The 576,716-nt window shown below is 43.0% G+C and overlaps 1 protein-coding gene, 1 long non-coding RNA gene, 5 other non-coding genes and 1 pseudogene across 7 annotated transcripts; 5 read left to right on the top strand and 3 right to left on the bottom strand.

Moving 5' to 3' along the window:
• Positions 1-112,818: 112,818 nt before the first annotated feature.
• On the top strand, positions 112,819-467,918 carry LOC124716855 (ras-related protein Rab-32-like). The gene is made up of 7 exons (XM_047243407.1): positions 112,819-113,269; positions 370,262-370,294; positions 423,850-423,946; positions 442,341-442,397; positions 451,701-451,761; positions 459,417-459,603; positions 466,359-467,918. The coding sequence occupies exons 1-7, from the start codon at positions 112,819-112,821 to the stop codon at positions 466,484-466,486; spliced, it is 1,014 nt and encodes a 337-aa protein (XP_047099363.1). The 3' UTR covers positions 466,487-467,918.
• Positions 298,501-298,574, top strand: Trnai-aau. Its single transcript has one exon. It is a non-coding gene; the product is annotated as a tRNA-Ile (tRNA).
• On the top strand, positions 332,624-332,697 carry Trnat-ugu. The gene has a single exon. It is a non-coding gene; the product is annotated as a tRNA-Thr (tRNA).
• LOC124717664 lies at positions 344,979-345,096 on the bottom strand (annotated as a pseudogene).
• Positions 435,146-435,220, top strand: Trnas-cga. The gene has a single exon. It is a non-coding gene; the product is annotated as a tRNA-Ser (tRNA).
• Positions 467,919-486,017: 18,099 nt separating the features above from the next.
• Positions 486,018-499,896, bottom strand: LOC124717022. Its single transcript, XR_007005698.1, has 3 exons — positions 499,685-499,896; positions 496,521-496,699; positions 486,018-487,061 (listed from the first exon to the last, which is right to left on the bottom strand). It is a non-coding gene; the product is annotated as an uncharacterized LOC124717022 (long non-coding RNA).
• Positions 499,897-500,227: 331 nt separating this feature from the next.
• Positions 500,228-500,368, top strand: LOC124717495. The gene has a single exon (XR_007005761.1). It is a non-coding gene; the product is annotated as a U4 spliceosomal RNA (small nuclear RNA).
• An 8,404-nt stretch (positions 500,369-508,772) lies between these two features.
• On the bottom strand, positions 508,773-508,935 carry LOC124717483. Its single transcript, XR_007005754.1, has one exon. It is a non-coding gene; the product is annotated as a U1 spliceosomal RNA (small nuclear RNA).
• Positions 508,936-576,716: the final 67,781 nt, after the last annotated feature.

The following is a 576,716-nucleotide window of genomic DNA, read 5'->3' as shown; positions in this document are numbered from 1 at the left end:
GTGCAAGGAAAAAAGTAAACAAGGCTAATGCACAAAAACAAACAAACATTACAATGTTACATAACAAACCTCCAGCACATAACAAACCTGCAGAATTTAAAAAAATTGTCTATATTTAAGGAAGCAATATTGAAATTTTTAATGATGAGCTGTTATTACAGTGTAAATTAATATATTCAACAACCTAGTAGCAAGTAATTGTATTTGCATACTATGTTGATACCATATTATATCAATAGTGTTTTTCATTATATGTTTGCTATGATTCAGATTTGTATTTTGAACAGAAGTGCTACCATTATTACGTGTTTTTATTTGTATCTCAACTAAATATTCCATGAACACCTCAATTCAAGCATAAACATAAAAATAACATTAAAATACGATTTAATTAATTTTTGGTGCCACAATATGACTATCATTTACAAGAACTTGCCATCTGTGCACCCTACTTCTGGCATCATCCACCATACTGCAGCACTATTTCCCACTTATGAAAACACTGCACAGTTGAGAAAATGAAGACATTAGTATTATCTGCTATGTCACTATTCTTTCAGTCTGCCCTGCAGAAAGAAATGTAGGAGGGTGGTTTGAAAAGTTCTTGGAAAGGAATAGAAAAAAAGTACTTACACCACTGAATCTTTTTTTTTAATGTTTCGATGTAGTTTCCTTGTAGATTACGGCACTTAGTCCAATGATGTTCCAGTGCCTTGATCCCATCTCGAAAATGAGTTTGCTTCAGGCCTGCAAAATAGTTGTCAACTCTGGCTATCAATTCTTCTTTTGAAGTGAATCTTCATCTACCAAGAAAAATTTTCAGTTTTGGGAAGAAACGGAAGTCTGACGGAGCCATATCAGGTGAATAAGTTGTGTGTGGCAACAATTCGTACCTTAGTTTGTGTAATTTTTCCATGGTGATGGCACATAGGTACGGTGCACATTGTCTTGATGGAAGATGACATTCATCTTTGATAAGCCTTTTTTTGCATATATTTTGTTGCAATTTGTCCATGAGGTCAGCATAGTATTCTCCAGTAACTGTTTGCCCAGTGGGGGGATAATCTACGTACAGAATCCCCACCGGCCGGGGTGGCCAAGCAGTTAAAGGCGCTACAGTCTGGAACCGCGCGACTGCTACGGTCACAGGTTCGAATCCTGCCTCGGGCATGGATGTGTGTGATGTCCTTAGGTTAGTTAGGTTTAAGTAGTTCTAAGTTCTAGGGGACTGATGACCTTAGAAGTTAAGTCCCATAGTGCTCAGAGCCATTTGAACCATTTTTTTTGAACAGAATCCCCTTCGCATCCCAGAACACTGCTGCCATGACCTTTTCCACTGAAGGTATTGTCTTTGCTTTCTTTTCTGGCAGAGAATCAGCATGTTTCTACTGCTTTGACTGTTGTTTTGCCTCTGGGGTATGGTAGTGCACCCAAGTTTTATCTGTAGTCACAAATCGGTGCAGGGAATCTTGATAATTTCTCCTAAAAGGGGCCAAACATTGTTCTGATACATCCATTCTCAAGCATTTTTGATCCAGTGTGAAGAGTTGTGGCACCCATCTTCCAGATATTTTTTTCATTTCTAATTCTTTGGTTAAAATGTGATATACACTTTCAGATGACATCTGGTAAGCATGAGCAATTTCAAACATTTTCAATCGACGATCCCCCATGAGCATTTTGTGTAATTTTGCAATGATTTCTAGAGTAGTGACACATCATGGCCAACCACTGTGTGGATCATCACCTAAGCTCTTCTGACCAAATTTAAATTCATTTTCTCACTTGGCAACAGCTGAATATGAAGGATCAGAGTCCCTCAAAGTATTCTGCAAATTGGGATGAATGTCCTTTCCTTTTGTATCTTTCTTTACGAAGTCCTTAATTGCTGCTCGAATCTTGATTTTTTTTCCATCTTTGCAAATCACTACACAGGAAAAATAACAGAGCCACATCGCCACCATAGCTCTCTTCCAAGAGCACTGGTGTGGCACGCAGACATTAGCTATAAACAATAACCTTTATTCGGAACGTGACAGTACCTTTTCTTTTACAAAAAGTCATATAAACTCTATTTCTAACAACATATGTTATGTATGTAACTTCACTCTGAACATTATCCGTTTTTTCTGGTTCATCACCAGCAATTTGTAGTCCAATATAAAATGGGTTCGTTCCTTGAAACAAACGATTCTTTGCTTTACACTGAGTCTCCAAGTCAGTCCATGATTTTACCTTGTCTATATCAGAACTTGTTTCTGGTTTAGAATACGTTACAAACTTAAATCTATTCCTACGACTATATTTACGCCATGGAACACCAGCTGAGCACTCCGGATTAAGATCAAATGAACCAATTTTATTAGTACATGCTATATGAACTTTTACAAGAGCACCTTGATCCTCAAATATTTTTTTGTGAGCCCTTTCATCCAAAGTCAAACGTTCGATTCTGACATTAATTCTATAAACATACGTAACTACTTTATTAATTATTACTGAAGCATATTTGTTAGAAAAAAACTGGAATTCATCCGTTATATCATAATGCTGCAATTTGGCAAAGTTCAATGAATATCATGTGAACAACTCGTTGCACTAGCGTTGACCTCTCGTGGGGATTCTGAGAACCTTTCAAACCATCCTCGTAAACGTATCAAGAGGAAAATTTTCCTGGAAAAAGTATATTATATTATGAGACAGAATTTCTGTCTAGTTAATACCTTCAGAATCAATATTTCAGCGCTGCCAACAGACACACAGAAAAGTAAAAGTGACAAAACTATCCTAGCTTTTGGAACTAGTAGTTCGTTTCTCAGGAAAGAGAGAGTGATAGATTGGCAACAGCAATTCTCTCTCATAATTTCATAAGACACAGAGGAATGGAATTACACACACTGGCTGTGAGTGGGCATTGATTCAGATCGAGGGGCAAAGTTGAAAATTTCTGCCGGACCGGGAGTCGAGCCTGGGTCTGCTGCTTGCTAGGAGACGCGCTGATCACAGCACCACCACACACAGTGCTCACCACAACTTCACAGACTACTCGAGCACACCTCCTGCCAGACCCAAATTAAACAAAGATTCTGTAACTTACCAAATGAAAGCGTTGGTACGTTGATAGAAACAATAACAAACACAAACACACACACAAATTTCAAGATTTCGCAACCCACAGTTGCTTCATCAGGAAAGAGGGAAGGAGAGGGAAAGACGAAAGGATGTGGGTTTTAAGGGAGAGGGTAAGGAGTCATTCCAATCCCGGGAATGGAAAGACTTACCTTGGGGGGGAAAAGGGACAAGTATACACTCGCACACACACACACACACACACACACACACACACACACACACACACACACACATATATATCCATCCGTACATAACAGACACAAGCAGACATATTTCATGGTTTGTGGTTATACTCACCGTTCTTAAGGTATTCCCACAGAAAAAGTCACATACTGACAAGTTGGGAGACCTGGGAGGCCAAGGAGCATTGCCAAAAGTGAGATAATCTGGCCACGAAAAATGCGTCTAAGAACTGTCATTGAAGTGTTTGTGGTGCGCGATGTTGCCCACCCTGCTGGAACCAAACGTGTTTTAAAGGGTTTCATCGTCTTCTTAGTTCTGGCTTCAAGAATGTTTCAAGCATACAAATGTAACAAACCAAATTAACAGTAACTGTGGCCCCCTTCTCTCATTCGCTCCCAAAACCACTTGCATTCTGTAAGCGAAGTCTTCTTGTACAGCAAAATCAGTTTCCTTAAGTTGTTGGACAATGAACATTTTGTACGGATGGAATTTTAATTCTTCATGCAAAATTTGTCTAACCGATTCACGACTGATTCGTAACTCACTAGCATGACGTCTAGCTGACCGTCCTGGGCTTCTGACTGCTGCTTGCCTTACTCTTTCAACATTTGCTGGTGTTGTTACTCTGCGTCTTGGGCCAGGATGCTTCTTATCCACTATGTTTCAAGTTGATCTGAAGTTTTCCACCCATCTGAGGATTGTGCTATGGCTCGGAACAGCTCCATGTCGACCAACATTAAACCACACACGAAACAATCACTGCGTAGCAATAACAGACTCACCACTCTTCATGAAACTCTCATAGACAAACACTCGACGCTGCAAGTCCCACTGCTCCATAGTGACTGACTAAATGAAACGGCGTCTTGTGTGGATCAGAACTATCCCCACCGCGACCACCTCCCACCACTGCGCCCTCAGTACTACGCAGTTCAAAACCGTCCGTCTCCCGTGTGTCACACTGTGTGTGTGTGTCTGTGTGCGTGTGTGTGTTTTATCAAATTAATTTTCCTTTTGGTACAATGTATCATGATACAGAAAAAAACTAAAAAATCTATCAAGGCTATTTGCAAATTCAAGAAATGTGAACACATAGACTGCACTTCGTCCAGCTGAGGGTACTGAACCTACATGTTGTTGTTGTTGTTGTTGTTGTTGTTGCTGTTGTCTTCAGTCCTGAGACTGGTTTGATGCAGCTCTCCATGCTACTCTATCCTGTGCAAGCTTCTTCATCTCCAAGTACTTACTGCAACCTACATCCTTCTGAATCTGCTTAGTGTATTCATCTCTTGGTCTCCCTCTACGATTTTTACCCTCCACACTGCCCTCCAATGCTAAATTTGTCATTCCTTGATGCCTCAGAACATGTCCTACCAACCGGCCCCTTCTTCTTGTCAAATTGTGCCACAAACTCCTCTTCTCCCCAATTCTATTCAATACCTCCTCATTAGTTATGTGATCTACCCATCTAATCTTCACCATTCTTCTGTAGCACCATATTTCAAAAGCTTCTATTCTCTTCTTGTCCAAACTATTTATCGTCCATGTTTCACTTCCAGCCATGCCTACACTCCATACAAATACTTTCAGAAGCGACTTCCTGACACTTAAATCTATACTCAATGTTAACAAATTTCTCATCTTCACAAACGTTTTCCTTGCCATTGCCAGTCTACATTTTATATCCTCTCTACTTCGACCATCATCAGTTATTTTGCTCCCCAAATAGCAAAACTCCTTTACTACTTCAAGTGTCTCATTTCGTAATCTAATTCCCTCAGAATCACCCGACTTAATTCGACTACATTCCATTATCCTCGTTTTGCTTTTGTTGATGTTCATCTTATATCCACCTTTCAAGACACTGTCCATTGTACAACTGCTCTTCCAAGTCTTTTGCTGTCTCTGACAGAATTACAATGTCATCGTTAAACTTCAAAGCTTTTATTTTTTCTCCATGGATTTTAATACCTACTCCGAACTTTTATTTTGTTTCCTTTACTGCTTGCTCAATATACAGATTGAACAACATCGGGGAGAGGCTACAACCCCATCTCACTCCCTTCCCAACCACTGCTTCCCTTTCATGTCCCTCGACTCTTATAACTGCCATCTGGTTTCTGTACAAATTGTAAATAGCTTTTCGCTCCCTGTATTTTACCCCTGCCACCTTTAGAATTTGAAAGAGAGTATTCCAGTCAACATTGTCAAAAACCTTCTCTACAAATGCTAGAAACGTAGGTTTGCCTTTCCTTAATCTAGCTTCTAAGATAAATTGTAGGGTCAGTATTGCCTCACGTGTTCCAATATTTCTATGGAATCCAAACTGATCTTTCTCGAGGTCAGCTTCTACCAGTTTTTCCATTCGTCTGTAAAGAATTTGTGTTTGTATTTTGCAGCCATGACTTATTAAACTGATTTCCACATCTGTCAACACCTGCTTTCTTTGGGATGGAATTATTATATTCTTCTTGGAGTCTGAGGGTATTTCACCTGTCTCATACATCTTGCTCACCAGATGGTAGAGTTTTGTCAGGACTGGCTCTCCCAAGGCTGTCAGTAGTTCTAATGGAATGTTGTCTACTCCCGGAGCTTTGTTGCGACTCAGGTCTTTCAGTGCTCTGTCAAACTCTTCACGCAGTATCATATCTCCCATTTAATCTTCATCTACATCCTCTTCCATTTCCATAATATTGTCCTCAAGAACATCGCCCTTGTATAGACACTCTATATACTCCTTCCACCTTTCTGCTTTCCCTTCTTTGCCTAGAACTGGCTTTCCGTCTGAGCTCTTGATATTCATAGAAGTGGTTCTCTTTTCTCCAAAGGTCTCTTTAACTTTCCTGTAGGCAGTATCTATCTTACCCCTAGTGAGATAAGCCTCTACATCCTTACATTTGTCTTCTAGCCATCTCTGCTTAGCCATTTTGCACTTCCTGTCGATCTCATTTTTGAAACGTTTGTATTCCTTTTTGGCTGCTTCATTTACTGCATTTTTATATTTTCTCCTTTCATCAATTAAATTCAATATTTCTTCTGTTACCCAACGATTTCTACTAGCCCTCGTCTTTTTACCTACTTGATCCTCTGCTGCTTTCACCACTTCATCCCTCAAAGCTACCCATTCTTCTTCTACTGTATTTCTTTCCCCCATTCTTGTCAATTGTTCCCTTATGCTCTCCCTGAAACTCTGTACAACCTCTGGCTTAGTCAGTTTATCCAGGTCCCATCTCCTTAAATTCCCACCTTTTTGCAGTTTCTTCAGTTTTAATCTACAGTTCATAACCAATAGATTGTGGTCAGAGTCCACATCTGCCCCTGGAAATGTCTTACAATTTAAAACCTGGTTCCTAAATCTCTGTCTTACCATTATATAATCTATCTGAAACCCGTCAGTATCTCTAGGCTTCTTCCATGTATATAATCTTCTTTTATGATTCTTGAACCAAGTGTTAGCTATGATTAGGTCATGCTCTGTGCAAAATTCTACCAGGCGGCTTCCTCTTTCGTTTCTTACCCCCAATCCATATTCACCTACTATGTTTCCTTCTCTCTCTTTTCCTACACTTGAATTCCAGTCACCCATGACTATTAAATTTTCATCTCCCTTCACCATCTGAATAATTTCTTTTATTTCATCATACATTTCTTCAATTTCTTCGTCATCTGCAGAGCTAGTTGGCATATAAACGTGTACTACTGTGGTAGCCATGGGCTTAGTATCTATCTTGGCCACAATAATGCATTCACTATGCTGTTTGTAGTAGCTTACCCGCATTCCTATTTTCCAATTCATTATTAAACCCACTCCTGCATTACCCCTATTTGATTTTGTGTTTATAACCCTGTAGTCACCTGACCAGAAGTCTTGTTACTCCTGCCACTGAACTTCACTAATTCCCACTATATCTAATTTTAACCTATCCATTTCCCTTTTTAAATTTTCTAACCTACCTGCCCGATTAAGAGATCTGACATTCCACGCTCCGATCCGTAGAACGCCAATTTTCTTTCTCCTGATAACGACATCCTCTCGAGTAGTCCCCGCCCGGAGATCCGAATGGGGGACTATTTTACCTCCGGAATATTTTACCCAAGAGGACGCCATCATCATTTAACCATACAGTAAAGCTGCATGCCCTCGGGAAAAATTACAGCCGCAGTTTCCCCTTGCTTTCAACCGTTTACAGTACCAGCACAGCAAGGCTGTTTTGGTTAGTGTTACAAGGCCAGATCAGTCAATCATCCAGACTGTTGCCCCCGCAACTACTGAAAAGGCTGCTGCCCCTCTTGAGGAACCACACGTTTGTCTGGCCTCACAACAGATACCCTTCCTTTGTGGTTGCACCTACGGTATGGCTATCTGTTTTGCTGAGGCACGCAAGCCTCCCCACCAACGGCAAGGTCCATGGTTCATGGGGGGAGGAAGCTAAATTAGTAATTATGAATAAATTGTGTCATTTAAGTTGCATTACTTGTTATTTATTGTTATGATTTGTAAACTGAAATTTGCCTTTGTTGTCTCTTTCTCCCTTTTTCAAATTTGACTTGAGCTATATCCAATATATAGGATGTTTGAAATTGATCTTTACAAATATGTTCACATATATTCCAAAATTGGGAATGGGTAAAATGGTGTGGTTTGTGGCATAATGATAATGTACACTGGCATTTTTTAAAGTTGATTATTGACAAAAATGGCCACCCCAGCGGGTTGCACAGAGTGTGTAATGTTTACAGAGGCCAAACATAGCACCGAAGTCCAGAGGAACTTTTGGACACATTACAGAAGTACACCATTACACATCTAACCATCAGACAGTGGTACATGAGGATCGAGTAACATGGGAGTACTGTGGAGAGGATGAATTATGAGCATGCAAGCATGAGAAATCCGGATGTGGAATGGGTGCAAGAGGCATTTATCCAGAGCCCATCTAAATCAATCCGTCAGGTGTCTTGGCAGTTCTGGCTAGCACTAACTATGGTGAACAGGATACTACAGAAGAGCCTGAATCTCCACTCCTGCAAGATGCAGCTACTGCATGTGCTTCAACCTGATGACAGGAGAAAGCACAAAGCATTTGCAATTGAGATTCTGGGTCACATTGACGATGACCCAGACTATCTGAATAAGGTGATGCTCATGAGAAAAGCTTTCTTTCGGTGTCCTGGAAGGTAAACTGACACAAGGTGAGGATCTGCGGCTCTGAGAATATCCACTTTAGCATGAAATTTGTGTGTGGCAGTCTGAAGGTGAACATGAGGTGTGCTCTGTTTCATGACTTTGTGGTGTGACTGTTTCCATTTTCAAAGGTGTCAATAACCTCAACTGTTTATCTGAACATGTTGAAACAGTTTGCATTTCCACAGAGAACTGCAGCCTGACATCGTGCAATAGCAGGATGGTGGCACTCCTCACTGAGCCTTGATTATTAGAAAGGCTCTGGACAACATGCTCCCAAGTTGCTGGACTGAAAGGGGGACCCATTTCCAGCTCCTCAAGGTCTCCAGTTGTAACCACATTAGACTATTTTCTTTGGGGCTTTGTGAAGGATTCTGTCTATCAGAGTCTACTGCATGACCTGCAGGAACTGTGAACCAACCTGAGAAAAGCAACTGCACATGTTAATAGGAGCATACTAGACTGGACGTGGTTGGAACTGCAATATGGCTTAAATATACTGCATGCTACAGATGATGCACACATTTAACTCTGTTAAATTGTGTGTGAGTGTGTGTGTGTGTGTGTGTGTGTGTGTGTGTGTGTGTGAGAGAGAGAGAGAGAGAGAGAGAGAGAGAGAGAGAGAGAGACAGAGAGAGAGAGAGAGAGAGAAAGACTGTTTCTCTTTACCAAACTCATAAAGATCATTTTGGAACACTCTGTATTATTGAATAATCTAACGGACCAGAATGGAGCAGTAAATGATGTATTGATAATGATGATAATGATGATGATGATCCATGAAGGCTCTCCTTCATGATGTTATTTATAGAAAAGTAACTTAGTGCCTGCTGCTTTGCTCACATAGACTGTATGGTCTGCAAAGATTTAATGTTTTTCTTTAAACAAATTTTTATGTTGTTCACAAATTGCAACATCTTCTAAACTTAATGCTAATTAAAGCCATAGAAGTAGGGTCTTTTGCCAATGTACCTGCAACCAAAAAGTGAGTCTGGTTAGTGAGGTCAGTGATCTTTGTTAATCCTGCCTTTGAGTTCTTGTGGTGATATTCCAAAGAAACTTTCATCTCTTATCACATATAATGTTAGAAAAAAAAACATTTTTCATATAATTAGATTTTAAAATGTTTTAATATAACAAAATATTTTCAAAAGGTTTCCATTCCCTACTTTATAAGGGTCCAATTCCCAAAAGGACTGAAACATGTGGGTTTTTTTTTTTATTTCTGAGAAGTCAAATACCAGTTTCATATATGTAGTTTTTAAAATGCTTTAGTAGTATTTTAATAACAATTTATCTTCAAAAAAGAAGTTTCACCCACTATTTTACCCCCATAGGGGTTTAATTTCCAAAAATGCTGAAGCATGTTTTTATTTTATTTCTGCCCGAGAAACCAAATACCAATTTTTGTAGAACTAGCAAGAAAATTTTGTAATATTTTCAAAAAAGCTTCCACTCCCATTTTACCCCCTTAGGGGTTGAATTTCAAAAACCCCCTTCTTAAATGATGCCTACAGGATAAGATCGACACCCACTCCAAATTTCATGTTTCTGTACTTAGTTTGTTTGGGCTCGGTGATGATGAGTCAGCCAGCCAACCAGAACATTTTGTTTTATATATAGAGATGGTGTATGAAAAAGTGAATGAATGAATCAAATCACCTTAACAAAATAAAAGCAACTGGCAGAAATATTGGCACGCATTAAACACACTCAGCTTTGCCTGGTTGTTGTGATGGTGCATAATGGCATGAAGACATCAAAGGCATTGGATAGCCATCCTCATCCATGGCCACACTGTCTTGCAGATGGTAGTTTGCCTATGAGGTGCTCCAGCTGATGATAGCACTAATAAAACACCAGGCATATGAAACCCTCAAGGATGTTTACAATTGGCTAGTATGCAATAAATTACCAATAAACATAAATAAAAAAAAACATACACTTCAGCATAAAGACAGAAAACAAATCTATTACATAAAACTTAGATCATAAGCCTCTAGATTGTGTAATGAATGCCAAGTTTTTAAGGGTGAATAATGATTTTCAATTAACATGGAATGCACACGCAAACATACTGCCAAAACTAATGTCATCAGCATGTTATGTTCTTACGCCTCTTATCATCAATTTTTAGCAGCCAGTGTCTTGTAGTAACATATTATACCTCTGTACACTCAGTTCTTAGCTACAACAATCTTTCCTGCAGATCAAGGGCATAAAATATGAACATAATTTTTGATCTACATGAAAGGACCATAAAAGTAACTACAAATAGTAGTTGGGCTCATTGTAAAAAAGTATTTGAAAAAGGATGTCCTTACTGCACCAAGTGATTACATCTACCAATCTGTTGTATGTGCCAGAAAAACATTAGCAAATATTTCATTAATAGTTCCATACATAATCATGGAACGAGAGCCAGTTTGGACTTTCATTATCCAGAGAAAACAAACTAAAACTGAAGACAACATTTTCTATAAGCGAATACACTTTTGTAATAAGTTGCTGTGATAATTTGCTCTTGAAGATGACAAAGACAACTAAAACACGTGAATTTAAAAAAAAGCAGCTAAAACATACTTTATAAGCAATGCATACTAGGTATGTTGTTGGAAATTACTTTGAGAACTCAGAATAAGGGTTAAAGACAGCTGTATGTGGAAGTGACCAAAATTATGGAAAAAATTTAATTGGATCTTCATTTATTGCATGGTATTGAAATTTCAGTCCCTGAATATTACATTCCAATCCCGTTCCAAGTATGATAAAAATAATAACTAGCAAAAGCTCGCACAGGGCCATGCCCCTTTGTTGTTCTGTATTTCCTCATTTCCTCAGATTTATTATTCCTGCGGTATTCTCTTCCAGTTTGATACAGTCACAACATGGGGAATAGTTTAGTGTTTGGCAGATCCAGAACTTTTACTAAAGTATGTGCGTGGAAAAATTCAGAATCCTAATGAAAGTTACAACTCTCTGATAGAAAAACAATGTCCCAAGATAACATTTCTTTTCACAACTGCTGATTAAGCAGCAATGTATCATGCTAGTTTTGCTCTGAAGTGTGCTAATCTTAGCAGATTACAGACTACAGAAGCTACGATTTGATCCAGGAGCTTTCACAATGTCAATATTGAAGGAAATTAACAACAGCAAAATTGATGCAGCTGACACTGTTTGTACTCAGTTTGAAAATCAGGTTAACCTACAAGGACAAGCAAACAAAAGATTGCTTGAGGATGAAGAGGGGAATGCACTAGTTCAGCCAGATAAGGTAATTAAAACACTTTCAAATCTTTGATCCAAGTTTCCCGTAACTCACATTTTGGTAACTTTATGGACCTTTTCCTCGCAAGCCACTGCCATTACAGTACTTAAATTTCACATGCAATTAATCAATACTATAGTGAAATATTCTATGTAAGGAATTTTCATTTACTATAATAGTAAGGCATTTCTGTAAGAGAAGAGTCCTAAAGTTTGGTATGTTTGGAGATCTGAAAAATTCTAGCAAAAGAAGGTATCATTATTCTGTTCCACAAATATTTGTAATAATGGTATATCAAGCTTTGTAGAAAATACATTAGTTTTGTTCGAATAGATTTTTTCAAAACTGAACATTTGCACTCACCTTAATGAAAAAATTTCAGTCGTTTACAATTAAAAACATATAACTTCAATAAGCATGAAATGTATGTGTATATCCACATAACATTCCATAATTGCAATCTCTTCTCACAAATTATCATTATCAGATATACAGTTTGCAGTATGCACTGAGGTCTTAAGGGCACCTATGGTTTGTGAATGGTGATGGCAGCTTCTGGCATATAAATATAGGTTCATATGCATTTGTTTATGACATAAAGCATGTCCTAATGTGCCACTAACCTTACAATAAATGAAAAAGTCCAAGAAATAGCAAATTCAGTACTACAGTGGAGAAACACCACATTAATGTGATCTTCCAGTCTCCTACAAAGATTGCTGCCTTACTTGGCTCTGTGAAGGATGATTTATTGCTTTTTAAGGCTGATGTGTATCAGATTCTTTGCAGAAATTGTGATAAGTCATATACAGCCTAGACAACATACACCATTGATGAGAGGTGCGTGGAACCCCTAAGAACACATGCTTCCTACAGCCAGACAAGTCAGCTGTGGCAGAATATTGTATAGATATAGGTCATTTGAAAATCACATTGACATGAAGATTTTAATGTCCACCCCTTCCTTTGGAAGTCTATTTTCAAGGAAGCCATAGAAATTAGATTAACCAATGGTTTTAATTTGGTTAAGGCATTGAATCTGGCTCTTGGTGTAATTAAATTGCAGGGAAGTCATCAAAGTGTTACTGCTGCTGAATATACATCGATAAGCGAATTGGACATGTGAACGCTTTCACCACAGGTGGCATGTGTGTAAGGGTACCTCCTTGCCATCTATTAGCATCTGTGACTCACATGCGCAGTACCTCCACAATGGAGCATATACGGCCTTGTTGGCAGCTTGTCATCAGTCTTGCAACTCAATTTGGGGATGGCCAGATGATACATGGCCAAAACTTAACAGATTATTCATTATGCCATGCAGAGTTAAAAATGCAGCACAGAAATATTTTTTATATAATAAGTTACCTTTGCAAAATGAGTATAATCAAAATAACATTGTACAGTAGGAACCAACTGAATGAGTTGTTAAGATAGTGATTCATATATGAGAGGACAGAGTTTGCTCAGTATAGCCATCCTGGTTTATGTTTCTGTGGTTTTCCTAAATAATTTCAGACAAATGCTGGGATGGCTCTTTAAGCAAGGTCACAACTGACTACCTGTCCTATCCTTGTAAAAGCAACTGTATTCTGTGTGTTTACACATTTAAGCTTTTTCTTTTCATTGTATTATAATGGCAACTCATCATTTTGAGATGATGCCTGGTGAATCAATAAACAAATAAATGACACATACGATCCAACAGCAGATTCTTCTATTAAAAGAACTGTGCCTGATTAACAGGAGTCTCACTTCACACTGTATAAACATTTATAACACAATAATACCTCCTGCAATGATTTATGCACAAAGAAAAAGAACTTTGTTCGCAAATATGAATTGAAAATGGACATTATGGCATTTAAGATTGGTGTAGTGAACAACAGAAAATCCAGGATTGATAATTACAATATTATGAAAAGCATAAATTGCTACTCACCATATACAGCTATATATTTGTGCTTTCAGCCAAAAGTCTTTCTTTCAAAACGGTAAACATACACTCATTCAGTCAAGTGCGAATCACACACATGACTACTGTGTCTGGCAGCACTAAGGCATTCTGTGACCACTGTGATTTTCAATAAGTAATTGAAACTTCTAACAAGGCGACATTCCCATGTGTCAATAAAGAATCTTGATGAAAATTGGGGTGTGTAGAGGGGGCAAAACAATTTTTGTTTGAATTTCACATTTAAGAGGTAAAATTCACACCAAAAGGTAACTTGATATTTTAGATTTACAGGGAATATCTTTGAAATTATGACATAATTTTTTTTCATGAAAAATTTGATATTGGCTATAATTAATATGCTTGAAAACAGTATAATCAACTTTCGTAATAATCTGAAATTTTACAAAATATCCCACCATCATTAATTATTGTCAAAAACAGGAAACTTCTGTCACGACATAAATTAAAGAATCTTTCAAGCCATATACACTGCTGTGTAATAAAACTGGTTTCTGAAATACCATTTTTGGAATATAAGTACACAACATGCTGTTGGAGTATTTTCAACATACCTAATTAAAATATCTAAACATTTATTATTATTCTGAGTATTTATCTTACTTATATTTCTCTTATGTTTTAAATTGTTATTTTATGTTTTTATTCGTGGTTTTATTGTTTTTAGTTTACCGTTCCACATACATGTATTTTGCTAACTGAAAATTATAAGTAACTCAATATTACGATAGAAAATAATTACAACAATAACAATCTGTGAAAATATGCTTAAAACTATTTTTTACACCATGCACTTAAAGTGAATGACATATCTTCAAGTAACAATACAGAATAAAGTTCAGCAGGCTTTCAAATTGCCATTGGTGATCCTCTAAATATCCTGATTTGACCAGTCATATTTCAGTACTTTGGCACAGCTGGGCAAAGATAATTGGTTATGTACTCTTGGCTCCAGCTTGAGTATATTGTTTCTAAAGTGGAGACTGAAATCTTGCTCATTCAACAGAATTAGATCTGAGAGTCTTCTCACAAAGTTCTTCCAGTGTTGAAAGCTGCATATGTTCCACAGCTGTACCTGTGCCATCAACCCCTTTGGGTTCACAAGATGAACAAATTCCTTGTCCTCAGGCACTATGCTCTACACAGTTCTTTCAAACTGACCAGTACAAGAATCTATCAATAATAAAGATATTTCTCCCTCAAGTGACTAAAAAGATCTGTCAAATATCTTTTGAACTAGTTAGACATTTGTTTCTCAGATTTTGATGCTGTCACAAGGGCATTTGTGGTTTCAAAAAGAGATTCTCGAATCCTTTCCCAACAGAAATATGAAAAGGTGGGTGGTCTGTGTGAAAAAACATTTTGAGCATTGTGCACCAAGACAAGAAACATTTGGTGACTCCAAAGGTCTCATGGCACAGGTACAGTTGTGAAATGTATATGGCTTTCAATGTTGAAAGAACTTTGTGAGAAGATTTTCAAATCTAATTCTGTTGAATGATTATCATGTCAATCTCCACTTCAGAAAGAAAACAGTGAAGCTGCAGCCAGTAACATATAATAAATTCTCTTTGCCAAGGCTTACCAGCGTACTGAAATATGCCTGATACAATTAATGATATTTAGAGGGTCTCCCATAACAATTTTAAATCCTGCTGGATTTTGTTTCATTTTACTTCTCCACAGTATATATTATTTTAAAGAAATTTCACTCATTTTATGTGCATGATGCAAAAGAAACATTATGCTGTAAGCATTTCCTTACAAATCATAAATATTGTAATTATTTTCCATCATAAAAATAAGTTACTTATTATTTTCAGTTACCAAAATATATGTATGTGAACAAAAACATATAAAACATAAAATAATTTCAAATATAAAACAAATATAAGTAAAATAAATAATTAGAACAGTAATGAATGTTTAGATATTTTAATTAAATATACTGAAAACACACCAACAGTACATTGTGTAGGCTATAGCTTATTTTCCAAAAATTATATTTCAGAAACCAGTTTCATTACACAGGAATGTATGCGGCTTGAAAGCTTATTTTATTTATTCTGTAACAAAAGTTTTCAGTTTTCAAAATTAAATACTCGTGGTAGGGTATTTTGCAAAATTTCAGATTATTACAGAAGTTGATTATCCATTTTCAAGAACAGTAATTACTCATCGATTTGTATACAAAAAATTTATATATCATCATTTTGAAGATATTCCCTCTACACCTAAAATGCCAAACTACCTGCAGTCTGTGTTTTACCCATAAAAGTGAAACTGGGCAGAAATAAAAAAGTACATAATGTACTACTTTACACCATCTACACACCTGCCAAGGTTCATCAAGATCATTTATTGGCACTTGGAAATGCTCCCTTGTAAGTAATAGACATCTTCACAATGTTCCTTTTGCTACCCTCTACGCTTGATTGCGTGTTGAATATTAAATGTAACTGCTTGTCTTATTTAATTAACTCTAGGTTACCAGAATTCTTCTATGTGATGCAATGAAAAAGCAGAAGACTTACTAGCAGTGAGAGATGACACACAGATACAGTGAGAGATTTGCAGTTTTATACGTAACTTGTAACCTGTAATGTGATATCACAAAAATTTAACAAACTAAGCTCACCAGACTCCTAGAGAAATCATTACAAGTATCATTTAATGTCATGTAATTCCACTCCTGGACTTGACAACCATCTGCATTCAATTAGGAAGTGAGCCCACGAGTTTGTGCAGGTACACTGCATCCAGCTTAAGTCACTCACTGAGGATCTGATCACTCATTTCCACCATATTGTGGGGATTTCACTCACTGTTCTGAGATGTCTTATAGATTTTCTGTGGGTTTCAAGTCAGATGATGTTGTAGGTCAATCAAGAAGTAATAGGATGGAGGTGTGTTCAGAAAAGCAATCACGTATTCATCCAGCCTGACGAACTTTGCAGTTGTCTTCATTGTGTGCCTGTGTAAGCGATGGCCTCTCGAGATGTTCATTGCACGCATTTCCCATCACAATGTTCTCTTGCTAAAAGGTTGAGAAGCACCTCGATTCATTGTCTGAAGCAATTCCTGCCAGGTTTGGAAGCGATTTAGATTCCAGAGTCGTGAAACCTGTCTACAGTCCCTCTCAGTCAGAATACTTTTCTCACCACAAACACGACATTACATTTTGTGGTCAAATATGTTACATCATTGCTTGTAGACACACTGAACAGTCTATTGTGAAACAACATCTAATCCAGCAACTTCACACATCTTATGGTCAAGGCCAAACACAATTGCCACTCTGACATGTCCTTACTTTTGCCCATGTTTACGTACTATGTCCACTTGAAACATAAATTTCTCACTGTTTGCCTTTGCCTTATGCTCACGCAGAGGCAGTGGACATGCTGTGGAGCACGTGACTCAATCACTGTGCCATTTGCAGAAGCATAACAGTTCATTTGTGTGGGCATACTGAGGTGACCAATTTTTTGTATGGTGAGATTATTTCTGAGCTATGTACAAATTTTATATTTCATTTTCATGAATCTGTTCAGTACAAAATACGTAATATGTCTGGAACAGTCTTGTTTGACATCACCATGAGGAACTTCATGAACATGGTAAGTCATTAAGTATGCTTTAACAAATGAATTCACTTAAGCAACATATCCTGCCATAAATAATGACACAGTACCATGTATGTAGCATGAGAAAGCCTTCTGAAGAGTTTTTCCTTTGTTTGATATTCTGTTATGATCATAAAAGTAATTTTAATGTAACAATGGAAATTTGACATCTCTCTGATATGATTTACACATTTTAGACAGTTTTTTAATCTCTCCTGTAATATGTGCACAAATTAGCATTTTCAAGCATTTTTGAACAACTTGACAAATAGAAGATACAGTGAAATATAATCATATATGTGCATAGTGGTAGGAACTGCTTTGAAAGTGTTTTCAGCCCTAGTTGTCAGAAGGAGTAATATTGTTACCATTTCAAGCATTTTACTGCACACAAAGTCTATTAATTATTGTTGTAACACACATTGAACATGAGGTGCTGCTGTGTCCACTATCCTTTCAGCCTGAGGAAATTTGCTTCAAAATAAAAACACTGAAAAGACTCACATAATTTCATATATTTGATAAAAACAGACATCACATTACATAGGCTCAGTAAAGATATGCTGTTATGTTGGCCTTCTAGTTTGATGGACTCTGCATAGAGTAGAGTGATCAAGTGCCATTTCGTGAGATGTTTCTGCAAGATCTGCAACAGAAAGAGCCAGGGAACTGAACTAAGTCCTGGAGTGCTGCATAATCTGGATGCCATACTGTCCATAACTGAAAAATTATTTGAAATTTTTGTGAAGAACACATTACCTTACCATCAAAAAGAAAGTTGTATATAATTAATCAAGAAACAAACATTGTAGACAAACAGTGTAAGAGTATGCAAATTACTGAAAACATCACAGAAACTAATACCCCAATGTCCCAAGGATGCAAAATGGCACCGACTGAACAGTGTAACAATAATACATCACTCTCTTATAAAAAAGAAAAAAAAAACACTTAACTATACAAGCAGTGCAGAAAATGTGATACAAAAGCTGTCTTATGTGTAAAGTTCAACTGTTGGTTTCATGAAATGCGTGCAAAAAATTAATATAAAATTCATAAGTGATGATTCCCCATGGTCTTGCTCTGACATGTTTATTGTGTGAAACACTGAATTAGTAACCACAATAAAGATGAAACAAAAAATAATGAAATTGCTTCAGAGCTGCACTGGATCATTCAAAGAGGAGATAAAGCTCTGAAAGAATCAAATGTTAATCGGTAATGTTTGTTATGTGAACATCCTTTGGCAAATCTGATACAATACTGTGACAAGTTTCATAAACAAATTATGGGAAAAAGGATGCAAAGAACTTATCATGTCGAAAGTCTGCAAATAAATATGTAGTTCTAAAACACTGACACACAATAAAAAGAACAAACTTGAAAGTGACTCAACAAAGCAGGTTGGCAAAAATGAATTTCTCATTATTGGTGACACCATATTGAAAAATGTAGTAGTTGTGAACTGTGAAATCCTGGCATCTGAGCTCATAAAACATTTGAAAAATATCATGAACTTGAAACAATCTAAGCCCAAAAACAGAAGTGACCCTAAGACAAATTTCAAAGAAGTTATAATTCATGTGGGGACAAATTCTATACAAAGCAGCAACCAGAAAGAAATGTAATTTTCCCAGCCAGAAGTGTGCATACAGGCTCTAGACTGGTAATCAGTGGAATTTTACAAAGAAGACTGGTGAGTAATACTTATATAAACAAAACAAACAATGTCATAGGAGAACAGTGTGACAAGCTTGGTGCAATATTAATTGACAATAACAAATTTCTAAGTGACAAATGTCTGGGAAGGGATGGCATGCATTTAAACAGACTAGGCACAATGACTTTTAGTAAAATTTTAGTGGACATACATAAAATAATCAAAAACAAGGGAGACTGATGCAGTATGCATGGTGAAGGGGTGATAATTCAAATGTGGCACACACCACTTGAATATAACTGGAATGATTATGCATAAAATTCATTGACAACAGCAATAAAACAGAGAGAGGAGAAAATGCTAAATGAAGCAATTATAAATTAACAGTTCTCTCTCTTCTTTCTGCAACTTTTGTGCACCATGTGGTGTCTCTTGCACTGAAGTTTCCATCTCGTCCTATTTTGTTAGTCGCCTCAGTGCATGGGCAGCTGTGTCCTGCATTACACCCTCATTCCATCATTCCAATGTAGGAGCATCTTCTTCTTTTTCTATGCCATAGAGGTCTCTAGTGCCATGTTTTAGAAGGCTGTCTTTCCTCTGATGTTCTTCTAAGATGTTCATACCATGTTAGTTATTTGTTTTCAGTGGTGTCTGTAATATCCTTCATAACTCCCATCTGTTCTCATATCACTTTATTTCTTATTTTGTCTCTTATTTTTACTCCACAACTCCATCTCCAAAATTCTATTTCCATTGCCTTTAATTTCTTCTCACTTACCCTGGAGACTTCCCACATTTCAACACCATACAGAACAATGCTTTCAACTATACTTTCCTATATCCTCCTTTTCAATTTTTTGATGTAGTTTCATTCCAAATAATGGAGTGTAACTGCTTAATTGCCATCTTTCTCTTTCCCGTTCTGTGCTTTATTTCTTCATTGTCTCTAACTTTATCCAAAATGATTGTCCCTGAATATTTATGTGATTGAGTCCACTTTACTAAATGTCCACTGTGTGTAACACAATCCCTTTCTGTACAACCAACAACCAATATTTCAGTCTTTGCAAGGTTAATTTTCATGCCTTGCTGCCTGTATTCTTCTTTAAAGTAAAAGACATCTCCTCTTCTTCCTTAGTAAAGATGACCTGATTGCTGCTAAAATTCCCATGTTTTTGCACTTCCTATTCTGAGATTTCAGTGCTTCACTCAAAGACATTTTAAAGGGAGTAGGCACTAAGCAGAATATTTGTCTCAGTTCTTTACCATCCCTAAGTTTCTGCTGTATTAACTTCCTAACTTTTAACATGACAAATATTATCTAAATACAGCTTTCTAATGGCTTGCATGTAACATTTATAAATGTTTGGTTATTTATTGCTTCCTGCATCCTTGAGAGTGGTGTACTGTCATAGTTGTTCTGCAAGTCTATACGAACCAAGTGTGTCTCTAAGTTATGTGCCATTCTCTTGTCAGTCACCTGTCTAATGCAGCAGATATTATCGATACAAGAACCTTCCTGCCTGTTAGTTACTCTGTTCTTCTACTTCCTAAATTTCCCTCTCAGTTCTAGTTTTAAGGATGTTACCACATAATCTTGATATAGAAGTGAGAACTGTGATACCTCAAAACTTTGTGTAGTCATCCTTGCTTCCCTTTTTAAATATGTTTATGATGAACCCTTCATTAAACTTGACAGAGATTTCCTCTGCACTAGGACAGATATTAAAGAGTTTTGTGAGATGTTCAAATAACATGTTTGGCCTGGCCTTCAACAACTCCATGTATACAGCTCCAGGTCCTGGTGCTTTGCCATTTTTGAATTGCTTAACTGTGTCCTGTCCTTCTGCTGTTGTTACCTCTTGGTTTCCATTGTCACATTTCTTTCCTGTAAAAGGGCACATATTCTGAAAATTCAGGTTGATCTTCTTTAAAACGTTCTTCATAGTGTGTCTTCCATCTATCTGTGCTTATCAGCTGTAAGTTAATACTACTTCTGTCATTTGTTCTTAGCTGTTTTATCACCAACCATTCCTCTTTGGACTTTGAACTCCCTATGCAGTTATTAATTTCTTCACATTTAAAGTCCTGACAGCATTGTTTGCTCTAATTACTGCTTCCTTTCTTTCTCCCCTCAGTTTTACATACCTACTTCTATTATCAGTCTTATTGCTCATAAGCCATCTCTTATAGGCCCCCTTTCTCTCCTTCACTTTTGTGGCAATATCATCATATAACCTATCACTTAAATTTGCCAGATGTGTTCTCAACTGCTCTGAGACTTTAAAAGGCAGTTTCATGAGTAGCTTTCACAACTGTCTTATACAGTATGCTACTTTCGCTATCATATCATCAGTTACCCCACTCACTCTACACTCGTATGAGAAGGTAATTGAAGGATCCTGCAGTAAACTTAACTTATACTGTGGTTGGTCCAGTTTCTCTCCCTACTCAGTACAATTGTTTTGTTCACCAAATATTCAGTGTATAACAAATAAAGTATAATAGCCAGAGGTGGAGTTTATTGACAGCTCAGTTTGTATCACAGAGCATTTGGTGCACATAATCAGAAATTAATCATGTAGTCTTAAAGATTTACAATTTACCATGTGCATGCAGTAGAACATCTGTGGAGTTGAAGGTTAATGCACTTATGTGAAGCAAAGTTATCCACTTAATATAAGAAGTGATCTAAATGCAATAAGTGAAGAGCAACATTCTGAGTTGATAGCAGTATAATTAAGGGTGCAATATAAGTGTAATGTTTATACAGATCTCCCAGTTGAGATATGCTTATCTTTTCGTCTGAGCTAAATCAAATTCTTGATATGATATCCACTCCAAAGGACAACATCCCCATACGTGTAGACCTAAACATAAATACACTGAATCCTGATGCTATCTGATACTTATTCTTCAGCATCCTTCGAAGTTTCAATTTAGGTTCAATTGTTAACTTTGCCACTAAAATAACAAACCAATCAATGACAGCTACTAATCATGTGTTAACAGATTTAGGCAGAAAAAAACTGTAGGATGGAGGTGGAAGATCTGGGATTTCTGGCTACTTCAGTCAAATTGTAATTATAAAAATGACTATAGAAAGGCAAAGAAAATGCATGGCTACTAATGAATATTTTCTAAATCAAAAAGGACTGAGTTTGTCAAACAAATAGCAGATCAAAAAACAATATACACAGAGGCAGATGCAAATAAAAAATTTAAAAATTTCATGACACCATTCAAACTAAAATTTGAAGAAACTTTTCCTGAAGTAATGTTTCCATTAACAAAAGTGGAACAAAACAAATGGGTGAACATGGGTGACAAAAGGTATCATAAAATCATTCTAAACACTGAAGAACTTCAGCTCCATTAAAAACAGTCAATCTAATTCATCTTTCTCACACTTTTATAAAGCAGGAAATAGAGAATAGAAAGATGCAAAAATCACACATAAAAATCAAAGACAACTCCAATAAAAAATCTAAAAGATTTGGTGAACTGCTTTAGCAGTAAAGGAACAGAATTACAGGAAACATTTCAGTCAGCTCCTTATGTCAAAAAGCATAATAAATGTGTAGTGCATTCAATGTTATTACTGCCCATAACACAAGTCGGGATGTAGTATGGACTTGTATGATCAAGGACAGTATAGAGAGCCTGATATCACCACCAGTTAACATTAAAAATCAATCGCCTAAACAGGGGTGCTTCCTGCCTACTTAAAGTATGCTAAACTACTGTCTTTCTTCAAAGTGAAGGACAATGAAAATATAGAAAGTTATAAGACACTCTCATTACTTTTGTGCTTTGCAAAAATAATGCAAACTACAATGAAACATCCCCCCCCCCCTCCCCATGAACCATGGACCTTGCCATTGGTGGGGAGGCTTACGTGCCTCAGCAATACAGATAGCTGTACCATAGGTGCAACCACGATGGAGGGGTATCTTTTGAGAGGCCAGACAAATGTGTGGTTCCTAAAGAGGGGCAGCAGCCTTTTCAGTAGTTGCAGTGGCAACAGTCTAGATGATTGACTGATCTGGCCTTGTAACACTAACCAAAATGGCCTTGCTGTGCTGGTACTGCAAGCGGCTGAAAGCAAGGGGAAACTACAGCCGTAATTTTTCCCGAGCGCATGCAGCTTTACTGTATGGTTGAATGATGAGGGCGTCCTCTTGGGTTAAATATTCCGTAGGTAAAATAGTCCCCCATTCGGATCTCTGGGCGGGGACTACTCAAGAGGATGTTGTTATCAGGAGAAAGAAAACTGGTGTTCTACAGATTGGAATGTGGAATGTCAGATCCCTTAATCGGGCAGGTAGGTTAGAAAATTTAAAAAGGGAAATGGATAGGTTAAATTTAGATATAGTGGGGATTAGTGAAGTTCGGTGCCAGGAGGAACAAGACTTCTGGTCAGGTGAATACAGGGTTATAAATACAGAATCAAGTAGGGGTAATGCAGGAGTAGGTTTAATAATGAATAAAAAATAGGAGTATGGGTAAGCTACTACAAAAAGCATAGTGAACTCATTATTGTGGCCAAGATAGATACAAAGCCCATGCCTACCACAGTAGTACAAGTTTATATGCCAACTAGCTTCGCAGATGACGAAGCAATTGATGAAATGTATGATAAGATACAAGAAATTATTCAGACAGTGAAGGGAGATGAAAATTTAATAGTCATGAGTGACTGGAATTCTGTAGCAGGAAAAGGAAGAGAAGGAAATGTAGTAGGTGAATATGGAATGGGGGTAAGGAACGAAAGAGGAAGCCACATGGTAGAATTTTGCATAGAGTGTAACTTAATCATAGCTAGCACTTGGTTCAAGAATCATAAAAGAAGGTTGTATACATGGAAGAAGCCTGGGGATACTGAAAGGTTTCAGATAGATTATATAATGGTAAGACAGAGATTTAGGAACCAGGTTTTAAATTGTGCAAGATACGTAGATTCCCCACTTGCTGACATGATTAACTTATCATTTAGCACAGTAGTCTTCCCATAAAAAGTAAGGAAATCAATTATCAAGCCTTTTTACAAGAAGGGTGACCAGTTTGATGTTATCAATTACCAGCCTATATCATTGTTATCTGGATTTTCAAAAGTAATTGAAGGGTAATGCATGAAAGACTGTCTCTTTTTCTTAATAAAAATCAAATTCTAGTTAATGGGAAAAAGGTTTTACGAAAAATAGGTCAACTGACCCAGTAATTTATAGCTTTTTAAAACTGATCATAAATTCTGTAGGCAAAAATGAATTAAACTGTGGCCTGTTTTTGGAACTGTCTTAGGCATTCTATATCACTGACCATAATTTACTGCTAAGGAAATTATATTGCTACAGGGTTTTTGGAGTAGCACATGGTTGGTTCAAATCCTATCTTACTAATAGGTATCACTAGGCAGAGGTGCAGCATGTGGATAAAGTATACCAATGAGTGAGGTATGGCATGCAGCAGGGCTCTGTACTGGGGCCATTGCTGTTCTTAATATTTATAAATGATATGCCCAGCCATATATCAACAGCAAATTCAGTATTGTTTGCCGACGACACCAGTCTGTTTGTCAAAGCTACAAATGAGACTGACTTACTGGAGAGAGTCACAGTAGCCACAGAAGAAGCAAACATGTGATTTACAAACAAAAAATTATTTGTTAATAACAAAAACAGTTTTGATGAACTTCAGACACATAACAAACAAAGTAAAATCTGACCTAACTGTAGAACTTGGGCAGTGTATGATAGAGCTAAACCCCATAACTAATATTTTAGGGTTATGGCTAGATGAATATTTAATGTGGGAGAAACACACAGAAATGTTAAACAAAAAAAAGTAAGTCAGTATTGTTATGTTCCTGGAATACTAAAAGATTCCTGTAGTGTTGATGCAGTGTTATGTTCATATTTTGTACTCATACATAGCACACTAAGATATGGCATCATATTTTTGGGGAATACCAGTTTGGCCGAACACCCATTTGTGCTTCAAAAGAGGACAATAAGGATAATCAGAGGTATTACACACAGAGAATCGTGTAAAAAAGTTTTTAAGGAACTACAAATCTTGACTCTACCATGTATCTATATTTATGCAAGTATATGTTTTATGAAGGCACACCAGCAACATAATTTGTTAAACAGTCAAGTTTATAACTACAAAACAAGAAATAGAGATGACTTTCATAGAGAAAGTTGCACAAAAGCTATGTATCAAAAAAGTATTCTTTATCAGTGAAAAATCTTATTTAGTGCACTACCAAAGGAAATTAAAAGTATACCAAAATTCCACATATTCAAAAAATGTTAATTAGCAAGAGTTCTTATAGTGTCAAGGAATACTTAAATCACCAGTATTCAATATACAGTAGCTTATTTCCTTCATCATAATGACCCAAAAAGCTCATAGAAGACTAAATTGTATTCTAAAATAAATGATAATTAACTGAAACCCTCAGCTGCCGACATGTGTTGTTGACATACCTCAATGGGAACAGCTGAAAATGCGTGCCCCGACCGGGACTTGAACCCAGGATCTCCTGCTTACATGACAGACATTCTATCCATCTGAGCCACCGAGGACACAGATGAATAGTGCGACTGCAGGGACTTATCGCTTGCACGCTTCCCACGAGACCCACATTCCCAACTGTCCACAATTCTACACATGTAATGTATGTAATAGATACTTACCCATGCACTCATTACTCGCGCATACAGTTTCAGCTGTCCCCATCGAGGTATGTCAACAACAGCTGTTGGCAGCTGAGGGTTTCAATTAATTATCATTTATTCTAGGGAAAGCTGCACAGTCATCAATAGTATCTGTTCTTTCATGAACAGTTACTGTCTTCATATATAAATTGTATTAATCTATTATTCTAATTTAGCATATTATTATTGTTGTAATGCATATGGTTTCATGTTATATGTAATAATATTTTATTTATTGATCATATAATTGTAAGAAAAATCTCAACTTGTACAACACAAACAGCCTAATACATGACCATGAAACAAGAGCTTGTCACCACCTCCATCTAGATAGAAAGAACAAGGCAAAGACGTAAAAAAGGATATTTTACAATGGGATAAAACTGTATAACAAATTACCACAAGAAATTAAAGAAATAAATGAGCCCCTCACTTTCAGACAAAAGCTTAAAACATTTTAGTAAGTAAAAGTTGTTATACTGTAAAAGAATATTTAACATAGATGTAGATTATTAGCAACATATGACATTATCACCAAAGTATTATGTAATTATAAATATGTGTATGACCAGTTATAAAAACTACACAAAATATGAGAAACCTGTTTAATTGTAAATGTAAATGTGTGCTCATGTGTTGTAATCTGACGACATCCATACAATATTTATTGTTCCACGGATGAATAAATAAATAAATAAATAAAATCTTTTCATGTCCTATTTTCCATGTAAAGCAATGTATGACAAATCCTATATCTTTCATATAATGACGAGATACAAGGATGCTAAGTAAATAAATAAATAAATAAAAAATAAGCTGTTCTAATGTAACTGCAGTTAGTTTAGATGAAGTTGTTTTTAATTGTAAGTTACTGTTTGTAATAAATTAACTATGGTAGCAATTGTTAAAATTGTATTTAAAGTGATGCTGTGTGGGGTGTCAGTCAAGTTTTGTTTACTTCAGGAGACAGTGCAGTTCAGTTCGGTTTAGCTCAGCTTCATCAGTTGTTTTGCACTTGTGTCAGTTCTGTCGATTGGCTGATGTCAATAAACAATTTGTCAAGCTTGAAATTTTCATGATGTACTCATAATTCGCAGCATCCACAACATTGATGAACCACAGACCAGTGCAGGTTAAATAGTAACATTTAAAGATCGTTACAATTAGTTGTGTGGATTAATGGATCTGAGATACCTGGAACATAATAATAATGGAATGTGCTAAGAGTAAGGTGAAATGTAGTTTCTGTCCTTAAAAATGTGTAACCACTTTAAACACATGCTAAAATTCGTATTTACAAAATTTTTGTACAAAGCCTTGTTTATTATTAATGTTTAGTGGCATATAAAGATCCAGGATTCATGTTAGCATCAAAATGAAACCCATATTAAAACATTGTAATCGTTTTAAACTGAAACATCAATGTAAACAGGCATTTCCTTTCTTTTGGCAATGGTAACTGTACTATTTTAGCATGATAATTACTCTAAAGTTATTTTAATCATGTATAAATCCATTTCTGTATTTTATTTTGGAAAACCAATCAACTGTTAATTACAAATTTCAAAATAAATGTTTGAAATAATGAGTGTATTTGGTATTTCGGTTGTTACAACACATATAAGCAGTAGCGGCAGTAGTTGATGGAGGTCAGTGTTACATCATTAGCCAGAACAAAACCTGCATTAGTTTGTGATGTGAATAAACAACAATTCTAAAGCAATTAACCCTTTAAGCCACATTAGCTTAATTTGATTAACAAATACAGATTGCCTGACAAGGAGCGCCTGAGGCTTTCTTAAAGTTGCAAATGTTGGCAGAAAATTGATACAGACCCAAATCAAGATCGTGAAGAAACAGCAAGTTAAATATTCCTTTCAGGTAGCTACAAAGTGTGGTTCCATGTGCATTTTTTATTTATAGCTTGCATTTGGTGTTGTCATGTAGTTATGACTGAATAGCTAACATTTTTGGATTCCATTATAATGTTGTCACTTTTCTCTGTAATTAGATTTCCTAAATTGCAAAGTTAACAATGTACAGTAAACATATGCAAGTTGGCTATGTGGTGTTTCATTGTTTACATTATGTAATGTAAAGTTTGAGTTAGATATTCAGCTACATGTTAAATTAATACAGTTTTGTATACAAGTGTCAACATACAGTTTAGCAGAATAATTAGTGACATTCCAGAAAATGGAGACCAATGAGCTACACTTGATTTGTAAGCAATATTGCTGCAGTATTTAATGGAAAATATTACTTTTCAGGGACAAATGGCAAATCAAGCGATGTACAATTTAAAATGCTGGTGATATGGAAAAATTTATTATAAATGAACTATTCAACAATTTATAATGTAATGCTAATTGTTTTACCACAATAAATGTAGGAGAGGCAGTCTAGCTTGTTCTTGGTTTTGGACTGAGATGTTGAGGCCTAACTGGACTGTATAATTTTCGCCTAGCACAATAAACGAAATTTAAAACATGAAAATATTTAGCCTGCAGTTACTTAACATAACACCTTTGAATAACAAATCTTTCACTCAAATAAATATTGTAATTTAATTTTTAGTCTTACCACCTTCATCACTGGTATGCAGTGTTAAGATACGGTCCTGTATATCACAAAAATACATTTCTGTCCTAATTTTCCATATAACTACTAATTTTGAATATATTTTTATGCAGCAGTCGTTTTGAAGCACATGAACTTAAACAGCCTCATGGCTCAAATATACATTATCACCTAGCACCTATATGGTCCTTTATGTCAATTCTACCTGCTTCCTTAGTATCTAGATTATACCACAATTCAAATCTACTATAGCACCAAGATAGTCTTATAAATCAAATCCATATGATTACATAGCACTTAGATGGTTTCACTATTCAAATCACCTACCTTCCTACCACCTAGATTGTCCTATTACTCAAGTGTATATATTCTCATTTGATTTTGGTTGACCAACAACACAAATCCACCAGCTACATTGCCACTCATCTCAAGTCCACCTGCTATCCTGTCACCTAAGTTGACAGCTCCAATCCTCTCGCTGTGCTAGCACTTAGATTAGATTAGATTAGATTTAGTTTCATTCCAATTGATCCGTAGTGAGGAGGTCCTCCAGGATGTGGGACATATCAGAAAAACAACAATACATGACAGATACTTACAACTAAAACAAATAAGATAATGTTCCATTCCACTGGTCCCAAGTGGAATGAACAATATATGAACAATATATGAAAGAGTCATTTTACAAATACTAATGCACTGAATTTAAAATTAAAAAGTTTTTTTATTTATTTATAAGGTTATATATACATATATATATATATAGATGATGTGACTTACCAAACGAAAGCGCTGGCAGGTCGATAGACACACAAACATACACACAAAATTCAAGCTTTCGCAACAGACTCTTGCCTCATCAGGAAAGAGGGAAGGAGAGGGAAAGACGGAAGGATGTGGGTTTTGGGAGAGGGTAAGGAGTCATTCCAATCCCAGGAGCGGAAAGACTTACCTTAGGGGGAAAAAAGGACAGGTATACACTCGCACACACACACATATCCATCCGCACATACACAGACACTTAGACACTACTTTTAGATATATTTTTCCCACGTGGAATATTTCCCTCTATTATATATATATATATATATATATATATATATATATATATATATATATATATATATATATATATATATATATATATATATATATATCAGTTGGTTTTACTGAGAAATTCATCAATGGAGTAGAAGGAGTTGGGCACCAATAAATCCTTTAGGCTTCTCTTAAAGTGAATTTCATTGGTTGGTAATCTTTTTATGGCTGCTGTCAAGTTATTGAAAATGTATGTTCCTGAATAATGCACATCTTTTTGTACAAGACTAAGTGACTTTAAATCCTTGTGAAGATTATTCTTATTTCTAGTATTGATTCCATGAATTGAGCTGTTGGTTTGGAAAAGTGATATATTTTTAATGACAAATTTCATTAAGGAATAAATATATTGGGAAGCAGTTCCCTAAACAGGCTTCTGCAGGATGTTCTTGAGTTCACACTACATATAACTCTTACTGTGTCTGGAAAACTCTGCCTTGGCTTGATGAATTACCCCAAAAAATAATCCCATATGACATTATGGAATGAAAGTAAGCATAGTATGCCAGCTTTTTCGTTTTTATATCCCCTATGTCTGACAAAATTCGTATTGCAAACAGAGATTTGTTAAGATACTTCAGCAGTTCTGTCATGTGCTCCTCCCAGTTGAATTTATTATCAAGCTGTAATCCCAAGAATTTAACACTGTCCACTTCTTCTATCTGCTTGTCATCATATGTTAGGCATATACTTGTGGGACACCCCTTACAAGTTCTCAACTGCATGTAGTGTGTTTTTCCAAAGTTTAGTGACAAAATTGGCTAGGAACCAGTGATTAATGTCCACAAATATTTTATTAGCTGATCCTTCTAAGACTACACTTGATTTGCTATTTATTGCAATGTTTGTATCATCGGCAAACAAAATGAACTTGTCATGTGTTAATGTAACTGATGAAAGGTCATTGATATACACAAGAAAAAGTAAGGGCCCCAAAATGGAACCTTGTGGGACCCCACATGTAATTAGTTCCCAGTTGGATGATGCCTGATGGCTTGATACATGTCTCTTTCCTAATAACACCCTTTGTTTCCTGCCAGAGATATAAGATTTGAACCATTTTGCAGCATTTCCTGTTATACTATAATATTCTAATTTACTTAAAAGGATATTGTGATTTACACAGTCAAATGCCTTTGACAGATCACAAAATATATCAGTTGCCTGCAATTTTTTGTCTAATGAATTAAGCACATTTTCACTGTAAGTGTAGATAGCTTTACCATATCAGAACCTTTTAGAAATCCAAACTGTGACTTTGACAGTGTGTTATTTGAGATAAGATGGTTATAAAGCCAACTGTACATTAATTTTTCTAAAATTTTTGAGAATGCTGGCAACAGTGAAATTGGACGGAAATTTGATGCTATTTCTTTATTTCCTTTCTTAAACAGTGGCTTAACTTCAGCATATTTCAACCATTCAGGAAATATTCCACTGCTAAACGACTGGTTACACAGATAGCTTAATATGTTACTTAGCTCAGAATCACATTCTTTAATTAACTTTGTTGATATTTCATCATACCCACTACATGTTTTTGATTTTAAAGATTTTATGATGGACATTATTTCTGTTTGGGTAGTGAGGGTCAAATTCATATTATGGAAGTTACTTGAAATGTTCGGTCTGAGGTATTCCATAGCAGCATCTACCGAACCTCCTTTAATGGCACCACAGCTCAAATCGTTTGATCTACTAGCCTCTGGTTTATCACATAACTCAAGTTCACCAGGCTTTCTTACCAGAGTCAGTTGGAAGTGGTCAGCTTGTTGTTGCTGCTCATCATTCTCTGTTCCTCTGCCACCAGCCTCTGCTCCAGATGCCACCTCCAGGTGTCAGCACTCGGTGGAGACTTACTGACATCTCGTATCTTGGTCTGCCAAGACCAAGTCTCTTCTTCCTCATCGTGCTCCTCACCCTCACTGAATGGCCACTCCACTGGGCAGCCACTGCTCAGGCTGATGTCGCTCATGTGGCTAGTTGCGACACTTGGCGCTCGCCACCAACAAGGACATATCACCAGATTTCCCATGAGAGCACCTGAAACATCATTTCAGACCGCTAAAAACATGGAAAACATTTCTCAAATAATGCTATCAGTGACTTTGATCCTTTCTGATACGGTAGTCCCATCACAATGCCCACCATCAATAGTAACCATCATTCGCAGACCACACTACAGTTGTACAAGTTGGGACAGATTCAGACTGCTGCTGGCTGATGTCTGCGGATATCTGCAGCCACGCTGATTAATGTCCTGCTCACAGATGTTCAAGGGGCTACGCAGGGGGGTTCCCTCATAAACACAATTATCAAAGTGGTCACTCAATGTTGATTTAATTTATTCAAGAGCTTATACCCAAAAACAATTGTCACTACGTGGACCCTAGTGTGTTATGAAGAATTCATCATATTTTGTCAGTACATCAATAATCTCTGACGGACAACGTAACTGGGCCTTATGCAGCCCTTTTACCCAAAAGCAGCCCTGATTTTGAAACTTCCTGAAAGATTAAAACTGTGTGCTGCACGAAAACTCAAACCCCGAACTTTTCCTTTTTTGATCGAATAGATCAGAAGTGAGCATTGCATAGGGAACAATGGGAAATGGACATTTGAAATTAGTTACATTATAGAGGACCGTTGCTCACAACGGCACACAAGTTACAAGTCTTCAGTGGGGAAAACACACTCTAAAAAAAAAAAAAAAAAAAAAAAATACATGGAGGAATTATCTGAATCAGACGAAAGTCGGTGGAAATGACGTGTATGTGCAGACAGACAAATGATTACAATTCTACGACAATTGGATGATTTATTCAGGAGAAACAGCTTCACAAATTCAGCAAGTCAATTACGCATTGAATCACCTCTGGCCCTTACACAAGCAGTTATTCGCCTTGGCATTGATTGATAGAGTTGTTGGAGGTCCTGCTGAGGGATATCATTCAAAGCTTTGTCCAACTGACGCGTTAGATCGTCAATACGCCGACTTGACTGAAGGGCCCTGCCCATAATGCGCCAAATGTTCTCGATTTGGGAGTAATCTGACGAACTTTCTGGCCAAGGTAATGTTCGGAAAGTACAAAGACAAGCAGGAGAAACTCTCGTCGAGTGCGGAAGGGCATTATTTTCATGAAATGTAAGCACACGATGGCTTTTCATGAAGGGTAACAACGCAGGGCATGGAATATTGTCAACGTATTGCTGTGCTGAAAGGGTGGGACAGATGACAACGAAAGAAGTCCTGCTACTAAATGAAACGGTACCAAAGGCCATCTCTCTTGGTTGTCAGACTGTATGGTGGGCGACAATCAAGCTGGAATCCCTCCACTGACCAGGGCACCTACAGACACGTCTTTGCTGGTCATTGGGGCTCAGTTCGAAGTGGGGCTCGTTACTTTGCCAATTTTATTCTACTCAACGAGATTCCAGGCTGAAGACGCGTATGGAGTCAACCCAGACAGTGGTGAGTTACCAAACTGAGTCACTCCCCGCACAGCCAGACTACCAAGAGTGATGATGTGGGGTGCCATTTCATTTCATTTCGTAGGAGGACTCCTTAGGTTGTCATCTACAGTACTGTTACAGTGAACTGGTATGTCAACCATATTCTACACTTTGCTTTGTTGCCCTTTTGTGGCAAGCCGTTCTGGGTTTTCATTTCTGCAAAATAATGCCCACCCGTACACACCGAGACTTTCTACAGCTTGTCTTCTGCTTGCCTAATCCTGCCTTGGCCAGCATAGTCTCCAGATCTCGCCCCAACTCGCAATTTGTGACGCATTATGGACAGTGTCCTTCAACCATCGTGAGATTTTGACGATCTGATGCGCCAACTGGACAGAATTTGGCACAATATCCCTCAGGAGGACATCCAACAAGTCTGTCAATCAATGTCAAGCCAAAAAAACTGCTTGCAAAGGCCTAGAGGTGGACCAACACATTACCGACATGCTCAATTTGTGAAGATCTCTCTCTTGAATAAATGATCCAATTTTTTTGAAATTGTAATCATTTGTCTGTGTGCATGTGTACATCACTTCACCGGACTTTTGTCCCATTAGGATGATCCCTTCATGGTATGTCTTTTTTTTTCGTGTGTGTGTGTGTGTGTGTGTGTGTGTGTGTGTGTGTGTGTGTGTGTTTTACAGTGCAGTACAGCAACTGAAGAACAGCTGACAGGGAGCATGTAGCGTGATCCTCTAATACGCCAATTTTATCTCTTTCCAAATGGCGAAAGATGTCAAGTGTGTAGAGAGTCCAACAAAGTGGTTAGCCTGCAGATTGTGGAAGATGCAATCCAGGCCAGAGGTTGTTCTGTGATATTTTGGAAGTGTTTTCCACCATCTCTTTGACCCACTCATTAAGGCTACCTTGAACATCAACCATTATGTTTAATTGAACATTCTCTATGAACAAGTGTCTTCCTCTAGTCTATATCTTCAACATGAGAGTGCAGTGGTCACTCCTCTCTTCCTATACGGCAACAGACGTGATCACAGGCTTGCGTGCATGTATCCCTGGTTGGATGAACCCTTACGCAGCCTCAGTTAGCCTTTTAAATAAAGCGATCTTGATTGATTGATTTTTATTGTTCAAAAACAAAACATTTACAGGGATGTAAAGCTTGTATAAGCACCATCAATAAATGTACAAACAATGATGACGATAAATACATAAATAATTAGTCTATGTTAGAAATTATGGTCACAGAAATCTTCCATTGTATAAAAACAATTTTGAATTAATAAAGTTCTTACAAACATCTTAAATTTTTTTCAGCTCTAGACTCTTAACTGACACTGGTAGTTTATTAAATAGCTTTACAGATTTGTGTCTGAAGCTGTTTAGAGTTTTGGTATATGAGCAGTAGTCTTTTCTTACATCATTACAGTGTGTGTGTTATAACTATCTACATCAGAATTCGGATCAAAACTAGACAAGTTCTTTTTAATGTACAAGAGACATTGAAATGTGTATATACATGGCAAGGTCATAATACTAAGTATAATAAATAATTCTCTACAGTGAGTTCTAGGTGGTACTTTACATATCAGTCTGACAGCTTTTTTTCTGGGCTGTAAATAAGCATTTTGTGTAGCAATTATTTCCCCACAAGATTGTCCCATACGTCAAATGAGAGTGAATATAACTATAATAGACAGAAAGCAAAATTTTCTCATCTACTGTTGCTTGTAATTTTCTGAGCATAAATATTCCTTTAGAAATTTTTGGTGTTAAATAATTCACATGTGCCTGCCAGCCAAAATTATTTTGCAAAACAATGCCAAGAAACTTTACAGGAACTGTCTCTAACGTGATTCTATTGTTATAAGAAATGTTTAATTCTTGTGTTTTATTTATAGTCATAGACAGGCTATTGGCATTGCACCAGTCAGAAAGTATATCTACCTTGAGTGAAGTAGAGTTGTTCATAGGCACTGTAACACTTAAACTGATATCATCTGCATACAAGTAACAGTTTGTAGTATCATCTAGTCATTGGTAGGTAGGTCATTCATATATAATATGAACAACAGAGGGCCCAAAATTGACCCTTGAGGAACACCATGGTTAATGGGTAAGAAACTAGAATATTGGTTACTGAAGTAAAGAGTTTGAGGTCTATTAGATAAGTATGACTGAATAATTTTAACAGCAGAGACTGAGAAACCTTAAGTTTTTAATTTCAGCAGCAGAGTGTTGTGGCCCACAGTCTCAAACGCTTTTGATAAATCAAAAACCTTTGTACTTACAATAAATTTTTCATCTTTTGCTTCAAGACAGTTACATATGTAGCTCATAAAAGCATCACACGTTGATAGACTTTTTCTAAACCCAAACTGGCTATTTCAAAGTAATTGATGGGAATCTAGAAAACTGATTATTTGAATACTCATTAGTTTCTCAATGACCTTGGATAAAAGTGGTACAAGAGAAACTGGCCTATAATTGCTAGGCAAATTATTGTCAACTTTTTTGTGGACTGGGATTACTTTAGCTCTTAATCCCACAGCAAAGTCTGGGACTGTTTGGAAGAGCTGGTGGAATGCAATAGTCAACGTCGCCAAATTTGGTAGCTCTGTTTGCTGTGATTATCAACTGGTATGACATAAATGTAGAAGATACATATGCAGATTCAAGCGACAAATGAAATTTACGAAAATTTGTACCAAGGCCAGGACTCGAACCTGGATCTCCCTCTTACTGGGCAGAAGCACTAAGACTGCGCCACCCTGACACAATGGCTTTGCACAACTGCCTCCCCCCTTAATAGAAATTCCCATTCATGCCTCAGCCCACTTGCTATATATACCCCTAATCTCGAACAGCACTACAGACGCTCTCCAGCAGTATTGGAACAGCATCTCATCATCGAACAAAATGGGGTATCCAGCCTGAAACCCAGGCATATGTGCATTAATAAAATGAAACCATATTGTTCCAGACACCTTACCAAGTCTCAGACGTCTGTGATGTACATCTGTTTGAGTCCACGAGGAATACCAAGTGGTCTGAGGCTTGAAGACGGAGGCATGCTTGGGTAGTCAGAGCAGTTATGCAGAGCCACTGTGCCAGGATGGTGTAGTGGTTAGCGCATCTGCCTTGTGAGCAGAAGACCTGTTTTCGAATCCCAGCCTTGGTACAAATTTTTATTCATCGCTTCAGTCTGCATATATGGATCGTAGATGTTTGAGACTTGAAAAGGTCTCTGGAATCATGTAGTTTCGTTTAATTAAAACACCTATGCCTGAGTTTCAGGCAGGGTCCCCCATTTCATTCGATGCTGAGGTGCTATTCCAATACGGTTGGAGGGACTATGCAATGTTGTTCGAGTCTAGGGTGAATACCAAAGTGAGGGTTAGTGTATTTACCTACTGAGCAGAAGACCCAGGTTCGAATCCTTGCCTTGGTATAAATTTCATTCGTTGCTTCAGTCTGCCTATAAATGTCATGGAAGTTGCGGACTTGAAAAGAACTGTGGAATCATGTAGTTTCATTTGATAATTGAAGAAACTTGTGGACTCTCTTTGTCACTGGTTTGAGACATTTATCAAGGTAGCGTTACACGGTATTAGCATGTTAGCTTCTGGGGGTGCTTATCTGCACGTGTTATTCTTAGTCTACTAATGTTGTACTGTCTGTTTCCCTACGTTAGGGACTGCACTCGTTATAACTGTTTAGCTCCTCGAATTCGTTCCACGCTTTTCCTCAACAAATGCAGCTTGGGAACAACGAACTGCTTCCGCAAGGCTAACGATGGCCGACGAGCAGAGGTTCAAATGGCTCTGAGCAGTATGGGACGCAACTTCTGAGGTCATCAGACCCCTAGAACTTAGAACTACTTAAACCTAACTAACCTAAGGACATCACACACAGCCATGCCCGAGGCAGGATTCGAACCTGCCTCCGTAGCGGTCTCGCGGTTCCAGACTGTAGCGCCTAGAATCGCACGGCCACTCCGGCCGGCACGAACAGAGGGTGTACACTCACTGACAAAAAAAGGAAAACACCGATAAGGGCACAAGGATACGCAAAGAAACTTCAGGGGTTGACAGAGTATACGATGTTCTCTCAGTGATTACAAAATAGAGTCAAATTCACAAAGAACTTGGCAGTATGAGTCCATTATCATTATTACATCTCATCCCCTCTGCCTACGTAGTGATATGGTTGAGTAGACTGTCGTAAAGCCGTTGTATCTGCTCTTGAGGCAAGCTGGTCGACAATTGTCGTTAACTGCTCGTTGATATCCTGGATAACGGCAGAGGGATGGAATTTACGTCCGAGCTGGTCCTACACGCACACATTCTATTGGGGACAGATCTGAACATCTTGTTGGCACTGGAATACACCAGTATCGTGCAGACAGTTAACAGATACCCGTGTCATTTGTGCAAGGTCATTGTCCTGTTGGAAACCGGCACCCTGGTACTGCCGCTCTATCACTTATGGAAGCCTCAAAAATCTGCATATTGCACGATACGACCAGCTGACCAAACAGAGACTCACAATGAGGCCACTTCCGATCTCTGTCATATTCTGATAACCCTGTCCCACATGAATACATGGCGTCTCTGTGTTCTTCACAATCATCACTAAACATCGGATTCCATTCACACCCCTTACGTACCCTACCAGGCCTGTTAACAACAATAAACACGAACGACACTAATGTACTCTGGTGGATGCCCTACCTTTCTCAGAGAACTGCAACTCTTAATCGTTTGGAAACCCACCAATGAAGCCGGCTACGAGCGCTTTTCGCTTGCTGTGTTACAAGATAAGTAATTTACCTAGTAATTAATCGTTTTTGCTGCCTATTCTATAGTATTTACGTACGTTAGTGTCAGATACACGTGATAAATTAAAGGTTTCAGTTTTCATTTGCGTCTGAATAAGACAAGCGAAGTTTCTATTTAGGACAGTTCCGGGTGTATGCAAACGTTTGTTTACATTCTTAACTGACGTTAAATACGCGGGATTATAAATCAATTCAGTGCAAACTACTTAGTATTTACGATTATTCGTGTCATTTAGGCTCGATACATTGAAGGTAGCAGTTTTTATACGTTTTATTAGGTGAACGTAAACGTTTGTTTACACTACCAATACGAGGGTTAATCAGTTTAACTTAGTGTACAATACTCAGTATTCACGTTTATTAGTGCCATTTAGACTCGATACATTGAAGGTAGCAGTTTTTATACGTTTTATTAAGAATAGTGATACTGACAGTGATTTGTGACCTCACTTGTATACGTCTGACTAGCGCAACCTGCGACCGTTAACAGTTAAACAAACGTACAATACGTGGTAAATTAGTATTACACTACAATATCTGAGTAAATCAGTGTTAGAATACAACTTCTGAGCCCTTATTACATACGGTTCAGTTAGCAGATAGCTAAAACTGACCTCGACGTCTGCTTAAATTCCTTAGCTTGTTGTGGGCTTTAGTGATCGTGTACTGTAAGCCCATCGGTTCCTATAAAGTAGAATTTGTATTTGTGTTTTACATTCTGAGCTCTTATTGTTAGCTAAAGGTTTTGTTTTGTACCTGCATCTGTCAGTGTACAATACCGAGAGTTTACGTTTTATTAGTGCCATTTATACTCGGTACATTTAAGGTAGCAGTTTTTATAGTTTTGTTATGTCACTTCCGCGTGTACGTAAACGCTTGTTTAAATTACAAATACGAGGGATAATCAGTAGGTGCAGCTTACCGTAGGTCACTGTTTAATTCGTTTATAATATTCACTAGATAGCCCTAGCAGTTTACTGTAGATCGCTGTCTTATTCCTTAGTATTCACTAAATAGCCCCTAGCAAGAAAATAAGCACCAGATCTCGCTTCTACCATAAATTTTTATTTTTATTATTGAGTGTCCTTTCTGCCAACTAGAGTGTAGCTGTTAACCTTGTGTGACAGTAGGTTTCCTAAAGTTTTTTTATAGTAAACCAGTTGTTAGCTAGATGGCTAGGGACTGTGTCCGTTGTGTGCGGATGCAGGAGGAGTTGGCCAAAGTCCAAACGCAGCTGGAAGCTTCGTTGGCCATAGTCAACAAGCTCCAGAGTGCCACCTTGAGGTGCGGTGGGGATGGGGTGCTTGGGGAGCCCCTGCTGCACTAGATGTGCAGGGGGGTGGGGGAGGGGATGTCACAGCTCTCTGTCACTGAGCCGACCTCAGGTGAGACTGAGCCGGCTGGCCCACTCTCACCTCAGTGTGGGTGGCAGACTGTGTCGAGGCCTCGAGCCTCAAGGCGAAGGCTGCATGGGGGGAAGCAGGCTCCTGCCAAATCCCATGCACTTTTCTGGTAGAATCAGTGTGCGATCTGATGCTGGGGGAGGCTGAGCCAGATCAGACTGCACCTTCTGCCAGGATAGTGGCTGCTCCTTCAGCAAGATCCGGACAGGCACGTGGGGGTAGAGGTTTGTTAGTTATTGGGAGCTCCAATGTTAGCCGGGTCATGGAGCCCCTCAGGAACATAACGGCTAGGGAGGGGAAGAAGTCCAACGTTCACTCGGTGTGCTTGCTGGGGGGCCTTGTCCGGGATGTGGAAGAGGCTCTTCCGGCGGCTATCGAGCGTGCGGGGCGCAAACAGCTGCAGATTGTTGCGCATGTCGGCACCAATGATGCCTCTCGTCGGGGTTCCGAGGAAATCCTTGGGTCCTTCCGACGGCTGGCTAAATTGGTGAAGACGGCCTCCATCTCTCGAGAAGTGGAAGCCAAGCTGACGATCTGCAGCATCGTACCCAGGGTGGACCGGGGTCCTCTGGTTTGGAATCGAGTGGAGAATCTAAACCAGAGGCTACGTCGACTCTGTGACGAAAATGGTTGTAGATTCCTCGACCTACGTTATGGGGTGAAAGGTTATAGGACCCCCCTCGATAGATCAGGGATGCACTTCGCACAGGAAGCAGCTACATGGGTAGCACAGTACTTGGGGCGTGCACATGGGGTTTTTTTGGATTAGGTTCCTCACCATGGGAAACAAGCTGCTGGCCCGAAAAATTACCAGTTCATGACACTGATGTGGGTGTGCCAACTGTAAAAATTGTTAGTTCGCCTAAACAGGTCATTCCAAAGGATTTAAATTTGCTTAATCTCGTGTTAGTAAATTGTCGAAGTGTCTGTAGCAAGATCCCCGAGTTAATCTCCGAAATAAAAGGTAGCAATGCCAATATTGTATTAGGTAACGAAAGCTGGTTGAAACCAGACATAAAAAGCAGTGAAATTTTGAACTCTGATTGGACAATGTTTAGGAAGGATAGGACTGATGCTATGGGAGGTGGTGTGTTAATGGCAGTTCAAAAATGGTTCAAATGGCTCTGAGCACTATGCGACTTCTGAGGTCATCAGTCGCCTAGAACTTAGAACTAATTAAACCTAACTAACCTAAGGACATCACACACATCCATGCCCGAGGCAGGATTCGAACCTGCGACTGTAGCGGTCACGAGGTTCCAGACTGAAGCGCCTTTAATGGCAGTTAAAAGCTATTTAAACGCAGTTGAGATCGATACTGCGTCGGACTGTGACATAGTCCGGATAAAGCTGTCAATCAGACAAGGATTGACCATTGTATTAGAATGTTTTTATAGACCACCAGCATTAGCAACAAACGTCGCAGAAAGGTTCAGGGAAAGTCTTGAGTACATAGGAAGTAAATATCCAAATTATCCATTAGTTATAGGTGGAGACTTTAACCTAGCATCCACTGACTGGGAAAATTACACGTTTATTACAGGGGGCAGAAGCAAAGATTCATGTGAAGTTATTCTAGGAGCGCTCTCAACATACAACCTTGAGCAGTTGGTTAGAAAACCAACTGTAGATGGGAACATATTAGATATCTTGGCGACAAACAGACCTGATCTTTTTGAGCAAGTTAATCTAGAAGAAGGTATTAGCGACCATATAGTCGTTGTGGCTTCTATGTCAGTGGAAGTTGCAAAAAAAAAAAAAAAAAAAAAACAGCGTAGAGATTTCTTGTTTGGGAAAGCAAATGAAAGTGTCATTAATGAATATCTTCATAGTCAGCTCCAAGCATTCACAACGGGACACAAAGATATTGAGCATCTTTGGTCGGAATTTAAAGGTATTGTCCACCATGGGCTAGAGAAGTATGTGCCTAGCAAAAGTATAGGGGAGGGAAAGGATCCACCTTGGTACAACAAAAATATTAGGAAGATGCTGAGGAAACAGAGAATTTTTCACAGTCGTTTTAAACGTAGTCACTGCCCCGCTGACAAACAGAAATTATGCGAAATGAAAGCAGCTGTCAGAAGGACAATGAGAGACTCTTTTAACCAATTTGAAAGCAATATTTTATCTGCAGATTCTTAAAATAACCAGAGAAAAATTTTGGTCGTACGTAAAATCTATGAACGCTGCAAATAATTCAATACCTTCTCTTGCTGACAGTACGGGTAATGTAACTGATGATAAACAGAAGGCCGAAATTCTAAACCTAGCTTTCAAAAACTCGTTTACGATAGAGGACTGCAGTACCATTCCCCCTTTCAATTATCGAACAAACGAAAGGATGGCTGTCATAGTGTTTAGTGTATCTGGGATTGTAAAACAGTTAAGATCCTTAGACTCCAGAAAGGCATCTGGCCCAGACGGTATCCCTGTAAGATTTTATGTTGACTATGCTACAAATATAGCACCAATCTTATCCGTCATCTATCAGAGATCATTGGAATGGCGGTAAGTTCCACGGGACTGGAAGAAGGCCCAGGTCATAGCAATCTATAAAAAGGGTAGAAAATCGGATGCACATAATTACCGGCCAATTTCACTGACATCGATTTGTTGTAGAATCATGGAACATATTTTGTGTTCAGACATAATGACCTTTCTAGACTCTGAGAAGCTCATCTGCAGAAACCAGCACTGTTTTAGGAAACAGCGGTCATGCGAGACACAGCTGGCCCTCTTTGTGCATGATGTACAACAGGCTCTAGATACCGTCTTCCAGGTTGATGTCATATTTCTAGACTTTCGAAAGGCGTTCGACTCAGTTCCGCGCAGTCGCTTGCTACAGTCGAGCGCTCACGTTCTATCCGATGACATGCGGTTGGATAGAAAGTTTTCTAGCAGACAGGGAGCAGTATGTCGTCCTGAATGGGGTGGCTTCAACAGAAACAAGAGTAACTTCGGGTGTGCCACAGGGCAGCGTAATAGGTCCTCTGGTTTTTACGATTTATATAAACGATCTGGTTGATGGTATTGACAGCGGCCTTAGACTGTTTGCCGATGATGCTGTGGTCTACAGGAAAGTGTTATCACATGAAAGTTGTGAACAAATCAATGAGGATTTGCAGAAAATAAATGCGTGGCGTAATGACTGGCAGTTATCTTTCAATATTAGTAAGTGTAACCTACTGCGTATAACAAGGCGAAAATCCTCATTAATGTATGAATACAAAATAAATGATCAGTCTTTGGTAGCGGTAACATCAGTCAAGTATCTACGTGTGACTATTCGAAATGATCTCAAATGGAATGATCAGATTACACAAGTAACAGGTAAGGCGAACTCTAGATTGTGGTTTATTGGTAGAATCCTGAAGCGATGCAGTCCTTCAACAAAGGAAATAGCTTACAATACGTTAGTTCGTCCAGTCTGGGAGTATAGTTCGTCTGTATGGGACGCTTACCAGTTGGGTCTCATTCAAGATATTGAAAACGTCCAAAGAAGAGCGGCAAGATTCGTGACTGGTACATTTAGCCATTGCGAGAGCATTACAAATATCATAGAAAGTTTGAAGTGGGACACACTAGGGTCGCATGCATCGTCCGCTTGAAAGCAGTGGACCAGACACAGTCTCCGCGGAACCCATGTGGCTGTGTCAGTGCCTATGGAACAATAATAGCCAAGGTAGCAGTCACTTTAAAAAGACTTTTTACAGTTTGTGCCCTGTCAGAGTGAGAGAGAGGGGGGGGGGGGGGGTGGGCAGCAGAGGAACACAGTCAGGCCTATGTCAAAGAAACGTTCTGCAAGATAGGCATCTCTTAGCTGTCCTAAAATACACAGAAACAGATCCTAAAAAACAGTAGCGTTGCAGAAGTCTGGCAGGCTGTCACCAGAGAAGGTAGATACATTTTCTCTTAATTACACACATCAAAAATGTTTTTCATCACTCCAGTTCCCAGAACTCCTGAAGACAGATGTTGAATGTGGATATTGTATCAGAGACACAGTCCCTTTGACTGTTCAGAGATGTCACTAAAGCCGCCAAATGATGTAAACAACCATGCATGAACAGCGCCTATTACACTGAGGGAGTACGACAGCCGATCAGTTCCAGTCATTCCACCAGGAAGGAAGTACACGGTTCGTCTGTACTTCAACCATGCCTAGACAGTCAATACCGCAGTTCGATCCCGCCCACATTGTTACTTTGTGCCAGGAAGGGCTCTCAACAATGCAAGTATCCAGGTGTCTCAGAGTGAACGAAAGTGATGTTGTTTGGACATGGGGGAGATACAGAGAGACAGGAACTGTCGATGACATGCCTCGCTCAGCCCCCCCCCCCCCCCCCCCCAAGGGCTACTACTGCAGTGGATGACAGCTACCTACGGATTATGGCTCGGAGGAACCCTGACAGCAACGCCACCTTGTTGAATAATGCTTTTCATGCAGCAACAGGATGTCGTGTTACGACTCAAACTGTGCACAATACGCTGCATGATGCGCAACTTCACTGCTGGCGTTTATGGCGAGGTCCATCTTTGCAACCACGTCACCATGCAGCGCGGTACGGATGGGCCCAACCTCATGCTGAATGGACCACTCAGGAATGGCATCACGTTCTCTTCACCGATGAGTGTCGCATATGTCTTCAACCAGACAATCGTTGAAGATGCGTTTAGAGGCAACCCTGTCAGGCTGAACGCCTTAGACACACTGTCCAGCGAGTGCAGCAAGGTGGAGGTTCCCTGCTGTTTTGGGGTGGCATTATGTGGGGCCGTCTTACGCCGCTGGTGGTCATGGAAGGCGCCGTAACGGCTGTACGATGCGTGAATGCCATCCTCCGGCCGATAGTGCAACCGTATCGGCACCATATTGTCGAGGCATTCGTCTTCATGGACGACAATTCTCGTCCCCATCGTGCACATTTTGTGAATGACTTCCTTCAGGATAATGACATGGCTCGACTAGAGTGGCCATCATGTTCTCTGGACATGAAGCCTATCGACTGTGCCTGGGATAGATTGAAAAGGGCTGTTTATGGACGATGTGACCCACCAACCACTGTGAGGGATCTACGCCGAATCGCCGTTGAGGAGTGGGACAATCTGTACCATCTGGCTTGATGAACTTGTGGCTCATATGGCACGATGAATACAGGCATGCATCAGTGCAAGAGGACATGCTACTGGGTATTAGAGATACCGGTGTGTACAGCAGTCTGGACCACCACCTCTGAAGGTCTCGCTGTATGGTGGTACAACATGTAATGTGCTGTTTTCATGAGCAATAAAAAGGGCTGAAATGATGTTTATGTTGATCTCTATCCCAATTTTCTGTACAGATTCGAGATCTTTCGGAACCGAGGTGATGCAAAACTCTTTTTGATGTGTCTATTTTGTAAAGTCTAGAGGAAACTGTCTAAGCAACAAACAGACCATTGGTTGGTGGCTGTAATGTGATGTCAGTGTGTGGTCCGAGCACAGGGCTCACAACCCAAACCACGCGCCACTGTTAAGCATTAATGAAGGACTGGGTCCCTTACTTCGATTGCACATAATTCATTAAGGTCAATTCAACACATTTATTTCAAATAACATAAATGAAGTTACATTTGAATCTGTCTGACATTAAACAGGAATTAAAAAAAAATTCAGTATCAGCAGATTTAGTGCGTGAAGTGCGATTTAAGCCAATAACTAGATAAACTGAACAATTCTCCGTAATTCGAAAGAAAGAGAAAAACAAAATTGAATCAATACACCCCACTGACAAATATCCAAAAAACCTTACAATATTACTCAAAAGAATACACTGAAGCGGGGAGCAGTCATTCACCCGACAGAACACTTCAAAATGAGTTCAATAACACAGCTGCGTGCTCCATAAAAATGCAAGACATTAAATACACTTCATTTAACAAATAACAAATACTAATTGACATTACGTAACTCCTGTTTGAACTGCAGTGTCCCAAAGAAACAGGCGCTTATTCTGAAAGAACATTTTTTTTATACATGTTTAAATTACAGCATGAAGGATTTCCAAAAGATGTCCAATCGAACCCCCCCCCCCCCCCCTTTCAGTTGAGGCACAAATCTTTCCCCTTTCTAGGAGGCTGAGCCAGAAACACAGAATGCCACAAAAACACAGTTTTGCTGTGAAATCTTACAGGAGACCCGGAAGCAGTAACAGACAAGGGTTCGGCAGCCACAAATAACACAGGCTAAGAGTCAGGCTGGGGGCACATCCTCCGAGAACTTGTTCACACTATGCTCACCACAAACTGTAGGCATTCCGGCCGAACATCCGCTTGCGGTGGCTGCCAGAAGGACGAAGCAACCGACACGCCCACACCGTGCTTCTCACACAGCCACCTCAATTTGTACAAACATCTAGGCCAACGCCAACTCCGGACTCCCCTCTCACTGTCAGGCTTGGCACATTTTATATAAAATGCCTTCCAGGCAACCAGTAACCGCCGCAGGAGTTTCACGATTAGCAAACAGCCCCAGCGTAACAGACATCACACGTGTGCTTACGCCTGAGCCACAACTCCGCCAGTCTCACCGGCCGCCCCAATCCGACTGCCTCTCGCCGCCCCTGCGCCCCAGCCGAAAACGCAAAGATGCTCATGCCCGGGGACGCGCCAAAGATAACAAGCCGATCGCTGATGATCGACCAGCGATCTGGCTCAGTGTGACATTGTGCATGAGCTGATTTCCTCGAAAAAAGAGGAGCAGAAAGCGACGTCATTGAATTTGGCGTTTCGCAGATTTTTAACAACCAAACAATTACGCCGTTGGTGGAGGAAATGTAAATTATTTAGGTTTGGTAGACGAAATTTCCTAGGGGAAAACCTAGACATTCTCAACTGTAACTTCAAAAAGGAAAAAAAAAGGTCACCTTGCTTCTGAGGCGCTGTGGTGGAAACTTGGCTCCGCTCTCAAGCGGAACGGCAGATTTCTGCGGCAGCTCCTCTATACAGTGGAGAATGACGGAGTCCAGTGTTTGAGTTCACAGCAGGGCACTCCTAGGAGCAGCCAGCCGCAACATCAGCAGTCTGCTCACTCTACGTCAGCGACCACTGGAGAGCAGCACGTAGTGTCGGCACATCAGGACAGTTTAGCCTTCCCATGTTCGAGGGCACAGTTGCAGCTGCATGGATAACTTTTCCTTCAAACACTCCTCATGGCTGATTGCGGTAAATTCATTAGGAAATTGAGACGATTTTAGAAAATTCCATTTCTGCACCAATTAGCTTTTCCAACCCTTTTTTTGAATTATTTCAGTTTCATCGTAGTCTATGTTTAATTGTGCGTCAAGTAAAGTCATGTTACTTTTTTTCATTTTTCTTGTGCATTTAAACTTGAGCAATAAATTCAGAGCTTTACGTAGTCGGGAAACCCTCTATCATGATTCATGTTTATGAATGATAACTTGTCAATACCACAACTTAAGTTTCACTACTGGGGCCTAAGTCTTCCAAAGAGTTAATTTGGTCTGCTGTGCACATTTCATTGAGCACTGCTTTTTCAGGATGCAGCTGTCTCACAGTTAATCCTGAAGAGATTATTTTTCACAACGCTGGGGTTTCGCATAAATTCGTAAGCAGCAGACAGAAGAATACTTCAAGTCACACAGCGGCTATCATTACGAGTTTCACCTTACTGGCAGATCATCTTCAGACGATTTTGAATATGCTTTGTAGCAGTTTCTCAAGATAACTGTACCGGAGAGATATTCATAAGTAGATGATTTGAATAAAATACATAGGCCTTTTCAACTGACAAGCTACTACGAAAAGTTTTCTTATTCATGTCATGATGAACTGCAATGCGTGACAAGAAAAGTGAAGCATTCAGAAGACATGGGCAGTTGTCACACATACACCATCTCCCTGAAAGAGAGTGCATTTGCACTGTCGTGTTCAGTGTTGTTATCAAGGCTGGTAGATATACAGTGGGCGTGAAAACAGCTCAGATGTTGAGTGATCTCTGCGAAGGACACGGAGATGCTGCATTATAGTGTGTGACGGCGTTATCGGCACCTGACAGCTCTCCAATTGGCTGGCTTTTTGCTTTGACTTGGCTTTTGGCAGTATCCAGATTGGCATTTCATTCGGATGTGAAAGTGACCCGATGTTGGACTGCTTGTAAATGTGAAGGCAGGCATACTTGTGGAGGTTCCACATCCAACCCTCCCAGGGGAGGATCACCATACTGTACACCATGCACACAGTAGCCACTTCACACATGTGGCTGTCATCTGAGGACAAGCAATGCACACCCTGAGCCAGATCGCTGGTCGATCATCAGCGATCGGCTTGTTATCTTTGGCGCGCCCCGGGCATGAGCATCTTTGCGTTTTCGGCTGGGGCTTGCGGGGCGGCGAGAGGCAGTCGGTTTGGGGCGGCCGGTGAGACTGGCGAAGTGGTGGCTCGGGCGTAAGCACACGTGTGATGTCTGTTACGCTGGGGCTGTTTGCTAATTGTGAAACTCCTGCGGCGGTTACTGGTTGCCTGGAAGGCATTTAATATAATGGTGAGCATAGTGTGAAGAAGTTCTGGTAGGATGTGCTCGCAGCCTCACTCTTAGTTTGTGTTATTTATGGGTGCCAACCCCTTGTCTGTTACTGCTTCCGAGTGTCCTGTAAGATTTCACAGCAAAACTGTGTTCTTGTGGCAACCTGTGTTCCTGGCCCAGCCTCCGCCTAGAAAGGATAAAGAACAAGCGCCTGTTTCTATGGGACACTGCAGTTCAAACAGAAGTGGCGTAATGATAACTGTATGTAAAGTGTATTTAATGTCTTGAAGTTTTCTGGGGCACGCAGCTGTGTTGTTGAACTCATTTTGAAGTGTTCTGTCAGGCGAATGACTGCTCTCCACTTCAGTGTATCCATTAGAGTCGTATTGTAAGGTTTTTTGGATATTTGTCAGTGGGGGTGTATTGATTCAATTTTGTTTTTCTCTTACTTTGAACTACGGGGAATTGTGATTCCTGAGTTTCTCCCGGCGTATTTTTTTATGTGGTTATTGGCTTAACTCGCGCTTCACGCACTAAATCAGCTGATATTGAAATTGTTTCTGAAGAAGAAAAATTTGTTAACATCGAGTATAGATTTAAATATCAGGAAGTCTTTTCTGAAATTATTTGTATGGAGTGTAGCCATGTATGGAAGTGAAACGTGGACGATAAATAGTTTAGACAAGAAGAGAATAGAAGCTTTCGAAATGTGGTGCTACAGAAGAATGCTGAAGATCAGATGGGAAGATCAGATAACTAATGAGGAGGTATTGAATAGAATTGGGGAGAAGAGGAGCTTGTGGCACAACTTGACTAGAAGAAGGGATCGGTTGGTAGGACATGTTCTGAGACATTGAGGGATCGCCAATTTAGTATTGGAGGGCAGCGTGGAGGGTAAAAATCGAAGAGGGAGACCAAGAGATGAATACACTAAGCAGATTCAGAAGGATGTAGGCTGCAGTACGTACTGGGAGATGAAGAAGCTTGCACAGGACATAGTAACACGGAGAGATGCATCAAACCAGTCTCAGGACTGAAGACCACAACAACAACAACAACATTCCTGTTTAATGTCAGACAGATTCAAATTTAACTTCATTTATGTTATTTGAAGTAAATGCATTGGATGACCTTAATGAATTATGTGCAATCGAAGTAAGGGACCCAGTCCTTCATTAGTGCTTAACAGTGGCGTGTGGTTCGGGTTGTGAGCCCCCTTCTCGGACCACACCCTGCAACATCACGAGCCACCCCGCACCATCAGCCCGAGACTACCAGCAGCGAGACTAGGCTGGAGTTAAAAACGACTACGTTTGGAATGGTGTCATGATTGGGACGTATGCAGTGCTGATGAATGCTGTCTCACTTTGTTCCTCTACAGACAGCAGTCCTGCACTGTCTAGGGTGACCACCATCTATGAGTATGGTGGTGGCCTAGGGAGAGATCTCATAGTGCCAACGTCTTGGAGAGGAACTACAGTGTTATTACAGTCTCATAGAGTGTGGAGCCATCAGGTATGACTTTAGGTCTCAGCTGGTGGTGGCTCCAGTATGGTGTGGACTGTGTTTACATGGAGTGGACTAGGTCCTCTGCTCCAGTCGAACTGAACATTCACTGGAAATAGTTGTATTCGGCTACTTAGAGTCTATTCGCACCCATTTATGAACGTCATGTTCCCAAACGACAATGGAATTTTTAGGGATGACAATGCGCCATGTCACTGGGCCATAATTTTTCTTGATTGTTTTGCATAACATTCTGGACAATTAGAGCGAACTATTTGTTCACTCAGATCGCCCAATGTGAATCCCATCGAGACATAATCGAGAAAGGTGTGGCCGAGTGGCTCTAGGCGCTTCAGTCCGGAACCGCGCACCTACTGTGGTCGCAGGTTCGAATCCTGCCTCTGGCATGGATGTGTGTGATGTCCTTAGGTTGGTTAGGTTTAAGTAGTTCTAAGTTCTAGGGGACTGATGACCTCAGATGTTAAGTCCCACAGTGCTCAGAACCATTTGAACGATAATCGAGAAGTCAGTTCGTGTACAAAATCCTCCACTGGCAACACTTCCGCAAATATGGACGGCTATAGAGGCAGCATGGTTCAATATTTCTGCGAGGGACTTCCAACGATTTGTTGAGTCGGTGCCACGTTGAGTTGATGGTGTTAGGAGGTATCCCATGACTTTTGTCATGTCAATGTAAACTGATGTATCATACATTGCTAGCAGTCTTGGTGCAGACTGACCACATACACATCGGTATCGTGCCAGATTTGTGACTGGATTCTGGAGCTTCTCAGAGACAGAGCACAGTACGTCATGCTTACTGAGACGAAATCGATACATGTAAACGTAATTTCTAGAGTACTTCAAAGGAGCGTTGTGGGGCCATTGCTGTACACAATATACAGTAGGGTCCAAAACGATATCCCCAGCAAGATTTTTGAGTCTATTTTAACTTTCCTTAAATTTATTCACTGATTGCTCACGTCTCTTGCTTCGCCACTTGTACTTTCATGTCAACTGCTTTAGATTAGCATATTTATTAATTTTTGAGATGGTCTTTGTTCATGCCAGCTAAAGTAACAACTGAACAAATGCTGTACAGTACATATCCATAAAAACGACTTTTTTTATTTGGTATGACTAAGTCCACCCCGATAGCTGAGTGGTCAAAAAAATGGCTCTGAGCACTATGGGACTTAACTTCTAAGGTCATCAGTCCTCTAGAACTTAGAATTACTTAAACTAACCTAAGGTAATCACACACATCCATGCCCGAGGCAGGATTCGAACCTGCGACCGTAGCGGTTCCAGACTGTAGCGCCTAGAACCGCTCGGCCACCGCGGCCGGCAGCTGAGTGGTCAGCATGACGGATTACCATCCTATGGGCCCAGGTTCGATTCCTGGCTGGGTCAGAGATTTTCTCCACTCAAGAACTGAGTGTTGTCTCCATCATCATTTCATCCCCATCCGGCGCGCAGGTCGCCCAACGTGGCGTCGAATGTAATAAGACCTGCACCAAGGTGGCCAGACCTGCCCTGTAAGGGGCCTCCTGGCCAATGACGCCAAACGCTCATTTCCATTTCCAAGATTGAAATAAAATATACATCAGTTTCGTTACAATAATTGATATTAGATGTCACATACTAGGAGGTTTTATTACACTCTACCAGATATCTCTGGTTTGTCTTTATGGTATCCACTACAAAAAAAAAAGGTTCAAATGGCTCTGAGCACAATGGGACTTAACATCTGAGGTGATGAGTCCCCTAGAACTTAGAACTACTTAAACCTAACTAACCTAAGGACATCACACACATCCATGTCCGAGGCAGGATTTGAAACTGCAACGGTAGCGGTCACGCAGTTCCAGACTGAAGCGCCTAGAACCGATTGCCCAACCCTGCCGGCTATCCACTATCACTCAATATCCAGCTGACAGTGGCGGACATCAGCATGTGCAAAGCAGGGCCAGCTGTGCAGCTGCAAAGATAACACACACGCACCAGGCATATAGATTCACCGACTGGCCACGTAGTCCATTTCCAGATGGTCACTAGAGATCCAGTGTCGCGAGATGGAAGCGAATCTCCACTCGGCCCCTGGCGCCACCACATGCTATATTCCTGGACTACCAGGACGGTATATAGGACACTGCAACAGCATGCTACAGCCAGTCCTACACCTACCTTCGCTCATACTTGTGACTAGCGACCACACATACTAGGAAAATTGTGGAACTTATGATACTGTCTCAACAATCGTGGATGTGATCTGGAGTGCCCTGGACTTGTGTACTTGCTGTGGATTGTGTAGTACTGCCATGAACCAGGATCGTTATGAATAAACCATTTAAGTTGAGAGAGGACAAGTTACTCTCTCACCTATTTTTCATAAAGATTTTGTTACAACATTATGCAACTTGAGCGAGACTGTAGGAAATTAGCGGTCTGAGCAGGCATTGATGGAGCCTGGTAGGTCGCTAAAAGCATAAGGTATTTCTATGGTTCTTAGTTCATAGAAATGGCATGTTGGAAGTTGAAAGTAAGTGGCGGCTAGCCCATCCCTCAGTAAACCTTGCCGAAGGCTGGGCTGGGGGCGACGGACTGAAGGGACGCATCTACACAGTGGAGTCATAAACCGGGCATTGTGTGCAGCGCCACACCTAATAAAAATTCACAAGTTTTCATGTTCGCCGATACTGCAAATAGGCCTGTGAGCCACTTCCATTGGCCGCCTCGGTCGTATAAGAAACTCTGGCATCTGAGAAATGTTTAGAGATAGAATCTTTATTGCACTTCATAGCTAGGACTAACATGCTCTAAGGCACAGGCAATTTAGATAAAGATCTTGAAAGGTGGCTATACTGAGCCACAGCGCCAGAGATTGCGCCAAAGAGTTTTATTCCGTCGCCTCCACTGGCAGTGCTTGTCGAGAACTCGTAGTAGTCAGTGCTTGCTGAGATGTCGTAGTGAAAAGTTCTTGTCGAGAAGTTGTGGTGGAGAGTGCTTGTCGAGAACTCGTAGTAGTCAGTGCTTGCTGAGATGTCGTAGTGAAAAGTTCTTGTCGAGAAGTCGTGGTGGAGAGTGCTTATCGAGATGTAGCAGTAGTGAGTCGGTGTTGAGATGTTGTAGTAGGGAGTGCTTGTTCCATGTTTTATGCAGTTGTTTGATGGGCTAGACATCAGATGTTGTTCGAATGGAGATATTGTAATGAACAGAGTGCTTTTCGTCAATATACACTCCTGGAAATGGAAAAAAGAACACATTGACACCGGTGTGTCAGACCCACCATACTTGCTCCGGACACTGCGAGAGGGCTGTACAAGCAATGATCACACGCACGGTACAGCGGACACACCAGGAACCGCGGTGTTGGCCGTCGAATGGCGCTAGCTGCACAGCATTTGTGCACCGCCGCCGTCAGTGTCAGCCAGTTTGCCGTGGCATACGGAGCTCCATCGCAGTCTTTAACACTGGTAGCATGCCGCGACAGCGTGGACGTGAACCGTATGTGCAGTTGACGGACTTTGAGCGAGGGCGTATAGTGGGCATGCGGGAGGCCAGGTGGACGTACCGCCGAATCGCTCAACACGTGGGGCGTGAGGTCTCCACAGTACATCGATGTTGTCGCCAGTGGTCAGCGGAAGGTGCACGTGCCCGTCGACCTGGGACCGGACCGCAGCAACGCACGGATGCACGCCAAGACCATAGGATCCTACGCAGTGCCGTAGGGGACCGCACCGCCACTTCCCAGCAAATTAGGGACACTGTTGCTCCTGGGGTATCGGCGAGGACCATTCGCAACCGTCTCCATGAAGCTGGGCTACGGTCCCGCACACCGTTAGGCCGTCTTCCGCTCACGCCCCAACATCGTGCAGCCCGCCTCCAGTGGTGTCGCGACAGGCGTGAATGGAGGGACGAATGGAGATGTGTCGTCTTCAGCGATGAGAGTCGCTTCTGCCTTGGTGCCAATGATGGTCGTATGCGTGTTTGGCGCCGTGCAGGTGAGCGCCACAACCAGGACTGCATACGACCGAGGCACACAGGGCCAACACCCGGCATCATGGTGTGGGGAGCGATCTCCTACACTGGCCGTACACCACTGGTGATCGTCGAGGGGACACTGAATAGTGCACGGTACATCCAAACCGTCATCGAACCCATCGTTCTACCATTCCTAGACCGGCAAGGGAACTTGCTGTTCCAACAGGACAATGCACGTCCGCATGTATCCCGTGCCACCCAACGTGCTCTAGAAGGTGTAAGTCAACTACCCTGGCCAGCAAGATCTCCGGATCTGTCCCCCATTGAGCATGTTTGGGACTGGATGAAGCGTCGTCTCACGCGGTCTGCACGTCCAGCACGAACGCTGGTTGAACTGAGGCGCCAGGTGGAAATGGCATGGCAAGCCGTTCCACAGGACTACATCCAGCATCTCTACGATCGTCTCCATGGGAGAATAGCAGCCTGCATTGCTGCGAAAGGTGGATATACACTGTACTAGTGCCGACATTGTGCATGCTCTGTTGCCTGTGTCTATGTGCCTGTGGTTCTGTCAGTGTGATCATGTGATGTATCTGACCCCAGGAATGTGTCAATAAAGTTTCCCCTTCCTGGGGCAATGAATTCACGGTGTTCTTATTTCAATTTCCAGGAGTGTATATGAAGGTAAAAAAATTCCCTTTTCTTTTTAATATTTCAATGTCTTGAATAACGCGTCATTACAGGTTCAGTCAACAAAGCATCTGGCTTGTGTTCTTGTATTACAGTGTAATTCTGGTTTCCTTACGCAATTATAGTATTTCTATTCTTTTTTTAATTACTTCAGTATAAATGGTATTTAAAATTTCTTGTCTTATTGAAGAAGAACCGTGCCAGATGTGTACGTTGAATCACACTTCCACACACAGAACAGTTACACTTGTGCTTTGGTTTCGTACGTTTTATAGTTGCTGGGGACTTCATGAATTAATTGTGTTAACGGAAATTTTCATTTCATTCTTTGTTGTTGTTCTATGCAGTCAGATTGCGTACAAATACTAGTCAGGGCCAACCGTTTACGAGACTTCGTAATCGGACAGACAGTTATTAAAATTAAAAATATTTGCATTAAAAAAAAAAAATTAAGCCCCCATGCAATCTTTAAGATTGTCTATGTTTGCTTGTTGCCAAGGGAAGCGACGCGACTTTGGAGAACAATATCTTTTCCCACAGCGAGAATTTAAAAGAGCCAGGAATTGGCGGTTTTTTTTCAGAGATGCAGGTTTCTTAACTCTTGCGCTGGTTCGACATGAGTCTGTGTTGTCGTGTAGGAGGGGAGATTTAGTGCCTCTAAAGCCCTGTGATTGGCTCAAGACGCGGTGTCCTTCGTGCACTTTGTGGGAAAACGGACATTTTTTTCTGACGAGGTGCGAAGCACTCGGATGCTGGACTTCGGTCTGGTAGAAGGACTTCCGGTCGAAGCTCTGGCATGTGTGGTTGGTGCTTGGGACTTGTCCTGAGACCGACTTCCCTTGCGAGTAGTTTAGACTGGGGAGCCTGTGGTGAAGTTCTTACTGTACTGGCAGTGTGACTTCAGACGTCTCGGACTACTCGTTTGCCGAGGGCACACTTATTCGTTTTTGGTTTACCAGTCTTGACGTGTGATATCCTTTTGCGCTCTGTCATATAAGTGAGCCGAATTGGTCTTTGGTACGACCAACGAACGGGTGTGTCACACACTGAAATCTACCGCGATTTCAGGCCTCTGATAGAGAGTAAATTGCGATCCGTCTGCCTGGTCGCCAGACCGTGAGAGTTTGCATTTCTTTTGTGGCCGAGATCGATTCACAGGTGCCGCCATATGCCTCGCCTCCGCCGCACACATCTCGCCAGCTGCGAGTTACATCGCTGCACGAAGTAATCAGGGTAACATACTGCTGCTCCGGCATTACCAGGGCGTACAAATCCCAATAGCCACTTGCTCTCAGCTGCACCAATATAAACGTCTGTAGATTCGAACAGTCAAAGTCTGCTCGGCGTCAGAATAACTCAGATTGCGTCATCCACATTTTTAGGGCCAGTGTACTTAACTCACTTCCGTCACCCAGGATCCTTGTCCATTGCGGTCTTAAACCACCTGTTAGTTGTTTACGATATGCTATCATAACGTGTTTAGCATAGATCGTGTCTATCTTTGTTTTTGGAAAATAAAAGTTGTCAGTAAACTAGATTTGGCATACGTTTTCAATCAATCATTTTTATATAGCCCCCAAACAGGTTAACTTTCAATGTATTTTAGACGTTATTGTGTTATGCTGATATAACAGTCTTCCCCCTCGCTTGTGTGTCAGCTGTTGTTCCCTATTGACGACACCTGTGTGCATTTTATGAATAACTGTGTCAAAAAATAATTTAGTACGTGTCCAGACACTTTTTATATTTACATGTTGTGCTATAATAGCATAAGTAGTAACAACTTCGTGTCTCTAAAGTTAAATAAACAAAATATTTTGTTTTACAGGTTATGGGGAAGAAGGCATGTCTTTGGGTCTCAAAAATGAGGAACACTCGAATAGGGACCTTGCTAGGAAATTGACAATTAGCGACAAAACTATGGGAAACGTGTTGAAGAAATAAAGCTGAAACTAGAAAGTCAAGTTTGAGGTACAAATGTGGTCGGAAATGAATCTGCAGTTCCAGATTGTGTAGGCAATGAAAATACAGCAAAGCAAGACAGAAGCTGAGTTATAGGCAGATCGCATAAAACAACATCCGAAATTCTGCTGAACGCATTCTCTGAAAATTATTTCGAGCAGTTAGTTCACGAGTCCACGGAAATAGTAAATGGTTGTGAAAACACACTTGACCTCTTAGCGACAAATAATACTGATTTAATAACGAGCATCAAAACCGGTACAGGGATTAGTGAGCACAGGGTTGTCGTACCGAGGTTGAATATTGTAACCCGGAAATCGAAAATAAACGAAAAATATACCTATTCAAAAAAGCAGACAAACATTCACTTGACGCCTTCCTGAGAGACAATCTCCGCTCCTTCCAAGCTAGTAATATAAGTGCAGACCACATGTGGCTTGAATTCAAAGAAATAGTATCGGCAGCAATTGAGAGATTTATACCAAGTAACAAACGACGGAGCTGATCCTCCTTGGTACACAAAACGGGTTAGAACACTGTTGCAGAAACAACGAAACAAACATGCCAAATTTAAACTCACGCAAAATCCCCAAGATTCGCGATATTTTACAGAAGCTCGAAATTTAGCGCGGACTTCAAATGCGATATGCTTATAACACTTTCCACAACGAAACTTTGTCTTGAAACCCGGCAGAAAATCGAAAGAGATTCTGGTCGTATGTGAAGTATGTTAGCGGCAAGAAATCAATGCCTTCTCTGCGCTATATCAATGGAGATACTATCGAAGACATGGCTGCAAAAGCGGAGTTACTAAACACTATCTTCCGAAATGCCTTCACAAAAGAAGACGAAGTAAATATTCCAGAATTCGAATCAATAACAGCTGCCAACATGAGTAACGTAGAAGTAAATGTCCTCTGAGTAGTGAAGCAACTTAAACCACTTAATAAAATCAAGTCTTCTGGTCCAGACTATATAACAATTAGGTTCCTTTCCGAGAATGCTGATGCATTAGCTCCATACTTGACAATAATATGAGGTTTGGAACTTAAATAGTGGCAACCATGTATTCACAACCGATACAAAAGGTTTACATGTTTGCACCTGTTACTGTCCTTCAAAGTAGCCGCCAGCGTTGTGTAGAACCCGTTGCCAGCGATGTGGAAGGCGTAGTATACCGTTCGCAGAGCCTGTTCTGTTGATGGTGCGAATGGAGCGATCTACTGCTCGTCGAATCTCTGGAACAGTTCTGAAGCTAATGCCACGAAGTGGTTCCTTCATCTTCGGAATCAAATCAAAATCTCAAGGACTTAAGCAGTGTTACTATTCGTTTTTGGAGCATCAGCAACGACCAGCTTTGCGAAAGAAGCAGCGACACTTTTTGCGCAATGGTCCCATCATTTTGCACGACAATGCATAGGCGCATACAGCGCAAGCTGTGGCTGCTCTGTTCGGTCGATGGGACTGGGAAGTACTGTACCATCCACCACACTCCCCGGACTTAAGTCCTTGTGACTTTGATTTGATTCCGAAGATGAAGGACGTGGCATTCGCTTCACAACTGTTCCAGAGATTCGACGGGCAGTAGATCGCTCCATTCACACCATCAACATAAAAGACTCTGCTAACGGTGTACTACGCCTTCCACATTGCTGGCAACGGGTTCTACACAACGCTGGTGACTACTTTGAAGGACAGTAACAGGTGCAAACATGTAAACCTTTTGTATCGGTTGTGAATACATGGTTGCCACTATTTAAGTTCCAATCCTCGTATATGGCGGTAAAAGAACCTCGACAGATATGTCCAAACGGAGGATACCATTGTAATCATAAAGCAATTATCTTTCCAATAATTTTTTTTTTCCTTTATTGAGTTTCGATTCCCCCTGAAGGGGGCGGGCAGGCAGCAGCTCAGTACGCCGCTCTTGAGCCTACAGAATTTGTTTTAAAAAGATGAAGACAATAAATAATAAAAACAGGCGATAAAATCTGAGACTTAAAGGGTAACATGGCGGAAAGTCGTGGAACTTAAAACATAGAACAAACGGTTTATGATGCTAATAAAATACGTATGAAGCAGACAGGTAAAATAATAGACAGACAATTAAAAAACACGGCGACAGTCTCGTTTCTGTTCACAAGAGATATAAAATCACACCCAGCGACAGCATGAGTTCTGTTCACAACACTTTGGAAAGACGAACAACACTGAACATTCACTTGAACACTGAACACTGCACTAAAAAATTGGCACAATATGACATACTACAGCCGAGGGCAGATGGGGGGAACCTGGACAGATGATGGGAAAGAAATGGGGGGGGGGGAGGAGAGGAAAATCGGAGGGAGGAAAGAAAGGAGCCGATGGAGGACGAGGACCCATAAGAGGGGGGGGGGGGCAGACGCGACAGGGAGTGGGGAAAGGCAGAGGAGGGGAATGCAAAAGGTCTTGGGGGGGGGAGAAGGGAGGCAGGGAGAGATTAGGCAGGGAGAAAACAGGATGGAAGGGGTGGGAAGAGGGAGCCCAGGGAAAGGACGGAGGAAAGGAGAGGGGGTGAGGATCAGAGTTGATAGGGGGGATAAATGGAGGGAGAGAGGGCATCATCCAGGAGGGGGAGTTGACAGAAGCCACCTTGGGAAAGGAGATGAAGGGTGTAGAGATGGAGGGTAGGGGGGACACAACAGTGAAGACGTGGCAGGGGGTGGGGATGGGAGAGGAGCGGAGCAACCAGGGGGTGAGAGGGATCGAGGTGGCGGGAGGTGTAGAGTATGCGGTTATGTTCGAGGAATAGGAGCAGATGGCGGAAAGGAATGAGGTCATAGAGGATCTGCATGGGGGACGGGAGGCATATACGGAAGGCGAGGTGGAGTGCATGATGCTCAAGGATCTGGAGGGACTTATAGAATTTGGGGGGGGCAGATATCCAGGCAGGACTGGCATAACAGAGGATGGGACGGATTAAGGAGTTGTAGGTGTGGAGGATGGTAGAGGGGTGCAACCCCCATGTCCGGCCAGAGAGGAGTTTGAGGAGTCCGAGGCGGTTGTGGGCTTTGGATTGCATGGAGTGGAGATGAGGGATCCAGGTGAGGTGACGGTCAATGGTGAGGCCAAGGTAGGTGAGAGTGGGGGAGAGGCGAACAGGATGGGCGCAGACGGTAAGGGAGAAATCCAGGAGCCGGAAGGAGCGAGTGGTACGACCTACGATGATTGCCTGGGTCTTGGAAGGATTGATTTTCAGGAGCTACTGGTTACACCATGGAGCAAAAAGGTCAAGGTATTCTGGAGAAGACGTTGGGACCGTTGGAGGGTAGGAGCGAGGGCAAGGAATGCGGTGTCATCGGCATACTGCTAGAGGTGTACTGGAGGGGGTTCCAATAAACAAAACTCTAACAAAATGTCTAGAACTGTTACAGAAATACAGCATTTTAAAATTTTTTCCGAAATTCGCATCTTCAAAATGGCGTTAGCAGTGTCATCTTTGGAAGCCTGCATCTCGGGGTAGGATTTTTTTTTTTTTGAGAAAATAAAAAAATACATGTTTTTTAGTTACTCCTGAATTTTGGCATATGTTAAATTCAATAACATCCGAGACTATGAAGGTAACCCTCTGCTTGAAGTGATACGGATTTTTCCTACCGCGTCACTTGCCTGCAATGCTAGCAGGCGGCATCCAAGGTCGCGGAGGGCAGTGCTCTTGATACTTTGGCCTATCAGATCAAGCGCTGTCGCTGGTTTACTTGTTTAATTGCTCGCCGAAGGACCGGAGATTGTAGGGAAAGCCGTGGCGTTTCAGGTGAAATAAAGTATTTTAACTACTATTGAAAAAGTTAGAAAAATAGAGGTTGCATTCGAAACAATATGGGACATGGGATCTGATAAAAAAAATAGCCAAAATAAGGGATTTCCCCAGAAATACGGGATAACTGGCAAACCTAAGCCAGGAGAGGAATTTAAGAAAGATTGTGTTGTGGAAACAAAGAAGTTCAGCGAATGTTTAAAGCTGTGGTGAGTAATGTGTTCTAAAGGAGAGGGAAGAATTGAGATTTACATAGGTTCAATTACAGGACTAAATACCGTGACATCCTTAAATGCTGAAAGGGATCAGTTCACTGCTGGAAACCTTGGGCCATTCAATTTCCAATACGACAATGCTAGCAGTCAGCTTGCCAAGGTTGCTCAGGAGTGTTGCGCAGATCTGGGTATTGAGCAGTCATGACGGCCCCCAAATTTTCCGAAGATGAATCGTATTGAGAATTTGTCGGCGATTATGTCTAAAAAATAATACAATTGTTCACGTCTGGTACCTTGAAATTGAACCTGGTACATGTGAAAAACTTGTCCAGTCAATGACAGCGTTCAAATCCTTAAAAAGGCAAGAGACGGACACACAAAATAGTCATTTAGATGAAATATGTTCTATTCAGAAGGATGTAGGTTGCAGTAGGTACTGGGAGATGAAGAAACTTGCACAGGATAGGGTAGCATGGAGAGCTGCATCAAACCAGTCTCAGGACTGAAGACAACAACAACAACAACATGTTCTGTACAGCTTAATTTCACTTACAACAAAAAAACAATATCAATAAACCAAAGAAATATAGCTACTTCGTCGTTGTTTTAACATTCATTAAGTAACCTTTACGCAAACAATAACTAATGACAGTGACAATCGTAAAATATGTGACTATCAGGAGCGAGCTAAGGTGGAATAACCACATAAGTCAACGTCAGGAAAAGCAGGTCTCACACTGAGATTAATTGGGAGACTCTTGAGGAAATGCAATTCATCCACAAAAGTAGCGGCTTGCACAACTCTTGTTCGACCGCTTCTTGAGAGTACTGTTCGTCGGTGAGGGACCCTTACCAAGTAGGAATAACACAAGAGACGGAGGAGATGCAACGAAGAACGGCACGTTTCTTCACAGGATTAAACTTGGCGCGACAGCGTTCCAGGGGATGCTCAACACATTCTAGTGGCAGGTGCTGCAAGAAAAGCGTTGTGTATTACATACAGGGTTACTGTTGAAATTCCGGGAGTATGTTCGAAGAACAGTGGGCGGCATATTACTTCCGCCATATATATCTCCTGAGACGACCGCGCCGAGAAAACAAGACGAATGAGAGCTCGTACGGGAGGTGATAGACAGTCCCTCTTCCCATCGACTATTCACGACGAGAACACGGAAGTGGCAAAAGTTAGTTGTGCCACAGGTACCCTCCGCCATGCAACGTAAGGTGGTTTGCAGAGTATATAGGATGCTCCAGGGGACATGGTCAGTATTTAGGGATAAGAGAGGAACGCTTACTTCAAGCGTAAAACTCCATATGGCCATATACCCTAATCCATTGGTTTCCGAGATAGAACGCATGTGATGTTTTTAGGCTAGAGTCGCGCACGTATGTATCTTACTATTCAACCTGTTTAACGTTTTATTCTTGTCAAACTCTGATAGAATTGTCGATCACAATGTTTAATATTTAAAAAAAGACTTCTTATTCTGAACGAAACACACACAACGCTGGTGTAATATTCTACAATACTTATTTTTAATATTATTCATTAAAATAATACAAGAAATATATAAAGTTAACAAACACTGAAGAGCCAAAGAAACTGCTACTCCTGCCTAATATCGTGTGGGGGCCCCGCCGGCCCGCAGAAGTGCCGCAACACGACGTGGCATGGACTCGACTAATGTCTCAAGTAGTGCTGGAGGAAACCGGCGCCATGAATCCTGCAGGGCTGTCCATAAATCCTTAAGAGTACGAGGTGGTGGAGATCTCTTCTGGACAGCACGTTGCAAGGCATCCCAGATACACTCCTGGAAATGGAAAAAAGAACACATTGACATCGGTGTGTCAGACCCACCATACTTGCTCCGGACACTGCGAGAGGGCTGTACAAGCAATGATCACACGCACGGCACAGCGGACACACCAGGAACCGCGGTGTTGGCCGTCGAATGGCGCTAGCTGCGCAGCATTTGTGCACCGCCGCCGTCAGTGTCAGCCAGTTTGCCGTGGCATACGGAGCTCCATCGCAGTCTTTAACACTGGTAGCATGCCGCGACAGCGTGGACGTGAACCGTATGTGCAGTTGACGGACTTTGAGCGAGGGCGTATAGTGGGCATGCGGGAGGCCGGGTGGACGTACCGCCGAATTGCTCAACACGTGGGGCGTGAGGTCTCCACAGTACATCGATGTTGTCGCCAGTGGTCGGCGGAAGGTGCACGTGCCCGTCGACCTGGGACCGGACCGCAGCGACGCACGGATGCACGCCAAGACCGTAGGATCCTACGCAGTGCCGTAGGGGACCGCACCGCCACTTCCCAGCAAATTAGGGACACTGTTGCTCCTGGGGTATCGGCGAGGACCATTCGCAACCGTCTCCATGAAGCTGGGCTACGGTCTCGCACACCGTTAGGCCGTCTTCCGCTCACGCCCCAACATCGTGCAGCCCGCCTCCATTGGTGTCGCGACAGGCGTGAATGGAGGGACGAATGGAGACGTGTCGTCTTCAGCGATGAGAGTCGCTTCTGCCTTGGTACCAATGATGGTCGTAGGCGTGTTTGGCGCCGTGCAGGTGAGCGCCACAATCAGGACTGCATACGACCGAGGCACACAGGGCCAACACGCGGCATCGTGGTGTGGGGAGCGATCTCCTACACTGGCCGTACACCACTGGTGATCGTCGAGGGGACACTGAACAGTGCACGGTACATCCAAACCGTCATCGAACCCATCGTTCTACCATTCCTAGACCGGCAAGGGAACTTGCTGTTCCAACAGGACAATGCACGTCCGCATGTATCCCGTGCCACCCAACGTGCTCTAGAAGGTGTAAGTCAACTACCCTGGCCAGCAAGATCTCCGGATCTGTCCCCCATTGAGCATGTTTGGGACTGGATGAAGCGTCGTCTCACGCGGTCTGCACGTCCAGCACGAACGCTGGTTGAACTGAGGCGCCAGGTGGAAATGGCATGGCAAGCCGTTCCACAGGATTACATCCAGCATCTCTACGATCGTCTCCATGGGAGAATAGCAGCCTGCATTGCTGCGAAAGGTGGATATACACTGTACTAGTGCCGACATTGTGCATGCTCTGTTGCCTGTGTCTATGTGCCTGTGGTTCTGTCAGTGTGATCATGTGATGTATCTGACCCCAGGAATGTGTCAATAAAGTTTCCCCTTCCTGGGACCATGAATTCACGGTGTTCTTATTTCAATTTCGAGGAGTGTATATTCAATAATGTTCATGTCTGGGGAGTCTGGTGGCCCGCAGAAGTGTTTGAACTCAGAAGAGTGTTCCTGAAGCCACGCTGTTGCAATTCTGCACGTGTGGAGTTCGCATTGTCCTGTGGGAATTGCCCAAGCCATCGGAATACACAATGGACATGAATGGATGCAGGTGATGAAAATGGTTCAAATGGCTCTGAGCAGTATGGGACTTAACTGCTATGATCATCAGTCCCCTAGAACTTAGAACTACTTAAACCTAACTAACCTACGGACATCACACACTTCCATGCCCGAAGCAGGATTCGAACCTGCGACCGTAGCGGTCGCGCGGTTCCAGACTGTAGCGCCTAGAACCGCTCGGCCACTCTGGCTCGCACGCAGGTGATCAGACAGGATGCTTACTTACAAGTTAGTAGTCCGTGACTCCACTACATACGTGACTATGCTCTCTAGAATCGATTTATATATGATTTCTTTTACATCTCTGCTCCATAAGACTGAGCTGTGCATCCCAACGATCTTCCTTCCATTGCTAATTGTTTTACTAATTTCTACCTCTGATTTTCCCTCCGTCTCTAAAACGGTTCCAAAATATTAGAAATTATTGGCCTCCATAATTCTCTTTCCCTCTATGTACAAGTCAGTTGGATCATTAGTGTCGTATTCTGTTTTCAGATAATTAATCTTCGCTCCCCAGTTTCTGTATTCCATTCCTAATTGGTTACATATATAACGTGCATACTCCCTGTCTTGTGCTGTAACTACTTCATCATCAGAAAATGTTAAGTGATGTAAATAAACTCCGTCCCCTTGCGTTTACGGGACCACGCCTTATGACTAATGTGTCTATAGATTTTAAATAATGTTGGTGATATGGGGCAGTCTTGTAATAGACCATGGCCTGTTCTAAATTTCGGTGAAAGTGTATTATCAATTTTCACTTGATATATACTGAAGCACCAAAGAAACTGGTATAGAGATGCATGCGTATTCAAATGCAGAGGGACGTAAAGAGGCAGAATACGGCGCTGCGGTCGGCAAGCCCTACAGAAGACAGGTATCTGTCGCAGTTGTTACATCTGTTACCGCTGCTACAATGGCAGGTTATCAAGATTTAAGTGAGTTTGAACGTGGTGTTATAGTCCGTGCACGGGCGATGGAACACAGCATCTACGACGTAGCGATGAAGTGGGGAATTTCCCGTACGACCATTTCACGAGTGTACCGTGAATATCAGCGATCCGGTAAAACATCAAATCTCCGACATAGCTGCGGCCGGACAAAGATCCTGCAAGAACGGGACCAACGACGACTGAAGAGAATCGTTCAACGTGACAGAAGGGCAACCGTTCCGCAAATTGCTGCAGATTTCAGTGCTAGGCCATCAACAAGTCCCAGCTTGCGAACCATTCAACGAGACAGCATCGATATGGTCTTCCGGAACCGAAGGTCCACTCGTGTAGCGTTGATGACTGCACGACACAAAGCTTTACACCTCGCCTGGGCCCGTTAATACCGACAATGGACTGTTGATGCCTGGAAGCATGTTGCATGATCGGACGAGTCTCGTTTCAAATTGTACCGAGCGGATGGACGTGTACGGGTATGGAGGAAACCTCATGAATCCATGGACCCTGCATGTCATCGGCGGACTGTTCAAGCTGGTGGAGGCTCTGTAATGGTGTGGGGTGCGTGCAGTTGGAGTGGTATGGGACCCCAAATGAATCTAGATACGACTCTAAAAATGGTTCAAATAGCTCTAAGCACTATGGGACTTAACATCTGAGGTCATTAGTCCCCTAGACTTAAAACTACTTAAACCTAACTTACCTAAGGACATCACACACATCCATGCCCGAGGCAGGATTCGAACCTGCGACCGTAGCAGCAGTGCGGTTCCGGACTGAAGCGCCTAGAACCGCTCGGCCACAACGGCCGGCTACATGTAACTCTGACAGGTGACATGTACGCAAGCATCCTGCATCTATTCATGTCCATTGTGCGTTCCGATGGACTTGGGCGATTCCAGCAGGACGATGACAATGCGACAGCTCTCACGTCCAGAATGCCTACAAAGTGGCTTCAGGAACACTCTTCTGAGTTTAAACACTTCCGCTGGCCACCAAACTCCCCAGACGTGAACATTATTGAGCATGTCTGGGATGTCTTGCAACGTGCTATTCACAAGAGATCTCCACCCCCTCGTACCTTTACGGATTTATGGAGAGCCCTGTAGGATTGATGGTGTCAGTTCCCTCCAGGACTACCTCAGACAGCCCATGCCACGTCATCGTGCGGCACTTCTGCGTGCTCGAGGGGGCCGTACACAATATTAGGCAGGTGTACCAGTATCTTTGGCTCTTCAGTGTATTATTCTACAGTGAACGGAATCAACAACACACGTAGTAACTGATGGTCCCAGGAAAATCCACACGTTACAGAAGAAACCAATTTCAAGTTTCGTTTTTCGATCAATCATGAGACGTGTTAAGTCAGTTTTCGGTTTATTTAATCATGTGTTTTTTCTGGTTGTTCAGCCCTACATGTTCGGTATTTTGTGAGACGGTGTGGCATGATCGGTAACATGTTGGTAGGTCTGGTCATTTTAAAAGAGCGAGCAAAATTATTTGATTTTTTTTTAGAACAATTCGTTTGTTGAGCACTTTGAGGACGTTCCTTTGGCTTGCTATGTACTTCCAGCAGGACGGAGCTCATTCACATTTTGTCAGACGTGTGAGGGACTATCTAAGCAGCATTTACCCTAATATCTAGATTGATCGTGGTAACAAACTGAGATCGCCAGACCTTACGCCGTTAGATTTTTGTTTACGGGTTTGGATGAAGTCTGAGGCTTACAAACAAAAGATGAATAAACGAGATGAACTGCTTGGTCGCATCACGAACGATGCTGCCTTTATTATGGAGCTTGGAGAGGCACTCAGACATCCAACACAATATGGTCTCTCCCAAGAGTGCAAAAATGCGTCAGAGTTAATGGTGGGATATCCGAACATTTATTGCGAATTTTACAACGACAATGTGACGTGCACGAGAATGTTTAGAAGTGAAGATGTTACTTTTCAGTTGATACTTTGTAAAACGCATGTTTAAGGTTTGTTAACTGTTGTACATATATACATGTGTAAAACTGACAATTCACTGAATAATCCAGAAAATAAATAACAATGTACACTATGTGATCAAAAGTATCAGGACACCACCAAAAAGACACATTTTTCATATTAGGTGCATTGTGCTGCCACCTACTGCCAGGTACTCCATATCAGCGATCTCAGTAGTCATTAGACATCGTGGTAGAGCAGAATTGGGCGCTCCGCGGAACTCACGAACTTCGAACGTGGTCAGGTGACTGGGTGTCACTTGTGTCATACGTCTGTACGCGAGATTTCCACACCCCTAAACATCCATAGGTGCACTGTTTCCTATGTGATAGTAAAGTGGAAACCTGAAGGGACACATTCAGAACAAAAGCGCGCAGGCCGGCCTCGTCTGTTGACTGACAGAGACCGCCGACAGTTGAAGAGGGTCGTAGTGTGTAATAGGCACACATCTATCCACACCAACTCACAGGAATTCCAAACAACATCAGGATCCACAGCAAGTACTGTGACCGTTAAAGAGGGTCGTAGTGTGTAATAGGCACACATCTATCCACACCAACCCACAGGAATTCCAAACTGCATCAGGATCCACTGCAAGTACTGTGACCGTTGAAGAGGATCGTAGTGTGTAATAGGCACACATCTATCCACACTAACCGACAGGAATTCCAAACTGCATCAGGATCCACTGCAAGTGCTGTGACCGTTGAAGAGGGTCGTAGTGTGTAATAGGCACACATCTATCCACACCAACCCACAGGAATTCCAAACTGCATCAGGATCCACTGCAAGTACTGTGACCGTTGAAGAGGGTCGTAGTGTGTAATAGGCACACATCTATCCACACCAACCCACAGGAATTCCAAACTGCATCAGGATCCACTGCAAGTACTGTGACCGTTGAAGAGGGTCGAAGTGTGTAATAGGCACACATCTATCCACACCAACCGACAGGAATTCCAAACTGCATCAGGATCCACTGCAAGTACTGTGACCGTTGAAGAGGGTCGTAATGTGTAATAGGCACACATCTATCCACACCAACTCACAGGAATTCCAAACAACATCAGGATCCACTGCAAGTACTGTGACCGTTGAAGAGGGTCCTAGTGTGTAATAGGCACACATCTATCCACACCAACCGACAGGAATTCCAAACTGCATCAGGATCCACTGCAAGTACTGTGACCGTTGAAGAGGGTCGTAGTGTGTAATAGGCACACATCTATCCACACCAACCCACAGGAATTCCAAACTGCATCAGGATCCACTGCAAGTACTGTGACCGTTGAAGAGGGTCGTAGTGTGTAATAGGCACACATCTATCCACACCAACCCACAGGAATTCCAAACTGCATCAGGATCCACTGCAAGTACTGTGACCGTTGAAGAGGGTCGTGGTGTGTAATAGGCACACATCTATCCACACCAACCGACAGGAATTCCAAATTGCATCAGGATCCACTGCAAGTACTGTGACCGTTGAAGAGGGTCGTAGTGTGTAATAGGCACACATCTATCCACACCAACCCACAGGAATTCCAAACTGCATCAGGATCCACTGCAAGTACTGTGACCGTTGAAGAGGGTCGTAGTGTGTAATAGGCACACATCTATCCACACCAACCGACAGGAATTCCAAACTGCATCAGGATCCACTGCAAGTACTGTGACAGTTACGCGGGAGGTGAGAAAACTTGGATTTCATGGTTGAGCAGCTGCTCATAAGCCACACATCGCGCCGGTAAATGCCAAACGACGATTCGCTCCGTGTAAGGAGCGTAAACATTGGACGATCTAACAGTGGAAAAACGTTGTGTGGAGTGGCGAATCACGGTACACAATGTAGCAATCCGATGGCAGGGTGTGGGTATGGCGAATACCCGGTGAAAGTCATCTACCAGCGTGTGTACTGCCAACAGTAAAATTCGGAGGCGGTGGTGTTATGGTGTGGTCGTGTTTTTCACGGAGGGGGTTTGCACACCTTGTTGTTTTGTACAGGCCTCCATTGATGTTTTAAGCACCTTCTTACTTCCAACTGTTGAAGAGCAATTCGGGGATGGCTATTACATCTTTCAACACGATCGAGCACCTGTTCATAATGCACGGCCTGTCAACGGAGTGGTTACAGGTCAATAACATCCCTGTAACGGACTGGCCTGCACAGAGTCCTGACCTGAATCCTACAGAATACCTTTGGGATGTTTTGAAACGCCGACTTCGTGCCAGGCCTCACCGACCGACATTGATACCTCTCCTCAGTTCAGCACTCCGTGAAGAATGGGCTGCCATTCCGCAAGAAATCTTCCAGCACCTGGTTGAACGTATGTCTGCGAGAGTGGAAGCTGTCATCAAGGCTAAGCGTGGGCCAGCACCATACTGAATTCTAGCTTTACCGATGGAGGGCGCCACGAACTTGACAGTCATTTTCAGCCAGATGTCCGGATACTTTTGATCACATAGTGTATATTACATGTGTTCTGTCTCGAAAACTATTCGGAATAGGGAAATTTTTTTCCTCAAATTATCGTTCCCGATATAACCCTGAATATTGACCCGTCCTCCTGGGACACCCTATAGATGTAGATATAAACTTACCTGTTGCGCATGAGAAGATGCGTCGATCTTGATATTCCACGTTACTGTTTGCCACAAGCCTGAGTGCCAAACAGTGTTCGAAAAACACGAGGATGCTATCTGACACCTGCAGTCACGATATTCCCTCAGAAAACAGGTTTGATAGTGTGAAGGTTCGATTCCCGCAACTGTAGCTGTGTTGCCCTGAGGCTGACGCACGGAAGATGGCTGCTTCCAGCTCCGGTGCCGAGTAGCTACTGCGCCACATAATCTGTTGGCCAGACGGTCGCCTGCGAACACACAGATACCGCCTGGCCTATCTGTTGTCCTAGACAGGGCAGGTCACGCTCGCACCTAGCACTGAATAGTCCGCTTCCGTGATGGCGTTACTCAAGAAACTGACTCTTCAATCATATGTGAGAGATGCATTTCCCTCTGCGAATCGACCACATAAAATTGTTGCTCTTCTATATTTACACCTACACTCTATGTACCATTGTCAAGTGCATGGCAGATGATATTTCCAGTTGTGCCACGTATCAGTGTTTCTCACTGTTCCATACCACTACTACTATTATTATTACTATTTTAGAACAATGAAACTTCTTTATTTAAATTAGTGTGTCTGTACTTAAATTGCTGAATGACTGAGAAGATGAAACGCCTACGTTATTTGATTCTGAAACAGCTGAGTGAAACTGAACGTACTGAGCTTACTTTCTCTTTTCTTTTTCTTATCATGTCAACACTGACCCACAATATTCCAGCGCAACGAAATCTGACTGCCCCCCCCCCCCCCCCAAAAAAAAAAAAAATTGCAACCTGACTTCAAATAATTAATACAAAAGAATGGTCCTGAATAAGAAGCAGTCCTGACAATAACCTATACATTTCATTAAGCACCTACCTCACAAAAATCTTCATTTCGCGAACTACGAAATACAGCGAACGTCAATACTGCCAGCTAAATAAAAGATTCTAACTACTAAAGCCACTAACTACTAATAGGCATGTGGTTAGCAAAGGAAAGATTTTGTTGCAAACCAAATAATATATTTTTTACCTTAATAATGTGACATCCAGTTCAAACACGAATATAAATCGTCAGTGACATCCAGTACAAAGATATATCATCATGAATAATTTTCAGTCTCCAAGTCGGATATTTCCAGGTCGTTAGCCTACGCTAACATTTCAGACCTCTACCCTCCATCAATGCTAACTTCTCACATTTAACATCCATCATTGCTGGCTGTTCACCTCCAACTGCCCGACAGTACTGCTGGCGACGAACTTCCAACTTCCTAACAGTACTGGCGATTAACTTCCAACAACGTGTCCAACCAGCCACAGAGTCTCTTGCAAAAAAAAGCGCAGTCAAAGATCCAATGCAAAGTGCTACACAGCGCTGCCAACACAGAAGCAGCCCACTTGCAACATGCCTATGAGGAGTCCATCACCTGTCATGGCGAACCTGTACTAAGTGTGTTCAAAAAGTTACGGGAATTTTTCTTTCTCTTAAGGAATCTTTATTTATTCTTCAGGGTAGCAATTTCACTCTCTTGAATTTTGTGCTCCAATGACAGTGTATGAGATAGCTTGTCTGGAACCAGTTACACGTCGTGCTCCAGTATATCTGAGGCTGCATGTGCTCTCTTGATTTCAGATTTCTTGTTATTCTTGCTATTACGAGCTCCAGGACTGTGTATGTTGTTACAGTCGATACGGTACCTCTACAAGCTTCTGGTATATTTGCGACGTTTCGCTCCTATTTTGCGCTCGTTCGTATTGTCGAGACACTCTGTATGTATGTCACGTTCCACCGTTTAGAAACCCTATGGAAACGGTATTTGACGCGTACATTCTCCGATCTACGCGATAAACTGATTATTTTTGCAACACATATTCTCTGATTTCAACGCTAGATTTTACTGTCGGCACAATACTCGTTTCAAAAGCACTTGGAGAGGGGACTTTACACAAATTTTGTTGTTGTCATGCGTAATTTGCCTGACGGTTAGTCGCATTTGATCCTTTGACGTACATGTCCAACAGTGTAGGGGGGAGGGGGTAGAATTGGCATGGAAATTCTCCGATTTACTCGGAAAATTTACTGTTTTGTCGCCTTCAAAGTAATCCCCATCAGACATACAGGGTGTCCGAAAAGTCTTTCCCTGATTACATAAATTGATAAGATACAAATATGAAACTGGTGTGTAATTGGTTACAAACTGTCGAAGTTTTTTCACACATCAGTAAACTTCCACATGAGCACCCTTGGTAGCACGTAGCACATCTAGGCGATATTCAATTTCCGTTCACACATTAGCCAACATCACTGGAGGGATCGATTCAAAGACTGTAGTTATCCATTGCCGCAGGGTTTCAAGATCTGGTACACGTATTCGGTAGACCTCGTCCTTGACATAACCCCATAAAAAGAAGTCTAATGGGGTTATGTCAGGAGATCGTGGAGGCCAAACCGTTGGCCCATCACGACCAATCCATCACCCAGGGAAGGTCATATCGTCATAGGCACGGACGTCCAAACCCCAATGAGGCGGTGCACCGTCTTGCTGAAACAAAACATCGGGGTAATACTGAAGCAACTGAGGAATAGCATACAGATGCAACATGTTCAGATACACTGCAGATGTGATTGTAGCCTCAGCGAAGAAGAATGGCCCGATAATTCGATCGTGCAATAGCGCGCACCAAACATTCACCTTTGGACTGCCTCTGGTGCACTCCATGACCTCGCCATGGGGTTGTCAACCCCAAATGCGCACATTGTGGCGATTCACTACTCCACTGACGAAAAAGGTCGCTTCGTCGGAAAAGGCAATTCGTCTGAGATAACCATCATCGTCCTCAATACGTGATAGCATTTCGACCGCAAAGTCATATCGACGTGTACTGTCATTGGACAACAAGGCCTGAACGATTTGCACTTTGTATGCACGAAACAATAAATGTTTGTGTAAAATGTCATGCAGGGAGCTTTTTGGCATCTGTAATTCACGTGAGACCCAGCGCACCGATTTCTTCGGACTTGGCAGAAAAGACTGCCTTACAGCTTCCACCCTGTCTGCTGAGGTTCTTGGTCGACCAGACCTCGGGAGGTCAGCAGCCGATCCTGTGTTCTTGAACCTCTCGTACCAGGCTTTAATGCTCTTGACATCAGGTGGATTCCTTCCAAATGTTGTCTGGAAGTGTCTCTGCACTGTGGTTGGTGATCGTGTCTCATGGTACCACAGGACACACTGTTCCTGCTCCTGACTGGTCAACATGCCTTCTTGGGCACTGCACCTCATCCACTACTTACGTACTGCGAACCTAAAATGGAAAAAAAAACTTTGATAGTTGCAAACAATTCGACACAAGTTTCTTATTTGTATCTTACTTCTAGCCTGAGTTATCAATTATTGTAATCAGGGAAAGTCTTTTCGGACACCCTGTAATACACTTGTTCCAGCGCTGTTTCCAATCTTTGGAACTCACTTTTTGTTATAGTGTTCAGCTCCTTCAGCGATTCTGTTTTTATCTCGTCAGTGCCAAAACGACGTCCTTTCACGTTTCTCTTCAGCCTCGGGAATAGAAAGAAGTCGCAGGGGGACATGTTCCAGCGAATACAGTTGCTGAGGGAACGTAACGGTTTCGTTTTTTACCAAAAAAATCATGAAGAAGCATTGAGGTGCGAGCGAGAGCACCATCGTGATGCAATTTCCACTAATGGGTTTTCCACGATTCTGGTCGTTTTCTTCGGACTGCTTAAGCAAACGGCACGTAACTCCCTGGTAGTACGCCTTACTGACTGTAGGACAATAAGGCAGAACTCGTGATGCACTATTCCATTATAATCGAATAAACCAAAGAGAACCGTTGCCTGTGATCGAACTTGTCAATTTATTTTTATGTTTTGGCCCTTCAGACAGTTTCCACGGGAAGATGGGGCCTTGGTTCCGACGTCATTCACGTGTACCCATGTTTCGTCTCCTGTCATAACTTTCTTTAGAAGCTCTGGATCGTTGTACGAGACGTCACTTTTGGTAGAATTCAAGGATTTCGGACAAACTTTTCTGCTACGCGTTTCGCGTCCAAAACATCCGAAAAATAGCTTAGCAAGCGCCAAAGGATAAACCGACATTTTCAACTACTGTCTGATGGTGAATGGGCGATTTTCCAGAACTACGTTTTTTTTTTTTTTTTTTTTTTTTTTTTTTTACATATTGTCGTGAGTAATCGATAAACTAATGCGTGCAGGGCGGCCATCTTCTTCAACGTTTCCTCGGCCCTCTTTGAAACGTTTATACCACTCATAGACTCTTGTCTTACTCGCAGTAGATTTGACAAAACCCGCAGTTAACATTTCGAATGCGATACTGTTCTTAATTACATTTGTCAAGCAAAATTTAATACAAATTCATTGATTTACCTTTGTCGAAAGAAAGTAACCAGAGCAATCAAAAACACTTGTAATCTTTTCTGTATTTACATGGATACTCTGCAAAACACACTTCAAGAGTCTGGCAGAGGTTCATCGAACCACTGTAACCTCCCAACAGAAAAAATTAATTATATATATATCATTCACATTCAGCATAACCTACCAACAGATAAATTCCGTAACCTACCAATAATACAATGTGACTAGTCTCTCAATAAAATTGTTGCTCACTTATAACCTTTCAATAATTGACTCTGAATTTAAACTGGTAAATTTTGGACGTCAGCAGTGCTGCGTCATGGCCCTGAAAATTCATTCTGAATAAACTGAAAAATCTTACTTCAATGAAGTCGCCGGATAACGCGTATACAGGGTGAGTCACCTAACATTACCGCTGGATATATTTCGTAAACCACATCAAATACTGACGAATCGATTCGACAGACCGAACGTGAGGAGAGGGGCTAGTGTAATTGGTTAATACAAACCATACAAAAATGCACGGAAGTATGTTTTTTAACACAAACCTACGTTTTTTTTAAATGGAACCCCGTTAGTTTTGTTAGCACATCTGAACATATAAACAAATACGTAATTAGTGCCGTTTGTTGCATTGTAAAATGTTAATTACGTCCGGAGATATTGTAACCTAAAGTTGACGCTTGAGTACCACTCCTCCACTGTTCGATTGTGTGTATCGGAGAGCACCGAATTACGTAGGGATCCAAAGGGAACAGTGATGGACCTTAGGTACAGAAGAGACTGGAACAGCACATTACGTCCACATGCTAACACCTTTTTATTGGTCTTTTTCACTGACGCACATGTACATTACCATGAGGGGTGAGGTACACGTACACACGTGGTTCCCGTTTTCAACTACGGAGTGGAATAGAGTGTGTCAGGCCAATAGATGTTCAATGTGGTGGCCATCACTTGCTGCACACAATTGCAATCTCTGGCGTAATGAATGCCGTACACGCCGCAGTACATCTGGTGTAATGTCGCCGCAGGCTGCCACAATACGTTGTTTCATATCCTCTGGGGTTGTAAGCACATCACGGTACACATTCTCCTTTAACGTACCCCGCAGAAAGAAGTCCCTGCAGATGCTGCTCGCCGACCGTGGCCCGTGTTTGTTACAACACGCAACTGAATGTCGGAGGTTTCAAGCGTCAACTTTAGGTTACAATATCTCCGAATGTAATTAACATTTTACAATGTGCAACAAACGGCACTGATTTCGTATTTGTTTATATGTTCAGATGTGCTAACAAAACTAACGTGGTTCCATTTTAAAAAAACGTAGGTTTGTGTTAAAAAACATACTTCCGTGCATTTTTGTATGGTTTGTATTAAACAATTACACTAGCCCCTCTCCTCACGTTCGGTCTGTGGAATCGGTTCGTCAGTATTTGTTATGGTTTACGAAATATATCCAGCGGTAACGTTAGGTGACTCACCCAGTATATCCGCTCCTATAAGAAATTTTTCTGGCACAGCCCTGTGCAATGCTGGCCGAGAGATTTGTCATGTCTCAAATGAAACTACTGATTTTTCTTTACAATAAGCCGGATGACCATAGATTGGAGAAATTCTTTAAATTGAGATGAATGATTGTCAAAAGTTTAATTTTTATAAGAAAGATTATTATTGAGAGATTTTTCAAACACATTTACATGGGACTTGATATAACAATAGTACATATGCGCGAGGCTGCTTTTACCTTATACTACAACGCTCAGGCACCGCCGTCGCTCCCCACGACCGGCCCAGCCAACTCCATACACACGACTGCTAGCTACTACTTACTCCTACTGCCACACAGTTCCTACTGCATACAACACTGCTCTCTGGTCTGAGATTCTCTTGTAGCTTACATATCGCAGGCAGCGTGTTAGCATTCCATCGAAATTACATCTGCTCGAGTGCGCTAGCAACAAATTCCTTAATCATGGACCTCTTACACCACCTTCACAATAATTCTCTCCTCTTCCACTCTCGAACAGCACGCGGAAAAAACGAACACCTGCATCTTTCCGTGTGAGCTCTGATTTCCCTTATTTTATTATGACGATCGTTTCTCCCTATATAGGTGGGCGTCAACAGAATATTTTCTTATTCGGAGGAGAAAGCTGGTGATTGAAATTTCGTGAGAAGATTCCACATCAACTAAAAACGCCTTTGTTTTAGCGATGTCCACCCCAAACCTTGTGTTGTGTCCGTGACACTCTCTCCCCTATTTCTCGATCATACAAAACGTGCTGCCCTTCTATGACCCTTCTCGAAGTATTCCGTTAACCCTATCTGGTAAGAATCACACACCGTACAGCGGTACACGAAAAGAGGACGGAAAAGCGTAGTGTAGGCAATCTCTTTAGTACGTCTGTTGTAACTTCTAAGCGTTCTGCCAATAAAACGCAGTCTTTGGTCCGCCTTCCCCACGACATTTTCTATGTGTTCCTTCCAGTTTAAGTTCTTCGTAATAGTAATTCCCAAATATTTAGTTGAATACACGGCCTTTAGATTAGACTGTCCGCCGTGTAACCGGACTTCAACGGATTCCTTTAAGCACTCATGTGGATGACCTTACACTATTCATTATTTAGGGTCAACTGCCGATTTTCGCACCATACAGATACAATTTCTGCATCGTTTTGCTGTTTGTTTTGATCTTCTGATGGCTTTAGCAGACGATAAAAGACAGCGTCATCTGCAAACAACTGCTCAGATTGTCTCCTAAATCGTTTATATGGATAAGGAACAGCAGAGGGCCTATAACACTAGCTTTGCGAACACCAGAAATCACCTTTACTCGATGAATTTTCGTCAATTACTACGAATTGTGATGTCTTTAATAGGAAACCATGAATCCAGTCGCATAACTGAGACGATATTGCACAAGCACTCTATTCGATTACAAGCCGCTACTGAGGTACAGTGTCAAAAGGCTTCTGGAAATTTCGAAATATAGTTGTGTTCACAAGAAATGTGTTTTCTCAATCTGTGTTGTCTATGTGTCAATAGACCATACTCTTTGAGGTAATTCATAATGTTCGAACACAATATATGTTCCAGAATCCGGCTGGATATCGACGCTAATAAAATGGGCCTGTAATTTGTGGATTACTCCTATTGCCTTTCTTGAATATTGATATGACTTGTGCAACTTTCCAGCTTTTGGCGACGGATCTTTCGCCGAGTGAGCGGCTGTACATGATCGTTAAGTATGGGATATTGCATCAGCATACTCTGAAAGGAATCTGATTGGTATACGGTCTGGACCGGAAGACTTGCTTTTATTGATTTAAGTTGCTTTACTTCTCTGCAGTGGCGGCTCGTGAGTCTACATTTTGTGTGTTCACAAATTTTTAGTCTCAGATCAACCTAAATGTGTGAAATAGCATCTGCTGTGTAAATATTATGATTATGAACAAATTTATGCAACTGCCAGCCACCACGGAAGCTGGAATACCGATTTGCAGGCGGTAGGGATCCACATTGACTACCGCTAGTCCACTGGTTCGGAATGGCAAGCCGGGATGATAAATTATGTAGGTTTCTCAAAATAAGGCATTAGAGCTTCCAAATAGATCCCAAGTAGAAAGTTACTGGAGAATACATAAGCTTACAACAATAAATAAATTGTATATTTTCCGTTGGTGCCATTATACAGGGTGTTACAAAAAGGTATGGCCAAACTTTCAGGAAACATTCCTCACACACAAATAAAGAAAAGATGTTATGTGGACATGTGTCCGGAAACGCTTAATTTCCATGTTATAGCTCATTTTAGTTTCGTCAGGGTGTACTGTACTTCCTCGGTTCACCGCCAGTTGGCCCAATTGAAGGAAGGTAATGTTGACTTCGGTGCTTGTGTTGACATGCGACTCATTTCTCTACAGTACTAGCATCAAGCACATCAGTACGTAGCATCAACAGGTTAGTGTTCATCACGAACCAGGTTTTGCAGTCAGTGCAATGTTTACAAATGCGGAGTTGGCAGATGCCCATTTGATGTATGGATTAGCACGGGGCAATAGCCGTGGCGCGGTACGTTTGTATCGAGACAGATTTCCAGAACGAAAGTGTCCCGACACGAAGACTTTCGAAGCAATTGATCGGCGTCTTAGGGAGCACGCAACATTCCAGCCTATGACTCGCGACTGGGGAAGACATAGAACGACGAGAACACCTGCAATGGACGAGGCAATTCTTCGTGCAGTTGACGATAACCCTAATGTCAGCGTCAGAGAAGATGCTCCTGTACAAGGTAACGTTGACCACGTCACTGTATGGAGAGTACTACGGGAGAACCAGTTGTTTCCGTACCATGTGCTGCGTGTGCAGGCACTATTAGCAGCTGATTGACCTCCGCGGGTACACTTCTGCGAATGGTTCATTGAACAATGTGTCAATCCACATTTCAGTGCAAATGTTCTCTTTACGGTTGAGGCTTCACTCCAACGTGATCAAATTGTTAATTTTCACAATCAACATGTGTGGGCTGACGAGAATCCGCACGCAATTGTGCAATCACGTCAGTAACACAGATTTTATGTGAACGTTTGGGCAGGCATTGTTGGTGATGTCTTGATTGGGTCCCATGTTCTTCCACCTACGCTCAATGGAGCACGTTATCATGATTTCATACGGGATACAAGTGCTTTCAAATGCCCCCATAAATGAAAATCAAGAGGGTTGAGGTCAGGAGAGCGTGGAGGCCACAGAATTGGTCCGCCTCTACCAATCCATCGGTCACCGAATCTGTCGTTGAGAATCGTACGAACACTTCGATTGAAATGTGCAGGAGCTCCATCGTGCATGAACCACATGTTGTGTCGTACTTGTAAAGGCACATGTTCTAGCAGCAACCCTCTTGATTTTCATTTATGGGGGCATTTGAAAGCACTTGTCTACGCAACCCCGGTACCAAATGTATAGACTCTTCGTGCTCGTATTGTGGACGGCTGTGATACAATACGCCATTCTCCAGGGCTGCATCAGCGCATCAGGGATTCCATGCGACGGAGGGTGGATGCATGTATCCTCGCTAACAAAGGACAATTTGAACATTTCCTATAACAAAGTGTTTGAAGTCACGCTGGTACGTTCTGTTGCTGTGTGTTTCCATTCCATGATTAATGTGATTTGAAGAGAAGTAATAAAGTAATAAAAAAAAGAAGTAATAAAATGAGCTCTAACATGGAAATTAAGCGTTTCCGGACACATGTCCACATAACATATTTTCTTTCTTTGTGTGTGAGTAATGTTTCCTGTATACCTGTATACCTGAAATCCCGACACTATCTTTTTTTATTACACGGCCTATAGCTATTGGCGTAAGATTTCCACATGTTGTTTTTGTGTTCGGCCTGAAGACTGCTTTGATATAACTCTCTTCCCTAGTCTGTCATTCATGCGCAAGCCTCTTCACTTTCGAGTAACTACAGCAACCTACATCCTTCTGACTTTGCTTACCAGATTCACTCCCTCCCCCCCCCCCCCCCATTTTCATCGTACAGTCAGTCTACATTTTATATCCTCTCTACTTCGGCCCTCGTCTGTTATCTTGCTTGCCAAACAGAAAAAACTCACTTATTACTTAAAATGTCTCGTTCTCCAATTTAATTCCCTCAGCATTACCTGACTGAATTAGACTACGTTCCATTGTCCTTGTTTGCTGTTGCCGATGTTCGTCTTATATCCTCCTTTCAAGACACTGTGGGCCAACGGATTTGCCGCAGTGGTAGCACGGGTTGTCAGATCACCGAAGTTAAGCGCTGTCGGGCGGGGCTATCAGATGGATGGGTAACCATTCGGTCTGCCGAGCGCTGTTGGCAAGCGGGATGCATTCGGCCCTTGTGAAACAAACTGAAGAGCTGCTCTATTGAGAAGTAGCGGCTCCGGTCTCTTGACGCTTGTGGTCTGAGGATGACACGGCGGCCGGTCGGTAACCAGCCGGCCGCTGTGGCCGAGAGGTTCTAGGCGCTTCAGTGCGGAACCGCGCTGCTGCTACGGTCGCAGGTTCGAATCCTGCCTCGGACATGGATGTGTGTGATGTCCTTTGGTTAGTTAGGTTTAAGTAATTCTAGTTGTAGGGGACTGATGACCTCAGATGTTAAGTCCCATAGTGCTAAGATCCATTTGAACCATTTGAACTGGTCGGTACAGTTGATCCTTTGTTGCCTGTTTGGGCGGAATTTAGTTTTTTCAAGACACCGTCCATTCCATTCAACTGTTCTTCCGAGTCCTTTGCTGTCTCTGACAGAATTGCAGTGTCATCGGCAAATCTCGAAGTTTTATTTATTTCTTCCCACTGGACTTTAATCCTTACTCTAAATTTTTCTTTGGTTTCCTTTATTGCTTTCCCTGTGTACAGACTGAATAACATCGGAGATAGACAGCAACCCTGTCTCACTCCCTTCTCAACCACTGCCTCCCTTTCATGCTCGGTGTCTGTAAAAGTTGCAAATAGCCTTCCGCTCCCTGTATTTTATCCCTACTGCCTTCAGAATTAGCGCATTCCTGTCAATAGTGTTAAAAGCTTTCTTTAAGTCTACAAAAGTCACGAGGGTGAGTCAAAGGAAAAACTTAAATATTTTTTTACATATTATTTATTGTGCAGAAGTGGTACAAAGCTTTACCACTTTTCAACATTATCTCCCCCACCCACAATGCAAGTCCAACGCTTACAAAGTGCATAAATTCCTTTAGAATAAAATTCTTTTGGTAGTCCGCGCAACCACTTATGCACCGCGTGCCGTACCTCTTCATCAGAACGGAACTTCTTTCCTCCCATTGCGTCTTTGAGTGGTCGCATCATATGGAAATCACTTGGGGCAAGGTCTGGTGAGTGTGGTGGATGAGGAAGACACTCAAAATGCAGGTCTCTGATTGTTGCAGCTGTTGTATGGGCAGTGTGGGGACTTGCATTGTCATGTTGCAAAAGGAGACCTGCTGACAGCAGTCCACGTCGCTTTGATTTGATTGCAGGCCGCAGATGATTTTTTTAGGAGATCTGTGTATGATGCACTGGTGAAAGTGGTCCCTCTAGGCACGTAATGCTCCAAACTGACGCCTTTTTCGTCCCAAAAGAGAGTCAGCATAACCTTCCCTGCTGATGGTTCTGTTCGAAACTTCTTTGGTTTTGGTGATGAGGAATGGCGCCATTCCTTGCTCGCTCTCTTCGTTTCCGGTTGGTGGAAGTGAACCCAGGTTTCGTCCCTAGTAACGATTCTTGCAAGGAAGCCATCACCTTCTCGTTCAAAGTGCCGAAGAAGTTCTTCACAAGCATCAACACGTCGTTCTCTCATTTCAAGAGTCAGCTGCCCTGGTACACATCTTGCAGACACTTTGTTAAATTGGAGCACCTCATGTGCACAGTGTGCTGCAATGTTGTGTGGAGTCACAACTCGTTGTGCCTGACCTGGACGAGGGGCATCTTCCACTGAAGTCACACCATTTGCGAACTTCCTACTCCATTCGTAGAGTTGCTGCTGTAACAAACATGCATCACCGCACTGAACCTTCATTCATCGATGAATTTCAATAGGTTTCACACCTTCAATACGTAAAAACCGAATAACAGAACGCTGTTCTTCCCTGGTGCAAGTCGCAAGTGGGGCGGCCATCTTTATACTGATACTGCGATGGTATACGTGTACCTGCACTATGCTGCCACCTACGAGCCATTCTGCACGCTGTTTGTAGTACACTTACCAAATTACAGGATAACGGTGCGAAATTTCGATGTGTTATAACGAATTTAAGGTTTTCATTTGACTCACCCTCGTAGAAACGTGGGTTTGCATTTATTTTACCCATTTTGTAAGATAAGCTGTAGAGTCAGTGTGGCCTTATTGTTCCTAGATTTCTCCGGATCCCAAACTGATCTTCCATGAGTTTGGCTTCTGCCAGTATTTCCATTCTTCTGCATGGAATTAGTATTTTGTAACCTTGACTTAATAAACTGATAGTTCGGTAATATTCATACCTGTCAGGATCTGCTTCATTTAGAATTCAATTATTACATTTGTCTTGAAGTCAGAGTATCTGGGCTGTCCCAAATGGAAGAGTTATGCCATGGCTGGTTCTCCTCAGGCTCTCGCAAGGGAAAGTTCCCACCGCACCCTCCTCAGATTTAGTGGGCAGCCAGTCAAAAACTGAACACAGATCAAGCATGACAATAGGAACAAGGTGTACTGAAATGGGGGAAAAAGCAAAATAGAAACAGTGGACAGTCCAAGCACAAGAAGTGCCATAAAGAGCAGTCTGAAACAGTAATGGTGTCGTGGGTTAAGTAGTCTTGGACTGCCAAGCGGACGAGGCGTATTGAACGCTCAACCGTACATTTTTTTTTTTTTTTTCTCAACAACTTGAACTCTCCGACTGGTCATTGAAATCTTTGTTCTGTTTCTATAGTCTTGGCAGTTGTCATTCTATATATTGCTTATAGAATATGAGTCATGTGGTAAGAATACGTTACCGTCGCAAGGAAATGTGACGAATAGTGAGAGCATGCGAGATACTACATAGGCGTCTCACAGAAACGAATGCAACAAACGAACGGGTGTGAACAATGTTACAACAAAGGAATTCAAGAGTCGAGGCCTCCAAAACGCAAAACGCAACTTCAAAAACGTTAAAAACTTATGTTTCGCCAGAGCACAGAGGAACTGTGTGATTATGAAACTGTTACGTTCATTGTTGCAGCTGATTTCACAAACTATTATGTTTTAATAATTTTCTAGGGAGTGATCACATTCACATTCATACGAACACCTATATCGGGGAAGGAAGCAAATCTCACTCATTTACCAGTCGTACAAATTAGGTGCGTCGGTAAGAGGTGCCTATCATATGACACACGTATAGCCGCTATCGACGTGTACGACGCACCAGAGGCCGCACGGGGTAGCCGAGCGGTTTAGGCGCCTTGTCACGGTCCGCGCGGCTCCCCCGTCGGAGGTTCGAATCCTCCCTCGGGCATGGGTGTGTGTGTGTCATCCTTAGCGTAAGTTAGTTTAAGTTAGATTAAGTTGTGTGTAAGCTCAGGGACCGATGACCTCAGCAGTTTCCTCCCATAAGACCTTACCACAAATTTCCAGTTGACGCACCAGACGTCTTTTCCAGCGGAGGTTTCGGCTGACTTCGGCCGGTGTGGCCGAGCGGTTCTAGGCGCTTCAGTCTGGAACCGCGCGACCGCTACGGTCGCAGATTGGAATCCTGCCTCGGGCATGGATGTGTGTGATGTCCTTAGGTTTGAGTAGTTCTAAGTCTAGGGGACTGATGACCTCAGATGCTAAGTCCCATAGTGCTCAGAGCCATTTGAACCGTTTTTGTTTCGGTTGACTTGTCGTCTTGTCATCAAACGTTTGCGGTTCCCATTCGAAAGCCACTTCCTTTCGGCTGCTAATAGAGTAGTAGTGCAGAATCAGCTGTCATTATAGGTGCCTACCTCACACCCCGCGGTTGCAGAGGAACGTTATACCATGACGCATATACAAATTTGAATAAAGTGAACAGCGAGAAAAAAGGAATTGGCAGAAAGGAGGTTTGAACATGGCTCGCAGTCCAACACCGTAACCACTTTTTTTAATGTCATTTTGTTCGTTATTGGTCGTTGTATTTGTTGTATATCTACATCTACATGGTTACTCTTCAATTCACACTTAAGTGCCTGGTTCATCGAACCATTTTCATACTACTTCTCTACCATTCCACTCTCGAATGGCGCTTGGGAAAAAGGAACACCTAAATCTTTCCGTTCGAGCTCTGATTTCTCTTATTTTACTCTGATGATCATTTCTACCTACGTAGGTGGGTGTCAACAAAATATTTTCGCATTCGGAAGAGAAAGTTGGTGACTGAAATTTCGTAAATGGATCTCGCCGCAAAGAAGACCGCCTTTGTTTCAGTGACTGTCACCCCAATTCGCGTATCGTATCAGTGACACTCTCACCCCTATTGCCCGATAACACGAAACGAGCTGCCCTTCTTTGCCCTTTTCCGATGTCCTCCGCCAATCCTATCTGGTAAGGATCCCACACCGCGCAGCAATATTCCAGCAGAGGACGGACAAATGTAATGTTGGCTGTCTCTTTAGTGCGTTTGTCGCATCTTCTATGTGTTCTGACAACAAAGCGCAGTCTCTGTTTCGCCTTCCCCACAATATTATCTATGTGGTCTTCCCAGTTTAAGTTGCTCGTTATTGTAATTCCTAGGTATTTAGTCGAATTGACAGCCCAAGGATTTGTGCGATTTTTCGTATACCCAAAATTTATCGGATTTCTTGTAGTACCCATGTGGGTGACCTCGCACATTTCTTTGTTCAGTGCTGATTGCCACTTTTCGCACTATACAGAAATTCTCTGTAGACCATTTTGTAGTTGGAATTGATCGTCTGATGATTTTACTAGACGGTAAATTACAGCGTCATCTGCAAACAGTCTAAGGGGGCTGCTCAGAGTATCACCTAGATCATTTATGTAAATCAGGAACAGCTGAGGGCCTATGACACTACCTTGCGGAACGCCAGATATCACTTCTGTTCTACTCGATGATTTACCATCTATGACTACCAACTGTGACCTCTCTGAGAGGAAATCACGAATCCAGTCACACAACTGAGACGATACTCCATATGCACGCAATTTGATTAATAGTCGCTTGTGAGGAACGGTACCAAAAGTCTTCTGGAAATCTAGGAATATGGAATAGATCTGAGATCACTTGTCGACAGCACTCATTACTTCATGGGAATAAAGAGCTAGCTGTGTTGCACAAGAACGATATTTTCTGAATCGGTGTTGGTTATGTATCAATAAGACATTTTTTTCAAGGTGCGTACGTCCCATGACGCTTGTTCAAGTTCACCGTTCATCCATTCACTCAGATTTCTTGTTACAGAGGGCAGCTACCCCTATGACGGAACACGCTGAGCTACCGTGCCGGAGTCTTCACCACGACGCCATATCTCTTCACGGCTGCTCTACATTGCATTTCTTTTTCTTGGACCGTTCACTGTTTCTATTTTGCTTCTTTTCTCACAGTCCAGTGCACCTTCATCTTGTTTCCATGCTTGATCTGGTTGTTCACTGGGCTCTCTTATCACTAAATCTGAGGGTGGTGCCATGGGGAGCTTCTTCTACATCTACATCTGCAAATCACATTTAAATGCCTGGCCGAGGGTTCATCGAACCACCTTCAAATTCTCTATTATTCCAAGCGCGTATAGCGCGCGGAAAGAATGAACACCTATATCTTTCCGTACGAGCTCTGATTTCCCTTATTTTATCGTGATGATCGTTCCTCCCTATGTAGGTCGGAGTCAACAAAATATTTTCGCATTCGGAGGAGAAAGTTTGTGATTGGAATTTCGTGAGAAGATTCCGTCGCAACAAAAAACGCCTTTCTTCTAATGACTTCCAGCCCAAATCCTGTATCATTTCTGTCACACTCTCTCCCATATTTCGCAATAATACAAATCGTAATGCCTTTCTTTGAACTTTTTCGATGTACTCCGTCAGTCCTATCTGCTAAGGATCCCACACCGCGCAGCAGTATTCTAAAAGAGGACGGAAAAGCGTAGTGTAGGCAGTCTCCTTAGTAGGTCTGTTACATTTTCTAAGTGTCCTGCCAATTAAACACAGTCTTTGGTTCGCCTTCCCCACAACATTTTCTATGTGTTCCTTCCAATTTAAGTTGTTCGTAATTGTAATACCTAGGTATTTAGTTCAATTTACGGCATTTATATTAGACTGATTTATCGTGTAACCGAAGTTTAACGAGTTCCTTTTAGCACTCATGTCGATGACCTCACACTTTTCGTTATTCGGGTCAACTGCCAGTTTTCGCACCATCCAGGTATTTTTTCTCAATTGTTTTGCTGTTTGGTTTGACTTTCTGATGACTTTATTAGTCAATAAACGACAGCGTCATCTGCAAACAACCGAAGACGGCTGCTCAGATTGTCTCCCAAATCGTTTATATAGATAAGGAACAGCAATGGGCCTATAACACTACTTTGGGGAACGCCAGAAACCACTTCTGTTTTACTCGATGACTTTCCATCAATTACTACTGTGACCTCTGTGGCAGGAAATCACAAATACATTCACATAACTGAGACGATATTCCATAAGCACGCAGTTTCAATACGAGCAGCTTGTGTGGTACAGTGTCAAAAGCCTTCCGCAAATCCACAAATACGGAATCGATCTGAAATCCTTTGTCAATAGCACTCAACACTTCATGTGAATAAAGAGCTAGTTGTGTTTCACAGGAACGATGTTATCTAAACCCATGTTGACTGTGTGTCAATAGACAGTTTTCTTCGAGGTAATTCATAATGTTCGAACACAACATATGTTCTAAAATCCTGCTACATATCGACGTTAACGATATGGGCCTGTAATTTAGTGGATAACTCATACCACCTTTCCTGAATATTGGTGTGACCTGTGCAACTTTCCAGTCTTTGGGTACGGATCTTTCGTCGAGGAACGGTTGTATTTGACTGTTAAGTATGGAGCTAATGCATCAGCATACTCCGAAAGGAACCTAATTGGTATACAGTCTAGACCAGAAGACTTGCTTTTATTAAGTGGTTTAAGTTGATTCACTACTCCGAGGATATTTACTTCTACGTTACACATGTTGGCAGCTGTTCTTGATTCGAATTCTGGAATATATACTTCGTCTTCTTTTGTGAAGGTATTTCGGAAGGCTGTGTTTAGTAACTCTGCTTTGGCAGGACTATCTTCGATAATATATCCACTGCTATCGCGCCGAGCATTGATTGTTTCTTGCCGCTAACATACTCCACATACGACCGGAATCTCTTTGGGTTTTCTGCCAGGTTTCTAGACAACGTTTCGTTGTGGAAAATGTTATTGGCATCTCGCATTGAAGTCCGCGCAAAATTTCGAGCTACTGTGAAATATCGACAATCCTGGGGATTTTGCGTCTCTTTAAATTTGGCATGTTTGTTTCGTTGCTTCTGCAACAGTGTTCTAACCCGTTTTGTGTACCAAGGAGGATCAGCTCCGTCGTATGTTAATTCATTTGGTATAAATCTCTCAATCGCTGCCGATACTATTTCTTTGAATTCAAGCCACATCTGGTCTGCGCTTACATTATTAATTTGGAATGAGTGGAGATTGTCTCTCAGGAAGGCGTCAAGTGAATTTTTATCTGCTTTTTTGAATAGGTATATTTTTCGCTTTTTTCGGGGATTTGTGGATTGCAATATTCAATCTCGCTACGAGAACCCTGTGTTCACTAAGCCCTGAATCGGTTTTGATGCTCGTTATTGACTCAGGATTATGTGTTGCTAAGACATCAAGTGTGTTTTTTTTTTTTTTTTTCAACCGTTTATTATTCGCGTGGGTTCATGAACTAACTGCTCGAAATAATTTTCAGAGAATGCGTTTAGCACAATTTCTTGTTAGTAATTCCGAGGGGAATGACGTCTGCTCTGTTTCCAAGCAAATCATTGCCCTGGGAGGTGGAGGGAGGGACGTCGCAGCCCGCAGCGACCGTTGACCGCCTCCTGTGTACAGAGCAGAGGCCGTGTTGTCTCGGAGAGCAGCCGGTAGGCTAGCGGCAGGTCAGTCCGTCTCAGGGACAGCGCACAAGATGGACCAGCAGCACACACAGAGACCACGAGCTCTGGCTCATCTTGATCCACTTCCCCTCAGGTAGGTGCAGCACTCAGAAAGGCGTCACGTGTCCCGACTTGGGATAGGCAACTTTGGCAAAACATCGTTGCTGATTTCGATTTCACCATAAAATATCGCTGGTCTGTAATAATCACCCCAAAACAACGAAGTAAAAAGAAACAAAAATATCAACATTTACATGTGAACAGCAAAAATTGAAGTACCGATTTTTAATATTAATGGTTGGTTGTGTCAGTCAGCAGCAACCTTAGACCATAGATACTAGTGGACTGGCCTTGCTGTGCAGAAGCTACAGGGCTGGTGTGGCTCTAACATAAACCACGTGACTGTTGGCAAGACGTGGCAGGATTTCAAATCAGCGGTCTGCCATACAACGTTTGTATCGTATTTTACCCACATTTCTCAATTGACTGCCAAACGCTTCCAACAAAAATTACTTTTTTATTTTCGAAAAATTATGTCAGAACTACATTTGACCTGGATCTGTTCACAGTACCATTTATAAAATCTAACAAATACATCGAACGCCCCTCTGGTGGGCAGTGGGACGAAATTACTATAAACTATCAATTAAAGTAAAATTTCGTTAAAATTCTTTTAAACAGTAAGAGTGGGCTCGTGTCAAAACTTTAAATATTGGATTCGCCGCGTTTTGAGCTCTAGTCACTTATAAAAGAAAATGTGATATGGGAATTATGTCAACTATAGGTGTCAAAATTGTCGACTTTAGAAGCAGGTCCATTTAGAGCATCAATTTTAGGTGCACTTCAAAGGTTCAGTTCCTACTATTTTTACAAAAGTTTAAACTATCAGTTTAAAAAAATGATATTTTAGATGACAGGTGAGACTTTGAAGTTTCAGAAAATAATTTTGGAGCCTACATTTATTTAATAGTATTAGAAGGTAGAAAAAAATTCTCTTCATGTGTCGACTATAGGTGCTCTTACCTTATTATAATCTCACTTGTATATACAAAAAGGCGCGTATGTGCAGATGGCTTAAAGTTTTTCCGTTTCAGGACCTGAATCCAAAGCTGCCTTCGGTTTTCATCCTTAGGGAACCTATGAGTAGGAACGAGAAACCGAATTATCACAGATACTTTCCAAAATGTAATATGAGTCTGACTTTACAGGTATCACTTTCAACACTTTAATTTACGTGATACTCTATTTCAAGTGTAAAAAACATATAAAAGTCACTTCAGCAGATTTCAATAAACGCATCTGCACTATCATAGAAACACTTACCGTGAAATGTAATGCCATTTCCCCCGACAAAATGCTGAGTACAGCCATAACCGCACCACGAAACAACCATGTTTTGCCAACATTCACGTGACTTCAGTCCAGAGATGTTGGAGCCACGAAAATGACGTCAGGGGCAGTCTATTACGTTTATCGTCGAAGGCAGCAACAGTTGCATAGGTTAAGGCCGGTATTAATCAAATTTTTTTGACAAAGAAATATTCGTCAAATTTCTTTGACAAAGATCTTTATGTGGCGCTAAGAAACAGTATTATACTATCGTCATATTTTTCGTCAAATTTCAAGATGGCGGAAAACAGCTTGTTATTATGCGCTGCAGTCGTTAGTACCACAATTGCATCATGTGTGTATCTGGGAGAAAAGCGCCGAAAAAAGGAAACATACTTGGATGATGCCATAGGTATTACGTCGAGACAGTAAAAGTATTCAGCAAAATTTGTTACGAGAGCTCCAAGTGGAGGAAGTCAAGTTTTAATATGTAAATTATTTACAAATGTAGGGTGTTTCAAAAATGACCGGTATATTTGAAACGGCAATAAAAACTAAACGAGCAGCGATAGAAATACACCGTTTGTTGCAATATGCTTGGGACAACAGTACATTTTCAGGCAGACAAACTTTCGAAATTACAGTAGTTACAATTTTCAACAACAGATGGCGCTGCGGTCTGGGAAACGCTATAGTACATATTTTCCACATATCCACCATGCGTAGCAATAATATGGCGTAGTCTCTGAATGAAATTACCCGAAACCTTTGACAACGTGTCTGGCGGAATGGCTTCACATGCAGATGAGATGTACTGCTTCAGCTGTTCAATTGTTTCTGGATTCTAGCGGTACACCTGGTCTTTCAAGTGTCCCCACAGAAAGAAGTCACAGGGGTTCATGTCTGGTGAATAGGGAGGCCAATCCACGCCGCCTCCTGTATGTTTCGGATAGCCCAAAGCAATCACACGATCATCGAAATATTCATTCAGGAAATTAAAGACGTCGGCCGTGCGATGTGGCCGGGCACCATCTTGCATAAACCACGAGGTGTTCGCAGTGTCGTCTAAGGCAGTTTGTATCGCCATAAATTCACGAAGAATGTCCAGATAGCGTGATGCAGTAATCGTTTCGGATCTGAAAAATGGGCCAATGATTCCTTTGGAAGAAATGGCGGCCCAGACCAGTACTTTTTGAGGATGCAGGGACGATGGGACTGCAACATGGGGCTTTTCAGTTCCCCATACGCGCCAGTTCTGTTTATTGACGAAGCCGTCCAGGTAAAAATAAGCTTCGTCAGTAAACCAAATGCTGCCCACATGCATATCGCCGTCATCAATCCTGTGCACTATATCGTTAGCGAATGTCTCTCGTGCAGCAATGGTAGCGGCGCTGAGGGGTTGCCGCTTTTGAATTTTGTATGGATAGAGGTGTAAATTCTGGCGCATGAGACAATACGTGGACGTTGGCGTCATTTGGACCGCAGCTGCAACACGGCGAATGGAAACCCGAGGCCGCTGTTGGATCACCTGCTGCACTAGCTGCGCGTTGCCCTCTGTGGTTGCCGTACGCGGTCGCCCTACCTTTCCAGCACGTTCATCCGTCACGTTCCCAGTCCGTTGAAATTTTTCAAACAGATCCTTTATTGTATCGCTGTTTGGTCCTTTGGTTACATTAAACCTCCGTTGAAAACTTCATCTTGTTGCAACAACACTGTGTTCTAGGCGGTGGAATTCCAACACCAGAAAAATCCTCTGTTCTAAGAAATAAACCATGTTGTCTACAGCACACTTGCACCTTGTGAACAGCACATGCTTACAGCAGAAAGACGACGTACAGAATGGCGCACCCACAGACTGCATTGTCTTCTATATCTTTCACATCACTTGCAGCGCCATCTGTTGTCGAAAATTGTAACTACTGTAATTTCGAAAGTTTGTCCGCCTGAAAATGTACTGTTGTCCCAAGCATATTGCAACAAACGGTGTATTTCTATCGCTGCTCGTTTAGGTTTTATTGCCGTTTCAAATATACCGGTCATTTTTGAAACACCCTGTATGAAAAAATGTTTCAGTATAGTGGCTTCTCACATTACAAAACAGAATATTCTATTGAGAAATGCTTTTTTTTCAGAAGACAAACAAACTGTCACACAGCGATTTCTTGATACAGGAGAGAGCTGCTCTACTTTACAGCACAGCACTCGCATATCACATTGCATATTAACCAAAACAAGCTGGATTCCGAAGCAATTTTAGCACTATTGACCACATTCTGACCGTTAGTGAAGTGATAAGCAGAGCGAATGAATACCAACTGCCTCTCTGCATTGCCTTTGTTGACTTTGAAAAGGCATTTGACTCCGTTAGCCATGTAGCTGTCCTCCAAGCTTTGAGTGAGCAAGGAGTGGGAGCAGCATACATTGAAGTGCTCAGGAAAATCTACGAGAATTCTTCAGCTTATGTTAACATCGGCGAATCAACTCAAGAATTCCGCACCATGAGGGGTGTCAAGCAAGGCGATCCCATCTCCCCAAAACTGTTCTCTGCTGTATTTGAAATGGCTATGTCAAAGCTGAGCTGGGAAGGTAAGGGAATTAGAATTAATGGAAGAAGGCTTACCAACTTGAGATTTGCTGATGATATTGCCTTACTGGCCAAAGACTTCGCAGAGCTCCAAAACTTAGTTACAGATCTTGCATCGGAATGTCAGCTGGTTGGCTTAAACATGAACCTTTCCAAAACAAAAGTAATATCCAATAAATGGGTCCCAGCTGGAGATGTGAAAGTGAAGGACAGTCTACTAGAAGAGGTCAGTGAATATGTCTACCTTGGCCAGATTACAAATATGAAGGGAGACATAAGACCAGAAATCTATCGACGCATCAAGCTTGGCTGTCAAGCATTTGGGAAGAATTCAAAAGTATTCAGATCAAAAATGCCAGTAAATCTGAAGAAAGCAGTATTTGATCAATGCATTCTTCCTGTGATGACGTACGGATGCGAGACATGGACACTGAACTCATTCACAAAAGGGAAACTTAGGACAGCACAGAGAGCCATGGAGAGATCAATGCTGGGCTATACAAGAAAGGACAGGAAAAGGGCAGATGACATCCGGTCTGTGACGAAGGTTAATGACATCTTAGAGAGAGTAGGTTCCTTGAAATGGCAGTGGGCTGGCCACGTCGCAAGAAGAAAAGACGACAGATGGACGAAGCTAGTACTGGAGTGGAGTCCGAGAGAGCACCGGAGGCCTAGAGGAAGACCACCAGACAGATGGGACAAAGACATCAAGAAGATCGCTGGTAACACCTGGCAGAGAACTGCCCAAGACCGTCCCACTTGGAGAAGACTTCTGAAAGCCTACCTGAATCCACGACTCGAAGAGGCCACATCATCTAATGATTGAATTGGCTGATGATGATGATGATGATTAACCAAAATAATTCCAAAAACGTGTTAAGCGATTTATAAAGCACTAAAGGGGGAAAATGTGAAGGTAAATAAATGTTTAAGTACACTATAACGTCAATATGAACTATTTTTATTTTTTAATGATTTAATTAATGGAATTAGTGTTCAAACAGCTACAAAATTAATAAAAACTGCGAAACCGATGAAACGCTTTTTAACATGTGACATCCGGAGTTCAAAAATGGACAAAGTAGAATGGAAAGCTAAAAAAATTTTTTTTATTTTAGAGTGTGACCACATCCTCTACTACCGCTTGCTGAAAAGCTGCCTGGACGTTTCCAGATGTAGAGGTGGATGCCTATAGCTGTGATGGTGGACACGAAGTCGCCTGCAGCATATTCCACCTGCCCATCAACACACAATTAATAGCATGCACAGTACCCCTTACTCACCTCCGCTCTAGTCGAAGCAAATTTAGTAAAAACAAAAGAGTCGAAGGAACACAACAGCTTTGAAGCTATGTTTACAAACACACTACAGAGACGTCAAATAGCTGTAGCGACGCCAGCGCTCCAAGCGGTTACATTTCACACTGCAGTGAACAGAAGACGAACGACTTTTATGATTCAAATCTACGGCGAGGCCATAGATTTGATCATAAATTAGCTTTTCAGAGCATTCACACAAGGTTGGCGCCGGTGACGAGACCTACAACGTGCTGACACGAGGAAATTTTCCAACCGATTTCTCATACACAAACAGCAATTGACCGGCGTTGCCTGCTGAAATGTTGTTGTGATGCCCCGTGTAAGGAGGAGAAATGCGTACCATCACGTTTCCGACTTTGATGAAGGTCGGATTGTAGCCTATCGCGATTGCAGTTTATCGTATCGCGACATTGCTGCTCGCGTTAGTCGAGATCCAATGACTGTTAGCAAAACATGGAATCGGTGGATTCAGGAGGGTAATACGGAACGCCGTGCTGGATCCCAACGGTCTCGTATCACTAGCAGTCGAGATGACAGGCATCTTATCCGCATGGCTGTAACGGATCGTGCAGCCACGTCTCGATCCCTGAGTCAACAGATGGGGACGTTTGCAAGACAACAACCATCTGCACGAACAGTTCGACGACGTTTGCAGCAGCATGGACTATCAGCTCGAAGACCATGGCTGCGGTTACCCTTGACGCCGCATCACAGACAGGAGCGCCCGCGATGGTGTAGTCGACGACGAACCTGGGTGCACGAATGGCAAAACGTCATTTTTTCGGATGAATCCAGGTTCTGTTTACTGCATCATGATGGTCGCATCCGTGTTTGGCGACATCGCGGTGAACGCACATTGGAAGCGTGTATTCGTCATCTCCATACTGGCGTATCACACGGCGTGATGGTATGGGTTGCCACTGGTTACACGTCTCGGTCACCTCTTGTTCGCATTGACGGCACTTTGAACAGTGGACGTTACATTTCAGATGTGTTACGACCCGTGGCTCTACCCTTCATTCGATCCCTGCGAAACCCTACATTTCAGCAGAATAATGCACGACCGCATGTTGCAGGTCCTGTACAGGCCAGCACATTCTCTAGATCTCTCACCAACTGAAAACGTCTGGTCAATGGTGGCCGAGCAACTGGCTCGTCACAATATGCCAGTCACTACTCTTGATGAAGGGCACCACGGACTTGTAAGTCATTTTCAGCCATGTGTCCGGGTTCTTTTGATCACATAGTCTATATCTCTACGGGAGATGTTCTGACACTGCCCGAGTTAAGCAGTGGAAGGAGAAGAACCCCATGAAGGTAGCGATACAAACCTGACGACAGGTTATTTTAAGCCCTTCACCTAAGATTTAAATTCCAACGGCCTAGACCAAAGATGTAAACATGATCGCCTGCCCTTTGGGCCATTTTACGGGTTAGCAAATCGTTCCAACATTCTTCCAATGGTGCACGATTTACAGAATGTAAGTACAGGTGAAAGATCCAACTGGGTTAATTTTGTGAACTATTTGATAAGTATTTCCAAGCTCATGCAGTAATCGTGTTGGAAATAGCATAGAAGATATATTATTAATCGGTACTGTATAATACAAATCAGTACAATTTCTCCCAAACTCCAGAATTCAGTAACAATTCACATAATTAGCACTTTTACAAATAGGACCAACATAAATTAGTAATCTTCAAGGGTGTGGTATCATTCGAAACATATGGGTACGTGTAATGGAACTTTGCATCTCTTCCACACCCACGTCGTTTCAGTAATTTCTTTTTTTTCATTTTTCCTGGAAACTTTACAATGGTTTGATGGCCTTAATTCTGATCAATACGCTTAGGCAAATAGGTCCAGTGTTTCACGCGGAGTCTTTCTGGTAAATCTCTGTACGATATTCGCCCATGTCCTTTACAATCTGCTTGTGTTATTCTTGAAGAATCAAGTTAGCCAAAATCGCTAGCAATTCATTTTCTTACTATGACCGGTTTCGACATATCTATGCTTTCATCATCTGATCTTATACCATTATTAGTTATACATGCTTGTTACGATACTGAAAGTCACTGATGTTGCGTCAAATGAAACGTGGCAGGCAATCTCAGTAACACACAATTAAGACATACACATGCCTGATACCGAAGTTTTATTGCATGAATACCTAAATGTAGTAAGCGATTAACATAAAAGGGCGGCATGTAAGAAATGAAAAGTTTCGAAATGGTTTGAAATGATGTGTACATTCTGTCGGAAGTTGCCAACGGCTCTCGGTCTCGAATATTGTATGAATATACTCTGGATAATTTGCGCGTCTCTAGACTTTCAATGTATGACATCTTCAACTTTTGTAGTCCTGTCTTCCTCAGTTGCGTGTAATATTACGGTATATTGATAATTTTTACTTATGGACCGTCTGACAGCAACTGAATAAAACACAATTTTAGTGCCATACGCGTTTCGCCTTTATTTTCTGCAAGGCATCATCAGTGGCAGGTTGCGTGGACAATTTCCTACATATTACGCTCCTGTTGCATTTTTGGTGTTGTTCTTCTTCTTATGAACGCCAATTTGCGGTTTTTTCCACATTCCACATTCCACGCTTGTTTTAATGCAGTGTTTTGGTTTCTGTTGAAACTAAAACATTGCATTAAAACACGTTCAGTGCATAGTGCTGTGGAATGTGGAAAAAACCGCAAATTGGCGTTCATAAGAAGAAGAACAGAAATACAGTAGAAGAAGAATGGGCAGCTTTGAGGGATGAAGTAGTGAAGGCAGCAGAGGATCAAGTAGGTAAAAAGACGAGGGCTAGTAGAAATCCTTGGGTAACAGAAGACATATTGAATTTAATTGATGAAAGGAGAAAATATAAAAATGCAGTAAGTGAAACAGGCAAAAAGGAATACAAACGTCTCAAAAATGAGATCGACAGGAAGTGCAAAATGGCTAAGCAGGGATGGCTAGAGGACAAATGTAAGGATGTAGAGGCCTATCTCACTAGGGGTAAGATAGATACCGCCTACAGGAAAATTAAAGAGACCTTTGGAGATAAGAGAACGACTTGTATGAATATCAAGAGCTCAGATGGAAACCCAGTTCTAAGCAAAGAAGGGAAAGCAGAAAGGTGGAAGGAGTATATAGAGGGTCTATACAAGGGCGATGTACTTGAGGACAATATTATGGAAATGGAAGAGGATGTAGATGAAGATGAAATGGGAGATATGATACTGCGTGAAGAGTTTGACAGAGCACTGAAAGACTTGAGTCGAAACAAGGCCCCCGGAGTAGACAATATTCCATTGGAACTACTGACGGCCGTGGGAGAGCCAGTCCTGACAAAACTCTACCATCTGGTGAGCAAGATGTATGAAACAGGCGAAATACCCTCAGACTTCAAGAAGAATATAATAATTCCAATCCCAAAGAAAGCAGGTGTTGACAGATGTGAAAATTACCGAACTATCAGCTTAATAAGTCACAGCTGCAAAATACTAACACGAATTCTTTACAGACGAATGGAAAAACTAGCAGAAGCCAACCTCGGGGAAGATCAGTTTGGATTCCGTAGAAACACTGGAACACGTGAGGCAATACTGACCTTACGACTTATCTTAGAAGAAAGATTAAGGAAAGGCAAACCTACGTTTCTAGCATTTGTAGACTTAGAGAAAGCTTTTGACAATGTTGACTGGAATACTCTCTTTCAAATTCTAAAGGTGGCAGGGGTAAAATACAGGGAGCGAAAGGCTATTTACAATTTGTACAGAAACCAGATGGCAGTTATAAGAGTCGAGGGACATGAAAGGGAAGCAGTGGTTGGGAAGGGAGTAAGACAGGGTTGTAGCCTCTCCCCGATGTTGTTCAATCTGTATATTGAGCAAGCAGTAAAGGAAACAAAAGAAAAATTCGGAGTAGGTATTAAAATTCATGGAGAACAAATAAAAACTTTGAGGTTCGCCGATGACATTGTAATTCTGTCAGAGACAGCAAAGGACTTGGAAGAGCAGTTGAATGGAATGGACAGTGTCTTGAAAGGAAGATATAAGATGAACATCAACAAAAGCAAAACAAGGATAATGGAATGTAGTCGAATTAAGTCGGGTGATGCTGAGGGAATTAGATTAGGAAATGAGGCACTTAAAGTAGTAAAGGAGTTTTGCTATTTGGGGAGCAAAATAACTGATGATGGTCGAAGTAGAGAGGATATAAAATGCAGGCTGGCAATGGCAAGGAAAGCGTTTCTGAAGAAGAGAAATTTGTTAACATCCAGTATTGATTTAAGTGTCAGGAAGTCATTTCTGAAAGTATTCGTATGGAGTGTAGCCATGTATGGAAGTGAAACATGGACGATAAATAGTTTCGACAAGAAGAGAATAGAAGCTTTCGAAATGTGGTGCTACAGAAGAATGCTGAAGATTAGATGGGTAGATCACATAGCTAATGAGGAAGTATTGAATAGGATTGGGGAGAAGAGAAGTTTGTGGCACAACTTGACTAGAAGAAGGGATCGGTTGGTAGGACATGTTCTGAGGCATCAAGGGATCACCAATTTAGTATTGGAGGGCAGCGTGGAGGGTAAAAATCGTAGAGGGAGACCAAGAGATGAATACACTAAGCAGATTCAGAAGGATGTAGGTTGCAGTAGGTACTGGGAGATGAAAAAGCTTGCACAGGATAGAGTAGCATGGAGAGCTGCATCAAACCAGTCTCAGGACTGAAGACCACAACAACAACAACAAAGAAGAAGAACAACACCAAAAATGCAACAGGAGCGTAATATGTAGGAAATTGTCCACGCAACCTGCCACTGATGATGCCTTGCAGAAAATAAAGGCGAAACGCGTATGGCACTAAAATTGTGTTTTATTCAGTTGCTGTCAGACGGTCCATAAGTAAAAATTATCAATATACCGTAATTTCGATGTATGACTCTCTGTGTTGAGCCTTCAATGTAACATTATGCATACCCCTTAATGGTAAATTATTAAAGCATGTTATATCTTTAAATGATTAGACTATGCAAAATGCTGAAAGTCAAATTTTTGTTGCCCCTCAAAACCGTTACACAGGCAGCCTGGAACTGTATTTGGCGACCATTCTACGCGTTAAGTAATATCGATGAAATTATATGTACTAGTATTCCCTGTGGTCGAAACTCGACGAATTGTGTTTATGAAGTAACGAAAGCCAATTTTTTTGCACCATTAATTGGAATTTATTCGTATGCAGATTCTGAGTTCTTATCTGAACACTAGGCAGATGTTTAGTTGTTTGCTGAACGGTATGAGGAAAGACTACGGAAGGATGACGAGGAAGCATACGTAGAAGTCAATGGACCTGATCTAGCAGAAAATGTCGAGTATCTTAAAGTGATACACTCCATGTAAAAGTGTGTCTGAAATTTTAGCCTCACACCTGACCACAGCAAATGCTGCATTGTAGCTACGAGTGTTATCATGGACACCATTCTTTCTCTTCAATTGTTCGATCATTTGAAATGAGCCCCTGATATAGCACGGTTCATTTTTTCTAAGAGTAAACGGAACTACACTACTGGCCATTAAAATTGCTACACCAAGAAGAAATGCAGATGATAAACGGATATTCATTGGACAAATACATTATACTAGAACTGACATGTGATTACATTTTCACGCAATTTGGGTGCATAGATCCTGAGAAATCAGTACCCAGAACAACCACCTCTGGCCGTAATAACGGCCTTGATACGCCTGGGCATTGAGTCAAACGTAGCTTGGATGGCGTGTACAGATACATAGGCCCATGCAGCTTCGACACGATCAAAAGAACACGGACACCTGGCTGAAAATGACTTACAAGTCCGTGGCGCCCTCCATCGGTAATGCTGGAATTCAGGATGGCGGTGACCCAGTCTTGATGACAGCTTCCGCTCTAGTAGACATAAGTTCAATCAGGTGCTGGAAGGTTTCTTGGGGAGTGGCAGCCCATTCTTCACGGGGTGCTGGACTGAGGAGAGGTATCGATGTCGGTCGGTGGGGCCTGGCATGAAATCGGCATTCCAAAAATCCCAAAGGTGTTCTACAGGATTCAGATCCGGCCAGTCCATTACACGGATGTTATTGTAGTGTAACCACTCCGCCACAGGGCGTGCATTATGTTCAAGTGTGTCTGAAATCTTATGGGACTTAACTGCTAGTGTCATCAGTCCCTAAGCTTAGACACTATTTAACCTAAATTAACCGGAGTGGGAAGGAGCGCCTGGTCCCCGGCACGAATCCGCCCGGCGGACTTGCGTCGAGGTCCGGTGAGCCGGCCAGTCTGCGGATGGTTTATAGGCGGTTTTCCATCTGCCTCGGCGAATGAGGGCTGGTTCACCTTATTCTGCATCAGCTACACTATGTCGGGGATTGCTGCGCAAGTTCTCCACGTACGCGTACACCACCATTACTCTACCACGCAAACATAGGGGTTACACTCGTCTGGTGTGAGACGTTCCCTGGGGGGCTACACCGGGGGCCGAACCGCACAATAACCCTGGGTTCGGTGTGGGGCGGCGGAGGTGTGAAGTGGACTGCGGTAGTCGTCGTGGGGTTGCGGACCACTGCGGCTGCGGCGGGGACGGAGCCTCTCCGTCGTTTCTAGGTCCCCCGGTTAACATTTTAGTTAGATTTTAACCTCTTAGGGTAGGTTGGATACCACGGTGCTTCTGTATTTAGGTACGAGTGCTGCATAGCGGCTTCTGCAGTCGAAGAGAAGCCGAGTGCAAGTGAATTAGCTTTCCTGTCTCGTAAAGAACGTGGCAAGTACTATAAACTCTGTCCTCAATTATCGGAATAACAACACAAGTTTTATGAATATATGAAATGACGGGAGAAACGTTCTGTTACTTATTCGAGATAATTAGTGGTGACTTTAAAAAGCAAGATATAAACACACTGTTTGGCTGTAATTATTTGAAGCTGTGCTGACGTAGGCGGCCGGCGTGGCCGAGCGGTTCTAGGCGCTACAGTCTGGAACCGCGCGACCGCTACGGTCGCAGGTTCGAATCCTGCCTCGCGCATGGATGTATGTGATGTCTTTAGGTTAGTTAGGTTTAAGTAGTTCTAAGTTCTAGGGGACTGATGACCTCAGCAGTTAAGTCCCATAGTTCTCAGAGCCATTTGAACCATTTTGTGCTGACGTAGGTCAATTAACCTTCAGTGACTGTGATTTAGCACACGAATGAAAGCAAGCATAAAGTGTTGCTTAAGATATCCTGAAAACCTAAAGCACTCACAGGTGGAAATACGTATCGTATACCACATTTGCAAAGCACTTCATATTAACAGTATCGCTACCCTACCGGCATAAAACGCCAGTAAGCAGTAATAATAATTTGTAGACAAGTAATGACAATCTACCACAGAAAAGATCCACTACGGTAGATATAAGCCACCCTTTTCACTTGAACCAATTAATTTTCGAGGTTATAATCTATGCCTAAAGTTTCAGGTGAAGATTTTGCCATTTGAGGTGTCGAATAAACCTGCTATTTGAGTCCATAGATTCCGAACTATATCCCGATTATGATATTTTCATCCTCAGGATGCCACAAACTCATTCTTCCTTGGACTAAACTTATTAGTTTCTCACGCTCCATATTTCGTGTGCGAGATCGTCGGTCGATTTTACCGCAGAAAACAAACTGATTTGAATTTCAGTCATAGTCGTCCGAAGTCTGTACGTTCGGGAGATAGCATCCGCTGTAGTCTGACCGCGCCCGTAGTAAATGTAAACGTCGTGTGACTAGGGCCTCCCGTCGGGTAGACCGTTCGCCTGGCGCAAGTCTTTCGGTTTGACGCCACTTCGGCGACTTGCGCGTCGATGGGGATGCAATGATGATGATTAGGACAACACAACACCTAGTCCCTGAGCGGAGAAAATCTCCGACCCACCCGGGAATCGAACCCGGGCCCTTAGGATTGACATTCAGTCGCACTGACCATTCAGCTACCGGGGGCGGACGCGCCCGTACTGGCGTACTGATTTGAAAAGATCGGCCAATGTCGGTCTTCGGCGAAATCCACCAATATCGGTTCGACTGTGAACGCAGCCTTAAAAGGAATGGTGGATGTAGAAGTTATTTAAGAGAATGAATTAATTTTATAGAAAAAGTGTTTACGTGTCAAATTGTATCTATACCCCTTTCATCATAAGAATAAACCTGACGCAATCATTATAGCATGTATTCTTCGGCATTTGCTTGAATCTCATTGGATTTCGCTTCACGTGGAGCGGAAGCCAAACTCTAGTTAGTACAGTCAGGTACGATCATAAGGATACGTTTTATGCTTTGTTACATGCACATAGGCTAAGCGATAATGCAGGACAACTTTACCGGCATATTTAACTCGGACAACATTGGCCAGCCAGTTGGTCCAACTAAGAGGCAATGAAGTGACCACTTACAGAGAAACAGTATAGCTTCAAACGTCATTTAATTTTTAAAGAGAATGAAATAATATTCGGCAAAACTCTTTTTAGCTGAGCTGGCGGAAAGCGAAAAACGCTCTCGTTTTCAACTAACGTAGTATTCTAATTACAAACAAGAGCGATGAAAATTCCTAACTTAGAAACAAGGTAATTTTTCTGAGCGAGGTGAGTGAGATTCAAAAGCGTACTGTAGAGATTTCACCGTATTGTTGAATACCGAAGCCACTGAAGGTATTACTTACAGTCAGCCGTCTGGTAATCTCTTAGCTCCTTCCTTATCCGAATCCGAGAAATACGTTTCAGTTCTGGAAGTGTCATCTGCTACGTTGATAATGAGTATGTCAACAACAGAACCCACGAAGCCACCCAGGTGCCGCGTTTTCTCCTCTTCTTTTATGACGGGCCGCTCTATTTCCCACTAGCGTTAGACAATGACACATGAAAAGCTGCGTGCGTCGGTTCCAATACTTCCGGCTGCGTTAAGTCTTGTTATTTCTCGCGACAAATCCCTTAACTGGGCTCCAGATCAGTTCTGTTAGGTTCATATTGTAATGGTACAACGGCAAATGTAAAAATCCAGCATTTGTATGGTGTGCTCGATGTTGCGAAAAGGATTGTTTTCATGTTTATACGACACTTACCAGGAAAATGGTTCAAATGGCTCTGAGCACTATGGGACTTAACTTCTGAGGTTCAAAAATGGCTCTGAGCACTATGGGACTTAACTTCTAAGGTCATCAGTCCCCTAGAACTTAGAACTACTTAAACCTAACTAACCTAAGGACATCACACACATCCATGCCCGAGGCAGGATTCGAACCTGCGACCGTAGCGGCCGCGCGGTTCCAGACTGTAGCGCCTTTAACCGCTTGGCCACCACGGCCGGCACTTCTGAGGTCATCAGTCCCCTACTTAAACTACTTAAACCTAACTAACCTAAGGACATAACACACATCCATGCCCGAGGCAGGATTCGAACCTGCGACCGTAACTGTCACGCGGTTTCAGACTGTAGCACCTAGAACCGCTCGGCCACGCCGACTGGCTGACACCACTCTTGTTCGTGTGGGACTACATCTATGGCGTAAAACAATGGATATGGTCCGAACAAGCAGTATTTGGTTTTGTCCTAAAAATTAAATTGTTATGTTTTCCTAATTTTAGCAACCTTTATTAACACTCTTTCATAAAATATTGATAATTAAGAATTTACATTTGAAATGAAAACAGGAATTTTGCGTACACTATGTAAATAGAAACAAGAAGACGTGCACTATTCATAAACATGATAATGAATGTTACAATTACGAGATGTAGCTATTTCAAATTGAACGAAAAAAAGGGATATCAAAGGCGAGATACGAACCATCGCTCATGGAATACATCCGCTAATCAATCTAAATACGCTACCGAATACGCTACATGTCAAACGCACTTGCGTATTCTGCTGTATGAATTACGGTACCTCGGAAAACTTCGAAGCCGATTTCTTTTCTGTAAATTTATGAAAGCATTAAGAACAACCTATTTCTCGGCACTTTTTTAACCGTGTTCCACTCGCGTGTTTCCACTACGGAACAGGAAGCAGCCTCAGCCATTTTCGTAGTGCGTATAAACAGCGCGACAGTCTGAGCACAACAGCGCAGAGACTGACTGTACACGATTTTTGAAATAAGAACTACGTATTTCAAGCGTGACGAGGAAAAACGTTGATGGCTGCCAATACATTGAAACATCTTAAAGTGTCATTTAACATAACTTAGTAATAAGATATCTAATACATAAGTAGGATCTACTTCCAAGATTGTAACAACACCAGCGTACGTGTGCTACGGCTTCTGACCAATCATTGCCTTTGTGTTTGTTTACATCAGGTTTATTCTTACGATGAACAGAGTATAGTAGTATAACTGAATTTATACAACAATTTCTGTCTGAATGAAAATTTAGAAGTGTGTGCCCTTTAAAAAAGAACTGCCTTGATATGTTTATAAAGCCTTTCGTTTGGGCTGTTTTATGCTACGAGCCAGATTGGAACTAATATGATGTTGTTGTTGTCCTCTTCAGTCCAGAGACTGGTTTGATGCACCTCTCCATCCTACTTTATCCTGTGTAGCTTCTTCATCTCCAAGTGTATACTGCAACCTACTTCGTTCTGAATCTGATCAGTGTATCATCTCTTGGTCTCCCTCTACGATTTTTTCCCTCCACGCTGCCCTCCAATACTAAATTGGTGATCCCTTGATGCCTCAGAACATTTCCTACCAACCGACCCATTACAGGTTGTGCCACAAATTCCTCTTCCCAATTCTATCCATTACCTCCTCATTACTTACGTGATCTACCCATCTAATCTTCAGCATTATCCTGCAGCACCACGTTTCGAAAGCTTCTATACTTTTCTTGTCTAAGCTACTTATCGCCCGTGTTTCACTTCTATACATAACTGCACTCCATACAAATACTTTCAGAAAAGACTTCCTGACACTTAAGTCTATACTCGATGTTAGCAAATTTCTCTTCTTCAGAAACGCTTCCCTTGCCATTGCCAGTCTATATTTTACATCCTCTACCATGTTATTTTGCTCCCCAAATAGCAAAACTCATCTACTGCTTAAAGTGTCTCATTTCCTAATCTAATTCCTTCAGCATCACATGATTTAATTTGACTACATTCCATTATCCTCGTTTTGCCTTTGTTGATGTTCATTTTATATCCTCCTTTCAAGACAATGTCCATTTCGTTCAACTGCTCTTCCAAGTCCTTTGCTGTCTCTATCAGAATTACAATGTCGTCAGCAAACCTCAGAGATTTTATTTCTTCTCCATGGATTTTAATTCCTACTCCGAATTTTTCTGTTTTTCCTTTTCTGCTTGCTCAGTATACAAATTGAATAACATAGGGGATAGGCGACAACCCTGTCTCACTCCCTTCTGAACCATTGCTTCTTTTATGTGCCCCTTGACTCTTACAACTGCCATCTGGATTCCGTAAAAATTGTAAGCAGCCTTTCGCTCCCTGTATTTTACCCCTGACACCTTCAGAATTTGAAAGACAATATTCCAGTCGGCGAGGTCGAAATCTTTCTCTAAGTCTACAGATGCTAGAAATGTAGGTTTGCCTTTCCTTAACCTACCTTCTAAGATAAGCCGTAGGGTCAGTATTGCCTCGCGTGTTCCAAGAATTCTGCGGAATCCAAACTGATCTTCCCCGAGGTCGGTTTCTATCAGTTTTTCCATTCGTCTGTAAAGAATTCGTGTAAGTATTTTGCAGCCATGAGTTATTAAGTTGATAGCTCTGTAATTTTCACACCTATCAACAACTACTTTCTTTGGGATAGGGAATTATTACATCCTTCTTGAAGTCTGATGATATTTCGCCTGTCTCATACATCCTGCTCACCAGATGGTAGACTTTTGTCAGGGCTGGCTCTCCCAAGGCTATCAGTAGTGCTAATAGAATGTTGTCTACTCCTTGGGCCTTGCCTCGATTCAGGTCTTTCAGTGCTCTGTCAAACTCATCACGCAGTATCATATCTCCCATTTCATCTTGACCTACATCCTCTTCCAACCTCATAATATTGCTCTCAAGGACATCGCCCTTGTATAGACCCTCTATATACTCCTTCCATCTTTCTGCTTTCCCTTTTTTGCTCGTAGTGAAATTGCGTGCGCATGGAATATCGACTCAGTTATGTGACTGGATTTGTGATTTCCTGTCAGGGAGGTCACAGTTCGTAGTAATTGACGGAGAGTCATCGAATAAAACGGAAGTGATTTCTGGCGTTCCCCAAGGTAGTGTTATAGGCCCTTTCCTGTTCCTTATCTGTATAAACGATTTGAGAGACAATCGTAACAGCCATATTCCGTTGTTTGCAGATGACGCTGTCGTTTATTGACTAATAAAGTCATCAGAAGAGCAAAACAACCTGCAAAACGATTTAGAAGAAATATCTGAATGGTGCGAAAAGTGGCAGTTGACCCTAAATAACGAAAAGTGTGAGGTCATCCACATGAGTGCTAAAAGGAACTCTTTAAAATTCGGTTACACGATAAATGAGTCTAACCTGAAAGCCGTAAATTCAACTAAATACCTAGGTATTACAATTACAAACAACTTAAGGGGAGCCGGAACAATCCATCTCCTCCATGTTAATTTTAGCAAATAGAAGGAACATTTTTTCCAAAACCATTAAACACATTGCTCTGAAATTTCGACTACATGTTCAGTGAATATTTCTCTACAAACTTATAATGCCATGTTAAGAAATATGTATTGGTTTTTGTATTACAATTTTTTTGAACAGATGCTTAATTTTTTCTCTAAAATTTTGCACTTTTTCTTCAATAACTCTTGAATTATACAATATTTTTTTAATAATTTGTTATAAAAGTGATAGAAAAGAAGTAAACAATGTTGTGTATAAATTTTATTGATATACTGTTAGCAGTTTTTGAGAAAATGTTCCTCAAAGATGAAAATTTTAAAGTTACGGGAAATGGCTTCCAAAGTTTTTTAATACATTCCTGCCCCATATGACGGATTATCAGCATCCTCTTCTTTTTCAAGTGTTAGTTTCCTTTTCACTGGACTTTTCTTCCCTTTTGCTGCATGTTGTAGGCTTTTGTCTCTTCTTCCTGCACCTCTTAGTCTTTCTTCATCAATTAGACATATTGTGGAAATGGTGTTGTGTCCTGGTTGGACACTTAAACGTTTCAGCACATCACATTTGAAAACGTTTCCTTCATTGTATGTTGCCACTGCATCCTACACTCCAAATTGCAATGTATTTATCTGTACAAACACTCTTTTGGGAATCCTAATCTAAATTAAACTATTTACACTTTCACTTGGGTTTTGTGTTTTCCCATGTAAACACTTTTCCAATAAACTTAGGTGTGATAAATCTCTGAATATGGGCTTAATGACATCAGTTACAGTACTTGGCAAGCTGTTTTTATGGGCATACTCCTTTCCTGATTGGTACTTACACCATGAGTCATCACCTGTGGGGCACATTCCATGTTGTGGGTGCTCATTTGTTGATGCAGTATAAAAAAATAATGCCCCATACTGCTCTTCTGATATGCTCATGCTTCTTGTATTTTGCGTAATTGCACACCCATAATACCTCTGCAATCTGTCAATTGCTTCATCCGTCAATCTTCCTCTTCCTCCAAGGGTCTTACCATCACTAAGCTTCTGGGACCCTAATGTCTGCTTTAGTTTGCACAAGTGAGCCCCCGTGCACTCATGCTGTGTAAATTTGCTTCACAACTTTCACTATGTTCATCCTTGGTATTGCCCTTACATCTACAATGTTTTGAGAGAATAGCAACGTCAATTACTTTGCAACTGTCTCCACTGGTAGCTGTCACAACTTCATTTAGAGATTTATGACCTCTACATTGCCATGATCTATCTAAGGCAAGAGTTAAATCTCGACAATTGCCATTGTTTGTCACAACTTCTTCAACTGCTTTCTTCATTGTTGCTTGAGCAATATCTTCAGCAGAAGATCCACCAATTCATTATAAAACCCAAACTTGGTTGGTGGTTTTGGCAAGTTCATAATTCCACATAACATTGTCCCTGCAGCACTGCCCTTGCCTATGCAACGTAAGCCATACACAAGCCTAACATTTATCATACACCTTCTTTCCACTATTACCACTACAAGGAATACTGATAGAATAAGAAAACGAAACTTCTGCAGAACATTTGTTACACTTCAATAACATTTTACATGCCAAACCAATGTGTGAAGTTATTTTCAATTCCAGTCCTTTTTCTTTGCAAACTTGGCATAATACGTTATGTTTCAAAATATTAGAGAGCAAGGAAATGTTAATTATTTCATTCACATCATTACTGTCACTTTCATAGTTTTCAAATTTTTCTTTGTTGTCACAAAGTTTCTTGCTGGAAGAAGTTCTATCACATTCATTTGGAGTAGTTGGTGAAGCAGTCTGAGCAGCATCTCCCTTCAAAACAACAAAAGATTTCTTCTTCCACCCATTGTGCCTTTTCTGAGACACTCGATTGCTGAAACGGGACATATTGAGATCCGCAAAGAAAATACGTAAAACAGGTACAAGCAAAATTCGTCAAATATGCAAAACTGAACAGCCAAACAAGACAAAGCGAACTCCACAAGTCAACACACACGGTATAGCGTTTATGTTTACCGATATGAACAGTCACTTGTCACAGAGATAAAGCCATACAACGTTGGAAAACAAAACACTGTCTAATTCCGCAAAGATACCCTGCTTGCAGCCAGCGAGCGGCCCCGTCAGAGGTGACACACCAAGTTACTACAACCGTTTACGTGGGGCGTCAACTTTGCAGCGATAAAAAACAAACTTAGAATTCACTTATTCGGAAAACACCAAATAATTTTATAATAAAAAAGCCAAAGAAAGTTAATTTTGTCATTTTCATCGTACTGGCTCTCCTTAAATTGGAAGGAACACATGGAAAATGTTGTGGGGAAGGCTAACCGAAGACTGCGTTTTATTGGCAGGACACTTAGAAAATGTAACAGACCTACTAAGGAGACTGCCTGCACTACGCTTGTCCTGTCCTCTTTAGAACACTGCTGCGTGGTGTGGGATCCTTACCAGATAGGACTGACGAAGTACATCGAAAAAGTTCAAAGAAAAGCAACACGTTTTGTATTTTCGCGGAATATGGGAGAGAGTGTCACAGAAATGATACAGGATTTGGGCTGGAAATCATTAAAAGAAAGGCGTTTTTCGTTGCGACGGAATCTTCTCACAAAATTCCAATCACCAACTTTCTCCTCCGAATGCGAAAATATTTTGCTGACACCGACCTACATAGGGAGGAACGATCACCACGATAAAATAAGGGAAATCAGAGCTCGTACGGAAAGTTATAGGTGTTCATTCTTTCTGCTCGCTATACGAGATTGGAATAATAGAGAATTGTGAAGATGGTTTGAGGAACCCTCTGCCAGGCACTTAAATGTGATTTGCAGAGTATCCATCTAGATGTAGATGCAGATGAACAGGTTTTCCATCTGAGCTCTTGATATTCATACAACTGGTTCTCTTTTCTCCAAAGGTCTCTTTAATTTTCCTGTGGGCAGTATCTATCTTACCCCTAGTTATATATGCCTCTACATCCTTACATCCCTGCTTAGCCATTTTGCACTTCCTGTCATTCCCATTTTTGAGATGTTTGTATTCCTTTTTGCATGTTTCATTTATTGCGTTTTTATATTTTCTTCTTTCATCAATTATATTCAGTATGTCTTTTGTTACCCAAAGATTTCTACTAGCCCTCGTCTTTTCACCTGCTTGATCCTCTGCTGCCTTCACTATTTCATGTCTCAAAGCTAACCATTCTTCTTATACTGTACTTCTTTCCCCCGTTCTTGTCAAACGTTTCCTAATGCTTTCTCTTAAACTCTCTACAATCTCTGGTTCTTTCAGTTTATCCAGGTCCCACTCCTTAAATTCGCAACCTTTTGCAGTTTCTTCAGTTTCAATCTACAGTTCATAACCAATAAATTGTGGTCACCACCACCCGAACGGGACAACGGCAGCCATATTAGATCGATACCGGCCTCAGTCACAATGCGCTCCAGTTTCAGTAGTGGGCATCCCCTACAAGATGTCTTACATCAGGGAATTTTATGTCGCACGCAGTTACGTCTTGGAGGCGGCTACAGATCGGAATACGTCGGCTCGACGGATCTGTGAAGCTCTCCTAGGCTGTCCACCAGCACACAAACTGGAAACACGGATGCCAACGGTAGTCTCGAAGCAGGTATGGGCTGATACTAACAACCCATTCCTGCCGTCGGACATCAGTCCGTTGTGGTAGCGAGTCGTCAATTACACCTTTCCAACTGAGCAGCGTCTAGCAGACATTCACCTCAGCCAGACGAGTGTAGCCAGTATGGAGCTGCCGACACCAGAGACCACCGTATAGCATGCCGCTACGTGAGGGGAGTATGGGAGTTGTGCCAATTGATGGCGGGGCTTATCAACCAGACTGCACCTTCCAGTGTGACACCAATGTGAGTTATCCTTCCTGACCATAAACTGCACCCAAAAACGAAGTGCAGTGCCGTGACCTGGCTACTGGGACACACTGCCTACGCCATATTTGAGTTACAGCTCAGTGACGCCGTGCAGTACATGGCCTAACTGTGGGAATGTCATCAACGACTGCAACGTCCACCACAGTACCGCGAACAGTTTGCCAACACTTTATCGGTTGCGTTATTGTACGGATATCAGAGGGCACTTCACTTACAGCGAATAATTTTGCCAGAAGTATCCCCTTTGTTTCTCTTTTCTAATTTGAGTTTTCCATTTTCTGTTAGTTTCTTACCTGATACACTTATTTCAATCTTTGTTTACATTTCACAACTCATACTGATTTTTTTTAGAATTGTTACTAAAACCTCTCTGTGAACAACTTGTCACACATTTCAGTTGTATTTATTTCGATTACGTGTAATATTGACCAGTGTGACGTCGGTACCATTTGTTGCGTTATATATATATAAAAATTACATATATGTATATATATTTTATATATTTTTATTTTTAATGTATAAGCATGAATTTTTCCTTTGTTAGAGCATGATTCTTTCTCTCTGGGATATTATCTTTTCGTATCACTTTTACTTACGTGCATAAGTAAATATGAGATGGGTTCTTGAAGGGCCGCTGTTATTCATGTACCAACTTTAGATTTTGAACGTGATGACTAAAATATAGTTGCCGTTAACTGAATTGAATGTAATTTTGTTAATTTCTAATTACTGATTGTAAAGCAAGGCTCTCGAGAATTTCGATTGTTGCCGTGGAGCGGCCAAGATAAAAGTTACTGAACTCATGGAATCTGTATAATTTAAAAAATGAACTTTAACGTAAATTAATTATCTGTTGCAATTTAAAAAGGTTCTTACAACGAAATCTCTTGCATTTACAGTTACTGTTAACACTGAAAAATAAATTAATACTTCGGAGCGTAATGGCCGACCAGAGGCTGCATCGGAAGATGAGCTTCTCGCAGCGCAAATTACTGAAAAAATGCTTATTAAAAATAATTAGGCACTGCGAGCACTTGAGGTGACAACTATTACAAGGAAATTCAATTTGTGATAACAATAACAAGTTTATTGCATCAAAAATACTAATAACTTACATAAAATATGTGTAGCCGCTCAATGGCTGCCTTCCGTATAGCGAAACAGAACAGTGAGTGTACCATAAAGTACATCCTTCCTCCTCGGCCGTACAATCGCATCTCTTTCGATCCTTTTTTATTTTCATAGAAATTAAATAAAGATACTACTCTTAAATTATCGCTGCATATCAGTTGTTTCAAGAACATTAACTATATCTTTTACACTAATTATATTCATAAAATACTTTAACTGCAGTTTACAACCGATAAAAATATTAATATTTATGTGATGTACCGTCACACCAGGTTAGTGGGAAAGAAGTGATTCTGTAATCTTCCTGGACAGAAAAAGCAACTTATTACTTGTATGTGCTGGTTAATTTTCTTGTCCTGTAACTCGTCATCCACTACAATGTAGCAATCTGGAGGTATGATTTTCTAAACCCCCCCCCCCACACACACACACACACTTTTAAAACTAGGATGTAGGAATCCAAAATAAATATTGCAGTGTTGGATTGCACACAATTTCGCAATTTGCCATACTAGTTGGATTGTGTTATGAAGAACAATATGATATGTTACATATGTTGGCTGTATTAAAAATTCCTTTTTTCTAAACATACATTATTTGTAAGACAGTTTATTGTGTTAAAAATGACGTACCCAAAGAGTACCTTGTTCATCAGACTGATCAGTATGCATTGTCCAAAGTAGAAAAAACAAATGGTTCAAATGGCTCTGAGCATTATGGGACTTAACATCAGTCCCCTAGAACTTAGAACTACTTAAACCTAACTAACCTAAGGACATCACACACATCCATGCCTGAGGAAGGATTCGAACCTGGGGCCATAGCAGCAGCGCGGTTCCGAACTGAACCGCCTAGAACCGTTCGGTCACAACGGCCGTCTGTCCAAAGTAGACTTTTTTTTCCTTTATTGAATTTCGATAGTCCCCGAAGGGGGCGGGCTGGCAGCTGCTTAGTACGCCGCTCTTCAGCCTACAGACTTTGTTTTAAAAAAGGAGAAGGTAATATATAATAAGAAACAGGCAACAAAATCGGAGACAAAGGGTAACATGGCGAAAAAATCGTGGAACTTAAAACAGATAACAAAGGGATGATGATGCTAATAAAATACATATGAAGCAGACAGGTAAAATAATAGACAGACAATTAAAAAAACATGGCGACAGTCTGGTTTCTGTTCGCAAAAAGACAAAAAAAATCACACCCAGTGACAGGATGGTTTCTGTTCGCAACATGGGAAAAGACAAGATTAGATTAGATTAATACTAGTTCCATGGATCATGAATAGGATATTTCCTAATGATGTGGAACGAGTCAAATTTTCCAATACATGACATAATTAAGTTAATTTAACAACATAATTAAGTTAATATAACAACTTTTTTATTTTTTTATAATTTTTTGTTTTTTTTTCTTGTTTTTACTTAATTTATATCTAAAAATTCCTCTATGGAGTAGAAGGAGTTGTCATTCAGAAATTCTTTTAATTTCTTCTTAAATACTTGTTGGTTATCTGTCAGACTTTTGATCCTATTTGGTAAGTGACCAAAGACTTTAGTGGCAGTATAATTCACCCCTTTCTGTGCCAAAGTTAGATTTAATCTTGAATAGTGAAGATCATCCTTTCTCCTAGTATTGTAGTTATGTGCACTGCTATTACTTTTGAATTGGGTTTGGTTGTTAATAACAAATTTCATAAGAGAGTATATATACTGAGAAGATACTGTGAACATCCCTAGATCCTTAAATAAATGTCTGCAGGATGATCTTGGGTGGACTCCAGCTATTATTCTGATTACACGCTTTTGTGCAATAAATACTTTATTCCTCAGTGATGAATTACCCCAAAATATGATGCCATATGCAAGCAATGAGTGAAAATAGGCGTAGTAAGCTAATTTACTAAGATGTTTATCACCAAAATTTGCAATGACCCTTATTGCATAAGTAGCTGAACTCAAACGTTTCAGCCGATCATCAATGTGTTTCTTGAAACTTCCTGGCAGATTAAAACTGTGTGCCCGACCAAGACTCGAACTCGGGACCTTTGCCTTTCGTGGGCAAGTGCTCTACCAACTAAGCTACCGAAGCACGACTCACACCCGGTACCCACAGCTTTACTTCTGCCAGTATCTCGTCTCCTACCTTCCAAACTTTACAGAAGCTCTCATTCTGGAATGTGTTTCTTCCAATTTAATCTCTCATCAATGGACACACCTAAAAATTTTGAATATTCTACCTTAGCTATACACTTCTGATTAAGGTCTATATTTATTAATGGTGTCATACCATATACTGTACAGAACTGTATGTACTGTGTCTTATCAAAATTCAGTGAGAGTCTGTTTACAAGGAACCACATAGTAATTTTCTGAAAGACATTATTGACAATTTCATCAGTTAATTCTTGTTTGTCAGGTGTGATTACTATACTTGTATCATCAGTAAAGAGAACTAACTTTGCTTCTTCATGAATATAGAATGGCAAGTCATTAATATATATCAAGAACAACAAAGGACCCAAGACCGACCCTTGTGGAACCCCATTCTTGATAGTCCCCCAGTTTGAGGACTGTGCTGATTTTTGCATATTATGAGAACTGCTTATTTCAACTTTCTGCACTCTTCCAGTTAGGTACGAATTAAACCATTTGTGCACTGTCCCACTCATGCCACAATACTTGAGCTTGTCTAGCAGAATTTCATGATTTACACACTCAAAACGAAACAACACTGAACAGTCACTGGAAACACTGCACTAAATACGACATACCACAGCCGAGAGCAGGTGGGGGGAGTAGACATTTTTCCCTCCATATTATTAGTTATACGTGCGTAGTTGTTACATTTGAGGTTGATGATTTGTAGAAATGATAATAAAAAAAGGTGTAACCCATCCTGAGGGAAGAGAGAGAAGAAAAAAAAAAGGAGTCCGCATCTGCCTCTTGAAATGTCTTAATATGATATACGAACTGAAAAGAAAGGAATAGGCATTCGATTGTAATTCCCGTGTACGCCACAGGGGGGCGTCGCCGGTCGGTGAACACGCGGTCGGCGACTCGCAGACACCTGCAGAAGCAGCGACGGTCGAGTCTGCTAACCCGCCGCCAGGTGTCATGGGCAACCTCTGTTCGGCCGGAGTGCGTCACGCTTCTGGTACTTCGTCCGAGTCGTCGCTAGGTGGCAGCACCGGCGCGACCGCCGCCGCTGCAGCGGGCAAGAGCGTCCAGTTCGCTGACGAGTGCGGTCGCGAACGGTCGGCTGGCGGCGATTGTGGGAGGGGCGAAGCGGAGGAGGAAGCCGGGGAGCTGCTGCTCAGCTACGAGACGCGGCGAGAGCGAAGACGCGCCCGGCGCAGCGAGCTGCTGTGGAAGCGCCGCTACGAGGCGAGGCGGGCCGTCGAATTGCAGCGGGGTGGGCGAACCGAGCGCGACTGTCCCGTCACCAGGGAAGTCTTCTTGCCCCGCGGCGGCATGAAGTCCTCCTCCAGCAGTTCGTCCGACGGCTCCGCGCCAGTCACCCGAGAGCTGCTCTTCAAACTGCTCGTCATCGGAGACTACGGAGTCGGTGAGTCGGCCCGACAATGTGTCTGTCCTGTGCGTGATGCTCGCAAAGTGTGCCTTCTTCTCCTTGTAGCCTGTACACATTTTTCGCTGGAACAAATTTGCGACAGTTACACAAGCACCAACTTCTCAGTCAACCGACCGATCTCTTCATCTACATGGATACTCTCCAAATCACATTTAAGTGCCTGGCAGAGGGTTCATCACAATTCTCTATTATTCCAGTCGCGTATAGCGCGCAGAAAGAATGAACACCTATGTCTTTCCGTATGAACTCTGATTTCCCTTATTTTATCGTGCTTATCGTTCCTCCCTATGTAGGTCGGTGTCAACAAAATATTTTCTCATTCGGAGGAGAAGGTTGGTGACTGGAATTCCGTGAGAAGATTCCGTCGCAACGAAAAACGCCTTTCTTTTAACGATTTTCAGCCCAAAACCTGCATCATTTCTGTGACACTCTCTCCCATATTTCGCGATAATACGAAACATGTTGCTTTTCTTTCAACTTTTTCGACGTACTTCGTCAGTCCTATTTGGTAAGGATCCCACACTGCGCACCAGTATTCTAAAAAGAGGACGGACAAGCGTAGTGTAGGCAGTCTTCTTAGTAGGTCTGTTACATTTCCTAAGTGTCCTGCCAATAAAACGCAGCCTCTGGTTAGCCTTCCCCACAACATTTTCTGTGGTTTTTCTCCAATTTACGTTGTTCGTAATTGTCGTACCTAGGTATTTAGTTGAATATGCGGCTTTTAGATTAGACTGATTCATCGTGTAACCGAAGTTTCACTAGTTCCTTTTAGCACTCATGTGGATGACCTAACACTTTTCGTTATTTAAGGTCAACTGCCACTTTTCGCACCATTCAGATTTTTTTCTAAATCGTTTTGCAGATGTTTTGCTCTTCTGATGACTTTATTAGTCGATAAATAATAGCGTCATCTGCAAACAATCGAAGACGGCTCCTCAGATTGTCTCCGAAATCGTTTATATAGATAAGGTACAGCAAAGATCCTCTAACACTGCCTTGGGGAACGCCTGACATCACTTCTGTTTTACTCGATGACTTTCCGTCAGTTACTACTGTGACCTCTCTAACAGGAAATGGCAAATCCAGTCACTTAACTGAGACGATATTCCGTAAGCATGCAATTTCACTACGTGCCGATTGTGTGGTACAGTGTCAAAAGCCTTCCGGAAATCCAGGAATACGCAGTCGTTCTGAAACCCGTTGTCAATAGCACTCAACACTTCATGGGAATAAAGAGCTAGTTGTGTTTCACACGAACGATATTTTCTAAACCCATGTTGACTGTGTGTCAATAGACCTTTTCTTCGAGGTAATTCATAATATTTGATCACAATAGATGTTCTAAAATCCTGCTGCATATCGACGTTAACGATATGGGTCTGTAATTTAGTGGATTACTCCTACTACCTTTCTTGAATATTGATGTGACCTGTGCAACTTTCCAGTCTTTGGGTACGAATCTTTCGTCGAGCGAACGGTTGTATATGATAAGTATGGAGCTAAAGCATCAGCATACTCGGAAAGGAACCTAACTGGTATACAGTCTGCACCAGAAGACTTGCTTTTATTAAGTGATTTGAGTTGCTTCACTACTCCGAGGATATGTACTTCTACGTTACTCATGTCTGCACCTGTTCTCGATTCGAATTCTGAAATATTTGCTTCGTCTTATATGGCGACAGAAAAATAAAGATAGAAAAATTTAAAATCAGATTTACTTCGACGAACATTAAACTTCAAAAGTTAAAGTTGCGATGAATGTTACGTGAATTTTAACCCATATCTTCCGAGATCACTTTTTTGTCACCGTCTGTCCCAGGTGCGGTCTAACAGACCGCTATGTTTAAGTAACGTTAAAAAACTTCAGTCAGCTGTTTCAGTGAAACAGTTCAGTCTTTTTATGTAAAAGGTTACATTAATACCACACAAGAAATATATTCAAATAAATTTTAAAGCTTGTTTTTACGAAAAAACGCATTTAAACAAAACAATTCCACAAAAAGAACATATTACGTGACAATGCTAAAGTGTCGTACCTTGGACCCCATAATTTACATTTTGCTGTATTTTTGTTATACACGTCATAATAAAAATACGAAACTCCCATTAAACATTCACGTAATGAAAGTTACACTAGTAATTTTCGAGTGTTTAGTTTTCTTCTCAGAGGTTTTCTTTGCACTCGCTGGAAATTTTTGAAGAGAAATCAAGCTAGATTGACTTCTTTAAACAATTACAAATATGACGTCTTGCTCTTCTGTTTTGGTTGGTTCATGTTGGGTTGTTTGGGGGAGGAGACCAGACAGCGAGGTCATCGGATTAGGAAAGGAAGTCGGCCGTGCCGTTTCCAAGGAACCATCCTGGCATTTGCTTGGAGCGATGTAGGGAGATCACGGAAAATATAAATCAGGATGGCCGGGCGCGGGATTGAACCTTCGTCCTCCTGAATGAGTGTCCAGTGTGTTAGCCACTGCACCACCTCGCTTGGTTTCTGTTTTGGGTCACAGGTCCAATCGTTCTACGACGACTTCTAGTCTTGCTTCTGCTACATGCAAAACACAGCGAATAGATACACAAAGTTAACAGACTATGTGATAGTTGTTGACTCGTGTTTATCTGTGGTATTACCGAGTTTAAAGTTTCTTCAAAAAAAAAATGAAGCGACTAACCTGAGTATCGTTTTTGTAGGAATTGGGGAGGACAAACGCATTCACATCAAGAGGCAGTCCTGGGTTTTAGCTGTCTTTCCTTCCGTAAATTGGACTTAACGTGTAGTCGCTTTTAACTCTTTTTTTCCGTCTTAGTTCTACGGTTCTGCCATGGGCGGGTATGACCTTAGTTGTTTCGGCGTCCTAAAACAGAACATTCACCCCACTTATGCCCAACATGCGGGAAAATGCCACTGTCCATCGTTGGAAGAGACTTCGACGGCGAGCGGTATTTGTTACAACTAAATATATTTCTAGCAGAATCTGTACCTAAAGATTGTCTCCACAATTGTGTCTTGAGCGCTTTGATCAGTTATTTCATTCGAGGCTTTCAAAGGTGGCAAAACAAATTCTTCACTTTCGCACTGTTGCTGTTCTGAATTATCTTTACTTTCAATTTCGTCGTCCCTATCCAATCCCACATCACTTTGCAAACTGTCCTCAAACCATTTTAAAACAGCACACGTTCACGTCACGTTCAAGTGGCTACTCACAAAGGATACCACAGCAGCTTCGGAAAAGAACTAGTCAGCGCTGTAACCTCCTACCCCATCCCTATGCATTACCAAAGGGGGAACAACGCTAGCGGTCTGCGAGACCGTACCTAGGACATTAGGAGTTAAAATAAATGTTAATGTGCGTAACAAAGATGCTTTTTCCCCTTAATTAGCAGTGCCGTTAAATGGTTCTAAGCTTTCAGGACTGTTCAGGTATGTCTGTGTTCAGTAAGCTTACCTGTGTGATGTTAAGTTCCTACAGTCGCCGTAATGGTAGCAGGGAAAAAATGTGAAGGTTGTGTGACTTTTAAAAGAACTTTACTACAGGAGAAGCTGCATTTCATGACTAGAGAAACTAGGGAAGAATGTTTTTGATTAATAATGTATGTGAAAAGATAAATGTTCCTGCCCCGGAAAAGAGATAAGACAGTATCTCTATACACTCATGGCTTGATACCCTGCTATCTCTGTGCAGCTGCGAATATTAACAACACGATTATAAACATGAAATCAGTCTCACATTGTTCAGCTTGTGAACAAGCTTGTATTTCGCTGGCAGATTCTGCTGTTCAATTCTTGCCGTAATAAATTATATAATAAGGGACGGTTTTGCCATAGCAATGTCTTGGATGTATTGAACTTTGTACTGTAACGTTGGCATATAGATTTAAGAGATTACAAATAAGGCGTGTTTTGTATCTGTTTCGGATGCATATGTAGCAATGTTGACTTTTGAAAACGATAGTGCAGCGGTAGCATAACAATGTAGTCCATCCTGTGCACAATCGCGGTACCTGATAAAGCATTTTTAGCGCTTTTTTATCTCTTGCTTCTACGTTCCCACGTCAGTGTTTTATCTTCGATGGCCAAAGATAAACGCGATCATATTTATCTCACGAACGTCACAAAATCTAAGTCAATTTACACTGCAGTAATAGAAATACTTCTACGGAATAGGGGAGTTGTCAAGGAGAAACTTTTAGTTTGTTTTGAGGTTTTACTTTGCCGTCTGACATTTTATATCAATGATACAAAAATCTAGTTGCAGCTTGTGCGCTCCTTTTTGTGCTGACGACAACGTTAATGTGGAGTAATGTCATTTTTCCTGCTGGAATTTTAATTATGTACATAATTATTCCTTTTGAACTGTTGTGGATTATTGACAACAAACTTCATGAGGGAATAAATGTACTGTGAAAAAGTAGTCTAAATGCCCAAGTCCCTTAAAGATGTCTACAGCATGGTGGTTGGTAAACACCACGCATTATTCCTACAGCACGTTAGCCCCAGAATATTATTCCATATGACATTATTGAACGAAAATATGCAAAATATATCAACTTACAGATTTCTTTGCCGGCCGCGATGGCCGTGCGGTTCTGGCGCTGCAGTCCGGAACCGCGGGACTGCTACGGTCGCAGGTTCGAATCCTGCCTCGGGCATGGGTGTGTGTGATGTCCTTAGGTTAGTTAGGTTTAAGTAGTTCTAAGTTATAGAGGACTTATGACCTAAGATGTTGAGTCCCATAGTGCTCAGAGCCATTTGGACCATTTTCGAATAGATTTCTTTCTCCCCAAGACTTGCAATGATTATAAATGCAAATGTGACTGAACTAAGTTGTTTTAAGAGAAATACGGAAGCGTCCGATCCCAGCCGTCTGCTTTGACCCATGACGTCACAAATATGGCGGAAACAAAAACAAACACACACACTTTCCACAAGAAGACTAATGACACTAACGGGACAAGCGCGGGAAATGGGGTGTTTTGGGTGGGGGGCAAACTAAGTATAAACAAATTTAGACGCCTTGCGTAGCTACAACGTGTAAGTGAAGACAGCCATGCATGAATACCCACCCACCTCCCCAGGGGTCGTAACCCCTGCAACCTATAGAAGATAAAGATGCTTCAGTAGCTGATTAGTGTTTTTTGTCTTTTTTTAAAAAAAAAATCTCACGGGGTAGAACGAACAGATCAGAAAGATAAATATAATAAACTAAAACAGAAATTCGAGGAAACAGATAATTAAAATAAGTAATAAGTGTTTTTAAATTTAAAAAAAATCTCACGAGATAGAACGAACAGATCAGAAAAGTAAATAAAATAAAACAGAACTGGAGACAGCCACACTCAAAACAAACTCCGCGCCGTCATGACGTCACACACAACACCCTTACGTCACGGGTCAAAGCCGACGCGTGGGATCGGACGCTTCTGTCGACCCGTTTTAAGAGATCCAAAATGTGCTTTTTCCAATTTAAATTCTCATCAGTTTGTACACCTAAGAATTTTGAGGTTTCCGACCTATTTTTTGTTTCCTCACTAGTATTACACTTAACATTGGTGTAGTACCCTTAGAATTTGCAGAACTGTACATGTTGTCTTTTTAAAATCGAGAGTGACACCATTCGCAGAAAACCAGTCAATGATACTTTTAAGAACTTGGTTTAGCAATTCTTCTGTTTTTGTATGTATGTTTGGACTGATTACGATACTGGTCAACAAGCGGGCGTATTTCTGTGTAAAGACGACTTGCATAATTCCGTAGGCTTCTGTGGCCTGAGTCAATAGACAAAAGTTTCCTGGTAGTGGTGCCGCGTCGCATTGTAAAAAAAAAACTATTACTGTTGATATCAGAGTTTCGGCCACTGTAACCGTGGCCGAAACGTTGGATTTCACGAGTAACAGTTCCCCATACTGTGACGTGGCACTAATCCCAGAAAGCATGTGTGTCAAAGGTCGTTGTAAATTGTTTTCCTGTTATTATTTTTATAACAATGTTTTCGAAACGAAGAGAGTCCGTCCACATAAGGTGGCCGTGGGAATGGGACTTTGTAATTATATGGAAACTGGTACAGGCATGAGTATTCAAAAACAGAGATACGTAAACAGGCAGAATACGACGCTGCGTTCGGCAACGCCTATATAAGACAAGAAGTGTCTGACGCACTTGCTATATCGGTTACTGTTGCTACAGTGGCAGGTTATCAAGATTTAAGTGGGTTTGAAGTGGTGGTGTTATTGGCTCGCGAACGATGGGACACAGCATCTCCGAGGCACCAGTAGCTATGAAGTGGGGATTTTCTCGTACGACTATTTCACGAGTGTACCGTGAATATCAGGAATCCAGTAAAACATCAGGTCTCCGACATCGCTGCAGCCGGAAAAAGATCCTGCGAGAACGGGACCAACGACGACTGAAGACACTCGTTCAACGTAACAGAAGTGCAACCCTTCCGCAAATAGCTGCAGATTTCAATACTGGGCCGTCAATAAGTGTCAGCGTGCGAACCATTCGACGTAACATCATCGATACAGGCTTTCGGAGCCGAAGGCCCTCGTGTACCCTTGATGACTGCACGACACAAAGCTTTACGCCTCGCCTGGGCCCGTCAGCACCGACATTGGACTGTTGATGACTGGAAACATGTTGCCTAGTCGGACGAGTCTCATTTCAAATGGTATCGAGCGGATGGACGTGTACGGGTATGAAGACAACCTCATGAATTCATGGACCCTGCATGTCAACAGGGGACTGTTCAAATTGGTGGAGGCTCTGTAATAGTGTGGGGCGTGTGCAGCTGAAGTGATACGGGACCCCTGATACGTCTAAATCAAATGATAGGTGCACATACGTAAGCATCCCGACTGAGCACCTTCATCCATTCATGTCCATTGTGCATTCAGACGGACTTGGGCAATTCCAACAGGACAGTGCGACGTTCCACACGTCCAGAATTGCTACAGAGTGGCTCCAGGAACATTCTTGCGTGTTTGAACACTTCCGCTGGCCACCAGACTCCCGAGACATGAATATTATTGAGCGTGCGTTGCAACGTGCTGTTCAGAAGTGATCTCCAACCTCTCTTACTCGTAGTGATTCGTGGACACCCTTGCAAGGTTCATGGTGTCAGTTCGCCCCAGCACTGCTTCAGACATAGGTCGAGTCCGTGCCACGTTCTGTTGCGGCACTTCTGCGAGATCGCTGGGCCCTACACGATATTAGGCAGGTGTACTAGTTCTTTGGCTCTTAAGTGTACATAGCACTTGCAGCGTTAATTTGCACTCCGATCTTTGAAGACGCTCTTGTGTTATGCGTCAAAATTAGCCGCCCAGAAACCTTATTACGCACCATACTGGTTCCAAATTTATCAAGTGTTTCGTGTGCTGCGTGTAATGAAAATACTTCTAAGGCTGTGTTTGAGTGTCGGTTTGTCGCAGTTTCGTAGTTCGTGTGCTTGGTATAGTTTCAGCAGCTTGGACAAGGCACATTTGAGGATAACAAGTGAGTTTTAGTAAAATGAGTTACTTTAGCAATTTTCTTTAAGGGCCGATGAGAAACGAGTCGCAGGAATGGGCTTAGAACAGGAGAAACTGTAAGGGTATTGTTCAAATGGCTCTGAGCACTATGGGACTTAACGTCTATGGTCATCAGTCCCCTAGAACTTAGAACTACTTAAACCTAACTAACCTAAGGACAGCACGCAACACCCAGTCATCACGTGTAAGGGTATTGTTAAACTGTTCTTTAATACGTTGATAATATGTCGACGGTTCCGTGCAGAAACGCGCAAATAAACACCTTTCAGCTTTCAGTACGATTCGAGTTTTCTGCTGCCTGAAGATTGTCAGCTGTCGCTACTAGAAAAGATGCGGCTATGGCGGTGCTAATCGGACGATTTAACACTTTCTATGGACAAATAGTTTGGGCAAGAAGATAATAGAAGCTTTCGAAATGTGGTGCTACACAAGAATGCTGAAAATTAGATGGGTAGATCACATAACTAATGAGGAGGTATTGAATAGAATTAGGGAGGAGTTTGTGGCATAACTTGACAAGAAGAAGGGACCAGTTGGTAGGACATGTTCTGAGCATCAAGGGATCACAAATTTAGCATTGGAGGGCAGCGTGGAGGGTAAAAATCGTAGAGGGAGACCAAGAGATGAATACACTAAGCAGATTCAGAAGGATGTAGGTTGCAGTGAGTACTGGGAGATGAAGAAGCTTGCACTGGATAGAGTAGCATGGAGAGCTGCATCAAACCAGTCTCAGGACTGAAGACCACGACAACAACAATGGACAACCTAGATTCTTCTACGGCAACCACCCTAGATTGCCTTATCTCATTGAAGCTATTTAACCCTCTAGCATCAGTATAACTAAAGCACCATCCAGAATAAATCATGTCAAAACCAGTGGAATATTATTGCTAATGGTACAGCGGCAGTTGTGCTACCGTACGTAACTTGTGCCCTTTTACTTATGTTACATGTCACAGTTTTTTCTTTTCTCCAGGAATCAAAGAAAACTCTTACAGAAATAGGTATAACTAGATAAAAAAGCATAAGCTGTAATTGCCCGTATGATAATTGAAGAATTAATAAAAATTATAGAGATTAGTAGAGGGTGAGAAGGGAATCGATCAGAATTGGCACACTTAAAATAACGTACGTAAGATCTTCTGTGCTTCTATGACCGTAAAAGTGTTCCCTGCGAATAACGAGCATTGTAAAATGCCATGGCGCAATTAAAACGAGGATGTGAAGGGGTAAACAAGATTAGTCAGGAGATATTGAAAAATTCTGTAAAACAGTTTGATATCCTGTGACCACATGTGTTTATAAAACCACAACTTCAAATAAAATAACGCGACAGCGTTGTGGAGCAGCTATAATAACGCTGTTGTCGAGTTTTCTTCTTGTGCCATACAGCGTAAGGAGCTGAGTAACAACTTGTGAACACTCTGTCGGCCTCTGACCGATACGAGCGAATGTTGCGGGTGTTTGGTGATGATTTAGACAGCCATATCGTAGTAATCCATGGTTCCCGTGGTTATTGCGCAAGATCGCCGTACTGCCAAAGACTGTGTGACCGTTTTGGCTGATACTGTGTTCACAGACAGTTTGCGTAGTCCAGGGCGGGTTTTGTGAGCACGAGGACGAATTGTCGCAGCTCCTCTGGACACCAGACAGCAATATTATGGAGCCTTTGTGGTTTACTGTGGAGAGACATGTGCGTGATCGCAATCTACCTGCATCTTAAATGAACTTTCCACTCTGCAGCAGAGTGCGGGCTGATATGAGAGTTTCTGGCAGATTAAAACTGTGTGCTGGACCGAGACTCGAACTCGGGACGTTTGCCTTTCGCGGGCAAGTGCTCTACCAACTGAGCTACCCAAGCACGACTCACGCCCAGTCCTCAGAGCTTTACTTCTGCGTACGCAGGAGAGCTTCTGTAAAGTTTGGAAGGTAGGAGACGAGATACTGGGAGAAGTAAAGCTGTGAGGACGGGGCGTGAGTCGTGCTTGGGTGCTCAGGTGGTAGAGCACTTGCCCGCGAAAGGCAAACGCCCCGAGTTAGAGTCTCGGTCCAGCACACAGTTTTAATCTGCCAGGAAGTTTCAGCTTCTGTGAAGTTTGGAATTTGGAGACGAGGTACTGGCGGAAGTGAAGCTGTGAGGGCTGATCGTGAGTCATGCTTGGGTGGCTCAGTCGGTAGAGCACTTGCCCGCGAAGGGCAAAGGTCCAGAGTTCGAGTCTTGGTCTGGCAGACAGCTTTAATCTGCCAGAAAATTTCACCTGCGTCTTCGTTAAGTGCACTTGCCGCTACTTTGCAAGAAGAATGGTATGGGATTCCCTTGGAAACCGTGCAGGACCTTTATTTCCCCTTTCAGAGACGGTGGGAGCTGTTTTGAATGCCAATTGGATTCCTACACCGTGTCAGGCATGGTAATGTGTTGTGCTGTTGGCGTTTCCATATTTTCGTCCACCCCCTGCATATTCATCGCCGGCAGTTCATACACCGCTCCCAACTGCCTCCTAACTACACTACTGGCCATTAAAATTGCTACACCACGAAGATGTGCTACAGACGCGAAATTTAACCGGCAGGAAGAAGATGGTGTGATTTGCAAATGATTAGCTTTTCAGAGCATTCTCACAAGGTTGGCGCCGGTGGCGACACCTACAACGTGCTGACATGAGGAAGTTTCCAACCGATTTCTCGTACACAAACAGCAGCTGACCGGCGTTGCCTGGTGAAACATTGTTGTGATGTCTCTTGTAAGGAGGAGAAACGCGTACCATCACGTTTCCGACTTTGATAAAGGTCGGATTGTAGCCTATCGCGATAGCGGTTTATCGTATCGCGACATTGCTGCTCGCGTTGGTCGAGATCCAATGACTGTTAGCAGAATATGGAATCTGTGGGTTCAGGAGGGTAGTACGGAACGCCGTGATGGATCCCAACGGCCTCCTACCACTAGCAGCCGAGATGACAGGTATCTTATCCGCATGCCTGTAACGGATCATGCAGCCACGTCTCGATCCCTGAGTCAACAGATGGGAACGTTTGCAAGACAACAACCATCTGCACGAACAGTTCGACGACGTTTGCAGCAGCATGGACTATCAGCTCGGAGACCACGGCTGCGGTTACCCTTGACGCTGCATCACAGACAGGAGTGCCTGCGATGGTGTACTCAGCGACGAACCTGGGTACATGAATGCCAAAAATCCATTTTTTTTCGGATGAATCCAGTTTCTATTTACAGCATCACGGTGGTCGCATCCGTGTTTTGCGACATCGCGGTGAATGCACATTGGAAGCGTGTATTCGTCATCGCCATACTGGCGTATCACCCGGCGTGATGGTATGGGGCGCCGTTGGTTATACGTCTCGGTCACCTCTTGTTCGCATTGTCGGCACTTTGAACACTGGACTTTACATTTCAGATGTGTTACGACCCGTGGCTCTACCCTTCATTCGATTCCTACGAAACCCTACATTTCAGCAGGATAATGCACGACCGCAGGTTGCAGGTCCTGTACGGGCCTTTCTGGATACAGAAAATGTTCGACTGCTGCCCTGGCCAGCACATTCTCCAGATCTCCCACCAATTGAAAACGTCTGTTCAATGGTGGCCGAGCAACTGGATCGTCACAATACGCCAGTCCCTACTCTTGATGAACTGCGGTATCGTGTTGAAGCTGCACGGGCAGCTGTACGTGTACACGCCATCCAAGCTCTGTTTGACTCAATGCCCAGGCGTATCAAGGCCGTTATTACGGCTAGAGGTGGTTGTTCTGGGTACTGATTTCTCAGGATCTATGCACCCAAATTGCGTGAAAATGTAATCACATGTCAGTTCTAGTATAATATATTTGTCCAATGAATACCCGTTTATCATCTGCATTTCTTCATGGTGTAGCAATTTTAATGGCCAGTAGCGTATTTTGCGTCGCTAAGCTTCACAGCAACAGAACAGGAATTTAGTTCGAAGTAAAAGAGAATACGAAAAAGAAAGACAAATATGGTAATACTATACTCTGATCCACGAACGATGGAGATTCGCTCATGTCGAGGCACGGACGGGCACGGCATTGTAGACCATTCCCAGCGACAACTGCGGTACGTGCATACGCGTTTTTTTTTTCCGCGCGAAGGAAGCGAATATCCTGCGATTATGTCTCTGGCTTGTTTATGGAGAATTGATCACTGACAATCACCATCAGCGATATCAACTCGCAACAAGTGAAACAAATTGACTAAACAACTCGCCACGATCACGTTTAGTGCTCGCATTAGCTACTGCATTCAGAGCAGAGCGCTCAGAACGCTACTGAACAATTGTCGGCGAATGAGTGACGTAGTTGCGCGGAACCAGCCTAAACTCGGCCGCTATCGTTCGTGACTCCAGCTGCTATAGTTACGCGACTGTTGCTGAAGGCCGACGTGATTGTGTGTGTGTGTGTGTGTGTGTGTGTGTGTGTGTGTGTGTGTGTGTGTGTGTGTGTGTCAAGTGCAAAGTGCACCGGCAGCTCTAGTGTTGTGCGTGCAACGACACCAAACAGGAAGTGGTAGCAGCTGAGGATTTTCCAAACACTGTTGCGGCGAAGTCTGCGCGGCACGAACAGGCGTCCCCCAAGGACGGCGGCGGAGGCAGCAGCTCCACGTGCCGTCTCCGACCTCGTCATCAGTGACCGACCACGCCAACCGTCATTCACAAACTGCGGACTTCAGGGCTGATGTAGGGCAAAATTGCGAAAAAATTCGAATTTTTTAATTGCGTAATTATTTATTAGATTGATTTTTCACGAATAACATCGCAAAGTTTCATAATCGAATTCTGGCTAGAAATATGTTTTAAAAAAGCATCTGCGCCTGCCCCCCCCCCCCCCCCCCTCCGTCGTTCTATGCGGTCACCACACCGCCTCTACGCTAAAAAATTTTATGCCTCAATTTTTCGTTCACACAAGCGATAGGAACTGCAGATGGGTCTAGAAGGCTGTGAGAAAGATTATCTTTGGTTTTTCCTTTGTTTACAACGTGGTTTTTCCTTTTATTGAAATAGTATGTGCTGCAAACTTATTTCAGTTTGTGGTTTTGCATATATCAATCGGTTTTGCTCGGAATGTGTCATAACAGTGGCAGTCGAATACCACGTGCAAAACGTACTGGGGATTTAAAAAAAATCCGAAAACAGTATTTAGTTCCTCAATTCTTGCGAAGATAGCTGCATGTGATGCCTGTCTAGTGTTCAGTAATGAGAAATGTAGGTAGGATTAAGTGCCTGCAGAGAGTAGGCTTCCATCCAGGTGCATTCACGCTGAAGATACTCAGAAGCGTCGATGAAGTGCGACTGGACAATGCTCAGGCAGCAGAAGAAAAAATGCATGGGAAGAGATTACTCCAGGAAGACGAGCAGGGGATAAAGATTATTGATATGGACTGCATTTGTCACTAGAGGTATAAAAATGTCAAAAATTTAAATAAAAACTTGAAAAGTGAACTGCTGTAAACTTGCTTTTTTGAGCTATAATGTACCTTTTCTCAGGAACTATAAAAGGTAGCATCCTGAAATTTGGCATAGTTCTTAAGAATTACTTACTGAAAAATCCTGTGCAGCAATTTTCTGTTAGCTTTTCTCTGAGAAAAGTTCTCCTTCGAAATTTGTGAAAAACAGAGCAGTCCTGGATAACACAAATCTGAAAAATAAATTTCAAAGCAACTATGGCCTTAAACAAAAACGTGTTCTACACGTTTATTATCTTCCTATGCAGATGTAAATTGTGAAATTACAGTTTTATTGCTTGACTAGTTTACGAGAAAAGGTACATTATAGAAACTATGATAGTTAAAAACCTAAATTCTTATAAAATGTCGATGCGCTCTTTCAAACAAACATTACACGGAATATCAAGCATTATGTGGTATGTAAGTACCAACTTTCACTATTTTAGCTGTAATGGTTTTGGAGATATGTATGTTTAAGCACAAGAATGCGTTTTGTTTGCTCTTCGTCTGTTCTGAAAAACACACTGACGCTCTCAAAAAGTACATTTACCATACTTCCCAAGGTAATGCAGGGGCCATACTGTTGGACCCGTGCAAGGGAATAGCATAGTTGGCTTCTCTGTCATAGATCCTCGGTTGCTGCGCACCTGTTTCCTGGCTCCCTGAGAGAGTGAATGCCGAGGTGAAGCCACAGCCCCCACAGCCCGATCGATTAAATCAGATCGACCCAGTCAGCGTAAGCTTAACAGTTCGGAAACGTTACTAGGTTCCGAAGCACACCGAAACCAGCTTGGAAATAGCTGTGCGCATACTGTCGAAAACGGCACTCCCCCCTGCTACTCGTCTTCACTTAACAATGCGTAGAAATTTTGATAATTTTAGTCCAGATCACTAAGGATCTGAGTCTATAGAAATGCTGATCAACCGAATAAAATTGAAAACGATACAGCCGCCAGATGCTGCCAGGTGTGAAAATTTCCGAACTATCAGTTTTCCAAGTCATAGTTGCAGGATACTAAACACTAATTCTTTACAGAAAATGGAAAAACTGGTAGAAGCCGACCTCGGGGAAGATCAGTTTGGGTTCCATAAAAATTTTGGAACACGTGAGGTTATACTGACCCTACGACTTATCTTACGATAAGGTAAGGAAAGGCAAACCTACGTTTATATCATTTGCAGACATAGAGAAAGCCTTATACATTGTTGACTGGAATTCTCTGTTTGAAATTTTGAAGGTAGCAAGGGTAAAGTACAGGGAGCGATAGACTACATAAAGCTTGCACAAATACCAGATGGCAGTTATAAGAGTGGAGGGGCATGAAAGGGAAGCAGTGGTTGGGAAGGGAGTGAGACAGGGTTGTAGCCTCTCCCCGATGTAATTCAATCTGTACACTGAACAAGCAGTATAGGAAACCAAAAGAAAATCTGGAGTAGGAATTAAAGTTCAGGGAGAAGAAATAAAAACTCAGGTTTGCCGATGACATTTTAATTCTGTCAGCGACAGCAAAGAACTTGGAATGGCATCTGAACACAATGGACAGTGTCTTGAAAGGAGGATACAAGATGAACATCAACAAAAGCAAAACGAGTATAATGGAATGCAGTCGAATTAAATTATCTGATGCCAAGGGAATTAGATTAGGAAACAAGACATTTAAAGTAGTAGATGAGTTTTGCTATTTGTACAGAAAAATAAGTGATGATCGCCGAAGTGCAGACGACATAAAATGTAGACTTGCAATGGCAAGAAAAGCATTCCTGAAGAAGAGAACCTTCTTAACATCGAATATTGACTTCAGTCTTGCGGAATCTTTTCTAAAGGTATTTGTTTGGAATTTAGCCATTTATGGAAGTGAAAAATGAATGGTAAACAGTTTACATAAAAAAAGAGAATAGAGGCTTTTGATATGTGGTGCTACAGAAGATCACTGAAGATTAGATTGGTAGATTACATAACTAATGAGGTGGTACTGAATGGAATTGGGCAAGAGAGGAATATGTCGCACAACCCGACTAGAAGAAGAAATCGGTTGATAGAACACATTCTGAGACGTCACGGGATCACCAATTTAGTGTTGATGGTAAGCGCGTGGGGAGAGGGGGGGGGGGGTTAAATCGTAGAGGGAGACCAGGAGATCAATACACTAAGCAGATTCAGAAGGATGTAGGCTGCAGTAGGTACTGGGAGATGAAGAAGCTTGCACAGGATTGAGTAGCATGGAGAGCTGCATCAAACCAGTCTCAGGACTGAAGACCACACAATCTTCGCCAGTTCACTATAGACAATTCCACTTCGTACTTACTTAGTTGTCCTAACACTGCTTCTCGCAATTGAGTCACGCACTTTTAGTAATACGTAAGTGTGCTGCGAACACGAAGCGAAAATTTTTCTGTTAGATTCAAAATTCAGTTACTCTTATTTAAAGACGCGCCCTTCATAACGAATTTTGAAGATAAGCTAGTATTACAATTTGTACAGCGATTGCTGTGACTCAGACAACTACACGATATGGCAACAAGCGTCACGACTTGACAAAATTTACGGGTACGGGTTTAGAGACTCATATGACGAAACTGTTAAAATAACTTTTCTGAATAACGCTGCAAACAATTTTGCACTCAAGTCAGTAGTGAAATATAGCATACCAAGCGACGAGAATGTCAGTTAAGTAAAAATCAGATACAGCAAATCAGTTAGAAAATATTAAAAAATAGCGTCAGAAATACTGCTACTTCAGTGGCACCGCTTACTTTCGAAATTTAAGACTGACTGTCGTAACTTCAATTATTGAGCAAGAAAGTTACTTCCAAATTAGAATTCAGCTACTAACCCTCGCACCTCTTGATTCCTTACAGAATCCAACACCTGCCTGTAAAACAGCTTTGTTGCTTTGTTGTTGTTGTTGTTGTTGTTGTTGTTGTTGTTGTCGTCGTCTTCAGTCCAGAGACTGGTTTGATGCAGCTCTCCATTCTACCCTATCCTGTGCAAGCTTCATCATCTCCCAGTACGTACTGCAACCTACATCCTTCTGAATATGCTTAGTGTATTCATCTCTTGGTCTCCCTCTACGATTTTTACCCTACACGCTGCCCTCCAATGCTAAATTTGTGATCCCTTGATGCCTCAGAACATGTCCTACCAACCGATCCCTTCTTCTTGTCAAGTTCTGCCACAAACTCCTCTCCTCCCCAATTCTATTCAATACCTCCTCATTAGTTATGTGATCTACCCATCTAATCTTCAGCATTCTTCTGTAGCACCACATTTCGATAGCTTCTATTCTCTTCTTGTCCAAACTATTTATTGTCCTCGTTTCACTTCCATACATGGCTACACTCCATACAAATACTTCCAGAAACGACTTCCTGACGCTTAAAGCTATACTCGATGTTAACAAATTTCTCTTCTTCAAAAACGCTTTCCTTGCCATTGCCAGTCTACATTTTATATCCTCTCTACTTCGACCATCATCAGTTATTTTGCTCCCCAAATAGCAAAACTCCTTTACTACTTTAAGTGTCTCATTTCCTAATCTAATTCCCTCAGCATCACCCGACTTAATTTGACTACATTCCATTATCCTCGTTTTGCTTTTGTTTATGTTCATCTTATATCCTCCTTTCAAGACACTGTCCATTCCGTTCAGCTGCTCTTCCAGGTTCTTTGCTGTCTCTGACAGAATTACAATGTCATCGGCGAACCTCAAAGCTTTTATTTCTTCTCCATGGATTTTAATACCTACTCCGAATTTTTCTTTTGTTTCCTTCACTGCTTGCTCAATATACAGATTGAATAACATTGGGGATAGGCTACAACCCTGTCTCACTCCCTTCACAACCATTGCTTGCCTTTCATACCCCTCAACTCTTATAACTGCCATCTGATTTCTGTACAAATCGTAAATAGCCTTTCGCTCCCTGTATTTTTCCCCTGGCACCTTTAGAATTTGAAAGAGAGTATTCCAGTCAACATTGTCAAAAGCTTGCTCTAAGTCTAAAAATGCTAGAAATGTAGGTTTGCCTTTACTTAATCTAGCTTCTAAGATACGCCGTAGGCTCAGTATTGCCTCACTTGTTCCAATATTTCTACGGAATCCGAACTGATCTTCCCCGAGGTCGGCTTCTACCAGTTTTTCCATTTGTCTGTAAAGAATTCGCGTTAGTATTTTGCAGTTAGTATTAAACTGATAGTTCGGTAATTTTCATATCTGTCAACACCTGTTTTCTTTGGGATTGGAATTATTATATCCTTCTTGAAGTCTGAGGGTATTTCGCCTGTCTCAAACATCTTGCTCACCAGATGGTAGAGTTTTGTCAGGACTGGCTCTCCTAAGGCTGTCAGTAGTTATAATGGAATGTTGTCCGCTCCCAGGGCCTTGTTTTGACTCAGGTCTTTCAGTGCTTTTAAACTATGTAAATGAGTGAATGTGTCAATATTGGACGTTAAGCATGTAAAACCTTTACGGGTGAAGACGAAAAACCGTAATTATATTAGTATTATTAGTTTTGGGTTATTCATCCACAGACTGACAAAATTGTGAAAAGGTTTGAAATTAAATTTGAACCGAACAAAATTTGTGACCGCATCCATGATCCCCCGATAGAGAGGACGCACTATGGTATCTTACATGCAGAATCATCGACAGAAGAAGTACCTGCAGGCGAGAGCTATGAAAGTGCGTTGATCGCCTTCATGTTCGTTTAGTATACACAGTACGACAGAAAGAGACGTACCAAAGGAATTATCCGAATGGGAGAGCAATCTGTTGATGCGATGTACATGTACAGACAAATGATTACAGTTCGAGAAAAATTGGATGATTTATTCGAGAGAAAGAGATTCAAATAGTGGAAGTCCATAAAGCGTTGGTCCACCTCTCGTTATTATGCAACCATTCATTCGGCTTGGAATTGATTGAGAGTTGTTGGATGTCGTCCTGAGGAATATCATTCCCAGTTCTGTCCAGCTGGCGCGTTAGTCTAAATCGTGAGCTGGTTTGAGGGCCCTGCCCATAATGCTCCAAACCTGTTCATTTGGGGTGAGGGCCAGCCACCTTGCTGGCGAAGGTGGCGTTCAGAAAGGACGAAGACAAACGTGCGCGGGCAGGCATTATCTTGCTGAAATGTAAGACCGAAATGGCTTGCCATGAAGGGCAACAAAATGTGGTGTAGAATATCGTCGACGTACCGCTGTGTTGTAAGAGTGCCGCAAATGGATCCTGCTATGAAATGAAATGTCGTCCCAGACCACATCTTTTGGTTGTCAGACCATATGGCGGGCCACAGTCAGGACCAGTGTCCCTTGGGGTGGGAGGGGGGGAGGGAGGGGTCGCCAGACGCGTCTTCGGTCTGGAATCTCATTAGCTGGAGTAGAACAGTGATGAGTCTCGCTTCGAGCTGACCCCCAGTGACCAGCAAAGATGTGTCTGGTGACGCCCTGGACAACGGGAGTATACCAGTCTGGCTCTTGCCCACCATATGGCCCGACAGCCAAGAGTGATGGTCTGGGGTACCATTACTTTTCATAGCAGGCCCCCTTTGGTTATCATCCGCGCCATCCTTACATCACAGCTATAAGTGGACGTTATTTCAAGCCCCGTTTTGTTGCCCTTCATAGCAAGCTATTCTGCACTTATACTTTAGCAAGCTAATGTCCGCCCACACACGGCGAGGATTTCTATTTCTTGTCTCCATGCTTGCCACACCCTCCCTTGGACAGCGAGGTCGTCGAATCTCTTCCCAATTGTGAACTTAAATACCGGGTGATCAAAAAGTAGGTATAAATTTGAAAACTTAATAAACCACGGAATAATGTAGATAGAGAGGTAAAAATTGACACACATGCTTGGAATGACATGGGGTTTTATTAGAACCAAAAAAAACAAAGTTCAGAAAATGTTCGACAGATGCGCGTCGTTTGGTGGTGATCGTGTGTTCAGTCGCCACTTTCGTCATGCTTGGCCTCCCAGGTCCCCAGACCTCAGTCCGTGCGATTATTGGCTTTGGGGTTACCTGAAGTCGCAAGTGTATCGTGATCGACCGACATCTCTAGGGATGCTGAAAGACAACATCCGACGCCAATGCCTCACAATAACTCCGGACATGCTTTACAGTGCTGTTCACAACATTATTCCTCGACTACAGCTATTGTTGGGGAATGATGGTGGACATATTGAGCATTTCCTGTAAAGAACATCATCTTTGCTTTGTCTTACTTTGTTATGCTAATTATTGCTAATCTGATCAGATGAAGCGCCATCTATCGGACATTTTTTAATTTTTGTATTTTTTGGTTCTTATAAAACCCCATGTCATTCCAAGCATGTGTGTCAATTTGTGCCTCTCTATCTACATTATTCCGTGACTTAGTCAGTTTTCAAATTAAACTGACTTTTTCACCACCCGGTATTTTCAACATTTCGTGGCCCTGTCAGCAACTGTATAAATATTAATTTTAATTTTAAAAACCAACAGCCTCAGTTGCATAGTTTACCTAGATTTATCTAGGTCTCAGTCGGGATAACCCAACCTTCTTCAGAATAAAAGTAACTACCGTTTGTCCACAGTGGACGTCGTCAAGCTAAAACTACAAGCACACAAATTATCGTCAGACTGTAAAACTTATCTGAAACTACCTCGGTCCCACTTCACGACCAGTACATCACTCGTGGCTGCTGCATCGCGGTCGCGATGTGGGGCCGAGGCAGTTTCAGATAAGTTTCTACAGTCTGACGATAATTTATGGATTTGTAGTTTTAGCTTGACGACGTCCACTGTGGACAAACGGTAGTTACTCTTATTCTGATGAAGGTTGGGTTATCCCGACTGAAACCTAGGTAAATCTAGGTAAACTATGCAACTGAGGCTCTTGGTTTTTAAAATTAAAACCAATTGTGAACGTTTGAAGCCTTATAGACAGGGCCGTTAAGCTAGCTCGGGATTTTGAAAAATCTAACGCACCGATTTATACATAATTGGCACGATACTCCTCAGGAGGACATCCGACAAATCTATCAGTCAATGCCAAGCAGAGTAACTGCCTGCATAAGGGCAAGAGGTGGAGCAACGTGTTATGGACTTCCATCTCTCGAATAAATCATCAATTTTCCTGAAACTGTAATCATTTGTCTGTACATGTACATCACGTCTACAGATCTCCGTCCCATTCGTATAAATTCTTCACGGTTTGCCTCTTTTTTACAGTGTTTTAATGACTTTGCAACAATATTAATAGTAGCCTCAAACTTTTCACTTGATGGTACAGTTACCCATATCTAAGTACGCGCGGCGGAAAAATTCAGACCTTGCTTTAAATGCTCACAAATGCAGAACTGGGCTCCCTACATAAGTCATAGTAATCTAATAATGCAAGTATCAGAGTAAGACTGGAATCGGTGAACTCGTACAAGTAGCTGGGCATAATAATTTGGAGGGATATGAAATGGATAGATCACATGTGGTGTTGTTGTGGTTGTTGCGGTCTTCAGTCCTGAGACTGGTTTGATGCAGCTCTCCATGCTACTCTATCCTGTGCAAGCTTCATCATCTCCCAGTACTTACTGCAGCCTGCATCCTTCTGAATCTGTTTAGTGTATTCATCTCTTGGTCTCCCTCTACGATTTTTACCCTCCACGCTGTCCTCCAATACTAAATTAGTGATCCCTCGATGTCTGAGGACATGTCCTACCAACCGATCCCTTCTTCTAGTCAAGTTGTGCCACAAGTTCCTCTTCTCCCCAATCCTATTCAGTACTTCCTCATTAGTTATGTGATCTACCCATCTAATCTTCAGCATTCTTCTGTAGTACCACATTTTGAAAGCTTCTATTCTCTTCTTGTCTAAATTATTTATCGTCCACGTTTCACTTCCATACATGGCTACACTCCATACAAATACTTTCAGAAACGACTTCCTGACACTTAAATCAATACTCGATGTTAACAAATCTCTCTTCTACAGAAACGGTTTCTTTGCCATTGCCAGTCTACATTTTATATCCTCTCTACTTCGACCATCATCAGTTATTTTGCTCCCCAAATAGCAAAACTCCTTTACTACTTTGTCTCATTTCCTAATCTAATTCCCTCAGCATCACCCCACTTAATTCCACTACATTCCATTATCCTCGTTTTGCTTTTGTTGATGTACATCCTATATCCTCCTTTCAAAACACTGTCCATTCCGTTCAGCTCCTCTTCCAGGTCCTTTACGGTCTCTGATAGAATTACGATGTCATCGGTAAAACTCAAAGCTTTTATTTCTTCTCCATGGATTTTAATACTTACTTCGAATTTTTCTTTTTTTTTCTTTACTGCTTACTCAATATACAGATTGAATAACATTGGGGAGAAGCTACAACCCTGTCTCACTCCCTTCCCAACCACTGCTTCCCTTTCATGTCCCTCGACTCTTATAACTGCCATCTGGTTTCTGTACAAATTGTAAATAGCCTTTCGCTCCCTGTATTTTACCCCTGCCACCTTCAGAATTTGAAAGAGGGTATTCCAAACAATATTGTCAAAAGCTTTCTCTAAGTCTACAAATGCTTGAAACGTAGGTTTGCCTTTCCTTAATCTTTCTTCTAAGATAAGTCGTAGGGATAGTATTACCTCACGTGTTCCAACATTTATACGGAATCCAAACTGATCTTCCCCAAGGTGGGCTTCTACCAGTTTTTCCATTCGTCTGTAAAGAATTCGTGTTAATATTTTGCAGTCGTGACTTATTCGGTAGTTTTCACATCTGTCAACACCTGTTTTCTTTGGGATTGGAATTATTATATTCTTCTTGAAGTCTGTGGGTATTTCACCTGTCTCCTGTATCTTGCTCACCTGACGGTAGAGTTTTGTCAGGACTGGCTCTCCCAAGGCTGTCAGTAGTTCTAATGGAATGTTGTCTACTCCCGGGGCCTTGTTTCGACTCAGGTCTTTCACTGCTCTGTCAAACTCTTCACGCAGTATCATATCTCCCCTTTCATCTTCATCTACGTCCTCTTCCATTTCCATAATATTGTCCTCAAGTACATCGCCTTCGTATACACCCTCTATATACTCCTTCCACCTTTCCACGTATAAGACGCATTTGTTACCTGTGTAGCACTTACAGAAGACTTGCCTAATGCTTCTGACAATGTGGTATAGTTTGTGGAACCCGTACTGCAACATCTATGTGGTCCTCCTACAGAAATAATGTTCACTCACCTTGCGGTGAAACGTTTTTTCGCAGTCTTGTCATCACGCCTTCCTCGTTAAAAACGAATCATGTGTCTGTACTGGGAAAACTAGTAGAACCATTAGTGTTATGCGAAACCAGTGGCTGCAACAAATGTTCTTCAGTATGAGGTTTATTGAGCGATTGATTGAAAGTTAGTTTGTGACTGAAAACTTGGGCGTATTGTCACTTGTTTAACATAAAATACCGGTAAGTCCGACTTGATCTGACGTTATAATTTGGGCATACTTACACGCAGTCACTCATCATAGACAGCTTATGATAATTAAGCAAACCTGTTAGCAAGAGGATTAATGAATTGAGACATATTGCTCGCTCAAATATTACACAGTCTGACCACAACGAATGTTCAGTTTGCGGTCACGCGTTGTATAACATGCTATGCGGGTTCCAGTTATTCAAAAGTCGCAGTTTACAAATTAAAATTGAAATTTCACGTCTTCGTTTTTCTCGTGCATTCGCATCGACTTTGCAGCACTACACGGTCAAATTGTAACCATTGTTTTGCAAAATTGTCGCATCTATTCAGAGCTCCTTATATCTGCATACCAACATGATGGCTGAGCTCCGAACAGCACTCTCTAGATTTCACAAAGCACTTCTTTAGCCCACAAAATACGTGCGAACGTACTGCCCTCTAATTGGCTGATAAACCTCACAGCCAATCCAGTATTAGTATTAAACCGCGTCTTTTACAATGACAACACGACAGCTTTTATAAAGAGATTACTAAATGAACGAATTAAGAAACTCCACAAATATCAAAATAACTCCCTCTTCAAATAACAGAATTATCGTAAAATGTTTTTCCCAGTCTCATGAACTGGCTAGTTGTACATTGCAAAATTCCCCTGAGCATGTAATTCACTTTCTCTGTACAATCACATTTCTCAAGCTAGCGTATACTCAGTTTATAGACATAAAAAGATTCACTTAATATCTTACCTTCCATTCACACCATCATTCATATTAATTAACTAATGAAAGTTGTAATAATCACATAAATGTCTTATCTACTTTATTGCCAGCCGCTGTGGCCTAGCGGTTCTAGACGCTTCAGTCCGGAACCGAGCCGCTGCTGCTACGGTCGCAGGTTCGGATCCTGCCTCGGGCATGGAGGTGTGTGATGCCCTTAGGATAGTTAGGTTTAAGTAGTTCTACGTTCTAGGGGACTGATGACCTCAGATGTTAAGTCCCATAGTGCTTAGAGCCATTTCAACCATTTTTTGAACGTTGTTATTACAAACTGTGTCTTGGCCAAAATGAGCCCCTGACTATCAATCCACTCTGTGAAAACCGCAGGTCAGTAGCACTTAGCATTCCCGCAATATTTACCATGAAAGTTGTAGGCGATTCGCCAAATTTATATCTCTGATAAAAAAAGCACTTCATCTTCAGGCCACGAGTGGCCTACCGGGACCATCCGACCGCCGGGTCATCCTCAGTGGAGAATGCGGATAGGAGGGGCGTGGGGTCAGCACACATCTTCCCGGTCGTTATGGTGGTATTCTTGACCGAAGCCACTACTATTCGGTCGAGTAGCTCCTCAATTGACATCACGAGGCTGAGTGCACCCCGAAAAAATGGCAACAGCGCATGGCGGCCTGGATGGTCACGCATCCAAGTGCCGACCACGCCCAACAGCGCTTAACTTCGGAGATCTCACGGGAACCGGTGTATCCATTGTGGCAAGCCCGTTGCCATATATCTCTGATACTTAAAGATATTTACAACTTCAACGAAGAATGAAGTATGGATATGTGCACTTTGTGTTGTGCAACAGTGAGTGAATATCTCTCAGTTTAGAGTACAAATCTGATAGCCTTCTAGCCCACATCCATGTATTTTAGCACTTGGGTGGAGTTAGTTCACAGGAAGTATTGTCACACAATTGAGAATCAAATCCAGTGGTTCTCAAACTGGGAGTAATTAGCCCCTTAGGGGTAAAATGAAATTTGAGTGGTAAAAACAAAACAATTTGATTCTGTTTGTCACAAAAGTAAATTTTTCAAAAGATCATTACTATTATCACAATTTTGTAAGAGTCTAATACTGACTGTATGAGTTATCAACTACTACTTTTTCTCAATTAATAGCATTAATGTGAATGAGGTTATAGGTTCCTCACATATTCCACTCACTACACCCATGTTGTACTTTGCCCCGTACATCGATGATGATAAAAGTGAGACACATACGTAACAAATGCTAAATATCTCGAAAAAATGTCTTCTCCAAGTTGTAGATAGTACCTGCAAAAGTTTAGAAATTGCTTCATTACTCACTTAGAGATAGGTAAATGAATTGACGACACAGCAGTAACTACACGAGAGCTACTGTAGAACTGTACACAGTTTTATTATTATTTTTAGAGTGGTCAGACACATAGCATTAACAGGTTGAAGTCCTCCAATTTTTGCAAGCCCAGAAGTAAGGAGTGCAGCAATGAAGTGATTCCTCCGGATTTTTTTTTTTTTTTAGTGCTCAGCCTGACTGGTGGATGGTTGAAATATGCTCTGTGTTTATGAAACAAGGGACCGATGACCTTTGCAGTTTGGTCCCTTTAATCTTTAACCCAACCAACCAACCAATGAAGTGATTTACGAACAGTGAGTATAGGAGTATAGTGCACACTTTTGAACTTGTCCGATTTTAAGTGGGGTTGGAGTGTGCAGGTCAAGCATGTGCTGCAATGGAGGGGAGTAATGCAAGGGAGGCATGTTTTGTAACAAGTGTGATCCCTCAATGTGGATGGTTAGTTTCCTTTTATAAGGAGTTGCAGGCAGCACTTGCGATGCACCCCAATTCCTTCGACACACACACACACACACACACACACACACACACACACACACACACTAAATATCATTCATCTTTCATCATTTTAAAAATAAGTGTTCCAAGAAAAGTCTAGGATTCCACAGTTAAATAAGGTGCTCATGTTGGTCGTGATGCGGATGTAAGAGGGGGGGGGGGGGGGGGGAGGGGGGAGAGGAGGGTCTAGGGAGGGCGGTGGCACTTGTTAATGTGTGATTCCACTCAGGGGTAATGGTCTAAGAAAGGTACGGAACCACTGGTCTACGATTTATTGATGGGCCATCATTCTCTTTGAGTTAAGAGTGTGAGTCAAATGAAAACCATACATTTGTAATAACAAATCGGAATTTCGCGCCGTTATCCTGTAAGTTGGTAAGCGTGCTACAAACAGCGTGCAGAATGGCCTGTAGGTGACAGCATAGTACAGGTGCACACATACCGTTGCAGTATCAGTATAAAGATGGCCGCCCCACTTGCTACTTGCACCAGGGAAGAACAGCGTTCTGTTATTCGGTTTTTGAGTAGTGAAGGTGTGAAACCTATTGAAATTCATCAACGAATGAAGGTTCAGTACGGTGATGCATGTTTGTCACAGTAGCAAGTCTACGAATGGAGTAGGAAGCTCGCAAATGGCGTGACTTTAGTGGAAGATGCCCCTCGTCCAGGTCAGGCACAACGAGTTGTGACTCCACAGAACACTGCAGCAGTTGAAGCCATAGTGAAGGAAAACCGCCGAGTGATACTGAATGACATTGCAGCATGTTTACAGGTTAGTCATGGATCAGCACACCACATTGTGCATGATGAGCTCCAGTTTCACCAAGTGTCTGCAGAATGGGTGCCACGGCAGCTGACTCCTGAAATGAGAGAACGACGTGTTGATGCTTGTGAAGAACTTCTTCGGCGCTTTAAATCAGAAGGTGATGGCTTCCTTGCAAGAATCGTTACTGGAGACAAAACCTGGGTTCACTTCCACCAACCGGAAACGAAGAGAGCGAGCAAGGAATGGCGCCATTCCTCATCACCAAAACCAAAGGAGTTTCGAACCATCAGCAGGGAAGGTTATGCTGACTCTCTTTTGGGACGAAAAAGGCGTCGTTTTGGAGCATTACCTGCCTAGAGGGGCCACAGTCACCAGTGCATCATACACAGACCTCCTAAAAAATCATCTGCGGCCTGCAATCAAATCAAAGCGACGTGGATTGCTGTCAGCAGGTGTCCTTTTCCAACATGACAATGCAAGGCCCCACACTGCCTGTACAACAGTTGCAACAATCACAGACCTGCATTTTGAGTGTCTTCCTCATCCACCATACTCACCAGAGCTTGCCCCAAGTGATTTCCGTATGTTGGGACCACTCAAAGACGCAATGGGAGGAAAGAAGTTCCGTTCTGATGAAGAGGTACACCACGCGGTGCATGAGTGGTTGCGCGGACTACCAAATAATTTTTTTCTAAAGGAATTTATGCACTTTGTAAGCGCTGGAGGACTTGCATTGAGCGTGGGGGAGATTATGTTGGAAAAGTGACACAGCTTTGTACCACTTCTGCACAATAAATATCTAAAAAAATATTTAAGGTTTTCATTTGACTCGCCCTCGTATTTGCTTCCAGTTTGTGTCCCTTGCTGTTGTTAAATTCCCCCAGTCTAAAAGTGGCTGAAAAATAGTTTGGTATTCTCCATTACCATCAGAGGGTATGAAAGTGTATTTGGTTCTTGTGGTGTCACCGCCAGACACCACACTTGCTAGGTGGTAGCCTTTAAATCGGCCGGGGTCCGTTAGTATACGTCGGACCCGCGTGTCGCCACTATCAGTGATTACAGACCGAGCGCCGCCACACGGCAGGTCTAGTCTAGAGAGAATCCCTAGCACTCGCCCCAGTTGTACAGCCGACTTTGCTAGCGATGGTTCACTGACAAAATACGCTCTCATTTGCAGAGACGACAGTTTAGCATAGCCTTCAGCTACGTCATTTGCTATGACCGAGGAAGGTGCCATATTTAGTTACTATGTGTTCTGAACAGATAATATTGTGAATCATGTACCGTCAAGAGCGACGTTCCTCATTAATGGATTAAAGTTAAGTATCAAACTAATTACGTTCGTTTTCTGAATTCTAATTCCTTGTCATGTTCCAGACCTCACGTCAGTATAGTTCTTCCCTCTTCACGCCAGCCTGCGTGATCTAAAACGCGTGCATTTCGGCCTCCTCTAGTAACACGGTGTTGGCTCTTCAGCCAACGCAACAGTTCTCGTACGTCTTCCTTCCATCAGGAAGCGCCGCTTCACAACTGCTTCTCTTCTTATGTGTTTCACAAACTCATCTTGTACTGTATTGTTTTCATTGTGTCTGAAGCGTTTTCGGTCCGCGTTCTCTCTCTCTCTCTCTCTCTCTCTCTCTCTCTCTCTCTCTGTGTGTGTGTGTGTGTGTGTGTGTGTGTGTGTGTGTGTGTGTGTGTGTGTGTGTGTGTGTGTGTCGTAACGTGACAGTTTCTGCGGTCGCCCGACCTCAAAACACAGCACCATCCTACCCGAGCCCTGCGTGACGTCACACGACGCTGCTGTTCATTCCGAGGTTCCAGCAGGTTACTAGTAGACGTAAATAGAAGACCGTGGGAGGTCTTTGGAAAAGGGCGACATAAATTTCAGCTATGTGCACGTTCCATGAATAATACTTGGTTCCAAGTCGGACATTTAAAATGATTTGCATTTTAATTTAACCTTAACCTATAATAAAATTTAATAAATGTTACCAAAACCATCTGGATGATTGACTGATCTGGCCTTGTAACACTAACCAAAATGGCCTTGCTGTTCTGGTACTGCAAATGACTGAAAGCAATGGGAAACTACAGCCGTAATTTTTCCTGAGGGCATGCAGCTTTACTGTATCATTAAATGATGATGGCGTCCTCTTGGGTAAAATATTCCGGAGGTAAAATAGTCCCCAATTCGGATCTCCGGGCGGGGACTACTCAGGAGGACGTCGTTATCAGGAGAAAGAAAACTGGCGTTCTACGGATCGGAGCGTGGAATGTCAGATCCCTTAATCGGACAGGTAGGTTAGAAAATTTAAAAAGGAAAATGGATAGATTAAAATTAGGTATTGTGGGAATTAGTGAATCTCGGTGGCAGGAGAAACAGGACTTCTGGTGAGGTAAATACATGGATATAAATTCAAAATTAAATAAGGGTAATGCAGGAGTAGGTCTAATAATGAATGAAAAAATAGGAACGCGGATAAGCTACTACGAGCACACGCCTACCACAGTAGTACAAGTTTATATGCCAACTACCTCCGCAGATGACGAAGAGATGGAAGAGAAAATTCAACTACACTCCCGGAAATGGAAAAAAGAACACATTGACACCGGTGTGTCAGACCCACCATACTTGCTCCGGACACTGCGAGAGGGCTGTACAAGCAATGATCACACGCACGGCACAGCGGACACACCAGGAACCGCGGTGTTGGCCGTCGAATGGCGCTAGCTGCGCAGCATTTGTGCACCGCCGCCGTCAGTGTCAGCCAGTTTTCCGTGGTATACGGAGCTCCATCGCAGTCTTTAACACTGGTAGCATGCCGCGACAGCGTGGACGTGAACCGTATGTGCAGTTGACGGACTTTGAGCGAGGGCGTATAGTGGGCATGCGGGAGGCCGGGTGGACGTACCGCCGAATTGCTCAACACGTGGGGCGTGAGGTCTCCACAGTACATCGATGTTGTCACCAGTGGTCGGCGGAAGGTGCACGTGCCCGTCGACCTGGGACCGGACCGCAGCGACGCACGGATGCACGCCAAGACCGTAGGATCCTACGCAGTGCCGTAGGGGACCGCACCGCCACTTCCCAGCAAATTAGGGACACTGTTGCTCCTGGGGTATCGGCGAGGACCATTCGCAACCGTCTCCATGAAGCTGGGCTACGGTCCCGCACACCGTTAGGCCGTCTTCCGCTCACGCCCCAACATCGTGCAGCCCGCCTCCAGTGGTGTCGCGACAGGCGTGAATGGAGGGACGAATGGAGACGTGTCGTCTTCAGCGATGAGAGTCGCTTCTGCCTTGGTGCCAATGATGGTCGTATGCGTGTTTGGCGCCGTGCAGGTGAGCGCCACAATCAGGACTGCATACGACCGAGGCACACAGGGCCAACACCCGGCATCATGGTGTGGGGAGCGATCTCCTACACTGGCCGTACACCACTGGTGATCGTCGAGGGGACACTGAATAGTGCACGGTACATCCAAACCGTCATCGAACCCATCGTTCTACCATTCCTAGACCGGCAAGAGAACTTGCTGTTCCAACAGGACAATGCACGTCCGCATGTATCCCGTGCCACCCAACGTGCTCTAGAAGGTGTAAGTCAACTACCCTGGCCAGCAAGATCTCCGGATCTGTCCCCCATTGAGCATGTTTGGGACTGGATGAAGCGTCGTCTCACGCGGTCTGCACGTCCAGCACGAACGCTGGTCCAACTGAGGCGCCAGGTGGAAATGGCATGGCAAGCCGTTCCACAGGACTACATCCAGCATCTCTACGATCGTCTCCATGGGAGAATAGCAGCCTGCATTGCTGCGAAAGGTGGATATACACTGTACTAGTGCCGACATTGTGCATGCTCTGTTGCCTGTGTCTATGTGCCTGTGGTTCTGTCAGTGTGATCATGTGATGTATCTGACCCCAGGAATGTGTCAATAAAGTTTCCCCTTCCTGGGACAATGAATTCACGGTGTTCTTATTTCAATTTCCAGGAGTGTAGTTAAGGGAGACGGATATTTGTCTGGGCGGTCTGGAATTCGATAGTAGGAAAAGGAAGGGAAGGAAAAGTAGTAGGTAAATATGGAATGAGGGTAAGGAATGAAATATGAATCGGCCTGGTAGAATTTCGCACAGAGCATAGGTTAATCATAGCTAACACTTGGTTTAAGAATCATGACAGAAGGCTGTATACGTGGAAGGGGCCTGGAGACACTGGAAGGTTTCAGATAGATTATATGAAAGGCTTATGTCAATAGTGGTACAAGTCCATTTTTGTTCATTCTGAGATACAGACTCCTAAAGTTAAAAGAGCGCTGAGAAATCTGCAATTGAGATACCAGAAGTATATAAGTAGGCTATATATACGTGAATATTTCGGGTATCTCAATTGCAGATTATTCAGCGCTCTTTTAACTTCAGGAGTCTGTATCTCAGAATGAACAAAAGTGGACTTTTACCACTATTGAAATAAGCACTTCATATGATGGTAAGACAGAGATTTCCGAACCAGGTTTTAAATTGCAACACATTTCGAGGGGCTGATAAACAGTAGATTAAAACTGAAGAAACTGCAAAAAGGTAGGAATTTAAGGAGATGTGACGTACATAAAGTGAAACAGCCAGAGGTTGTAGAGTTTCTCAGAGTGGTCATTAGGGAACGATTAACAAGAAAAGGGGAAAGAAATATAGTAGAAGGAGAATGGGTATCTTTGAGAGATGAAATACTGAAGGCAGAAGAGGATCAACTAGGTAAAAAGACGAGGGCTAGTACGAATCCTTGGATAACAAATATTGAATTTAATTGATGAAAGGAGAAAATATAAAAATCCAGTAAATGAAGCAGGCGAAAAGGAATACAAAGTCTCAAAAATGAGATCGACAATAAGTGCAAAATGGCTAAGCAGGAATGGCTAGAGGACAAATGTAAGAATGTAGAAGCATATAACACTAGGGGTAAGATAGATACCGCCTACAGGAAAATTATACACACCATCTGTATGAATATCAAGAGCTCAGGTGGAAAACCAGTCCTAAGCAAAGTAGGGAAAGCGGAAAGGTGGAAGGAGTATATACAGGGTCTATACGACCGCGATGTACTTCCCGGAAATGTTATGGAAATGAAAGAGAACGTAAATGAAGATGAAATGGGAGATACGATACTACATGAGGAATTTGACAGAGCACTGAAAGACCTAAGTCGAAACAAGGCTCCGGGAGTAGACAACATTCCATTAGAACTACTGATAGCCTTGGGAGAGCCAGCCACGACAAAACTCTACCATCTGGCGAGCAAGATGTATGAGACAGGCGAAATTCCCTCAGACTTCAAGAAGAATATAATCCCAAAGAAAGCAGGTGTTGACACATGTGAAAATTACCGTACTATCGGTTTAATAAGTCACGGCTGCAAAAATTCTAATACGAATTCTTTACAGGCGAATGGACAAACTAGTAGTAGCCGACCTCGGGAAACAGTTTGAATTCCGTAGAAATGCTGGAACACGTGAGGAAATACTGACCCTACGACTTATGTTGGAAGATAGATTAAAGAAACGCAAACCTACGTATCTAGCATTTGTAGACTTAGAGCAAGCTTTTGACGATGTTGACTGGAATACTCTTCCTAATTCTGAAGCCGGCAGGCATAAAATACAGGGACCGAAACGCTATTTGCAATTTGTATAGAAAACGGATGGCAGTTATGAGTCGAGGGGCACAAAAGGAAAGCAGCGGTTGGGATGGGATTGATACAGGGCTGTAGCCTAACCCAGATGTTATTCAATCTGTATATTGAGCAAGCAGTAAAGGAAACAAAAGAAAAATTTGGAGTAGGTATTAAAATCCATGGCGAAGAAATAAAAACTTTGAGATTTGTCGACGACATTGTAATTCTGTCAGACAGCAAAGGGCTTGTAAGAGCAGTTGAACGGAATGGACAGTGTATTGAAAGGAGGGTATAAGATGAATATCAACAAAAGCAAAACGAGGATAATGGAATGTAGTAGAATTAAATCAGGTGATGCTGAGGGAATTAGATTAAGATATGAGACACTTAAAGTAGTAAATGATTTTTGCTATTTGGAGAGCAAAATAACTGATGACGGTCGAAATAGAGAAAATATAAAATGTAGACTGGCTATGGTAATGAAAGCGTTTCTGAAGAAGAGAAATTTCTTAACATCGAATATAGAATTGTCAGGAAGTCGTTTCTGAAAGTATTTTTATGGAGTGTAGCTATGTATGGCAGTGAAACATGAACGATGAGCAGTGCAGACGAGAAGACAATAGAAGCTTTCGAAATGTGGTGCTACAGGAGAGTGCTGAATAGATTGGCAGATCACATAACTAATGAGGAGGTACTGAGTAGAATTGGTGAAATGAGGAACTTGTGGCACAACTTGATTCGAAGAAGGGATCGGTTGGTAGGATACGTTCTGAGGCATCAAGGATCACCAATTTAGTATTGGAGGGAAGCGTGGAGGATAAAAATCGTTGAGGTAGAGCAAGAGATGAATATACTAAGCAGATTCAGAAGGATGTAGGTTGCAGTAGGTACTCAGAGATGAAGAAACTTGTACAGGATAGAGTAGCATGGAGAGTTGCATCTAACCAGTCTCTGGACTGAAGACTACAACAACAACCAAACCACAAAAAAGTATTATCGATTTAGAAATTCATCGGTGGATGACTAGGTTCTGTCCAGTAACAGAGTCCGTATCGATTTTAAAATGCTGTCCACTTTCTGTCAGTACGTTTAACAAATGATGCAGTATTTTTATGGTTTATTTCCTTGCTCCTATCTGTCCAAGACTGAGTTGTAGATAATGGTGGCCAATTTTGTTCTTAGTGTTGTATTTATGAATGCTGTTACGATTTCCAAACTGTCCTGTTAATCACAACTAACTTCATTATATGTTGTTTGTATCGTAACGTTGGTAGACATAATGTTTAACAGCTGCCTACCTGAGGGCACAGTATGGACTCAAAGTATCTTTACGGGACGTTTCTGTGCAATTAATACTGGGTGTGTGTAGAATTGTCTCAGCATCTTCTTGCATGTGACATCAATGAATGGACTGATGCAAAGTAAACTGCTACGTTTTCACTGCCAAAATCAGGAATTAAACTTAACACCAACTTTCTTGAACTCAAGGATTTCATATCTGTGATATCCGATTTCGCATTTGGAGCGTCATTCACCGTCCACAGACCCTCCCCCCCCCCCCCCCCCCCCCGCTCCGGAAATCATGTTATCCGAGGCGGTGGCTTGGGATTCGTTTGTTGTTGTTGTTGTTGTGGTCTTCAGTCCTGAGACTGGTTTGATGCAGCTCTCGTGGTCTTTACCCAAGAGGACGCCATCATCATGTAATCATACAGTAAAGCTGCATGCCCTCGGGAAAAATTACGGCTGTAGTATCCCCTTGCTTTCAGCCGTTCGCAGTACCAGCACAGCAAGGCCGTTTTGGTTATTGTTACAAGGCCAGATCAGTCAATCATCCAGACTGTTGCCCTTGCAACTACTGAAAAGGCTGCTGCCCCTCTTCAGGAACCACACGTTTGTCTGGCCTCTCAACAGATACCCTTCCGTTGTGGTTGCACCTACGGTACGGCTATCTGTATCGCTGAGGCACGCAAGCCTCCCCACCAACGGCAAGGTCCATGGTTCATGGGGGGGAGGAGGATTCGTTTACGTTTTGCAAATGATCCTCATTTTCAATATTAACAAAATTTTGTTGTCTGGTACGGATGCTTTAGCTTGTCCTATTCTACCCATAATAAATTCACTTTAAGCCACTGACAAATCTTTAACATCGATACATACACGAATAATTATCCCCTCCAATAATAAACACATAAATAGACAAATACAATTAAATTGCACTTTACTTACTATTTTTTCACCGAAAGTATCTCATGTGCACATGGGTTCGATATTCCGCACAGACCTACACAGGATGCTTGCACAATAGGCCTTACCTTTGTTATTTTTCTTTTCTACACTTTTTCTTCTCCAGATCTCCTCAGGGTTTGGTTTTGTTGTTGTACATGTAAAAGAATTCATATAGGCATTAATATTTTACAACAATTAGACACATACATAATTCAATTCATTACAATACAATCATATTGATCGGGCCCCACGTTGGGCACCAATCTCGCGTCCGTCGGCCGTCGTAATTTAATACATTATTATTATTATTTTGAGTGTTGCCGACTTACGTGGTGGGCCTTAATAAAACTGATATTTCATTCAATTTTGATTTACGTTTAAATGCTTTTGTGAAGTTCTGCATTTTAACAATATTAACCTTAAATTATTTGTTACGTTAATGAATGTTAGACGCGCTGAACCTTAAGACATGAGCATATAAGTTGAACATTGGAATAAACTTTTCGTATTAATTTCCTCGGCTAGTCAGTTCACTTTAAAGCAAAAAATCTTTAGTTATTAATTACAATTGCAGTCCACACACGCGCGAGAGTATTTTTTCTTACCTCTGTTAACCACTGCATTGTAGTCGGAGTCCTGGCTCTGGCTCTCGGCTGTTGTACTGAAAATAGGAATCTTAAAGCTACGTATTTTCTGCAACGTCGGGCGGCTGTGGAGAAAAATGTATATTATGTTAATAGCGCGCGAGTTTTTCGCTTCCGCTAAATTTTATAAGTTAATATCGCCACGTAATGGCGTCGTTGGCTGCATCGGCCGCTGCGATTGTTGAAATGTAAATTACTCGAATGCAGGTTAATTCGAGGAAGGCGGACATGAAATCGGGATCACCTCTTACAAATTAAAAGTGAACAATAATATTAAATCAATATATTATCTGCTTAATTAGTGAAAATATGCTTACATTTGCCAGCACTCACAAGATGTCCGTCTACACGCAACCAAGACAAGAGAAGAAGAGAAGACGACTAAAAAATTAACAAAAGAGCGTATGTTGTCGTCTCTTTAGATCATATTGTTATATTTCTTTGCACTGGAAACGGCTACATGATTAAAATATATATTATTCAATTTTTAAATGTCTCTTCTTTATAAATACTGTTTTTAAGTCTTTTCGTATTATTTCACTGGGGACGCTATACATTGCATGTCCTGATCGATATGCATATACAGAAATTACGAACAACCAGTTTTACATCTTCCGTTTCCTCGTGCGCTGACATCTCAATCCTTTCTTATCGAGAACAACTCACTCCTTTCATGTTTAACTTATTATTCCTTGTATTGTATTGTGCGTCCACTACAACGGAATAGAATTAAGAGTAAGGTCATTCAGTGCGTCTCACCACCCCCTCCCCCTCTGTCTCCCCCCTCTCCAAATACTGAAACCGTTGAACACTTCTTGTTATTTCACCCCGTTAAGTCACGGATTGGGACTCGAACCCGGTACCTACCAGTGCGCCAACGGTTGAGCCATCCAGGTACGACTCACACCCCACCCTGACAGCTCTACTCCCGGTAGCAGTCCTACCCCTCTCTCTCTCTCTCTCTCTCTCTCTCTCCCCCTCTCCGTCTCCCTCTCCCCCCCTCTCTCCCCCTCTCCCAGAGTGCTAGTTTCGCAAGGTACGCAGGATATTTTCTGTGGGGTTTGGAAGACAGGAGATGAGGCTGTGGAGGGAATACAGTTGTGGCGGTGGGTCGTGGTCCATGCCTGGATAGCCCAGTAGCAAGAGTACAGTTAGATCTGCCAGGAAGTTCCAGAGCAATGTTCACACATACAATCTATTAAAATCGTGGTCCGGTTAATCAGAAGAAGAACGTATTTGACGACAAACTAAAACACATACATCATATACACTGAAGTGTCAAAGAACCTGGTATAGGCATGCATATTCAAATACAGGCATATGTAAACAGGCAGAACACGGCGCTGAGGTCGGAAACGCCTGTATAAGACAAGTGTCTGGCGCAGTTCTTACATCGGTTACTGCTGCTACAATGGCAGGTTATCAAGATTTAAGTGAGTTTGAACGCGGTGTTATAGTCGGCGCAGGAGTGATGGGACAAAGCATCTCTGAGGCAGTGATGAAGTGGGGATTTTCCCGTACGATCATTTCACGAGTGTATCAGGAATCCAGTATAACACAAATCTCAGACATCACTGCGGCCGGAAAAAGATCCCGCAAGAACAGGACCAACGACGACTGAAGAGAATCGTTGAACATGACAAAAGTGAAACCCTTCCGCAAATTGCTGCAGATTTCAATGCTGGGCCATCAACAAGTGTCAGCGTGAGAACCATTCGAAGAAATGTCATCGAAATGGGCTTTCGGAGCCGAAGGTCCACTCGTGTATCCTCGACAACTGCATGATACAAAGCTTTACGCCTCGCCTGGGCCCATCAACGCCGACACTGGACTGTTGATGGCAGGAAACATGTTGCCTTGACGGAGGAGTCTCCTTTCAAATTGTATCGAGCGGATGGACGTGTACGGGTATGGAGACAACCTCATGAATTCCATGGAACCTGCATGTCAGCAGGGGACTGTTCAACCTGGTGGAGGCTGTGTAACGATGTGGGGCGTGTGCATTGGAGTGATACGGGACCCCTGATACGTCTAGATACGACTCTGACGGTTGACACGTACATAATCATCTTGTCTGATCACCTGCATCCATTCTTGTCAATTGTGCATTCCGACGGACTGGACCAGTTCCAGCAGCACAATGCGACACCCCACACGTCCAGAATTGCTACAGAGTGGCCCACGGAACGCCTTTCTGAATGAAAATAATTCCGCTCAACTCTCCAGACATGAACATTATCGAGCGTATCTGGGATTCCTTGCAGTGTGCTGTTCAGAAGAGAGCTCCACCCCCTCGCACTCTTGACACATTTACGGACAGCCCTGCAGTATTTATGGTGTCAATTCCCTCCAGCACTACTTCAGATGTTAGTCGAGTCCATGCCACGTCGTGTTGCGGCAATTCTGCTTGCTCACGTGGGCCCTAAGCGATGTTAGGCAGGTGTACCGGTTTATTTGGCACTTCAGTGTATGAGCAAAATAAGAATCAGTTATACGTCCAGTCACCCGCAGCGTCGATAATTGCTTGCCATCTTCGAGGCATCCTTGAAACGAAGTCTTCCGCGTATTCATGTGGAAGAAACCTGCAAATGCGTCGAATTTGTGTTGTCAGCTGTTTCAAAGTGATTTCTGTTTGTGCTTGACCCAATGTTAAGACTTGGTTTCCCGAAAAAAGATTGATAGTATCATTTTTTCCCCTTTTGGACTCACTCTAACGATTGAGCCACGTTCTTCAAAGTCATCCATGTTTTTAACCAGTTTATAGCGTGTTACCCAGTTCTTTACAAATGACTTTCGTTTCTCCATATATTTAGAAGCCGCGGCATGACTCATTTTCAAACTCTAGGGGTGGCTACAGACAAAACATAGCCTCGAAACGTGACGCGTAAGCTGCAGTCGTGTCTCTTCTTGCGATCTCAGTCAAGAATTAAAAGTTAACTAATGCTTTACACTGCATGAAAGACAAATATTCCTGCTATTGGGCTGTGAAAAAACTGGGCAATATCTTCAACATTTGTGTGTGATGCCGGCCGCGATCTTACTTAAGACTGTAATGTTGTTGCATACTGAAAAGTCGCAACACTACAGAATAGCAGCGAAATCAGGAAAACCTGCACATTAAAGACACTTGACAGAGGAATTGGCATTTGAGACACAACATAAACAAACTTTATCTATTGCTTATAAATAACAGGAAAAACTCGTTACTTTTGATTGCGACGATTAGCCGAACTATTACCGGAAACACTAACGTCCGATAAACATATAGCAGTGGTACAAAGTCTTAACAAGGCGAGGGTCCGACATTTGGGTAACAGATTTTGAACAAGTTTCGGGAGGACGTGTCATATTGCTATGGCTTTTGCTAGACGCTCCCTAGTTTTTGAAAAAAAAAAGTCAAAGTTGAAGAAAAATGCTATACATAGCTACATCGTTTAAAACATTTTTTATTAATAACGTATAGGGTCCAAAGGTAATGACGTTAGTTATTGACGCTTGCGTTTTGAGACTGTAGCTTGGGTCCCCGTTATTGAAAGGTGTGTAGCTCAGCCATATATATAGATGAACACTTACCAGTACAATGATATCATTTATTTTTCAGATTCATCACTGTCTGTGGCTTTTACAGTATTAATTTTCGAAATTGTTCACATAAAACAGTCTTTATGCGTTTCATAGTCACACGGTCTTTTTATAGTTTTTGTCTCACTTCACTTGCAAAAATTTTATTTCATATTGGTATTGGGATGCTAAATTATGATTGGAGGGTGAACTTTTGACGACGACAGCTACTGGTGCTGACGGAACGTCAGGAAAATCGTTAAACGTCGGTAGAAGAACCCGAGACAGAAGCCCAAAGGCAGAACATCTACAAGTGGCACGAAAACCTCAACAATTTTGTCCTGGTTATTAACACTTTCGAGGTCCGTCCCCGGTATCTGAGTGGTCAGCGTGACTGAATGTCAATGCTAAGGGCCCGGGTTCGACTCCCAGCTGGGTCGGAGATTTTCTCCGCTCAGGGACTGGGTGTTGTGCTGTCCTAGTCATTATTATTTCATCCCCTTCGACGCCCAAGTTGTCGAAGTGGCGTAAATCAAAAGGCTTGCACCTGGCGAACGGTCTGCCCGACGGGAGGCCCTAGTCACACGACATTTAAACACTTTCGAGACCGCCAGTACTCTAAATACCTCCACAACGAAGAGCAGCTATGGTAAGCCATCCGGTACCATCACTAAATTTATCATTCTTTGGAGGGAAAAAACTCAAAATACTGCCTGCAAAAACACGAGGACCATCAAGGACAACACGGGAAGCAATGCGTTTCACCTTCGCTTTATTTTTCTCTTTGGCCACAGTACTGATTTCGGTATTATCAACGGCCTTTCGAACAGTAGCGCATGAACGCCGGACAGAGATGAGTCGTTCTAGGCGGGTTCGGGGCTTCTGTAAACAAGGCCACTGATAACACTGAAATCAGTACTGGGGCCAAGGACGATAATAAAGTGAAGGTGAAACGCATTGCTTCCCATGTTGTCCTTGACGGCCCTCGTGTTTTTGCAAATAGTATTCTGAATTTCCCGTATAAAGGATGCTCTGACCCTCCCACCCCATTGCAGTCTTCACCCCCTCACATCCTGGCAGCCCCCAATGCAATCTTCAGTCCCAGGCACACCCACTCCCCACCTCCCCTACCAAACTGACGATTCGTTAATGCCTCAGGATGCGCTCTATCAACTTACCATTCCTTCAGCGAATTTTATTTAAGCCGTAAATTTATTTTTTTCCCGGCCCATTCAGTACTTCCTCATTCGTTACCTAATCTACTCATCTGAAATGCAGTAGTCTCCCGTACTACCTTATTTGGACAGCTTCTCTTTGTAACATTATGGCTGGGAATGTGAGGAAATATACTGATCAGCTAGAAAATTAAGACCACCTACCCAACATCAGGTATGTCCAACGTTGGCACGGATAACAGTGGAGACGCGTATTGGCATGGAAGCAGTGAGGCCGTGGTAGGTCGCTGGAGAGATTTGCCACCACAGCTGCAGACGCAAGTCGCCTAACTCCCGTAAATTCCTGGTAGGGAGGCGATGAGCTCTGACACCACGTTCAATCACATCCCAGATGTTTTCGATCAAGTTCAGATCTGGAGAGTTGGGGGAGCCAGCACATCAACTGGAACTCGCTACTGTCTTCCTCGAACAATTCTATCACACTCCTGAACTTGGCGCATTATCTTGCTAAAAATGATACTGCCGTCCAAAGCACAATCCTCTGAAGCGGTGTACGTGGTGTGCAACTAGTGTTCGCTACTCCTTGGGCGTCATGGAGCCTTGGACCAGCTCCACTGGATTCCCACGTGAATCTTCCCCAGAGCATAACGGAGCCGCCGCCAGCTTCTCTTCGTCCTCCAACACAGGTGGCAAGGAGCTGTTCCCCTGGAAGGCGATGGATTCCCGCCCTTCCATAGGCGTAGTGAAGACGGTATCTGGATTCATCAGACCATGCACTGCTCTGCCACTGCACTAGAGATGGGCAGACTCGTTCATCCTTGGGAACTAGTTCACTGGTGATCGTTCTTTTTTGGGAACCGTTCATTTTTACTGGTTCACCGTTCATTTGTGCTTGGTGTATGTTTCTTATGAAAAACTGAAAACTAGTAGTGTAGGTGACTGAAGGATGGAGGGCACCAAGAAGGGGCACTTGCCTCCCCCCCTGGAGTATAGAGTTTTTATTCATTACAGAATTTTCACACACTTTTAGAAGTAATTTCTGCGATTCTGCAGAACCTCTCGTTTAGCCAACTGTCGCCTTGTGTGGTTGATCACAGGGAAATAATATATGGTGGCGCACGAGTACCGACTGCTCGCCAATTACGCACGATTTGTTGCCCGTTACGAGCAGATACAACAAACAGATAAACGTGTAATAATTAGGCAGTGAAGAAATAACAAATAAGCAACAACTGTGAAACAATCGATGACGATTGCTGGGGAACAATGGGCAGACTAGTGGTAGGGGCCGATTTTTCGTGTGCCAGACTGTACCACTGAAATAATATTGCAGAAGTTATCATATTTTCTGTGCAAAATTTGACAGCAGACACTCGATTATGGAGCGCAGGCTTCATTCGGTTGTAAGTCGGTCTACCTTCCATAGCAATGAACATGCCGTTTTACCTTGTATCAAAGAAAGACGGAAAATAGCCGCTCGTCTACAAGCAGACAAAGATGTTACTCCGTGGCCACATGGTCAGGTAAAGACTAACAGATAGGCCGGCAGTCTCAGCGCGAACGGAAGTAAGGATTTACGGAACTAAAACGTGTTTACGACCCAGCACGGCCACCCCAGAACACAGTCGCCTTTCCCTTTCGAGGGATGATCGTAGCAAGTGCAACGTCTTTGTTTTCTGTTCGATTACGTAAAATAATTCACATTCGCAAGGGAATTACTCGCATTACATAACGGGCCAGTAATGAGTCGTCTACCAAACCAACGTTAATCGTTTTCATTTGAAATTTCCTGGTGTCTACATTATATTGTCTGCTCATCAAACTGCCATACTGTGCGGGAACTGAAGTGAGCTGATACGCCCTTTTGTTACCTGAAAAGAGGTACCTATTACATACAACGTAATTTTTATGTAATTTACGTTACTATAAAATACTTTTTGATTACCGGTCGTGCACGCTGAATAGCCAGACCCAAGTGCAAGAACAGTTTGGAGCACATGTAAAATGTGCGAGCGCAGTGAACGAAACGAACAACTGGATACTTATCTAACTAGGAACAGTCGGCAGTGGAACTGAGACAGCTGGTCATGCGAAGAACGACGAGTGCGGCCGAGGGAGACCGAGACTGAGACGAGCACGCGACCGAGGCTGGAACGAGAACTGCCCAAGTGACCGCCGCGACCGAACTGAACTAGTGAACTATGAACCGATCGTTCTTCGTTCCCAGGAACTATAAGTAGACCGTCGCGACCGAAGTGAACTGTGAAAGACAGTCCCTTGGAATTCGTTCCTCGGTCCTTTCGTTCATTTTGGTGAACCGTTCCTTTGGACCCGTTCGTTCGCGAACTACCCATCTTTACACTGCACCAACGTCCAGTTCCGATGGTCACGTGCCCATTTCAGTTGTAGTTGCCGATGTCGTGGTGTTAACATTGGCACACGCATGGGTCGAACGCTGTGGGAGCCCATCGTTAGGAGTGATCTGCGCACTGTGTGTTCACACACACACACACTTGTACTCTGCCCAGCACTGAGTGAGGTGGCGCAGTGGTTAGCACACTGGGCTCGCATTCGGGAGGACGGCGGTTCAATCCCACAACCGGCCATCCCGATTTAGGTTTTCCGTGATTTCCCTAAATCGCTCCAGGCAAATGCCGGGATGGTTCCTTTGAAAGGGCTTGGCCGACTTCCTTCCCTAATCCGATGAGACCGATGACCTCGCAGTTTGGTCTCTTCCTCCAAACAAAATGACTCTGAGCACTATGGGACTTAACTGCTGAGGTCATCAGTCCCCTAGAACTTAGAACTACTTAAACCTAACTAATCTAAGGCCATCACACACATCCATGCCCGAGGCAGGATTCGAACCTGCGACTGTAGCGGACGCTTCCTCCAAACAACCCAACCCCAACTCTGCCCAGCACTAAAGTCTGATGTTAGTTCCGCCACAACTCGCTACCTGTTCTGTTTCACCAGTCTCCATAGTCTGCAACGTCAGACATCCGTAACGAGGGGTAAACATCCAAACCCAAGACCTCTGGACGTAGTTTCACCACTTGTTGACACCACGGCACTCCCCGAACACTCGACAAGTTGTACATCTTCCGAAATGCTCGTCTCGAGCTTCCGGGCCATCACAATCTGTCAGTCAAACTCAGATCGCGTGCCCTCCCCACGGTCACTGCCACTACACGCGCACCATGTGTGTGTCTGACCAGGAGTCATTCCTCGTCAGGTGACTCTTCTACCACCTGGCTGGGCTTATATCGATAGTTGGTCGGTGGTCATAATTTTCTGGCAGATAAGTGTAAAATTGTTTAAAACTGCTGAATAGTAACGTTCACTTTCACATCTCCTTGCGCTGTCTCACCAGAAATGAATAGTAAGTGTTTCCTCCACCAGGTGCTGAACACGATGTGCTCCCTCCCTCCCTCCCTCCCCTCCCTCCCTCCCTCCCTCCCTCCCCCCTCCCTCCCCCCTCCCTCCCTCCCCCCTCCCTCCCCCCTCCCTCCCTCCCTCCCTCCCTCCCTCCCTCCCTCCCTCCCCCCTCCCCAACCCTCCCTCCCCAACCCTCTCTCCCCAACCCTCTCTCCCTCCCCAACCCTCCCTCCCCTCCCCTCTCTCCCTCCCCTCTCTCCCTCCCCTCTCTCCCTCCCCTCTCTCCCTCCCCCCTCCCCTCTCTCCCTCCCCCCTCCCCTCTCTCCCTCCCCCCTCCCCTCTCTCCCTCCCCCCTCCCCTCTCTCCCTCCCCCTCCCCTCTCTCCCTCCCCCTCCCCTCTCTCCCTCCCCCTCCCCTCTCTCCCTCCCCTCTCTCCCTCCCCTCTCTCCCTCCCCCCTCCCCTCTCTCCCTCCCCCCTCCCCTCTCTCCCTCCCCCTACCCTCTCTCCCTCCCCCTCCCCCCTCCCCTCCCCCTCCCCTCCCCCCTCCCCTCCCCCTCCCCTCCCCCCTCCCCTCCCCCCTCCCCTCCCCCCTCCCCTCCCCCCCTCCCCCCTCCCCTGCCCCCTCCCCTCCCCCTCCCCTGCCCCCTCCCATCCCCCCTGCCCTCCCCCCTCCCCTCCCCCCTCCCCTCCCCCCTCCCCTCCCCCCTCCCCTCCCCCATCCCCTCCCCCCTCCCCTCCCCCCTCCCCTCCCCCCTCCCCTCCTCCCTCCCCTCCCCCCTCCCCTCCCTCCCTCCTCCTCCCCTCTCTCCCTCCCCCTCCCCTCTCTCCCTCCCCCCTCCCCTCTCTCCCTCCCCCCTCCCCTCTCTCCCTCCCCCCTCCCCTCTCTCCCTCCCCCTCCATCCCCCTCTCTCCCCTTCCCCCCTCTCCCCTTCCCCTGCCTCCTCCTTCCCATTCCTGCCTCCCTCCTCCCTCCTTCACCCTCCCCCGCTCTTCTTCCCCTCCCCCCGTCCTGAGATGAGGCGAGATTAGGCACTTGGACAGCTCTAACGTGGCCAACTGCGCTAGAATTTTCTGGTGAGACCCCATGGCGCGAACAGCCCGATCGAGGTGGTCCAAAGATTGTGTTCAACTCTGGAGGGTTTCGTGGCAAGAGTAGTACGGTAAACCCATCCTGGTGGTAATCGGACCACTCACGTACACTGCGACCTCTGTGGATGACTTCACGCTCTTCATTATTTACAGTCAGTTTCCACTTTCTGCACACTGTACAGATCTGCATCGTCATGAGAATTACACCGATATTGCAATATCGTATTTATCTACCGGGAATGGGTGTGTGCGGTGTTCTTAGCATAAATTATTTTAATTAAAGAGAGCAAAAAAAGTCATGTCAGGAGTTCCTGGACTCCGTCAACCGTTCCACTTGTTCCACGAAAGTATGGGAAGCCATCCGGAGGATTTCCGGTAAACGCAGCCGTTTCCCAATAGCTGCAGTTCTGAACCAGGGATGCCTCCAAACGACACCCGGAGACATTGCTCACACGCTGGCAGGGCATTTTGCACAAGGTACTGCCATTGCGAACTAGGATCCATCATTTCGTCGCAACCGTGCGACTGTCGACTTTCGGTCGAACAGTTCTGAGGCCTACAACTCCTCTTTCCCCATGTGGGAACTTGAATCGGCTCTTACTGAGACTTCCGATACTGCACCAGCTTACGACCGCATCCGGTACTCCATGCTTCGACATCTGCCAGCGGCGTCAAAGGAAATCCTCTTCGAATGTTTTAATCTCGTATGGCAGACAGGAGTGTTCCCCACCTCGTGGAGGGAGGCAATTCTCATCGCTCTCCTCAAACCAGGAAAGAACCGCACATGTCCCAGTAGTTATCGAATTATCGCCGAGCTGTGTCGGAAAGACCCTGGAACGGATGGTTAACTGTCGTCTGGTCTGGTTGTTAGAGACCAGACAGCTCCTTAGCCGCTCTGTGTGGATTCCGAAAATTTCGGTCCACGGTCGACAATGTGACCCTCCTAGAGGCGGCTATTCAGCAGGCTTTCCTGCTTCAGCTTCACTGTATCGGTATCTTCTTTGATATCAGTAAGGCATATGATACTAGTTGGAGACATTGTATTCTTGCACCACTGCACCAATGGGGCTTTCGTGGCCGCCTCCCCATTTTCATTCGGTCTTTCCTGTCTCGGCGGTATTTTTTTCGGACCCGAGCTGGTAACACACTGTCTGATCGCTGTGAGCAAGAGAACGGTGTCTCCCAGGGCAGTGTTTTAAGCGTTACCCTGTTTGCCATAGATCAACATTATAACGTCTACAGTGAGGAGTCCAGTACAGTGCTCCTTGTTTGTGGACGACTTTGCTGTTTTCTCTTCCTCCTCCAGTGTTGCAACCGTGAGCCGTCAGTTGCAGCTAACAGTGCGACGGTTAGAGGAGTGGGCTGCAAAGACGGGTTTTCGGTTTTCCTGCCGATAAGTGTGTTTGTGTTCATTTTAATCGTTCTCGTCGTCTTTTTACTTTGCCTTGCATATGGGGAACACTGTCTTACACTTTAGAGACACAGTGCGGTTTCTGGGCCTAATTTTTGACTCCAAGTTGTCATGGCTGCCACACCTACGAGACTTGAAAGCCAGAACCCTGAAGGCACTGAACATCCTCAAGTGGCTCAGCCACAGGTCTTGAGGAGCAGACAGGCCGGGTCTCCTCCACTTTTATCGGGCTTTTGTGCGTTCACAGTGTATGGGTCAGCGAGACCGTCTTATTTGCAGATCCTTGACACTGTCCACCATGCAGGGATTCGACTGGCCACGGGTGCTTATCGGACCAGTCCCGTACCCAGCCTCTGTTCTGAGGCTCCTGCTGGTGCGCCAGGCTTGTAAGTTTCTTGCAGCACCAACCTCGCCTGCTCACCATCTTGTTGCTCATCCACCTCTGGACCGCCTTTTTTCCCACCGTCCCCGGGCTACGTTGCCGTTTGGGATCCGTGGGCAACGTGTGCTCGAGTCCCTCAGTGTGGAGTCTGTACGACCCCAAATCCTGGGTTTTAACCGCCTGCCACCCTGGTTACTGGAGAGGCCCAGAGTGATTTTAGATTTATTGCAGTACAAGAGAGATTGCACTCCTGCCACCGTTTTTAATGCAGCATTTTCTGCCATTTTATCTGAGCACCACGACTATGTAACTGTTTTTACGGATGGGTCGAAACAAGGGGATTCTGTTGGTTGCTCAGTTGTTTTTCCGTATCGTGTCCTCAAGGTCCGACTGCCTCAGACTTTTACTGTCTTTGATGCAGAATTGTTTGCGATCTTGCGGGCACTGGAGCACATGAGACATTCTACCTCTCCTAAATTTCTTGTCTGTTCCGATTCACTCAGTGCCCTTCACTCATTGCAACGTTTGTATCCGGCAGACAAAATTGTCCAGACCATCCAGGATGCCCTCCTCCGACCACAGCGACTGGGGAAGGTTGTAGCTTTCTGCTGGGTTTCGGGGCATGTCGGCATTGCTGGGAATGAAAGGGCAGATCTCGCAGCCAAGGAGGCGTGTCTCGCCCCACAAGTATCTCAGTGTGCTATCCCCTTGCACGCACTCACCTCGCTGTTGAGCTCACGGGTCATGCGTCGGTGGGAGGATGAGTGGCTGGAAGTGACTGACAATAAGCTCCGTACAGTCAAGCCCACAACGCGTGTGTGGTGTACTTCCTTTCAGCCCCATCGACGGGACGAGGTTCTCCGCACTCGGCTTCGGATAGGCCACAGCCCTAATACGCATGGCTTCCTGCTCCGGCGAGAGGACCCTCCAATGTGTGGTTCCTGTGGCGTCCAGGTCACTGTGCGCCACGTTTTATAGAATTTCGTTTTATTTCCTGACCAGCGGGCCGCGGCTGACTTTACAGCGGACCAGCCATCTCTTTTAGGAAACACTCGGACGAATGTGGTTAAAGTTTTAAAGTTCCGTGCCATGTCAAATGTTTTTACAAACATTTTAGGGAGAGGGTCTTAATTTGCTCACTGTGTGACTACCTCGCCCATATTTTATGTAAGTGGCCAGCCAATGACAATTTCCTGTGGCATTCTTGCTGCTACATTTTCCCTTTCCTTACGTTCTATTTTCTTATGAAGCATTTTCCTTCTTTTCCTGCTTTCTTTGCGTGTGTGCTTCAGTTTTATTAGGTCTGTCCACATTCGACCACACACACACACACACACACACACACACACACACACACAGAGACAGAGAGAGAGAGAGAGAGAGAGAGAGAGAGAGAGAGAGAGGGAGGGAGGGAGGTTATTTAAGTTATTTTAAGTAGTGTGTAAGTCTAGGGATAGTCGGCCTCAGCAGTTTGGTCCCTTAATTCACACACATTTGATCATTTCAACTTTACATACGACCAGAGTCTCATTGGTTTTTATGCCAGATTTCGAGACAGTTTCGATGTGGAAAGTGTTACAAGCATCTCGAAATTAAGTCCGCGCCACATTTCGAGCTTCAGTAAAATTTCACCAACCTCGAGGGTTTTGCACTGTTTCAAATTCGGCATGCTTTTTTCGTTGCTTTTGCAACAATGTTCTAACCTGTTCTGTGTACCAAGGGGTATCAGCACCATATCTTGCTACTTTATTTGGTAAAATAAATCGTTTGTTTTAGTTTGTAACTTTTAAATGTAAATGCTTTACGCCGATGCAGGAAAACAAATGATGAAACTGAAACCGCTGTAACGCCCAGGAAAATTCAGTGTTCTTGATGTTGTAACTCTGAAACCTTTTTGACAAAAATGAGAGAATAAAATATTGTGACTCAATTCATTCCATTGTCCAGAGCCTTATCTTCGTGCATCCATGACGTAACTATGTACGGAAGACAACACACAGTTACTGGATGAACGCCAGTGTGTTGCAGAAATGTACGAAGACGAAGGAAGTCGGCAATTGTCTTGCGGAAATTGCTTAACTTTCCATAACTGGTTTTCAGAGTGTAATGAGAAAATATCTTGCATCGCTCTCGCTTAAGTACTGCAGCGATAAGATTAAATAACTCTTACAAAGTCATGTTTATCATGCGCTGTTTCCGCGCCGCTTCTGTGAATTGACTATAAAGGTTACTTGGTATATGGTGCCCCGTAAAAGTGCCACGTGACTTGCGTGTATAGATTAGCTGAGGAGGAGACGGAGAAGAAAACGCTTAGAGTCTGACAAGGTAATCGTGTGGAAGCGAAATTTTACTGTCCCAAGGTCGTCAGTCGTTGAAGTCGACCATTTTGAATTCTTAGGATAGAAGAAGATCGGCAAATTAATCCCATGGGTATTCTGTCTTCGATTAACGAAGAATTATTGGCAACATTTACATAATAGACCTTTGCATGTGTGACATTGTGGTCACGGGGAAAGATGCTAATAACAACACAAGTGAGTTAATTGTAAGCACGAAGTGCCGAGTGATTGTCGTGATTATTATTATTATTATTATTATTATTATTATTATTATTATTTTCGATTATTCCCATTTAAGAGAGCGTTTGAACTTGAATTCCTTTATGATGATTGTTTATGTTTTTTCTGAGCCCAAATTTTCTTCATGTGTTCACTGTGTTGTTTCTTTCGCTCCACTGTCCATTTGCATCCTGGTCTCTTCTGTGTTGTGGTGTCAAATTTATGTTTTTTGATGATGATCCTGAATTCAGTTCTATTTTCTGCATCGTTTACTGTTATGTGTGTTTGTCTGAGGTCCTCTTCAACTTCTTTTATCCATTTTGTTTTTCCCCTGCCTGAGTTGATGACTTTAAGAATTCGCTTTGAAATTCTGTTTTCATTCATCCTGTGGATATGTCCGTAGAACTGCATTCTTCTTTTCCTTATTGTATCCGTAATCTTGTCTGTGTATTTATATAATTCTGATGTTGGTCTCTTCTTCCAGATTCCTTGCTCTTGTATCGGGCCAAAAATTTTCCTGAGAATTTTCCTTTCTTGTTTCTCTATTTCTTTGATTTTCGTTTGCCCACCTATTTGTGTTGTTTCAGATGCATACAGTGCCTCCGGAAGTACGACAGTGTTGTAGTGCCTCAATTTTGTGTTAATGGTTATGAACTTTTTGTTATAATAGTTCCACGTGAGTTTATATGCTTTCTGTAGTTTTTTTATTCTTTGCTCATTGGCCTTTAGGTTGATCCCTGATGGCTGGATGATTTCTCCCAGGTACTTAAAATGTGGCACTTGTACGATTTTCCCATGGGTTGTCACAATAGGCAATTTGTCTTGTGGCACTCTTTGTATGTACTGGGTTTTCTCATATGAGATTTGCAGGCCAGTTCTTTGTGCAATTTCGTGTAACTTCTCTATGGCGTTAGTGGCTTCTTTTCTATTATTTGTGAGGATTGCAAGGTCATCCGCAAAAGCTAAACACTTCACATTGAATCTATTATCTTTTCTAATGCCAATTTGGATTCCTTTGACTTCTTTTTCCCATGTCCTGATAATTTTTTCAAGAATGATATTAAAGAGTAATGGTGAAAGTCCGTCACCCTGTCGCACTCCAGTTCGGATTTCAAATGGTTCCGAGATATCCCCCATAAATTTAACCTTGGAGACTGTGTCAGTTAATGTTTCCCGAATAATTGCTCTTGTCTTTCTGTCAATGCTGAATTCTTCCAGCGTCTTGCAGAGCGCTACTCTGTCTATTGAGTCGTAGGCCTTTTTAAAATCTACAAAGTAACCGCTGTGTTTCTGGTGTTTCTCATCTGGAGAATCATTTTCAGATTCCAGATGTGCTCTATGCATGATCGTCCCTTGCGAAAACCAGCCTGGTATTCTCCTATTTGTGGGTCAGCTTGTTCTTCTAATCTATTCATGAGAACTTTTGATAGGATTTTATATGTGACCGGTAGAAGTGAGATACCCCTGTAATTGTTTGGTTCAGTTTTGTCCCCTTTTTTGTGAAGTGGATGGATGAGTGCGCATTTCCATTCAGAAGGGATCTGTTCTGTTTCCCAAACGTTTAATATGATTTTGTGAATTTTTCCTGTTAATCTTTCATCATTTAGTTTCCATAGTTCTGTAATAATTCCATCTTCTCCTGGGGCTCTATTGTTTTTCAGTGTCTTGATAATTTCTACTATTTCGTTGACGGTTGGCGGTTTAGCGTCAGGATTTGGTGTAGACGTCTCGTAGTGAATATCCTCTGTAGGTCTTTCGCAGTTGAGAAGTTTGTTGAAATAGTCTGCGAGGATTTGGCAGTTATTCTTCGTGTTAGTTTCTAGTGAACCATCCGGTTTCTTGATTATTCGTGATTATTATTATTATTATTATTATTATTATTATTATTATTATTATTATTCACGTATAGGACCAACAGTACGATCAATCGATGTAGCTTTTGATGGTTGGCCTTCCTTTGTGTCCAAACTTGTTTCATCCTTTCAGAATCAAGTATATTTCTTTCTTCAGACCATGGTGTTCCAGTCCGTTTGCTAAATTCGCTCTGACCAACTTTCCAATCAAATATCTTTTGTGTGAATGTTTTCCTATCTGTATAGTCCGCCTGAGTTACACCGGCTGCTTTAAGATCCTCCTTAATCGCAACCATACATTTAATTGGCTCAGTTCTGGCCTTACTTCTGTTTTCGTAGAATTCTACTACTTTTGTCAACTTAGTGGGTGCCATTCTTTTTATGTCGTTTCGTCATACAACAATCAGCTTGCATCTTCACGCCGTCAGCCGTTATAAATCGTAAAAATCCAGTGAAAACTACGATCATGACAAATGAAATGAGGAAGCTAATTAAGTCGGAAATAATTACACACAACTAATTATAACAAACAGGGCAGTTACTGCCAGCAAACAGTAATTAATTACTCTTACATCCGATCTCTGAACTGACACGGGAGAAAAGTACAAGATCATTTGCAAGACGAATGAACTAGCATACTCACTTATTATTTGTAATTCCACAAAATTCCAGAAGCTTGGCGTCTGTGACAAATATTTACTTCGATTACGAAGAGAAAAATTAACTCTTTGGTTATATCATTCAGTTTTGTGTGTGTGTGTGTGTGTGTGTGTGTGTCGCAGAAATTTTACGCAAAGAGCAGTGGAAGACGCTACAAGAGAAGTCTTACGCACTGAAGGAAAATCGGTCTAGAAAAAGAATAAAAAATGTTAGTTGAGGTAGCACAGTCCTATTCGCCACAGCGACAAAATGAGAAAATTCGTTCAATGTGGAGAGGTACTGACAACCGTACGTCCCGCATAAGATCTTCGAATGCAACTCTTGGCGACAGTGGTTTGACAGGTTCAGATGCAGATGAAGTATATCTAGATCTCTTTCTACGGAAAGCTGCTGCGTTTTTCCTGGTCCCAGTAACTCCATAACGCCCAGGCAGCGTTATTAAGTGGAACGCCACATAGGAGATAGCGGCTATCAGATTAGATGCGTGGAGCTCAGACTTATCACAGCCACGCCGATAGCTGCGGCATTCGCACGTAGGGAGATTATCGTACCGGCAGCGTATCAAGGCCACAGAATCCAATGGCAATTTGCGTCTTCCGTACTTCCCTGCCCACTGTGCAAGAAAAATATCCATCTGACACCTGTCGCTGAGTAAACGTCGCCTGTAACCTTTTCCACTGCAAGGCGACATGGGTTTAAATGAGTTGCAAACTTAGCAGGCGTCGCAAAAATTAAGGTATCCGAAAATAGTGCATGAGGAAACTTAGGGCTACTAAATAAGAAGTAAATCACAACTACTTTCATTTATTTCAATGAAATTGTTAGCAACATTAATACATTACACCTTGGCATTTGTGGTACTGGGGTCAGGGGGAAAGATGCTAATAATGACACAAGTGAGTTCACTGTAATAACGAAGTGCCCGGCGATTGTCGTGATGACTGAAAACAGATATACTACAGAAGGAATACGTCACGCATGCGGCTGGAGCTGAGAGCACACATCACTGATTCGAAATTACACTTATGTCCAGAAAAACAGAACACCTTCAACGACCTGACACGGAACGTTCATATTCACAAGACATGTACATTAGTATGTTCTGCAGAAGCAATCAGCATTCGAACCATGTCGGTCCGCGGGTTCAAAGCCAACATCGATACAGCGGCGCAATATCACCTACCGGTGAAAAGTGTCTGCGGCTATCGTTGACGCTACAAACCGAACGTAACGGATCAGTACGACTGGAGCAGACCTGCAGGTTGCCTCGTAGACCTATGCGCGAATTTCACCGTCAAATCAGTGAGTTTGAAATAGGGTGCATTATTGGCATGAGAGAATGTGATGCATCCGTCCGGAAAATTGCGGCTCGTGTGGGACGAAGTGATGCGGCCGTGCAATGAAACAAGTTATCAGAGCCAGTGGTGGACCATGTGCCTACTAGGCAACAGAAAACATGCTGAACCGAGGTGACTGAAATCGTAATCATTTCTGCACAAAATATTACTGTACACGTACTGTGAATACGAACGTTCTGTCTCGAGTCGTTTAGGCGTTCCGTTTTTTTTCTGAACATGTGTGTAGTATTCAAAGTGAAGCTTGAAGTGATCAAAGTATTATAAAAGTACTTCAGTTTCTCTACAACTCACAGTTGCAGCTCCATGTCACCATAGTGCTGTAAGTACAGGTTGAGGTGTCTGCAGAATCGGTCATTGGCGGAAGCAACGGCGTTGCAAATCAGCTTGAAATTTTTCCAAGTCCCTCAACACGCCGCCTCTGTCGGTGGTACTTGGTGGTGAGTGAGTTAAAGATGGAGGCTGACATGGCGTTGTCAATGAAGTAGAACATAAAGTCAAAGATGAAGCCCAAGATGAAGTAGAATTTCAAGATAGAGTTGATTATGAAGTGATTTCTGATAGATTTGCGGCCTTTAGATTCTCTTACACACTTCAGACTGGCTAGGCTCTGTACCTTCTGAGTGCCGACAATAAATGTTCATAAAAACACACTACTCACTTTCCTGTGTACTCTCCTCAAACCAGTAACATTCGTCACTCGATTTTACACACACGAGACGCCTCCCTCTGACCCCCCACCCTACCCTCTGACCCCCCACCCTACCCTCTGACCCCCCACCCTACCCTCTGACCCCCCACCCTACCCTCTGACCCCCCACCCTACCCTCTGACCCCCCACCCTACCCTCTGACCCCCCACCCTACCCTCCGACCCCCCACCCTACCCTCCGACCCCCCACCCTACCCTCCGACCCCCCACCCTACCCTCTGACCCCCCACCCTACCCTCTGACCCCCCACCCTACCCTCTGACCCCCCACCCTACCCTCTGACCCCCCACCCTACCCTCTGACCCCCCACCCTACCCTCTGACCCCCCACCCTACCCTCTGACCCCCCACCCTACCCTCTGACCCCCCACCCTACCCTCTGACCCCCCACCCTACCCTCTGACCCCCCACCCTACCCTCTGACCCCCCACCCTACCCTCTGACCCCCCACCCTACCCTCTGACCCCCCACCCTACCCTCTGACCCCCCACCCTACCCTCTGACCCCCCACCCTACCCTCTGACCCCCCACCCTACCCTCTGACCCCCCACCCTACCCTCTGACCCCCCACCCTACCCTCTGACCCCCCACCCTACCCTCTGACCCCCCACCCTACCCTCTGACCCCCCACCCTACCCTCTGACCCCCCACCCTACCCTCTGACCCCCCACCCTACCCTCTGACCCCCCACCCTACCCTCTGACCCCCCACCCTACCCTCTGACCCCCCACCCTACCCTCTGACCCCCCACCCTACCCTCTGACCCCCCACCCTACCCTCTGACCCCCCACCCTACCCTCTGACCCCCCACCCTACCCTCTGACCCCCCACCCTACCCTCTGACCCCCCACCCTACCCTCTGACCCCCCACCCTACCCTCTGACCCCCCACCCTACCCTCTGACCCCCCACCCTACCCTCTGACCCCCCACCCTACCCTCTGACCCCCCACCCTACCCTCTGACCCCCCACCCTACCCTCTGACCCCCCACCCTACCCTCTGACCCCCCACCCTACCCTCTGACCCCCCACCCTACCCTCTGACCCCCCACCCCACCCTCTGACCCCCCACCCCACCCTCTGACCCCCCACCCCACCCTCTGACCCCCCACCCCACCCTCTGACCCCCCACCCTACCCTCTGACCCCCCACCCTACCCTCTGACCCCCCACCCTACCCTCTGACCCCCCACCCTACCCTCTGACCCCCCACCCTACCCTCTGACCCCCCACCCTACCCTCTGACCCCCCACCCTACCCTCTGACCCCCCACCCTACCCTCTGACCCCCCACCCTACCCTCTGACCCCCCACCCTACCCTCTGACCCCCCACCCTACCCTCTGACCCCCCACCCTACCCTCTGACCCCCCACCCTACCCTCTGACCCCCCACCCTACCCTCTGACCCCCCACCCTACCCTCTGACCCCCCACCCTACCCTCTGACCCCCCACCCTACCCTCTGACCCCCCACCCTACCCTCTGACCCCCCACCCTACCCTCTCACACGGTCCAATGTGACCTGTAATAATTGTAAAGCAGTGAAACTCGGTAGATATTATAATGCATTAATGCTGCAGAACCGCTTTACACTGGAAAAAAATTAGTTCTGTTCTGGCCTCCAGGTGCAAATTTGGCGCTGTGAATGCAATAAAGAGGCATAGAAATAGTTCTATTCGTAATGGGATAGGAACAGGATGTCGACAAAATAGGTAAAACAAATGAGAAAGGCATAATGTTGATCTTATAATTAACAGCGGCTCACACAATTTATTAAATACTGTATGAGCACCTGAGACATCGATGAAATGCTGTACTGCGCCATATTTGCTCCAGGTGGCCAACATTGGATCTAATTTCTTCTGTCATAAATCTGTTCCACATTAACGATTATTACAGGCCACAATGGGCCTCTGTGAGTAGCTGCAGTTTAGTAATAACCACACAGGTACACCTTATAAGCACACGGCCCACATGTTAATAGCACTTTCCGCGAGGCAGAAACTGTTCCTTAGTGACATCACAGCGTCAGCCAATCAGAGCTCAGAACGCTTGGTACCCAACCTGATTTTTCAACGGCCTTTGTCTTCGGGTATGACACACACAGCTGAGAGCACAGATACGATTACATCGCATACAGCTTCCAAACTGCGGGGATGTTCATTGCCATGCATACTCACTGTTCCGAATAGTCCCAGATATTTTCCCTGGGATCACACTGAGATGGCATAAGTCATGGGCTAGCGATATACACATATGCGGATGACGGTAGTATCGTGTACACAAGGTATAAAAGGGCAGTGCATTGGCGGAGCACTGATTTGAACTCAGGTGATTCATGTGTTAAGGTTTCGCACGTGATTAAGACCGCACAACGAGAATCAACAGACATTGAATGTGGAAAGATAGTTGGAGCTAGATGCGTGGGAAGTAACACATTGGGAATCGTTAGGAAATTCAGTTTCGCGAGATCCACAATATCAAGTGTGTGCTGAGAGTACCGAATTTCAGGCATTACTTTTCATCACGGACAACGCAGCAGTCGACGGGCTCCACTTAATGACAGAGAGCAGTGGCGTTCGCTTAGAATTGTCGCCCCCCCCCCCCTCTCTCTCTCTCTCTCTCTCTCTCTCTCTCTCTCTCTCTCTCTCTCTCTCTCTCTAACACACACACGCACACATGTGTCAAGTGATGGATGCTGAGTTTTTGGGCTGCATTGCTACCTATTTTGGGGGCCGCCAGTTGGACAGCTCTGCATTAGACAGTCTGCTTTAAGACACTAACATACATACATACATACATACATACAAACAAGAGTGCGGTCATGGACATACAGAAACACGATAGTTCCCTCCTGCTATTCTGTCTTGTCAATTAACTGAAAAGGGCCTGAGACAGCGTTGCAGGCTGTACCCCGTCCCAACTCGTTTATTCATAGTGTGAGATTTCCCAATAACTTTTTCAGTATGTTAACGGTGGGAAACGACTTGGAAGATGAGTTGAACGAAATGCTCATTGCCTTGAGAGGAGGTGATAAGTTAAACTTCGACAAAAGGGTATGTATGTATGTGTGTATGTATGTATCAAACCGGGGCCCTAGAAATGATGGAGAGGCTTCGTCCTGCTATAGCCCTCAGTGGGCCACAACCCCACAACAGCCCACAGCAATCCACCCATCCCACCGCAGTCCCACACCAAACCCACGGTTATTGTGCAGTTCGGCCCCAATGGACCCCCTACCCGGGAACGTCTCATACCATATAAGTGTAACCCCAAATGTCTCAAATGTTTGCGTGATAGAGTAATTATGGTGTATGCGTATATCGAAACGGTGTTTGCGCAGCAATCGCCGACAGTGTGAGGCACAATAAGGGTAACCAGTCCGCATTCGCTCAGGTAGATGGAGAACCTTCTCAAAAACCATCCACAGGCTGGAAAGCACATCGGGCCGCGACACTAATCGGCTGTGTGGATTCGTGCTAGCGACCGGCACGCCTTCCCGCGAAGCAGGGCGTGAGACAGCACAGCTAGCCGGGCGGGCAAAGTAGAAGGGTACTGCGATGTAGTAGAATACTACTGAGCGAAATTTGATAAGAAAATGAGGCACTAAAAGCCGTAGACGAGGTTAATTGTTGGGCACAAAATAACTGACGGCTGAAGTAAAGAGAATATAAAGCGCATACTGGCAATAGCAAAAGAAAAGCGTTTCTGAACAGATAAATTTGTTAACATGGAATATAAACTTAAAGAGCTGAAGTCTTCTCAAGGTGTTCGTGTGGAGTGCAGCCTTTCGCGGAAGGGAAACGTTGACGATAAGGAGTTCAGACAAGAGCAGGAGAGGTTGTTTCCAAATTTGGTGCTGTAGAAGAGTGCTGAAGATTAGGTGGACAGATTGAATGACTAATGAAGTAGTACTGAATCAGTCTGACACGAAAAATTTATGGCTCAAATTCACTCAAAGAAAGGATCAGTTGTCACAACACATTCTGGGGTGAGAACGAATCGTACAATAGCAATGGAGGAAGTTTGTGGGATAAAAATTGTTCAGGGAGACCGGTGCGGTAGTCACGCAGAGATGAAGACGGCTTGATAAGGGTGGAATGGTGTGGAGAGCTGCGTCAAAGCACTCACTAGAAAGGAGACCTCAGTCCCACCAGAAAACAAAATGATCATAGCGTACAACAAAAAACCAAATATTTGTGGGCAAAAGTTAAGGACGTGAAAGAAGGAATTACCTTTTCGACTTACCTTGCAGCTTCAAAGACGTTTAAATCAAAACATCTTGTCATTTGCGCTTGTATAATTGTCAGTTTTTGAACCCGTGTCACATAATACAATCCATTGTATCAAGTAAATTAACATGATACATATCATTTCGTGTAACATGATACATGACATTATGACATGTTATCCAATATGATGATCCTCATGTCGTGCAATATGGCAAAACATATCATTTAAAGTATAGGACGCATGCATCCCACTCTGCAATACTTGCAATTATAAATTCAACCCCACTCTCGAATAATTTCTATTGCAAACGCATCCTTCTCTCTAGCAGCACATAACCACTCCGTCTTCAGGCCCATCGGGACCGCCGTGTCATCCTCAGGATGCGGATAGGAGGGTCGTGGGGTCAGTACACCACGTCTCCCGGTCGTTATGATGGTATTCTTGACCGAAGCCACTACTATTCGGTCGAGTAGCTCCTCAATTGGCATCACGAGGCTGAGTGCACCCCGGAAAATGGCAACAGCGCAAGGCGGCCCGGATGGTCACCCATCCAAGTGCCGGCCAAGCCCGACAGCGCTTAACGTCGGTGATCTGACAGGAAGCGGTGTATCCACTGCGGCGAAGCAGCACATAAATTTGTATGTGTATGTAACAGGAGGTAAGCCTAAGAGCTCACTACGCTGGAGAAAAGAGGTCAACTCGCAAAAAAGTGCAAAGATACAGAGATGTTTTGATTTAAATTTCTTTGAAGCTGCCAGCTGAGTCGAAAAGCTGGTTCCCTTCTTTTACCTCCATAACTCTGCCCAGGAAATATTCGCCGTTCTTTCTGCTACGATAGGAGCATTTTTATTCTGGTTCCCAACATTTATTCTCCCATAATTTTGACATTAAGTTGCCATAGCTAGGTATCTGATATAGATTTTTTATTCAGACGACTGATCTGGTATAGCTCTTTTTATTGTTTTTTCTACACCTTTAAAAGTTTATTTTTTTCCTGAGGAATCAAATCTATAATAGTACAAACAGCTGACAACCTACAACATTGTGCCAAATAATTATTTTAATAATACCTGTGTACTAGTAATACTATAGCATATTATCTTATGTGAAACAAGAAAATCGATTATATTTAGATGTAGAACATCTGTATGAACGAGAATCTTTGGCATGTTTACGTTCTACTGCTACAATGTGCGAAAAAGCGTGTGACTATGTATATATCCCAGGATGTACTACAAAATTAAAGATGTGTATTGTATATACCAACTGCACTACAGAAGCAGACATCATACAATGTTAAACTGTAACTTAGTTTCGTAGTATTAACGCTGTTAAACTTATATGTACAATATGCCCTGTTGTAACACAAAAATGTAATTATCAACAGGCAAACAAGTAAAAAAACCTGATGTAAATGACTAAAAAGCACCTGAAGATGAGCCTCCACGGCTCGAAATGCATAGTGCAGTAAATAAACGCAACTTGTGACTGAAGGCGGTTTGTTCTTCAATTTTACGGAAGTAAAACAGTCGCGGACGAAGCAGTGAAAAACAATGGATAAAATTAAAAAAAAACAACGTATATACACCTTATGAAACGAAAAGTATTACTTACGTGTTTGTTTTACATTTAATAATTGATCACACATGTTGTACGACCTTCAGTTTTGTACACGGTTACTTTAAATGTTCAACAATGTTCACCATTGGCGGCTACACACAACAGAACGATGAGCGGTCGCCGCAACTACGTCAGTCAATGTTACAGTGGAGATCGCTGCACGTGTCGCTGTAATCTCCTGGCGGAGTCCCTCCACCGTGAGCGGCTTACGTCGATACGGTAAACGTTGTCTTTCACAGTTCCCCACAAGTAAAAGTCCATACGTGTTAGATCTGGCGACCGTGGAGGGTGAGAGGCACCCACATGCCTTGCTCATACTGTGGCATCAAACAGTCAGGCCTGCAGGATGAGTGGTCTGCCAAGCGAGTGGATTCATTCTTATTTATCGAGTAACATGAACTCTCGTACTCACAATTAAGTTACAAATTATCCTCCTGTACGAATATTACGCAACGGAAACGCACATCTGACTATCAGTGATTTACAGAACTCTGACTGTTCACTACGCACTGGCAATACCACATTTTCTTTCTTATTTAACGGCTTTGATCAACACGTGGCCATCGCACTGAATATGAATGGCGCACACATTATAAATTCTGGATATCATGACAACATACAATTCGAAGGAAAAGGCCACCAATCTTTTTCTTTTCACTATCTTATTTATTCCGATAAATTCTATAATCTAAACACACAAATTCTATAACCGACAACAATAACACATGAGAAATTCCGCCCAGTGGGCATGGCTTTACATTGGTCTCGTAATTATTTAATGCTACAGTGCACTTTCTGGATAGGATGGTGGATCTTTTGCTATATCTCACACTTCGACTCTCACAACCATCATCACGCAACTTTCCTCCTGACCGAGCGGTACAAAAGGAACATGCATACCCCACTCCCTCTGAAACTACCTTGCTACTCTCCCATGCAAACCACACATACTTAAATTACATGACATACACCACGCTGCAACATGGAATACAACACAAGGAATCGTCACAACGTTATAATCACGTCATTTTCAGCTTTCCCACTTCAATTAAAATTCATCCCAGTTTCACACGACACTGCCCCATTTCGTAACTTACCTTTCCTACTAAGAACTCTGGAGGATATATGCACGTCTTCCTAAGCAATGCAAGCCAAGTGGCGTTGCTGGATAGACGGCTGACTCACCTTGCTTCTCTCTCAGAGTATTATAGTTTGAATCACACGGAAACATAACACACAAAGTAATATTAAGAACATATTCATCACACGCGCGAGTCCTCAACTGATACCATGGACGAGTACTTCTCTTTATCCTTTGTCTCATACACAGATTGAGACTCACACAGTACTCACCACGTGGAAGTACTCGTCTCTAATTTCAAGTCCTCCACACGCTATTTCTTAAATATTTCCAACTTATAGTACACACGCTAGTAATTCAGCTTAACTTAAGCACTCGGAAGTATTTCAACTTATTGCTACACGTGGTTTCATTGTGACCGTTGGTCACTTCCGAAGGTTACTACGATCCCCTTAATATTTCCTGCCTGACATTTAATTCTCCCCACAAAATTTCCTGAAATAGAGAAATTATTATTCTAAACTACTCTTAAGTATTTCACATGCATACCATGTCTCCACTCTTTTGTCCTTATGGAGCACGCATAAGACAGGTCTTACCAACACTAGATCCAGTGGCAGAGTGCTGAAAACATGGCCGTTCTTCAGGTCCTCTAGCACCTCTGCCGAAGTGGGGGAGCACCTTCCTACCGTATTGGTCAGCCACATTTCAGGCGCACAAAGCTCAGGTAAATTTCATCTCTTTGGTCCCACCATAGGTGACCCAAGTACCGTCTCAAAGATGATCATATATTCACATTCACTATCTGCGGTTAGCAGACGACCATACATTCATTCATTTCACAGATCTCACCAAACTGGATGTAGGGATTTAATTTGTGGGAGTGCACATGTGATCAATTAAATAAATAGTCATTCTTTCCCACACTGGTATCCGGCTTCGCTGTATTAATTGAAATTGAGTCATTATTAGAAAAAATATGTTGTTCTGACAAGAATAACGAAGAATGTTGTACCTATTTTCAATGTCGGGCGGTACTGTACCCTTTCAAGGGAACTCTTCGTCCAATCAAATGCCCTGGAAAATTGTCACCCATGTAAGCTCCTATGGCTAGGTGGTGGTGTGGTGACGCCCCGTCTTGCAGGTAGAAGACCTCTTCATCAGCTCCATAAAGCGCACGTATACCTGGCGTAATTGATGTGCGTAACATTTTTAGGTACACTTCTCCAGTGACAGTAGAATCAAAGAAAAGGGGGCCTACTAAGCCCTTAGATGATAGTCCACACCACACATGAACCCCTGGTAGATTGACCACATGTGGATTTTCCGGTGCCCAGCACACACTGTTATGCCGATTCACGGTTCCATTAAGTTTGAATTGTGCCTCGTCACTCCACACTACCTTCGTCACAAATTGTTCATCAGTTTCGATTTGCTGATACCATTCGCAAAATTGCTTTCGGCGATCAGGATCGTTGTCATTAATAGCGTGCATAATCTTGCAATGTAACCTTTCTACTTCAGAATTCCTCGTACATATGTACCAGTAACCCCTCCCCCCTTCCCTTTTCACGTGCAAGTTGTGTAGCAGAATTCTGTGGAGAATTAACAGACGTTTCCAACACGATAACTGACGAAGCAGGACTTGTAGCTGTACGCTGTCTTCCTGATCTTTCTTTGTGAAGATCACAAATCGTTCCATGCAATTCAAACTTGTCAATGATGGGTTTAATTGTTAGGCGGGTTGGCGGTTCTGTTCAAACTCCCGCCTCCACTGACTTACTTTAACGGCATTATCAGGCTTGAAAAACCACTTCACAATACGTTTTCGTTGCTCGAATGTCAAGCGTGCTCCAGCCACCTTGTTTTCTCAATACCGAGATGAAAGTACTAACATCTGTTCAACCGAAGACCATACAACAACACACTCTTAACTCAAATGGAACGATAATATCGATATCTCGATCGAGCCTGACAAAGAGTGGATACATTTTTCTGGCGAACTCTGTAGTTCGTTAGAAATGCGCTAGTAAACATCATCTTTGTAAAGAATCAAACGCCCATGTATAAGAGGGCTTCAGATATCTAATTACTTAACTGAGTTAACATGTCATACATTTGACGTTAAGCATGTAATGAAACTTCCTGGCAAATTAAAACTGTGTGCCGGACCGAGGCGCGAACTAGGGACCTTTGCCTGATTGGGTAGCTCAGTTGGTAGAGCACTTGCCCGTGAAAGGCAAAGGTCCCGAGTTTGAGTCTCGGTCTAGCACACAGTTTTAATCTGCTGGGAAGTTTCATATCAGCGCACACTCGGCTGCAGAGTGAAAACCTCACTCTGTTAATCATGTAAGCTAGAAAAAGTTTGGCGAAGATCTTCAATTTTGTGCATAGTTTGTTCGAAGTTGCTAAGTTCTGTAATTCCGGATCAATATACTCTGCGTAGTATGCGCTCCGTTTTAAGCAAAAGCTAGTTATTCACGCATCTCAGTGTTATGACGTCAAATCTCCAGAACTGTGTGTCGTTCCAAGATATAATTTTGCAGTCGCCTTGAATGCTATACCAGGTCTGTTCAAAAAATCGCGGTACTTTGTCCATAATTTTTTTTACGCTTACGTTTTACTTATTGTGCATGGTCTGCTTCGAAATACTCTAATCTACAATTGATACGCCTCTCCCAACGAAGTTTCCACTTCTGGAAGCAGTCTTGGTACGCCTCTTGCTGGATCGCGCAAAGCATCGTCTGTGAATTTTCTCTTATCTCGTCTATGGTTGCAAATCTTCGTCCTTTCAATGGGGTTTTAAACTTTGGAAATACACTACAGGCCATTACATTTGCTACACCAAGAACAAATGCAGATGATAAACGGATATTCATTGGACAAATATATTATACTACGACTGACATGTGATTACATTTCCACGAAATCTGGGTGCATAGATCCTGAGAAATCAGTACCCAGAACAACCACATCTGCCCGTAATAACGGCCTTGATACGCCTGGGCATTGGATGGCGTGTACAGGTACAGCTGCCCATGCAGCTTCAACACGATACCACAGTTCATCACGAATAGTGAATTGCGTATTGTGTCGAGCCAGTTGCTCGACCACCATTGACCAGACGTTTTCAGTTGGTGAGAGATCTGGAGAATGTGCTGGCCAGGGCAGCAGTCGAACAGTTTCTGTATCCAGAAAGGCCCGTGCAGGACCTGCAACATGCCGTCGTGCATTATCCTGCTGAAATGTAGGGTTTCGTAGGGATCGAGTGAAGGGTAGAGGCACGGGTCGTAAGACATCTGAAATGTAACGTACACTGTTCAAAGTGCCGTCAATGCGACAAGAGGTGACCGACACGTGTAACCAATAGCACCCCATACAATCACGCCCGGTGATACGCCAGTATGGCGATAACGATTACACGCTTCCAATGTGCGTTCACCGCGATGTCGCGAAACACGGATGCGACCATCACGATGCTGTAAAAAGAACCTGGATTCATCCGAAAAAATGACGTTTTGCCATTCGTGCACCCAGATTCGTCGTTGAGGTACATCATCGCAGGCGCTCCTGTCTGTGACGCAGCGTCAATGGTAACCGCAGCCACGCTCTCCGAGCTGATAGTCCATGCTTCTGTAAACGTCGTCGAACTGTTCGTGCAGATGGTTGTTGTCTTGCAAACGTCCCCATCTGTTGACTCAGGGATCGAGACGTGGCTGCACGATCCGTTACAGCCATGCGGGTAAGATGCCTGTCATCTCGACTGCTAGTGATACGAGGCCGTTGGAATCCGTATTACCCTCCTGAACCCACCAATTCCATATTCTGCTAACAGTCATTGGATCTCGACCAACGCGAGCAGCAATGTCGCGATACGATAAATCGCAATCGCGATAGGCTACAATCCGACCTTTATCGAAGTCGGAAACGTGATGGTACGCATTTCTCCTCCTTACACGAGGCATCACAACCACGTTTCACCAGGCAACGCCGGTGAAGTGCTGTTTGTGTATTAGAAATCAGTTGGAAACTTTCCTCATCTCAGCACGTAGTGGGTTTCGCCAGCGGCGCCAACCTTGTGTGAATGCTCTGAAAAGCTAATCATTTGCATATCACAGCTTCTTCCTCCTGTCGGTTAAGTTTCGCGTCTGTAGCACATCATCTTCGTGGTGTAGCAATTTTAATGGCCAGCAGTGTAAGATCTACCGATTTCCGCCCCATTCGGATAATTTCTCCGTGGTGCGTCCTTTTATTATCTGTGGGCAGATGCAGTATTAAAAATCAAATTATGTTACCCCCGGGAGACAAATAGGCAACTGGGACTGTGCATCGGGTTAGCTGATTTCTGTAATCAGGGAAATACTCCCTACTCGCCCTGTAGTTTTGGGTCGGTAACGTAGAAAGGTTACAGTGCGGTTGGCTCCACATACGATTACCTCGGCTCCAGACCCAACTGTTGTACCAAAAGCAGAGGTCGGCTTCTGCAGAGTCAAGTCGTCAGCTCCGCGGCCGTAATTACAGGTGTGTGACAGGCGCTTTAGGCTTATCTCTTGCGGGCACAGTTCCTCGTGTGCGGCGCCAGGACGACCTCTGCAGCTGGCGATCTTCCCAAGGACAGCGCGTCAGCCCGCGCCGGCTGCGGGTTATCCTTTTGCCACCTCGCCACACTTACTGAGCCACCTCGTCGCGACCAGCCGACCGCTGATGTACCAATAACGCATCCAATTCGAGGTTTCGAAGTGCCTTGCTGCGGTTTATTACTCGGATGGGTTACCGTCCGGGGAAGACCAGGCGCCGTTGGTATTCAGAACACCCAAGTCGCCGAAGTGCGTTCAAAAGACCTGCAACAGGCCGTTGTGCTGGACAACATTTTATCACACTTCAGAATGCAATTTGCAAGTCTACAGGAGAATCGTTAGAGCACTTTCGTGTACAGAATCGAGATTTTGGGGCGGAGGGAGGGGGTGGGGGTTGGTGCCCGGTTCCTATTTGAGCTAGGAACATGGCGTGAAAAATTTTTAGTTTAGCCCGAACCAGCGGCCATTTGTATAGCTATTCGAACATGTGTCATGGTAACTGCGAACCAGAGCTGGTGCAAATCGATTATTTCCTTCTGCAAAATGATTTTAATTTAGGTCTAAGAATTGTGAATGAACAACAAGAACATAACTTGTACATTTACCGAAAACCAACCTACACTGACATCACAATAAATGAATCTTCATACCACCCGAACACACATAAGTATGCTGCACTTACATCAATGTTGAACAGGGCACATTACCTTTAAAACCCAAAGTACTAATACAAGAAATAGATACTATCAAAACAATTGCAGTAAATAATGGTTACTCTGTAAAATCAATTAATAAACTATCTAGAAAAATTCAAACCAACATCACTCACAAAATCGCTGAAAAGAAAACTACTGACACAAAATAAATCATCACAAGCATTCCATACTTACGCACAGTATCACAAAAAATAGCTAACTTATTCAAAAAACCAATATTTAAATATATTTCTCCACAAACAGCAAACTTGGATTCCACTTACCTCACACAGTGAACACAAACAAGCCAATAACAAAACACAGTGGAATATATAAATTACAATGTAACAGTTGCCCTGCATTTTACATAGGAAAAACTGGAAGAACCACACACGGTATAAAGAACACACCGACGCCTTTCGACTAAACCATTTTGAAAAATCTACAATAGCTAACCACGTGTATATTAATAAACACAGATTTGACGACATCCACAACAGCCTAACTGTACTTCACACAGAACCCAACAGTAAAAAAATTAATTTACTAGAACAGTTAGAAATAATTCTACACAAAAATATTCAGAAGACTTGTTGAATGAACAAACAGAGTTTAACAGCCACAATTTTTTCTACACCTTTAAAAGTTTATTTTTTTCCTGAAGAATCAAATCTATAATATTACAAACAGCTGACAACCTACAACATGGTGCCAAATAATTATTTTAATAATACCTGTGTACTAGTAATACTATATCTTATTATCTTCTGTGAAACAAGAAAATCGATTATATTTAGATGTAGAACATCTGTATGAACGAGAATCTTTGGCATGTTTACGTTCTACTACTACAATGTGCGAAAAAGTGTGTGACTATGTATATATCCCAGGATGTACTACAAAATTAAAGATGTGTATTGTATATACCAACTGCACTAGAGAAGCAGACATCATACAATGTTAAACTGTAAGTTAGTTTCATAGTATTAACGCTGTTAAACTTATATGTACAATGTGCCCTGTTGGAACACAAAAATGTAATTATCAACAGGCAAACAACTAAAAGACCTGATGTATATCACTAAAAAGCACCTGAAGATGAGCCTCCAGGGCTCGAAATGCATAGTGCAGTAAATAAACGCAGCTTATGACCGAAGTCGGTTTGTTCTTGATATATATGTTTTTCTGACAGACTCTGTGTGCTACATCTACATTATTACTCTGCAATTCACATTTAAATGCTTGGCAGAGGGTTCATCGAACCAAAATCATACTATCTCCCTACCATTCCACTCCCGAACAGCGCACGGGAAAAACAAACACCTAAACCTTTCTGTTCGAGCTCTGATTTCTCTTATTTTGTTTTGATGATCATTCCTACCTATGTAGGTTAGGCTCAACAAAATATTTTCGCATTCGGAAGAGAAAGTTGGTGTCTGAAATTTCATAAATAGATCTCGCCGCGACGAAAAGCACCTTTGCTTTAATGACTTCCATCCCAACTCGCATATCATGTCTGCCACACTCTCTCCCCTATTACGTGATAATACAAAACGAGCTGCCCTTTTTTGCACCGTTTCGATGTCCTCCGTCAATCCCACCTGGTAAGGATCCCACATCGCGAAGCAATATTCTAACAGAGGACGAACGAGTGTAGTGTAAGCTGTCTCTTTAGTGGACTTGTTGCATCTTCTAAGTGTCCCGCCAATGAAACGCAACCTTTGGATCGCCTTCCCCACAATATTATCTATGTGGTCTTTCCAACTCAAGTTGATCGTGTTTTTAACACCCAGGTACTCAATTGAATTGACAGCCTTGAGAATTGTACTATTTATCGCGTAATCGAATCCCAACGGATTTCTTTTGAAACATGCAGCTATACGGTTTGTTGCAAATTGTAGCTTAACTAATAGGGCTTGTTATGGATGCACTTCCACCTGTCTGGCACTGAGTTTAGCACACTGGTCTCACATTTGGCAGGACGATGGTGCAAGCCCGCGTCCGGCCATCCTGATTTAGGTTTTCCGTGATTTCCCTAAATCGCTTCAGGCAAATGTCGAGATGGTTCTCTGAAAGGCCATCGCTGTCCTTTCCAAATCCGATGGGACCGATGACCTCGCTGTTTGGTCCCTCCCCTACCCCCCCCCCCCCCCTCCAATCAACCAACCAACCATCCAACTACCTGTCTGAGACCCATTGCCGGTATAACGGTTAAGCGACACACCGTTCTCTCCATGCCTTCGCCAACACCTCTTGCGTCTCCTTTTCTGCAGTATCTCGTATTCGTGCGACGCAGGAACATCCTTATTGAAAAAAAAAAAAAAATCTGAAATCAAGAAGTATTATAAATATCTTTTTTCTTTACAAAGAGCAACATCTCAAGTTTTGTTCCACTATGTTCTGAAAATGTTGTCTTGAAGGTGGCCTCCGTTCTGCTCAGTGCATTTGGAGAGTCGAAATCGGAAGTTTCGGTCCACTTTTTCTAACATGTCTGTCAATGTTGGCGATAGCTACACGAATATTCATATCAGCGCACACTCCGCTGCAGAGTGAAAATCTCATTCTACACGAATATTGTTCCGTAGCTCAGGCAGGGTTTGCGGGCGATTGGTATACACCAACTATTTGAGAGAGTCCCATAACAAAGTCGCATGGCGCTGAATCTGGTGAGCATGCTGGCCGCTGGAGATCGCCCCTCAAAGTGACGAGACTATTGGGGAAGTGTTCGCGCAGAACTGTCATCGATGTTCGTGCCGTGTGAGCTGTGGCGCCATCTTGTTGGAACCAGACATCACCCACGTCCATTTCTTCAAGTTGTGGAAGAAAAAACTGTCCAATCATCTGAACATAACGCTCAAAAGTGACCGTCACTGCCCTATCGTTCTCTTCGAAAAACAATAGGCCAATAGTGCCAACTTCAGTTAGTGCACACCAAGCAGTCACACGTTCTTTGTGCAGGAGCTGCTCATGGAATTCTCGGGACTTTGTGCCACTCCAGTACCGCGTATTTTGTTTATTCACGTAGCCAGACAAATGAAAATATTCCTCGCCTCTGAAGAACACTAAGGCGTCATGAGGCAGCTCATCGATCAAGGCTTCATACGCACTTTCTCGTGAAACAAAAAATTACGTGGATGAAGTGTGTGCACCACTTACAGTTTATACAGATGAAATTTCAACTCTTCGTGAAGAATTCGTCTCACTGTTGCAAGGGCAGCTGCATGTTTGGGTGCAGATTGCTTGGGGGAATTCAAAATCGACATCCTTGCCCTCTCGATGTTTTCAGGCGTTCTGGTAGTTCTTGAAGGTCCTGGTTTCTTTTTCTGCAAACTTCCAGCATCCATAAAGGTGTCTGCCCACATAACGATTTCCCTTCAGGAACACGACCTGCGGGCGCGATGTTCAACTGTTTCCTGAATGCACGCTGAGTTCTGATGACCGAACGTCCATTCGAAAAGTAGGCCCCAACGGCGAACGCGCGCTCCTCTCTTACCCACTGCCTGATCGCTACTAAACTAACCTTAAAAAAGTTAAGGCTCGCGCGCGCACCCACACATTTGAAGGAGGAAGATATCGTCGACTGGGGGCGAAGTACTAGCGCACGAGGCGCTTCACCTTCTGGCATGACGGTTTGGGTAGAAAATATCATGACTATATCGTGCTGCTTGACTTTGTGCATTTTTTCCCTTTTTTGTGATTTTTTTATATTTTTTATATTAAAATAAAAGAAATATTAAAGGAGAGTGAGAGGGACAGTGAGAGAAATGGAAAACGAACGGCCTAAGTGACTGGCCGGTGGTTTTAGCAAAAGTCTCCGCTACTGTGGTGATGGCCTCGCATGGTTCTCGTTACTAAAACTGTTGTTGTTGACGTGCAACGGCTTCCATGGCTTCCTGAGCTTCGGGATCCACCTTCCTCCTACCAGACCGGAACTCTTCCTTCACCCATGGGTCTATAACGTCTGCTAGGTCGTCCCATTGAGAGGGCGTGAAGATGGGATGTGAATTTATCAAGGCTAGTTCTTTCTTCGTGAGCGCTTCCATCAACGCGTCACGGAATCTGTACGTGCGAAGGGGGATCGGTCGATGGGGGAGGGGAGGTATAGGCTGGTCTGGCGGGGTAAAGGGGTATGGTTGATCTGAATAGGGGTAGGACCCGTTCTTCAGTGCCGCGGCAATGTTCTTCAGGATGACCTGTACGTTGCTCACGCCGGGGAATGGTAAGCTAAGCCTCCTCTTCTTCGTCTCGCATTGTTGATTGCACTGAAACCTACGCAACAATGAGTAACATCCGCTGTGTGCTGCGAGTTTCAAGTAATGAAGTTCCCGCACCGCATCCTGTACACCAGGAGCTGGCGAACTGAACCCTTTACACTCAACGTATCTCCACCAAAAACGTGCAGTGGGATTAAGTCTGGTGAACGTGGTGGCCATGGTCTCCCCACCCATTCATCTGTCCGTCAAGGCTTCATCCAAGAACTGGGGAACGGATAACCCCCAGTGGCGGTATACCACGTGTTGAAACACTTCCATGGTTGAGATCCCTGTAACATTGGTGCAAAGTAAAGTTCCTACGGATCCACGTAAACTGTTGTGGTAATGGTAGGTATAGTGAAAAAGAACAGTCCAATAATTGCGACATTGGCATGGGAAGGTTCGTAACTGCCGAAAAAATTCTAATTTTGAGGTTTTCTATCGAGAAGGTAGTATGTGACCATGCCGCTGGCGCAGAGATGGTTTCATGGCTAGATATAATCAAACTCAGCTGAAAACGTGGTCACTAGATAGCGCAAGTTGTATGCGCAAAACTGTTGGCGCGGACATAGCAGTATCTCCTTGAAGCGGTCTCGCCAACCGAACTTGTCTTGGACGTGTTAACTAGTAGTAGTGTTTGTTGTGATACGGATCAGTGTTTATGAATCAGTACGCCGCCGAAACCTCTTCCATTTAGAAAGGTAAGTTGAAATTTGTAGTTTCAGGACTTAACCATGTGGTTTGTGACAGGGAGTTCGGCAGAACTGAGGAAAAAGGAATGAGACAATGATTCCAAAAGAGGCAGCAGAAATGATTTGAACTGCTAAATATGCAAGGCCTAATAATGGTGAACGAGGACTACTTCCACTTTTCTGCTGAAAGTGCCAAGTTTTTGAATCCAATTATTTTAAAAATCAGCTCCTTCAGCTGGTTTAGTGTCAAGTAGGGAAATACCTGTAATAAAAACAGTCATTGAATGACACTGAAATGTGGACGGGGCACAGAATTTTTAATAAATAAGTCATTCCGGTCAATCACTAGTTCATAGTGCTTGCAATGCTTTCAAAGACGACCAGTCATTCCTGATGCAAAAAAAAAAAAAAAAAAAAAAAAACTTATCTGTCGAACTTCCTTGCTGAGAAGTATCAAGATTTTCATCGCAAAACCTGTGCATAAAATACGAACAAGAGTAATTCTGATTTTGGATAAGGACTACATTTTATGTTTTATATAAAGTGGAATTTCAAAGACAAAACAACGCCAATTTTTTTCAAACGCCATATGTAACACAAAGCTTGAGTGTGTGCCCTCCAATCCAAGCAGTTACTGTAGTAATGTTAGTGAAAAAGAATTCATGATCTTTTTTTTTTCGTTTCCCCTGAAAATTTTCTTTTCGAGAGTTACTGCCTTTCCAATGCCAATACCTCAATTGTATTGTGGCACTGAGCTACGCCTTACATTCACTTTCGAACTTTCCTTATCCGTTGTACCATGACTTGTGGATTCTCCGACTCTTAGATTCGGCCATTATGCCTGATTACTTTCCTGGAGATGTAAAAAATAAGTTGATCGTATATTATGATACCACAAAATATATTATACTTTCTCCTGCATAAGCGCCAGTGTTGAGAGAGAGAGAGAGAGAGAGAGAGAGAGAGAGAGAGAGAGTGTTCGGATAGTGTTCGGATAGTGTTCGGATAGTGTTCGGATAGTGTTCGGATAGTGTTCGGATAGTGTTCGGATAGTGTTCGGATAGTGTTCGGATAGTGTTCGGATAGTGTTCGGATAGTGTTCGGATAGTGTTCGGATAGTGTTCGGATAGTGTTCGGATAGTGTTCGGATAGTGTTCGGATAGTGTTCGGATAGTGTTCGGATAGTGTTCGGATAGTGTTCGGATAGTGTTCGGATAGTGTCAGAGCACATGTAGAAGCGTATCCACAAAAAAAACTTAAGAGTTCAGCAGCTATTTTCAAACAATCGCTTAGCTGTTACCTAGCATAGTTCCTCAGAAATAAATTTTTGTTATGGGGGAGAGGCTCCATGCTCACCTTGTATTTCTTCTTCTCCTTCCAATCTGTCTCTGCTCCTATAATTTGTGCCCTCGACAGCTCCGTCTAGCACCATGGGTATTAGTTCTGTTATAACACTTGTTGTAACAGAAAATTGGAGCGCTTTTCGTATGAAATTCCCATACAACAGTCTCCCCCCCCCTCCCCCATATTCTGCAGAAAACATCTGGCAATTGCTAATAGACGAAATATTACTCTCCCTGATAGACTCATCATATGATGATTAAAAACGTCACACACGACCGAATACTCATACACAATAGAGAAAATAGGAAGCTACAATTACACATGTGTTAATGGAAACAGAATAAAAAAATCATTTCTTGTAACTTTTTGTTAAAGGTAACAAAAACATGCGCACTTGATCACGCAAATTATCTATAAAGATTGATGACCCGCAAGAAGATAAATTAAATCAAATCTTACTTTCTCAAGGACTATCAGTACTTAGCATTGAAACAGAGTGAAAAGGCTTTTTTCAAAATCCACGAATGCCAGACAAAATGCCAACTCACATTGATTGCTCTGTCTGTAATCCCGTTCGTGACTTGCAAATGGTTCATTAGGATGAAGTCACCTCTAAAGTCGACCAATAAAAAGAAATAAACTCATATTGAGAAAGCAGTTCTTGTTTCTTGTCAGGTTCTTATCTTCTAACATGGTTGCACGTAAACGCACTTGCATTTTTCAGTTTACCTGAAATGAAATGCCGCTCTATCCCATTCGCTCCGCACACCTGTCTGCAAAAAGAAATACTGGGACTCGTAAAATCCTGCCGCCCAGTGAGAATCGCAGGCTTTATGTATACCCCAAGTCGGAAACAGGTTCCTCGTGTACCTGAGTTACGGCGAGCAAAGTTTCGCAACCGAACTGAATGGCGCGGATAAAACTTCGGTCGGAAGTCCTTGTACAAGGTAGCAGAGTCGGATACCGCAACATCTACCCGTGGCCTTCATAGCTTATCGCCAAACACAACGTGTGACAAGAGGTTTTCCCTCCTTTGTTCTTCCCAGATTGTGTTACATTATGTATAGACAGTTGTGTAGTCCCGGACGTCGAGAGAACCAAACAGGCTAAAGTGAAAAGTTGCAGCCGCGTCAGTGTCAGAAAAACATACTCTGTTCATCATGAGAATGGGCCTAATGTAAACAAACACAAACTCGATGATAGGTCAGAAGCCATAGGACACGTACACTGCTGTTGTTACGCTCTTGGAAGTAGGTCCTACTTAAGTAGTAGGTATTGTATTACCAAGTTACGTTAACTGAAACTTCAAGATACTCTAAGGTATTAACGGCCATCAACGTTTTTCTTAATCACGCTTTAGCTATGTAGTTTTTATTTAAAAAAAAATCATGTGCAATCACAGTATCTATGCTGTTGTGCTCTGATTGTCGCGCTGTTAATACGCAGTATGAAAATGGCTTAGGCTGCTTCCTGTTCCATAGTAAAAAACACGTGTGGAACACGGTTAAAAAGTGCCGAGAAGTAGGTTGTTCTTAATGTTTCTCATATATTTACAGAGAACAATTGGCCTTGAAATTTTCCGAAGGACTGTATTTAATATAGTTGATATAAATGCATCCTGCAGTTACAGCAGAATCAGTAGCGTAGTAGAATGTATAACAGTGCATGGGTCGTTGGTTCAACCCTCGCTTTAGTCATTATTTTTTCGTTCAATTTGAAGTACCTACATCCTGTAACTGTAAAATTCATCTTCGTTTTTGTATGAAATATGGACGTCTCCTTGTTTCTATTCACATATTGCACGGGAAATTCCTGTTTTCTTCCAAAAATAGTCTTCAGTATCGATATTTTATGAAAGATTGGTAATAAAGTTTGCTTAAATAAAGAAAACATAATTTAATTTTTAGGCCAAAAATGAAAAACCAAGTACTTTTTGTCTAGATTACGTCCATTGTTTTATGCCACAGCTGTCGTCGCACACTAACCGGAGTGATAAGTTTCGTGGAAACAAGGAAAACAATCGTTTTCATAGCATCGAGCACACCATATAAATGCTGCATTTTTACATTTGCCACTGTACCATTACAATATGAAACCAACAGAACTGCCCTGGAGCCAGGTTAAGGAATTTGGTCCGATAAATAGCAAGACTGTTAAGCTGCTAGAGGTACTGCAAATAACGCACACAGCTTTTCCACATATCTCTGCCGAACGCTGGCGGGATCTACAAAGGCACATCATAAATGCAACGGCTGGGTGGCTTCTTATACTTTGTTGCTGTCAACTCGTTACCAATGTAGCAGATGACAGTTCCAGAACTGATATATATTTCTCGGATTCGGATAAGGAAGGAGCTAAGAGATTACAAGACAACTGACTGCAGTTAATACCTTTAATTCCTTTAGTATTCAACAATACTGTGAAAACCCTGCAGTATCCTTCTGCACCACACACAGCTCGCTCAGAAAACTTATCCTGTGTTTTAGTTAAGTTAGGAATTTTCATTACTCTTGTTTGTACACTACTGGCCATTAAAATTGCTACACCAAGAAGAAATGCAGACGATAAACGGGAATTCATTGGACAAATATACTAGAACTGACATGTGATAACATTTTCACACAGATTGGGTGCATAGATCCTGAGAAATCAGTACCCAGAACAACCACCTCTGGCCGTAATAACGGCCTTGATATGCCTGGGCATTGAGTCAAACAGAGCTTGGATGGCGTGTACAAGTACAGCTGCCCATGCAGCTTCAACACGATACCACAGTTCATCAAGAGTAGTGACTGGCGTACTGTGACGAGCCAGTTGCTCGGCCACCATTGACCAGACGTTTTCAATTGGTGAGAGATCTGGAGAATGTGCTGGCCAGGGCAGCAGTCGAACATTTTCTGTATCCACAAAGGCCCGTACAGGACCTGCAACATGCGTTCGTGCATTATCCTGCTGAAATGTAGGGTTTCGCAGGGATCGAATGAAGGGTAGAGCCACAGGTCGTAACACATCTGAAATGTAAGGTCCACTGTTCAAAGTGCCGTCAATGCGAACAAGAGGTGACCGAGACGTGTAATCAATGACACCCCATACCATCACGCCGGGTGATACGCCAGTATGGCGATGACGAATACAGGCTTCCAATGTGCGTTCAACGCGATGTCGCCAAACACGGATGCAACCATCATGATGCTGTAAACAGAACCTGGATTCATCCGAAAAAATGACGTTTTGCAATTCGTGCACCCAGGTTCGTCGTCGAGTACGCCATCGCAGGCGCTCCTGTTTGTGGTGCAGCGTCAAGGGTAAGCGCAGCCACGGTCTCCGAGCTGATAGTCCATGCTGCTGCAAACGTCGTCGAACTGTTCGCGCAGATGGTTGTTGTCTTGCAAACGTCCCCATCTGTTGACTCATGGATCGAGACGTGGCTTCACAATCCGTTACAGCCATGCAGATAAGATGCCTGTCATCTCGACTGCCAGTGATACGAGGCCGTTGCGATCCAGCATGGCGTTCCGTATTACCCTCCTGAACCCACCGATTCCATATTCTGCTAACAGTCATTGGATCTCGACCAACGCGAACACCAATGTCGCGATACGTTAAACAGCAATCGCGATAGGCTACAATATGACCTTTATCAAAGTCGGAAACGTAATGGTACGCATTTCTCCTCCTTACACGAGGCATCACAACAACGTTTCACCAGGCAACGCCGGTCAACTGATGTTTGTGTATGAGAAATCGGTTGGAAACTTTCATGTCAGCACGCTGTAGGTGTCGCCACCGGCGCCAACCTTGTGCGAATGCTCTGAAAAGCTAATCATTTGCATATCACAGCGTCTTCTTCCTGTCGGTTAAGTTTCGCGTTTGTAGCACGTCATATTCGTGGTGTAGCAATTTTAATGGCGAGTAGTGTAATTAGAACAGTATGTTGGGTGAGAACGGGAGCATTTTATGCATTCCGTTCGGTCACTTAAATTGTGTGCTGTAGTGTTGGAGTTTCGACGAAAATTATGTCATTGTTTTTAAAAATTAAATGAGATTCGAAGCTATACAGTATTGTTTCTTTGCTCGTCTCTTTATGTTCCAACTGCAACTGCTTACATCATTGTGGGTTAAATGGACCAGCTGGCTGGCCAGTGCTATCAAAGTTAAATACTCCGCTAAAGCTGTTGTCCCGCATTGTCGCTCAGTCTATGTGCGTGTAACAGAACATGAAACGTATCTTTATGATCGTACTTGGCTATACTGAACATAGCATGCCTTCCGCTCGACGTGAAATGAAACCCAATGAGATTTAAGCAAGCGCGGAAGAATACAGGGCGTAATGTTCAAATCAGGTTTATTCTTACGGTGAACAGAGTATAGCAGTTACCTCGCAGTTTCGCGTGGAAGAAGGCGATAACAGAACGTTTTCGCGGCCAAGTGCGACAGTCTGCCGTTAACTACCGGCCAGAACATGGGAGACTGCCAACGAAGGAACCGACACAGTACGTATGCCTTCGAGACGCAAACTTTTCAAGGCGACCGATAAAAGTAACAAGAAAGGAAAGAACACTGTTCTGTGGGAGACACCTACTTCTCAAGCTACATGATTACTCTGCAGTTCACGCGTAAGTGTTTGGTAGTGGTTGTACACAGAACCACTTTCAGAATATTCCTTGACCATGTCGCTTTGGAAGAGCACTTGGGGAAAAATGAACACGTATTTTTTTCCGTGCGAGCTCTGATCTACGAGGTTAATCCCAAAAGTGAGGTCTCCAATTTTTTTATATGTATATAGACCTGTGATCTTAAAATTACTTTGGCTATATTGTTATCATACCGCCCGTAATAGCTATTCCCATCATCCTAACATCTGGATACATTCTGAGAGCGTCATACACACTTGAACATTGTCAATGGGCTGCGCGCACACACACACACACACACACACACACACACACACACACACACACACACACATACACACATATACCAACGCCTGTAAATGTCCCTGTCGTCAGAAATCTAACGCATACAGGGCCAGTGAAAGGGGAGGCTACCGGACTTCGACCAATCGACGCCCCATGAAACGTCGCGGCGAAGTGCAGTCGCACGATACGTAGAAATAGGGTAGAGCCCGTTTATGAATAACCAGTTGTTGTGTTGCTTCTGCTACACACATGCAAGGTGCATTGAACTAAACTCCCTGCCACACGGATGCGGTGTATTCGCTGCGAATTTGTGGCCGCCGCTCACATCCGTTCTTGCACTGGCGAGGAGTTTTTAATCCGCCGTGACTCCCTGAGTAGTCTTACGGCTATCGAGCAATGCTACCCTCAACACTCATCGGTTATGACTCCCCTCTCTAACATCCATGAAGCTGGACGATCGGTTTTTGTCTGGGCACCCACGTCACTTTCGGATCCCAGAGAATGGTGCTGACCAGTTGGCCAACTTAGCTGCGAGGGTGCCAGCTTCGGAGATGGGGATACAGGAATCGGACCTTTGGGCGACTCTACAACGTCAGTTGTTCAAAGCTTGGAACACAGTCTGCTTTATCCTGGTTTCTCCAAACAAACTGAAAGCAGCAAATGGGACCAAGACCATGTGGCTGTCTTCCCTTCGTGCTTCTCGCTGGGAATCTACTGTTTTGTCAGCTTCACATAGATATTGTGGGGAAGGCGAGCCAAAGGTTGCGTTTTATTGGCAGGACACTTAGAAGATGCAACAAGTCCCCTAAAGAGACAGCTTACACTACACTCGTTCGTCCTCTGTTAGAATACTGCTGCGCGGTGTGGGATCCTTACCAGGTGGGATTGACGGAGGACATCGAAACGGTGCAAAAAAGGGCAGCTCGTTTTGTATTATCACGTAATAGGGGAGAGAGTGTGGCAGATATGATACGCGAGTTGGGATGGAAGTCATTAAAGCAAAGACGTTTTTCGTCGCGGCGAGATCTATTTACGAAATTTCAGTCACCAACTTTCTCTTCCGAATGCGAAAATATTTTGTTGAGTCCAACCTACATAGGTAGGAATTATCATTAAAATAAAATAAGAGAAATCAGAGCTCGAACAGAAAGGTTTAGGTGTTCGTTTTTCCCGCGCGCTGTTCGGGAGTGGAATGGTAGAGAGATAGTATGATTGTGGTTCGATGAACACTCCGCCAAGCTCTTAAATGTGAATTGCAGAGTCATCATGTAGATGTAGATGTCACACTTGCTTGAACCGTTGGCCATAACTTTCATGTGAGGATCCATCCTACAGTCAGTGTGGTGCCCATCTCATGGAGACCCATGTACTACTGGAAGGCCCCAATTTGGCCGCCTTGCGACGTTTGCGACGAAATCTTAAACTTACTGACACACTGTCCCTAGTGCTGGTGGGCGACACTGAAGTGTCTGGTCTGGTTTCACGTTTCACCCATGTAAGTGGTTTCTACTCATCTCTGTGAAATACCGCACATTGGTCTCGGTCGGCTGCTTGAGGGATTCCAGGGGTGTCCCGTTACCTGCTTCGACCCAGGAGTTCATGGGTGCCCTTGTTCAGTGGTCCAGCCTAGTTCCTACCTTCTCCACTATTCGAACTCCTCGTATCGTTCCTCTGGTGCCATCTTTGTTGTCTTTCCTCAGGTTTCATCAACTTGTCAGCACTGCCACTTTACTTGTAGTAATGGAGGTTGAGGAAATATTGGTCGGATACAGTGTGTGCCCCCCCCCCCCCCCCCCCATGAACCATGGACCTTGCCGTTGGTGGGGAGGCTTGCGTGCTTCAACGATACAGATGGCCGTACCGTAGGTGCAACCACAACGAAGGGGTATCTGTTGAGAGGCCAGACAAACATGTGGTTCCTTAAGAGGGGCAGCAGACTGTTCAGTAGTTGCAGGGGCAACAGTCTGGATGATTGACTGATCTGGCCTTGTAACACCAACCAAAACAGCCTTGCTGTGCTGGTACTGCGAACGGCTGAAAGCAAGGGCAAACTACAGCTGTAATTTTTCCCGAGGGCATGCAGCTTTACTGTATGGTTAAATGATGATGGCGTCCTCTTGGGTAAAATATTCCGGAGGTAAAATAGTCCCCCATTCGGATCTCCGGGCGGGGACTACTCAGGAGGACGTCGTTATCAGGAGAAAGAAAACTGGCGTTCTACGGATTGGAGCGTGGAATGTCAGATCCCATAACCGGGCAGGTAGGTTAGAAAATTTAAAAAGGGAAATGGATAGGTTAAAGTTAGATATAGTGGGAATTAGTGAAGTTCGGTGGCAGGAGGAACAAGACTTCTGGTCAGGTGATAACAGGGTTATAAATACAAAATCAAATAGGGGTAATGCAGGAGTAGGTTTAATAATGAATAAAAAAATAGGAGTGCGGATTAGCTACTACAAACAGCATTGTGAACGCATTATTGTGGCCAAGATAGACACAAAGCCCATGCCTACTACAGTAGTACAAGTTCATATGCCAAATAGCTCTGCAGATGATGAAGAAATAGATGAAATGTATGACGAGATAAAAGAAATTATTCAGGTAGTGAAGGGAGACGAAAATTTAATAGTCATGGGTGACTGGAATTAGTCAGTAGGAAAAGGGAGAGAAGGAAACATAGTAGGTGAATATGGATTGGGGGGAAGGAATGAAAGAGGAAGCCGCCTTGTAGAATTTTGCACAGAGCTTAATTTAATCATAGCTAGCACGTGGTTCAAGAATCATAAAAGAAGGCTGTATACCTGGAAGAATCCTGGAGATACTAAAAGGTATCAGATAGATTATATAATGGTAAGACAGAGATTTAGGAACCAGGTTTTAAATTGTAAGACATTTCCTGGGGCAGATGTGGATTCTGACCACAATCGATTGGTTATGAACTGCAGATTGAAACTGAAGAAACTGCAAAAAGGTGGGAATTTAAGGAGATAGGACCTCGATAAACTGAATGAACCAGAGGTTGTAGAGTGTTTCAGGGAGAGCATAAGGGAACAATTGGCAGGAATGGGGGAAAGAAATACAGTAGAAGAAGAATGGGTAGCTCTGAGGGATGAAGTAGTGAAGGCAGCAGACGATCAAGTAGGTAAAAAGACTAGGGCTAATAGAAATCCTTGGGTAACAGAAGAAATATTGAATTTAATTGATGAAAGGAGAAAATATAAAAATGCAGTAAATGAAGCAGGCAAAAAGGAATACAAACGTCTCAAAAATGATATCGACAGGAAGTGCAAAATGGCTAAGCAGGGATGGCTAGAGGACAAATGTAAGGATGTAGAGGCTTGTCTCACTAGGGGTAAGATAGATACTGCCTACAGGAAAATTAAAGAGACCTTTGGAGAGAAGAGAACCACTTGTATGAATATCAAGAGCTCAGGTGGAAAACCAGTTCCAAAAGCAAAGAAGGGAAGGCAGAAAGGTGGAAGGAGTATCTAGAGGGTTTATACAAGGGCGATGTACTTGAGGACAATATTATGGAAATGGAAGAGGATGTAGATGAAGACGAAATGGGAGATAAGATACTGCGTGAAGAGTTTGACAGAGCACTGAAAGACCTGAGTCGAAACAAGGCCCCGGGAGTAGACAACATTCCATTAGAACTACTGACGGCCTCGGGAGAGCCAGTCATGACAAAACTCTACCATCTGGTGAGCAAGATGTATGAGACAGGTGAAATTCCCTCAGACTTCAAGAGGAATATAATAATTCCAATCCCAAAGAAAGCAGGTGTTGACAGATGTGAAAATTACCGAACTATGAGTTTAATAAGTCACAGCTGCAAAATACTAACGCGAATTCTTTACAGACGAATGGGAAAACTGGTAGAAGCCGACCTCGGGGAAGATCAGTTTGGATTCCGTAGAAATGTTGGAACACGTGAGGCAATACTGACCTTACGACTTACCTTAGAAGAAAGATTAAGAAAAGGCAAACCTACGTTTCTAGCATTTGTAGACTTAGAGAGAGCTTATGACAATGTTAACTGGAATACTCTCTTTCAAATTCTGAAGGTGGCAGGGGTAAAATACAGGGAGCGAAAGGCTATTTACAATTTGTACAGATACCAGATGGCAGTTATAAGTCGAGGGGCATGAAAGGGAAGCAGTGGTTGGGAAAGGAGTGCGACAGGGTTGTAGCCTCTCCCCGATGTTATTCAATCTGTATATTGAGCAAGCAGTAAAGGAAACAAAAGAAAAATTCGGAGTAGGTATTAAAATTCATGGAGAAGAAGTAAAAACTTTTGAGGTTCGCCGTTGACATTGTTATTCTCTCAGAGACAGCAAAGGAATTGGAAGAGCAGTTGAACGGAATGGACAGTGTCTTGAAAGGAGGATATAAGATGAACATAAACAAAAGCCAAACGAGGATAATGGAATGTAGTTAAATTAAGTCGGGTGATGCTGAGGGAATTAGATTAGGAAATGACACTTAAAGTAGTAAAGGAGTTTTGCTATTTAGGGAGTAAAATAACCGATGATGGTCGAAGTAGAGAGGATATAAAATGTAGACTGGCAATGGCAAGGAAAGCGTTTCTCAAGAAGAGAAATTTGTTAACATCGAGTATAGATTTAAGCGTCAGGAACTCGTTTCTGGAAGTATTTGTATGGAGTGTAGCCATGTATGGAAGTGAAACATGTCCTGTGCATACACGTTATGTGTCTTTAATGCTGCTGTTTTCACTGTTTCCTGCATCCTCGTGTCGTTGATCCTTGCTGATTCTTCCGCCTTTAGGGGCAGTTTACCACTGCAAGGGAAGAGTGCCCTGAACCTCTGTCCGCATCTCAGCCCGCTCTGAAGAGGCTCGTGGCAGAATGAGGATGACTCCTTCGGTCGCCAATGCTGGCGATTTTTATTCGAAAAATAAGCTGTGGCCAGGTTCGAACCTGGGAAAGAGGACACTGACTACTAATCTAAGACGCTACGTCTAGACCTCCCTGGAAGTAGTACCTGTTGAAATACGAGCCATTTTAATGAGTTTTTAATTATGTAGGTTCATTCCGCATGAATTACCAGCACTACTGCAGAATGATAGTCTCGCTGGTAGCCAACGACTAGATTCAATTGATGCGGTTGAAGGGATCAAACTAAGCGGCCGTCAGTCTCTCCATCTTAAGTACGTCAAGCTGAGCAGCGTCCTCAGAGAAGGAAAACACAGTAGAAACCCATGACGAACTCGGTTGTAGCCGACAATCAATAAAACCGAAGACAGAAGCAAGTACAAGTGAGAGAGGAGTAAGAGTGTTTTCAAGGTGGGTCAGTTGCTCCACCCAGAAAGAACTGGAGGCCCCAGCACATGTTATGCAATGGGAGATGCACACACTGTTGTTGTTGAGGTCTTCAGTCCTGAGACTGGTTTGATGCAGCTCTCCATGCTACTCTATCCTGTGCGAGCTTCTTCATCTCCCAGTACCTACTGAAACCCACATCCTTCTGAATCTGCTTAGTGTATTCATCTCTTGGTCTCCCTCTACGATTTTTACCCTCTACGGTGCCCTCCAATGCTAAATTTGTGGTCCCTTGATGCCTCAAAACATGTCCTACCAACCGATCCCTTCTTCTAGTCAAGTTGTGCCACAAACTTCTCTTTTCCCCAATCCTATTCAGTACCTCCTCATTAGTTACGTGTCATGATGATCTGTCCATTGGCAAAAGATTATGAAGGGGACTTCCAAGAAGGAGGTGACCACAGGAAAAAGATTGAATAACCAACGAAAGAATAACGTTCTAAGAGTCGGGGCGTGGAATGTCAGAAATTTGAAAGTAGTATGGAAGCTAGAAGATCTGAAAAGGGAGGTGCAAACCCTCAAATTAGATACAATGAGCTTTAGTGAAGTGAAATGGAAAAAAGATAAGAATTTCAGGTCAAATGAGTATAGGATAACATCAACAGCAGCAGTAAATGGTGTAACGGGAGTAGCATTCGATATGAATAGGAAGGTAGGCCAGACAGTGCGTTACTGTGAACAGCTCATTTTGATAGGGTTGTTCTCATCATCGACACCAAAGTAATACCGACAACTATAGTTCAGGTATACGTGCCGATGACGCAAGCTGAAATAGTGTATAAGGATACTGAACGGGTAATTCAGTACGTACTGGGGGAGAAAAATCTAATAGTCATGGGGAACTGGAATACGGTTGTAGGGGAAGGAGTGGAAGAAAAGGTTACAGGGGAATATGGGCTTGGGACAAGGAATGAGACAGAAGGAAGACTAATGGAGTTCTGTAATAAATTTCAGCTAGTGACAGCGAATACTCGATTTAAGAATCACCAGAGGTGGTGATACACGATTTCCGTTAGATTACATCACTATCAGACAGATTCCGAAATCAGATCCTAGATTGTAAGGCGTACCCAGGAACAAATACAGATGATGAAGAGCAGGCTGAAGTTTGAGACTAGTTAGGAAGAATCAATGCGCAAAGAAGTAGGATACGGAAGTACTAATGAATGAAGTTCTCAGAGACTGTAGATACTGCGACAAGGAATAGCTCACGGCGCAGTTCAGTTGAAGAGGAATGGAGAACTATAAAAATGGCAGTCGCAGGAAAGAAAACATAGGTACAAAGAATGTAACAGAAGAAATACTTCAGTTGATCGATGAAAGGAGGAAATACTGAAATGTTCAGGGAAATACATGAATACAGAAATAAGTCACTGAAAGATCAAATAAATAAACAGGAGGAAGTGGAGGGAAGCTAAGATGAAGTAGCTGAATGAAAAATGTGAAGAAATCGGAAGAGATATGGTTGTCGGAACGTGTCAGCATATAGAAAAGTCAACACAACTTTCGGTGAAGCCGGCCGTGTGGCCGAGCGGTTCTAGGCGCTTCAGTCCGGAATCGCGCTGCTGCTACGGTCCCAGGTTCGAATCCTGCCTCGGGCATGGATGTGTGTGATGTCCTTAGGTTAGTTAGACTTAAGTAGTTCTAGGCTCTAGGGGACTGATGACCTCAGATGTTAAGTCCCGTAGTGCTTAGAGCCATTTTTTGAACTTTCGGTGAAGGATAATAACATTAGGAGTGTAATGGGAATTTCACTGTTAAATGCTGAGGAGAGAGGGGATAGAGTACATTGAGGGTTTCTCTTAGGGGGAAGACTTGTCTGACGACGTGATGGAAGAAACAGGAGTAGATACAGAAGAGATACGGAATCCAGTACTAGAATCAAAATTAGTGTGTGTTTTAGAAGACTTAAAATCAAATAAGGCAGAAGGGATAGATAACATTCCATCAGAATTTCTAAAATCATTGAGAAGTGACAACAAAACGACTATTCACGTTGATGTGTAGAATTTATGAGGTTGGCGATATACCATCTCACTTTCGTAAAAATATCATCCACACAGTTCCAAAGACTGCAAGAGCTGAAAAGTGCGAAAATTACCGCAGAATCAGCTTAACAGGTCATGCATCCAAGTTGCTCACAAGAATAATATACAAAAGAATGGAGACGAAAATTGAGGAACTGTTAGATGCCGATCAGTTTGGCTTTATGAAATGTAAAGGCACTTGGGAGGTAGTACTGAATTTGTGATTGATAATGGAAGCAAGATTGAAGCAAAAGCAAGATACGTTTATAGGACTTGTCGACCTGGAAAAATTCGACAATGTCATATGGCGTAAGAAGATCTAAATTCTGAAGAAAATAGGGGGAAGCTATAAGGAGAGATGGGTAATACACAACATGTAGAATAACCCGGAAGGAAGTGCTGGAATTCAAAGGGATGTAAGACAGGGATGTATTCTTTCTCCCATACTGTTCATTTTCTACGTCGAAGAAGGAATGATGGAATTAAAACAAAGATTCAAGAGTGAAATTTAAAATTCAAGGCGAAAGGATATCAATGATAAGATTCGCTTCATGTTGCTATCCTCAGGAAAAGTGAGGAAGAGTTACGGGATCTGCTGAATGGAATGAATAGTCTAATGGGTACGTCTGAATTGAGAGTAAATCGAAGAAAGACGAAACTAATGAGAAGTAACAGAAATGAGAACTGCGAGAAACTTAACATCGGGACTGACGGTCACGAAGTAGATGAAGTGAAGGAATTCTGCTACCTAGGAGGCAAAATAACCGATGACGGACGGAGCATGGAGAATCAAAAGCAGACCAGGACGTTCGTGGCCAAGAGAAGTCTACTAGTATCAAACATAGGCCTTAATTTGAGGAAGAGATTTCTGAGATAAACTTTTGGAGCACAGCATTGTGCTGTTGTGAAACATGGACTATGGAAAAATCGGAAGAGAATAGAAGCATTTGAGATGTGGTGCTACGGAAGAATGTTGAAAATTAGGTGGATTGATAAGGTAAGGAATGAGATGGTTCTGCGCAGAATCAGAGAGGAAATCATTGTGACTGGCATGAAGAAGGGACAGGTTGGTATGACATCTGTTAAGACATCAAGGAGTAAATTGCACCGTACTGGAGGTAGCTGTAGAGGGTAAAAACTGTAGAGGAAAACTGAGATTGGAATACATCCAGCAAACGATTGGACGTAGGTTGTACGAGAGTTGTCCAGAAAGTAATATACCGCATTTTTTCTTCAATTCTTTATTGAACACTAAGACAGTTGCATACACGGAAGGATGGTGTTTTGTCTACACACTCTATCTTTCCACGTAATCTCCACCCTGTTCTATGGCGTTTCTCCAGCACGAAACAAGGGTGTATATGCCCTGTCGGTACAAATCCTTGTCCTGGTCGCGGAGCCAGTGCTTGACTACATGGATCATCATCTCATCGTCGTCAAAATGTCTTCCACGAATGCTTCTCTCCTCTCGAATGACATGAGCCTCGCTACAACATGTGAGGTGTGACAGCCGTGGATGTCTCCCCGACCATCGCAAATCGTGGAGCTCCGCCGAACCGCCTTCTGATGGCCTCACCCTCCGTGCCCAGCGGCTAACTGTACTTCTATTGATAGCGGATGCTCCATAAACTTTGCGCAACCATCTGTGAATATTTCACAAAGTTTCTTTCTCTGCAGTGATAAATTCAATGACAGGGAGGTTGCTTTTAACGTTCACCACCTACAGACGACATTACCGAGCGAGGTGGCGCAGTGGTTAGCACACTGGACTCGCATTCGGGAGGACGACGGTTCAATCCCGTCTCCAGCCATCCTGATTTAGGTTTTCCGTGATTTCCCCAAATCGTTTCAGGCAAATGCCGGGATGGTTCCTTTGAAAGGGCACGGCCGATTTCCTTCCCAATCCTTCCCTAACCCGAGCTTGCGCTCCGTCTCTAATGACCTCGTTGTCGACGGGACGTTAAACACTAATCACCACCACCACAGACGACATTTTTGAAATGTCGTGCAGCTACGCTATCTATGGGAAGTGGCGGAAACTTGGCGAGCTCACTCAGGAGTCTTTATACAGGGTTATTACAAATGATTGAAGCGATTTCACAGCTCTACAATAACTTTATTATTTGAGATATTTTCACAATGTTTTGCACACACATACAAAAACTCAAAAAGGTTTTTTGGGCGTTCACAAATGTTCGATATGTGCCCCTTTAGTGATTCGGCAGACATCAAGCCGATAATCAAGTTCCTCCCACACTCGGCGCAGCATGTCCCCATCAATGAGTTCGAAAGCATCGTTGATGCGAGCTCGCAGATCTGGCACGTTTCTTGGTAGAGGTGGTTTACACACTGAATCTTTCACATAACCCCACAGAAAAAAATCGCATGGGGTTAAGTCGGGAGAGCGTGGAGGCCATGACATGAATTGCTGATCATGATCTCCACCACGACCGATCCATCGGTTTTCCAATCTCCCGTTTAAGAAATGCCGAACATGACGATGGAAGTGCGGTGGAGCGCCATCCTGTTGAAAGATGAAGTCGGCGCTGTCGGTCTCGAGTTGTGGCATGAGCCAATTTTCCAACATGTCCAGATACACGTGTCCTGTAACGTTTTTTTCGCAGAAGAAAAAGGGGCCGTAAACTTTAAACCGTGAGATTGCACAAAACACGTTAACTTTTGGTGAATTGCGAATTTTCTGCACGAATGCGTGAGGATTCTCTACCGCCCAGATTCGCACATTGTGTCTGTTCACTTCACCATTAAGAAAAAATGTTGCTTCATCACTGAAAACAAGTTTCGCACTGAACGCATCCTCTTCCATGAGCTGTTGCAACCGCGCCGAAAATTCAAAGCGTTTGACTTTGTCATCGGGTGTCAGGGCTTGTAGCAATTGGAAACGGTAAGGCTTCTGCTTTAGCCTTTTCCGTAAGATTTTCCAAACTGTCGGCTGTGGTACGTTTAGCTCCCTGCTTGCTTTATTCGTCGACTTCTGCGGGCTACGTGTGAAACTTGCCCGCACGCGTTCAACCGTTTCTTCGCTCACTGCAGGCCGACCCGTTGATTTCCCCTTACAGAAAAATCCAGAAGCTTTAAACTGCGCATACCATCGCCGAATGGAGTTAGCAGTCAGTGGATCTTTGTTGAACTTCGTCCTGAAGTGTCGTTGCAGTGTTATGACTAACTGATGTGAGTGCATTTCAAGCACGACATACGCTTTCTCGGCTCCTGTCGCCATTTTGTCTCACTGCGCTCTCGAGCGCTCTGGCGCCAGAAACCTGAAGTGCGGCTTCAGCCGAACAAAACTTCATGAGTTTTTCTACGTATCTGTAGTGTGTCGTGACCATATGTCAATGAATGGAGCTACAGTGAATTTATGAAATCGCTTCAATCATTTGTAATAGCCCTGTAATACATGCGTGAAGTTTCACATTCGTAGCATTGTTTTCGGCTGACAACAAAAATGTGGTGCATGACCCTCTGGGCAACCCTCGTAAGCGCTGCTCCGATATGAAGAGATTGGCCCAGGAGAGGAATTCGTGGCGGGCTGCATCAAACCAGTCAAAAGACGGACGGCTAAAAACAAACTAGTTCCCAGATATGTCATTTTCGAAAGTTTTCTGCTAGTTATGACCAATAACGCCTCCTGCAGGAATATGGGACACTAAGCACACTGTTTACATGGATATTTTTGTTAAACTACTATTGCCTTACCGAGACTGATGTCTGCAATATTCCTCTGTGCTACTGACAACGGGGAGATTGAGTCAATAATTAGATCACTGAAGACTAAGGACTCTCATGGATATGATGGAGTGCCTAGCAGAATATTAAATTATTAGCCCTGTACTGAGCCATATTTGTAATTTTTCCATTAGGAATGGTCAGTTTCCTGAACGATTAAACTAACCAGTAGTAAAGTCGCTTTATAAAAATGCAGAAGGGGATAATGTAGACAATTTTAGACCTATTTCTATGCCATCAGTGTTTGCTAGTTATTGAAAAGGCTGTGTATGTAAGGATAATGGATCATTTTATATCACACGCTTTGCTATTAAATGTACAGCTTTAGAAGTCACTTGACAACTGAAACTGCTATATTCTCTTTTCTCTGTGAGGTACTGGAGGGGTGAAAAAAAGGTTTCGAACGCTAGGCATATTTTTTGATTTAACTAAGGTGTTTTGATTGTGTTCATCACAAAATATTGCTCCAGAAGTTGGACCATTACGGAATACGGGGAGCAGCTCACAACTGGTTCACCTCCTACTTTAACAGCAGACAGCAAAAGGTCATTATTCAGTGTTGAGAGTGGGGGTCAGATGGCCGGGAGGTGGGATTGGGGGTTGCCCCAGGGATCAATGTTGGGGCCACTACTGTTCCCTATTTATATACGTCATATGCACTCTAATGCTACGGGTAAAACATTTCTGTTTGCTGATGACACTGGCTTGGTAGTGAAGGATGTTGTGTGCAACACTGGCTCGGCTTCAAACTGTGCAGTTCATGACCTAACTTCATGGACTGTAGAAAATAAACTAAAGCTAAATCACAGTAAGACTAAGTTTTTACAGTTTCTAACAAACAATTCAACAAAACCTGACGTTTTAATCTCACAGAACGGGCATATGATTAGTGAAATTGAACAGTTCAAATTCCTAGGTGTTCAGACAGATAGTAAGCTGTTGTGGAAAGCCCACGTTCAGGATCTTGTTCAAAGACTTAATACTGCCATTTTCACTATTCGAACGGTATCGAAAGTGAGTGATACTTCGACACGTAAATTAGTCAACTTTGCTTATTTTCATTGACTTCTGTCGTAGGGTATAATGTTTTGGGGTAACTCTTCTCATTTTAGGAGGATATTTTTGGATCAGAAACGGGCGGTTCGGGCATTAAGTGGTGTGAGTTGACGAACCTCTTGTCGACCTCTTTTCACAAGCCTGGGTATTTTGACATTGGCCTCTCAATATGTATATTTCTTATTGTCGTTTCTTGTTACCAATGTTAGTTTATTTCCAACAATAAGCAGCTTTCACTCGGTTAATACTCGGCAGAAATCAAACCTCCATTTGGATTGGACTTCCTTAACTCTTGTGCAGTATACTGCTGCATCCATTTTCGATAAGCTACCACTGTGTTGTTGATGTAGTCTTCAGTCCAGAGACTGGTTTGATGCAGCTCTCCATGCTAATCTATCGTGTGCAAGCTCCTTCATCTCCCAGTACCAACTGCAACCTACATCCTTCTGAATCTGTTTAGTGTATTCATCTCTTGGTCTCCCTCTACGATTTTTACCCTCCACGCTGCCTCCAATGCTAAATTTGTGATGCCTTGATGCCTCAGGACATGTCCTACGTACTGATCCCTTCTTCTAGTCAAGTTGTGCCACAAAATTCTCTTCTCCCCAATCCTATTCAGTACCCCCTCATTAGTTACGTGATCTACCCACCTAATCTTCAACATTTTTCTGTAGCACCACATTTCGAAAGCTTCTATTCTCTTCTTGTCCAAACTATTTATCGTCCATGTTTCACTTCCATACGTGGCTACACTCCATACAAATACTTCCAGAAACGAGTTCCTGACACTTAAATCTATACTCGATGTTAACAAATTTCTCTTCTTCAGAAACGCTTTTCTTGTCATTGCCAGTCTACACTTTTTTTCCTCTCTACCTCGATCATCATTTGTTATTTTGCTTCCAAATAGCAATACTCATCTACTACTTTGATTCATTTCCTAATCTAATTCCTTCAGCATCACCCGATTTAATTCGACTGGATTCCATTATCCTCGTTCAGCTTTTGTTGTTCATCTTATATCCTCCTTTCAAGACACTGTCCATTCCGTTCAAGTACTCTTACAGGTCTTTTGCTGTCTCTGTCAGAATTACAATGTCATCGGCGAACCTCAAAGTTTTTATTCTTCTCCATGGATTTTAATACCTACTCCAAATTTTTCTTTTGTTTCGTTTACTGCTTGTTCAATATACAGATTGAATAACATCGGGGAGAGGTTACAACCCTGTCTCACTCCCTTCCCAACCACTGCTTCCCTTTCATGCCCCTCGACTCCTATAACTGCTATCTGGTTTCTGCACAAATTGTAAATAGCCTTTCGCTCCCTGTATTTTACCCCTGCCACCTTCAGAATTTGAAAGAGAGTATTCCAGTCAACATTGTCAAAAGCTTTCTCTAAGTCTACAAATGCTAGAAACGTAGGTTTGCCTTTCCTTAATCTAGTTTCTAAGATAAGACGTAAGGTCAGTATTGCCTCACGTGTTCCAATATTTCTACGGAATCCAAACTGATCTTCCCCGAGGTCGTCTTCTACCAGTTTTTCCATTCGTCTGTAAATAATTCGCGTTAGTATATTGCAGCTGTGGCTTATTAAACTGATAGTTCGGTAATTATCACATCTGTCAACACCTGCTTTCTTTGGGGTTGGAATTATTATATTCTTCTTGAAGTCTGAGGGTATTTCGCCTGTCTGGTACGTCTTGCTCACCAGGTGGTAGAATTTTGTCAGGACTGGCTCTCCCAAGGCCGTCAGTAATTCTAATGGAATGTTGTCTACTCCCGGGGCCTTGTTTCGACTCAGGTCTTTCAGTTCTCTGTCAAACTCTTCACGCAGTATCGTATCTCCCATTTCATCTACATCCTCTTCCATTTCCATAATACTGTCATCAAGTACATCGCCCTTGTATAGACCCTCTATATACTCCTTCCACCTTTCTGCTTTCCCCTCTTTGCTTAGAACTGGGTTTCCATCTGTGCTCTTGATATTCATACAAGTGGTTCTCTTCTCTCCAAAGGTCTCTTTAATTTCCCTGTAGGCTGTATCTTTCTTACCCCTAGTGAGATAAGCCTCTACATCATTACAGTTGTCCTCTAGCCATGCCTGCTAAGCCACTTTGCACTTCCTGCCGATCTCATTTTTGAGACGTTTGTATTCCTTTTTGCCTGCTTCATTTACTGCATTTTTATATTTTCTCCTTTCATCAATTAAATTCAATATTTCTTCTGTTACCCAAGGATTTCTACTAGCCCTCGTCTTTTTACCTACTTGATCCTCTGCTGCCTACCTCATCCCTCAAAGCTACCCATACTTCTTCTACTGTATTTCTTTCCTCCATTCCTGTCTATTGATCCCTTATGCTCTCCCTGAAACTCTGTACAAACTCTGGTTTAGTCAGTTTATCGAGGTCCTATCTTCTTAAATTCCCACATTTTTGCAATTCCTTAAGGTTTAATCTACAGTTCATAACCAATAGATTGTGGTCAGAGTCCACTTCTGCCCTTGGAAATGACCTACAATTTAAAATCTGGTTCCTAAATCTCTGTCTTACCATTACATATTCTATCTGATACCTTTTAGTATCTCCAGGATTCTTCCAGGTATACAACCTCCTTTTATGACTCTTGAACCAAGTGTTAGCTATGATTAAGTTATGCTCTGTGCAAAATTCTACAAGGCGGCTTCCTCTTTCATTTCTGTCCCCCAATCCATATTCACCTACTACGTTTCCTTCCCTCCCTTTTCCTACACTCGAATTCCAGTCACCCATGACTATTAAATTTTCGTCTCCCTTCACTACCTGAATAATTTATCTCATCATACATTTCTTCAATTTCTTCATCTGCAGAGCTAGTTGGCATATAAACTTGCACTACTGTAGTAGGTGTGGGCTTTGTGTCTATCTTGGTCACAATAATGCGTTCACTATGCTGTTTGTAGTAGCTTACCCGCACTCCTATTTTTGTTACTCATTATTAAGCCTACTCCTGCATTACCCCTGTTTGATTTTGTATTTATAACCCTGTATTCACCTGACCAGAAGTCTTGTTCCTCCTGCCACCGAACTTCACTAATTCCCACTATATCTAACTTTAACCTATCCATTTCCCTTTTTAGATTTTCTAACCTACCTGCCCGATTAAGGGATCTGACATTCCACGCTCCGATCCGTAGAACGCCAGTTTTCTTTCTCCTGATAACGACGTCCTCTTGAGTAGTCCCCGCCCGGAGATCCGAATGGGCGACTATTTTACCTCCGGAATATTTTACCCAAGCCATCATCATTTAATCATATAGTAAAGCTGCATGCCCTCGGGAAAATTTACGCCTGTAGTTTCCCTTTTACTTTTAGTCGTTCGCAGTACCAGCACAGCAAGGCCGTTTTGGTTAGTGTTACAAGGCCAGATAAGTCAATCATCCAGACTGTTGCCCCTGCAACTACTGAAAGGCTGCTGCCCCTCTTCAGGAACCACACGTTTGTCTGGCCTCTCAACAGATACCAGTTCGTTGTGGTTGCACCTACGGTACGGCTATCTGTATCGTTGAGGCACGCAAGCCTCCCCACCAACGGCAAGGTCCATGGTTCATGGGGGGAAGTAGCTACCACAAGAATTCAAAAATCACGCGGTAATACATGCGCTTTCAAATCGAAAGTGAAGAGTTTCCTCATGGGTAACTCCTTCTATTCTATTCAGGAGTTCCTCGAAAAAATAAGCTGATTCTTATGTTATACTGTTGACTGCAATTACTGTAACTTATAGCTTGACTTTTTTTGGCTTCATAAACATTTAAGATTTATCTATTATTAAAAAATGGTTCAAATGGCTCTGAGTACTATGGAACTTAACATGTATGGTCATCAGTCCCCTAGAACTTGGAACTACTTAAACCTAACTAACCCAAGGACATCACACACATCCATGCCCGAGGCAAGATTCGAACCTGCGACCGTAGCAGTCACGCGGTTCCGGACTTCGTGCTTAGAACTGTTCGGCCACCGCGACCGGATATCTGTCATTACTTTCGTGTTGTAATTTCGTGTACTGACGCGTCCCATGACCTTCGAGATTTGGTTCTCAATTTGGTTCTACGGAATTTAACGTGTAAATAAATTAATATGAAGACGTGTACAATTGCTAGTAACAAATACACAGACGAAGAAAGCTGGTACCTGTGCAGCGCCAGCCGGTGTGGCCGTGTGGTTCTAGGCGCTTCAGTCTGGAACCGCTTGACCGCTACGGTCGCAGGTTCGAATCCTGCCTCGGGCATGGATGTGTGTGTTGTCCTTCGGTTAGTTAGGTTTAAGTAGTTCTAAGTTCTAGGGGGACTGATGTCCACAGATGTTAAGTCCCATAGTGCTCAGAGCCATTTGAACCAACCTGTGCAGCTGGAAATAGTGCCAACTTTGGCTGTTAGCAGGTGGCAGTGACACTGAGACAGGGCAGTGTTTTCGGGTGTTTCACAGCAGACGTTGTTGGTCAGAAAGCTCTCAGTGGCGCAGACTTAGCGCGTGTGCACGGGGGGAGGGGGGTGGCGGGACTGCGGGAAGCCAGAGGAGTGACCAACAAGTAGGTAGGGTCAGCCGCAGCAGTGGCTGTTGTACGGCTACCGTCCCTCGCCGCCTTCTGCCCCTCCTCCTGCTGCATTCTCCTTGAGGCAGCAGCGACCTTTTGGCACGGGTAACTTAAAAGCTCCCAAACACAAAAATCATTTTAAGACGATTATTCAGTTAGCATTGGCTGAAAATACCGTTTCAGTCGTAAATTACTCTATTTTCACACGACCGGTTTCGGACTGTTTATTAAAATCCATGGGGAAGAAATAAAAACTTTGAGGTTCGCCAATGACATTGTAATGCTGTCGGAGACAGCAAAGGACTTGGAAGAGCAGTTGAACGGAATGGACAGTGTCATGAAAGGAGGGTATAAGATGAACATCAACAAAAGCAAAACGAGAATAAGGGAATGTAGTCGAGTTAACTCGGGTGATGCTGAGGGAATTAGATTAGGAAATGAGACACTTCAAAGTAGTAAAGGAGTTTCGCTATTTGGGGAGCAAAATAACTGATGATGGTCGAAGAACAGAGGATATAAAATGAAGACTGGCAATGGCAACGAAAGCGTTTGTGAAGAAGAGGAATTTGTTAACATCGAGTTTAGGTTTAAGTGTCAGGAAGTCGTTTCTGAAAGTATTTGTATGGAGTGTAGCCATGTATGGAAGTGAAACGTGGACGACAAATAGTTTGGACAAGAAGAGAATAGAAGCTTTCGAAATGTGGTGCTACAGAAGAATGCTGAAGATTAGATGGGTAGATCACATAACTAATAAGGAGGTATTGAATAGAATTGGGGAGAAGAGGAGTATGTGGCACAACTTAACAAGAAGAAGGGACCGGTTGGTAGGACATGTTCTGAGGCATCAGGGGATCACAAATTTAGGATTGGAGGGCAGCTTGGAGGGTAAAAATGATAGAAGGAGACCAAGAGATGAAAACACTAAGCAAATATTGAAGGATGTAGGCTGCAGTAGGTACTGGGAGATGAAGTTTGCACAGGATAGACTAGCATGGAGAGCTGCATCAAACCAGTCTCAGGACTGAAGAAGAAGAAGAAGAAGAAGACGACGACGACAACAACAACATCAACAACAAATATGCATTATACACTAAGTACGTGAAACTATTAAAAGTTTTAAACTTGTAAAATCTGGAATCGCAGCACAGTCAGCTTTCAAAACCATAACTAGACGAGGGACGTGAAGTTCGCAATTAGTACATGCATACTGGTACATACAGGGTGTTTCAAAAATGACCGGTATATTTGAAACGGCAATAAAAACTAAACGAGCAGCGATAGAAATACACCGTTTGTTGCAATATGCTTGGGACAACAGTACATTTTCAGGTAGACAAACTTTCGAAATTACAGTAGTTACAATTTTCAACAACAGATGGCGCTGCAAGTGATGTGAAAGATATAGAAGACAACGCAGTCTGTGGGTGCGCCATTCTGTACGTCGTCTTTCTGCTGTAAGCGTATGCTGTTCACAACGTGCAAGTGTGTTGTAGACAACATGGTTTATTCCTTAGAACAGAGGATTTTTCTGGTGTTGGAATTCCACCGCCTAGAACACAGTGTTGTTGCAACAAGACGAAGTTTTCAACGGAGGTTTAATGTAACCAAAGGACCGAAAAGCGATACAATAAAGGATCTGTTTGAAAAATTTCAACGGACTGGGAACGTGACGGATGAACTTGCTGGAAAGGTAGGGCGACCGCGTACGGCAGCCACAGAGGGCAACGCGCAGCTAGTGCAGCAGGTGATCCAACAGCGGCCTCGGGTTTCCGTTCGCCATGTTGCAGCTGCGGTCCAAATGACGCCAACGTCCACGTATCGTCTCGTGTGCCAGAGTTTACACCTCTATCCATACAAAATTCAAACGCGGCAACCCCTCAGCGCCGCTACCATTGCTGCACGAGACATATTCGCTAACGATATAGTGCACAGGATTGATGACGGCGATATGCATGTGGGCAGCATTTGGTTTACTGACAAAGCTTATTTTTACCTGGACGGATTCGTCAATAAACAGAACTGGCGCATATGGGGAACCGAAAAGCCCCATGTTGCAGTCCCATCGTCCCTGCATCCTCAAAAAGTACTGGTCTGGGCCGCCATTTCTTCCAAAGGAATCATTGGCCCATTTTTCAGATCCGAAACGATTACTGCATCACGCTATCTGGACATTCTTCGTGAATTTGTGGCGGTACAAACTGCCATAGGCGACACTGCGAACACCTCGTGGTTTATGCAAGATGGTGCCCGGCCACATCGCACGGCCGACGTCTTTAATTTCCTGAATGAATATTTCGATGATCGTGTGATTGCTTTGGGCTATCCGAAACATACAGGAGGCGGCGTGGATTGGCCTCCCTATTCGCCAGACATGAACCCCTGTGACTTCTTTCTGTGGGGACACTTGAAAGACCAGGTGTACCGCCGGAATCCAGAAACAATTGAACAGTTGAAGCAGTACATCTCATCTGCATGTGAAGCCATTCCGCCAGACACGTTGTCAAAGGTTTCGGGTAATTTCATTTAGAGACTACGCCATATTATTGCTACGCATGGTGGATATGTGGAAAATATCGTACTATAGAGTTTCCCAGACCGCAGCGCCATCTGTTGTTGAAAATTGTAACTACTGTAATTTCGAAAGTTTGTCTGCCTGAAAATGTACTGTTGTCCCAAGCATATTGCAACAAACGGTGTATTTCTATCGCTGCTCGTTTAGTTTTTATTGCCGTTTCAAATATACCGGTCATTTTTGAAACACCCTCTATTATGTAACTTAAATGTTTCGATATGCCTGGAAATAAATTTATTTTTGTTAATTGACACTGTCCTTAGTTTGATAAAAAAAATTTTCTCGTACCTCCATTAAAATCTGGTAGCAACTGATGTAAACTGAAATACGTACATAGATATTACAACACTTACACGTATGTAGTAATCACACTTTCTGCTGTCCGGAACTCGTGGTGTACTGGCTGCCGGCACGCTAGCTCAGCGTGTTCAGTTAGAGGTTTGGCTGCCATCTGTAATTTTTTTAAAAAAACTGAGTTAATTTATCAACGATGAACTTGAACAAGTGTCATAGTTGTAGTAGTAGTAGTAGTAGTAGTAGTAGTGGGTTGTTTGGGCGCACGACAGCAACGTCTTCAGCGCCCGCTCAGTAACAGATTGAGACAGGTGTCACGAAATTACTCAGAACGGTAAGATAAAACAGAACGTAAAACACAGGTAACAAGCTTGGAAAAATATGTGCCTACCCACACCGAAGCGTGCGACGAAGCATGTCGTCAGCAGTAAAACATGGACAACACAGGAAGAAAGTGGTAGAGGCAGCTAAAACAATATAGCACATGTAAGTGGCTGGCTGACCGCAAGGAAAAAAGAGGAGCCAGTCACTTTGCAATACACTAGAACATCCAGCCTAAAAGTTTAGGCCAAATACAACAAACGAGCAAATACAACGACCAATTGCGAACAAAAATGAGATAAAAAAGGGCTAGCGTTGCTGCCTCTGGATCACGGGGTCCCGCGTTCGATTCCCGGCCGTGTTGGGGATTTTTCTGTGCCCAGGGATTGGGTATTTGTGTTGTCCTCGTCATTTAATCATCATTGATGAACGTGGCGATACAGGACATTGTAAGGATTGGGAATTAGTCCGGGCGCTGATAACCGCGCAGTTGAACGCTCCACAAACCAAACATCGTCATCATCATACTTTTTGCTCTACAGTGTCGGATATACTGGCCGTGTGAAACTGTAATAATTTTCTGAATTTAACCACTGGTTACATACACTACTGGCCATTGAAATTGCTACACCAAGAAGAAATGCAGATGATAAACGGGTATTCATTGAACGAATATATTATACAAGAAGTGACATGTGATAACATTTTCATGCAATTTGGGTGATTAGATCCTGAGAAATCAATACCCAGAACAACCACCTCTGGCCGTAATAACGGCCTTGATATGCCTGGGCATTGAGTCAAACAGAGCTTGGATGGCGTGTACAAGTACAGCTGCCCATGCAGCTTCAACACGATACCACAGTTCATCAAGACTAGTGACTGGCGTACTGTGACGAGCCAGTTGCTCGGCCAACATTGACCACAGACGTTTTCCATTGGTGAGACACCTGGAGACTGTGCTGGCCAGGGCAACAGTCGAACATTTTCTGTATCCACAAAGGCCCGTACAGGACCTGCAACATGCGGTCGTTCATTATCCTGCCGAAATGTAGGGTTTCGCAGGGATCGAATGAAAGGTAGAGCCACAGGTCGTAACACATCTGAAATGAAATGTAACGTTCACTGTTCAAAGTGCCGTCAATGCCAACAAGAGGTGACAGAGACGTGTAATCAATGACACCCCATACCATCACGCCGGGTGATACGCCAGTATGGCGATGACGAATACAGGCTTCCAATGTGCGTTCAACGCGATGTCGCCAAACACGGATGCAACCATCATGATGCTGTAAACAGAACCTGGATTCGTCCGAAAAAATGACGTTTTGCCATTCGTGCACCCAGGTTCGTCGTTGAGTACATCATCGCAGCCGCTCCTGTGTGTGATGCAGCGTCAAGGGTAACCGCAGCCAAAGTCTCCGAGCTGATAGTCCGTGCTGCTGCAAACGTCGTCGAACTGTTCGTGCAGATGGTTGTTGTCTCGGGAACGTCCCCATCTGTTGACTCAGGGATCGAGACGTGGCTGCACGATCCGTTACAGCCATGCGGATAAGATGCCTGTCATCTCGACTGCTAGTGATATGAGGCCGTTGGGATTCAGCACGGCGTTCCGTATTACCCTCCTGAACCCACTGATTGCATATTCTGCTAACAGTCATTGGATTTCGACCAACGCGAGCAGCAATGTCGCGATACGATAAACCGCAACCGCGATAGGCTACAATCCGACCTTTATCAAAGTCGTAAACGTGATGGTACGCATTTCTCCTCCTTACACGAGGCATCACAACAACGTTTCACCAGGCAACGCCGGTCAACTGATGTTTGTGTATGAGAAATCGGTTGGAAATTTTCCTCATGTCAGCACGTTGTAGGTGTCACCACCGGCGCCAACCTTGTGTGAATGCCCTGAAAAGCTAATCATTTGCACATCACAGCATCTTCTTCTTGTCGGTTAAATTTAGCGTCTGTAGCAATTTTAATGGCTAGTAGTGTATTTATATCTATTTTGAAATGACCGCTGTCTCATTAGTGCCTCCACGACTCAGATCTTTCGTTCAGAATTATAGGTCCAGGTTTTAAAACTTGCGTTTAATTTCTATTCAGTTAGGCACCCGGGTCAGCGGGCCCCCTTCGGGAGGACAGTCCGGGCTAGGGATACTTCCTCCACCCCACGCCCCTTAACACGGTACCTTAGTCGTTACAGTGTGTCTGTAGGGTCACGCCACGCTACGTCGGCCGTAAGCACACATGTAGTCACAGCGCTGCGTGACGTACGAGGGTCACTCCAAAAGAAACGTACACTATTTTTGTAAAAATACAGTTTTCATTCTGCATGACCGGCCGGTGTGGCCGTGCGGTTCTTGGCGCTTCAGTCTGGAACCGCGTGACAGCTACGGTCGCAGGTTCGAATCCTGCCTCGGGCATCGATGTGTGTGATGTCCTTAGGTTAGTTAGGTTTAAGTAGTTATAAGTTCTAGGGGACTGATGACCACAGCAGTTAAGTCCCATAGTGCTCAGACCCATTTGAACCATTCTGCATGTGCGAAAGTTTTACAGTGTGTAGATACGTCCTTCCCGCTTGTTTTCAAACTTAGTTCAACCTGTTCCCGTGAGTGGCGCCGTCACAGCATGTCTTCAAGATGGCTGCTACACTTGACGTTCGTCAGAAGCAACGTGCTGTCATAGAACTCCTGTGCTGTGAAAACGAGACAGTGAGAAACATCCACAAGAGGTTGAAAAAAGTGTGTGGAGGTGCTGCTGTCGATCGCAGTACAGTTAGTCGGTGGGCAAGCAGGTTACGTGATGAAAGCGGGCACTGCGATATTGAGGATTATCCTCGCAGCGGCAGGCCTCGTACTGCACACGCTCCAGACAATGTGCAGAGAGTTAACGAATTGGTGACTGCTGACAGACGCATCACAGTGAACGAATTGTCACTCTACGTTGGGATAGGGGAAGGAAGTGTTTGCAGAATACTGAAAGCGTTGGCGTTAAAAAGGGTTTGTACCAGGTGGGTTCCCAGGATGTTGTCAGTGGCTCACAAAGAAACAAGAACGGTAGGCAGCGAACTTTTGGAACAGTACGAGAATGGTGGAGATGAATTTCTTGGAAGGATTGTGACAGGTGACGAAATATGGCTCCGTCATTTTTCACCAGAGACGAAGAGGCAATCGATGGAGTGGCATCATGCAAATTCACTGAAGAAAAAAAAATTCAAAACCACACCTTCTGCTGGAAAAGTTATGGCTACGGTGTTTTTCGATTCCGAAGGACATTGTGCTAAGTGGAACCACCATAAATTCTGATGTATATGTGACGTCACTCAAGAAACTTCAAGCTCGACTGAGTCGTGTTCGACCACACCAGCAAAAGCAGGATGTCTTGCTGTTGCACGACAATGCACGACCACATGTCAGTCAAAAAACCATGGAAGCGATCACAAGACTCGGATGGACAACACTGAAACACCCTCCTTACAGTCCTGACCTGGCTCCATGTGACTATCATCTCTTTGGGAATCTGAAAGACTCTCTTCGTGGAACGAGGTTTGAAGCTTATGATTCCCTTGTGCACACTGCCAAAGAGTGGCTCCAACAGGTTGGTCCACAATTTTACCGTGCGGGTGTACAGGCGCTGGTTCCAAGATGGCGTAAGGCAGTTGAGAGGGATGGAAATTATGTGGAGAAATGAAAATATTGTTCGTAAAGGATGTATCTACACACTGTAAAACTTTCAAACATGTAGAATAAAAGATGGATTTTTAAAAAAATGTGCATTTCTTTTGGAGTGACCCTCGTAGAATAACACTTGTCCCCCACTTCGTTTGTCCCATCTTGGCTGTCAGAACTTGCTTTCTCCGCTTCCTGCACCCTCCTGAGTATTCGTTCAGGACATTCGTCAACAAACTATACTCTATCACTTTCTAACCGAATACACGTAATATTCGGAATTACTATCAATCCGTGAGGCTCATGGTCGTGACCATGGGCGTCCGTAGAAATTCGTCCAAGATGTGGCAAGATGCCAAAAGTGTCACTTCTTACATGATTCGATGAGTTAGAGACGGTAGATAGCCCCAAAAGCTAAATCCGTAAAAAACTTACACGTCAAACGATTAGCAATGTTTTTATTTTAGGATTCCGTGCCTAAACCTTAAATAAAGGAACCCTTAGAGGTTCGCTTTCTCTTTCTGTCGGTCTGTCTGACCGGCCGTCCGTCAGGCGGCTAAGAACCTATTCTCTCAGCAACGGGTAAACGTATCAAGTCCAAACTACTAACGTATTAAGACCTATGGTTTCTTCAGACTCGAAAAATTTGAAGCTCGTAAGTCAATTCTATCAAAAGATACCGCCGTTTGCTTCACATATTTTGATACTCGAAAACTCACTCTTTGTAGACTACAGGCTGCTTGGCGTTCACTTAGAATCACGAAATTTGGCGCGAAGGAATGTGTCACAGTGCAAGTACAGGAAAAACTCCGATAACTGTTAATTTCTAATTATAGCAAACGAAGAAATACTATTTATGGAATATTCCGTCGGTTCTTGGAGGAACGTGGACATATAACTTAAATTCAACGTATTAACATTCCACAGTAGTATTTATTACTTCGTTAATGACCGACTTTCGGCTTTTTAGGTCATCGTCAGACAACTTAATGTTGAACAGATATTTCACACAACTTCAGCGAGAATCCATGGTTGTACAAACAATACTGTACAGAGATATGTGACGTTATATGACTATATCGACACAAAACACAAGTATGATATAATACCTCAAGAGACAATGAATAAATAAACGGTACATTACAGTATATTAAACAATGGAAAATTGTTGCATTACAGTGTATTCAAATATTAAAACTCTGTGAATGTACACTGAAGCGCCAAAGAACCTGGTATAGGCATGCGTATTCAAATACAGAAATAAGTAAACAGGTAGAATACTAGTGTACCATGATCCGGTAAAACATAAAATCTTCCAAATCGCTATGGCCGGAAAAAGATCCTACAAGCACGGGACCAAAGGCGACAGAAGACAATCGTTCATCGTGACAGATGTGCAACCCTTCCGCAATTTGATGCAGATTTTAATGCTGAGCCAGCAACAAGTGTCAGCGTGCGAACCATTCAACGGAACATCATCGACATGAATTTCGGAGCCGAAGGACCACTCGTGTACCCTTGATGACTGCACGACACAAAGCTTTGCACGTCGCCTGGGCGCGTCAACACCGACATTGGACTGTTGATGAATGGAAACATGTTGCCTGGTCGGATGAGTCTCGTTTCAAATTTTATCGAGCGGATAGACGTGTACAGGTATCGAGACAGCCTTATGAATCCATGGACGCTGCATGTCAGCACACGACTGTTCAAGCTGGTGGACGCTCTGTAATGGTGTGGGGCGTGTGAAGTTGGAGTGATGTCGGACACATGAGACGTCTAGATACGACTCTGGAAGGTAACACGTACGTAAGCATCCTGTCTGATCACCTGCATCCATTTATGTCCATTGTGCACTCCGATGGACTTCTGCAATTCCAGCAGGACAATGCGACACCATACACGTTCAGAATTGCTACAGAGTGACTCCAGGAACACTGTTCTGAGTTTAAATACTTCGCTGGCAACCATACTCCCCAGATATGAACACTGTTGAGCGTATCTGGGATGCCTTGCAATGTGTTGTTCAGAAGAGATCTCCAACTCCTCGTTCGCTTACGGATTAATGGTTCAGTTCCCTCCAGCACTACTCCAGACATTAGTCGAGTCCATGCCACGTCGTGTTGCGGCACATGTGAGTGCTCGCGGGGGCCCCACACGACATTAGGCAGGTGTACCAGTTTCTTTGGGTCGTCAGTACATATTACAGAAATGTTCTACAAGTGAGTAATCGCACAGGCTACTATGTCATACGGAAAAACTGGGGAATGTGATGGACAAACCGAATAAAAGGGGGGGGGGGGGGGAAGAAGGATGTGTGTAGAATGTGGATATGGAACAGTTATAACAAGCTTATTAGCTAATGATTGGAGGAATAAAAACTGGCTGCTGCTTTATTAAGGATGAGTAGTGGGACTGTGTTTGGTCATTAAGGACCAGTCATTATCAGACTTAACACTTGAAATTTAAACATTCTCGAAAGTCTTGGAATCTCTGGGATCGATATCTTGCCATTAAGGGGAGCCGGAGGTGCCTATGCTGCCCATGTTAAAATCACTAAGTTTGAGGAACATTTATGAATAAACTACCAAATAGAAAAATTTGAATTTTTTTTACATATAGAGTGGTTTAGTATTGCATTTATGACAGAGGGATTTTAGAGTATCTTTTCTGGTTTCCTTCCAATTATTTTTTTTATTAATGACCCAATTTTTTTACAAATAATTGCTTTATAATTAAACTGAAATGAAACTGCTGAACATATTGCCAAATGGCTGTGTTACAACGTAAGTTTGACCACTAGGAGTGCTATATAAAACATTTCATCTCTCTAGCTTGAGTGGATTTTGAGAAAATGTTCCTTATATTCGAAAAATTCTAATTTACGGGAAATGGCTATCAAAGTTTCTCAATACGTTCCTGCAGTATAGGATGGATTATCAGGGTCTTCTTCTTCATCCTCCAAAAGCTCCCTCTTCTGTCTTCTTTTCTGGCCCGTTGTTCCATCATACTTCATATGCCTTTCTCTTCTTTCTGCTATTGTTATCCTTTCTCTGTCAATATTTCTTAGTGCTCGTACAGTGTTCACCCCAGCTGTAAATCCTAATGCCTTCAGAACTTCACACTTCACACTGTTCCCTTGGTTGTAGGTTGCTATTGCATCATAAATGCCAAAGTGCAGTGTTTTTATGCTTACAAACACCCTTTTAGGAATCACTTTCCAAATCAAATTATTTATGCTCTCATTAGGATTCTGCGTCATTCTGTGTAGACATTTGTGTAACAATTCTGGCTGTGCTAAGTCACAAAAAATTGGTTTTATTGCATTTATCACAGCTGCTGGCAAACCATGTTTGTGATCATAGTCCTTTTTTGCATTATATTTGCACCAGGAATCTTTTGGGCACGGGCTGTGTTGAGGGTATTCATTGGAAGAGGCAGTATGAAGGAACAATACCCACACTGCTTTTCGCATGTCACTAACATTACTAGTATTTTGCCTTATAGCATACCCATAGTATCTCTGTAGACGTTCAATCACCTCATCAGTAAGCCTGCCTCTCCCTCCTGTTGTCTTTCCATCACTGAGCTTACTTGAACCCAAAGTTTGTTTGAGACTTTGAAGCCGTGCACCCGTACGCTTTTGCACATGCCCAATGCATTCCAACTTTTCAACTACAAATTCATTTCCATATGGTTTCAGTTGCTCTGTAGTCTTGAAACCTTTGGAGTCACCATACCCAAGGTAGTATTTGTACCTAACGTTATATCTGGGAACTGAATGTTCAAAAATTTGTTTCACTCCATCCACTTCCATTGCTCCACTTGATCAACTAAAATTTGCCTCACAGGTTCCACTGTGCTCTCCTTTGATTTTATTTTTGCACCTACAATGTTTTGATAATATTGCAACATCTATCACTTTTGCACTATCACCACAAGTAGCAGTTACAACCCCATTCAGGAATTTATGACCCCTCTTTTGCCAGGATCCATCTAATGCCACTACCAAATCCCTAGAACCACCGTTCATTTCTACAGATTCCTCCACTGCTTCCTTCATGGTTTTCAAAGCCACATGTTCAACAGAGGATCCTACCAGTTCACAGTAGTACCCAAATTTGCTTGGAGGCGATAGCAAGTTCATAATACCACAAAACAGTTTACCAGCAGCAGACCCTTTTCCAATGGATCAAAGACCATACACAAGTCGAACATTCACATCAAACACTCTGGATCGTCCATTTTCACCAAAGAGACTGGCATGTGAATTTTAGAAAGTCACTTTATACTTGCAACATGCACAGATTATCTTCATCTCATAAGCTAAACCAAAGTGCTTTGTTATCTCTAGTCCCACTCCTACACTTGGACACATTTTGCACAGAACACTTTCTTTCAGCACAGAAGACAATAATCCAATATTCAGTACTTCGCTAATATCATCACTGTCACTAACATATTCATGAAATCTGTCACTTCCACCAGTCAGCTTCTTGCTAGATGATGTCACATGGCTATGGCCGGCCACGTGTTGCTTAGCAGAAGAACGCAGTGTTTCAGTAATTGTAGTACCGCAACTTGGTATTAGTGTTAATTTTCTTTTCCCTATGTTCTTCCTCTTCTTATATGCACGGTTACTAGAACGTGGCATCGTAACCAGAACAACGCTTTACACAAGAAGTATAATACTACCAACAACAGGCGCAACACTGAACTAATTCGAAACGGTAAACAGCAAAGAGACGATGTTCCGCGCTCTTAGCGCTTCATTTTTCACAGAAAACAATGTGGCCAACTCTTGCACACTCGCTGTATGCGTAACATAAGGCGCTGCATGCGTAACAGGCCGAGAAAATCCCAAGCAGTTCGCCAGGAAGTCACGAGAGGGTGTTAGATGCATTCAGCGGCCGCCCATTTCCTCTGCAGCCGTGGGCGTAAATGGTAATAACTCCACTTCAAGGGCTAGTAGAAAAATAATTCAAAGATTGCATTAAAGAGGAATGTTCCAATTAATTTTCGGTAGCAAAAAAAATCGTAATTTTTTGGATTTGACAACCTCCGGCTCCCCTTAAGTCTATAATGTGCAAAAATCAATATCTTAGATTCCCAGAATGGATAAACAATCTATGTACGTAATGAAGTTTGTACGGAACCATCATTGCGCGGTACCTACTCGCACCTGGTCAATATTTTGTACATTACTTTGATCGCGAAATGGTGAGTGTGTGTCATTAGTGTTCGGTAAACAGATACTTTGTTGTTGCTATACAAACGAGCTTCCGGGGAGGGCAACCGCAGCTTAGACACATTATCACTAGTAATAACACTCAATAACCATTCAAACATCATAAAAGTTTCCAAAAGCTGCATAACTTCAAATGGTTCAAATGGCTCTGAGCACTATGGGACTTAACTTCTGAGGTCATCAGTCCCCTAGAACTTAGAACTACTTAAACCTAACTAACCTAAGGGCATCACACACATCCGTGACCGAGGCAGGATTCGAACCTGTTCCAGACTGTAGCGCCTAGAGCCGCTCGGCCACCCCGGCCGGCGCCGCATAACTGTATGAAGGTGCTTTATTCGCAACTACCGATTTCACGCATCTTCATGTTTATAATGGTTGTGTTTCCATAATGTAGATGGACAGTTATGGAGTCCCATCTTTTGGGAAGTTACACACAGTCACACCATCTGGATAACATCCCGAAAGCTGGGACTCCGTAACTGTCCATCAAGTTATGGAAACATAACCATTATGAACATCAAGATGCATGAAGCTGGTAGTTGCGAATAAAGCACCGGCATACAGTTATGAGGCTTTTGGAAACAACCCATCATTCTTGACTTGGTAATTATCATTTTTATTATATCTGAATGGTTATTGACTGTTCAGCGTCGTTGTCGTCGCCGTCGCCTCCGTCGTCGTCGTCGTCTTTGTTGTCGTCGTCGTTGTTAAATGGAATATGACACTAGATAGAACAATCTGAAATTACATCCTCCTTACGATTAAATGAGTAATATTCAACGAGTTACAAGAAAAATACGTCAGGATTTCACAAAAAACTAAAAATGTGAAAACAAAAAAATCACCACCACAAATAACCTTGTTGGATAGTAGCAGAAATGAAAATTACGGAAAGGGATGAGATTCGAAAGATCGCACTGTTTGCCTTCGCACTTGGCAGTCCTCAATTTCCGATTCAACAGAATCGCTGACAATCGTTCGTACAAATGAGCGAATATTTTGTAATAAGTATAAGACCTATACCGTCAAATTCTCTCTCCCTCACATTCGGTCATGACAGCACCAGACGTCCCGCGGTAATCGGGACATACTGCAACACTACTCACGGGAGCTTGGGATCTGACGTCGAATCGCCGCGTAGCGCGAAAATTCAGTGCGCCCTGACGGGAGACCGCGCTGTGTGTGTGTTTCGGCAGTGTCCTGCCCTTTGTAGCGAGTGCTCCATTCGGCAGTGTCCTGCCCTCTGTAGCGAGTGCTCCATTCGGCAGTGCGGTGCGTGGCCGACGCTTACGCGGGCAAGGCGGCAGGCAGGGTCACGCTAGAACGGTGGCAGGCGCGTGTCGGGGAACCCACCCCTCGCAGCTGTCGGCCGGCTGTCCCCCCCCCCCCCCCCCCTCCCCCGACGCCAGTGCCCAGCAGGGCCATTGACTGCCGCCAGACATCGATCCCCTGCCCTTGGTGGGCGTGACTGCAACTGCCCTACAGCCGACGCGAGGGCACGCTGCCAGCTGCCAGCCGCCGGTGGACAAACTTGCTAAACAAAACTGACGCTCTCTCTCTCTCTCTTTCTCTCTCTCTCTCTCTCTCTTATATATATCGTTTCTCGGTCTGTATTCCTCCTCCCTTCCTTCCCCCGCTGCCTCGTCACACACCATAATCATCCCTCATACCACACAAGCGGCGTGTAGTAAAAGTGCGTGGTTATGGAATACCGTCTCAGTTTTGTTACTGGATTCGTGATTTCTTGCCAGAGGGGTCACAGTTCGTAGTAATTGACGGAAAGTCGTCGACTAAAACAGAAGTGATTTCTGGCGTTCCCCAAGCTAGTGTTATAGGCCCTTTGCTGTTCCTTATCTATATAAACGATTTAGGACACAATCTCAGCAGCCGTCTTAGATTGTTTGCTAATAATAATAATAATAATAATAATAATAATAATACTTTATTGTCGTTAAGCTTACAGAAGCAATAGACAAAGTCAAATTACAAAATACAAACAAAATTATATCCAGGAGTTATAAATACAATATTACAATAGTTTTATAAATAATCAATAGACAGGAGATACAATATATAAAGTGAGGTAGTACAACCAAATCAATCAGAATGTACAAGTGCAAAATACAGGAAAAGGTCAGAATACAGAATACCGAGACAGGAAAACATATATAAAGAAATATTACATCAGATTATAATAACTGCCCTTTGCAACTGTGCAGAGAAAAACAGATTAATGCTTATTACTAGCTGCTAACAAATAGGTAACTAGAACTGCTAATGAAATAATTAATATTATTACTAGCTACTAACAAATAGGTAACTAGAACTGCTAATGAAATAATTAATATAGTATATCGGGAACAGCCAAAATTTATAATATTATTTGTTTTTGACTGCAATCAAGGGAATAAAAAGGATGCTCGACCAGCCACTCGTACAGTTTTGGCTTGATCTTTTCAATAGGACAATCGAATTTAGAAAGAGAAAATTTATTGCAACATTTGGAACCTATTACATGATAGCTTTTTAAAGACTTAGTTAAACATTGAAAAGGTACATCAATGTGTTTCCTGTTTCTCGTATTATACGAATGTATATTTTCACTCAATTGCTGGTTTTGTAAATTGTTCATGGTTGTAGAACAACAGTGTATGTATATGGCCAGAAGTGGCTTGAATTCAAAGAAATAGTAAAGACAGCGATTGAAAGATGTATACCTTGGTAGTCAAAACGGGTCATAACACTGTTTCAGAAGCAACGAAAAATAAGCAATATGATTAACAACAGTCATAACTTCAAGTTTCACAAACAATGGCTTGCAGGAATCTAGTCTACCAGAATCAGTGATAATTCTTACAACTTTTTTTGCAGTAGAAGAATATCATGTACATGGCTACAGTTTCCCCATTATAGTAAACCATAAGAAATAATGCTCTGAAAGAAGGCAAAATATGCTGATCTAATATACTGACCTGATACACAACCTTTTAATCTTCTCAACAAATAGATTACTCTAGACAGCCTAGCAGATATATAGTTAACATGATACTTCCAATTAAGTTTACTATCTAAATATATACCAATAAATTTAACATTATTTGAAACATTCAGAAATAAGGTATCTCTTAAGCTGAAAAACATGAACTGTGTTTTATTTTCATTTAATAAAAAACCGTTTGCTATGAACCATTTTGATGGTTCACTGATGATATTTTCTGTTATATTTTTTAACAATTCAATGTCAGGGTCATTGTTGATAAAGGTTGTATAGTCAGCAATAACGAGCATCAAAACGGATACAGGGATTAGCGAAGACAGGGTTGACGTAGCGAGATTGAATATTGTAACCCCAAATCTCCAAAAATAAACGAAAAACTTAACCATTCGAAAAAGTAGATAAAATTTCACTTGACTCCTTCTTGAGAGACCATCTCCATTCGTTTCAAATTAACAATGTAAATCTAGACCAGAAGTGGCTTGAATTCAAAGAAATAGTATCGACGGCGATTGAAAGATGTATACCAAAAAAATTGACATACGACGGATCTGTTCCTCCTTGGTAGACAAAACGGGTCATAACACTGTCGCAGAAGCAACGAAAAAAGCATGCCAAATTTAAACGAACGCAAAATCTCAAAGATTGGCGATATTTTACACAACCTCGAAATTTAGCGCTGACTTAGATGCAAGATGCTTAATAGTTTCCACAACGAAACTCTGTCTCGAAACCTAGCAGAGAATCCAGAGAGACTCTGGACGTATGTAAAGTATACTAATGAAAAAAAAACTAAAACTTAAGTCCGCCCGAACAGGCCATTAAGGCCCAACGGTACAGAGCATCAAGAAACAATCAGTTTCTTCTCTGCGCGATAGCAATGGAAATACTATGGACGACAGTGCTGCCAAAGTAGAGTTATCAAACAGTCTTACCAGTCATTTTACCAAAGACGACGAAGTAAATATTCCAGAATTGCATGCAACAACAGCTGCCAACATGAGTAACTGAGAAGTGGATGTCCTCGGAGTAGTGAAGCCACTTCAGTCATTTGATAAAAACAAGTCTTCCGGTTGAGACTGTATACCAATTAGATTTCTTTCAGAGTATCTTCTTGCAGTAGCTCGACGATAGATCCGTCCCGAAAGACTGGAAAGTTGCACAGGTCACATCAATATTCAAGAAAGGTACTAGGAGTAAGTAATCCACTGAATACAGACCCATATCATTAACGTCGATATGCAGCAGGATTTCTGAACATATATTTTGTTCGAACGTTGAGTTACCTCGAAGAGAATAGTCCGCAGCTAGTGGTCTCGCGGTAGCGTTCTCGCTTCCCGAGCACGGGGTCCCGGGTTCGATTCCCGGCGGGATCAGGGATTTTCACCTGCCTCGAGATGACTGGGTGTTTGTGTTGTCCTCATCATTTCATCATCATTCATGAAAGTGGCGTGTTTGGACTGAGCAAAGGTTGGGTATTTGTACGGGCGCTGATAACCGCGCAGTTGAGCGCCCCACAAACCCATCATCATCATCATCATCATCATCATCATCATCATCATCGAAGAGAGCAACAGTCTATTGACACACAGTCACCACGGTTTTAGAAAACATCGTTCTTGTGAAAGACAATTAGTTCTTTACACAGACGAATTGTTGAGCGCTATTGACGAGGGGTTTCAGATTGATCTCGTGTTACTAGATTTCCAGAAGGCTTTTGACACTCCGCTACACAAGCAGCTTGTAGTGAAATTGCGTGCTTATGGAATATCGTGACTGAATTCGTGATTTGCTGTCAGAGCTCACAGTCCGTAGTAATTGTCGGAAAGTCATGGAGTACAACAGAAGTGATTTCAGGCGTTTCCCAAGGTTGTGTTAAAGGTCCTCTGTTGTTAGTTATCGATATAAACGATTTAGGAGACAATGTGAGTAGCCGTCTTAGATTGTTTGCAGATGACGGTCGGTTATCGTCTAGTGAAGTCATCAGAAGAACAAAATAAATTGCAAAATGATTTAGAAAAAAATATCTATGGTGCGAAAATTAGCAACTGATCCTAAATAATGAAAAGTGTGAGGTCATTCACAAGGGTGCTAAAAGGAATTTCGGTTACACGATAATCACTGAACTCTACAGGCCGAAATTCAACTAAATACCTAGGAATTACGATTAAGACCCACGTAAATTGGAAAGAACAAACAGAAAAAATCGTGGGGAAGGCAATCCAAAGCCTGCATTTTACCGGCAGAACACCTAGAAGATGCAACAGATCTAGTAGAGAGACTGACTACACTACGCTGGTCCGTCCTCTTCTGAAATGTTGCTGCGCGGTCCGTGAACCTTACCAGATAGGACTAAGGGAGTACGTAGAGAAAGTTCAAAGAAGAGCAGCACGTTTTGTATTATCGCGAAATAGGGGTAAGAATGTACTGAGATGATACAGGATTTGGAGTGGACATCATCATTAAGGGGACCACACCCTGCCTGTCTAACCAATGTTAATTTAGGCAAGTATTTGACCCATTTCTGAAAAAAACTATTTGATGCAGGACCTTAATATTTTTACTGTATGTTACATGACGCTAATAGTCAACTGTACGAAAATCTACTTTATCCATTTTATAATTTTTAAGAAATACTTTTTTAAATTTAACATTTTTTCTGCTGGAAATACTATTTTGTGGACTTCCTAATGGGGGAATATTAATTAATGTAGTACCAGAGGTGGCTTTCTGTGTTATGCAGAGTCTCTGAAAATTTCATTCATTTATCTATGATAGTTTCTGATATAATGGGGCATATGTACTGAAAATTTTAGTTTGCGGGAAATTGACTTTAAAGAAGAAAACTTTTGAAATTTGTTACTTACAGTTAATTAAAACTGTCCTGCTGTATATGATGGCCCTTCTTTGGCCTCTAGCAGGTCTTCCAGCTTCTTTTTCACCTTCCTGGACGTTTGTCTTGCTTTCTTGGCCATATTAGATGCAGACCTGTCTGCATCGTCTGTCCTCATTTTATCGCAGTGTTGCAGTCCAATGATCATATTTTCACCACGATTAATTCCCAACTCTTTGAGTACCCAACAGTTTCCAATATTACCACAACTGAATTTAATAACAGCATCATGAACTCCTAGTTTCATTGTATGCATGCCTACAAATACAGCTTTAAGAAGGCGGTTCCAAATTAAGCTCCTTAAACATTCATTTGGGTTCTGTGTCTGCCCATGCAGACATTTCCTTTGAAGGTCAGGATGAGCCAAGTCTCTGAAAATAGGTTTAATTGCTGTAATAGCAGCAGCAGGAAGAGAATGCTGGTGAGAATAAGATTCTCCAGTTGCCTGAGCCCTAGTGTATTTGCACCACGAATTTTCTCCTGATGGGCACAATCCATGACATGGCTTATCATCAGTAGAGGACTTACGGAAGAATATGGCCCCAAAAATCTGTCTTCATTGCCTCCAGATTTTCTTTATTTCTCCTAATTGCCTGCCCGTAGTATACCTGCAACTTTTCTATTTCAGTTTTAGTTTATCGACCCTGTCCGGTCAACAATTTTCCATCTTCTGATTTTTTTTCCTCTCATATCAGCAGTTACTTTTCTCAGCCTTGTTCCCAAACATTTTGAACATGGCCTACACATTCTATTTTGCTAATAATGGCATCTCCATTATGACTTGGAGACAGAAAAGTGGGCGTGGCACATGAACACACGTGGTAGGAAAATGCTCTTTAAGTACTCGAAAAATTTTTTTCAGCAAAATCCTTTTCAGAGTACTTAAATAAAACCTTAATCTATCACAATATGATGAAAACCGAAAATCGATGTTTTTCGACCTGAACCACAGAGTGGTCCCCTTAAAGGAAAGGCATTTTTCGTTGTGGGGGAATCTTCTCACGAAATTGTAATCACCAGCTTTCTCCTCCGAATGCGAAAGTATTTTGTCAACTCCGACCTACATACGGAGAAACGATCATGATCATAAAGTAAGAGAAATCAGAGCTCGCACGGAAAGATATAGGTGTTCGTTTTTTGTGAGATTGGAATAACAGAGAATTGTGATAGTGGTTCGGTGAACCCTGTACCAGGCACTTACGTGTGGCTTGCAGAGTATCCGTGTAGATGCTGATACAGGTTCACCGGGGAATGGCGCTATAGGCGAAGTAATCCTGCAGTAAAGAAGAAACATTGTTATACTAGAGCATCTTCCTGGAATTGCATTATTATTATCATCGTATGCATCAATTACAGCAATACACATTTAGCAAAACAAAGAAATAAATATAAAAATGAACATATGAAATTATATGCAGTACACAAGTTTTAAAACAGCTCAGACTACACTCGGATGTTGATGGACTCGATCCAGTGGAGCGCCTCTTGGGATGCTTGATGGAGCTTCTCAAAGCCACCAGGGAAGCGTCTGACTGGACAGTCATTCACAATGTGGCTCACTGTTTGGGTGTCACCGCTGTCACACACACTGTCACTTGAAAAGCCCCACTTGTGCATGTTGTATTTGCACCTACCCTCTTCAGTCCGATATCTGTTTAACCGCACCCACACCTCCCTTAGTTGGTGGAAGCGTGGAACTGGAACTGTTGGATTGTCTAAGAGTTCGTGGTTTCGGGTTCTTGTAGCTTGCCACTCACGTTTCCACTCGGTGTCCTGGTCGAATCCTGACGATAGCATTTGGACTCCCATTTCATATGCTGGTCTTCTAGATTTGAAGTGACTCATGGGCAGTGATAGCAAATCGTCACGAAGAGGGATCGAGTTGTTTTCAGAAACGTGCTGATAGAGGCTTTAAAGAGCAGCCTTTCGACGGAAGTCTGGTGGACAGATGTTTGAAAGCACTGGTAGCCAGCAAGTAGGTGTAGGCCGGACTGTACCACTAATTACTCTCATAACTGAGTTCAGTTGCAAGTCTACTTGCACTACGTGGGCGCTTCGGAGCCAGACTGGTGCACAGTGTTCTGCTGCAGAGTACACCAGTGCAAGGGATGCTCCTCGGAAGACTGATGTGGTTGCTCCCCATGTACTGCCTGCCAGATGTCTCACAAAGTTCACTCGTGTTTGTATCTTCTTGGCAAAGTTGGAAAGGTGATTTTTGTATGTTAAAGTTCTGTCCAGAGTGACTCCCAGGTATTTTGGGCTTTCGTTGTATCTGACTGTGCCAAGAGGGCCGAACTGTGGACTGATCTTTGCTGATGAAAGGCGATTAGAGAGGTGGAACAGGCTTACCTCGGTTTTAGAAACATTTGGTCTCAGTCCCCATGTCTCAAAATACTCATAAAGTTTAGTTAGGCTGTTCGTTAGGTGTTCTTCACACTCAGAAAGGTCTTCACTCTGATAGGAAATTGCCAGGTCGTCTGCATATTGAAATTTTCGGCAGGTCAACTCTCGCAGAAGGCGATTTAGAGATAATTCCAACGGCGATTACGAAATTGAAGGCATGAAGACTAAGGACGTCGTGACTGCTTTTGCTGTAACTGAGAAAAGCGGGCGAGGTCACAATGAAGTTTGCGACTATAGAGTTTGAGCAGAGGTTTAGAGGGGGGGGGGGGGGACAGTGGCACACAAGGTACCCTCCGCCACATACCTTAAAGAGTCACGCGACGTAGACATGTAGAGTGGAACACGGCCACCTTTGCAGACACTCGCGGGCGGGGGCGTGGTGCGGCTGTACTGCAGCGGCCAACAGCTGCAGGAGGCGTGCGCGCTCCGGGGCCAGGGAAAGCGCAGCGACTGACTCACCGCAGCGCCCCGCCGCCCTGACCCCGGCTGCTCCGTGGCCCGTCTGGTCTACTCTGCGCCTACAATGCCAGCCGCTGGTCCATGCCGAGCCCGCTTTCCCCCGCGGCGGGCCGCCTACGCAAACACGACACGTGCGAAGTGCGTGTCGCAGCAGGCGTACGCGCAGACGCGCCAGGGTCTGCCCGCACTTTCACTGCGGGTTGGAAACAAACGACTGCTGTCCGTTGCTCAGAACAAGGTTGTCAGGTGTCCGGGTTATTGCGGTCGTATCCGTCAAAGCATATAAAAAGTCCGCCCTGTATGGCTTGTGATGGCGCGTTTACACTGAGTTCGCAACGTTGTGTCGCAGACGTTGTGTCGCAGACGTTGTGTCGCAGACGTTGTGTCGCAGACGTTGTGTCGCAGACGTTGTGTCGCCGACGTTTTTTTGTCCGCAGACGTTTTTTGTCCGCAGACGTTTTTTTGTCCGCAGACGTTTTTTTGTCCGCAGACGTTTTTTTGTCCGCAGACGTTTTTTGTCCGCAGACGTTTTTTAGCCCGCGACGTTTTTTAGCCCGCGACGTTTTTTAGCCCGCGACGTTTTTTTGCCCGCGACATTGTTAACATTGTTTTGTCCACGACATTGTTAACATTGTTTTGTCCGCGACATTGTTAACATTGTTTTGTCCGCGACATTGTTAACATTGTTTTGTCCGCGACATTGTTAACATTGTTTTGTCCGCGACATTGTTAACATTGATTTGTCCGCGACATTGATTACATTGTTTTGTCCGCGACATTGTTAACATTGTTTTGTCCGCAACATTCTTACATTGTTTACATTGTTTTGTCCGCAACATTGTTAACATTGTTTACATTGTTTTGTCCGCAACATTGTTAACATTGTTTACATTGTTTTGTCCGCAACATTGTTAACATTGTTTACATTGTTTTGTCCGCAACATTGTTAACATTGTTTACATTGTTTTGTCCGCAACATTGTTAACATTGTTTACATTGTTTTGTCCGCAACATTGTTAACATTGTTTACATTGTTTTGTCCGCAACATTGTTAACATTGTTTACATTGTTTTGTCCGCAACATTGTTAACATTGTTTACATTGTTTTGTCCGCAACATTGTTCGTGGCTAGTACAGGCGCGTTTACATTGAGCCCAGAACATGTTTTTGATCGGAACATTGTGTGCATTGTTCCCTCAACATGTTGGCAACATTGTTCGTTGTTCGCATTCCCGTTTACACCATCGACCAACATTTCTACGTATTCGCCGAGTCTGCTGCGGTGAGCTGATAGGTTACTTTGTGTATTCACATGAAGAGATACGCTATGTCAAGTGAAGAGGAAAAGTGAATGACATTTCTGGCTGCATTAATAATAATTAACGAAAGAAACTGACGAAGAAAACGATGTGATCATCGTCGGTGGACCAAAACATACTATAGAAAACGTCGCGGGAATGACATGCTTTGTGAGCTGAATTTGGAAGACGGTTCTGGCTTCCTCAACTACAGTAGGATGTCGCCGTCAGATTTTGAAATGCTGTCGAATATTATAGGACCAGTTGTTTCAAAGAAAGTCAAATATTTCAGAAAATCAATTCCTGTGAGCCAAAGACTTGCTGCTACTCTTAGTTTTCTGGCATCAGGAGACTCCTATCAAAGTCAATCATATCTCAAATAGTTGCATATCATCCAGGAAACGTAGATATTTAAATCCAAACCGCTTCGTTTCGTAAAGTGTGTCAGTACCACATCCAGATTTTTTACTTTCCTCTATTTTTCTTTCTCTCGTCGCTACTGAGACGAGACATTTAATTTTTTTGTCCACGTCACTGCTGCTGGTGCCAAGCACCGCAGCAACTTCTTGTAATGTTTGATTTTAGTATTTTTGTAACGTGCGAAACGTACATTCCACAGGCACTCCTCTGCCTCACAGAGCGATATCAACTGGAAAATTTTGTCTCGTGACCACTCCATTTCAAATAAAAATGAAGGGACATAAAGTAAACGCACCACTACACTCCAGCAAAACAAACACCAAAACACTCACTCAGAGCAAACGAACTCTAACGCTGCGTAGCGGAATTTAGTGGTAGCAGGCCACGAACAATGTTTCTTTGATCTCTACCGACACAGCTGTGCAACACTGATTTTGTGTTGCGAACGTCTTGCAAACATCGGTAGTCCATTACTAGCCACGAACAATGTTGTGAACAATGTTGTGAAATCAGTGTAAACGCGCCTTAATGGATTACCGATGTTCGCAACATGTTGGCAACCCACCGATTCCGTATTCTGCTACCAGTCATTGGATCTCGACCAACGCGAGCAGCAATGTCGCGATACGATAAACCGCAATAGTGATAGGCTACAATCCGACCTTTATCAAAGTCCTTACACGAGGCATCACAACAACGTTTCACCAGGCAACGCCGGTCAACTGCTGTTTGTGTATGAGAAATCAGTTCGAAACTTTCCTCATGTCAGCACGTTGTATGTATCGCCACCGCCGCCAACCTTGCGTGAATGCTCTGAAATGCTAATCAATTGCATATCAGAGCATCTTCTTCCTGTCGGTTAAATATCGCGTCTGTAGCACGTCATCTTCGTGGTGTAGCAATTTTAATGGCCAGTAGTGTAATTGCCGTCAGCAACCTTTTCATATCAATTACCCGAGTACAAATGTTAGCTCCGCCAACGCACTGCCCTTTTATAACTTTTGTGCCCGATACTACCGCCACCTGAAATATGAGTATCGCTGTCCCATGATTTCTGTCACCTGAATATACCTGTTTAACATTTATTAATAAAGCTGATTGGTATCAATGCGTTTTAACACGGATACTGTAGTGGATGTGCTTACAAGCAGCACATTTTTTTTTTCCGGAAGTGAACTGAGACACATTAACTGAGCAATTTTCTTTCTCCAGTAAGTCTGGGAAGGCGATCTGTTGCTGTATTCCCTGCCTTTCGTTAGGAACGTGTGGAGACAATGATCCTAGACATTTACAAGCCACTCGATGCAGAGCGGGATGCACTGCCTTATTGTCTGTCCCGAATTGAACAGGACTCCAGATCGCTGTAAATAGTCGAACTTCCTAGACAGAATCCTAGTTCTTTGCTGCTGCTGTGGTAGAGCTCTACTCTTGTTGTATTGAAACGATACGTACCATGAAGTGCTCTTCTAATCAGTTTCTGCAGTAGCCGCAAACTGCATCTGCGATTCTTAGACTTAAGTTAGTTGCTACTTTCCGTAGCAGTTACTGCCAAAGCGCCTCGAAAATAGAGCCGCTTGAAACGAGGATCTAAAATTGCGCACAGTGCCAATTGTTTAATCTTTTAAGTATACTCAGAGCGCCGTAGTAGTGTTTCTTGTAAATTCTCTTACAGACATCTTCGTTGTAAAAATACATGCGTCCATTAACTCTCCTGACAACGAATAAACAGACGGTATTACATTCCTGCCAACTACATAGTTTTCACCACGAATTTCTTCGGTTGCTGGGCATGACGGCTGCAAAAGTTAATGACTTTTTTTATAACTGAAATTTCTGAACCACAGAGTTTAATTGGAGCTGTAGACTGCTTCAGCATTAAGACAGTAACTGAACACTCAACAGAATTCAAAACGAAAAATTTAAATAAACGGAAGGATAATCTACACTGGAGCGCCGAAGAAACTGGTACACCTGCCTAATATCGTGTAGGATCCCTGACAGCACGCAGAAGTGCGCCAGCACGACTTGGCATGTACTCGACTAATGTCTGAAGTAGTGCTGGAGGGAACTGACACCATGAAACCTGGAGGGCTGTCCATAAACCTGTAAGACTATGAGGCGGTGGAGATCTCTTCTGAGCAGCACGTTGCAAGGCACCCCAGATATGTTCAGTAATGTTCATGTCTGGAGAGTTTGGTGGTCAGCGGAAGTGTTTACTCAGAAGAGTGTTCCTGGAGCCACTCTGTAGCAATTCTGTAACTGTTGGCGTCGCATTGTCCTGTCCGTCGGAATGCACAATGGACATGAATGGATGCAGATTTCACCTGCCAGGCTAAGGATGGAAGCGAAACTTATTCGCCCCAGTATCTCGTATGTACGAGAGTTGATGGGGAATCTTTCCCGTCAATGAAGCCTCAGTTTTTTGTGCAGCATTTAGAGAACAAGTTTGGGGAGGTGGAGGGCTTGTCCAAAATGCGGTCAGGGTCAGTCTTGATAGAAACAGAACCCTCTGCCCAGTCACAGGCATTACTCCCCTGTGATAAGCTGGGAGATGTTTCTGTCACCTTTACACCCCATAAGAGCTTCAGTATGATCCAGGTTGTTATCTTCCACAGGGACCTTCTTTTACAGTCTGATGACGAGCTGCACGCCAATGTAGAGCGACGATGTGTCCAGCACGTCCATCGGGGTCCGAGGTATAATCACGTTGCCACCGGTGCCTTCATCTTGGCCTTCAAGGGTGGCACATTACCTGAGGTGGTCAAGGTGATGTTACACTGTTGTGGTGTCAAGCCTTATATCACTCTCCCGATGCAATGCTTCAAGTTCGGTCATATGTCTTCCCACTGTACCTCCAGCATAACATGTAGAGATTGTGGATGTCCATCACAATCCAATACTCCATGTGCCCCGCCTCCCATCTGTGTCAACTGCGGAGGGCACCATTCCCCTTGCTCGCCGGACTGTAGGATTCTACAGAAGAAAAGGAAAATAATGCGATATAAGACCCTGGACCGACTGACCTACACTGAGGCTAAGAGAATATACGAGAGGCATCATCCTGTGTATATGACATCAACTTATGCCGCAGCTACGTCAACGGTTCTAGCACCTTCAATTCTGCTGTGTAGAGTTGCTCTCAGAGCCGTCAGACTCCGCCTGCCCCATTGATGGTGGGGCACTTCTATTCCTATTGCTCCTGCACCACCTACTCTTCAAACCATCACAGGCGCCGGTCCCCCCTTCTCAGCTGGAGAAACGTGTTCTTCAGCTACTCTCGCTAGGAAGGGGTCCCTTGGGTCACTCCCTTCCCAGGTTTCTACCAGTGGCAAAGCTGACACCCGCCAGTGGCTGAAGCACTCACAGGTAGCTGGCTGTAGGGCTTCATGGTCCTCCTCAGTCCCTGAGACTGAATCAGTGAAGTCCTTCCACCTGAACAGCAAGAGAAACGAAAAAAGAGACCCCCAAGAACCAAGGAACTGCGGTGGCACCCACACCACCACCCCTACCTACAAGATCTGCATCTGAGGATGAAGTGGAGATTCTGGCGTCCACTGTGGACCTGGATCTCGCTGGGCCCTCAGTCAGAATGGATGTTGATCGGACAGTTACTCGTCCAGTGGCAGCAGGTGGCCCTGAGGCGTAGTCTGAGTGTTTCATGCGTTCCCAGCCTCACGATCACGCCATCCTCCAGTGGAATTGCGGCGGATTTTTCCACCACCTGGCTGAGCTATGGCAACTCTTCAGCTTTACGCCTAAATTCTACAGACAAACTGATTGGCTCACTTCAATGCTAAAAAAAAAACTCGGAAACAGCATAACGTATGTATTTTTTCTGAACAATTACACTCAAGCAGCAAAGAAACTGGTATAGGCATGGGTATTCAAATACAGGTATATGTAAACAGGTAGAATAAGGCGCTGCGGTCGGCGACGCATATATAAGACAAGCGTCTGACGCAGTTGTTAGATCGGTTACTGCTGCGACAATTGCAGGTTATCAAGATTTGAATGAGTTTGAACATGGTGCTATAGTCGACTCACGAGCGATGGGACACAGCATCTCCGAGATAGCGACGAAGTGGGAATTTTCCTTTATAACCATTTCACGAGTGTTCGTGAATAGCAGAAATGCGGTGCAACCTCAAATCTCTGACATCGATGAGGCCGATAAAAGATCCTGCAAGAACGGGACCAACGACTACTGAAGAGAATCGTTCAACGTGACAGAAGTGCAACCCTTGCCTAAATTGCTGCAGGTTTCAATGCTGCGCCATCAACAAGTGTCAGCGTCCGAACCATTCAACGAAACATCGATATGGGCTTTGGAGCCGCAGGCCCACTCGTGTGATCTTGACGACTGCACGACACAACTCTTTTCGCCTCGCCTGGGCCCGTCGATACCGACATTGGAGTGCTGGTGACTGGAAACATGTTGCCTGATCGGACGAGTCTCGTTTCAAGTTGTATCGAGCGGATGGACGTGTACACGTGTGGAGACAACCTCATGAATCCATGGACCCTTCATCTCAGCAAGGGACTGTTCAAGCTGATGGAGGCTCTGTAATGGTGCGGAGCGTGTGCAGTTGGAGTAATACGCGACGCCTCATACGTCTAGATACGAGTGTGACAGGCGACACGTACGTAAGCATCCTGTCTGATCACCTGCATCCATTCATGTGCATTGTGCATTCCGACGAACTTGGGCAATTCCATCAGGACAATGCGACACCCCACACGTCAAGAATTGCTCCAGAGTGGCTCCAGGAACACTCTCCTTAGTTTAAACATTTCCGCTGGCGAGCGAACTCCCCAGACATGAACGTTATTGAGCGTATCTGGGATACCTCACAACGTGCTGTTCAGAAGAGATCTCCAGCTCCTCGTACTTTTACGGATTAATGGTTCAGTTTCCTCCAGCACTACTTCAGACATTAGTCAAGTCCATGGTTCACGTCTTGCGGCACTTGTGCGTGCTCACGGGAGCCCTGCACGCTATTAGGCAGGTGTGCCAGTTTCTTTGGCTCTTCAGTGTATTTATCTGTAGACTCTTCCAGGCGACATCGTTACGAGCTCTTCAGACTTTGCGACCAGCCTGTACACGCGCAACAGCACCTAAGGAATCAGCCTCACGCCTTGCACACCAGCTAGAGTGCGTGTTCTCCGGACACGAGTGTGATTCCTCGCTGTGCGACGGACGAGAGGTACGGTTCAGTTTACCCGATCATAAAGTAACAGTTATACGCTTTGATAAAATCGTTCCTTATCTTGTTGCTTAAAAGTTTCATTAAAAGCTTTTACTAGTCCGTAAGTGCACTTTCAGCTAAGATGGTGCTTAAGATTCTTAAGAGCATCTATTGCCTCCTTAGCAAGCAGCAATTTTGTCACATCCAGTTTTTACATAAGAGTTGTACTTGTTTGCAATCATTTTCTAGACGAAGAGACTTGTGCGGGACAAAACGGGGGGGGGGGGGGGGCGGGGGGGGCTCTGAGCACTATGCGGCTTAACTTCTGAGGTCATCAGTCGCCTAGAACTTAGAACTAATTAAACCTAACTAACCTAAGGACACCACACACATCCATGCCCGAGGCAGGATTCGAACCTGCGACCGTACCGGCCGCGTGGTTCCAGACTGTAGCGCCTAGAACCGCACGGCCACTCCCTTTTCTTTTCCCCACAAGAACGATGTTTTCTTGATGCGTGTTGAATGTGTCAATGGACCGTTCTCTTCCACGTAACTCATAATGTTCTAACACAATATAGCTCCAAAATCATGATTCATATCGACTTTAATGATATGGGCGTGTAATTTTGTGGATTATTCCTACTGCCTTTCTTGATTGTTGGTGTGATCCGTCCAACTTTGCTCTCTTTGGGTACGGATTTTCCGTCGAGCGAACGGTTGTATGTGATTGTCAAGTATGGTAAAATTTGCATCAGCACACTCTGAAAGGAACCTAATTGGTACACAGTCTGGACCCGAAGACTTGTTTTTTTTCAAGTGATCAAAGTTGCTTCACTACTCCGAGTATGTCTACTTTTACGTTCCTCATGTTGACCGCTGTTCTTGATTCGAATTCTGTAATATTAACTACTGCTTCTTTGGCGAAGGAATTTCGTAAGGCTGTGTTTAGTAACTCAGCTTTAGCAGCGCCGTCATCGGTAGTATTTTCATTGCTGTCGCGGTAGATGGATGGATGGATGGATGGATGGATGGATGGAGAGGGTTGTATGGGCGCACGACGGAAAGGTCTTCAGCGCCCGCTCAGTAACACATTGAGACGAGTGTCAAGAAATGACTCAGAACAGTAAGAAAAAACAGAACGTAAAACACGGGTAACAAGCTTGGAAAAATATGTGCCTACCCACACCGAAGCGTGGGACGGGTAGAGAAGGCCTAGACTGGTCTTGCCGGTGGCGTACTTTACGTTCGGCCAGAATCTCTCTGAATTTTCTGCTATGTTTCGTGATAAAGTTTCGTCGTGGAAACTCTACTTCCGGGATAGTAAAGTACGTCCACCTCTTCGAGATACTCTTCCTGGTTTAACCTTTAGCTACGCACAACATCTGCGTCAGATACCTCAGACAGGGCATCGAGCCTTTCAGTGAAATTGGTTGGACGCTGCAGTAGACGTACAGGGTGGGCGAGACGTCTCCCAAATTCTGTGACCGCTACTTAGTGTCAAACGCTGTTATGCAAGTTGGTAGCTATGTTACTTGCTGTCTGCTGTTGAATCAGTTGTTGGAATCCATGTTTACACGCTTTCGCAGTAGCAGTCTAGCTCTAATATGTGATAGGTCATAGTACTTTACCGAAGAGCGCTTAATGGTAAATGTGTGGGTGCACGAACGACAACATACAGGGCAGACACTGAGAGAAATTATGCGCGCATTCTAGGGAAGATTTAATAAGGTTCCGCCGCGAAAGGCAACACGTGTGGATTGGGAAAGAGTGCTTTTTCTTTTGACAGTGTTAAAAGACCTGCCGTGGAGTAGAAGCAAGAAGACACGAAAAGAAACATGCATTCGTGTCTCTGCTTCGACTAAATTATCTCCTATGATGTCAACGTAAGCGTGCTTCGGAAATCGGTATAAGGAGGGCAACAATTTTCTACGTCCTGTTAAATTTTTTTACGCTCTAACGGAAACATCCTACATATATCGTCACTCAGATTCCAGTCGGTTCACTGCTTTCGGTTTCTTGGGGACTCCAGTAAGACACTGATCGCCTACGCAAACAAAATGATCGAAATGAGGTAACGCCCGACAGGTATGCAGCACACCTAATGTACCGGTCATGCAGCTCAGGTCTTAGCTGACCGAGGGTACAAGGAAAACTACGGCCCCTCACGATAGTTAAGGTTGTTCTTTAACTCTAGTTTGCGTATAATGAACTGGTGGTCTGAACACTTTATCCTTAAGCTGACATCACAAAAAAAATTGAAGAGCAGTTGTCTGGTGCACGTGGCGGCCACGATGTTGGATCGTCTCTATCGATCCGTGTGTCCCGAAGGGTGCCATTGCCATCCAACAACTGGCGAACAAGTAACCACCAGCGTGTTGATAAATGGTTTCAGGCTTTCTCTCGTTGATACCTTCCTTCCAAACAACGAAAGGAAGAAAGTTCATCGCTTACAACATTTTCACTGTTCATGCAATAATACTTTAACATCTGGCATGCCATTTTATTAATTCTTTGCTACCGACACCCAACAAATTTTGCAGATAATATCGTCATAAACCACTGGATGTACCCCTAAAAAATGTCATTGTAAGACACACATTTCAGGAAACATGACGTCACGAACTTTGGGATGCGTCAAAAACTACCTTTTCTTGGAAAGTAACGCAGATTGGCACGCCATACTATTCCAGTGTTTGAAGCAACAAATTTTAATTCTAACTTTAAATTTTTTCTCTACCCTAGGGGTGAAAATCGACAACTAATAAAAGCAACATAATTATTTCGAGATGGAAAGAGCCAAAGTAGGGAGTTTCCAGTTTTTATTTTATAACTAGTTCCGCATCACTTGAACCCATCCTGAAATCATCAAGGCAGATAAAACAGTATTTTCCAAAACACAATATGAGTCATGTCAAGGTTACACGTCAACTTAAAACAGTCAGATTTAACCATGAACAGCACGCTTGAAATAAGCAACATAGTTGGGTTTTTAGCTCTTCATCCATAAAGCTTTTACGTATCTAATGTCAAATATTTAACTCATTGACTCATTGGTAAAGAAATCAGGAATATAATGTTTTATATGAGAGAGTTGGAATCTTTCAATAATTTGGCATGAAGTGACGTTACTGGTAGGACAAGAATGCACAATGACGGGGTGGCGGAGGTAAAACCTTAACCAGAATCAGAGAAAGAAATGCGTGGTGAGAACGCCTTGGTCATGAAACGATCTAGCGCTAATGAATAACGAAAGCGTGGCGCTGGCACAGACAGAACTAGCGGTGAATGACGAGGCGATTCCATCAACAAGGCCGCCCCGATCGCAGCGAAGTCAGACCTTGACATAGGACGGCTTCGCCACTGGCGCGATGTATGGGTTGCTGCGTCATCGCTGCCAACAGTGCAAAAAGCGCGTCTTGCGAATGTTACCTGTCCGAGGTCAGTCCATACAAAAGACGTTCTGAAAACAGATTCCCACCATCTGCAACGGGAACATCGTCGTGTACACAGGAGTTTTCCCGTTAATGGTAAGCTCACCGGACGAAAATCTTAGTTACACCAACAAAAGAAAGCACTGATCGCTTTTGAGCCATGCAGATGGTAGGGGAATGGTAGCACCCCATCATGTCACTTGTCCGCTCTAGAGGCACGAGCCCGATTATATCAATTTTGAAAGAAAAACTGTCAGATAGCTTGGTCCTGAATCGATTTAGTACATACAAAATTCGAACTGAGCACGAAATGCTGCTGCTGCTGTTGTTGATGCAGCTAAGGATCACAAATACGAAGGCAATGCGTCTCAAATCCTGTATTTTGTTAGTTTGAGAGACCAGTGGACTCAACAGAAACAATTCATAGCATTGATTACGATCTTTAGTACCGAAACATCTCGAAGAGTGCGGTACCTTACCATGCTCCATAGTCGGTCTGACGCAATGTCATTAGGAGAAACTACAGTTAGTGTTGTTTGCATTTTCATTGTATAAAATACCTGATGGATTGTGGTTATGTACCCATTCTGCAGCCGAAGCACCGTATTTGTATCTCTGCTGAGCCTCAAAACTTCGTAAATATCAAGTTTTCGATCGTGAAATTTTCGTGTGGCTTCATAGAAACTGAACGTGGATTGTAGTTCCTATCGCATTAGCATTTTTTACCCTAATTTTTTAATCAGTAATGAAAGCAGTCACTTAACTGAGAGATAAAAGCAGCAAACGGAAATATTAAAAAGGCTTGTGTAGAATCATCACGCTAACAGAAATCAAGTACAGTAGCTGTGAACCGTTTGTTTCTAATACGACAGTTTTTTACCAGACCTCCAGGGGCAAGAAAATTAATTTGTGAACAACGTTCCACACCTGCTTGACAAACTGAAAGTTCTAAATGTTTAGGCGTCAAGCTCATGGAGGACTACAATAAATTTACAGAAATAGAGGAACAGAAGCAATATGTCGCGCTTCAAATGGTACACTACTGGCCATTAAAATTGCTACACCACGAAGATGACGTGCTACAGAGGCGAACTTTAACCGACAGGAAGAAGATGCTGTGATATGCAAATGATTAGCTTTTCAGAGCATTCACACAAGGTGGGCGCCGGTGGTGTCACCTACAACGTGCTGACATGAAGAAAGTTTCCAACCGATTTCTCATACACAAACAGCAGTTGACCGGCGTTGCATGGTGAAACGTTGTTGTGATGCCTAGTGTAAGGAGGAGAAATGCGTACCATCACGTTTCCGACTTTGATAAACGTCGGATTGTAGACTATCGCGATTGCGGTTTATCGTATCGCGACATTGCTGCTCGGGTTGGTCGAGATCCAATGACTGTTAGCAGAATATGGAATCGGTGGGTTCAGGAAGGTAATATGGAACGCCATGCTGGATACCAACGGCCTCGTATCACTAGCAGTCGGGATGACAGGCATCTTATCCGCATGGCTGTAACGGATCGTGCTGCCACGTCTCGATCCCTGAGTCAACAGATGGGGACGTTCGCGAGACAACAACCATCTGCACGAACAGTTCGACGACGTTTGCAGCAGCGTGGACTATCAGATCGGAGACCATGGCTGCGGTTACCCTTGACGCTGCATCCGAGACAGTAGCGCCTGCGATGGTGTACTCAACGACGAACCTAGGTGCAAGAATGGCAAAATGTCATTTTCTCGGATGAATCCAGGTTCTCTTTACAGCATCCTGATGGTCGCATCCGTGTTTGGCGACATCGCGGCGAACGCACCTTGGAAGTCTGTATTCGTCATCGCCATACTGGCATATAACCGGCGTGATGGTATGGGGTGCCATTGGTTACACGTCTCGGTCACCTCTTGTTCACATTGACGGCACTTTGAACAGTGGACGTTACATTTCAGATGTGTTACGACCCGTGGCTCTACCCTTCATTCGATCCCTGCGAAACCCAACATTCAGCAGGATAATGCACGACCGCGTGTTGCAGGTCCTGTACGGGCCTTTCTGGATACAGAAAATGTTCGACTGCTGCCCTGGCCAGCACATTCTCCAGATCTCTCACCAATTGAAAACGTCTGGTCAATGGTGGCCGAGCAACTGGCTCGTAACAATACGCCAGTCACTAGTCTTGATGAACTGTGGTATCGTGTTGAAGCTGCATGGGCAGCTGTACCTGTACACGCCATCCAAGCTCTGTTTGACTCAATGCCCAGGCGTATCAAGGCCGTTATTTTTCTGGGTACTGATTTCTCAGGATCTACGCACCCAAATTGCGTGAAAATGTAATCACATGTCAGTTCTAGTATAATATATTTGTCCAATGAATACCCGTTTATCATCTGCATTTCTTCTTGGTGTAGCAATTTAAATGGCCAGTAGTGTATCTGATTATTGCCATAAGAGTTGCAGCATTCAGTAAGATTAATTGGCGTGCCATAATGATGTCTAACTTTCTGGTAACAGTATAGTCAGCGAGCAGCCTGTTGCAACTACAGAGGATGTCCATTCGATCTTTTACAGTGAGGTGACGGAAGTCTTGGGATGTCTCCTCACATCGTGTCGCCCCTCCATGTGCCCGACGTACTGCAGTAACTTGACGCAGCACCGGCTCAAGTCTTTGGAAGTACCCTAGACGTGATGCTTCTGTAGCGCCAATAATTGCGAAAGTGTTGCCGGTGCTGGATTTTCGTGCACGAATTGACCTCCCTGCAATGTCTCATGCATATTCTATGGGTTTCATGTTGGATGGTCTGGGTGGCCAAATCATTCGCTTGAACTGTCCAGAATGTTCTTGAAACCAATCGCGAGAAGTTGTGACCAGGCGCAGTAGCACACCGTCATCCGTAAAAAAATTCCATCTTTGTTCGCCGACATGAAGTCCATGAATGTAAACACAGCCACACCATTACGGAGCCACCAGCAGCATCGACAATGCTTTGTTGGCCACTTGGATTCATGGCTGCGTGGGTTTTCCAGTCTCGCATGCAACCGATGTGGCCACGAGCCCAGCACGGGCTCTGCAGGCGGTGTCGTGCTGTCAGCAGAGACACCCGCGTCCGTCGTGTGCTGCCATAGCCGGTTAGCGCCGGATTCCGCTGCACTGTCCTAACGGATACGTCCCACATGGGTTTCTCCGCTTATTTCACGCGTTGATGCATGTCTGTCAGCACTGACAACTGTACGCAAACGCTGCTGCTCTCGGTCGTTAAGTGGAGCCCGTCGGCCACTGCGTTATCCGTGGAGAGAGGGAATGCCTGAAATCTGATATTCTCGGCACACTCTCGAGACTGTGGATCTCGGAATATTGAATTCCCTAACGATTTCCGAAATCCGTCGTGCGACCATAATCACGTCGGAAAACTTTGCGCGTGAATCACCTGAGCACAAACGACAGCTTTGCCGATACCATTATACCTTGTGTACGCATACTAACGCCATCCCGCGACTATTCTTACGCGAGTGTGTGTAAGGGGTGTGTCAAAAAGGAGTTTTTACAGTACTGAAAGGTCATTGATTTATTCATTTAACATACACGCACGGTTTCGGTGTCAGTTTATAACAAAATAATCCCGTTTTTACGTTACGCCTAAACAGGTTCAATGTGACTTTCACCGATTATGCGCCACACAACTTACCTGGATTCCAAACCGGCGATTGTACACGTTTTGGGATGGTGTGGGGGACAGAAGAAGAGGCAAAAGAGAGATACTTGTTTTACCAAATAAAATTTTTTTATCTTATAAAGTTTCTCCTTTCAGTTGCAAAAGGGGAATATTTATCTTTTCTAATGTGCCTGTTTAAAAAAGTTTAAGCTCAGCAGTATTTTCGATGTATGAAGCTATTTTGTTTCCTGTTTAGAATTCCTTTCGTTGAAAACGACTGTAATCTAATGACTGGGAACAGTTGGACATTTACACATGTCAATTAGTTCACATTTCCAGTGACGATGTAAAACGAAAATAAATAAATAAATAAAAGAAACGAGTTCATTGTAAGGGGGTTGGGGAAAGTTTCGATAACAAATTGGATCAAGTAAATATAGTTACTTGAACGTAAAATTTCCGAAGCTTGCAATGGGGCAAAGCATCTTCTCATATTGATCTACGAACATACAGGCACGGTTTCGGTGTCAGTTCATAACAAAATAATCCCGTTTTTACGTTACGCCTAAACAGGTTCAATGTGACTTTCACCGATTATGCGGCACACAACTTACCTGGATTCCAAACCCGCTGTGGCGTGTCAGGCGTAACTTGTTCAGTTGCGAGGTAGGTTACAACTCTGAGCTGCGGTAGGGTAGCCAGTTCGGGTGGCATCCTTGATGAACCCCCAAAAGAAAAAGTCAGGAGGTGTCACCTCCAGTGCTCCAGTGGTCGTGAGGGACACGCAACTGGTGCACCTGGGCCCCCACCCTCTTACCTGGAAAGCGGATATTCAGGAAATCTCAGATATCGGAGAGGTAGTGTGCCGATGCGCCATCTAGCATAACTTGTATGCAGCGTTGTCGGTCATCAGCGTCAATCTTGGGCGATTCAGTTGATTTTCAGCATATCTAAGTACACTACGCCGTTGGTACAGTGGCTTTGTCTTCGAAAAAGAAAGGACCGTAAATTTCACTCTCGCTCAGTGAACAAAACAAATTCAATATTTGGGGTATCATGTTCGTGTTTCAGAGATTCTCGTGTATTTCCATTGCGCCATATCCTACAGTTGCTTGGTAGCTTCACCGCTTACACGAGAAGTCCACTCATCACTAAGTACAGTCTTCTCGGTGGAGCTTCATCCAACCAGTGTACCATTTCCACCACAGAACACCAACACTACGATTGTCATTTAGTTGTGCTACCGTTATACACTTGGAAGGTCTGAGATGCAAGCGCTTTCTTAACGCACACAGAACTGTCATATGTGGGTCGCCCAGCTCTCGAGCAGCACACCAGGTGGATTTGTAGAATTGTTTCCAAAGCTTCGTCTCCCTTGCTGTGCGACGTCGTTAGATGCATGAGCAAAACATGAAGGTTTGTTATTTCTTAACGACTAATCAGTTTCAATAAATCACTTACGCCGCTCCCGAACACAAAGCCTACTGGGAGGATCTTTACCACACTATGCACGAAATCTCTCTAGTAGTTCCTCAGACTAGCCCAGACATACAAAAAGAAACTAGCAGGAGACTTCAGTTTACATATGTAGCAAAAGGAGATTAATAAAAAAATGTTTTATTTACTTACTAAAACATAACATACGTTACGCAGTTGCTGCAGGTTTCGATTCTTCAAAGCACACCCATAGTGAGCACGCCCAGGACTGCTGAAGGCTGCAACTACTGCTACCACTTGCGTACTACGTGAGTCAAGGCTTCATCTAGTTTCCTTAAAGATATAGTTTGTAAGTCGCATGAATAACTTTGTACAAATTTTCAAAGTTGTAAATTCTTTTCCCATAAGCCTCCCCGGGAGTAGTTAACACTCCGTTAGCCTTGGGAGAGCCACTCGTAACAAAACTCTACCATCTGGTGAGCAAGATGTATGAGACAGGCGAAATACCCTCAGAATTCAAGAAAAATATAATAATCCCAGTTCTAACCAAAGCAGGTGCTGTCAGGCGTGAAAATTACCGAACCATCAGTTTAACAAGTCACGGCTGCAAGATACTAACACGAATCACTCACAGAAGAATGGAAAAACTAGTAGAAGCCAACCTCGGGGAAGATCAGTTTTTGATTCCGTAGAAATGGTGGAACACGTGAGGCAATACTGACCCTACGACTTACCTTAGAAGATAGGTTAAGGAAAGGCAAATCTACGTTCTAGCCTTTGTAGACTTAGAGAAAGCTTTTGACAGTGTTGAGTGGAATAGAAGCAAAATGCTACTTACAATTTGTACAGAAAGCAGATGGCAGTTATAAGAGTCGAGGGACATGGAAGGAAAGCAGTGGTTGGGAAGGGAGTGAGACAGGGTTGTAGCCTCTCCCCGATGTTATTCAATGTGTTTATTGACCGAGCAGTAAAGGAAGCAAAAGAAAAATTTGGAGCAGGAATTAAAGTCTAGGGAGGAGAAATAAAAACTTCGAGATTTGTCGATAACATCGAAATTTTGGCACGCAGCAAAAAGACTTGCAAGAGCATTTGAACGGAATGGAGAGTATCGTGAAAGAAGAATATAAGATGAATATCAACAAAAGCAAAACGAGGATAATGGAATGTAGTAGAATTAAATCGGGTGATGCTGAGGGAATTAGATTAGGAAATGACACACTTAAAGTAGGAAAGGAGTTTTGCTGTTTGGGAGGCAATATAATTGATGATGGTCGAAGTAGGCAGGTTATAAAATACAGACTGGCAATTACAAGAAAAGCGTTTCTGAAGAAGAGAAATTTAACATCGAGTGTAGATTTAAGAGTCAAGAAGTCGTTTCTGAAAGTATTTGTATGGAGTCTGGCCTTGTATGGAAGTGAAACATGGACGGTAAATAGTTTAGACAAGTAGAGAATACGCGCTTTCGATATGTGGTGCTACAGAACAGTGCTGAAGACTAGGTGGGTATGTCACGTAACTAATGAGGAGGAACTGAATAGAATTAAAGAGAAGAGAAATTTGTGATACAATCAGACCAAAAGATGGGATCGGTTAGTAGGACATATTCTGAGACGTCAAGAGATCACACATTTAGTACTGGAGGGAAGCGTGTGGGGTATAAATCATAGAGGAACACCATGAGATGAATACAGTAAGCAGATTCAAAGAGCTGTAGGTTGCAGTAGGTACTGGGAGATGAGGCTTGCACAGGATAGAGTAGCATGGAGGCCTGCATCAAACCAGTCTTCGGACTGAAGACAACAACAATGGTTTTGATAGTGTGAAAAGTAATGGTGGGAGTAGACTCGAAGATACACATATCACTAAAGATTTATTTCCGTTAAGAATTATATGCTGTGTTAGTGTCCTAGGAACTCTTGAATTCAACCAGGCAGTTGATCAGATATATTTATTACATATCTTTCAGGGTTCTGTTGCTCAATCTGTAAAAACTGTTAAGAATACTTCTTCTAAGGAACGGGTAACCTATAAAATTTAAATTTGTCACATAGTAAGGTCTATAGCACATAGGGGATGTAAAAATTTTAAGCTTCTATGTCATATAAGGCCACATTCGGCCATGTATGTCAAAGATTTTGATATTCGAAAACTCACTTGCCAAAACCTATAGGGTGCTTCCCGTTGATCTTGAATCATAAAATTCGGCAAGAAACAAGGTTCCACAGAAGAAAGTAAAAAATTCAAAACTTGTTAAACGGTAACTACATTCCGTAAAAATTTGTTTCGTCCTTTGAACATGCTTGCCGTCATCGTCCGTCAAAAGAGTAATAGATGAACGTTATTGCATGCAAACAAAAAAAATGTATGTTGTTGTGGTGTTTTAGTAAGTAAATAAAGATTTTGATAAATTTTCTCGCACTACATATGTAAACTGGAGTCACTTGCTGGCTTCTAGAGGAACTACTGTAGAGATTTTGATACGGTCTGAAATTCCCAGGACTAATATGTTGCCCGTATCAGTACCGATAAAAGACAAAAATCGTGGAGATTGTCGAGTCGCAGGATGGATGAATATAAAATTAAGTTTCTTCGGAACTCTCTATACAACAGATGTCCGGCAACGACAGCGGGGAAACTACCGTATAGATCAGATGGGGCAGGTTTGCGAACTGACTGCACGTAAGAGTTCCTGAAAGCCACGACACGCGGTAATAGGAACATTTTCGTCTCATCACCGCCGTATCAACTCTTACGCCGTACATCTGATGCTTGTGTTCCTCGGTGCTGTTATTAAAACAGCGCTGATAGCTTTGCCCATTTTCTATAACACAATATTTCAAAACAATACAAATATTATGAACAAAAATAACTCTTTTTCAAAAAAAAATTATTTACAAACGAAAAATTTTAGCATTGGTACTATGGCTAATTGATATTTCGGTTTCTTTTGTCAGTTATAGTAAAAATAAATTTCAGAACTGAGACAAAATAAATACCGAAAAATACCGGTTATTCAGAACTAGCAGTAATTCATCGTAGATCGCTTGAGCAATGAAAGGTACCTAACGACTGGAAAAAGCGCAGGTCATTCCCGTTTTTAAGAAAGGCCGTAAGACAGATCCATAAAATAATAGACCTATATCGTTGACGTCAATCTATTGTAGAATTATGGAACATGTTTTATGCTCAAGAATTAACACTTTTGTAGAGGAGATGTTCATTTTCTAAAAAGAATCAACATGGATTTCGCAAACAAAGATCTTGCGAAACACGGCTCGTTCTGTTCCGCCATGAGATCCACAGTGCAGTGGACAACGAGGCTCAGCTTGATGCCGTGTTCGTTGACTTCAGTGAGGCATTTGACACCGTCCCGCATTGCTGTTTAATGAAAAAAATACGAGCTTACGGAGTATCGGAGCAGACATAAGATTGGATTCAAACCTTTCCCGCAGATTGAACTCAACACGTCGCTCTTAACGGAACAAAATCGACAAATGTAAATGTAATACCCGGAGTACCAGATGGAAGTGTGATAAGACCGTTGCTGTTCACAATATACACACTACTTGCCATTAAAATTACTACACCAACAAGAGATGCAGATGATAAACGGGTATTCATTGGACAAATATATTATACTAGAACTGACATGTGATTACATTTTCACGCAATTTGGGTGCATAGATCCTGAGAAATCAGTGCCCAGAACAATCACCTCTGACCGCAATAACGGCCTTGATAGGCCTGGGCATTGAGTCAAACAGAGCTTGGATTGTGTGTACAGGTACAGCTGCCCATGCAGCTTCAACACGATACCACAGTTCATCAAGAGTAGTGACTGGCGTATTGTGACGAGCCAGTTGCTCGTCTACCATTGACTAGACGTTTTCAATTGGTGAGAGATCTGGAGAATGTGCTGGTCAGGGCAGCAGTGGAACATTTTCTGTATCCAGAAAGGCCAGTACAGGACCTGCAACATGCCGTCGTGCATTATCCTGCTGAAATGTAGGGTTTCGCAGGGATCGAATGAAGGGTAGGGCCACGGGTCGTAACACATCTGAAATGTAACGTCCACTGTGCAAAGTGCCGTCAATGCGAACAAAACGAGACCAATGGCACCCCATACCATCACGCCGGGTGATACGCCAGTATGGCGTTGACGAATACACGCTTCCAATGTGCGTTCACCGCGATGCCGCCAAACTCCGATGCGACCATCATGATGCTGTAAACAGAACCTGGATTCATCCGAAAAAATGACGTTTTGCCATTCGAGCACCCAGGTTCGTCGTCGAGTACACCATCGCAGGCGTTCCTGTCTGTGATGCAACGTCGAGTGTAACCGCAGCCACTGTCTCCGATCTGATAGTCCACGCTGATGGAAACGTCGTCGAACTGTTCGTGCAGATGGTTGTTGTCCTGCAAACGTCCCCATCTGTTGACTTAGGGATCGAACCGTGGCAGCACGATCCGTTACAGCCATGCGGATAAGATGCCTGTCCTCTCGACTGCTAGTGATACGAGGCCGCTGGGATCCAGTACGGCGTTCCGTATTACCCTCCTGAACCCACCAATTGCGTATCCTGCTAACAGTCATTGGATCTCGACCAACGCGAGCAGTAATGTTGCGATACGATAAACCGCAATCGCGATAGGGTACAATCCAGTCGGAAACGTGATGGTACGAATTTCTCCTCCTTACACGAGGCATCACGACGACGTTTCACTGGGCAACGCCGGTCGACCGCTGTTTGTGTATGAGAAATCGGGTGGAAACTTTCATGTCAGCACATTGTAGGTGTCGCCACCGGCGCCAACCTTGTGTGAATGCTCTGAAAAGCTAATCATTTGCATATCACAACATCTTCTTGTCGGTTAAATTTCGCGTCTGTAGCACCTCATCTTCGTGGTGTAGCAATTTTAATGGCCAGTAGTGTATAAATGGTCTAGTAGAGAGCTTAGGATTCTCTTTAAGGCTATTCGCAGATGATGTAGATGTCTATACCAAAGTAGCAACGCCAGAAGATAGTAAGAATTTGCAAAACGACCTGCAGAGAACTGAAGATTGGTGCAGGCTGTGGTGGTTGACCCTGAACGTAAATAAATGTAACATATGCGCATACATAGGAAAAGAAATCCACTACTGAACAACTACATTATTGACGACAAACAGATGGAGGCAGCGTCTGCCGCAAAATATCTAGGCGTAACCATCCAGAGCGACTTTGGGGCGTGACCACATAAAACAGGTAGTGGGAAAAGCAGACACCAGACTCTGATTCATCGGAAGAACCTTAAGGAAATGTAACTCATCCACAAAAGGAGTGGCTTATAAGGCACTTGTTCGCCCGATTCTCGAGTATTGTTCATCTGTCTGGGATCCCTATCAGGTAGTACTGAAAGAGGAGATAGAGAAGATCCAACGAAGAGCGGAGCGTTTCGTCACGGGATCGTTTAGCTGGCGAGAGAGCGTTACGCATATACTAAACAAACTCCACTGGCAGATGTTACGAGAGAGTCGTTGTGCATCACGGAGAGATTTGCTACAGAAATTTCGGGACAGGACTTTTCAGGAGGAGTCAGACAACATATTACATCGCCACACAAACATCTCGCATTTGACCACGAGGAGAAAATTCGAGAAATTAGAGCCAATACAGAGGCTTACCGACGATCATTCTTCCCACGCACTGTTCGCGAATGGAACAGGGTTGGAGTGACCAGATAGTGGTGCCACTAGTACCCTCCGCCACGCACCATTAGGTTGTTTGCAGAGTATGACGTTGACGAATCGGTCTTAACCGGTCGGTCTTTCCCATCCCTACCATATTATAGCGGCTAGAGACGTTGCTGACTTCCGGCTGGGAGCCGTTGCCCCCAGCTACACACACTGGAAGCTTTGTGGGTGCTGGAGCCCGCTATCGGCGGCTGGAGTTCTTTTCCGGCGGCCTATCTGTCGCCCAGTGGCCCCCGGCGACCTGGCTGTGGATGCCGCTTACGTCACCAGATAGCTGCCGCCTCCGGCTCGAACCTTTCACCCACCACGGAGCACTCGTCACCGCTGGCCACTTGCAGTGCGGGAACATTCTGTAGCCGCCTCCTCGTTCACTGGGTCAAACACACGCTTGGCAACACTTGTGTAATCGCTCGTTGACAGCTGCAAGCTCTTAGATGGGTCACATTGTAAGTTGAGCAGCTGCACTTGTTTATATGAGGTTGGTGCTTAAATTCGTAGCGTTTCCCCATACGTTTAACAAACACAACAGATAAGTACAACAGAGACTTCTGGCATCAATAACATATTGTCCTTCACTATTTACAACAGTCTGCCAACAATAACTTTTAGATTCTGCGACTGTAGAAATCACGTGGTTTGAAGCGAAGAACTCGTCGAGTCATTTCGGAGCGCATTTTCATTCCGAAAGGAAGTCCATTGAATGTTGTAAGATACAGAGACGAAAAGGTGAAAACCTGAGGACGCAAAATCAGTAGAATAACGTGGGAGCGGAATGAATTCGCAACCCAGCTCTTGTGTAGTAATCTTTTGCCAGTCTACCAGAATTCGGACGGATGTTATCGGGGATTAGAATCACTTCACGCAGTCTCCCTGGTCGTTGTTCTGGGCTTGCGTCTGCAAGACACCTCATTTGTTGATAAATGTCAGCAGTCATGGTTACACCTCAGGGAAGTAATTCGTAGTACATCACACCGTCGTCAATCCACAAGATGCAGAACATTATATTATTACATTTCGTGGGTATTCGTGTTTAATTGTAAAGGGTGTTGCTGCTTTGTTTGGCCTCAACCATTCCATTCCTTTATTTTCTTTTGCTCTAATTTTCTTTTGCTCTACTTTTCTTTTGCTCCACTTTTCTTTTGCTCCACTTTTCTTTTGCTCTACTTTTCTTTTGCTCTACTTTTCTTTTGCTCTACTTTTCTTTTGCTCTACTTTTCTTTTGCTCTACTTTTCTTTTGCTCTACTTTTCTTTTGCTCTACTTTTCTTTTGCTCTACTTTTCTTTTGCTCTACTTTTCTTTTGCTCTACTTTTCTTTTGCTCTACTTTTCTTTTGCTCTACTTTTCTTTTGCTCGACTTTTCTTTTGCTCGACTTTTCTTTTGCTCGACTTTTCTTTTGCTCGACTTTTCTTTTGCTCGACTTTTCTTTTGCTCGACTTTTCTTTTGCTCGACTTTTCTTTTGCTCTGCTTTTCTTTTGCTCTGCTTTTCTTTTGCTCTGCTTTTCTTTTGCTCTGCTTTTCTTTTGCTCTGCTTTTCTTTTGCTCTGCTTTTCTTTTGCTCTGCTTTTCTTTTGCTCTGCTTTTCTTTTGCTCTGCTTTTCTTTTGCTCTGCTTTTCTTTTGCTCTGCTTTTCTTTTGCTCTGCTTTTCATTTGCTCTACTTTTGTTTTGCTCTACTACTCTTTTCTTTTACTCTACTACTCTTTTCTTCTGCTCTACTACTCTTTTCTTCTGCTCTACTACTCTTTTCTTTTGCTCTACTACTCTTTTCTTTTGCTCTACTACTCTTTTCTTTTGCTCTACTACTCTTTTCTTTTGCTCTACTATTCTTTTCTTTTGCTCTACTATTCTTTTCTTTTTTCTTTTTAACTTTTGCCTTTTTTTGCCCTCTTTATTTTTGCCCCCTTTATTTTTGCCCCCAATTTACTTTTTCCCCCTTTATTTTTGCCCCCAATTTACTTTTTCCCCCTTTATTTTTGCCCCCAATTTACTTTTTCCCCTTTTATTTTTGCCCCCAATTTACTTTTTCCCCCTTTATTTTTGCCCCCAATTTACTTTTGCCCCCCCCTTTTTTTGCTTTTGCTGCATGATTGTTTATCAACAGGTGGGTTGCTAAAGTAGCCACACAACAAACACGCCAGAAGTGTACGAGGTTGCTTTGATATGTCTGGTATATTTCGACGACAGAGTGGAGCATTCAGTAATTAACTTCCGGGCTAAGAGGCCATGGTCCAATAGTAGAAATACTTCTCCCTGACGTTTCATTGCCCGCAGCTGGCAATTAAACGTCAGGGAGAAGTATTTCTACTATTGGACCACGGTCTCTTAGCCCGGAAGTTTTAATTACTGAAGACGCCGGCCGTGAAAGCCTACACGCTATGATTAGAGTGGAGCATTGTTTCTTTGACGTCATCGTCGGTAAGCTTGATTATTCTGAGGATCGTACAGATGATGTCAATGTACAGTTCTATTCTGGCTTAACAACAAGCACCGGCACGAAGACGAAGAACACAAGAGTAGAGAAGGCTGTGACATGACGTCAGCCAATAGCTGGCTGACTAGGACTGTACCAGGACAGGAGAGCGGACTCTACAAGAAGAGAATACAAGCGCCATTCCTGATAGCCCTGCGGCACAGTACTAGACCGACACTAGCAGACCAGAACAGTAGAAGACGCACACGAGAAGAGCTGTCATCCTAACTATTATATTGAGACAAGTGCCTTACATAAATTGCTTAATGGACATTATATATAGCGACGGACACTGACTCTTGTCATGTCGCCCATCGCTTGCGACTCGTTCTTCTAATACAAAGTTTAGTATTGTAAAACTACTTTATTGTAATAAAAGCTATTAATGCGATTTGCTTGAATTGTTGTATAGCTATCAGAGAAAGCAGCACCCTTTAGGCACCCTATAAGAGACGAGTGGGCAGGACCCCACTAATTCAATGTTGATAGCCATCAGTGTGTTGACTGCGACTGAAAATGGAAGAAGAGCGTTTCGTGCTGTTACTGGACATTCTCTTTTGAAGGGTTGGACTGCCGCACAAATCAAAACAGATATGGATGAGGTACACGAAGAGCCTGCACCATCACTGAAGACCATTTACTTTCGAATTAACGACTTTAAACGTGGTCGGACAAGCGCTGAAGACGAAGCGCGCTCTGGTCGTCCAGTTGAGGTCACCATAAAGGAAATCATTGACATCATCCATGACATGGTAAAGCAAGAGAGCCGAATAAAAATTCGTGAGATTATTAAGACTGTAGGCGTTTCAACTGATCGAGTGCATAATATGCTGCATGGAGAAATTGCCTATGAAGAAGGTGTCTGGGAGGTGGGTGCCGCGATTGCTCGACCAAAGGCGCATCCTTCACATTTCAACACAACGTCTGGTGATGTTTAATCCCAATCTGCAAGACTTTCTGTGCCAATCTGTGACTCAATGCAGCCTGGATCCATCATTAGTCGAAAAGTGCTGTTTCACAAGAATAACGCACCATCCCAGCCGGCAGCTGTGGCCGTGCGGTTCTAGGCGCTTCAGTCCGGAACCGCGCACCTACAATGGTCGCAGGTTCGAATCCTGCCTCGGGCATGGATGTGTGTGATGTCCTTAGCTTAGTTAGGCTTAAGTAGTTCTAAGTTTTAGGGGACTGATGACCTCAGATGTTAAGTACCATAGTGCTCAGAGCCACTTGAACACCATCCCATACTTGATAGCTCACAATGAAATAGAAAGCTTCGTTATCCGTATGTAACAACTGACCTAACATCAATCCTTCAAGATCTGCATCATTCTCCCCTCCTGAAGATTGAACATTTTTTCCCCATTCAGGAAATATCCAAGGAAGGTCAGTAATTAATCCCTCCTCCGTCAACCCATGTAATCTGATGGCCATTACAAAACAGCTTCAAATTCTGTTTAAAGCTTATTTGAAGTCGGTATATGCTCTCATAATCAAACAGTGGATCAAATTAAAGCTAGTATTTTTCCACATTCAGCGTTTTATGACGTCATATCTTCTGACCTGCGTGTCTTACAGTAATATAGTTTTCCAGGTACATTCAGTGGCATACGTATACATGTGTTGTGAATTGAGTTGGTAGTATAGAAGTTTCAAATTGAAACGTCACGCCAGATGCTGCGTGAATTGGGCTTTGGTTCCTCTTGCAACCTTTTCACCAGACTTACCTCCGTGTCACTTCTCGCTGTTCCCTAACTTTAAACGTTGGCTTGGTGCGAAAAAATTTTCAAGTGAGGAAGTGATAGGTGTAGTTAACGAGTGTCTTGACGAGTTTGACATAATCTGTGTTTCCGATGGAATGACAAAGCTGGAAGATTCCCGGACCAAGTGTGTACCACTCAAAGGGGACTGTCGAGAAGATTAGATTAGTACTTGTTCCAGAGATCATGGATACGGCACTTCGTAATGATGTGGAACGTGTCGGGTTAATAAAAGGTGTCTATACAAGATAGTACATTACACAAAATATTACATGACACTTAATATTTTTAATTTTTTCTATTGGGTGGAGGTGGGGAAATTACCCGTTTACTACATCAAAAAATTCATCTAATGAGTAGGAGGAGTTGCCATTTAGAAATTCTTTTAATTTCCTTTTAAATGCAATATGGCTGTCAGACCGAAGGTGAGTTGAAACTTCCTGGCAGATTAAAACTGTGTGCCGGACCGAGACTCGAACTCGGGACCTTTGCCTTTCGCGGGCAAGTGCTCTACCAACTGAGCTACCCAAGCACGACTCGTCCCCACCGCTTCAATTCCGCCAGTACCTCATCTCCTACCTTCCAAACTTCACAGAAGCTCTCCTGCGAACCTTGCAGAACAAGCACTTCTGGAAGAAGGCTGTGGCTAAGCCATGTCTCCGCAATATCGTGGAATTGAAGCGGTCCTGGCGGAATTGAAGTGGCGAGGACGGGGCGTGAGTCGTGCTTGGGTAGCTCAGTTGGTAGAGCACTTGTCCGCGAAAGGCAAAGGTCCCGAGTTCGAGTCTCGGTGCGGCACACAGTTTTAATCTGCCAGTAAGTTTCATATCAGCGCACACTCCGCTGTAGAGTGAAAATTTCATTGAAGGTGAGTTGTTTACGAGACATTTTTTCTTGCTTTTTTACCAGACTTCATCCTCGTAAATTGGGTTCGTTGGACGGTGTGGTACCGGGACAAATTTTAAGCCGCTAGCGTTGCGTGAGTCTGGACAGGCAGCGCACCCCTCTGCCAGGTGGTCAGTGGCTGGCGACACGCAAACAACGTTGTCCTGCGGGCTCAGCCAGTTGTGACGTCAGAACCACGGCGGCGCGGCTTGCCGCCTGAGTCATTGTCGGGGCCCGGAAATCTGCAGCGCTAGTGAGTACACAGCGGCCAGGTGAAACCACTGCGTGAGGGCAGCTGACTCACTGCGGAAGGTGCGTAGCTCCCAGCTTCGCGCTTCTGCCTCCTCGTAACAGCAGTTAACACAGGCCGTTAAACACTTCACCCGTGGTGCACGAACGCAAAACGACCACCGTCATACTGTGACTCACATAAATATTCAGACACTCCTTAATAACTAGCTTTTGAGACACACTGGCCCTGTGCTTCAAAGAAAATAGGGTACACGAAAATGAGTTGTTCATGTCCCTGTTCGACAGCGTCAACACCACGGGAAGTGGTCTAGTGGCTAGATTTGCAGACTCTGGATCACGGGGTTCCGGGGTTCCATGTTACATCATACTGGGCGTCCCATATGATTTCTCGTGGGTCTTATATACTCTCGTTAACAGCTGATGTTTTGTTGCCTATTGTGAACTCGGTAATTACAATTCCGGAAGTTGCTGATCGCTACAAAAAATGTTACCATCTGGTGGTTAAAACTGAAATCCATAGAATTTGATACAAAGACAATTACATCTCTCTTGTTCTCATCGAAAAATTAGTGAAATCGTAAGAATAAACTATGCTAATAACATTTTTGTTAATTACACTGAAACTGGATTATTCCGAGGATACCTACCATGTTCCCGTTTCAAATAAGGGGACATTACTTTTTAGTGTGAACATAATTTCAATAAAACAGCAGCCCAATTAAACACATTTTTTATATTGTTAATCTAGTTTAGTTTTATGAATTACGGTAATTAGGAGGTAATTACATGTTATGTTAGCCAGTAGGGTAGCAAGCTGACAGTATGAGCAACAGGGTCGTTAAAAGTTTCAACCATTATAATTACGGTATATTTGGTAGCTCTTCCGTAATTCGAGTCTTCGTAAATGAAAAGCGCTACGCTGCAATTAAATGACTTGACAATACATGTTCCTACCAATGGAATGGAACTAATATCCTGCAGTACGTTGGCATGAAGTTGTTGAAAATTACGTTACAGACCTCAAAAGCCGAAATTATGTGGTTCCTACCTAATGACATTTAATTATGCAATCCAAATTAGCTTCGAAATCTTACGAAAATGAGCTGTTACGCCTCAATCTTCAGCATCTGGCGTGACGTTTCAATTTAAAACTTCTTTACTACTAACTCAATTCACAACACATGTATACGTATGCCACTGAATGTACCTGCAAAACTATATTACTGTAAGACACACAGGTCAGGAAATTGAAGAATAGATTGAAGAATAAATTGAAGAATAAAACGCTGAAATGCGGAAGAAAACTAGCTTTTATTTAAAACCGGGCCCATATTACCCACGCTATATTCATCCAATGTTTGATTATGAGAGCATATACCGACTTCAAACAAGCTTTGAACAGAATCTGAAGCTGTTTTGTAATTGGCGTCAGATTACATGGGTTGACGGAAGAGGGATGAATTACTGACCCTCCTTGGAAATTACCTGAATGGGGAAAAAAATGTTCAATCTTCAGGAGGGGAGAATGATGCAGATCTTGAAGGACTGATGTTAGGTCAGTTGTTACATACGGATAACGAAACTTTCTATTTCATTATCTCATTTGTAACGTGTATCCACAGGACATGGGGCCTGTAATTGAAGAAGTGTCACGATGATCTCTCCATTGGCAAAAGATCCCGGAATAGTCCCCCATTCGGATCTCCGAGAGGGGACTGCCAAGGGGGCGGTTACCATGAGAAGAAGATTGAATAATCTAAGAAAGGATAACGTTCTACGAGTCGGGGCGTGGAATGTCAGAAGCTTGAACGTGGTAGGGAAACTAGAAAATCTGAAAAGGGAAATGCAAAGGCTCAATCTAGATATAGTAGGGGTCAGTGAAGTGAAGTGGAAGGAAGACAAGGATTTCTGGTCAGATGAGTATCGGGTAGTATCAACAGCAGCAGAAAATGATATAACAGGAGTAGGATTCGTTATGATTAGGAAGGTAGGGCAGAGGGTGTGTTACTGTGAACAGTTCAGTGACTGGGTTTTCTAATCAGAATCGACAGCAGACCAACACCGACAACGATAGTTCAGGTATACATGCCGATGTCACAAGCTGAAGATGAACAGATAGAGAAAGTGTATGAGGATATTGAAAGGGTAATGCAGTATGTAAAGGGGGACGAAAATCTAATAATCATGGGCGACTGGAATGCAGCTGTAGGGGAAGGAGTAGAAGAAAAGGTTACAGGAGAATATGGGCTTGGGACAAGGAATGAAAGAGGAGAAACACTAATCTAGTTCTGTAACAAGTTTCAGCTAGTAATAGCGAATACCCTGTTCAAGAATCACAAGAGGAGGTGCTATACTTGGAAAAGGGCGGGAGATACGGGAAGATTTCAATTAGATTACATCATGGTCAGACAGAGTTTCCGAAATCAGATACTGGATTGTAAGGCGTACCCAGGAGCAGATATAGACTCAGATCACAATATAGTAGTGATGAAGAGTAGGCTGAAGTTCAAGACATTAGTCGGGAAGAATCAATACGCAAAGAAGTGGGATACGGAAGTACTAAGGAATGACGAGATACGTTTGAAGTTCTCTAACGCTATAGATACAGCAATAAGGAATAGCGCAGTAGGCAGTACAGTTGAAGAGGAATGGACATCTCTAAAAAGGGCCATCACAGAAGTTGGGAAGGAAAACATAGGTACAAAGAAGGTAGCTGCGAAGAAACCATGGGTAACAGAAGAAATACTTCAGTTGATTGATGAGAGGAGGAAGTACAAACATGTTCCGGGAAAATCAGGAATACAGAAATACAAGTCGCTGAGGAATGAAATAAATAGGAAGTGCAGGGAAGCTAAGACGAAATGGCTGCAGGAAAAATGTGAAGACATCGAAAAAGATATGATTGTCGGAAGGACAGACTCAGCATACAGGAAAGTCAAAACAACCTTTGGTGACATTAAAAGCAACGGTGGTAACATTAAGAGTGCAACGGGAATTCCACTGTTAAATGCAGAGGAGAGAGCAGATAGGTGGAAAGAATACATTGAAAGCCTCTATGAGAGTGAAGATTTGTCTGATGTGACAGAAGAAGAAACAGGAGTCGATTTAGAAGAGATAGGGGATCCAATATTAGAATCGGAATTTAAAAGAGCTTTGGAGGACTTACGGCCAAATAAGGCAGAAGGGATAGATAACATTCCATCAGAATTTCTAAAATCATTGGGGGAAGTGGCAACAAAACGACTATTCACGTTGGTGTGTAGAATATATGAGTCTGGCGATATACCATCTGACTTTCGGAAAAGCATAATCCACACAATTCCGAAGACGGCAAGAGCTGACAAGTGCGAGAATTATCGCACAATCAGCTTAACAGCTCATGCATCGAAGCTGCTTACAAGAATAATATACAGAAGAATGGAAAAGAAATGCGCTAGGTGACGATCAGTTTGGCTTTAGGAAAAGTAAAGGGACGAGAGAGGCAATTCTGACGTTACGGCTAATAATGGAAGCAAGGCTAAAGAAAAATCAAGACACTTTCATAGGATTTGTCGACCTGGAAAAAGCGTTCGACAATATAAAATGGTGCAAGCTGTTCGAGATTCTGACAAAAGTAGGGGTAAGCTATAGGGAGAGACGGGTCATATACAATATGTACAATAAGAGTGGACAATCAAGAACGAAGTGCTTGTATTAAGAAGGGTGTAAGACAAGGCTGTAGCCTTTTGCCCCTACTCTTCAATCTGTACATCGAGGAAGCAAAGATGGAAATAAAAGAAAGGTTCAGGAGTGGAATTAAAATACAAGGTGAAAGGATATCGATGATACGATTCGCTGATGACATTGCTATCCTGAGCGAAAGTGAAGAAGAATTAAATGATCTGCTGACCGGAATGAACAGTCTAATGAGTACACAGTATGGTTTGAGAGTAAATCAGAGAAAGACATAGGTAATGAGAAGTAGTAGAAATGAGAACAGCGTGAAACTTAACATCAGGACTGATGGTCACGAAGTCAATGAAGTTAAGGAATTCTGCTACCTAGGCAGTAAAATAACCAATGACGGACGGAGCAAGGAGGACATCAAAAGCAGACTCGCTATGGCAAAAAAGGCATTTCTGGCCAAGAGAAGTCTACTAATATCAAATACCGGCCTTAATTTGAGGAAGAAATTTCTGAGGATGTACGTCTGGAGTACAGCATTGTATGGTAGTGAAACATGGACTGTGGGAAAACCGGAAGAGAAGAGAATCGAAGCATTGGAGATGTGGTGCTATAGACGAATGTTGAAAATTAGGTGTACTGATAAGGTAAGGAATGAGGAGGTTCTACGCAGAATCGGAGAGGAAAGGAATATGTGGAAAACACTGATAAGGAGACGGGAGAGGATGAAAGGACATATGCTAAGACATGAGGGAATGACTTCCATGGTACTAGAGGGAGCTGCAGAGGGCAAAAACTGTAGAGGAAGGCAGAGATTGGAATACGTGAAGCAAATAATTTAGGACGTGGATTGCAAGTGCTACTCTGAGATGAAGAGGTTAGCACAGGAAAGGAATTCGTGGCGGGCCGCATCAAACCAGTCAGTAGACTGATGACTAAAAAAAAAATCTCATTTGTTAGACCAGCAACAATAATCCAAAATACGAAATTTCTAGAAGAATGTGTACCACGATATTAATGAAATTCTTTCACCCTAAAACTTTAGTTCAACCGAGAGACGGGACACAAATGATTAAACTAACTAGCAGTAACTGACTCAAATCTTACGCACAGTGCCAACAGCAATAATCAACTCAACAATAATTTTTAAAATGCAAGAAAGTGATGCGTGATAATACACGATTCTCACAACTTGGATCGGTCTGGGCTGTAGTAACATGATCCAAACCGTCTCATTTGAAATGACGCTACCGTTTCTGCGTTCATTGGGCAGTGTTAGCGCAGGCTTTCACCAAATGTGTTTGGCGGCAAACAAATAGGATTTCTAAGGAGGAATGGTCACTATAATAAAACGAATATTCGGAGCAAAAAAAGTGTAGTGAACATGGGCTTTAAAATGCATACCTTGTGAGCTGTGAACATTTGTTCTTCATCACTGATGTGAAACATCTCTCGTAGTGTACAGATTCTCGAAGCTCTTAAGTTACGCCTATTAGAGCCCCTATTTATTAGACTATTTGGCTTACATGATAGTTCTTATTATATCACTAAATACTGACCATTCTTACTGGGACTCGCTGCATAAACGTGGCTGGGAGATGTGACGTCCCCCCTCCCCTTTTGTTGTCGCTGTTGACGTTGAGCCGCTGCTGCTACAGCTCGGTCGGTGGAATGGAGACGCGACGCGCAGTGGATGGTTGTCTCCGTCGGATAACGTGGAACACCACCTGAAACTCTCTAAAGAACGTTGTTCCTCGCGTAATGTATGAAAGTCCGTTTGCGAGTCCGCACAGGCTTCTCAGCGTTGCGAACTGCTGATTTTAAATGTCTATTATGGTTTTATGGTGATTTGCTATGCCCGGTTAGTTATTTATTGCAGTATTGAGTGAATCATTCATCACCGGCGTCGTTTCACACCACTGAAGCGAGGAAAAATTCATTTGCGGTTCAGTATCAATAGTTGTTGGTACGTTGCTAGGCAGAATTGTTCACTACGGCACGACGCAAATCCAGAGATAATCTTGCTTTCGTGCGTCGTGATATTATTTCGGCAAAAACACTCCTTTCAATGCTCAATGTTCATCAAGTCATTCTTTCAATGAAAATGTTCGCAGTTAATTAATTTTGATTATCAACTATCACACCGTTCAATTAGTGATGAAACCAACACGTGAGATTCCCATAACTGACGAACAACTTTATTGTTCCTTCGTAGCAATTAGTTTATAATCATCACAACACACGCACACCGATGGAACATATCAATCACGATTCTTTTCAATTCTGTGATCGTGACAATTACGACAACTTTTACAATCGGCGTATTTGTATTATCTTCGTGTGGTCGTATTAATGTTTACTACTCCAGGCTAATCAGGTATTGCAGTCTTCGATACTATGTCCATTCTTCGTTGTAACTGTTGAGTTTGATGAAGGTTGAGTCCAACAATAATATCTCCAATTATTAAAGTTCTTTAACTCGTCGTACACTATCAGAATATCACTTCCGTTCAAGTTCTCAAGTCCGAATAACTGAGAACAAAGTCCGCGCATCTGTATCACACAATATTACTTTTTTTTAAAAAAAAAAAAAGAAACAATCTCGTAGTGTTCCGTTTGTAGTACTGTAACAAACTGTGCTCTCTCTCGACTTGATAGCAAGCAAGCTAGCAAGCGACTAACATTTCCATAATCGAGCATTGTAGACGCATTGAATTTCCTTTTCGCCGCGTTTACAACTCTCTCCACAATAAATGTTATCTGTGACCGACATATTACTTTGGAATTAACTTTCGTCGTACTGATTTGCGGATATTAGTAAGATGTTTGATAGTTAATTAAAAATAACCTTACTTTTTTACCAGCTTTATATCATCACAGACTCAGTAATTATTGAAATTGGTGTTCATCAAAACTTTAGGTTGTTATATTATTGTCAAAGTTGTCATGCGTGTCAGGGTTACACTGTTCCCTACTTCAAATTATCATGACACTCTTATTTGGGTTTTCGGGTTTCTTGGGGTGTTACAGTGAGAACCCCCCCCCCCCCCCCTCATTTCCCAACGAAGTAGTTATGGTTACGAGAAGGCTTGCTAGCACTGACTGAAAAAAATCTCAATCCCAAAGAGAAGTTGTGCGACGAAAACAAAGTTCGGAGGCGTTTCTGTACGTGTTCGTCTGTAAAGGGACAAAGACGCCATTAACACCACAGAGTTCAAACGAGGTTGTGTAATAGGGCTACGAGGAGAAGGATGTTCCTTCTGCGATATTACAGAAAGACTTGACAGGGACACAGCCACAGCCAGTGTAGATGGCTACTGGCAGAGGTGGTCACGGGAATGTATGGTCGCAAGAAGACCGGGCTCGGTACAGCCACACGGCACTACCAGCAGGGAAGACCGTCGTCTAAATCTACGTGGTTACTCAGCAGTTCACATTCAAGTGCCTGGCAGAAGGTTCATCGAACCATTTTCATACTACTACTCTACCATTCCACTCTCGAATGGCGCGCGGGAAAAACGAACACCTAAACCTTTCTGTTCGAGCTCTGATTTCTCTTATTTTATTTTGATGATCATTTCTACCTATGTAGGTTGGGCTCAATAAAATATTTTCGCATTCGGAAGAGAAAGTTGGTGACTGAATTTTAGTGCTAATTGCCACTTTTCGCACCACACAGAAATTCTCTCCAGATTATTTTGTAGTTGGAATTGATCGTTTGATGATTTTACTAGATGGTAAATTACAGCGTCATCTGCAAACAATCTAAGGGGGCTGCTCAGATTATCACCTAGATCATTTATACAGGGTGAAAAGGATTTAAACCGATAAACTCTGGGAGGTACTAGGGGACATGAAAACGAATATTTTGCCCTAATGTCATTTTTTCCTATGAGGATTATTTAAACTGATGGGGGCCGTATTGCGCTCTTCATTTGTTAGAGGCCGTATTATGATCTTCAGTTGTTAGAGGCCGTATTACGCTCTTCAGCTGTTGGCAACTGCTGTCCACCAGTGTAGCAGTGCATTGTCTCTGTTTACTAATGGAGCGATACACCTGGAGTCAGTACACTGATGTGGTTGGTGCGTACTACGTAGCGCACCACAACGGACGAGCTGCACCGCGGGTTTGTCAACAACAATATCCTAATCGCTGTATCCCGCATCATGCGACCTTTGCTGCTGTGTACCAACGTCTGCGTGAGACCGGGTCATTTAGCAGATTGCCTGGACAGGGACGCCGTCGGAAGGTAAGAACGCTGCAATTTGAGGAAGCTGTCATGCAGCATTTGGAGCCGGATCCTTCAATCAGCACTCGTGCAATTGCACGTAACATGGGGAAGCATTGTTACGTCCATTTCACTTACAGCGTGTCCACAACCTGGAACCAGATGATTATCCACCCAGAGCACAGTTTTCGCAGTGTTACCTGGAACAGTGTGAAATGCATTCTACATTTCCATCCTCTCTGTTGTTTACCGATGAAGCAACGTTCGGGCGTGATGAAGTCTTCAGCATGCACAATTCGCATGTTTGGAGTGAGGATAACCCACATGCCACAGTTACTAGCGCTCATAAAGTGCGGTTCTTCGTTAATGTGTACGTCGGTGTTGTTCGGGACTGTTTCATTGGGCCGTATCTGCTACCTAGGCCATTAAGTGGCAGGCACTATTACAATTTTCTCGCCAGAGCATTGCCAGAATTGCTGGAAGACGTCCCGCTCCCTACAAGACAACGCATGTGGTTCCAACATGACGGTGCGCCGGCACGTTTCAGTCGTCGTGTGCGTCGATTCCTGGACCGACAGTTCCCAGAAACGTGGATTGGCAGAGATGGTCCTGTACCATGGCCTGCTCGATCCCCAGGTATGTCCCCTCTGGACTTGTTTGTGTGGGGAGAGATGCGCAACCTTGTTTACGCAACTCCTGTTGCATCAGACTATCTGGTTGCCCCGATAGTAGCAGCAGCAGGAGCAATTCAGGATACTTCTGGGGTTTCTGCCCGTGTCAGACAGAACGTGAGCCGACGGTGTAACCTTTGTTTACGCGTCAATGGAGGCATTTTTGAAAATCTACTGTAATTTAAATTGGGTTGTGTTAATGTATTGTTTCTTGGTCATTAAAAAAATGGAAAAAGTGTTTGTTGGTTTAATTAATTTGCCGCCGGAGAAAACTTCATCTTCCGGTTTAAATACTACTCATAGGAAAAAATGACATTAGGGAAAAATATTTGTTTTGATGTCCCCTGCAACCTCCCAGCGTTTGTCGGTTTAAATACTTTTCACCCTGTATATTCCTATCGTGTTCAGCGTATGGCTCTGGTGCATCGTACTCCATCTGCAGCGGCAGATGGCAACCCAGTGACACAGCGAACTGCTGCAGATCGGTTACTTCAGGGGCAGCTCCAAGCTAGACGCTCTCTGGCCAGCATACCACAGACCACAAATCGCCGCCATTTGCGACATCTGTGGTGTCAAGTTGGACGGCAGGGTGGAGGTCTGTTGTGTTTTCTGATGAAAGCTGGTTCTGCCTCGGTGCCAGTGATGGCTGTGTTAGTAACGAGGAAGCCAGTTGAGGACCTGCAACCAACCTGTCTGCGTACTGGACAATCTGGACCTACACCTGGAGTTACGGTTTGGGGTGCGATTTCATATGACAGAACGTGTACTCTCGTGGGTATCCGATGGATCCTGACTCCAAATTTATAATTCAGTCTGGTACTGAAGAAATCTGAGGGTCCTAGACTTCAAAATGGTTCAAATGGCTCTTAGCACTATGGGACTTAACATCTGTGGTCATCAGTCCCCTAGACTTAGAACTACTTAAACCTAAACCTAAGGACATCACACACGTCCATGCCCGAGGCAGGATTCGAACCTGCGACCGTAGCAGTCGCGCGGTTCAGGACTGAAGCGCCTAGAACCGTCGTAGACTTCCACTGCTAAGCTGTTAAACACCGCACGAACTGGTGAACACATTTTTCCTTTCCTTATAGCACACCGGAACGGCTAAAATATATCTGCGAAACGTAAAGAACCTGTGCCGATAAGAAAACTCTTACTCATTCCCTTGTTGTAAATACACGTATCTTCCTGCTCGTTAACAAAGTCAATAAAAAGTGAAACTAGTACAGTTTTCCCAGAATTGTAAACAGAAAAAAAACTCCGTTGCTACATTTTCATGCAACACAACTGGCAGAAACCGGAATCCGAATGTGAGAAACAGATTTCCTCCGACGTTTCCTAGGCCTGAGTCGATTTCGCTACTTGGGTCAAATACCAGTTCTCCGATCATCTGTTTTGCACGAATGGTCTCTGGAAATCAGCTGATCAGCTTTCCTTTAATCGGCTCGATGGCTGAGCGAGGTATCTTCTTAATTAGCCCAATATTTCTACTTATCCTACGTTGTGCAAAATGTCACTACATCCTGATTAGCCGACACTTTCCGAAGCAAGTGGAGACCTGGCCAGCAAACCACGTTTTAGAAACACCAGAGCATTTAGCTGGGAGCGGGTGTCGACTGTGGAGGAAGAAACACATCAAATAAAACTGTACTTGTAGTATCTACTGTATATAGGAATCGCACTGTTTTGAGCAGGCAATCATATACAGCTTTAAAATATTTTTCAAAAGTCGTTATTCAACAATTAGCTGCAAATCACTTCACCATTAAAAATAAGTTTGGTATTAAGAAAAGGAAAGTTTGTCGCTTATTACAGCGATTCTCTACCTGTGGGGGACACCTTCCCCTCCCCGTTAGAGAGGTGTGTGGGATAATACTAAACTACATGAAGATGATATCTGCTCTTTCAGACATGTCCGAAAGAACAGATACCATCTTCATATAGTCAAGGCTAACCAGTCATTGACCTTCTTCTGTGCGGATGCACACGCATTGCCCGAACTCTTACGGGACTCGGTAAGGTTGTTTGCCGCGAGTAATGAGTGTAATGGGCAGGGGCACTACGAATGTGGTTCAAATGGCTCTGAGCACTATGGGATTTAACTTCTTTGGTCATCAGTTCCCTAGAACGTAGAACTACGTAAACCTAACTAACCTAAGAACATCACACACATCCATACTCGATGCAGGATTCGAACCTGCGACCGTAGCAGTAGCGCGGTTCCAGACTGTAGGGCCTAGAACTGCTCGGTCACTCCGGCCGGCACGAATGTGGTGTGTGGACATTAAGTTGGGAATGTGGGTCTCACGGGGAGCGTGCAAGGGATAATTCCCTGCAGTCGCACTATCCTATGTGCCCTCGGTGGCTCAGATGGATAGCCGGCACGGTAGCTCAGCGTGTTCGGTCAGAGGGTTAGCTGCCCTCTGTAATAAAAAAAAACTGAGTTAATCGATCAATAACGAACTTAAACGGATGTCTTACGACGTCCGCTCCGAGCAGATTCAACGGACAAAAGCGAACAAAATCAGATTATTAAAAAAAAATTAAAATAAAAAAATAAATGGATGGAGCGTCTGCCATGTAAGCAGGAGATTCAAATGGTTCAAATGGCTCTGAGCGCTATGGGACTTAACATCTATGGTCATCAGTCCCGTAGAACTTAGAACTACTTAAACCTAACTAACCTAAGGACAGCACACAACACCCAGTCATCACGAGGCAGAGAAAATCCCTGACCCCGCCGGGAATCTAACCCGGGAACCCGGGCGTGGGAAGCGAGAACGCTATCGCACGGCCACGAGCTGTAAGCAGGAGATCCCGGGTTCGAGTCCCGGTCGGGGCACACATTTTTCAACTGTCCCCGTTGATGTATATCAACGCCTGTCGACAGCTTATGGTCTTGATTTAATTATCGTCTCATTTAACACTAAACTAGGTTGAACACTGGAAAAATAACGCGGTACTCCAGTCGCAAGGCATTCCGTCCCGCTGTTTCCAAATGGACTTATTACTCAAGTGACAGCCAATGACTGGTCCACGTCCGAAATATCGGACGTCTCAGGACCGACCCATTCTGCCCAAAAAATGTTCAGATGTGTGTGAATTCCTAAGGGACCAAAGTGCTGAGGTCATCGGTCCCTAGACTTACACTACTTAGACTAACTTTTGCTAACAGGGGAACCTCCCCATCGCACCCCACTCAGATTTAGTTATAAATTGACATAGTGGATAGGCCTTGAAAAACTGAACACAGATCAATCGAGAAAACAGGAAGAAGTTGTGTGGAACTATGAAAAAATAAGCAAAATATACAAACTGAGTAGTCCATGCGCAAGAGAGGCAACAATAAGGACAGTGTGAGATCAGGAACGCTGTGGTCCCGTGGTTAGAGGGAAAGCTGCGGAACGAAAGGTTCTTGGTTCGAGTCTTCCCTCGAGTGAATATTTTACTTTCTTTATTTTCGCAAAGTTACGATCTGTCCGTTCATTCATTGACGTCTCTGTTAACTGTAATAAGTTTAGTGTCCGTGTTTTGCGACCGCGCCGCAAAACCGTGCGATTAGTAGACGAAAGGACGTGCCTCTCCAATGGGAACCGAAAACATTTGATCGCAAGGTCATAGGTCAACCGATTCGTCCTCAGGAAAACACACCTGATATATTCTATATGACACTGGTGACGGCATGTGCGTCACATGACAGGAATATGTTGTCGACCCACCTAACTTGCACACCTGGCGAATGGGTAAAAAGATTCTTCTACCTTGCCCGATTTAGGTTTTCTTGTGAATGTGATAATCACTCCCAAAAAAGTGAAGAAAACATAAGAGTTTGTCGCATAAACTGCAACAAATGAATGCAACAGTTTCACAGTCGCACAGTTTTCCCTGTGCTCTGTCAAAACACATGTTTTTTTACGTTTTCAAATGTTTCCGTGTGTAGACCGTCAAATCCTGCATATGTCCAAGCAAATCTGAACATGTCCTGGAATTTTGGAGAGCGAAGTTGATTATGTGTGAGTGCCTGAACTTTGATAATTGTTTGAAAATAAAAAATTAAACTTTTGACTCGAGGGAAGACTTGAACCAAGGACCTCTCATTCTGCAGCTGCTCACGCTAACCACGGGACCACGGCGCTCGTAAGCTCACATTCTCCTTGATGTTGCCTACCTTGCGCATGGACTACTCAGTTTGTATATTTTGCTTATTTTTTTCATAGTTCCACACAACTTCTTCCTGTTTTCTCGATTGATCTGCGTTCAGTTTTTCAAGGCCTATCCCTGTGCCAACTTATAACTAAATCTGAGGGGGGTGCGATGGGGAGGTTCCCTTGTAAGAACACACACACACACACACACACACACACACACACACACGAAGCGGGCAGATGTGCATTAAATAGGGGCGTCCGAATATTTCTGAGCAGATTCTGTGTTAGGATCACAGTCCGATCGAATATTTGTGGGATCTCGATCGTTTCGTTAGCTGCGTTAGTATTCAATCATGTTGCGGGAGGGAGACAACTTTTTACATCTGTGGAAACATAACAGCGTCGTACAAGAAGGCGGCGATGATAATGCAGTAAGGTAGTACATAGGATGATGGCAATAGCCATCATCCTATCTCCCAGAAACTTCACTCAGTGGAAGAGGAATGAAAATAAGCGAACACGTGTCTCGGCTTATCCGTAGATAGCGGACTGCTTCAGGAAAACCGACGGTCAAAGTTTTAGATATATTTCTCGAGTGCGTTATGTGCCTTTTAGCGTGCGATGTCCTCAGAGGAAACGGCGACACTGGTTAGCGTTGCGGCTTCTTAATTTTGCGCCCCGTGCTCGAAAATTATTTGTTTTTACTGTTTTCATTTCTCTACCCATGTCGGTAGAAGGTTACTACACGAATGTTTATCAAATTCGGGGATACGAGAGCGTTATACTAATTGTAAAATAACAACTGGATATCACAATAAGTGTCATTCATTTATTATACACTAAAGCGCCAAACATACTGATACAGGTTTGCGTATCATATGCATTCTCCAGGGCTGCATCAGCGCATCAGGGGTTCCATGCGACGGAGGCTGGATGCATGTATCCTCGCTAACGGAGGACATTTTGAACATTTCCTGTAACAAAGTGTTTGAAGTCACGCTGGTACGTTCTGTTGCTGTGTGTTTCCATTCCACGATTAATGTGATTTGAAGAGAAGTAATAAAACGAGCTCTAACGTGGAAAGTAAGCGTTTGCGGACACATGTCCACATAACATATTTTCTTTCTTTGTGTGTGATGAATGTTTCCTGAACGTTTGGCCGTAGCTTTTCATAACACCCCGTATATTGTAGTGTATAAAGTAGGGCTTTGCAGTAGTCGTTAACAACGTTCAAAGCAACAGTCGGCGCAAAGATTGTGCTACGTCGTAGTAAAAAAATTTCACTTATTTTTTATTGCTCATATTGAAAATTTCAGTATATCTAAATTTGAGTTTGTACTACTGCCTTTATTGCGGTTTCGAAATGAAGCGACTGGGGCAGTGTATACACTGAAGCGCCAAAAAAACTGGTGTAGGCGTGCGTATTGAAATACAGAGATAGGTAAACAGGCAGAACACGGCGCTGCGGTCGGCAACGCCTGGATAAGACAACAAGTGTCTGGCGCAGTTGTTAGATCTGTTACTTCTGCTACAATGGCAGGTTATCAAGATTTAAGCGAATTTGAACGTAGTGTTACAGTCGGCGACCGGGCGATGGGACACAGCATCTCCGAGGTAGCGATGAAGTGTGGATTTTCTGGTACGACCGTTTCACGAGCGTACCGTGAATATCAGGAATACGGTAAAACATCAAATATCCGGCATCGCTGCAGCCGGAAAAAAATCCTGCAATAGCGGGACCATCGACGACTGACGAAAATCGTTCAGCGTGGCAGAAGTGGAACCCTTTCGCAAATTGCTGTAGATTTCAATGCTGGACCACCAACAAGTGTCAGTGTGCGAACCGTTCAGCGAAACATCATCGATATGGACTTTCAGAGCCGAAGGACCACTCGTGTATCCGCGACGACTGCACGACACAAAGCTTTACGCCTCGCCTGGACCCGTCAACACCGACGTTGGACTACTGATGATTGGAAACGTGTTACCTGGTCGAAAGTGTCTTCTTTCAAATTGTATCGAGCGGATGGACGTGTACGGGTATGGAGACCTCCTCATGAATCCTGCATGTCAGCAGCGACTGTTGAAGCTGGTGGAGGCTCTGTAATGATGTGGGGCGTGTGGAGTTAGTGATATGGGACTCCTGACACCTCTACGTACAACTCTGACAGGTGACACGTACGTAAGCATCCTGTCTGATCACCAGTATCCATTCATGTCCATTGGCCGGCCGATGTGGCCGAGCGGTTCTAGGCGCTTCAGTGTGGAACCGCGCGACCGCTACGGTCGCAGGTTCGAATCCGGCCTCGGGCATGGATGTGTGTGACGTCCTTAGGTTAGTTAGGTTTAAGTAGTGCTAAGTTCTAGGGGACTGATGACCTCAGATGTTAAGTCCCATAGTGCTCAGAGCCAGTTGAACCATCATGTCCATTGGGCATTCCGACGGACTTGTGCAATTCCAGCAGGACAATGCGACGCCGCACACCTCCAGAATTGTTACAGAGTGGCTCCAGGAACACTCTTCTCTGTTTAAACACTTCAGCTAGCCACCAAACTCCCCAGACACGAACATTATTGAGCAGTTCTGGGATGCGTTGCAACGTGCTGTTGAGAAGAGACTTCCACCCTCTGGTATTCTTACGGATTTATGGACAGGCCTGCAAGATTTATGCTGTCAGTTCCCTCCAGTAGTACTTCAGACATTAGTCAAGCCCTTGCCACGTCGTGTTGCAGCACTTCTGCGTGCTCGCGGGGCCTTATGCGGTACTAGGTAGGTGAACCAGTTTGTTTGGCCCTGCAGAGTATAATGCATGTGTGTATGATACGTTGAGCGTCTACAATCTCTTTAATTTTTCATAAACTGATATTTCAGTCTCATATCAGTTCTTATAATTTTATGTTTTATTCGTATGTTTAGTCTTCAAGATGTTTTGATGCATTCCCATGGCTGACACTGATCGTAGAAACATTCGAAACACAGATATTCCGAACACAGGTTTGCCACAGTGACATCTTCCGTATTAATCTCAGAAAGTCAACACTGCTGAAGCATTCGCGCGTTGCCAATAATTTCGAGGCACACGATGCATAGTGGATGACTTTTATGAAAACTGGCGCTTGCAGTTCATTATGAATCAGCATACACTTCAGGAGTTTAACCGAATACAGTTTCAGATTTTAACATTCTTTTTTTCTTTTAATTAGTTTATCTGATATACAATTAGTAGACGAACAATGACAACGTTATATCAATATAAAACATTTGAGTAGTAATGTACTACAGAGACGGCACCATCGTGTCTGAGGATATCGCTCGCTAAAAGGTGTATGAAGTACCTGAAAACTACCTCGAAAACTTGCCGCCGTTGTTTTTTCAGAAGCAGTCGACTATCTACGGATAAGACGAGACATGTGTTCCATTATTTTGGCCCCTCTTCCAGTGAGCGACGTTTCTGGGAAACAGAGTTATGGCACTTGCCGTGTTCTCCTTGTTAGAGCTTACACAGCGATCCGAGAGTGGCTATTGGGGCGGATGTCCGAGGGTTTCACAGTGACGTGCCCGAAGCGTGTTTGTCGCCAGTGTGGAGTGGGCGGCTGTACTGTAGATAAGGATAACGGCATTAAGACAGGGCGTATGTGGGCTCTCACGTCCGTCTCGTAGAACAGCTGTATCGCCCTTTCACTACATGCGGGTTGGTCCAATACCTGAAAGCAATCAGAACGCCTTTTTCATGTAGTACTGGTGCAATCTCTGTTCCTTCCTTTTCTTCAGCAACCTCCCCCCTCCTCCTCCCCTCCTCCTCCTCCTCCCCTCCTCCTCCTCCTCCTCCTCCTCCTCCTCTTCTTCCTCTTATAGCTTAAAGCAAGTTGTAAAAAAGAGAAGAGTTAGAGAGAAGCTAGGGTAATATATACATGTATATAATGCACCCTTCTCCTCAAGAATAGTTTTCTTCTTCATAACGCCTCTGTGTTGCCACAGATGACGTGTCACTGATCTCACTTGTGCTAAATTGCAGTACACGCGAGGCGCCTATTCCCTTCCACCACTCTTAGTGGAATGCATAAGTTCTGACATGTTCACCAGCCTGCAGTCTTCCACATTTGTTGTCCCCTTAGCAGAAAACAGCACGTAGCTCGTGAATCTGTTAACTTCAGGCTGTAAGAAACTCTTACCGAGGAACTGTTATTTTAGAAATAATTAAAATTCAGATCAGTTCCTTTATACAGGATGCCACTCGCTTTTTATTGGCAGAAAACGGGAAACTGCTCAATTACATTCCGCTTTAGAATCACAAATACTTTCCATTCTTCAACAAAATAATTAACTGCGAACACTGGGAGATCAAAAGTAGCCGGACACCTGGCTGAAAATTACTTAAAAGTTCGTGGCGCCCTCCATCCGTAATGCTGGAATTCAATATGGTTTTGGCTCACCCTTAGTCTTGATGACATTTTCCACTCCCGCAGGCATACGTTCAACCAGGTGCTGGAAGGTTTCTCGGGGAACGGCAGCCCATTCTCCACCGAGTGCTGCACTGAGCAGAGGTATCGATATCGGTCGGAGAAGCCTGGCACGAGCTCAGCGTTCCAAAACATCCCAAAGGTGTTCTATAGCATTCAGGTCAGGACTCTGTGCAGGCCAGTACATTACAGGGATGTTATTATGTTGTAACCACTCCGCCACAGGCCGTGCATTATGAACAGGTGTGTTATCGTGTTGAAACATCCAATCGCCATCCCCGAATTGCTCTTGAACAGTAGGAAGCAAAGAGGTGCTTAAAACATCAATGTAGGCCTGTGCTGTGGTAGTGCCTCGCAAAACAAGGGCTGCAAGCCCCCTCTATGAAAAACACGACCACACCATCTCCAAATTTTACTGTTGGCACTACACACTCTGGCAGATGACGTTCTTTGGGTATTCGTCATACTCACACCCTGCCATCGGATCGCCACATTGTGTACCGTGATTCGTCTATCCACACAACGTTTTTCTACTGTTCAATCATCCAACGTTTACGCTCCTTGCACCAAGCGAGGCGTCGTTTGGCATTTACCGGCGTGATGTGTGGCTTATGAGCAGCCGCTAGACCATCAAATCCAAGTTTTCTCACCTCCCGCGTAACTGTCACAGTACTTGCAGTTTGGAATTCCTGTGGTATGGTATGGATAGATGTCTGGCTATTACACGTTACGACCCTCTTCAGTTGTCGGCGGTCTCTGTCAGTCAACAGACGAGGTCGGCTTGTACGCTTTTGTGCTGTACGTGCCCCTTCACGTTTCCACTTCACTATCACATCAGAAATAGTGGACCTATGGATGTTTAGGAGTGAGGAAATCTCGCGTACGGGCGTATGACCCAAGTGACACCCGATCACCTGACCTCGTTCGAAGTCCTTGAGTTCCGTGGAGCGCCGCATTCTGCTCTCTCACGATGTCTAATGACTGCTGAGGTCGCTGATATGGAGTACTTGGCTATAGGTGGCAGCACAATGCACCTAATATGAAAAGCATATGTTTTTGGGTGTGTCCAGATAATTTTTATCACATAGTGTATTTCTGTAATTATAATCGCACTGTTCTCAACTAGACATTACAAGTTAAGTCTTAACTGACACCGCGGCAGACAACATGTCCGAGACTGCCGAACCAGCTCTGATCTTACAGCCGAACCACTTCGCCCGCCATCCAAATTGGTATACTGCCTTAATCTAACGTCTTGAGAAAAACATTTTTACTATGCAAATTTCTGTCTTCCATGTATCCTCTCTCCATTTTTCACTTCTAATTTTGCTTCTTTTTCTTTTTGTAATATGAAACTACAATTCAAGGGAAGATGTGTGTGTGTTTAGTTTTTTGAAGGTGTGTTCGTCTGTTTATTATTTCTAACGTTACCTGCTGCTGCGGCGTCTTCTTTCGTCGTCAGTTGTTTCTGTTGCGGTGGTTGTATGCAGTTCTCCTTGTTTGCTTGTTGTTTTGTGCCTGTGTGTTTCGTGGAGGAGAGGAGGAGGACGATTCACTATTCTTAAAAACAATAGTGCTCCACCGGCTCACAGTATTTTTCTTTGTAAAGACGCATGTTATTCGAAGGTTTGAAATATACAGTGTATCACAATTCCGAACAGTCATTTTCATTTTTTATTGCTTATGACTAGTGTTGCAGTTTTAGGGAAAACAAATTTTAATAATAGTTTCTTTCTCTTTGTTTCAGGTAAGCTCTCTTCCTGCCTATTGCTGCTAATGGTAGAAGTATTACAGCGTAAGTATGGATGTAGTTCTGTTAATAGTAATCTATACACGCCGTACCTCCAGATTCCAATGATGGAGGGTCCTTATACGCCTTGCACTTTTATTAGTAATACTCTGGTGTAACATGTTAATGCAATTTACTACTGTCGGCAGTTCCTTGACGTAGCCTATATTTTATTGCTTGACGCCAAACTAAGAATGAGACTGTAGAGGCTGGTGCAAATAACTGTATACAGAATGATGTGGCTCAGTAGTAAAACACCAGACTACAGATTCAAAGATCGGCTTCAAACCTCTCACATGAGTGCTTCGTCTGCCTTTTCGTTTTGCAGGTGCTTATTATTCTACTGGTTATTAATTCTTGTGAAACGATGGAATGACAGCACGCTATTGAGATGCTTTAAAGATCACTCATAGATCACATGATTGGGAGTACCATCTGATTCACCACATTCGCACACAGGTGTGGCCCTTTTCCCGAACCGACACAAATATGTCGGGTATGGCCCATGACCAGTGAGAAAATGGATCAGTCCTCGAGCAGGTTCAAAGTATCTCATGTCCAGTCGTTCCCTGACGCTAGGAAGAAATTGAAAAGTTCTACGACCTGTTTCTTCGGCTTCCCATAATTCTTGCCACAATTGCTCACCTCTTCGCCTTATCTGACCCTTATCCTCAACCCCAATGCCTAATATCTCTTCTATTTTTCGCGGTATTCCCTTTCTTAGCCCAGAACCACGCAGCCTGTTCTCGAATTTTGATGTCCAGGGAGCAGAGCCCCATTATGACTAATAGGGCTCCCCCTGGGGATGTTCTATAGGCCCCCACAGATCTCAGTATCATATTTCTCTGAACCCTTCTCATTGTCATGGCAGGCACAATCCTCGTGAGCCTGTGTGCGCAGACTCCCGAGCCTTAACCCACTATTGATGTTAGAATACTGTTGTGATACAGTTTTATGAGATGAGGGGAACATGAAATTTTTTATGTCCGATGGAGATGAGATTGTTTAGTTTTTGAAGGGCTTTCTGGGTTACGGTGTCAATTTGTTTCCCGATGTTCCACCTTTCGTCAATGATGATTCCCAAGTACCGTGTCTCACGTCGCCGAAGAACCGGTGAGCCCTCAATTATCACAGTTGGGTTTCTAATTAACTGTCCTTTTAATAATACACTCCTGGAAATGGAAAAAAGAACACATTGACACCGGTGTGTCAGACCCACCATACTTGCTCCGGACACTGCGAGAGGGCTGTACAAGCAATGATCACACGCACGGCACAGCGGACACACCAGGAACCGCGGTGTTGGCCGTCGAATGGCGCTAGCTGCGCAGCATTTGTGCACCGCCGCCGTCAGTGTCAGCCAGTTTGCCGTGGCATACGGAGCTCCATCGCAGTCTTTAACACTGGTAGCATGCCGCGACAGCGTGGACGTGAACCGTATGTGCAGTTGACGGACTTTGAGCGAGGGCGTATAGTGGGCATGCGGGAGGCCGGGTGGACGTACCGCCGAATTGCTCAACACGTGGGGCGTGAGGTCTCCACAGTACATCGATGTTGTCGCCAGTGGTCGACGGAAGGTGCACGTGCCCGCCGACCTGGGACCGGACCGCAGCGACGCACGGATGCACGCCAAGACCGTAGGATCCTACGCAGTGCCGTAGGGGACCGCACCGCCACTTCCCAGCAAATTAGGGACACTGTTGCTCCTGGGGTATCGGCGAGGACCAATCTCAACCGTCTCCATGAAGCTGGGCTACGGTCCCGCACACCGTTAGGCCGTCTTCCGCTCACGCCCCAACATCGTGCAGCCCGCCTCCAGTGGTGTCGCGACAGGCGTGAATGGAGGGACGAATGGAGACGTGTCGTCTTCAGCGATGAGAGTCGCTTCTGCCTTGGTGCCAATGATGGTCGTATGCGTGTTTGGCGCCGTGCAGGTGAGCGCCACAATCAGGACTGCATACGACCGAGGCACACAGGGCCAACACCCGGCATCATGGTGTGGGGAGCGATCTCCTACACTGGCCGTACACCCCTGGTGATCGTCGAGGGGACACTGAATAGTGCACGGTACATCCGAACCGTCATCGAACCCATCGTTCTACCATTCCTAGACCGGCAAGGGAACTTGCTGTTCCAACAGGACAATGCACGTCCGCATGTATCCCGTGCCACCCAATGTGCTCTAGAAGGTGTAAGTCAACTACCCTGGCCAGCAAGATCTCCGGATCTGTCCCCCATTGAGCATGTTTGGGACTGGATGAAGCGTCGTCTCACGCGGTCTGCACGTCCAGCACGAACGCTGGTCCAACTGAGGCGCCAGGTGGAAATGGCATGGCAAGCCGTTCCACAGGACTACATCCAGCATCTCTACGATCGTCTCCATGAGAGAATAGCAGCCTGCATTGCTGCGAAAGGTGGATATACACTGTACTAGTGCCGACATTGTGCATGCTCTGTTGCCTGTGTCTATGTGCCTGTGGTTCTGTCAGTGTGATCATGTGATGTATCTGACCCCAGCAATGTGTCAAAGTTTCCCCTTCCTGGGACAATGAATTCACGGTGTTCTTATTTCAATTTCCAGGAGTGTATTTACGCATTGGGAAGAGAGAGTTGGAGCCGGCCGGTGTGGACGAGCGGTTCTAGGCGCTAGTCGGGAACCGCGCGACCGCTGCGGTCGCAGGTTCGAATCCTGCCTCGGACATGGATGTGTGTGATGTCGTTAGGTTAGTTAGGTTTAAGTAGTTCTAAGTTTTAGGGGACTGATGACCTCGGAAGTTAACTCCCATAGTGCCCAGATCCACTTGAACCATTTGAGAAAGTTGGTGATTGAAATCTCGTAAATAGATCTCGCCGCAAAGAAGAAAGCCTTTGTTTCAGTGAACGAAACGAGCTGCCCTTCTTTGCACTTTTTCTGTGTCCTCCGTCAATCCTACCTGGCAAGGACCTCGCACCGCGCAGTAATATTCCAGCAGAGGACGGACAAGTGTAATGTAGGCTGCCTCTTTGGTGGGTTTGTCGCATCTTCTGAGTGTTCTGCCAACAAAGCGCAGTTTCTGTTTCGCCTTCCCCACAATGTTATCTACGTGGCCTTTCCAGTTTAAGTTGCTTGTAATTGTAATTCCTAAGTACTTAGTCGAATAGACAGCCCTTAGATTTGTGCGATTTATCGTATAGCCAAAATTTATCGGATTTCTTTTAGTACCCATGTGAATGATCTCGCACTTTTCTTTGTTTAGTGCCAATTGTCACTTTTCGCACCATACAGAAATTCTCTGTAGATCATTTTGTAATTGGAATTGATCGTCTGATGATTTTACTAGACGGTAAATTACAGCGTCATCTGCAAACAGTCTACGGGGGCTGCTCAGAGTATCACCTAGATCATTAATGTAAATCAGGAACAGCAGAGGGCCTACGACACTACCTTGCGGAACGCCAGATATCACTTCTGTTCTACTCGACGATTTACCGTCTATCACTACGAACTGTGACCTCTCTGAGAGGAAATCACGAATACAGTGACACAACTGAGACGATATTCCATTTGCACGCAATTTGATTAATAGTCGCTTGTGAGTAACGGTATGAAAAGCCTTCTGGAAATCTAGGAATATGGAATCGATCTGAGATCCCTTGTCGACAGCACTCATTACTTCATGGGAATAAAGAGCTAGCTGTGTTGCACAAGAACGATATTTTCTGAATCCATGTTGGTTATGTATCAATAAGTCATTTTCTTCGAGGTGATTCATACAGTACACGCTCCAAAATCCTACTGCAAATTGAGGTCAGTAATATGGGTCTGTAATTCAATGGGTTACTCCTATTTCCTTTCTTGAATATTGGTGTGACCTGTGCTACTTTCCAGTCTTTAGGAACAGACCTTTCGTCAAGTGAGCAGTTGTGTACGATTGCTAAGAAAGGCGCTGTTGTTGTTGTGGTCTTCAGTCCAGAGACTGGTTTGATGCAGCTCTCCATGCTACTCTATCCTGTGCAAGCTTCTTCATCTCCCAGTACCTACTGCAACCTACATCCTTTATTGTGTCTGCATACTCTGAAAGAAACCTGATTGGTATACCATCTGCACCGGAAGACTTGCCTTTCTTAAGTGATTTGAGTTGTTTCGCAACACCTAAGATATCTACTTTTATGTTACTCACACTAACAGCTGCTCTGGTTTCGAACCACTCTTGTGGTTATCCCGCGTACTCTGAAAGGAAATTTATACGTCAATCTGGCGATTCTGCCTGTTGCGCTGCCATTCATGAACAGCATTCCAGGGGGTCTTTTTGAACACACGCCGCTGTTGTAACCCAACATGGTCTACAGTGTGTAGAAATGTCGCCTTGGCCTGCTCTACCACCAGATCTGTCTCTAGTCTAGCTCACATGGGACATCATAGGACGAGACCTCCAGCGTCATCCACAAACAGCATTTACCTTCGCTGTATTGAGCGACCAAGTGCAACAGGCATGGAACTTCATCCCACAAACTGACATCCGACATCTTAAAACATCCCCTTAGAAATATTAAGGATGACTGTGCTGGTAAACCTCTTACGTTATTTGATTTTCAAACAGCTGATCAAACTAGCGTACTCAGACATTTTTCTCTTTACTTAATCTGATCATCACTAAACTGACACACAATATTTTTTTCTGGCGGACACACGTCCAGATCGTCCGCTCTCAAAATTCTGCCATCTCTCTCCCCACATCCACCACTGCTGGCGGCTCACCTCCAAATGAACAACGCTACGCGCTGTTGACATCCAACTACCCAACACTACACAAGCGAATATTCCAACAATGCCAACAAGCCTCAGACTGCACACAGATAGCTACGTGGCGTTACCAACATGAAAACCTAAACAGCCCACTTATTACAACCTGTACAACACAATGCATGAACGTCTGCATGTTTGCATTGAACATTCCGTTACATTGGTTATTAATCTAACAGAATATCACATTTTCAGTGGCTTATAACGCGCTTACGTTAACCTGTGATGCTGCAATGAGAATCGCCTAGACAAATGTATTCCCGAAATTTAGTTACTCTGCATTAATTAGTTTTTGGTGTTGCGATTTTTTTCCTTCAGTGTATTGAAAAATATAAAAGTTCTGACATAGGCTACCTAGAATATCGTGTAGGAATGTAAGGTACATCACTGAAAAACTTAACCAGGTTTTTGGTAACAACGATAAGCCACGACGTTTCTTTGTACAGTGGTATGTATGGTGAATAACACTTTTCCAACGTATGAAGTGTCACATGTCACCAAAGTTACATTTTCTTGAGTTCCATCTTGACTTTCTCGCTCTGAACATGAGAGATACTGTCGAACAACACAGGAAACGTTCTCGCCAGGACATTGTACCAATGGAAAAGCGGTTTCTAGGTCGGCGGAAGTGAATCATGCTGGCAGAGTATTGTTCGTCCTTACACTGTAGCACATGAATACAAAAGAAAAGGACCAAAAATGTCCTCCTAACCTTAATCTTTCGTGAAACAGTTCTCTTTCCAAGGTTTTATAATTTTTTCCTATCTTTTCGGCCACGAAGATTTTTCTCTCTTCCCTGATTGTGTTTTCCTCTTTTTCCAGTAGATTTCCAATTTCGCTGACTATGCTTCTTTTCTCTGTTTTGATCATTTGCAGGCAGGACGTGGAACTGGCGTAGTAAGCGAAATAAGGTTTTTAGTAATTTTGACTTTTTCTCTCAAAACTTGTCGATCCTGAATGTCATCAAATGAAATTTCAGTTTCCTGTAAATCCTTTTTAACTTGGCTTGCCCATTTTGAATACGATTTTGTTTTGAAATTGATAAATGTATGCGATGAGTAAGTCTTTGCGGGTTCATTCTTTCCAGATGACCAAAAAACATCATTCTCCGTTTCCTCATGCTGGTAACAATGTCTTCTGTATGTTCGTATAATTCACAGTTGTGTCTTCGGCGGAAATCTCCATTTTCTTTGATAGGGCCAAGGATTTTCCTCAAACTTTTCCGGTCTTTTATTTCAAGTTTTCGTAGTGGTCCTTTCTTCGTCATGTTTAGACATTCTGATGCATACAAAGCTCACGGTCTAATTACAGTGTTACAAATACAGAGTTTTAGGTTTAAAGACAGGCTTTTGCTTTTGTATAAGTCTTTGAGGAGATGAAAAGTACCTCCTAGTTTAAACAGGTTTTATAATTGGGTGCTTTCATAAATAATAAAACTGCTAGTTTCTGGAAATGATGTGTGATGGGAAATTTTTATTTCCAAATCCTTGTTACCCATTTTAAAATCCTTACTATTCATAACCATGACAAGTGAGAAATCATAATTTTAACTAGAGGAGACAAGTTAAAATGTGGTGTAGAGTGTAATGTACAGATCCCTCTTGATGTTTACAGCTTGACCCGTCACTTTACCACCGGCCGCCCCACTCACTACAGTTGTTCACCACACGCGCCCCTTCAGCCGCTCTCCTGCCTCCTGGCTCACAGAAGTGGAGATTATCAACACGCCAGCCAGCAAGCACAGCGCCTGTGGCGGTAGCAGCTCGAGATTAGCTTATCTGGCCGTGTGTCGAGGCTACTGCAAGGCTATAAAAGGAGTCAGGGACACAGCACAAAGCAAAGGCAGTCTGCCCGTACAAGACTTCGTGCAGGCCACGCAACAACAAGCCTACTTAACTGCTCTGGCGCTCACTACTGAGAAGGGGGACCCACCATCGCAGCCCCGTCAGATTCAGTGGTAACATGGCCCAATGGATAGCGCGTTAAAACTGTACACAGATCAAGCATGGAAACAGGAAGAAGGTGTACTGAACTATGAAAAAACAAGAAAAATAGAAACAGTGAAGTCCGCAGCTAGTGGTCTAGTGGCTACCCTTGCTGCCTCTGGATCACGGGGTCCCGGGTTCGATTCCGGTCCCGGGTTCGATTCCCGGCCGAATTGGGAATTTTCTCTACCTGGGGACTTGGTGTTTGTGTTATCATTTAATCACAGTCATCATCGACTAATCACAGTCGTCGTCGTCATTTAATCACAGTAGACGTCATTTAATCACAGTCGACGTCGTCATTTAATCACAGTCGACGTCGTCATTTAATCACAGTATCGTCGTCGTCATTTAATCACAGTAGTCGTCGTCGTCGTCGTCGTCGTCATTTAGTCACAGTGTCGTCGTCGTCGTCGTCGTCATTTAATCACAGTCGTCGTCGTCATTTAATCACAGTCATCGTAGTCGTCGTCATTTAAACACAGTCGTCGTCGTCATTTAGACACAGTCGTCGTCGTCATTTAATCACAGTCGTCGTCGTCATTTAATCACAGTCATCGTCGTCATTTAATCACAGTCGTCGTCGTCGTCGTCGTCGCCGCCATTTAATCACAGTCGTCGTCGTCGTCGTCGTCGTCGTCGTCGTCGTCGCCATTTAATCACAGTCGTCGTCGTCGCCATTTAATCACAGTCGTCGTCGTCGCCATTTAATCACAGTCGTCGTCGTCGCCATTTAATCACAGTCGTCGTCGTCATTTAATCAGTCGTCGTCATTTAATCAGTCGTCGTCATTTAATCACAGTCGACGTCGTCATTTAATCACAGTCGTCGTCGTCGACATTTAATCACAGTCGTCGTCGTCGACATTTAATCACAGTCGTCGTCGTCGACATTTAATCACAGTCGTCGTCGTCGACATTTAATCACAGTCGTCGTCGTCGACATTTAATCACAGTCGTCGTCGTCGACATTTAATCACAGTCGTCGTCGTCGACATTTAATCACAGTCGTCGTCGTCGACATTTAATCACAGTCGTCGTCGTCGACATTTAATCACAGTCGTCGTCGTCGACATTTAATCACAGTCGTCGTCGTCGTCGTCGTCGTCATTTAATCACAGTCGTCGTCGTCGTCATTTAATCACAGTCGTCGTCGTCGTCGTCGTCGTCATTTAATCACAGTCGTCGTCGTCGTCGTCATTTAATCACCGTCGTCGTCGTCGTCGTCATTTAATCACTGTCGTCGTCGTCGTCGTCGTCGTCATTTAATCACTGTCGTCGTCGTCGTCGTCGTCGTCGTCATTTAATCACTGTCGTCGTCGTCGTCGTCGTCGTCATTTAATCACTGTCGTCGTCGTCGTCGTCGTCGTCGTCGTCGTCGTCGACATTTAAGCACAGTCGTCGTCGTCGCCATTTAATCACAGTCGTCGTCGTCGTCGTCGTCGTCGTCGTCGTCGTCGTCGTCGACATTTAAGCACAGTCGTCGTCGTCGCCATTTAATCACAGTCGTCGTCGTCGTCGTCGTCGCCATTTAAGCACAGTCGTCGTCGTCGACATTTAAGCACAGTCGTCGTCGTCGTCATTTAATCACAGTCGTCGTCGTCGTCGCCATTTAATCACAGTCGTCGTCGTCGTCGTCGCCATTTAATCACAGTCGTCGTCGTCGTCGTCGCCATTTAATCACAGTCGTCGTCGTCGTCGTCGTCGTCATTTAATCACAGTCGTCGTCGTCGCCATTTAATCACAGTCGTCGTCGTCGTCGTCGACATTTAAGCACAGTCGTCGTCGTCGTCGTCGTCGTCATTTAATCACAGTCGTCGTCGTCGTCGTCATTTAATCACAGTCGTCGTCGTCGTCGTCATTTAATCACAGTCGTCGTCGTCGTCGTCATTTAATCACAGTCGTCGTCGTCGTCGCCATTTAATCACAGTCGTCGTCGTCGTCGCCATTTAATCACAGTCGTCGTCGTCGTCGCCATTTAATCACAGTCGTCGTCGTCGTCGCCATTTAATCACAGTCGTCGTCGTCGTCATTTAATCACTGTCGTCGTCGTCGTCGTCGTCGTCATTTAATCACTGTCGTCGTCATTTAATCACAGTCGTCGTCGTCATTTAATCACAGTCGTCGTCGTCGTCGTCGTCATTTAATCACAGTCGTCGTCGTCGTCGTCGTCATTTAATCACAGTCGTCGTCGTCGTCGTCGTCGTCGTCGTCGTCATTTAATCACAGTCGTCGTCGTCGTCGTCATTTAATCAGTCGTCGTCGTCGTCGTCGTCATTTAATCACAGTCGTCGTCGTCGTCGTCGTCGTCATTTAATCACAGTCGTCGTCGTCGTCGTCGTCGTCATCGTCATTTAATCACAGTCGTCGTCGTCGTCGTCGTCGTCGTCGTCATTTAATCACAGTCGTCGTCGTCGTCGTCGTCGTCGTCGTCGTCGTCGTCATTAATTCATCATTGTTAATTCATCATAATTCGTGACTGTGGTAAAAAATTCGACTGTGTACAATAAATTCCGACTTTGTACGGACTCTGATGACCGAGCAGCCACAAAACCCATCATCATCACCATCATCATAAACTGTGAACGGTCCAATCTCAGTGCAAGATCGACCCAGCTTAAATAGCTGCAGCGCCGTAGTTACGTGGTCACTGTCTTGGACTGCGAAGGTGGAGATTCGTGTTGAGCCCCACATCTTTTTCTCCACAACATTATGAACTGTCTGTCCGATCATTGACGTACCAGTTCGCTGTGCTCAAATTTATGTCTGTGTCGTGATGTAACGTCGGTTTGCAACAGCGACGGATAACGAAGTGACCTCCAGACGTACATACCTCCTGTTTATACTTTACAACTACCCCATATGACTCTTCTGTACCGTTTTGGAAGTCTTTACTCTTAAATTCGTTTGTTGTAACATATTTGTTGTATTTCATACCTGTGAGAGATCTATGCGGCATCTCGCCTGCTCTTACTATACGTCACATTTATTTGTGACGGTGATATTGCAACTATACTCGGGCTCGTTCACTACCTATTTTTCACGTGGCTCATCTGCAAACGGGGTTGGTAGTGAACGGTTGTATTTGCTCCCCTACTATTGAGTCATATATTGGCTAGCTTTTGAAAAGCAGTGAATTGAATACACAATTGTCTATACCACAACCTTGCGAAAATGAGGTACACTATACATGCTCACATTGAAACTTATTTATTCAGAAAGAAACACTTTAACTTTGTGGCCATGCATTTTTCAAGTTCACAAATAAATCCGATATCGATGAATAATAATCGGTGCAGTTCCTACACATGGTTTATTGTCTTGTACCTAGACACTTTCACATTGTTCCTTCACATACACTGGCATCCATGCTTACACTCGCGGCGCTTTGCCGCTCCGAACTTACCACCACAACGGACAACGACCAAAGGCCACCTTTTCCCGCTCCTATCCCCAGTCCTGGGTCGGGTCACGTGACACTACATAATCAAAATAGTTCCTAAACATGGCCACAATTCGTTTACAATTTTTATGAGATTTAAATACTTGTACCTAAATAAATTACATAGTTTTACACACATTTATCACCACATCATTTTATAATTTGTTGCAATTAAAAAAAAAACATTATGCAACGGAATTACGACGCTCATCAAAACACAACATAAATATTTTCACGTCCATTTTGCATTACACTTATGTCACTTCGCATTTAATACATAATTTTATTCTAAAGCACAGAAAATTAAAATCAGAACTAATTTATCACATGCTATCAGATTACATACTTAGGAATAACTCCATGTTTGGCACAGCTTCACCTCTCTTCCTTCATTTAATGACATCTCTGCATGAAATATGAGACATACAAATACTTGTCTGGCCCTACAAAGATCGAAACTGAATGGAGTCTTCATAATAAATGGTTCAAATGGCTCTGAGCACTATGCGACTTAACTTCTGAGGTCATCAGTCGCCTAGAACTTAGAACTACTTAAACCTAACTAACCTAATAACATCACACACATCCATGCCCGAGGCAGGATTCGAACCTGCGACCGCAGCGGTCGCTCGGTTCCAGACTGTAGCGCCCAGAACCGCACGGCCACTCCGTCCGGCTCTTTATAATAAAATAACGACTTACTTTGCAGTTGCTCTAAACATCTTTATAACTTAATTCTACCATGAAACGTTTTGATTGAAGTGCACCAGCGCAACATATTATTCCTGCTGCTGTGATTTAAATTTAAATTACGAGCTCCGTATTATCCCCCGTTACCTTACAATATATTCTTACTACAAGACTCATGTTCTATAATCAATGTATAGTATGACAGTTGCCAAGACTACAGGAGGAGAGCAGACAAGTCAATGACCGGACGGAGAGATCACATATTTGTTAAAAAAATAGGACGACGAGGGAGATTTGAACATAGATCTCACGCTTGGCAATCCAACATCGCGAGCGCCCCCCCCCCCCCCCCCCCCCCGCCCACACACACACACACACACACAATGCGATGGTTCTTGCAGTTCACTCGATGTTGTACGTCGTAAACTTGGACCGTTTACTGTTTCAATTTTCTTTCTTTTTCCATAGTTAATTACAGCTTTTTGTTTTCATGCTTGATCAGTGTTCAGTTTTGGACGGACTATTCACTGCACCATTTTACCGCTAAATCTGAGGAGGGCGCGGTGGGGAGTTTCCCCTTGTGAGAGCACTTTCACGTCGTCGTTGTTTCAATCCAAAGGCTGGTTTCTCACAGCCCTCCACGCTAACGTATTCAGTGCAAGCTTTTGTATGACCATCCTTTTAGCAGGAAGTCTCTGGGACGACGCCCGTGTACTATCGTCACGAAAAATAGAAACACGTACAGCCGTCCTTATGATTTTGTTTTATTTTGTCGCTACCAGTTTCAACGCTTCATTGCCTCATCTTCAGGCTGTTCTGATGCGGAACAGGTTACACATGGGGATCATATCAACCTGTACCGCATGGACTCAGACTAATGTCTGAAGTAGTGCTGGAGTGAATTCACACCATCAATGCTGCAGGACTATCCATAAGTCCGTAAGAGTACGAGGGGGTTGGAGATCTATTCTGAACGGTACGCTGCAAGACATACCAGATACGTTCAATAACGTTCGCATCCGGGGAGTTCAGTGGCCAGCGGAAGTGTTCAGACTCAGAAGAGTGTTCCTGGAGCGACTCTGTAGCATCTCCGGACATGTGGGGTGTCGCATTGTCCTGCTGGAATTGCGAAAGTACGTCGGAATGCACAATGGACATGAGTGGATGCAGGTGATCAGACAAGATTCTTACGTACGTGTCACCTGTCTGAGTCGTATCTAGACGTATCAGGGGTCCCGTATCACTCCAACTGCACATGCCCCACAGCATCACAGAGCCTCCACCAGCTTGAACACTCCCCTGCTGACATACAGAGCCCATGAATTCATGAGGTTGTCTCAATACCCGTACACGTCCGTTCGCTCGATACAATTTGAAACGAGACTCGTCCGAACAGGCAACATGTTTCCAGTCATCAACAGTCCAACGTCGGTGCTGACGAGTCCAGGCGAGGCGTCAAGCTTTGTGTCGTGCAGTCATCAAGGGTACACCTGTGGGCCTTCAGCTCTGAAAGCCCATATCGATGATGTTTCGTCGAATGGTTCGTACGGCTACACTTGTTGATGGCCCAGTATTGAAATCTGCAGCAATTTGCGGAAGGGTTGCCTTTTGTTACGTTGAACGATTCTCTTCATTCGTCGTTGTTCCCATTCTTGCAGCATCTTTTTTCCGGCCGCAGTGATGAAGTTTTACCGGATTGTTGACATTCACGGTCATCATCATGATCATCATCATCATCATCTTGGACAGTTTCCAGCCACTGGCTGGGTCTGTCGGGAACACAAGCCTCTCCATCGTGTTCTGTCTTTCCACCATTCCCCCTCTTCCACCTTCGTCCAGTTCTCTCTTCTTCTCGTCACACATTCCTTCACTCCCTTCACCCATCTATCTCTTCGTCTTCCTCTGGGCCTCATCCCCTCCAGTTGCAGATCAAACATCCTCTTTGGAATTCTTCCCTCATCCATTCTCTTCATGTGTCCATACCACTGCAGTCTTGATTTTTCTATCCTGTCCTGTACTGGTTCCTCCTTTAGTCTTTCCCTCACATACACATTTCGCAATCTGTCTCGTCTTGTTACACTCAACCTGCTCCTCTGGAACTTCATTTCACTAGCCTGTATTCTACTTTTGTCGCTTTTGTGCATTACCCATGTCTCACTTCCGTATGCCAATATGGGGACAAAGTAGGTTCGGTATATAATTCCCTTGGATTTCTGTGGCACCTCCTTGCTCCAAATAAGCCCCCTAATGCATTTGTAGAACTGCCTTGCTTTTCTGCACCTTTCATTTATTTCCATTGCGTTTCCCCCCTTACTTTCAATCATGCTTCACAGGTACTTGAACTTCTCTACCACTTATAGTTTTTCCCCTCCACAAGTTATATCCACATTTGGCCTATTCTTCTTCCTTGTTGTGACAATTATTTCTCTTTTCTTTGCAGATAAATGCATTCCATATTGTGCTGCCGTTGCCTCCCATACATCTAACTGCTCTTGCACCTCCTTCTCGAAATTTCCCCATAACATCAGGTCATCGGCAAAAAGCACTGCTTTCATTTTATGATCTCCAATTGCATCTGATACTTGCTGTAGGATTTCATCCATAACAATAATAAACAATAAAGGCGAAAGTGCACTTCCCTGTCGCAGCCCATTTTCCAGCTTGACCCATGCAGTACGTTCCCTCCCCACTTTCACACAACTCTCACTTCCCTCATACATTTTTCTGACTTTTTGTGTTATCTCTTCATCTATCCCTTTTGCGTTCAGCACATCCCAGAGCTTGTCCGTACAGATACTGTCATACGCCTTCTCAATATCTAAAAAGGCCATGATTAAGTCCTTCCCGTACTCATAGTGCCTTTCCTGCAGTTGCCTTACCGCAAATATGAGGTCCGTTGTTGATCTTCCCGGTCTGAAACCGTACTGCTCCTCTTGCAGTCTACTTTCAATACTGCTTCTTATTCTCCTCTCCACGATCTTTTCATAGATTTTTCCACAGTGGCATAGCAGGGTGATTCCTCTGTAGTTCTAGACATTCACGGTACCCTCGTAAAATGGTCGTACGTGAAATTCCCCACTTCATCGCTACCTCGGAGACGCTGTGGCCCTTCGCTTGTGCGCCGACTGTAACACCACGTTCAAACTCACTCAAACCTTTATAACCTGCCATTGTAGCAGCAGTAACCGATCTAACAACTGCGCCAGACACTTGTTGTCTTGTATATGCGTTGCCGACAGCAGCGCTGTCTTCTGCCAGTTTACATACTTCCTTTTTTGTATACGCATGCTAATGCCAGTCTCTATGGCGCTTCAGTGTATAATCAAGTGCGTGGCAGAGGAAGCATCGAACCACCTATAGACTATTTCCTTACCGTTCCAATGTCGAATAGCACGCGGGAAAAACGACAAAATAAATCTCTCCGTTCGAGTTCTGATTTCTGTTATTTTATTACGAAGATTGTTTTCGCTCTTTATGTAGGCGTCAACACAATATTTTCGTACAAGGAGTAGAAAGATGCAAATTGAAATTTCGTGGAAAGACCTCGCCGCTCTGAAAATCGCTTTAGTTTAAATGACTGCATCATATCCGTGATACTCAGTCCCCTATTTCGTGGTAATACAAAACGAGCTACTCTTCTTCGAACTATTCCGATGTCCTCCTTCAATCCCATGAGCTAAGAATCCCAATATTTTTTTTTTTTTTTTTTTTTTTTTTTTTTTTTTTTTTTTTTTTTTTTTTTTTTTACTATCGATCCGCCCCGACTTGGCATGGTTAGCACTAAGTATCTAAATCCGAACGACTTGTCAGTCGTAGCGTTAATAAATAAAGATAAACACAAATCTTCCTTGTCAATCGCCATCTTTCACGGAAGGCTATCAAAATCCCCACAGTGTTATCGGAGTGTGTTCACCTAGAGACACAAAATCACAGCAAGGACAATATCTATAAGCGTTAATACGTTTTTCAGTGACGCTTTTTTTGCTATTGCCAATCTGAATTTTATATCATCTCTATTTCCGGCTTTATCAGTTATTTTGCTGCCCAAAAAGCAAAACTAACTCACTAGACTGAAGAAAGTGTTCTAGGCATCAGTGTTCAAACACAGATATGTAAACTGGCAGAATACGGAAATAAGGAGCTGCGGTCGGCAACGCCCATATAAGACAACTAGTCTGGCGCAGTTGTTAGATCGGTTACTGCTGCTTCAATGGCAGGTTACCACCATTTAAGTCCGTTGCAACGTGATGTTATAGTCGGCTTACGAGCGATGGGACGCAGCATCTCCGAGGTAGCGATGAAATGAGGATTTTCCCGTACGACCATTTCACTAGTGTACCGTGAATATCAGGAACCTGCTACATCATCAAATATCCGACATCGCTGCGGCTGGAAAAAGATCCTGAAAGAATGGGACCAACGGCGACTGAAGACAATCGTTCAACGTGACAGAGGTACAACCATTCCGAAAACTGCTGCAGATTTCAATGCTGGGCCATCAACAAGTGTCAGCGTGCGAACCATTCAACGAAACCTCATCGATATGGACTTTCGGAGCCGAAGGCCCACTCGTGTACCCTTGATGACTGCACGACACAAGGCTTTACACCTCCCCTGGGTCCGTCAACACCGACATTCGACTGTTGATGAATGGAAACATGTTGCCTGTTTGGACGAGACTCGTTTCAAATTGTTTCGAGCGGATGGACGTGCACGGGAATGGAGACCAACTCATGAACCCATGTCCCCTCCATGTCAGCAGGGGGCTGTTCAAGCTGGTGGAGGCTCTGTAGTGGGGTCGCACTTTTGCAGTTGGAGTGATATGGGATCCCTGATTCGTCTAGATGCAACTCTGACAGGTGACACGTACGTAAGCATCTTGTCTGATCACCTGCATCCATTCAAGTCCAATGGACTTAGGCAATTCCAGCAGGACAATGCGAGACCCCATACGTCCAGAATTGCTCCAGAGTGGCTCCAGGAAGTCTCTTCTGAGTTCATACACTTCCGCTGCCCACCAAACTCCCCAGACATGAACATTATTGAGTATATGTGGGATGGTTTGCAACGTGCTGTGTGAAGAGCACTCCACCCCCTTCGTACTCTTACAGATTTATGGACTGCCTCGCAGGACTCACGGTGTCAGTTTCCTCCAGCACTGCTTCAGACATTAGTGGAGTCCATGCTATGTCGTATTGTGGCACTTCTGCGTGCTCTCTGGTGCCCTACACGATATTGGGTAGGCGTACCAGTTTCTTTGGCTCTTCAGTGTACTTTGTCTCATTTCCTAATCTAATTCTCTCACTATGACATGACTTTTATCAACTCCATATCATATCCTTATTCTACTTTTTGTTCATATTCATCTTAAATTCTCTTTTTCGAGCCACTATCCATTCCGCTTAACTGCTCTTGCAAGTCTCTGACAGAATGGCAATGCCATCTGCAAATCGTAAATTTTCTGCTTCTTCTCTCTGAACTTCAATTTCATCTCAGACATTTCTGTTTGCCTTTACTGCCTTCTCACTGTACACATTGAAGCTCATCTGGGTTAGGCAACACACACTGTCCCACTACCTTGTCATCTGAATGCTACCCTTTCGTGTCCTCAGGCTCCGTCTCGTATCTGTAAAAGTCCTAAATAACGGAAAATCGTGTTGGACCGGTGACATAGTGGGAGGGGGAGACAGAGAGAGAGAGAGAGAGAGAGAGAGAGAGAGAGAGAGAGACAGAGAGAGACAGAGACAGAGACAGACAGAGAGAGAGACAGTGTCTTCCTGTACCAACGTGCCGCACCCCAAGTCATCAAGCAGAGCGCTGGAGAAAGCCACACGACGTCAAAATAGAATTTCATTTCCAGAGAGCTTCCAGGTGGCGCCATATACCAACGCAATGGAGCGGGCATGTAACTTCCCAGCAAAATGAAATGGATTTCGGTGTTAAGAAACATACCGGATTTCGAATCCCACGTCATCAGAAGATTCCCTGGCTCTCCGCAGACATCTGCATGAAGAAATTCACTATGCGATGACAGGTGCCTTTACTATAAAAAAAACGTAGTAATAATGTTTCGCAAAATCAGACATCGCCTCAAAGGGATACACAGAAAATTAGGAGTTAATGTACAAGTAAAATTGCTACGGACTGAGTATTCTAAGGAATGAGCCAAAACGTTAGGACTACCTATATGTCAACTCGGCAGTTCACAATTAAGTGCCTGGCAGAGGTTTTGCGAACTATCTTCCGATTAGTTCTCCACCATGGCACTCAGTAAATGCGTCTCACTGAATTTTATTTCATGATTACCCCCTTGGTACCCTCCGTATGTCGCAGACGGCAATACCTGATACGCAGGTAAGTCGGCCGTAGTAGAAAATGTGTTTCAAGGAGGTAATCATGAAATAAAATTCAGTGAGACGCGCTAGATATCGAAAACAACGCATTACCACATGCGCAAGTATAGAGAGGCTGCTGATATTTATAAACACAGTAAAAATTTTAACGGGAAATAGGAAGGTGCCAAATTAGATAAAATATGGCTGTAGATTTTGCACCGACCGAACGACAATCGATTACTTTCAGTGGAAAATGTTAGCACCATCAGAGGTTGTCGCGTAACTGGCCTCACGTGATGCATTACGGTGCCTCCTATACTGTCTATATCTTCGTCGCTCCCTCGAGTTGTGATTACAGTTCGCCTCTTCACCTCCGAGGATGTATCGCGCAACTGGAGCCGAAACGTTCGGGAAAAGTCTTACGTATCGACCACAGTCTGTTAGCCCATAAGTATTAAGTAAAGCTGATACCGGCTGTAAAACGCTACACTGCGTGATCAATCTGCTATTTGTCAAAGCCGTTTGTCAGTGGATTTCCCAATTTGCAGCCAGTATCATTGCATGAATCTGCATCTACGTACATACTCCGCAAGCCACCGTATGGTGCATGGCGGAGTGTACCTTGTCCCACTGCTAGTCACTCCCTTCTGTGTTTAACTCGCGCCTCCGTATGAGCCCTGATTTTTATTCTCGTGGTCCTTGAGCAAAATGTACGTTGATGACATTAGAATCGTTCTGCAGTCAGCTTCAAATGCTGGATCTCCAAACTTTCTCAGTAGTATCGTCTTCGCTCCAGGGAATCCCATTTGAGTTCACCAAACATCTCCACAATATTTGCGTGTTGTACAAACCTGCCAGTAACAAATCTAGCTGCCCAGCCATGAACTGACGCCATGTCTGTCTTTAATCCAACATAATGAGATCCCAAAGATTTCAGCAGTAGAGGAGAATGGACCATAAAAATTCTCTATACAGTCTTCTTCGTAGTTGGCCACACTTTCATATCGTCTGCAGCTCGTGGTCTAGTGGCTACCGTTGCTGCCTCTGGATCACGGGGTCCTGGTTTCGATTCCCGGCCTGTTCGGGGATTTTCTCTGTCCAGAGACTGGGTGTTTGTGTTGTCCTCATCATTTCATCATCATCATTCGTGACAATGGCCAGATTGGACTGTGGACGAAGCTGGACTGTGGACGAAGCTGGACTGTGGACGAAGCTGGACTGTGGACGAAGCTGGACTGTGGACGAAGCTGGACTGTGGACGAAGCTGGACTGTGGACGAAGCTGGGCTGTGGACGAAGCTGGGCTGTGGACGAAGCTGGGCTGTGGACGAAGCTGGGCTGTGGACGAAGCTGGGCTGTGGACGAAGCTGGGCTGTGGACGGTGCAGTTGAGCGCCCCACAAACCAAACATGACAATTATCATCACATTTTCCTATAATTCTCCTAGAAAACATAAGGCGACCGTTCGCCTTCGCTACCACCATTCTTATGCGTTCGTTTCGTCTAATATCGCTTTGCAACGTCACGTCTAGATATTTAATCGACGTGGCTGTCAAGCAGCACGTTACTAATGGTTTATTCGAACATGACAGGGTTGTTTTTCCCACTCATCTGCATTAACTTACATTTTTACACATTTACACCAGTGGCCGTTCACCATGCCGACTAGAAATTCTGAGTCATCCTATACTGTTCCACAGTCACTCAACGACGATATTTTCGCGTATACCTCAGTCATCAGCAAACAGGCGCAGAAAGCTGTTTACCATAACCTTCAGACCATTTATGTGTGTAGAAAATAACAGCAATCTTGTCACATTTCCGTGGGGCACTCGTGACGATGGCCTCGTCTCTGAACACTCGGCACCGAGGACAACGTACTGGGTTCTGTAACTTAAGTAATCTTCGAACCACTGTCATATCTTGGAACCTAATCCATATGCTATGCGGTTGGGCACCGTGTCAAACGCTTCACGCAAATCTAGGAATAGAGAACCTGTTGTTCTTCGTCTTCGGTTCGCAGAATATCATGTGAAGAAGGGACAAGCTGAGTTTCGCGAGAGCGGGACTCTCTAAATCGGTCCTGATTTGTGGGCAATAACTTTCCTGTCTCACGGAAGTTTATTATAATCAGACTCAGAATATGCTCAACAATTGTGCCTCAGATGGATGTTGGGGCTATTGGTCTGTAATGTTGTGGGTCCGTTTTTGTACCATTCTTATATACAGCGATCACCTGCTTTTTTTCCAGTCACTGGCCGAGAGATTCGCGATAAATGCAAGCAAAGTAATGGGCTACTACCGTAGTCCTTAAAACAGCATCGGGATTCCATCCGGATCTTGCAACTTGTTTTCAGCGCATTCAGCTGTTTCTCTACGCCAAGGATGATTATTAATACGTTGCCCATACAGTAATCTATGTTATGGTGAAACGATGGTAGGTTTGTACCATCCTCCAGTCTGAACGATTTCTTAAAGGCGAAATTTAAAACTTCAGCTTTTCTTTACTGGTTTCTGATGCCAACACATACTGCTCGAGATACTCGCATTCGGGAGGACGACGGTTCAATCCCGTCTCCGGCCATCCTGATTTAGGTTTTCCGTGATTTCCCTAAATCGTTTCAGGCAAATGCCGGGATGGTTCCTTTGAAAGGGCACGGCCGATTTCCTTCCCCATCCTTCCCTAACCCGAGCTTGCGCTCCGTCTCTAATGACCTCGTTGTCGACGGGACGTTAAACACTAATATCCTCCTCCTCCTGCTCGAGATTGACAGGCTAGAAGCTTTAGACCCGCTCAGCTCTTCTCGGCAAGATATTTCGCTAACGCATGACGGTGGTAGCTGTTGAATGTTTTAGGAATTTCGTTGTTAACCAGAGTGGTCTTTTCCTTAGGTGATTAATCCACTTACCGGCAACATACTTCTCCAGAGCAGGATATACAGTCCGTTTAAACTGTGCCCATAATTTCTCTACGACCATACATACTGCAACAAAATGTCAGTTCATTGTCTGAGACGCTAACAACTGACCATCTTCTTAGCAGAAACACTCTCCTAGCCTTCTTGACGGATTTATCACCTTCAGTAGCCATAGTCGCTATGAATCCATTGTCGATAGGCTGTTTCGGTTTTTAAGTTGGTAACGCCACGTAGCGCTCTGTATGAAAATCACTGACTGTGCTGTGTGCAGTCTGTGGCTGGGTGGAATTGGAATATTCACAACTGACCATCTTCTTAGCAGAAACACTCTCCTAGCCTTCTTGACGGATTTATCACCTTCAGTAGCCATAGTCGCTATGAAACCATGGTTACTAATAACGTCGATAAGGTCTACAGGGTCTAAGATATCTCCACTGCGTGTGAGTTGCCGAACTAGCTGCTCAAGACAGTTTTCGAGAAACGTGTACTTACCGAGCTATCCATCTGCACCCTCTGCAGTGAATCCATTGTAGATAGGCTGTTTCGGTTTTTAAGTTGGTAACGCCACGTAGCGCTCTGTATGAAAATCACTGACTGTGCTGTGTGCAGTCTGTGGCTGGGTGGAATTGGAATATTCACTATTGTAGTGTTGGGCAGTTGGATGTGGACAGCGTGTAGTGCTGGGCTGTTGGAGGTAAGCCGCCAGCAGTGGTGGATGTGGAGTCAGGTACCAGAGTTTTGAGAAGGTACTATAAGCGAATTATCTGAACGTGTGTCTGCCAGAAAAAGGAAATTTGTAGAGATGGACGTCATGAATTGATTGATAGATCTATATGATGACTTTTGAACATTATTATTGTTTGTTCTCTATCAAAACCTTTCATTTGCTATGCCTGTCAGTAGTTAGTGCCTTCAGTAGTTAGAATCTTTTATTTACCTGGCAGTATTGGCGTTCGCTGTATTGCAGTAGTTCGAGTAACGAAGATTTTTGTGACGTAAGTGATTCATGAAAGGTATAGGTTATTGTCAGTCAGGCCCATTCTTTTGTAGGGATTATTGAAAGTCAGATTGCGTTGCGTTAAAAAAATATTGTGTGTCAGTGTAGTGATGATCAGAATAAGTAAAGAGAAAACTGTTTGAGTACGTTGAGTTTTGCTCAGCTGTTTGAAAATCAATTAACGTAGTTTACCAGCGCAGTGTGTTACTGGTGGACTCGGCTGAAAAAAAAAAGGTTCAAATGGCTCTGAGCACTATGGGACTTAACATCTGAGGTCATCAGTCCCCTAGAACTACTTAAACCTAACTAACCTAAGGACATCACACACATCCATGCCCGAGGCAGGATTCGAACTTGCGACCGTAGCGGTCGCGCGGTTCCAGACTGAAGCGCCTAGAACCGCTCGGCCACAGCGGCCGCTGGACTCTGCTGAACACGGGACCACTGTGAATGCTGCAGCCTCTCTAAAATTTTGTCATGACAATACTCGCTCCCCCCCCCCCCCCCCCCGCCACGTTACTGTTCCTCGTGAGAATATCACCAGATTTGAAGATCTGACTAGGAGGTACTCCAGCATCCACCATACTTTCCGGACCTTGCACCGTTGGACTCTGTTCTGTTTGGATCCACGAAGAAATTCCTGGCCAGCCAACGCTTTTTTTTTGCGACAGAAGCGGAATTGAAATCATTAGTCCGCAGATGGCTATACTGCAACCAAGCGGATTTCTACGAACAGGGCATATTCCAACTATTATCACGGTGGAAGAAATGTGTCGAACGTTGGTGACAGTGTAGAAACGTTGGTAAAAGATGTAAGACAATTTGTGATTTTTTTTGTTTGTTTGTCACCTGTTACATTTTTTGGTAGTAAAATTATTGAGAGTTAATCTCATATCTCCCCTCGTACGATTCCCCATTCACTTCTTCCCCACTTACGTGTCACGTGCCCGCATGACCAGCACAGGGCATACCATATCCAGTGTTAACAATGTTTTCTCTCAGCAGTGTATTGCTAATTTCGCCCATAAGATGAGCGCATCGTCAGATAAGGTATTCATTGCCCTGATAACACGTTAATGGTTTAAAGACTGGCCTGCACTGTTGTCAACCCGTAATATAATGTTTGCATAACGTAAGAACCCTGTAGTTATAGATGCTACGACAAAGCGACTCTGTCGTTCTGTAACAGGCGAACGTGGTGAGAGCTCTAATTAGCGATAACTGCCCTCGCAAACAGCGCTTGACATGCATGGCCTTTAGGAGACAGCGTAATACAAGGTTTGCCTCGAGGCGCGTCCGAGTTGGCGTTTCAGAGACCGTGATGGTTCAAAATGGTTCAAATGGCTCTGAGCACTATGGGACTTAACTGCTGGGGTCATAAGTCCCCTAGAACTTAGAACTACTTAAACCTAACTAACCTAAGGACATCACACACATCCATGCCCGAGGCAGGTTTCGAACCTGCGACCGTAGCGGTCTCACGGTTCCAGACTGTAGCGCCTAGAACCGCTCGGCCACCCCGGCCGGCAGACTGTGATGCTGTTAACCCGCTTGTGCTCATCACACCAATTTTTAATTTTCCCTTCTGTGTAAGTGACAAGCATATAAGATATTTGCGACTTTTAGTAAACATAATCTCACATAAATTCTTTCTAGTTTTTGCCAGCTATCGTTCCTTTCACTTCCACAGGAACCCCACAGACTCTGGGACGGTGGGAGGGAGGGAGGGAGGGAGGGAGGGAGGGAGAGAGAGAGAGAGAGAGAGAGAGAGAGAGAGAGAGAGATAGAGAGAGAGAGAGAGAGAGAGAGAGAGAGAGAGAGAGAGGTGGTTGGTTGGTTAGTCAGTCAGTCCTCTGTCTGGTTTAACGTGGCCCAACTCAATTGTCTGTTCTGTGTATTACAATCTCTGTCTTCCTCTGCAGTTTCTAACTTCTATGGGTCCCTCTAGTACAGTGATGGGCAACTCGAGGCATGCGCCCCTCTAGAGGGATGGTGGTGGAGGGGGGGGGGGGAGGGAGAGTGACGTCATAACACTAGATGGGATGTAGGCGCTTTTCGAAAAGAAAAAAACATTGAATTCAAAACTGATAAATTTACTGTTATAAGAAGAAAAGTATAATACATTATGACATGATAAAAAATTGAAATTTATATTGACACTCATGTGATACTCCTATAAATACAGTTTGGTATTAGAAATACACTGTGACGACTTTTTTATATTTAGCTCTTCTTTGTACTTTGTCATGAATGCAGAAAATCCGGTTTCGCGAAAGGTAGGATGTTGTAAATGGTAACCGTCTAGGAAACGTTCTTATATCAGGGCAGAAATCTCATCAGTCCACCGCTGCCCAGAATTCAAAGAGCGATTTATTACTAATTTGTCTCTTGATTTCGCCGCTTGGCGAGAAGTCTATGAAGGCGTCCCCTTTGGCAGTTGAGAGACCTTTGGGAGTATTTTCGCGTGCCAACTGAAAGACAGAGCAATAGAGGGCCATCGATTCTGGTTTTGTCAATGTAGCGGATGGGTGCTGCGAAATAAATTTAGTTATTCTTGATAATTTGCAAGGTTTGTAACTGAATAGCCTTACCGTCAAAATACGAGGGGCGTTTGAAAAGTCCGTGCAAAGTCCTAGAGATGACACCACCGGCGCGTATCGAGGTCATGTTTAGTTTGTAGCATCTTTGGAAAGAACGCACATCAAGTTTCAGTCATATTGGTCTATTTCTTTGTGTTTGGCATTCTTGTGAATCAAGAAAGTCGAGCGATTGTAAAAAAAATGGACGAAAAAACATTTCGTGTGGTGATTAAACATTACTTTATGAAAGGCAAAACGCTTCAGGAGACTAAAGAGAAGCTTGATAAACATTACGACGAGTGCACCTTCGATTAGAACACTTTATAAGTGGTTTCAAAATTTTCGGAGTGGCCATATGGGCACAAGTGATGCTGAACGTTCTGGACGCCCTGTGGAGGTTTCGACTCCAGAAATCATTGCCGCGCGGGATTATCCTAGCGGTCTTGGACGCTGCAATCATGGACTGTGCGGCTGGTCCTGGCGGAGGTTCGAGTCCTCCCTCGGGCATGGGTGTGTGTGTCCGTCCTTAGGATAATTTAGGTTAAGTCGTGTGTAAGCTTAGGGACTGATGACCTTAGCAGTTAAGTCCCGTAAGATTTCACACACATTTGAACATTTTTGAAATCATTGATAAAATCCATGATATGGTGATGGATGACAGAAGAGTTAAGAGTTAATTTGTGTGTAATTACTAGTGCTGTGGACATCTCGAATGAACAGGTACATAATATTTTGCATAAACCTGAGAAAGCTATCCGCAAGATGTGTTCCGCGATTGCTCACGCTTGACCAAAAACTGAACCGTGTGATATGTTGCAAGGATGGTTTGCAGCTGTTCATGAAGAATCCACCGGACTTCAAGCGTCGTATCGTCACTGTGGATGAAACATGGATACATTACTGTACTCCTGAGACCAAACAACTATCTAAACAATGGGTTACCCAGGGAGAATCTGCACCAAAAAAGGCGAGGACCATTCCTACGGCCGGAAAGGTTATGGGGACTCTCTTTTGGGATACGCAAGGGATAATACTCAACGACTATCTGGAAAATGGTAAAACTATCACAGGTGCATATTATTCATCGTTATTGGACCGTTTGAAAACCGAGCTGCAAGAAAAACGCCGGCGATTGGACCGCAAAAAAGTCCTATTCCATCACAACAATGCATCAGCACACACCTCAGCATTTGTGGTCGCAAAATTAATGGATATAGGATTCCAACTCGTTTCATTCCCCCCCTATTCTCCAGACTTGGCTCCCTCGGACTACTATTTTTTCCCCAATTTGAAGAAATGGCTGGCGGGAGAAATATTTTTTTCAGTCGAGGAGATGATTGCAGCAACTAATACTATTTTGCAGACTTGGACAGTTCCTATTATTCGGAAGGGATCAACAAATTAGAACAACGTTGGACGAAGTGTAAAAGTCTAAAAGGACACTATGTCGAAAAATAAAAAAGGTTTACCACAAACACGTAAGTAGTTTTTATTATTGCACGGACTTTTCAAATGTCCCTCGTACCCAACATTCATGCTATATATTTATTTCTGTTTGCTGTATGATGAAAGGGGCGAGGCGCTGCAAATTCTGATTGAAAACTGTGTCGTGAATACTGAAAGGTTGAGAAACGCTGCTCTAGTACTATGTAAGTTATTCTCTGCTGTCTTAACATGTGCCAAATCCTCCTGTCCCTCCTTCTCCTGTGTTATCCATACATTCGTTCCTTCATGCTCTCTGCGAAGTACATGCTCATTATTGTGTTGCCAGTCATTCCAATTTTCACCATCCAACTGTAGCACCACATCACAAAACTATAGAATCTCTTCCCTTCGGGTGCTCCTCCAGTCAGTGTTTCACGACCATACAATCCTGTGCGCCAAATGGACATCCTCAAAAATATCTTCTAATTAAGGCCTATGACATCGATAGAATTTTGCTGCTTAAGAATGCGCTCTGTCTGTGTAGTCTGATTCTTCTTTCGTCCTTCCTTCGTGTGACGCTCGTTATTTTACTTCTAAGGCAGCAGAATTCCTTAATTATGATTCTGTGAAGTCTGTTCTTTCGGACATGTCTGAAAAACAGACACCACGCATTCGTGTAATTGATTTGCCTCGATGGGCAACGAATTCGACTTCTTCAGTGCGGATGCACAAATACATCCGACCTCCTGCGGGAATCTGAGTAGCGAGCATGGAGGTTCAAATGGCTCTGAGCACAATGGGACCTAACATCTGAGGCCATCAGTTCCCTAGAACTTAGAACTACTTAAACCTAACTGTCCTAAGGACATCACACACATCCATGCACGTCGAAGGGTTCGAACTTGCGACCGTAGCGGTCACGCGGCTCCGGACTGAAGCGCCTAGAACCGCTCGGCCACAGCCGCCGGCGAGCATGGAGGAAACGGACAGAGACCGCAGATAGATGGCCCTTGGTGGGAGTGTGGTTCGGCCGGGTGGCGTGCTGAGATAATCCGTGCAGCTTCGATAAACACTATGTCCGGATGGCGCAGTGGTTACCGCACCTGCCTAATAAACAGGAGATCCTGGGTTCGAATCCCGGCCCGGTACACATTTTCGCTCGTCGCTGCTGATTCTGCGTAAAGTCCCGATGTCGCTGACATCGATAGTCCTTTCCCTCCCCCTCCCCCTCCCCCTCCCCCCCCCCAGACACACGGACCAGTTCATTACCTTAGTCTACTTCGTGATCCACAGTTCTACCGAGTTTATAGCCCATCTTATTTTCGCTAGGTCTCATAACTTTAGTCATTCTTCGGTTTAACCTCAATACATATTATGTACTCATTACTTTTCATGCCATTCAACATGTCCTGTGACTCTTCATTTCCACTGAGGTTAGCAATGCCATTAGCGAACCGTATCATTGACATCCATTCAGCTTCAATTTTAATTCCACTCTTCCTTCAATTTCCGTCATTGCTTCTTCGATTTATGGGTTGAACAGCAGGGGCGAAAGACTACACTCCTGTTTTAAACCCTTTTCAATCCGTTTTTGGTCCTCAAGTATTATTGTTCGTTCTTGGTTCTTGTGCATATTGTATATTACCAGTCTTTCCCTCTGGCTTACCCCTATTTTTCTCAGAATTTCGAACATCTTGCCAGTCTGCTTTCATTATCAACCGAAACGTCAATACTGCCCCTCTGGTGCCTTTACCTTTCCTAAAGCCAAACTAATTGGCACCTAACAGATCCTCAGTTTTGTTTTCCGTTCTTCTGTAAATTATTCTTATCAGCAGTCAAGCTGACTGTGTGATAATTTGCGCACTTGTCGGCTTTTGCAGCCTTCGGAATTGTGTTATATGATGTTTTTCCAAAAGTCAGATGGTATATCACCAGACTCGTACATTCTACACACCAACATGAATAGTCGTCTTGTTGCCATTTCCACCAATCATTTTAGAAATTCTGATGGAATTTTACCTATCCTTTCTGCATTTTGTGATCTTAAGTCCTCCAAAGCTCTTTTAAATTCTGATTCTAACACTGGATCCATTTTAACTCTTGCCTATCGACTGCTGTTTCTTCTTCTGTCACATCAGACAAATCCTCCCACAGACAGAGGGCTTCAGAACACCTTTTCCACCTATCCGTTCTCTTCTGCATTTGGCGGAAGGTTATTTTGACTTTTCTATATGCTATGTCAGGCCTTCCGAAAATCATTTCTTTTTCGCTTTCTTCACAATTTTCGTCTAACCATTTCGCCTTAGCTTCCCTGCACTTCCAGTTTATTTCATTCCTAAGTGATCTGTATTTCTGTGGTCTTGAATTATCCTTACCGTTATTGTACTTTGTTCTTTCGTCGATCAACTGAAGTATTTATTCTCTTATCAATGGCTTCTTCGCAGTTACCTCTCCAACTTCTGTGAATACCCTTGTTTTTAGCTATGTCCATTCCTCCTCAACTGGTCTGCCTAATGAACTACTCGTTGTCGTGGTATCTGCATCCGCGGAGAACTCCAAGCGTGGCTCTTCATCCCCTAGTACTTCAATGTCCCACTTCTCCGCACACTCGTCCTTCTGGACGATTCTCTTCATCTTCACTCTAGTCGTCGTCATTGTGATCTGCTGTTTGGTACAACTTACAATCCAGTATCTGATTTCGGAACCTGCCTGACCATGATGTCATTAGGTTGGGACCTTTCCATGTCTCTGGGTTTTTTCAAGTATACCACCCCCTCATGTGATTCTTGAACAGAGTATTTGCAGTTACTAACTAAAATCTCTTCCTTTCTACTTTCTCATTCCTACTGCAGAGTCCATACTATCACTTTAACTCAGTGTGCTATTGCTTCACCCCACCACAACGTTCCCATCACCCTTGATTATTGTACACTCCTGGAAATGGAAAAAAGAACACATTGACACCGGTGTGTCAGACCCACCATACTTGCTCCGGACACTGCGAGAGGGCTGTACAAGCAATGATCACACGCACGGCACAGCGGACACACCAGGAACCGCGGTGTTGGCCGTCGAATGGCGCTAGCTGCGCAGCATTTGTGCACCGCCGCCGTCAGTGTCAGCCAGTTTGCCGTGGCATAAGGAGCTCCATCGCAGTCTTTAACACTGGTAGCATGCCGCGACAGCGTGGACGTGAACCGTATGTGCAGTTGACGGACTTTGAGCGAGGGCGTATAGTGGGCATGCGGGAGGCCGGGTGGACGTACCGCCGAATTGCTCAACACGTGGGGCGTGAGGTCTCCACAGTACATCGATGTTGTCGCCAGTGGTCGGTGGAAGGTGCACGTGCCCGTCGACCTGGGACCGGACCGCAGCGACGCACGGATGCACGCCAAGACCGTAGGATCCTACGCAGTGCCGTAGGGGACCGCACCGCCACTTCCCAGCAAATTAGGGACACTGTTGCTCCTGGGGTATCGGCGAGGACCATTCGCAACCGTCTCCATGAAGCTGGGCTACGGTCCCGCACACCGTTAGCCCGTCTTCCGCTCACGCCCCAACATCGTGCAGCCCGCCTCCAGTGGTGTCGCGACAGGCGTGAATGGAGGGACGAATGGAGACGTGTCGTCTTCAGCGATGAGAGTCGCTTCTGCCTTGGTGCCAATGATGGTCGTATGCGTGTTTGGCGCCGTGCAGGTGAGCGCCACAATCAGGACTGCATACGATCGAGGCACACAGGGCCAACACGCGGCATCGTGGTGTGGGGAGCGATCTCCTACACTGGCCGTACACCACTGGTGATCGTCGAGGGGACACTGAATAGTGCACGGTACATCCAAACCGTCATCGAACCCATCGTTCTACCATTCCTAGACCGGCAAGGGAACTTGCTGTTCCAACAGGACAATGCACGTCCGCATGTATCCCGTACCACCCAACGTGCTCTAGAAGGTGTAAGTCAACTACCCTGGCCAGCAAGATCTCCGGATCTGTCCCCCATTGAGCATGTTTGGGACTGGATGAAGCGTCGTCTCACGCGGTCTGCACGTCCAGCACGAACGCTGGTCCAACTGAGGCGCCAGGTGGAAATGGCATGGCAAGCCGTTCCACAGGACTACATCCAGCATCTCTACGATCGTCTCCATGGGAGAATAGCAGCCTGCATTGCTGCGAAAGGTGGATATACACTGTACTAGTGCCGACATTGTGCATGCTCTGTTGCCTGTGTCTATGTGCCTGTGGTTCTGTCAGTGTGATCATGTGATGTACCTGACCCCAGGAATGTGTCAATAAAGTTTCCCCTTCCTGGGACAATGAATTCACGGTGTTCTTATTTCAATTTCCAGGAGTGTATTTTCATCTTCCTTTATATGATGATTCACAAGTTCAGTATCCTCCTGAACCATCTATGTCTTTCGACTTTCTTATTATGATGTTGGCATATAAATATGAATTAATGCTGGCATTGGTTTGTCGAATCTGATGAGAATAGCCCTGTCGATGAACTCCTCATAGGTCAAAACGAACTGTAGAATAATATTTCCTGTGTTGAGGTTGTGGATATGGGCATATGTTAAAAGCCAGTCTAGAAAGGAAAAAACAAACTCGACTCTTCCTTTTCATAACGAATCCTACTCCTGTTCCACCGTTTTGTTCTTCTGTTGACATTATCCTACATTCCTCTCACCAGAAATTGTTCTTCATATTTCAGTTAACCGAGTCCTACTACACCTGAGATTGAGCCTTCCCATTTCCCTTTGCAGAACTTTCTAGTTAACCTATTACGTCAAATATTCTGCCGGTCTGACTACTAACATGTTGCCCTTTCGTTGGTTATTCCACCTTTTCTCATGGTTACCTCCCCCTTCGTAGTTCCTTCCCGGAGATAAGAATGGGGCGGGTGGGGGGGGAGGGGGTGATCCGGGAATCTTTTGCCAGTGGGAAGATAAATTACAGATCGCCCGTCCTCTGAGTACGTAGTGTATTCCCAGTGCAGTCTCCTTCCTCACGCCATTAAATATTCTGATTTTTCCGGCTTCGACAACCAATTTCCCAACCCTAGACCAAGAAACAGATTGACTTGAAGCTCTGTCCGCTCCTCCGTCTACTTTGAAAAGACGTTTGGCAGAGCAAAGATAATTTCTTACACCGGAAGTCATCGGCCGCCATTCTGGATGGTTCTCATCCAGAACAAGTCGAGTACCTGTGTGGATTCGTATTTATTCCAATCTTCTATTACTCTTGTCTCTTCCACCCCTCTCGCTGTTCATCTCCTCATCTCCCATCTCCCTGTCCAGCGGCCTGCTCGTCTTCCGACCATTTCCTCTACCTCCATCGCACCACATTGTCACCCCCCCCCCCCCCCCCCCCCCGCAGCTTAGTATTCCTTTCCAAATTCAATTAAATCGTTCCAGGGTTTTGTCCGTGGTTCACTCGCATACGCAGATGTCAAATACTTTTCACATATCTGGAACTAATTTCCCACGTATTTGTACGCACGTTCCACCTGTATCTCTAGCGAATTTCGCCCTGCAGTTTCATTTCAACGCGGCTCAATGTTTATGAAGTCGTATCTCCTGAACTATGTGCCGTAGAATATCATTTTGCAGGTACATTATGTGATCAAAAGTATACGGACATCCCCAAAAACGTAAGTTTTTCATATTAGGTGCATTGTGCTGCCACCTATTGTCAGGTACTCCATATCAGTGACCTCAGTACTCATTAGACATCGTGAGAGAGCAGAATGGGGCGCTCCGCGGAACTCACGGACTTTGAACGTGGTCAGGTGGTTGGGTGTCACTTATGTCATACGTCTGTAACGCGAGATTTCCACACTCCTAAACACCCCTAGGTCCACTTTTTCCTATGTGATAGTGAAGTGGAAACGCGAAGGGACACGTACTGCAAAAAAGCGTACAGGCCGACCTCGTCTGTTGACTGACAGAGACCGCCGACAGTTAGTGAGGCTCGTAATGTGTAATACGTAGACATCTAGCCAGACCATCACACAGGAATTCCAAACTGCATCAGGATCCACTGCAAGTACTACGTCAGTTACGCGGGAGGTAAGAAAACTTGGATTTCATGGTCGAGCGGCTGCTCCGAAGCCACACATCACGCCGGTAAATGCCAAACGACGCCATGCTTGGTGTAAAGAGCGTAAACATTGGACGATTGAACAGTGGAAAGACGTTGTGTGGAGTGACGAATCACGGTGCACAATGTGGCGATCCGATGGCAGGGTGTGGGTATGGCGAATGCCCGGTGAACGTCATCTGCCAGCGTGTGTAGTGCCAACAGTAAAATTCGAAGGCGGTGTTGTTACGGTGTGGACGTGTTTTTCATGTAGGTGTCTTGCACCCCTTGTTGTTTTGCGTGGCACCTTCTTGCTTCCCACTGTTGAAGAGCAATTCTGGGATGACGACTGCATCTTTCAACACGATCGAGCACCTGTTCATAATGCACGGCCTGTGGCGGAGTGGTTACACGACAATAACAACCCGTTAGAGGACCGGCCTGCACGGAGTCCTGACCTGAGTCCTATAGAACACCTTTGGGATGTTTTGGAACGCCGACTTCGTGCCAGGCCTCACCGACCGACAACTAATTCCGAAGATATTTATTAGGAGCACGCAATTCCAGCTGTGTAATGCAGCTATGGAATTCTGTAAACAGGCTTTGTCTGAATCGTTACAAAGAACTTCATCAGTGAATGTACATTTATTGGCACTCCTCTTCCGCGGTCTCTCTGTTGCTTCTATGGATTGTCATTGAAACGTTCCTTCCTTCCCTCCTTTCTTCTGCTGCATTTATCAGTCTACAGCGCAAGTATCTAACATAATCTGCTTCTCTGGAATGACGAGAGCATCTTGAAGTATTTGCAACTTTCACAGCGTCTTACCCACATCGTTTGCAGACTTCTGTCGCCGTTGCGACTGTGAGAATTAATTACAGCCAATTGCTTGCAAACACAGCAATTTCATATGCAAATCACTTACTACATGTAAGTAACTGCGATTCGAAGGAGAGCTTCTGTAAAGTTTGGAAGGTAGGAGACGAGGTACTGGCAGAAGTAAAGCTGTGACGACGGGGCGTGAATCGTGCTCGGGTAGCTCAGTTGGTAGAGCACTTGTCCGCGAAAGACAAAGGTCCCGAGTTTTCGAGTCCCGGTCCGGCACGCAGTTTTAATCTCCCAGGGAGTTTTATATCAGCGCACACTCCGCTGCAGAGTGAAATTCTCATTCTGCAGAGCAGATAATTATCTCATGTCCGCCAATAACCGTTTCCGATTAAGTATATGGAAAGACATCGCGTAGTTTATCTCGTACGCCGTGCATCGGCCTCGAGTTTGACTTCATGCGATGCCATGGCAATTGGGATTGACGAATGAAAGGAACGTTTCAGTATTACTACAAGATGGGAACGACTGCTGTAGGGTGTTCATCTCCAGCCCCTAGATATTCCTGAGGCGGACAGTACTGCCGCATGTCGTTCCTGTGGCACCAGAGATTCAGCCGCCGTTGAGACGACAGCTGGGACGTGCGTCGGATCGCCCACACTCCATGTTATCTGCCAGATACTCCAGATAAGTGACGCCCTATCTACTCTGGTATCGACTGAGCGGGACGCCAGAGTCGATATAACCCAGAAGCCACAACGCAGGAGGGCGCTCCACTGGCGCAATCTCTCATCAAATCTGGGGCACGGAAGCGACTTCATTGCGGAAGTCGACCACGTGGAGGCGGTTTTTCAGTACGTGCGACTTGTTGCGTAACCATCCCTGAATATCCAGCCACTTTCTTGAGACATTCAGCGAGCATTGCTGTCCATGTTCCAGTTAACGTTCACTTTTATTGCTACATTCATAGAAACTTTTTGGGCGCGCCACACACAGTCCGCGCATCATACGGTGGTCGATGCACAGTGACTAATTTACGTCTGAAGTGCTTGGCGATTTCATTCGTTTGTTGGGAAGAGGAAGCCGCCAGAAGTTGCCGGCATTCGGCCGGTTGGTGATAAGAGACTCTAGGCGCACACCCTGCACACAATTTTACAGAAACTGTTCACTCAAAAAAAAAAAAAAATCATTTTTTGCGTTACTTACAGCTTTACATGTCAGCTTAATGATGACGTGCCCATCGTTTCGTTAATGGTCATTGTTGATGTGATATTTGCAATTAAGTAAGACACTGCCCGAAATGCGCAAAAATGAAATGATTTTGCATTTGGTGCACATTTACATAATATGTTGCTGCTTATGAGATTCAGCTAACATTCTGAATTTTTCTTTAGACTAAGGTGGAGGTCTCTATATGTCAACAATCTCGAGAAAATTGATCTGATGTCGCAAACTCATTTGCAATCACGTGTGTAAGCGGTAAAGCCAGAATGAAATACCCACAGCATTCCTCATATTTCATAAACGGTTTCAGATACTGAGATTTTGGCCAATGGTAGCGAACAGAGAGGAGAGAATTTTGCCATATGATTATTATGCAAAACTTCATTATCCACTGTGTTATTCCAGTAGCTACAGACTTTTTCTGTGAAACGACGTAAGATTCTAAGAGCAAACGATAGCTGGTATAAGAACAATATAATACATTACATATTTATTTTTGTACTGACACTGTGCTTTTTTTAGTAAGCTACTGGCTATAGCCGGCGAACTTCGTTCCGCCTCTGAAAATCTGACCCGGCAAACGTTGTTTTGCCACATAAAATATCTCTAGTCCATAAGAATAATGTATACATGTAACAGAATAGCCGTTGTTGGTGGGAGCTCGTGACACAATAATAATGGCCGAAAACTGTGTAGGGAGTGAGAAAAGGCTTAGGGGGAAGTTCGGCAATATCGGCCACTATTAGTTGTAGCGTTTCTACGGTAGATCGCGCGGATTTAACAATTGCAGCCGATACACGGATCGTGCATGAGCGTACAGACACAGCGGCAATTTCGTGTCGAAACGTGTTCGCCAGCGTTATGAATAAGGCCAAGCGCACACGCATCGATTTTTATCGTACGTAAAACTACTGTACGATTAAATTCTTTCAGAGGAACAAAGGAGAGCACAAGAACTTCTTTGTTCCACTAAAAGAACTTGATCGTACGATATATTTCCGTACGATAAAAATCGATGCGTGTGCGCTAGGCCTAAATGTCGGTTTGTCGAATAAGGGGTGCTACCTTGTTAAACTTCTCGGTCTAGTTACGTCGATACAAAGAGGGATATTCGAGTCGCTGCTTTTGATACGTTTTCTTCAATTACCTATCTTTCGACTAGTGAAATACTATCACTGGTAGACACATGGCGGTGATAACTAATCAAGTGATAATTAGTCAGTTATCGACCGGCGTTGAAAATTATTAAATTACTAAAATCGCTATTAAAAAATAGGGGTTGGCGGTAGAAGGGTGAAAATTTAGGGTTGTGTATATTTTAATGCCACTTCATAAAAAAAAGATCTGTCCAAAAAATAAGAAAAATATTTGGGGTGGTCCGCACTCATCACTTGGGGGTATGAAAAATAGATTACGACCGATTCTCAGACCTACATTCTAAATTTCATCAGAATCGATCGAGCCATTTCGGAGGAGTATGGCAACTAACACTGTGACACGAGTTTTTTATATGTATATAAGGATTGACCATATTTTCCGTCAGTTGCTCTCTTACTAAACCACTGTTTGATAGTTCTCTCGCAATTGTCTTTGTACAACATGTTAATGAGATGACACTGTGTTGACTCCACTGTGTTTTGGCAGCAGCAGCAAATTTTGACATGGCAGCAAGGCAAGTGTAGGTTTTACTCAAAATACACCATTCATGATGCTTCTCTGACACTTACAAATGACTAACATGTCAGGCGAAAATTAACATTTGTTGCATTTTCAGCGATGTTCTTTTTACATATTGACCAAAGCAGAGGAGACAGATCTTATTGAATGGTCACCATGCAAGTGTGGACCTACATCTACATTTATACTCCGCAAACCACCCAACGGTGTGTAGTGCACCAAATATTTACAAAAAATGTGAAAAGAGGCTTCAGTTTAGAAGCTCACTTCCCCTCCAGCGGTCGGCGTTTCCCCTACAGCGCCTGCCCACAACCCCCACCACTGCCGCTCTCCCCACGGAAGCCTGCCGACTGCCCATCTTCTGGCCAAATTATTGTGCGCGCGGTCTACACAGGCGTTTTTGTACACACCCTGAAAGTCGTCTACAATCTACAGAAAATAAAAAGTCGCTCCCCGAAAGCTGTTCAAATGACACGTCGATATAACAAATGAACTCACACATTGCTCCAATATTTTATTAAAGAAAGTCAGTACAAAACAGACATATTTCTGAGATGCAGCTCCAGACACAAATAACTTGCTAGCCATTACCACAGCTCATCACACCCTGTAAATTTTCGCATGTGGTTATCGTGACTGTTCATTCTTTCCCAAGCTTTTTTTTCCTGCCATGCAGCCCTCCAATACTTGAAGACTGTTCTGTCCTCTCTTGTCATACGCAGTACTAAGCCTTGTAATTTATTTCTTGGGATTTTCGTGGTTCTTTTCGTAGTAGTAATGTCTCTGGATGAAGCGATCTTGATGCGTCATTTTGATAGAAAAGATCTTGCTATTGTTTTACTTTGTGATGCAAATGTTATTTTGTAAAAATTTAGACATTGACAAATTACACAACCTGGCCCCAAGCAACACAGTTTATTATGTATTGTTTTAATAGTTTATTATATGCACTGTGTGTGATGCATTACTAATGCACTGTTGATTCACACTATATAACGGACTGCGCCGATTATTTAAGATGTCCTACGTTAAGATGCCGTTAAATTTTATGATGTTAAACTTTCTAGTCTTTCCCAGCACGCAAGGCCCAGAAATATGATTTAATTAATTATCATAATAAGTTCTGGCTAGCTCATATAAAGTTTGGCCAGAGATTTTATCATCTACATCATATTGAATTTTAAAGTTCACATACGACTGTCACTGTTAATATCTTTCTTCATAGTAAACTTTCCACACTACACAAATTCTGATTAAAATCGTTTTTTAAACATGCACAGCCTATTTAGGAAAAAATAACTTCTTAACGAATTCTCATTTCATAAACAGTTAATGAATATTTCTCACTCTCTCCATAGTTTCAACTTTGAGAAGTACTAATTTCTTAGGATGAGATTAGCGCCGACTTGCGCAACGATATCTTTGCTTAAAAATTGTACACTGTTTAAAATAAACTTTGTTGTATTTTCGATACCTTCTTTACACAGCACACAGAAATAAAACTTTTACTGCAATCTCGATAACCTAGAAACCAAACGAATAACCGTATCTTAGCAACAAGATGGAGTAATACGAGCAGTAAGCAAGAAAAGGAAGTGAGCTAACAATGTAGTATAGTAGGTTATATACACAGGAAATATCTGACATCGCTCTCTTTAATTCATATTTAGAGACTGATTTGTATTTCAATGATACTGAACTTAAATATTTCATTTTATTACTAAAAAATAACAAAAGCGGATTAAAGTAAGTCTCCTACACCTGACAGCAATGCAAAATACATACTCCACAGACTCATTAAAAGTCTCCGCGTCCACAAAGACCTCGGAAAGCTTACTAGTACCGACCGACCGCCGTGTCGCCCTCACAATATGCCTCACTGGCTGCGGATATGGAGGGCCATGAAGTCAACAAACTGCGCTCCCAGCTGTTGGCAGTTTCTGTGACCGGAGCTGTTAGTTGTCAATCAGATAGCTCCTCGACTGTGCTGAGTGCGCCGCAGACCCAGACGGGAACCAGTGTTACCACTGTGCAAGGCCGTTGGCACACATTACAACTAAAACAATAATAATCGAGACCGATGGCTGTCCACCCAAGAAATTACGACACTGTTAACACATTTAAACATTTTGTGTATAGTAACATTAAGGTTAAGGTAATTTCTACAAACATTTACGTTGATACATGCGAAGTAAAATTGCTTTGGAGTAATTTATAAATAACAACTGAATTTAATTATTTCACATCATATCGACCACTCTTCTTACAAGTACACATACTGTCAGCTCAAACTGCTGTACGATTTTTGAGGCATTTCCAGTTGTAGCCCATAGCAGAGCTGTACCGGAATGACCCTGTGCTGCTGTTTGAACTGCCATAACTGTCTCATTCACCCTTCCTGCCACCCTCTGGCAAAAGAAACTTTCTAAAAAAATTATTGAAAAATTTAACAAATTTTTACAATTTCGTTACTAGATTTAATAATAATAAAGCATTATTCAAACATATTAGTTAAACTAAAAACATAACTTAAATGAAGCATTATTGAGAATTATTATGAAAGAGGAAAACCATAACACACGACAAATTAAACGTATCCATATAGTAAATGAATAAAAAATTGTATAGACCCCATAGAAAACTGAGTGCACAACAAGTCTTCAAAACGTAATTTACACATTATCACAGCAGGCCAAGTAACTTTCGTTGAAGCTGCATTACACTTAATGTGACACCGGTACATGACCTTATTCGTCAACGTGTCACCAAGTCTTTGTAAACAACGGTGGAACCTTCTACGAACCATTAAATTCCTAGACGATAGAAATGTACTCCTTAATAACGAAGCCGTTCCGGAACCGCGTGTGAACGTCCTAATCGTTGGAAAAATGTCTCCCTCCCCCTCCGAAGTTGTTTCAGCCGAAAAGATGGAAATCGGTCAAAGCAGGATCTGGACTTCCTGATCAGCAACACTTTCTTCGATCAAACTGTTCGCACAGAAGTAAAGACTGAGTCAGTGTGCAATTTAGACGTTTTGCCCACCAGAATGGTACGGTCCCGAGTACTTCTGTTTCGGAGTGTGTTTAGACTTGCCGCGCCATTTCACCCCACTCTGATGCAACATCCGTAGCGGAGCAGAACTGCCAGGAGGAAACGTCGATCATGGACTTTGTTCTGACGACTTGTCACTCTTGTTGCGCAGTGGTGGTAGCGTAGGATTTTACTTAGCATTTCCTCGATTTCAGCAAGTTAGAAACTGTGTCCTGTTCTATCAACAAAGTAGGTAAATTCGACTTTTTGCTTCCACCCATACTCAACATTTCATACACTACTGGCCATTAAAATTGCTACACGAAGAAGAAATGCAGATGATAAAACGGGTATTCATTGGACAAATATAATACACTAGAACTGACATGTGATTACATTTCCACGCAATTTGGGTGCATAGATCCTGAGAAATCAGTACCCAGAAAAACCACCTCTGGCCGTAATAACGCCTTCATACGCCTGGGCATTGAGTCAAACAGAGCTTGGATGCCGTGTACAGTTACAGCTGCCTGTGCAGCTTCAACACGATACCACAGTTCATCAAAAGTAGTGACTGGCGTATTGTGACGAGCCAGTTGCTCGACCACCATTGACCAGACGTTTTCAGTTAGTGAGAGATCTGGAGAATGTGCTGGCCAGCGCAGCAGTCGAACATTTTCTGTATCCAGAAAGGCCCGTACAGGACCTGCAACATGCGGTCGTCCATTATCTTGCTGAAATGTAGGGTTTCGCAGGGATCGAATGAAGGGTAGAGCCACGGGTCGTAACACATCTGAAATGTAACGTCCGCTGTTCAAAGTGCTGTCAATGCGAACAAGAGGTGACCGAGACGTGTAACCAATGGCACCCCATACCATCAAGCCGGGTGATACGCCAGTATGGCGATGACGAATACACGCTTCCAATGTGCGTTCACCGCGATGTCGGCAAACACGGATGCGACCGTCATGATGCTGTAAACAGAACGTGGATTCATCCGAAAAAATGACGTTTTGCCATTCCAGCACCCAGGTTTGTCGTCGAGTACACCATCGCAGGCGCTCCTGTCAGTGATGCAGCGTCAAGGGTAACCGCAGCCATGGTCTCCGAGCTAATAGTCCGTGCTGCTGCAAACGTCGTCGAACTTTTCGTGCACATGGTTGTTGTCTTGCTAACGTCCCCATCTGTTGACTCAGGGATCGAGACGTTGCTGCACGATCCGTAACAGCCATGTGGATAAGATGCCTGTCATCTCGACTGCTAGTGATACGAGGCTGTTGGGATCCAGTAGCCCGCATCTCGTGGTCGTGCGGTAGCGTTCTCGCTTCCCACGCCCGGGTTCCCGGGTTCGATTCCCGGCGGGGTCAGGGATTTTCTCTGCCTCGTGATGGCTGGGTGTTGTGTGATGTCCTTAGGTTAGTTAGGTTTAAATAGTTCTGAGTTCTAGGGGACTGATGACCAAAGATGTTAAGTCCCATAGTGCTCAGAGCCATTTGAACCATTTGGATCCAGCACTGCGTTCCGTATTACCCTCCTGAACCCACCGTTTCTATATTCTGCTAACAGTCATTGGATCTCGACCAACGCGAGCAGCAATGTCGCGATACGATAAACCGCTATCGCGATAGGCTACAATCCGACCTTTATCAAAGTCGGAAACGTGATGGTACGCATTTCTCCTCCTTACACGAGACATCACAACAACGTTTCACTAGGCAAAGCCGGTCAACTGCTGTTTCTGTATGAGAAAACGGTTGGAAAATTATCCTCATGTCAGCACGTTGGATGTGTCGCCAACCTTGTGTGAATGCTCTGAAAAGCTAATCATTTGCATGTCACATCATCATCTTGCAGTCGGTCAAATTTCGTGTCTGTAGCATGTTATTTTCGTGGTGTAGTAATTTTAATGGCCAGTAGTGTAGTTCATAGCATTTAATTTGCTGAAACTGTGTTAGCGAGATGCTGTAGCCACTGGCATCGTCATAAGTATCCTCATCGTCATTTCGGTGTTAATTCGTAAAAGTTTTTTTTTTTTTTTTTGTCAAATTTTTGCGCTCTCCCTGTGCCTTCGGCCTCGGCGGGGGCTTATCTCATCAGCCTCTCGGTACATCCTTGACCCATTAATGTCACGAGCGTGTACTTTATTGCTCTCGATGCCACTGCGTATCAGACCCGTCATAAGTGGACACGAGGCGAACTACACGGCTCTAGTATCACAACAGAAAGTCATTTTCGTCACATTGCGCTGTGGAATTTCCGCTTGCTGCAGTTCCTCGGGTAATGTAAAGCCTTGACCAGATATGTGGCGTCAAGAAACCCGTTCGTGTTACTTACACTTCGATGTGCTCATTCGTACAACTATCTTACTCGTCTTAATGCTTTGAAGCACTGTAGAGGTTTGGATTCCTCCAGTTACGCGCTTAACGAGTCAAAACTACACTACTGGCCACTAACATTGCTACACCACGAAGATGACGTGCTACAGACGCGAAATTTAACCGACGTGAAGAAGACGCTGTGATACGCAAATGATTAGCTTTTCAGAGCATTCACACAAGGTTGGCGCCGGTGGCGACACCTACAACGTGCTGACATGAGGAAAGTTTCCAACCGATTTCTCATACACAAACAGCATTTGACCGGCGTTGCCTGGTGAAACGTTGTTGTGATGCCTCATGTAAGGAGCAGAAATGCGTACCATCACGTTTCCGACTTTGATAAAGGTCGGATTGTAGCCTATCGCGATAGCGGTTTATCGTATCGCGACATTGCTGCTCGCGTTGGTCGAGATCCAATGACTGTTAGCAGAATATGGAATCGGTGGGTTCAGGAGGGTAATACGGAACGCCGTGCTGGATCCCAACAGCCTCGTATCACTAGCAGTCGAGATGACAGGCATGTTATCCGCATGGCTGTAACGGATCGTGCAGCCACGTCTCGATCCCCGACTGAACAGATGGGGACGTTTGCAAGACAACAACCATGTGCACGAACAGTTCGACGACGTTTGCAGCAGCATGGACTATCAGGTCGGAGACCGTGGCTGCGGTTACCCCTGACGCTTCATCACAGACAGGAGCGTCTGCGACGGTGTACTCAATGACGAACCTGGGTGCACGAATGACAAAACGTCATTTTTTCGGATGAATTCAGGTTCTGTTTACAGCACCATGATGGTCGCATCCGTGTTTGGCGACATCGCGGTGAACGCACATTGGAAGCGTGTATTCGTCATCACCATACTGGCGTATCACCCAGCTTGATGGTATGGGGTGCCATTCGTTACACGTCTCGGTCACCTCTTGTTCGCATTGACGGCAGTTTGAACAGTGGACGTTACATTTCAGATGTGTTATGACCCGTGACTCTACCCTTCACTCGATCGCTACGAAACCCTACATTTCAGCAGGATAATGCACGACCGCGTGTTGCAGGTCCTGTACGGGCCTTTCTGGATACAGAAGATGTTCGACTGCTGCCCTGGCCAGCACATTCTCCAGAACTCTCACCAATTGAAAACGTCTGGTCAGTGTTGGCCGAGCAACTGGCTCGTCACAATACGCCGGTCACTACTCTTGATGAACTGTGATACCGTGTTGAAGCTGTATGGGCAGCTGTACCTGTACACGCCATCCAAGCTCTGTTTGACTCAATGCCCAGGTGTATCAAGGCCGTTATTACGGCCAGAGGTGGTTGTTCTGGGTACTGATTTCTCAGGATCTATGCACCCAAACTGCGTGAATATGTAATCACATGTCAGTTCTACTATAATATATTTGTCCAATGAATACCCGTGTATCATCTGCATTTCTTCTTGGTGTACCAATTCTAACGACCATTAGTGTAGTTACTTCCAAGTGCGACCAGGTGCGCAACAATGGAGAGCTGACTGGTTCAGGCAACTAAGGACACACTTCGATTTACTGGCAGGCGACTGGCGGCAGTCTCTTCACATAACACATCTGGGTGACAAGTCGTGGGATACCAGTAATCACATACACTAATGGTGGTAGTACAGCGTTCACGAGGTATAAAACGGCAGAACTCTGGCGGAGCTGTGATTTGTACTCGTGTCATTCGTGTGAAAATGCTTCTGACGTTATTATGGCAACACGATGCGGATTAATAGACTTTGAAGCTGGATTCTAATTAGTCAGACAATTAGGACAGTCCATTTCGGAAACGGTTAGGGAATTCAATATTCAGACACCCAAACTTTCAAGAGAATGCCAAAAATGTCAAATTTCAGGCATTAACTCTCACCGCGGACAACGCATTGGCCGACGGCCTTCACTTAACGACTGAGATCAGCGGCTTTTGCGTAGAGTTGTCAGGTCTAACACACGAGCAACACTATGTGAAATAACCGCAGATATCAATGTGGGACGTATGACGAATGTATGCGTTAGGGCAGTGAGACGAAATTTGGCGTTAATGGGCTGTGGCGGTTGATGACGCCTGCAGCACCCGTCCTGGACTCGTGACCATATCGATTGGAGCCTAGCCAACTGGAAAACCGTGGCCTGGTCAGTTGGTGGGGGCTGATGGTGGGGGCTGATGGTGGGGGCTGATGGTGGGAGCTGATGGTGGCACACACCTGAGAAAGCCATTGACCCATTTTGTGAGTGATGCGGTATACATTCTGGTGGTGGCTCGATTATGATTTGGGCTGTGTTTACACTGAATGGACTGGGTCTTCTTGTCCATCTGAACCAATCATTGACAGGAATTAGTTATGTTGGGTACTTGGAGACCAGTTGTAGTCATTAATGGACTTTATATTCCCAGAGAAAACGGAATTTTTATGGATGACAATGCACCATGTCACCGGGGACACAACTGTTCGGGACTGGTTTGAACAACATTCTGGGCAATCCGAGCAAATGATTTGGGACATAATCGTAAGATCCGTTAGTGCTTAAAATCTTGCACTAGGAACATTCTCGCAATTATGGACGGTTATAAAGACAGCATGACGTCATAGTTCCGCGTCCGACTGCCAACGACCCGGCCAGATGCCTGGTAGAGTTTCTGCTCTAATACCACGAGAACGAGGTCCTACACGATATTAGGAGGTATCCTAATGACTTTGGTAACCTCGGTGTACGTGGAGGAATATAGATAAAGTTTGTAGGATTGGTATTAAAGGGCAAAGAACAATGGAATTTTGAATCAGTGTGCATTACCAAGTAGAGAATCTTAAGCGTGCCATGTCGGCTCTCTCTTCCAGGGGACCGACTCGCTGAGCTGCGCCTGTCTGGCCTTCAGAAAGTCTGGCAAAATAATCCGTAAATGCTGGGCATCGAACCTGCGATTTTTCTCCCTAGCACAAGTAGCGATATTTTGAGCTCTGTTTCATTCCAAAACGCGTTATTCACGAGCCTTTCCGTGTGGTACAATTTTAATGGCTAGCAGTGCTTGTGTCGCACGGAAAAAGAAGCAAATAATGGGAAAACTGGCGATCGCACTCTATTGACAGGTTGGAGGGCTGCCAGCGGGCTGCAGAACCAGGTGCGTCCCCACATTAGCGCTGTGGGCGTGTCACTGTGTGTTCTGTTCTGGAAGCTTCCAGCGCGGAACCAGATCCACGGCAAATTTATGCCTCTAACCGGTTGTGCGCATTTCGCCTTCCCTTCACTGCCCGCACCACCACATCCACTTATAATAAAATCTCACGTTACGAATTTTTGCATCTCCTAACATGACAGGTTATTCGTATTTCGCAGAACTGTTTAATATCAGCACCAGCAAAATATATAAATGCTTTGAGATGCCGCGGCCTTTTTTAATGTATTCAAAACCTGATATTAGCATTGACCACCGTATTTAAAAAGAAATTTCTCAATTTCACGTCTGTGCTCACAGAAACGTGTTCTAATATCATGGAACCATGGCGACATGGTCAGATAATCACTTCGGTCATTGCTGACTGAAGCTAGTACTCTGAGGACCTACAAGTTTGTGAAATAAAGAAATTTATTCTATACGTCCTGGATCACTGTTCCATTCCCGACCATGCCGCACCTTGTGTGTCTATGAATTTTTACCGTCTTACGCCATTCTACGTCTACATACATAATCCGCAAGCCGCCACCACACTGGGTGGGGGAGAGTACGTTGTACCAATGCTAATCGTTTTGTTTCCTGTTTCACCTGCAGACAGAGTGAGGGAAAAACGACACTCTATATGCTTCTGTATGAGCCCTAATTTCCCGTATCTTCGTGGCCCCTACGCTCAACATATGTTGGCGGAAGTAGGATCGTTCTGCAGTCACCTTCAGATGCTGATTCTCTAAATTATCTCAGTAGCGTTTCTCGAAAAGAACGCCGCCTTCCCTCCAGGGATTCCCATTTGAGTTCCCGAAGCATCTCCGTAACACGTGTTGTTGGAAGCTACCGGTAACAAACATAGCAGCCCGCCTCTGAATTGCTCTGATGTCTTCCTTTAATCTGAGCTGGTGCGGATCCCAAACACTCGAGCAGTACTCAAGAATAGGTCGCAGCAGTATCCTATATGCGGTCTCCTTTACATGAGAACCTGACGTTCCTAAAATACTTCCAGTACATGGAAGTGGACCATTCGCCTTCCCTACCTCAATGCTCCCATGCTCGTTCCATTTCATATCGCTTCGCAACGTTAGGCCCAGATATTTAAATGACGTGACTGTGTGAAGCAGGACCCTACTAGTGCTGTATCCGAACACTAAGGCTTTGTTCTCCGTACTCACCCGCATTAATTTACATTTAGAGTCAGCTGTCATTGAACACACCAACTAGAAACTTTTCGTAGGTCATCTTGTATCATCGTACAGTCACTGATCTTAGACACCTTCTTGTACACCACGGAATCATCAGCGAACAACCGCAGATTGCTGCCCAGCCTTTCCACCTAGATCATTTATGTATATAGAAAATAGCAACGGTCCTATCACACTTCCCTGGGGCACCCCTAATGTTGCCCTTGTCGCCAATGAACAATCACTGTCGAGGATAACATTCTGGTTTCTGTTACTTAAGTCTATCACTATTACTTCAGTCTTCGAGCCAGTCACATATCTGACAGCCTATTTTGTAAGCTCGTACCTTCGTTAAGTCGGCGTGGGCGTGGGGAATCTAGAAGTATGGAATCAGCCTGTTGTCCTTTATCCACAGTTCACAGTATGTCATGCGAGGAAAGAGAAAGCTTAGCACGAGCGATACTTTCGAAAGCCTTGCTGACTCCTGGACATAATATTTTCGGTCTCTAGGAAATTTATTATCTTCTAACTCAGAATATGCTCTAGAATTCTGCAGCAGACCGATGTTAAGGATACTGTTCTGTAATTTTCCGGGTCCGTTCTTTTGTCCTTCTTATATGCAGGAGTCACTTGAGCTTTTTTTCCGGTCGCTTGGCAAGAGAAATACGTGAAAACGTGTGAACGATAAAAAAAAAAGGAACTGGTACCACTAATAAAAACGAAGGAAGTAAACACTCACAGGAAAGCATTGATAAAATTACATAATACACATATCGAAGAAACTCACCATCATGTAAAATAATCATGTGTGAAACCTAACTGGATTTTTCAAACATGGATACACAGTTTTTGGTCTGCCGTACGTGATGACGTTTGAGTGCGGACCAACGCCATGTGCCGAGAAATTAGGTACAGACGACCGCTAAAAGGAAGTATTATGTCGCCGTTATGAAAGACATGCTCCAAAATTCAAAAATATTGATATAAATCATTAATACAATACGGTATTGAATGACATATAATTATCTTTTATATCACCCAGTTTATTATTTAACAAATATCCATAAAATTGCGAGGGGTTTGCCGAAAATTATCAACGCAAGATGGCGTCAATGTATAATGCTTCATATACAGTCATTGAACATATAGCTGTTCAATAAAACGAATAATAAAATATGCGTCATTTATTATGCAGAAATGCACAGGTCAAAAAGTGTTATTAGTGTATTGGAAATCCAGACCATAACAAAACAAAATTACAAAGTTACACACAAAATGTCGCGATTAGTTATGTAACCATCCTGCAGAGACAAGCGTCAGTGTATAATAAAATATAAATTTAAAACCATATGTTATAACAGAAATACAACAAATGATGGTGTGCTTCATCTACAAATCAGGATAAATAGTGAAACATTAACATCTGTGTCAAATCTTCAGAACACACAAAAATGTTCTTTTGTTTTTCTTCGTGGGTAAAGCCCTCTTGGCATCTAAGATGACGACCTTTGAACGGCAATAACTTCCTTTCCTAGAGAAAGGAGTAAAAGATCAACATACATTATTTAATGCCTAAAGGTTAGTATAAATGTGAAAATACTACGTGACAGAAGTGCAACCCTTCCGCAAATTGCTGCAGATTTCAGTGCTGGGCGATCGATAATTGTCAGCCTGCGAACCATTCAACGAAACATCATCGATATGGGTTTCCGCAGCCGAAGGCCCACCCGTGCACCCTTGATGACTGCACGACACGAAGCTTTATGCCTCGACTGGACCCGTCAACACAGACATTTCACTATTGATGACTGGAAACAAGTTGCCTGATCCGACGTGTCTCGTTTCAAATTGCTTCGAGCAGATTGGCAACTACGGGTACGGAGACACTCTCATGAATCCATGGATCCAGCACGTCAGTAGGGGACTGTTCAAGCTGGTGGAGGCTCTGTAATGGTGTGGGGCGTGTGCGGATGGAGTGATATGAGATTCGTGATACGTCTAGATACGACTCTGACATGCGACGTGTAGGTAAGCATCCCGTCTGATCACCTGCATCTATTCGTGTCCATTGTGCATTCCGACGAACTTGGGCAATTTCAACGGAACAATGCGACATTCCACACATCCAGAATGGCTCCAGGAAAACTCTTCAGAGCATAGACACTTTCGTTGGCCACCAAATTCCTCAGACATGAACAATGAGCATATGCGGAATGCCTTGCAACTTGATGTTCAGAAGAGATCTCCACCCGTGGTACTATTACGGATTTATGGACAGCTCTGTAGGATTCATGGGGGTCAGTTCCATCCAGCACTACTTCAGACATAAGACGAGTCCATGCCACTTCGTGTTGCGGCACTTCTGCGTGTTCACTGGGACCCTACACGGTTTTCAGCAGGTGTACCAGTTTCTTTGGCTCTTCAGTGTATAGGTATGTGTAATGTCTATGTAGAACTTGTCCATACTGTGGTTTGACCCAGCGGCTGTAAATACCCAGCCACAATGTGGTACAGAAATAATTCAGTGGTGAAAGGCGAATATTTGTACCGCATCGTGACTCGAACGGAGACCTTCTGCTTAGTGCGCCTTAACTGCCTCAGGCATCCGGGCACGCTAACCCTCCGACCAGAACTCTTTAACTCGTCACACGCATCTACATGGTCTCGGCGATTCGTTCACAAATGTAGCAGATGTATGAGTATGTCTGATGTTTATTCTGTCAGACTTCACGTAATACATAAGACTGTAAATTATGTTCATCTCCTTCCATATTTAGGGTCCTCTTAGGCGCAACAAGGAGCTCACGCCCTAATTACGAAAAACTCCCCCACACAGTAACACCATCTCGTCCATTCTTCACTGTTAGCAATATGCATATTGGCAGATAACGGTTTTCCAGGGATTTGCCAAACTCAAAGGATTCAATCAGATAGCCAAATGGGGTAGTGTCATTCATTACTTCAGGCCACTCATTTGTCATGCTCTGCCCAGAGAGAGGTCTCTTTACACCACCTCAAACGTCACTTAGCTTTACCTAGAGAAATGGTTGGCTTCTGAGGAGCTGTTCAGTCATTGTACCCCAGTCTCATCATCTCCGTACATATAGTGAATCTGCTAGCTGGACTTCTGCTAACAATTTCTAACCCTTTACTTTCGTTGATTTTATGTGATTACTTTTTTACAAGCGCCCTTCGCTACGCCCGATGGTCCCAATCTGTCGATACATGAGGTTGGGCTGGTCTCGGCTTAACTGTGGTTCTTCCTTCCAGTTTTTACTTCACAACCACTTCACCAACAGTCACTTGGACAGCTCTAGGAGGATTGAAATGTCCCTGACTGATGTGTTTCTCAGGTGCCATCCGATGACTAGTCCACATACATAGGCGTTGAGCTCTCCAGACTGACCCGTGATGCTGTTTGTGCTTCTCTACTGACAATACAATACAGTGCTCCTCTCCTCCTCTTATATAAACAGGTCCGCCCCCTCGTGACTAGTGGGCAGTTCCGCATAAGGGTGACCTGAGACTGTCGATGAGATTGTGTATAGAAAGTGACCAGCGATATGAAACTACACTACTGGCCATTAAATTTGCTACACCACGAAGATGACGTGCTACAGACGCGAAATTTAACCGACTGCAAGATGATGATGTGACATGCAAATGATTAGCTTTTCAGAGCATTCACACAAGGTTGGCGCCGGTGGCGACACCTACAACGTGCTGACATGAGGAAAGTTTCCACCCGATTTCTCATACATAAACAGCAGTTGACCGGCGTTGGCTGGTGAAACGTTGTTGTGATGCCTCGTGTAAGGAGAAATGCGTACCATCACATTTCCGACTTTGATAAAGGTCGGATTGTAGCCTATCGCGATAGCGGTTTATCGTATCGTGACATTACTGCTCGCGTTGGTCGAGATCCAATGACTGTTAGCAGAATATGGAATCGGTGGGTTCAGGAGGGTAATACGGAACGCCGTGCTGGATCCCAACGACCTCGTATCACTAGCAGTCGAGATGACAGGCATCTTATCCGCATGGCTATAACGGATCGTGCAGCCACGTCTCGATCCCTGAGTCAACAGATGGGGACGTTCCCGAGACAAAACCATCTGCACGAACAGTTCGACGACGTTTGCAGCAGCACGGACTATCAGCTCGGAGACTTTGGCTGCGGTTACCCTTGACGCTGCATCACAGACAGAAGCGGCTGCGATGGTGTATTCAACGACGAACCTGGGTGCACGAATGACAGAACGTCATTTTTCGGGTGAATCCAGGTTCTGTTTACAGCATCGTGATGATCGCATCCGTGTTTGGCGACATCACGGTGAACGTACATTGGAAGCGTGTATTTGTCATCGGCATACTGGCGTATCAGCCGGCGTGATGGTATGGGGTGCCATTCGTTACACGTCTCGGTCACCTCTTGTTCGCATTGACGGCACTTTGAACAGTGGACGTTACATTTCAGATGTGTTACGACCTATGGCTCTACCCTTCATTCGATCCCTGCGAAACCCTACATTTCAGCAAGATAATGCACGACTGCATGTTGCAGGTCCTGTATGGGCCTTTCTGGATACAGAAAATGTTCGACTGCTGCCCTGGCCAGCACATTCTCCAGATCTCTCACCAACTGAAAACGTCTGGTCAATGGTGGCCGAGCAACTGGCTCGTCACAATACGCTAGTCACTACTCTTGATGAACTGTGGTATCGTGTTGAAGCTGCATGGGCAGCTGTACCTGTCTGTTTGACTCAATGCCCAGGCGTATCAAGGCCGTTATTACGGCCAGAGGTGGTTGTTCTGGGTACTGATTTCTCAGGATCTATGCACCAAAACTGCGTGAAAATGTAATCAAATGTCAGTTCTAGTATAATATATTTGTCCAATGAATACCCGTTTATCATCTGCATTTCTTCTTGGTGTAGCAATTATAATGGCCAGTAGTGTAGGACGAGTTTCTGATGATTTGACGGTTCACGCCCAACACCAGAGACAGCACCTGCGTTGAGTGTGCACCATCCGGTCCCCTCCCCCCACCCTTCCTCAATGTGGCGTCCACAAAAATTAAATCCGTTCAGGTTGTGAGCCCGGCGCAGTACGACAGCCCGGCGACATGTTAGGTTCCGTCTGCCGCCTGTGCGTCGGTTCCTCGTCCCTGCGCCGTGGACTGGTTTGGGAGCAAAGCTGCAGCCTCCGTTTCCCACGCCGCCGCCGGTCGTATCGCGTTTCGACAGGTGCTCAACGGCCGGGCCGGTTGTGGGACCACCTGTCCAAATTAGTTTCCTTTTAAGATTACACTGAAACGCGCCGACCACAGAGACCAAAGCACGAGGCACCAATGGAAGCTTACTGCGCAAACTTGGCACGAACGGTACTGCAGTATGAACACATGGGCACACCGACTCTGCACCGCGGCTGATAGCGTGGTGGTAAGGAGGCTGCTCCTGTGCCTGCTGGGGGCTTTCGGCAGCGCATCAAAGCATTTGTGCCTGGCGCTCGGAATGCACCCACCAGACCCAACTATTCAGCATCGCGCGGCAACATATTGGCTAAAAACTGGCAGACCCAACACCATGAGAGACCATTTAGGGCCGAGGTTCAAATACTTCAAACGGCTCTGAGCACTATGGTACTTACCTTCTGAGGTCATCAGTCCCCTAGAGCTTAGAACTACTTAAACCTAACTACCCTAAGGACATCACACATACCCATGCCCGAGGAAGGATTCGAACCTGCGACCGTAGCGGTCGCGCTGTTCCAGACTGTAGTGCCTAGAACCGCTCGGCCACCCCGGCCGGCTAAGGGATAGGAATGGGACGGAAATCGGTAGCTGTGACGTACCTGTACAAACAAATGATTACTATTTCAGGAAAATACAGGAGAAAGAGCTTCACACATTGAGCAAGACAATAACGCGTTGGTCCACCTCTTTCTCTTATGAAAGCAGTTATTCGGCTATGCATTGATTGATAGAATTCTTGGAGGCCCTCCTGAGGGATATCGTGCCAAATTCTGTCAAATTCACGCGTTAGATGATCAAAATCCCAAGATAGTTGAACGGCTGTACCTACACTACAGCCCATCAAAATTGCTACACCAAGAAGAAATGCAGATGATAAACGGGTATTCATTGGACAAATATATTATACTATAACTGACATGTGATTACATTTTCACGCAATTTGGGTGCATAGATGCTGAGAAATCAGTACCCAGAACAACCACCTCTGGCCGTAATAACGGCCTTGATACGTCTGGGCATTGAGTCAAACAGAGCTTGGATGGCGTGTACAGGTACAGCTGCGCATGCAGCTTCAACACGATGCCACAGTTCATCAAGAGTAGTGACTAGCGTATTGTGACGAGCCAGTTGCTCGGCCACCATTGACCAGACGTTTTCAGTTGCTGAGAGATCTGGAGAATGTGCTGGCCAGAGCAGCAGTCGAACATCTTCTGTATCCAGAAAGGCCCGTACAGGACCTGGAACATCCCGTCGTGCATTATCCTGATGAAATGTAGGGTTTCGCAAGGATCGAATGAAGGGTAGAGCCACGGGTCGTAACACATCTGAAATGTAACGTCCACTGTTCAAACTGCCGTCAATGCGAACAAGAGGTGACCGAGACGTGTAACCAATGGCACCCCATACCATCACGCCGGGTGATACGCCAGTATGGCGATGACGAATACACGCTTCCAATGTGCGTTCACCGCGATGTCGCCAAACACGGATGCGACCATCATGATGCTGTAAACAGAACCTGAATTTATCCGAAAAAATGACGTTTTACCATTCGTGCACCCTGGTTCGTCGTCCAGTACACCATCGCCGGCGCTCCTGTCAGTGATGCAGCGCCAAGGGTAACCGCAGCCATGGTCTCCGAGCTGATAGTCCGTGCTGCTGCAAACGTCGTCGAACTTTTCGTGCACATAGTTGTTGTCTTGCAAACGTCCCCATCTGTTGACGCAGGGATCGAGACGTTGCTGCACGATCCGTTACAGCCATGCGGATAAGATGCCTGTCATCTCGACTGCTAGTGATACGAGGCTGTTGGGATCCAGCACTGCGTTCCGTATTACCCTCCTGAACGCACCGTTTCTATATCCTGCTAATAGTTATTGGATCTCGACCAACGCGAGCAGCAATGTCGCCATGCGATAAACCGCTATCGCGATAGGCTACAATCCGACCTTTATCAAAGTCGGAAACGTGATGGTACGCATTTCTCCTCCTTACACGAGACATCACAACAACGTTTCACTAGGCAAAGCCGGTCAACTGCTGTTTGTGTATGAGAAATTGGTTGGAAAACTTTCCTCATGTCAGCACGTTGGATGTGTCGCCACCGGCGCCAACCTTGTGTGAATGCTCTGTAAAGCTAATCATTTGCATATCACAGCATCTTCTTCCTGTCGCGTCTGTAGCACGTCATCTTCGTGGTGTAGCAATTTTAATGGCCAGTGGTGTACTTACCGGTGATGCTCCATAGCAAACTCCTTTTCAAACGTCATATCGACAAGAGGATTCAACTATTATACCTCCTACACCAATTATGCCCATTGCTGAACAGTGGGCAGATGAACATTCGAAGAAGCTTCGGCTATATCGAGCGACAGCTGCCCCTGCACTTCTCCGTGGCTGCTGCATGTGGGGAACTACCAGCCCGTCCAATCTTAAGCCACAACAATTCATTCAGAACATAGGCCTCCTCTTAAGCTTAGGAGCTCCAAGATGGGCCCGGATTACCGACCTTCACGCCGAACTGAAAATCCCACGCATGTGTCATCACATCACATCTGCAAAGCAGAAACAACAGTGGCACCGAGTGTGGGTCCCTTAACCAATCATCGAGCCCCCCTCCCCCCCCCCCCCCCCCCCCCATGAAACTGGAGTAAACAAAAACCAACACCTTTAGTTGGGCCACGGGCTACGAGCCCTCCCGCCTGCTTACGTCGGAATATAGCTTGATAACTGCCTATTCGCAGACATCCCAGATGGTGAATATGGCCATCAAAAGCTCAAGAATTTTATTCAAATTGACGAGTTTTTAAAAACAGAGGGGATTTTCATTTATGCTCACGTTACCTGCGGAAGCCCCATGGAAATCCGTCTAGTAGATCTGGAGAAGCGTGTTCAAACGAAAAACCCACGACACTTTTACAGATCGATTACTATTATTAACATAGTGATGTGCGCTCTCGACATACAGGGTGTTTCAAAAATGACCGGTATATTTGAAACGGCAATAAAAACTAAACGAGCAGCGATAGAAATACACCGTTTGTTGCAATATGCTTGGGACAACAGTACATTTTCAGGCAGACAAACTTTCGAAATTACAGTAGTTACAATTTTCAACAACAGATGGCGATGCGGTCTGGGAAACTCTATAGTACGATATTTTCCACATATCCACCATGCGTAGCAATAATATGGCGTAGTCTCTGAATGAAATTACCCGAAACCTTTGACAACGTGTGTGGCGGAATGGCTTCACATGCAGATGAGATGTACTGCTTCAGCTGTTCAATTGTTTCTGGATTCTGGCGGTACACCTGGTCTTTCAAGTGTCCCCACAGAAAGAAGTCACAGGGGTTCATATCTGGTGAATAGGGAGGCCAATCCACGCCGCCTCCTGTATGTTTCGGATAGCCCAAAGCAATCACACGATCATCGAAATATTCATTCAGGAAATTAAAGACGTCGGCCGTGCGATGAGGCCGGGCACCATCTTGCATAAACCACGAGGTGTTCGCAGTGTCGCCTATGGCAGTTTGTACCGCCACAAATTCACGAAGAATGTCCAGATAGCGTGATGCAGTAATCGTTTCGGATCTGAAAAATGGGCCAATGATTCCTTTGGAAGAAATGGCGGCCCAGACCAGTACTTTTTGAGGATGCAGGGACGATGGGACTGCAATATGGGGCTTTTCGGTTGCCCATATGCGCCAGTTCTGTTTATTGACGAAGCCGTCCAGGTAAAAATAAGCTTCGTCAGTAAACCAAATGCTGCCCACATGCATTTCGCCGTCATCAATCCTGTCCACTATATCGTTAGCGAATGTCTCTCGTGCAGCAATGGTAGCGGCGCTGAGGGGTTGCCGCGTTTGAATTTTGTACGGATAGAGGTGTAAACTCTGGCGCATGAGACGATACGTGGACGTTGGCGGCATTTGGACCGCAGCTGCAACACGGCGAACGGAAACCCGAGGCCGCTGTCGGATCACCTGCTGCACTAGTTGCGCGTTGCCCTCTGTGGTTGCCGTACGCGGTCGCCCTACCTTTCCAGCAAGTTCATCCGTCACGTTCCCAGTCTGTTGAAATTTTTCAAACAGATCCTTCATTGTATCGCTTTTCGGTCCTTTGGTTACATTAAACCTCCGTTGAAAACTTCATCTTGTTCCAACAACACTGTGTTCTAGGCGGTGGAATTCCAACACCAGAAAAATCCTCTGTTCTAAGGAATAAACCATGTTGTCTACAGCACACTTGCACGTTGTGAACAGCACACGCTAACAGCAGAAAGACGACGTACAGAATGGCGCACCCACAGACTGCGTTGTCTTCTATATCTTTCACATCACTTGCAGCGCCATCTGTTGTTGAAAATTGTAACTACTGTAATTTCGAATGTTTGTCCGGCTGAAAATGTACTGTTGTCCCAAGCATATTGCAACAAACGGTGTATTTCTATCGCTGCTCGTTTAGTTTTTATTGCCGTTTCAAATATACCGGTCATTTTTGAAACACCCTGTAAGTTCTGCCATAGCCGCTAGTGACGGCGCTGTGCTAACACTGCGGTTTCCGCATTGAATGCCGGCTTAAGCGCACTCTGAGAGGAGTGCAACCGAGGTGTGTCTCTGGATACGTGATAGGGGGCAGGCGAGCAGGAGATTACGTGTGGAGCAACTGGGGGCAGGTTTCCTCACCGGCAGCAGATACGGTTTCCCCAGTCGATTTTTCCTTGCCTCAGCGTCCCGCCGGGTCACTGCAAGAGGTCCAGAACAGCCTACAAGCTCGTTCGGCATCTGGACGCCTGCAAAGATTCCACTCCGGATCGGCGCCTTCGCTCCAAATACTATTATAGGATCTGCCTTCACTATTGTAGAGTGCATTCTGCCACATGTAAAGCCAGCTTTACGCCGAAGCGAAAGCAATCGAAGATGATTCAGCGAACGAGAATTCCCTCTGGCGTAAACGCTAGGCGGGCGTGAGCAAATGGCGTTCGCCGGTATTCGGTTCGCGTTCGCCGGTTGTTGGTCTTTAGGCAAACTGTCAAAGCAGGTTCGAGTTGTCTCCGCTTCGGCGCTAGCAATATAGAAAGCTTTACTCAGCTATCTGCCTGCAGCAGATACTGAATTGAATGAGGGTTGGAGTGGTCGGAAAAAAAATGTAATGTTGCTGATACAAGGTACAGACATTGGAAGTGCTTCTGGGATCCGATAGATGCACAGCTCATTTTCTGAAGGGGAAAAAAGGTATGACGGCTAGAAAATTTACCAAGCATTCACGGATACCAGTGGGGACGAGAGTTTTTGTTTGTTGCAACTCATTAAATGCTCTCATTATCAAGTACTGGATGAGTGAAAATGGTTCAAATGGCTCTGAGCGCTATGGGACTTAACGTCTGAGGTCATCAGTCCCCTAGAACTTAGAACTACTTAAACCTAACTAACCTAAGGACATCATACACATCCATGCCCGAGGCAGGATTCGAACCTGAAACCGTAGCGGTCGCGCGGTTCACTAGATGAATGAAGTACGGATATTCGCGCGTCATTATATATATATATATATATATATATATATATATATATATATATATATATATATATAAGAAAAAAAAAAGAGAGAGAGAGAGAGAGAGAGAGAGAGAGAGAGAGAGAGAGCGAGCGCTTGTGGAACACAGTAAATAAACAACTGTTGCATATATACTGTTTATACATGTTTTTATTTAATGTTGAATAAGTGCATAAAACTTGCTGAAGATAATTTGGTGTTAGTGTCTTCATTTCCTTACCTATTTTTCTAATTTTTGAATAGAGTATAATCTGGTGCAAAGAAAATACCACACGTGTACTTCTATTTAGGAGCGCGTAGTTGAAACTTAAACCATTATACCCGAACTTCATTATATATAATCAAAAACTGTTTTGCATCACCTCAGTTAGGAGAGTTCCGGAACCTGTACAGAAAATTGGAATAGAGATCAACATAAACATCATTTCCGCTCTTTTTATTGCTCATGAAAACCACGCATTGCATGTTGTACCACCATACAGCGAGACGTTCAGAGGTGGTGGTCCAGATTGCTGTGCACACCGGTACCTCTAATACCCAGTAGTACGTCCTCTTGCATTGATGCTTGCCTGTATTCGTCGTGTCATACTATCCACAAGTTCATCAAGGCACAGTTGGTCCGGACTGTCCCACTACTCAACGGCAATTTGGCGTAGATCCCTCAGGGAGTTTGGTGGGTCACGTCGTCCATAAACAGCCCTTTTCAATCTATTCCAGGCATGTTCGATACGGTTAATATCTGGAGAACATGCTGGCCACCCCAGTCGAGCGATGTCGTTATCCTGAAAGATGTCATTCACAAGATGTGCACGATGGGAGCGCGAATTGTCCATGAAGACGAATGCCTCACCAATATGCTGACGATATGGTTGCAATATCGGTCGGAGGATGGCATTCACTTACCGTACAGCCGTTACGGCCCTTCCATGACCACCAGCGGCGTTCGTCGGCTCCAGATAAAGCCACCCCAAAACAGCAGGCAACCTCCATCTGGCTGCACTCGCTGGACAGTGTGTCTATTGCGCTCAACCTAACCGGGTTGCCTCCAAACACGTCTCTGACGATTGTCTGGTTGAAGGCATATGCGACACTCGTCGGTGAAGAGAACGTGATGCCAATCCTGAGCGGTCAATTCGGCATGTTGTCGGGCTCATCTGCGCTGCATGGTGTCGTGGTTGCGAAGGTGAACCTCGCCATGGACGTCGGGAGTGAAGTTGCGCATCATGCAGCCCATAGCGCACAGTTTGAGTCTTTAACACGACGTCCTGTGGCTGCACGAAAAGCATTATTCAACATGGTGGCGTTGCTGTCAGGATTCCTCCGAGGCATAATTTGTTGGTAGCGGTCATCCATTGCAGTAGTAGCCCTAGGGCAGCCTGAGTGAGGCATGTCATAGACAGTTGCTGTCTCTCTGTATCTTCTCCATGTCTGCTTTGGTTCACTCCGAGACGCCTGGACACTTGTTGTGAGCCCTTCCTGGCACAAAGTAACAATGTGGACGCGATGGAACCTCGGTATTGACCGTCTAGGCATGGCTGAACTACAGACAACACGATCCGTGTAGCTCCTTCCTAGTGGAATGACTGGAGCTGATCGGCTGTCGGACCCCCTCTTTCTAGTAAGCGCTGTTCATGCATGGTTGTTTACATCTTTAGGCGGGTTTAGTGACATCTGTGAACAGTCAAGGGGACTGAGTTTGTGATAAAATATCCACAGTTAACGTCTGTCTTCAGGAGTTCCCGGAACCGGGGTGATGCAAAACTTTTTTGACCTGCTCAGTAGGACAGACGTTAAACATTAACGAAGATGAACAAGTTCTCATAGCTCTTAAGTCGATGATTTTTTCTGACATACTCCTGAATATTAACCAGGCTACTGCGTATCCTCACCACGAGCTGGACAATGATCGCTGTTACCTGCATGTTCTTTACGTGCTGATTTTTTTCACATACATTACATGTAACTGCTGTCATTCGACTTTTTTGCTCCACAACATAAGCACCTTCGTCGTATTTTTGTTCGTTGCTCGTCCCGTTGGTTGTGCTTTATATTTCCTCAGGAAGAGTTGAGTGTCTGGAGGAAAGTTGTACATGTCAGCTCTTTCATGAAGGTGTGGTTATAAGGAGGGAAACTCCGTCGTCGGTAAAATTACCTGCGATCATTTTATTGGAAAACAAGCTTCGCGCCTGCTGTTTCACTCGAGTAGACTGCATGGCCTGCAGAAATTTTTGTTTTTATTTAATCGAATTTTCATGTTGTTCACAAATTTCAACACTTTCCAAGCTTTTCACGCTAGTTAAGACCGTATAAGCATGGTCTTTTCCGATTATACTTCTGACCAAAATGCGATTCTGGTAGCTGGAGTTGAAAGTTTTCTTTAATCATGCCTTTTGCGATCTTGTGGAGATACTTCTATAGCAACTTTTGTCCCCTTCCCCCTAAGAAATACTTCTTTATATGTAACAGAGAGTGAACTACCAATTTTCATAAATTAACTTTTAAATAATTTTGATGTAACGAAATATTTTTTTTAAAAACTTACCTTCCCTAATTGCGCTCCTTTAGAGGCTGAATTTTCAGAAACACTGAAACACGCATATTTATTTTATTTCTAAACGAAAAGTCAAATACCTGTTGTTAGAGGTGTAGCATTAAAAATACTTCAGTAGTTCTTTATTAATTATTTATTTTCAAAAAAAAAAATCACCCGTGTTTTCCTCCCTTAGTGGCTGAATTCCCAAAAATGCTGAAACAAGTATCTCTTTGGGTTAGATAGAGCAGCAATCAGTCGTAGAATTAAGTTGCTTGAATATGACATTTATAGTCACAACGCAGATCAGATTTCGACCTGTGTCAGGTCATTATCAATGCAGTGCGGGATTGTAGCAGTGTTCGTGCTCACGTGAATGCTTACACAGTTCAACCATTAATGGTCGACCAGATATCGCTCCGGGCGACTTTTTTCTATTTCCAAGAGTCAAAACGGCGGTGAAGGCACAGCATTTTCAAACAAAAGCTGTGGCGAGGGTCTCGGAGGATATTACAGAAGATGAGTTGCAGAAATGTTACCATCAATGGCAGAAGCGCTGGAAAAAGTGAGTGCAATCATAACTACTTTGAAGAAGACAACTAAAACGGTGAGCAGCATTTTTTTTTCCACGTAAGTCTGATTACTTTATTGTCGCACCTTGTATACCTAGCGCCACCTGCATGTGTGGATCTCTCTGTCCCATGATGTGTGTCACATCAACGTTCGGCTGATCTCCCACCATCCAATATAGCAAAAATGGATACTCCTAAGTTAACAATGCATTTCCTTCCTGAATTTATTACTGACTTTTATTGCTTTCTCCACGTACTGTGGATGCTGAATAGCGAAGGCGACAGACTGTATAGTTCGTATTGGCAGCGAAGCAAGTCGGGTGGACGCGGAAAATAGTGCACCGTTGTCGTAATCAGGAAACGGAGCATTTTTATCTGGCCTCCGGAAGGGTATGATCATTGGCTTTTGGGCGCAGTGTGGGAGCATTTTCGATACGGTTAACTTTGTAAACAGACTGCGTGCCACTGTGGTTAAAGTATACCGTGCGTGGCAAGATGGCGGTATCCAAAGCCAGCATCGGGGCCACTATAGCGCACTACGACCCATAGATGAAAGTGGTGAAGGAAGGCTGTGGAGGTGGGCACAAGCGAGTAGACGTGAAACAGTGTGAAGGTTCCCCAAGGAACAGATGCCACTGATGACCGTGCAGCTTCTCTAGAATGAAATAATTAAATTGAAACCCTTAGCTGCCGACAGGTGGTGTTGATATACGTCAGCCGGTCCGGGAATACATTTTCAGCTATCTCCATTGATGTACTGGGTGATCAAAAAATCAGTATAAATTTGAAAACGTAATAAACCACGGAATAATGTAGATAGAGAGGTAAAAATTGACATACATGCTTGGAAGGACATGGGGTTTTATTAGAACAAAAAAACACACCATATTGCTAGACGCGTGAAAGATCTCTTGCGCGCGTCGTTTGGTGATGATCGTGTTGTGCTCAGCCGCCACTTTCGTCATGCTTGGCCTCCCAGGTCCCCAGACCTCAGTCACTGCGATTATTGGCTTTGGGGTTACCTGAAGTCGCAAGTGTATCGTGATCGATCGACATCTCTAGGGATGCTGAAGGACAACATCCGACACGAATGCCTCACCATAACTCCGGAAATGCATTACAGTGCTGTTGACAACATTATTCCTCGACTACATTGTTGAGGAATGGTGGTGGACATATTGAGCATTTCCTGTAAAGAACATCATCTTTGCTTTGTCTTACTTTGTTATGCTAATTATTGCTATTCTGATCAGATGAAGCGCCATCTGTCGGGCATTTTTTGAACTGTTGTATTTTTTCGATTCTAATAAAACCGCATGTCATTCCAAGCATGTGTGTCAATTTGTACCTCTCTATCTACATTATTCCGTGATTTATTCAGTTTTCAAATTTATACTGACTTTTTGATCACCCGGTATATCAACACCACCTCGCGGCAGCTAAGGGTTTCGATTTAATTATCATTTCATTCCATAGAAGCTGCACAGTAATCAATGGTATCTGTCAGATAGCATCTTCATATAATTAAAGGCTACCCGGCCATTGACCTCCTTCTGTGCGAATGCGCACGCTTTGCCCGAACTCTCTCGTGACTCGTGAGCTTAGTCTAGCGCGAGTAATGAGTGAATGGGCAAATATCTATTAGTAACACTACGAATGTAGGTTATCGACAGTTGGGAATGTGGGTCTCACGGGAAGCGTGCAAGGGATAAATGACCTCGGTGGCTCAGATGGATTGAGCGTCTGCCATGTAAGCAGGAGATCCTGGGTTCGAGTCCCGGTCGGGGCACACATTTTCAGCTGTCCCCATTGATGTATATCAACAACACTTGTCGGCAGCTAAGGGTTTCGATTTAATTATTATTTCAGACGTGAAACTGTTCAGGAACGACTGCCCAGATGAGTCAGTGAGCTACGTACAGTGTTTCCTCAACAACCGTTCAGCGATCGTGTATGGGAGGGAGTCTGCAGTATGCTGACTGCTGTTCGTCGGCGACTAAGGCTGGAGTTTTCACGCTATTGTCGTACTGGCCGTCCACTCAGTAGCGACAGTTGGCCTTTTCAGGTGAATGGTGTTTTATGCTCCACCGGATTGAAAACAAGCACCTCCAATAATCATCGGCGGAACAATCCAGGCCAGAGGAGTTAGGGTCATGATGTGGGGAATGTTTTCGTGGCATTCCCTTGGTGATGTAATTCTGGAAGGTATTGTGGAAACACCGTGTCTATTCCTGCATGAAGTTTGCTAATCCCGGGCACTGTGACACCTACAATGCAATATGTCTTACAGCTCACAGTGTACGTGAATGGTTCAAAGAGCACCAGGATGAGGTTACCTTACTTCCCTGGCCATTAGACTCGCCGGATTTAAACCCAATCTAGAATCTGTGGGACCCACTCTATCGGGCTGTTACTGCCATGAATCCTCAACAGAGAAACATAGCGCAGCCGGGCACAGCACATGCCTGCACATCCGTATTCCGTATAGGTACCTCGCAGAACCTCATTGACTCGCTTCCTGCACGTCTTACTGCGGTCCGTGCCGCAAGAGGTTCTTATTCAGGCGCTTTACAGGTGGTCACATTAACGTGACAAGACAGTGTATATCGCTAGTCTTAATTCTGCGACTCCTCGTTACTTTGTGAGGGGTCCATGAAAAATGACATGAAATGGTTATCACATGTAGAACAGATTGTATCTTTGACACCACTGAACCAAAGATGTTGCCTGAGGGGCAGAATCGATTGTAGGTAGGGGCGCGCGGAGCGCAGTTGGCAGGTGCCGCTGCACTCTGTTAAAGGTAGGCTCTAAGACTTACAGCGAGTGGCTGGCTGTGAGAATTCAGCTGTTGGCCTATGGACGCAGCATAACACTGTTTTGCAAGCTAATGAAATTTTGTATATTTAGTTTCAAGTCTGCAGCAACGCTATGTAGATTTTGCTAATTTTACAGTACTGACCCTTGAATGTAGGAACAAAGTATTTGCCATCAGCTATAGTGTATAGGTTGATTTTGTATGCCCGATTTGTAATATTTTGTGTGTTTTGTAATCCTGATACGGACAACTTAAATTCTGGGACCTATTTATTTAACGATGTTAGACTTTTTGTCATGTAACAATCCAAGTGTTTTTAATTGCGTCAGTAAATGAGAACTGTAGAACAATTAACACGTTCACTGATTTTGAAGTTAATGTAAAATGTTTCATATCACATTTTGTGAAGGAGAAACTTTATTTTGAATAAAAGTTTTAAACTGAACCAGTCGGTCTTAGCATATCCCCTTATCAGAACCTCACCCTCTTCCACATCGTATTTATTTAAATTCGATGAATATTATTTAAAAGAAATGATTTTTTCAATCAGAGTAAGAAAAAATTTAATGTGCCAGAATCAGAAAAGTATTAATTTTTGTAGATGATGATGATGATGATGATGATGATGATGATGATGATGATGATTATTGGTTTGTGGGTCGCTCAACTACGCGGTCATCAGTGCCCGTACACAGTCCAACTTTTTTCACACAGTCCAATCCAGCCACTGTCACGGATGATGATGATGATGATGATGAAATGTTTCGGGCAACACACTCAGTCCCTGGGCAGAGGAAATCCTCAACCCAGCCGGGAATTGAACCCAGGACCACGTGATCCAGAGGTAGCAACGCTAGCCACAAAACCACAGGCTGCGGACATGTTTGTAACAGCTTTAATGCAGGCAGCACTGCACAGCACTGACCCAATATCCAAAATCGCTGAAGATTTGCAAGGTTATTCATTTATCAACTAATCTACTGACATTATTTGTATGAAGCTATTTTACAGCCGGCATTGCACTTCACTGAGCCAAGATTAAATACCTTGTATGCCTACTGTGGAGAGAACAGAATACCAAGGTTACATCAGTTGCGACTCAAGAGATAAGAAAAATGTATTTCATTGGCTTTTTTTTCATAGGGAATGTTATCAGGCCCATAGAACTCGGTGCTCACGAGAGTGACTAAATTTCAGAGGGATTGATTTCATTATAGGTATTACATACTGGTTTTCCAGATTAAGTTGTTTAATTTTTCTTTGAATTACAGTAAAAATGATTAAGCACATTCGGTTTCGCTGAGGAGTGCAATGTCACCAGCACATCGTATCAGTGGCATCCTTTCACTTCTGAGCTATAACCCCGCTGTTGAAGTTATCTTTTACTTCTGCAACTGCGACTTTTTGCTGTACGAAATGGACAGTAGGAAGGTTGGACATGATAACGACAGTAAAATTGGAGAAATTCAGTCTTATGAAGATGAGTAATAATCATCCTTCCTGGTTTACCATTCACAAGTGCGAAGGAAAATGGTGCGGTATGATGGAGTACGCAACGACATACACCCTCCTCCACAGTGACAAGACGGTGCCTTATGAACTTCCAGTCCGGATTCCGGTGTCCCCGTGTACCTGCTGTGGGGCGTGGACCGCCTGCAGAGGCTGAGCAGTGCTGTAAAGTAGACCTACAACCTTCGCGCGCTCAAATATCGCCTCACTCTGGGGGTAACCGATACACCGCCTATCACATTGCGGCCTTGGCCTTGAGTGTATCTCTCTCTCTCTCTCTCTCTCTCTCTCTCTCTCTCCTGCGACCAGGGCACCTATCCTATTCCTAACAGATTGCTCCAAGGCATGTGCAGTGTTGGCGAATCATCGACACAGATTTCGATTTCATCATCGATGTCTAAACATAGGTGACAGTAATCGACCTTAATACAGCGATATGGCTAGTATCGATGTCAAATGAAAATTTGTAGGATCTCTCTAAAGTCCCGCAACAATCTAAAAAAAATCATAAGTTGGAGGCTGGTGGATCGGTGGGAGGGAGGGGGGGGGAGGGAGGGGGGGGGGAGGGAGGGAGGGAGGGAGGGAGGGAGAGAGAGAGAGAGAGAGAGAGAGAGAGAGAGAGAGAGAGAGAGAGAGAGATATTGTTGTGGACACGAACGGGGGCGTGATTCTTATTCTTTTTTTGTTACTATTTGTTTTCTCTTTTATTTTCTTTAAATATTAGTATTCTTTTCTCTTATGTTGGTTAATTTTTAAATTTCGTATTACGAGGGCGGTTCAGAAAGTAACCTCCGATTGGTCACAGTGCGGGTTGTGGGGGGAGTAGCGACGCCATCTGTGCGTTCACGCACTCAACAGGTCAGTCGGCATCAAGCCGTGGTCGAGTGAACGTCGTACCTGCGCTAGTTTAGTTTTTGTGGCAGTTTGGAATGTGTGCTGCAATAGAAAACCCCGCCAAATGTGAAGTGCGTGCTGTCATAAGGTTTTTTACAGCCAAAGGATATTCTGCAGCAGCTATTCATCGTGAGCTTTGTGCCGTGTACGGACCAAGAGTTATGAGTGAAGGAGTTGTCCATGAATGGGTACGTTTATTTAAAAGTGGACGAGAAAACGTTCATGATGAAGAGAGGAGTGGTAGACCATCATTGGTGACTGACGAACTCGTTCAGACAGTTGATGGAAAAGTTCGTGAAAATCGACGTTTCTCAATGTCGGAGTTGTCTACTGGGTTTCCACAGATTTCTAAGACTCTCTTGTACGAAATAGTGACAGCAAGATTGGGTTACCGTAAGTTCTGTGCACGATGGGTGCCCAAAATTCTTACCGACCACCACAAAACTCAAAGAATGGCCTCTGCATTAGACTTTCTGTCACGTTATGAGGACGAAGGAGAACCATTGTTAAACAGAATCGTGACCGGTGACGAAACCTGGATTAAGTACGTGAACCCTGAGACAAAAGAACAATCAAAGATGTGGGCACATTCAAATTCGCCTACCAAACCAAGAAAAGCCTCGCAAGATTTTTCTGCCAGAAAACTGATGGCAACGGTGTTTTGGTATGCCAAAGGGTTGTTGTTGGTTGAATTCATGGAACATGGTACGACCATTAATCAAGACGTGTACTGTGAAACAATAAAAAAGTTACGACGGGCTATACAGAACAAACGCCGTGGTATGCTGACTTCCAGTATCGTTTTTTTGCACGATAACGCCCGTCCTCACTCTGCTCGCAGAACAACGGCCCTTCTTGAGTCCTTCAAGTGGGACGTTATCAACCATCCACCTTACAGCCCAGACCTGGCGCCAAGTGATTATCACCTCTTCATGCATTTGAAGAAATGTCTCGGGTCACAGCGGTTTGATGACGACGAAGAGCTCAAAGATGCGGTCACAGGCTGGCTCCAGGCACAAGCGGGTGATTTTTATGCAGAAGGAATTTCAAAGCTTGTGAAGAGATACGATAAGTGCCTCAATCGCTATGGAGACTATGTAGAAAAATAGTGCAAAGATGTAGTTGTAAGATGTATATATTAAAATATTTTTATTTAACTTGGTGTATTTTTTAAATCAACCAGAGGTTACTTTCTGAACGGCCCTCGTATTTGCTCCTAAAAGTTTTGTTCTTGCTTGTTCATTCACTTTTTTCCTTGTATTATGAGTAAGTTTTGTTAAACTAAATGGTCTTCTTGCAGTAATTTGATTTAATTATCAAGTGATCTTGGATTTAGCAATTGATTTAGTACCGGGATAATTCGTGCCAGCAGCCGCGGTTATACGATTGATACAAATGGTTCAAGTGGCTCTGAGCACTATGGGAGTTGACATATTGAGGGCATCAGTCACTTACAATGCTTAAACCTAACTAGCCTAAGGACATCACACACATCCATACCCGCGGCAGGATTCGAACCTGCGACCGTAGCAGTCGCGCGGTTCCGGACTGAAGCGCATATAACTGCTCGGCCACCGCGGTCGGCACGATTGATACAACTGAATATTATTGGTTAAAACAGTTGTTTATTTTATTAGGGTTAAAATATAAACTTGTCATCCATTCTTACTGTAAATATATGATGTGCTCATACAATACCAATTGATAGTATGGCATAGATTATACCTAGTGTTCCGATTGATTCAATTTTGCCCCTTTCTTGGCATACAATGTGTGAAACAATACCAAATCCAGGTAAAATTAAAATGTAAACTTCTGGGTCTCCAAAGAATCAAAATACAGGGCTTTACAAATGATTGAAGCGATTTCATAAATTCACTGTAGCTCCATTCATTGACATATGGTCACGACACACTACAGATACGTAGAAAAACTCGTAAAGTTTTGTTCGGCTGAAGCCGCACTTCAGGTTTCTGCCGCCAGAGCGCTCGAGAGTGCAGTGAGACAAAATGGCGACAGGAGCCGAGAAAGCGTATGTCGTGCTTGAAATGCACTCACATCAGTCAGTCATAACACTGCAACGATACTCCAGGACGAAGTTCAACAAAGATCCACCAACTGCTAACTCCATTCGGCGATGGTATGCGCAGTTTAAAGCTTCTGGATGCCTCTGTAAGGGGAAATCAACGGGTCGGCCTGCAGTGAGCGATGAAACGGTTGAACGCGTGCGGGCAAGTTTCACGTGTAGCCCGCGGAAGTCGACGAATAAAGCAAGCAGGGAGCTAAACGTACCACAGCCGACGGTTTGGAAAATCTTGCGGAAAAGGCTAAAGCAGAAGCCTTACCGTTTACAATTGCTACAAGCCCTGACACCCGATGACAAAGTCAAACGCTTTGAATTTTCGGCGCGGTTGCAACAGCTCATGGAAGAGGATGCGTTCAGTGCGAAACTTGTTTTCAGTGATGAAGCAACATTTTTTCTTAATGGTGAAGTGAACACACACAATGTACGAATCTGGGCGGTAGAGAATCCTCGCGCATTCGTGCAGCAAATTCGCAATTCACCAAAAGTTAACGTGTTTTGTGCAATCTCACGGTTTAAAGTTTACGGCCCCTTTTTCTTCTGCGAAAAACAACGTTACAGGACACGTGTATCTGGACATGCTGGAAAAGTGGCTCATGCCACAACTGGAGACCGACAGCGCCGATTTCATCTTTCAACAGGATGGTGCTCCACCGCACTACCATCATGATGTTCGGCATTTCTTAAACAGGAGATTGGAAAACCGATGGGTCGGTCGTGGTGGAGATCATGACCAGCAATTCATGTCATGGCCTCCACGCTCTCCCGACTTAACCCCATGCGATTTCTTTCTGTGGGGTTATGTGAAAGATTCAGTGTTTAAACCTCCTCTGCCAAGAAACGTGCCAGAACTGCGAGCTCACATCAACGATGCTTTCGAACTCATTGATGGGGACATGCTGCGCCGAGTGTGGGAGGAACTTGATTATCGGCTTGATGTCTGCCGAATCACTAAAGGGGCACACATCGAACATTTGTGAATGCCTAAAAAAACTTTTTGAGTTTTTGTATGTGCGTGCAAAGCATTGTGAAAATATCTCAAATAATAAAGTTATTGTAGAGCTGTGAAATCGCTTCAATCATTTGTAATAACCCTGTAGATGTTGATACAGAATTGGGTCACCCCGAGAGAAAGGGGGGGGGGGGGGTGGCACTCTCTCTAGCGTGTAAGGACACATTTTGTGGGAATAGTTACCTCAAATATTAGATCATTACTTCGCATTCACAACAAATGACGGCCAAAGGCATTATCTCTCTCAGAAAGAAAAACGAAGGGAGAAACGGACTATCACCTAACATACTTCAGGCAGGATATAAAACAGTGACTAACACACTGACGGGAAATAAATCGCAACACCAAAATATAATGTAGAGTACATTTGCCTACGAGGCCTATTCCGAAAGTAAGGTCCGATCGGTCGCAAAATGGTAACCACAGTGGAAAATCCGATGAAGCTTTGCATGGGTGTGATGTACACTGCCTCTAATATGCCCGGTGATCGCGTCAGGTTTGTCTTTTCAGTTCTGAGCGCACAGTGAGCACGTACAGACGCCTAGAAAACAGTACCTCCCGCCAAAAATGAGCGCCCTTGAGAGATTTCGCCTGGTTGGATGCGGTCGACACAACATAAGTGTCGTGCATTTCCTTCCTCGTGACAGTTCTCGGCCGCACACTGCAGGGGCGATGAGGACGGCCCTGCAGCGTTTTCGAGGCGAAGTGTTTGATCACCTGCCATGCAGCCTGGACTTTGCTACCTCTGATTTTCACCTCTGCTGACGGGAACCGCTGGCTATGAAGTCAACGTTTTGGCACAGACAACGAACTGCAGATCAGCGTAGAGAATCGGCGGAAAGTGCAGGCGGTTGCCTTCTATGACGAGGTTATTGGAAAGTTAGTACAATGCTACGACAAATGTCTCTTGACGGAGCGGTGACTGTCTACAGACGTTGCTGGAAGGAGAGGCTAACTATTGCAAATAAAACACTTTTCATTTTCGCTACTACGGTTTTTATTTCGCGACCGATCGGATCTTACTTTCGGAACCTAAATTGGAATGATCACATAGATAATGTTGCGGGTGGAGCAAACCAAAGACTGCGATTCATTGGCAGAACTCTTAGAAGGTGCAACGGGTCTACTAAAGAGACTGCTTACACCGCGCTTGTCCGCCCTATTCTGGAGTACTGCTGTGCCGTGTGGGATCCGCGTCAGGTGGGACTGACGGATGACATCCGAAGAGTTCAAAGAAGGGCAGCTCCTTATGTATTATAGCGAAATAAGGGAGTTGGTGCCACAGACATGATTCGTGAATTGGAGTGGCAATAATTAAAACAATGGAATTTTTCGTTGCGACGGGATCTTCTCACGAAATTTCAATTACCAGTTTTCTCCTCCTATTGCGAAAACATGCTATTGGCACCCACCTACACACGATAAAATAAGAGAATTCGGGGCTGGCACAGAACAATTTAAGTGCTCGTTTTTCCCGCCCTCCGTTCGAGAGTGGAACGGTAGAGAGAGACAGCTTAAAGGTGGTTCATTGACCCCTCCGCCACGAACTTTATTCTGAATTTGAGTAATCACGTAGATGTTTACAACGTGGTCGAGAATGGACAACGCAGCAGCGGTCGGCGGTAACTACTTTCTCACGAAACGAAAGTCCTGTTGCGACTAAGTGGCGTTTTCGACAGAGTCACTATGTTCACATGAGACACATTTTCCGAAAATTTCGGAAACCTTTTCTCAGTATTATGTTTACATCTCAAGGTCTAAAGCGGATATGCTAACTGATTGAAACAGGGCGTCGGCAGGGTAGCCGAGCGGTCGGGGCACGTTGCCACGGTTCGCGCAGCTGCCCCCGTCGGAGGTTCGAGTCCTCCCTCGGGCATGGGTGTGTGCGTTGTCCTTACCGGAAGTTAGTTTAACTTAGATTAAGTAGTGTGCAAGCCTAGGGACCGATGACCTCAGTAGTTTGGTACCATAGGACTGTACCACAAATGTACAGTTTTCCATGGCGTCGGGAAAACAGGTGGTCTACTTCATGGTTTATCGATTGCACAATAAGTTACTCTGTCCATGTTAGTCGGATATTTTGAAAACAAGATATAACTCAACAGCCGAACCACGTTTGAGAAAGTTGCGTGTTTACATGGGAGAAAAAATAAATATTGAAGTGGAAAGCCAGTAGCTAGAAACGGATTACACTAATCGGTTTTGCAGTGTTCATGTGACCAACTAGAAGGGGTATTGGTTAATTTGTTGACGAAATCAGTTTTGGGAGCGCATGTAAACGTAGTAAGTTTAACACACGGTGGGCCGCTTGCAGGAGAACCATTCACAGGCTGTATGATCCATCGTACGGGAAGGATCAAAGCTGGAAGCGAATCGACCTCGGACGAAGCCTGCTTGCTCACCGGAGAATACTGAAGCAGTAAGAGTTGCCGTACAGAGAAGCCCCAGCAAATGTTGCAGAAAGTCAGCGGTGCAGCTGGGCATAACCGGACGCTCTGCTCATCGGATTCTTAAAGGTGACCTCTGGACGTAGCCGTATAGGATTACCTCTGCTCGTTTTCAAGCCGCGTTTACTCGAATAAAATTCTCGAGCTTTCTATGGCCATCTCCGCCATCGTCGTCTTTCGAACTGTATTTTGTGTCCGTTCTCCAGGCAGTCCTCAGCTGGGGCCGAATTGTCAAGCTGTCTTTGTTTAATATGTCGGGTGTCCCCGCTACCACGCTCTCCAACCGTGCGAATTGTCTGGCCTATTGGTGCCGCATACACACCGAGCACTTGAAGAGTTACGACGTGATGAAACGTCTCTGTCAAGTCGTTTCATAAGACGCTTGTCGAATTCGATACAGCTTATTCACTTTACTACCTGATTTTAGCTCAATTCATGAACTCTTCCAGAAAGACTGAGCACTCAAGTAAGGTCTATTGTATGATATATGTGTGTTTCAATGTGGGATTTCGGTTTTGTTTTGTGGGAAACGCTGAGTTTGGTCATCGTCTGCTCGAAGCAGACGATGTTACTTCTCGTGCGAAGGAGAGCACAGGATGACCAACTTAGGTTTCCAATATCTGAACAGAGATGTTTACCCATCTTAGTCGAAAGCTGTTTTTGTGTGTGAGGTTGGTGACGGAGGGCTACCCCTCTGGTAGCTTCCGCTGCACGGGGAGCTAGGTAATCTCGAAAGGGAGAACGGCACTCTTCGGTGAAAGCTTGGTGAGCATGGATCGTAGCTCTTAAGGGGCGTTTCAGGTGATAGGAAGCAGGTTGAGTTACGACTTCGTTGTATTTAACTGTTGAAATACTTAAGAACTTCAGCTTAGCTGAAGCGTGTGAAGCGAGTTATTTTTCCGAATGTGCCATAATTATATTGCTTTAAACACGCGATTTTTGGGTGGTTGAGTTAAAAGTGTGGAAGTTACTTTGTTCATTTTGAACAACGATGAAGTAGATTTTCAAACGGTAAATCTGTTTAGGAAAAGCTGGTCAGGATCACTTCAACCGTACGTGAGTGTAATACTGTGTCGAAGCGAGTATGACTTTTAATCTTATATTTTGTGGAAGTTGCTTTTGTCTTTGTGTGTAGATTTTGTGCCACGTGTTTTGTAATAAATGACCCTTCTTGTCCACTACGGCACTGCAATAGGCTTTATTTTAAGTTTGCTTGTTTAATGAGCTATAATTTCTGCAAGAATATCTGTTCTTTCGTGCGCTTTCTACAAAGCAGTACAACAGTTTGAATCAGAATGCACCACGTGCTCTAGTTCGGCCGTTTGCAAGCAGCAGACGCAGTTAGTATGTTTAATAATTATCGCACAACCTCGTTCATTGGTTAAGCCTCTGTCCAGAATAGTGCATGCGCAGAATCGTAAAGCGAATCTCACTGAGATATTTTTGTGGTATGAATGCAAAGGAGATGATAGTATCACTGTCTCCCACCCCCGTTTTCTGTGTTTCTTCTTGCTGTAGTCAAATTCTGCTCTGTTACATTCTCACCTAATTCTTACTTAAACATTTCTAGTCAGGCACCAGTTATGTGTAGTTAGGATGTGCAACCAAATACTTACATTCAATAAATAATCTACGTGAAAGATAAATTCTGTCGTGTTGATCTTACCCACTTACTCCGATTTCCAATCCTGAATTAATCAAGTTGCTTCATGCACGACCTGGGGTGCTATTTATCTGGCTACTTAAAGAAATTTGCATACTCGTAATTAAATTATTAATGTAATTGAAACTAATAATTTTCCAGCTCCGTTTTTTTTTTTCTAAATGGTTAGGAAGGGCGTGGGCTGGTGACGACCCAAAATTTCTGAATTTTTATCATTATTTGTGTGAGAGAAGCAGCTAGAAATGCGAGATAACGTATATGGCTCGATGAGAAACGACGTAAAGATAGTAATACGTTACAGTCTTTAACAGGGCGCAACATATCTCGTACCTTGGTGGCGGGCCAGAACACTGGTCTCAGTTCATGTCTCTACAGCACACGTCCAAAGTTGCTGTTCGTTGTCCCACAGTCGCAGAGGACAGATACTACTGTTCGCCCGTTCGACGGAAGATTGGGAACACTCTCTCAACATTTGGTTTCCAGACGAGGCGGCACATTTCCATTTGGACGGTGCGTTTAACAAACATGATGTACCCTTTAGGGCTACCAGCCATTCGCAAGTGCTTCATGAACGACATTATCATGCTCCGAGGATTACAGCATGGGTCACAATTTCCGTCACGGACTTATTGGAAGAAACTAAACAGTACGCAGCAATAACTTTCTTCAGAGATTATTGCTACTGCGTGGTCCTTCAACACGCAGTAGCTCATGCAAGCTGTAGCAAGGCCACATACCGCAGACACTGTTGGATTTCTTACACGAGCATTTCGATACACGGGTCATTTCACTCAGATTTCCACGTCGTTTCGATAACGGTCAATTTTGGCTCCCCTATAGTCCATACTTCAACGCATGGGACTTCTTTTGTTGGGGATACCGAAAGGAAAAAAAATTTCTCGAAACGTCCACAAGATTTAATGGAGCCCAGACGCGGTATTCTTCAGGCCTGTAGTGACATTACAGAACACTTGTGCCAAAGTGTGGCCGGCCGGCGTGGCCGAGCGGTTCTAGGCGCTACAGTCTGGAATCGCGCGACCGCTACGGTCGCAGGTTCGAATCCTGCCTCGGGCGTGGATGTGTGTGGTGTCCTTAGGTTAGTTAGCTTTAAGTAGTTCTAAGTTCTAGGGGACTGATGACCTCAGCAGTTAAGTCCCATAGTGCTCAGAGCCATTTGAACCATTTTTTTGTGCCAAAGTGTTAACACTTCCATGATGTGAAGGAAGATAGGAATGAAAATGGACATATTGGGCGTATCCTGAGTTAGACCAATTATCTAACGTGCTTTTTCAATGGTAGTGTAAGTTCGTTTGGGTTTGTCTTGACAGTAAAGTGTTTATTCAAAAACAAATTAGCGACACATTCTGTGCGCTATCCTGTATCTGATTTTTAAAAAATTGATTTCTTGATTAATGCCACAATTTCAAAGATGGTTTTAGCAATCCGCACTCCGTCTTCAGGCCACAAGTGGTCCATCGGGACCATCCGACCGCCGTATCATACTCAGCTGAGGATGCGGATAGGAGGGGCGTGTGGTCAGCACACCACTCTCCCGGTCGTTATGATGGTTTTCTTTGACCGGAGCCGCTACTATTCGGTCGAGTAGCCCATCAGTTGGCATCACGAGACTGAGTGCACCCCGAAAAATCGCAACAGCGCATGGCGGCCCGGACGGTCACCCATCCCAGTGCCGGCCACGCCCAACAGCGCTTAACTTCAGTGATCTGACGGGAACCGGTGTATCCACTGCGGCAAGGCCGTTGCCCCAAAGATGGTTTTGCACTGGTTAAATTAGAATCAACTGTTGTACAACACTGCACGCTCAGGTGACGGAAGTCATGGGATAGCTCCTAGTACCGTGCCGAACCTCTTTTTGCCCGTTTCTCCTGCCTCCAGTTCACTGGGTGTTTGTGTTGTACTCATCATTTATGAAAGTGTCGAGATTGGACTGAGCAAAGGTTGGGAATTTGTATGGGCGCTGATAACGGCGCAGTTGAGCGCCCCATAAACCAAACCATCATCATTTTTTCCCCAGCTCAGTACAACAACTCAACATGGCGTGGACTCAACAAGTCGCAGGAAGTCTGCTACAGAAATACTGAGCCATGTTCCCTGTATAGCCGTCCAGACCTGCGAAACTGTTGCTGGTGCAGGATTTTGTGCACGAACTGATCCCTCGATCCCATGAATGTTCGATGGGATTCATATCGGGCCATCTGACTGGTTAAAACATTCACTCAGATTCTCCAGAATGTTCTTCAAACCAATCAGGAAAAATTGTGGCCAAGTGACATGTTTGGGAACATGAGGCCCATGAATGGCTGCCAATGGTCTGTTGTGGTTCAGTTGACCCAGTTGACCTACTCCATTCCATGTAAACACAGCCCACACCACTATGGAGAAATCACCAGCTTGCACAGTGCCTTGTTGACAACTTGGGGCCATGGCTTGGTGGGGGCCTACGCCATACTCGAACTTTACTATCAGCTCTTACCAATTGAAATCGGGACTCATGTGACCGGGCCACAGTTTTCGAGTCTTCCAGGGTCCAGCCGATATGGTCACAAGCCCAGGGAAAGCGCTGCAGGCGATGTCGAGCTCTCGGCAAAGGCACTCGCGTCGGACGTCCGCTGCCATAGCCCATTAACACCAGATTTCGCCGCACTGTCATAATGTATACGCTCTTCATACATCCCACATCAGTTATTTCACGCAGTTCCTATGGTTCAATTTTTTTATCTTGGCGGCTCGCGCATGCCCGCCCAGACGCGGGAGATTGCTGCGTTGCCATTTGCACGCGCCAAGAGAAGCAACGCCATAGTATAGTATAGTTCGCAAACTTAAGTTCAGGGGGGAGCGCGCAGTTTATGAAGTAAAGCCACCACGGCCGCATTAACCCTTTCGCTGCTACAGAGACGTGCTCCCCGCATTCCGCGATGTGCGCGATTTTGTCATCACTGCACTGCTCGCCTGTGCAGACACATGGTGTTTCGACTGCATTGACACACTTATCATTCGATTTCACAAAAACTATTTGGCCCAAAAATTTGATTTTTACACATCTTCTTGACTGATACCTTCCCCCCCAAAATGACTTAATTTTGTTTCGATGTTCAACGCAGTTATTGTGCAGCATTAAATGTAGTAAACCATTGCACGAAATTTTGAAGAGTTTGCAGAGGTAATAGTCCACAGTGTATACTTTCCGTGTGGTCGATTTTAGTTGGCACTAGAAATTTCAAAAAATTACAGTCAAACGAATAAAATTCGTGAAGTAAGACACTTCGATGTTTTTAAATAAAGAAAATATTAAGCATCTAACAAGAACTGAACCCAGAATCGTTTGCATAGTAGCCAAACACCTTAACCATTACGCTAACACAGCTTGTCATTTAATAGAGTTCCTGGAGTACTTTAAAGAAGCAAGCAAACTAACGACAAACACTGTTGGTATGTCTATGAATTACTCACGTTTCGTCTAAGTACAATAGGAAATAAACAATTACCACTGTTCTTTATTGCGAAAAAGCGGTTAGTGAGAATGAATTTCCTTGCTATCGCCTGAATTAGGAGGCTTATTGCTTGTTTGGTTTAATTAATTAATAGAATATGAAACAGTTGGTATAAAGAATGCTTTTTCCAAACTTTCTTTTATACAAGTCTGCTATCAAGACACTGCTTTTGTCCAGTTACTTTATTTATGGCTGAACGTTTCTAAAACTGAACACGCTTGTCCGTGCTCTGCACTGTAGTGGAGCTCTGGCAACGTCATTCTCTGTTCGTTGGCTGACTGCGTTTTGTGATGTCAGATGCGCAGAACGAACCTAAACTCGGCCGCCGTCGTAAATGACGCGCACTTTCGTCGGTTATGACTGACCAGTCTACACAAACGCTGCTGTCGGTCGTTAAGTGAAGGCCGTCGGCCACTGCGTTGCCCGTGGTCAGAGGTAATGCCTGTAGTCTGGTGTTCTCGGCACACTCTTGACACTGCATCTCGTGGAATATTTAATTTGCTAACGATTTCCGAAATGGAATATTCCACGCGTCTAGCTCCATCTACCATTCCGCACTCAAAATCTGTTAATTGCCGCCGTGCGGCCATATTCACATAGCATTGTTACCAATTAAAAATAAGGATTTCAAACAGCACGAGCACATGCTACTTGATACATGAAAGCAACCATATAAACAATGAAAGCCGTTGTTGCTTCATCGTTCTGATTAACATGAGACACTTTTCGCCCACCACAGAAAACTACCTGAAATTATCCGACTCTTTCCATGCACGAGGTCTGCTCAAAAAATTCCGGAACATTCGTAATTCCCCACCAATGGGGTGTTGGAGCGAAATGCACTTGGCATCCGTGCACTGAGTTTAATGTGTAACTGCCGGAAGTTTCATTGTTGTATGTCTGTTAGTCATTGTTCAGTGCAGTATTGAGTAGAATGTCGTGTCACACAGTTTGCGAATTTCGAGATGGCAGAGTTAGAGGAGCAACGCGTCTACATTAAATTCAGCGTTAAACGTGGGGAAATCTTTGCAGGCACACACCGTATGATGGGTGGGAGAGTGGGTGGATGGTCGGTTGGGGTCGAACAGTGAGGTCATCGCTCTCACGGGATTAGGGAACAGTGGAAAAGGCAGTGTCCTTTCAAAGGAACCATCACGGCATTTGCCTGAAGCGATTTAAAAAAATCACGAAAAACCTAAATCAGGATGGCCGGACGCGAGATTGAACCGTCGTCCTCCAGAATGAGAGTCCAGTGTGCCAACCACTGCCCCACCCACGGCGGCTCATCTCCCGTATCGGCAGCCCAGGTCTGGGCTTCCAATTGCCCTTCCCTGAACTGGAGTCCTTGCCTTTACCACTTATACTTGAGGTCCATTCACGTACACCTCCATGGTGTACACCTGGGCCACGGCTTCGCCTGGACCTTTCAGATGGCCCTAAGGACTCAGTTCACCCCGCGGCTCTCCGCTGTCACTTCCTCTCGATTCTTGACTAGTATAGAGGCCATGAAGTGGTTTACACCGATGGCTGATGCTCACATCGGCTTCGCGTTTGTCCATGGACGACATATTGAACAGCATTCCTTGGCAGATGGCTTCAGTGTCTTCACTGCCCAGCTGGTGGCTATATCTCGTGCTCTTGAGCACATCCGTTCACGCCCTGGAGAGACGGTTCTTCTGTGCACTGACTCCTCGAGCAGCCTACAAGCTCTCGACCAGTGCTACCTCGTCATCCTTTGATAGCGACCATCCAGGAGTCCCTCTGTGCCCTGGAACGGTCCGGTCGTTCAGTGTTGTTTCTCTGGACCCCAGGTCACGTAGGAATCCCAGGCAACGAACTTGACGACAGGCTACGCGGAAACCGCTTATGGAGGGTGGCTTCTCTGCAACTAACCTGTTTTCACTACTACGCCGGAAGGTTTCGCGGCTTTGGGAGACGAAATGGCGTAACCTCAGCACGCATCACAAACTGGGTGCCATTAAGGAGACTACGAATGTGTGGCAGTCCTCCATGCCGGTCTCTCGCAGGGACTCTGTGGTTCTCTGACGGATCCGCATTGGCCACGCTTGGGTGATACACGGCTACCTCCTGCGCCATGATGACCCACCTCAGTGTAGGTGCGGGCCCCGGCTGACAGTGGCCCATATCTTGGTGACCTGCCCTGCGACGGACTCTTCAGTTACCGGACTCGTTGTCATTAATTTTAGCTGACAACGCCTCATCGGCTAATTTAGTTTTCAGTTTTATATGCGACGGTGGGTTTTATCATTCTATATAAGTTTTTGCGCATGTTGTTTGTTCCTTTGTGTTCTCCACTCTAATGCTTTTAGGGTGGATGTTTTAATGTGTCTCGTGGTCGGCCAACCACGGTCATCTGCACTCTTGTTTTTCATGCCTCGGTCATGGATGTGTGTGATGTCCTCAGGTTAGTTAGGCTTAAGTAGTTCTATGTCTAGGGGTCTGATGACCTCAGATGTTAAGTCCCATAGTGCTTAGAGCCATTTGAACCATTTCTATATGGTTTTCTTTTCCTGTTTTTGTTCAAATGGTTCAAATGGCTCTGAGCACTATGGGACTTAACTGCTGTGGTCATCAGTCCCCTAGAACTTAGAACTACTTAAGCCTAACTAACCTGAGGACGTCACACATATCCGAGGCAGGAAAAACAAGAGTTCAGATGACCGTGGTTGGCCGACCATGAGACACAGGCTTCGAACCTGCGACCGTAGCGGTCGCGCGGTTCCAGACTTTAGCGCCTAGAACCGCTCGGCCAACCAGGCCGGCCCTGTTTTTGTCCATAGTAGTGTTGGTTGTCCTTCTGTCGTTCTTCTGGTTCTTCTTTTCTCTTGTTATTGTGCTGTGTCCTCTTTTCTTCTTTCCGTTGTGTAATTATTTTACCAGGAACAAGGGACCGATGACCTCGAAGTTTGCTCCCTTCCCCCCCCCCCCTCTTTTAAACAAACACAACAAACAAACAACCTACCTCTCTGACCTAGTTCCGCCTCAGCCACCTGTCTGAGAGTATCAGACCAACGTGGTTGAGTACACGTTTGCAGAATACACCGACATGATCCTTCTGAATGGCGAAGCTCACGGTAACGGTATGGCTGCTCGTCGCCTTTATCGAGTTCGTTCTCCACAACGTCCGACTCCATCGCGTACCCTTTTCGCAATAATTACGCGACGGTTTCGAGAAAGGAGTACCTTCACGTCAGCTGGCGTGATTGTGGTATTCCAAGGAGACGCCGCACAGTTGGAAGAGGGTGTGCTGCATCACGTTGAAGACAACCCTTAAACGAGTGCACGAGGAATTTCTTTGGCTATTAATGAGTGGGACTGTAAAACAAGTGATGTACTGGGTCATGCCTAACCAGTTATTTGTAAAAGTAGTCCCGTTACCACCATGTTTCCAAAATGTTGCAACACAGAAGCGGTACGTTTCCAGACATTGTTCCCAACGCAAAATAATATACACTCACTCCCCTCCACACGTTCTAGAAGTTTGTAATGGGAGTTTCGGAATAACCTGTGTAGTTAGAGGTATCATACTGACACTCGTGAATATTTCTTTTACATATGTAAGAATGACTTCGTGGATGTGTGGCATAGTCTGCTAGCAGATGTTCTGCTGGGAAGAGGTTACGGGAGAGCACGCAGAAGATTCAGAATTTGCAAGATCCTCTGATGCAGATGACGTAGCTACTATTGCTTACTGTTTCAAACACTACTACAGTAATTGATGTTGGTCTGGGTGAAACAGTGCCAGGTGAACCAATGGGCGAAACTTCTACTACAGATGCAGCAAATGGGGCAGAATATTCGGCTGTATTTGAAGAAACATTTCCTCAAAGTCACGGAGCTGGCTCTGATGCTAATTGGCTGCAAATATGGATTTATATGCGTGGTATGAAGTTGGTTGTGGTCCCCAGTCTCTTGGGAAATATCACCCTCCTGAAGTCATGTTGACAATGCCAGTCATGCTGCTGATTTGAAACTTCCTGGCAGATTAAAACTGTGTGCCAGACCAAGACTCGAACTCGGGACCTTTGCCTTTTGACGGCAAGTGCTCTACCATCTGAGCTACCCAAGCACGACTCACGCCACGTCCTCACAGCTTTACTTCTTCCAGTACCTAGTCTCCTACCTTCCAAGGTAGGTCCCGAGTTCGAGTCTCGGTCCGGCACACAGTTTTAATCTGCCAGGAAGTTTTGTATCAGTGCACACTTCGCTGCAGAGTGAAAATATCATTCTGGAAACATCCCCCAGGCTGTGGCTAAGCCATGTCTCCGCAGTATCCTTTCTTTCAGGAGTGCTAGTTCTGCAAGTTTCGCAGGAGAGCTTCTGTAAAGTTTGGAAGGTAGGAGACGAGGTACTGGAAGAAGTAAAGCTGTGAGGACGGGGCGTGAGTCTTGCTTGGGTAGCTCATACGGTAGAGCACTTGCCCGCGAAAGGCAAAGGTCCCGAGTTCGAGTCTAGGTCTGCTACAGTCTTAATCTGCCAGGAAGTTTGATATCACCGCACACCCCCTGCAGAGTGAAAATCTCATTATGCTGCTGATTTGTTTAAACTTTCTCAGCACAGATTTCGTGCTCCTAATGCATTGGTGCAAATATTTATCATTGTCACGTTGAATTTACACACATAATAAACTGTGAAAGTTTTTTATTACTATTCCCGAAAGAGCACATACTGATACGTATTTCATTATTAAGTTAAATAAAGCATCGTAACTTAGAGTTAAGCAAAACAACGATTCTACTTGTACAGTAAGGCAGACGTTCTAGAGTTCATTGTTATTTGTATAGGTCTAATAGACCACTACTCCTTTGGGTTACGAATGCAAAATATATTTACAGTATTAAATTTGATCTATGTTTGACAGAGCCCAGTCGTTGTATTTGTTAACTGATGTCCACAGAAGTGGCAAAAGTTACGGGATACACAGATGACTGTAGTATCGCGTACATAAGGCATAGAAGGGCAGTGCATTAGCACAGCTGTCACTTGTACTCAAATGACTCATGGGAAAAGGTTTCCGACGTGATTACGGCCGCACGACGGGAGTTGACAGACTTTGAAAGCGGAACAGTAGTTGAAGCTAGATGCATGCTGCATTCCATTTCGGAAATCGTCAGGGAATTCAGTATTACGCGGTCCACAGTGTCAAGAGCGTGCCGAGAATAGAGAATTTCAGGGATTACCTCTCACCAAGAACACTGCAGTGGCCGACGGCCTTCACTTAACAACCGAGAGCAGCGGCGTTTGCGTAAAGTTGTCAGTGCTAACAGACAGGCAACACTGCGTGAAATAGCCGCAGAAACCAATGTGGGACGTATGGCGCACTTGTCCATGTGCGACAAAATCTGGCGTTAATGGGCTATGGCAGCAAACGATCGATGCGAGTGCCTTTGCTAAAAGCACGATATCGTGTGCAATCCCTCTCTTGGGCTCGTCAACATAACGGATGGACCGTAGACGATTGGAAAACCGTGGCCTGGTCAGATGTATCCCGATTGCAGTCGGTAAGAGCTGATGGTAGCATTCGAGTGTGGCGCTGACGACAGAAAGCCATGGACCCGATTTGTCAATAAGACACTGCGCAAGCTGGTGGTGGCTTCATAATGGTGTAGGCTATGTTTACTTGGGATGGGGTGGGGGGTTTATGGCCAACTGAACAAATCACTGACAGGAAAACGTTACGTTTGGCTACTTAGAGACCATTTGCAGCCACTCATAGACTGCAGTACTGACCCTACGACTTATCTTAGAAGATAAAGGAAAGGCAAACCTACGTTTCTAGCATTTGTAGACTTAGAGAAAGCTTGTGACAATGTTGACTGGAATACTCTCTTTGAAATTATGAAGGCGGCAGGGGTAAACTACAGGGAGCGAAAGACTATTTACAATTTATACAGAAACCAGATGGCAGTTATAAGAGTGGAGGGGCATGAATGGGAAGCACTGGTTGGGAAGGGAGTGAGGTAGGGTTGTAGCCTCTCCCCGATGTTATTGAATCTGTGTATTGAGCAAGCAGTAAAGGAAACAAAAGAAAAATTCGGAGTAGGTATTAAAATCCATGGAGAATAAATAAAAACTTTGAGGTTCGCCGATGATATTGTAATTCTGTCAGAGACAGCAAAGGACTTGGAAGACCAGTTGAACGGAATGGACAGTGTCTTGAAATGAGGATATAAGATGAACACCAACAAAAGCAAAACAAGGATAATGGAATGTAGTCGAATTAAGTCGGGTGATACTGAGGGAATTAGATTAGGAAATGAGACACTTAAAGTAGTAAAGGAGTTTTGCTATTTGGGGAGCAAAATAACTGATGATGGTCGAAGTAGAGGGGATATAAAATGTAGACTGGCAATGGCAAGGAAAGCGTTTCTGAAGAAGAGAAATTTGTTAACATCGAGTATAGATTTAAGTGTCAGGAAGTCGTTTCTGAAAGTATTTGTATGGAGTGAAGCCATGTATGGAAGTGAAACATGGACTATAAATAGTTTAGACTAGAAGAGAATAGAAGTTTTAGAAATGTGGTGCTACAGAAGAATGCTGAAGATTAGATGTGTAGATCACATAACTAATGAGGAGGTATTCTATAGAATTGGGGAGTAAAGGAGTTTGTGGCACAACTTGACTAGAAGAAGGGATCGGTTGGTAGGACACATTGTGAAGCATCAAGGGATCAGCAGTTTATTATTGGAAAGCAGCGTGGAGGGTAAAAATCGTAGAGGGAGACCAAGAGATGAATACACTAAGCAGATTGAGAAGGATGTAGGTTGTAGTAGGTACTCGGAGATGAAGCACCTTGCACAGGATAGAGTACCATGGAGAGCTGCATCAAACCTGTCTCAGGACTGAAGACCACGACAACATAGACTTCATGTTCTCAAACAACAGTGCCGTGTCACTGAGCCACAACTGTTCACTACTAGATTATTAAATATGTCACATATGCACTGAGGTGACATCGGGGCTGTCATTTGTACTCAGGTGATTCATGTGAAAAGGTTTCCGACGTGATTATGGCCACACAATAGGAATTAACACACTTTGAACGCGGGATGGTAGTTGGAGCTAGGTGCATTGGACATTCCATTTCGGAAATCGTCAGGGAATCCAATATTCCGAGATCCACACTGACAAGAGTGTGCCGAGAATACCACATTTCAGGCATCACCTCTCACCAAGGACAACGCAGCCACTTGACGACCTATTGCAGCGGTTTCTTCTTAGACTTGTCAGTGCTAACAGACAAGCAACACTGCGTGGAATAACCTTGGAAATCATTCTGGGATGTACGATGAACGTAAGAACCTTCAACATCGCAGCGCATCAGATAGGCCGGTGTGAGGTGCAGGTTACACCATTAAGTAGTGGTTTAGACTTTGTACATATGTACTGTTTGTTTTTTCCCCTTTTTTTCCCTATAAATGTATAGCTATGGTGTTCTTTTAATCATTGACAAAGGTCTTCTTAGGCACTTGTGGGTTTTATTGTTCTGAAGATGGTGTAGTTATCTACGCCGAAACCTAGGTTAACACTAAATGCCTTTTTCGCAATCGAGGCGGGTTTCTAGTTATTTAATGTACGATGAACGTTTCGGTTAGGATAGCGCGGCGAAATCTGGTGTTGATGGACTATGGCTGCATGCCAACGAGGCGAGTGCTTTTGCTAACAGTGCAACATCGCCTGCAGCCCCTCCATTGGGCCCGTGACCATATCGGTTGGACCCTAGGCGGCAGGAAAACCGTGGCGTCATCACATGCATCCCCATTTCACTTGGTAGCAGCTCTTCTGAAGAGCACGTTGCAAGGCATCCCAGATATGGTCACTAATGTTCATGTGTGGCCAGCGGAAGTGTTTAAACTCAGAAGATTCTTCCTGGAGCCACGCTGTAGCAATTCTGGATGTGTGGGATGTCGCACTGTCCTGATCGAGTTGCCCAAGTCTGTCGGAATGCATAATGGACGTGGATGGATGCAGGTGATCATACAGGATGCTTACGTACGTCTTACCTGTCAGAGTCGTATATTGACGTGTCAGGGGTCCCACATCACTCCACCTGCACGCGACCCACACCATTACAGAGCCTCTACCAGCTTGAACAGTCATCTGATGACATGCAGGGTCCTTGGATTCGTGAGGTTGTCTCCACACCCGTACACGACCTTCTGCTCGATACAATTTGAATCGAGAATCGTCCGCCCACGCAACACCTTTTCAGTCAATCACAAAGTACAATGCCGGTGTTGACGGACCCAGGCGAGGCGTAAACCTTTGTGTCGTGCAGTCATCAAGGGTACACGAGTGGGCCTTCGGCTCCGAAAGCCCATATCGATGATTCGTTGAATTATTCGCACGCTGACTCTTGTTCATGGCCCAGCATTGAAAGCTGCAGCAATTGGCGGAAGGGTGCAGATCCCACAAAGCGAAGAATCCAAGCTGTAAACAAGACACTGTGCAAGCTGACGGTGGCTCCACAATAGTGTGGGCCGTGTTTACATGGAATGGACTGGGTCCTCTGGTCCAACTGAACCAAGCATTGACCGGAAATGGTTGTGTCCGGTTACTTGGAGACCAATTGAAGCCATTCACGCACTTCGTTCCCAAACAACAACGGAATATTTATTGATGACAATGCGCCATGTCACCGGACCAAAATTGTTCACTATTGGTTTGAAGAACATTCTGGACAATTACAGCGAATGATTTGGCCACCCAAATTGGGCGACATGAATCTCACGAACATATATGGGACATAATCGAGATGTCAACCCGTGCACAAAATCCTGCATCGGCAACACATTCGCAATTGGGTTGTATGTGTCTGCCCTGCTGCCCCCCGGAGTCCGCTTCCGTCGCCTGCTTCGACAATTGGATTTTGCCCTCCCTACCACCTTCAGAGAGGGTGAGAGCCCGACACCACCTTGGCTCCAGGCTCCGGTTCATATTTATCTCGACCTCAGCTCACTCCCGACGGAGGGTACTCCGGCTGCAGTGTATTGCTCACGGTTTGTCGAACTTCGTGCTCGACTTGCCGGTCACACCTTTATTTACACCGATGGCTCCAAAACTGACGATGGTGTCGGCTGTGCCTTTGTCGTCGGGGCCGCCACCTATAAATACCGGCTCCTCGACCAATGTTCCAGCTTTACGGCCGAGCTTTTTGCTCTCCATCAGGCCGTTCAGTATGCCCGCCGCCACCGCCATTCATCGTATGTACTCTGCTCTGACTCACTCAGTGCTCTTCAGAGACTTGGAGCTCCCTATCCGGTCCATCCCTTGGTGCAACAGATCCAGCAGTCCCTCCATTCTTTCGCTGATAATGGTTCTCCTGTCAGCTTTCTGTGGTTTCCCGGACATGTAGGAGTGCCTGGGAATGAGGCTGCTGCTGCTGCTGCCAAGGCTGCAGTCCTCCTGCCTCGGCCAGCCTCCCATTGTGTCCCGTCATCTGACGTTCATGGGGTTGTTTGTAAGAGGCTTGTGTCGTTGTGGTGGGATGCTTGGTCATCCCTCCAAGGAAACAAGCTCCGGGCAGTAAAACCGCTCCCAACTGCTTGGACAACCTCCTCCCGACCATCTCGGCGAGAAGAGGTCCTTCTGACCAGGTTGCGGATTGGGCATTGCCGGTTTAGCCACCGCTACCTGCTCTCCGGTGACCCAGCCCCGCAGTGCCCTTGTGGTCAAGCATTAACAGTGCGCCATGTTTTATTGTCGTGTCCCCGCTTTAGTCAATCTCGTGTTGTCCTGTCCCTGCCATCTACCTTACCGGATATTTTAGCTGATGACGCTCGACCAGCTGCTCGTGTTATGCGTTTTATAACCTTGACTGGCTTGTCCAAAGACATCTAACTTTTTTACTTATTTGATCTGCATCTTTGTCAGGACTTTCTGGTGTCCCCCCCCCCCCCCCTGTCCCCTTGAGTTTTACTAGATTCCATGTGCTCTAACAACTGTGACTGGGCGCTAATGACCTCAGTAGTTGAGCGCCCTTAAACCCCACCAAAAAAAAAAAAAAAAAAATCGCAATTATGGACGGCTATAGAGGCAGCATGGCTCATTATTCCTGCGTGGGATCTCCAACGACTTGAGTCGATGACACGTAGAGTTGGTGCATTACGTCGGGCGAAAGGAGGTCCGACACGATATTAATAGGTATCCCAAGACTTATGTGAACTTAGTGTGGAGCGCTGGGTGACTACGAGAGGTGGGTGGCTGTTTCCGAAGGCTGTAGCCCGCAGTTCTTGCGGACCTAGACGGCAGGCCGTGGGAAGCTGTCAAGCGTTGCGTTGAGGCCTTGGCAAACGTGAACTGTTTCGCGCCGTCACGCGCTCCGCCGATAACCACAGACCGAGAGAAACGACCACCAGCCGCAACCATTGACAACCACAGGCCTCCAGATGCTCTCCCTCCCCTCTTCATCAGTTCACACCGTCGCTGCATAGCTATAAAGCAAACGGAAACACACTTGTTCATTTCGTTCACGCGTCTAAGAGATAATTCATCATGCCCAACCGTGGAACATGAGGCGCAATACCTTAAACTGTATCTGGCATCATTGTGACTCTAAGTTAGTACAATGAAGCGCCAAAAAAGCTGGTATAGACATGCGTATTCAAATACAGAGATATGTAAACAGACAGAACACGGCGCTGCAATCGCCAATGCCTATATAAGACAACAAGTGTCTGGCGCAGTTGTTAGATCGGGTACTGCTACTAGAATGGCAAGTTATCACGATTTGGGTGCGTTTGAATGTGGTGTTATAGTCGGCGATGAGGTGCCGATTTTCCCGTACGACTATTTCACGAGCCTACTGTGAATATCACGAATGCGGTAAAACGTCAGATCTTCAACATTGCTGCGGGCGGAGAAAGAGCCTGCAAGATCGGGACCAACGACGACTGAAGAGACTCGTTCAACGTGACGGAAGTGCATCCCTTCCGCAAATTGCTGCAGATTTCAATCCTGGGCCATCAACAAGTATCAGCGTGCGAATAATTCAACGAAACATCATCGATACGGGCTTTCGGAGCCGAACGCCCACTCCTATACCCTTGATGACTGCACGACACAAAGCTTTACGCCTCGCCGGGGTCCGTCAACACCGGCATTATGTTGTTGATGGCCTAAAAACATGTTGCGTGGACGGACGATTCTCGTTTCAAATTGTATCGAGCGGATGGACGTGTACAGGTATGGAAACAACCTCATTTATCCATGGACCCCGTATGTCATCAGATGACTGTTCAAGTTGGTGAAACTCTGTAACGGTGTGAGGCGCGTGCAGTTGGAGTGATATGGGACCCCTGATACGTCTAGATACGACTCTGACAGGTGACACGTATGTAAGCATCCTGTCTGATCACATGCTTCCATTCATGTCCATTGTGCATTCCGACGGACATGGGCAATTCCAACAGGACAGTGCGACATCACACACACCCAGAATTGCTACAGGGTGGCTCCACGAAGAATTTCTGAGCTTAAACACTTCCCCTGGCCACCAAACTCCCCAGATATGAACATTTCAGGGTTGCTATGCAACTTGCTGTTCAGAAGAGATGCTCACGCCCCTCGTACTCTTGAGGATTTATGGACAGCACTAGCAGGATTCATGGTGTCAGTTCTCTCCAGTACTACTTTAGACAGTAGTCGAGTCCACGCCCCGTCGTGTAGCTGCACTTCTGCTTGCTCGCGGGGGCTCTACACGATATAGGCAGGTGTACCAGTTTCTTTGGCTCTTCAGTGCATAATGTTTCTTCTTGATCGCTTTTTACTATACCCAAAATGTTGTATAATGCTTTGTTGTTAATACTGTACATAATAGGAAACAAAACTAATTTGGTTCTGTTGGGTAAATTCATTAAAAGAACAAAAATAAGAACGACAGACACATTTCCGCTTGATAGAAGGGAACGAAAAAAAAAACTAAAAAGACCTTACAAAAGAGTCCACTGCAACACTAAAGTTTTTTCTCACTGTCATTTTGCATAATGCATTGTTCATGAACCAGTTTGCCCTCCTTGTTGCTGGACACACTTACGAAGGCAGTTAACATACCCCTTAGCAAGTTGTCGACATACGGTATATTGCTGCAGTCCACAGGGACCGCGCAAGGTCTCGGGTGGAAGAGGACGATTGCAAACCGCTCCCTTTAGTGTGGTCTATGCATTCGCAATGCAGTTGAGATCTGGAGAAAACAGATACCATTCCATTTGACAGATTCTGTCCTCCGCTGGAAAGGTGTTCACTGGGTTGTGGCGATAGGGACGTGAATTCTCGTCCATTAGCGTGAATCCCCCTCCAGTATGCTCACCAAATGGAGGCACATTGTGTGCGAGGATGTCGTCCCGATACTTCACTCCAGCCATCGTCCCCTGCATTGGCACAAGATTTATCTTGCGGCTATACACGATTCCACTACAAAATTTGACTGAACTGCGGAAGGCTGGCGGTCTACGATACAGTTACTGTGGAAACGTTGTACTCGTTGCCGCCACACTCGAATATCGGTATTGTCTGGGTGGAGACTGATACTGATCTAATCAGAAAAGAAAGTTGTCTCCCACTGCTGCCCAGTCCACAACAACGAATAGTTCCATGTCCAGCGACACGACCCCTCACCGAACCCGATTTAGCGGAGTGGAGATCTTCTAGCAGTTAATCCCTGCTCATGAACTAATTGGTATCGTTTGACACCTGCAAGCGTGTAACTGTTTGGAACTCGCTGTAGACGTGTAGCATTTTGCTGACGGTTTCTGCGTGCTGTTATACGCAGATATCGGTCCTGGACACCTCTTGTCCGCCCCCGGTAGCTGAATGGTCAGCGTGACGGATTGTCAATCCTCTGGGCCCTGGTTCGATTCCCGGCTGGGTCGGAGATTTTCTCCGCTCAGGGACTGGGTGTCGTGCTGTCATCATCATCATCCTATCATCTTCATCGACTGCAGGTCGCCCAAGTGACGTCAAATTGAATCGCCGGCACCCGGCGAACGGTCTGCCCGACGGGGGGCCCTAGCCATACGATGAAAAAATAAAAACCTCATTCTTTTCCCATGGTCACTTCTGCGACGACCCTCTACTGATCCTGTCCCCACAAACTTGTTCCTTTCTAGAGACATCAAATTGACTGTCAGCGACTTTCGCTGCAACGTCCGCTGACTCATTCGCTGTCCCGTTGGGTGACCATATGGCGCCTCTGATCGTACCTCATTGTTGTCCGAACCATCCTGAAGTTAACACAACTCTTCTAAAGACACAGCCCAAGTACTGCAGTGCTCACAGAAGTCAAAGTTGCCATACACTGTGCAACTGGCCCCTCACGGTAGAAACATGGACTCTTTCCGCTGGAATTACGTTACAAACAAACCAACGTACTGATATACACTCCTGGAAATTGAAATAAGAACACCGTGAATTCATTGTCCCAGGAAGGGGAAACTTTATTGACACATTCCTGGGGTCAGATACATCACATGATCACACTGACAGAACCACAGGCACATAAACACAGGCAACAGAGCATGCACAATGTCGGCACTAGTACAGTGTATATCCACCTTTCGCAGCAATGCAGGCTGCTATTCTCCCGTGGAGACGATCGTAGAGATGCTGGATGTAGTCCTGTGGAACGGCTTGCCATGTCATTTCCACCTGGCGCCTCAGTTGGACCAGCGTTCGTGCTGGACGTGCAGACCGCGTGAGACGACGCTTCATCCAGTCCCAAACATGCTCAATGGGGGACACATCCGGAGATCTTGCTGGCCAGGGTAGTTGACTTACACCTTCTAGAGCACGTTGGGTGGCACAGGATACATGCGAACGTGCATTGTCCTGTTGGAACAGCAAGTTCCCTTGCCGGTCTAGGAATGGTAGAACGATGGGTTCGATGACGGTTTGGATGTACCGTGCACTATTCAGTGTCCCCTCGACGATCACCAATGGTGTACGGCCAGTGTAGGAGATCGCTCCCCAGACCATGATGCCGGGTGTTGGCCCTGTGTGCCTCGGTCGTATGCAGTCCTGATTGTGGCGCTCACCTGCACGGCGCCAAACACGCATACGACCATCATTGGCACCAAGGCAGAAGCGACTCTCATCGCTGAAGACGACACGTCTCCATTCGTCCCTCCATTCACGCCTGTCGCGACACCACTGGAGGCGGGCTGCACGATTTTGGGGCGTGAGCGGAAGACGGCCTAACGGTGTGCGGGACCGTAGCCCAGCTTCATGGAGACGGTTGCGAATGGTCCTCGCCGATACCCCAGGAGCAACAGTGTCCCTAATTTGCTGGGAAGTGGCGGTGCGGTCCCCTACGGCACTGCGTAGGATCCTACGGTCTTGGCGTGCATCCGTGCGTCGCTGCGGTCCGGTCCCAGGTCGACGGGCACGTGCACCTTCCGCCGACCACTGGCGACAACATCGATGTACTGTGGAGACCTCACGCCCCACGTGTTGAGCAATTCGGCGTTACGTCCACCCGGCCTCCCGCATGCCCACTATACGCCCTCGCTCAAAGTCCGTCAACTGCACATACGGTTCACGTCCACGCTGTCGCGGCATGCTACCAGTGTTAAAGACTGCGATGGAGCTCCGTATGCCACGGCAAACTGGCTGACACTGACGGCGGCGGTGCACAAATGCTGCGCAGCTAGCGCCATTCGACGGCCAACACCGCGGTTCCTGGTGTGTCCGCTGTGCCGTGCGTGTGAACATTGCTTGTACAGCCCTCTCGCAGTGTCCGGAGCAAGTATGGTGGGTCTGACACACCGGTGTCAATGTGTTCTTTTTTCCATTTCCAGGAGTGTAATAATGTATTTCTAGATCATATCGTTCGCTATTGCAGTTTCGGCAATATGCAACAATTATTTTGAACACTGTATTTTCGTAGACGTACAAGTTAACATGAGTATCTATCAGATGAGAAACAGGTAAGTTCGTCTCTCTCTCTCTCTCTCTCTCTCTCTCTCTCTCTCTCTCTCTCTCCCCCTCTCCCCCCCTCTCTCTCCCCCCTCTCTCTCCCCCCCTCTCTCTCCCCCCTCTCTCTCCCCCCCTCTCTCTCCCCCCCTCTCTCTCCCCCCCTCTCTCTCCCCCCCTCTCTCTCCCCGCCTCTCTCTCTCCCGCCTCTCTCTCTCCCCCCTCTCTCCCCCCTCTCTCCCCCCCTCTCCCCCCTCTCTCCCCCCCTCTCCCCCCCTCTCTGCCCCCCTCTCTCCCCCCCTCTCTGCCCCCTCTCTCTGCCCCCCTCTCTCTGCCCCCTCTCTCTGCCCCCCTCTCCCCCCCTCTCCCCCCCTCTCCCCCCCTCTCTCCCCCTCTCCCCCCCTCTCCCCCCCTCTCTCCCCCCTCTCCCCCCTCTCCCCCTCTCTCCCCCCTCTCTCCCCCCCTCTCTCCCCCCCTCTCTCCCCCCTCTCTCTCCCCCCTCTCTCCCCCCCTCTCTCCCCCCCTCTCTCCCCCCCCTCTCTCCCCCCCTCTCTCCCCCCCCCCTCTCTCCCCCCCTCTCTCTCCCCCTCTCTCTCTCTCTCTCTCTCTCTCTCTCTCTCCCCTTCTCTCTCTCCCCCTATCCCCCCTCTCTCTCTCCCCCCCACCCGCATTTCCACCTCAGTGGGGGTACGTCTGTAAGCACAACTGCAGAATTCGGCGTATCAAAAATTCGCGAGTGACTGGAAGATGAGATGCATCCACAATGCACGACTGTGTGGTGTGTTTTCCGGGCAGGATAAGTGATTGACCCATACTTTTTTGAAAATGAGGGAGCTGCCGTAACTGTGAACGCTGACCGTTGCCGAAACATGCTTTCTGATTGGTTTTCCCCTCTTATTGATGAAAATGACGATTTTTGGTTTCAACAAACTGCTGCGACATGTCACACATCCCGTGAAACGATTTCTCTGATGAATGAAAAGTTTCCTCAAAAAATTCTCTTTACGTGGCAACCAGGAATGGCCTGCCAGATCATGCGATCTTACGCCTTGTGGGGATTTGTGGAATCAAAAGTGTACGTGAGTAAACCAAAAACAAGAGACCAATTGAAGGATGAAATGAAAATGGTTATTAACGGTATCCCACCAGATCTTTGTAAAAGAGTCATCGAGAACTTCAATGCATTGCTCGTTGCCACAAGGTTCAGTGGTCATATTGAGCATATAGTTTTTCATACATAAAGGGGCGAAACTACTTAATGTGTTTGTAAAAAAAAAAAGATCCAACGAATTTTGTATGATCTATAGCACTTTAATATTCGTCCCTACTTTCTGGACACACTCTAGGTCCCAACATAGATATTCCCATGCCTCGCTGTGTAGCTGTAAGTTTCCCTGTTGTGTGTTCATGAAGTATCAAGGCCTCTCAACCGTAAGCGAAAACGGAGAGGATACGCTGATTATAAACTATTTATTTCATTTCTACTATCATGTTTGATCTAAAGGGTCCAAATGCTTGCCAGCCTAGTTTCATGCGTCGAAAGATTTCGGATGTTATGTTCTCTGCTGCCCTGGAAAAGACAATGCCAAAATTGAACAGGGAAGAGAAAGGAATTACAATAAATCGAAAGGCATTTAACAGTCTGTCATGTGCAGATGACATTGTACTATTCACATATCATTTTGAAGAACGGTATCGGATGTCGCTTCGGAATGTCAGGCTGTGGGACTGAACACCTTTCCAAGACAAAAGTTTGGTCTGATGGATTTACCACGGTACAAAACGCAAAACTAAAAAACCTTTTACCTGGCAATGTCAGAGAATACAACTGTCTTGGCCAGCTTATAAATACAGGGTGACACAAAATAATGGAATGTTTGAAAGCCGGCCGGTGTGGCCGTTCGGTTAAAGGCGCTTCAGTCTGGAACCGCGTGACCGCTGCGGTCGCAGGTTCGAATCCTGCCTCGGGCATGGATGTGTGTGATGTCCTTAGGTTTAATTAGTTCTAAGTTCTAGGCGACTGATGACCTCAGAAGTTAAGTCGCATAGTGCTCAGAGCCATTTGAACCAATGTTTGAAATGAGTAGTGGCAGCCATGGGCAGGAGGCAGCACTGTGGGTTCGTGACAGCGAGTAACGGACCGCCATTTCAGTAATTATGAATCACTGGAACGGACAACAGCGTGTGTTAGCCATGTTGTTGTTGTTGTTGTCGTTGTTGTTGTTGTGGTCTTCAGTCCTGACACTGGTTTGATGCAGCTCTCCGTGCTACTCTGTCCTGTGCAAGCTTCATCATCTCGCAGTACCTACTGCAGCCTACATCCTTCTGAATCTGCTTAGTGTATTCATCTCTTGGTCTCCCTCTACGATTTTTACCCTCCACGCTTCCCTCCAATGCTAAATTTGTGATACCTTGATGCCTCAGAACATGTCCTACCAACCGGTACCTTCTACTTCTCAAGTAGTGCCACAGACTCCTCCCCAATTCTATTCAATACCTCATCATTGGTTATGTGATCTACCCATCTAATCTTCAGCATTCTTCTGTAGCACCACATTTCGAAAGCTTCTATTCTCTTCTTGTCCAAACTATTTATCGTCCATGTTTCACTTCCATACATGTCTACACTCCATACAAATACTTTCAGAAACGACTTCCTGACGCTTAAATCTATACTCGATGTTAACAAATTTCTCTTCTTCAGAAACGCTTTCCTTGCCATTGCCAGTCTACATTTTATATCCTCTCTACTTCGACCATCATCAGTTATTTTGCTCCCCAAATAGCAAAAGTCCTTTACTACTTTAAGTGTCTCATTTCCTAATCTAATTCCCTCAGCATCACCCGACTTAATTTGACTACATTCCATTATCCTCGTTTTGCTTTTGTTGATGTTCATCTTATATCCTCCTTTCAAGACACTGTCCATTCCATTCAACTGCTCTTCCAAGTCCTTTGCCGTCTCTTACAGAATTACAATGTCATCGGCGAACCTCAAAGTTTTTATTTCTTCTCCATGGATTTTAATATCTACTCCGAACTCTTCTTTTGTTTCCTTTACTGCTTGCTCAATATACAGATTGAATAGCATCGGGGAGAGGTTACAACCCTGTCTCACTCCATTCCCAACCACTGCTTTCCTTTCACGTCCCTCGACTCTTATAACTGCCATCTGCTTTCTGTACAAATTGCAAATAGCCTTTCCCTCCCTGAATTTTACCCCTGCCACCTTCAGAATTTGGCGTTAGCCATAAAAAGTTTTATAAAAACAATGATAGTTTGGTAGCGCCGCTGAGGGAGTTTGACGTTTTTATAGTTTAGGACGTCATGATGCCGTTCCGTCGAAACAAGCGATAAAATGTTGGATTAATAACTTCGAAGAGACTGGATGTGCCCTCAAGAAGAAACCAACAGGACGACCAACAAGTGTGCGTTCTTTAGCGAACATTGATGTTAGACGCGAGTCTGTCTTACGGAGCCCACGGCGTTCAATTCGTAAGCAAGCAGCAGTGGTTGGAATTTCCCGGCAGTGTGTTCACAGAAAATTTAAAATTTCATCCGTACAAACTATAGATGGTGCAACAATTGAAGGACAACGATTAGCGGTTACGATTAGGATTCTGTCAACAAATGATAACAAAAATAAACAATGACGACGAATTTCTAAACAAGTTGTGGATGTCAGATGAGGCATATTTTCACCTCACAGGTAATGTGAATAAACAGAACTACCGTTTCTGGGCAAACACAAACCCTAATGACATTCATGAGCGTCCTTTACACGCTAATAGAATGACAGTATGGTATGGTGTAGTGTTTCATCACCTGGGATTATCGGACCGTATTTTCTCGCAAACGAGCAGGGAAACACAATAACTGTGAGTGCCGATCGTTACGTGGAGAACTTTCGCTACCCCTGCACTGAACAACTTTCTAAACTTTCAAGGAGACTGGTTTGAACAATACAGAGCGACATCACACATTGCACGGCAATCAATGGCATGTGTGCGAGAATTGTTTGGCAACCGTGTGATCTCACGATTCGGCAACATTCCCTGGCCCCCTATATCGTCAGTTTTATCCGTTTGTGATTTCTTTCTTGTGGGGCTACCTCAAGAGCAAAGTCTACAAGACTCGACTAAGAACCCTGGATGAGTTAAAACAGAGAATTCGGAATGCAATCACAGTATCCCAGCTGAGAAGTTGCAGTGGTAATGAGGAATCTCAACAGCGGATTTCACGAATGTATTCGTACAGGAGGAAGCCATCAAAAGGACGTAATTTTTGAAAAATGATAAATGCCATCAGTGTTTGGTAAATGGCAAAGTTGCAAGGTTTCAATTACTATGAATGAAATGTCTTTCCTTCATCACTTCTAGTTTTATTGGATTGTGGAAATGTTCCCCTTTTTCTGTGTCATCCTGTATTTGTGAAGTCGCAGCTAAATGACTCTGGTTACCACCTCCCGTCTTCTCAGTTTCCTTCATTTATCGTCAGGCAGTAGTCACATTAAACAGTAGTAAAGGGAAAGGCTGAGGTAAGCTGTTTACTTTGAAGTCAAGGTTTGCCTCGTTAAAGCAACCCACTTATGTAAGATGTGGAAGTGAACAGGCGTGGGTGCTATAATTTGAACGCCGCTGGTTTACGAGCGTAAGAAGAGTGAAATGTCGCTTTGCCTATCTGACCTAAGGGACTAAACGGTGTTCTGCACTGCTGCTTTAAATGGTACAGTCAAAGTCGAACACGTACATTTCATGAGGGCTGTGAACTATGTTGCAACTAAACTCTTTTTACGCTAACGGCACAACTGATTTATTTCGGGTAAAGTGCTACACAGGCACACGATTAATAACGAAGTTCGTGAACGTCTCGTGTGGAATCTATTGTAAAAGAGAGGTACTGAGATCTGTTCCAGAATTTAAAACAGGCTGATAACGATACAAAATTAGTATCATTGAATAAATCCCTCAAAACTAAAAGTGTTTTTGTCTAGAGCGTTTATTTGGTATGCCATAGGAATTTAATGATGCAAAGAAAAATCTTTCTTGTATATTTTATTGGTGTCTACGTATCTACTCGTACAACCACCTACATAATATCTGAAATTATGTAGTGAACGTGTTGATTGGATTAAATATGTAAGACAGGTTCTTTTACTTAACAGCTTGGGAAGATGAGTTAGAATGAAAGTTCACAGTTATACATCATTTGATATCACGTCAGATCAGGTAAGAACTTCAGGGGAAAACAGAGATGGGGAGGTAACTGTAATCTGGCTGAAACGATACGCCGTTAGGTAATTAATAAATTTATGTGACAGAATCTGTAACAATATAAATGCTGCACATATCCTCCACGAGTTATATTCACTGCATTAAGTCGTGTAAATTAATAGGCGGATCCAAATTTACTACTCTGCCTAATTTTAAGTTACTCATCCGTAAGTTCTCTCCGATTACATGTATATCTATACTAATATATAAAGACACTTTGTAGTTTGGCATTTAAATGTTCTTGAGCGATTTACTTCAGATTTTTACACGATACGATGATGTTAGCTGCATATTTTTAAAGTAGATATGGTACATAAATGTATATGAGTTTTTACTAAAATCTCGAATATTTCTTGACCAACTTACTTCAGATTTTTACACGATACAATAATAAACATTGACACACTATATATATATACAATTTTTTTTAAGCGACGTGTGCAGGTTTTCTGTGAAGACCGACTATGAGAATAGAAATGCTGTACTGTGAAAATGTGCGGTTTAGTTTTCTGTCTTGCTGTCAGTTTCAGCTACGATAACACGCCATGTAAATCACTGAACGAATTGTTTCTCATCTATGATCAGAATAGTACTACAGAATCTGAATCATTCTAAACTTTTTAATTCTACCCATTCGCATATTAAAAATGTGCGAAATATTGTCTTCGGAGCTACTATTCTCACAGATCCAGCAGGTGGAGAGGGTAATTCTCATACCTCCTGTACCAATGATCGCAACCGATTTACCCATTCATTTTAAGCGATCTCAACTGCCAATTAAGATTTCGTTTGCAGTAACAATGACAAGGCTGAATGAGAATTTTCACACTGCAGCGGAGTGTGCGCTGATATGAAACTTCCTGGCGGATTAAAACTGTGTGCCGGACCGAGACTCGAACTGGGGACCTTTGCCTTTCGCGGGCAAGTGCTCTACCAACTGGAATGGGTTGTTCTTAGCATAAGTTAGATTAAGTTAGTTTGAGTAGTGTGTAGGTCTAAGGACCGATTACCTCAGCGGTCTGGTCCGTTAGAAAGTTATACATATTTGAACATTTTTTTTCTCCAGTCGTATCGCGATTAGTATGTAAACAAGTTCACCTCAGATGTTCACCTCAGATTATGGATTCCTATGGAAGGCGGCGCCGTCAGCATATTGCAGAAGGTACGTTGCGAGTCAACTTGCAGCAGGGCGAAAGATGCGGGAGCAGGCACGCTAGATTGTGACGTACACTGTGTGATCAAAAGTATCCGGTCACCTCGCTGAAAATGACTTGGAAGTTCGTGGCGCCCTCCATTGGTAACGCAGGAATTCAATATGGTGTTGCCCCACCCTAGGCCTTGATGACGGCTTCCACTCCCTCAGGCACACGTTCAGTCAGGTGCCGGAAAGTTTCTTGGGGCATGACGGCCCATTCATCACGTAATACTGCACTGAGGAGAGGTACCGATGCCAGTCAGAAAGGCCTGGCACAAAGTCGCCGTTCCAAAACATCCCAAAGGTGTTCTGTATGCTTCAGGTCAGGGCTCTGTGCAGGACAGTCCATTACAGGGATGTTATTGTCGTGTAACCACTCCGCCACAGGCCGTACATTACGAACAGGTACTCTATCGTGTTGAAAGATGCAGTCGCCATCCCCGAATTGCTCTCCAACTGTGGGAAGCAATAAGGTGCTTAGAACATCAATGTAGGTCTGTGCTGTGATAGTGCCATGCAAAACAACAGTTGGTGCAAGCCCTCTCCATGAAAAACATGACCACATCATAACACCACCGCCTCCGAATTTTACTGTTGGCCCTGCACACACTGGCAGATGACGTTCACCGGGCATTCGCCATACCCACCCCTGCTACCGGATCGCCACATCGTGTACCGTGATTCGTCACTCCACACAACGTTTTTACGCTGTTCAATCGCCTAATATTTATGCTCCTTACACCAAGCGAGCCGTCGTTTGACATTTACCGGCGTGATATGTGGCTTATAAGCAGCCACTCGACCACGAAATCAAAGCTTTCTCACCTCCCGCCTAACTGTCATAATACTTGCAGTTTGTAATTCCTGTGCGATAGTCTGCATAGATGCCTGCCTATTACACATTACGACCCTCTTCAACTGTCGGCGGTTTCTGTCAGTCAACAGAATGCTTTTGTGTTGTACGTGTCCCTTCACGTTTCCACTTCACTATCACATTGGAAATAGTGGACACATGGATGTTTAGGAGTGTGGGAATCTCGCGTAAAGACGTACGACACGAGTGACACCCAATCACCTGACCACGTTCGAAGTCTGTGAGTTCCGCGGAGCGCCCCATACTGCTCTCTCACGATGTCTAATGACTACAGAGATCGCTGATATGGACTACCTGGCAGTAGGTGGCAGCACAGTGCACCTCATATGAAAAACCTATGTTTTTGGGGGTGTCCGGATACTTTTGATCACATAGAGTATGTACGGACAATTTTATACTGGTGGGTCCACTCTCGTGACATCTAGTGGCCAGTTCAGCATACTTTAGCATAGGGACACTTTCGATCAGATACTGTATATTCATGACTTCTTAATGAAAGAATCAGCCAAAATGTAGCGACGGCCAAAATTATCAAGAAATTGATATCACAAAAAAAGGGGGTTGCAGTCACCTGTCCCAACCTTTAAGTAGTGATGTTAATGGCAAAAACTTTCTATCGCTTCTTATTTTCTCTAAATTTCTTTTCTCCATTTTAACACATTACAGCAACAGCGTTAGCAAAGAGCGCACACGCGTTCATCGGAGTGTGACCATTACGCGCCGAGGACTCAGCACTCCATTAAAACATTCTTACACAGTTGGTTTAAACGTATCTATTGTAGAACTGCAGAAAACCTTTTCAGTTCCTATATTCTGACCGCCTTGGATCTACTCTTCTGCCGCGCGGGGTTAGCCGAGCGGTCTGAGGCGCTGCAGTCATGGACTGTGCGGCTGGTCCCGGCGGAGGTTCGAGTCCTCCCTCGGGCTTGGGTGTGTGTGTGTTTGCCCTCAGGATAATTTAGGTTAAGTAGTGTGTAAGCTTAGGGACGGATGACCTTAGCAGCTAAGTCCCATAAGATTTCACACACATCTGAACATTTTTTTCTCCTCTTCTTGTAGAAGTTAATAAACACAAGGGGAGGGAGGGGGGATGGAAATGTCCCAATACCTCACAGCACCGTCTAATATCCGCTTCTCTTTTGTTGCAGGGAAAACGGCGATTGTTCGCAGGTACACGGAAGGTAAGTAAGGCGAGTGTCTGATTTTTTTTACGCACTTCTTTTGTTGGAAAGAAGTTCTACCGTTTATTTTTGCTTTTCCCCACACACTTTTTCAGCACTTCCTGGCCTTTCTTCAGTGGCTTTTACTATTCTCTTCTGATTGTCATCACATCAAAACATCTGGTGCGCGTTATACGAATTTCGGCCTAAAGCTATTTACATGTACACACAGGAGTGAAACATCCAAATTGTCAACAACACTTTTAGATCGCGCTCAACTCTTTGATTTTACCAGGTGCTCAGTTTTTTACCGAACTGTTCAGTATTTCAGCCTCGTGTTCGGTACCAATGTATGAGTGATTCGGTTATTTTTAGAACTCCATTTATGTTACTGACATGTTTGATATGCAACATCAAGGCAACAAATATCTGGTGCAATTACAGTCAAGCTTCTACGTCCACGAACTCGTTTTCGTGGAAAACGTTTCTGAACTGAGCCAAAACATACAAGGCCATCAAAAGAATAATGGCGGTTCCATGCAGTAATGCCCGCGTGTAGGCAGACATCAGTCACATGAACATTTATGGTCTGACACTAGAAACAAATTGAGTGTCGATACGGTAAAAGCAGAATTATGTATTCGTTGTTATTTGTAGTTCGCGACATTCAACAACTATTGGTACCCAACAACTGAAGGTTACAAAAATTTGTTAAAAGCTGTAACTAGCAATACAATAGCAATTTTTAATGTTCACGAAGTGTTTCATTGTGTTCACCCTCAACTCAGCAAATCCTTTCGCCCGGCAATATTTGGTAATTTTGTCAATTTAATTTGGCAACCCCAAGCTGCCTAATTATCGTCCCTTGGTACATGTAAGTAGCTTTAAGTCGAAAGAGCTACAATAACACGTCAGCTGACGAGATAAGCCATGTGATGATGTGAGAAAATAAAAACAATACGTGTTTAACCGTTGAAAATAGAAAAACGAAGGAAATAAATGTTGCAACACGTCTGAAGCAACAGGAAGCAAAACTTCAGCATCACAAACTGTAGCATGCCTAAGAAAGGCAATTTTCGGTCTGAAATCGACTACAAACAGAAAATATTACGTTGTTTGCAATTGATAAGCTGCAGAATGTATCGCAGTTGTAAAAACACCAGCACAATAGAACTCAAGAGCGTCATGTGACGTTATTTATCTTTCTTTTCACTAGTGCTTATACCGTTTAGAAGGGGGTCCGCTGTTTTAAGGATATGGGAAATTTTATTTTATTTCTTGATTATGTAACTTCGTTAACATTTGGAACTTAGATGTAGACACCCTCGGAAGAGCGAGGCGTCTTAAGTCACCCAGTAAAGGCTAGTCTTTCAAATAGCTCCGTTTTTGGGTCTCACTTACACTTGCTCGCTCGATGAAAGATCCACACTTAGATTGGAAAGTTCCACAGGTCACACCAATACACAAAACGGGAAATAGAAGTAATTCTCCAAACTACAGACACACATCAAGTCGATTTGCATTAAAATTTGGGAACATATAGTTTGTTCAAAAAATACGAGATGCCTCGAAGTAACCTATCTACTGAGTCGTAGCCAGGACAGGTTCAGAAACTGTCGTCTATGTGAAACAGATCTCTCTCTCTGTTCACAAGACGTAGTAAGAGGTATCGACAGAGGATCTGGATTTCCAGAAAAATTTTGGTGCCATTCCTCACAAGCGGCTTCTAAACAGAATGAAAGCGTATGGAATATTTTTTCACTGTTAGCTGTGCGGCTGAATTTGTGATTTCTTGTCAGAAAAGTCGCTATTTGTAGTAATTGACGAAAAGTCATTTACTGAAACAGAAGTGCCGTCCGGCGCTTTGAAGGAAAAGTTTTAGATCATGTGCTGTTCGTATCCACATAAACGATTTAGGAGACAATTTGAGCAGCCTCTTAGATTGTTCGCAAATGTTATCGTTTATTGTCTAGTAAAGTGTTCATATACCAACACGTTATTAAACGACGAATTACACAACATACATGCTTCATGTGAAAAGTCGTAATTGACCCTGGACAATGAAAAGTGCGAGTCCGTCCACAAGAGAACTAAAATTCCGTTAAATATCGGTTACACGATAAATGCCACAAATTTAAAAGCTTGGAGATTGAAGTAAGTCGTGAAAAACTTAATTTGGAACTATCGCGTAGAAAACGATGTGGCAGGGCGAACCTAAAAATGCGTTTTTCGCTGAACACTTAGAAGATGCAACAACCTAACAAAGAAGTGGTTCCCAACGAGGCGGGCAAAATGAAATTTTCTGAGGGGTACAAACAAAACGGTTCGATTGTGCTTCGGTTACGAAGCTAAATTATTTTTAAATCATTGTTTCGTAAGACTGTAATACTGATTACATAAGGTACCAGAAATTAAATTTTTAGTACTACCATTAACACGTGATGCAGTGTGGTGAAGGTTACAGCTTATGAAACGAATGAATGATCATCATCTTCACATACTTCGCCCCCTAACCACCTCCTTCGCATCTTACATCTATGACAGTAAAGTTGGGACTGGTGCATCAGATTGCTTATATACACGATGTGATCAAAAGTACCCAGACGCCCCCAAAACATGTTTTTCATACAGGGTGTTTCAAAAATGACCAGTATATTTGAAACGGCAATAAAAACTAAACGAGCAGCGATAGAAATACACCGTTTGTTGCAATATGCTTGGGACAACAGTACATTTTCAGGCGGACAAACTTTCGAAATTACAGTAGTTACAATTTTCAACAACAGATGGCGCTGCAAGTGATGTGAAAGATATAGAAGACAACGCAGTCTGTGGGTGCGCCATTCTGTACGTCGTCTTTCTGCTGTAAGCGTGTGCTGTTCACAACGTGCAAGTGTGCTGTAGACAACATGGTTTATTCCTTAGAACAGAAAATTTTTCTGGTGTTGGAATTCCACCGCCTGGAACACAGTGTTGTTGCAACAAGACGAAGTTTTCAACGGAGGTTTAATGTAACCAAAGGACCAAAAAGCGATACAATAAAGGATCTGTTTGAAAAATTGCAACGGACTGGGAACGTGACGGATGAACGTGCTGGAAAGGTAGGGCGACCGCGTACGGCAACCGCAGAGGGCAACGCGCAGCTAGTGCAGCAGGTGATCCAACAGCGGCCTCGGATTTCCGTTCGCCGTGTTGCAGCTGCGGTCCAAATGACGCCAACGTCCACGTATCGTCTCATGCGCCAGAGTTTACACCTCTATCCATACAAAATTCAAACGCGGCAACCCCTCAGCGCCGCTACCATTGCTGCACGAGAGACATTCGCTAACGATATAGTGCACAGGATTGATGACGGCGATATGCATGTGGGCAGCATTTGGTTCACTGATGAAGCTTATTTTTACCTGGACGGCTTCGTCAATAAACAGAACTGGCGCATATGAGGAACCGAAAAGCCCCATGTTACAGTCCCATCGTCCCTGCATCCTCAAAAAGTACTGGTCTGGGCCGCCATTTCTTCCAAAGGAATCATTGGCCCATTTTTCAGATCCGAAACGATTACTGCATCACGCTATCTGGACATTCTTCGTGAATTTGTGGCGGTACAAACTGCCTTAGACGACACTGCGAACACCTCGTGGTTTATGCAAGATGGTGCCCGGCCACATCGCACGGCCGACGTCTTTAATTTCCTGAATGAATATTTCGATGATCGTGTGATTGCTTTGGGCTATCCGAAACATACAGGAGGCGGCGTGGATTGGCCTCCCTATTCGCCAGACATGAACCCCTGTGACTTCTTTCTGTGGGGACACTTGAAAGACCAGGTGTACCGCCAGAATTCAGGAACAATTGAACACCTGAAGCAGTACATCTCATCTGCATGTGAAGCCATTCCGCCAGACACGTTGTCAAAGGTTTCGGGTAATTTCATTCAGAGACTACGCCATATTATTGCTACGCATGGTGGATATGAGGAAAATATCGTACTATAGAGTTTCCCAGACCGCAGCGCCATCTGTTGTTGAAAATTGTAACTACTGTAATTTCGAAAGTTTGTCTGCCTGAAAATGTACTGTTGTCCCAAGCATATTGCAACAAACGGTGTATTTCTATCGCTGCTCGTTTAGTTTTTATTGCCGTTTCAAATATACCGGTCATTTTTGAAACACCCTGTATTAGGTGCATTGTGCTGCCACCTACTGCCAGCTACGCCATATCAGCGACCTCAGTAGTCATTAAACATCGTGAGAAAACAGAATGTGAATCTCCGCGGAACTCACGGACTTCGAACGTGGTCAGGTGATTGGGTGTCTCATGTCACACGTCTGCATGCGAGATTTCGACACTCCTAAACATCCCTAGGTCCACTGTTTCCGATGTGATAGTGAAGTGGAAACGTGAAGGGACACGTACAGCACAAAAGCGTACAGGCCGACCTCATCTGTTGACTGACAGAGACCGCCGGCAGTTGAATAGGGTCGTAATGTGTAATAGGCAGACATCTATCCAGACCATCACACAGGAATTCCAAACTGCATCAGGATCAATTGCAAGTATTATGACAGTTAGGCGGGAGGTGAGAAAACTTGGATTTCATGGTCGAGCGGCTGCTCATAAGCCACACATCACGCCGGTATATGCCAAACGACGCCTCGCATGCTGTAAGGAGCGTAAACATCAGACGATTGAAAAGTGTAAAACGTTGTGTGGAGTGACGAATCACTGTACACAATATGGCAATCCGATGGCAGATGTGGATATGGTGAATGCGTGGTGAATGTCACCTGCCAGCGTGTGCAGTGCCAACAGTAAAATTCGGAGGCGGTGGTGTAGTGGTGTGGTCGTGTTTTTCATCCAGGGGGGGGGGGGGGGGCGGCGGCGGCTTGCACCCCTTGTTGGTTTGCGTGGCACTATCAGAGCACAGGCCTACACTGATGTTTTAAGCACCATCTTGCTTCCCACTGTCGAACAATTTGGGGAGGGCGAGCTTCTGTGAAGGTTGGAAGGTAGGAGACGAGGTACTGGCGGAAGTAAAACTGTGAGGACAGGGCATGTCCATACACATCTACAGTCTGGAATCTCATTGACTGGAGTAGAATTGTCTTGAGTGATGTCCCATTTTGGAATTGAGCCCCGATGACAACCGATGCCGCGTTATTGACTTGCCCAGTTTGTGAGGCTTTTTCTCGTGAAATAAAATATAGAATTCTTCTGAAATGGTAATCATTTGTTTGTCTGTACATGCACATGACAGCTAGAGGTTTCCGTGCCATTCAGGTAATTCCTTCATGGTGTTTTTTCTTCTTTTTTCTTATAGTGTATTATATGAATGTGTACGGCCAGGAACAGCCGTACAGTTAGTGTGTATGCGGTGTAGCAGTGTGGGCTGAGGCGGGGCCTGGGAGCCACAGTGGTAAGCGGATAGGACGAGGCTATGTAGGTGGGATTTGGTGGGGTTAGGCTAGCGTGGAGCGGGTGTCGGCTTTCCGTTCCGCCACGCGCCTGCGTCCAGTGTATGCCGTGCCGTGTACTGGAGTCCCTCCCTCCCTCCCTCTACTGCTCTATGCCCTCACCACACGGCCTGTTAGGACACGAGTAGCAAGACGGAAGTCTTGCCATGCTAACAGCCGTCAATACCAGATGTGATTAGTAGAGGACTCAGAAAGCAAATAAAAGTGTCATCAATGAAAATCTTCATAGCCAGCTCCAAGCATTCACCGCGGGACACAGAGATATTGACCATCTTTGGACGGAATTTAAAGGTATTGTCCACCACGTGCTAGAGAAGTCTGTGCCTAACAAACACAAAGGGGAGGGAAAGGCTCCACCTTGGTACAACAAACATATTAGGAAGTTGCTGAGAAAGCAGAGAATTTTGCACAGTCGTTTTAAACATAGTCACTGCCCCGCTGACAAACAGAAATTATGCGAAATGAAAGCAGCTGTCAAAATGTCAATGAGAGATTCTTTTAACGAATTTGAAAGCAATATTTTATCTGCAGATTATGAAAATAACCCCAAAAACTTTTGGTCGTAAGTACAATCTACGAACGCTACAAACAAATCAATACCTTCTCTTGCTGACAGTACGAGTAATGTAACTGATGATAAACATAAGGTCGAAATTCTAAACCAAGCTTTCAAAAACTCCATTACGGTAGAGGACTTCAGCACCATTCCCCCTTTCAACTATCGAACAAACCAAAGGATGGCTGACATAGGGTTTAGTGTATCTGGGATTGTAAAACAGTTAAGATCGTTAGACGCCAGGAAGGCATCTGGCCCAGACGGTATCCCCGTAAGATTATATGTTGACTATGCTACAAATATAGCACCATTCTTATCCACCATCTATTAGAGATCATTGGAACAGCAGAAAGTTCCACGGGACTGTAAGAAGGCCCAGGTCATGGCAATCTATAAAAAGGGTAGAAAATCGGATGCACATAATTACCGGACATTTTCACTGACATCGATTTGTTGTAAAATCATGGAACATATTTTGTGTTCAGACATAATGACCTTTCTAGACTCTGAGAAGCTCATCTGCAGAAACCAGCACGGTTTTAGGAAACAGCGGTCATGCGAGACACAGCTGGCCCTCTTTCTGCATGATACACAACAGGTTCTAGATACCGGCTCCCAGGTTGATGTCATATTTCTAGACTTTCGAAAGGCGTTCGACTCAGTTCCGCACAGTCGCTTGCTACAGTCGAGCGCTTACGGTCTATCCGATGACATATGCGATTGGATAGAAAGTTTTCTAACAGACAGGAAGCAGTATGTCGTCCTGAGCGGGGTGACTTCATCAGAGACAAGCGTAAGTTCAATTGTGCCCCAGGGCAGTGTAATAGGTCCGCAGCTTTTTACGATTTACATAAACGATCTGGTTGATGGTATTGACAGCGGCCTTAGACTGTTTGCTGATGATGATGCTGTGGTCTACAGGAAAGTAACATCACTCGAAAGTTGTGAACAAATCAGTGAGGATTTGCAGAAAATAAATGCGTGGTGTAATGACTGGCAGTTATCTCTCAATTTTATTAAGTGTAACCTACTGCGTATAACAAGGTGAAAATCCCCATTAATGTACGAGTACAAAATAAATGCCCAGTCTTTGGAAGCGGTAACATCCGTTAATTATTTTGGTGTGACTATTCGAAATGATCCCAAATGGAATGATCAGATTACACAAATAACGGGCAAGGCGAACTCTAGACTGCGCTTTATTGATAGAATCCTGAAGCGATGCAGTCCTTCAACAAAGGAAATAGCTTACAATACGTTACTTCGTCCAGTCTTAGAGTATTGTTCGTCTGCATGGGACCCTTACCAGTTGGGTCTGATTCAAGAAATTGAGAAGGTCCAAAGAAGAGCAGCAAGATTCGTGACTGGTACATTTAGCCATCACGGGAGCGTTACAATTCTCATAGAAAGTTTGAAGTGGGACAACTTGCAGATAGACTGCGCTTTAAACGGAAGGGGCTGCTCACTAAATTCCGAAATCCGATCTTCGCCGAGGATGTAGAGCGTATATTATTACCACCAACTTTCAAATCGAGCAATGATCATCATTCAAAGATAAGGGAAATTAGAGCTCGTACTGAGACGTTCAGACCGATGTTTTTCCCTGCGCGATCCGCGAGTGGAACAGGGGGGAATATGACTTTGGGGCGAATCTTGCCATCCGCCACACACCGCTTGGTGGCTAACGGAGTATATACACTACTGGCCATTAAAATTGCTTCACCACGAAGATGACGTGCTACAGACGCGAAATTTAACCGACTGGAAGAAGATGCTGTGACATACAAATGATTAGATTTTCAGAGCATTCATACTAGGTTGGCGCCGGTGGCGACACCTACAAAGTGCTGACAAGAGGAAAGTCTCCAACCGATTTCTCATACACAAAAAGCAGTTGACCAGCGTTGCCTGGTGAAACGTTGTTGTGATGCCTCGTGTGAGGAGGAGAAATGCGCACCATCATGTTTCCGACTTTGATAAAGGTCGGATTGTAGCCTATCGCGATTGCGGTTTATCGTATCGCGACATAGCTACTCGCGTTGGTCGAGATCCAATGACTGTTAGCAGAATATGGGACCGGTGGGTTCAGGAGGGTAATACGGAAAGCCGTGCTGGATCCCAACGGCCTGATATCACTAGTAGTCGAGATGACAGGCATCTTATCCGCATAGCTGTAACGGATCGTGCAGCCACGTCTCGATCACTGAGTCAACAGATGGGGACGTTTGCAAGACAACAACCATCTGCCCGAACAGTTCGACGACGTTTGCAGCAGCATGGACTATCAGTTCGGAGACCACGGCTGCGGTTACCTCCGACGCTGCATCACAGACAGGAGCGCCTGGATGGTGTACTCAACGACGAACCTGGGTGTACCAATGGCAAAACGTCATTTTTTCGGATGAATCCAGGTTCTGTTTACAGCATCATGATGGTCGCATCCGTGTTTGGCGACATCACGGTGAACGCACATTGGAAGCGTGTATTCGTCATCGCCATACTGGCGTATCACCCGGCGTGATGGTATGGGGTGCCATTGGTTACGCGTCTCGGTCACCTCTTGTTCACATTGACGGCACTCTGTACAGTGGACGTTACATTTCAGATGTGTTACGGCCCGTGGCTCTACCCTTCATTCGATCCCTGCGAAACCCTACATTTCAGCAGGATGATGCACGACCACATGTTGCAGGTCCTGTACAGGCCTTTCTGCATACAGAAAATGTTCGACTGCTGCCCTGGCCAGCACATTTTCCAGATCTCTCACCAACTGAAAACGCCTGGTCAATGGTGGTAGTGCAACTGGCTGCTCACAATATGCCAGTCACTACTCTTGATGAACTGTGGTACCGTGTTGAAGCTGCATGGGCAGCTGTACCTGTCTGTACACGCCATCCAAACTCTGTTTGATTCAATGCCCAGGCGTATCAAGGCCAGAGGTGGTTGTTCTGGGTAGTGATTTCTCAGAATCTGTGGACCCAAATTGAGTGAAAATGTAATCACATGTCAGTTCTAGTACAATATATTTGTCCAATGAATACCCGTTTATCATCTGCATTTCTTCTTGGTGCAGCAATCTTAATGGTTGGTAATATATGTAGATGTAGACAGAACTTCGGAAGATTTGCGAGCAAATAAAGCAGAAGCGGTTGGTGACATTGCTTAGGAGTTTCTGACGTCAATGGCGAAAGTGCTAACAGGGCGACTGCTCAAGTTGCTGTGTAGAATCTACACTGTCCAGTCGCATTAATGTGACAAACTGTCAGAAAACTGAGTAACCATCTTTTGCACCGCGAGACGTGCGGGAAGGGTGTCAGAGGTCCTGGAAGGTACCAGCAGGGACGTGGGGCCATGCCGACTCCAGTGCCACGGCCAGCTGTCCAGCTTTCTCGGTTGAGGATCCGTGGCCGTAACAGCCCAATTGAGGTGGTCCCACAGATTCTAGATTACGTTTAAACCCGAGGAGGCTCGTGGCCATGGCAGTGCGGTAAGATCGTCTTGGTGCTCTTCGAACCATGCACGTGCGTTAAGCCGCCGGCACACGGACCGTGCGTCCGAGCGTTGAGCGTGCTAAGTTTCTGACGTCGTAGCGTGGAATAGCACGTTCGGGAGTCTCTCCGAACGTGCAGAGCAATATCTGGCGTGTCAGATATTCTGAGCGTGCGTCTGAGCGTTGACCAATGAGGTGGAACACCGCCACTTACGCCACACGCACGCCGACTCCCTTCAGTACAGAGTTGTGAGGCGCCATATTGGCATTCATTTCAAGTCTATCTGTATATATGCCGTTTCTGAGCATCATCAAATTGAGAATCACTGTTGTTAACTGTGTGATTCGTTCCAATAAAATAATGAGAAACATCATATTCGTGGCAAAAGAATTATTGTAACTTGCGTATAATGAGAGTAGCGACACACTGAAGATCCACCCAAAACGCATTGTTCTTGGTACAATTTGTTGTAATTAAATTTCATTTAGTGACACATCTACGATTAAGGTTTTCAGAAAGGCGTAACAAACTATGATTAGATGGAAGGGATGAGGACGTCGTTTAGCCTAATGAGTAGCGTCTCTGTCCTGTATGAAGTTGTTTGTGGGGGGCGGTGGTTCGCGTCATGACACTTCCAAATTTTTTTTACCAACATTCGCGTTTTTATTATGTTTTGATACTTTATTATTAGTTTAATATAAGTATGTACTATAATAGTTGGCGTTATGGAAATATAAGTTCACCTTTTTTGAGGGATGACTTTGTTCGATTGGCTTAATCTACAGTACAGCTTGCGCTGCTTGTACAAAAATATTTTGCTCCTTTTTCCTTTTATGCTTCGTAATTCACGTGTTGCAAAGATTCTGCTACTGGGTAGGAACAGTGATCAAGTAAGACTGACCTTGGGGTTTTACTAAAATATGCGAATGATGAATTAATGTTTATCTCATGCGGAGAAGTATTCCAAATTTGTACCGCGCTGTTTGTAATGGAACTTTAAGTCTGTGTCCGTCCATATTGATTGGACATGGTACTTTCCTTTTCGTGGACGATGGAGGTAATGTGCGTTTCAATAGACGTAACGTGGGAATTTTACGCGCGCCTATTGAGTAAACAGTGTCATTTACGAAGTAGAAACATCTCGCAACTGCCGCTTGAGTGCGTTGCGATCGCGTGTACCACGTTGGGGGCCTCGTACCGTATGTGCAAGTCGCATCGTTGCTGAGCGTTCAGCAGCACGTTGAACTTGGCACGCTCAACGTTAATGTTCGACAGCACGGCCCGTGTGCCGACGGCTTTACAAGCTGCGTGAAACGTTACATTGCCCTTCTGGTAGATGCCATTGTGCCAAGGGAATACAAGTTGCGTGTAGGGGTGGACATGCTCCCCAAGAATAGATGCATGCTTTTGTTGATTCGTTGTACCTTCCAGAAGGACGAGATAACCTAGGGAATGATCGGTCTGGACCCTTCAGACGATTGTTGTAGAGCGTTCGCTTTCAGACATTTCATACAATACACGCGAACAGTCATCTGTCCAATGAAGCATAAAACGTCATCCATCTGTAAATTACATCTGTCACCACTCAGTGGACGTACATTTGTGGTCGATGATGAGCAGCAGTCAGCAACGGGGCATGAACCAGACGCTTGCTACAGAAGCCCAAACGCAGTAAAGTTCTCTGAACTGTCGTTCAGGACACACAGTTGATAGCCCCTCGTTTTATCTGGGCTGTCAGATGCTCAGGAGTTGCCCGTCCATTCACCCGTACACATCTCGGCAGCGGTCGTTCACCCTTGTCATCTGTGGGCCGTGATGCACCACAGTTACCTTTAAATGCTTCCACTCTCGGACCGAAAGCCAATGATCACGCGCTTTTGAACGTCAGATAAATCGCTCTAATTCCGCATTACGACGACGACTGCACTGTTTTCTGCGTTTTTTCCTAAGGATGGGGCCCCTGCACGCACACCGACGTGGTGACCAAACCAAAAGTTCTACTGTCACCTCCGTATACCATGTTAGTTTTAGAATCAGGAGTCACAGGATGCGGGCTGTGATGTTGTCCATGCGTCTGGGCAGGATTACTCATTGATATGGTCCATCAGGAGACAGAAAGTTGACGAAAGCCATCAAAGGGTAGCGGTTTGTAAGGGCGGAGGGGAAAAAAGTGTCAAGGCAAACGCCAAGGGAAAAAAAAACCTCTGAGAGAGTAGGACGGGTAGTAAAGGCAGTAGCGGCTTGCTAGCTGCGACAGTGCATGCACGGTGAGGTTATGTTAGTGCGAGGTATCGTGTATCGTTCTAGGGACAGCTGCACCTGCTGCGTCCCTGTAACAGTCCGAGGTCGTCATACATTAGTGTGCGATCGGCCGTAGATCAGCGATTACCTGTTTTTCGGCGGGTCGAGCATCTGGGGTTGCAGGTGGTAGCTGTGTTGCAGGGGCTCGCCAGTACTTTTGTATTAGCGTGCTATGGACCATAGATGTTTAGTTCCTTGCTAATAGTGTCTTTGGTCTATTATGTTTCCATCTGTGGTTGCGGTCGTAGTTCCCCAGACAAAGAATAAAGTGGTTACGCGAGTGTCTCGTGTTTCTGTACAGTCGTGTGGAGAGTTTTTGGAATATCTGCAAGAGGGTATCTAGCCGATATTCCTGGCGAAGATCCGCGGTGCGTGTGTAGCGCGGAGCGTTGCTTGCGATTCTGAGTACTTTGTTCTGTATGAGCTGCAGACGGCGCAGGCGTGTGGGCGCAGCGTATCCCCAGACGGGAGCTGCGTACGTCATCAGGGGTCTGATAAGTGTGGTGTACATGGACCTGGACACCCTCCTATTCAGTGTGCTACGCCTGTCACGCATAGGATAGAGTTGTTTGAGCCTCGCGTTTGCTTTGTTGGTCACGTGTTGAATGTGGTCCCCCCAGAGTAGTTTCCGGTCCAGCCAGACACCGAGCTATCTGACCTTCTCACGGAAACGTACTGGGCATGCATTTAGTGTTACAGGGTTGCAGTGTTGGTGTTTGCGCAGTAGTTTCGGTCTGCGTGTGAACAGAACGGCTTCGCACTTGTCGGCGTTCGCTCTAACACGCCATTTCACCAACCAAGGCTCTGCCGCTCTCAGTTCAGTCTGTAGTCGTGCGCTGCTGTTAGACGGTTTCCAATCTTGCGCAAGGATGGCTGTGTCATCCGCGTAGATGGCTAACGTCGTGTTTTGTGTTGCTGCGAAGTCGTTAATGTACGGATTGAACAAGATGAGTCCTAGGATGCTTCCGTGGGGTACTCCAGCTTGGATACCATGTCTTGTTGATTCTTTGCCCTGCACGTCGGTGTTGAAACTCCTGTCCGTGAGATATGTTTTCTGCGTCTTCCGACTCACTTTATATACCTTCCATTGTTGGTGCTGCCACCTGTCGTCTGTGAGTGGTTACTGCACGTACACTACTGGCCACCAAAACTGCTACACCACGAAGATGACGTGCTACAGACGCGAAATTTAACCGACAGGAAGAAGATGCTGTGATATGCAAATGATTAGCTTTTCAGAGCATTCACACAAGTAACGCGCCGGTGGCGACACCTACAACGTGCTGACATGAGGAAAGTTTCCAACCGATTTCTCATACACAAACAGCAGTTGACCGGCGTTGCCTGGTGAAACGTTGTTGTGATGCCTCGTGTAGGGAGGAGAAATGCGTACCATCACGTTTCCGACTTTGATAAAGGTCAGATTGTAGCCTATCGCGATTGCGGTTTATCGTATCGCGACATTGCTGCTCGCGTTGGTCGAGATCCAATGACTGTTAGCAGAATATGGAATCGGTGGATTCAGGAGGGTAATACGAAACGCCGTGCTGGATCCCAACCGCCTCGTATCACTAGCAATCGATATGACAGCCATCTTATCCGCATGGCTGTAATGGATCGTGCAGCCACGTCTCGATCACTGAGTCAACAGATGGGGACGTTTGGAAGACAACAACCATCTGCACGAACAGTTCGGCGACGTTTGCAGCAGCGTGGACCATCAGCTCTGAGACCGTAGCTGCGGTTACCCTTGGCGCTACATCACAGACACGAGCGCCTGCGATGGTGTACTCGACGACGAACCTGGGTGCACGAATGGCAAAACGTCATTTTTTCTTATGAATCCAGGTTCTGTTTACAGCTTCATGATGGTCGCATCCGTGTTTGGCGACATCACGATGAACACACATCGGAAGCGTGTATTCGTCAGCCCCATACTGGCGTATCATCCGGCGTGATGGTATGGGGTGCCATTGGTTACACGTCTCGGTCACCTCTTGTTCGCATTGACGGCACTTTGAACAGTGGACGTTACATTTCAGATATGTTACGACCCGTGACTCTACCCTTCATTCGATCCCTGCGAAACCTTACATGTCAGCAGGATAATACACGACCGCATGTTGCAGGTCCTGTACGGGCCTTCCTGGATACAGAAAATGTTCGACTGCTGCCCTGGTCAGCACATTCTCCAGATCTCTCACCAATTGAAAACGTCTGGTCAACGGTGGCCGAGCAACTGGCTCGTCACAATACGCTAATCACTACTCTTGAACTGTGGTATGGTGTTGAAGCTGCATGGGCAGCTGTACCTGTACACGCCATCCAAGCTATGTTTCACTCAATGCCCAGGCGTATCAAGACCGTTATTACGGCCAGAGGTGGTTGTTCTGGGTACTGATGTCTCAGGATCAATGCACCCAAATTGAGTGAAAATGTAATCACATGTCAGTTCTAGTACAATATATTTGTCCAATGAATACCCGTTTATCATCTGCATTTCCTCTTGGTGTATCAATTTTAATGGCCAGTAGTGTAGATGTCTGACATGGGCGGCGATCTCATTAATGTGACTCGACTATGTACCGGTCTGGCGATGTACCACAGACTTCTAGGGGAAAAACATTATCCACAAATCTCGAAGAGAGCGAGCGCAGCTAAGTGTGAGAACTGTCGATCTACCGCACGATCAGTTTAATAGCTCGAGGATGCAAATTGCTGCCGAGAACGATGTACAGAAGAGTGGAAGACAAAACTGATTATGTGTTAGATCACGATCAGGTTGAGTCTAACGTTGTGATTGATAATAGAAGCACCAGCAGCAGCGAGTACTGTTTGTATAAAGCGTTTTTGTACTTATTTGCTGCGCTTAGCTTTTAAATAGTTTTTCTGGGAAAACCTAGCGTAGTTTTCGCGTCTCGTATTTCAGTGAGTGTTTCTTGATTATCAGAGTAGCTCATCAGAAGATTATCTTGGGAATTTGTCACCGTATAGAGTAGGGTAAACATAGTCATGTGTAGGGACTGTGGTTGTTGTGAGCGGACGCAAGGAGAATTGGCCACTCTTCGGGGGCAGGTGGAGGCTTTGTCTGTTAGGCTCATCGAGCTCGAGGCGCAGGCGTCGGCTCGTAGTGGCGTTGGGGCAACTGTGGTGAGACCTATGCCTACTTCGGTGGCCTTGGAATCACATGGAACCCCTGATGTCGCTGCGTCTTCCGGCAGTGAGCATCTTACCGGTCAGCCATCACTCCAGGGTGAATGGCGGACAGTGGTGGGCTCGCGCGTGCCTGGCCGAAAGGCGAAGGTGGGATCTGGCCGCGTGGCAGCTGCCTTACCCCTTTCCAACGGGTACGGGGTGCTTCCTAGTGGTGATGACATCGTTTCCGAGCCACCACAGGATGCCTCGCCTGTTGGGCCAGTGGCCGATTCTCCGGCAAGGTCCCGACAGTCACAGAGGGCGGGCCTATTAGTTATAGGGAGCTCCAACGTTAGGCGGGTTATGGAGCCCCTCAGGAAAATAGCGGGTAGGTCGGGGAAGAATGCCAGTGTGCACTCGGTGTGCTTGCCGGGGGGTCTCGTCCGTAATGTGGAGGAGGCCCTTCCGGCAGCTATTGAACGCACTGGGTGTGACCGGCTGCAGATAGTAGCACATGTCGGAACGAATGACGCCTGCCGCTTGGGTTCTGAGGCCATCCTTGGTTCCTTCCGGCGGCTGGCTGATTTGGTGAAGACAACCAGCATCGCACGCGGAGTGCAAGCTGAGCTTAATATCTGCAGCATAGTGCCCAGAGTCGATCGCGGTCCTCTGGTTTGGAGCCGTGTGGAGGGTCTAAACCAGAGGCTCAGACGACTCTGCGACTATAATGGTTGCAAATTCACCGACCTCCGTTATTGGGTGGAGAACTGTAGGGCCCCCCTAGACAGGTCAGGCGTGCACTACACACCGGAAGCAGCTACTAGGGTAGCAGAGTACGTGTGGCGTGCACACGGGGGTTTTTTAGGTTAGAGGGACCCCCCCTTGGGCGAAACGATAAAATACCTGACGGCTTACCAGAGAGGACATTATCATCGTTGATAAAGAACGTCCGTCCTCAGAGACCAAAAACAGGAAAAGTTAACGTAATATTGGTAAACTGCAGGAGTATCCAGGGCAAGGTTCCTGAATTAGTATCTCTTATTGAAGGAAATAGTGCGCATATTAGTATTAGGAACGGAAAGTTGGTTAAAACCGGAAGTGAACAGTAACGAAATCCTAGACACAGAATGGAATATATACCGCAAGGATAGGATAAACGCCAATGGTGGAGGAGTATTTATAGCAGTAAAGAATTCAATAATATCCAGTGAAGTTATTAGCGAATGCGAATGTGAAATAATCTGGGTTAAGTTAAGTATCAAAGGTGGGTCAGATATGATAGTCGGATGCTTCTATAGACCACCTGCATCAGCAACCGTAGTAGTTGAGCGCCTCAGAGAGAACCTGCAGAACGTCGTGAAGAAGTTTCGTGATCATACTATTGTAATAGGGGGAGACTTCAATCTACCAGGTATAGAATGGGATAGTCACACAATCAGAACTGGAGCCAGGGACAGAGACTCTTGTGACATTATCCTGACTGCCTTGTCCGAGAATTACTTCGAGCAGATAGTTAGAGAACCAACTCGTGAAGCTAACGTTTTAGACCTCATAGCAACAAATAGACCGGAACTTTTCGACTCCGTGAATGTAGAAGAGGGTATCAGTGATCATAAGTCAGTGGTTGCATCAATGACTACAAGTGTAATAAGAAATGCCAAGAAAGGAAGGAAAATATATTTGCTTAACAAGAGTGATAGGGCACAAATCGCAGAATATCTGAGTGACCACCATCAAACGTTCATTTCTGAGGAAGAGGATGTGGAACAAAAATGGAAAAAATTCAGAAACATCGTCCAGTACGCCTTAGATAAGTTCGTACCGACTAAGGTCCAAAGCGAGGGGAAAGATCCACCGTGGTATAACAATCATGTACGAAAGGTACTACGGAAACAAAGAAAGCTTCATCATAGGTTTAAGAGTAGTCGAATCATAGCTGATAAGGAAAAGCTGAACGAAGCGAAAAAGAGCGTAAAGAGAGCAATGAGAGAAGCATTCAACGAATTCGAACATAAAACATTGGCAAACAATCTAAACAAGAACCCTAAAAAGTTTTGGTCATATGTAAAATCGGTAAGCGGATCTAAATCCCCTATTCAGTCACTCGTTGACCACGATGGCACCGAAACAGAGGACGACCGAAGAAAGGCAGAAATACTGAATTCAGTGTTCCGAAACTGTTTCACTGCGGAAAATCGTAACACGGTCCCTGACTTCAGCCGTCGCACGGACGCCAAAATGGAAAATATTGAAATAAACGATATCGGAATTGAAAAACAACTGCTATCACTTAGTAGCGGAAAAGCATCCGGACCAGACGAGATACCCTTAAGATTCTACAGTGATTATGCTAAAGAACTTGCCCCCTTTCTATCAGCAATTTATCGTAGATCGCTGGAAGAACGTAAAGTACCTAGCAACTGGAAGAAAGCGCAGGTCGTTCCCATTTTCAAGAAGGGTCATAAATCAGATGCGAATAATTATAGGCCTATTTCGCTTACGTCAATCTGTTGTAGAATAATGGAACATGTTTTGTGTTCTCGTATTATGACGTTCTTAGATAATACAAATCTCCTTCATCATAACCAACATGGATTCCGCAAACAGAGATCATGTGAAACTCAGCTCGCCCTATTTGCCCAAGAAATTCACAGTGCCGTAGACACTAGCGAGCAGATTGATGCCGTATTCCTGGACTTCAGGAAGGCATTTGATACGGTTCCGCACTTACGTTTAGTGAAAAAAATACGAGCTTACGGAATATCGGACCAGGTTTGTGATTGGATTCAGGATTTCCTAGAAGAAAGAACACAACATGTCATTCTTAACGGTTCAAAATCTGCAGATGTAGAGGTAATTTCGGGAGTACCGCAAGGAAGCGTGATAGGACCTTTATTGTTTACAATATACATAAATGACTTAGTTGACAACATCGGTAGCTCCGTGAGGCTATTTGCAGATGACACGGTTGTCTACAAGAAAGTAGCAACATCAGAAGACTCGTACGTACTCCAGGAAGACCTGCAGAGGATTAATGCATGGTGCGACAGCTGGCAGCTTTCCCTAAACGTAGATAAATGTAATATAATGCGCATACATAGGGGCAGAAATCCATTCCAGTACGATTATGCCATAGGTGGTAAATCATTGGAAGCGGTAACGACCGTAAAATACTTAGGAGTTACTATCCGGAGCGATCTGAAGTGGAATGATCACATAAAACAAATAGTGGGAAAAGCAGGCGCCAGGTTGAGATTCATAGGAAGAATTCTAAGAAAATGTGACTCATCGACGAAAGAAGTAGCTTACAAAACGCTTGTTCGTCCGATTCTTGAGTATTGCTCATCAGTATGGGACCCTTACCAGGTTGGATTAATAGAAGAGATAGACATGATCCAGCGAAAAGCAGCGCGATTCGTCATGGGGACATTTAGTCAGCGCGAGAGCGTTACGGAGATGCTGAACAAGCTCCAGTGGCGGACACTTCAAGAAAGGCGTTACGCAATACGGAGAGGTTTATTATCGAAATTACGAGAGAGCACATTCCGGGAAGAGATGGGCAACATATTACTACCGCCCACATATATCTCGCGTAATGATCACAACGAAAAGATCCGAGAAATTAGAGCAAATACGGAGACTTACAAGCAGTCGTTCTTCCCACGCACAATTCGTGAATGGAACAGGGAAGGGGGGATCAGATAGTGGTACAATAAGTACCCTCCGCCACACACCGTAAGGTGGCTCGCGGAGTATAGATGTAGATGTAGATGTAGAAGAAAAACCAAGACACAGTCATGGGATTTGTTGACCTGGAAGAAGCGTTCGACAAAGAAAAGTGGTGCAAGATGTTCGAAATTCCGAAAAAATAACAGTAAACTACAGTGAAAGACGGGTGATATAAAACACGTAGAACAGCCAAGAGGGAAGAGAAAGAACGGAAAACCAGATACGAAGTGTTCGGAGTAAAGAGTTAGAGATGCAGTATTTCAGCTCTATCTTTCAATGACGGAACTATAACAATGTAATGAATAATTTAATGGTTATAAAGAAACGCCTCGATTGCAAATAGAAACCTGCTGTTGACCTAGGTTTCGGCGCGCATGACCACGCCTTCTTCGGAACACACTAAAACTACAAACTGCCTAAAGAGGCACGGTCCAACATTAATACAGAACGCCCAAAAGGGCAGTTTGTAGGTTTAGGTGTTCCGAAGAAGGCGTGGTATCCGCGCCGAAACCTAGGTCAACATCCGGGTTCTATTTGCAATCGAGGCGGATTCTTTATAACCATTAAATTATTCACGATTGCTGACGCGCTGCAATGATAAAAGTTCTCAACTATAACAATGGTTCATGAGTAGGATGAAAATTCAGGATGAAACAATGTCGTTAGATAAGATTCGTGGACGACATTCTTATCCCCACAGAAAGTTAAGAAGTCCAGTACATGTAGAATGGAAACGAAAGAAAGGCGAAAGTAATGAGGCCTCACAGAAATAAGAATAGCGATAAACTTATCAAAACTGGGGACTAAGGCGTACACTAAGTGAAGGAATTCTGCTACATTGCAAGCAGAATAACGGTGACGAACGGAGCAAGGAAGGCTTAGAAAGCAGAGGAACGCAGCCAAAGTAGGTAAGTCAGCTGGTTATCAAACACCAGCCTTAGTCTGAGGTAGAAATTTCTGAGGAAGTACATTTGGAGCACAGGATGATATGGTAGTGAATCATGGGCTGTGGCAAAACAAAGTCGAGGCATTTGAGATAAATTGTTTTCGTAAAACGGGACCACAGTCATAACGTATTTCTCTAAAGTCAGTACCGCCATTAGACAGTTGTTGTTTTTTTACCGTGTTACACTTATTCAATCATGATGTCCGCTACAGAGTGCCATTATCAAGTGTTTTAAGTGTTATACAGTGCCTAAGATGGCATACTGTCGTATTTAAAATACACTATTAGACACGCTGTGTAAGAGTAAATATTTCTGGCAGAGCCTACTGCTTTGTTTCATCACTGAGTATGTGGCGTTTGTCATCGGCCCTTCTCTCTCTCTCTCTCTCTCTCTCTCTCTCCCCCCTCTCTCTCTCTCCCCCTCTCTCCACACTAACTGGTGGCCAGAACCACTTGCCACAGTGAAGAGGTATTCATCGGAGAACATCACTCTGGACCACTGTCTCTGACAACAACCAACAAGCTCCCAACATCTACGAGCTCTTCCTCGATTATGACGTGGCTGAAGTGAGACGGATTCCGAGCACAGACACAAGCCTGATTTAACAGTCGCGAAATGGCACAGACGTGTGTACTGGTAACGGTTGCGAGGTCTACAGCGATCTATCTGGGAGTGAGATGTCTGTTCCTATACGCCACTAGGGCCACATATCGATCCTCTGGCGGTGTGGTGGTCCGTCTATGACCACCGTCATGCTATCGTATAACATTTCCAACTTTAGTGGCCTTTTTATCGAGAGATAACACTTTCGAACCACCAATTATTGCGGCCAAAGCAGTGACACTTTGGCCGGCTTCGAGCCGTTGATCGGCTCGTCCATGACCGTAGGCACTCTAATGATGTCTTCTAGACATTCTGCCTTAGCACACGGGATGCCGCCCTAACCGGCCCGACAACCAACTTCATCAAACACTGTACTGCACGACCTCCCAAATGCTTACACAGCGTTCGTGCACAGGCTTCGCTGCAATTAACACTTTCCGCCCTCTGTATTTCCTGTTACCATTACTGGTCTGGGTTTCCGGAGCAATTGTCGCTTGTTCCATGGCAACTAGCAGTTCTTCCTTAGCAGTTGTCGAGCAGTGTAATCGAGGTCGCAGGTTGCAAGCGCCTACTGTGAGATGAAGAGTTTGGCACTGGAGAGGAATTCGTGGCGAGACGCATTGAATCAGTCAGAAGACTGAAGACTCAGAGGGTTCGGGTGGATTCCAAGAGGAGCAGTTCCTTCTCGTCACCATTTTCTTTACCGGGAGCGAGAGCATCCCTGAGACGATCATCGAACTCGAGTGGCACGCGCTACAGGAAAGGCCTTATCGATCGCGGAGATGCTTACAGATAAAAACCAGGTAGCACACGTTTCAAGATACCTGACAACATATTACTTCCTCCTACACTCTCTGATAATCCGAAGTCGTTATGACCACGTGTTTAATAACGCGTCAATCAACCTTTGGAACACAATGGTGTGGATTCCAGAAGTCCTTGTCATATGTCCATGTACATGTCACGCAATTCTCGCAAATTGTGCATCGGTGGTAAGTGGGTGCGACCGCAATAGCTCACTTGAACACTGAGATGACGAGAGTCACGAGATATATCGCAATGTGGTGTCGGACCTCCTATTACCAGCGTAGTGCAGCATCCCGACGTGGCATGGACTCGACAAGTCGTCATAAGTCCCCTGCAGAGATATTGAGCCGTGCAGCCTCTATAGTTACCCGTAATTGCGAAAGTGTTGCCGCCGGCCGGGATGGCCGAGAGGTTCTAGGCGCTACAGTCTGGAACCGCGCTACGGTCGCAGGTTCGAAACCTGCCTCGGGCATGGATGTGTGTGATGTCCTTAGGTTGGTTAGGTTTAAGTAGTTCTAAGTTCTGCGGGACTGATGACCTCAGATGTTAAGTCCCATAGTGCTCAGAGCCATTTGAACTGCAGACAAAGCATCTCTTGCACTGACTTACGCACTGTGTGTGAAGAAGGGAAAGAAAACAAGACGCTGGTCCAGGCGATGGCTGAAACAGAAATAAATATACCCATAAAAATCTACTAAAGAAAATAAATCTCTCACAACATGATTATACTGCACCAACTTCACCTAATTGGACATTCACACTTTTGATAACTCAAGAAACAAAAGGATTTAAAACATTAACTGCCCATGGGCATTGATTTATACTAATGGGGAGAGTTGAAAATTTGTGCCAGGCCAGGATTCGAACCCGGGTCTCCTGCTTCCTGGGCAGACGTGCTGACCACTACGCCATCTGGACACAGTACTTACTACAGCTGTACAGATTACACTGGAGCGTCTCCCATGAAACTCAAATTCTACTGATATAGTGACCCTGCGTATATAGTCTGTTCTTCCGGACATGTCCAGGGAAAAAAGTTTTAGCTTGATTAGGAGTTCAAATTAACCAGACTATACTCATTCAGTATTTGATAATGAGATTACTTAGTGACTTCCAACAAACTTGAAACATAATTTCAAAGATTAACCAAACTTTTCTCGTTTATGTACTTTACGTCAAATATTTAACACACTAATTCGTTTGTAAAGAAATGAGACGTTTGAAGTTGTTTCATACACAGGAGTCCCTTTCTTCAAAGAACTGGCGTGGGGTTACTGTTTCCCCATATGTGAGGATGGCTGGAGGTGAATGTGGTGATGTCCTTGTCCTGTGATTGCAAGCTGCCAAAATCCTAGTAATATATTCTAAATAATACAATCTTTTAAACGTGGGTGCTTCTCGGCAACCATATCTAAGTTTCGACATAGGATGGACATCGATGCGAGTGCAGTGCCTACCTCTGCTTTTCTTCATATGGGCGCTACCTCGGACATTGAACGTCCACATTCTGATACAGAACATCACCTCCAAAAGCAGCGGTCGGCCCGAAAACGGAAGAACAGAAATCAAACGCCATCCGACGACACAATCCTTCATGTGGCATCACAGGCAGTGGAGCGGACACAAGACAGTGACCTCCCTTCGAGCACCCTGACGACAGGAGTGGCTGCTCCTGATGTCCCATCTGAGAAACAATCCCACCCAACAATAATGGATCCCATGGAGGGAGAGTCCCCGGACCCCACTACAGAAGCGTCACCACAACTCATCCTCGATGAATGCTACAGTTGCTTGCCATCTGTTCCAGTCTCCTGGGCTGATGATGTCAACGATGGAGCAGATCGAGATGGTGGACCTCCCATCAGGCAGTGCCTCTTGGAGGTGCCTGATCCACCTTCCACCCAGTGATTGCGGCCACAGTGACTGTGCCAGATGTTACACGTCAGCCGGACATCTCTTCCGGACCATCTGTGCCAATGATGGAAGCAGCCAACAACACTACCGCATCGCGACAATGAATCTGGCCACCATTCGGGCTTCCCACAAACTGGCAATGTTCCGAGATACCATTTATGCCGCTGATGTTGACATTGTCCTCTTCCAAGAAGTGATCGTTGCTGATTTCTATGCCCCCACTGACTACACAGCACACGTCTCCCATGCTTCTGACAATGGTAGTGAAGTCGCCATCCTCTTTCATTCTAGACCCCCTGCTGAAGATGTAGTGTACCTTGCTAATGCTAGAGGTATGGCACTCACGCTGTTTGGCATCCTCAATGTATATGCGCCGTCCGGCTCCAGTCGACGTCGTGATCGACACACCTTCTTTGCTGACGAGGTAACGCCACTTTTTGAGGGTCCTCTGGATGAAATGGTTCTCAGTGGCGTTTTCAACTTCACACAAAGGCCCGATGACCAACTTCCATGTCATTCCCTGTGTGCAGCCCTCTCTGTCACCATCAACAGACTTCAGCTTGTTGATTCATGGAAGGTACATGGCATCCATGCAGGTTTCACATACTATATTACACATTCATCCAGTCGCCTCGATCTTATCTACCTCACACGTTCACTCGACATACCGAAGTATGGCCTCTGGCTTTCTCCGATCACGACACCTACATCTGCGATGTCGTCTTCGCCCGCCAACAGGTGAGGCACAGCTGTGGCCTGTGGAAGTTAAACATTTACTACCTGACTGGCCCCGACTGCTGACGGATCATTTAGGATGCATAGGCCCTCTGGCGTCGACATCGCTCTGTATACACATCCACCATATCCTGGTGGCTATCCTGTACGAAACCAGATCTACACAGGGCACTGATGGAATATGGCAATGACTTCAAAGCTTGGCAAGCGAGCACCATGGACTTTTATTACATGGTGCTTTGTGACTGCACTTCGATGGCATTCTCTCCTGTCCATCAGATGATAGTGCATCTTGCTAAAGTGCAGATCACATCACTCATGCGATGACGCTTGGAAGGGGCCATTGTCAGATCTTGTACCCGTGACCATATGCCTCCTGAAACGCCATTGATGTACCACCTCTTCACAGAACGCAGACGTCATCGTGGAGATCTCATCCACGATCTCATCGATGCGGAAGGACGACGATATACTGCGCAATGCGCCATTCGTCATGCTTTCTATTCTCATTTCCACTGGCTGTACGCTGCCGTCAGACATCCCCTGACCCTAATTGAGGAGGTAGCAGCCAGCACTGACTGCCAACGCCATGCCAGAGGACTTCAGGAACAAGTGACCTCCAATGAAGTCCTAGATGCTATCAGGGTGGAAGCTGCCAACAAGCCCCTGGACCTGACGGCCTCTCCCTCGAATTTTACAAGTGTTTTGGCTATCTTTTGATTCCTACTTGGACGTCCATCTGTCACGAACTAATGTCACCCACAACGATCCCACCCACCCACCTTCCTTGATGGAGCCATCATCCTGGTCCCTAAGCCACGTGGGCGATCACGGATCTGTGATTACCAGCCCATCACTTTGCTCAACAGTGACATGAAAATTTTTACCTATTTGTTTGCCTCAGTGTTCAAGAAGTCAGCAAGATACATCACCTCCCATGATCAGATTTCTCTGGGCGTGGACAACAACATTCATATGGCCTTTTGCCGTTACAGGGACATGATGGCGGTCGCAACATTTACCTGGTGCATTAGCATCGCTTGACTTCAGTCAGGCATTCGACCGTGTCGACCATACCTTTCTGAAATCGGTCCTCCAACACACGTGTTTTCTGGGTCGTATAGTGACAGTGGTAATACGGCTCTTGAGCGGCGCGACTTCCAGAATACTCTGTAATGATCGCCTCATCGCGCCTGTAGCAATTGAGCGCTCTGTCCGACAGGGTTGCCCACTTTCCATGATACAGTGTGTTTTGGTATTAGAGCCACTACTCCAGGGGCTTCGCCAACGCCTGGTGGGCCTGACATTGCGTGGGCATCGCTTCTGTAGTACAGCCTGTGCTGACGATCTAGTCCTCTACCTCCGCTATGAAGACGATGCCCTCGCGCCTCTGACTTGGGTGGCGACATACGGGGAAGCATCGGGAAGTTCTCATAACATTTCCAAATCGAAGCTTCTGCTCATTGGTGAGGGTCTGCCTGACTGATATGTCGCACCTCTAAGTGTGGCCACCAGCACCCGCTGTTTGGGCACTGACTTCATGAATGACCTCCATCGTTCAGCAGCAACCAACAGTAGATGTCTCCTTCGAACGATCAGGGCTGGCCTTGTGAACCACTGGCTTAGATCCCTCGACATTGTACAGCGTGCGCAATACGTGAATGTTTACCATGCCTCACGCATCCCCCCCATGTGGCCCAAGTGTACCCGAACCCAATTACCCTACCACATCGTATGTTGATGGCGATGGGATCCTTTGTCTGTACTGGGATGTTATTTAAAGTTGAATATTCCTCCCTTTCCCTCCCACGGGAGCGTAGTGGAATGGGCTTATTCCATGTTCCAGACAGAGTTACGGCACTTTTTGTTGGCTCCCAACTGAAAGTCTGGCGTCACTGCCCAACGAGACTGACTGGACTGCTTTCGCATGAATGGAGACTGGCTCCATGTCAGCCCCAGTCATGTTATCAGACATTTCACCCCCCTTTTATCACTTTCGCCACTTCTTTCTTGAATTGACATCCTGCACTCCTTCCCCCTTTCACGTATACTCCGGACAAAGACTGTACACGACACATTACAAACGTGTCGAACCCCCAACCCCATCGGACACAAGTTTTCCCAGATCATATGGCATCGTGTGTGGAAAGTGGTGCATGCTCGTTGACACCAGCGTCCAGTCCACCTGGTATATGTCCGCCCCCGGTAGCTGAGTGGTCAGCGCGACAGACTGTCAGTCCTAAGGGCCCGGGTTCAATTCTCGGCTGGGTCGGAGAATTTCTCCGCTCAGGGACTGGGTGTTGTGTTGTCCTAATCATCATCATTTCATCCCCATCGACGCGCAAGTCGCCGGAGTGGCGTCAAATCGAAAGACTTGCACCCGACTGGAGGCCCTCGTCACACGACATTAATTAAAACCTGGTATATCACCGTCAATAGCAAACAGGTCAACCAGTTTAGTTTGCACCGAATCCGCCTCGCTGTGTTCACTGTGGTGTGGACGACACAGACGCTCATCGATTCTCGTGTGGTCCGCCGCCTGACGTCTGGAGGCTTGGCTTTCCTTACCCGACAGACACCTGCTCAGATCACTTTCCTGACGCTTTTATTCCCGGATGTGGTTCATTACCCCGCAACAAAAAGTATCGCTGTGAATTGGATACGCGGTCGCACGGTCCGCTACCTTTTTGGCCCCGGCGAGAAATTTGAACTAGGTTATTGGACACACCTTAACTATCGACACTGTGCACTTGTTCGCAACCACAGATATAAGCAGTTCATTTCCAGTTTTCTACGGAGCGCCTTTCGTGACCCACCTTCCAGCTGGAACGTCCAAGCCATGAGATGCTGATACTTTTTTGCCGACATAATGTTCTGAACGCACTACAAGCGGGATCACCATTAAATTTTCGAGAAGACACGTTTGGATGTTCAGCCAATCCTGGAATTCTAGTAAAGAGACTAATATAATTCTTTAAAAAATTAAAAAATAAAAATAAAAAATGAATCAATAAACAAAAGAAAATAAAAAGATACATAAAACGCAAAAAACAAAAATTTAATAAAATAAACTAAATAACAAAAGCCCATACACAACTACTTTCATTTTCATCGCTCCTTCCTATGTTCCTCCTCCCTTCTTTCTTCCTTTCCTACACCCTTTTAGTAATAGGTTTGTTGTTTTGGGATAGGCCTAGATAGGCGCCAGCACCTGAAGAGGTGCATTTTATCTTTTTTGTTAGGACACAAGTGGCAGTTGCAAGTAGATTGTTTTTTTTTTTGTAGTTTTGTAGTTTTCCCTTTCCTGTCCAGGGGCGGAAAAAAGTGACGAAAAAAAAGAAAAATGTACAGCACTTGCCCGCGAAAGGCAAAGGTCCAGAGTTCGGCACACAGTTTTAATCTGCCAGGAAGTTTCATATCAGCGCACACTCCGCTGCAGAGTAAAAATTTCATTCTGAATAATGTTGTTGTTGTGGTCTTCGGTCCGATGACTGATTTGATCTATACTGTGCAAGCCCCTTAATCTCCGAATAACTGTTACAGCTGGCATCCTTCTGAATCTACTTATTGTGTTCATCTCTTTATCTCCCTATACAATTTGTTTTTTCCACACTTCCCTCCAGTATTACATTGGTTATCTCTTTGATGATGTCTCAGAATGTGTCCTATTAACCAGTCCCTTGTTGTGGTCAAGTTGTGCCACAAATTTCTTCTCTCCCCACTTTTATTCAGCGCCGCCTCATTAATTACGTGCTCTACGCATCTAGTCTCCAGCATTCTTCTGTATCACCATATTCCAAAAGCTTTTACTCTTTCCTTGGCTAAATTGTTTGTCGCCCATGTTCCACTTCCATACATGGCTACACTCCAGATAAATACCTTCAGAAAAGACTTCCCAGCACTTAAATACATGTGGTGCTACAGAAGAATGGTGAACATTAGATGGGTAGATCACATAACTAATGAGGAGATATTGAATAGAATTGCCGGCCGGAGTGGCCGAGCGGTTCTAGGCGCTACAATCTGATATTACTCTGAACACAACTACGTCAGTGCCGAGCTGATCAGTTTGTGAACTGGTCAACGGTCGCAGGTTCGAGTCCTACCTCGGGCATGGGTGTGTGTGATGTCCTTAGGTTAGTTAGGTTTAAGTAGTTATAAGTTCTAGTGGAGTGATGGCCTCAGAAGACAAGACCCATAGTGCTCAGAGCCATTTGAACCATTTGAATAGAAATGGGGAGAAGAGAATTTTGTGGCACAACTTGACCAGAAGAAGAGATCGGTTCGTAGGACATGTTCTGAGGTATCAAGGGATCACCAATTTAGTGTTGGAGGGCAGCGTGGAGGGTAAAAATCATAGAGGGAGACCAAGAGATGAATACACTAAGCAGATTCAGAAGGATGTAGGTTGTAGTAGGTACTGGGAGATGAAGAAGCTTGCACAGGACAGAGTAGCGTGGAGAGCTGCATCAAACCAGTCTCTGGACTGAAGACCACAACAACAACAACAACAACAGCCCTTAAATCTGTATCCGATGTTAACAAACTTCTCATTTTTCCTTGCCATTGCCAGTTAGCATTTTATATCCTGTACGCCAAGATATCAAAACGTATCTGGTTTAAGTGTCTGGTTTCCTAATCTAACTCCCCCCAGCATCACCTGATTTAATTAGGCTACATTCCATTAACTTTGTTTTACTTCGGAGTAGTTCATCCTATATCCTCCTTTCAACACAGTGTCCATTCCTTTCAGCTGCTCTTCAAAGTTCTTTGCTATCTTTGACAGAATTACAACGTCATCACCAAACCTCCAAGTTTCTATTTATTTTCCCTGAACTTTAATTCCTTATCCAAATTTTTCTTCGGTTTTCTTTACTGCTTGCTCAGTGTGCAGATTGAATGTCATTGAGGGTAAGCTACAATCCCCTCCCACTCCCTTATCAACCACTGCTTCCCTTTCAAGCCCTTTGACCTCTATGACCGCCGTCTGTTTTCTGTACAAATTGTAAATAACCTTTAGCTCCCTGTATTTTACCCCTACTACCTTCAGAAATTCCAAGTGTGTTCTCATCGTCTTTGCCAAAAGCTTTCATTAATTCTACAATTGCTGTAAACTTTCCTTACTCTGTCTTCTAAGAGAAGACGAAGGATCAATATTGCCCCGCGTGTTCCTACATTACAATAATAGGGGCAAATGTAAACGATTTTAGTTAAAATGATGTTTTGAGTTGGGGGACGTGGGGAGAGTCATGGCTCTCCCCCTCTCTTCTGCCTTGGATCCGCGCCAGCAAGTCAGAGGCGGCTCCATAGAGCCGAAAACGAAACTCTGCGCGCCTCGTGTGAAAGCGAGCCTAAGGTCGAATGTAAAGGGCGTCGCTTCAGCTGCCTGGCTCCCGTGTGACACGGCCTAAAGAGCCTGCGTTGTAGCAGTCGCACGGGACACAGCCAGGTCTGGAGAGGTCGTGACCTCCAGGCCAGCTCTGTTGTGTTTGCGTTCCTCATCGATCGCAAGGTGCGCGGGTTCCGCATTCCTTCCAATAGAGCAGCGGCGAAGCGCGAAAGATTGTTACATCCTGCCGTCACACGCAACCTATTCTCTGTGCACCGCTGTCGCGTTGCCACCCAGCTGCCATACGGCCACTTCTGTAACAAGGCTAAAAAAATTGTTGCACTTGATTAGAGACCATCATCTCTAACGTCAGTCTGTTGTAGGATGTCTGAATACCAGTAAGCCCGCACACCAATTCTTTAAGGAATGTCTGAAATGCATATAAATATTTGACGTCGTATTTCCTACACTGTGTGTCGCACGATGATACAGTTTTGCAGGTGCGTTTCAGTCGTATACAGGGATACAGTATGCAAAATGTGTTGCAAATAACGTTAGTGATTGTTGTTCGTTGTTGTGGTCTTAAGGCCAGAGACTGGTTTGATGCAGCTCTCCATGCTACTCTATCCTGTGCAAGCGTCTTCATCTCTCAGTACCTACTGCAACCTACATCCTTCTGAATCTGTTTAGTGTATTCATCTCTTGGTCTCCCTCTACGATTTTTACCTTCCACGCTGCCCTCCAATACTAAATTGGTGATCCTTTGATGCCTCAGAATATGCCCTTCTTCTAGTCAAGTTGTGCCACAAATTCCTCTTCTCTCCAATTCTATTCAATACCTCCTCATTAGTTACGTGATCTACCCATCTAATCTTCAGCATTCTTCTGTAGCACCACATTCCGAAAGCTTCTAATCTTCCTTGTCTAAACTATTTATCGTCCATGTTTCACTTCCATACATATACTTTCAGAAACGACTTCCTGACACTTAAATCTATAGTCGATGTTAACAAATTTCTCTTCTTCAGAAACGCTTTCCTTGCCATTGCCAGTCTACATTTTATATCCTCTCTACTTCGACAAACATCAGTTATTTTGTGTTTCATTTCCTAATCTAATTCCTGCAGCATCACCCGATTTAATTCGACTACATTCCATTATTCTCGTTTTGCTTTTGTTGATGTTCATCTTATATCCTCCTTTCAAGACACGGTCCATTCCGTTCAGCTGCTCTTCCAGGTCCTTTGCTGTCTCTGCAAGAATTACAATATCATCGGCGAACCTCAAAGTTTTTATTTCTTCTCCCTGGATTTTAATACCTACTCCGAACTTTTCTTTTGTTTCCTTTATTGCTTGCTCAATATACAGATTGAATAACATCGGGGAGAGGCTACAACCCTGTCTTACTCGCTTCCCAACCACTGCTTCCCTTTCATGCCCCTCGACTCTTATAACTGCTAATCTGGTTTCTGTACAAATTGTAAATAGCCTTTCGCTCCTTGTATTTTACCCCTGCCACCTTCAGAGTTTGAAAGAGAGTATTCCAGTCAACATTATCAAAAGCTTTCTCTATGTCTACAAATGCTAGAAACGTAGGTTTGCCTTTCCTTAATCTATTTTCTTAGATAAGTCGTAGGGTCACGTGTTCCAACATTTCTCCGGAATCCAAACTGATCTTCCCCGAGGTCGGCTTATACCATTTTTTCCATTCGTCTGTAAAGAATCCGTGTTAGTATTTTGCAGCCATGGCTTATTAAACGTTAGTGACAAAGAAGTAATAAATAAAACGCCATGCCTAACGCTAAAGCAATACTGCACAAACACGCGAAAATGAAGTAAATGATAATTTTTCCCTTTATTTTATGGCGAGGAAATATTCCGAGAAGGATTCGAATTATGTTTAAAGTTTTTTGGAAGTAGCTAACTGCTCTTATTTTCAAATATACGATAGATATAGTCCGGATGATATGCGTGGCGAGAGTTACGCTGCCTCGACACATACTGGCTGATTCCGTAATGCTGTTACAAACTTCCAGGTATGATGGAGAAGTATAACTGTCTCAGTTTCAGGTTAGAGACCCGGGTGCGGAAACGACCGAATGGATAGTTATAAGCGAAAATTGTTCCAGTACCTCTGCGTATGTACTTGCACGGTTGCTGCTAAGATAACGTGGCAGGCAACTTTCAGAGGTGGTAATATGGACCAAAAAAGACGATGTCCGACAAACATGGGCTCTAAAATGCGTACCTTAAGGATCAGGGGCACTTGATTCTCTTCTACTGGACAAGTGCCATAGCTCTTAAGGCAGGCATTTTAGAGCCGGTATTTACTGGGCATTTTTTCTTGTTTTTGGTCCATACTGCCACCTCTGAAAGTTGTCTACCGAACAATCTCAGCTACAACTGACAGTACCAGTTCATGTGTTCCACTGCCGGAGGTATCAGAACGAATTTCGTTAGTAACCTACGACACGGTCGTTTTGGACCAGGGTCCTTTTTCTCAAATTAATCCATTTACCCTGCTCCATCATTCCTGAAAATCTCTGTCATCATACACAATTTTTTAACTTAAATATTCGAATTATTTGGTTATCCTTAAACACAAGACGGACAGAATTTAATTTAAGTCAATAATTGCAATAAAAGAACGGTTAGCGTTGCTACATTCGGTGCGGAATAATCGGGGTTCGAGACCCAGTACCTGTTTAAATTTTTCGAGTTAGTGCCGTGCAACACCGCTTTTTACGTAACTAATTTAACATAAATCATCAGTAAAGCGGTTGACCTTCAAACCAGGTGCGTCCAGTAATTCAGCTTGACCATTTCAGATTTATTTTCCAGAGCGGCAAGCTACAATGACTTTTAATTACTTCAATGAAATAGTTAGATTAACTTTCTGCAAGCTAAGAAGAAGAAGAAGAAGAAGGAGAAGAAAGGAGGAGGGAGAGAGAGAGAGAGAGAGAGAGAGAGAGAGAGAGAGAGAGAGAGAATTTCAATCACATAACCACTTCCAGAAAAGTTCCGTGCCTTCACGAAAAATAAACAGTTAGGGTATATACAGGATGGTCCATTGATCGTGACTGGGCTAAATATCTCACGAAATAAGCGTCAAACGAAACTCGTCTAGCTTGAAGGGGCAAACCAGATGGCGCTATGGTTGACCCGCTAGATGGCGCTGCCATAGGTCAAACGGATATGAACTGCGGTTTTTTTTAAAATAGGGACCCCAATTTTTCATTATATATTCGTATAGTACGTAAAGAAATATGAATGTTTTGGTTGGACCACTTTTTTCGCTTTGTGATAGATTATGTCCCATAAACGTTCGATGGTATTCATGTTGGGCGAACTGGGTGGCCAAATCATTCACTTGAACTGTCCGGAATGTTCTTCAAACCATAATGAACAATTGTGGCCCAGTGACATGGCGCATTGTCATCCATAAACGTTCCAACGTGCTTGGCTGCAAATGGTCTCCGAATAGCCGTCGTAACCATTTCCAGTCAATGATCGGTTCAGTTGGAGCAGAGCACTCATTCCATTGAATGTAAACACAGCCCACACCATTTTGGAGCCACCGCCAGCTTGCACAGTGTCTTGTTCACAACTTGGATCCATTGGCTTAGTGGGGTCTGCACCAGACATGAACCCTACCACCAGCCTTTAACAGCGAAAATCGGGACTCGTCTGACCAGATCACAGTTTTCAAGTCTATGGTCCAACTGGTTTGGTCATGAGCCCAGGAGAGGCGCTGCGGGTTATGATCTACATCTGCATCCATACTACGCAATCCACCTGACGATGTGTGACGAAGGGTACCTTGAGTACCTTTATCGGTTCTCCCTTCTATTCCAGTCTCGTATTGTTCGTGGAAAGAAGGATTGTCGGTATGCTTCTGTGTGGGCTCTAATCTCTCTGATTTTATCCTCATGGTCTCTTCACGAGACATACGTAGGAGGGAGCAATATACTGCTTGACTCTTCGGTGAAGGTAAGTTCTCGAAACTTCAACAAAAGCCCGTACCGAGCTACTGAGTGTCTCTCTTGCAGAGTCTTCCACTGGAGTTTATCCATCATCTCTTTAACGCTTTCGCGATTACTAAGTGATCCTGTAACGAAGCGCGCTGCTCTCCGTTGGATCTTCTCTCTCTCTTCTATCAACCCTATTTGGTACGGATCCCACACTGCTGAGTAGTATTCGAGCAGTGGGCGAACAAGTGTACTGTAACCTACTTCCTTTGTTTTCGGACTGCATTTCCTTAGGATTCTTTCCAATGAATCTCAGTTTGGCATCTGCTTTACCGACGATCAACTTTATATGATCATTCCATTTTAAATCACTCCTAATGCGTACTCCCAGATAATTTATGGAATTAACTGCTTCCAGTTGCTAACCTGCTATATTGTAGCTAAATGATAAGGGAGCTTTCTTTCTATGTATTCGCAGCACATTGCACTTGTCTACATTGAGATTCAATTGCCATTCCCTGCACCATGCGTCAATTCGCTGCAGATCCTCCTGCATTTCAGTACAATTTTCCATTGTTACAACCTATCGATATACCACAGCATCATCCGCAAAAAGCCTCAGTGAACTTCCGATGTCATCCACAAGGTCATTTATGTATATTGTGAATAGCAGCGGTCCTACGACACTCCCCTGCGGCACACCTGAAATCACTCTTACTTCAGAAGACTTCTCTCCATTGAGAATGACATGCTGCGTTTTATTATCTAGGAACTCTTCAATCCAATCACACAATTGGTCTCATAGTCCATATGCTCTTACTTTGTTCATTAAACGACTGTGGGGAACTGTATCGAACGCCTCGCGGAAGTCAAGAAACACGGCATCTACCTGGGAACCCGTGTCTATGGCCCTCTGAATCTCGTGGACGAATAGCGCGAGCTGGGTTTCACACGATCGTCTTTTTCGAAACTCATGCTGATTCCTACAGAGTAGATTTCTAACCTCCAGAGAAGTCATTATACTCTAACATAATGCGTGTACCAAAATTCTACAACTGATAGACGTTAGAGATATAGGTCTATAGTTCTGCACATCTGTTCGACGTCCCTTCTCGAAAACGGGGATGACCTGTGCTCGTTAGCGAAGGTATTCACGTTCGTCGTGTGCTGGCATAGCCCATTAACACCAAATTTCACCGCACATTGATTTCTGCGATTAGTTAGTTAGTTACGTGTTCCATTGATCAGTAGCACAGAAAAACCGTTATGATGTGGAGCGTGTGAAATGCATAAGAAATGTGCACAGGAAACAAGATTTTTTTTACGTTATAGTGTTATACCTAAATATTTCTATTATATATCCCATTCCCTTAAATAGTACAAAATGCATATATTATATCTACAGATTTATTTACTCATATTCAAGAATTCATCTGTGGTATAGAAGGAGTTGTCAAGGAGGTATGATTTAAATTTGTTTTTGAAACTATTACTGCTATCTGTCAGACATTTTATTTCATCTGGTACTTCATCAAAAAGTCTTATAGGAGCATATTTTACCCCTTTCTGTGCCAAAGATAGGTTAAGTAAAGGATAGTGAAGGTCTTCTTTTTCTGGTATTGTAACCATGAGTGTCGCTGTTGATTTTAAACTGGTCCATGTTGTTGAGAAAAAATTTGATTACTGAGTAAATGTACTGTGAAGCAGTTGTAAGAATTCCTAGCCTTTTAAACAGATGATTACAAGATGTGCGACTATGAACCCCACACATCATTCTTTTGAACAGTGAATACCTTTTACCAAAGTGTTGAGTTGCCCCAGAATGACATCAGAGTGGAAGTATGCAAAGTATGTTAGCTTACTAATTTCTACATCCTCAAAATAGGCAATTATTCTGATTGCAAAAGTTGCTGAACCTAGTCGCTTTAGGAGACCTAAAATATGAATTTTCCAATTAAGATTCTCATCTATATGTACACCCAAAAACTTAGTATGCTCTACCCTGGCTACTGACTTCTTTTGATGTGTTATGTTTATTGAAGGAATTATACTTTTTGCAGCAGAAAATTGGATGTACTGTGTTTTTTCAAAGTTCAGAACAAGCCCATTCGCAGAAAACCAATTAATAACTTTTCCAAAGACTTTATTTGTATCATTTTCTATCGGACAACTTCACCCAGCACTGCTTGTCAGCCGACCGATGGTGGCCGAGCGGTTCTAGGCGCATCAGTCTGGAATCGCGCGACCGCTACGGTCGCAGGTTCGAATCCTGCCTCGGGCATGGATGTGTGTGATGTCCTTAGGTTAGTTAGGTTTAAGTAGTTCTAAGTTCTAGGGGACTGATAACCTCAGATGTTGAGTCCCGTAGTGCTCAGAGCCATTTGAACTGCTTGTCAGCACTGACAACTCTACGCAAACCCCACTGCTCTTGGTCGTTAAATGAAGGCTATCGGCCACTGCATTATCCATGGTGAGGGCCTGAAAGGTGTTGTCCTTGGCTAACTCTTGACAGGTGGATCTCGGAATGGAGAATTCCCTAACGATTTCCAAAATAGAATGTCTCATGTGTCTAGCTCCAACTACCATTCCGCATTCAGTGTCTGTTAAGTCGTGTTGTGCGGCCATAATCACATCAGACACCTTTTCACATGAATTACCTGAGTACAAATGACGGCTTTGCCAATCTGTTGCCCTTTTATATCTTGTGTACGCGAGACTGCCGCCATTTTCATATCCGCATATCGCTATCCCATGGATTTTGCGCTTCAGTGTAATGAGTACAGAATATGGATTCAGAGTAAACGGATAAAGGCTGAAGTAATGAAGAGTTGCAGAAGTGAGGCTAGCGATAAAGTTAGCAAAGAGGTTGGGGGACAGCAAGTAGATGAGGGTAAATAATTCTGCTACATTGGAAGCAAAATAATACATGACGGACGAAGCGAGCAGGATATAAAAAGCAGACCATCACAGGCAAAGACCAAAAGAAGTTCGTTAGTATCACACATATGCCTTAGTCTGAGGAAGAAAATTCTGAGAATCAAGTTCAAGAGCAAACTGAAGGAATACCTAATACAAAGTCATTCTATCCAATTAGTGAATTTTTTAGCACATAGCAGCAAGTTTTTATTATACGAACGAGTTAGCCATGCAGTGTAAGCCTAAATGAAACTATTTGTTTCTGTAATGTTAGATTGTTGCTCAAATACTTTGATATTGTTAATCTGAATGTGTACGTGTAAGTGTTAATTCTGATGTATGTAATATTTCTATTTCTTCTAGTGTCCCATGTTGTTACAATGAGTTTTGTCATGTATTAACCATATTGTGTGCTGCTGTATTGTTACCATTATAAAAATACTGACTCGATCCATATCCTTGCAACTCCATTGCTATCAGGATCAACGGAATTCGCCATAAAATAAAATAATAATATAAAATAATAAAATAAGTCTTGTATGATGGTAAAGAATACAGCCGAAGAGTTTGAGATGTAGAGCTGTGGTAGGACGTCGAAAATTAGGTCAATTGATAAGTTCAAATGATTCAAATGGCTCTGAGCACTATGCGACTTAACTTCTGAGGTCATCAGGCCCCTAGAACTTAAAACTACTTAAACCTAACTAACCTAAGGACATCACACACATCCATGCCCGAGGGAGGATTCGAACCTACGACCGTAGTTGTCGCGCGGTTCCAGACTGTAGCGCCTAGAACCGCTCGGTCACCCCAGCCGGCCAATTGTTAAGTAATCATGAAGTTTCCCGCAGAACTGGCGAAGAAAGGGACACAAGCAAAACACTGACAAGAAGGACAGGATGATAAGGCATCGGTTAATACGTCAGGGAATAACTTCCATGTTATTTCAGGGGGCTTTGGAAGGTAAAAACGGTTGGGGAGGAGAGATAGAAATACATCCAATAAATCGAGTGCAAATGCTACTCTGAGATGAAGAGGTTGGCAAAAGAGAGAGGGATTCGGAATGGACATGCGAAATCAGTAGTAGAGGAAGCGACTGGAAGATTTGTTCTGGGGAGGTGTGTTCCAGCCGTAATGGAGACTGCACATGAAACAGTAGTTCAACCATTACTAAGAGTGTTGCCCAACAATGTTGCCCAACGTTGTAGTGCTTATCAAGTAGACAAGGCGGCAGAGCAAGAATGCACAAAAGCGCTGCTAGTACACGAGGGAAAAGTCAATAAGGGTCTGCAATTTTGCTGTGATTGTCTCCAGGTTCGCTATACGGTTTTTGTGCACACGAGTCGCTAGATAGCACTATTTTCTTCGTCTGTGGTAGGTTGTATCATTATCTCATCAGTCCGCTTTGCGCTGTTGAGACATAAAGATGGCCGCGACAATCTGTGTTTGTACCATAGAAGAACGTTCCCTCACTCGTCATTTGTGGTCTCAAGGTGTACCAGGAGCGGCAATTCACAGAAGACTTCCAGCTCAAGACGAAGTGGTATTGGTGAAGTGTTTGCCAACGGGATGAACAGTTCAGAAGTGGTCAAACGGCATGGAGTACGAGGAAAGAGCGTAGCGTCCAGCTATGATCATATATGAAGCCAATAGTGAACAAGTCTGTGCCTTGGTTCTGAAAAATGGACGAGTGACTGTTGATTTGGCAAACCATAGGCCTACGTAGATTATTAATGGTTCTTCATACAAAATCGTGCGTAATAGGCTCAACTTTCACAAAAACGTTGGGGGATGGATTACAAAACAACTCGAGGAAGAGCATGAAATTAAAATCTTTCCAGGGGCTCACCGCTCTTTGGCGGTTCGTGCTTGGCTACCACAGGGACCCAGCCTTCGCAGAATCTTTTCCCTCCCGTGCTACAAGTCTATACTCTTGCTATTCTTTTCCTCCTCCCTTGGGGAACATGTCTAGGATATATTTGGGAACGTGTTCTGCATTTTCAGTAGCCTGACATCAGAACAATCTCTCTACTGTTTCTTCATCCTTTTATTTTTCTTCGTTTCCCTTCTCTGATCCTTCCTCTGCTCCAGCGTTTGTGGTTCCTCTTTTTCTTCTTCCTCCCTGTGCACTCCTGAAGGCCGGCCCTCACGTCCGACGTGCAATAGGTGACTGGGTGACGAATAATTCCGAGCCCCAGGTCGACAGATATGGTTCGCATGTACCCCTGGTACAGGCCAGGTCAGGCAGGGGTAACTGCCTGCGCTGTTACCTTCCAAAATTGCCTATTGATGCCACTGTCAGGTGTTCGGGAGGTGTGATCTCAGGTGTGAAAAAGCTCCTAAGATGGCTGCACCACATCTGAAGGGAAGAGCCCCAGCTGGAAGGAGCGCGTCATTGGAGATGCTGGCAATCATGGTAGTTATCTCGCAGTGAGCCAGTCGTCATCTACATCTACACTCCGCAAGCCACTCAACGGTGTGTGGCGGAGGGCACTTTACGTTCCACTGTCATTACCTCCCTTTCCTCTTCCAGTCGCGTATGGTTTGCGGGAAGAACGACTCCCGGAAAGCCTCCGTGCGCGCTCCAATCTCTCTAATTTTACATTCGTTATCTCCTCGGGAGTTATAAGTAGGGGGAAGCAATATATTCGATACCTCATCCAGAAACACACCCTCTCGAAACATGGACAGCAAGCTACACCGCGACGCAGAGGGCCTCTCTTGCACAGTCTGCCACTCGAGTTTGCTAAACATCTCCGTAACGCTATCACGCTTACCAAATAACCCTGTGACGAAACGCGCCGCTCTTCTTTGGATCTTCTCTATCTCCTCCGTCAACACGATCTGGTACGGATCCCACACTGATGAGCAATACTCAAGTATAGGTCGAACGAGTGTTTTGTAACCCACCTCCTTTGTTGATGGACTACATTTTCTAAGGACTCTCCCAATGAATCTCAACCTGGTACCCGCCTTACCAACAATTAATTTTATATGATCATTCCACTTCAAATCGTTCCGCACGCATACTCCCAGATGTTTTACAGAAGTAACTGCTACCAGTGTTTGTTCCGCTATCTTATAATCATACAATAAAGGACCCTTCTTTCTATGTATTCGCAATACATTACATTTGCCTATGTTAAGGGTCAGCTGCCACTCCCTGCACCAAGTGCCTATCCGCTGTAGATCTTCCTGCATTTCGCTACAATTTTCTAATGCTGTCCCTTCTCTGTATACTACAGCATCATCCGCGAAAAGCCGCATGGAAGTTCCGACACTAACTGCTAGGTCATTTATATATATTGTGAAAAGCAATGGTCCCATAACACTCCCCTGTGGCACGCCAGAGGTTATTTTAACGTCTGTAGACGTCTCTCCATTGATAACAACATGCTGTGTTCTGTTTGCTAAAAACTCTTCAATCCAGCCATACAGCTGGTCTGATATTCCGTAGGCTCTTACTTTATCAGGCGACAGTGCGGAACTGTATCGAACGCCTTCCGGAAGTCAAGGAAAATAGCATCTACCTGGGAGCCTGTATCTAATATTTTCTGGGTCTCATGAAAAAATAAAGCGAGTTGGGTCTCACACGATCGCTGTTTCCGGAATCCATGTTGATTCCTACAGAGTAGATTCTGGGTTTCCAGAAACGACATGATACGCGAGCAAAAAACATGATCTAAAATTCTACAATAGATCGACGTCAGAGGTATAGGTCTATAGTTTTGCGCATCTGCTCGACGACCCTTCTTGAAGACTGGGACTACCTGTGATCTTTTCCAATCATTTGGAACCTTCCGTTCCTCTAGAGACTTGCAGTACACGGTTGTTAGAAGGGGGGCAAGTTCATTCGCGTACACTCTGTAGAATCGAATTGGTATCCCGTCAGGTCCAGTGGACTTTCCTCTGTTGAGTGATTCCAGTTGCTTTTCTATTCCTTGGACACTTATTTCGATGTCAGCCATTTTTTCGTTTGTGCGAGGATTTAGAGAAGGAACTGCAGTGCGGTCTTCCTCTGTGAAACAGCTTTGGAAAAAGGTGTTTAGTATTTCAGCTTTACGCGTGTCATCCTCTGTTTCAATGCCATCATCATCCCGGAGTGTCTGGATATGCTGTTTCGAGCCACTTACTGATTTAACGTAAGACCAGAACTTCCTAGGATTTTCTGTCAAGTCAGTACATAGAATTTTACTTTCGAATTCACTGAACGCTTGATGCATAGCCCTCCTTCCCCTAACTTTGACATCGTTTAGCTTCCGTTTGTCTGAGAGGTTTTGGCTGCGTTTAAACTTGGAGTGAAGCTCTCTTTGCATTCGTAGTAGTTTCCTAACTTTGTTGTTGAACCACGGTGGGTTTTTCCCGTCCCTCACAGTTTTACTTGGCACGTACCTGTCTAAAACGCATTTTACGATTGCCTTGAACTTTTTCCATAAACACTCAACATTGTCAGTGTCGGAACAGAAATTTTCGTTTTCATCTGTTAGGTAGTCTGAAATCTGCCTTCTATTACTCTTGCTAAACAGATAAAGTCTTCATAGTTTATGTCTACTAAATGTAAACGGGATGAAGCTAACGATTGAAAGACCCTCCAGCTGCACCACAGTTCCTCATGATTTCACGTACTCAAGACAGTCAGTTCTTTGCTATGGTAAATCCGTTTATTATTCAGGAAGGCGTTGATGTAATTGCCGGCCCTGTGGAATTCTGCTCTCGTTTACGCAGTGGCACTTCGCTTTTGGTGACTACTTCTGATTCTCAAGCATAACAACTGCTTGCAGCTTCACTCCTCCATGGCTATCCTGTTTGTATCGTGGCCCATTGAACAGAATTCTTCACGTCGTGTTATTTACACTAGGCTGTTTGATGGTCTGACCAAGGCAGAAATCCAAACGCACCTCTCTGATCAGAGCATCATTGCAGTTCATACGGTGATGTGAAACGGTATCTGCGTCCTTAGCGCCTACACACACTCTATTTCTCACGTTTAGCAGAGTAGTGCTTCCATCAAAGATCGAAGCAGGGTGTGAAATTATCACAGTCTGACCATACATTCCAATTCCGATGTGCTGCTACTAGTGTCGTCGTTACAACCACAATCGTCTGTCCTTTGACCCCCGGCCAAGTGTGTAACCTGTAGAAGGGATGCTCACGAGGGCGATTGTTTGCCTCCTCCTCCCTGGTGTATCAATTGCAATGGCGACCGTGCAGCCTCTTCCCGAGATTGTCCTGTATATCTTGATGAGGGAGTCGTCCAGGAGATCTGGGTGAAGGAAAAAGTGCCTTACCCGGTCGCTCGCAAGTAGTTGACTAGTTGGAAACACTGCATTTTACCATCCGGCACGTACAATGCTGTTCTTGCTACATCCCGCCGCATGAAGGATGTGGCCACACGGACATGCGACCTCAGATTCAGCAATGTAGTTGTAAAATCGCTCAATGTCACGGTATCACCTCTGTCTCCCATTCTTCCAGCTGCGCAACAAGCAACCAAAATTTTGCTTCATGGTGCAAAGTTACCTGCTACATAAAAGCCAAGACAGAAAGGACAGAAGGAATACTCCCGCAGACTTTTTATGTCCTTTCAGCCAACAAACATCTGAATCGTCATCTGTCACCCACAAAGGCTCCAAGAAATCAAACAGAGGCAAACGGTCTTCTCCCTCACTGACTCGAAGATTCTCTTCAGCAGTGTTGCCACGTGATACCCTCACCCGGCCAACCTCCATGTTTCCGGTGCGCACCACCAACCACTTTTCTGCCCCGGACTCTGCAGGTCAACAGAGGGAGAATGCCGCGCCTCTGTAAATCTCACGGGGCAGGATCCTCCAGCCTCTGTGCCCTGTACCAAAGAGTTTTCGAAGACTGGTACTCGGCAGGCGGCAAGGTGACACCACTTCATTTTTTCCCTCCTCCACTATCCTTGTCATGACTCTCCTCCAAAGGGGCGATTGCGGCCTTAGATCCAACAGGGAGGAATTAAGGCTGCTCTTGGAATCGCAGCGTCCACTTGTTCTCTACCTCCAGGAAACAAAATTGCGTCCTTACGACTGCTCTGACCGCTTGCATTTCTTTTCGGTCTGCTTTGACCTCACCCCCGGGATGGCATAGCATCTCGTGAGGCAGTTATGCTGCTTATCCAGGATGACATTCATAGTCCAACCATCTCCCTGACCACCCCGCTGCAAGCTGTTGCAGTCCACATTTTCTTTCCTCACTTCACCTCTTCCCCTCCCACCACAGGTTCGAGTCCTCCCTTGGGCATGTGTATATTGTCCTTAGCGTAAGTTAAAGATTGTTCAAATAGTGCACAAGTCTAGGGACCGATGACCTCAGCACTTTGGTCCATTAGGAATTCACACACATTTGAACATTCACCTTTTCTGTGTGTACCATTTACGTCCCTCCATCATTTGATGTCACCAGGACAGACATCCTCCAGCTTATTGGGCAAATCCCTCAGCCCTTTTCTGCTGCTCAGTGACTTTAATGCACACCACCCACTTTGGGCCTCTTTGAGAACCAATCAGATGCCCTCTTGGCTGACCTTAATCAATTTAACCAAAAATGTTCAAATGTGTGTGAAATCTTATGGGACTGAACTGCTAAGGTCATCAGTCCCTAAGCTTACACACTACGTAACGTAAATTATTCTAATGACAAACACACACACACCCATGCCCGAGGGAGGACTCGAACCTCTGCCAGGACCAGCCGCACAGTCCATGACTGCAGCGTCCTAGATCAATTTAACCTCCTTTGTCTTAATAGGGGAGCACCCACGTTCCTATTCCCATTTGGACCTCTCCTCTTGCACTGCCCATCATCTCGAGTGGTCAGTTCTCTCTGATACATACTCGAGTGACCCTTTCCTATGTGCTGTCCGTTTGCTGACTCCTACCCCACCCATGTGCACACCCAAATGGCAGCTTTCTGAAGCTGACTGGAGGCTTTGCTCCTCCTTCGTGACCCTCGATGAACATCATTTCCCCAGTTCTGATTACAAACATTATCCTTACGACCGCAGAATGTTCTATTCCTCACACTTTATCTTTACTGCGCCATGTCCTGGTCTCTTGGTTGACTGAGGCGTGGCACAATGAGATTCGCGTGCAGTGATGTGCTCTCCGCGTTTTTAACCGTCATTCTACAATGGCAAACTGCATTCATTATAAACAGTTACGTGCGCGGTGTCGTCGCATTCTTTGGGATAGCAAAAAAGCTAGCTGGACTTTATTTACTAGTTCTTTTAATAGTTCCACTTGCCATTCCGTCGTGTGGGCCAACCTCCGATGCTCTCTGGGACCGAGGTCCATTCCCCAATTTCCAGCCTGACAGTATCCAGTGATGTCATAGTGGACCATACTGCTATCTCCAACATCTTGGACCGCTATTTTGCGGAGATTTGGAGCTCCACCCACCAACACCGTGCCTTCTTCCCCTGGAAACAAGTGAGGGAGGCTTGGGCAATACTCTTCTTCCCCCCTGTGGGTCCAGGGATTAGAATAGGCCCAAGGCATCCCTGCCTGTTGTAAGAGGCGAGTAACAGGAGTCTCTCACTTTTCGGCCCTATAAGTTCAGGTCCCATTTTATGGTTTGACCTGCCACTTTCCAAATTTTACAGAAGTGCGGGCCATACGGGAATGGACACCTAACATGGTGCATTAGTTATCCATAGTGCCCTTAGATTATATCTCCTGACAAAACCATCTCTACGAATTTCTAGTGGTGGATTGGGTTTCTTCCACCATCTTTACATCTTGGGCATGTTGCTCTTCTGTTCACTGAAACTAAAAAATTCCTGGGGCTCATGTGCGATAGGAAACTTTCTTGGTCCTCACATACCTTACGTGGCCACCTGCTGTACCCAGTCCCTCAATGTCCTACGTGTCCTCAGTGGTAGTTCCTGGGGAGCGGATCAGATCAGATCACCCTCCTCCGTTGGTGCTGATCTCTTGTCCGTTCGAAACTAGACTATGAGTGTTTCGTTTATGCATCTGTCCATCTTACGCAGTATCAATGCAGTCCACCATCATGGCACCCGTTTGGCCACTGGTACCTTTTACATTAGCCCAGTTGAGATTCTGTATGCAGAAGCTGCCAAACAACGGCTGTCATACTGCTGTGATGTTCTCCTTAGCAGATATGATTGCTGTTTGTCTGCTATGCCTGGCCACACATTCTGTACCACCTTCTTCGATGACTCCTTTGACCACCAGTACGGGACACATCCCTCTTCTCTGTTACTTCCTGGACTTTGATTTCAGCTATTTCTCCAGCAGCTTAACTTCATGCTACCTGTCACTTTCCCAATGGATGTGAGCCGTTCACCGCCTTGGCTTCATACGGTGGCCTGTGTTCACTTTGAACTTCATTCGCTTCCTAAGAACACTACTTCAGACTTGCTCTATCGCCATTAAGTTTCTCGACCTTCGCGATAGTACCTTTGTGTACACTAATGGCTGTGGGACTGACCACGGTTGGGTGTGCCTTCATCATTGGCACTGACGATTTATGGTATTGGCTTCCGGAGCAGTGCTCAGTATTTACAGCGGAGCTCTTCGCTTTGTACCAGGTGACAGTCTTTTCGATTGTGTCATTTGCTCCAACTCTCAGTGCATTTCAGAGCCTCTGTGTGCTGTACACTGACCATCCCTTAGTGCAGCGGGTCCAGGAATGCTTTCTCTTACTCCTGATGGAGGCACTCAGATGTTTGTGTGGGTCGCCGGTCACCTCGGTCTGAAGGGAAACGAGGCCACTGAAGCTGCTACCGAGGCTGCGGCCCTTGTACCTTGGCCTGCTAGTTTTTCCATTCCCTCTAGTGAAGTCTGTGTTGTCGTCAGCAGGTGGTGTCACTTTGGCATCACCACTGGCTCCTTTCAACAAGGAATTAAACCTTTCCCAGTGGCTTGGTTGACCACCTCTTGGCCATCTCACCACAAGGAGATCATTTTAGTTAGGTCGGGTATTGGGCACTGCCTTTTTAGCCATCATCATTCATTTAGTACTGATCCCCCCTCCACTTTGTGCCCATTGTCCTCAGTCATTGACAGTTCGCCATTTCCTGATGGAATGCCCATTTTTCAAACCGCTTACTTTCTAATTTCTATTTGTGGTCTGCTTTATCGTCCATTTTAGCGAAGGACACGCGAGCTGTCAACCACGTTTTATTTTTTATCTGTCGCAGCAATATGGTGAAGGACATTTAATCTTTATTTCAAGACCTCTGTTGTCTCTATGGCATATTTATGGACCTTTCTCCAAGTCTTGTTTTAGCTGCCTTTCCCTTCGTTGACAGGGCTTAATGTGTAGTCGCTTTTAACTCCTTCATCTTAGTTTGCTACGGTTTTGACAGGGGCGCATATGACCTTAGTTGTTTTTGCGCCCTAAAAACTAAAGAAACAAACAAACAAACAAACAAAATGAACATCTGTCAGCGACTACTGGGCTGTCATGCTAATGAAGGTGAAACGTTTTCTAAATGTATCATCATAGGAGACATTTTAAGAGGCCATCAATTCAGTTCCGATCAACAGCTGAAGGAAGCAGTGCGTACATGGCTTACTGTGAAACCCAAAACCATTTTTTGGAGGTACTAGAAAGCTCGTGCAATGTTGGACCAAAGTGCACTGAAAAGCAGGGCGACTATGTTGAAAACTATCAATAAAAATTTGTGCTCTTCTTGTAGTAAGTTATAAAAAAAAGTGGCGGATGTTTATTGACTTACCCTTGTAAAAACAGTTCATAAGAACAAACTTCAAAAGAAATTCCAAGGGAAGAGTGTTTTAAAAAAAAAATGATGTTGATTTCGCCCATTCTTTGTAGGGTAAATTTAGAGAATCTGTATCCAATGACGACAGCATCAATTCTTGAGGATCTATTGAGCACCTTGCATAGAGAATATGAGAATAAAATGAGAGCAGGGGATGTGCAGAGTCAATATGTGAATGTAATAGAGCTTAAAATCACAAATATTATTGAATCAAAGCACCATCTATTGTAAGCTGCACTTTTGATTACAAAATATATGCTGAGCAGCCAAAACGTGGCTGCCTCCTTAATGGCGTGTTGGTCCACCTTAGGAATGGATGGCATGGCATGCATTAGACAAGTCTTTTGTGGGTTTCAGCAGGTATGCGGCACAGCATTACAGATGTTTTTTGTCGGCTTCAGATCAGGCGAATTCCATTGCCAAGACATCTATGTGAGTTCACTGTCATGCTCCTCCAACCTCCATGACAAGGATCTGGCCTTGTGGCATGGAGCGTAACCCTGCTGCAAGATTTATCACTTTGGGCAAGACATAAGGCATGAAGGAATGCAGGTGGTCTGCAGTAATATTCACATGGTCCACAGCTGTCATGGTGCGTTCGTTTACTATTACTGCTAATAATAATAATAATAACAGACAACTGTAAGAAAAATAGCATAGTCAAGGGAAAACACACTAAACAAGAAGATAACTTATTGGAAAACCACATCGACTGCATAGAAGCAATGGAAAAAACAGATGCCTATAAATATCTAGGATACAGACAAAAAATAGGAATAGATAATACAAATATTAAAGAAGAACTAAAAGAAAAATATAGACAAAGACTAACAAAAATACTGAAAACAGAATTGACAGCAAGAAACAAGACAAAAGCTATAAATACTTACGCTATACCAACATTGACCTATTCATTTGGAGTAGTGAAATGGAGTAACACAGACCTAGAAGCACTCAATACACTTACACGATCACAATGCCACAAATATAGAATACATCACATACATTCAGCAACAGAGAGATTCAAATTAAGCAGAAAGGAAGAAGGAAGGGGATTTACCGACATAAAAAAACCTACATTATGGACAGGTATACAATTTAAGAAAATTCTTTCTAGAATGAGCAGAAACTAGCAAAATACACAAAGCAATCACTCGTATAAATACATCGGCTACAGCATTGCAATTTCATAACCACTTCTACAACCCTTTAGATCACATAACATAAACAGATATGAAGAAAGTAAATTGGAAAAATAAAACACTACATGGCAAGCACCCGTATCACCTAACACAGCCACACATCGATCAAGACGCATCCAACACATGGCTAAGGAAAGGCAATATATACAGTGAGACAGAAGGATTCATGATTGCAATACAGGATCAAACAATAAACACCAGATATTACAGCAAGCATATTATTAAAGATCCCAATACCACAACAGATAAATGCAGACTTTGCAAACAACAAATAGAAACAGTAGATCACATCACAATCGGATGTACAATACTAGCAAATGCAGAATACCCCAGAAAATATGACAATGTATCAAAAATAATACATCAACAACTTGCCATAAAACAACATGTTCCCACACACAAGTATGCACCACAAAATGTACTGGAGAATGATGAATACAAATTATACTGGAACAGAACCATTATAACAGATAAAACAACACCACATAACAAACCTGACATCATACTCACAAATAAAAAGAAGAAATTAACACAACTAATCGAAATATCCAACTCGATACAACAAATATACAGAAGAAAACAGGAGAAAAAATTGAGGAAGTCAACGACATGTGGCATCAGGATAAAGTTGACATTATACCAATTATACTATCAACTACAGGAGTCATACCACACAATATCCACCAGTACATCAACACAATACAGCTACACCCAAACGTATATGTACAACTACAGAAATCTGTAATTATTGATACATGTTGAATTACCTGAAGTTCCTAAATGCAACGTAACATTTACTGTACAGTTAAAAGGAAGTTACGCTTGATCAAGGTCCGCATCACTTTCCATCCCCGTGGAGGCCTGGGAAAAGACTAGGCCTCCGGTATGTTCTGCCAGTCATAAAAGGCGACAAAAAGAACAAACCACTAATAGGGCTAACCCCCCTTTTAGTGTGATTAGTTGGCTCAGGACAGAACTAAAGAAGCCTCGGACAAGCGCCGTCATGGTCGGGGACGACGCTTGAACCCTACGCCCGCCCACAATGGTAACGACACTGCTAGCCAACTGGAAAATGATTTAAATCCAAATAGAGGTGTTTTGCAGGATATGCTTCCTGCAACCACCCTAGAAGGAAAACAAAGACAGAGGATGAGATGGTCAGATGAAGTTAATCGACACCTCATGTTCTGTTATTACCAAGCAACAAACCTAGGAACAGACACAACTGGATACAGATCACAGATACCAGATACCCAGAATTAAAATTTTTAACAGAACAACGACAAGCTGATCAGATCCGTGTAATAATAAAAAATAACAGGATACCCCAGTCAGAATTAGAAAACATCAAACAACAAGTACAACAAATACTGGAACAAAATAATGTGCAATCAGAAGAAGAAGAAAATACAGTAATGGACTCAAACATCCCAGAGCAAACAAACAAAGAACAACACGCACCAATTAAACACTCAGAGGAAAACGAAATCTTAAGACAGCCACCAGAACAAGCACAAATAGAACACGAAGTGACACAGATGTTAGATATAGAAGAAAAATTTCAGCTAACATATATAGAATACAAAGACACAAATACAGACATTAGACCATTCTTGCATAGACCACCAAATAACCCACAAGTCGAAACAACAATAAAAACTATCAACACAATCATACACAACAAAATAAATGAAAACACAACTATGGAAGAGTTACAACTACTGGTTTATATAGGAGCACTCACTACACTAAATATACACACTAGGCAGAGATCAGAACCAACCAACACACAGAAGAAACCCACAAAACCAGCATGGCAACACAGGCTACAGATCAAAATAGAAAAACTGAGAAAAGACATCGGACAGCTAACACAATTTATAGGAAATGAAATCTCGGGAAAAAAAACGAAAAAGGTTAGGTAAAATCTCACAACAAGAAGCGACAGAGCAATTAGACGAAAAGAAGCAGAAATTACAAGCATTAGCCAAACGACTCAGAAGATAAAAAAAAAAGTGAAAATAGAAGGAAACAAAACCAAACATTCAACACAAACCAAAAGAAATTTTACCAGACAATAGATAACACACACATTAAAATAAACAATCCACCAAACATAACAGACATGGAACACTTCTGGAGCAACATATGGTCAAACCCGGTACAACATAACAGGCATGCACGATGGATACAAGCAGAAACAGACACATACAAGATGATACCACAAATGCCTGAAGTGATAATTTTGCAACATGAAGTCACCCAAGCAATTAATTCTACTCACAATTGGAAAGCCCCTGGAAATGATAAAATAGCAAATTTCTGGTTAAAGAAGTTCACCTCAACACATTCACATCTAACTAAATTATTTAACAGTTACATTGCAGACCCATACACATTCCCTGATACACTTACACACGGAATAACATATCTGAAACCTAAAGATCAAGCAGACACAGCGAACCTAGCTAAATATCGCCCCATAACATGCCTACCAACAATATACAAAATATTAACTTCAGTCATTAAACAGAAATTAATGACACATACAACACAGAACAAAACTATAAATGAAGAACAAAAAGGCTGTTGCAAAGGAGCACGAGGATGTAAAGAGCAACTGATAATAGATGCAGAGGTGACATATCAAGCTAAAACTAAACAAAGGTCGCTACACTACGCATACATTGATTACCAAAAAGCTTTTGATAGTTTACCCCACTCATGGTTACTACAAATATTGGAAATATACAAAGTAGATCCTAAATTGATACAGTTCCTAAACATAGTAATGAAAAATTGGAAAACCACACTTAATATCCAAACAAATTCAAATAATATCACATCACAGCCAATACAGATTAAGCGTGGAATATACCAAGGAGACTCGTTAAGTCCTTTCTGGTTCTGCCTTGCTCTGAACCCACTATCCAACATGCTAAATAACACAAATTATGTATACAATATTACTGGAACATACCCGCACAAAATCACACATTTGCTATACATGGATGATCTAAAACTACTGGCAGCAACAAATCAACAACTCAACCAATTACTAAAGATAACAGAAGGATTCAGAAATGATATAAGTATGGCTTTTGGAACAGACAAATGTAAGAAAAATAGCATAGTCAAGGGAAAACACACTAAACAAGAAGATTACATGTTGGATAACCACAGCGACGGCATAGAAGCGATGGAAAAAACGAATGCTTATAAATATCTAGGATACAGACAAAAAATAGGAATAGATAATACAAATATTAAAGAAGAACTAAAAGAAAAATATAAACAAAGACTAACAAAAATACTGAAAACAGAATTGACAGCAAGAAACAAGACAAAAGCTATAAATACTTATGCCATACCAATATTGACCTACTCATTTGGAGTAGTGAAATGGAGTAACACAGACCTAGAAGCACTCAATACACTTACACGATCACAATGCCACAAATATAGAATACATCACATACATTCAGCAACAGAAAGATTCACATTAAGCAGAAAGGAAGGAGGAAGGGGATTTATCGGCATAAAAAACCTACATTATGGACAGGTAGACAATTTAAGAAAATTCTTTCTAGAACGAGCAGAAACTAGCAAAATACACAAGGCAATCACTCATATAAATACATCGGCTACACCACTGCAATTTCATAACCACTTCTACAACCCTTTAGATCACATAACATCAACAGATACGAAGAAAGTAAATTGGAAAAAGAAAACACTTCATGGCAAGCACCCGTATCATCTGACACAGCCACACATCGATCAAGACGCATCCAACACATGGCTAAGAAAAGGCAATATATACAGTGAGACAGAAGGATTCATGATTGCAATACAGGATCAAACAATAAACACCAGGTATTACAGCAAGCATATTATTAAAGATCCCAATACCACAACAGATAAATGCAGACTTTGTAAACAACAAATAGAAACAGTAGATCACATCACAAGCGGATGTACAATACTAGCAAATACAGAATACCCCAGAAGACATGACAATGTCGCAAAAATAATACATCAACAGCTTGCCTTACAACATAAACTTTTAAAACAACACGTTCCTACATACAAGTATACACCACAAAATGTACTGGAGAATGATGAATACAAATTATACTGGAACAGAACCATTATAACAGATAAAACAACGCCACATAACAAACCTGACATCATACTCACCAATAAAAAGAAGAAATTAACACAACTAATTGAAATATCCATACCCAATACAACAAATATACAAAAGAAAACAGGAGAAAAAATTGAAAAATACACCCAACTGGCTGAGGAAGTCAAAGACATGTGGCATCAGGATAAAGTTGACATCATACCAATTATACTATCAACTACAGGAGTCATACCACACAATATACACCAGTACATCAATGCAATACAGCTACATCCAAACATATATATACAACTACAGAAATTCGTAATTATTGATACATGTTCAATTACCCGAAAGTTCCTAAATGCAATATAACACATACCGTACAGTTAAAAGGAAGTGACGCTTGATCAAGGTCCGCGTCATTCCATTTTTAACCAGACTTAATGTCTGAGAAAGTGAAGGAGATAATAATAATGTTCCCATGGAAGAACAGGAGAATGTCCCCAATAGCATAAAGCTGCTACAAATGGCCTGTGTCTGTGGTGCAATGTATGTTCCAAGCAGCCGCTTACCTGGATGACGGCATATCTGGATGCAAAGCGTTGACTTGGTGGAGAGGGAAAAAAAAAAAAAAAAAACAGGGTTCATCCAACTGGGTGACATGTTTCTGTTGAACCACAGCCCAATTTCAATAAACCCTACTCACAGCAATCGTTAACTGATAATGTCATCATTAACGTGGAAACACGTAGAGGTCATCTGCTGTGTAGCTCCATTTTTAACAGTATTTGCTAAACTGTGCACTCTGAAATACTCAAGCCTGCATTAGCATTGTACTCTGTTGTCAGATCTTTGCTTATTCTGCTCTACAGAATTGGCAAGCGTCTGACCTTCACATTCTACAGCAGGCTGTGAACATCTATACTCATGGTTCCACCATCCTTCAGCCACTTTCCCTAGGCACACATGACAGAAACACACAAACAGCCAACAAGGTTGCTGTTTCCAAGGTGCTCACACCCCACCACTGGGTCATAATGACTTTGTCAAAGACTCTTAGCTACAAATGAAGAGAAGCCTTAAGGATTTTCTACTAAATTGACAAATTACTTAGTAGAATTAAATGATAATATTTGTTTGACCTAGTCCATATCCATGAAGGCCATTTTGGATATGATCTGTGGAAGGAACATGAACAGATCTCCTTTTTGTAAATATATGCTGCGTATTCTTCAGTATCAATTAGGATAGATCAGTAAAGTTGTCCTTCAGGTACAGAAAAGCTTACATGCATTCATACACACGGCATCTGTCATCTCCCCAGCACTTGTGGACAGCACTGTGACGGCCATTGTCTGCCAGTAACTGCCACCTGCAAAGTGCACAATAAATGGTCTTTGGGGACTCGTTGTGCTTTGGATTGTTCTCATGGACTTTGGTTGTGATGTCCATGTTGTGAATTTCTGTATTGTTTCCCTTGTGTTTTGTGTAATTACACAAACCTTAATAGAAGTGCCTGATCGTAATAAGTTGGAGTTTTCTGTGCGTGGTCAGTCACTATATTCAGAAAAGCCACAGTACTATTGATCAGTGGAACAAAAAGTATATCTAATATAATCCTATACTGTTTCATTCTTTGTCCCTTCACGTTTGAAGCATATCCTGTTTTACTCCCTTTATTCTTTTTATGTCTTTGCTAGTCTTCCTTTGTAGCACTGATATTCACGAACTGTGCCTCATTAATTCATTTTCCAACACTGTTAATTTTTGTAAATTTCTCTCCATCATTGTCAGAAATTTTCCCCATAGAGTATTGTGTTCAAATGTGTGTGAATTCCTAAGGGACCAAACTGCTGAGGTCATCGGTCCCTAGACTAACTTATGCTAGTAAGAACACACACACACACACACACACACACACACACACACACACACACACACACACATTAACACTTCCACAATTTTTTAATCTACAACTGGGAATTTATTGTATTTATAGATACTCAACACACAGTCTACTCCTTGCAAAGAGCACCTATTGAACCACCAAACTTAAAAAACACCCATCTGCTGGACTGACTTCTTCTGTAGTTTCACTCCATGGAACACTGTACAGCACTTTGGGTTACAGTTTAGGGATGGTGAATAGAAACTGTATGGTACCACCTCTCCTCTTTCTGACCAGATGCTAGAGTTGAAACTTTAATCACACCAGAGTTCAAACAATTTCTCATGAGTGCACCACTTTGATAAGGTGTTAAAACAACTGTCTGCTTTAGTACTTCTAACAGTTGCCAAAAACATAGTATGAAAGTAAAATTTGTAATTAGGGTGATATTTCTGTTTCTTCACAGGCCGGCCGCGGTGGTCTAGCGGTTCAGGCGCTCAGTCCGGAACCGCACGACTACTACGGTCGCAGGTTCGAATCCTGCCTCGGGCATGGATGTGTGTGGTGTCCTTAGGTTAGTTAGGTTTAAGTAGCTCTAAGTTCTAGGGGACTGATGACCACAGATGTTAAGTCCCATAGTGCTCAGAGCCATTTGAACCATTTTTTTTTCTTCACAGGCAAATTCTCATCCAACTACAAGATTACCATCGGAGCAGACTTCGCCCTGAAGACACTGCAGTATGACCAGAACACCAAAGTCAACCTCCAGTTGTGGTCAGTATCTCTCTCTTTTCTCAGAAGCTTCTTTATTTGTTCTACTTGCCCATAGCACTGCTTACTGTATAATATGCCGAGTGGGGAATGGGTGGGTTGGGAAATGTGGTTGTCAGAGGTGGTTGAGTGTCACAAATACAATGAAAATATCTCCATTTATTGCTGTGATTCAGTTTACAATGGGACCCTTCAGCAAAGATAGTCATATTGTGCTAATCCCATAGGCTAGTGGGATGGGTGCCCAAAATTAAGATATTTGAAAGGAAAATATTTTAGTTAAAATTCAGAACAATAGAGACACGGGTAAATTCAATTTTATTTCTTTATTTTTCTCATCAGTCTTTGGAAGGGCATGATATGACCCATTGCAACTTCCTCTCATCTGCCAACCTCTGTCTCACAGTAGCACTTGTACACAATGTTCCAATCTCTGGTTCTCCCTACTGATTTTACACCCTACTGCTCCCTTTAATACAATGGAAAGTTAATCCCTAATGTCTCAACACATATCCTGTTATCCGTTTTTTCAATGTTTCTACATACTTCTGTCTTCACCAATTCTGTGGAGAACCACCTCATTCCTTACATTATCTGCCCGTCCAATTTTTCAACGCTCTTGTGCACCACAAACATCTCATATGGTTTGTTTATCTTATTTTTCAGTTTTCCCACAGGCCACGATTCACAACGATATAGCATTGTGCTCCAAAAGTACATTCTCAGAAATTTCTTCTGCAGACTATAGCCAAGGCTTGATACTAGTAGACTTCCCTTGGCGAAGAATGCTCTCTTTGCCTGTGCTACTGTGCTTTTGTTGTCCTCCTTGCAATGTCTGCCATATGTTAGTTTGCTTCCATGGTATCAAATTTCCTTCCATCTACTTTATCTTCAATTCTGATGTTAATTTTATCAGTACTCTCATTTCTGCTACTTCTCTTTACCCTTTCTTTCATTTACTCTATGTTATGTGCTCGGGAACTGTTAATTCCATTCAGTATCTCCAGTAATTCATCGTCACTTCCAGTGAGGGATAGCAATGTCTTCAGTGGATTGAACTGATGTGTTGAAGTCTGTTTACCATGGTGGCAACTGAATGTAGCAGTGGAATGGTAGGTACTGGACTGCAATAGAGTAAGATTTTAATATAGTGGTAATTTTTAGTTTCCAGAGGTCTCCACAAAGAAATTGTGGGCTATCTTCTAAAAAACATATTGCAGTTAATTTCATACAGTTAAACCAAAGCACTCTGAATGAACCATCAATTGAAACTAAATAAAAAAATTATATTAAAGATCTTGACCATTAATGTTACAGCTTGAACCAATAATAGAATAACACACTTCAGCCACAGCTTTAAATACTTGATTATTAGCTCAGGTCTGTACATTTCATGTGTGTGCACTGTACAAGTTAAAAGTACCACTAGTGTCAATGGGCCACTTTACTAAAACACACAGAAAGGAAAGTTGCACACATCCTATACACTTGAATATACAAGGAATATAATGACTCCATGGACATAAAAACATGAAATGATTGCCAAGCGTAATTACTAATGAAGCTATGTTTGGCAGTACACTCAACTTCACAATCCGAAGGCGCAAACATCTTCAGTTTATGTAACATCAGTGCCTAGTTAGCTCATACTTTTCATTAATAGACTTCTACAAACTAATTGGAATGCAAACTGATTTTTGACAAGAAAAGCCACTTAAAACCATGTTCAACTGAAATACTTATAATAGTGCCAAAGCATAAACAGGGACAGTACAATCAAAATGGGCCTCCCACAGAACAAAACCCACTGGCTCAGATTAACATATAAAGATTCACCAGATCCAACTGAGTCTTGCTGCACAGATGATGTGGCTGTATATCACCAGCGCATATGTCTCAGTAACCAATAGGCAAGTTTAAACCTTGGCTAGCACAAAACTTCAGTGCAACAATGTGACGCGCTGCCAGACAAAACTGTTTGATAACAACTTTCCTCTTGGTGCACCACACCCCAATAAACAGAGGGTAAAACCCATCCACTGCAATGCATGACACACCTACACTCTTCCACACATTGTATACTAAAAAAGGTCAAGCGCAGGATCAGTGAAGACACCCCCTCCCCCCCTCATACCCACTGTGCGGTGTTAAAATCCCCACTTTTGTCTTCACATGTGTCCTATCGGGCTGCAGTGAAGGCCATCATGTCAGTGTGCAGCAACATAGTAATTTGCCGCTCTCCTCGAGTATTGATAAGAACCACTGCATGGTTCACTTAACATACACACTGACAGAAAAATGAAACTGTGACACCAAAAATAATTAATGTAGAGGAATGAAATTTTGGGACTATACAGGGTGATTCAAAAAGAATACCACAACTTTAAAAATGTGTATTTAATGAAAGAAACATAATATAACCTTCTGTTATACATCATTACAAAGAGTATTTGAAAAGGTTTTTTTTTTCACTCAAAAACAAGTTCAGAGATGTTCAATATGGCCCCCTCCAGACACATGAGCAATATCAACCCGATACTCCAACTCGTTCCACACTCTCTGTAGCATATCAGGCGTAACAGTTTGGATAGCTGCTGTTATTTCTCGTTTCAAATCATCAATGGTGGCTGGGAGAGGTGGCCGAAACACCATATCCTTAACATACCCCCATAAGAAAAAATCGCAGGGGGTAAGATCAGGGCTTCTTGGAGGCCAGTGATGAAGTGCTCTGTCACGGGCTGCCTGGTGGCCGATCCATCGCCTCGGGTAGTTGACGTTCAGGTAGTTGCGGACAGATAAGTGCCAATGTGGTAGCGCTCCATCCTGCTGAAATATGAATTGTTGTGCTTCTTGTTCGAGTTGAGGGAACAGCCAATTCTCTAACATCTCCAGATACTGTAGTCCAGTTACAGTAGCACCTTTGAAGAAAGGTGACGCTGACGCCTAGTCAACAACGCCTCAAGCGAACAAATGTACATCTAAATGAAACTTTATAGCTCCTTTAATTCGCCGACAGATAGTGCTTAGCTCTGCCTTTTGTCGTTGCAGAGTTTTAAATTCCTAAAATTGTGGTATTCTTTTTGAATCACCCTGTATTTGTCTAGCTAACATACTTCAGTGATTAACATTACAAGATCACAGATTAATGTAAGTGCGAGAGAAGCCATCCCAAATATGAAATTCTGGTACATTAATAACTGGTGTAACTGCCAGAATGTTGAAGCCAGCATGCAAACGAGCACGCACTGTGCTGTACAGATGTCTTTTGTCAGCGGTATGTGGTGAGTATTACCCTCTTGGAAAACACTCCCTGGAATGCTGTTCGTGAATGGCAGTACAGCTGGTCAAATCACCTGACAGGCATACAAATCTGCAGTCAGGGTGCATGGGATAACCACAACAGTGCACATTCAAATCAACCCTCCCCCCCTACACACACACACACACACACACACACACACACACACACACACACACACACATGGCTGCAGGCCCACAACTGGCCTCCTGTTAACCAACACACAGCCACCATTGGTACTGAGGCAGAACCAGCTTTCATCAGAGAACTCAACAGGCCTCTACCCTGCCTCTCAATGAGCTCTTGCTGGACACCACTGAAGTCACAAATGGTGGTTGTTTGCGGTTAGTGTATACACGCTACAGTGTGTCTGTGAAGTAAACGATTGGTAACAGTTCATTTTCTCACTGTGGTCCCAACTGCTGCTGCAGATGCAGTATGATTAGCCAGAGCTATACACTGAACACGACGATCTTCCCTCTCAGTAGTGACCCACGGCCATCCAGAGCCGTGTCTTCTTGCGACCGTACACTCTCGTGACCATTGCTGCCAGCAATAGTGTGCACTAGCTACATTCCTGCCATGTCTTCCTGCAATATTCTGGAAGGAACATCCAGTTACTCATAGCCCTATTAGATGTACGCAATGGATAGCCATCGATTCCACTGGGCTGGGAATGCTAGCCCCTTGGCTGCTGAGCAGTAGCTCATGGCGGCAAAGGCGGCAGCAGCTGCTGCATCATCTGCATGGGATGGAGCGTCGTGGACTGACTGCACATCGTGGTCCACGACAACTGATGAATGACAGTGGGATCGGGCTTAAATGTGATGCTACCTGCCAACTGCATGACGGTGGTGCATTAGTATATTGTGGCAAAGCCCCTCACGTTGGGCATATTTGGTAAGGTATTGGCATCTTTCCGAACGTGGCCAGGTGCTAAACTGGCTTAAGTCACCAGAGTGATTACTTACTGTAACTGTTCCGGTCTGTCTGTGCACTTAGTCTGATGTAACATCTCAATCGTCCGGGTGAAGGCTGGCATGATGTCTCCCCATTTCCGTGTCCAGCAGCTTCCTCTGCTCCAGGTCTTGGGTTTCTAGAATATTCTTGCATCCGAAATTTTAATCCCACTCCTAAACATATCTGTTCTGTCACACAGCTTAAGTACGAGAGAGGCAAGGACGGACAGCCTAAGTCAGCTGCCCTGGCACAGAACTAAAATGCAAGAGAGTGAGGTCACAAGTGAGTCTCTGCAGGTATGATGTCTCTCTGCCACAGCTTTGGATGGGTTATCGAAAGAGTGTTAGGCTATGCTGTATCCTTAGGATTCTGTACTGGCCTCAGACACTGGTCCATCAATTTGAACGCTGTTGATTGGCATGCGTGCCCCCTCTAGAACGACTGGGTATGGGAAGAAAAATCTTAATGAGAAAGGGAAGGTTCATAAAAATTATTAATTTCTAAGGCACAACATTGTGACTGAGAAATGGGGATGGTCCTATTACAGACTTACATAGTAAGGGGTAACAGAATTAAGTTGATATTCCAATTTGCTTTACATTAATTACATTAACTGAAAATATAAATTACAAATATAAAAAAAATTGTTGCCTGTTCTTTACAAGAGCCAGGCTGTTGGTATTGTTATTCCTGATATGGTGGCTGTTGATAGCTGACTTTCACAGATCTGCTTGTTGAATATCTTAACATAACTAACATGAGAAGGGGACTTGGAGAAAATACTACAAATAATTTCTGCAATTATATATTGTGTGAGTAGAGATGTCAGTGAAGGCAAAACTATATTTTGTACATAAATGCTGAAAGAGAAATTCGAAAGAACAATTGTTCCAAAAACTCAAGGAATAAAAATTACTGCATTGACTGAATTTTGACCAGTTCGTGGTTGTTTTATATATTATGGATGAAAACACTGAAGACAATGGTGTAATATTCCACAGTACTTGTTTTTTTTTTTCTTTTCTTTTTTTCCTTTTTTTTTTTTCTCTTTTACAAACCAGTTTTCAGGTGTTATGCCATCATCAGGTACAAAGAGGAATATGTGTAACTTTCTGGCAGATTAAAACTGTGTGCCCGACCGAGACTCGAACTCGGGACCTTTGCCTTTTGCGGGCAAGTGCTCTACCATCTGAGCTACCGAAGCACGACTCACGCCCGGTACTCACAGCTTTACTTCTGCTGTTGACTTCATTAGTGTTGTGTTGTGCAGCAAATTTGGCAGCTGGATGGTTAAGTTATCAGTTGGCCACATTTTGACAATGGCCATCCATGTGAGTGGACTCTTGGTTACTTGTTGTGGCCACATAGTACACTGTACAGTAAGTGCAGCATAGCTGATATATGACATGGCTGCTTTCACACTTGGCTCAGAACTACAGAACTTACATGTGGGTCAACCACAAGGGAATGGCCCATGGGTGCAGGATTGGAGTAGGGACGGAGAAGGATATTATGTGGGTAGCAGACCACATGATGTGGGTAGAATATCCCTCATCTCAGGGCACAGTGAGAGGTAGTCAGAGCCCTGGTGAAGGATGTAGTTGGACTCCTCAAGTCAGGGTGCAACTGGATGATTAGATGAGTTCTGGTCAATGGCTGGTTAATGGGCGATGGCATGGGAAATCTGTTTATGGATGAACTGGATAGGATATTGTCAGTCAATAAAGGCTCTGGAAGATTATCGGTATATTTTGACAACTTTTGCTTTCCACTGCAGATGTGGCATCCACAGGTGGCGGGACTGTACGTAAAAGACTTTCCGACATGGAATGGGTACCTTGATATTTGGTGCACATGATATGAACAGAGTTATTTATGGAGCCTTCTGAGAGGTGGAGGTTGGCATCCAGGAATCTGGCTCATTGAGTTGAGAGGGACCAGATGAAGCTGATTTGGAAGTGGGTTGTGGAGGAAGAAGCAAATCTTGTCCCTGGAAAGAGCCCAGGGTTTTAGGTGTTGGCTGGGTAAGAAGGATCTCTTCAGATAGACAATTAATTAATTGGCATAGGATAGTGCCACACAAGAACTCATGGCAGTATCATGGATTTCTTTATACGTTAGGCCTTTGAAAGTGAAATAATTCTGGGTCAGGATGTGGTTGGCAAGGAGATTGGGAAAGAGGTGGTAATTTTGGCATCATGACAGTTTTGGGAAAGGTGGTGATCCATGGGCATGAAGGATTTTGGTGTAAAAGGATGTCAGAGCCACCGTGACTGAAAAGCACTCTGGTTTTAATGGGACAGGAACTGTGAAAAGCAGTGAAGGAAGTTAGGAGTATCTTGGCTGTAGGATGGGAAGTTATGGATAATAGTTGGGAATTATTGGACAATAAAGTCAGCAGTTTATTCAGTAGGAGCATTTTACCCAGCAACAATGGGATGGCCAGTGGGGAGACCTATGGGGTTGAGTTCATGGAGTTCATGATGTAGGTAACAGGTAGAAGTGCAAAGGGCTGCTGGTGTGAGGAGGGAGACGAATTCAGGCATCGGGTTTTGGGATAGATCTAAGGCCTTGAGGAGCTGCTGGAGGTCCTTTTAGACTTGGATGATGGGGTGGGATTGGGATGGGATGGGATGACGGTATCATGGTTGTAAGATTTGTATGCATAAGTGTCAGAAAGTTGGCGAAGCCCTCAGTCACATATTCACTATGATTTATGACTACTGTGGTGGAAGGATGAGAAGGTCTGGATTATTTTTCAGGTAGGGAAAACTGTGTGTTCCATAGGAATGGTTTTGGACTCACTAGGGAGGGATTTAAGAAAGGAGAGTGAGACTTTAGGTAGACCCATGCAAGCACAAGACAGGAGTAGTTGGGACGGCCTCCTCAGATGGTGCTGGGAATGCTGTTCCAACACTTGAAGGACAAGAAATTGTATTGCAATAGTAGAATTAGTGAAGTTATGGCCACAGAAGTAAGAGGATTATGTGAAAGGATTAGAAGCTGTTGAATATGGTTTGAGCTTTGATTTTATGATTATAAAGGACCAGATGGGTGAGGGTGAGGGAGAGGAAGTGATGGAATTAGAAAAGGTGAAGGTTCTTGCAGTAGGATGAGTGACAGCCTGAGATGCCAATTTTAATGGTAAGCCCATTAGGTGGATACCACATCCTGGACAATCTGTTTGTAATATCAGACCTGTTGAAGCACTATTTTGGTCAGCACTCACTTGGAACATGTCACCAAAGTTTACTGCTCAATATATTTTCTTCTCAGAACAATGGCAGTTAATTATTATGTAGTTCATTACTTAATGTATCATATATTGCATCTATGTTCAATAGTTTTCATCACACTTCCACTGAAATAATTTCTCTTATCATAGTCCTGAATCAAACTTTAACAACTGTCACCTATGCAAATGAACCAAAATATTCTTTAAATGCAATAGCTTGAAGTCATTGAGCCTCAAAAAATTTCAGAGCCACACACATTTATCCATGTACCTTATGATGGCGTAACAGCCAGAAACTGGTTTGTACAGGAAAATAATAACTATTATAGAATATTACACCACTTTTATGTATGTTTTCATTCATAATATAAAATAACAAAAGAGGAGGCTGTAAATAAACACACAGGAAGTAGAGAGGAAACGAAACAAACATGTGGGTGAGCCTAATAACATTATATGTCAAACTTATGCTACAACTAAATTTAAATTTGAAACTGAGGTATTATCTCCAATTGGAAGATGCAAGTAATAGGATTCGTTAATGAAATAAATGAGTAACAAATTACTGCAGGAGTGATATACACAGTAAAACAGTTTGTATTTTATTTTTATAATGCATTAAGCCACTTAATAGTCTCTGATAAGCAAATTTGAAGAACTCAGTGGAACGGTTAGTGTAGAGAATTGTTCAGCAGCAGTCAGGTGATATTTAGCAGTGACAAGCTAATTATAAGTCCTGATGCTGTCAATCCTGGTGTGAGAGAAATGTACAGCCTTTGCAACAAGGCAGAAGCATGTACTGTGCTGAGTGGGGACTAAGTGTGATAGCCAGAGTTTATCAGTGGCTGTCGTGTTCATTTACACATTCTCTGTTAATAAACAAACATCTTGCAAAATCTTCTTCTGAGACCTTGTTATTCTTGCTCACTTGCCACATATTTGCTTTCTATAGCTATTTCTGGTTACTGGAACTGGAAATAAAAATTATTTCAACATAGATGTTGGGTTCCTGCCTGTGATTCAAAAGTGAATCTTACATTCCACTGCAAACTCTTTAACAGGTTACCAGCACACACCAGGGATGAAATTTCCTGCTATTAAAAAATGGGGTAACAGTGTAGCTTATTAGCCACTCATTGGAATTTTTATCAGACTATTTAACCTAGGGGATGTATTTCAGTCAAAACCTGACCAATAAAAACTTGAGCAGTAATTTATCCAGTATGTAGATGGCAGCGACAGCATGCCCTGAAACTGGTAGTTTCCTAGGTGCTTGATATCCTCATGGTAGACAAAAATGACAGCCGAGTAGTGTGAAAGTAAGAAAAAGGCCTCTTTCTATTATTATTCTGCTTTTCTACTAATATACTGTCATCCTTACATTCAGTATTAAAAAAAAAAAAAAAATCTAAAAGCATTTCATGCGATTAACAGTGCCAGCGTATTAGCACTACTCATACTTGACTGTTAGTGCACTTTCATACTGGTGCTATGCAATTACTGCTTCTAAGTGTTCATGTATAGCTTAACTGAATACTTTCCTTCATGGTCAGATTTACAGAGTGCACAATTCGTGAATGAGTACGGTAGTAGATTTATTCTTGCAGGCAGTTTGTTGCACTGACACAATATTTTTTTTCAATGTGACCCCCTAAGAGTACAAAAAACACCATCATTAGATAAATGAAATTCTTCCACACCATGCTGACATTTTAGCGGGGCATTAAAATCTTAGATCAGCTGTAGTTGTGTTTGTAATCAGTGACTCAGTACATATATCCCAACAGACTTAAATAAGTAGCTGTTACATCCATCTCTAAAAATTAAGATGGAATTGACTTTTTTTTATCAGTTTTATTCCTCAAATATTTTCCATAATTTTATCAAGCATAAAACTGAGACATCAACAACCACTTTTTAATATCTTTTTAATATCTCCAGCTAATGGTAGTTTTGCGGTTTTTCTAACATTTCATCAGCAATTGAGGGGAAGGTTTTTGAAAACAGTAGCCATTTTTTAAAACGGTAGCCATTCATCATGGTAAAATGCCAGGAAAAAAGATCTAAATGACAGACAGCCAAAGATACCAAAACGAGTGTCACCCTCCCCAATGTTTGGTGCCAAGTGTGACAGTTTCAGAGTTTTGAGATAGATAAAACAGCCTTGAATGTTGACACAAACAGTGGCCTTATGATACATTCAGCTTATTATCTTACATTTGACATGAGGGCAGACAACCACAAGTTTTGATAAATGTGACTGACCAGATCGTGAGCGGCCATGTGGCTGCTACCACAAACAGTCCCACAGAGACTTTGCTAATGTTTAGACCTAAGAGCAAATTGTAGGTGCACTTATGTGTCCACTGCCAAATTTGAGAAAGAATTTTATATAAAATAAAACACTTTGTAATGTAAAAAACTGACTTGATTCATAATTAGTGCTAATAAAAACATTCAATTTTTCATTGTGTGCTTCACTTAATTGTTTAGATGTGGTTGGAAGTGAAAAAGTTTCTTATATAGTTATGACCCTTACCAGTTTTGGGTAAGATTCATGTGATCTGTATACCCTTTTGATCATATTAAATTTAAGGGGTAAAGAGAACTTGTCTACCAACTACAAGGTGATACTGTGATGATGATATAAACTTTCAGGGATGATGGTGAAGGACGAGTATACGAATTTGAGGTAAGGGATCTCTGGTCTGGAAAATAGAGCTGAATGTTATAAATGAAAATCTTTCTGATAACCGTGACAGTAGACCTCTCTACAGCAAGCTCTATGCTTTCTACATTTTGAAGTGTGGTAGTATAGAACAAAACAGGAAAAAAAGTCCAGGAAACATACTGTCTTAAGTGCATGCCTCAGAGAGCTAGGAGCACTTCATCTTCACTTCCGTGAAACACATCTCTTCTACTGAACAAGTGCTCATACCTCTTACGATACGCATTTTAGAGCCTGTGCTTACTAGACACTTTTCCTTGTTTTGTTCATGCTAAGGCTGTTGGTAAATATCAAAGTGCCAATATTGAGTGCCATTTTTTGTACATATTTATTTGAAGTTGTTATTTTGAGATTGTAGAAGAACATAATATTACTTTCTCTGTGTGAAGGAGTCTTACTACTTTTTGAGTCTTCAACACATCCGAGCTTTCTCTTTGACTGTATGAAGCAAATATATGTGCCACAAAAGTAGTAGTCCGACTGCACTAGGGGTTGATGGTGTGAATGGAATAACAAGATTTCCTATGTGAAGAAACAGCGCACCGGTTATGTTAAAAAACAGTTGCTGAAAATGATGAACAAGAATCTAAATGACAAGATTTGTCTCTGTGGTGGGTGGAGATGTGTAAGGGGACACTACCAACAGAAATTGCAACGTTTAGCTTCACCTGCAATTTTGACAATACAACCACTAGGTCGCTGGCATTGCAGAAATGGAAAAAAGGGAAGTCGACATGAAGTGTTTCGGACAAATTCAATATGTGATAAAATAGAGTGACGGGCTCATCGGACGCATTTTACTGTGCCACTTACATGCAATTACCAAAGTGGTTATTGCCAAGTGTGAAAGTGCATTCCAGAATGAGATTTTCACTCTGCAGCGGAGTGTGCGCTGATATGAAACTTCCTGGCAGATTAAAACTGGTAGGTAGGAGACGAGGTACTGGCAGAAGTAAGGCTGTGAGTACCGGGCGTGAGTCGTGCTTCGGTAGCTCAGTTGGTAGAGCACTTGCCCGCGAAAGGCAAAGGTCCCGAGTTCGAGTCTCGGTCGGGCACACAGTTTTAATCTGCCAGGAAGTTTCGTGAAAGTGCATTATTTTCCCTCACTTCTTGCTCTAACGGGGATAGGCAGGTTGCTGGTTCATTGATGTACAGCATAGCTAATAATTAATCAGTACTTAAATACACACTCTAAAACCAGCACTATATTTACAATGTGAAGGCGACATTTTTATGGGCCGGAATGTCGATATTTTCTTTTTGCCATGTATATGCAACTTCAGTACTGTTCTTGTATGGGCAATTAAAATTATTAACTATCTTCAGCATTTTTCTGTAAATTCTTTACAATCTTTTCTGCTTTTCATTTCAATCTGCAGCTGTTGATTTCTTATCCAGACACAGGACCCAGTGCTCAATTTCTTGCATTCAGAAACTTTGCCTGGCTGCTTATTTTATTCTTCAGCAGAAGAACTGAACAGGCCTTTTCCCTGAATTTGTATATCTGTCAACCCTGCTCCCATTTTCTGGGCACTATTTTCTATTATACACAATATTTGCACATACTTTTGAGTTTCTTTTCCCCTTTCCTGGTGGGCTTTAATCGGGATATTATGTCCATATTCATACAGTGTCTACTATCTCATCAAAATTTTAATATAACAATCCTCTTAAGACCATAGCACAAATTTTACCATTATTCCTACAGCAGCAGCATTAATTGGCCACCAAAATAGCATTGCTCATGCAAGAGGCATTTGCTGTTTACTAACATTGATGTAAGGGGCCACATGAAAATGAGACATGTGGAAGAAAAATAAATAAACTGTTTATTAATTCAAAAGCAATTGTCATACATGTTAATACAGTTATCCCATTGAGTGACAAGCTATTCAGTGAGTGTGATGAAGCATTTGCAGATGCCTATAAATGGCCATGAAATGTCTTTCTCAAAGGCTCCAAAAACATGGAAATCACATAGAGAGAGATTGTAGGATGTCAGGGCTTCCCAGCTAAACTTCAACAGCATACTTGAGACAACCATGGCAACATATGGCGGGCATTATCCTGCAACAGAATAATGCCATCTGTCAATGTATCTGGGCATTTGGACTTGACAATGCACTTCAATCCCGCAGATTGTGGATGTTCTTCACAGTGCTGTTCTCTGGCTGCTGATATAATTTTTTTTTCTTTATTCCTGATACTATACTGATTGCAAATAGGAATATATGTTTGACTGTTGTCTTTCTAATGAACAACATAGTTTTTAGGATTTATATGTTAATTGTAGTGAGCACACTTGTTTTTCGAAATAGGCCATGGTGTGATTCCTATTATTTCGGTCCAAATACCAGATTTTTGATTTCATAGTTCAGATGTGAGGAAAACAAGACATTGTATGCAGAACAAAAGTATCTTTGCAAACCTTGCTAACACACTGCTTAGAGTCAATAGGTGTGTCCCATTTCAGCTTGCCTTGAACAGATAAACCAAGGACACTTAATTGTAAACTTCATTTTGGCCGTCTTGAAACTTCATTCATGATCATGTCTCTGGTAAGCACCATGATGTCTCCCTACAGAAAATCTGGTCTATGTATTGCTGTAATGTGTAATGTATCTTGGGATTCTCTGGCCAGCAACATGCAGCCTGCATTGGCTGGCCACTTAAAGTCCAATTTCTTTCAGTGAAGTTAAGGACTTGATATAACATCCTTCAGTGCTCCAATTGAGTTTAACTTATATGCAAGAGCTACAGAGTATTCTGTGATTCAAAAGAGTAAATCTGACACATTTTGTTGTGTTTGTGGATTGGTTGAAACTTAGCAATATGGAATTGCTCAATTTGATATAAAGCCACTTTTAACATAAACATATTTTTTTTTTCTCTTGTGATCTATATTCCATTTGCAATACATATACTAAGCATATGTGATATCTACAAATTATTATTGAAGCTCAATTGTTCAAAATTTTATTGACCAGAGCATAGTTCACAGTCTGCTAACAACAGTGTAAATCATTCATGTATAAACATTTTTATTTGCAGAAATATTCGAAACATACAATTCGAGAAAGCTACATCCTCTAACAAAATTTGACCCTGCAAATAATTCTTTGTTTAGAGTGACATATCTTATTTGAAAAGCTCATCCCAGACTTTCTAAAGAATATTTTGCCTGTTCGGGTGGTCAACTTAGTTCTTCAAAACATGAAAAACTGTGCAGTGTTCACAGCAGAGTTTGTATATGACATTGCTGCTTTTAGAGGTGGCCTGGCCTCCTACCACAGGCTTACCCTACCCCATCAGAGGCTGCGCGCCACCAATGAAAGCAGCCATGTCATACACCAACTCTGCTGCAAACACATCACAGCTATTTATGTTGTTGTGACTCAAACCAGCTGTCCATCAAGATAAATGGCCACTGCCAAACTGTTGTCAAGAACAAATTTGACAACCTGGTGGCACACCATACTCACTTTCAATGGCTCTGCTTCACTACCCGAGCCATCTGGATCCTCACCTCCACTACCAGCTTATCTGAACTATGCTGATGGGAGTTATCCTTCCAACACAACCTCTCTGCTCTTGCAACTGTTCTGATCTCAATCTCATGTAACCCACTGTCCCTGCACCCTCCACCCAACAGTTTCCCCATTCTACTGTCTTGTCATCCCCTCCCAATACATGTCCCCACACCGCCTTCAGCATGTGGCCCTTCTCAACGGCTGTTGCAATTGTACCAACCCTTATACCCACCACCTGTCCTTCCCACATTCCTAGCTGACAAACTGGAGACGTCCCTCAGAGTGGCTAGCCACCAAGCCCCCCTCCCCCCCCCCCCCAAGTCCCTCTCCCTGTCTTCCACCTCCCCCTCTCTCTACCCACCCCACACAACTCTAGCACCACCACGACCAGTATGGGCATAATAGGTAGGTGTGTGTGTGTGTGTGTGTGTGTGTGTGTGTGTGTGTGTGTGTGTGTGTGTGTGTGTTTACACTCTACAAATACTTTGCTATGGCACTTATACTCAAACAATGTAGTGTGTAATTATTTTAAAAATTACTTGAAGACCCTTCTGATCGATAAATGCACTGTAAAGGAGGAAGAGGAGGTTATCGAGGAACATCATTGGCCGTTCAGTGAACTTAGAAGGTAACTTTCAAATCACAAGAGACAACACCTTCAATGATTGAAAAGTTCAGTTTTCCTTATCTCCTGTATAGCATAAAGAAAAACAGAAGTTAAGAGTTATGAGCCCATCATACAAATTTTGTGCCTCAGGTCTTTATTACTTATTGACTCTCAGTAGATCATCCATGGGATTTACTGTTCACACAATGAGTACAACTATCAAATCATATAAATAATTACTGTGTATCTTAACTCCTTTAATGCATGGTACTGCAAAGAAGTCTCCTTAGACCATTAGACTATCCTAACATACGACAGCCCATGTAAGTAACACCTTACAGAGCCAGGCCACATATATAAATGCCACTTAGGTCGTAAACACTAAATGATGAGGGTAGTGGCGAATGTAACAGTGCTCTAGCCCCCCTTACATTGACAGCACTATCCGATGGCATAACAAACTGTCTTCAAATGAATCTTAAAAAATTAAAATTAGCTGTATGTTACATATAATAAATGTTAGCCAGCAAAATAAAAGCAAACAAGTAGACTATAAGTGAACATATCATGTGGTTTTCTTCGTAATATTTGCTTTATTACTTTTTGAATTATTTTTTCTTTTATTATTTGATCTTAGAATGAATATAAATACAAACATTTAACATCATACTTGTCCTATTTTCCATAGTGTAATGAATTTGCATGGTATAAAGTAGTACATATCAGCATAGTCATAACTTCGCAATTCACTACTTCCACAATGTCGGCACTGTTTTACAAAATTTTCACATGTAGATGATCGTTCAAGTACTGCTAACAACTCAGTTGAAGAGGCAACATTTGCTGTGACATGCTGAAGTGAGCACATATGCTTACTTGTAACATGTTTTATTTACTTTATTTTGCTGCACATTACTTTTTTATTTATATAATAGAGGGAAACATTGCATGTGGGAAAAATATATCTAAAAACAAAGATGATGTGACTTACCAAACAAAAGCGCTGGCAGGTCGAAAGACACACAAACATACACACAAAATTCAAGCTTTCGCAAAAAACTGTTGCCTCATCAGGAAAGAGGGAAGGAGAGGGAAAGACGAAAGGATGTGGGTTTTAAGGGAGAGGGTAAGGAGTCATTCCAATCCCGGGAGCGGGAAGACTTACCTTAGGGGAAAAAAAGGACGGGTATACACTCGCGCGCACACACACACATATCCATCCACACATATACAGACACAAGCAGACATATTTAAAGACAAAGAGTTTGGGCAGAGATGTCAGTCGAGGCGGAAGTGCAGAGGCAAAGATGTTGTTGAATGACAGGTGAGGTATGAGTGGCGGCAACTTGAAATTAGCGGAGATTGAGGCCTGGTGCTAATGGGAAGAGAGGATATATTGAAGAGCAAGTTCCCATCTCTGGAGTTCGGATAGGTTGGTGTTGGTGGGATTTCCTTTCACGCCGATCACCTGCCACTCTACCTAAAACCTCTTTCCTCATTACCTTAGCCAGCTTCATCCTGACCCACAACTTCTTCACTTTTGAAGGCCACACATACCAACAATTAAAGGGAACAGCCATGGGTACCAGGATGGCCCCCTCGTACGCCAACCTATTCGTGAGTCGCCTAGAGGAAGCCTTCTTGGTTACCCAGGCCTGCCAACCCAAAGTTTGGTACAGATTTATTGATGACATCTTCATGATCTGGACTCACAGTGAAGAACAACTCCAGAATTTCCTCTCCAACCTCAACTCCTTTGGTTCCATCAGATTCACCTGGTCCTACTCCAAATCCCACGCCACTTTCCTTGACATTGACCTCCATCTGTCCAATGGCCAGCTTCACACGTCCGTCCACATCAAACCCACCAGCAAGCAACAGTACCTCCATTACGACAGCTGCCACCCATTCCACATCAAACGGTCCCTTCCCCACCTGACAACAGCTTTCGCATCCCGTAACTACCCTCCCGACCTGGTACAGAAGCAAATAACCAGAGCCACTTCCTCATCCCCTCAAACCCAGAACCTCCCACAGAAGAACCACAAAAGTGCCCCACTTGTGACAGGATACTTTCCGGGACTGGACCAGACTCTGAATGTGGCTCTCCAGCAGGGATACGACTTCCTCAAATCCTGCCTTGAAATGAGATCCATCCTTCATGAAATCCTCCCCACTCCACCAAGAGTGTCTTTCCGCCGTCCACCTAACCTTCGTAACCTCCTGGTTCATCCCTATGAAATCCCCAAACCACCTTCCCTACCCTCTGGCTCCTATCCTTGTAACCGCCCCCGGTGTAAAACCTGTCCCATGCACCCTCCCACCACCACCTACTCCAGTCCTGTAACCCGGAAGGTGTACACAATCAAAGGCAGAGCCACGTGTGAAAGCACCCACGTGATTTACCAACTGACCTGCCTACACTGTGATGCATTCTATGTGGGAATGACCAGCAACAAACTGTCCATTCGCATGAATGGACACAGGCAGACAGTGTTTGTTGGTAATGAGGTTCACCCTGTGACTAAACATGCCTTGGTGCACGACCAGCACATCTTGACACAGTGTTACACCATCCGGGTTATCTGGATACTTCCCACCAACACCAACCTATCCGAACTCTGGAGATGGGAACTTGCTCTTCAATATATCCTCTCTTCCCGTTACCCACCAGGCCTCAATCTCCGCCAATTTCAAGTTGCTGCCACTCATACCTCACCTGTCATTCAACAACATCTTTGCCTCTGCACTTCCGCCTCGACTGACATCTCTGCCCAACCTCTTTGCCTTTACACATGTCTGCCTGTGTCTGTATATGTGTGGATGGATATGTGTGTGTGTGCGTGAGTGTATACCCGTCCTTTTTTCCCCCTAAGGTAAGTCTTTCCGCTCCCAGGGTTGGAATGACTCCTTACCCTCTCCCTTAAAACCCACATCCTTTCGTCTTTCCCTCTCCTTCCCTCTTTCCTGATGAGGCAACAGTTTGTTGCGAAAGCTTGAATTTTGTGTGTATGTTTGTGTTTGTTTGTGTGTCTATCGACCTGCCAGCGCTTTCTTTTGGTAAGTCACATCATCTTTGTTTTTACTTTTTTATTTGTAACATATAGCTAATTTTATTTTTTAATGTTCATTTATAGATATGAAGATGACCTATACTGGCTGTACCCAGTTATTGAAAACAAAATAAAGACTCTGACCTAGACAGTGTTACTCAATCAAATAGAGTGGTCAACATTTCCCATATGATGAGCAGCTACATTAAAGAAGTGTCATTTGAGTGATCTGGAAGGGCATAGATGAAGAAAAGATGAACCAGAACTGGTGGTTGGTTGACCTGAGCACACAGTTAATTTGGTTATGCTCTGTGAACACCCTTCTCCTGTGTTCAGTTTCTGCAAATGGAAAATCTTTATTTTGCAGTAATGTAGAGGGCTTCTGGCAGCTCCCAAAATGAACATTCTACATAATAATTGGATAATGTCAACAGATTCATCAAAGTAGTCTTAAACTGCCCTTTTGCACAATGTCAACTTCGTTCAACCAGTTCTCTCCAAGGGAGAGATAATCATAAAAACTTAGATCTATACTAACATTAAACAGATAGCTTTTGTAGCCGCTGTCCTTAAAAATATATACATTGCCTGCCTTCATTAAAGATACAAAGGCAAGGTTCAATTTGTCTGCTAGTGAATTCAGTAATGTGTGTGCTCTCCAAAAGAATACGTCCATCTTGTGAAAGAAATGCTCTTGTGGCAAACTGCTATTCTTCACCCCGCACGATGAAAGCGTTGTCTATCAACACTGTATCGAAGCAGCCATGTGTTAGTAACTTATCTGCCCAGCACTTCCAAGGCCGAGGGGTGCACGCCACGATTGTCGGGGAGTGTCTGGCCTGCTGACCTGACCTGCTGACTTCGTCTGTTTCAGGGATATTGGAAGCGAAGAACGGGTTCGGTACATGAACAGAGTGTTCTACAGAGATTCGTGAGTATACAGTTCTTTATTTTCTTTCACAAATATGAATTTTCATGTGTTTCAGGGATATTGCAGGTCATGAACGTTTTGGGTACATGACAAAGGTGTACTACAAATATGCGTGAGTACCAGTTTTTTAATTAATATTTCTGACAAAAGCACAAGTGTCTTGCACATAAATCAGAATGTGTTGGTAAGATGCATGGTGGTCTACTGCAAAGCATGGATAGCAGGCATAAAACGGAGATAATATTTTGCTTCTATGTCAAATCTCCCCCCCTAAAATGCACTGTTGTTGTTGCTGTTGCTGTTGTTATCGTCACTGCTTCTTCATCTGAAGACCGGTTTGCTGCAGCTTTCCATGTTAGTCTATACTGTGCAAGCCTCTTCATCTCAACATAACTACTGCAACCTATAGGGGTCAGACAAAAAACATGGGAAAACAGGGAGAAATACATGCTTGAACATAGATGCAGATGCTAGTCGACCCTGTATTTGATCGTGAACGGCACCTGTGCAGTTGAAAATAAGTAAATCTGGAAGTGGGAAAATAGCTGGTGCTTGTATGGTGGATGCTCTCATAACCAAGGCAGCCAAAGTGTTAACATCACACACAGAGAGAGCCTAAAATCATCATCCAGCAAGTCACAATAGTGATGAAACTGTGTGTCAAGTGATCATAACAGTCAGTTATTGAAGACAATTATGACAAAAAATATGAGGAAATCATCTGCTAAAATCATTTCAGAACTGAATGTTCCACTCGATAAACCCAATAGCTTCAAAAAATAACTTGAAGGATACTCCATAAGCAGGGAACTGTAAGGCAAGGAGGAATTCCAAAACTACTTATCAATTATGCAAATGCCCATAACAGGAAAACTTGGTCTATGGAGCAAAGGAAGAAAGTCATTTTGTCAGATGAGTCTTGCTGGTCACTGTTTGCAACTTCTGTCAGAGTTTACATCCCACGAGTGAAATACGGTGGGGGTCTGGTAGTGATTTTTGCATCCATACCTTGGTACTCCATGGTCCCCACGGTTACACTGTAAGGTTGCGTTACTGCCAAGGATTATGTGACCATTTTCATTGATCAAGTGCATCACTGATCAGGTGCATCCCCTGGTACAGCATTTGTTTCCCAATGACGATGCTACGTTCCAAGACGGCAGGGGTTCTTGTTCACACTGCTCACCTTGTCTGAGACTGGATCTATCAGCACAAGGGTGACTTATGGTACCTCTCCTGGTACCACATTCACCAGATCTTACACAGTCACAAGATCTCAATACTACAGAGGCTTTGTGGTCTACAGCGGGGAGAATGGTGCGTGATAGCCACCCATCTCCGTCATTACTACCTGAACTTCCCACTATTTTATATGAAGAACAGTACAATATATCCTTGGAAACCATATGGGACCTGTATTTATCCATTCATAGGTGACTGGGAGCTGTTTCTTCCCTTTTTTGTGTTTCCATAATTTTATCTATCACCTATAAATCCCCGGGTTCGATTTCCGGCGGGGTTAGGGATTCTTCCTGCTTCGAGATGACTGGATGTTGTTGTGTCATCTTCATCATCATCATTCATCCCCATTACAGTCGGAGGAAGGCAATGGCAAACCACCTCCGCTAGGACCTTGCCTAGTACGGCGGTGCGGGTCTCCCGCATCGTCCCCTACGCTCCTCGGAGTATGGGACGACATCATCATCATCATCATCATCATCATCATCATCATCATCACCATCACCTATAAATCCATTTGAACCTGCTTACTGTATTTGAGCTTTCGTCTCTCATTTCCCTCGGTAACCAAATAGACGATTCTTGAGGCATCAGGCTGTGTCCCATCAACTAGTCTCTTTATTTTAAACAAATTTCTTTTTTTCTCTAGTTTCATTCACAACCCATCTAATCTTCAGCACCACACTTCAAAATCTTGTATTCTCATATTAATTACCATCCCCATTTTACTTCCACAAAGATTACACTTGAGACAAATAGTGAAAAATACTTTCTAATACTTAAACTTCATCATTGACAAATTTCTCTGTTTCAGAAAACTTCCCTTGCTATTTCAAGTCTGTATTTTAGATTCACACTGCTTCAGCCGTCATCAGTTATTTCGCTGCCCAAATAGCAAAACTTGTCTACTATTCTTAGTGCAACATTTCTTAATCTAATTACCTCAGCAGTGCCTGATTTATTTCGACAACATCCATAGTCTTGTTTTACTTTCCTCGAAGCTCATCTCGTAACCTGTTTTCACATTATCTGTTCTGTTCAACTGATACTCTAAACACGTAGCAGTCTCGTGAAATAATTTTAATGTACCAGAAAACACGAAAAATATCTTCTCTCCTCCTAGATTTCCTTTAATGCTTAGCCAGTGTACAAAATTAATATCATGAGTACTACACTACGGCCTTGTCAAACTCTCATTTCTGGAGTTTTCAACTACTGACTCCCTTCCACATTCAGCTCTTGCAACTGTAGTTCAGTCAGTATGATGTGAAGATAGCATCTACTACAATCAGTATAATTTAATATTATGGCAAGGAATTACAGACCGTGGACTTGTTATCTAGTGAACTGTCCCCCACACTCTTTGAATTACTCAACAAAGCAACAGCAATCGTAAAAAATTTTCTGAAAAACCATTTTCTACACTTGCAATGATGGCCAACAAGGCAGGCAAACGTGGAAGATTGGGAAATACTATCCATTGTTCGTCGAAGGTGGCTTGCATATTTGGTCAGGCCAAAACAAGTCTGGAGCAGTTGCTACCTTGACTTGTTTATACTTAATACAGGTGTACTGTATCCTATGACATTTGAAACTGACACACTTTGTGTTTCTCTACAACACACAAAAAGTGGCATGTAATGTACAGGCATCCTTACTACAAGGCAACTGAAAAGGAGGGCTTGCAAAGAAGCGTTTATCTACTCTGCAGAAAAAGTTTTACGTCCGTGTGCCTACTGCTGCAGATTTTGGTCAGTGGAGGGCAACGAATGGTATTAGTATCATGGATGCCTTTTAAGTTTTTACACAAAAAAAAAAGAACTGACACATTTGCATCCTTTCGGACCAATTCCGGAAACATTTTCTTCACTTTCTATATCTACAGATATATTTCGCAAACCACCATACAGTGCATGTTGGAGGATACCTTTCACCATTACCAACCAATGCCTCCCCACCAGTTCTAATTTCTCTTATCTTGTCCCCCATGTTCCTTATGCGAAATATATATTGGTGGCAGTAAAATCTTTCTGCAGTTAGCCGCAAATGCCAGTTCTCTAATTCTTCTCAATGATGTTACTTGAAAAGATCATCTTCTTTCCTTCAGGGATTCCTGTCCGAGTTCACGAAGCATCTCCATGAAACAAACCTACTGGTAACAAACCTAGCAGTATTCCTCTAAACTGTTTTGATGCCTTACTTTAATCCAACTGCATGGGGATCTCAAACATTTGAGCAGTATGAAAGTATGAATGGCACTAGTGTTCTACAAGTGGTCTCCTGTATATATGAGCCCCACTTTCTACGTATTTTCCCCGTGAATCAGAGTTGACCATTTGTATCCCCTGCTACCAACCTATGTGGCTATTTTATCCCATTTCGCTTTTCAATGCTACACCTAGATATTTCATCAATGTGATTTTCAAGCAGCAAACCATTTGCCAACCCCTCCCCCCGACACACACACACACACACACACACACACACACACACACACACACACACACACACACACAAACAGCACTATTTTCAGCAACCTAAATTGCCATCTTCATATCTGAAAAAATATTACATAATATATCTAAAAAGAAAGATGATGAAACTTACCAAACAAAAGCGCTGGCAGGTCGATAGACACACAAACAAACACAAAATTCTAGCTTTCGCAACCAATGGTTGCCTCGTCAGGAAAGAGGGAAGGAGAAGGAAAGACAAAAGGATATGGGTTTTAAGGGAGAGGGTAAGGAGTCATTCCAATCCCGGGAGCGGAAAGACTTACCTTAGGGGGAAAAAAGGACAGGTATACACTCGCACACACACACATATCCATCCACACATACACAGACACAAGCAGACATTGTCTGCTTGTGTCTGTGTATGTGTGGATGGATATGTGTGTGTGTGCGAGTGTATACCTGTCCTTTTTTCCCCCTAAGGTAAGTCTTTCCGCTCCCGGGATTGGAATGACTCCTTACCCTCTCCCTTAAAACCCATATCCTTTTGTCTTTCCTTCTCCTTCCCTCTTTCCTGACGAGGCAACCATTGGTTGCGAAAGCTAGAATTTTGTGTTTGTTTGTGTGTCTATCGACCTGCCAGCGCTTTTGTTTGGTAAGTTTCATCATCTTTCTTTTTAGATATATTTTTCCCACGTGGAATGTTTCCCTCTATTATATTCATATCAAAATATTACATAACTTTTTTACAGTCTAATAGTCATTATTCACTATAAAGAAGCAATTCTAATACACATATTACATATCATCTACACACATGGACCATTGTGCCCTTCTATGTGGCCATTTAGTCATGGGCATATGTGGGAATAACTGTAATGTAAGTAAAAATGGTTATGGAAAATCAAAATATAAATCGGTTAGCAGTAGTGCACAGCACTGCACATCAGCAAAGTTTGCACTGATAAACTATATTGCAGTGACAGACATAACAAAATCTTTATTGTGTTCACAATGTGCCCACTCTTCCTTACAAAACAGACCTTGCTTGTAACATAGCGAGGCAGATTACAGCGAGAAATATTGAGACTGTTCTGAATAAAAATTTCAACACTCGTATGTTCTGCCCTGGTGATATGACACGATACATTCTGCAGCATTTAAAATGCATGTCCTGCCTGAAAATTCACTGCATTCCTATAAATAGTTTTGTTCCCTCTGTAACACTTTCGTTGCTGTAGCATTTTGTGTTAGGTGTAATTTTGCTGCTTGCTTTTCCTTTCATGCTTGCTTTCTAAACACCTTAACCTTATCTGCAACTCTCTTTCCAGCAGAATTTGCTATATAAACTAAAACCTATGTACAAATTCAAAATTGGTGACTAACCTGACAAGTATGTGGGAGGATCTAGAAGGCTACTGTTGCTATAGGAGCACTGGAGTGGGACTTTTCATTCTCAGTGTCTTATTTTCTGCAGTCGCTTTGATCTCTTCTTAGTGATTTCCTATCACTTGCATTTTCCTTACTTTATTCTGAAATATGTGGTATCTCCAGTGATTTAACTCAATATGTAGGAGCTCTCATAACATGCTATTATTACTGCTTTAGGTGTATTAATCAGGCCATGACTCTGTTGTGTTGTTAACTTATAAGACTAATCTGCACTAGATAAAATAATTATACTTTATGAACAATAATGATATAGATGTATATCAAGCAACACAATCAAAATAAAAGTGCCACAAAGCTGCTTTACTTGGGAATGCCCTAGACGATGTGGTATGCACCTGTTTCACCTTGAGGAAAAGTTCCGCATCGTTTCTCTTCATATGCTTCAGTGTTTTGCTTGCTCCGGGTTAGAATATGGGTGAGCAGCCAGTGTTACATTGCAACTGAAGGTAATAGTGACAACTGGTCAAATCACAAAGGCTGCAGGATTTCATTTATGTTGATGTGGATTACTTACCATGTAGACACATGTGCACTAACTATGCTTCAATGCTTTAAGATCTCAACTGATGTCTTTAAACACTTTTATACTGCCTTAAGTAGCGCTATTGACATTTTCTTACCTGCCTTTTGATCATATGGACCCATAATACTAGAGTTCATACAAAATAAAGAGACACCACTGCAGAAAGGCATTTTTGTCCCAGGTGCAGGGGATTTTGTTCCGTTGTTCCGAAGGGACACTTGCCACGGTTGTCAACTACCAAACTGCATATTTTCACCACTCTACTACATAGTACGGCACCACATTCTTCATCCACAGTAGGTGCAGCAAAAGTTCATCATAATCAAGCACATGTGACTAAATGTGGTCCAGTCACATTAATTTGACCACCTACCATAATTTCCAGTGCAGACATGCAAGAGGAGTGTCAATGAGTGTCTGGCAGGTACCCCACAGCGATGCCGACTCCAGTGCCGTGGACAGTGCCACGGCACAAACAGCTCGATCGAGGTGTTCCCACAGAGTCTCGATCGGATTTTAATCCGAAGAGTTTGCTGACCAGGGAAGTAACGTAAACTCAACCTGGTACTCTTAGAACCACACGTACATTTCGAGCTGTGTCGCACATTGCATTGTCCTGCTTATAGATGCCATTGTGCCAAAGAAAAATGAAACAGCATGTAGGGGTGGATATGATCCCCAAGAGTAGATGTATAGTTGTCTTGATCCATTGTACCTTCCAGAGTAACGACATCATCTGTTGAATGTCACAAAAACATTCCCCAGACCACAATGCTCCTTCCTCCAGCCTGAACCCTTCTGACAATTTTTGCAAGGCCATAGATGTCAATGGCCATCTATCTGATGGAAAATAAAATGTGATTAATCTGAAAACGCCACCTATCACCACTCAGTAGATGACTACATGGTATTGGCATGCAAATACAAGCCTTTGCTGCCGATGAACAAGTCAACGTGAGTGCATGAACTGGGTACCTGCTGAGGAGGCCCATACACAGCAACATTTGCTGAACAGTCATTGAGGAGACACTGTTTGTAGCCCCTTGGTTCATCTGGGTGGTCAGGTGCTCAAAAGTTACCCATCTACTCACCTGTACACGCCTCTGCAGCTGTCATCACCACAGTTGTCTCATCAATGGTTTTGGACAGTGCGATTTTGCATGCATGGTACACTTCAACCATGGAAGCACACAAACAGTTTACAAACTTAGCAATTTAAAAAATGCTTCCACCCTCGGCGCAAAAGCCAATGATCGTACCCTTTTGGATGTCGATAAATTGCTCCATTCCTGCATTACCGAGGACTGTACTGTTTTCTGCATCCCAAACACCATTCATATACCTTCACTGCTATTGCTGTCACTTGCCACCTGTGTGTGTTTCTTGCACGTTGACATCTAACATAGGCAGTGGTCACATTAATGTGACTGGACCTTTATACAATGCCAATACATTTTTGCCAGGACAGGCAAATTTACATGCAAAAATCTCATTGAGAAGTGTGCTTGAGAGGGTTGCACATTGAAGAGAATAAAGGAGTAGGTGAAAGACTTAGCTTCAATGCCTCCCTTCTTTGAAAAAACATACAAGGAGGAAATGAAAATTTTATTTTTTATAGCCAAACGGGTTGTCAGGGGACTGACACACACTTTCCATGTGAATGTATTCCTTCCGTGACACTGTCAGTATCGCAGTAAGTGAGACATAGTACACTTCATCTTTTACCCTTTTTTTTCAAGATATTTTCTTCTGGCAGCACATGGTTGGATCTGTTTTGCTTTGGTTGGTCCTTTATTTATGCAACTGTTTCTTTTTTTTTGTACTGCTGTAACCTGTTAACATGATCATTTGAACCTTCACTGACTATAGCTTACAAGTTAAGTGTAGGCTTCAGCTGTTGAACTGCACCTTCCTCACTGCATGATGGCCATTGGCAATGCAACCCCCAACCGCTACCATTGTCCTCTCTCCTACTGCCCTGTCTGCGAAAATGTCGATAGATTTATTTTGTGTGCACCTTACCACTGCCATTGCCAGTAATAGTAATAATGGACTGCAGCATACCGAAAGACATACTGACAGTGTTCAGAGTAACTGAAACATGACAAGACAATTTATACAACAATCACAATTGCATGTTAAATTCTTAAGAGATCTGTCTCAACCATCTGAAATCAAAACAAGAGTAAGACAAGGAGAGGGCCTCTCACCAACTCTGTTTAATTGTATCCTGGAGAAGGTAATCCAAGAATGGATGCATCAAATGAGTTGACTAACATAATATTCCAAAAGGAATCACTTTTGGCTACAAAAAGTCTAGGCTTCAACTCAAATGCTTAACTCTTGCAGATGATCTAGTAATTTGTGTGCAAAATCTAGACACTGCAGCCAGCAGATCAAACATGAATAATAAAGATGATGTTTCGTGACAGAGAAACACAGACGTTAAAGCAGGGAGAACCCAAACCAAACAGCAACGAGAAGATAGCAGTTGAAGAAAGAGCAGGGAGATAGCATCCACACTACACCAGAACATTTGCAAATCCAGATCCCTATCTTATCATGCCAAATTCAGACTACTCTGGCTTAGTTACGCCTGAATGTTTAAACACCGCAGATTACCAGAGAGAGAGAGAGAGCGAGAGAGAGAGAGCGAGAGAGAGAGAGAGCGAGAGAGAGAGAGAGAGGGGGGGGGGGGGGGAGGCAGGAGTTCCGGTGCCAATACAAAGTATTAGCAGGAGAGTTTAAATTTCATTTCAGATTTGAAAAATATCAACCACAATAAAGAAAAGAAGGCTGTATTTTTATGCACATATCAAAAAAATAAAATTAAAAAAAGGGAAAAGGGCTGCAAATAAAACACAAACTTACCACAGGATCAGAAACATAATTTATATGTGTAAGAGAAGTATATCTGGATCCAGGTAAGTGTGGGATCAATAGAAAAGGTACAGGAAACGGAGAGAGGGTCAAAGCAAAAATGAGTGGGATGAAACAAGAAAGAAAGAGTGTGAAGAGTATTCTCAGAAGAGGGAGTTAGAGAACAAAGGGATACAAGCGAAGATGAAAAGAAGTCGAAGTGAAGGCAGTTGTGTAATCACAGCCCATAAAAGACTGAAAGGATATTATAATAATAATAATAATAATAATAATATAGTCACATTGCCTTTAAGAGTTCTAACAGACTGAGCAATTGGATCTTCTGTTACTTTTTCAACAAGAAAACCAAGTATGTGTGGAAGAGAGAGAGAGAGAGAGAGAGAGAGAGAGAGAGAGAGAGAGAGAGAGACCGGCAAGAAGTGGGGATAACACTGGATGATAACCATAAAGCACAAGACCATCTTGTTTCCCAAAAGAAGCTGAAATCAAAAAAAGGGCAAGAAGGGTACTGAAATGAGGTATCAGCAGCACAGGGAACAAATGTGTGAATACTGGGCTAAAATTTAAGGTGCAGGAAAAAGTTCAATTGAAATAAAGAGGTACAGAGGCAGCCAATACAAGAAGAAGAAGAAGAAGAAGAATTATTGGGCAGTTAGTAATACCATTTACTCTATTTTTTAAATTTAAACTTTTCATCCAAAAATTACATATTTCCTTTCAAAATAATTCATATAGCATTTCAATATTGGTAGTCACTTAAACTGGAAACTATAATTGTAATTATTACAGCCATCCCTGGAAATTATTTTGCTGTTGAGTATGCCCTTCTGACCAAATAGAATGTATTAATTGTGAACGACTGTTACAGGTCAGGTGCTGCAATTGTATTTGATGTGTCGAGGATAGCAACATTTCATTCAGCACAAAAGGTAAGACTTTATTTTCATATGTTACACCGCCAACAAATCTCTTGAAATGAGAAATTTGAAAAAAATTGTACTCTGACTTTTGCAGAATTTATTCTTTGGTAGCTAAGTAAGATATAAAAACAAACACTCAAGTATACAGTAAGTGGGAGGAGGATGAGGTAAGTCGTAAGGGGAATATGAGCACACAATTTGAATTCCTAACAAATTAGAAGCACTACCTTCACAAAGAGTGGAACTGTTTCAAAATAAATGGATTCTAGAGAAAAATTTGGCAGTGAAGTTGCAAAATGCTCAATGATATAATAATGTAAATTCCAGAATTGAAACATACAAAAAATAATGAAGACAAGCATTCACCTGCTGAGAAATGTTACTGCTGCACTGCATATAGAGTCTGACACAAGTGATAATTTATTAATTTATAACTACTCTAACTTTAACAGCTTTCTCTCTCTCCCTCTCCCTCTCCCTCTCCCTCCCCCCCCCCCCCCTCCCAATATGATCAATTGCCTCATTATTGGCTTAACAAATGACACAACAGAGTAGAAATTACACATGATGATATGATGATGCTTCCCTATTAAACATGAAATGGGTTTCGACGTGTCAAAAATTGGCAAATGTTATTTTGTAGACAAAGTAAAAATTCATTTTCTTGAAGACACCATCAACATAAGATTGCTTTTACATGACATAAATATTCTCTCACCACTTTTTTATTTCTTTCATAGAAATATATCTTATTTTTATAATATTAATTCACAGTAAGAGTAAATACAGGTTTAATGATAAGTTGCCATACAACTGGTAAAAGTAACAACTAATGTTTTTTTTTGTACATAATAAATGGTATCTTGTATAATATGTTACAGACTAAATACCACATCCCTCCGTTCCACATAGACATACAATGAGTCGCGCTAACTCATTTTGGAAAATGTGACTATTATTTCTCCTGTTCTCTGTCAGCAAACTAAGATGAGTACTCTTTCCAGTTGGCCCACATTACTGATTTTATGCTGGTACACAATTGATTTTAAAAGCCTCACAGGTAAATGTCCATTTGAGGGAGGCCTGGCAACCTGAATAGCCACACTGCTGGGCAATGTCAACTGGTCCATTTTCTCGGAAACTGCTGACCAATCATTGACGCACTTCGGTGCTGTAATTGAGTGGTGTCCATCTTTCTGGAAGAATGTATGGAAGTCTCCATGTTTGTCGAGGATTGACACAAAGACATAATATTTCAACATGCCGAGGTAGACCATCACATTGACTTTTCCTTCAATGGAAAAAAAAGGATCAACAAATTCTGTACCACATCATGGTTTTCATCCACATTAACTTTCACAGTCTGACATTTAACTTGAAATTCTATCACTTTACCACTGGCATAAAGTGTTTCCTCATCTGAAAAAAGGACGGAATTAACAAAATCAAACATTCTCATGCATATTCAGTACCCATTCACCAGTGCTTCCCAACACCAGTGTCAACCTGTCAAATACTGCCACTCATTAAGACCACAAAATCCTAATGATGCTGCTTTGGCTGATTCCCACTTATGCAAGCAGAGTCACATCGAGTCCCATTTTTCAGACTTTTGGCTATCTCTGGTAGCACCTGTCTAGACATACCTTCATCTGTTACCATCTTTGGTTTCAAGATCTGTTTAAATCTGCCCTTTCCAACTGCTTAATCATACTGAAAACAAGAAGGGAATTATTTTTTGCATCCACCATTCGTATTGAGACTAAAGACTCAGCCCACTACTTAATGTTCACAAGTAAAAACAAAATGTAACAGATCGTATGTAGTATTTAGTGAAACATTATTTACTTGCATGAAATGAGAGCACTCTTCGAGGGTGTAAAAAAACAGTTACTGGTAAGTAGTTTATTTAACAGGGTGTTGTAAAGTGTCAGACTAAAAATCAAAAGATCTTAGGTTCAATCCCTGGTCAATCCTAGCATTTTTATCAGTCACCTGTCATTTCTTTCACCAATGGCAATGTTTATTGAAGCAAAAAATGCTAAGTTATTCTGTGGTTCAGAATCTATGTTAAACTGTATGTCCATCTGTGACTGTCTGGGTCAGTTCAAAGTAGGAGGAAAGCAACAGCACACAACCTCCAACAAGACAGTGATCAGAAAAGCACTATAGTGCTCAAAGCAATCTTTGGACTGATGACATCTTTACTTTAGTTTATTTGAGGTACAGTCTCATCTTCAGTGTAAGAATTTTTGAAACAGCACTGAGTAATGCATTTGTTAATCTGATTCCTACATTCAATTATTTCTTCTCACACTATACTATCCTGTAACTATTAACATGGCATTTGTCTTTAGTTTCTGTGTTATGTTGGTGCAGCTTAGAGTTCATGGTTGGCTGCAATGTTGTGACCAACATTGTACCATATAATTACAGTTAAAATATTAGTTCTGAGAACAAACTTTAGTGACACAAAAGTCTTCAGGTCCTGAACTACAGATAATTCTCATAGATCTTTCCTGCAGACCAGCAGCCTCCCATCTAAGTTATCAAAGTATTGAGTCAAGTTTTCATATTCCTTACCTGCACACATGGTTACTCAATTGTATTTGCCATTAGTATTCATTGCTGTTTATAACTCAACTACTTGAAAATTACATAAGTCAATATCGCAATTGTGGAAACTATAATAAATAGTGCAGTTCATGGCGATATATATAATAGAGGGAAACATTCCACGTGGGAAAATATATCTAAAAACAAAGATACCAGAACTTACCAAATGAAAGCGTTGGTATGTTGATAGAGACAATAAAACACACACACACACACACACACACACACACACACACACACACACACACACACACATTTCAAGCTTTTCCAACCCAAAGTTGCTTCATCAGGAAAGAGGGAAGGAGAGGGAAAGACGAAAGGATATGGGTTTTAAGGGAGAGGGTAAGGAGTCATTCCAATCCCGGCAGTGGAAAGACTTACCTTAGGGGGGGAAAAGGACAGGTATACACTCTCTCTCTCTCTCTCTCTCTCTCTCTCGCACACACACAGACACAGACACACACGCACACACACACACACACACACACACACACACACACACACACATCGATCCACACATATACAGACACAGGCAGACATGTGTAAAGGCAAAGAGGTTGGGCAGAGATGTCAGTCGAGGCGAAAGTACAGAGGCAAAGATGTTGAATGACAAGTGAGGTATGAGTGGCGGCAACTTGAAATTAGCGGAGGTTGAGGCCTGGTGGGTAACAGGAAGAGAGAATATATTGACGGGCAAGTTCCCATCTCCGGAGTTCTGATAGGTTGGTGTCAGTGGGAAGTATCCAGATAACTTGGACGGTGTAACACTGGGCCAAGATGTGCTGGCCGTGCACCAAGGCATGTTTAGTCACAGGGTGAACCTCATTACCAACAAACACTGTCTGCCTGTGACCGTTCATGCGAATGGACAGTTTGTTGCTGGTCATTCCCACATAGAAGGCATCACAGTGTAGGCACGTCAGTTGGTAAATCACATGGGTGCTTTCACATGTGGCTCTGCCTTTGATCGTGTACACCTTCCGGGTTACAGGACTGGAGTAGGTGGTGGTGGGAGGGAGCATGGGACAGGTTTTACACCGGGGGTGGTTACAAGGGTAGGAGCCAGAGGGTAGGGAAGGTGGTTTGGGGATTTCATAGGGATGAACCAGGAGGTTACGAAGGTTAGATGGACGGCGGAAAGACACTCTTGGTGGAGTGGGGAGGATTTCATGAAGGATGGATCTCATTTCAGGGCAGGATTTGAGGAAGTCGTAGCCCTGCTGGAGAGCCACGTTCAGAGTCTGATCCAGTCCCGGAAAGTATCTTGTCACAAGTGGGGCACTTTTGGGGTTCTTCTGTGGGAGGTTCTGGGTTTGAGGGGATGAGGAAGTGGCTCTGGTTATTTGCTTCTGTACCAGGTCGGGAGGGTAGTTGCGGGATGCGAAAGCTGTTTTCAGGTTATTGGTGTAATGGCTCAGGGATTCAGGACTCGAGCAGATTCGTTTGCCACGAAGACCTAAGCCATAGCTAAGGGATCGTATGATACGGAATGGGTGGCAGCTGCCATAATGGAGGCACTGTTGCTTGCTGGTGGGTTTGATGTGGACGGATGTGTGCAGCTGGCCATTGGCCAGATGGAGGTCAATGTCGAGGAAAGTGGCATGGGATCTGGAGTAGGACCAGGTGAATCTGATGGAACCAAAGGAGTTGAGGTTGGAGAGGAAATTCTGGAGTTCTTCTTCACTGTGAGTCCAGATCATGAAGATGTCATCAATAAATCTGTACCAAACTTTGGGTTGGCAGGTCTGGGTAACCAAGAAGGTGTCCTCTAAGCGACCCATAAATAGGTTGGCGTACGAGGGGGCCATCCTGGTACCCATGGCTGTTCCCTTTAATTGTTGGTGTGTCTGGCCTTCAAAAGTGAAGAAGTTGTGGGTTAGGATGAAGCTGGCTAAGGAACTGCTTGTGTCTGTATATGTGCGGATGGATGTGTGTGTGTGTGTGTGTGTGTGTGTGTGTGTGTGTGTGTGTGTGTGTGTGTGTGTGTGTGTGTGGGCACGCGCAAGTTTATACCTGTCCTTTTTTCCCCCTAAGGTAAGTCTTTCCACTCCCGAGATTGGGATGATTCCTTACCCTCTCCCTTAAAACCCACATCCTTTTGCCTTTCCCTCTCCTTCCCTCTTTCCTGATGAAGCAACCATGGGTTGCGAAAGCTCGAATTTTGTGTGTGTGTTTGTGTATATTTGTGTGTCTATCAACATACCAATGCTTTCGTTTGGTAAGTTACATCACCTTTTTTTTAGATATATATATTGTGTGGGTGTGTTTGATAACATCTGTTCACACATCATCTCCTCCACTTGAAAACTTGCCCAACTCACTTCAGCAACCTGGTTTCAGACTGCATCAGCCTCTCTTAAATAAGCAATGCAGCAGACCCTCGATTATCTGACCTACAATTAACCGACTCCTCAAATTATCCAACCATGGTTACAACCATTCATCTGCGCTCTGCACACGTCAATGTGCCAATGTTATTGACCGATTTTACTCTTGTCACAATGAGTGATCAGCCAAGTGACACTATTCACACTGGCTCAGTTTAAAGGGGTATTGCATTACCAGATTGCTTTACTGTACTCCTCAATCTGCTGCTTCACCAGTGAGCTTTTTAAGATTATTGTGCTTCTCATTTTAATTTCAAAATTGTAGTGTAATTTTTTACAGTTTTTTTAAAGTTGTGATCAAGAAGGTGAGGGTTTCTGGAAGAATAAAAATGGCTACAAATTAGAAATGTAAACATGTTGTATGCACATCGAAACAGAAACTGTGTTCTACAAAGAAATGGAAAAGGTGAGTCAGTTACTAAATAAGCCTCTGAAATGGGTGGTGGAGTGACAACCATTAAAGACTGCAAAAAGAATCAAAAAGATCTTGAAGCTTTTTCGTAAACTGTAGAGGGCGAAAATGATCCAGGAACTAGAAAAGCATTGAAAAACCAAAACTTTAGTGTGCTTTGGTTTTGTCAGGAAAGACATAAGGAGACCCTACTTTCAACGTCCTATCATAGAACAAAAAGCTATTCAGTTGCACCAAAAACCGGGATGAAGAAGATGAATTCCATACAAATGATGTTTCTGCTATGACAACAGGCCTGCCGCGATGCAGCCACAAAGACAAGGTTTACAAAACTGAAACAAAAAAGATTTTACAGTTTTTTAAATTCAGTGTCTAAAATTTCCTGTTTTCCTTGCTGTTTACTATAAATGTATTTTTATCACTTAATTTTGATTTATTCATCATTTTGAGCTCTGTATTTGACTTGTTTCACCCTCCTCCAAATAGCTGACCTTTTTAGTGTTCCAACCATCACCTGGTCCCAAAAGTGAAGATTAATTGAGGTTCTACTGTAGTTCACTTGATCCAATGGCAACCTGCTCATAATTGAGTCGGTTATGAACAACAGTTTAATCTTTTCATTAAAACACTGTTTTGATATCAGACTTACAATCATAATAAATAACACAATTGCAGTATGGGACTTAAAGATGCATTTACAGTCAGATAAATTTTTGTTAATTCCTTCAAACAAATATTTTGCAAGCACTGCTCTCTCATTACAAGTTTTTACAGTTCAAAAACTATTAACAATACCATGAAGGACAGCTTTCTAGAACCCTTTACAGTTTAAAAAAGTTAAGTTCAATAAACTTAAGGACTGACATATCTGAAATGATGAGAATTCCATAAAGTATTTATTCATAAATTACTCGGCACTAAGGCACCTCACACCAAGAAGCTTGCACCATAAATAGTAAAAAAATTGGGGAAATGATGACAGTATTCCTAATACAATTAATTATTTATAGCAAATAAAATCTGGTCTAAAACTGGAAATTACAGCTCACATTCTGAAGGCAAAATTTTACATATGCACTGAGTAATTTTTACGGGTTATTGGTCGTATCTCCGAGGTAGGCTCAAAATACAATACCTTCTTACAGAGGGTGTCCATGAAGACCTCTATTAACGTATTTACCATGAATATTAAAATAATTAGGATGCTAGTATCTCCTCTGCATTAACATTTTGAGTAAAAACATAATACATCACTATAATAAAAAAATTTATGCCATAACACATATTTATAAATAGTGGTGCCACTATGCCCAGAAATATGTATTAGCTCACAAAGTTCTCTCTTTACATAATAAGGTGGAATTTTCGATTAGACAAGTAACTGATTTCCAGGAAAACTAAGTGCAGCATTAGGGTAAGCACATCAAAAATATTACCTTGAATGATGCCTCTAAATGGGAAACATTTTAATTGATGTTTTGATATATTTATACATCTCCCATGTGTATACTATATACAAAATTTGGGAATAAACAAAGGGAACAAAAATTGTTACCAACAGGAATTGAAGTCATAACAGAAGGTGTAATTCCAACAGAACGTGTAATTCCAACTTTTGCCATGATACAAAAAATAAAAGTATTTAAATATGCTTACAATAATAAATACACATCATGTGCTATTATTCTATAGTGAATAGTGGATGTCCTGTTTTCTTGACAATGACACTCACTATTCCTTATGAAGTCATGCGCACCACACACCTCTTTGCTAGCCAGTGGCAGTTTCCGCAAAAGGAAAAATCCCAATGTTGTCCTTGTCTTTGCTTCTCATCGCATCTGGTAAGTCTGCCCTGACATGAGGTTCTGGGTGACTTTTGCAGACTCTCCCCATTTCCTAAGCCTCGCCCATCCTTTTTATACATCCTCCTTCATTCCCCTCCAACGATTCTGCTAGGAGGTGGTGCCACAGGCTCCGAAAGCTTACGCATTTCTTCAACGTTTACAAGCCTTTTCTCCTGCCACTACTTATCTATCCGTAAATATTAAGATATAAATAGGAGATAGCAGCTCTTTAATGTAGCTGAGAAACTGGCAGCCTTTGAAAAGTATTGTTAATGAGGTGTTTAGAATAAGTTTCGTGAGTTGCTTGCCATTTGTTGATGTATGTTGTGACTTGGTGCACACTCTTGTTGATGAAATTTACAGTTTTTATGGATGATTCTGAACTCCACATATGTATGTTCACAGTGGCTCAATGACATCAGGGAAAAAGTAACACAACAGGATGGCACTCCCATCCCCACAGTGTTGCTGGCAAACAAGTGTGACATCCAAGGGTCTTCCGGGCCTTCTACGGAGACCATAGCTCGATTCTGTCGTGATAATGGTATCACGAATTGGTTCTCTACATCAGCAAAGGAGAATATCAATATAGGTGAGGAAATAGAATTCTATGTTGTGCCCACCACTATGAATGAATGCACACTCAAGCAATTACATATTAGCAAATCATATTACAGAAAGCATCATACTGTACATGTTCTGTAACTTTGTTTCTCACATGGGAAGAGAGGGTGGGGTGGGGGAGTGGGACTCCTAGGACTGAAGGAATGTGTGTAAGTTGACCAATATAGACCTTTTTTAGGTCATTGCCAATATCAGCAAACAGTACAGAATCATGCGGCAGTGTTTTGTAATTTGCAGCAATAAGATTTCAGTTTAGATTGCACAAAATAATTCCAGAGATGTTTACCTCATGCCGTGTTCAATATCATGAATCACATAATCTGTTCCCAACACCTTTTGTGCGAATTGCTTGCTTATTTTGTGTGCACAGTACAACTTTAATAAGTGCTATTAAGCATGCAAGATTAGTTGTGAAGAGCAACTGGACACCATTTTCCTGACACTGGGTTCTTTAACTACATTATCAGTCAGTTAAGCACTAATCATGTGAAAACCGATCCTTCGAAGAAGTAAAGGTGTTCGTCACGAAATCACAAGTTGTTTAATGAGACAGACATACAGTGAGCTTATAGAATGAACCAATCCACAGAGAAATAACTGCAAAAACATAATATGCTTTATTCTGTGTCTTCCAAGATTAAGCTGTTTGCAGCTGCCACGGTTTAATGTGCAGTCACAGATGAGGTGACAAAACACAGAGCACAAGCTCAGATTGAAAGAAGGATGTGAAAAGAAATCAGTTGCATTCTTTTTAAAGGCATCATTGTGGAGTTTGCCTTAAGCAATTTAGGGAAACCTCAGAAAACCTAAATCCGGATGAGCAGATGAAGATGTAAACTGCTACCCGTCTGACTCCAGGTCCAAATCAGCCTCTTTACTTTATCAGTGGGCTGCAATGTTTTGTTTTGGTAGCTCTGACAGAATGATAGGATAATGTGATGCAAGTATTTAAGTGTGTACCAACGGTGTGGATGTGTACCTGCGTACACAAAATGAATTTGTTTTAGACCGAGTCACTATAAAACATCAAAACAACTAAATTGCCAATTATTCGACCCACTTTGCAGTGATCCTCTTCAGGCTGACTAACTGTTGGTTTCTGGTGATGGGTTTCTACTATCACTGCCTTGTTTTGGTTGTCAGGTGGCTACTGACACCACATTCTGGTATGCCACTGGACAATAAAAAGTAAAAATTGCTATGGAGGGGTGGCTCCACAGATCTGGTAGGTGACTGCTAAGCAATAATGAAACTATAGCTTATACAAGGGTAGCATTTCTCCTGCAGCGAGACACTCATGCCGCACAGCAGTTCTCTTGTGACCACTTTTTTATGCTGTTGGACCCATATAAAATGAAGCTGTTGACTGGTGAACACATGGGGCTGATGATCAAGCACATTGTGTTCTTGAAAATTAATAGCTGGGCCACAGTCATAAGGGGTTCAGCAACAGCTGATTAACTGTGTTGGCCCAGTCGTAAGTAGCATTCCTGTTTAGACATGCAATTGCTACTCCGGGTTTCACTACCATAGACTTTGCCACATAGGCATCCAAGTTCGTAGATGCCTACAATGTGGAGAGCATCTACAAAGGTTCACAACATTTAAGGCATTTTGTATGCATAGTTGTTTGACCATGGTATTTTGGGCAGCTTAATTTTAATGTGCCCATGCCAGCTCCGGTAACAATGCATGTTTGGGACAGCCTAAAACTGCCACCACTGATGATAACATTGCACAGGTTCACCAAATGGTGCTAGAGAAATCTCAAATAAAGGTGAGAGACAACAAAATTTATTGTACGGCATCCGCAGCTGAAGGTATGAATTCTTGAAAAATAAACCACAAACAGCTGTTGTATAAACGGGACTAGGAAAGTTTTGCAACACATCTTTAGTTATTTTATTTTTTCGAAGTAAGTTCTTCCACACTGAATACAAATTTCCATCCTTCAAAACCAATCCCTAAACCAGTTCTCCCATGTTTCTGTACGGAGTAAGGCACACTCACTGTCCCAAACCCTAAGGACGTCCTCGTCACTTGAAAACTGCACTCCTTTCAGCTTCATTTTCATATGTGGGAACAGTGCAAAGTCGCAAGAAGCAAGGTCTGGACTGTAAGGACGGTGCTCAAGAAGTTGCAGCCCTGTACCCCGCAAATATTTGTTTCATGCTTTGGCGCAGTGAGTTGGAGTGTTTTCCTGATGGGAGGAACCAAATGTCCATTCTTCACTTCAGTCGCAGGTTCTTCAAAGATTCGATGACTTTTGGACAGGCACTGCTCAGTGTACCACTTAGCTGTGCCCGTCCTCTGGGTGTCCAAAACAACACGCTCCACAATTCCACTTGATTTGTAAACAAACAGGTATCCTTTTCTTCTTTACTGATAAGAATTTTCTGACAGATACGGGCTTGTCATTATCTTCAAAGACCCAAATTTTGTTTTGATTCTTAGTCAGCACTCTTTACCGATAAGAATTTTCTGACAGATACGGGCTTGTCATTATCTTCAAAGACCCAAATTTTGTTTTGATTCTTAGTCAGCACATCATTATAGTACAGCAAAGTCTCGTCACCTGTCATGATATTATTCACGCACTGAGAATGTACCTTGCAAAACATCTTTAACATCTACCGGCACCAAGTCACTCATGTCATCTGCTCTTCCATCAGTCTATGCAGCACCCAGAGACAACAAAGTTCATTTACTTGCAAATGATCATGCAGAATCTTAGCTCTAAGGTATACTCTGTCTGCTTATAGGTCAATCGTCTGTCTTCTTCTAGCATTTTTCTCGCAGCATCAATTTTTCCCTCCCCAACTGATGATTGTGGCCTTCCCGTCCACTCAGCATCCTCCAGAGGGAAATTACCAGTTTGGTTCTGTACCACCTGAATATGGTTGAACGATGTGGACACCTCACCAAGTGCAAGAGCCATTTCTTCAAAGTGCTAGTCTATGATGAAACCATGGGTGAAGTTGTGCAGCAAAACTGCCCGAAAACTAAACCTTCTAATGAACAACTGCACCTACAGACTTGGTACAGCGGCTACAATGCAAGTATGAAGTATTGTCAGAACACAGCTACAATCAGCCTCCTGCAACCTATTGTTGTGTCGTACTGCAAAACTTTCCTAATACCATTTGTATGATCCTTTAATATTACTACCACTTTAACAATAATGCATCTTCATAATAATTTATAAAAAGTTTTATGATTCTCCCATGTGCTATTCTTGTTTATTTATATGCACCTGAAGATTCAACCCTGTAACACTGCAAAACTGGCAGTACTCTTAAAGAATCGTACAACAGTTGTTCCTGGTTCATTTTTCAAGAATGCATTTGATGAGAAAGATAACAGAAGCTATGAGCATATCTGAAGAACATGTTTGTCACAGATTCATTGAACATTTATGGATGAGAAGGCTGACCACATGCTGGCTGCCACAATTGCTCACTCTGTGCCAGCTCATACCTCAGCAGTAACCATGGCAAAAATCCACAAATTGCATTTTAAACTGCTTGCTCATCCTCCTTACTCAACAGATCCAGCCCCCAAGTAAATTTTTGTGTTCCTTCAGCTGAAATTTGAGCTTTGAGGACAGAAATTTTCTTTGAATGAAGAGGTCAGCACCTTCATACTATTTTGAAGGAGAAAGACACTAACTATTATTTCAATGGGTTAAAGAGATGGGTATTGTTGGAAGAAGTGTACAGATTAACAAAGAGATTACACTGAAAAGTAAAAATACATTTGAAGACAAAACATCTTATTTCTTTGCTAGGTCAGAAACTTTAGAAACTACAACCATACACACACATTCATGCTTCTCAACAGATTTCAGATCCTGTGGCTGCTACGGAATACAGTTTAATTCCTCCACGACACAGCGCTTTGCCTACACAGTCGCTGACACCTCTCACATTAGACAAGTGAGCAACAAGAAGAGGATCTTCTGTTATTTTGTCTGTTGTTCTATCTTCACTGTACCTCAAAAGTTCATTGTATATTCTTGTTACGCTATCCATTTGCAGGCAATGTTGTCTGGAGCTCTTTCACTTTGTGTTGAAGGTGTTCCATGTCATTAATAGGTGGTCTTGGGCTTTCAGCATACATAGCATAGCATTCTTTCATGCATATGGATGTTGGTATTCATAGATTTCCTGTAGGTTTTGTCAAAATTTGCCACCAGATGTTCTGTGCAGTTCTACATACAGGAAGGGAATTGTCTGTTGTTTTCTATTTCTTACGTAAACCATATATTTTTAGGTAAGGTGATGAGGTGCCGACGAAATCTGGGATGCTGACAACTTTCAGCAGAAACTGGACAAGCTCTGGACAGCATTCTGTGTGGATGGATGTAGTGACAACATGAGAGTTATGAGGTACAGTGAAGGTAAAACAAACAAAAGAACAGGAGAACTACTTCCTGTTGCTCGCTACTGAGGAATTAATATCATATTCCAGAGCAGTTTGAGGATCAGAGATCTCTCAAGACCCTTGAAGGGTTCCACATACTCTGCACAGTGTAGTTGTGTATAAACTTTGATGTGAATGTGGCAGAGTCTACATTGATGAAACTGGGAGACCTATTACCACTTGCATATTGGAGCGCAAATGCTGTGTACGACTGGAGTAACGCAATAAATCAGCTATAGCTGACAAAACTGCCAGGGCTGTGGCTAAACTCTTACTTATGAAGAACCTCACGTTCCTGCTCAGCAGCCATGGACACAACAGCAAAAGATTATAAAGGCGCTCCAAATAATTAAGCACCCTAACAACATGAACTGGATCAGCAGGCCACTTGTATTCAGCATCCAACAGCCCCGCATGACCAGAGTCCTGTCAAACAAACCCGTACATTTACAAAATTTGTCAGTTTAACCTCACACTGAACTAGATGCAGTTGGTGTTGGTGTGTGTTTCGACAGTAAAGACATAGTTACATCAACTTTCTTCCAACAGACAATGAAACTTTTAAGAACTTGTTGAGGCCCTCGTAAAAGAGCAAACTTGTCTGTCAAATTTGCTACGGATGTATCAAACAAGCTGTACATATACCACGAAAGCCTGTAATGTTAACCTTACTTCTTGAGCAGATGCTTTTCATGTATAAAGTATTTTGGCACTAGTGGGAATGGTTACAAATGTAGATGAGATTTTGCATTTCTAACATTTAAAGAAGAAAACAAGGCACCTCACCAGAGAATTGTTTAAAATGAAGGAGAAATATACACACGAAAACATGTTTTCCTGTGCCGCGCGGGATTAGCCGAGCGGTCTAAAGGCGCTGCAGTCGTGGACTGTGCGGCTGGTTCCGGCGGAGGTTCGAGTCCTCCCTCGGGCGTGGGTGTGTGTGTTTGTCCTTAGGATAATTTAGGTTAAGTAGTGTGTAAGCTTAGGTACTGATGACCTTAGCAGTTAAGTCCATAAGATTTCACAAACATTCTGAACATTGCACGTGGATAGTAAAATGTTCATTATTTGTATGCAAAAATTTACTCTCTTCTTCTTGGTCCTCTAATGAAAGTTCATTAAAATACCACAATATGGGAACATACATCCCACATTGCCGGTAGAAGAACTGGAGAACTTAAGATTTCTTTTATTTCAATGCGCTTCTGCTTGTAGGTCAGGCATAACAGACAGATTTTGTTCATACCTTCTCCCTGCGAAACATATGGCTAGAAAAGACATGACGCCTCTACCGTTTTGGTAATTGTCGGTGCTATTTTGTTTTCATCCTTGATCATAGTTTCCATAATTCTAGAAAATCGCCATACAGTGAGATAAAATTGTAATAAAAGAATTTTTCACTGTACATGTGTGGTGAAAAATTAACTGAAACATCATCTGCCATCTTGTCAAACTTTCCAGCAATCGAAATTTCTCGTAAACACATCATACAAGACCTATCTATGTGTGACAAACATGCCAAAGAGTACTCTACACAGCCAAATATCTGGCAAGCATACTTAAGTTTAAGAAAATGTTTGATCATTTACAGGGGCCTTTTAAAAACCTGCCATGTGGGATTGATGTCTCACTGCAGAACACTACCACTGGGCACAAGCTTGCCAGTTGGTAGGCAAAAGTGAATCACCTGCCAGAGTAGCATAGTCACTAGCTTTCGGTATTGCCATCACTCCATAAAAATCTTGCCGCCCGGAGTGGCTGAGCAGTTCTAGGTGCTACAGTCTGGAACCGCGTGACCGCTACGGTTGCAGGTTTGAATCCTGCCTCGGGCATGGATGTGTGTGATGTTCTTAGGTTAGTTAGGTTTAAGTAGTTCTAAGTTCTAGGGGACTGATGACCACAGCAGTTAAATCCCATAGTGCTTTTCTTCAAACTATCCAGTGGCATACCAGAATGTGACATCAGCAGCCACATGAGAACCAAAATAAGGTAGTATACAGAAGAAACCATTACCAGAATCAAGCAGTTAAAACACCCTTAAGAGGACTGCTGCAAAATGAGTTGAAGCATCAGTTATATTACCCCCCCCCCCCCCTCCCCCCATGTGATATTAAAACTTTGACTGACCCTTTTAGTCCCATAATTCATTCTGTGTGTCTATTTTTTATTTTTGTAATTGCTGTCATTTCTATAATGTTTTAATTATTTATTGTATGCCACCACATGTGTAAAAATACTTATAAGTTAATAAAGCAATTCACATAATAAAACCATTAGAGTAGCATCTATTTTATCTTACAGATGAAGCTATGGCATTCCTGGTGAACAAGGTCATGTATGTGAAAACTCAAGAGGCTGCGGCTGATACTATCATTCTTTCGGCCAGCACAGGACAGACAAAGGAGAAACAAAGAAACTGTTGCGGATGATAGGCATGTTATGGAAACAGTCTTTTGCCAATATTGTGGTTGTGCAATTTACCCTAAGGTGTCTGTACAATGTACAGTTCCAGTCATAGCAATGCCTAAATCTAGCAAACAGGCGAGATTACCGCGAAATACTTCGCAACTGATGCAACTTAAGGTTTCAATTTCCAAAGGGGGTAACAGACTGGATACATGAACTAGCCAACGGAGTAAAATGTAATGTATACCACTTAAGCACATGATGAAGGTCCAATAACAACTGTGGAAGCAAAGAAACGTGTTGCCTACTGATACACTCTAGAAGATAGTGTTGTGCAATAAAACACTGGAGAATTAACCAGTTCTATAGAACTTATTTTATACTAAATTTATTTTCTACAGTGGTAATCACAAATTTTGTTAAACTGTGCATCACATTTATAATTTTGTTGTCAATCAATAAATTAAAATTACATTGTACTGAAGCCATATAACAATAACTATATACAATGGTGATGTACAATTAAATTGTGGTTTCTATTGTTTATATTTTTATATTGTTAAAAATATGTCTTATTCAAAGTTTTCATTTTATAGTTCATCAAGTGCATTGTCACCAATTACATCCAGTTGCATGTTAACTTCAGTAATCCACAAAAGAGTTGGTGAGACAAGCAGGATACATTTAGTATCAACAATTTCCAGGCTTAAATGTGCAGAGCGTTTCTTTTTATTAGAGGATATCTTATAACAGTTCCAAAGAAAATTAAAAATACGAATGTAAATAGAGTATCTGCCATTTCCTGGTCTGTGCTATAACTGCAGGAAACTACTGCGGAGCAGTGACATGCAGGTGGTAGTACTTGATGTAAATATATCTCATAATCAAAGAAAGCACGTAGAAGGGGACAAACATACTGACATCTATTTCTACACGGTTCTGTATAGTAAGTAAAATACCAGTAATTGCACTTGACATCATACAGAAACTGTGGAATGCAATGTAAATTTGTTTTTAGTCACTACTTGAAACTGATTGTCAGCTCCAAAATCCACCTATCAGAAACTTCTCTACTTTCTGTAGAGCATGAAGTACCTGTCATCCATTTGCACATTATATACATGTGGACACATATTTTTGTACAGAAAAAATACAGACTATGAAACATCTACACGGAACTCTGAATTCTGTGTGGCAGGGATATCACTTACGTATATAACCTGTAAATATTGAGAATGTATTTTTAAGTGAATTTTATTTATTGTTATCTCATTTTGTCACTTTTACTAATCACAGTGACAGGACTGGTATAAAAGTGAGATTTGTGAATTGTTTACATTCCAAATACTGGCCCACCAATAAACACCAATCACAATTATGATTGAAAAATTGTCAATGTTTAATGCAAAAGGCCTTGTGTTCTGTGGTATTAAAATATAATTGACTTTTTTTTTTTTTTAAAAAAAAGTTATGTATTCAAAACTGTAATTTTATAAAATTAATGTGAATCTGGGTTGTACAATGTAATGATGTATTTAGTTTCATGATTAATGTAAAGATTGTTGTAAACTCCCAAACATGTTTTATAAATCATTGAAATGGAAAATACAATCAACAAAATGTGTCCCCCCCCCCCCCCCTCCATATTGTTTGAAATTGAGACACACACCCATACCACTGCAGCAGAGATATTTAACACTGTTACAAAAATTATTGAAAAATAATAAAGACATTACAGCTGACATTCTCCCAGATAAGTTCTCATGGAAAATGCAAAGAAAAATGTTAAACAGTTCCGTACTACACATCCTAAATGCAGTAAGGTAGTACCACACCAGTTAGCAGCCTAAAACAAATCTGTATTCATAAGATTGTGTTATACAGGATAAACCGTGCCAAATGAGATAACAAAGAAAAACTATTATAAAGAAATATACCTAGGGTCAAAATTCTTTACAGAAATTGTAAAAGTAGTGACTAACTTTTATTTTATTCATACAAGGGATATCGTACAACGCTGCAGTTACACTACTTCAACATCAACAAACAACATCAGTTACTCTTTAGTCAAAGAAGTGAAGCTCTCTCTCGTTATGGGCACAATAAGGTGAGTCTCCATTCAAAATAATCCATGTTATAGATTTTTTTCCACTGGGAAACAATTTTAAGAGGATTCACAGGAAAGTCCACTCGAATGAGGTTGGTGACCTGGGTGGCTACTCCATCAGGCCAAGTTCACTGATCTTATGTCCAGAAGACTGTGGTCCAGTGATTGGCATGCTTCGATGCCGTAACGTACTAGTGCCTCGTCTTTTTTAAACAATGCAGGGGAGTCACCACTTTCATCCAGGACTGGTGTGAAGAAATCTTTCAACATGGTGAGCTTTCCCTCAATGGAAAAAGGATCAACAATCCTCTCTGCCAAGCTTCCTCGGGAGGTGTGTGTGTGTGTGTGTGTGTGTGTGTGTGTGTGTGTGTGTGTGTTGGGGGGGATGGAACCTACAAACTAAACCTGTTTGTTCTCATCAACCATCAGTGTCCACTTGTTGCAGAATTCTATCCTCTGGTCAGGTGCAATAGATGCAGCATGTGTGTCAAATCCAATTTGTCCAATTCCTGGCCATCACTGCAAGCAACTGTGTTGACATAGCTTCCTCCATTACCATATTTAGTCTTCTAGATCTGCTTGCATTGGCAGCGGAACCAGTCCTGTGGAATATTTACTGATAAGTATTGCCACAGTGTCATGGGTTACCTGAATTCTTTGCACTGCATTGGAAACACATGCTATATGCCAATCTGTTGTTCCTTTTTTTTAAGGGGTACTTCCTTTTAATTGGTTCATATTCCTGAAATAAAAAAAAGTAATTAGTCACTGCTTTCACCATTTGTATGGAGACCAATCAGTGCTGTTTGCCGTAGTGACAATAAAATGCAGGTCCTCCTGTAACTCGCTGGGAAAGTCTATTACACCATGGGTTTGCAGTGATGAGATATGCAACTGATTAGAATTTCAGCGCAGACGCACATCACGCACGCCTGTGGCGCCACCTCATAGTGCCATTTAAGGCTTGGCGATTTCGACGAGTGTACGTTCGGCACGTGTGTTTACTTTGTGGTTGTTTCACAAGACGATCATTTATGCCTCGTAGACAACAGCGAACATCGTTTGGTCAAGTATCCGAGTTCGACAGAGGAAGGATAGTGGCTTACCGAGATTGTGGATTATCATACAGAGAAATCGCTAGTCGTGTTGGACGAAACCAAACAACTGTAATGCGGATATGTGACTGTTGGATGCAGGAGGGTACGACGGACCGACGTGGTCGATCGCATTCACCTCGGTGCACCACTGCACGTGTTGATAGGCAAATTGTGCGCATGGCAGTGACGGATATCTCAGTGACATCCCGAACCATAGCACAGCACATTGCGTCTGTAACGCATCATCCAGTGTCTGCGCATACCATTCGACGCTGTTTACAGCAGAGTGGTCTGTCCGCAAGACGTCCATTGCTTCGTCTACCATTGACGCAGAACCACAGACGTCTCCGTTGCCAATGGTGTGATGACAGACGGATGTGGACGGCAGAATGGAATGACGTCGTCTTTACTGACGAGGCACGCTTCTGTCTGCAGCACCACGATGGTCGGATTCGAGTGTGGAGACACCGTGGAAAGAGGATGCTGGACAGCTGCATTATGCACCACCACACTGGTCTTTCACCGGGTATTATGGTATGGGGCGCCTCTAGTACGCATTGCCGGTACTTTAAATAGCTGGCGCTACATATCCAAGGTGCTGGAGCCAGTTGTCCTTCCTTACCTTCAGGGCTCGGCCACAGCCATATTTCAACAGGATAATGCGCGACCACACGTGGCACGCATTGTCCAAAGGTTCTTCGTCAATAACCAGATTGAAGCGCTTCCCTGGCCGGCTCGCTCTGCGGATCTTTCGCCGATAGAAAGTGTGGTCCATGGTTGCTCAACGAGTGACCCAGATTACATCCCCAGCTGCCACACCAGATGATCTTTGGCAACGTGTGGAAGCTGCTTGGGCTGCTGTACCCCAGGAACACATCCAACGTCTCTTTGCCTCAATGCCGAGACGTATGGCAGCGGTGATCTCCAACAATGGCAGCTACTCTGGCTACTGATTCTGGCATGAACCACATGTCACAGACGTCTGTAAACGTAATCATTTGATACTTGGTCAACATGTTACCTACAAAATAAATTTTGTTGTGCTACCTCTTGTCTTTCTTGGTGTTGCATTTACGGTGGCCAGCAGTGTATTATGGGTATAGAAAAGGCCAAAGCCATCATCACAGTTGCAGCTAAGATGAACAGCTTTTCGGTCATAAATAAATAACAAACTATCAACAATCATAATTGGCATGTGTTATTTGTCAGATGTACTTCCTTTCTTCACTCTCCATTTAAATTAGCATCTACACAAAGGAAACACATACTACTACTACTACTACTACTACTACTACTACTTCTTGTTAAGAATTTTAAAGGTACTATTTGGCTCCTCCTCAAACAATGAAACAAGCAGAGTCCTATAAGTACTTGCTTTACAACATACATGTGATCTATTGTTGGCAGGGTTTTGTAAACTGGAAATTCAAATACTTTTTTAATAATTTATGGGTGGGATATTAAACTTAAAATCTTTGCTTCCCCTTTTATATTCTATCAAAGTTGTCTCGTGTTCTGGTAAATGCACCTGACATCGAAAGTGATACTGCCATAACCGATCATGAAAATAACTACTGAGGAGGAAAGGTGTGCTTGAAACGAAATGCAAACAAATTACATCAGGTTAGTATACAAATGACTATGTTTACGGGTGACTCTGACAGGCATGAAGCCCCCACTTGTTGCAATCAATCTCTACATAAACGCGGGGGCAAAAAGAGCCCTCCACATGACTAAATGCTAAGTGATGGCATAGAAGGCACTTTAACCAGTAAGGAAAGTACATAAATGGAGTAGAGACGAATGGGGAATCATTCTAGAGATTATACAGAGAGAGATCAAAAAAGACATTGCACTTATAAACCTGCAGCAATAATGGCAAACTTTGAGGCACAAGAAAATTTTTGCAAAATACATTAGCTGCTCCTAACTAAGCCATAAGGGTTTTTCCACTGTGGCTGATGAAAATACCAAAAACAATAATTTGTACAAATTAATGGCAAAATAATTGAAAATTTGGTCCAAACCAGTGGCGAAGTTAATGGATTAATTGTGAGTAGGCTTAACTTGTGTCTTTTTGTGTACAGGTGAACCATGCGTTCCATGCATTGCTTCTTCTTGGTAGCAATGCCTTTAAATTTCTGATCACTTGTAAGTTGTTTACCATGTTTTTTACTATGGTAATTGTGCAGAAATAACTTAACCTACCATTAGTCACTACGCTGTGAATGCAATTTTTGGTTCTTTTAAGGGTGCTCATCCTTCCTTTGGAAGAAACTGTAGTGACAGAGAACGTAAAAATCAATGTGATGAGATCTACTACTTCATTACAAATATTTTGACAATTACTGTCTGTTATGAATCTAAGAAGGTATTCAGGTGGCAAATATAATTTTCAAACTGATTTTTATCAAGAAATTCTGTAAATTGAATATTCTGAAGATTTCCAAAACGCATTTCCATTTGCACTATGACGTTATGTAAGATCTCTTAAGGGACTGGGAGTCACACTCACTAATATGAATTTCAGTGTAAAATTTCTTGTTACAGTTTTCAATACATGTCACAGTTTTTGCTGATCTCTCGTCCTTTAACAAATAGTAAGACGTCTTCATTTCAGCATTGCTCATATTAACATCAAACGTAATTTTATGATGAAGTACATGGAGATGGTCAACATATACAAGTATTTCTATGTAAAGGTAAAGCTGGAGAAGGATTTGAGTTTTATTAAGAATGCTAAGCAAGCCAGAAGCTGTTGAACAACTCTGCATCCAATCTTCATCGTATGTTATGATATTTTGGAAAATGTCTTTGAACACACGGTATTTAAGATATATCATCTGAACAGCTACTGAAATTCCAGCATGTATTACATGTTTGAAATAAACTGAACCTTTTATTCTCTAAGAGACGTGTTCTCTCTGAGGACACAAAAAAATTAATGGAACGACACAAGATTGTAAATGGAAAACATACCTACCTGCTTTGATATTTGTAGACCAACGTAACAGCACTATATTAAGTTTATGAGCATACCAGTGTAAAAATATGGCTTGTGGACATTTTTGCTTGTTTACCTCCCATTACTGGGGCTCCATCTTACGTTTGGCTCACCATTTTGTCAGTAACTCCCAAATATCAAGTGCATTGAGTACGGTTTCTGATAAACCCTGAACAGTTTTGTCTCTAGAAACACTGTGAAAACCAACATATCTTTCTATGGGACTATCTTGTATACAAAACCCTACAATAATATAAATTTGTGATTTACAAGAATCATCTAGGGTTTCATCTGTTTGCGCTCCAATAAACTCGTGACTGCAACTCTTTTTTTAATGCAATCATTAATGACATTGGTGACCAATTCAACCAATTTGTTTTGAATTGTGCTTGATATTTCTTTGAATGCAGAATTGCTCTGTAAGTGATCTCAAATAAACTGTTCCTGTCAAGGAAAAAGTTCCAATAACTCAGAACAGCCCATGAATTGTTTGTTGTCAGAACTTTTATCTTTAAAGTGTTCTGTGTATCCAACCTCTTGCTTACCCAAGAAACAAACATTAGTAACTCTTACAATTAAGCATTTATTTTGTTTCACAACTGCATTACATTTTATGGCTACAGTTGGCTCCTTCAGAAATTGGATGTTTAATTTGTCCATGACTCAACAGCCGAAGTGTAATCTTAAATCCTCGCATTTCTTAGCTTTCCTGTCAAAAATTTTTCACACACACTCCAAAAGTAGCTGACAATAATTCTTTTTCAATCCCAGACCCATGTAACAAAATATATCTGTAACAATACAATTTAAATGATTAATGGAAAATCTCATATAAAGATGTGAAACAAATACTAACAAAGAGATAGAGGGGCTGGCCAGTACTTAGCTAAGTACAGCCAATAGGTACACAAAAAACAGAACCGAAAATTTACGGTCCTAGCTTTCAGAACAAATGTTCCTTCATCAGGGAGGAGAGAGGGGAAAGAAAGGGAAGAAGGGAAGGTGGATTCAGTTACTCACAACCCAGGTTATGAAGCAACAGGGAAAGGAAAACAGGGAGGGTAGCAAGGATGGAGGCATGGTTGTCAGAGGGAAGCCAAAAGTATTCTACTGTAAGTACTGTGCCAGCTTCAAACTAAAGAGGATGCATACAGAAGTAAAGAGGTATATAGTATAAAGATAAACACAACTATTTTTTTTTTTTTTAAATTATGAATTTGGCCAGCTATGGACCGCATACAACTTAAGACTTATGGTGTTTCTTTTTCTTCCGTTCTTCCCAGTACTTCTTCATTTTCTCGCCAACTGCTTGAATTTTTATCATCGAAAGGTTCAACTACCTTTCCCCAAACCAAACTTTAACCTAAACACAACTATGTAGGATGAAAAGATGCGTGAATGGCTAAAGAGAAAAGGGAAAGAGGAGAAGACTGAAGAGTAAATGGTGGGAGTGAGGTGGTTTAACGTAGGTTCAGTCCAGGGGGATGGCGGGACGAAAGGATGTGTTGGAGTGCAAGTTCCCATCTCCGCAGTTCAGAGGGACTGGTGTTGGGTGGGAGAAACCAAATGGCACATACGGTGTAGCAGGTTCCTAGGTCCCTAGAATTATGCTGGAGGGCATGCTCCGCTACTGGGTATTGGACATCTCTTAGGCGGACAGTTCGTCTGTGTCCGTTCATGCGCTCAGCCAGTTTAGTTGTCATACCGATGTAGGTTTGTAGGTTGAGGTGTCGGAGAGTTGACGCAGTCCTTCTGCCACATACTCTGCCCTTGAGCACTACCTCTCCCAATGCCCACCCGAAGATCTTCCAAAAACCTCGTTCCTTATCACACTTACCAACTTCATCCTCACCCATAATTACTTTACTTTTGAAGGCCAGACCTACAAACAAATCAGGGGAACGGCCATGGGAACCAGGATGGCTCTGTCCTATGCCAACCTCTTCATGGGCCGCATGGAGGAGGCTTTCCTGAAGACCCAACAGCTGCTTCCCCTGGCCTGGTATAGGTTTATAGATGACATCTTTGTGGTCTGGACTCATGGTGAAGAAACACTCCTTAATTTCCTCCATAATCTCAACTCCTTTTCGAATCTGAATTTCATGTGGTCCTTCTCCAAAACCCAAGCCACCTTCCTGGATGTTGACCTTCATCTTGTTGAAGCTCACATTCACACATCTGTCCATATCAAACCCACAAACAAACAGTACCTTCACTTTGATAGCTGCCATCCATTCCACATCAAATGCTCCCTTCCCTACAGCCTAGGTATTCGTGGCAAACGTATCTGCTCCAGTGACAAATCCCTCAACAATTACACCAATAACCTGACCAGCGCTTTCCTCTCCCGCAACTATCCTGCAGACCTTGTCCACAAACAGATCTCCCGAGCAATACATTCCTCCCCGTCCAACAACAATGTTCCTACCCCCAGACCACACAGAAGCATCCCCCTTGTCACCCAATATTATCCTGGCCTCGAATACATCAACAAATAACTCCGCCAGAGATATGACTTTCTCAAGTCAACCCCTGAAATGAGATCATCCCTTGACAAAATTCTCCCCACACCACCCAGAGTTGCCTTTCGTCGCCCCCCCCCCCCTAACCTCCATAACATCCTTGTTGAACCCTACAATATTCCCAGACTACCTTCTCTACCCAGCGGTTCCTACCCCTGTAACCGACCCCACTGCAAAACCTGCCCCATGCATCCCCCCACAACCACCTACTCCAGCCCCGCCACTGGTAAAACATACACAATTCAAGGCAGGGCCACGTGTGAAACTACACATGTCATCTATCAGCTGACATGCCTGCACTGCACAGCCTTTTACATCGGTATGACAACAACTAAACTGGCTGAGCGCATAAACTGACACAGACGAACTGTCCGCCTAGGAGATGTCCAATACCCAGTAGCGGAGCATGCCCTCCAGCATAATTCTAGGGACCTAGGAACCTGCTACACCATATGTGCCATTTGGCTTCTCCCACCCAACACCAGTCCCTCTGAACTGCGGAGATGGGAACTTGCACTCCAACACATCCTTTCGTCCCGCCATCCCCCTGGACTGAACCTACGTTAAACAACCTCACTCCCATTTACTCTTCAGTCTTCTCCTCTTTCCCTTTCCTCTTTAGCCATTCACGCATCTTTTCATCCTACATAGTTGTGTTTATCTTTATACTATATACCTCTTTACTTCTGTATGCATCCTCTTTGGTTTGAAGCTGGCACAGTACTTACAGAACAATACTTTTGGCTTCCCTCTGACAACCATGCCTCCATCCTTGCTACCCTCCCTGTTTTCCTTTCCCTGTTGCTTCATAACCTGGGTTGTGAGTAACTGAATCCACCTTCCCTTTCTTTCCCCTCTCTCCTCCCTGATGAAGGAACATTTGATCTGAAAGCTAGGAACGTAAATTTTCAGTTCTGTTTTTTGTGTATCTATCGGCTGTACTGAGCTGAGGTAAGTACTGGCCAGCCCCTCTATCTCTTTGTTAGTAACAATACAATTTATTTGTCACAGAGCAACCTGTAAACCAAGGACACTTTTTATAACAGGGAAACTGAAATTATGTTTCCCATCAATTATTTTAATGCCCAAGTGTGGTGTGAATCACTTGTAAAGATAAGTGCACTTTGTTTTGTAAGCCCAGCTTGAAAATGGTTTGTTATCTAATTTGCAAATTAAAGACATCAGTGTTCCTCTACACAAGCCATAATACAGTCAGTTAATCACGTCCACTCACAAATGATTCTACTAAAACAAGTTTTGTTTAAACTCCTACTGAACAGCACATGAAATAACACTTCACAACTGAGGCACGCCTTACTGCCACACTCATATGATATACAGCTGCCAGCAACTGCATAGAAATGAGGCTAGAACCCTCCAGTGCCATTAAACTGGATAGCTAATACATTCTTATATCGTAACTCTTAACTGTAAATGTTCCTGAAATTTTTGGGTAGTTTAAGTCTCAAAATCCTCTAAAGAGCTTTGCCGCTGGGCCATACCTAGATTCTAACTCTGATGTACAGGTTCAATAGTTCTGAACAGTTTGCACTTACGTCATTTCATCCCCATTAATCCATTTAGTGCACTTAGAGAAAATCATTCCAATGTGTAAAAATTTATTTAAGTATGTTGATGCCAGATTTTGGTGACTGAATCATTAGTTGGAAACCAAAAAGGGGAAACGATACTATAGTTTGTATTATTTTGTGCCATACTGGTACTGCTTCAGTGAGCAACTAGGTAAGTGTATGAAATTTGCGACAAGTAAATTCTTGAAGTACCATTACCTTACAATATGGGCTGGTTTGAAAACTTTTCCACATACAAGCAGCATATCTTTTGTGCTCCCCCCCCCCCCCCCCCCCCCCCCCCCAGCCGACATTGGTTACCATTCATGAGTTATTACCCATTTTACTGATAAGCAACACAATTATGCTATTGGTGAGTAGCTTCACAGCTACCGGTTCAGCATTGAAATGGAAGTCGACAGGCCGACCGAGGTCAGCCCAGACGCCGGAGAATATTGATAGAGTAAGAGCAGCTGTGGAAGCCAGTCCTCAGCAGCCGACCCATAAACAAGTTGGTGCTTTGCATGTCCGACTGCTCGGTAAGATGAATTTTGCAGTTCATTCTGCATTTCCATCTGTACAAAATGGCTATTGTTCAGTAGTTAAAGCCCAATGACTATGCAAAGCGAAAAGCATTTCCAGAGCAAATGATTGATTTGATGACAGATGAAAAAATTTTCATGACGAGTGATGAGGCACATTTTCATTTGGACAGTTATGTAAACAAACAGAACTTTTGTTGTGACTTCTGAAGAACTTTTGTTATTGGTCAACTACAAATCCTGAAGAACTGCATGACTGTCCTCTGCTTAGTCCTAAGGTTAATGTGTGATGTGGTGTAACAAAAACTTGTCATTGGACCATATTTCGAAGAGGATGATCAATTCACAACATTATCTGTTGATGATACAAAACTTCCTGATCCCTGAACTTCAGAGAAGATGCTTAGTGCGCACTACAATGTGGTTGCAGCAGGATGGGCAACTGCACATACAGCCAATGAGGTGATGGATTTTTTTTGAAAAGTAAGTTTTGTGGCCAAGTAATCTTGCATTTCAAGCATATTGCATGACCAGGGCACTCCCCTGATCTGAGCGTTTGTGATTTTTTTTCTTGTGGGGTTTCTTGAAATCAAGAATCTACACAAACAAGCCCCACACTTTGGGCGAATCTAAGGTGGCCGTAACTCAAGAAATCGCCAACGCGTCTCCTGCAATGTTAGGGAAGGAGTTTGACAGCTTTGGTGCGAGACTGGAAGGGTGCTTCATCACAGAAGGGCATTATTCGAAGGAAGTCATCTTCAAATCTTAAACTGTTGGAATCGGTTGTTTCAATGTTATTTTCTTTAATTTCCTTAACACCATCCTGTAATAACCAATAAAACATTTGTCGCTCTTAACATTTTTGTTATTTATACTTCTCAAACAATCAGATGCTTTTGCTGCTTCATGTAAATAGCCTGGGACAGTCTACAGACCAAAGAGAAGATGAGTCCACTGCCCCTCTCTCACACAGGCTTATCTACAGTGACACACACCTCACCCACATCTGACCCTCCACTGACCAAATGCACAGGTTAGATAATAACAGAGGAATAAATAATTGCTTCCAGCAAATTGTAGTGAAGATTCATAATAGTGAAGCCAAAAGGCTTAAAACATATTGAGCACCAGTAGAACAATCAACACTAAAATACAGTGAGAGAAATGATCAAGTTGGTATGGGGTGGATATGGAAATTAATTTCAAAACAATCGAAATTCATTTAAAAAATGGAAACTGTGCTTTTGTGAAAATTAGAAAATTACAACCATGTTACAAATTATGACACACACATGTAGTACCATCTACATCACAATGCAAAATATTTGAGAGTGTGAGAACCTGCAGGCAACAGGAGTAACTGTCTGGACGAAAGTATCAGAGGTGACAATGACTAAGCAACAAACAGAAAAACAATTCACTGTAAGGTTTTCCTTCCATTACAAGCCAATTGGACAAGTAAGTGTTCTCAACAACAGAAGCTCTCAATTTGATTTCTAGCTGACCAACAAGTGAAATCCCAATATTATTGCTGAGTACCCGTGTTTTCCAGAGAAATTCACCCTAAATAATATTTGTGAAGTGGTTTCACATGCCTCAAAGGCATTTGTAAGTGAAACAATAGAAAAGCTTATTTCTCAATATTGAAGAAGACTGAATGAAACAGTGATTACACATAGGTAAACATTATGATGTGGTAAGCACAGAGGATGACAGAAATGGTAAGTCTCGGATCCCCCCCACCCCCTACCAACAACTAAAAAATGTTACAACACATGGAGAATTATAAAAAGGAAATATAATCTCATCCAAACAGAAGAAGTTTTTTAACTATGGACATCAATACATTGCCACTTTGTATACTGCAGCAAATGGCTTCGAGAGAGACAATAGTTTCAAACTAAATTTACTAATAATGGATAAGGACAGTTAATGCAGGACACTGTCCAGCATAAATTTGTATGTTCTGGTGTACATTGAGCGTTACAGGTGTCAGCTCACATGCACCGTACTTATGTAATGCATAGTTACTGCAATTAATACTAAGTTTTGTAAGTTTTGTGACATTAAGGCTCTTGGGAAAGGTACCTTCCAGAATGGCCTCCTTTAATTTTCTATATGCTTAGGGTTTGGAGGTCAGTTACCAGACATCAGGTTTCCAAAAATCTGTATCATGCGATACTCAACAAACTCACAAAAATCGCCTTTGAAAATTGGATGATTTCCAGGGACATGATTAAGTACAAAACACTTCCAGAATATTAGACCTGGTAGTAGAGGAATTCAATGAACAAAATAGAACTAAACACACCATGAAACTGACGCTATTAATGGAAGACTCTCATGCAACTAGTGGATGTATAAAGCTTGTCTCGAAGATTGAGTTTAACTGAAACAGGTGACACTGGGTCCAGAGCTGGTTATATTGAGATAAGGAACCAATGGTCAGAAATGCATATTTCTGTGTTATGGACATACACAGTGTACAACCATAACAACATAGCTCATAGTAATCACAATAATTCTTCAAAGTGGCCACTACCAGTCTCAATGCATGCATGGCAATGGCACATGAAGTTCTGCCACTCGTTCTCGAAGGTACCTGATGTTTGTTGTACCAGAAAACAGGCAATTTGAACCTAGCAAGTGGGTCTTCATCCATTTCTTTGGGGGTTTTGTAAACCAAACTTCTACAGGTGTTTCGTACACCAATGTCTTGACATAATCCCCAAAGCAAAATTTCCAGAGATGTGAGATGCCACAATTGTGCCGGCCATGGGAAAAACCTCCCCTTCCCATCCAACGATGAAAGTATGTTGTTGTTGTTGTTATTGTTGTTGTTGTTGTTGAGGTGGTCACAGACATTAACACTGAAGTGGACTGGTGCACCATTGTGTAAAAACCATATCCTTTGCACACAAAAAGAACTGTGGCAGCACATCCCGTAGGACACCAGGCAATGTGGATGAGTCAAACAGGGAGGCAGCAAATCAGGTCCTATTACATGGTCTTGAGAATGCCTGCCCGTATGTTTACAGAGAATCATTTTTGGTGGCCACCAATGTGGTTGCCATGGGAACTGCACTCACTCCAGACATGGCTGCATAAAACACCATCACAGATGAATGAGGCCTCATCCCTGAACACTACAAAATGTATGAAGTTAGGCACTAGAGCACTACCGTGGATTATCCATTGACAGAAGTGAATGCAGGGCTCAAAATCAGTTGGTATCCTTCGAAGTGTGCATTTCAAAGTGTGTATTTCATGAGCAATGTGCTTACTATTATGTGTTTGCCACATGATCCAACACCATTTCCTCAAAGCCCGGTGTTCAGTCACGTCTTTGGCGGGAACCTTGGCCGGCTCTCCGTGGTGTGAAACACCCCGCCTCTTGTAAGATGGTACCCACTGAGATAAATTGCTTCCAATCAGCATGATGCCCATTGGGATGTGATCTCTCTATATTTGTGCTGCTTTAGGGGCACTACATTCTGCCATACCGTACATTAAATTCATGTCTCCCAATTCTGTGATGAGTAACATTCCATCTTTGATTACATGTCATGCACTGAACACAGTAACACACCTAACCATGTACACAGCATAATCTGTCTGATGCAGTGGAAAACTGAAAACAGGGATAGTGGCGAGCTTGCGTGCTGGTGCCATACATGTCGTCACATGGCACATGTGCTGTAAGCTAAGTTGTGTACAGTATGTCTGTTTGGTGTCAGAGGAGTAAGCTGTTTATCATCTGTTGCCTGTTTCAGCGTACAACATACACCCGGAATCTTTGAGAGAGTGTGGCAGAACTATATGCGCCATTGCAATAAATGCTCCGGGACATCACTTTGAACAATTACTATGAGCTACATTGTAAATACACATTTTCAAGTATTGGTTCCCTATCTCGATATAATCGGCTGTGCACCTACTTTTATCTGTTTCAATTTGGCCCAAAAGGTTTGACACACCCTGGATGCTACTATTGACTGCTGCTATAATTTGTTGGATGGTTATGTTTCAATGCAGTATTCACTTCATTGCATTGCAGTAGTGTTGAGAGTGCAGTTGTGTTTGTGTAAAATGCCTTATTCAATTAATATAAATGGATAGCTATAGTTGAGGCCTACATTATTTCCCAATCATCAGAATAAACATGTCAACAGTTCACAGAGAAAAAAAAAAGTGGTAAGTGTACAAACAACCGATTAAAAGCAATGGAGAACTGACACCATTTTTGTGTTACAGCTGAAGAAGACAAACTGGAACTAAATGAATATTGCAATTAGCTTCTTGAAAGCACTATTGGGGGACACAGAGCTTACGTCATACTTGTGTCAAATGAAGTTTGTTTCATTTACCCAGCCATGTTAATTTGCAAAGCATGCACTTAACAGCAAGAAAATATATGTTTAATTTACCATTTCCAGTAATTAATGAAAAAAATATAGCTCCTGCTAACATGACAGAGAAACATTCACACATCAAACATTTCCAGGTGTGTACACAAACAAGCAAAAAAAAAAATCCCAGATTTCCCAGTTAAAAATACACTTTTTCTGGGTGAAAATGCACTTTTCTCCAAGTGAAAATACACTGTACCCGGGGAGAAAGTAAATTTTTTCCATGTTAAGTGACAAAATACTTTCCCTAGGAGCTGTAAAATGAATGCTACGGGTTTTATACAACAAAGTAGAAATTCCTGGCAGTCGCCAGCAAAAAAACAAAGCATTCTGGACAGTTTTTTTTAATGAGCTGTATTATACGTGAAAGCTTAGCCTTTCTCAATGAGAAACATCATCTAGCAGTTGTATATCGCAAAGCAAGAATACAGATTATAGTGCTGCATCTTCCCGAATTTGAAGTTCACTGTCTAGTCAATCTGAGTGCTACTACGGCCCCTGTTTCCAAATCATAGCGTGGGCATCGCACTGGTGATATTTTAGTATTCTGTGTCCAAAAACTATGGTACTGTATTTGGTGAATTTGTATTTATACTTTTGTAATACTGAAATATGTTGCGCACATTTTGCTGCCAGCAGACTCTGGTATGTGCACTGTGTTTTGTTGTTGTAAATAGCACATTTTCTTTGGAACTGAAGTTTTATTTTGGTATTACTCTTTTTTTTAAATTTCATTACTACAGTAATATTCTGCAGTAGCAGGTTAAGGTCAAATTCTTTGTTAGAATACCAGTTCTTACCGATCAAAGTTACTGAAATTTAACTGAAAACTAAAAATTCCCAGAATACAAAAAAATTTCTAGGTATTTTCCGTATGAAAAATTTCCCACATTTTTCCTGGATTTCCCAGTTGTCCTGGGATGCATACACCCTGCTTCAATGAACAAACAAGTTGTCAGCATTCTCCAGAGTTGTTTACATGTGGTTTCTTCTTTAGAGACCACCCAAAAGAGAAGACTTTATGCATCTGATCCCTGCTACATTGATAAACTGAACGTGAACATTCAATGAGAAGTCAACATAACTTGACATGAACATTTTGCACCTAACAACTCTCAATATAATCAGTCAAGCACAAAAATTCATCAATGCCCAGGGTGATCACTTTGAACATCTAATGTAATGATAATGTTAGTAAATGCAAAAAGGTCCACCACTCCTCTCTTTATCATGAATGTTTGTTCTACCACTTCTAAAAAATCGGACCTGTTACCACAAAACACCTTCACTCATAACTTTTGAATCACATCCAGGACAATATTGACGATGAATGTCTGCTGTTGAAACACTGTGTGTTGGAAAAAATATATATATACACCTTATTATTGCTTGCACTTCACATTTAGTGTTTTTTTTATTCTTATTTTTTATTGTAGTGCTCACAATAAGTGAATGCATGAAAGAACAAGGTTCATACTTTCACAGGTAGACAGTTACTGATGGAGGGGAGAGGGTGGGGGCAGTAATAGCTCTGTGTGTGTGTGTGTGTGTGTGTGTGTGTGTGTGTGTGTGTAGGGGAGAGGGTGGGGGCAGTAATAGGTGTGTGTGTGTGTGTGTGTGTGTGTGTGTGTGTGTGTGTGTAGGGGAGAGGGTGGGGGCAGTAATAGGTGTGTGTGTGTGTGTGTGTGTGTGTGTGTGTGTGTGTGTGTGTGTGAATTCCTAAGGGGGACCGAACTGCTGAGGTCATCGGTCCCTAGACTTACACTACTTAAACAAACTTATGCTATGAACAACACACACACCCATGCCCGAGGGAGGACTCTGAACTCTGGCTGGAGTGGCCGCGGTATACGTGACATGGCGCCTCTAACCACACAGCTGAGTACTGAATAAGAGGACATGCAGATATGACAATGGTAGTGCTCCGAGCAGCTAGAACAGCAGTTACTTTCTGTGTCACCCTTGTATTATATACACCAATCATATGGTTCAATCACTAGAAGCACTTTATTCTCTACAGAGTGAGCAAATAAAAGTGGTCTAAAGAACAGAGTTCCTGGGTGCAAAGGAACACAGCAGAGGAAAGGAAATTCAGTACTGCCTTGACTATAGCACATGTTGAAAGTTACCACCATTTAACTCTTGGCGCTTTTGAACGTCAGCAAGCTGCTGAAAGCGGATTGAAGATGGACTGCTTGAATTGCTGCAATCCCATTCACAATGTCCTGCTGCAGTTCTTGAAGACCATGAGGATCAATGAGATATACCTTAGACTTGAAGGCTCCCCTCACGAAATAATTGCACACTGACATATCAGGTGACCTCTGCCAACAACTTTGTCAGATATGAAGATTGTGTAAATGTACTCTAAGGTCAGGTTGGCTATATGGACAGTTGCTCCATCCTGTTGGAAGTAATGTAGGTGTTTTCCACCTCTGTCAATGCTGCCACGAATGGTTTCAAAATGTTGGTAATGTAACATGCCAAAGTTAGCATCTGATGAAAGATGATGGGACCAATAATGCGGTGTGCAGACACTGTATACCAAACCCCAACCTTCTGGTTATGCAATGGTTTTTCGTGGAAATTATGTGGATTCTACTGCCAGAACCTGTGACTCTGTGAGCTGGCATAACCACTCAGATGAAACCAGCCTTCATCAGACTTAAAGAACAGAACCATGTCCAAGCCATTCATTGTTACTTCAGTGAACAGCCACTCACAAAACTGGATGTGCTAAGGGGAATCTGTTAATTTTAATGCATAAACAACACACACTCGGTAGGGATGTACGTGCAGGTGCAGGTGCATGTCCAGGTGGGATACTCATCTGCATGATCTAATGTGATACGCTGGTCTCTTGAGACACGCTTTGGATTGATATGGTAGGACTCTGAAGCATTTCCTGGTGAACTGCAGCCATATTTTCTGGTGTGCAGCCATGTTTCGGAATGTTTTTTGACTTGGTTAAAAGTGATCCTGTCTGACGCAATTTTCAGATTAAGCGTTGTATGGCACTCTTTACTGGGACTTTGCCAGCATTAAATTTCTTAGCAAACAACTGACATCATCGTTTCCACAATCACATAATTTTCCACAACAAACACCCGCTGCTCCACTGTGAGTACCATCATCTCCTTTGCATTGCCCCGCTCACACTGACACAGCCTGCACTATGCTCTGAATCAGTGTGGATCATGTGCTACGTGTACACATGGTGTGCGTGTCACAAATTCATGTCCAATCATATCCACTCGTCTAGGTCACTTTTATTTCCCCACTCTGTATTTCATATTTTCCTTCGTAGTACCAATTCTAATTTACTTTTAGTGATAAAAATTAAAAACATGTTATTTTTTAATAAAAATAGAATTCAACATTTATTAACATTTTGATCTGATGAAAAATGCAGAATGTAAGAACAGGATGGTGATACTACCAGGAAAAAATATAAGATTTATAAACTACACCTTCAGTGATTTTAATTTTGTGAAAATGTTTGTACTTCATGACACTCAGAAATCTTCTAATATTCATTTTTTGAGAATGATGCTGTACTGATTTTTGTAACTGATGCCCAGCACCAACCTCCCTGTGAGTTTGAAATGAACTGGAGAGGAACATTCCATGACGTCCTCTTGTTAGTTTTTAACCTTTCTACCTCAAAGAGATAAAGGAATTAGCCTCAATTAAGTTTTAAGAAACTTAGAAATTGGAAGTACGTATGCTATACCCTCCCTTTCCTACACAGTACTTAGTACGTTTACACTAGATTATCCACAACTTCTACATGAACCAGACTGCAGTTATGAGTTGTAGGACATGAAAGGAAGGCAATAGTTGAGAAGGGAGTGAGACAGGGTTGTAGCTTATCCTCAGATTTCTCAATCTGCACATTGTGCAAGCAATAGAGCAAACCAATGAAAAATCTGAAAATTGAATTAAAAGTTCACTAAAAATATGGTTAGCCGATGACACTGTAATTCTGTCAAAGACAAAAGAGATTACTGATTGTCATATTATAACAGTGAAATGGGGAAAAGGAGCGTCGTCAAGTTAGATGATACAGTGGGAATTAGATTTGAAAATGATATACTTAAGGCAGTTGGTGAACGTTGCTGTTTGGTCAGCAACCAACTGACAATGGCAGAAATAAAGAGAGTGTAAAATGCAGACTTGCAACATCAAGAAAAGCTTCATTGAAAAAGAGAAGGTATTAATATCTAGCAAAGCATTAAGACATCTTTGCTGGAAGTATCCTTGTGCAGAAGTGAAATGTTGGCTATAAACATGAAAAAAAGTTTTCACTCTTTTTATGACTGTAACACCAATATTTATTAAGGAACAGAAAAAAATTTCAAATCTAAGAATAATGTGAGAAAATGTAGAAACTAGTTATTTATCAGCAGTGTTCAAACTGAACAGCTGACAATGCAGATTGATGGAATCCAACACACTGCTAATTGTTGCATGGTATTTTGGCACATTAGTTTACTTGGCTACTTTCAACTCGCTGATTGTAACTTGTCTCGTGCTATAAGCATTGTGCTTCACATGCCGCCTCACTGAAAAAATAAATCTATAGAGGTCAAATCTGGTGAGCGTGGAGGGTACCCGGTACTGCCTCTTTCTCCTGTTGATCTGTCCGTAAGTGTTCACCAAGGTAGTAGGGAGGTGCTCAAATTGAACTGGAAATACCATTCTCCATCCTGAAACATCTCATACTGATAAACCACACACCACACCACACTCCTGGTAGATTCACAAGGTGTTCCACTGTTAAGTTTCACATGGTGTTCCACTGTCACATGAGGATTCTCAGCTGGCCAGTAGGTATAATTGTGACGATTAACTGAATGATTTAACTTAAAAGTGGCATCATCACTCCAAAAATCCTTGTATGGGAATTTTTTGTCCTCTGGGCATCTTGCTTGATACCACTCACAAAATTCAATTTTCCAGTCATGATCATTCTCATTCAGAGCCTGGAGTAATCTAGGAATAAAACTTTTCCATTGGATATGCTTCCAAATCGATGGACACTTGTCTTTGGAATTCCCCTTGCCGCACAGACTTTCTAGGAGATTATTGAAACCTTTCAATGACTTCTCTTTCTCTTGTGGAACTGTGGATGATCATAGTCTTCCAGAACAGTTCTTGTTGGCGCTCTGGACAGTTCCTGCTTCCTCAAATTTATCTCACAAATGAGTAATTGTGAGTCAAGTTGGTGCATTTTGTTGAAACTTTGCATTCCACTTAAATTCTCAGTCTTCCAGTAGCACTTCAGAATTAACTTTCTTTGTTTAATTTTCAGCATGCCTTTAACCATTTTTCAAGCCATCACATCTGAAAAAAGGAAAAAATAATTGTAATTATGGACTGTAAAAGGGTGTATACTTTTCTTGAGATACCCTATAGTAGATGGGTAGTTTGGGTAACTAAGTGGTACTGAATGGAATTTGGAAGATCAAATTTGTGGCATAATCACTAAAAGAAGGGATAGGCTATCTGTATCTGCACACACAATCCACAAACAACCCTTGTACCAATACTAGTCACTTCCTTGTGTTCCAGTTGCAAATGGAGCAAGGGAAACTACATCTATCTATATACCTCCATACAAGCCTTAATTTCTCTTATTTTGTCTTTGCGGTCCTTACAAGAAAAGTATGTTGGTGGTGATAGAATAGTTCTACAGTCAGCTGCAAATGCCAGTTCTCTAAATTTTATCAAAAGTGTTTCATGAAGAGAACTTTCTCTTCCTTCCAGGTATTCCCATTTAACTTCACAAAGCATCTCCGTAATACTTACACATTAATTGAACCTACCAGTAACAAATCTAGCAGCTCAACTCTGAACTTCTCATGTGTCTTCAAAAAAAGACCTGGTGATGGATCCCAAACACTTGCGCACAACTCTGAGGATGGGTTGCAGAAGCATGCTATTTTACAGCTTCTTTTATATATGACCTACACTATCCTAAAATTATCCCAATAAACCAAAGTCAAACATTCGGCTTCCTATTACTGACCTTACATGCTCATTCCATTCCATTTCTTATTACTTTGCAACGTTACACTTAGATATTTAATCACTGTAACTTTTTATTTTATTTATATAATGGAAGGAAACATTCCACGTGGGAAAAATTATATATAAAAACAAAGATGAGGTGACTTACCGAACAAAAGCGCTGGCAGGTCGATAGACACACAAACAAACACAAACATACACACAAAATTCAAGCTTTCGCAACAAACTGTTGCCTCATCAGGAAAGAGGGAAGGAGAGGGGAAGACGAAAGGAAGTGGGTTTTAAGGGAGAGGGTAAGGAGTCATTCCAATCCCGGGAGCGGAAAGACTTACCTTAGGGGGAAAAAAGGACAGGTATACACTCGCACACACGCACATATCCATCCACACATACAGACACAAGCAGACATATTTAAAGGCAAAGAGTTTGGGCAGAGATGTCAGTCGAGGCAGAAGTGTAAAGGCAAAGAAGTTGTTGAAAGACAGGTGAGGTATGATTGGCGGCAACTTGAAATTAGCGGAGATTGAGGCCTGGCGGATGACGAGAAGAGAGGATATACTGAAGGGCAAGTTCCCATCTCCGGAGTTCGGATAGGTTGGTGTTGGTGGGAAGTATCCAGATAACCCGGACGGTGTAACACTGTGCCAAGATGTGCTGGCTGTGCACCAAGGCATGTTTAGCCACAGGGTGATCCTCATTACCAACAAACACTGTCTGCCTGTGTCCATTCATGCGAATGGACAGTTTGTTGCTGGTCATTCCCACATAGAATGCATCACAGTGTAGGCAGGTCAGTTGGTAAATCACGTGGGTGCTTTCACACGTGGCTCTGCCTCTGATCGTGTACACCTTCCGGGTTACAGGACTGGAGTAGGTGGTGGTGGGAGGGTGCATGGGACAGGTTTTGCATCGGGGGCGGTTACAAGGATAGGAGCCAGAGGGTAGGGAAGGTGGTTTGGGGATTTCATAGGGATGAACTAACAGGTTACGAAGGTTAGGTGGACGGCGGAAAGACACTCTTGGCGGAGTGGGGAGGATTTCATGAAGGACGGATCTCATTTCAGGGCAGGATTTGAGGAAGTCGTATCCCTGCTGGAGAGCCACATTCAGAGTCTGGTCCAGTCCCGGAAAGTATCCTGTCACAAGTGGGGCACTTTTGTGGTTCTTCTGTGGGGGATTCTGGGTTTGAGGGGACGAGGAAGTGGCTCTGGTTATTTGCTTTTGTACCAGGTCGGGAGGGTAGTTGCGGGATGCGAAAGCTGTTTTCAGGTTGTTGGTGTAATGATTCAGGGATTCCGGACTGGAGCAGATTCGTTTGCCACGAAGACCTAGGCTGTAGGGAAGGGACCGTTTGATGTGGAATGGGTGGCAGCTGTCATAATGGAGGTACTGTTGCTTGTTGGTGGGTTTGATGTGGACGGACGTGTGAAGTTGGCCATTGGACAGGTGGAGGTCAACGTCAAGGAAAGTGGCATGGGATTTGATCTAGATCAACACCTTCAACCCATTACATGCAGTCTCCCATCCTTCATCAAGGACACCAACCACTTCCTTGAACGCCTGGAATCCTTACCCAATCTGTTACCCCCGGAAACCATCCTTGTAACCATTGATGCCACGTCCTTATACACAAATATTCCTTGACGTTGACCTCCACCTGTCCAATGGCCAACTTCACACGTCCGTCCACATCAAACCCACCAACAAGCAACAGTACCTCCATTATGACAGCTGCCACCCATTCCACATCAAACGGTCCCTTCCCTACAGCCTAGGTCTTCGTGGCAAACGAATCTGCTCCAGTCCGGAATCCCTGAATCATTACACCAACAACCTGAAAACAGCTTTCGCATCCCGCAACTACCCTCCCGACCTGGTACAAAAGCAAATAACCAGAGCCACTTCCTCGTCCCCTCAAACCCAGAATCCCCCACAGAAGAACCACAAAAGTGCCCCACTTGTGACAGGATACTTTCCGGGACTGGACCAGACTCTGAATGTGGCTCTCCAGCAGGGATACGACTTCCTCAAATCCTGCCCTGAAATGAGATCCATCCTTCATGAAATCCTCCCCACTCCGCCAAGAGTGTCTTTCCGCCGTCCACCTAACCTTCGTAACCTGTTAGTTCATCCCTATGAAATCCCCAAACCACCTTCCCTACCCTCTGGCTCCTATCCTTGTAACCGCCCCCGATGCAAAACCTGTCCCATGCACCCTCCCACCACCACCTACTCCAGTCCTGTAACCCGGAAGGTGTACACGATCAGAGGCAGAGCCATGTGTGAAAGCACCCACGTGATTTACCAACTGACCTGCCTACACTGTGATGCATTCTATGTGGGAATGACCAGCAACAAACTGTCCATTCGCATGAATGGACACAGGCAGACAGTGTTTGTTGGTAATGAGGATCACCCTGTGGCTAAACATGCCTTGGTGCACAGCCAGCACATCTTGGCACAGTGTTACACCGTCCGGGTTATCTGGATACTTCCCACCAACACCAACCTATCCGAACTCCGGAGATGGGAACTTGCCCTTCAGTATATCCTCTCTTCTCGTCATCCGCCAGGCCTCAATCTCCGCTAATTTCAAGTTGCCGCCACTCATACCTCACCTGTCTTTCAACAACTTCTTTGCCTTTACACTTCTGCCTCGACTGACATCTCTGCCCAAACTCTTTGCCTTTAAATATGTCTGCTTGTGTCTGTATGTGTGGATGGATATGTGCGTGTGTGCGAGTGTATACCTGTCCTTTTTTCCCCCTAAGGTAAGTCTTTCCGCTCCCGGGATTGGAATGACTCCTTACCCTCTCCCTTAAAACCCACTTCCTTTCGTCTTCCCCTCTCCTTCCCTCTTTCCTGATGAGGCAACAGTTTGTTGCGAAAGCTTGAATTTTGTGTGTATGTTTGTGTTTGTTTGTGTGTCTATCGACCTGCCAGCGCTTTTGTTCGGTAAGTCACCTCATCTTTGTTTTTATATATAATTTTTATTTTATTTATTTATTTAGCATCAATGGAGTAAGTCCAAGTACATATTTGCTTTGTCAGTTTTCCAATAAAATACATCACTTTTACTGATTCTAACTATAGTTTTGCTAAGATAACTAATAAATTTTACCCACAACATTTTTGAAAATTAACATCAAAACAAAATTTTAGATACTGTAAACTGAATGGATTTTATGAGGCATACATAATCTATGTACCTAAATTACAGAACATTTAATTGCAATGATTCTATGCTATGGGTCCATCATTTTATATATTCGGTATAATACAGTCACATAGCACATACAAATTCTAGATACCATTTTGTTTACATTTACAAAATATATATATATATATATATATATATATATATATATATATATATATATATATAACAGCAATAATACTGTAGAAAAACAAAATTTACTGAAGACTGATAGATCAGAGTGTAATCCAGAAATAAAGCAATGCATTCCTGGCTTCACAAGTGAGAACAGTGGCGATCTCATGACAAACAAAAATTGATTGTCATAGCAGCTTTTACACACCTGGTACAGTGTTCTACCACAAGATGTTGGCCACATTCAGAGGTGACAACATGTATTCCCATAAGCATAGTAAAACAATTAACCAATTAAGTTCCTTTCAGAGTATGCTGATGCATTAGCAATCATATACAACCGTTCGCTTGCTGAAAGATCCGTACCCAAAGACTGGAAAGTTGCACAGGTCACACCAATATTCAAGAGAGGTAGTAGGAGTAATCCACTAAATTACAGGAGCATATCATTAACATCGATATGCAGCAGGATTTTGGAACCTATATTGTGTTCAAACATTATGAATTACCTCAAGGAAAACTGACTACTGACACACAGTAAACATGGGTTTAGAAAACATTGTCCCTGTGAAACACAACTAGCTCTTTATTCACATGAAGTGCTGAGTGCTATTGACAAGGGCTTTCAGATCGATTTGGTATTTCTGGAAGGCTTTTGGTACTGTACCACACAAGCAGCTTGTAGTGAAATTGCGTGGTTATGGAATATTGTCTCAGTTATGTGACTGGATTTGTGATTTCCTGTCAGAGAGGTCACAGTTCGTAGCAAATGACAGAATGTCATTGAGTAAAACAGAAGTGATTTCTGGCGTTCCCAGAGTTAGTGTTATAGGCACTTTGCTGTTCCTTATCTATATAAACGATTCGTGAGACAATCTGAGCAGCCGTCTTAGGTTGTTTGCAGATGACACCGTCGTTTATCGACTAATAAAATCATCAGAAGATCAAAACAAAATCACAAAACGATTTAGAAAAGATATCTGAATGATGCAAAAATTGGCAGTCAACCATACATAACGAAAAATGTGAGGTCATCCACATGAGTGCTAAAAGGAATTCACTAAACTTTGGTTACACGATTAATCAGTCTAATCTAAAAGCTGTAAATTCAACTAAATACCTAGGTATTACAATTACGAACAACTTAAATTGGAAAGAAGACATAGAAAATGTTCTGGAGAAAGCTAACCAAAGACTGAGTTTTATTGGCAGGACACTTACTTGTATGAATATCAAGAGCTCAGATGGAAACCCAGTTCTAAGCAAAGAAGGGAAAGCAGAAAGGTGGAAGGAGTATATAAAGGGTCTATACAAGGGCGATGTACTTGAGGACAATATTATGGAAATGGAAGAGGATGTAGATGAAGATGAAATGGGAGATATGATACTGCGTGAAGAGTTTGACAGAGCACTGAAAGATCTGAGTCGAAACAAGGCCCCGCGAGTAGACAAACATTCCATTAGAGCAACTGACGGCCTTGGGAGAGCCAGTCCTGACAAAACTCTACCATCTGGTGATCAAGATGTATGAGACAGGCAAAATACCCTCAGACTTGAAGAAGAATATAATAATTCCAATCCCAAAGAAAGCAGATGTTGACAGATGTGAAAATTACTGAACAATCAGTTTAATAAGTCACAGCTGCAAAATACTAATGTGAATTCTTTACAGACGAATAGAAAAACTAGTAGAAGCCGACCTCGGGGAAGATCAGTTTGGATTCCGTAGAAATGTTGGAACATGTGAGACAATACTGACCCTACAACTTATCTTAGAAGCTAGATTAAAGAAAGGCAAACCTACATTTCTAACATTTGTAGACATAGAGAAAGCTTTTGACAATGTTGACTGGAATATTCTCTTTCAAATTCTGAAGGTGGTAGGGGTAAAATATAGGGAGCGAAAGGCTATTTACAATTTGTACAGAAACCAGAGTCGAGGGACATGAAAGGGAAGCAGTGGTTGGGAAGGGAGTAAGACAGGGTTGTAGCCTTTCCCCGATGTTATTCAATCTTTATATTGAGCAAGCAGTGAAGGAAACAAAAGAAAAATTCGGAGTAGGTATTAAAATCCATGGAGAAGTAATAAAAACTTTGAGGTTTGCCAGTGACATTGTAATTCTGTCAGAGACAGCAAAGGACTTGGAAGAGCACTTGAATGGAATGGATAGTGTCCTGAAAGGAGGATATAAGATGAATATCAACAGAAGCAAAAAGAGGATAATGGAATGTAGTCGAATTAAGTCGGGTGATGCTGAGGGAATTAGATTAGGAAATGAAACACTTAAAGTAGTAAAGGAGTTATGCTATTTGGGGAGCAAAATAACTGATGATGGTCGAAGTAGAGAGGATGTAAAATTTAGACTGGCAATGGCAAGGCAAGCGTTTCTGAAGAAGAGAAATTTGTTAACATCGAGTATAGATTTAAGTGTCAGGAAGTCATTTCTGAAAGTATTTGTATGGAGTGTAGCCATGCATGGAAGTGAAACATGGACGATAAATAGTTTGGACAAGAAGAGAATAGAAGCTTTCGAAATGTGGTGCTACAGAAGAATGCTGAAGATTAGATGGGTAGATCACATAACTAATGAGGAAGTATTGAATAGGATTGGGGAGAAGAGAAGTTTGTGGCACAACTTGACCAGAAGACGGGATCGGTTGGTAGGACATGTTCTGAGGCATCAAGGTATCACCAATTTAGTATTGGAGGGCAGCGTGGAGGGTAAAAATTGTAGAGGGAGACCAAGAGATGAATACACTAAGCAGATTCAAAAGGATGTAGGCTGCAGTAGGTACTGGGAGATGATGAAGCTTGCACAGAATAGAGTAGTATGGAGAGCTGCATCAAACCAGTCTCAGGACTGAAGACCACATCAACAACTTAGAAAATGTAACAGACCTACTAAGAAGACTGCCTACACTATGCTTGTCCATCCTCTTTTAAAATACTGCTTCGCAGTGTGGGATCCTTACCAAATAGGAATGAAGGAGCACATTGAAAAAGTTCCAAGAAGGGCAAAATATGGGAGAGTGTGTCACAGAAATGATACAGGATTTGGGCTGGACATCATTAAAAGAAAGACGTTTCTCACTGTGACGGAATCTTCTCACGAAATTCCATTCACCAACTTTCTCCTACAAATGCGAAAACATTTTGTTGACACCAACCTACAGAGGGAGAAACGATCACCATGATCAAATAAGGGAAATCAGAGCTCTAGGGAAAGATACAGGTGTTTGTTCTTTCCGCATGCTATAAGAGATTGGAATAATAGAGAATTGTAAAGGTGGTTCGATAAACACACTGCCAGGCACTTAAATGTGATTTGCAGAGTATCCATGTAGATGTAGATGTAGAAGTCGCTGTTAAGTACGCTTCACACAGTCCAGAAACAGAAATATTAATTTTGAGGTTAAGTATACTTCCCCCATTTCATAGAAAAGTTGCTTTGATAGTATGCATACTCCCCACTGGCATTATTTGGTGGGATGTGTACCCCACTCAGCCCTACAAGCTATAATGCACAGTGAACACTCATTACAGCTGGTGCAGCAAACTACCACTAGATGCCAGCATACAGAGATAGTAAGATGTATTCCTATGAACGCAGTAAATAAATACAGTTGGTGGAAAGTATACTTCCTGTGAACAGGTTAAGCAGGAAATAACATCAAATGGCACTTCAAGGAGAATCTATTTTTGCTTTATTCACAATAATGCACCCACCACCAAACACCGCACTGTGCACACAGATCAACATGCATTCTCTGGAAACAACAGTCAGTTACATGGCAAGAGGATAATTAACAGTTTCGTATCTATGTATGTTGCAATTAGTCCAATCTTGTCTCTGCAGTCTGTAAGGGAGCAATGCATAGCTGGCTGAAGAAGAACTCAACATTCTTATCCTGATACGGATTCTTGGGACAAGGCTTTCATGGGTTAATTTGTATCTATTGTCAGGAATCTGTCAATTCATGCTTTTCAACATTTCCTTAACTCAAACAAACCTGTGACCATTTATGCAACCCTTCTTTGTACATGTTCAATATCCTGTGTTATTCTTGTCTGCTACAGGTCCCACACACCTAAGCAGTATTCTTAAATAGGATGTACACTGACATTTACAAATGCCTCCTCTGTAAACTGACTGCCATTTCTCACCTGACAATGAAATTAACTCTGTCATGTGCCTACTTACCACTTAGCCTACAGATTGTTACAATCAGGTATTTGTATTAAATGACTGATTACAATATTGAAACAGTTATTTTGCAGTCTAAGATAATAATTTTTTCATTTTTAGTTAAGTGCATTATTTTACATTTCTGAGCATTTGATAAAAGTTGTCAATCTTTGCCACTCTTATCAAGATCGAAGAGAGTATTTGTGCAGCTTTTGGAAGACACTACTTCATTATAAATAACTGAATCAGCTAGAAGTCTGGTGGTTACTACTAATATTGTCAACAAGGTCATTAATAAACGAGGTCAATATTAAGGAGCACACTTCTCTGGGACACATCTGAAATTACTTCCACATTCGCTGATGACTCTCAAAATAAGGTAACATGCTGTGTCCCTCCCTGACAACAAATCCTCAATCCAGTCACAAACACTGCTTGATAAACCATATGATCATAATTTTAATAGTAAGTGAAGCTACTGTACTTTTTATTTATTTTATTTTATTTATTTATTTATTCATCCGTGGAACAATAAATATTGTATGGATGTCGTCCGATTACAGCACATGAGCATACATTTACATTTACAATTAAACAGGTTTCTCATATTTTGTGTAGTTTTTATAACTAGTCATACACATATTTATAATTACATAATATTTTGGTGATAATGTCATATGTTGCTAATAATCTACATCTATGTTAAATATTCTTTTACAGTATAACAACTTTTACTTACTAAAAAGGTTTTAAGCTTTTGTCTGAAAGTGAGGGGCTCATTTATTTCTTTAATTTCTTGTGGTAATTTGTTGTACAGTTTTATCCCATTGTAAAATATACTTTTTTGCCTCTTTGCCTTGTTCTTTCTATCTAGATGGATGTGGTGACAAGCTCTTGTTTCATAAATGCTTTTCAGAAATCTACCTGACTGCCTTGATCCAAGCCTTTCACGATATCATGAGAAATGCATAAGCTGGGTTTTGCACTATCAACGTTTCCAAAACATATGCAGGTTGGCCTGGAGTTCATTCTGTAGAATATACCCCAAGCTCATTTTGAAATGAGAGTTTAGTGTAAAACATTTCATACAATATTATTGTTTTCTCAACGAAATGTTCATCCTACACAGCTGCAGAATGACTATTAAAATTAGAGTTTGTGTTGTCCTACAGAATGGAGAAACAGTGACACTCAGTGTCAGGGAAAGAAATTTGACTTTGATAAATTAGTCATATCAGATGTGAATAAACTCACCTGAATACACATGCTGGCTATCACAGGCTAGGTTGCTTCACTTAATAATATTTTAGTCATTGCTCCATTATGTGACCAACCATGAGATAAAGTGACAACTATTGGGAATTGTGCTTCTATTATTTCAATTGTACATTGCAAAACTAATTAGTTGTATCTTTACTAGCAACAACATAATGCTGAAAACAGATGAATCCATTGTCAATTAAAGGAACTAAAATGTTCTTATTTAAAGAAGAAGTAAATATGAACATTTTATTGTTACACATCATCTCAAATCATTATAAAACTATAAAGGTACAGTTTTCCCAACTGAAAATGGATATTTATTTAGATAAACTTTCACTCTGTTTGGCATACAGCATCCTATTTAATTTTAAACACAACATTTATACTAAATAAAATAAGTCATGGTTTCCAATTTTGCACTTTAAGTCAACTTCATAACCTTTTACATCCAATAAATACTGCCTTATTTACTTAGTTTGGCATATGTCTTACTTTTAAGCACTGAACATTTTGTTTTATTTAGTCTATGGGCCATTTCATGTCAACTCAATCAAACTATCTAACCCTCTATCTCTGATTTGGAATAAATGTTACTATTTGCTATCCCTACAGGGATAAGTACTTGTACCAAATTTTAGCATTTTCTATCTCTCCATGTTCATTTTTCAACATTCCAAGGCTTGGAAGTTTTGGTATTTTGAACACCGTAGTTGCACTAAATGAGACTAATATTTTAAAAATAAATCACACTTTTTTAATTTTGTCATCCAATCTGTATGAAATTTGGTGGTAATATAATCTGAAATATTAGAATTGTAAACAAAATACTTCTAACTAAACTCATCAAATATCAAAAAGCTGTATTTACATTTGTGTCTTTCGTTTTGTAAAAAATGATGTTCATTGTAACATCACAAATGGAAAAGGATAATCCTCACAATATTTTTGCCTCAATGCCTGGGCTATGAGATGGGAAAGTAAAATTAGTGGAGTTTTTATTTCTGTATGGTATTTTTCCTGTTATAATGGTAATTTCAAGTCGGTATTCATTTGATCATCTTATGAAATCTGTTATTATCCCAACATTTGTCATTTTTTGTTTCCAATGTTATCCCTCTTCATAAGAAATACTTTATTTAAGAACCAAGGCAGTGACAGCAGTTTTGGACCCTATGTTAACGGCAAAACTAAAATGACAAGTAATTAAACTTACAAAACAAACTGGCTCAAGCAATAGCATTTAAAAAATAAGTTAATACAATAACAAAACTTTTGATTGATTAATTCAATTTTTTTATAACTAAGTGTGAAGTTAAAGTACACTCATATACCAAAAAAACACCTTGAATGACTATAGATAGGGCGTTCATATTCACAGGACATGTACATTAGTATGTTAAGCAGAAACAATTAACATTTTAGTTATCTTGATTTAGCATGGGTCCCATTGCCTAGTAGGCACAAGGTCCGCCATGGGTCCTGATAACTAGTTCCATTCATGATGGCACGAACACATATATGGTGCGAATAGCATCCTGTGATATAGTCATCCATGCAGCATTCATCAGGTTCCAAAGTTCATCTGTGGTGGTTGGCATCGGGTCACATTGATGCACCTTTCGTTTGATCATATCCCACACATTTTCAACTGGCAACAGTCCGATGGGCCAGGGCAAAATGCTGACATCCTGTGACACCAAGAAGGCATGTGTTGGTGCAGCAACTAGTGGTCATGCATTGTCTTGCTAAAAAATGGTGTCTGAGGTGGTGTGTTGTGCAGAAAGGATATGGTTACAGGTCTCAGGATGTCATTCACATAGGTCGGAGTGCCCTGGACAAACACCAACTGTGATGTGTTGTTGTGCCCAATAGCACTCCACACCACAAGGCACTGAGTTGGCATTGTATGTCTTGTGTGAATGTGGTCACTGTTGACACTGCTCTCCGTGTCTGTGGCGAACCAAAATGCGGCCATCATTTTGAAACAAACAGAAACTGGATTCATCCAAAAACACTATTTGATGCAATTCTTGTTCCCAATGATGTCATTCCAAACACCACTGCTGTCTAACATGTTAGTGCACATTCGTCAAAGGGAGGCAGAGGAAGTGCGCTATGCCATAATAAATGACGACTATTGTGACACCTGATAGTGTTTAATGTGTTACACTGTTCCACTGTTGCACCAGATCGAAGGAGGACACAGATCCCCATGCCACTTACATGAGATGTCAATCTTCTCAATGCATTACATAGCCTAATAGACAATACAGTGTAATTGTCATTCTAGCAACATTTACATGTTCTGTTAAATGAAAATAGTCCCCCTCTCCCTTTTTGATTACACTACTGTGTTCAGTAACTATTATGTGGGAGTCACTGGGTTGAGCATGCACAATACTCTTAAGTAACCTGCAGTCTCCACCCAATTTTATATACCTGGAGTTACATACACTACAAATACAACACTAGTAATGTTCATAGAGCGCTAATTACACTTTTTGATATACATGTTGCATCAAAGCTGAAAAGAAAAATCAGCCCTTGACAATTGTACACATGATGTAGACAGTTATTTTTTTAAAAAAAAATAAAAACTACAATTTTCAACCAACTAAACTGAAGCTGTTACTACATAGATATCTGTGAACTATACATTTTTCTACAGCTTACGATGTTTGATAATGTGTGGCAACGTTACATCGTTATACACAAATTACCATCACTCCGTTATAAATATTCAAATTAAAACGTGGAAGCAATAGCAGTGCTTGGTACTCTGTGCTTCAAATTTTTGGCAACTGTACGTAATGTAACTATTACCCATGACAAAATCGTAATGAATTGTACACTACGACGTGAAGCCACTTCTATGCATCGAAATATCAAGTTCTCAGTAAATGACGCTTCACGTAACATCTCAGAAAAACAATATTCGAACATATTACTTCAAAATAACCGTGACATTTCTTGGATTTTTTTACCTACTTGTCCTACGGAGATAAATTATTACGGGCAATACAAGAAAACGATTTGCATTATTATAATTTTTTTATTTTTCGGCATAGCATTTCACATATAAAAACTTAATCACTTAATCAACGAAAAGAATTATAAATATCGCTATGCACAACAGATGAATTAGTTTTAATTACCAAAAAAATATGAATATTGAATATCCTTTTGAGAACACGTAATAGCATTTGCAAAACTTGTGTATGAACCCCTTCCACACCCAGCGAGTCTCGCAAAGAAGAAACAACAATGACCCAAAAAACTGAACATGATAAATTATATACCATCAAATCAAAAATTAAGATGTACACAACAGAAATTAAGATGTACACTGGAGTTCTGACCACCAGCGCGGATGCCGCGATGTTATTGTTTCGTGTTTACGGGGATACGCGCTGCTTCGTAGTGGCAGTGAGTAGTGAAGATGTCTCATGTTGTCACGTCTAGATGGCACTACGATACAAATTTTGTCCATCTGATGACATACGTAACTAAGACTCTGTTTGCAGCAAAACCTATTTGTTTGCACATTAACATAACGACCGTATTTATTTATTTAGTCTCTGTACTACGAGAGTCATCACGGAGAAAAGATAGCGATTTTTTAAGCTATATTGTGAAAGTTCTCATACACAGTCGCGACTGCGTTACGGCATAAGTTCTCCCAGAACGCGCACTTTGGTACCTTTGCGCAGTGGCAATATCGTAACCGATGAGGTTTATCCGAGGTGCGATTATTGCTAGTTGAAAACTTTTACCAATACCCCGCCTAGTGGACGTGAAATACCGTCCGCTACGGCAATTTTTGCAAACTCCTACGGGAGTCATAATTAAATTCAAACATATAAAGTTATGAATATCCTAACAGGCCATTTCTACTTCTATCATCAACAGAATAGATCCATTTTAGGGGCTTTACGTTCCTCTTATATATGAGGCACTGAGAGCACAAGCGGACTAACCCACACTTTTTGTGAATGTGAGGTATTGACATGTTGTGATAACAGTATACGAGTATTATGCAATGCATGTTGATCTGTTTGTTTATCTGAAGGTTTGTCTAATGTAGCAACGTAAACATTGCTGTTGCACTCAACCGCCGATAGATACCGTTGAGAGCAGGAGTGGACTATGCGTCATAGTCCATTTGTGCTCTATGCTCTCCGTCCACTGCCATTGCGCGTGACGCCGGCGAACGAAAGACTTGTGTATTTAGTGTGGAACAACGTATTGGACCAGTGACCACGTGGACGTGTATTTCAGTTGATCAGCATGGCAGCCCCTGCGAAAAGCGTGGAGGAGCAATTGGAAGGTTAGTTTGTATTGTGTTCCATTCCTTTTTTGCGGATAACATTGTCGATTGTACACTAACGCGTTCATATGCAAACACGTCTAGATGTACCGTATCTCGAATGGTGACTTTGTTCAGAAAATGCAGGTTGTTTTCCATACGAAAACAGAATGACATACAAACAATACTTTATGTATTGCTATTTTGTGTAATCAAGTAACGATCACTTGTAATGTTGTGTGTACAACAATGTTTTACCGCCCGCCGAGTTGTGTTGAGCAATTGCTTTGCCTGTGGATACCAATGCACACGTTGACCATTACTGTAGTGTAGTTAATATTACATTGAGGGATGGATATTGTTATTACAGAGATGTTTGCGTCCGATGGGGAAGTGCCGGGAGACGCGAGAGCGAGCACGGCTGCAACAACAACTGTTCCAGAGGACGTGCCAGAGACGAACGACGATGCCGTGGTACGGAGCCGAGGAAAGAAGCGCCTTAGAAACGAAGATAAATGGCTTCGTAACGTTAGGAAAGAACGGAGAGCTCTAGGTCAAGAGTATGTAAACCGTAAGGGTAACCTTGTACCTCGAAAGGAATTGCGGAAAATCAGCGAGTGTACGTGCCGGTATGAGTGCCACAAACACATCAACGAAGAACAGCAGGAACAAGTGTTCAATGAGTTTTATAATTTAGGCAGCCACGATCTGCAGTCGGCTTTCCTGTTTACCATGATTAAAGTCGTTGATAAAGCACGGTCTTACGTAGGTCAGCAACATTCACGTAGGGAGAAGACGAGATTGTATTACTTGCTCAATTCAAATGGGTCTGAAACGAGGGTGTGCAAAAGATTCTTTCAGAATACTTTAGCCGTATCTGCTGGAAGAATCGATAGGGTACTCAAGAATAAAGGGGAAAAAGCCACCCCTCCTCGTGATGGTAGAGGTAAAGGTGAACCTGGTAATAAAACACCTCGCCACAAAGTTGATGTAGTAAAACGTTTCATAGAAAAATTCCCGGCGTATGAAAGCCATTATGCGTATCATAAAAATAACGGTAGAAAGTATTTAGGACCAGATTTAAATTTATCAGTCACGTATTCACTGTACTGTGCAGAGGAGCAAATGCCCGTTTCTCATTTTATTTTCCGCAAAATTTTTTACGAAAACTTCAATTTGTCATTTCATCCACCAGTGTCCGACTCTTGTCGAACATGTGATGCTTTGCAGGTAAAAATAACAGCTGCCGATAATGATAAGGAGAGGACGGAGTTAATTGCAGAACGTGAATTCCATCAGCAAAAAGCTGAGTATGCACGGGCAGGTTTACATAGTGATACATTGCTTAGCAAATCAGATGGTAACGTTACAGTGATAACATTTGATTTGATGAAAACTTTGCCTACACCGATCATCTCAACTGGAGTTTGCTATTACAAACGTCAGTTGTGGACATATTGCTTTGGCATCCACAATATGCACAATGATGATGTATACATGTTTCTGTGGCATGAATCCATTGCGTCGAGAGGGCCACAAGAAATTGGTTCTTGTTTGCTGTACTTCATACGCAATTTTGTCAGGACTGAAAAACTAATTATGTACTCTGATCAGTGCGGAGGCCAGAATAGAAACATAAAGGTTGCTGTACTGTGCCAATACATTGTCAACAGCTCAGAGTTCTCTGTGAAGGAAATAGACCATAAATTTTTAGTTAGCGGACACTCGTACCTGCCCTGTGATCAGGATTTTGGCTTAGTTCAGAAACGAAAAAAGTATTTTCCTAATATTTACCGTCCTAAACACTGGAATGATGTGGTAGTGAGTGCCAGAAAAAGGAATCCATTCAAGGTAATTAATATGAATGCGGAATGTTTCTTTTCAACAAAACAACTCGAAAGAAACATCACGAATCGAAAAACGTCTTCTGGCAATTGTAAAGTACAATGGTTGAACATACAGTGGCTGCGGTATGAAGCAACCAACAGATTCAAAATATTGTATAAATACTCGAACCAAAACCAAGAGCCATTTCAGGAAATTGATGTGGCCAAACGAACATCCACATGCATCAGCAATCTCGAACTGCTTTATCCTAATGGAAATGTAATTACAGAGGCAAAAAAGAAGGATCTGCTAAGTTTGCTTCCGTATGTACCTCCACTTCATCATGATTTCTACAAAACTTTACAAACGTCATCAAATGCTGTAGAAACATTGCCTGTGGATGATTTTGAAATGTAACACAATGCGTAACATTACAGAAACCAATGTAAAATGGTACATGTAATGTGTACAATGTATACTAGTAATGAATACTATTGTCACATGCATCAGCGTACTAACGGACCTGTCATTGAGAATGTTCAACTACTTGGAGCGAAAATGGACTAAGCCACAACAAAACTGCTAATATTCTACTATATAGTACTTTTGTAATTTATCTATGTCAAAATATTGTTCAATAAAACCACAGTTACATCATATGCATGTTACAAGGCTGCAATGTATCACAAACATACATTATTTGTGGGCCCGTATTATGAGACCTGTTTCCTCCATATTGACTTCTCCGGGGTTAGTCCGCTTGTGCTCTCAGTGCCTCATATATCAGTAACGGAACTGTAAAGATTGTTGTAGCAGTTGCAGACAATTACCTCGTGTTGCGAGTTACAGGTCGATACACATATTACGAAGTAATTTTCCCTGTCTTCTGATTGATTCTAACAGCCGTAGAGCAATTTCCAATGGGGTTCCAGGCTGTCACGAGTGCAGATGGGCGTCACACTGAGCAACTTTTGTAACCTTGTACGCAATTAACAAATCTTACCGTCTCATGTGGAAACTGAAAGTTTCTTTCAAAGGTTTATTCGTTGTTTCTTTTTCGCATGTCCTTACAAAAGTTTCATTGTCCTACGATCACTCCTTTTTCATTGGGATTTTTCTTGGATGCCATTCCCAGCGATTTGTATTCTATCCGAATAAACAGCGATATTTTATGAGACGAAAAGCCCCTTTTCAAAGCACCCTATCTAAATAAGAAAAATAACCAAAACTTCTTATGACTAAAAACGTACTATGGGTTCCATACAAACTTCATTACATATAAAGACAGTTTTTCTATGCCAGGAATCGAGAATCTCCACCATTTTTGCCTGTTTTCGGCACTGATACTGGCAAGATATCGGTCCCAGGGATTCGAAGATTTTCAAGAATGTTATGGTTTTATTGCGTGATATAATTACAGATTCACTATATTCGGATTTTTTTCCTTTACTTGCACTATGAAACCTTGCTTCTTGCCAAACTTCATTATTGTAGGTCAACGTGGAGTACTCTATAGGTTTTGAAGCGAGTTTGCGAATATCAAAATATGTGACGTAAATGACCATATCTTTTGATTGCATTGACTGAGAAGCTTTAATCTTTTACCCACCAAGGAACCGTAAGATAACAAATGACCAAAACTTTTTTTGGGATGTATTTATAAAATTACAGTTTTCGATTTATTCCCTTTAGCTGTACTGCGAAACTTGTTTCTTGACATATTTCGTGATTCTAGGCGAACAAGAAGTATCCCACTGGTTTTGATGAGTAAGTTTGAGTCTCAAAATATGTCATACATGGCCGTATCTTTTGACTGCATTGACTTACAAGCTTTAACTTTTTATCCTGGCAGGGGACTGTAGGCCTTAGTATGTGACCTACATCTCAACTTCATAAACCTACCCGTTCCTGGGCAGTACAGTTTTTAAGTTGGGCAGACAGGTGGACAGACAACAAAGTGATCGTGTATGGGTTCTGTTTTTACCGATTGTGGCGCGGAACCCTAAAAATATCTAGTGCAAAGAAGCACGGGTCACCCAAAACAACACCGAACTAGCATGTACCTTTTTTGCAATAGCTTCGTGGAAAGAAAATCGACGAGCATTATGTGGAAACAGACAACGAAATGTAACACTATAGCGTATTCCCTGGAAGTGCACGGACTGCGTTTCGAATAAATAACATTACGACTTGGCACACCTCGTAGGTGAGTGCCTTGCCTAGGAATCTACTTTCAGTATAGTTGAAAACAGATGAAACCATCGAATTGGCACTACGTAAGCGACATACGATTAATGAGAATGCTGCGCGGGATTAGCCGAGCGGTCTTGGGCGCTGCGGTCATGGACTGTGCGGCTAGTCCCGGCGGAGGTTCGAGTCCTCTCATGGGTGTGTGTGTTTGTCCTTAGGATAATTTAGGTTAAGTAGTGTGTAAGCTTAGGGACTGATGACCTGAGCAGTTAAAGTCCCATAAGATTTCACACACATTTGAACATTGGTTCAAAATTTGGAACATAGGCATTTTTTAATAAATAGAACTAACGGTAGGTGTTATCCCTGGACATTAATTTTCAATCACCCCACAAGCGCTGTAATTGGTAAATGACAACATTTATAATTTATTTACGTTTATAACCTGAGGTTATACAATAACGGAGTGTAATAAATTTGACTTAATTGTATTAGACCGGGTCTGGGCGAGCGCAGTCACGATACCCGAGTCCAACCGATGTGCAGCGGAATCAGCTTATAAATTTATAAAACCTCAACAGCGGCGGAAGCGACGAGAAAAAACCGCGAGAGCTCAGCAAAGAAGCGAGGGATGTAAGAGCAGTGTGTCAAGAGCGACTATGTAACGCTGCGACACGCATCAAGTCAATTACACGCAATACGCCACCGTTAATGATTTACAATGCATTACACACACTGATGTTTCAGTCGTAATTGAAGCCTGACAACGTGTAAGATCCACCCTTCCTTCTCGTGAAATATAATTTACGATTTCCCCCCCCCCCCCCCCCCCAGAAAGGTAATTAAATGAAGGGCTGATCTTCTAAAAAAAATTATTGCGAAGTAAAGGCAGGATCAGGGAACACAACTTTAAATGGTTTTAAAAATAAATGTGTCATATACTTCGTTTTATTGTGTTCGAAGACTTGCAAAATAAGACCGAGCGAGGTGGCGCAGTGGTTAGACGCTGGACTCGCATTCGGGAGGACGACGGTTCAATCCCGCGTCTGGCCATCCTGATTTAGGTTTTCCGTGATTTCCCTAAATCACTCCAGGCAAATGCCGGGATGGTTCCTCTGAAAGGGCACGGCCGACTTCTTCCGCATCCTTCCCTACTCCGATGAGACCGATGACCACGCTGTCTGGTCTCCTTCCCCAAAACAACCAACCAACTTGCAAAATAATGTTTGAGTATGCTACGTTTAATGTTATACTATTAATATTATCAGTCTTAATATCAGCTAGTTCAATATAATGACCACTTCAGTGCGCATGTCTCCAATGGCGCAATCGAATTCTTTTCAAGAAAAACTGGGAACACGTCGGTCTCTATAAACTCTCTGGTGTGTACATTAAAAGTAATTCCGCTAAAGTATACGCCGTTCTGTTAACCATGAGACGTCACTTTTACCGACATATTAAGGATTGCATTCGTCGATCACTAAAGTGCATATTCTCATCGCACAGTAAAGAGAAATCGCAAGAAGTGACGCGATTAAAACATACACCTTTATTCATCAGCCAATGCAAGCTCCGGCTTCCAAGTAAATGCTTCGATATGCATGTAGTATGCCGCGAAATTATTGCCAGGCCGCAAGGTATTTAGCAACGTTATCGACATCGCTTTTTCTAATAATATTTATTCTAAAAAATGTGATTGTTCAAAGCAAAAGTTTTAAACACTGGGATTTATACGTTTTGATTTTCAATTACTGTTCATGTTAGACGATTAATAAGGAGGGGAGAAAAATTAGGATTTAACGTCCCGTCGACAAACAGAGACGATGCAAAAGCTCGGAATTCGGCCGTTTCTTTTCAAATGAGCCATCCCGACACGTATCTGGAGCTGTTTGGAAATAACTAAAAAAGGATATCTGGACCGTCTCCCTCCCGATTTACGTATTTTTAATAAGATCTGCAATGTTTATTTCTTTCGCCAACAGTTTCATTGTATTTCGCAACGTGACAAAAAGTAGTTTTGTCGCGTACTTCGGCGACAGCAAAAAATAAATAGAGAGAAACGTCAGACTGTACTTGGAAACATGGAGCAAACATTCGAAGCGACACTCTTACAGACTGCTCTACCGACATTGCGCAATGCTGGCTTATGAAATGCAGAAACTTTAACAGGCATTTTCTCGATAATTATTGGGTGTTGGCACTTGAGACAAAACAGTTGTCCCCATATTCTCACCCTTCTTTCATTCTACGAATTGTAGACTGTGTCAGAAAGCGACATATGGTGCGTTCCCTTGTGCACAGCGTAATCTCTCAGTATTACTCTTAGTCAACATTGTGGGTTTATCACCAATTAGCGCAATGGTCGTAATTGGTTATCACTGCACTGTACTCCATTCGCCTGTTAATATGTAACTTTATTTGTTGCTGTCCTTGGGTTTTATGCGGGTGATAAGAGGAATTAACAAAATAGTACAAGAGTGGCTAGGAATGTGCGAGTGTAGGTTGAGAGGTTTGTGTGTGAAAGGGTGAGAAGCTAATGATCACGCCAGTGCTGGGGAAGACATGATTCTTGCAACGACTGCGTTTAACGTTTCGAATATATACATGCGAAGTACAATTATTTTGGCAACAATGAATTGTTTTGCGTGGCGAACGCGCAAGAATTATTATTTTTTATTTATGTGACTTTGAAGAGTTCGACAGCTGAACAGATGAAAACAAACTGGAATACAGTCATGTGGTTTCTGGTATTGCACTGAAGACTATTTATTTTCGAACTGATGTATTAAAACATGCGCACACACAATGAGAAGTTAGGCACGCCCCAGACTGCGGGAAGTTCAATGAATGACTATGGAAGATCAGAGTGAGCGAGGAAGCTGACATCACAGGCAGTTCAGCTGGGCGAATGCACTGCATTCTTTTCGGAAAAAAACTGAACAGGGGAAAATTCCTATAGGTCACGAATACTGACTGGCTTTTGCCGAAAAGGAATGCGGCAGAACATTTCGAAGCAATGTTTATACACACAACTCGTGACTTTATACGCAATTTTGTGACACAAACAACGTCCAAATCAGAGTACACCAGAAAAAAACTAAGGCGTTGCATCAGGTGGAAATGTGTTACATGCTGTTTTTTGGGGATTCCTAGAGTGTATTGTCGTAAGATTCCTCGGACAAACGTACACTTGACTACGCCCTATTGTGTTCCACATTATAAGACAAATTCAAACAGAAGTTGAGCAATGAACGACCAGGGCTGGCATGCTAGGTAAGTGCCATCTGACCAACACACACTGGAGCTGGATGAAATGGCAAGTGTCATGGCTCTTTAATGTCGCTTTCGAACTGACAATGTGCTATATGTCCCACACACCCAACAGTATCCTATTAGGACCAGAAATCTCGGGACGTAAGGAATGCTGGTTCAAGAACATTTAATTAAATTTTTAGAAATATGGAGGAATATGTGTTATCACAATATATACTTCGATGGGGAGAGCTGAAAATGTGTGACCCAACTGGGACTCGAACCCGGGAGCTCCTGCTTACATAGCAGACGCCCTATCCATCTGAGCCACCGAAGACACAGATGAATAGCGCGACTGCAGCGACTTGTACGCTTCCCGTGAGACCCCCATGAGTGTGGGTCGAGCTATTCGTCCTCGGTGGCTCATGTGGATAGAGCGTCTGCCATGTAAGCAATAGATCCCGGATTCGTGTCCCGGTCGGGCCACACATTTTCAGCTGTCGCCATCGAGGTATGTCGACAACACCTGTCAGCAGCTGAGGATTTCAATCTGTAATCTTTTATTCTAGAGAATCTGCACGGTCGCCAATTGTATCCGTTCCTTCGTGAACAGTTAATATCTTCATATGAATATGTACTACCGCAAAATTAATATCGATTGTAATTAGACCGGGTCTGCGCGAACGCAGTCCTGACTACCAAAAATTATGCACCCGAGTTACCCACATTGGGGGTAATCGCAGGGGTCAGCCCAACCGAAGTGCAATGAAAGAGCCTCGTCCTGGAGGAACCGCCTTCATGATCACGGTATCCCCTGTGCCAGGTAAGTATGCCATAGGCCGGAAAAACTCGCTACTTTATCTCGTACTGTGCGCATCATACGAAGCGAGCGCTTATCATTGTTCACATTTCCTGTGATCTGTCCCACCATACACACTACCTGTAGCGGAAGAGAACGAAATTGGCCATCCCATGATATTGATCTATTGCATACTCGTACATGCAGTCTGCCTACATTTGACAGGTACAGTATTCTGGGAGTGCCAACTTCAGTCTAATTGGTCCAACGAACTCAGAGTGCCGGCGGTAGATGTCACTCAAATAGTGGATCTGCAACATGCGCTGTCAGTTCCCTTCCCTGACCCCACCAAGCAGTAAACACGAGGTTGAATCACAATACGTGTTGTGGCCGCATAACCCGTCGCTTTGCTGATTAATTATAACAAATCCACGTGTAAGAGCAAGAATTGACAACAGCAAATGAAGTAGGTGTTTTAAGATGTCGTAAACTCGAGAAGCAAGACCACAATATTTTGCAAATACAAATCTGCAGAATACTTGGGACATATAAAACTACCAGAATATACAACTAATAGTGTCATGTGAGGTATGTGAACAAATGTGGATCCGTATTATTTCGATATTTAGATCCTTTATGCATGGCGTAAGTGAATGACATAAGTTCATGCCTCAGCTCGGAGACAATTCTCTTAACCGTGTATCTTATGTAAACTAATGTTAAAACAATCGCTTCTTTGCAAATTTAAATAATTTCGAGTCAAAAATTCCTGTAACCAACATAAGGGGTTAACATGTCATAGTTTTTCAGAAAGAAAGACATACAATCCCATAGAAGAAAGTACTTAACGTGCTGAAATGCGTTTCCGCAAAAACAAAACTATAAAACGGTAAAGGCGGAATTCCTCCCTACTTTAAGTTGTTAATTAGAACATACGTTGTCTGTGGGGCAGATATCGCTAAGGTTTGATTGTCACATCTTTTAGCCACTGCCTTTCGTTAACGGGTTTATTTCTACGAGAGAATTTTGAGTAGTAGGCCTACACTACACAATGCGAGAAAGAGGAAAGACAAACAGTGATCCAAGGACGTGTGAAATCGTAAATTTCTCTCAGCCGCACACACTGATTCTGAAGAAAAGATCACTCTAAATGAAGCTTCATTTTTGATGAGCTACAACATTTTACGACCTTTTGTACACCTCTTGCAGACGACACTGTTCTCGATATATTTAGTTACAACAGAAAATTAAGGAAATTGTTTGGGGAGATCACAACACAAGCTAAGACTCATAACTTACCTAGCAACTGGTTTAATTTACTGTTAACGTATAAGCTCTATGCAGTTTGCCTGCATACCGACGGATTGATTTTATTTGTTTCAGGTATAGATTAATAGCGTTAAAGGTGCAATTACTTCGTGTAAACCTGCTGGTAGTAATCGTCACAAGTGGTTTACATATTCATAATGAAATATAGCATTGAATTATGGCCCTCAGGACGGAAATAAGAAATGAAACTTAAGCAACTCGTTTTGGGTCAACAGAAGTGTCCGGTTCCACCCGTCAATTTTTGACCCATGATGTAATAGCAAAACAATTTGAAATATTAGTTTTCAGTTCCTCTGTCAGCTTGTGTGCTTCATAAACTTGAGCTTCTACTGTGTCAGCCTTTTACTGTTCAGAATTAAATGGAAAAACTAAAGGAGTGTGTTCTAAATTGGTAATGTCAATTTACAAAGATAACCGCTTCAGAAATTTCCATATACTGAAAAGTTAAAATAACTTATTGCCGAGTTATTTCTATATAAACATTCAAGAGGTGTAAAAGGTTATCGTCGTTTTGTTTGTTTACCAAAGCTGTTTTTGCTGCTGTACTAAACTCGTTTTCTGCTGGTGTCTGTGATATTTGGTCCCATATTTCTAGCAACCTCCTCATCATAGATTTGTGTGGGTCGACAGAAGCGTCCGATCCAACGCGTCGGCTTTGACCCGTGACGTAAAGGTGTTGTGTGTGACGTCATGACGGCGCGGAGTTTGGTTTGAGTGTGGCTGTCTCCAGTTCTGTTTTATCTTATTTTATTTACTTTTCTGATCTGTTCGTTCTATCTCGTGAGATTTTTTTTTTTTTAAAGACAAAAAACACTAATCAGCTACTGAAGCATCTTTATCTTCTATGGGTTGCACGGGTTACGACCCCTGGGGAGGTGGGTGGGTATTCATGCATGGCTGTCTTAACTTACACGTTGTAGCTACGCAAGGCGTCTAAATTTGTTTATATTTAGTTTGCCCCCCACCCAAAACACCCCATTTCCCGCGCTTGTCCCGTTAGTGTCATTAGGCTTCTTGTGGAAAGTGTGTGTGTTTGTTTTTGTTTCCGCCATATTTGTGACGTCATGGGTCAAAGGAGACGGGTGCGATCGGACGCTTCCGTATTTCCATTTGTGTTACACATCAGAGCTAACATACAACGCTTTCCTTGCTAAAAAGCAACTGTGAAGCAGAACGTTTGAAATACAGCTTGTCAGAGTTAGACAATCTGCAGTAGAGGCGGTGGAAGCAAAAAGGGCACATGGGCTTACCTGTATACTCATTGGTTTATGTCACCCGCCAAACTTCCATCTCTAATCCCAGCAATTTCTGTTTCAATCAGTTAACTCTTTGACATTAGGACAGCAGTCTGATGAAATCAATGCACAGTTGATTACTGCTGCATAATGATGTTATGTAATCTACAGTAACTTTTAATTTTAAATTTAGTGCTTTGCTATATACAGGCAAACAATATGTTACTGCTTCAAATAATGCAATACAAGCTAAAATATTGGAATGCATGCAGGGCTGTTGGCAGAAGGATTGTTACGGTACATGCGGGAGCATTTAAATGAAAATTACCAAGCCGAGTTATTCAGTAATTTTTGGTTAAATGAGCCTAAAAAATTCAAGATACAATGCAAACTAATTTATGATATTTAATGAATCAAAAACTATTGCTCTAAATGCTGCAAGGACTCTGACATACCTGGCTTGTGGGTTATGTCTGCAAGGGACAGAAGTCGAAGTTTGTCAGAAATTTTTATTAACATCACTTAAGTTCAGTGTTATGAGAGTGCACAGTAGTCAGGAGAAAGTTGTTCTAAATAAATCTTTCGTGGAAAGAAGAGGTACTCATACTAACAGGCCATCCAAGTTCAAGTCATAATGTTTGGGAACTGGTGATAAATCACGTGCTGTGGATACCTCACAAAAAAGTTGTTACTGACAAATTAAATCTAGCTATTAGCATTTTCACTACCCAGATTTAAATATTAAAACACTTTAAGACACTGAGGATTTTTAAGGGTCAGTCTGGGAAACCTCTTACCATACTGTGAAATATTGCACATACTTCTTCAAACTGTTTACATAGAAATGTCGATCTCAAACCGAAACCCTAAAAGTGATGTAGGTGACTATTTTACACGATGTGAAACAAAACTTGCAAGTATTCCTGCTTATAGCTGCAGAGTTGAATATTTACTTCACAAGAAAAAGTTTCACCAATACTTTGAAATGAAAAAAAAAAAAACAGAAATTTTAGAGAAAGCTCAAGATAGTGAGAGAGTATTGTCACAGAATTCAATTATGCCAAAAATTTTCCAGCACCAAAGCTGAATGGTAGCAGTCAATTTATTTCTTTCTCATGCTGTATGTGTACAAAATAAGAACAAGGCCTTCCTGCTTTCTGCTAATACCTCTCACATACAAGGAACATCACTATACCTCATCTCTTCCCAGTGTGTGGAACTCTTTTTCCAATTGTGATAAAAATTTTGGCATAGTGAAATTGGCTTGAAAGAAGTAAACCATTATCCCTAAAGTTAAGCCATACCTCCAGGCAATCATTTTATGCCAATCACCACTCAGTGTGCCCCTGCGGGTTCGGGGGTAAGAATAGGCCCGCGGTATTCCTGCCTGTCGTAAGAGGCGACTAAAACGAGTCTCAAATGTTTCGGCCTTAATGTGATGGTCCCCTCTTGGGTTTGACCTCCATTTTTCCAAATTCTACAGAAGTACGAGCCATTTGGGGAAGGACGCCTTACTTGGTTCCCCCTGCGGGTTCGGGGGTTAGAATAGGCCCGCGGTATTCCTGCCTGTCGTAAGAGGCGACTAAAAGGAGTCTCAAACGTTTCGGCCTTATGTGATGGTCCCCTGTCGGGTTTGACCTCCATATCTCAAAATTTTTCCGAAGAGCGAGCCGATTGGGGAAGGGCGCCTTACTTGGTGCATTGTGTCCATCTTGCATTGAGAACTTTCGCCATCTTATTCATCGTTGCATTGCAGTCCTGCTCGCTCTCCATCGCTTGGGCATGGATACGCTCCTGCGTGCACTTTCTGCCAAGCAATGTGCAGGGCCATTTTCTGCACTGACGGCGACCGTGGACCACATGTCACCTAACATCCAGCACGGTAGCCAGTCCGTTGTGGTGGGGTCACCATGTACCCTGTTGGTTGTAGCCCCCTGACAACACAGGGATCGCTCTACTGATGCCTGCGCCGTTAACTCCCCACGTATGCCAAGGAGTAGATGCCCACCTCCCTGGGGCATCGGGACTCCCGGCAATGGCCATCCTGCCATGTGGCCTTTGCTGTGGCTGGGTGGCGCCCGTGGGGAGGGCCCTTGGTCAGAGTAGGTGGCATCAGGGTGGATGACACGCAATGAAGCGTGGCACATCTTCTCTTGCTGGTGGCCAGCCACCAGCAGTCTCTAAGCATTCGAGGGCCTATTTTAAAGGTAACGTTTATGACCCCAAATCGTTCCCCTCCCTCGCCACACCATGGGAGGAACGAAAGGCATTGAATGAAAGTGAGACGTATTCGCCCAGGTATTTTGTCTGTACCAGAGTTGATGGGGAATCCTTTATATCCATGAAGCCTCAGTTCTTTGTAGAGCATTTAGAGGACAAGTTTGGGGAGGTGGAGGGCTTTTCCAAGATGCGGTCCGGATCGGTGTTGATAAAAACGGCATCCTCCGCCCAGTCGCGGGCCTTGCTCGCTTGTAACAAGCTGGGGGATGTCTCCGTAACTATCACGCCCCATAAAAGTCTGAATATGGTCCAGGGCATTATCTTCCACAGGGATCTCCTTTTACAGTCCGATGACGAGCTGCGCGCCAACTTGGAGCGACGAGGTGTCCATTTCGTCCAGCGCGTCCACCGGGGTCCGAGGGAACGTCAAGTTGCCACCGGTGCATTCATCTTGGCCTTCGAGGGTGACACGTTACCTGAGAAGGTCAAGGTGATGGTGTACCGTTGTGATGTCAAGCCATATATCCCTCCCCCGATGCGGTGCTTCAAGTGTTGGAAGTTCGGCCATATGTCTTCATGCTGTGTTTCCGACCTCGTATGTCGCGATTGTGGTCGACCATCCCATCCTGATCATCCCTGTGCCCCGCCTCCAATCTGTGTAAACTGTGGTGATTCTGCAGAAGGAGCGGAAAATCATGGAAATCAAGACCCAAGACCGACTGACGTACACTGAGGCGAAGCGGAAATATGATCGGCTTCATCCAGTGGCTATGACATCATCTTATGCTGTAACTGTCATTCCTGCTACAGTTCCATCAGCTCCAGTCAGCTCTCAGAGTCGAAGGCCCACACCTGCCCCTTGATGGTGGGGGGCACTAAACTCCCTGTTGCTCCTGCTCCATCTACTTCAGGAGCAACACCCCCCCCCCCCCCCCAACCATCGGGGACATCAGTTCCCCCTTCCCAGCCGAAGAAGTGTAAGTCTTCTTCGGTTCCTCTCGCCAGGAAGGGGTCCCTTGGGGACCTCCCTTCGCAAGTTCCGACCGGTACAAAAGCAGACAGCCGCAAGTGGCTCAAACAACCACCGGTCCCTGGTTGTAGGGCCTCACGGTCGTCGTCTGTCCCTGAGACTGACCCAGTGAAGCCCTCCCAGCCTGAACCACCGAAGGCACAGCGAGAGAAACAGAAGAAGAAGAAAGTCCCCAAGGCTAACGACATTGCGGTGGCACCCATCCCACCGCTTCCTACAAGCTCGGCGTCTGAGGACGAGGTGGAGATTCTGGCATCCGCTGAGGACCTCGAACTCGCTGGTCCCTCAGACGCCATGGATAGCGCTAGCACCGGTGCTCAATTGGAGGCAGCAGGTGACCCAGCTGCGTAATCTGCCTTCCAAGTCCCGTCACGCCTTTCTCAGACATGGACAATACCATCCTCCAGTGGAACTGCAGCGGTTTCTTCCACCATCTAGCTGAGCTCAGACAAATTATCAGCCTTCACCCTTTCTCCTGTATTGCTATTCAGGAAACTTGGTTCCCAGCAATGCAAACCCCCGCCCTCCGTGGCTATCGGGATTATTATAAGAACCGGGCAGCTTATGAAAGGGTGTCTGGTGGCGTCTGCATCTATGTCCTTAACTCTCTTCACAGCGAGTCTGTCCCTCTACAAACAGCTTTAGAGGCTGTCGCTGTTCGGGTGTGGACTCCACAAGCTGTTACCGTCTGCAGTCTTTACCTTCCACTGGATGGTCCAATCTTGTTACTGGGCGACTTCACCGCCCATAACCCTCTGTGAGGTGGGTCAGTGGCGACAGTACGAGGCGCCACCATTGAGCATTTATTGGCACAGCTCGATCTTTCGCTTCTAAATGATGGTTCCTTCACACACTTCAGCGTGGCGCATGGCACGTACTCCGCCATCGACCTTTCGATCTGCAGCCCTAGCCTCTTACTGTCTGTCCAATGGAGAGTGCGTGACGACCTGTGTGGTAGTGACCACTTTCCAATCTTTCTGTCACTGCCACAGGGTCAGTCTTCTCTGCGCCCTTGCAGGTGGGCTATGAATAAGGCTGACTGGGACTTGTTTTCCTCCACTGCCGCTATTGAGCCTCTCTCTAGTGCTGACATTGATGCGGTGGTTCAATCGGTCACCACCGGCATAGTTACTGCCGCTGAATCTGCCATTCCCCGTTCTTATGGGTCCCCTCGGCGGCGGACTGTGCCTTGGTGGACGCCTGAGATCGCTGAAGCGATTAAAGATCGCCGGCGGGCGCTACAGCGTCACAAGCGACATCCCTGCAATGAAAACCTCATCACCTTCAAACGGCTGCATGCGCGAGCCCGCTGCGTTATCCGCCAAAGCAAGCAGGAGTGCTGGGAGCGGTATGTGTCCACCATTGGTCTCCATGTCTCCCTCAAAGGTCTGGGCCACGGTCCGACGCCTCTACGGCTATCAGACCCCTGTCAGTGTCCCTGCGCTCTCACTGAATGGAGCAGTTTGTAAAGACTCTGACGAAATAGCCAACAGCTTGGCAGAGCATTTTGCTCTTAGTTCCACTTCTTCCAATTACCCACTGGCCATCCGCTCCATTAAGAGCGGATGGAACGACAGAGCCTTTCTTTTCGCACCCACCATTCTGAATCCTACAATGCTCCATTCAGTGAGTGGGAATTTCACAGTGCGCTTGCCGCTTGCCCTGATACCGCTCCTGGGCCAGATCGCATCCACTGTCAGATGTTGAAACACCTTTCAGCGGACTGCAAGCGACGCCTCCTCGACCTTTACAACCGTATTTGGGTCAAGGGTGCGTTTCCGTCGCAATGGCGGGAAAGTACTGTTATCCCCATTCTGAAGCCAGGCAAGAACCCTTTGGAGGAGGACAGCTACCGTCCCATTAGCCTCACCAATGTTCTTTGCAAGTTGCTGGAACAGATGGTGAGCCGGCGCTTGACTTGGGTACTGGAGTCTCGGGGCCTTCTGGCTCCATCTCAGGGTGGTTTCCGTAAAGGCCACTCCGCCGCCGACAATCTGGTGAGCCTGGAGTCGGCCATCCGTATTGCCTTTGCCCACCGTCAGCACCTGGTCGCTGTCTTTTTCGACATGCGGAAGGCGTACGATACGACATGGCATCATCACATCCTTTCTACACTTCATGGATGGGGTCTTCGGGGCCCTCTGCCGATCTTTATCCGCAATTTTCTGTCGTGTCGTACCTTCCGCGTGCAAGTCGCGGCCTCATATGGTTCCTTCCACGTCCAGGAGATTGTCCCGATTCCTAAGCCAGGGAAGGACAAGCACTTGCCTTCCAGTTATCAACCTATCTCGCTTACCAGCTGTGTCTGTAAAGTGATGGAGCGAATGGTTAACTCTCGATTGGTTTGGCTGCTCGAGTCTCGACGCCTACTTACCAATGTACAATGTGGATTTCGAAGGCGCCGCTCTGCTGTTGACCATCTGGTTACCTTGTCGACCTTCATTATGAATAACTTCTTGCGGAAGCGCCCGACCGTGGCTGTGTTCTTTGATTTGGAGAAGGCTTACGACACCTGTTGGAGGGCGGGCATTCTCCGCACCATGCATACATGGGGCTTTCGCGGTCGCCTCCCTCTTTTTATTCGTTCCTTTTTAATGGATCGACAGTTTCGGGTACGTGTGGGTTCTGTCCTGTCCGACACCTTTCGCCAGGAGAATGGGGTGCCACATGGCTCAGTTTTGAGCGTCGCTCTCTTCGCCATCGCGATCAATCCAATAATGGATTGCCTCCCAGCTGATGTATCAGGCTCCCTTTTCGTGGACGATTTTACCATCTATTGCAGCGCGCAGTGTCCACGTGTCCTGGAGCGCTGTCTTCAGCGTTCTCTTGACCGTCTTTACTCCTGGAGTGTCGCCAATGGCTTCCGTTTTTCTGCCGAGAAGACGGTCTGTATTAACTTCTGGCGCTACAAAGAGTTTTTCCCACCATCCTTACGACTCGGTCCCGTTGCTCTCCCACTCGTGGAGACAATCAAATTTTTAGGCCTTACCTTTGACAGGAAACTTAGCTGGTCTCCACATGTGTCATATTTGGCCGCCCGTTGTACCCGTTCTTTAAATGTCCTCCGTGTTCTCAGTGGTATGTCGTGGGGAGCGGATCGAACCGTCCTACTTCGTCTATATCGGTCGATCGTCCGCTCCAAGCTGGATTATGGGAGCTTCGTATACTCCTCTGCACGGCCATCCATCTTACGCCGCCTCAACTCCATACAACATCGGGGTTTACGACTTGCGATCGGAGCATTTTATACCAGTCCCGTAGAGAGTCTTCATGCTGACGCTGGCGAATTGCCACTCACCTACCGGCGCGATATACTGCTTTGTCGGTACGCCTGTCGGCTACTGTCAATGCCCGACCATCCGTCTTATCGTTCCTTTTTTGACGACTCTCTTGACCTTCAATACGGGTTGTATGTCTCTGCCTTGCTACCCCCTGGAGTTCGCTTTCGTCGCCTCCTTCAACACCTTCATTTTTCACTCCCTGCAACCTTTCGAGTGGGCGAGAGCCGCACGCCACCTTGGCTCCAGGCTCAGGTCCACGTTCACCTCGACCTCAGCTCGCTCCCAAAAGAGGTCACCCCCGGTTCGGTCTACCACTCCCGTTTTTTGGAACTTCGTTCGAAGTTCAACAACATGACTTTCATTTATACAGATGGCTCTAAGACCAATGACGGGGTCGGGTGTTCCTTTATTGTCGGGGCACAAAGTTTCCAATACCGGCTCCATGGCCATTGTTCGGTCTTCACAGCTGAGCTCTTTGCCCTCTACCAGGCTGTTCTTTACATCTGCCGCCACCGACATTCTGCTTATGTCATCTGCTCAGATTCCCTGAGCGCCATCCAGAGCCTCAGTGATCTGTACCCGGTTCACCCTTTTGTACACCGGATCCAACGCTCTCTTCAGCAGCTGGTGGACGTCGGTACGCCGGTTAGCTTTATGTGGGTTCCTGGCCATGTCGGTATCCCTGGGAACGAAGCTGCAGATGCCGCAGCCAAGGCTGCGGTCCTCCAGCCTCGGACAGCTTCTTGTTGTGTCCCTTCGTCCGATTTTAGCAGGGTCATTTGTCGGTGCGTTGTGTCGTTGTGGCATGCCGATTGGGCTGCACTTACCGACAACAAGCTTCGGGCCTTAAAACCTCTTCCCGTGGCTTGGACGTCCTCCTCACGCCCTTCTCGGCGGGAGGAGGTCGTTTTAGCAAGGTTAAGAATTGGACACTGCCAGTTCAGCCATCGCCATCTGCTGACGGCTGCGCCGGCGCCGTTCTGCCCATGTGGGCACTTGCTGACGGTTAGACACATTTTAATGTCCTGTCCAGATCTTAACACACTGCGCCTCGATCTTAACCTGCCTAATACTTTAGATGCCATTTTAGCGGATGACCCACGAGCAGCTGCTCGTGTTCTTTGTTTTATCAATTTGACAAACCTCGCTAAGGACATTTGATGATGTTTTTTAATCCTATGCCTGTCAGTCTGTCTTTTATTGTGTTTTCCCTTTTAGTTGTTGTTGTCAACTTGTGCCTCGCGGTGCATTCTTAGCGTAGTCAGGGCGCTAATGACCATTGAAGTTGTGCGCCCGAAAACCACAAAAAAAAAAAAAACGTCCAGGAGAATGGTGTGCCACAGGGTTCTGTTTTAAGTGTCTGCCTGTTTTTAATTGCCATTAACAGGCTCGCTGCGGCTGTGGGCAATTCTGTCTCCGCTTCCCTATATGCTGATGACTTCTGCCTTTACTACAGCTCTATTGGCATTGCAGCTGCTGAACGTCAGCTACAGGGTGCAATCCGTAAGGCGCAGTCTTGGGCTGTAGCGCATGGTTTTCAGTTTTCGGCTGCCAAGACCCGCGTTATGCATTTCTGCCAGTGCCGAACGGTCCATCCAGAGCCGCGGCTTTATCTTGACAACGAACTTCTTGCTGTGGTGGAGACCCACAGGTTTTTGGGTGTCGTTTTTGATGCCTGGTTGACTTGGCTGCCTCATATTCGGCAGTTTAAACAGGCGTGCTGGCGGCACCTAAATGCTCTGAGATGCTTGAGCCACACCCGCTGGGGCGCCGATCGATCTACCCTGTTACGGCTCTACCAGGCGTTAATCCAGTCTCGTCTGGATTATGGGAGCCTGACTTATGGCTCAGCATCCCCATCTGGGATGCGGGTGCTGGACCCAATCCTCCACAGCCACTGGTGCCTTCCGGACCAGCCCTGTGGACAGCATACTTGTGGAGGCAGGTGTCCCTCCACTGCGCTTACGACGCCAACAATTTCTGGCTGCTTATGCTGCCCATGTTTTTAGCTTGCCCGGGCATCCAAATTATCGTGTCCTGTTCCCGCAGTCAGTCGTTCATCTGCCAGAACGTCGGCCCCGGTCGGGTTCTCCGATCGCCGTACGCGTCAAAGAGCTTCTCTCCGGGCTTGGGTTTTTCCCTGTTCCACCTCCTCTCCAGGCACCTCTGCGTACACCCTCGCAACGTATCTGGGCTCTGGCATTGTTTACACTGATGGATCGATGGTTGCTGGTCGTGTCGGTTATGCGCTAACTCTAGGGGAACATTCCGAACAATGTTCCTTGCTGGCTGGCTGCAGCGTTTACACTGCTGAGCTGGTCGCCATCTTTCGTGCCCTAGTGTATATCCGCTCCTGCTCAGGTGAGTCCTTCGTTATCTGTAGCGATTCCCTGAGCGGTTTACGAGCTCTCGACCAGTGTTTTCTTCGTTCTCGTCTGGTGATGGCCATCCATGAGTCCCTGCATACTCTTGTGCGTTGCGGCCACTCTGTGGTCTTCGTGGGGACCCAAGGCCATGTTGGGATAAACGGCAATGAGAATGTTGACCAGCTGGCGAAAGAGGCGACCAGTACACCATCTCTAGACATTGGCCTCCCGGAGACAGATTTACGAGAGTTCCTACGCAGCAAAATTCTGGACCTTTGGGACACTGAATGGCGCGCCCTGCCTTCACGAAACAAACTTCGGGCCATCAAGGAGGCTACCAGTGTGTGGAGCTGCTCCTTGCGGGTCTCTCGCAAGGAGTCTGTTGTCCTCTGCCGGTTGCGCATTGGGCACACATGGATCACGCACGGCCACCTATTGCGACGTGGGGACCCACCTTTATGTCGCTGCGGCTCCGTTTTGACAGTGGTCCACATTTTATTGGACTGTCCACTTTTAGCTGTGCTCAGGCAGTCGTTCGCACTGCCTGACACGCTCCCTGCCCTTTTAACAGATGACTCTGCTATGGCTGACTTAGTTTTACGTTTTATTCGGGCAGGGGGTTTTTATCATTTAATCTGAGTGTTTCTGTTTTATTCTATTGTTTTGTGTTGATTCTGGCCTTTGGCCTACGATTTTAAACTGATTTTTTAATGTGTTTCTAAGTGGTTGGCTTTTCCTTTTTTATTTCTATGGTCGGCCAACCACTGTCACACACTGTGTGATTTTAGTTCGTTTTGTCTGGTCTTTGTCTAAGTTTCTTTTGTTCTGTGTCGTCTGTGATCTATTCTGTTAATTGTTTTTATTCTCTGTGGGTGTTTTCAGTATTTGGCAAAAGGGACCGATGACCGTCGCAGTCTGGTCCCTTTAATCCCACAAACCAACCAACCAACAAACCACTCAGTGTATGCTTTGATGCAGAGATAATCACAGACTGGAGTGGATTAATGAGGAAGTTCTTTTGCCAGGCCCCTTTGTCTAAATGATCCATTCTAAATTCATGGATATGAACAACTACAGTACAAACCAGACATTACTTGCTTCAGGAGTTCACACACCAAGCTAAATTCCTTTCAGGTTTTTATGTGTACACCAAGCTAAATTCCTTTCAGGTTTTTATGTGTATCTGACATACAAACACTCCAATCATTTCATCCTGATGATTTTCTTCCTATGATAGTAAATGAAAAGAAGATAAACAATGTTCAAGACTAATAACATTTCATTGAGAGAGAGAGGGAGAGAGCGAGCGCTAAGGCTGTATTAAAGGTACTGTACCCACCTACTCCAGAAGCACAGGAAATAATATCTGATAATGAAGATGAATTTTATGTTTTATAGATATTAACTGATTTTTAAGAAGACTGTTGATTTTCAGCTTTGATAATAAATTGCAGCTCAATTAGAACATAATATTTGTTGACCCATCAGTATTTTCGTACAATTGTGCTAGTTAAATTATGCAGTCTAATTAAGTTTTGTAACATAATCACACATATCTGTACAATAATTACATTAGCACAACAAACCTATTTATATAACAATTGAAAACAAATTTATTGCATATGCAATTTTTTTTTATTGTTGTAAATTTCACACAAAATTTGCACTACACTACACTGAAGCTATGTTTCTAGTACACTCTTATACTTATTTACCGGTTCCCATCAGATCACCGAAGTTAAGCACTGTCGGGCTGGGTAGCACTTGGATGGGTGAACATCCGGTCTGTCGAGCGCTGTTGGCAAGCGGGGTGCACTCAGCCCTTGTGAGGTAAACTGAGGAGCTACTTGATCGAGAAGTAGCGGCTCCGGTCTCGGAAACTGACATACGGCTGGGAGAGCAGTGTGCTGACCACATGCCCCTCCATATCCGCATCCAGTGACACCTCTGGGCTAAGGATGACACAGCGGTCGGTCAGTACCGTTGGGCCTTCATGACCTATTCAGGAGGAATTTCACTTTTCTTATACTTATTTAATGATACTGCACAAGCAGTGTGAGGTAATGTGGTGAAAAATTTTATGGCCCAGGGAGGGACTCAATTTTGGTAAGCAGCTGTTTCTAGTATTTTGTACATGTGCATCACATCTCATGTTAAATTTCTACGTATTCTGTTCAGTATAGATTAAAAAATTGTATTCGTGTATACAAACTACATGCTTACATTATATTAAGCGATCTAATTAGTGTTTACAGGGCTCCAGTGTACTAAACTTCCTGAATCTACATCATCATCATAATGAAGACAGTTTCTGTGTATATTATTCACTACACTGTTGGGACAGGCATCTGGCCTGGTGGACTTTCCATTAATACAGTATCTGTCTCCAGAGCTGGGTGGTCAGTATGCTTGATGTAATGCCCCAAGACGGCATATCTTTCTCAATTAATACAACGTTTATTCAGTGATATTTCCCAAAAACGTGTGCAAGACCCTTCAGTTGTCATGTTAGTATTTACCAATGAAACTGAAGAACTTCTCCCACTTGGATTGTTTTGTGAATGAACAAGGATGCTTACAGACTAACGTATTCGTTTCTAGCATTCTGATTGTTGTAGCAGATGGATGCATCTGTGTGCTCTAGCACTAGGCGATACATTAATATTGTGACACAGGAGTTATTGTCATTCCAATAAAGGATTGTACAAAGGTTTTATTAATTAATGACCAAAATGATAGACCACAACTTACAGGATTTTTTTCCAGTCCCAAAGTCTTAGCACCAGCAGAAAGCAGTGTCTGACCAGCTATTTCCTGTGAAGAAGAGAGCAACGACAAAGAGGTGACAGGTAAAACTTTAATTAGTTTTCACGGAAGGTTAACTGCCTTTGTGCAGAATAGGAATCCAGAGTCCCAAGCGACAAGGATCATGAGACTGGATGTAATGCAGGGGACCCAAGTACTGCCAGTTCTTATGTAGTGGGCAGGGCAAATAGAAGTGGCTTAGAGAACAGACTTCCAGGGTATAAAGATAAACAGCATAGGAAAGGAGGTACCGGTACTTGTCTAGCAATGTTGAAAGTGACCATCATTCATCTCTTGGTACTTTTGGACTAGTGCATCTCAAATCAGGTAAGCCTATGTTGTCTACCTTCCGGGCTGCTCTGCGTTAGTTGTGAGACTTTTCAGTAGATATATCATTGGCTCTCCTCTTTGATACTTGCATTTTTGTTCTGTATATTTTTTTATATTTCTGCATCATTACAGGATCACCAGTTTTTGTCATTGTGTATCAGAGTATTTTCAGATAAGGTGTGTAGTGTATTCTCTTTGCTTAATGTATAATCAGTTTTGACAGTTTCAGTTGCTTGTGGGTATTAGGTAAGTTGAGAGGTTCAATAAACATATCAAAGGCACTGTCAATGTTGTCATAGACACTAAAATTTTCCCGCTTAACTTTTGATAACTTGGCCCTTAAATGTATGTAATATGTGTACCATTCTGAATTACTTGTTGTTTTACATTACAATAAACACTTTCAATAGTCATCCATTAGGCTAGATGTTTTGATAAGATACTGTCTTGTTGGATGTTCATTAATAAAATATAAACTTTCAGCTTGTAAACACTTCAAAAAACACACAACAGTTTGAGTTTTACAACTAACTGTTAGGCTCTTCACATTTAGTATTGGCAGTCAGCCTCACTCAACAGTTTTAGACTGAATGAGATGGTGCAGTGGTTAACACACTGGACTCGCACTAAGGGGATGATGATTTAAATCAGCCTCCTGAATCAGATTTTCTGCAATTTCCCTAAATCACTCCGCACAAATGCCAGGATGTTTCCTCGGAAAGGGCTTGGCTGATATCCCCATCCTTGAATTAGTCAGGGCCTTTGCCCTATCTCTAATGACCTCACTGTCAACTGGATGTTAAACCCTCATCCCACTTCATTCAATAGCTTTAGACGTCAGCTCTAACCTAGCCACAGTTGGCCTACCACTGACCATCTTATTATTTGTGTTTTACACATGTGTACATTGGTTTCTCTGTTATACACTCTGGAACTGCCTACCTGGAAACTGTGGGTGGATTTAACTGTTATAAAAAGACACTGTTGTACCTGAGAGGGGTGATGTCACAGGCATGATTAGTTTTGGCACTTGCAATTCATCACATTTACATGCAATTCAGTAATTTTCAAAATACAGACATTCTTTTCCACATTGTGCACTTTACCATAACCATGATTTCTGCAACATCTCAACATACAATTTTCTATTGCTAATGCAAAAAGAGGCCCAAAAACTTGTCTATATTATGACATAGTGTTACTGAAAGATCCTTAAGGTTAATTAATCCTGTAAGAGTGTAGAACTGAGCAAGAGATGATAGTTGAGCATTTTGCAGAGCATTTCTTATGACATCTTGCAAGAACAAAATGTCCATGAGAGAGCAGCTACTGTGTTGAATCCTGCTGCAAATATAACCACAGGTTGCTCAAGGTGCTAAGGAAAACTGTGGCATAATCCCAGAAGTTGTCAAATTATTTGCAATAGCAGTGTGTTACTTGACATACAGGCAAACACACTACTGAAACTTTTTACTAACTCCAGAATGAGATTTTCACTCTGCAGCAGAGTGTGCGCTGATATGAAACTTCCTGGCAGATTAAAACTGTGTGCCCGACCGAGACTCGAACCCGAGTTCGAGTCTCGGTCGGGCACACAGTTTTAATCTGCCAGGAAGTTTTTACTAACTGATGCAGTTTTTTCTCATGACTTCCGATTTGTTGGCTTTGCACATTCTGATGAAAGCATCACTGCGGCCATCATTCCAAAGACAATATAGGGGAAACTACAGATGCTGTGACAATGGAAATTGCTCCAGTCCTAGATTTTAGCCAATAAACCTACAAAACTGAGGCCACTGTTTTGTGTCTCTCTTCAGTGGCATGTACGTTCCTGTCAGCACTTTTAGTAACATTATCTTAGTAACAATACTGGAATGCTGATTTAATCATACCTGTATCAGATGCTAAATAACTATTGTTCTGAATGATTTGTAGAAACTTTCTACATCAGTAAGCATTTCCCAGAGTGACTGCACAAGACAATTTCAAATGATCTGTGTTCTTCAATGACATTATAAAATATTTACCCAGATGTTGCTTTAAGGCACTTCTGCACTGATTCAGTAAATGTTACGATAAGAGCAATGTCTAGGTGGCACTCACAAATTCATGTTAATCATACCAGTCACACAATGTTTAATGGCTGCTGTGATGTCACCTTTTAGTGTGCATATTCACAGTTTTGTTGTTAGATGGTAAAGCCAAAGAAAGTGGGAAAAAATTTATATATATGGTGGTCATAAACGTTCTGATAAGCTTGCAAGGGTGTTTCAGGGGAGGCTAAGAAGGGAAACAGTTGTTAAGAAAAATATTCTACTTGTTGTGCCATTTCTACATTATGTAGTGCTGAAGTTAGCCAATCAGGTCATTCAGTGCACAAATTCAAGCAGCCTACCATGCCTTTACTCACCTAGCTTAAAGTTATCGTGTCCAATAAAGGAACATTTTAGTTGGTAATGAGAAATTGAGCAAGTCATTACTTACAGATCCATGCTAATTAAATGAATTTATTTCAAATTCTGAAAGTAATTTGCAAAGCAGCCTGGGATTAAAAGAGATTAACTGCAATCAAGAAAATACTGTCCCAGTTGATTAATAATCTCAATGAATAATTGGTCAGTTGTGCTACTCCCATTACTGCTGATGATATGACACAACAACAGGACAAAATTTAAGATGTCTTAGAAAATAATATAAAAAATGCAAGACATTAGACATTGATTTCAGGCCAACAAAGTGTGTTTTAACCACCACGCAAAACAGAAGAAATAATCGTTAAAGTAAACCAAAAATGAAAATGAAACATTGAAATTAATGGGATTGATCACTGGTCAAAAAAACCGCTCTTGCAAAACACACACACAGCAACTTTCCTATGCTCTCTTTTATTGTAAATCATGAAACTGTGAAGAAACTGCTATTAAAGCTCTTCCTTTCACTCTTATTTGCAGTAGGCAACACTGTAGGGGAAAATTACTCAGGCGCTAAGTGTATTTTTAGATGGTGAAAGATATCAATTGCACATTAGGATTAGCACCCATGGAGCCCTTTAGAAACCACTCAGATCTAGAATTGAATTGAATTGAATTTTATTTGATCCTGTAAGATTACATCGTGTACAGTAAATGTACGTGTAATATAGGACATGTCAAAGTATTAAAATTCTTTATCAATTATTTTTCTACACCTTTAGCTTACATTTTTACATCACTGATAATGAGTAACAATATATACAAATTTAATGGCATAAGTATTCTGCAACACTGTAAAACTCTTTTTCAATGAGATAGTCTTTAAGTTTCTTTGTAAATTCATTGTGAAGTACACTATCTTGCAGGGTTTTGGGCAGACTTCTTAGTAGTCTGATACCAGAGTACTGGGGTCCTTTTTCTAGCATTGCCAGTCGGTGGGGTATGCTCCGTACTTCATTCTTCTTTCTTGTATTGTGGGTGTGTACACTAGCATTTGTAATCCAGTCCTCACTACCTTTTGTGATGTACATTATTGTTTTGTATATATATAATGATGAAAAAGTTAAGATACCTAAATTCTTGAAACAGTTTCTGCATGTTTCAGAGGTCTTTCTTCTTAAAATGGTCCTAATTGCTTTTTTTTGTAATGTGAACACTCGTTTTGTCTCTTGTTTGTTTGAGTTTCCCCACACCGTCACTCCATACTGTAAGTATGGTTCGAAAAGTCCATGATACACTGTACACAGAAGGTTCTTGTCTGAATACTGTGATAGCTGCATCATTAAGAATATGACAGAGCTCAGTTTCTTACAGACATTATTAATATGTTTTTTCCATTTCAGTTCATTATCCACAAGAATACCTAAGAATCTAGCAGATTCTACTTCTTCCAGCCTTGTTCTGTCAACCTCTAAATCCATGTTTACAGCCTTTTCCTTGTTTTTAAACACTGCATACATAGTCTTTTTTAGATTTATAACCAGTTCATTTTCCAACAGCCATTGAGCTGTGACATTTGCAGATATGTATGCTCTTCTCTCAAGCTGTTCCATATTTTGGTCACTATTTAGTATTGTCATGTCATCAGCATACAATATTTTCTTTTCTTCCTCCTCAACACCTATATCATTAACAAATACATTAAATAACAATGGCCCCATTACCGAACCCTGCGGCACTCCATATTTGATGGATTTGGTTTCTGATTGGTACGAGTTTCCTAATGATACATACTGCTTGCGGTTGCACAAGTATGATTTTATCCATTCACCTGGTTGCCCCCGAATGCCATAGTTGCTTAATTTTTGTATCAGCATTTCATGGTCAATGGTGTCAAATGCCTTTGAAAGATCCATAAACATTGCAGAGACAACCTTTTTCTCATCTAGGGACTGTAAAATGTATTCTGTTAGACTGACAATTGCTGATTCTGTAGATTTACCCTTTCTGAAACCATGTTGTGAGGTCATGAGAATGTTATGTTTGTCCAAATAGTTAACTAATCTGGTATACATAAGAATTTCTAGGATTTTTGAGAAACCTGGTATCAGTGAAACTGGTCTGTAGTTGTTGGGATCATCCTTACACCCTTTCTTGTACACTGGCACTACCTTCGTTATCTTCAGTTTTTCTGGAAAAATTGCATCTCTGAAAGAACAGTTTGCTATGTTCAGCAGTGGTGTTATTATCTCCTCACATACCAGCTTTATTACATGATTTGATATTTCATCATCACCAGCTGATATCTTGGACTTCAGTTTCTGTATAGTTTTCCGCAATTCATCTTCCGTGACTGGTCTTAAGAACATAGTACTGCATGATCTTTTTGGTACCTTAATACCCTTCTGTTTTTGACTACTTCTTTCCAATTTTAGGTTTTCTACTACACTGATATAGTTATTATTCAGTATTATTTGCTATTTCCATACCATCTGTGACCACTGTGTTGTCTACTTTAATTGACCTAATACCTTCTTCTTTGTTTGACCCATCTTTTTCCTTTCTTTCAGCATTGATTGCATTCCAAGCTGCCTTTGCCTTGTTTTTTGAGTTCGCTATAGTGATGTCAATTGCTCTTGCTTTCGCTTCTCTTATTGTTTTTCTATACTTCTTTTTTAACATTTTATAGTTTTCAGCTTCGCCCATCCGTCTCACATCCTGAAGCTTCCTTCGCTGTTCTAGTATTTCCCTCGTAATCCACTGTGTTTGATCTTGATGCCTTTCTTGACTCTTTACTTCGGGAAATGCTACATTAAAATGGTACTTAATTGTTGAAATAAATGCATCATATTTTTCATTTACACTCTGGGCCTGTAGGGTTTCATTCCAGGTTTCCTTACTTAACATTGTTCTAAAGATATTGATATTTTGTTCACTGATGATCCTAATTTCTTTGGTTGTTTGTTTTGGTTCTGATACTGTGTCATTACTTCTGCAAAAGCTGATTAGTTGTCCATGATGATCAGATATTTCTGTCTGAACTACATGTGACTCATAGTTACACATATTAGTAATTATGTTGTCAATAATTGTCTCACTTTGTGAAGTCACTCTTGTTGGTGCAGTTATTGTCACTTTCATGTTATGCTGTATTAACAATTCTTCAAAATCCTGTCTTATTTTTGTGTCTTTTCCCATGTCAATGTTGAAGTCTCCACATATAATAAGATTTCTCTTCATATTCATTCTCAATAAGTTAGCAACTTTTTTTTAGAAAGATGCTAATATTGCCACATGGTGACCTGTACACACAAAACACTCTAAAATCCTCTGCCACTATACCAATAACTTCAAGGTCTTTTTCTCTAGCTATGGGAAATGTAGCAGCTTCACTGTTTACATTCTTTGATAGAGTACCTGTTTTAATATATATACAAACGCCACCACCCTTATATTTAGATCTGCAGAAGTAACTAGCTAGTTTGTAGTCCTTTACTGCCACATTATGTATTTTACTTTCAGTTAGTCCATGTTCACTTATGCATAATATGTCTGGTCTTACTTCACTCAGGAGTACTTCTGCTTCTAATTTTTTGTTACCAAAGTATTGAATATTTTGATGAAGTACTTTTATGTAATTTTTCTTTTGTTGGTTTACATGTTGTGAGCTGTATTCTGGGGCAAATTCTTTAGTATCGTCTTTTTTTGTATGGTGCGTATATTTTTCTTTTCCACCTGGAGTGTATGATTTTCCATCCCCTTCAGGCCATATTAGTTTCCCTTGCATCTAATGATTTTGCAGACATCTGCAAACATTCTGCTGAACGTTACAGACCCCAGTCTATTTAAATGCAAGCCATCCTTCGCTAGTGAGTTTTTACATAGGAATTTGTTTGGGTCTATAAAAATTGCCCCAAGATGATCACATTGTTCTTTAAGAGCACAGTTTATTTTGGCGATATATTTTTCACTCATCGACCTTCTGTTTATGATTCCGCTAAGTAATAAAGACGAGATCCTGCATACATATTTCTTGCAGTACGAATCATGTTTCTTGTTTCGCTTGCCATTTCTTCCTCACTGCTGCTCCTTAACGAATTCGTCCCAACATGTATAAACACCCCATTATAGTTATGTCTGGTTTCAGAATCTGGTTCTGTAGTATCTTGTCTTGCATTTACCATATTTTTAAAATGTTTACCGAGTTGATGCGTTCTAATACCAGGTCGTACGTCGATCTTGCAATTGGGGACAGCGATATTCTTCAGCAGCGAATCACCAATTATTAAAAAGTCATTTTCCTTTTGTTGCGTATCTGTCGCCTTGTTTTTCCTTTTGCTGTATGTCACCACCTTCCATTTATATTTATCTTCCGGTTTTTGGCTTACTGAGTTTACCGAGACATCAACGGGAACACTTGAAATGTTGTTTTTAAAGTACGATCGGTCATTCGTATTTTCGCGATCTTCTTGCTTTTCCGTTTGATGGCTTTTACACACACAGGACTTCTTTTCTTGTATTAATGTATCGTTTTCTTTCGTAATGTAATAACATCACCTAGTTTGCAACTACATTGTTTAATGTATGCTCGAGAAAATATGTAAATATTTAACACGAGATGTGATGTGCATGAGTACAGTAGTAGAAACTGCTGCTGTCTGGATTTGCATGCACTGACATTCTCCCTGGTCTATAATAACTGCAAGTAAAATTATTTAAGCCTCTAATTTTAGGACATATTGCAACATTCCACTTGTTAATGTTATCAAATAAATATCAGAGTGTCCTAGAAAAATTGCTTCAGCACAATGATTTCTATTCAATTAAAGAAATCTTTGAAACTAATATTAAAAAAATATCTAGTAGAAGTGATAAATAAAAAAGCTAATTCGTAATAATGGAAATGGAGTTTACTTGATCATTGAAATATTTGAGGCCATGGTATACAGTAATGCCTCTGAATTTTTCATGTGAAAACTCTTAAATCTTTTAAAATAAAAATAAAAACATCATTAACATTCTCCATCTTTGTTTTTCATGTGTACATAATTATTTCTCAACATAGTCACCCTAGTGACAAACACGTTTCTCCAAATGAGTGACCACTTTGTTGATACCAGTACTGCAGAATGTTTGACTTTTGTTGATGGAGCCACAATCTCACTTCTGCTTGCACTGCTTCATCACTATCAAAACGAAGTTGACGAAGGTGTTCTTTAAATTTTGGAAAGAGATGAAAATCAGATTGGGCCAGTTTGGGAATGTGTCCAGAATGATCGATGATAATGAATGCTAGACATCAGATTGTTGCAGACATTGTAGTGCTTGTGTGTGGTCTGGTATTTCCATGCTGAAGGAGAGCATACTCAACATGTGGACGAACTCTTTGGTTACAATGTTTCTCATGCACTGACACAGTTACATTTAAAATAAGTAGCAGAATTGACACAGAAGGTACCAAAGTGGCATCAAATTGAAAGGCTGCAGCCACACTGCATCCATTTATATATACCTTGAAACAGTGCAAAACCAGTAATAGAATATTTATGCTGTTTATAGTTAAATAACAGCTACAGTAACACAGTTGTTTCCATGGAAACTAACTCATTGTAACTTGATGTTGTTTCAGTTTATCACACTGTAGTGTTTTTGTGTATACTGCACTACTGTGTTGTTTGTCAACTTCTGTGACCTGACATTGAGGTCTTTATGCTCCTGATGAACAAGAGTCTGTTAGACATTTAGAGAACAACCTTGGACATGCAAATAAAGTAGAAACCTCTCAGAATCACGAAAGCTTACTAATATGTGTACAGGGTTACATGTATCTTTTTTTCCAATATTCAGGATGTGATAAATATAAATCACTTCATTATCATGCTGAAGAGTTCACAGCCAAAGGGATGAACAGTAACATTTACTGAATCAGTGCAGAAGTGCCTTAAAGCAACATCTGGGTAAATATTTTATAATGTCATTGAAGGACACAGATCATTTGAAATTGTCTTGTGCAGTTACTCTTGGAAATGCTTACTGATGTATAAAGTTTCTACAAATCATTCAGAACAATAGTTATTTAGCACGTGATACAGGTTTGATTAAGTCAGCATTCCAATGTTATGACTAAAATAATGTTACTAGAAGTGCTGACAGAAATTTATATGCCACTGAAGAGAGAAACAAAAAAGTGGCCTCAGTTTTGTAGGTTCATTGGCTAAAATCTAGGACAGGAGCAGGGCTAGCCAGCACTCTTTTCCTATATGCCACATAGGCTGGCAAACATAGTGAGGTCACCGAGTGCCATAATTGAAACTATTCTCTAGATTCTTCACAGATTATTTGTGGTTCCATTGGTTCGTGAAAAGTTTGTACAATTTCCAGTACCACAGCATCTGTAGTTTCCCCTACATTGACTTTGGAATGAAGGCCGTAGTGATGCTTTCATCAGACTGGGCACAGCCAACAAATCGGAAGTCATGAGAAAAAACTGCATCACTCACTAAAAAGTTTCAGTAGTATGTTTGCATGTATGTCAAGTGACATACTGCTATTGCAAATAATTTGACAACTTTTAGGATTACGCCACAGTTTTCCTTAGCACATTGAGCAACGTGTGGTTATATTTGCAGCAGGATTTTACACAGTAGCTGCTCTCTCATGGACATTTTGTTCTTGCAAGATGTCATAAGAAATGCTCTGCAAAATGCTCAACTATCATCTCTTGCTCAGTTCTACACTCTTGCAAAAATCATGGTTAGGGCAAAGTGCACAAGGTGGAAAGAATGTCTGTCTTTTGAAAATTACTCAATTGCATGTAAATGTGAAGATTTGCAAGTGCCACAACTGTGTCTGTGACATCTCCCCTCTCAGGTACAACAATGTCTTTTTATAACAGTTACATACACCCACAGTTCCAGCTAGGCACTTCCAATGAGTATAGCAGAGACACCAATGCACACAAGAGTGAAACACAAATAATATGGTCAGTGGTACGCCAACTGTGACTAGATTTTAGGAAAACCAGAAGACTGGGTTAAAGCTGATGTCTAAAGCTATTGAATGAAGTGAGATGATGGTTTAACGTCCAGTTGACAGTGAGGTCATTAGAGATAGGGCACAGGCCCTGACTAATTCAAGGATGGGGATATCAGCCATGCCCTTTCTGAGGAAACATCCTGGCATTTGTCTAGAGTTATTTAGGGAAATTGCAGAAAATCTGAATCAAGATGCCCAGATGCTGATTTGAATCATCATCCTCCTTAGTGTGGGTCAAGTGTGTTAACCACTGCACCATCTCATTCGGTCTAAAACTGTTGAGTGGGGCCGACTGCCAATACTAAATGTGAAGAGCCTAACAGTTAGTTGTAAAACTCAAACTGTTGTGTGGTTTTTGAAGTGTTTACAAGTAAGTTATCAAAATATCTAGCCTAATGGATGACTATAGAAAGTGTTTATTGTAATGTAAAACAACAAGTAGTTCTGAATGTTACACATATTACATACATTTAAGAGCCAAGTTATCAAAAGGTAAGTGGGAAAATTTTAGTGACTATGACAACATTGACAGTGCCTTTGGTATGTTTATTGATCCTCTCACTAACTTACCTAATACCCACAGGCAGCTGAAAGGGTCAAAACTGATTATACATTAAGCAAAGAGAATACATTATGCATCTTATCTGAAAATACTCAGATACACAATGACAAAAGCTGGTGATCCTGTAATGATGCAGAAATATAGAGCAATAAAAAAATATACAGGACAAAAATGGAAGTATCAAAGAGCAGAGCTAACGATATATCTACTGAAAAGTCTCACAACTAATGCAGAGCAACCTGGAATGTAGTAAACTCCATAGCAGGTAAACACAGAACCACACAAGTAACTCCATTCTCACACGAGGGACAAAATAACTTAATCAACTATGGAAGTAATAGAAAATCTGCTACCCCAAGAACATATGACAATAATTCTAAAGGTACTTCAGACAACATAGGCTTACCTGATTTGAGACACACTAGTTTCATTAAATTACAATGAAATCCAGACCTTTAGCTGCTTACAGACGTTAATAAATATCAATGACAACAGCTGAAAAAGTGTGGCCCGACCGGGACTCGAACCCAGGATATCCTGCTTAGTTGGCTGATGCTGTATCCGTCTGAGCCACCGAGGACACAGAAGATAGTGCAACTGCAGGGACTGATCTCTGCCATGCTCCTCGTGAGACCCACATTCCCAACTTAATGTCCACACACCACATTTGTAATGCCCCTGCCCACTATACTCAATACCCACGGCAGTCAATCTACAGATTCCTGTAAGAGTTCGGGCGATGTGAGTGCATCCGCAGTGGAGAAGATCATTGGCCGGTAAGCCTTATCTACACGAAGGTGGTATCTGTTCTTTGGGTCATGTCCGAAAGAACAGATACCATCTTCATACACTAGTTTCAGGTGGGCTCAGATTAGTTGCCAGATTGTACACCACATTTTATCCAGATTACAGGGTTGGAATTCGTCAGTGTCCTAGCCTACAGCCCTGATAAAGCCCCAACAGCAGACCACATCCTAAACCAAATGCCCAATTAACTGTCTGTGGACTGTCTGCGCCGTATCCTTACCATCTTTAACCGCATCTGGAGCCAGTGTGTGTTCCTGTGGCAATGGCGGGAAAGCATATTCGTCCCAGTACTGAAACCGAGTAAGCAAACTCCAGACATGGACAGTTATCGCTTAATTAGGCTCACCATTGTTCTCTGGAAGTTGCTTGAATGCATGGTGAGCCAGTAGCTGTGTTGGCTCCTTGAGTCTCAAAGTCTTCTGGCTCTGTCCCAGAATGGTTTTCGTAAAGGCCATTCCACTACTGATAATATGATTTACCCGGAGTCTGCCATCCGATCAGCTTTTGCCCGTCGTCAGCAACTTGTAGCAGTCTTCTTTCACCTAAAAAAGCTTGCAACACCACATCCACGCACAAATGGGGTCTCCAGAGTCCGGTCCCAATTTTTATCCAGGAATTCTTGTCTCCTCGTATTTTCCGGTTGAAATTAGTGCCTCCCACAGTTCTCCCCATATCCAAGAGACTGGTATCTTGCAGAGCTCTGTACTGAGTGTCCCTCTTTCTAGCAGCAGTTGTGGAGTCCTCAGTATAACCCTTCTTGTATGCTGACGACTTTTGCCTCTACTACTGCTCTTCTAGTATGGCGTCACCGAACATTAACTCCAAGGCGTCATACGAATGGCACAGGCATGGGCCCTCACCCATGGCTTTCGGTTTTCAGCTGCCAAGACTCGTGTCATGTTCTTATGTCAACACCATACCATTCACCCACAATCAGAACTTTACCTTGACGACCAACTACTCAATGTGGTGGACACTTATCCTCTTATCACTTTTTAGGACTGGTCTTCAATGCTCCAAGTCCTATGGGACTTAACATCTGAGGTCATCAGTCCCTTAGACCTCGAACTACTTAAACGTAACTAAAGTAAGGACATCACACACATCCATGCCCGAGGCACAATTCGAACCTGCGATTGTAGCAGCAGCACAGTTCCGGTCTGAAGCGCCTAGAACGGCTCGGCCACAGCGGCAGGCGATTACGATTGTAATCCACGTCTGGTCCCTCCTTTCTGAACACAAATTGTTTCGTCTACCACCTCTCCTCTGCATGGTGCATCCTTCAGCAACAGCCTCGTCTTTACCTATTACAAGGTCCAAAAGACTTGGTTCATCTTGAGGCCCTCCGCCGCCAATTTTTGTCTGTCCTTGGCGCATCCCAGGGTTCAGAAGTAGTCTATACTGATGCCTCGATAGTTGCTGGTCATTTAGGCTTTGCTTATTCTCACACTGCACATATTGAACTGTGCTCCCTACCAGATCACTGTAGTGTTTTACAGCGGAGTTGATAGCCATCTCTCGTGCTTTTGAGTATATCAAATCCTGCACTGGTGAGTGAATAGTTGCTGGCGGGAGACTCAGGACCAGACACTGTAACTCATAAGCTATGGTGAGATTATCAAGCAGCACACGCTAACTACGAAGAAAATCAACTGTTTTTCGGTTTGTTGCTTCTATACTTGATTAGGTTCCGTGATTTAACAGCTGGTGTTGGGTTGAGGGCTCATCCATGACTAAACAGAATTTGTCATTTTCATGCAGATTTCATACTTCTGTTTGACATCATGGGGCTAATCACTGCACACTGGTCCGCAGTTATGTATTTTCGAGAGTGATCTGTTGACATAAATATCACTCCCGTCCTAGGGAGTATCACTAAGTTATTAAGTCTATGATTGTATAAATTAATTTATAATTCGAGAATGAAAAATATAAAACAGATTCAAAGTTTTGAAAAACAATAATGAATCACAATTATAGTGGAATGGTATGGCTCTGCAGAGATGATAGCTGAATTTTTTTTAAAATTTTGAGAAAAAATTTGCTTATTTCCCATATTGATTGTTGTCTGCGAGAACTTTCCAATTTTTGGAAATCTCAGGAGGAGGATGATGTGCAATATTTCTTGGCTTTACGGCCATCATATTCGGCTACAAAAAGCTCTTCTTAGAGCAGCTGAGAAAGCAGCAGTGGCAAAATGTCGTAATGTGGTGTGAGATACCGATGACAGGTGGTTTGTTCGGCGTGGGTGTTGTGAGAAAAATTCGCCTACACTGGGATTCTTCTCCGCGATTGGCTGCTGCGTTAGGAAGTTCCGTGCCAAAATGATTATCTTCTGTTATTAATATTAGAAGAATTGAACTGAGTATTTACTTGCATTTCATGTTAAAACATCTCTCAGTAGCAGGCTCTCATTCCATCATTTCAAAAGTGTTAGTTACCAGTAGAATAGTAAATAGCTGCTAAACGAAAAGGAAGTCGAAGCACTTCTGAGAGCTTCGGATCGCGCCAAACTTGAATGGCGGGCGAAATAGTTCGGTTGAAAGATCAGAGCTGGTTCGTCAGTGTCTGAAGACAGACATGTTTCTGACTTTGTCAGTATTGGTTAAGAACTTAATTAGCAGTCTATGGTTATTTGGACACGTACTTAATAGTAATTACACAAATACGCAGTTCACTGTTTCGTTTATTTTCTTATGAACGTGTGAAGAGTGCAAATTATTTGTGATTCATAAAGTCTCGTATTCTGCTAATAAATAGCGAGTGGCATCCCATATAAACAAACTAATTGAAAATTTAATTATTTATACAATAACAGTTCCTCAAGATAACGGATTCACAACCTACGAGTTGTTTTCTGCGCAGGAAACAACAGTTATAAAAGACCACAGGAACAGACATTATGATTCATTTTTGATCATTTCAGCTGTACATTCATCACAATACATCTTAATTGATGGTGGTCCATCAGTCTCCCATGGAGCATTTCAAAAAATGGTTCAAATGGCTCTAAGCACTATGGGACCTAACATCTGAGGTCATCAGTCCCCTAGACTTAGAACTACTTAAACCTAACTACATCACACACATCCATGCCCGAGGCAGGATTCGAACCTGCGACCGGAGCAGCTGCACGGTTCCGGACTGAAGCGCCTAGAACCGCTCGATCACAACGGCCAGCAGGCATTCGAGTCATAGTGGTTAATGTAGGGCTCCTACTTTGAAATGAGTGGTTCCCTCTTAAACATGTCAGATAGCAAATTCAATCTGCACGATAAATCACACAGTAATGGTATAAGTTGTGTAGGTAACATGTATTAATCAAGATCGTTCAAGATGTGACTACTCGTAAACAGTTTTATGTAAACATACCAGAGCACACTACGCACATTTCTTTGTTTCAACCACTTAAAAATGTTGTAAACCATTCTCTTTCTTAGTGAATGTGTAGTCCTCAAAAGCTAATTTTCGTAACATACTGAGGAAGTAAGAGTTCCGGAATATTTTTTCTGATGTGTGGGCACTGCTGTGTTCTTGAATAAAGCAGAATCATGCAGTCACTATTTTCCTTTGATAGCTTTGAAATAACGATTACTAAAGCATGAAGCTCAATATCCACGACCACATTTTGCACAATACACTCACTACCACTTCTCAAATTTCACTGCTAGATTTACGACACTACTACTGTTCCTCCTAGCCTGCAGAACCATCACCTTATTCACAGACATCCTGCGCACTTGATGTTGAATAAGTGAATGACGATGGAGTCATAGTGGTTTTTCAGATACATACAGTTGGTACATCGAAGGGACAAACAGAAATACATTGTTCGCTTGGAATAAAGCATGTTTTACATTCAAGCCTAAAGGAGGTTTTTACATAATTTAATATTCCTTTTGAAAATTCAGCGTCCACTCGTCTATTCTAGAATCTAAACAGACACATGTTTAATGTGAATCACTGAGTCACCAAAATCTTTGTATGACGCTCCAACAGGTACTTTTTTTTTTCGTAACAAACTCATTTCGCCAGCTGCAACAGATCCGTCGTGGGGTGTTCCTCCTCCAAAGTGTTGAACAGGTAGCGAGAAGAACTTAAAATGTGCTTAGACTTGATACAGAACAGTTTTGGGATAACATTATGGTGTCCAAACGTTTCTCTACCCGATTGCTTGGCCCTTGAAAATTAGCCCCGAATGGACGTACTCATGTATTTTGCACTCGCAATGATGTCTTAGTCGAGAACTTTGTATGATCTGGGTGTAAACGTGGCATAAGGCTCAAATGCACTAACAGAAACTCGCAACTTAGCTGTTCGAATATATAGAGGTAAGATGCCACTGTATTGGCTGAATTTACAAGTATCAAATATACGAAATGGTTTCGAGGAAGTGGTGAAATCGAGAAAATAAAAGAAGCGAGGGCTTTTTTGATTGTAATTACACCCTTTACTCCTCGACAAATAGATGATGACGATGTATTGGAGGTGGGGTTTGCTGCTGGTCAGTGAGAAACGACATTCAGCTGGAGCGACTGTGGATATATCATCATTTTTTTGGACGCTATACATCTGTAAACAACAGTCGGAAATGTTATGCTGCTTGAACGTTAAGTTACTGTGGCATGCGGTCCTATGTAAAATAATCTCTAAGCTGGTCTAAGTCTCTCATTCAGTCCCTAGTTCACCAGTGTGATGTGGCAGTTGAAAATAGCAGAACGAAAGCCGAAGTTTTAAATTTCACATTCAAGAAACTGTTCACACAGGAGAATCGTGAAACATACCGTCATTTGACAATCGGACAGACTAACTTACGGACAACATAGTAAAAACCATCCCTGGCCTAGAGAAACAACTGAAAGATTTGAAGACAAATAAACCACATGGTCCAGATGGAAGCCTAATTAGGTTTTACAAAGAGTTTTCTATAGCACTGGCCCCTGACCTAGCTTGCATTTATCATGAATCCTTTGCCCAGCAAAAATCCCAAGTGACTGCAGGCTTTAGAATACCTGGCTCCTACATGAAACAATCGTTGAGTTGCGACATCATTCAATTGCTGACTAAGATTGTGAAGTCATGCCTGCATGTTATGTTGCCTGTACTGCAGAAGAGTTGTCACTATTTGGTTTATTTAGCATTAAGACCAGGAGCGTCTTTAATTTCAGTCTTCTTTCCTTTCTGTTAAAGTTGTTTTCGAATTTCTGTGACTCTTCTGTCCATCCTAACACAATGATGATCAGATCATGATTAAACTAAAATATTACAAGCGCCATATAAAATTTAAATCAGAATGTCATGACAATGCTTTTCATGATACTTTCATGGAACGAAAAAAATGGATACCCCTGTATCCACCTGAGCACATACTGTTCAACCCTAGTGACATTACCCAGTGTTCCCAACATAATTCCTTTCTCAATGAACAAAATATGTGGGACTAAAATGGGACAATTCTACAGTGTAAGGGAGTGTTCAAGAGTTTCCTATGTAGCTTTGTGAGTTTATCATGAGTTAGAGCTGCTGTACACGCCACGTGTTGTCATGCAGGAGGAGGACATTGAGAATTGGCTGCTGGTATCATTTGTTGCTGTAGGCAGCCTTATCATCAACCAGCAGCTTGCAGTGTTAGTCCACACTCACTGTCTTTCGACCATGCAGGTAATCAAACATATATACACCTTTTGAGTCCCAAAACAAAACTACCAAAACTAGCCTAGCAGGAAGTCGATACTTTCAATGCATTCCTCCAACTTTTTCCACTCCATACTCATTCTCTTGCTATCTGAGGTACAGCGGTGACCCATATATCATTGCACGTCATGATATGGCCCAGAACAGCTTCTCTTTCTTCTTCTTCGTAGCGATTCAGAAGTCATTGGCAATTTCCGTACAGCCTTTTGTGCCTCAGTGGGAAGCCGTGAAACCCACCTTGCCAAAATTTTTACGTATTCAAATGTATCCAATAAAATGGTATGGGAACTTCCAAAATGGATCACCACTTGTGATAAAATTTTGGTAACAGCTTCTTTGTGTTCATGAACTATGCTTAGAGTCCCTCCAAAATGTCACTTGATTTTACACCTTTGTTGGAGAGAAAACAAATAGTAATGTGTTTCTCAATAGACAGTGGGACCTTCTGATCACTCATAGTGAGTGTCAAAACATATGCATGGCTATCTCTCTCCCCCCCCCCTCCCCTCCTTTCTCTTGTAAGCAGTTCTGTAGTGCACCAAGCTGTTCATGTCACTATATGTGTCAGATGAACAAAGTTCAGGTTTATTTGAATGACACTCGCATATTAATTCTAATATAAAGTTCGCAATGGAAAATGAAAAAGAAGACAAATTTAATTTTTGTATTTTGTAATTAGATCTGTGGCCAAGCAACAATACTTATCATAATTGGTGTCAATACGTGCATTTGACATTTTTTTTTGCTGTAAATTAAAAATCAACAGTTTTAATCAGAATAACAACTTTCTCTATGCTATCTGGGATGATAGCATGTGCTTATTAACATGACAGACTAATTAACATCTTCCAATTAGTGACGTTTGATGACAAACCAAAATTTCTATCATGACTGAAACTATGTAACAAAAAGCATCAATAAACAGCGAAGTAGTTTAATGCACAACGAATGTTAGTCTAGTCTGTTACAAACCACAGTTCATAATTAACCTTCAGACTTACCAGAACATGGAAGCATCATTGAATGTTAAAGAACACACAACTTGAGAAATTTCATACTACAAAACGATTTACCTTTTCTTATAATGTTCACGAGCCAGCATAAAATGTTACTCTCTAGTCAAATTACATGTAACAGACGAAATTGTAAAATCATATACCCATAGTTAAGCACTGATATTACAACATTTCATTTATGAAAAAGAACCTTTGTTAACATCTATACTAACTGTAACACCAATATTGGTTTTTGGTAAGCACCTACATATGAAAGAGCTGGAGCACCTTACAGGGTAATTAGAAACTGATGGGAATTGAGAGCACAAATTCTAAATAAAACTAACTCAGACAGTAGATAACTTCATAAAAATTCCATTCACCATCCCAAACATAGAATTCGAGTCATTAACACATTTGTGGAGGAGACTAAAAATATTTATGAGTCACAGTACTTGGAGGAAGAGCTCAATTATTTAAGAGTTACTTTACTAGCGCCATCTGGAGGCCAGTTGTTACAGCAATTACTTGATATGATATTCAGTTGGCACTTACTTGTATACTGGTACTCATTGGCAAGCTATGTTGTAACAATTTTTAATCTCTCTTTATTACTGGTAAGTCATTTTCTATCTAAGCTTACGTATTTTACCATTTACTTCTCACATTTGTTCCTCCTTCATACAGATCTGGTAATGGCAATGCCTAAATTCACCATAAGGGAGACCATTAAATAAAATAATAGCAAACTAGACAAAAATCCTACATGGAATAGCTAAAAAATTGGTACTGTCCTCTTTAAGGATTTCGTGTCTTGTTTTATTATCGTAAGATCACTCACGTAGTTTTGAACCCCATATGTTCCTGCATCGTCTGAACTTTCATTTTTTTTCTCAAGTTCATTTTGTCAATTTTCTTTTCCAAAGCACAATGTCAGTCGGCTATGAGATATATTTGTTGGTGATGCTAATGTTCATCAGACTTACCTATTTCATGTTATACACCACAATTTGCCAGTCACATTGTTTATTCACACTGATTTCTAAATTCTCCTTGTGAACTCATTGGATGTTTTCAGCTCTACACACTGCTCTGTACATGCTACCTGAATGACGAGCTATGGTCTTCTTCTTGTACAGAACTTCTATGCACCTCTCTGTTCCTGTCACATGCACAACCTTCACAGTAATTACCAATTAATTGTTTCAAATCTTAATACAAACACTAATATTAATAAAAACTATATACAACAGAGAAAATTATTTAACTTTTCTTTCCCTATTCCTCCTTGGTTAGTGACATCTTCACATATGTAAGTATGTACTGTTTGTTATTCTCCTATTAAGTTCACAATATCTACTTATATGGTTGTGTCAGTTACGTTTGCAGCTCATGTTCCTTTCATTGTGTCTTTTACTTATCTTTATAACTCACCTTCCATGGCTTGCTGCATAGATCATACCTTCTTCACTTCTATATTTCTGTCAGTACACCAGCCTATGCTAAAAAATGTATAAATGTTTGGGTCTTGACCCTCACTACAACTTTCTTTGCTGGTTTTTCTCAAGTGGTTTGTACTTTTATTCTTCTGTAGGTTGAAAGTGGCTTTTCTTTCCAGTTCCAAAGTTTAGACCTGAGCATTCATATAATTCTCATAAAAATAAAGGTAAAATTACACTACTGTGCTCAATAGTGTTTGTACTTTTCTATATTTTCCAAACATTTATTCCTTATTGACTTTAAGAGTAATATTAACATTGGAAGTCATATTTATGAATACAGAAAGAAAAAAACTACTTTTATCCATTCCTCTATTCCATTCCTTTAAGGAGGTCAATTTTTCCTTCACTCCCTTGTCCATCTTGATCAACCAGTAGTAAAATACTTCGTGCAATCCGTGCCCCATAGACTATGGATTTCTCTATTACTTAACCTAATCTACAGTGATCAATGTATTATCTTGACTGAAAATTACAAGTACATTTTTCACTTTTTATCTGCTAGTCACAAAAGTATCCCAGCCCAATTTCCTTTCTATAATCCAGTGCCATTTGCCACATAAGTGTACTGATTTTTTTGTTTTTCTTAAGTACCCTGTAAAAGATAGAATAGCATCAGTATGTTTATGTTGTTGCGTATTTGTTCTTTAGCCTTGTGCTCCGATCAACAGCCTTACTTTTTTCTTACTATTTTTTGTCTTATATCACCTACTCTAGCATTTTCAATAGTCTGAATGAAAGGATGTGTCAGAAAAGTGTCCAGTTTCAGAAAATTAGTTTCATATTTATTACCACCAGAAAATACTATGATGAGCATATTTGATTTCACATCAAAATGTTTCTATGCAAGAACACAGTCTCACTCTCCATTGCACAGTAAAACAGTGGCAAATACAGTCGCCGACAGTCCTTTTTAGATGTAATACTTTCAGTACACAGTTTGTCAAATACTGACATGCTTTGTGTAGCAAACACTTACTGCTGTTTAAATAAGTCAGCAGTTCCAAAACATTCTTTATTAGATTCTTCATGCAAGATGGTTGTACAGTCACATTCCCCAATTAGAGTATTCTACTGCTTTCAATTGGTGAGTAAATAGAAGCAGACACCAACTTCCTCACATACGTTTCCCTGACCACATCTCTAACTTTTTACTACAGGAATATGTAACGCATATTGTGGACTCAACACCAGTAAAATCAGTTGTTGGGCTTTTTGAGTGGATGTGTGCAGCTTTCATAAACTTGTTCTATAGTGAAACATAATACTTTTAGCAACAATCATAACGCATCACCAATGCCTTATTAGTACCTGATGGCATTGTTAGGTTTACATCTCAATATACTGAAGGCATATGATGACCGATGAGCACCATTCACTATTAGATATTGACGATTAATGTTGCAAAATGGTTTCTTTGGATACACCTCATCAGTGAAACATGATTCCCCATGTTTACTACTACATTCAAATCAACTATTATCAGGCACCACCTCTGATTTTTACCTACAGGGTGATTATTCCTCTGTATTTGAACGCAGTAGAGAGGTGCATGTTTACTTAGTAGAAACAGAACAGTTGACCAACAACTTGAATACTTCTTTATCAAACAACAGAAATTTATTTTCATACGCCTTACAAGACTCATCAATTTATTGTACTAATAAGTTTACATACAACAATCACATTACAATCCATAATATTAACAAGAAGACTGATGAATTGTAGACTCTGTCCAAAAGTATTAACATTTTTTTCATTTGAATTTTTCATAAATGCAATTATTACTTTAACACTACATGAGACACAACCTTGCTTTTACCATTTGCATTATTAAAACATAAAATATGATAGTTTGAGCATTAATGATGTTTTTAATAAGTCTAGTCACCCGCTGTTTGATATAGGGAGTAATTCCAACACAAAATAATCTCCAACTATCTTTTTTAAAAAAGACACATTGATATTTCATAGTATTAATTAACTCAAGTGTTCATACTGGAGTGATTTAGTAAGGGTGTTATCAAAAAGGATCACAGCACTGGGTTCTACAATACTTAGTATGTGTACTGCACACTTTGAATTAATACACATTTTGATAGAAGCTGTTTTTCTGGTAGAATGTCAGGAATTTCATCCGAGTTGGCTTCTGTTAAAGTGAAAGGGACAAACCTTTACACGGCTTCGCCCAGAGGTTATTGGGAAAATGTCGCCTTTAAAAAAACCGACAATGGGATGACATCTGGCAATCTCTCTTGCACCTGATTTATAATTTATTACAATCTCTTGAGGACATCTTCAGGTTGACGAATACAGTAGGTTGCCAATTGCAGCAGGTCAGTAAGAGCAACAAGTTGTTGACAGCATGGGGATGGCAATAGGAACATGGCTCTCCATACTCTTCAGGATCTTGTCATGGTGATCATGTTGTACATGCAACAGATTGTACAACACATATCAGTTTCATGCCACAGTAAACAACAAAAGGGTCCCAAAAGCATTCACAGACCCATACATTCATACTACACTGGCTTGAAAAATATAAGGAAAACAGGGGTTTGAAGATTAATTACCAAAAAACAGAATATTTGACTAATGATTCAGAAGAGCTATACATTGAAGGAAATAAAATCAAAAAGATAAACACTTTCTGTTATTTGGGATCCATTTTAGGAATCGAGGGAAAATCAGAGTCAGAAATCAATAAAAGAATTAGTAGCGGACGGAAGGTCATTGGGATGCTTAACTCAGTCTTACGGAGAAGGAATGTAATGAGCAGAAGTAAAAAAATTAATGTACAAATCCATATTAGAGAGTTTGGATCTGTATGGAATGGAGACCTGGACAATTAAACTGAAGCACGTTGAAGAATTACAAGCTCTAGATATGAACTTCTGGAGGAAAGAGAAAATAAGGAACATCGAAATAATGAGGAGAATGGAAATAAAAGAAAGAATATATGACGTAATGGATAGGAAAAAATTGCAGTGGTACGGGCATGTACGACCAATGGAGGAAGCCAGAATACCAGAATTGATACTGGAGTGGGAACTGGTGGGGAGAAGAAGAAGACGACGACGACGACGACGACCTATGACCACCTGGCTCCAAAATGTGCAGCACACAATGAGGAGAATGGGCACAGAGGAGGAGGACGCACAAGATCGAAACAGCTGGAGGAATATTTTGAAAATATAGTTTAATAACGTTTATTCTTTGTATAGTAATTACCGAGTAAATTATTATGTTGGAGATAAGCCTCTGTAATGATAAGAAGCTCAAAATTAAAAAAAAAATAAAAGAATTAACTTTCGCTTTATGTGTCAATGCCAAGTAAGGTAGGTCGATGAAACTATATACAGAAATTACTACTTGACTACAGTACCGAAGGAAACTGAAAGAAATACAGTATGATATAAACATAAATGATGCTTTCATTCGAAGATAATAATTATCCCTGAAGTCGCTATCATTTATTACGGTCCCCTGGACAATACAAAAGACAGGACACAGTTCTTAATTGGGTGTGTGATCACCAAGGATGGTAATGCATGCTCTGCAATGTGCTCCCACATTATTCACGAGCCTGGTAGGGAGTTCTTGTGATAGGATGTCCCATTCCTCCAGTTGTGCAGTTGAGAACAGCTGGTTGGTCATTGGTGCATGTGACCATACTGCAATGCGTCCGCTGGCCGCTATCGCCGAGTGGTTCTGGGCACTTAAGTCCGGAACCGCGCTGCTGCTACGGTCGCAGGTTCGAATCCTGCCTCGAGCATGGATGTGTGTGTGATGTCCTTAGGTTAGTTAGGTTTAAGTAGTTCTAGGTCTAGGAGATTGATGGCCTCAGATGTTAAGTCCCATAGTGCTTAGAGCGTTTTGAACCATTTGTAATGTGTCCCTCCCAACATTCTTGATCAGATTTAAGCCAGGGGAAAGGGCACGCGACTCCATTTGCTGAATTCCTCCTGTAGGGGCGGAATGCGCTGTCAATATCATACTAATTCGTAAAAGGGGGAAAGCTTTACAACGCCAAAGACTGTATGTAGGGAAAATAACTACATGAAAGTAACAAACAGTTAACTACTGGTTCTTACAAACACTGTTCTAGCCTTTCTTTTAATCTGTAAAATATGGCTAGAGAGTGATAGTGCCCACCACAATGCCATGGAATACTGGCTGAGCTGACAGACTTATCTGTGAGGTGACAGACTTATCTGTAAGGGACTTTGTGATCTAAGCTGGGTTGACATGCGGCAATCTGCCCTTGCAACATTGTGTCCCCCTCCAGTGTAACAACTGGATCACCAAAACTATCATTTTATGCACTGTTGTTGGGACGCATTAAGTGCTCCTACCATGAGGCCCTTGCAATATTGCGCCTCCCTCCAGCCTTTCTACCTGGTGGGCACTCATTTAAGACCAAAAATTTCGAAATTTCGCGTATTGATGTACAGATTTAAAAATGATAATGACTTACAACAGTCTGGTTACATAGCGTAATGGCAAAGGTACTGAACTCTCATGCAGCTCAAATCCCGTCATGTACACTCTTAACAAAACCTGTAAATACGTTTCCTTACCTGCCAAGGCAAACTCCAGTTTTATCACCACTCCTTGTCCAGGTAAATCTTCCAAATGGGATCCTAACTTCTACTATTTCGAGCATGTACGAACTTAACACTCTGTATGCACGACACTTAAAAAAAGAAATAGGATATTTTGTAAGCATTTTCATACAGCAAAGTAACTAATACATTACTAACAAAGTAACGAGATACATTTTAAGCATGTTCTTAAGGAAACTAAGACATTATTGTCTTAGATACATCCACAACACTACAACAACCCATTATATTGTATTGAAAACGTTCCTTACATGTCCTTTTGTAGACCTGTGTGTTTTCATGTGTTTTGAGCCGTCTCGAATCTGATTTTTTTTCTTCCTTGCTGTCGCCTTGGCAAACACACATGCATAATAAGTTATGACTGTGGACACAAATCTACCCACAAATCTACACGTCTGATCCGTATCTGAACCATGTCAACCAAGATAATCTTCAAAATACGCCACTCGTATCAGAATTTTTATTGGCCGATTGTAAGCTCTGTCGTCATTTAGTTAACTGCGAATTACAGCAAATGTCTTTAGAATGGAATGTATTACAGGATGGGGATGGGGAAATAAGCATTCGTGTTCATGAAACTGCTTCTTCGTTCTTACTTGCGACCCTTTTTTTTTTTTTTTTTTGTTATTTTAAAGCCTGTACAATAGGCAGGCTGTCAGCAGCACACTACGCTGCTCTTCAGCCATAGAATAAATAAGCAGCAAAAACAGGAGAAGACACAGAAGTGACAGAACGGTGGGCAATAAAACAGGAGACACATAGATACAAACACGGAGCCGTTCACACTCGTCGATAATCCACACTGCTAACTGACGCACAAACACTGAAGAAGACAATGGCACTGGTGAACGAGGGAGTGTGACGGTGAACACTGAACACGAAACACGACGGCACACACGAAACACTGATGGTGGTGATCTCCGGCGCGCGAATGTCCACACAGCGTGTGCGAGTCCGGGGACCTGCCAAGGGGGGAAACAGGGGTGAGGTGGGGGAGAGGGGAGAAAAAGGATGCCAATGGTGGAGGAGACGGGGGCAGGAGGAGAGGGACAGCGGAGGGGAGGCCTGGGGGAGGAGGGGGGAGAAAAGGGGGAGGGAGGGGAAAAGGGAGAGAAGGGAGGGAGGGTGCCCAGAGGAGCAAGCACAGGAGGAGTGCGGGAGGATCAAAGTTGGTAGGAGGGGTAGATGGTGGGGAGGAGGGCATCATCAGGGAGGGGGAGCTGGCGGAAGCCACCTTGGGAGAGGGTAAGGAGGGTGGAGAGATGGAGACCGGGCGGGACGTGGGAATACAGGCGGGGCAGCGGGCGGGGATGGGAGAGGATCGAGGATACGAGCGGGTGAGGAGGATCAAGTTTACGGGAGGTGTACAGGATCCGTATCCTTTCAAGGAAAAGGAGGAGGTGGGGGAAGGGGATGAGATCATACAGGATCCGCGTGGGGGAGGGGAGACGGATGCGATAGGCGAGGCGGAGAGCATGGCGTTCAAGGATTTGGAGGGATTTATAAAAGGTAGGGGGAGCGGAGATCCATGCTAGATGGGCATAACAAAGGATAGGGCAGATGAGGGATTTATAGGTGTGGAGGATGGTGGAGGGGTCCAGACCCCACGTACTGCCGGAAAGGAGCTTGAGGAGACGGAGTCGGGAACGTGCCTTGGCTTGGATTGTCTGGAGATGGGGAGTCCAGGAGAGGCGACGGTCGAGGGTGACGCCAAGGTACTTAAGGGTGGGAGTGAGGGCGATGGGACGGCCATAGACGGTGAGATAGAAATCAAGGAGGCGGAAGGAAGGGGTGGTTTTGCCTACAATGATCGCCTAGGTTTTGGAGGGATTGACCTTGAGCAACCACTGGTTGCACCAAGTGGTGAACCGGTCAAGATGGGATTGGAGAAGGCGTTGGGAGCGTTGCAGGGTGGGGGCAAGGGCAAGGAAGGCGGTGTCATCGGCAAACTGGAGAAGGTGGACGGGGGGTGACGGCGGCGGCATGTCCGCCGTGTACAACAGGTACAGAAGGGGGGAGAGGACGGAGCCTTGGGGCACACCGGCGGAGGGGAAAAAGGTGTAGGAATCGGTGTTATGGATGGTGACATAGGAAGGACGGCGGGAGAGAAAGGAACCGATCAGACGGACGTAGTTAATGGGAAGGGCGAAGGTTTGGAGCTTGAAGAGGAGACCGGAATGCCATACGCGGTCATAAGTGCGTTCGAGGTCAAGAGAGAGGAAGATTGCGGAGCGACGGGAATTGAGCTGTTAGGAAAGGAGATGAGTGAGGTGAAGGAGAAGATCGTCGGAAGAGAAGGACGGCCGAAAGCCACACTGGGTAACGGGAAGGAGGCGGTGCTGGCGGAGATGCTGGTGGATGCGTTGGGTGAGGATAGATTCCAGGACCTTGCTGAAGACCGAGGTAAGGCTGATGGGACGGTAGGGGGAGACGGCGGATGGCGGTTTGCCGGGTTTAAGGAACATGAGGATATGGGAGGTTTTCCACAGGTCAGGGTAGTAACCGGTCGACAGGACTACATTGTAGAGCCTGGCCAGGGTGGGGAGAAAAGAGACAGGAGCTTCACGAAGGTGACACGATCGTGACCAGGAGCGGTGTTGCATTTTGTGCGGAGTGTAGCAATAAGATCCTGTGTAGTGATAGGAGTATTGAGGTCTGTGGGTGCAATGTTGTCCAAGTACTGGAAACCAGGAGCGAGGGGAGGGACAGAAGTGTCAGTTCGATCGCAGATATCCGGGAAGAGTGAGTAATCGAACTGGGGATCATCGGGGATTGAAAACACATCGGACAGGTAGGAGGCAAAGTGATTGGCTTTACTAAGGGCGCCAGGGAAGGGGTGATCATCATGGAGAAGAGGATAGTGGGGGGAGGGCTTAGTTCTGGTAAGGCAACGGAAGGCGGACCAGAACTTGGACGAGTTTATAGGGAGGGTAGCATTTAAACGGGTGGATGTCTGTCGCCAGTCCCGGCGTTTCTTAGCCGCGAGCAAATTACGAACGTGTCGCTGGAGTTGCCGGTGGCGTCGTAGTGTGTCCGGGTCACGCGTGCGGAGGAAGGCACGGTAGAGACGACGGGATTCACGGAGGAGGAGGACGGCCTGTGAGGGTAAGGTAGGACGGTGGGGGTGGATGGCGACAGTAGGGACGTGGGCCTCCACGGCCTCAGACAAGGTCTGCTGGAGAAAGGAGGCGGCATGGGTGACATCATCGGGATGGCGATAGGTGAGAGGGTGGCTATCGACCTGGGTGGAGAGCGTATCCCGGTAGGCATTCCAGTTGGCACGGGAATAGTCATGGATGTACTTAGGGGGAGGGTCAGTACGAGGTTCGGGGCGGGGGTGACGACCGTCTGAAACGGTGAGGAGGACAGGGAGATGGTCGCTACCAATAGGCTCCAGACTTGCGACTGTCACATCTACCGTTATAAATCGCGAAAATAGAATTGGTAGAGTGCATGAACTGTAATTGTAAACTGCGTCTAAGAATTGCAGTTACCGAAAGAAGCATTCGCAGAAATCACTGATACTGAAAAGTCACAGTTTAGCCCATCCCTACCCATAGCGTAGTTGTGTTTCCCGCGCATTCAGTTTACATGTGGGATGCACTCCTATCTCGCTAAGAGGTAACGTGCGAGCTGCCATCTACCGACGACGCTAAACAACTATCGCATGCCGTCTGAGGCAGCGTTCATAACGATTTGATTTCATATAGCAAATAGAAGTTTTGCAAGGAAAAAATGACAGTAACAAACCTCTACAGCTACGACCTTTCCAATTTTGCTACCAAAATAGCTATAAGCTCCCATGGAACTTAACTGTTTGTGACATGCGTAATACGCACCCAACAACATTCGTAGTAACATATAATATTTTTGGCCAACAAATTTGTTGTAAGCTAGTACCTTCCTCTCCCATCGTCCCTCCTATGTGACTATCCACAATTCCAACTCCCGTACTTTCTACCCCTCTGCCGGCGTGCCCCAAGGTTCTGTCCTTTCCCCTCTCCTCTATCTCCTGTACACTGCTGATATGCCCAAACCTCGCCCTCCTGTTCATCTTCTCCAGTTCGCTGATGACACCGCCTTCCTAGCCCTTTATCCTACCCTCCAACGGTCCCAACGTACCCTCCAAACCCACCTTGACCAATTCACCGCTTGGTGCAACCCGTGGTTCCTCCGTGTTAATCCCTCCAAGACCCAGGCGATCATCATAGGCCGCACCACCCGCTCCTTCCGCCTCCATGATTTCTACCTCACCATTTACGGCCGTCCTATCCACCTCACTCCTACCCTCAAATACCTTGGCCTCACACTCGACCACCACCCCACCTGGACTCCCCATCTCCTTACCATCCAAAACAAAGCTCACAACCGCCTCCGCCTCCTGAAACTCCTGTCCGGCCGGACGTGGGGTCTGCATCCTTCCACCATCCTTCACACCTACAAATCCATGATCCGCCCCATCCTTTGTTATGCCAGCATCGCTTGGATTTCCGCCCCTCCCCGGTTCTATAAAGCCCTCCAAATCCTCGAACGCCATGCACTCCGCCTCGCCTTCCGCATCCGCCTTCCGTCCCCCACGCGCATCCTCTATGACCTCATCCCCTTCCCCCACCTTCTCCTTTTCCTTGAACATATCCGCACACTATATATTGTCCGCCGCCTTGATCCCCCTCACCCCCTGGTGTCTCCCTTCCTCTCCACTCCCAACCAGTTGCCGCGCCTTTACCGTTGTGTCCCTCCCTCTCTCCATCTCCACACCCTCCATCTCCTTTCCCAACACAACTTCCACCGTCTACCACTCCCGGATGATGAGCTTCGCCCTGACATCTACCCTTCCTACCAACTCTAACCCCCTCTTCCTGCCTCCTCCTCAGGGCTCCCTCTCCTCCCCCTCCCTCCTTCTCAGCGGATTTCCCCTCCTACTCCCCATCCATCTCTTGTGCCTTCTTTCGGTGTCTCTGCGTTCCCTCCTGCCCTGTCTTCCCTTTTCCTCTCCCGCCCCATGTGTCTCCTGCCTCTTCGTGAACCCACAGTTGCCCCTCCCTCCCGCCGCTTCCCCAGCTGCCCCATGCTCTCCCCTCCTTTTCCATCCTCTCTGCCCTTTCCCTCGGCAGGTCCCGCCTGGTAGTTTTACTCTTCGTCGTGTGTGCTCCACGTGGGTTTTAAGTGTGTTGTCTTCGGAGTGTTTTTAATACTGTGGCCAACTTTTAACCTGTGCATGTGCATCCAGTGTCTTCTCTGTGTTTTAAGAATCGCCAACTGTGTTTTTTTTTTTTTTTTTTTAACCTTCTGGTGACTATTTTAACTGTCCCCAATGAACTTCTACATGTCAGTGATTTTTACCTCCATTTTCTCCCCTTACTCTGTTTTATGTTCCCCTTTTTTTACCTCCTTATGTAAGTATTATTTTATTCTTGTTTTAGTTGTCATGTCACTCGGCTGAAGAGCGGCGGATTGTGCTGCTGACAGCCCTCCCCTGCCCATATGGGGCAGGGGCATGAAATCACAATAAAGGAAAAAAAAAAAAAAAAAAAAAAAAAAAGTTGTAAGCTAGTAGGATAAGGCTCAGATTAGACATCAATTTTTGGAGAACGTGACCGCAGATGCGTGGTCCGTCCCGCAACATTGAATTTAACATAATGTCGCAGAAGGTGGAGAATCGACTCTTCAAAACTATCCGTAAGGTATGCAGGTGAACGTACTGTCTTTCATCCTGGTGTGCACTGATTTGAAAGTAAATATTTCGCATATTGGTGTATGGATTTAAAACTGATAAGGGCCTACAGTCCGGTTACATAGCGTAATGGCGAAGGTATTTTCGTTGTATGTTTACAATATTTTAAAAATTTAGACGGGAGGTCTATAGCTCGATCTGGTTTTGATGTCTCACAGATTGACCGCGACCTAGAACTGCGTGCAATCGCTAACTGAGAGGCCACGGCCTAGCGAAATCATTACAGAAGAGGAACAGGCAGACAAAATCTATGTTCCTGCGCCCGTGCACCCGGTTAATCCCCTCCACTGTCCTACCGTACGCGTCGGCAAATATTAAACTACGCAAGCTTTTAGTCACACGTCCCTTGTTTCAGTTTAGCTTTCTATTTACTTGTACACAGTCGAACGTTTTTACGACGTGTAGTGTGTAACATGTACGCTATGCCGCCCGAAAACAGAAACGGCGTTTCGTGGATAGCTGACCACCCTGGAACATTTACACATGACGGAACTGTTTTACATTTTCAAGTTTGCGAGGAAAACGTTGTGTGAAAAACAACTTTCAAATAGAGCTAGCATGTCAAGAGAAGTCTTCATATCGCAGGAATGAAGAAGAAAGACAACTTTTGACAACAGCAAGTTGCAGTAGCAGGCATTTGTCCAAAGGTAACCACCAAAGTCGGTTTAACGTGGATCTATGTTAAGCATTCTTTGCAAGCAATATTCCTCTTCACAAAATTACAAACCCTATCCTCGAATACTTCCTGCACAAATATTTCTTAATTAAAAATATACCAGATGAATCACCATTGTGCAAAAATTACATACCTACTATTTACGTAAATGTTCTGCAAGAAATACGCAATGAGCTCAAGGACAGCGTTACCTGGATTTCAGTTGACGAAACTACAGGCACTTTTGGCCGTTACACTGCAAATGTTATTGTTGATGCTTTAAAAGAAGAAACTTCTTCTTCCTATTTAGCGGTCTACAAAGAACTTGGAAAAGTAAATGATTCTACGATAGCCAGATTTGTGAATGAGGATATTAGAAAAATATTACCAGAATACTCTGCAGATGAAAGGGAGTTTGTGTTTACTTCAGATCCTGCTTCGTATATGATCGAAGCAGGAAAAGCCTTCCGAGTATTTTATCCCAATTTGATATATGTGATGTGCTTTGCTCATGGAGTACATCGCCTTGCTGAGGAAGTAGGTTGCATGTTTGTGAATGTAGATAAACTGATTTCATCCACAAATAAAATATTCTAAACGCTCCTTCTCGCATCAATACCTACAAGGGAAAACTACCAAATGTGCATTTATCCCCCAAACCCCCGGGTACGTGGGTCGAAGCTGTGTTGTTTTACAATGAATATATCGAGCCCTTTAGAGGGGTAGTAAACGACTTCGATAGTGCAGAGGCTTGGGCAGTTTGCCAGTGCAAAACAGCTTTAAATGATTAAAAAAGACATTGCTGTGATAAGCATTCATCTTTCCCATACACCGGCAAGTATTGAAAGGCTTGCAACTCAAGGTTTGGCGCTGAATGCATCTATTCAGTTAATGAATAAAATTATTCTAGTGACGTCCTCATTGGCTCAGGTATTCCCAAGAAAACTTACAGAATAGTTTGAAAACATTTTAAACAATAACGCAGGCTTTGAACCCTTGTGCCTAATTGATAGTTTTATTAACGGGTCGAGCGAACTTTTACCACAAACAGTAAGTGCCCACACAGCACCCACATCCAAATACTGCCCAGTTACCTCAGTTGATGTAGAACGGTCGTTTTCTGCTTATAAAAATGTTTTGAGTGACCAAAGACACATTTGGAACAGTACTTGGACGTTTATGTTTGCAACAGTAGAAAAATGTAAAAAGCGTTGTAAATGATGCTTTGATCCAATAGTATTAATTAAAAGTAAATGCTGTGCCAAAAAAAATCATGATTTTTTTTTAAATATTATGGAGTTTTTAAGTGTGCCCCTCAGCGAGCGATATATCTCGAAGTTGGTCCTGTACATATCGATTGTTTCTCTGCGAGTCATTTGCATGGCATCTGCTTGTTACCGAAAACAATAGCAAAGAAGGAACAATTCTTGAAACACGCTATGCGTCTCCATTTTGCAAATTTTTAGGAAATAATCCCAGAAAGGCCTCCTCCCTAATCTCTACCCGAAAGGCCGGCCGGGGTGGCCGAGCGGTTGTAGGCGCTACAGTCTGGAACCGCGCGACCGCTACAGTCGCAGGTTCTAATCCTGCCTCGGGCATGGATGTGTGCGATGTTCTTAGGTTAGTTAGGTTTATGTAGTTCAAAGTCCTAGGGGGCTAATGACCTCAGAAGTTATGTCCTTTAGTGCTCAGAGCCATTTGAACCATTTTTTTTTCCACCAGAAAGAATTCAGAAAATGTTATCAGCGTTCTAAATGTACCTACCTTTCGCGTGGCCGGCGCTCCTCCAAGTACCGGTAACTGATATGCACAGGTTCGACTTAGAGATATTATACACGCAGTAACTCCTATGAGATTTTATTATTTGATCTTGCGTATTTTCTACACTTTTCATGCATTTTAATGCATAAGTTTTTATAACGCATATAATCAGGTCTCTATTTATAAATAAATGCTACCAGTCAAAACTATTTTTATTTTGCACATCGGAAAGGATTCTCATTTTGAAGTGCGTTTTGCCATGTGTACATGCCATTTATTTGTAGTATATAGGCAACAAACTATCTCTCACTTCATTTCATTCACAAGCACAGAAACTAAACTGCCTGTTGGTGAAGAGAGTGTAAAGACACTATTGTAACTTGTCCAGTTCTGTTGTCACTGGTATTTTGAATGATCACTATATCAAGTGACTGAAAACATGTTTCAAATGCCGGTGAATATAACACAGCAGTTACATCTGTTTTCAGAACACGAATTCTCTGAAGCAATTTGTACTATGATTCTCAATTTCACACCATTAGTGTTTTCACACTTGTTTCATTAATACAAAATTAAAGCCAAAGAAAACATAAATGTAAAATATACTACTTACTATTTCGTTGAGACGAAATTTTCTCTGTGTACAAGCTTAACTTCCTTATATCATGTAAAAACTGTGGAAAAGTAGTTGCAAACACTTGTGATCAAAGTTATCATCAAAACCAACAAGAGATAAGTACACACTCCAAGTATTTCACCGTCCTAAACAAAGACTTATAATCTATGATTATGTTACTCCAATATTTTTAGCTAGAACCTGGTAAAAAGAGTGTGTTAGAGTGGGTATGTTCATCACTCACAGAACCTACTCTCATCACTGAAGACAACAGAGATCCACTCTTCAATTAACTCTTACATGACAAGCTATGATTGGCAGTGCCACGATATCAGTGATAGCCTAGCCAGATACACAAATGTTCTTACTCCTGCTGCAAGCAGACATTTCCCAGAAATCCCTGATGACCAAACAAGTGCAACATGTGACCCCTTTTAAATGGCTGAAGCTGTTCAAGCAGGAGTATGTACTTATGGGTAGGCCATGTTTGTATCCTAGAGTGGATGTTGAAAATGTTGCTCACCTCTAAAGTCAATACAGTTGCTGCCTGCAGAGTCAAAGTAGAGGGTGTACAGATGGGTCTCCTGAGTGCCATATGAATTGCCAACACAAAAATCCCTTAATATGCACATATTAAATCCTGGTGCCACTGAAACACAGTCATTGAGGGTGTTGCATTTTTTTGCAGCGGTGTATTTTGATATCAAGATAATATTGTGTAAAGTTGAAAGACAAATAAAGAAAAGTTAATTTAATTTTCTCTGGCCTGATTTATTTACTGTGTAAAGGTCATTAAAATGAAAAACTTTTTTTTACATATGGAGAAACAAAATGCTGTGAACATCATTTATCCATTTTTAAATTTTCAGGGATAGTTTGTAAACCTTAAAAATTAAATTACGTTTGCACCAAACTGTATCTCTGCTCTGAATGGTGTACAAGAAGGCAAAGCACAAATTATAGTTCAGCAGAATCTGACTTTTAAAGAGGTATCTGCGAGATATGTAGTTATATATTGCACACAATATTCTTATTGCTAACTTCTGCCAGAATAAATTATTTACATGAGGTGCACACAAAATGGGCGACACAGTAATAAGCATCCCTGGCACAGAAAGACAACTGAAAGTGTTGAAAACAATTAAGTCACCAGCTCCAAGATGGTATCCCAATTCTGTTTTACACATAGTGCTCTACAAGCAAGGGAAAAATGCACAGGTGACTACTGTGTATAAGAAAGGTAAAAGAACAGAACCGCAAATTACAAAAGAAATCCTTAAAATTGGTTTGCTGTAGAATTCCAGAACATATTCTTGAGTTCGATATAATAAATTTCCTAAAACCAAGAAGCATTTGAAAAGTTGCCCCACTGCGGACTGTTAATGGAGCTACAGGCACACGAAATAAGTTCCCAGATATTTGTGTGGCTCAAAGGCTTCCTAAGTAATATAACTTAGTACGTTTTCCTCGACAGTGAGTGCTTCTCAGAGACAAAGGCATAAGTCGCGAGTGCTCCAGGGAAGTGTGATGGGACCACTATTATTTTTCATATACATAAATGACTTGGTTGCCAGGGTGGAAAGCAATCTGCAGCTGTTTGCTGATGATGCTGTGGTGTGTCGGAAGCTGACAAAATTTAGTGACTTTAGGACGATACAGGATGACTTATACAAATTGATGGGATGAATGGCAACTATCTCTAAACGTAGAAAAATGTACGTTAATGCGGATGAGAGGAAAAACAAACCTGTAATGTTTGGATACAACATTAGCAGTTTGAGCTGTTTGACACAGTCACATTGTTTAAATATCTCAGCATAATGTTGCAAACTCATATGAAATGGAATGAGCATATGAGGATTGCAGTAAGAAAGGCAAATGGACGATTTCAGTTTATTGGGAGAATTTTGAGAAGTGTGGTTAATCTGTGACAGAAACGGCATATAGAACAGCAGTGCGATCCATTCTTGAGTACTGCTCAAGCGTTTGAAATCTGCACCACGTTGGATTAAAGGAAGACATCGAATAAATTCAGAGGAGGCTGCTAGATTTGTTATCAGTATGTTCGAACAACACGTTAAGTGTTATGAAGAAACTTCAGCCATACAAATGGGAATCAATGCAACATTCTTTGGGAAGAACATTATTGAGAAAATTTAGAGAACCAGCATTTGAAGCTGACTACCGCAAACATACATTTTATGTAAGGACCACACCGAAGCAAGAAATTATGCCTCATATTGAGGCTTACAGACAGTTTTTTTCTTCTTGCTCTATCTGCGAGTGAACAGGAAAGGAAATGACTAGTAGTGGTATTGAATACCCTCTGCCACATACCATATGGTGGATTGCGGAGTGTGAATGTAGATGCAGACGTAGAAAAAAGGGAACTCACTTCTGTTGGAGCTCAGAAAATGCTAATATTCCACTTTACAAGAATTACAGAAAAGTAATAAACCAATTGCCTCAATCCTAATTCTGCCTTCTTCACCAAAAATGTTGGCACATGTGAACATATTTGTACTTTCTTGTGCAGAAAGACAGTATCTGGGATACAGTGATGGTGAAAGAGGGGGTAGACAGTGCCAGTGGGAAAGAAAGGGAAAGGAAACAGTAACGGTGGGAGAGAAAAAAGTACGATTGTATGAGGTATCAATTGAAATTCGTGACTAGATTGAGGACCTTTTGGTAGGGAGGACACAGAATGTTATCTTAGATGGAGAGTCATTGTCGGATGTAGAAGTAACTTCGGGTGTGCCCCAAGGTAGTATGTTGGGACCCTTGGTGCTCATGTTGTATATGACCTTACAGACATATTAATAGTAAAATCAATGCAGTTATCTATAATGAAGTACTATTTGAGAGAAGCTGCATAGATATTCAGTCAGATCTTGGTAAGATTTTAACATAATGCAGAGATTGCCAACTTGTTCGCAAATGTATAACTGAGTACTTCACAAAACGAAAAAACTCATACAAATAACTGGGTGTAATACTTGTAGAGATACGAAATGGAATGCTCAATAATAGATTCAGCCATGGGTGAAGCAAGTGTAGACTTCGGTTTATTGGCAGAATACCGGGGAAATTTAACCAGTCTACTAAAGAGATTGCTTACAAATCAATCATGTGACCCACTCTAGAATATTGCTGAAGTGTCTGGGACCCGTACCAGATAGGACTAACAGGGGATGTACAAAGAAGGCAGAATGAACAGTCACAGGTTTGTTTAATCCATGGGAGAGTGTCACGAAGATACTGAATGGCAGACTCTTGAAGACAAATGTGAACTATCCTGAGAGTGTCTATTAACAAATTTTCAAAAACAGGCTTTGAATGATTACTCAACGGATATACTACAACCCCCTACATATCACTCATGCAAGGACTGTGAAGATAAGAATAATTACTGCACACACAAAGGCATGCAAACAATCATTCTTCCCACGCTCCATATGTGAATCATTCCATTCAGAATGGAACAGGAAAAAACCCTAATATCTGGTACAATGGGACGAATCCTCTGCCTTGCACCTCATGGTGATTTGCAGAGTATAGATGAAGATGTAAAGAAAATATTGCTTTTCAGAGAGAGAGAGAGAGAGAGAGAGAGAGAGAGAGAGAGAGAGACAGTGGGAGCAAAATACATGAAACAGTGGAAGTGAAAAATACACTCACTTAGGGGGCCTGGACACTCTCGGACCAATGAACTTTTAACACATTAGTGAAGGGGAAGGCGCATTTGAGGCCAAGATTTTAAACATATGGGTATAGCGGGGAGATTTATTTGTTTTGTTGGTTCCCCCAGAATATTTGAGCTGGTGAGGTACGGTCGAGACAGTGGTTGGGAGGTAAGAAAGACAAAAAGAGACACTGTAAAAGTGGAGACAGCGGCAGTGGTACATACTGTAAATCAATGGGAGAAAAAGGGAGACAGTGTCAGAGAGACATATATAGACAGTGAGACAGTGGCAGTTAGAGAGAGATGCTGAGTATGAAGGCGTAACTACAAAGAGAGACCATGAAAAGGATTTAGATTGTTCGAGTTAAAGGAACATGAATATTTTAGTATGCCAAAATTTTTGGTGAGGAAGGCAGAATGAGGATCGGGGCAGCTGGTTCCTCGTTTCTCTGTCAGTCTTTTGAAGAGGTGCTCCAACAGGATCATTGTTCCACTGGTGTGACTTACACTCATATTAGTCTGTCATCACAGCCCAGATTTCAATTTGAGGATAGGTTATACTATCACAATCTAGTCACAATGTATGCACCAACTCATTTACTTAATACGCAGATATATTCTTTACAAAAATGGTATATGTTAAGCACAAGCCCACTTTTTTTTTCCTATAGCATAGTACACTGGCAGACTGTAACCAATATACACTACCATGACAAACCCAGTTTGATGATACATAAAGCAGTGCTTTAAGTGGCATCAAAATACATTTTCACTTTAGACCTTCTGGAAAATGGTTCTAATGGAAAATGCAAATGACACATACAGTATTAGATACCACATTGCCAGAAAACACTGAATGTGATTCAGTTACTTCTTGATGTGATGGACTGTGAAGTCTTACTTTCTGACTGGCTGAAAAATGTGATATTCAAATCTTTCAATACCCCACTGATACGACTGTTCTAAATTATTACATCCTATATCTCAGCCAATCAGAGAAACAGGACTTTTACTGAGCTCTGACACGTTCCACTGCCATCAGAAATTTATCTGTGGGAAAGTAAGACAGACTTTCTATGCTATCAGGCAATGACAATCTCCAATGCTGTTTGCCGCATCTGCAGCCATTTCAAACATGTCAGAAGTTTATTTGTTCTGTTTTGCATGTACTTACAAATGAGCATTATTTTTATTCCTGACATGGACAATGGATATTATTGTTGCAGAAATAAATTAAAACAGTTAAAATCTCCTTCTTCCAACAAAGGTTTTTAGGTTTCCTTGGTTACCAGGCCACATGAATATGCATAGTGGGAGTGTAAGGAAAATACTGCAGTATCGATTTTGCCCTCTCCTGAAGATGCCACCTTGACGACACATTGTCTGTGCATTGCAAGAAGCTAAGGGCTATGCAGTTGGTAGCACAACTAATGGCAGGGTCTCCCATGCCAGACATGCCTCAGCAGATGAGAAGTGTCCCACAACACCCCATCTCTCCCCTATCCACTTCCACAGCTATACCTCATTTTCCCAGATACCCAACCTAAGGTGTGATGTGACATGTGTTGAGTGGTGCATGGAACATGGGAAGTTGTGTTATTAACAGAGCCACAGGCGACCTGCGCAACCTCCCTCAGTAATTAGCCTTGCACCGCATGAGGTTCCGTGGTGCCGACCAAATAAGATTCCCAATTCTCGAGGGACCAAAATGGAGAACACAGAAAATAAAACAGAAACTGAGAGACTCGACAAGGCTTCAAACACTCGAGCATTGAGGCTGGAACCAATGGAGGTTGTTTCCGCAACTGGATCGGGTGATGCACCACTCCAAGATGCGGAAACTGACACATGGAAGTTGGACCAGTTCACAATAAAATCCTTGTCTGGTGGTCAGAGTGAAAATTTCTTGAAGAACAGAAACAAACGGAAGGTAAAGAATGGCTTCTAACAACCTAATACCTCCAAAAATGGCTCTCTCAGAGTGAAGGAGGTAAACAGACTCTTCCACCTCTAAGAGAATAATGAAGGGGTTTTATTACTCCAACTCCCAATGATAATTACATCCAGGAAAAGACAAGGAAGGAAAGAGAGAAACAGACCTATAGTAGGAAGAGGGGGGATACTTGAGCATGTGGGATACTTAAGCCACTCATTCTTGAATAGTTGTTTACATAACCTAGAAGGAGCCACTTGAATATAAATATCGACTACAGAGATGCTCGTGACACTCAGGTTGGTGACAGTTGAGTCATGGCTCAACTATACCTAAGCTAAAATTACAGTCGTAGGCACGTTTTGTAGACAAGAAATTTCCGCACATAAACTGTTATTACAAAAACATGTTTATAAATGCCATTATGCAATTACATGCTATAAAATAGTATAATCTGTTAGCATATATGGCTTATACAGTAGCTTTCACGAGTCTGAATATTTGTAAAGGCTCAAAAATTTGTGGTACTTTCGCTCTGAATGAAAATATTTTTATTGATGATGAATTTGACTTTATATGTAACTGATAGGGCACTATGGAGTCACATGTCCCTGTGGAAAGTACTGGGCTTGTTCAAATAATCAAACAATACTGAGTAAATTGAAACTGGTGTGGGTGGGCTTATGCCTAATGTCACCTAAGTCCTACGTTTGCTGATGATCTGTCCAGAGCCCTCAACAAGTGGAAACTATTATTTTGTCAGAAAGTGTTTAAGACCTTACCCGAAAATCTTGCCTCATTTGATGAATGGAAGCAGAAAAGGAACTAAACTGCTAAATTTTACATGTACTCCAGAAAAGTTACAAATAGAGAAGTCTCTGTGGAAACAGCAGAAAAATAAAAACAAACAGAAAAAGTTAATGAAAAATCTCCGGCCTACACAAAACAGAAAAAAGTCAAAGCAAAACATCTCCCACAGAAAACCAAACTAAAGCCCTCCATCAGAAACATCTAATCTGCTATCTGACTATTATTCCACAAAAAGCAAAGAGTGATCAGAGTGACTATGAAGTTGCAGTAGTGGACAGGACGCCAAGCACCAATGATTGGTTGTTGGTAAAATTAGAGGGGGGAAATGTGTTACATAATTTGTTGGAAACGTTATTAATATAGGAGAGGAAGGAATGAAAGTTAAGTTTGCAAGAAGAACTGCAGACTAAGTTTAAATGGCCTCCAATTGATGACACCACTTTTGTCAACAAAGATAAAATAGAAATGATTCTCCAATCTCCTACTATCAATAACTGAAAACGATTGTGTGATTAGCTTCACTTTCATAATGGGTTATGAAGGACTGTTTCTCAAGAGTTTGTTTTTGACATCATAATGTTATTAACATGAGAGTTTAAGTCCCAAACAAAAGTGTTTTGATAATCAAATGGTGGTTTCAATGAGTTATTTTCCAGCTCAAGTATCCCCACTACTTGGATTAAGCATCCCCATCATAGCAGTCCTTGAGCCATGATATAAAGCATTTTTGTAAACAATTTCTTCACGGTTACATATTTTCCAATTTATGTTTTAAAATACATAATTTGATGAGAAAATGCAAGATTTCTTATGATAGTTTCAGTTTTATTTAAGCACGTGAAATAAAAAAGTGCCGGGGGGGGGGGGGGGGGGGGGGGGGGGGGGGGTGCGAAATCTAGTAGTAGAGTAGTAGATTTTGAGGAAATGTCAAATGCAGTGACATCTGCCATTATGATCTTGTATTTAGAAAACTACAATGTCATCAAGAAGCGCACACACAGGAATGTAGAATGTATCTTGGTGGAGCAATAACCTGGAACTGTAAAGGAGGCAGGTAAGAAAACATTCAAACTTGCAAGAAGGAAAGGACAATGGACAAAATAAATAAAACCTTGCAATTAAACAAGCAAAACTATCATATTGGAAGGTTTTCTGTGAGGAAGTGGAAGGCATCATTGCTTGTGGCAGACTTCACAAAACCACAACCAGAATACCAATTAATCCAGGAAGTTATCTAAGGAAGAAGGTGGTGAGTACACAAGGATAGTGAATGAGGTGCTGGATGTGCTCCTCAAGACTCCCTCAATGCACACTGGCAGATAACACAGACAAAAATTTAGCCCCTAAAACATAAACCGATTTATAGGTAATCAGAGGGGAGAACTGTGAATCTGCCAGTGATGGGCTGATTTCTAAAAACAAATCCAGTGGATGCCGTGGATGTTTCAGCCATTCAATTAACCAGGTGCCGATGAAATCTTCCCAGCTCTTCAGCAACAAGGAGTAGAGAGGTTAATTGGACTCCTCTGTAGGCTGTTCAGGGTTAGCCTAGCTTCAAGAATCATCCCTAATGCTGGGACAATACTGAGGGTTATTTTCATTCCAAAGCCAGGGAAAACTGGTCATACCAAGGATAGGGGATATGAGACCTATCAGCATGCCCCCCTTTCTTTTAAAAACATTAAAAAAACTGTGCATGTTAGGGTAAAGCGGCTAACTATGGTACTTCTACACGTAAACGAACATGCAAATCAACCAGGCAAATCCTGTGAAACAGCACTTCATCAACTTGTTGGGAAGGTGGAAAAAGCACCACACTTTCGGGAAATTGCTCTCTACATCTCCCTGAATCACGAGTGGGATTTTAGAAATAAAACCTCCCAATCCATGGTTAGAACTGCAAAAGAGCATGGCATGGAGCCCATCATCTGTAAACGGATTAAGACCATGTCAAACAGAAGAATGGTAAAAGCACCATGATGAATAAAAAATAATAAATAAATAAAAAGAAGTGATCAACACCACCAGAAGGAGGGATTTTGGCCCACTACTGCAGAACATAGTGGTGAATGAATGAACTAATTGAAGGGCCAAACACTAGAGGCTACCTTTACCCAGGATACGCAGATGATTTAAGTCACAGTAATTCTTGGTAAATTTTCTAGTACTGTTGGAACTATGGCACAATTCACATTGAACATCGTGCAAAACTGGTGCAGGAAACAGGATCTAAGGGTCAGCCCCAAGAAAACAGTTGTAATACTATTTACCAGGGAGCATATCTGGAGCATGTACTGGAAGCTTAAGCTTTTTGATGAAACTCTGCCTGCAGAGGTGGTAGTGAAGTATCTACGGGTAACCCTGGATGCGAAACTGTCACGGACCCCCCACATATAGAATATGTGTTGCAAGGTGAAAGGTACTCTTATGAGCACTAGAAGAACCTTTGAAAAAACTGGGATCCAAATGCCAAGTGTGTGTATCAATGTAATACAGCCTGTGATAACCATGCTGGATATGCCACAATTGAACTAGTGGGTTAAAATGGAGGCAGTGGCTCATGCATGCAGGCTATAAACTCTAAGTACCGGATGCTATTAGGATTTCCTGATTCCCACAACAATACAGGGACTTTGGAAAACATAGGAAAATACAGGAATGACTGGAGAAATGCCAGCTGACTATATGACAATTTCCAGTTGCTTCTATAAACCTTTCCATGTAAAAGTTGGAAGTAGGGAGCAGTGGAAGTGCAAACCACAACACCCCGTGCTGGTTTACTATTGGAACAAAAACCAACGAAGTCACTAGGGCCAGGGTACAGCCTAGTCTATAGTGGTAGTGTCTCTAGGGAAACTGGCTACAGTATTCCAGGGTGCGCACAGAGGAGAATTTGTGTAGGTGCTACAAACACTGGAAAATCTGCATTTATTCAGAAAGTCAAGCAGCTCTTAAATCTGTATCAGCCCCCACAAAGAGTTCAAAGACCATAGCAGAATGCTACAAAGTCCTTGTGAGACTAAGGGAAAACAACAGGGTAAACCTGCTGTGGGTCCCTGGTCACTCTATACTCTGTAGCAACAAACACGCTGATAGGCTGACAAGGACAGGTACGACAACTCCATTTATGGGACTGGAACCTGTCCTAACTATCACTAAGGTGATGGCTAAATCAAATCTATGCAGCTAGATCAGGAGGCAGTATGTAGAATATTACGCTATGATCCAAAAACAAAAACATGGAAAGCAAATAACACCAAAGCCATGTTTTAAGAGAAGTTATGAAATCCTGTGCTTAAACAGGAGACAGACAAGACACATGGTAGGACTAATGACAGGCCAAAGGGATCTTTTAAGACTTGCCTACACACAGTGGGTATACGCAAAGAAGCCCCAATGTGTAGGTTGTGTGGTGATGGTGACGAAACTAAACATCATATTTTCAAATGCATCAAAAAGATAAAAAGGACAGAATATTCAGGTCATTCAGTCCTGCAGTAACTGTGTCTAATAACGAAGTAGCAAATTGCCTAGGGAGCAAAACCCAACAAAAAACCTGTTTCTGTACAGGCAGTAGTGGGCTAGGACCACTTTTGGTTTTACCTCCCTGTGCAAATCAAATCAATCAACTGCACAGTGTAAAATGAGTGTGAGCATGTGTTGTTCATATTAACAGTTTCATTAAAATGCTTATCATAAATTGTCTTTACTGAGGTATTATGCACAGAGTATGATTTGTGTGCCTGCTTTGTCTTGTTCCATTTCTCCATGGGATCAACATGTTACATGGCTATTAAATTTTCCTTGACAAAGGCTTTGCATAAGACGTTCAGTTTACTTGCGGCATCAAATTCAGATAAAATTCCATACTTTTGATGACTGCCTCCATCATCATCATCATCATCATCATCATCATCATCATCAGGGGGAAAAACTGACTGTCATCAAGTGGTGAGGCACCCACTTCTATACCATCAGGAAGGCATCTGATTGGCTGGATTATGTCATGATGACAACACAGAAATAGTGCATATTCAGGTGGTGCAATCCACTCCCATCAATTTTGTTTGCACACTGTATCCAGCATTGCTTGCAGCACTATCCCTCACATCAGACGGTAAACTGCAAGAAGTCTTCCTCTATGTTTTTTCTTGAAGTGTGCATTTCTGGAAGTCCAATTGCAACTGTTTCCTTGACCACAAAGTCTCAACAGGTCAATGAGTGAGCAAGTATTCTCATTTCTTCGAACAAAATGTTGTATGGTTTGTGGCAATGTTAGTGGTGACTGGGGCCAGATGCTTTTCTGACATTGCCAATCCCTCTGGGATGGAATCTGAGTACTCCAACAGTCCACAGCTAGAGTAAATCTCATGTTCAAATGTGACACTTGTTTTCTAAACATTTGCATATCCTATAGCTATGGCCACCCCGGTACTTACCTATGTGGATAAGGGAAACTGCCTAAAAATCATGTCCAGACTGACTGGCACACTTTCCCCACATTGTTAATCCACTGGTCAGAACCGATGACCTCGCTGTCTGGTCTCCTTCTCCAAACAACCCCAACCCACTGGTCAGAATTGATATAGAGCCAGCATGCCTCCACGTGTCCTCAAAGCAGATGCTTTAACACGCTTAGGAACACAGGGATTGCTGTCTTGTCCATTTCATCTAAAGTTGCTTTCAAAGTAATTTACAGGTGCTGTATTGGAATTACTCTGCTTCTGATTTACCACTTTATTTATATATTTCAACATTCAAGGAGTTACATTAACAAAGACATAAATTTTATGAAGTTGTGTCACTTTATGATAAGACTGTTTAAACACCTACATATGTATTATTCTCTCTGTTCTTGCTCATGCAACATGAGAAGAGGTATGGCAGTTATGTTGTCGTTGTTGTGAGGAACATGTTTTAGCAATATAAGAGAAGGCTGAGTGTAGATGATTGTAAGGAATAGCCATGTTGAAGTTTGGGAACAGGCAGATGATTTTTGTCAACCAGATGTTGTAATTTGCATTTAAAATACAAGAGCTTAAAACAATGAATTTTTTTTATTTCACAGTCAATAATATACCAAATTTTTACAAACCTGGAAAATTTCAGATTTTTCCATGTAGGAAAAAACCCATGCAACCATGCCCAAAGAGGAAGACAATGACATGCAAAACCAGCTACACACCATAATCAAAACTATTTAATGTGAACATGCCCACTTTCAAAATTCCTCATATTGATGCCTGTAATTTGATTTCTCAATGACTGACTGATCTACTACACTAGCCAACAAAATTTTGCTTTCTTTCTGTAACTGGCAGAAAAATAGATAATTTTTATGTTTTCGGGTGCCATGATAGCAAAAATGTTAATGAATACACAAGATTAGCTCTTGTTTCGAAGTTATGATAACTTTATGTTATTGCTTACTTTGGTGTTACTCCTTGGAGGACTGTTACTGAAGGTGCAACGGCTTTGCCTGGTGTTCGTTGTTTTCTGCTGGTGCTTCCCTGATTAGTGTCCAGCAGTAATCAGCTAACAGTGACACACTCCGCTTTTCCTGGTATCTCACTTCCAGGTCCAAAATTTGCTGGTGTAAGCATTCTCCATGCTCATCGATTACAGCACCACAGTTGCCAGGAAAGAAGTCTAAGTGTGAATCTAGGAAATGTAACTTTTAATGCCGTATTCACCCAAGTCTATTGTAGCAGTGCAGAAGTTTTGGCACAAGATCCTTATAGTTTTCTGCTCTCTAATTTCCTAGAGTTTGCTCACATTTGAACAAAGGAATCCCAAGCTAAGTTTTCATCACCTGTCAAGGATGGTGTTGAAATGCCAATCTTTGTACATGTAAGCAGGGACCAAAACAATCCCCTCTTTTATTTTCACCTCACTAAGATGTGGAAGACTCTCGCACAAATAGGGAAATGCTTCCTCAGTTTCGTTCATAACCTTAACAAAGTTCTTCACTACGCCTAATTTTACATGAAAGAATAATGTTTTTGGATTTGACAAGTGCTTTGTGCCTGACATTGTGATACACTGGTTCAAGTGATTGATGCTCTGGTCAATCTTTCTTTTTATAATGAAGTGCTTTGGTGTGGCTATCCCAGAGGCACAGAAAGTAACAGAATTTTTAGCTGGGGTAATATGCCTATGACTTTCGTATCCCCAGAGATATGCTACTTAAACTTGTCACACATTAATCGCTATATCAATTGTTTTACGTATCATATGTTACTTTCATGTAAAACATACCCAATTGGAAACTATAGTAAGACACAACCATTATACAGTAGCACACACTTTCTTAGGAGGAGTCCATGAACAACCTCCACCAAACCCTTCTTTAGTCAGTGCCCTTAGCTGCCATAGTCCCTCTACATCACCACAAAATACCAAGTTCTTTTCACATTCAAAAAATGGAAGGGATGGCATATGGGGATTACAGGGTGCTGTCACACTTACCATCTTATTAAGACAGTGCCATTGTTATAGTTTTGACGCCAGCAATTCAGCTTTACCTGTTGGCAATTCCGAGTCTCTCATTAAGTCAGTAACGTCACACTGTGTTATTCTGTTAATTTCTGCACAGTCATTGTTACACACAAAATCAGGATCTTTTGAAGGAACGGGTTTTGAAGGTGATGGTGCAGCACTAGTTTCACTACCACCCTCATCACTATCACAATCAGATGGGATAGGTATAGGCAGTCTCTCTCCTCAAGGCACAGGTCGCATGACCGACAGAACATTGGGATATGTCTGCAAAGACTTTTTCTTCTTGGTAATACCATGTATTAATGGAGTTGTCACACAAAACTAACCATTATTCACATAGTTTGGTGATTCTCACCAGATCATGGGCATAGCCACGACTTTGTAAGATCTTTTATGATTCAGACTTGACATGCAAGATACACATTATACATGAGAAGCCCAGGGTTTCTCCTGGTCTCCAGTTTCATAGAAAAAGTACAGTCTGTACACCTTCCTAATATACGCCATTACTGGTCTCCACTGCAATTTCAATGTGGCCTGCCTGCTAATGTAGCAAAAACTGTCAACACTGTTTACGCATTTGCGAGGCATATTGAATCACAGGAATTACAATGATCACACGCACTAACTACACTTCAGCAACACGTTCTTCCACCAAAGCTTGTAACAGACTGAAACTACGCTTAAATGAAACAGCTCTGCTTCCTCTTTCCTCTTCCCCTTTCCTGGTTGCTACAAGCCAGGGCCCAAAATAGCGACAAAATACACACAGCTATTGTTGCCTGAAACTTCATCACTGTCTACCATCAGCATGTTTTCGAAGCCTATGTGGGAAGAGACTGACAATGAATGCTTAAAAAAAAACATAATTATAATTAAATGCATCATGCTTTAACTTGGAAATGAGCGCACTAATTCAAGTTTTTAATTTTAATTTTCGTTACCAGTGTTACTGATAAAATTAATAAACATTTATTTCACCCCATTTACATTTCCATTATTGGCTAGAGTTATTGAAAGTGGTGTGTTACAAAAGAATGTTTCCTCCATATAATCAGTGCATGAAAAAGAACTGTAATTATTCTTTATGCCACTGTTAGCAATGAACTTTGTTAACACTTTTTATGAACATGATTAACACTTTTCATTTAACTAAGGCAAAATCCTCAGAAAATAAGAAAAGGAAGAGCAGAGTCAATACCAAACAGTGAAAAAAGCAAGTGCCAATAATAAACACAGATTATCAACACCACCTGATTCTCCAACTATAGCAATAACAGATTTCCTCTTTCTTGCACAGAAACTGCCACTATAGGATGTGACCAAGTATACGCTAAACTCTCCAATTCACACAGCAGAATAGAATAGAAACTTTATTGTCACACTCACATAAAATCGAACGATTGGAACATAGTTAACTTGTCAGTAAAAACTACTTTCTAATTGTGAGTATACAGGAAAATTTACATCTGTTTTGTAATTTACAAAAAATTTCAGCTGTTTTGTAATTTTAAGTACCATAAAATGTTTTAATATAAAAACAAAGATGAGGTGACTTACCGAACGAAAGTGCTGGCAGGTCGATAGACACACAAACAAACACAAACATACACACAAAATTCAAGCTTTCGCAACAAACTGTTGCCTCATCAGGAAAGAGGGAAGGAGAGGGGAAGACGAAAGGAAGTGGGTTTTAAGGGAGAGGGTAAGGAGTCATTCCAATCCCGGGAGCGGAACCCCTAAGGTAAGTCTTTCCGCTCCCGGGATTGGAATGACTCCTTACCCTCTCCCTTAAAACCCACTTCCTTTCGTCTTCCCCTCTCCTTCCCTCTTTCCTGATGAGGCAACAGTTTGTTGCGAAAGCTTGAATTTTGTGTGTATGTTTGTGTGTCTATCGACCTGCCAGCGCTTTCGTTCGGTAAGTCACCTCATCTTTGTTTTTATATATAATTTTTCCCACGTGGAATGTTTCCTTCTATTATATTGATATCATAAAATGTTTTAACACGTGTTGAAAATAAAGTAAAATTAAGAATAAATATTTACTTAAAGTACTTTTTTTTAGCATGAAATAGAATATAATTAAACTTCAGGCAAAGTTATTTGGGATAATCAGTCATAAATTCTTCTACACTGTAGTAGTATTTACTTGCTAGGTACTTTTTTAAATGAAGTCCAAATTCTTCTGGTTCATAATTTTTAAATTCTTCACAGATTTTATTTCCCATCCTCATACCCATATAATAAGGCATCTTCTCCAGCAGTTTCAGTGTATGTGTTAATAACCTATACTGAGATGTGTTTCTTGTTTCATAATCGTGCTTAAACAGGTCTCTCTCAAAAAGTTGTGGGTTTTGTTAGAAAACTTAATTCTCTCATAGATATAAAGAGGCCAGGAACAGTCGTAAATCAAATGCCTTGAACAGAGGTCTGCATGATTGTCCTTTTTTGTAGCCTAAAGATTCTCTGTATGTGTGTTTTCTCTGATCCCCAAAAGCTTACACCCTATCTATCCACAGACACAAAATATATGTGATATACAACTATTCTGACTCTTGTTTCTATTATATTACTAATAACATTCACTGCAAATATTACACTATTTAGACAGCAACACATGGCATCTACATGGTCTTACCACAATAAATTCTTGTTCAGTTTTACACCAAGAAATTTGGTACAGTTTGTGGTGGCAAGGTGATTGTCCTCATATTACATATCAAGAATATCCAGTACAGCTTATTAGTGGTAAAGTGAATGATTTGTGTCTTTGTTAGATTTCTCACCTAGGTCTCAATTTCAGCAAGAATCTGCTGAAGACTGTTAATTAAATTTTCACTTTTCTTAGTGGTAAAGTGAATGATTTGTGTCTTTGTTAGATTTCTCACCTAGGTCTCAATTTCAGCAAGAGTCTGCTGAAGACTGTTAATTACATTTTCACTTTTCTTGCACCAGATTATCACTGTCTAGACATCTGCATAAAGTATCATATTTGAATTTATGTTAGTCGGCATCACATTTATATAATACAAGATAATACAAGGATAGATCCTTGAGGCACACCTTGTTCTGTCTTTTTCCAAATGGAGAAGAGTCTCTTAACCAATTTCTTCCATTCCTACTCTTTGTTTCCCATTTAACACGTAAGGTGACATCCAACTCAGCAAATTTTCTCTAGAACCATATGCTTGTAGCTTACGAAGTAGTAGTTTGTGGTCTATTGTGTCAAAGGCTTTTGTTAAGTCACGAAAGATGCCCGATACATTCATTTTATTATCTAAACTATTACTAATTTAATAAATAAGTTCATTGATGACTTGCACAGTGCTGTGTCCTCTTTGGAAACCATGCTGATTGTTCTGAATAATAATATGCAGATTATTATAATTAACTATCTGGTTACAAGTTACTCTTTCAAATATTTTGGAAAATATTGATAACAACGAGATTGGTCGATAATTATCCACTTTCGTCAATAATTACCCACTTCATCGTGTCTGCCTTTTTTTTTTATAAATGGTTAATACTTCAGCATACTTCAGTCTATTGTGAAAACATCTTTCCTCAAAAGATTGACTGATTAAAAGGGACAGAAGGTATGCAATACTGTGGGTGACTGCCTTTATTATTTTTGTAGATATTTCATCCCACCCTATAGAATTTATATTCTTCCAAGGACTTTATGATCTCAGCGACTTCAGAATAGGATATATGGGTGAATTTGAATTCAATGGAGTTACATAAAGTGGAAACAGGATACACGTTTGGAGATGAAATCTCATCAGTTTTATATGGATTTGTGAAGTGGCTGTTAAAAGCACCACAAATCTGTGAAGGGTCCAAAACAGTCTCACCTGCAACTATTAGTTCAAGTTTTGGTTGTCTGCCTTTTCTGATACCTATTTTACTCTTCAAAATGAATCATATGGCCTTGGGCTGATTTTTAGCATTTGAAAGGTAAATTATTATTTGACAATTTTTTGGCCTGTCTGACTGCTTTATCAAAGTTTTTTTTTTATATATATTGCCTTACATAATTGAAGAATTCTGAGTCTACTGACTTTTGCCTCCATATGAGGTTCTCTTTTCTCCTGCTTGAAATCTGAATATCCTTTGTTATCCGTGATATCTTCTTAGATGTGTCAGATCTTACATTATAAAAGGAAAGCATTCATTGAACACCATCAAGAAGGCCTCCAGAAAGTTATCGAAATTTTCATTTACTGAGGCCTGAGCAGTAAACGCTCATGAGACGAGACTGATATTATTGACTAACATTTCTATATTTTCTTGTCTAAAATTTCTGACTTTCCTATTTGTGTACTTTGGGCTAACACAAGGTAATGGCACTAACAGAGCACTGTGGTCTAAGATCCCTAAGTTTACTACACATTTTTCTGTTACTCCATAATTTAAGCTAATAACAATGTTATGTATGCACAATGCAGACGAAGCAGTTACCCTTGTCACTTACAAAATTTATACCCTTGTCACTTCTACAAAATTTAGAATAAAACCACATGTGGTTTGAAGACTCTTCAGAAACTATAATCCTTTCTGGGAACACTAGTATATATTGGCAAAAGGTCCAAGCACATCCATATCAGGTACATAGCAAGGACAATAATGGGTCAACTTACAACTGGTTCACAGCCAACATCTTAATCCTCTGTATTGTAAAAACTCAAATTATACAATTCCAAATCAATAAAAATTACATACAGGTGCCACAAGCAAGTTCAATGCCCATACAATGGATGAGGCTCCTAGCTCTTGATGAATACCAGCAAATAAATCCGTGATTTGTAAATTTGTATTGTCATTTTTTTGATGTTTCTGAAGCTTCCTATTTTTAATCTGTTAGCCAAAATTTGTCTTACTTGTGTAAGATGGACAGTGTATGAATATTCTTTTTTCTTCTGTAAAACTATTTTTCAGTAATTATGTCATGTTACTTAACTATATCATCTTGACCACGGGCTATATTTTTGCGACTGTAAATATGTTTATTACATCTCTATGCTTGTAAATCTGACTCATCCCACATCTTTGTGATTTAATCTTCTGGGGGCATTGCAACTAAAGAAAGTATTTATGCCACGAAAGTGGCCATTAAGAATACCGAGAAAAGTTGATTATTATTATTATTCTGGAGTTACAATGTGAGTACATTTTTCCAGCACCTATTCTAGATTACAGTAAGTCACTAATTATTGTTCTCCACTCTTCTCTATTTGTCCATAAATCTTCAGGAATGTTGTTCTTCCTCATTGCTGACTGAACTCCCTGTATCCATGTATCAGGTGGTCGTCCCCTTTTTCTTCTTCCAATTGGTACCCAGTCGATTATGCATTTTGGTAGCCTTTCCTGTTCCATTCGTCTGATGTGTCCATACCATTTAAGTTGTTTGTGCTCGATGAAAACAATAATTGAATTTTTACATTTCATCTAGTCTCTGATTACTTCATTTCTTATTCTTTCTCGTCTTGATATTCTTGCTGAACGTCTCCAGAAATCCATTTCTGTGGCTAATAATTTTGATTTCAGTTGCCATTTTGTTGTCCACACTTCTGAACCATATGTAATAATGCTCCTAACTATTGTTTTAAAAATCCTTATTTTGTTATCAGTTGTTATGTGTTTGTCCCAGAGAACTCCATTCAATAAAGTGATTGGTCGTCTTTCCAGAATTTATTCTTGATCTAATTTCTTTGTCCTGTTTCCCATCATTTGTAATTTTTACACCTAAATATTTATATTCCTCAGTAGCTGTTATTGTTCCCATCCCTTCTTCTAATATTAAGTCTCCATTCACTCCACCAATTACCATGTACTTTGTTTTATTCATGTTTACATTTAGACCTGATTTTTTATATTCTTGAATCAATTTTCTGGTCATATACTCTATGTCCTCATAGTCTTGGGCTATAATCAGTTGGTCATCTGCAAATTGTAACGAGTATATTGTTCTATCATTTATTGGTATTCCCATAGCGTGACATTTTTTCTTCCAATTCTGTAAAGTTACTTCTGTATATATTTTATACAATGTAGGTGAGATGCTACATCCTTGACGTAATCCTTTTGTGACTTGGAATCCATGTGATAGATATCTACCAATTTTTATTTTTGAAATACAATTTTTATATAAATTTTGAATTGCTTTAATTATTCTTGGATTTATTCCTATTGATATTAAAGCTTTCCATAAACTGGATAAAGGCACACTATCATAGGCTTTTTCTATATCTATGAATACTAAATGTATAGGTTGTGCCCGAACCATTTTTTTCTCAATAATTTGTTGTAGGCAAAAGATATGATCAATTGTTGATCTTCCAGCTCTAAAACCTGCTTGTTCTTCAGCCTCCTTTTCTTTGTATTCTTGTTCTAACAAATATTTAATAATTCTTCCATATAATCTACTGAAGGTATTGGTCACTGTTATTCCCCTATAATTTTTACACTCATCTTTCGCTCCTTTTTTATGTATCACTGAAATATATCCTACTTTCAAATCATTTGGGACATCTTCCCCATTTAAACATCTTTCGAAAAGGTTTCTTAACAATTCCATTAATTTCTTTGTTCCTAATTTTAATAATTCTGCAGGAATACCTCCAATGCCTGTAGCCCTTCCATTCTTTAAAGATTTTATTGCAGTTTTTACTGTCTCTATTTCCAAACGGATGTAATTCTCTGCTTGTAGATCTATCATTTCATTATATTCAGGATTTCCCAAGTATTCTTCCCTGTTTTCTGTTAATAAACTTTTAAAATATTTTTCCCAAGAGTCATGAGTAATATATTTAATATGTGTTGTTTCTTTGGAATTCCTTCTTAAATTTTTTATAGTTTTCCATGCTTCTGTGTTTCTTTTACCACCAATATAGGATTCAATTTTTTGACATGACTGTTCCCAAACTTTGTTTTTTACTTCTGCAACCTTATTCCGGATTTTCGCTTGTTGTGCATTAAGCTCTATTTTATCTTGAAGATTTCTGGTATTTAACCATTTTAAATCTTTTTCTTTCTTTAATTTCACTTCCTTTTTAATTTCTTCATTCCAGTAGTATAATGGATGGTTTGTACGTGTTTCTTCTGTTTCTCCTAAAGCTTCCTTGGCGGCTTGTTGATACCAAAGCATACTGCAGGAGCATCTTGCAGGACATAGGAATTCATACATTTACATCCCAATGTATACTATTTGATCAAAAGTATCAGGATACCTAGTGGACACTTACACGGGGTGTCTGCCCTTCACTTTTTACGATGGCTTCAACTGTGTTGGGGACACTTTCAGTGAGGTGTCTGAATATCTGTGGAGGAACAGCAGCCAACTCTCCCTGCACGGCTTAATCCGGAGAAGGTAGTGACTTCAGATGCTGGGGGTCTGGAGCCTAGCTGAAGTTGTAATGCATCCTGAGATGTTCCACTGGCTTCAGGTTGGGGCTCTGGGCAGGGCAGGCCATTTCAGTAATGTTATTGTTCACAAACAATTGCCTCCAGACACTGCTTTATGACATGGAGCAATATCATGCTGATACAATAAATCCTCATCCTTGCCCTAATCCTCTACCGTACACAGTACACAATGCAGTAAATGGTGTTCCTACGAGGTTTGAGAACAATAAGGGCCTACAGCACACCATCGTCAGGCTCATATAGAAGTGAATACCAGAGAAATTGGTGAGACCACTTTTTGTTAATGTTTATACATACAATGTGGGCCTCCAGGAGAGGTAAAGCTGTACACCATAAGATCAACAAATGTTGGGAACTTGCATACGTGCTGCAACGCAATAATGGGACTTTGCCCACACCTACATCTACATCAACGTGATTACTCTGCTATTCACAATAAAGTGCCTGGCAGAGGGTTCCATGAACCACCTTC

This window comes from Schistocerca piceifrons, chromosome 9 (assembly GCF_021461385.2).
Source record: "Schistocerca piceifrons isolate TAMUIC-IGC-003096 chromosome 9, iqSchPice1.1, whole genome shotgun sequence".
Classification (NCBI taxonomy): Eukaryota; Metazoa; Arthropoda; class Insecta; order Orthoptera; family Acrididae; genus Schistocerca; species Schistocerca piceifrons.
Note: the sequence above shows the minus strand (reverse complement) of the source record. Positions and strands in the feature narration are given on the sequence as shown.

Bases quoted from the DNA above. Each gene is read 5' to 3' on its own strand.
- LOC124716855 (XM_047243407.1), top strand. From the start codon at position 112,819: ATGGGCAACCTCTGTTCGGCCGGAGTGCGTCACGCTTCTGGTACTTCG. The intron at 370,295-423,849 runs GTAAGTAAGGCG...TTTTCTTCACAG, and splicing joins TGTTCGCAGGTACACGGAAG to GCAAATTCTCATCCAACTAC. The intron at 451,762-459,416 runs GTAAGACTTTAT...GTATGTTCACAG, and splicing joins CATTTCATTCAGCACAAAAG to TGGCTCAATGACATCAGGGA.